General features: G+C 35.1%; 15 protein-coding genes and 1 long non-coding RNA gene across 22 annotated transcripts; 7 read left to right on the forward strand and 9 right to left on the reverse strand.

Annotated features, from left to right (window-relative positions):
• Window positions 1-13,732: 13,732 nt before the first annotated feature.
• Window positions 13,733-15,738, forward strand: LOC149921311 (uncharacterized). The gene has a single exon (XM_090163328.1). It carries the CDS (start codon window positions 13,952-13,954, stop codon window positions 15,704-15,706), a length of 1,755 nt encoding a protein of 584 aa, XP_090019454.1. The 5' UTR covers window positions 13,733-13,951; the 3' UTR covers window positions 15,707-15,738.
• A 6,407-nt stretch (window positions 15,739-22,145) lies between these two features.
• MED31 (mediator complex subunit 31) lies at window positions 22,146-24,310 on the forward strand. 2 transcript variants are annotated; one of them, XM_090162668.1, is made up of 4 exons: window positions 22,146-22,438; window positions 22,523-22,603; window positions 22,695-22,791; window positions 24,019-24,310. In XM_090162668.1, the coding sequence occupies exons 1-4, from the start codon at window positions 22,396-22,398 to the stop codon at window positions 24,251-24,253; spliced, it is 456 nt and encodes a 151-aa protein (XP_090018794.1). In that variant the 5' UTR covers window positions 22,146-22,395; the 3' UTR covers window positions 24,254-24,310. The 2 variants fall into 2 exon arrangements, with proteins under 2 accessions (XP_090018794.1, XP_090018795.1); XM_090162669.1 differs by having other exon boundaries at window positions 22,146-22,340.
• A 1,872-nt stretch (window positions 24,311-26,182) lies between these two features.
• Window positions 26,183-40,009, forward strand: LOC149921313 (uncharacterized). 5 transcript variants are annotated; one of them, XM_090163765.1, is made up of 3 exons: window positions 26,183-26,982; window positions 30,143-30,191; window positions 32,744-40,009. In XM_090163765.1, exon 3 carries the CDS (start codon window positions 32,967-32,969, stop codon window positions 34,935-34,937), a length of 1,971 nt encoding a protein of 656 aa, XP_090019891.1. In that variant the 5' UTR covers window positions 26,183-26,982; window positions 30,143-30,191; window positions 32,744-32,966; the 3' UTR covers window positions 34,938-40,009. The 5 variants fall into 5 exon arrangements, with proteins under 5 accessions (XP_090019891.1, XP_090019895.1, XP_090019892.1 ...); XM_090163769.1 differs by lacking the exon at window positions 26,183-26,982 and adding an exon at window positions 29,092-29,233; XM_090163766.1 differs by lacking the exon at window positions 26,183-26,982 and adding an exon at window positions 29,247-29,482.
• Window positions 40,010-40,055: 46 nt separating this feature from the next.
• Window positions 40,056-40,924, reverse strand: ND-B16.6 (NADH dehydrogenase (ubiquinone) B16.6 subunit). The gene is made up of 4 exons (XM_090163770.1): window positions 40,704-40,924; window positions 40,554-40,632; window positions 40,413-40,484; window positions 40,056-40,356 (listed from the first exon to the last, which is right to left on the reverse strand). The coding sequence occupies exons 1-4, from the start codon at window positions 40,795-40,797 to the stop codon at window positions 40,143-40,145; spliced, it is 459 nt and encodes a 152-aa protein (XP_090019896.1). The 5' UTR covers window positions 40,798-40,924; the 3' UTR covers window positions 40,056-40,142.
• A 22,940-nt stretch (window positions 40,925-63,864) lies between these two features.
• On the reverse strand, window positions 63,865-415,332 carry SK (small conductance calcium-activated potassium channel). Its single transcript, XM_090164054.1, has 10 exons — window positions 414,897-415,332; window positions 219,220-220,350; window positions 208,674-208,966; window positions 128,722-128,817; window positions 76,381-76,811; window positions 74,801-74,936; window positions 74,632-74,742; window positions 71,849-71,976; window positions 68,677-68,746; window positions 63,865-66,275 (listed from the first exon to the last, which is right to left on the reverse strand). The coding sequence occupies exons 2-10, from the start codon at window positions 220,244-220,246 to the stop codon at window positions 65,883-65,885; spliced, it is 2,685 nt and encodes an 894-aa protein (XP_090020180.1). The 5' UTR covers window positions 220,247-220,350; window positions 414,897-415,332; the 3' UTR covers window positions 63,865-65,882.
• LOC149921316 (uncharacterized protein F54H12.2-like) lies at window positions 340,261-341,185 on the forward strand. Its single transcript, XM_090162153.1, has 2 exons — window positions 340,261-340,977; window positions 341,177-341,185. The coding sequence occupies exons 1-2, from the start codon at window positions 340,261-340,263 to the stop codon at window positions 341,183-341,185; spliced, it is 726 nt and encodes a 241-aa protein (XP_090018279.1).
• Window positions 415,333-433,883: 18,551 nt separating the features above from the next.
• LOC149921317 (uncharacterized) lies at window positions 433,884-435,785 on the reverse strand. The gene has a single exon (XM_090162154.1). It carries the CDS (start codon window positions 435,783-435,785, stop codon window positions 433,884-433,886), a length of 1,902 nt encoding a protein of 633 aa, XP_090018280.1.
• A 568-nt stretch (window positions 435,786-436,353) lies between these two features.
• On the reverse strand, window positions 436,354-437,025 carry LOC149921318 (uncharacterized). The gene has a single exon (XM_090162155.1). The coding sequence runs from the start codon at window positions 437,023-437,025 to the stop codon at window positions 436,354-436,356; it is 672 nt and encodes a 223-aa protein (XP_090018281.1).
• Window positions 437,026-451,117: 14,092 nt separating this feature from the next.
• LOC149921319 (uncharacterized) lies at window positions 451,118-452,188 on the forward strand. Its single transcript, XM_090162156.1, has one exon. It carries the CDS (start codon window positions 451,118-451,120, stop codon window positions 452,186-452,188), a length of 1,071 nt encoding a protein of 356 aa, XP_090018282.1.
• An 8,042-nt stretch (window positions 452,189-460,230) lies between these two features.
• Window positions 460,231-461,396, forward strand: LOC149921320 (dynactin subunit 3-like). The gene is made up of 6 exons (XM_090163494.1): window positions 460,231-460,379; window positions 460,571-460,655; window positions 460,734-460,904; window positions 460,960-461,018; window positions 461,082-461,141; window positions 461,200-461,396. The coding sequence occupies exons 1-6, from the start codon at window positions 460,284-460,286 to the stop codon at window positions 461,287-461,289; spliced, it is 561 nt and encodes a 186-aa protein (XP_090019620.1). The 5' UTR covers window positions 460,231-460,283; the 3' UTR covers window positions 461,290-461,396.
• A 703-nt stretch (window positions 461,397-462,099) lies between these two features.
• LOC149921321 (uncharacterized) lies at window positions 462,100-463,185 on the reverse strand. Its single transcript, XM_090162157.1, has one exon. It carries the CDS (start codon window positions 463,183-463,185, stop codon window positions 462,100-462,102), a length of 1,086 nt encoding a protein of 361 aa, XP_090018283.1.
• Window positions 463,186-475,256: 12,071 nt separating this feature from the next.
• Window positions 475,257-477,239, reverse strand: LOC149921322 (uncharacterized). Its single transcript, XM_090162158.1, has 2 exons — window positions 477,014-477,239; window positions 475,257-476,932 (listed from the first exon to the last, which is right to left on the reverse strand). The coding sequence occupies exons 1-2, from the start codon at window positions 477,237-477,239 to the stop codon at window positions 475,257-475,259; spliced, it is 1,902 nt and encodes a 633-aa protein (XP_090018284.1).
• Window positions 477,240-483,781: 6,542 nt separating this feature from the next.
• LOC149921323 (uncharacterized) lies at window positions 483,782-485,879 on the reverse strand. Its single transcript, XM_090163613.1, has 2 exons — window positions 485,403-485,879; window positions 483,782-485,330 (listed from the first exon to the last, which is right to left on the reverse strand). The coding sequence occupies exons 1-2, from the start codon at window positions 485,676-485,678 to the stop codon at window positions 484,431-484,433; spliced, it is 1,176 nt and encodes a 391-aa protein (XP_090019739.1). The 5' UTR covers window positions 485,679-485,879; the 3' UTR covers window positions 483,782-484,430.
• Window positions 485,880-493,783: 7,904 nt separating this feature from the next.
• Window positions 493,784-495,190, reverse strand: LOC149921324 (uncharacterized). The gene is made up of 3 exons (XR_016477318.1): window positions 494,727-495,190; window positions 494,542-494,647; window positions 493,784-494,431 (listed from the first exon to the last, which is right to left on the reverse strand). It is a non-coding gene; the product is annotated as an uncharacterized LOC149921324 (long non-coding RNA).
• Window positions 495,191-495,397: 207 nt separating this feature from the next.
• On the forward strand, window positions 495,398-497,762 carry Noc3 (Nucleolar complex protein 3). Its single transcript, XM_090164300.1, has one exon. The coding sequence runs from the start codon at window positions 495,532-495,534 to the stop codon at window positions 497,707-497,709; it is 2,178 nt and encodes a 725-aa protein (XP_090020426.1). The 5' UTR covers window positions 495,398-495,531; the 3' UTR covers window positions 497,710-497,762.
• Sf3a1 (splicing factor 3a subunit 1) lies at window positions 497,724-502,089 on the reverse strand. 2 transcript variants are annotated; one of them, XM_090164299.1, is made up of 16 exons: window positions 501,910-502,089; window positions 501,395-501,433; window positions 501,198-501,326; window positions 500,979-501,135; window positions 500,751-500,910; window positions 500,381-500,683; window positions 499,632-499,866; window positions 499,473-499,571; window positions 499,324-499,404; window positions 499,159-499,250; window positions 498,953-499,095; window positions 498,522-498,892; window positions 498,259-498,446; window positions 498,091-498,192; window positions 497,961-498,032; window positions 497,724-497,892 (listed from the first exon to the last, which is right to left on the reverse strand). In XM_090164299.1, exons 1-16 carry the CDS (start codon window positions 502,025-502,027, stop codon window positions 497,791-497,793), a joined length of 2,391 nt encoding a protein of 796 aa, XP_090020425.1. In that variant the 5' UTR covers window positions 502,028-502,089; the 3' UTR covers window positions 497,724-497,790. The 2 variants fall into 2 exon arrangements, with proteins under 2 accessions (XP_090020425.1, XP_090020424.1); XM_090164298.1 differs by having other exon boundaries at window positions 498,516-498,892.
• Window positions 502,090-576,716: the final 74,627 nt, after the last annotated feature.

Raw genomic sequence — 576,716 nt, forward strand, 5'->3', positions numbered from 1 at the left:
TAAAAGTTTATAATAAAAGATCTTCGTGGGGAAGTATGTAACTACAGCTTTTTGGTACAATTTTTTTACGGCTACACGCGGAGCTACACAATTGAACAGACTTTACAGAGTCCAAAAAATAGTGCGTCCATAAATGTGCGTTTTCGCGTGCGCGATAAACAGTTTAATTATATCAAGAATATATTTTTTTAATTAGGGAGAATCATGGTCGGGGGAAGGAAACAACGTCACAAGTGTGTGCTTCAATAACGTCGAATGATGTCAGTTTTAGGGTCCCAATGGGATACCGGGATGGTTTAATTTAGTGTTGTTAATTTTCCTGGAAAAAAATGCGGAAAAATTTCCGCAAAACGGAAAAATAAAAAATCGAAACAAAGGGGTTTTTAATGTTTTTAACTTTTTATCGATATAAAATGTAAAATAAAAGTAAACATACTACAAAACATTAATAGTCATACATTGTTAATCAGTTTAAACTGGTCTAGAGGTTTAGTTTTACTTGTAGATTCGAAGAAATTAGGCGAAAATGTCGTTTGATTTAATTTGGCCAACAATATATTAGACTAATCATGGAATTAAAACTTTTTTTTATACGGAAAATATTCCGGAAAAATAAGGACTCGGTCATTTTCCGCGGAAAATTTTCCGACTTTCAACAATAGTTTAATTTTTTAAGGGGAAAGAGCTTGTTCTTCAATGATGATTGAGATTGAGAGCGATGCTAAACAGAGGCTCAATAAAGTATAAATAAATAAATCCTTAGTATAATAATTATAAATCTCCTAATTCGGATAACACTACAAAGGACTCATAAGGAGACTACCCGAGGTGTAACACACCGATTTTGTTCAAACTCGGGGGTTAAGTAGGCCTTAATGAATCATGAAAATTCCCAAAAGGAAAAGTTTCAACGGGCATTAGTTTTGCCATGGCAACCGAAAATGTTTTTGACAACCCTAAATGGAAAATTCCTTAGCGAAAATAACATGGGATTTTGAAAATTTCTATAAATTTCCAAAAAAATAAAAAAAATAAAAAAAATTTAAAACGCTAAAAACTAGAAAAAATTGATCAATTCGTCAATTTTTTCTAGTTTTTGCATTTTATAAATTTTCAAAATCTCATTGAGTCGTTTCAAGCTGGCGGGCCTTCTTGTGCGAGTGCAGCGAGAACAGATCTAAGTTGGCCGTGGTTCAGTATTGTGATTAGAATAAAATTAAAAAATGTTAACAAATAATGACAATATAGAGATTGGATTATCGGCTTCAAAATCCGATCTAGGTCACAATAACAACAACAAAAAAAAAGTCATAAATTATCGGAAAATGTCTGCGAGGTATTAGGGAAAGAATAGCATTGAATTTACCTTCCTTCTTCATCCCCTTTTCGAGTCGAATGACGAAAAATCTGTCCGAGGGCTGGAATGGGAATCAAGAATTCATTAGAATTTAAGGAATTCCCAACGGTGGCTCGACGAAAGCCTCGCGAAACGGTTTCGGAATTTCTATGGCAAAGGCTTATCTAGGCCTTCGGTGATTCCATCAAATAGCGTCGCTTCTACAATCTACATTAACGTTTCCAAGAGAAGATTTAGGCGAGTGAGAAGATCTCGAAAATTGCCCGACTCTACCACCGTTTATTTTAATTGCGTCAAGGCTTAGAGGCAATCGCGAAGTCGTGTACCGTGACGCGTTCTAAGCCGAGGCCTAACATTTCCCGAGATACGAAATTTTTTTAAAAAGCGCGATTTGAATTAAAGAATTACGGAAACTCTACAACTTGGGTAGAAGAAAAAATATATAAATGAATTCTGTGTGAAAATAAAGTTTTCGTATTACGCGGGAATAAAAAAGATGTCGTAAAACTTTTCGCGTCTTGAACAAAAAAACTAAATAAGTTAGGCCTACCTTTGTAATAAAAGACAAAATAGGCCTTTGTCTTACCCCCTTCGCAAAAATTCCATTTATTTTGGGTATTTTTGAAAACGTTGAAAAGGAATTTACCGAAACGAATGGCGAAATTTCATAAGTTACCAAGCGCAATTTATAGACCCTTTGCATCTTTTTTTTTGCCGACAGTAGAGTCACGCGTCGGTGAAAAATAGAACAAGTTCAAATTAAAACACCTTCATAATGAAAGGTAACGCTTACAGCTTACTTCGGCCAATTTTTTTAAATGGATCGCAAAATTTACCATTATTAACGGTAGACTTCTCACACACCTGATGATGCTACCGAACGGTAGCGAAACTAGAAGTGACTAGCATTTTAATAAAGTGTTATTTAATTTTTACTATGCAAAAGTGGTTTTTATTTTCGTTCTGTATCAAAAATGTATTTTTGCTGGTTTTTATTGAAATCAACTTAACCTGACAGTCATCCTTCCAATAAAAATAAATAAATAAACTGCTATCTTGTACTTACAAGGAGACAACCCGAAGTGTAACCTATCGATTTTGTTCAAACTCGGGGGATTGGTAGACCTTCATGTAACTTGAAAAATCCTAAAGGGAATTTATTCAATGGGCAACCGTTTTGCCATGGCAACGAAAAATGTTATTGACAACAAAAAAATTAAATTTTCCCATTGAAAATAACATGGGATTCTGACCGATTCCTAGCCCCCCCCCCCCCCCTTTGGGAAATTTTAAATAATTTTAAAATTTCGAAAATGCCAAAACAAATAGATAAAAATTGACAAAAAAACATCAAAACTGATCAACTTTTGATCAATTTGAGGTCAAAATCCCATTTTATTTTCAATGGGAAAATTTAATATTTTGTGTTGTCAAATACATTTTTCGTTGCCATGGCAAAACGGTTGCCCATTGAATAAATTACCTTTAAGATTTTTCATGATACATGAAGGTCTACCAATCCCCCGAGTTTTAACAAAATTGGTGGGTTACACTTCGGGATGTCTCCTTGTTAGTAACTGAAGAACAGGGATATTTTTTTCTATTATCGATTTATAATGACATTATAATGAAAAAAGTTAAAATAAATATCGAAACCTCATTGTATAATCGAAAAAGATAATTATTTACGTTCTGAAAAACTAGATGGCCCAGTTCAATAGAACATATACCTCCTCCATAAAATAATAATTACGTAAATACTTTAAAACGACCTAAATTGAATTTAGTATGTTTTGGTTATAAAAGGGGTAGATGGCAGCGCAGTCGCCTGACGTAACCGCTCCATCTGTTATCGCGTGCGTTTCGGATTTTGCAAAGGCCTACTGGGTTCAATCTCGAACAAGCGGGCGTCTTTTCTATTTACTAGACCGAGGCTTATATTCGGCATTCTTTCCGGCAATAGACGAATATTAAAATATATTTCGACATTTGCCGAACAAAAGGCGTGCCCCAGGGATTGCGTCCTGCTGCGTTATGGCCCAGGAAATCCAGTTTCCGATCCGACGGGGGGCCCTTACAAGGCTACGCCCAGAATGTATCTATTTATACTTGCCTACAGCGTTGCCAATTCCTGAAACTCAAATTATCGTACCAGAACCAAAATATTCTCAAATTCCGAAGTTAATTATCGTACGCCTGAAAACTGGCGGTAAATTTGAATTGTGTGTGAAATACTGACGTTAAACTTGTGAAATCAAAACTTTTTAATAACATTTAAAGTTTAAAAGATTTAAATCTTATGTTTAAAAGTCGCAGTTTTTCAGCACATCTAAAACTATCGTACATTATCGTACGCGCAAGCTGAATTATCGAAAAATGCGTACTATATAGTACGTCATTGAAAATATCTTACGTCCCAAAAATTCTCTCGAAATTATCGACGTGTACGATAATTATCGTACGTCTGGCAACGCTGCTTGCCTAGCCTGCAATCTCCTTCGCGCTCGAAGAGTAAACTCCTTCCCCCTAAAGTCAATCAAATCAGCCCTTTATCTCATTGGTTCCTAAAATTGATGTCTTCCGACTTGATTGAAGCGCATGCCGGTGACGTTTTTCCTTCTGCCCTCTCGTGCCAGATCGAAATTCGACCATGATGCTCACGGATCGAGCGTCACGGATTGTCTCAACACGGTCATTCTCCCGATAGTAAAAACAAGAATGTATTTATTTATACTCAGGGAGAATGAATATGTCGAGACTATCGACGGACACGTTGAGGCCCTAACCCCGGTCATGCTAAGGGGGGGGGGAGAAGGAAATAGGAGGCGGTCCTATTTTTTGCGTCCTCGCAGCAGCGTTAATCGCGTCGAAAAACGTAATTTTTAAGAACCAATGAGATTGCAGTATTATTTGATTTTATTAAAGCGGAGGAGCATACCGGGGGCCCAAACGGGTGGAATTGGAGAAACGCTAAAAATAATATCGACATATTCATTCTCCCTGAGTATAAATAAATACATTCTTGGTAAAAATAAATTATTATCGCTTATATTGTAATATAAAAATATCGATGTTTCTTTTACGTAACAACGCATTATTTAAAACTCGGTTCGAATACATCGATTAAGCTTTTACTGAACCTAATTTGTAACAAGACTTGGTCAGCCATTGCCCATTGAATTTTTATTACAAATCTATGGTCTTTTCCACATTTTATTAATAAAAAAATAGTTTAATACATGATCAACATTTACAGCGGACGATGTTACTGTCTGTGGTTTACCTGGATAAAATCTCCCATGGGAAGCCTGCGGTTTTATAGCTTAGGTGATGCCTTGGTTATTAAATTTTAGCGACTGAACTATTTGTGTATATGCTTGTGATACACGTAAGATGTCGCTCCGACCTGAACCTAATAAGGGGTTTCCAAATCTTAGGCTCAATTTTTTCGTTTCGGGACCAGAACAACAATTTTTATTAAATTCATTTATATTAATGAAATAAGTGTTCTCATCTTTTATTTATATTTATTTATTTTATTTTATATTTTCCGAATTATGATAATTAAACTTTAAGTTCTTCTAAGCTAAAAAAATCCCATTTTTTTTAAACCGCAACAGTTTCAAACGCCATGTTTGTTTGTGGGCCCTGACTCTTAGAAAGTTGAAAACTTGCTGTTTCCAAGGCAACGGGATCCAGATACAAGAGAACCCAGTGACCAGAATTGTCGAACTAAAATGCCATAAATGAACTGAAGAAATTTCCCTCGCGTTAGCCTTTATAATAACGCATGCAACGGTCTGGCTAGCTGCAGGCGTTCACCTTCTTTGCCTTAGAGCCAACAAACTTTGCACAATTTTTCATAATGTTTTTCTTTTAAATATAAAATCCCGTGAAAGTGGTAACCATAGAGATCTTGGAAATCTTCAAATGGCACGCGAACGATTTTTTGGATTCCACTCTATCAGTGATTCATATTAAAATAAAATTTGGTAAATTAATTTTCCACCACTGTTGGAGATTCTGGCTAGTTTTTATAATTTTAAATTCGTTGAGATTCAAAGGTCTGTTTGGTCCAAGTTTCGGGTCTTTATTTTATTCTCAAAGACCTTTCACGTCTTTATTTTATTCTCAAAGACCTTTCGCGTCTTTGGTTTATTCTCAAAGAGCTTTCGCGTTTTATTTTATTCTCAAAGACCTTTCACGTCTTTATTTTACTCTCAAAAACCTTTCGCGTCGTTATTCTCAAAGACCTTTCACGTGTTTCTTTTATTCTCAAAGACCTTTCGCGTCTTTGGTTTATTCTCAAAGACCTTTCGCGTCTTTATTTTATTATCAAAGACCTTTCGCGTCTTTGGTTTATTCTCAAAGACTTTCGCGTTTTTATTTTATTCTCAAAGACCTTTCACGTCTTTATTTTACTCTCAAAAACCTTCCGCGTCGTTATTCTCAAAGACCTTTCGCGTGTTTCTTTTATTCTCAAAGACCTTTCATGTGTTTATTTTATTATCAAAGACCTTTCGCGTCTTTGGTTTATTCTCAAAGACCTTTCAGGTGGACCTTAGGGTTCCGGGGTGGTAAATACCGGGTGGAAAATAATGTGGCAAATAGTGGTAAATACCGGCCTGGCCAAAAATTTATTTAGTGGAAAAAAGTGGCCAGTATATTTTTTACTTTTATTAAGATTTCAACATTTTGCATTTTGGGCTATAAAATACAAATATCTATACATAGTTGCCAGAATTTGGGCTGGTCCAAAAGGGTATTATTGATAACTAATAATTAGATTTTCAACTTATTATCTTTTCAAAACGCATATTTTCTTTATTAGCCACTATTTTCCAGTATTTTCCACTGGCCTGGACAAAAATCCAAAAAGGTGGCTTTTTAGGTACACCGATCTTTTAAAGCTGAGCCAATGACTAATTGCCAATAAATAATATCATCGACATACCATGGAGGAAAAACAGGAGAAGTTTAAATTTGTTACGCTATTTAGCACAGTATGACAGCCAGGTGACACTAGCATCGCCTTTCAAAAAAAAAAACTCCGTATAGTTCTCCATGGAAAAATTCCGAGGAGAGATATATTAGGGCTTTCTAACTTGTTGGGCATTTTTGATAAAATTCTTTGGTTTTTTTGAAAAATATATAAATTGCTGGATCCGCGTTGGATCCAGCTGGATTGATGTCGGTCTAGCAAAAATCGAGCTGGATTGCAATCCCTACTTGAACGTAAGTTCACATAAATTACGCGTGCTCCGTACACGTTTAATTGTACGGGCGCGATCTCTACCGCCATGGACCCAGAATCTGAGGAAACTCACTAGCTGAAAACTATTCGTGAGTTCTGAACCGTTAAGAGAACGGCCTAGGACTGAGCTGTAACGTCACGCAAAAGTTATGGATAGTTCAGAACTTTTGTACGAATAGTTGTGATTCGTACGATTTGACGTACGCAGCCCGATGTGCAGATGAATTTTAGGGATTTCAACCTTGATTCCGACCAGTACTTGCTCTTGAGCAGGTACCATTTAGAACGGTTCCGAACGGTTCAACAAGAGGTTCTTGTCTGCGAATAGTTTGCATTTGGGTAGTTCTAGAATTTTTTTTGCCGAATAGTGCGCATGGGAACTGGTTGAACGGTTCAGAACTCACGAATAGTTTTCAGCTAGTGTTCAGCCTTTATAAAGCACGTGTTAATACTGGAAATAGGAAAATCACGGACAATTTTAGTTCAATTTGGACAAACTTGTTGTCACTGAAGTCTATTACCGGCGTATAGTGTCGTAGAGAAGTTGAAGCGTTCACGTTCAATTTTGACAAAATAGCGCCGTTGTTGTTGGTTAAATGATGAGGACTTCTAAGTTTTAAACCTTTTATTTTTTAAATTAGTTCTTTAAAAGTTCAAGTAATGGTAATTAACAATTGTGTCAAGTAAAAATAATCAGTAAGACGCGTATGGTTGAGGTTTTTCAATCAAATTCACTGGAATCCATTTCATTTCTAGACTCTAAAAAATAATGAACTAAGCCTAACCTAACTTTCTCACAAGTACCAAAGATAATATAACTACGTACCCTAGATTCGAAATCAAGCTCCTTGCACGTAACGCAGGCTCTTACTGAGTTCCCGGCGGAAGTCGGGAAAAACTGCCTCTGGAGCTGGCAGGGCTACCGACATCTAGTTAAAACGTAAAGTTTTAGGGAAAATTGCGCCGTGGGTTTTTGACTCTCGGTTTTCAAGATACCAGATATTTTGGCGTTATATTGTTTTAAAACAATAATGGATCATGCCTGTAGGTCTAAAAATGTTTCTAAACGAAGGAAAACTAAAGGCGCGTAATATAATCTTGGGTTATCTATTGAAATTCCTTATTTCTCACCCTGCTTTGGAGCCCGATTTTTCCGACTTCCGGCGCGAACTCAGTAAAAGCCTCACGAGAAAACGCGCTATCTAAAAACGCCGTGATTTCGAATCTAGGGTACGTAGTTATATTATCTTTGCACGTACTATCGCCTAAGCCCCGACTAAGCCTCTCGTAGTGATAGTTGAACATAATTCTTGAAGCGCTTCAAAGAGCGTGGCGTACCTCAGTTGGCCTTCCGATTTAAGCCACGCCTACCGTGTCCAAATATCGGGAACAGTCACTGTGAGTCCCCTCAGATTCTTGGTCCATGCTACAGCGAAATAAAACCTCCGAGCTACAGGTATAATTGAAGAGTCGACCTTTTCGGCCATCTAGCGGCCATGGCCCTCTTCAAAGGGCCTGACCACCTCCAAGAGCGCGTCCCGACGAATTCGTGCCTTATCTGACAAAATTCCTGACATTTCGCTACCAAGGTAAAATATACCTGTACGCAATTTTCGGCGCTACCGCGATGTAATAAAAATGCCGCAACTATTGTCCAATTTCTTTGTGTGGCGACGCAACCAGGTTTTGGGGATAACGCGTTCCGTTACAGGCCTAGAAAGTCGAGTGCCTTTTTTAAGACCTTCTTCAAAGTTTTAAAATAGACGGCTGGGGACGTTCAGAGCACGACTCCGCTGTCTACAGTCGCGCTGAGATAAGACTCGCTGGCTCAAAGCAATAACGCGCTAATAAGTGTCATAGTCTTTTTACGGTGTCCAATTTTGAAACGAGATAAAGTTTTTTTTGGAAATAACGTCATTTCCGTTACATTTCTTGCACTAACGATTTCAGATACATCAAATTTTGTGTGCCCACGATTGATGAAATGATGTTCCGAGCTTTAGGGCTTGACATATCCTTTCAATTAAATTTCTTGTCCCAAAGGTTTCAGATATCTAAAATGCCCAATTTTGTGTGCACACGATGGATGAAATTGTGTTGCAACCGTTAGGGTTAAATATTTATTATTGTCCAGAGTGGTATTGCCACCGAATTTTTAGATAGTTGGAACTTTTGCCAATCGAATAACTTTTAGCGCCACAATGTAGTTATTAACATCACCAACATCACCAACTACCGACATCTGCCCCTCCGACATTAGCCACATAAACATCAGCAATACCAACATCACCACACCCACATTAACAACAGCCACACCAACATCAGCCACACCAACATCAGCAATACCAACAACACCACACCCACATTAACAACAGCCACACCAACATCAGCCACACCAACATCAGCAATACCAACACCACCAATACCACCATCACCCATACCAACACCAACAACTACCGACATCAGCCACATTGACATCAACCACACCAACATCAGCAATACCAACATCACCCACACCCACATCAACATCAACATCAACAACACCAATACCAACATCATTCACACCCACACCAACATCAAAAACACCAATATCAACCACCCACAACAACATCAAAAACACCAATATTAACAACACCAACCTCCCCCACACATACATCTCCGACAACGAAATCACCAACACCGACTACTACCACCGCCTATGAGTAAAAAAATGGAACACGCAACATATTTCCACAAACGCGTTATTTAGACTTGGCACGTTCCTGCTTTAAAAACTTGGAAATGAGGTATCTAGATCGAAGGCGAAAGCGATTACTTGTACATTTCTTGTTATATCAATCAGTCTCGCGCGCTACGCCGCGGCGCTACGTGACTGGATTAATTTTGCGAATGATGAACTACGCCTAGAAATGAGTCAAGTATTTGGAGACCTCTTGCGGTATTTCAAAGAATCAATTAACCGCAATCGAATCAAAAAGTAGGCTTAATATCGCCTATAACTTGCGGCTTCTGTGGCCCCACTCTTGTTTGCTTTCCGAGAGGATTGAATATTCGAGCAAATAGACGTTCTTAGACAGAATGATTGATCAAGGCCCGATTCATATTCATCTCTTTAGAAAGATATTTCCATTTCCATTTGGCGTCTAAATCGGACGTGGACGAATTACACGCAAAAGTCTAAATCAGTCCAGGCGGGGAATTTCGTAGAAAATATAGAAAAGGAATAGCAACTAGGTAGAATTTCAGTACGCCCTTTTTGGTCTACTAGCTTCCGGTAATATTATATCTTAAGCCAGTAATCTTGCTTATTCTGCCGTATCGCGTATGATAACACGACTAAGATCACTCTGACGGCTTTGGCCCCGCCTACGAGAGAAAAAATCCCCTCTGCGCGCGCTCCCCTCTCAAGTTGTTGTTTGTTCAGTTAACATAGTGACGTCAAAAAAAAACAGTCAGCCACATCGAGATATAAATATAAATAAATTAATTACTGATATGGCTAAAATAAAGTGAATCAAATGAATTTCTGAAATAGGGCATGAAAAATGCCAAATTATCATTCGTTTTATCCGCTTCTCGAGATACTAACCTCAAAATTTGACCCGAATTTTTCAAACTTTTCTGCAGCCCTTTATCATTATAAAATGTTCGAAACACAGTTAAAAGATGAAGTTTAAGAGTTTTTAAACTGAGGTAACGACATATTAAATTGAAGACTCGTACGTTCTCAATGACACGAACCCTTTCTCGCTTTCTTTAAAATTTTCGCTCAGCCAGATTTAATAAGAAGTCGATAAATTATCGTACTAAGCGTTTTTCTCGGAGCGTAGAGGTAGAATCTGAGCTTTAAACCACGATTCCACAGCTTCGAAGCCAGGGCTAAGACGAAAGCGAGTCAAGGGGAAGGGATTTAAGGGCGGTTAGGCTTAAGCCGTCTTCGGAATCCTCCTCTCATCACGCTCTCCAAGGAGTTTCGCTTTTCGCGTTCGCCATCGCGGAAATAAGTCGTAAAAGTTTAGCCCTGGACATAGAGCACCTATGTCTTTGGCCCCGCTTGTCTCGCCACCTGTAGGACCTTTAAATATCGATTATCTGACAGACGAGTGAGGTGCAGACTCTTACCCCCCCCCCCCATTAACCGATCCTTACCTCACCTGAGGGCCAAAATATAGTAAGTAAATTTGCGCGGAATTCGTTATGACATACGTCTATATTCTTATTCTATAAGTTTGTCACTCTGGCGAATATTTTACTGAAAGCTGGTAACGGAGTGACGTCATCACAAGAAGAAAATCTCCCCCTAGCGAGGCGCTGTCAAAAGCTACGTGTGACGCGTTAGCGAGCGGATGCAAAACGGCGACGAAGCCCGTAATGTAGTCTGTCTCGCGAATAGCTCTCATTAAAACTTTTGCATGTGAAGAATATGAAGTGTCACACTTATGCAGTGGCGTAGTAAGGGGGGCACAGAGGGCACATGCCCCCCCGAAACGTATGGTCGTACGTACAAATATTTTTATTTTTTAACGTTTTTTCCAATTGCGTGCTCCCCCCTCCCGAAACCAAATCCTGGCTACGCCACTGCACTTATGTAACAATATTATACACTTATAGTTATGGTAAGCATCGACTCTTCGATAAGGAATTAGGAAATTTCCTTATTTTAAACTGACCGATTTCAAAATTACGTTTTTGCGCGTGACAGTACCTTTACGTTTTGAGGTATAGCAGGCATATTTACCGACTTTTTTACCCTATCATGGCGGCGTATTTTCACGCGAAAAATTATTTTTAAGATCCACCAATAGGTGTTCCCATAAAATAAAAAATAAAAAAAATATAAGTAAAAAATGATTTCTACGCGTCACGATCTTGAGCTTTTTCATAATTATTGGCACGCGTGTTTCGCACGTGGACTTTAAATTCCAAATATTTGTCGATTCAAGCGCGTGCTCTTGATTTTCAATTACTATAGCCAGGGACGTAGAAGAAACATTTACAGGTGACCTCCCGTATTTTACAGAAACACCTATTGTTATATCAATTTTCTCCCGGTGCGTACGTACCAGAGCCAAAAAATTATCGATTTATAATTATCGCACGCCTAAAAATTGGCGGTAAATTTTAATTTTGTGGGAATATAGACTTTAAATTTGAGATGTGCAAATTTTTAATAACGTTCAAATGAGTTCGGGCAGGAATCCATACTTCTACTTGGAATGCTTATCCTGCCGTATCGCGTATGTAAAGATCACTCTGACGGCTTTGGCCCCGCCTACGAGAGGTAAAATCCCCTCTGCGCGCGCTCCCCTCTCACGTTGTTGTTTGATCAGTTAACATAGTGACGTCAAAACAACCGTCAGCCACATCGAGACGAAAATCTGCCGCAATAAGCATTCCAAGTAGAGGTATGGATTCCAGGTTCGGGCGATTGAAAACAAAAATATAACGTTTAAAAGTTTTAATCAGTTTTCAGCCAATCGAAAAACTATCGTACCTTATCGCAAACTAGAGCAGAATTATCGAAAAATAGGTACCAAAATTAGTTCGAAATTATCAAAGTGTACGATAATTATTGTACGTCTGGCAGCGCTGGTCGGACTGATTTGATTGTGTTTAGGGGGAAGGAGTTTACTGTTCAAGCATGTCGAGTTAAAAATTATGTCAATCGGATTTCGATTAATTTTTATCCATGAATAAAATAAGCTCGGCTATATTTAAATAATATTTATTTAAATAACCAATAGTTGAATAAAAATTGTAAAATGTTTAAATAATCGAAAGTGAATAAGCCTATTATTTAAATAAAACAAACAATTATTTAAATAAATGCCACTTTTATTCAAATAAATGCTTGGTTGCGTAAAAAACCTAATTGAATAAGTTAAAATGATATTCTTTTTACCAACGTTTTTTAAATAAATCGGACAATTTGTGGATAATGAATAAACAATTCCGAACACTAATCGTATTTCAATCGCGTCGGAAAACGTCAGTTTTTTGGGACCAATGAGATATTTTTTTTGGGACCAATGAGATATTTAAATTAATGCATTTTTGGTTCTTTTAAAAGGAGAATATTCAACATCGAAAAATCGTCTAAACTAACGCCAGCTAGCCCTAATTTCTGTTTAAACGGGAAGATACAATGTGAAATTACGTCATCCATTTTCAATATGGAACTTTATACTTTATAGAGGAGTCACTAAATTGAGGTCAGAATAAGGATATTAAACACAGTGTCTTAATTTGTTGGAGCAAATGTAGAACATATTAAACAGTTTTGAGTTTAGTTTTAAGGAAGGTAAGCAAATACCTGCCTCCAAATTCAGTCAGCGTTATATATTACTGAGAAACAGAATAGGCGCTTCAATAAAACATCTTCAAGGAAATTGCCAAGAAGTAATATTTCCGAGAGCCAGGACCTGCAAGTCTCTGTTTATAAAGTGCTTGTTGGAATAATGGTAACATTTTTTACCTGTAAATAGAACGTCGAGTTTTTATTAAGCGTTAATAATTCAAAATTTTTATCTCATCATCTCGACCTTAAAAATTTTGATCTCATCACCTCGACCTTAAAAATTTGTATATCATCATCTCGACCTTAAAAATTTTGATATCATCATCTCGACCTTAAAAATTTTGATCTCATCATCTCGACCTTAAAAATTTTGATCTCATCACCTCGACCTTAAAAATTTTGATCTCATCATCTCGACCTTAAAAATTTTGAACTCATCATCTCGACCTTCAAAATTTTTATTGCTATACTTTGAAATACACCGGGAGTGTCCAAATTGCTATAACGACCTTCGAAATTTGGCTCTCCATCTTCCAAATGATGATTGCTAATTTGAAACACCCTCGATTTAAGCAAATGGAAATTAATAAACGCCCGAAGCGAGTTTTAAAAGCTGTTCTCTTCTGTTGATTTTCTCTAGAGTCGTTGAAACGCTCAGGCGTCAGCTCAGAAATGAAGGGCCGTCGGAAAGACCGAGTTTCAGACTACCTCACATAGCGCATTCTGGCATTGAGGTAGCGGCCTACTCCCCGAAATATTCAGCCTTCTCTCTCTGGAAAATCTTCAGTCGCGAATATGACGCGAGAGGAGATAGCTCGTGGCGCTGAAGTCCGCGTGCCTACGACCATCAGGTGGACAATTTGTCAGTTTAGCCCGATTTACTTTTGGTTAAGCGTCAGTTGGCCGCGTTGGGTTTTAAACAAAACTACACAATAACCCGGCGACTTAATTTAAAAATTTAAAATTCAAATTGTGGAATATTTAAAACAATGGCGCGTAATTGTGATTTTGTCCGCTTCATCATTTCCGCGAGATAATTAAGATGGCTTTAATTATCCACGGTTTACTGACGAGCTTAGCAGCCGGAACGGGGCTGGTGTTCAACGGTTATATATTGGTGGTTCTACTGTGGCACCGTAGGATTCAAACGGCCAATAATTTGTTGCTACTTCACCTGGCTTTCGTGGACACTGTGTTCTGTTTCGTGGTCATCGCTGGCAATGCCAGTTGGGGTATGTTTTCGGCTGATACTAGTAGTAATAGTAGTAATAATAGTAATAATACCGCGACGGAATCGACGCGAACGTTCATGGAAGATTCGACTAATCCAACAACCGAAAGAACTTACGTCTTGCCGAGAGGTACTTGCGAAATACAAGGATACGCGTGGACCGCGATTCCGGTAATTGTAATGTGGACGGTGTGCGGGTTAAGTTGCGACCGATACGCGGCCATATCAACGCCACTGCACTATTCCAGGATAATTAATATTAGAAAGGCCAGCATTTTCCTGGCCGTTGTATGGATACTCGGTTTCGCTTTAGCCATACCTCCGTTATTTGACGTATGTTCCTACGGCTACTACACCGCCAGTCTCTCTTGTATCGCTAACTGTACGAGGGCGTCCAATCTTGACGTTGGATACGCGTTCGTTTACGTGAGTTTGGCGGTCGGACTACCTTTAGTCGTCGTGTTAATTTGTAACCTGCACATCTTAACAATCGCGCGCTACCACCGTCACCGTATCGTCTCCGCCATTTACCAAGTGACGCTGAGTGCGCAGGCTACAGTCACCCATCAACGCAACCCCTTCTATCTCAGCAAATTTAAAGGCAAGAACGCCATATTAACCATATTCCAGTTGGTAGGGTCGTTGCTTACGTTAGCGGCGCCGTATTTCGGCATCGTGGTGTGGGAAGCCAGTACCGGTTCGAGCGCCGATCCATTATACATATCCATTACCTCGTTACTGTTCACGTGGACGCCGCCGGTAAACGCGTACGTTTACGGCGTTAAGAGCAGAGTTTTGCGTCAAACGTTCAAAACCTTACTGCAGCGTCATCTGAACAAGCGGGAAGCGATACGCGTGGTTGAGAGTCGCGCGTCCTTGAACCCCACTGCCAGCAAGAGAACGCTGTGTCGACGTGGTTCGGCGCCCGCCGGCTATTTCGGCTGGGAGAACGCCATCAACACCTTCAGCAGGAGTTCCGCTTTCACGGGGTCGCTGAAGCATAGCAGGGACGTCTCCTACGCCCGTACCAGGGCCTTTCATCGTCGACCCTCGTTCATGGGAGACGTGGGCTCTCCAACGGGCGTTTTCGAAGAATTGGTGATAGCCGGCACATCCAATAACGAGGATTTAACCGAATGCGAATCGCCCAAAAGCGGGCTTTGGATGGATTCCCCCTCCAAAAAGAAGTTGGCCCTTCCGGAAATCGTTATAACGGCCCCGTGCTTGGAGGCGCTGAACGAACTGCTGGTGCGTAAAATAGGCATCACTCAGTGTCGCAGCGAGCCCAGCTCTCCCGATATAAATCACTGCAAGTCGGGCCTTGGCCGACGCGAAAATCTCTCAGGAAGTCCCGTTTTGCCGCGCAGTTCTCCGCGCTTGAGTCGCGACGGAGCACCAGCCAACAACTGTCGGATACTGCAGAGGAGGAAAACAATTTACAGCATACTTCCGGTTCGGAATCAGCTTCCGGATATTAAAGAAGTCACCGACGACGTGGAAACCAGCCCCGACCCTTCCGCCAACGTCAAGTGTCTTTCCGCCGTCACATCCCCAAATGTACCGTGAAGAAAATCATGTTTTAATTGTGTAAATAAACAATAAAGTATTTATTTCGTGTAAAAGTACAATAATATTTACTTAACCTGATTCTATATTTAATGATATTTAGTTAACCGAAATACGTTTCATCATAAATATATTATATGTATCATAAGTAAAGGAGTAGCCCTAAGTATGACACTTCCTATTCGGTGCTTACTCATATGTAAGGCTTGTGTTCGTTGCCATGGTAAGGCGGCCATGACATTAAGACGACCATGATGGTCACGTGGTTATTATAGCCAGGTTCACACTTACCCTCGAAATCGCTTCGTGTTGGTTCGAGAAGCAACTCGTTCAAGTCGGTTCGCTTAGAATCGCTTTCAAAACGACAAGGCAGGGAAGTAAAATTTTCGTAATTTCAAAAATAATGGGAAATAAATTATAAATAATGTCAAATATATTACTGTATGTATAGTAAACATGATTAACTAATTTTTTGGGATACATTTTAGTATTTTCAAAATTCTGGTCATCATTTCAAATGGCGTTAAGCCTTGGCTATAAGCGAACCGGGGTGAAGCGATTTCGCACGTGTGAACCAAGAAATATCGTCGGCGGTCAAAACTGGCATTCAAACCGACATAAACTGGGTTTTAGGCTCTAGTGTGACCGCGGCTTATGTAAACTGAAACACTAACATAACATTTTGTGAACACATCGACACTTGCCCAGCTCCAACTTCGACTTGTAATCAAGCTGAGTAGTATATTATCATCCTTGGTAGATTTCACCGAGGGCATATTTTAGGCACTAGGGGGCTTATTACTTATTGCTATTTCGTTACGAGTCTAGGTGGCGTAACAGCGCTAACTTCTCCGACCTCGCGCCTACGATCTAGCGTCTGCTACAGACATAAATAATGCCGGGAGTAGTGGAGTACTCCTGTAATCCCAAGCGTCTGGGAGGCAGAGTTTGTGGATGTCCGTTTGAGGACGACCACCGATCCCCAATACTTCCGCCACGGGTGTCCCCACCCCTGTCCCCACGTATCCCCCCGTTGGCGTGGCCGTTACACATATCTCACCCTCATTAATCAGATGGACTAAATGATGTCCCACACGTTACAATCGCATTAAATAAAATGATAAATATAAGCAATCGATGCAAAAATGATATTAAAATGCAAGTATCATTATTTATAAAGTAAAATTTACGAATAACGATGAGGAAAATCTAATAGCTTTAGCCGCTACCTATCTAGGTTTCAATGGCGAACCAAAGGGGCAAAGCGCAGTGTGAGAAATAAGGCACTATCACAGGCGAATCGCCAGTTTAAAAATTAGCTGGGCCAGTTTAAAATTTAAAAGCTTGGGGTGTTAGTGGCCCTGGTGACAACTTAATTAATTCAAAGTTTTTTCCTTTCAAGATTTTAGTTCATTAAAAAAAATAATATATTAATCCCTAAAATGGTTTGGTCTTTGCTTCTATGCTGTGTGCTTGGGCTTGTGTCAATTGTGTGTATGGGTGGGTGGCTGGGTGTCGACTAAGCCTATGTCTTAGCACATATTGTCAAGAATAGATAATTTGACCATAAATTATAAAAATGGTAAGTGGCCAGTGGCCAGTTTTTAAATGAACTACCTAGGCTCTACTCGACACAGGTCTAGTTTTAGAAAATTCCTTATTTCTCAATCTTTCGTAGCGATAATTTTTGGAAAAATGGTTTAAAAATAAGTACATATCCCTACAGAGTGTAATATTTATAATTCACATCGTCAGGCAGAGAACCACAAGCGGTACATTTTGAGCCGTGATCAGGGCTATCCCTAAGGGGGGGAAAGGGCAGTTTTTAAATCTTAGATTAGACGGGAAATTAGCTCTCCCTGAAAAGTGCTTTGAGCCGTTGCCTATGTTATTATAAAGGTCCGTGCAAGCTTCCAATTTGACGACTTGTTGTTGCTTCTAATTCACGAGAGGTGGTTCTCTGATCTGAACGGAATAAGAAATTTTCTTTTTTAACTTATTGAACTTAGTCGTTTGATTAATCAATTTAATGAATTAATTAATGAATGAATAAATTATTTAATTAATTATTGTTTCCTCACCCCTCTCTTTCTTAAATTCCGTGAATTGAACTTCGTAATATAAATTTTAAAAAAATCGTAAATTGCATTCCAAGTTTGTAATAACGCAACAGTTTAAAACCACCTTTCGTTGCCTAAGTAACGTGGTTTAGATACGAGAGATCCCCCTAGTAGCCGGCGAGCTAAAATTCCAGAAATAAAATTAAGAAATTTAACGTGCAATGACCTTAATAATAACGTAGGCGAAGCTTTGTGCCTACGAAGGTAAATTATCTATTTTTACATCATAGATTTTCGTTAAGATTTATATTACATGCTTACGGGGAATATTGTATTTGGGGTTCGCCTGTTTCACAGGGTAACAGAATTAAAGATACATAATTGCTATTCGGGGCAAACAAACCGGCTTGTTAATTAATTCCGTTCTGCGTTCAGTAAGACTCAACCAGGGTTATTCAACTTTGTGGAGGTTGCATTATGTATCTATACCCCCAGCTTCGGTGTAGGAGGGGGAATTTATGTTGATTTTTACCATTGCCCTCTATTGCGGATAAATAGAGGCTGGTAAATAAGTAAACAAAAAAGGAGTAGATTAATTATGAAAATAACTTAATAAAATGTATTTATTTTTATAACTTATAAAATAAATATTTTCAGGAAATATTTATTTAAAACTATTTCTATCTTTACTGAATGTAGTTCACCTGGATGGCGCGGCCGTGCAATGACGATAAATGGTGGAAATTTGGTGAAAGCAAGTCTGACTTACGTCCGTTATGTGTATGCTTCCGTAATCTAACCTCCTAAAGTTGAAAAACCCTGGTAAGAACCGACGTAGAAAAAAAACTTCCCGTAAAGAGAGTTTTGTTGCTCAACATGATGTAGAATCTTTTTGGCCATTACTAATTTTGTGAAATATTGTATATTTATGTGTGCAAGGCTTAACTAAAATTCTCACGTTTACAAGAAATAATTTAGATAAAATCTTGTAAATTTTCTTAATTATTTTTTGTTTTCTTGTAATTTCTTTGTAATTTTATAAAACAATAGAATTACTAATCAGTTTATTGTGATTAAAGACTTAAATTAATATTCTAGCCACTCCTCGCTATATCGTTGAGCTAGGTGACATCATAACCGGAAATGACCAAAACTGTTCAGTGGGGAAACCGAACAAAAGAACTATTCAATGGTGATTTCGTTGAGTTGTTACTGTTTCGACGGCCTTAGAAAACTGATTGTTTGGGCTAAGCAGCATTGCCGAGATTTTCTAGACAGACGATCAAGCAGGCTCTACGTATAGCAAACGAGAACACGTTGGCATCGTAGCGCCACCTAGACTCGTTTCGGTAACCAATGAACAACTTTTCTGATTTTACTTATCTCTTTGGGAGACGCCATGGTAACCATTTATGGTATACCAGCTAATAGAAAAAGTTTTACAACTAATATGAGTGAATTCAGGGTTTAATGCCTCAATTTTGGAAATTTCGAATCAGGCCTATTTAACGTCCACGGAATCGTTGGAAAAATTCAGGTCCAATGTCAGGTAGCCCCTCCCCACAAAATTCAAAGAATTCTGTAGCGCTTTAAATTGGTTAAAACTAGCGAAGCAAACGCAATTCCATTGACCAATGGAAACATTAGTTCTCAAGATTGATTACAGATGTCGCTTTAATATCGCGTTTCTGTTTTTCTTTGGTCTTTAAAGCTGCCAAGAAGCTAATTATTAGAGCGTGTTCGATATTAGCATTCTAGAGCAAATAAAGCCTTCGGGCGTCGAAATTCTGATTTCTAGGCAGCGATCAGCGGGCAGAAATTGCCAAACAACGCTCAAAGGCACCGATCAAGTTAGCGTAATGGCCATCACATCATAAAGCATTAACATATATACATTTACATAACTGATGATTACAGGCCGCAACAGCCATCGCCATAAGCCTTAAATTAGTTCAAAATACACGTTCCTTTACAGAATGAGTTTGTCAACTAAAAAAAGGCCGCTCCATCTTATATAATTCAACCCTTTCTCGCAAAGTGTGCCAAAGCTATTTATAAAACAAAGAAGCTCGTAGTTACTTAGTGTTGGGTCTATAATCGCGTAAACGATCTTCGAAAAAACACACACATACACACAGAGTGGCCATTTTTCAACTTTTCTTATTTTATAGTGCCTCGGTTGCTCAATGGAGGTCGCTGTCGGCTGAGAATCCAACCAAAAATTTATTAGTGTTGACAGGGATTTTCAACTTTAGAAGGCTAGAAGTAAGGTTTCGGATGGCGCCAATAAGTCAGACTTATTTCCCCAAATTTTACACTTTTATTGTTATTGCGCGAGAGCGCCGTCTAGGTAACTAATTTATTACCTTTTTATTTTTTGTTAATTTCTGTCAGTAAAGATAGACAATTTAAAATAAATGTTTACTAAATAATAACAAAATTATAAAAGTATTTACATTTTATTAAATTAGGTTGTTTTCTATTTATTTACGAGAAAAAAGTGTGACTTATTGTGTCGATGCATGTTTGTATTACAGGTCGTAGGCTCGTAGCCCTGGTTTTGATAAGAACTAGCCATCGTAGCGTTGAGGCCGGCTGGAATGAAGTTAGCCCTGTCCGGTTTTAATTTTAATTTTCACAATATATACTTCAATAAAACATCTTCAAGGAAATCCCCAAAAAGTAATATTTCCAAGAGCCAGGAGCTGCAAGTTACTGTTTATTTGGTGCTGGTTGAAATAATATAAACTTTTCACCTATAAACAGAACGTCATGTTTTTGCTAAGCCTTAATAATACCCAAGGCACCTAGTCATCTAGCGACTTTTAAAGTCTTTATCCCAGGTGGCCGGGCTAAATTGTGTAGGACGGTACTAACAAGTCCATCATGCGCGCGAACCAACAGCTAAATACATTCATTATTACGGTTATATTCTGTCCCATTACGGTTGAAATATTCCCATTTCCGCTCAAATATGATTTATCCCATCCGTTACCATTGATTTCGATTACTTTCAAACAGTAACTATTCCCATTTACTTTTTGGTTAAATTTTGCCTTAATGCCAAGTGTTTTCATCATTTCGTATCGTTTCTCAGTTAATAAAATGTCGGCATTTTTCCAGCGCTGAGGCTAAACATATCTTTAGCTACATCATTTGGAAGGAAGCGAATCATTAGACTAGCCCCAAAGGATTTTTTTAAACTTCCCATATAGGATAATGATGAAATATCCCCAATCCATTCCCAGACGAACAAGCATAATGAAAAATGTAAATCCCGGCCAGGTGAAAACTAACAATAGACACCACAAGTAAACTTCTACTTCTGGAAGGGAACATTCAGTTTAAAAAAGGCCAAATCCATAATGTACAAGTTCCATTTATAAAAGGGAAAAAACAACAGCAATCATTTCCATTCCAAAGGGGATCTAAAAAGAAACTTTTGCCGCTAGTGGCGTGACGGGTTCTCTAAGCAGACGGCACGTTATTTTGTTTCAAAAATATGCGTCGTCAAGATTACCAATGCAAATACTACTTGTTGTCAAGACTACCAATGGAATAACTACTTGTTGTCAAGACTAAAAATGTAATAAATACTCGTTTTCAAGACTACCAATGGAATAATCAGTCGTCTTCTGCTTGAGTACTGCAGACTAGTGGCCACAGTTTATTCTTACATTCCCATTCCATTCGACTCTTCATATTCAATCCGCGGTTACCATGATAAATACAACGAATACCAAATGTTAGATAAAATGAGCCAATGGTTTTAATGCCCTAGCTCGACAACAATATCATTTGTAACATAATCATGAGTTTGTTTCCCACGTTTACGGTTTATCCGTCTACTTGACCACTCAAAAAGAAAATAAAATAGGTTAAACGATAAACACGAGTGACTAAAGGTAGCCACAGTTCCCAAGTTTCATTGGACGAAAATCCTCTCACAACATCAAGAAAATTTGAGGCAGACGGAGCCTTGTTATTTCATTGGTGGTTTTGACCATTGACGATGTCATGTTTTAAAAAGAAAAGCACGTCCCGTCTGCTTAGAGGACCTCTAGCTCGGTCTCGCCACTAGCGGGGAAACTTTTCGCTTACACCCTTTGAACTAGCTAGGAATATGAAAACACGGTTAGCTTGAATCCTCCTAGAAACTAGATTTCAGTTAGAAAAAATTCTTTAAAATAATTTAAATACCGTTTTCATAGCAGTGTCTCTACTCCAAAGTGCCATCTATAACAAATAGATTGTATGACTATTAGTTTAAATTTAATTTAGTGTACGTTATTTTTAAAATCTTCTAATTATTGGTCATATTTAAAAATAAATATTAAAAGAAAATTAATTTAAATTAATAATATATTGTGATCAGAGAACTCACAAATAGATCATAGATGTCGCCAGGCTTTCCGTGAATTGTTGGTTAAGCTCCAGAAGGATTGGTCAGTGTCGGTCGAAAAATTTTAAGACATGTCCAATTAATAAACAATTCGAATTCACTGTCAAAGACCATAGATTATAGATATATTTTTTTAATTTTTTTTCACCGAAATTGAATATGATTGGCAAAGGTACAATTAAAGTTCTTTAATTATTTTTTACTATTATCATTAGTAATCAAAAGATATGTCTATGAGCGTCAAAGGCTTAGGTGGAATCATGGATCTGGGTGGGTGAGATGGGTTAAATGTCTACCTTATATAACTATTCCATTATGATTATTTAACAATATCCCTATTTTCTAACCTGACAGAAACTGACGACCAACAAAAGTTACGTTTTCAAATTGAGCTCGAGTTTGTGCAGTGTCTTGGAAATCCAAATTATCTCAATTGTGAGCTTCATTCGTACAACGTGTATACCATTCTTAATATTGTTGCTAAGTTTGCTAACTATAACGTTAAACTTTGGTTTCATTTCAACAGTTTTGGCTCAAAGAGGATACTTGAAAGATAAAACATTTATCAACTATCTAAAATATTTGCAATATTGGAAAAAGCCCGAATATGCTAAATATTTAAAGTATGACACGCATTCCATTATAATATGACATTATACTTTGTTAATATCATAATCCACAGTAAATTTATATGGTTGTAGCTTTATTAGTGGTAGAATCAAACAGCCTAGCTAACTACAGCGCCATTGTTTTAGTATCACAATTAGATTATTAGCTACTCTCAATATAGTTTTTCCTTTTTCTGGCGTAACTAGCCTTATTAACTGTAAACGATATAACATTTCAAATTGTATATTAAAGAGCACACTTTATTATGATATGTTGAGAATAAAAAAAGCGCATATAATTCAAAATAATTAACTCTGTAGATTTAAATCTGCTCTTTAAATTAGTTTTAAACAAATATATATTTTATAGTTTCAGAGACTAATTGAATTCCCTGAAATATTTAATGCAGAAACTTGAAATGAACTTATAATCTAATTGTGACATTTTACCTGGTGGGCAGTTGATTGATTCAACTCTTGGCTAAGAGAAAAACTGTGTATATTTACAGAAGCCAATATATTAATCAAATTTACATTAGTTGTAGAGATGTACAAGTACTCGTGCCCTTTGCTAAGTCCTAGAAATTAATTTAACTGGACTGAGTTTTGGTATGAGGGTTTCCTTGTTGGAGTTCAAAGAATCATTCTTAAAGTTTGCAAAATTAAATTAAGGTTGAAATAAGTTTAACAAATATTAAAAATTATTGAGTACTAGAAATTTGTTAAAAGAATTTAGTCTGATTTTCTTTATTTAAAAGCTTAAGCATAAATTTAGGACTTAAAACCATTCTTCAGGACTCGAAGGCTTGAGCAAATATAATTTTTCAATACTCAAAGACTCAAATGTGCCCAATATTTGACGACACGAGATTCAAATGTGCCCAATATTTGACAACTTGACTCAAATGTGCCCCATATTTGACAACTCGAGATTCAAATGTGCCCAATATTTGACAACTCCAGATTCAAATGTGCCCAATATTTGACGACTCGAGACTCAAATGTGGCCAATATTTGACGACTTGAGATTCAAATGTGGCCAATATTTGACGACTCGAGACTCAAATATGCCCAATATTTGACGACTCTGGATTCAAATGTGGCCAATATTTGACGACTCGAGAGTCAAATGTGCCCAATATTTGACGACTTGAGACTTAACTAAAACCAAAAAAAAGTACTCACACAACTAATTAACAGATTTTTTAAAGAGCCATTAATTAATTTACCATATCTATCTAGGTATCCAATGTGCTTGCACTTTCTCGAATTACTTCAGTATGAACATTTTAGAAGAGAAATTACAAGCGCTCAATGTGCTAAGTTTATAGATGACCAGCAGTTGCTTCATTGGCAGCATTATACGCGTAAAAGGATTAGATTGTTGCAACCTCATACAGAAGGTACTCAACAAAACACTCAGTCTCAACAATCGCAACCCCAGACCCAACAACCCTCACAAACAGTAAACAAATAATGTATATTTTAAATGTAAATTTCTTAAAATATTTGTATTAAAACAAATTTAGATTTACCTTATCTGTATATTGAAAATTGTTTAAAATTCTTCATGTAATTTAGGTCAAAATTAGTTTCATCGTTGTTGTAGACTTGTAATAATTAAGAATGTGGGGACCACAAACTCTGTTTTCATCCCTGACCCCAAAAAAATTAAAAAACTTGCCAATAGGTCTTAGAGCAAACGAAGACGTGAATCTCAGACCCAGTAGATCTTAAGAGTAAAAATCTAAATAAAATAGCCAGAAATTCTAACAGTAGACCAGTTTTACACTTTTTGGAACTCATCACTACCGTGCGGGAAATCTGGCTCGCGACTATTACTACAATGAAAAGAGAAACTAAGCCTCAACATAAAAAATTTTAAAATGTGAAGGAAAGCCGAATAGGGGGATAGGCTTTCCAAATTAGTGAAAACATTTTTGCCTTTCAAATGAAAATTGTAAATTGGGACGCTACAATTTCAATGTTTAATTTTTCAGTAACAATTATTCAAAAAGGTACAATTTTCTTTTATTTTGAATGTGCGTATAGTAAACCCCCAACTAAAATATCACCTATAGAGTGCTAGCAGTTGATGCGTTTTTAAAAGTCAGTGACGTCACAGCTGTAGCTTCCGTAATGGTTGCCATGAAAACTCGCGTTTTTTCTCAATATACGTTTAACATTGTTTAACATAGTGTTTAATCCATGATAGATCCATCGTTTTCAGAATTTTACCATTTATAGGTTGCTTTTGTTCCTTATTCCACTGCAGTTTTTAGATTCTATCAGGAGCTTATAATATATCTCTTACTGGATAAGTAATCCAGACCATAAAAATTAAACATGATCCTTCACCGTGCTCGGTGCATTTTTCAATGAGTGCTTTTCTCAAATTTCTCACCAAACCGCCGAAGCAATCATGTGCCGCTTCACCGCTCAAAATTTACCGCCTGACCAAAAGACTAACGATGTCAAATGTTTAAATCACCTTCCACATTTTTCCTATGAGATAATTTTATAAAATCACTTCCAAGAATGAATTTCCCTCGCAATATGTTTTTCTTCCGACTCATAATTTGAACATAGCATAAGCAGTATAGTAAGATGAATACTTCTCATAAAGAGGAATGATATATGCTTCTGATATAGTACTGAATGGACTTGACATACTGATAATTTTGCCAAAGTTTTATGATTGCTAGTGGTCAGGTTATTGAAAAATTGCGGTTAACAAAGCATAGGCTAAGGCCGTGTCAATGTCACTAGATGGCATTCTATATGGCTCAGAAACAGTACTGAGCTACGCTACTGTCCTGGTAGCATTCATTTAACTGTTCTCTTCTCTCTTTTTCTCTGTACGATTTTCTTAAAGGTTCTTCAAAAGAGATTGCCTTATATTTAGGTTAAAAAACTAAAATCATTTTTTTAATTATTTCACCATTTCTTCTAAAATAGTGCCCCCTGGTTTCAGTCACCTAAACTACATATTCTTCAGAAAATTCGTTAGCTAAAAATTAGGGGTTATGACTTAACGAATTTCATGGAAACAAATTTGGCCGACTTTCACTAAATCATTACTATAATCGAATCAAGATTTCAAAATAATCACAGTACTCCGCGGGGCTAAAGCGAGCTATAGGTAGATACTCCGTCTCGGAATTCGTATAATATGTTTCAGAATGTTAGAAGTATTTGAATACAATGTCTTTCCGTATCATATTTTTATTTAACGATATAATAAAAAGAGGTAATTATCGTAGTGCAAAAATAAGGAAGCGAAATATTCAGTCTAGCGATTAGTGAATTTTTAACACAGAATGGGTAAATGTCGAAGGTGGACTGACTAGAGGGCAGCAGTCGGTGTGACCTAAATACATAGTTTACAGTGTCTGCTACTAGACGTCGCATAGTATTTAATAAACAACACGTTTTGAGAGTGTACGGAAACTAAAGGGGGACTTCAAGGACGAATCCGCCCCGAAGTCCGACAAAATTCAAAAATAATTTTTCGTTCATTTTTTTTTCTCGCCAAGTCAAATTTATAAGTATAGATTTTTCCGCGGTTTAGTTTCTACTCGAATAATGAAAGTAGCCTTATTCGAAAATCATCGCGTCGACGAGGTACAGACTAAAGATTCCGGCAGAGACGGCGAAGCAGTAGGCCTACTCCGGGGAATTAGGCACAATGTCTGATTTTTTGCGCGTCTGGAAAACGCTTTTTTCGCTCGGTGTAAACGGATGCGACGGCAGCTTCGAGACCGAGGTTCAGCCCGATTCGACGCAACAACGAGAACTAGAAGTGGCGGGTTCCAATGTTGTCTAGAGCAGGAACGTCGTTACGTTTCGAAAACAACGGATGTTATTTTTTCTTCATCACTCACTGACCGCCGACTTAAATTGTAAGATGCTACGCGCCTTTTCCATCGAGGAGACTTAAAATGCGGGACTCGGCAATTACTTTTTTCGTCTCCAACGTAAAATGTACGCCAGCAAAATAGGCCTAGGCCTAACGTTCGAAAGAGACCTAATCGGTTGAGTGTGGAGTGTAGCGGAGCGCCCATAGAAATCATTCGTTACAAACAAGCCTTCAAGCACCGCGAATGTGACTTTTTTGTTAATTTTTTCGTTAATTACCCAAGTTCCTAAAGATTTACGTTACAGGCTGTATAATGTGCCAAGTCCACCACTGCGAATCATCTGAAAGTGAGTGGCATTTGTATTTTTGGTACTTTTTATTTCTTTTTTTTTAGAGTAGATCTACGCGATGTAGTTGACACCCATGTTCTTTTTTGGAAGTAAAATCTATCCGCGAACTTAGAACTCATCTTTTTATATATTTTCCGTGATGGCATTAGGTAAAATTTTTTCACAATTGTCAGTGATGATGTAAAAACAATATTCCTTAAGTTTCAATATATAACTATCAATTAAGACCAAAACTATTTGGGCATTCGGCTTACTCTACACACCAGGCGACCTTGAAGCGTGTGATTATAAATGCCTGCGGTCAAATAAACATTTCTAATCGTGCCACGAGAAAATTATTACGGAGATGTATTGAGAGTTCTAAATTTCGTTCGATTCGGTCTTTCTCCAAAAGAGTTAAATTCGTACGTTTTAACAAATTAATATAATTTTATTTCCCCCCTGTCTGTGTAATAGATAAACAACGGTATCATCTCGCGTCCCGTATGAATTGAAAATTTTAATTTCCTTAGGCCTACTATCGAGAGTAAATAATCCTGTCTGCCTTTTGGCTTATTAATGTTTTCGTTTGATAATTTTCTTTTTGAAACATCCCTCGTATCTCTCTCAATCCGTTACAATTATGTTCTTGTCTGTAAGTTCCCTCCAGCGATCTTTCTAATTTCTGCCCCTTCTGTCTGCGCTCTTTTGGCCCCTTCGAACGTCGCTTCCCCTCGAGTCGTTTCCCGCCGCCCTGTACCCGGTTCTCTGCCTCCCAATCCGCCCTGTCTGGGCTTTTGACCTGCGACGGTTCGCTCTAAAAAAATCGTTGGCGAAAATACCCAGACGCAGCCATGCCTACTCTTCTCTAAAAAATTCTTTTACAGAAGTATCGCGCGCTTCCAGTTAGGTCTACAATCGTAGGCCTAACGTTTGTTTCCCCCATTTTCCATTTACTACTTTTTGAAGCCCTAAAAATGTTCGGCTCACTACCCCTAATGCTTTTTCTTCCTCCCGACCTCGCTCATCTACTCTTCCGAAGCATCTTTACAGCCCCCTGTTCCTCCATTCGCCAAAACATACGTCTGATTGTGGTCAGAAAATGTCCAATTTCTCAGATTCTACGTTTTCCGCACAGCGCGGCCGTTAAAACTGTATTACATCGAGGCCCCTAAACATTTTTCACGGTGTTTGTGTTAGTAATTTCGCATCCTTACAGTGTTGCCACTATTACAGACCAAAAAAACGAATTCCCTAGTATCTCCTTAATATTTAATTTTTTCATCAATTAAGGATTTAATTATTTCTGAATACAATTAACGATTTATTCGTATTCTAACTTTTCTCATATAAATCTGAATACTTAAATACTTTGTTTCATAGAAAGTGTTGGAAACATTGTTATGATTCATTAATAAATATTATGTGATTACGTACCCTAGATTTATTCTACCAATTTATAGGATATTTCACAAAGTTCATATATTTCTCAACACTAATTATTTTATCGAAAAATGTTTTTCAATGAAGTAAAATATGTCAATATGGAAAGTGTTCCATCACAATGGCAACACTTTGTTATAATAATTTACAGAAAATCTAAAGATTTTAATTTCCTTAAATATTCTGTAGTTTTTACGTTAATAAAATGTTTCCCATATTTATATTAATATGCAAAATAATATATATATAGAAAATATTTCCGAATTATTTTTTCTTACAAATATAAGAAATAAAATTTCCCATAATGTTCCTAAGGAATAAAATTTCCCATAATGTTCCTAAGGAATAAAATTTCCCATAATGTTCCTAAGGAATAAAATTTCCCATAATGTTCCTAAGGAATAAAATTTCCCATAATGTTCCTAAGGAATAAAATTTCCCATAATGTTCCTAAGGAATAAAATTTCCCATAATGTTCCTAAGGAATAAAATTTCCCATAATGTTCCTAAGGAATAAAATTTCCCATAATGTTCCTAAGGAATAAAATTTCCCATAATGTTCCTAAGGAATAAAATTTCCCTCCAGAAATAAAAAAACGCGATTTTCCCCACGCGTTGGCAACACTGTGACCATCTATCTTTAAAACGCGTCTTTATTAGCTCGATTTCTCAAACGAAAACCACGTTATGATGTAACAAACGGCCGCCATGCGTTTTAGAGAGCTACGGGCCTCTCCTCGTCGAGCGGCGAGGGTATATGCCCCGCGCGAATCGCAGACTAGGTTCGCCCTAGACCGTTTCGTCCTTCTACTTCCGGCATTTACATGTAAGCTCCATGCCAGACGAGTCTTATTGATTTTTAGTTTGTATTCGCGGTGGGCTGTGTTGTCTGCGCTTGCTGGCGCGGGTTAGAACTATCCGAGTTTATATACGTTATATGCCAGATTCGAGCGTGGCTGTAGACTGTTGCTGTCTGCTGTACCAGAACTGGAAGTTCCTAACCATCATCCTTTAGAAGACGCGAAAATGTGTACGGTCTTTTTCACCATGAGATGGTGGGCCGCCTTGAAAGCCGGTGAATGAAAATTTATTTTTTTAAACCATTTAAATCGAGAGTTACTCGAACTTTTTTTCTTTCATTTTCTACTCAATCTCACCACCCCCCTACAATTTAATGTACCTCTTGTTTTTTTACGTTTTTTTTCTTTTTATTTGACGAAATTCCCGCCTTCCTCGTAGGCTTGTACCTTGACTTTTTTTGGCCTAGTTGGACGTTACTTTTATCGATTTTTATATACGCGTTTATTTAAAGTTTGTGCCTGTCTGTCTTGACTCTTAACACAATTTAGTCAATTTGTTTTATTTTTATTTCTGACGTTTAAAATCTCACGCTCTTGAAGCAGTTGTTTTGTTTCGAACGCGTTGCGCGAATCATCCAAACGGTAATGATGTGACGGATGGAATCGAAGCCTCCGTTGCCCCGAAAACGCGGAAAAACAAACGACTTTTTCTTTACGCGTACCTTAAATGGGTCTAGGACAATTTGCCGCCCCGTTACTATGAATTATGAAATGTAGCCATTACTTCTAATAGGGTTTATTCTTTGTCGGTCTTCGAACCGTTACCATATAAATCGTTCTTTTCCACTTAAGTAAATGTGTGTATTTGAGGTTTTTTTAAAAAGTTTCGTTTACGTATTTTCTAAAAAATAATTTTTTCAATTTCTTTTTTTTAGGTCCACTTGAGAGCGTGGTTTCGCAGCTACAAAACATAAACAACGAGAGGTAATTATCGTAATGATTATTTTATACCCAAGCTGCGCTGAGTTATAAAGAAATTTCCTAATATTGGTGGACAAAGCAGACGCTATTTTAACAGGGTTGTTAGTTTTTACGTTCCAATTTATTTAACTTCGAAAATGTATGGCAACCCTGTTTTCAAATGATTACAGGGTTCGTACACGACCATGAAGAAAGAAAGCATCTCCATGACACGACGTGGAAAACCTGGAACAGTCGGGAAATTTGTAAATGTTTCCGAAAGGTCGGAATTTGAAAATTATTCCAAAAAGTCGAGGAATTTTAAAATGGTCCAAAAAAGTAGGGGAATTTTAAAATGGTCCAAAAAAGTAGGGGAATTTTAAAATGACCCCACAAAAAATCTGGCAAATACATTTTTAAGAGATGTATTAAAAAACATAATACATATTTTTCAAGATTTCACCTCAAACCATTTATTTATGCTACAAAAATGGTCAGGAAAAATTTGGCAATTTGTTCAGGGAATTTAATTTCGGAAATGAGTTGTCATAATACAATGTGCCATAACCTAATTAGAACGAAAAGTACATGGCAACCCTGAACCCCGTTAAAATAGCGTTTGCAAGGAAGATTCCCAAGGTTCTTACAAGCGGCCCTTGGTGTTTCGTTCACCATTGTGCGCTTACCAGGTTGCAAAACCGCCGATTGAGGGAAATAGTTTTTGAATTGATAAATAGATGAAATTATGTGAAATTTCGAATTTCTTTTGTAGACATTTTTGACTTGAGTTTAGTTTGTATTAATAAATTATTTATTTTAAATTTTTCCATACTTTAATAGATGTTCTGAGAAAAATATTTAGTACCTTATAATAACCTTTACCCGTACACGATTTTAAATTAGTTGGGGCATAGACACATATTCTCCAGGACAGTCCTGTACTTTTTCGCGTACTAAAACCAGCGCCGGCACCAGCTGTAGTTGGGTCGAACCAATAGACCCATAAAAAAAGAGCGCCGCAGACGAGGCTTAAGTGAGACCTCTGGACGGAACATCCTGTTTGTGACGTTTTGAACCACGTGACCGCCATTGAAATATACAGGCGGAAGTAAGGAAACGGATGTTCCGTCCAAATGCTGAGTTTCCAGGTAAAAATGTTAATTTTCGGCCCCCCCCCTCAACTTTCATCATGGGTCTATTATAGCTAGATGGCATGGTCCCCTACCTACCTAACTCCCCCCCCCCCCTGGTGACGGGACTGACTAAAATTGTCGTTTTCTCAACTTGGGGTTGGCGAAGGGAATGAACCGGAAGTACCATTTCGGTATTCGTCGGTCGTAAAAGTCTGTGACGTTAGCTGTACCCAAAGTGACGTAAATCTGCGGTTTAAATTTTTTTGTAAAGGTGGCGCTAGTAGTCGAGACTTACGTTGAGCAGATAGATTTTGGAGAACAAGTTCTATATTGGTGGCGCCATCTATACAGGACATTTTCGCATTTGTGAACGCGCCAAATTAAAAATACGACGGAAGCGAAGAAGTTATGACGTAAGATAAGACTCTTCACAAGATAGGGGGTAAAAATTTGGTTCCCCCTGACTTTTTGGCATTAACCTATTAGTCTATAATATTGTTCCATATATATGATACGAAAAATATTTACTCAGAGATTTCCAAGACAAGCTACAGTGAATTTGTCACTTAGCAACTCTAGCTAGGCTATTTTCACTTATGCGTTAGCTAGTTCACAGAGTGTTGTCATATCTATGGACCTATATTATATTACCTGAGTTTGAAAAATCTGTAAAGAGAATAGGAACATTTTCGAAAAATCGTCTATTAACACACTTTTTTAACGTAGCTGTCGTTAAACCTGGTAGTAGAATGCAAAATTCATTGATCTATCATAATCTATAACTTTGTACACCCTTTAAGAAAATATAGGTAACCACATTTTTTTTTCCTGCCAAATCTATTGCCTGAAAGTATTTTATTGAAAAGATACATTAGAAAATGTTATTAACAAAGTTGCCATGTTTTAAAACTTTTGTAAAGAATTTGTAGGCTTATGGTTTTACTAGATTAATTACTCTGTCAGCCCATGGAATAGGTGGATTGCAGGACTGCAGTCCATAATACCCTGGCTGTCCCATAGAAGAATGATCTACATACTTCTATAGAAATCAACGTTTCTGAAAGTTAAAAACTTTTTTCTACAAGGGTTAGCTGCTTTTGAGTTAAGGTTCATTTCTGTAAAAGCATATAGAAATGCTTGAGAGCAAAAGTCTTTTTTTCCACGATAGAATTTTGCATTGTCTCTTGTAAAATTCATTTGAAGGAATCCCATTATCTCAGTCGACCCATGTAATTTGGTAATCGCAAAGTAGGATGCAATTACCTAGCTCATCCTAGAACCAATGGTAGTTCCCTTTTTATTCCCATTTATCCTGTTCCATGGTTTATCACAAAATGGGCCACTTTGATTGCAAACACTGCCAGAAGCAATATGTGACGGCAGTGCGCCTAGACCACCATTTAATATTGCTATAACATTAATATTACAATATTTATATTACAGGTTTTTAAAATTTTCCAAACTGCCAGTCAGTCGAGATCAGCTGTGATATTACGTTGTTGAACAATCAAAAGAAAATAATAATCAAGAATGCAGAGTATAATGTAAATATTTGTAAAATGGACATGTAAAGGTTTTTGACAAAAGGCACCCTGTAACAATTACACAAACACACTCTTGGAAGAAACGTTGAATACTTTTGTACAGTTAAGGATCAGAATCAAAAATGCAGAACGGAACGTATCCCTGGGTGGCCTCTTCTTCCCTGGGTCAGAAGAGTTGGCCGCCTGGCTATCAGGCCAGCCTAACAGATCTCTTTTTGAAGAAGAACCCATTGCACTTTGGTACGGGAATCTCCCAGTTGGCTGCAGCCTCCAGCTACATTGAAAAGATGTCGACCATCAGTGATCACATGCAGAAATGTCCCCATCCAGATGCTAAAGATAAACCGTACCCTTGCGAAATTTGCCAGCAGTACTTCAACCTCTGCAATAGTCTTCGTACTCCTGATGGGTCAGCGCCCGGAAACCCAGGATGTGGTTTACCAAACAGGCCATCAAGTACGCCTGTGACATCAGCCAACGCTCTCTCCATGATACCAGATAGGAAACCGCCTCAGCTTATCTCTGTACCATCAGGGCCTCCCCAGGATAATCGGTCTCAAGGTGGAATGGGGCCACCTCACTCCATGCAGGGACAGCCCCATCTTGGAATTAGCAACGGAGGAAACGGCAGCAATGGTGGTGGTGGCGGCGGTGGCTCTCACAGACCCAGACAACCTCCGACAAAACAGTTTATATGTCCTGTGTGTCACAAATATTTTACTCAAAAAGGAAATCTCAAGACTCATATGATGATACACACAGGTGAGAAACCGTATGCGTGCCAAGTTTGTGGGAAGAGTTTCACTCAGAAGGGCAATGTTGACACCCATATGAAAATCCACACTGGCGAGAAGGAGTTTGCTTGTGAAAGCTGCGGCAAAAGGTTTACCCAAAAGGGCAACCTGAAGACGCACATTCGTAGCGTCCATACCAAGGAAAAACCATTCGCTTGTGGAGTCTGTGGCAAGTCCTTCTCTCAGAAGGGAAACATGCAGACTCATATGAGGACGCACAACAAGGATGATAGATTCCCTTGTACACTTTGTGGAAAAACCTTCTCTCAAAAGGGCAATCTTAAGACACACATGCAGCGACACACGGGCCAGCTTCCAGCCAGGAGATCCTATAACTCTCGAGGTTCATCTATTAGAGGAGGAGTTCGTAGAAATTCTTCCATACACGGACTAGTGCCTGGTGTAGGACAACCCATGTCGGCCTTTTCCGTTCAGTCAGTGAATAATCTAGCGTCACAACAGCAGCAACAACAGCCACCACCTCCGCAGCAACAACAAAACCAACAGCAACAACCACCATCTCCGCTAAATTCCCCCAACAACAAACATGGCCCAAATGGTTCTCTAGGGTCCATGCCCAGTCCTAGATCAGCCGTCTCTACCCCTCTACCCGATCAAGGGCATCATTGTAAGCCATCACCCGGCTCGCAGCTGCCTCACATACCAAGTCCATCATCGTCTCTCGCACTCACGCCCGGGCATCTCTCTGCACGAATGCAGCAGAATGGTTCACCGGGTGGCTCTTCATCTCACCATATCTCCAGCCCGCCACCGATAGAAGAAATGGGTCATCCTTTACATCGAAAATCTCCTTTAATCTCCCACCATGGTTTGCCATTGGATGCTTTGAATCAGTCTCACATGCATCACAACGGACTGAATCATAATACTCACCACTCTCGTATTACCAGTCCACCGCCGGTCACATCAACCTCCGTTCATCCACCTAGTTCGGAATCCGAATCAAGGCCGTTTTATTCAGCACCACCGACGCCAATAGCTACGCCCCTGTCTCCAACACCCAGGTGGCTTCCAACGGATCACCACAGTCGGCATTATCCTGGTTTTCAGTCTCCGACGGGTTTAGGATCTTACAATACCCTGGCCCAACATAACACGCCCTTATCGCGTCTCTCGTTGCTGGCTTCTTCAGCCAATCCACACCACCCTCTCGCGGGTCACCATGAAATGGAGAAACCTCTCCCAGCTCACAGTCATGGTCACCACATGCAGCAACTACAGGATACTCATTTCCACCATTCAGGTGGCAATCCCGATTTCTCACAACTTCTCGACTGAATTGAACAGAAATCTATACTCTTCAATATATTAATAAATTTGTAACAAAACAGTATATGGTTCAACTGTAAAATTGGAAAGGCGTATAGCTGACCACAGTATTTGGTTTTTAAGTTTTAGTTTCAATTTGTAAAGTTTTATTACCGCGGTACTGAGCTAGATTAGGTTTGAATGCAGCCAACGCGCATTCCAAGTGAGAAATTCATTTGACTCTGATACAGTTTATAAACTCTGGTGCATCCTGGATCAAGTATTGAATATGCCTCAAACGGTGGTGAGCGCTATGGTTCTTTAATCCAGGTGAACAACAAATGGCCAATCAACTACCATTTAAACAATAGCTATACCATAATTTTGAGGGCTGAAACGAGTCTTACCATACCCCCCTTTCACACAGAAATATTGTACATGTATAATATAACCGATAATTCCACATAAATATTTTAAGCAGAGCTTGGACAAAGATGGGATACGGTTTTTGTTTATCTTTAATCTCACGTGGCCTTGCAAATATTACGAGACACGGTGTCTTATCTCTTAGTTTAGGAGACTAAAGCCTAGCCAGGTGTCGGAGAATGGAGTTTTGGACTAAAGCAATAGTAGTATCTTAAATTTTTGCGACTTTTTTTAAGCGTTAGATTTTTAAGGTATTGGAGGTCACATACTCCTGAAGGCCTACTAAATGCCATCGGTGCATTATATCCACCCAATCCCATCTCTGTTCCTAGCTCTGCTACGACTGTAATCAATTCACCAAGGTATTGCCTCTGATGGTTTCGAAAAATGTTACGAGGAAATAACGTCACTAATTAATGCATGGTGCTCTTTAAAACTAGTTACATAAAATAATCAAGGTGAATAACCGTAAATTCATAAACTATAATTTGGGACTAAACAGTTTACTTTTTGGGATTTTTTCATCTTGGTAAAACAATTTTACCAACAACAGTGTTTTTAGGTGTTTTGTTAGTTTTTGTATTACTTTTTGCATCTTTTACAAATAACCATTTATTCCGTAGTTTTTAACACTCATGAGGTTATACAAATATAATATTATAGAATTTCTTGTGGTGCTTTGAAGAAATCTTCTTTCTGCACACGACAAAAAAGCCGTTGCTACAAGTGTTACTCAAATAAGAATTAAGATTATATTTAGCATGATTAGCCAATAACTTTTATTATCAATTCAATAATCCTTGTTAAAAATAACCCGGTGTTGTCACAATGTCTCGTGCAATTGTAATTCAGCTCAAAAAGTAACTAAGAAATGGAACGGAATTTTACAACTGCCAGAGTACGCATTATGGGAAATCATTTAGCGCAGATTTTATTATTCTACAAGTGTCTTTGATATTTTTAGTTTTAAATCATAAGTTTTCTCTCTAAATTTTTGCCATCTTGGTTGAAAAAGAATCTTCAATACTGAGCCGTCCGCCAGACATGTTTTAATTTATCATATATAAAAAAATACTAATCCCCCTCCCCATTTTAACACAGGACCCCGATTCTTCTATAATCGTTTAAAATTAACGAAAGAAAAATATTGTTTAGCAAATTTAAATTATATTTGGTGAAGGAAAATTGTTTTCGTTAAGGTGAATGATCAGAGTAGAATCGCGGTCTTGGTTTAAATTTCTGTTATCTTAAACAAGGAATGAATCAAAAAAACACTGTCGTCCTAGGCTTTTGAAAAAAATCTAGGCCTTAAAAAATGTAGTCTATAGTTAGTGTTATCTTAAATAGGCTCAATAACTATTCGTTCCTGTTAATGTCTGGTGAACCTATTGAAAATATTAATGCATGGATGAGTTCAAAATCAAAAAAACGGGCATTGATTATTTGTTAACATTACTGTTGTGCCCTTTCATAGTATATATATATATATATATGTATAAAAAACATGAGCTTAGAGGTTATGTCCAAAATGATACGAAGGAAACAAAAAATATTGGTTTTAATTTTTTTAATTTTTAATTTTCTAAAAAAAGTTATTACGTTTAAAAGAATCAAATTGTTGTAAAATATAAATTTTAACGATGCCCTTTTTAAATTTAATGAAAATTTTAGTTTGGTTGTTTTTCGTACGGTTGACATAAACCTATAATTACTACTATTATACCTTATTGCCATTTCTAAAATATCAAAGCTTAGCGACTCAAAAGTTTTGAATTATTGAAACTTTCCTTGTTAAAGGCTAAATGAAGGCGTAATCTGTGATAGAAAATTATAAATGTAGGTCTCTCTTTTTTTGTAACTTTTTTTCTTAATTTTTTCGAGAAATCTATTTCCAGTATCTTTTTATCGCATTTAAAAGCATCCTAATCATCTTATAAATTTTCAGTCTGACGGACAACTGATATTGTTATTTCAAAATTGCTGGATTTGATTAGCTTTCAAAGCATTTATTTATTGGCAGCCATTTGTCGGTTTAAAAACCGTCTTCTTTTTTTTGTTGGATACGTTTTAAAAGGATAGTTTTAATACCTATTTTGTAGTTGCCATTCCTTTTACAAAAAACTTTTACACGTTCTCGTATTACTATGCTCATTTGCAACCTTAGAAAGGGAAAAAATTATAGTAGGGAAAATCTCTTTAAATAATGTGCAATTTGTTTTATTTACTCGAATTGAGATAACATGATAAATAAACTTCAACGAGTTAAATTCAAAATTCTCCAAATAAGTATTGATATGATTGTGTTCTAAATTGTAACAGAATTTTCTTTTTCCAAGGTTTGCAACGGAGTATTTTTAAGTTTTATTCATGACATAATCCGCATATTATATGAAATTTTTAACGAAAAAGGCTCATATCTTAGTGAAAATTGTAAGATTTGAAACCCAATCGGAAGAAGAGGCACGAAAGATATTTTCGATAGACTGTTCAGCCAATAGCAATACCCTTAAAATTTTGTTTGTGTGTTTGATACTAAAATGTGAGCGTGTGGAGTTAATTGCGTATTAAAAGATATTGTATGAAAAATTAAGACAAGTCTACTGATCAATGTTATTGTATAGTGATTATACATTTTTACTTTGAACGATACGATAAAAAAATGTTTGTTGTGGTAATTAGAATAATTTTAGTCTTAGATTTTTTTAGTTTTGTGAAAAATATATAAAATTGTTTTTAGAATATAAAAACACAAAAACCAAAGCTAAAAGATTTGACTTCGGATATGTAATCATATGTTGGTAAAAGTCAAAAAAGTATGGTTTCGGCCATTTATAAAATAACGTTAGGGATACTGTAATAAATTTTTGATACAGAGTGAAAAAGTTAGCTTTTTTTAAGAATATGTATTTGGAAGGCTTGGTTCATACTGTACTAAGCAATTTTTTATGAAAGAAGTAATTGGTGGATTTTAGAAATGTTGCCATATTAATTGAAACTTACTTTTGGCTTTAAAAATTCAATTTATAAAACGTTTGAAGATTTTCCAGTAGTTCGTTGTAGTTATTTCAAACTTGCTAGAGTTTGTGTTTTACTCTAGCAAGGTATTAAAAAAAAGTGTTGTTTCCAAGAGTGTTTCGTAAAAGATGTACAACGTATTGTGATACAATTTGAGTTTTATATTTTTTCACAAAATGCTCAAAAATAAATGTATCTTCAGAGTCTAGAGCTACGTAACAATTTTTATGATTTTTTTGTGTGGCTACTGTTAGTGACATTTACAGTAGACTGTTGAAATACTCTTGGATTTAATCACTTTGTTGTTAAAAACGAATGTTCCTGAGATATGCCGTTCCCATTATGGAGAAAAGCGTAGAGAGTGGTTAAAACCCAAATTCCCTTTTAAAAACTAAAAAAATCGAGAATTGTTGGAGGTATAATATTGTCTCAACTTTTAAATTGTACGTTTTTCTTTTAAAGAATATTACTATAATATTGCATTAGTTTTTGGTTCTACCACAAAAACATTTTGGCAGTTAAAGCATTTATTTTTGTTGAAAGATTAAAATTTAAGATTTGTACTAAGGCTGGAAAATTGCAAAAAAGGCCGGTTCCATCATTATGCCCTGTCAAAGGCGTACATAATTTAAAGGAAAGTTTTATTATTTTTAAGTTTGTATTTTTGCTCTCGTACTTTTTATATTTTTGTGATGCGTCTTTAGCATTAATTTGGTGTCGCGTTAGTAATTCAACTTTGTATTATCATTGTTTTTATTATTAAAAAATAGCCCGAGTGATATTGTAAATGTGGGCTACATCAGATTTCTTCACTAGAAAATTGTGATATTTGTTTGTCCGCGCTTGTTCCTTTAAAAGGAACCATTTTTTTCTCCGTAGTTTTTTAATAATGTTAAATTTTTTAATCTTGTTTTTAAAATATTCTTTCCCGGCATGATGCCGATATTGGATTGCGATACGGTGCTGTACAGTTTTTGAAAGCTTTTGGCAACATGGTTAAACCATGTAAAAATGTTTCTCTCTAAATTTTAATGAAAAAGAATAAATATTACGCGTTAACAGATTGTAAATGCAAAGATACGTGGTCTACGCAGGAGATAAAACTATAACTGAGTTTTGAATGTTCGAGGATATTTATATTTGTAAATATAAAATAACCTCTTGGCAAAAATATTTTGAGACAATGTTAAAGCTTCCTTTTTTAAGATTTTAACAAATTATGTATTATAGTTCTTTTATCAATATTCGCTTGTGACTTAAAAAGCATTATTTCCCCCCCCCCATTACAATTTAATTGACATTATTGGTTTTACGCAAGGGGTTTAAGTCACGCAGATTTTTCTTAAGGGAAAATAAAAGAAGAGCTTTTGTTTTACTAATGGGGACTTCAATTTACCATAAGAATGGGCTTGTTTATTTCCCCTCCCCCCATGAATGAAATTGTGCCAGATTTTAAATAAATCAAAGTTATTAAAAGTTCCTGTACGATCGAATCTTGTTTGTAATAAAAGTGTTGGTGCGGTTAAAAATAAATCCTCCCTCTATTATAAAGGTATTGATCTCGGATAACGTTGGATCTTCCTGCCATTTATTATCAAAGGAAAATATTGAGAGTTTGTTAGATTCCTTTTGTTTTATTAAAAATTTGTTTTTAAATTGGACTTGTCATCTAGACAGCTTTGTTACGTTCTATGCTCAGAATAAAGCTTTGCTGAAATTTCCTGAATTTTTATTGTACTATATTTACAAATGACATAATTTTTTTAAGCGTGCACACTAATTAGCTCAATTTTTCTAGTTATGACGAAACGCATACATCCACGAGTACCACATGTTGTATTTTGTTGTATGGGCGTAATATTCCAGCATGCAAGGCTTAACGTGCAAATCTTCTGGAATTGTTTTATATAGTGGTTCGCCATCGACTGTTTTCCCTATAACCCAACCAGGAACATTCTTCATCAATTCTCGCTCAGACTCTCGATTCCTACGGAGTTCTTTCAAGTACCTAAGTATATAACATTCTTAGTTGTAATATTAACAGAATTATTTAAAAAATCTCACATTCTATCTCTCTCCGCATACAAGAGAGGCTCCAGAGCATTATTCACATCAAATTCTTCAACTCTAAGCTTTCTATAATGAAATGTATGCAAAACCTTATAGACACTACGCAAAATTCATAATTAACCACAAGTGAGTTACCGGCGGTGCAAAATATGAGATTTACACAAAAAATATCCAGCTGTTGTAAACGCAACCCAGCCTCCAAAAAGCATAGGTCCTAAAGGGAAATTTATATTTTGTAAGTTATAAATTATTATTAATAGTAGACAAAGGCTTATTTTCCCATACCGTTAAAATAGGATTTTATCGGTATCCTTTTAAAAGGAATACTTGAATAACCACCGGGAGGTGGCATATCCTGACGGAAGCCAGAACTAGCCATGATTTATTTAAATTAAACTATTTAAGTAGTTGGAATTCTGTTAAAGTTTCATGCTAATCAATTCTTGCAATGACCTTCAGCCCTCAGTCGAGGTTGTTTCAACAGAGGGCGCTGTTAGCCTAAGCCGTTGGCGTTTTCGTCTAATGAGGTAGAATAAAAAGAGATGCAAACAAATCTGGGATTAGCGGGACACGTTTTATTTGAGTACTTAAGCCAATCGTGTTGGCGCCATCTGTTTCTATAAGCAGACACTTTTGCAAAATATATTAAGGTTTAGTTTTCCAATAGAACAATAGATGGCGCTAACACGATTTGATTAAGTTCATTTCCTAGGGTACGTAGTCTAGATTATCTTTGGCCTAACTCACCAACTCAACAAATACTGTCCCGCGAAACGGTAGGTCCTGGAAGGCGGATTTGGATCTCTATTTATTCTACCTCAGAGTTTTCGTCTGCCTTACCCATAGAAATAGAAATTAGACTAGAAGCACTGCCCTTTCCGCCAATCCCAAGGGAAACAGGCAAGCTAGAAGGCTGACATTAGGGTGGAATCGCGATGTACGCGCCATCTGACAAACGCATTAAACATTGTCGCCATGGCTACGACACGACTTTCGAAGAGGGGAAAAAAGGCGATCTACTGCGTATCACGTCGTGCGCAGCGGTGATCTTTTCCTGTTTAAATTTTTGCGTCTAAAAGCATATCCGCAAACAAAAATGGTTAAAAACTGAGCTTTTTCACATTGCAAAGAAAGATCTGGGAAAGAAATAAAATTATCATTTCATACGTATGTAATATTATAGTAAATATTTTATAATAATCTCGGAATATGAGATTTTTTAACACTAAGATTTCCTCTGAGAAATGCTGAATTACTAGGAAAATGGGTTTTAGCGGTAAATTGCGAAAATTGGACTCCATCTTCAATAGAGTAGTGTCAGTGCTACATCACGCAACGTCACCCATGCTTTTTCCTATAGAGAAAAAAACGCGCCTAAAATGGCGGCCATGGCCAAAGCTACGAGGTGATACTACTCTATTACTATTATTACTTCATATGGCTTTGTGTGTAGTAAACCTTTTCTGCCGGATGAAATTTACTTTCAAAATGGAAGGCACCATTTGAAAGCAAATGCTGTACCTACACAAGTAAAAATTACCCTATACATTCTGAAATAAAAAACTAACTGAAATATGAATAATTCTTTATTAAAACAAGAATTTCAAAGAGCTCCCAAAAATCTCTATTCCAGAACAAAGCATATTTACATCTTCTAGAGTATTCCAATTTATTGATTTTAGTAATTGTTATTTAGTTTGCATATTTATCAGAGGTTACTTTAGAAAACTTACGGTAAAAGTGAACTACCGGAAACCACTCAATTTGACTTGACTAATACTGATGATAGTTTAAAAGACACTGAAACCAAGATTTTGGAATCTCATGTAGGCATATTTTAAACCACACTGAAATAATTAAATTTTAGTTAAACTGTCATGATTTGTGGTATTTCAGACTTACAATGATTGCGCAACGTTAACGTGTGACTTTAAAGGCCTAGGATTTCTTCTGCCTGTTTTCCTTTAAGTTTACTTCTAGCCGCGCAAATATCCTGGTGGTAGGCCAACCGCGGAACACATTGGCCTACCACCAGGCAGAAGAAATCCTAGGCCTTTAAGGGTGACACGGTAGATATAGTAGATTTTTGAGATTTTTATGATTTTCCTAAAGCTGTTTAAATAACTTAATATAATGTAAGATAAATAAAAAAAGTTTTTAATACGTTGCCTACGATCTGTTTTATGTTATTTACTTATTTAGTTTAAATTGTTTCTATGAGATAGCGCGACTATCGCGATTCCACTCTGATGGCAGCCTTCTAGCTGGTACGTCCCCGCCCAATCCAATCGTGCTTCTAGTCTAATTTCTATTTCTATGGCCTTACCACGGCCAACTTTGACCTTGGAGAAGAGAAGGGGTTCCTGGAGGGGAAAATATAATACCAAGAGCATAGGCGATAGGTACCCGAGCGCAAGACAAGGGGAAAGCAGGGGCGGTAATTTTTGGTCGGACCCTAGGACTTTAGTAGCATCTAGCGGTGGATAAATTTATTAAAAAATTCGAATTAGTCGTCTGCACATTTGGAAGACGTTTTTAGATCACACAAGGCTTAGGAATGCCCAACGGTCTTTTATGCGTTAGTTCAAATATTAAAACTTTTACAATTAATTCATTATTATGGAAAAGTACTGTTGTTATATAGATTGTAGAAGTGATTCAAGATTTCACAAGAATATAACTTTTTATCCAGTACCTAAACGCTGAAAGAGAAATGCTAAGTTAGAGCTCACCCAAAAATGGATTTTTAATATTAACCGAAACTCCATTACTGCATCAACTTTAAAAAAACATCATGTTTGCAATTTGCCCAACCCAAGAAAACCCATGTATGAGCGACCAGTTTTTTTTTTAATTTGAAGTAAACAAAAATGGAAATTCAGGTGTAATTATGCTCTTGATAAACAACCGACTTTAAAATTATTTCATCTTCCATTTTAAGTTTATAACGTTATCAAAAACTGTATAAAACATTCCGATCAACATCCTAAAAAGCTTGCTAGTCGCGATCTATGTTGTCGGTCAAGGTCAAATAGGAAAAAAAAATAATAATATAGTTCCAAATTCCCCTCAATGGTGGCAGCATTTAACGAGAGTCCAATCAAAAAAAAACGTCCGAGCTATGGTTTTCATATTTTCCCTTCCAGGGTCCGAGCTATGGTTTTCATATTTTCCCCTCCAGGGTCCGAGCTATGGTTTTCATATTTTCCCCTCCAGGGTCCGAGCTATGGTTTTCATATTTTCCCCTCCAGGGTCCGAGCTATGGTTTTCATATTTTCCCCTCCAGGGTCCGAGCTATGGTTTTCATATTTTCCCCTCCAGGGTCCGAGCTATGGTTTTCATATTTTCCCCTCCAGGGTCCGAGCTATGGTTTTCATATTTTCCCCTCCAGGGTCCGAGCTATGGTTTTCATATTTTCCCCTCCAGGGTCCGAGCTATGGTTTTCATATTTTCCCCTCCAGGGTCCGAGCTATGGTTTTCATATTTTCTCCTCCAGGGTCCGAGCTATGGTTTTCATATTTTCTCCTCCAGGGACACCTTCTCTCCGCCAAACTTTGACACTCACGCAATAGCGGCCAGCCCATTATCTCTCGGATCTGCGCGCCCCTAGCGGAAAATTATTTTGATTAGTTTATGCATTGAAGCCAATATAAAAACGAGCGTGGCGCTGAACGCCGAGAGTTTATAGCATGGTTTATAGCAGGAAAATCCTTGTTCGTGGAATTTCGGCGAATGGGCTGGCCGCTATTGCGCGAGTGTCAAAGTTGGCCGTGGCCTTACCAGTTTGAAAAATAAGGCCAATGGCCAGTTTATAAATTAGCTGGACCAGTTTATAAATTAGCAGGACCAGTTTATAAATTAGCTGGACCAGTTTAAAAATTAAATGCTTGGGGTGTTAGTGGCACTGGTGACCACTTAATTAATTCAAAGTGTTTTCCCTTCAATATTTTAGTTCATTAAAAAAATAATATATTAATCCCTAAAATTGTTTGGTTTTTGCTCCTATGCTGTGTACTTTGCCTCGTGTCAATTAGCCTTTTCAGTTACATAGAGCCACGTAGTGGTAAATGCGAGAAGCTCATGAACTGCTGGATTTTCGTAAACTGAAAAGGCTAATTGTGTGAATGGGTGGGTGACTCTGGGTATCGTGAGTCTGTCTACTCTACACTCTACACACAGTATAGAAGAAGCGAATTTAGCAGTTAGCAAAAAGAAATATAAACAGTCTCTCTCAGTAGGCTTGTTCGGGTCGGGTCTATAGGGAAACGGCAGATTGCTGCTTTTTGACTGTATTAGCGTCTATGGGAAGATAACATGGAGTGCCAACTCCCTATGGGTCGTGCAGGCCGAATCGGCCTCGGGAGCCGAGGTGCCGACTCAGTCGAGGTTCGAGGCTTCGGGCGCCTGCTGCATTGTAATTTGCGAACCTCCAAAATTTTGAGATAGCCATAATAAATAACCTACTAAGCCTATGCCCTAGCACATATTGTCAAGAATAGATAGTTTGACCATAAATTATGAAAGCCTTATTTTGAAGGAAAAATAGTAAGTGGCTAGTGGCCAGTTTTTAATTAAACTACCTAAGCTCTACTGGCCACAGGTCCAGTTTAAAAAAAATCCTTATTTCTCAGCCTGTGCCTTACTCCTTAGGCCCAGGGAGGATAAGGGAGTCCAAGCAGGGAAACCGAGACTCCAGGGGCTGACAATAAGGGTAAAATCAAGGAGGACCCAATACGGAACAAGTACGATTTAAGCGCTAGCTATCCTCCCTGCTCTCAGCCTACTCTCTGCAATCAGCCATTTCAAATCTTTATTTGTGTAGATGTAACTAAAACCCAATTACGAACATTAGGGGCCGGCTATTTCCTACAAAACATGTTCTATGAACATTTTACATACGAGCAATCGTTGTGTCGTATTCGCGGTTTTAACGTTGTACCCGAAACGCGTCTTACAATTTTGCGCCTTCGTTGACTTAAAACGCGTCCGCCGCTCTTCATGTAACCGCGTTAAAAATTTACCACCCAGCTAACTCTTGTTATTTCTGCAATAAATCGCTTGAAAATGAAACTATTGTGAAGGTTGTGTGAGAGAAAATTATGGGAAAGTCGGAATAATGGGTCACTTCAATTTAAGTTCATATTGACTGCCGTAAGGATTAAATCGACAAGACCAGTATCAATGCTTTGAAAAGAAAACACGACACCGATGAGACTATTCGACGTGTAGAACGCGAGCGAATCAAACGTATAATAAATTATATTTAATACTTTAAATTAGTATATACATTGTGTATTATTTTATTAAAAGATTGACAAAAACGCGACACCCAGACTCCAGTGAGATCGCGTTTTAAGTCAACGAAGGCGCAAAATTGTAAGACGCGTTTCGGGTACAACGTTAAAACCGCGAATACGCCACAAGGGTTGCTCGTATGTAAAATGTTCATAGAACCGTTTTTTTGAAGGAAATATCCAGGCCCCAATGCTCGTAGATCAGATAGCAAAGTCTAAGCCTAAGCAGTGGCGTAGCCAGAAATTCGTCAAGGGGGGGGGGTCGAAGTACGTGAATGTTAAGAGGGGTCGAGAACGGGGTGGAAATTTAGTACAGTCAAACCCATCCTTGTCTACGCCTGTGATCCTAAGCCTTCCTAACTAGCCCTAAATACAGTAAATTATTTTTTTTAATAATAAAGATAAGTTACAACATACAAAAGATAATCTATCATCTCGTAAAATAACAAAGAAATGCTGTATTTACCTTCCGAAAAATATGAATCCGAAAACCACATTCTGGATAGTTGCAGCCCTCTCTTGCTTTGTACTTACAGCTAAAACCGTTAAAAAAAAGTGGAAAAGACCACTAATGAATCAACAACACCTGTAAATGGTTATTTGCATCAGTGCCTACGTTATTCACAAAATAGAACTGATCACTAGATGAAATAAGCTTCGTGCGCGCGGCGTAGATGGTGTTACCAGAGTGTAAAGATTATGAGAGGCGTCTCTCTTTCAAAAAAGCGTACTAACTTTTTTTTCCCAATAATGTCCACTACTACCGTAAGAGCGATGGCGCCACCAGTGGCGCCGTTCTCACAGCGCGTGCGTTTCGATGTTAGGTTTAAAAGAGACGCAAAAACTTTCCAGATTTTTAATGCTAGTTTTACAAGGTTTTTAAATAATTTAGTATGTCTGGGGTATATTGTTCCGTTTTAAAATTGTAAAATATCGAAAACAAGAAATCCTTGTTTATATTTTTTTAAGTTTCCAAAGGAAAAAGACTGGTAAATTCGCATTTTCATTAGATAGGCTTATTGGCATATTAACTTAATATAAATTTTAGTTCTATTTTGTGGCTGAAAAATGTAAATAATGATGGGCTTACAAATAAATCTACGGAATATTTACACGTTAACCATAGAATTTGCGCGAATCATTTCATTGATGCCAGTTTCATGAATATTAGAACTAAAAATAGGCTCACACCATCCGCTGTGCCAACAATTTTCAGTTTTAAAGACTCTACACCATTGGAAATTTCAGAAAATGGTAATTTCAATTCAAGCCTTGCTACTCCTCTGGGAAGATCTAAAGGATAATTTTGGTTTTAAGTTTTTATTAACGGACAGGATTAGCCAAGCTTTTGTAGATAATTTTCTTGGATCTATAAGACAGAAAGGAGGCAACCGTGATCATCCGAATCCACAACAATTTCGAGCTGCATACCGGGCTACCTCTGTGAATAATCTCTTGAAACCACCGGATTCTAATTGCATTGATGATTTTAAACATTGACACTTTTAAAACTGCAGCTCCAGAACCGGATAAAGATTTCTCCAATTTTGAAAATCTTGTAGTCTCGCAAAGCCATGGGCAATGTTCCGATGAAAACTTAGAATTTTGTAATTCTATTGTAAGTCCAAACCTGCTAAAACAAAATGTTCTTAGTTAAATTTCAGGATATCTAATTCACCGCTGCTACTCAAACCTTCAATGCTCTTCTTGCATAAGTCAACTCAAAAAAGACAATCCAATTGTTGACCCAACAAATCTGCTCTTTTACTTTAAAGCTTTCAAAACAGCAAAGAATTCTTCTTTCGGCAGCCTCATCGTACCAACTGATAGTTTCTTCAAATTTGTAATGGAGACAAATGAAGTATTTGACACCAGTTTTAAGCTTTTATCGCACATGACAAATATTAAAGGACGTTTGGAGAGATTCATCATTCAAAGAATTGACAAGAAATATTTTAAAGCTAATGAAGATTCTCCATGTGCAACTGCATACCAAAACATGATATCTTTTTTCATAGAATTCTGCATACATAGTTCCCTTAAAAAACAAGATATCAACCATGAATACATGAAAACCCAGAAAAGATAGATAGGAAACTGTTAAAAATACAACATTAATCTCATTTTACCAACTTCAATGTTTCCTCGTATTATTTTAATTTATACCGCTCTGTTCTCGTTAAGCCTCGGCCATTTCATAAAATTTCCAATGAATTTCCTTGGTTAATCCATGGACTAATTCATTAGTCCATGGTTAATCAAACAAATTAATTCTTTTAGTATCAAAATATTATAAATAGTCCGCTTTCTTGTACTTACGTTTCTTTATTTTTCATGGAATTGAATTTTATTAATTTTAAATTAAAATTAGCATAATTATCTTTAACAGTCATGACTGATGAAAAATACTTTCCGGATGTTTACAAAATTAAAAAAAAATTCCAGTAGCGACATCGTGTGTCGGATAGTAGCGTAACCTCTCCTATGGGCGCGCGCTCTCAAAATCTTGTACGAAATTTTAACGTTACGGAAATAGGAAGAGACGCCTCTCATAATCTTTACACTCTCTGGTGTTACTGTCGTCATGCTGTCGTTTAGCCTAGAATCTAATCGGTGGGCTGCCAGCCATTCGATTAATCGTTCTAGTTTGTTATCCGATTTCTATGGCCTTTGCTATCTGATTCTGTCACTCTTGTAAACTAATGTTTTGCAATTATATGTTACCTGCTAGCTCATATCCAAAAGTTAAATTTTTCTTCACTGTTTGTTTGGGAATTTTACATTGCTCGCATAGGCCTAACTATTTATAATACTTACATTGTTAGTTTATAGTAGGTTTTCAGTTTGCTTCTGTTAAAATCAGATGTTTAGAGAAACTGTCTTTGCTAAAGGATTATATAAGGTATTAACCAAATATATTCTTGCTGGCTCTACATTTTGCGTTTAAAAAATACACAATGTATATACTAATTTAAAGTATTCAATATAATTTATTATACGTTTGATTCGCTCGCGTTCTATATGTCGAACCGTCTCATCGGTGTCGTGTTTTCTTTTCAAAGCATTGATACTGGTCTTGTGGATTTAATCCTTACGGCAGTCAATATGAACTTAAATTAAAGTGACACATAATTCTAATCCGACCACGCGACAAAATTTCAAAAATTGTTCTAGTTTGTTATCCGATTTCTATGGTATCAACAATCAAATAATTTTCTCTGCGTCACGAGTTTAAGCTTTTTAGTACTTTATTGGTACACGCGTTTCGCACGCCTGTGGACTACCGATTCAGTGTTTGTTTTTTCGGGGAGAAAAAGTTAATTTTAGACGAAAACTGATCAGTTTACGACCAAAAATTATAAAAGCCGCGGTGGGGAAAAGGGGAAAATGAGCCGAAAAGATGACTTTCTTCAAAAACTATTCGCGACCGAAAAGAGTATTTTAATTATTTACTTTTGGTATCATTAGGTGGTTTTTGTTCGCCTGTTCTGGGTTTTTTGAGCAGGTTAAAAAGTGTAGCCCTATGACGTCACTTTACTCCAATTCTATCTTGACGAAAAAATGAGTTGGAGTAAGAAGGGAGTAGTTAAAGGTTAAAGGTTATTTATTTGTTTAGTTTTTAAGATGGCGACCGGTGGTGAGGTCATCAATATATGACTCATTTTTCTTATTTATCTAATAATAATAATAATCAGCTAGGCTAATACCCAAGGCACCACCTTAGGCCTAAGTCATCAAGCGACTTTTAAAGTCATTAACTAGCATTTAACAATTAGATTTTCGTTATTAAAAGCTTGCCACATGTAACTCGGATAGGCGAAAAAACCACCTATTATTTATAAAGTCAAATTTACCTATAACGATGAAGAAAAACTAATAGCGTCTGCTTTAGCCGCCACCTATCTAGGTTTCAATGGCGAGAGTAGACTTCGAGCTTAGGAAATAAAGCGCTATCTGTCTTAATATTTGTCAACTAAAAATGTGAATAAATAGTACTTTTGAATTTCGGTTAAATTTTCACAGATAATTTTGAACGAACAGACAGCTTTAATTTAAATCTCGGTCGCTAGACGGCATCCGAATGTTTTTTGATGACTTGACGTCAAACGCGTCTGTGTTAACATTTATAGCCGCCATCTTTAAAAACAGCGCTGACTAAAATAACACCGTTCAGTAACTTTCTACGTCACTATGACGATGAGTGGTCATCAAGCAAACATCAAGTAAAAACCGATTTTTCCCAGATTCGCGTTACTGAACGTACCCCTAGATTAGAAATCACTACCCTGCACGTAGTCAACCGCGCTTATCCAGTTCCTGTCGGAAAAATTAGCTGCCAGGTTACCATGGTAACGAACTATAGATAGCGCCCTACAGCCGGTAATGAAGGCAAATTTTTCGGAGTTCACGTGCTGGAAGTTGTTATATTATGAGTTCGAAATTAACGAATCGATGAACAAGTTAAAAATGTTTAATGGTTATCTCAAATATACTATCACTGCCGTTCCGAAACTAAAACTAAACTATTGTTACCCGCACATTGCTTCTAGAAAGATCTAGCTTGATTTGTAGACCTGGCGCCACCTATAGTTATCATACAAAACTATATACAAAATATCTTTTTCTTTACAAGTCGAGTTTTCTTTCAAGACGCGACCTGAACGGGACGTGCGGAGATCTGGGTTATTGTTCGTTAATTGCGTTCTGGTTGAAATGGCAGGCTGACCTATCTAAATTCACATTTGATGGTTGTTGAAATCTTTCTCGGTGGCGAAACGTGGTTTGCGGGGAATTTGACCTTTGGACTTCATCGTGACTGTCTGATCTGGATACTGTTTGTTTAGGTATTGTGGATCTACTGCAGTCTCAACTGCACTGAATCCGTTTTTTAACGGTGTAGCGCGATAAATGAGTAGACCAAGGTACGGATCTTCAGATTTCTTGAGTCGAGCTTTCACTATCTTGACTGCGGTTTCCACAAATCTTATTGCTTCCGGAGTTAAAGACACTGCACGTCAGAAAGCCTTATTACTCCATTGTGTTGGCGAACCTGTTCAAGACCTTTTTTATGCTTTACCTAACCATGAGTCAACGTCCGATTACAATGACGCTAAGGCTCTATTAACCGATTACTTTGCACCTAAACATATAATGTAGATTATGAAAGTTTCGAGAAGCGAAACAACGACCAGATGAATCAATCCACGATTATCAATCCACGAGTATCAATCCACGAGTATCAATCCACGAGTATCATGTTCGCTCGCATTCACTCGCCGCCTTTTGCGATTTTTATGACTTGGACTTGGAATTGAAACGTCACATTGTGCAAACCTGCACATCCAAAAGTCTACGTCCATTACGAAAATGGTGGATCTAAATTTGATACAATTTAATTTGATCAAACCTATTTGGATAAATCTTGGATCCAATTCTTAGTTAAAAGATTTTTTGGATCCAAATTTGATACAATTTTATTTGATCAAATTAATTTGGAACCAACTTGGATCCAATTCTTACTTAAGATTTATTTGGATCTAAAATTGATACAATTTTATTTGATAAAATTAATTTGGAACCTACTTGGATCCAATTCTTACTTAAGATTTTTTTGGATCTAAAATTTATACAATTTTATTTGATCAAATTAATTTGGATTTAAATTTGGATCCGATGCAATTGGATCAAAACAATTTAGATCAAACTTGGATCCAATTCTTAGTTTCAAGATTTTTGGATCCAAATTTGATACAATTTTATTTGATCAAATTAATTTGGATCCCATGCTATTGGATCAAACCAATTTTGATCAAACTTGGATCCAAATTTGGATCCAATGCTATTGGATCAAACCAATTTTGATCAAACTTGGATCCAGTTCTTACTTAAAAGATTTTTTTGGATCCAAATTTGATAAAGATTATTTGAAATAGTTGATCCTTATTTTATCCTTACAGGCTATAGCTTGATACAAATTGGATCCAATGTCCAAAATTGGATCAAGTAATTTTCGTAAGGGGTCGCAAAGCGCTGCAGGATCCTCACCTTGATCTCACCAATCTCTTGCAGAAGGGACGACTGATGGAAGAAGCTCTGTATGTTTGAATTAAACCAGCTAATCGACCGTTGCAAACTTTCCACTCTCCCACCGATAATCGAAGTACCAGAAATACCACCTGTGGACTGTGTGGAAGTTGTTACCCACACCCGCAAAAGCGACCATGCCCAGCGAATGAAAAAATCTGCCATAAGTGTGGCAAGGCAAATCATTTCAGCAAGGTCTGTCGATCAGTTTCCATACAAAAACCACCTGCAAAAACGTAAACCAGCAATCACGACAGTAAATCTCGTGTCAATGCTCTCCAATCTCGGAAATCTGAGGAACCAAAGGAAGATGACACATCAGAGTTTATTTTCATCGTGATAAACCATAATGGATCGAAACAATTCCTACCAAGTTCGGATTCTCTACCTAATCCTACTATTCAGATAGGAATCACTCCCGTCACGCTGATTTTGGATACAGGAGCTAGTGTTAATCTTTTAAATCAACTAACATATCACTCCCTGACACCGAAACCAAAACTAGAACCTACCACGTTGGATATATTTCCGTATGGGTCTACCATGCCGTTATCTCTACTAGGAAAATTAACGTCAACCATATCAAGTTCTACCGACAGAACCATCGCCACATTTTTCGTTGTTCAATCGTCTCACACCGTATCGCCATCTATAATTGGGTACAAAACGCTGCGAGAGTTGAATGTTCTCTCTAGCAATGATTATCTGCATCCTACCATCAACCTTCTTGTCGGTCAAGATATTATCACGTGAAATCCAACGTTATTTCCAGGCATTGGTAAAATAATGAACATTAGAATTGCACTCGCCATCGACGGTTCGGTTAAACCAGTAAACCAAACTTAACCCCAGAATTCCGTTTCACCTACGGGAAGCTCTTGAAGAAGAATTGGAACAAATATTGCGTGATGATATTATCGAACCGGTTTCTGGTCCGACACCCTGGGTATCTCCAATCGTTATCGTCCTAAAGAAGCCAAATGAACTTGTTGATGGTAATAGTCATATTGATCTAGTCACGGAACGTAAGAGGAAAATACGAGTATGTGTCGATATGGGTGTCATGCCAACCATAGATGACGTTGTACACAAACTCAATGGTGCAACCGTCTTCACCAAACTAGACCTTAACAAGGGATATCATCAGCTTGAGCTAGATGAATCTTCACGACCTATAACGACGTTCAGCACTCACAAGGGTTTATTTCGGTATAAGAGACTCAGCCTTAGCGTGAGTTCTGCCGCCGAGATCTTCCACCATACCATTCGATGCTTAATCCAAGACATCGAGCAGGTTGTCAATGTGACCGATGACTTGCTTGTGTTTGGCAAGGATGACGATGAGCACGACAAAGCTTTAGAGAAAGTCTTACGAAATCTAGATAAATGCCAATTCAAGCAAACCGAGCTCAAATTTTATGGTCATGTGTTTAGCCGCTCAGGGGTAAAAGTCAATCCGTCTTAAATCGACGCTTTAAATCAAATTAGCACACCTACGACACCTGATGAAGTCAGAAGCTTAATTGGTTTAGCGACCTACTGTGGGCGGTTAATTCGTAATTTTTCTGATGTCCTTGAACCTTTGCGAACTTTGACCAAGAAGAGCACTCAATGGACCTGGGGAACAGTGCAAGACTAAACAGTTATATCTTTAAAAATTCTCCTGTCTAAAGAGACTGTATTATCGTACTTTGATCCAAGGAAATCTGCTGTTATGTCCTACGGGCTTATGATCAATCTTGGCCCAAGTTGATGCTAAAGGGAATCACTTTATTATATCTTTTGGAAGCAAAGCTCTAACAGATGTTGAAACAAGGTACTCACAAACCGAGCGAGAAGCTCTAGCCGTAGTATGGGCTTGTGAGCATTACCATTTGTATCTTTATGGTGCTGCATTCAAAGTAGTCACTGACCGTCTGCCTCTTTTAACTCTACTTTGGAAAGCCACAGGCCAAAACCAAATTAAATCCGCAGATTACTTATCACGACATCCACCACCTACAATGTCTCACAAATGCCTTTCACCAGGGACCGAAAGTCACGTACAAATGATTCTCTGCAATGCAATACCGAAAGCTATTACTAACGAACATGTTGTCGATGCGTCAACCGAACACAAAACAACAGCGCACGCAATTACCTGCCTAATCAAGAATCAATGGGCAATTGACACTTCTACTCCAGATGTTGACTGGGAAATAATAAAAGCATTTTACCGTGTCAAACACGAATTAACTGTGGTTGATAACGTTATTCTAAAAAACCATCGACTTTATGTCCCACCTTCGTTACAAAATCGAGTAATATTGATTGCCCATGAGGGACATTTGGACTTAGTTAAAACTAAACAGCTTTTACGAACCAAGGTATGGTTCCCGAAAATGGAACAGATGGTAGAACAAGAAGTGCGTTCCTGCATACCCTGTTTAGCAGTTACCCCGCAATTTGTCAAAGAACCACTAAACATGACACCATTACCCGAAGAGACATGGACTCATCTGGCTGCGGATCATCTTGGACCTTTCAAGCCCGGCAATTATCTTCTCATTATAATGGACGAACGTTCCAGATATCCCGTTGCTGAAGTTGTATCTTCCACCGCACTTGACGTGAATATCAAAGCGTTCAATTGCATATTTGCTATATTCGGCCTACCAACTGTTCTCAAAACGGACAACGACCCACCATTTAATTCCCATGGATTCGCAGAATACCTCTCGCACCTAGGAATTAGACATCGAAAGATTACTCCAATTTGGCCACAAGCAAATGGCAATGCAGAAAGGTTCATGGCCTCTCTTAATAAATGTCTTCGTATTTCCGAAATTACACGAAACAACTGGAAACAACAACTCCAGACATTCCTAAGCGACTACCGCTTATCTCCGCACCGCACGACCGGTGTCCCACCATCACAAATTATGTTCAGTAGATCACTTCGCAGTAAACTCCCCTAACTAGTTACTGTGAACGACCCCACTCCGACATTCACCGGTGAAGGGAAAGACAATAAAACTATGAAAACTTACCATGACCGTAACCATAATGTTAAACATCGTGATCTTAGCATCGGAGATAAAGTTCAACGTGATCATAAACCGTCTCCGTACTTCCGTCCTGAACCATTTAGCATCACAGCTATCAAAGGACCTATGATTACGGCTGAGCCAAATGGACAAAGAATAACTCGTAACGTAGACTTTTACAAATCCGTGTCGTCTCCGACCACACCAAAGTCACATTTCGTTCCAGACACTCCTAAAGATTCTTTGGCTGAAGAACTAAATGAAGTGCCGGATCATCAGCAATATGTAACTTCAACACCTGTTCAAGCTACCAAAATCAGGAGATTAATTGAAGAAATGTAATTTCCTTTTGTTGTAAAGAAAAAGTGAATGTAGAGTTCTGTACATTTTTTTATCTATTGAATATTGTATTATTATCGGCCCTATTATAAAGTCTGTAGCAGACGATGGTTCGAAACCAAAAGTAAAACCTAGAACCGCGTGACAACCTCTACCAATATACTCATGTAACCGATTGTTCCTAATAAACATATTGTTTTAGTCTATTAATTCAGATCTAATTAATCAACCTACAAACATTAGAGGTTCTTAAGTTCGATAATTTATGGGAATCGCGAGTAAATGCCACTTCTTTTCCAAGTAGAAAAGATCGAGAGCTACATTTTAACCTGGTCGACTTGGAAATGTTGAAGTAATCAGCAGTTCGTGCTTGTTTGTGGATTCCTTTCGAACGGTTTCTTCAATTCCCCCCCCCCCCCGATATACCTGGCCACCAAACGGACGATTTGACGCATTCTCTGCATTTAGTGATTCCGAGATGCCTTTCGTGGATTCTACGGAGGATGTCGTGTCGTAGGTTGTTGAATATAATGAGTCTACGTCCCATCATTAACAGTTCGTTTCAAAATTGATATTTCGTGTCGATGTCGATAATATTCCACGCATTCTAGAGGTACATACGATTTTACGGGCCATTCACTTGTGGCATATTGTAGAATGAGGGTTAAGGATTAATTTCCAAGTTGTGACTGCAATATTTTGGCCATCATAACGTCGGTTACTGGCATTATCAGGAGACATGACTAGTTGAGGCGGCTCTACAACCCAGTCAGAACTGGTTTTTTCTTCAGCGGTAGTTCCCACAATCCTCGCTAGAGAGCGTCACTAAAATATTTCATCTCGGGTCCGTCTCCGAGACGGGAGATACCACGGTTTGGGGGGTAAAAGTTTGAGAAGGGAAAGACACGTTTTGCGTTAACAGCGCGCGTTGGGAAAAGTGCCCGGCTGTGAACTCCTAGTCATGTCTCCTGGCATTATCGATATGACGAGTTGAACATGCGCTGAGAGGTCGTCTTGAAGTTCGTTCGCTTCAATGACATCTAACGGTTTCCTTGACAAAGCGCCAGCAACGGTTTGTGGTCCGTTTCCAATGTAATTAATGTGTAGACCAAGAATATAATCTCTGACCTTATCGCATGCCCATGTAAGAGCTAACGCCACTTTCTCAATTTGCGCGTAACGGCGCTCGGCCTCGGTCAGTGTTTTAGACGCGTATGCAATTATTTTTGTCCTTCCATCTGTCTGTTTTTGACTAATCTTAATCCGATGCCAAAATTTCACGATGTCAAATGTGGTTTGTTGAGAACTACCCCAAATCCAACTGTACTTCTTACTAAGAAGAATATTCGTTGGTTGTAAAACTTCAGACATGTTAGGAATAAATTTCGCCTAAAAGATGGTCATTCCCAAAAAGGTTCTTAGGTCAGATACGTTCGTTGGTTCCTTCATTTCTTGTAACGCTGTGATCTTCTCGGCGTCGGGTTTCACACCTTCCGAACTGATAATATGGCCAAGAAAATGTGTAGATGAAACTCCGCAATGGCACTTCTGAACATTCTCTGCCAGTCTTTGAAGAACACGTCTTGAACGTTGGTCCTGTTCTTTCATTGTTGATCCCCAAACTAAAATATCATCTTGGTGGTTGATAACACCTAGGAGCAACCAACACAGCTCCCCACACAAGGAGAACGCAGCCCGTCAAAAGTCGTGCATTTTCTTCTGTACAATTTTCATTGGTTAGACGCTTTGGCACCTTCTGCCGTCGGAAGGGGAAAATTTGGAAATTGTTTCCCCCCCCGCCCGTAAAACGCTCAGCGTAAAGGCTCGTCCAATGAAATTTGTACACAACACTGCGTTAGCGTGTTTAGAGGCAAGGGGCGTTCTCCTTGAGTTTGTTTCTCCTAGATAACACCTTCCAAATGTGAGATCGAATGCGCCTTTAATGGTCCGATGCTGAGGTGATACCAAATGGTAAATGGTTAGAGACATATCATCCCCAGGGAGTGATGAAAGTTGTCAATGGTATTGATTCTTTGGCCAATGGAATTTGGCAATATCCATGGTTACAGTCGAGCTTGGACGAGAATTTACCGCCTGCTAGTGTGATCAGCAGCTGCAATTTGAAATAGTTCGCGTATGACATATTTGTCCAACTCGATCTAATCGACGCAGATTCTTATGCCTCCTGAAGGTTTCGCCACTACCACCATCGGCGCACACCATTCCGCGGCTTCTTCAATCTTCGATATGACGCCTTGTTCTTCCATACCATCTATTTTCTTTTTAACTTTATCCATTAAAAGAATGGCTATAGTTCTTGGTGACCCTAATGCGTAAGCTGGGTTGAGCTTCGGTTTTGAACTTAATCTGGTATTTTTCCTTCACTTTTCCCAAGTCGTTGAAGAGGAAAGGGAACTCTTTCTTGGCATCCACACTTGTCTCTACAGTTACTGAGTTAATCTTGAGTACGAGTCCGAATTCTTCGAATAAATCCCAAGTAAGTAAAGGATCTTCTTAATCAGAAATAACCTAGGCTTTTCTCTTTACTTCAGTATCGCCACGTTTCGCTAATCTTTATGTCACAAATCTGTCAATCGGAAAGCTCGCTGATTTCGAATCTACGGCATGGATTTCTATACTATTATCTATGGTGGCAGCTAACGAAAGAAGATTTCGCCATTTGTATCGGTTGTAACATCGACAAATAAATATTATTATTTTTAGGTGGGTTGTGAAAAAATTTCACACACGATCGTTCTCCCCCCCCCCGGGCGGTACACCACAGTACTGAGGACAGCTATCCCGTACCTTTCCCCGTACTGAAACCGTCGCGTCCAAAACGTAATACTCCACTTGGAGGTGGGCAAGGAGATGAACCGGAATATCCAGCTCATATTTTTTCCTGTATTTGGTACTTTCAAGGGGAGAGTTTCGTTTGCCCGACCACAAAATACACGTTACGCCGACTGTCCATTTGGCCGAATGCACTTTTGTCCAACTGAACATTAAAATGCGTACGCGTTCGCAGCCCAGACAGACAGACCCACAGACAGACACGGTGATTGTAAAAAAAGTTATAAGAACGTTTTTTCTTAAATAAACTTATCAAAATATAAACAAACGATTTAAAAATTATTTAAAAATGCAAATATCATTATTAATAAAGTCAAATTTACGAATAGCGATGAGGAAAAACTAATAGCGTTTGCTTTAGCCACTACCTATCTAGCTTTCAAGGGGGCGTAGTGATAGTTTTCGGTCGCGAATAACGTCGAAAAAGTTCAAACAAAAAATAAAATAAAAAGGTTTAAACCACAAGTAGCGTAGATACCGTACGCGTATGCCGTTAATATATATTTCGTAAAAAGTTACGAAATTAGATATTTTTTCCCACTTTATTCGTCTTTTGTCTTATTCCATAGTCCAAGGTTAGTTTTAACTTGTCTCAAGTCTACGTCCTTATCAGTGAAACCATCAGACTATCAAGGCCTTATAGTCTGATGGTGAAACCCAATAACGTTTCGATTATTAGTGGTGTGTGTACCACTCAGTGATGTCCGTTGGAGTATCTAGTGCAGGACGCTCTATTAGGATGTGTCGATTGTCTTCCACATCGTGGTTGCAAAGTTTACATGCCGGGGATGGGTTCAGGAGATCAGCTGGTCGTTGTCCGGTTGAGAGGGCACAGGATCGGACATAGTAAACCACTTCCCCACGAGCCATCGTAAAAAGATTTGGGTACCGGTTTAGTTTTCACTTTGTATGTGGCTAGACCAAGTTTCTTGGCTATTTCATTTAACCACTGTCACTCAGCAGCCTCGCGTACCTCTGTTGTTACAATTGCGACCCATTGTTGTTCAGTCTTCGACTTTCCTCTTTGGGTCTTCAGCCCATAATTCTGTCTAGTTGTTATATCCTCTTCAGAAACTTAGTTCTTATCCCGGGTTCTGAAGAATATATTTGAAAGCATGTTGGTTGGCATTAACTGAAGACGTCCCAAGTATTTCAGTTTACTCGCCTCCTCTAGTTCTTTCATCAAGCTCCAACCCAATTCCCCTTTAATAACGGCATTCGCTGAGAAGGGACCCGCGGATAGGGCGCACCTTCCCGCTTCCCTTTGGGCATGCTCCAAGGCCGTTGGGGTCGTATTTGACAGGGCTCAAATGTCATTTGGATACGTCAGTGCCAAGACAGTGACTGACTTGTTATACGAGCTATCTTTGAGACTTATTTTCTCTTATATTCGTAGGTGTAGTTTTCGCCTTTTGTAGTGAAGAGGACACCAAGGTGACTGTCTCAATTTGGGTATCATGGAGAATGAAATTCACGTAGCTAATCTGTTGACCAAATATCAAACCTTTCGATTTTGTATTTTCAAAGTGTAATCCTCGGCTTTCGGCAATGGACAAGGAAATATTCAAAAGACCCTAAAGAACTGTAGGGTCGTGAGCCCGAAGAAGCACATTATCTGCGAAAAGTAGACAAGATACGCGAACACAAAATTATCCGTTCGCAAAGGCTTCTAGACGTGTCGCTATGGTATTGATGTAAATAGAGAAGAGTACAGGAGGGCAGGGGCATCCTTGATGGAGTAAATGGACAAGGCTTAGGTTAGACCGTTTTAATTTGAAATACCACGGTACTTCGGCACATATGTCTTCGAGGCGAAGAAGAAACTAACCTTGATTGAGGCCAATCAAGTTCAAGTCTTCATTCCTTGCGTGCTATAAATGCTGGTAGCTCCATTATACAGTTGTTAAATTCCCTTTCACGTCGTGGCCAACACCTAGAGCCTTCCAGGTATCCCGTAGTTGAGGTTGCCGAACACTATCGTACGCCTTTTGTATGTCCAGGAATCCGCGGTACCAAGGGCATTCTTTCAATTGGTATAAATCAAAAAGCTGGGTTAGGATGATTAAATTATCCTACGACCATGTCGGAAGCAAAACTGAGCTTCATTCGGGAGGTCGTTGAGTTCCACGTTTGTAGAAATAGTTTATTTTCAAAGAATAGCGTAAATTTTGTACATAATGGACGTTACAGCTATAGCTCTGTAGGATTCCAACTCTTCTTCCGTTTTGCCCTTCCCCTAATTTTGTGTATCAGACTAACCCGACAAGACTCTCTGATATCGTTGTAGATGTATAGACTAACCCGACATTCGTTTCAGCTAGCCGGAAGGTTACCAGACTCTCTGATATCGTTCTAGATGTAGACTAACCTGACATTCGTTTCAGCTAGCCGGAAGGTTACCAGACTCTCTGATATCGTTCTAGATGTAGACTAACCCAACATTCGTTTCAGCTAGCCAGAAGGTTACCAGACTCTCTGATATCGTTGTAGATGTATAGACTAACCCGACATTCGTTTCAGCTAGCTGGAAGGTTACCAGACTCTCTGATATCGTTCTAGATGTAGACTAACCCGACATTCGTTTCAGCTAGCCGGAAGGTTACCAGACTCTCTGATATCGTTGTAGATGTATAGACAAACCCGACATTCGTTTCAGCTAGCCGGAAGGTTACCAGACTCTCTGATATCGTTCTAGATGTAGACTAACCCAACATTCGTTTCAGCTAGCCGGAAGGTTACCAGACTCTTTGATATCGTTGTAGATGTATAGACTAACCCGACATTCGTTTCAGCTAGCCGGAAGGTTACCAGACTCTCTGATATCGTTCTAGATGTAGACTAACCCGACATTCGTTGAAGCTAGCCGGAAGGTTACCAGACTCTCTGATATCGTTGTAGATGTATAGACTAACCCGACATTCGTTTCAGCTAGCTGGAAGGTTTCCAGACTCTCTGATATCGTTCTAGATGTAGATTAACCCGACATTCGTTTCAGCTAGCCGGAAGGTTACCAGACTCTCTGATATCGTTGTAGATGTATAGACTAACCCGACATTCGTTTCAGCTAGCCGGAAGGTTACCAGACTCTCTGATATCGTTCTAGATGTAGACTAACCCGACATTCGTTTCAGCTAGCTGGAAGGTTACCAGACTCTCTGATATCGTTGTAGATGTATAGACTAACCCGACATTCGTTTCAGCTAGCCGGAAGGTTACCAGACTCTCTGATATCGTTCTAGATGTAGACTAACCCGACATTCGTTTCAGCTAGCCGGAAGGTTACCAGACTCTCTGATATCGTTCTAGATGTAGACTAACCCGACATTCGTTTCAGATAGCCGGAAGGTTACCAGACTCTCTGATATCGTTCTAGATGTAGACTAACCCGACATTCGTTTCAGCTAGCTGGAAGGTTACCAGACTCTCTGATATCGTTGTAGATGTATAGACTAACCCGACATTCGTTTCAGCTAGCCGGAAGGTTACCAGACTCTCTGATATCGTTCTAGATGTAGACTAACCCGACATTCGTTTCAGCTAGCCGAAAGGTTACCAGACTCTCTGATATCGTTGTACATGTGGAATAGACAGTTCAGGGCCAGCGGGCTAAAAGATAAGATGCATTCCGCTTGTAAGCCATCTGTACAGACTGCTTTCTCTCGTTTGAGCAACTTTATAGCAGTTTTAAATTCTTTAAAGAGGAAGGGGGTCACTGAGTCTCTCCGGCGGGATGTTTGTCCGCTCGTTAGCCTGTGGAGTCGTTTCTACAGTGTCACTTTCCGCGCCACTCCGTAGTTCGGACTTTAAGTCAGAGATGTATTCCTTAATACGAGCGGTCGTATCCTTTTTTTCATAGAGGAGGATACCAGTTTTTGGCCGAAAGCCTTTTGCCTTTGTAGTGGCATATTTCTAGAATTTATTTGCCGTGGACTTCCCAGCCTTAATAATGTCATTCTCGAGGCGCTTGTTCACTGCCTTGATAGCAGCCGCAACATTGGCACAAAACACCATTTGAGAGTCTTAATAGGGGACTTTCTTGAGAAATTGGTCTCACCACCCTATTCATAACTTCAACAAAATCATTGTAAGTAGGTGTGGTTGTTAGTCCAAAGGAACAATCTTCCCTTGTAGTTTGATAATCCTTCAGTGCTTCTTCGTCATCAAAGTTCCAAAACTCATTTATTGTATCACAGCTGGTGTTAGAAGTGGTGGTAGGTTGAACGGTTGGGTTGAATTGTATTTTAACCGAGAGTAGGTAACGGTCACTCCCTAGGCTCGAGCTCCCCGATTTCCACGTGTAAGACCTTATTGGCAATTTCGTCACTAAAGAGGATGTAGTCTATGGTTGACTTGCAGTTTCGATTATTCGATGTAGTTTGGCCGACACAAATGGACATCATGTTACCAAGGGACCTTCGTAGCTGTCAAACTCAGCGAGATTGCCATTCATGCATCCATCAAGACAAATGTTCCTGAATCCGTTAGAACATGGACACTGTATCTCTAACCGGATGGGAAAAGCTGTAGCTTCCACCATACAAAAGCAGCTGCCGCCCCCCCCGTCTCTCTGTAAGGGGGCGGAGGTTCAAGAATTTTGAAAGTTTCGGGCCGTCAAGGCCATATAATTCGTCACGTGGTCGACAATACGTTCCGTTTGAAATGGGGGTTTACGACTATTTACATTATTTACATACATGCAAAAGATAGCGCTAGTAGCAGAGTATAAATTGTTGAATCTTTTACTTGTCTATGTTTTTAAGAAAGCTTACCTTTAATATTTTATGTTACAAGAGAATGAAGTGATATAATAGACGCTTCAATAAAACATCTCCAAGGAAATCGCCAAGAAGTCATATATCAGAGAACCAGGACCTGCAAATTACTGTTTATACAGCGTTTGTTGAAATAAGGGAATCTTTTACCTGTACCGTATGCAACAGGTGTTTAGTTTTAAGTAGGTAGCTTGTTTTTGACGTATTAAGGCTTGGCACAAACTCGACGTTCTGTTTACAGGTGAAAAGGTTACATTATTTACCCAAGCACTATAGTGAGTTGCAGGCTCAGAAAGACAAAATATATAGTACAATTGGCGCAAGGATGCCTCAGACCGTTTCCGGTCATTCCACCGCGCGAAATTTGAATTTGGCCATTTTACGGTCAAATTCGAATTTTGCTCTTTTTGTCGTCTTTTAGCGCCATCAAGAGACCGAAATTGGAATCTTTATTTTTTAATTTCATAAGGCATTCCTATAATTCTTAAATTTAAAATAGTATGTATAATTATTTATTTTTGTAAATTTATTTTTACGTCTTACCAGTTAAATCGGCAGTTTCTTTTAAAATAGTTACCACGCTTTCTGGGGGGTAACGTTGTCTTAATGAGCTATAGACGTTTAAAATTATATTTTTCTCTTTACTTGTTAACAATAAACCTTTATCATGCTTTTTATAGTAACCTCTTGGACTATTTAAAATATTTGGAGCTTCAATTATCGAACCTTCTTTAGCTGCATTCAGTAATTAAACTCATGACAACATGAAATTAAAAAATAGATTCCAATTTCGGTTCCTAGATGGCGTGAAAAAACGATGAAACTCACGAAATTTGAAATTGACCGTAAAGTGGTCAAATTTAAATTACGCGCGGTCGACTGGCCGGAAATGGTCTGAGGTATCCTTGCGCCGACTGTACTATATATTTTGTCTTTCTTAGCCTGCAACTTACTATATATAAACAGTAACTTGCGGGTCCTGGCTCTCGGAAATATTACTTATTGGCGATTTCCTTGAAGATGTTTTATTTAAACACCCATTAAACTACTGGTAATAGGAAAATAGTGACAATCATAATTATATTGAAAGATTAAATTTTATTCATCTTTTAAAAATGTATACGATATTTTACAAGTTTTTCTTTGTTCAGTGGAAGTATACATTTTATATTATTATTAATTTACATGAAATCAACAATCTGGCAATATTGTAACAGCAAATGTCCATGTAAACTCTTAAGCCTAAAGCTTTTATATTCCACCATTTCTTGTCCATTTAACTCACCATCCGAAAATACCAAAGTTTATAAAGTAAAATAATCCATCCGACCAAAGTTAAAGCGAGAAATTTTTAAGAGTAATGGATTTGAATTATGGTGATATATATATCGTAAAAGCAAATTTCGCAAACAATATAGAGCCCTAAACATGATTATCGCGTGAGTTTCAAATGGCTACGCGAAATTTTAAATCATTATTCAATATCAGGCACGTCGACTAAATTTGATACTGGTGCATTCTTTACATTAATACGTTATATAACTTTCCCTTTATATATAGCTGTATCCCTTGGGTTGGTATTAACCGTAAATCCTGTTAACTATTTTATTAATTCTACATCTTCGCAGCTCTCCTACGAAAATAGTCAATTTCATATAGCCTAAAATCTCGAATATTGTTAATTCGAACCTACCAATATGTTTATAGAATATTATGTATATGACTAGGTTAATTTGATAAAGGGATTTGTTCGTTGTATATTATTTAAGGTCATAGTTGAAAATTAAAATTAAATATTCAATTATATTATAGGATATAAGCTAGTGATGTAAAAAAGCTTTTAATTTTATTTTAAAGGGACTGAAAACCAATAAAATTACATTGAGTATAAAACAGCTCAGCTCAGTTTACGCGCGATATCCTTTCGTAATAGAGGGGCTCGTTAAATAGAGCTGTCGTTAAAACGAGTGCCATCTGACGTCGGTTATTAAAAACATTTTTTTGTAATTTTCCATTGGATACCGTTAATTAAATTTCACTACGGATATTGCAGTAATTTAAGTCATCTAATGGAATTTACGAAATTGAATGTAAAATTCGGCCTTTATACAGTATAATCGTAATATTTCAGAATTCGGTTTTAAAAATTCAATTTTTAACAGATGTTAGATGGCGCTTTTAAGCAGGTTTCGCCCGTTTTAGTATAGTTTACAGTCCCTTTAAAAATGTTGGGAGTTTTCGTGTATATTAAACGCCCGTAAAATCGGCCAAAAGCGTGCAGAAATCTATCCTAATTTATTATAATTAAATTAAAGTGACTTGGAAACTTTAAATTTGAAATATCACAGATTTTTTTATATCTATTCCTTCAAAACTTTAATTTCCTTTATTTTTTGTTTGACTAAAGATGTCTCCAGTTTCTCTATTTCTAAGTTAAAATGCATTTAGGTCACTTCTGTGTATTTTGTTGAAATTAGTCACTAATATTAACGCTCATAACTAACCAAAATGGTGACTGATAAATTATATCTACGTGAAACCGTCGACTACACTACCGTCTTTCAAAAGTGTATTGTTTCCCCCACGTTTTTAGTTTTAGTCCTCGTTAATTTCTTCTTAAACTTTCTCAAACCATCTGTGACGTCGTCTGATGTGCGCAATTCATGGACGGCTAGATTAAATTTGGTAAATGTTTTAGGGTTAGCCTCCTCTCGCTAGAATCCAGTTTTTCCTTTTCAAATACATAGGCTCGGAAGATTTAGTTCAAAATTAATTCAATTAAAATTTGTATTGTAGCGAAACACTACAAAAAAAGTTAGTTAATGGGCCGGTTGAGGGCGCCAAAAACGTTTTTGGAAGATGTAATGTTCACGCAAACTTGTACAAATTTGACCCGACTGGGTGGTTGTTTCGAAAGCGTATCGTGAAACGCGTCCCTAGACGATTTAGGCACAGTTTTTCTTTTGAAAGTCCGTTATTTTTTTTACTAAACACACTCAAATGGAAGTTCACAAATTAAGGATAGAAGTTTCAAGGTTAGTTTTATGGAATCACCGGAAATCCGGGGTATTTAATTTAGTTGAGGAATTGGAGTGGCTAATTCTCGGTCGACTCGGCTCGCGGCACGAGCGGAGGTATGAGTCCCACGCGGCTATGGCCGTGATGCAGTTGACTGGCCGAGGCCCAACTGGGCCGCGAAGCGTCGTCGGGATGCAGGAACGCGTGCCTCTGCTCGGCCGTGCTGAGAGCGTGGCTGGCGGCGTCGGCTTGAGACTCGGCGCCGCCGGGGCTCGTGACGGTTTGGCCCGGGGTGGCTGGCGTGGTCGGCTGCGTCGCCATCTGGCAGATGCAGCGCGTGATGGCTTCCGGGAGGGCTTCCAACTGCTCCTGGATCGCTCCCAGCCGTTCCTCCAACGAGGACACTCGCTCGTCCAGGATCTCTTGTCTCTGATTAATGTCCGAGACGATCTCGTACACGCTGTTTTGAGTCTGTTTTCGTCAATTCAAAATTATTAACGTATATTAATTATATTTTACCAAGAATGTATTTATTTATACTCAGGGAGAATGAATATGTCGAGATTATTTTTAGCGTTTCTCCAATTTCACCCGTTGGGGCCCCCGGTATGCTCCTCCGCTTTAATAAAATCAAATAATACTGCAATGTCATTGGTTCTTAAAAATTACGTTTTTCGACGCGATTAACGCTGCTGCGAGCAGTGATGGGCGCGCTCGTATCTTTGGATACTTTTAGGATACGAGATGATACTTTATCCGAAAAATAAAAATTAAAATATACGATTTTGATATGATCTTCTACATTGCAAAATGATCGCGATAGAATTTTGAAGAAATAAATTCGGGAGCGAACTATATTTGAAAAGATTCTTCTCTTACCTAGCCTAGCGAAAAAAAGAGCGGAATAGAGCTAGTGCTTCCATTTTTTATATTAGAAATTACACGATAGATTTTTTCTGGTTTCTCTTCAATTTTGTTTGTATTTGAGAGGAAATATTTTAGCGCCATCTAGATATGCCGATATACACTATTTGAGCGGCGAACGTATCTCACGTGATACCGAAATATAGCCAAACCCGAAACAATGTTAAGTGATAGAAGGGAGAGGAGCGGTCAAAGGTCGCGCCGTTTTTCTGGCTGTTTTTTAACGGGGGGGGGGGATAATTCCCTCTATCCCTAGGCAGACAGAGGAGGGAAAGCAAAGACTGATTCTAGCGATAAAAAGCTGCGCCGCGTAGACTGAAAGGCGATTTCAAAACTAAAACCAAAACTTCCAAAAGTTATTTTTCCCACCGTCCCAACTCCCACGCAGTTAGAGTGTCACGTGTGTTGCAAACTGGCAGCGTGGGCTGTGGCGATGCAATAGCTTTATTTATTTTCCATAATTTAGTTTTTGAAAATACGAAAATTAAGATCGATTCTAATCCATAAAATCAAAATCAAATATTGGAAGGTTTACTACTGAATTAATAATCAAAAGATAAAAATTGAAATATTCATTTTAATACTTCGAACTTTTGATATGAAAAAATTTGATTCTACTTTCTCGTGAAACGTACTTGAAATATTTTTAAATATACTTTTCAAAATAATGAAAACTAAAGAAGTATTTGAAATGATACTTATCTAAATCTTTAAAGATTTCTTCTGAAATTTTTCAGGCAAGGGCAAAAAAGAATTGAAAATAATTGAAACTCTCATATCTTAAAGAAATTTGAAAGATCGTGAAAAAATCAAAGGGCCAAAACTGAATAAAATGAAAGATTGTGAATGATTTTGTCGCCATCTATGCTCAAAAATATCAAAAATAAAATGATATTTACAGAAATTTCAGAGGGAAAAAATTGAAAGTATAGTATAGCTGCTGCCATCTATGTAAAAAGATACGAAAAAGATAGATAGAAATTTTTTTGTGCATCACTGGCTGCGAGGACGCAAAAAATAAGACCGCCTCTTATTCCCCCCTCCCCCTTAGCGTGACGGGGTTAGGGGCTCAACGTGTCCGTCGATAGTCTCGACATATTCATTCTCCCTGAGTTAAATAAATACATTCTTGATTTTACCTAATTTTTCCGTAATACATGAATTTATTTCAAGCTGAGAATTGCCCAGTAATATTCTTTTTTTTTGGAAATTTTGTGTATTGAAAATTTCCCCGACTCTCTTCAATGAGGAAGATTTATTGCCAAATTATGCTGAAGATGGCGCTAGGGTGCTTTCCCGCTTTTATTTTATAACGCATGCTCCGTGACACGCACCATCGAGCGTGCGTCGCTAAAATTTTCATTCGAGAAATACTAGTTGAAATGGCAATTGCTAGCGGCATCTATCTGTCTTCGTTGTCACTAACACTACAATACTGACTACCCGATCTTCAATTGTGCACGTGACAAATCTATCTTCATTTGAAAATGAATTTAAATAGCACGGGCTACGACTTGATCTTATTGTCTGTCTGCACAATGCTCTTCAATTCGATCTTCATTGGCACCGCACTACAATTTTAATAGCAGAAGCTACGATTTAATTTCTACCTACTGAGTTTATCTTCATTGGCACGGCAATGGAACTTCAATAGCATGAGCTAGGACTTATTGTCTGCTGAGTGCTCTACAATACTACCTTCATTGACAAGGCACTAGTACTATCTTGAGTCTTGCGCTATTTTAATTTACAAGGCACTAGAACTCTTATCTTCATTGGCACTGCACTAGGGACTATATCATCATTGACACCATAGAAGAGCAATATGTCGAATAACACGAAAAAGGACAGACCTATCTTCAACTGAGTGCCCAAAGACTATATCTTCATTGGCACGGCACTAGGACAACCATATTTCATTGAAGATAGTAAAATGAAGGTAAATTACCTTGGCCATATCGGTGACTGTATTAGCGTTATCTAATAGCTTCCTTTGATCCATTTTAACTTTTCTTAAACTGTGAATTGTTCACGAAATACACAAATATTAGAAATATCTCTTAACTACTCGTATGCTTATGTCAAGAGGTCATTTACGAAACTGTGAACGTGTAAGAAAAACTCTCGTCAGATAGAGCTTAGCGAAAATATAGAGACGGTGTCGCCATCTATCTGGTCAATATAAAATAACGAATGATAATTTTCTGGAGTAGTTTCTTTAAAACGCCATTTGTCGAGACATTGAAAAACCGCTCAAGAGTTCACGAGACGTCAAGTTTTTAGCCCAGCACATCATAAATGGCGCCGAATTATATTCTAATAATTCATAAACTTCGTTTTGGCTGACACCATTGACAAAGGTAGAGCGACCCTTGGATATATGCAAAATGGCTCCCAGGGTTAAAGAGCTTTTCGTTTCGCTTCGTCGCGCTGTCGAATATGGAGCCCTCTAACTACTAAGGCTGGAGGTTAAACTTAAAAGCGTAACTTTAGAATTAAATTAATACTAAACTAAGACTGAGGTTAAACTTAAAAGCGTAACTTTAGAAATAAATTAATACTAAACTAAGACTGAGGTTAAACTTAAAACACTAAATAATTGAATTAATACTACACTAAAATAAATAATTGAATTAATACTACACTAAAATAAATAATTGAATTAATACTACACTAAAATAAATAATTGAATTAATACTACACCAAAATAAATAATTGAATGAATACTACACTGAAATAAATAATTGAATTAATACTACACTGAAATAAATAATTGAATTACTACTGAACTAAAATAAATAATTGAATGAATACTACACTAAAATAAATAATTGAATGAATACTACACTAAAATAAATAATTGAATTAATACTACACTAAAATAAATAATTGAATGAATACTACACTAAAATAAATAATTGAATGAATACTACACTAAAATAAATAATTGAATTAATACTACACTGAAATAAATAATTGAATTAATACTAACCTAAAATAAATAATTGAATTAATACTAGAGTAAAATAAATAATTGAATTAATACTAGACTAAAATAAATAATTGAATTAATACTAGACTAAAATAAATAACCGAATGAATACTACACTAAAATAAATAACTGAATGAATACTACACTAAAATAAATAATTGAATTAATACTACACTAAAATAAATAATTGAATGAATACTACACTAAAATAAATAATTGAATTAATACTATACTGAAATAAATAATTGAATTACTACTAAACTAAAATAAATAATTGAATTAATACTACACTAAAATAAATAATTGAATTAATACTACACTAAAATAAATAATTGAATTAATACTACACTGAAATAAATAATTGAATTAATACTACACTAAAATAAATAATTGAATTAATACTACACTAAAATAAATAATTGAATTAATACTACACTAAAATAAATAATTTAATTAATACTAAACTTAAATAAATAATTTAATTAATACTAAACTTAAATAAATAATTAAGTTTACAACTGTTTAAATTAAAAATGCAATTAATATTCAAATAGCGATATTAAAAATTCAATTAATATTCAAATATCGATATTAAAAATTCAATTAATATTAAAATATCGATATTAAAAATTCAATTAATATTCAAATATCGATATTAAAAATTCAATTAATATTCAAATATCGATATTAAAAATTCAATTAATATTAAAATATCGATATTAAAAATTCAATTAATATTCAAATATCGATATTAAAAATTCAATTTATATTCAAATATCGATATTAAAAATTCAAATATTGATATTAAAAATTGAATTAATATTCAAATATTGATATTAAAAATTGGATTAATATTCAAATATTGATATTAAAAATTCAATTAGAATTAAATATTGATATAAAATTTCCAATTCATATTAAACTTAATCTTAAAAATTCAATTAATATTTAACTTAATATTAAAAATCCAATTAATATACTTATTATAAAAATCCAATAATTATTACGCTTAATATAAAAATCCAATTAATATTAAATTTAATATAAAAATCCAATTAATATTTAGCTTAATATAAAAAATCCAATTAATATTAAACTTAATATTAAAAATTCAATTAATATTAAACTTAATATTAAAAATTCAATTAATATTAAAATATCGATATTAAAAATTCAATTAATATTCAAATAGCGATATTAAAAATTCAATTAATATTCAAATATCGATATTAAAAATTGAATTAATATTCAAATATTGATATTAAAAATTGAATTAATATTCAAATATTGATATTAAAAATTGAATTAATATTCAAATATTCATATTAAAAATTCAATTAGAATTAAATATTGATATAAAATTTCCAATTAATATTAAACTTAATCTTAAAAATTCAATTAGAATTAAATATTGATATAAAATTTCCAATTAATATTAAACTTAATCTTAAAAATTCAATTAATAAACTTATTATAAAAAATCCAATTAATATTAAGCTTAATATAAAAAATCCAATTAATATTAAACTTAATATAAAAAATCCAATTAATATTAAACTTAATATAAAAAATCCAATTAATATTTAGCTCAATATAAAAAATCCAATTAATATTAAACTTAATATTAAAAATTCAATGAATATTAAACTTAATATTAAAAATTCAATTAATATTAAACTATTAGAATTAAGAATTAACAACTGTTAAAATAAAAATGCCATGAATATTAAACTATTAAAATTAAGAATTAAATTTAATTAATATTAAAGTATTAAAATTAATAATTAAATTCAATTAATCTTAAACAATTAAAATTAAGAATTAAATTCCATTAATATTAAACAATTAAAATTAAACAATTAAAATTAAGAATTAAATTCAATTATTAATATAATATTATTTCTATGCTTTTTTTGCCAAACGTCCGATATTCGGAAGGTAGATGGAGACTTAGGCGCTTGATTAACTTGTTATAATGGTTCATTTTATAAAATGACGGAGCATAGTTTGCTTTATTTTTCGTTTGCGTAAAAACCAGTCAAAGAATGATAGATCCACCCTATTTAATATCGCTACGGACAAGACTCGCACGTTCTCGATAGCGTAAATGAGCTCTCGCTGTACCAACCTATAAATGGCGAGCAGGAACTTCCTTTGATGCGTCCGAACTTTCGACTGATTGACCCTCTTGACCAATTTGGTGTTTTTATATATTAACCACGTTTCTCGCAGCACATTGGCCGCGGCGTTCTTCAACTACAAAGAAACAACATTCGATTATTTCGTGGTTTTTCCCGCTCGATGCCGTTTTGGCAAGTTTAGTCATCTATTGGAGAGATTAAGCAAGCACCATGAAACGCCTACGGAAAATACGCGAAAGCGGATAAATTCGACTACACGAAATGTTTTATTATGTTGGTTAAGGCGATTTAAATCTAACAATAATATCATAAGTAACATAACACTTATAAGTATGACAATTCCTATTCTTTTGATACTAATAATCTGAGCGAAGATTTTTTTTAATTATAATTATTATTATAATAATTATAATTATAATTATTTATTATAATTAACCTGGAAAATTGTAAAAAGTGTTTTATAACATGTTATTTTATAGGAAATAAACGAAGATTGAATTGAATAATCATCTAGTTGTACGTTATCGTCCTTGTAGTATATTTATTCTTGGGAATATTTAGACCTTAAATTTGAAATAAGTCTAAAAATCAGTTCGGTGATAATGTTTGTTAAGCGTCATACTTATTATTATTATGTGACTTGTGATATTATGGACTTTATTATGTGGTTTACTAAATAATATAAATATTCGCTTTGTTTCTGCTGGTATTAGTTTTTAAACTAAGATCAAAAATGCGTTTTCGGTGGTAATTATCGCCACGGCCATCGCAAGAGAGCCGTTACTACATATTTTTTTGAAGATAAACCCCGGAGTAGTATACCTCATTTGTTACAACGCGGGCCCCGAGTCTTCACTGGCCCCGAGGATTCACGGGCCCTGAGGATTCACGGGCCCTGAGGCTTCACGGGGGCCCCGGGAATTTGTACCGGCTTCCCCCTTCTCTTGTCGGGCCTGATTCTCGCCATCAACGTCACCTGGTAGTCATTCTGAGAACCAAATCAAATAAAACTACTAGCTAGTTCTTAGTAGCTGAAGTATAATATTTCGTCTATGTATTCGAGGTTTATACGGTCTTTTAACTAATTATAATTAACCTTTTCAATTTACATAGAGCCACGTAGCGGCCAATATAAGAAATTCATTAACTCGCTGTTCTATGTAAACCTAAAAGAATTGCAGAATTATTCTAAATTCGAATTAAACGCCATTAAAATATCGATAAAACCGTCCACACGTTCTCCGTATACGTTCCATTTTCGTGCGCTTAAGCTCCCCCTGTCTCTGGTGTCCTTGATTATGTATTGGCGGGTTTTTTACGACGTCGGAAGTCTGGAGGCAAAATATTCGCCTCATTAAGTCTTAGAATGAATTAGAGAAGTTTTTGCCTTCGGAGAAAAAAATATATTACCCGGAATCACTAAATCTTAATGAAGCGTTGAAGATTTGTTTTCTCTAAGCCTTTTAATTGAACGATAACTTAGTTTCGGTGGGAAATACCGTATATGTGGTTTTACGTTAGGCCTATCATTGTATTAGTTTTTTTATGGAAACATTTTTCGCGACGTCTTGTTTAGTCTGCCATCGGGAAAAGTTAACTTTACTTTAAAGGACATAGCAAGGATCCGGACGATTGGATCTGATAAAGTTAGGGTTTAGGGTTTTCCCTCACTATGATACTCAGATTTTAAATTTTCATCCGAAAGTTAAGATTTTGAATTTTCTGTCATCAGAAAGATGATAATTTACTAATTTGCCTATTCTCAAATGACAACGTTTACTGACTTATAAAGTAAATTATTTTGGATCAGAAATTTCTACTGGTTTTCTCAGTGGAGAAAGTTAGTAATTCGGGTTTTCTCAGTGGAGATAGTCAGTAATTCAGGTTTTCTCAAAACCGAAAGTTACTAATTCAAGTTTTCTCAGAGGTGAAAGTTACTAATTCAAATTTTCTCAGAGGTGAAAGTTACTAATTCAGGTTTTCTCAGAGGTGAAAGTTACTAATTCAAGTTTTCTCAGAGGTGAAAGTTACTAATTCAAATTTTCTCAGAGGTGAAAGTTACTAATTCAGGTTTTCTCAGAGGTGAAAGTTACTAATTCAGGTTTTCTCAGAGGTGAAAGTTACTAATTCAAGTTTTCTCAGAGGTGAAAGTTACTAATTCAGGTTTTCTCAGAGGTGAAAGTTACTAATTCAAGTTTTCTCAGAGGTGAAAGTTACTAATTCAGGTTTTCTCAGAGGTGAAAGTTACTAATTTAGGTTTTATCAGAGGCGAAAGTGAACTAATTCAGGTTTTCTCAAAACCGAAAGTAACTAATTCAGGTTTTCTCAAAACCGAAAGTTATTAATTCAGGTTTTCTCAAAACCGAAAGTAACTAATTCAGGTTTTCTCAAAACCGAAAGTTACTAATTCGGGTTTTCTCAGATGATAAAGTTACTAATTCAGGTTTTCTCGGATGATAAATTTACTAATTCGGGTTTTCTCAGATGATAAAGTTACTAATTCAGGTTTTCTCAGATGATAAAGTTCCTAATTCGGGTTTTCTCAGATGATAAAATTACTAATTCAGGTTTTCTCAGATGATAGTGTTTTCTGACTTGTAAGTGACGTGTTTTGGGATACGAAATTGGTAAAATGAGGTTGTCGCCTATGTAAAGGTTAAGAATCGATATTCGGGTTGTCGCTAAATTGAGTAATTCTAGTGTCATCCGATAAGAACCTCACGATTTCGCGTCCTGGGCGACATGAATAGCGGGTCTTGGTTAGACTGACCTTTTTAGTTAACTGAGTGTCCATCATGAAATTGTGCACGTGCTTCTCTGCTCGGGTGAGCTCCAGTTTTCGGGCAATAACCGCCACCACCAGCGCCGTACAGCCGGCTCCCTGTCGGACACGCGAAAGATTGAGTGCTTGGCTGCGGACAATAGCTTCGAGCGCTTACCATTAACCCCGTGCTGACCGCGATGCCCCTGCCGCAGTAGGTGTTGGGCACGATGTCCCCGTAGCCGACGGAAAGGAACGTGATGGCCGTCAGCCACATGGTATTCAAGAGATTGGCGTGGTCTTCGTCGTGGTATCTAGAAAGGATCGTTATTACTGACCGCTAAATACGTGGAATAGGATGACCAGTTGATATCCGAGGTGCACCGGTATATAAATTCGGATCCAATGACAATTGTAAGCGCGATTGATCGGTTGTTTTACTAATCGTTCCAAAGTTTAATCGATTCTAAAATAACTTAACTTTTCAATCAATTGGTTCTAAAATAACCCGATTTTTCGATCAATCAATTCTAAAATAACCTAATTTTTCGATCAATCGGTTCTAAAATAACCCGATTTTTCGATCAATCAATTCTAAAATAACCCAATTTTTCGATCAATCAATTCTAAAATAACCCAATTTTTCGATCAATCAGTTCTAAAATAACCCAATTTTTCGATCAATCAATTCTAAAATAACCCAATTTTTCGATCAATCAATTCTAAAATAACCCAATTTTTCGATCAATCAGTTCTAAAATAACCCAATTTTTCGATCAATCAATTCTAAAATAACCCAATTTTTCGATCAATCAATTCTAAAATAACCCAATTTTTCGATCAATCGGTTCTAAAATAACTTAACTTTTCAATCAATCGATTCTAAAATACCTTAACTTTTCGATCAATCGGTTTTAAAATAACTTAACTTTTCGTTCAATTGGTTCTAAAATAACCTAATTTTTCGATCAATCGATTCTAAAATAACTTAATTTTTCGCTCAATCGATTCTAAAATAACTTAATTTTTCGCTCAATCGATTCTAAAATAACTTAATTTTTCACTCAATCGATTCTAAAATAACTTAATTTTTCGATCAATCGATTCTAAAATAACCTAATTTTTCGAACAATCGGTTCTAAAATAACTTAACTTTTCGATCAATCGAAAATCGTTTAAAACGAAACCTTTTTTGATTAATCGAGCCACAAATAAATGGTAACCTTTTCCGGTTAATCGTGAATCGTTTAAAACGTAACATTTTTTGATTAATCGAGCCACAAATAAAGGGTAACATTTCCCGATTAATCGAGCCACAAATAAAGGGTAACCTTTTCCGGTTAATCGTGATACGTTTAAAACGTAACATTTTTTGATTAATCGAGCCACAAATAAAGGGTAACATTTCCCGATTAATCGAGCCACAAATAAAGGGTAACCTTTTCCGGTTAATCGAGAATCGTTTAAAACGAAACATTTTCCGATTAATCAAGAATCGTTTAAAACGAAACTTTTTCCGATTAATCGAGAATCCGTTTTAACGAAACATTTCCAGATTAATCGAGAGTTAGATAACAGGCACATTTTAGATAAATCCATCTTAAAACGCGTTAGAAATTTTGCAATTAATCTATCCCCAAAAATAAGTCGTAAATCGATCTTCAAATGGAGATGAAAGTGTTCGATTAATGAGTAGCGTACGTCAAATGAGATATCGAATCTCGATTAATCGGGGGTAGAAGGTGGGGAGAGCGTTACCTTTCGCACAGCCTGAGCGTCCAGCTGGCGATGATCCACAAGGAGACCATGAAGACTAGGAGGACCGTTCCGGGACAAATGGTCATGAGGGTCTTGAGGACGAAGCGGGTGTTGAAGTTGATGCGGTTGAGGGCGCCGATGCTTCTGGAAGAGGCATCCGTGAACAGCTTGCTGTGCAGCAACATGACGCGGCAGATCAGGTAGAGGCGCAGGAACATGGGCAGCGAGAGCGTCACGTCGATCGGCACCTTCTTAGACTCGTACTGGTTCCTGTGGTTCGACTGGTTGGACAGTTTGGTCGTCCACGTGAACGAGAAGTTGCCCGGGATGGGGTGCGTGGCGCAGATGGCCAGCTCCAGCATGATCACCCCGATGCGCTGCCACGTCATCGCGATGCGCCAGTCGTCCGCGCAGTTGTCGATCATAAATAACTGGACAAACAAAAGTACGTCTTTAATTCATATTCTCTGCGGATGATTATATGTGTACTAAAAATATTTCGTTTATGGCTTATGCATTTTATGGTAATATTTATAGGTTTTTCCATTTATGCTTTATACGTTGATTAAAGGTATTACGTTTATGGCTTATGCATTTTATGGTTTAATATTTATAGGTTGTTCCAATGATGTCTTATGTTTATTTATGTGTAATATGTAGATTAATAATATTACGTTTATGGCTTATACACTTCATGATTTACCATTGATAATTAGTTTAATTTATACGTTATATATAGTTTATAAATATTATGCTTATGCTTTGAGCATTTTATGCTTTAACATTTATAAGTAGTTTAATTTATATGTTACGTGTAGATTATAAATATTAGCTTATGGTTTATATATTTTATGTTTTAACATTTATAAGTACTTTAATTTATAAGTTACATAAGGATTATAAATATTAGCATTAGCTTAAGGTTTATATATTTTATGCTTTACGATTTAAGTTTATTTCATTTATGCATGCTAATATTTATGAATATTACTCTTATGGTGTATACATTTTATCCTTTATAACATTTTACAATTTATTTAATTTATGCGTATTATTATAAATATTACGATTATGACCTGTACATTTTAGGTTTTAACATTTAAAATTTTCTTAATTTATGGGTTATGTGTAGATTATAATGGTTTTTCACCCTTAATTTTTTTATAAAAATTTAATTATATCGGGGTTTAAAATCACATCGTTTCCGATGTTTATATCGCCAAATAAATTAGGTTCTTACACTCCCTTTAAGCTTTCAAAACTTCTAAACATGTTAAAACTAATTTAATTAAATTTACTTACTTTGGGGTGGAGATATAAAATAATTAAAATAAGTTATTTTAAATAAGTTTAGGATATTTTTAACATACTATGGAAAAATAATTAATCGGTACACTAAAGTCTGTACAGCGTGAAGTTAAAGGGGAACGGTCAAGCTTTAACCAGTTAGATAGCCCTATAGCCCATTAAAAACTAAAATTTATGGCGAAAACCGCATCAAAAAATATTGAGTGTTTAATTTTTAATAAAATAAAGAAATTTCGGGAAATCGAAAAGCACGCGTCCGCCGCGACACCTGGTGAGAAGTCGGCGAGACAGAAAAACAACATAAAAGCGCGCGCTGCTGAAGACGCGAAAAAATTGCTTTGCACGCGCGGCACGTTCCAGTTATAAGAGACTTAAGCCTAAATTGCGCGATTTTAAAAGTTAGGATAGTTCGCAAATCCCTCGTACGGGGTTAGGGGCGCTGGCGGCAGCCCCTAAGATGGCGGCGAAAATTCAAACCCAAACACCTAGCGTTATTTTTCGTTTCAACTTTTTGGGCCAAAAGCAATTTTTTCAAGACAAAAAAAGGTACGTGTTAGTATATTGAACGTCTTGTTAATCTTTTGATACGGAAATAAGGCCATATCTGGAAAAGCTTGGCCGTTCCCCTTTAAGGAAAAATTATTTTCTAGCTTGAAACACTATCGCCATCTAGCGGGTTTATACCGTACTAAATATTCATATAACATTAAAATAAGGCGGGGAAAAAATATTTTTTTTTTAGATAAACATCTCAACGTTCCAGACTATTGGCGCCTCTGAGAATCTGCCACAATCTCGTCCTGTACTACAAGTGACACAGAAAAAAAGTATATTTGTGTTTACCCTGGAAAACCGTTGGCAGATGCTATATAGAAACCGAAAACCCTTCTCCGCTATGAGGAAGTGAGGGTGAGGGCGGGAAACATCCACTTTCCACTTGAAACCCATTTTCGGGACGCCCCCGACCCGGTCTTTGTGTATTTTAGATTATTTTTCAGTCGAGGCGTTCTCTCAAATTGATTCACTTAGGCTTCGCGAGATTTCGTCTCGAAATACTTTCGCTTTGGTTTACTTTCGTTCAACTTTCAATCGTAGCCTAACAGACATTTTTCGTCACGGGTTGAGATGAGGCGTTGTCAATATCGCCATCTATCGGGAAATTTTGGAACATCGCAAAAAGAACTTTGGTGTGGAAATGTTTCGTTGATACATTTACTTTCAATTTATATATATTATTGTCATAAATACTTAATGAGAATGATTCTTTTGATAGCATTTGCGGGTGGCATAGCCTAATTTCCCTCTGGCCCGAGAGGGGCCAGTAAAAACGTCACTTGCGCTTTAAACGTGAGTGGGATTTCTAGATATTTCAGATCGTTTAAATGATTACTAATTTGGATTTTAAAAATATTTAAATTTAAATATTTATAACATATTTAAATGTTCATATTTAATGGGAATATAACATCTAGTATTTCTGTCAATTGCTTAAATGTTAGGAGTAACTTTTATGTAAATATAGAAAATTATAGGAATAATTTAAAAAAAGATAAAACATGCTTTTAAAGGAACTTTGGTTGAATAGAAATATAGAATTTGTGGATAATTATAGGAATAAGTTTAATAAAGAAAAAACATGATTTTAAAGGAACTTTGGTTCAATATGAATATTACATTTAATATGAAAACATCACAGACCTCGTGACTAGATAAATGTATTAGAGTAATAGCCAATGAAATTAGTGTTTTAATTTCCGGCTGTTTTTGAGCGCCTTCTATCGAACTTAAAAACTATATTGAAATCAAAGCGCAAAGTACGAAAAATAGGATAATATAGGAAATGATGGTTATAGGATGACAATGGGGTAGCGGTGTGCAGGGCCGGATTAACCAATAGGCCGAATAGGCCTGGGCCTAGGGCACCAAGCCTACAAGGGGCACCAAGAGGGTTCGAAAAAGTACAAAACTTTAATCATTTGCAAATCACGGCAGTCTAATAAAGCTATGATATTCTGACGTAAAAGCGACATAAAAACAAGTTCGATTCCAGCTTGTGGCACTGGGTGAAAACTCGGAACAACTCCTTCCGCGTTGAGTTTGCAAGTTCCCTCCCCGTTGGTTTAAAGGGCCCCACCGGCGTTTGAAATTCGTCAGTTTCCCGCGCGAATCGCGGACATAGATCGATTTACAATTTTTAAGGGGCAGAGACATCTTTAAAGGGGTAATATTCATCCGAGGTAACGTGGTGATGGCGTTATTTGTTAGTAGATGGCGCTCTGATAGCAACATAATTTTGATTTTCAACGATTGGTTGAAAGTTTTCAGTTTTTAGTGGAGAACGGTTTTTTTTTAGATTTAAAATACAAAATTATCTTCCCTGATTGGATAGTTTAAAATTGTATTATAGTGCCATCTATGGCGGAGAGTGTTAACTACTATTAAAATTAATTGTTAATTTAAATTACAAAAATTATCTATTTTTAATAAGAATTTAAAGTACTATAATTTAGTAATTAATAAATACCTTTTTAAAAACAGTTTATTTTTCATAAAATGTATAGTGTCGCCATCTACCTCAAACATTATTAAATAGAAAGGTACCTCGGGTGGATTTCGCCCCTTTTTGCATATTTCCCTGTAGGCAATATGTGAATGCGTCTATAGGGCAAGCTACGTCACGTCGTCTGCTACCTGATTTTCTGGGTGAATTTTTCAAACACCGGTGGGGCCCTTTAAGTGGTTTTCTCCCGAGCTCTTCGGTTTCCCCTTCCATAAAAACTTGTTGAGGTTAACGGTAATAGTGAGTGTAGGGAGCTGTTGGCTCGCGTCGCATGCAGGGCTTGCCACCACCCTCCTACGCATCGTAACCCGACCACCTTGAACCAATGGCTATAAAAGTCGCTTGATGACTTAGGCCTAAGATGGTGCCTTAGATATTAGCCTAGCTGATTATTATTATTATTAAGCTGAATTTATAAAAATAATTATTACTTTATTGCTCTTCAGGATCCTACAGTAAGTTCCTCCCCCTAAAGTCAATCAAACCAGCCCGGTTTCTCATTGGTTCCTTAAAATTGACGTCGTCCGACCACTCATGGAGGGGTGTAAATTAATGTCCGCGGATCGGACATAATACAGAATTTCAAATTTACTAAGAGACAGCCTACAGCGCTCCTAGTGGCAAAAACATAAAGTTCGTTGATACACAATAATTACGTACCTAAATTTTAAAATTATTTTCCTGAAACTTTTTAAAAAATATTAATATTAATATTTCTACCGTAAAAGATGCTGCAAGCTACGAGCAACAAATCCAACACCCCACACAAGGAGAACGCAACCCGTCAAAAGTCGTGGATTTTCTTGTGTACGTTTTTCATTGGCTAGACGCTTTAGCGCCTGCTGAAGACAGAAGGGAAAAATTCGGAAATTGTCTCCCCCCCCCGTGAAACGTTCAGCGTAAAGGCTCGTCCAATGAAATTTGTACTTAACTCTGCGTTAGCGTTTTTAAAGGCTAGCTGCGTTCTCCTTGTGTTTGTTGCTCCTAGCTGCAAGCGGCCCAAATTAAAAAACGCTTTATATTTTAATAAGGAAAAAGCTCTGGTATTTTTGTTTGCATAGTGGTTTGCAATTAGCCTTTCACATCTGTTAGTGCTTTATATATTAATAAGGAAGTTCTGGCCATTTACGGCCGCGCTAATCTCCGTAGATAAAGGCGCCAATTTTGCGGTTTGCCCGAAGCGTTCGACTTTCAATTTTCCGTTCAGTCGGCGATAGATGGCGCCCCGTCCGTTAGATACATAGACTAGGCCCACAACCGCCTAGTCTATCGATTGAAACCTTCCGATGCATTAAACGGTTTCCAAGAACGTTTTACTCTTCGCCTCTTCTCGTTCAAGTGTGAAGCTATTTAGTTGATGCCTCAAGTTATTGTTGTTGTCGGTGGTGTAAAAATGCAACAGGTAATTTAGCGTTTTTTCTCGTGTTAGCGATACAGATTGCACCCTCTAGGAGCGACAAACACCAGGAGAACGCAGCTAGCCTTCAAAAACGCTAACTAAGTGTTGTGTACAAATTTCATTGGACGAGCCTTTAGGCTGAAGGTTTTACGGGCGGGGGGGGGGGGGCAATTTCCTAATTTCCCCTTCCGTCTAACCAATGAAAAAAAAGATTAATTACCTAAACTCGAAAAATAAAATTTAAGTCGATTTTTGTGTTCCGCATTAACTCTTGTTTATAGTCTCCCCAAGTATCAACAAATAAATACTTTTACAGAAAACATCGCTTAAAATAGCGTTAGAAGTAACTAAAATTTGCGCCATCTAGGAGCAACAAACACAAGGAGAATGCAGCTAGCCTTTAAACACGCTATCGAAGGGTTGTGTACGAATTTCATTGGACGAGCGTCACGATCCTTTACGCTGAACATTTTACGGGCGGGGGGGGGGGAAAGACAATTTCCGAATTTTCCCTTCCCGACGGCAGCAGGCGCTAAAGCGTCTAGCCAATGAAAAACGTACGCAAGAAAATCCACGATTTTTGACGGGTTGCGTTCTCCTTGAGTGCATGGGGTGCTGTGTTTGTTGCTCCTAGGCGCCATCTAGTTTAAATTAAAGCATTACAATCTAAATTCTTAAGGCCTTCTTTCTAAATGTTTGTTACCCTGTACGCATTTTTTAAATCGGTCTATTCATTGTCCACTGGATTAAGAGAAGGCCTAGAAATGGGCAGGTGTTGAATTTTTGAAACTGGCCAAATCAAAGTTTTAGTTTTATGCCTCTGTTGGTCCATTTTGACGTCATCAAGTCAGGCTGACAGCGAAATATCGGCTGCTATTGCTTAAGGGCATTGGCTTATGCGATAATATTTAAAATTCCCGCCTTGATCATCTCCACATAAAGGTTGGAAATCGCGCCATCTACTGAGTGTTTCGCGAGCGTGTAAAAAATGTTTGCCGACCCCTGTAGAAAAACGATTTCTAGGCCTTCTCTTAACCCAGGGGGCAATGGTCTATTATACGCTGTGGTGTCATAACTTTGGCCCGCACAAAATGGCGACCATAGCTAAAGCTCAAGGTTCGTGAACGAAAAGCACTATATGGCTAAATCTACGGAGCTATCCTTTTCTATAGATATTTTAATTTTTATATTTATATTACATCATTTTAAAATCGAAATATTAGCTAACCTATATCTATTATTTAAAGTTGTATATTTTGGCCATTTTCACAAATAAAAATATTAATTATTTAAAATTACATTAAAATAAAGATTTTCTTAAGCCTTGGCTAAAACTTTCAAAAGGTTTTTCTCGCGAAAATGTCCAAAATATACAACTTTAAATAATAGATATAGTTTAGCTAATATTTCGATTTTAAAATAATATAAAATAAATAAATACTTTCAAATTAGTTTTATTCTTCAAACGATGTCCTACGAAGCTGCAATGCAGCCACTACCGGCCGAAGCCTACGTTATTTAATCACCATGGCCTACGTTATAGACAAGGCCTGAGCAGTAGATTCGACTTACACACGCACCTAGCGGGACTTTGCGGCGAATTCGAAGGACCGGTAAATAATTTTTTTTCGAGTATGCACTGGCTTTGATTAATTACGTAGGTAGTGCCCCTAAAAACCGGTGGGCTGGAAAGTTAGCTTGAGGATCCTGAGAAACTTTAATAACGGTGGTGGCCAGCTTGTTTCTCTGTTTTTCTTGACCGTTGGCGTGCTTCTGTTTTGTTGGCGTGTTGCTCGCTGACCAATGTGAGAGAAGTGGGAGCCGTTTTATTCGAGAAGCGTCCGGCGTGACCGCGGCTCGCCGCTCTTGACCTTGGACTACGCTTCTCGTGATACGCGCCGCAATTCGGTATTCTATCGCGGCAAGGCTTAGCTGGCTTCACTCTCTAGGACATAACTTTGCAGCTTTTAACCTACTGTTAAGCGTTAAACTTAGTGCCTGGTTGATAACTGATCAAATACGATTTACCGTTATGGTTCTTCCCATTCGGAATGTCATATCTTCGTTGGGATTCCAGTTATGAGATAACTGCGGTACCGCGACGATTATAAAAGTTAGACTGTAAACGAAACTAAGATTGTTTGTAGAACTCATTGGTTTGGCATTTAATCAATATCTTATAGATAATTAATCTATATCTTATAGATAATTAATCTATATCTTATAGATAATTTATCAATATCTTAGAGATAATTAATAAATATCTTAGAGATAATTTATCAATATCTTATAGATAATTAATCTATATCTTATAGATAATTAATCTATATCTTATAGATAATTAATCTATATCTTATAGATAATTAATCTATATCTTATAGATAATTAATCTATATCTTATATATAATTAATCTATATCTTATAGATAATTAATCTATATCTTATAGATAATTAATCTATATCTTATAGATAATTAATCTATATCTTATAGATAATTAATCTATATCTTAGAGATAATTAATCTATATCTTATAGATAATTAATCAATATCTTAGAGATAATTAATCAATATCTTAGAGATAATTAATCAATATCTTAGAGATAATTAATCAATATCTTAGAGATAATTTATCTATATCTTATAGATAATTAATCTATATCTTATAGATAATTAATTTATATCTTATAGATAATTTATCAATATCTTAGAGATAATTTATCAATATCTTAGAGATAATTAATCTATATCTTATAGATAATTTATCAATATCTTAGAGATAATTAATCAATATCTTAGATATAATTAATCAATATCTTAGAGATAATTAATCAATATCTTAGAGATAATTAATCAATATCTTAGAGATAATTTATCTATATCTTATAGATAATTAATCTATATCTTATAGATAATTTATCAATATCTTAGAGATAATTAATCTATATCTTACAGATAATTTATCAATATCTTAGAGATAATTTATCAATATCTTAGAGATAATTAATCAATATCTTAGAGATATCTATATCTTATAGATAATTTATCAATATCTTAGAGATAATTAATCAATATCTTAGAGATAATTAATCAATATCTTAGAGATAATTTATCAATATCTTATAGATAATTAATCTATATCTTATATATAATTAATCTATATCTTATAGATAATTAATCTATATCTTATAGATAATTAATCTATATCTTATAGATAATTAATCAATATCTTATAGATAATTAATCAATATCTTAGAGGTAATAAATCAATATCTTAGATATAATTAATCAATATCTTAGAGGTAATAAATCAATATCTTAGAGATAATTTATCAATATCTTAGAGATAATTAATCAATATCTTAGAGATAATTAATCAATATCTTAGAGATAATTAATCAATATCTTAGAGATAATTAATCAATATCTTAGAGATAATTAATCAATATCTTAGAGATAATTAATCAATATCTTAGAGATAATTAATCAATATCTTAGAGATAATTAATCAATATCTTAGAGATAATTTATCTATATCTTAGAGATAATTAATCTATATCTTATAGATAATTTATCAATATCTTAGAGATAATTAATCAATATCTTAGATATAATTAATCAATATCTTAGAGATAATTAATCAATATCTTAGAGATAATTAATCAATATCTTAGAGATAATTAATCAATATCTTAGAGATAATTTATCTATATCTTATAGATAATTAATCTATATCTTATAGATAATTTATCAATATCTCAGAGATAATTAATCTATATCTTATAGATAATTTATCAATATCTTAGAGATAATTAATCAATATCTTAGAGATATCTATATCTTATAGATAATTAATCTATATCTTATAGATAATTTATCAATATCTTAGAGATAATTTATCAATATCTTATAGATAATTAATCTATATCTTATATATAATTAATCTATATCTTATAGATAATTAATCTATATCTTATAGATAATTAATCTATATCTTATAGATAATTAATCAATATCTTATAGATAATTAATCAATATCTTAGAGGTAATAAATCAATATCTTAGATATAATTAATCAATATCTTAGAGGTAATAAATCAATATCTTAGAGGTAATAAATCAATATCTTAGAGATAATTTATCAATATCTTAGAGATAATTTATCAATATCTTAGAGATAATTTATCAATATCTTAGAGATAATTAATCAATATCTTAGAGATAATTAATCAATATCCTAGAGATAATTAATCAATATCTTAGAGATAATTAATCAATATCTTAGAGATAATTAATCAATATCTTAGAGATAATTAATCAATATCTTAGAGATAATTAATCAATATCTTAGAGATAATTAATCAATATCTTAGAGATAATTAATCAATATCTTAGAGATAATTAATCAATATCTTAGAGATAATTAATCAATATCTTAGAGATAATTAATCAATATCTTAGAGATAATTAATCAATATCTTAGAGATAATTAATCAATATCTTAGAGATAATTAATCAATATCTTAGAGATAATTAATCAATATCTTAGAGATAATTAATCAATATCTTAGAGATAATTAATCAATATCTTAGAGATAATTAATCTATATCTTAGAGGTAATAAATCAATATCTTAGAGGTAATAAATCAATATCTTAGAGGTAATAAATCAATATCTTAGAGGTAATAAATCAATATCTTAGAGATAATTAATCAATATCTTAGAGGTAATAAATCAGAAACCATAATTTTAAAATTCGGTCGATAGATGGCGCTGATGTTAGATATACGCGTGTTTTAATATTTGTGAAGCCGACGTAATACTTTAAGTTAGGTCGAGTTAACTTGGCAGTGCTGTCAAAACAATCTAAGGTTGCATTTAAAACAACTACGGAGCTTCGCTTAACCTCTTTATTTAATCCTGGTATATTTTAGCACTAGCGTGTCGTATCGAAATGGGGGCGTGGTTCGCTTTGTTTTGCTTCTAAAGTAGTTCTTTTATTTGGAAGTCAAACATCATATATTTTAAACTTTGGACATTTGGTCCCGCCCCCTGGGGTTCACGACGACACGAATATATTAGTTTTTAAATTCTTTTATTTTTATGAGCTTTCCAATAGTATTTTTTGACTTTTTCATTTTAGAATATTTTATGACCAATTAAGAACAATAAATTTTTATGACTAAATAAAAACATGCGACAAATAATATTTTTTGTTATTCTTTAGTTATTATATTTAAATTATATTTTAGAAAAAAATTCAGTATTCACATTTTTGGTACAATAAATGAAAGGTTAGGGGAAAAATCATGCAAAATATTTCATAGGTATTTTTAAAACATCTTCGAAAAATTTATTTGCGTGATTTTTTCGAACCATTTTCAAATTCCATGACTTTTCCCTGAAATTTTGGAACCATTTTCAAATTATCTGACTTTTTGCTGAAATTTTGGAACCATTTTCAAATTCCATGACTTTTTGCTGATATTTTAGAACCATTTTCAAATTCCCAGAATTTTCACTGAAGTTTTGTAACCATTTTCAAATTCCCTGACTTTTTTCCTGATATTTTGGAACCATTTTCAAATTCCCTGACTTTTTCCTGAAATTTTCGAACCATTTTCAAATTCCTTGTTTTTTCCCTGACCTTTTGGAACCATTCTCCAATTCCCTGTCTTTTTCCTGATATTTTGGAACCATTTTCAAATTCCCTGACTTTTTTCCTGATATTTTGGAACCATTTTCAAATTCCCTGACTTTTTCCTGAAATTTTAGAACCATTTTCAAATTCCCTGTTTTTTCATTGACTTTTTGGAACCATTCTCCAATTCCCTGTCTTTTTCCTGATATTTTGGAACCATTTTCAAATTCCCCGACTTTTCTGGGTTTTTCAGGTCGTGCACTAGGCCTGATATTGTTTTTCCCCGGCCCAAATCTGACGCCTAATTTCCCCAAAAAACCGAGAGTACGTTGACCTCTCCATAAAAGATGGCGTCATTTAGTTTTTGTAAGCGACCCTACCCATTAAACAATACGTATAAAGAACTGCAAAGATTCTAAATCGATTCGCGAAAGTCCGTGACAAGTGCTGTGGCAAGCCGTTCCTTAATTTTGACCACTATGTCCCCGAAAGAGCATACTTCTGATCTTTTGTCCGTGGACACAAAGGAGACGTCAACTGCCGCCTCCCGAAATTAGATTCCCAGACGACGTTGTCCCCGGAAGAAGGTGAAAATGTCGGATTGAAGGTAAACGCGATTCCATTGATTTTCCCGACTTCCCGATCGGGGTGAACGTCACCCGGTTTTTGTTCGCAATTTATATGGTTTTCGCTGTCATCTTTTAGTTTTCTTTCAATTTTCTATTGTAAAAGGCAAGTTCGTTGGTTAAAACACTGATTATACTTTCTCCACATGTTTATTAAAGTAATCTTAAAAGGAGAGAATGAACTAAATCTTGTTTTTAACGTAAATATAGCGTAGGGTTCGTACCAAATTTCCGGAATTAAATTCCCTGACATTTCCGGGTTTTCCCTGACGAAATTGCCAAATTTTCCCTGACAATTTCTGTAGAATAAATGAATGGTTTGAGGTAAATCTTGAAAAATATTTGTTATGTATTTTTAACACATCTTTCAAAAATTTATTTCCCTGATTTGTTTGGGGTCAATTTAAAGTTCCCTTACTTTTTAGATCATTGTCAAATTCCCTGACTTTTCCCTGACCCTTTTGAATAATTTTCAAATTCCCGGACTTTTTCCTGACCTTTTGGAATAATTTTCAAATTCCCTGACTTTTCCCTGACCCTTTTGAATCATTTTCAAATTCCCGGACTTTTTCCTGACCTTTTGGAATAATTTTCAAATTCCCTGACTTTTCCCTGACCCTTTTGAATCATTTTCAAATTCCCGGACTTTTTCCTGACCTTTTGGAATAATTTTCAAATTCCCTGACTTTTCCCTGACCCTTTTGAATCATTTTCAAATTCCCGGACTTTTTCCTGACCTTTTGGAATCATTTTTTCCAACTATTGCATAACCCTTGGAAACACCCTGTATAAATTAAAGAAAACTAAATTATAGAAATTAAATAAATTTGTTTAAAAAAATCAAAGAATCCATGCAATAATCGTAGCCGTTGGCAGAGTGAGCTGGAGTGGCCCTTGACGTTCGATTTGAATAAATAAAAAAATAGCCGCCTATCGATTGAAACTTTGAATTTGGGGTCAAGTGCGCTCGATCAATAGGCGCTCTTGAAGCTGTTAAGACCAATCTCATTAAAGGACGGACTTCTCCGATCGCGGACGAAGCATTCCCTAGAGGGACTTGGTACCACGTCTAGACTAGCACGGGTTTATATTGCACCAAATTCTAGTTAATTTTTCGTTACAACGTGGTTGGGTAGGGTTTTGGCATTTTTGAAAAAAATTAGGTAATACTCAAAGTTGGTCTAATTGTTAGCGAAAATAGTAATTAACCACTTTGGAAATGGTAAAACCTTCTTAGTAGTTGTATCTTTTAAGTTTTTCTTTGATGTATTAGTAATTAAATTAAGTTCTTATTAATTTTTTTAAATAAAATTGCAGACTGGTATTAATTTTTTCACCTTCTTTGGCGAAACCTTCAAGCATATCTAACTTAATATATTAGTCTAGACCATACGTGTTACCATATTATTGAGTTTAAATAACCAATTATAACATAATATTAATTTTTCATTGATAAACTTAAAAATAATAGTAACTTTTGATTCATGATCAGCAAAGTAATGTTTTTTATTTTATTCCGGCGTCATGGCAACCGGCCTAAAGCACGCGCCTCATAAATAATCTAAATAGTTTGGTTTTTCGTACAAAATTTCCGAAATTAAATTCCCTGACATTTCCAGGTTTCCCTGGCCAAATTAACAAATTTTCCCTGACCATTTTTGTAGAATGGTTTGCGGTAAAAATCTTGAAAAATATTTTTTTTTTTAAATTTATTTGACTGATTTTTTTGGGGTCATTTTAAAATTCCCTTACTTTTTGGGACCATTTTCAAATTTCTGACTTTTCCGTGATATTTTGGAATCATTTTCAAATTCCCCGACTTTTCCCCGACCTTTTGGAAACCTTTTCAAATTCCCTGACTTTTCCAGGTTTTCCAGATCGTGTACGAACCCTGTATTAATTAGAGGCTTGATCAACCTTTAAAACACAAACGAAGTATAGCAACAGTTTCCGGACTTTACCGTGTTTATACAACTGTAGTCGTGAGTCCCTCTAAACATCAAGTAGTTCATTTTTCAACTTCCTAGCTGATTTAGAGTTTTTTGGCTGAATTTTTTATATTTCTGAGCAACCCCTACTTGGTCGTCGGGTATCTTAATTCCAAGCAAAGTTTTTTTGGGCTTAGTGCTATGAACTTCCGCGGAGATGCGTAATGCGCCTAAGGATTTTATGCCCACTTTTTAAGGCCTTTATCAAGCGTAATAGCCTTAGAAAACCTTAGAGTGCCGAGTTGGCCATTTTTTTCGGACGTAGTTCGATCCAGGCGCAGGTGACACTTTCAGAAAATGGTTTTGATTGATACGTTTGAGTAGCCGGGCCTTCGCGTCAACGTCTACTTTGATGGAGATATTGCGAATATAGTTTTCATCAAATGATTAATATCAATCTATCATTTTTGTCTAGGTGTTTGTCGAAATATATTTTTCTACTGTATAAGAAATTATATCACTACTACAATTTTTTTATTTCTAACAAAGATTTGTTACTTCTGCTTCGGAGTTGATGTTTTTGATCACAATTTGATGTTCATGATCAGAATTTGATGTTCCCGATCAAAATATATGGTTATGACCACAATTTTATATTTTTGATCACAATTTAAAATTTATGATAACAATTTAAAATTTATGATAACAATTTAAAATTTATGATAACAATTTAAAATTTATGATAACAATTTAAAATTTATGATAACAATTTAAAATTTATGATAACAATTTAAAATTTATGATAACAATTTAAAATTTATGATAACAATTTAAAATTTATGATAACAATTTAAAATTTATGATAACAATTTAAAATTTATGATAATTTAAAATTTATGATAACAATTTAAAATTTATGATAACAATTTAAAATTTATGATAACAATTTAAAATTTATGATAACAATTTAAAATTTATGATAACAATTTAAAATTTATGATAACAATTTCAAATTTATGATAACAATTTCAAATTTATGATAACAATTTAAAATTTATGATAACAATTTCAAATTTATGATAACAATTTAAAATTTATGATAAAAATTTAAAATTTATGATAACAATTTAAAATTTATGATCACAATTTAAAATTTATGATCACAATTTAAAATTTATGATAACAATTTAAAATTTATTATCACAATTTAAAATTTATTATTATAATTTAAAATTATTTTATAAAAATTTTATATTTGCGATTTAATATTTTTAATCGCAATTTGATATTTTTGATCGCGGTTTGATATTTTTATCACGATTTGATATTTCTGATCACGATTTGATATTTCTGGTCACGATTTGATATTTCTGGTCACGATTTGATATTTTTTATCACGATTTGATATTTCTGGTCACGATTTGATATTTTTTATCACGATTTGATATTTCTGATCACGATTTGATATTTCTGGTCACGGTTTGATATTTTTATCACGATTTTATATTTTTTATCACGATTTCATATTTCTGGTCACGATTTGATATTTTTTATCACGATTTGATATTTCTAGTCACGATTTGATATTTTTTATAACGATTTGATATTTCTAGTCACGATTTGATATTTTTTATAACGATTTGATATTTCTGGTCACGATTTGACATTTTTTATCAAGATTTGATATTTCTGGTCACGATTTGATATTTTTTATCGCGATTTAATATTTCTGATCACGATTTGATATCTGTGGTCAGACAACCATTATAATTAAAAAAAAGTAATAATTTTTAAATACGGAGTAAATAATTAATGAAACTTAAAAGTTAATTATATATTTTGATGAAGTTTAATTTTTTCTATCGAGTTTCAATTATTCCAACGAACTGCTTTTCATTATCGTTAAAAACTACTCTTCCAAAAAGCAAATTTTTTTGAAACTCGGGTTTCGAAGCTTCATAAATGTGCAAATCAGCCGCGCGTTAATCACTTTGTTCATTATCCCACGAACCTTTTTTTGTCCACGGACATCATAAATTATGGCGTTCATAGTTCTCTAAAGTTCCTTCGCAAAGTAATCTTCGCTATTCCATTCTGCCTTTCTTTATGACGCTTTATGACGTATTTTTTTGGCTCAACCTTTTTCACCGCTTTGACACCTTCTGTCTGGCTCGAACCCGGAAATTCTTTGAGCAGCTAGAACGCGCCACCCTCGGCCGCCTCCCGAAATACCAAAAGATAAAATTCTTCGGACGGTTTCCCAACAAGAAAGCTTTTAAAAATTATACCGATATATATATATTTTTCGATATTTTTAGATGTATAGTCGTTTATCACTTAGCTCGCTTTTTAACTCCCGCCAAGTTTGGAAACTGCGCGAAGCTTCTACAATCAACCCTCGCTGTTGTCGTAAGCCGGGCTGCCATTTTATATGTTATCCTATTGCGTCGCCCTTAAAACAAAACCACGTATCTTTTCGGTGGCCTTTTTGAAATCGCGTGTTAGGTTTTTACATGTGAGTTAATTTTATAGTTAAATAATTTCGTTTCAATATTGAATTTAAAAATATTTTGCTAAAGGGGAATTTTTAGAGATACGTGGTTTTGCGTCATGATGTGAGATAGGAGCTGAAAATAAGCAAGACACGTGCTTTTGCGCGAAATGCGTTGTGAATATCAATGATACGTTTAAATGTTTTATCGATTTAAAAAAATAAATCCAATTGCAATTTACGATTTATGAATACTTTGAAAAGCGCAATCTAACATTTTTGAAGCTATAATTAAATTTTATTGTAGTTTAGTTTACGTGTTAATATGGAAAAGTTTCAAGTTATAATAATAGATAATGAAATTTTGCGCGTAATTGTATTAGTGTAAACAAAATTATGCCCTTGATGAAATAATAGGATTTGTTCAAGCAAGGTCCAGTTAGAAATTTCCACTCTTATTACCGTATTATGGATCATTAATTTTATGATGACGGATTTTTAAAATTCTACACTGTGCAAAATTTGAATTTCAATAATTTTTAAACATATGGGTAAATCGATAAAAAAATTATAAATAAACTTTTGTACTTATAAAAAAGCATATTTAATTAAGAATTATGGGTTACAATATTTTCTAATTATACATTAAATAGAAACCTAACAGTTCTACGTCACACGACGTCACCCATGCTTTTTCCTATTGAAAAAAATTATATCCAACATGGTGGCCACAGCCGAAGCTACGGAGTGTTAATTCCCTACAGAACTCACACTTCACAGTTAACAGACCTAATTTGTTAGAAGAAGAACTTATTTAGGTTGCTGGAAACGTACGAGTCTCCCTTTGTTTTCATGATAATTGTCCAAATAGATGGTAGATTCTGAATTAATGACAACTATTTTATAACATTTTCCCCATATAGAACGACACCGTTTCAATTTCTTTTGCGATTTTCTGTCTGATCTAGGTAAATGGGGAGTATAGTACCGTCTTAGTATCCTAAATATGCTCTCGGTTGCAATATTTGATAGTTTTTAAGTAAAACTTCACTTATTATAAAATTTTCCTTTAAAAAAATAGAATTACATAAAACATTAATGCCAACACTTTTATTAAGGTAAAACATTCATGACAACCCTGGATTAAGGTAAAAACATTAATTCCAACCCTGAATTAAGGTAAAAACATTAATGCCAACCCTGAATTAAGGTAAAAACATTAATGCCAACCCTTTTATTAAGGTAAAAACATTAATGCCAACCCTTTTATTAAGGTAAAAATATTAATGCCAACCCTTTTATTAAGGTAAAACATTCATGACATCCCTGGATTAAGGTAAAAACATTAATGCCAACCCTGGATTAAGGTAAAAACATTAATGCCAACCCTGAATTAAGGTAAAAACATTAATGCCAACCCTTTTATTAAGGTAAAAACATTAATGCCAACCCTTTTATTAAGGTAAAAACATTAATGCCAACCCTTTTATTAAGGTAAAACATTCATGACAACCCTGGATTAAGGTAAAAACATTAATGCCAACCCTTTTATTAAGGTAAAAACATTAATGCCAACCCTTTTATTAAGGTAAAACATTCATGACAACCCTGAATTAATGTAAATTTCATGTTTACTTAATTTGACTTTAATATATGAAAAATGTAGCGTTGCGCAAAAATAGAACATAGACTAATTATTGTAATTCCGTTGATTAAACCGCGAGAGCTGCCGATAGATGTCAGTAGGAACTAGGCTTAAGGGTACCGAGCACTCAATAACCATCATTTTATCCAAACACTTCATATCTTTCAAACACCACTCTAAATGAATTTTGAGATCTTCCACAAAATTGAAAAATCCGCCTTGAAAAATGATGAACGGGCAAAACCGGCAGATATAAACTGTAAAAGTATGTTTTATTTATTTACGTTTCACTCGAGCCACCGAAAGGGCCGAGGCTTAGAGCGAGAACGGTCCGCGCTTAAGAAAGTTAATTTATCACCGAACTAGGGAGATTAATAGACGCACGTTATAGGAAGTAACACTTGAAATGTATATGGGCGGCCATCCGTAGGGAGCGCCATCTGATATCGGGATCAGAGAACTCCCACTGTTTCTGACATCTATCTAAGAAGCGAACTACTTTAATGCGCTTGGCTTTTCGAAAGGCTCGAATTACGCGTATTCATTGACCCAGCAGTATTAACGGGAGGTGACCAGCCGACGCTGTTGTCTATGCTCGTTTCATTGACCCAGCAGTATTAACGGGAGGTGACCAGCCGACGCTGTTGTCTATGCTCGTTTCATTGACCCAGCAGTATTAACGGGAGGTGACCAGCCGACGTTGTTGTCTATGCTCGTTTCATTAGCTGTTAATGTTTCTGATCGTATTGTATTTATCGTTATTGCGCTCGCCCAGTTGGTAATTCCATAGTCCATAATTCTCTTACGTCATAATTCAGGGTTTATCTGATTTATTTTGTAAGCCATAATTTTACGTCATAGTTTAGGGTTTATATGGCTTATTTTATAAGCCATAATATTCTTAGTCAGAGTTTAGGCTTGGATAAATAATAGTAGTTCCTACCTGGATATATCACTCTAGCGTTCCACGTGCATTTCCTAAGTGTTTGTTACGGGTTCTGCGTTGTAGAAGGCTACGTGTTACGGGAGTTTCGGAAATTCTCCGTTAACTTCGCTGAAGCGGCGCTGCTGTCGTAAAAGTCAATTGCTTTTCAGGTTTTTTCCAAGTGATATATCCAGGTAGGAACTACTATTTTTAATCCAAGGTTTAGGGTTGATTTAGCTTATTTTGTAAGCCATAATATTCTTACGTCATAATTTAGGGTCGATCTGACTTATTTTGTAAGCCATATTCTTATGTCAAAGATTAGGGTTTGTGGCTTATTTTGTAAGCCATAATATTCTTACGTCATAATTTAGGGTTGATCTGACTTATTTTGTAAGCCATATTCTTACGTCATAATTTAGGGTTGATCTTACTTATTTTGTAAGCCATATTCTTACGTCATAATTTAGGGTTGATCTGACTTATTTTGTAAGCCATATTCTTATGTCAGAGATTAGGGTTTGTGGCGTCTTTTGTAAGCCATAATATTCTTACGTCATAATTTAGGGTTGATCTGACTTATTTTGTAAGCCATATTCTTATGTCAGAGATTAGGGTTTGTGGCGTCTTTTGTAAGCCATAATATTCTTACGTCATAATTTAGGGTTGATCTGACTTATTTTGTAAGCCATATTCTTATGTCAAAGATTAGGGTTTGTGGCTTATTTTGTAAGCCATAATATTCTTACGTCATAATTTAGGGTTGATCTGACTTATTTTGTAAGCCATATTCTTATGTCAGAGATTAGGGTTTGTGGCGTCTTTTGTAAGCCATAATATTCTTACGTCATAATTTAGGGTTGATCTGACTTATTTTGTAAGCCATATTCTTATGTCAAAGATTAGGGTTTGTGGCTTATTTTGTAAGCCATAATATTCTTACGTCATAATTTAGGGTTGATCTGACTTATTTTGTAAGCCATATTCTTATGTCAGAGATTAAGGTTTGTGGCGTCTTTTGTAAGCCATAATATTCTTACGTCATAATTTAGGGTTGATCTGACTTATTTTGTAAGCCATATTCTTATGTCAGAGATTAGGGTTTGTGGCTTATTTTGTAAGCCATAATATTCTTACGCCATAATTTAGCGAGGGTTGATCTAGCTTATTTTGTAAGCCATAATATTCTTACGCCATAATTTAGCGAGGGTTGATCTAGCTTATTTTGTAAGCCATAATATTCTTACGTCAGAGTTTAGGGTTGATCTGACTTATTTTGTAAGCCATAATATTCTTACGTCATAATTTAGGAAATATCTGGCTTATTTCGCAACTCATACTTTTCGTAAGCCATAAATTAGGATTAATATTCGCCAATTTTGCAACATAATTTTCGATAAATAATCGTTGTTAACCCCGATCGTATTACTGAAGTTGTATATTTCACCATGTGTTCCTTTAACCAAATCGAAAAATCATTAATTAACACACGTTTCGAATTATTTATAACGTAACTAGCGCCAATAAGTCTATAGGTTCTGTTAAACCTGGTGGCAGCAATGTGAAATTCGTTGATCCCCCATAAATATGGAAGTTCAAAACCGTTACGTTTAAAATTAATGGATAAAAACAGTTTATTAGGCGAAAATGTGCCAATTTCGAAGAGGTTTTTTTACAATTATCTACAAATTAGGCATTAAAATTATTGATAATTAATAAAATAATTAATTTAAAAAAATATTTTTTCCCAAATTTGGTGAGATTGTAAAATTTTATTTTATTTCATTTTCACTATCCCATGGCATTTAACCATTTTCAAAAGTCCTCCTTTGATGGTGAAATGGATCAAAATGCTATCTGATCGATGAACTTAAGACAAACCCCTATTTTGAAAATGTTTTTTTCGCAGATAAATCGCTTTAGTTCCGAGGCGGGAATACGAAAGAGACGACTTAGTTGCTTGGGCAGGAAAAAATGATTTCAGCAAAGTTATTCTATATCTCCCGCGGGAGGAATAGAAACTACCGTACACGTTTTGACCTAGCTGCCGCCCTCCCCCTCCCCACGCCGCGCCTAGAACAGTATACTACTATATTTAAAAGCGGGGGGGAGTGAAATGTCGGCCAACCCGGTAGAATTTGAATTTACACGAAGACCAATCACCGGTCTTCGGCGCAGTGTCTTGTTTTCGCTTTGAAATTGTCTGCATTTCAACGTCAACGAAAATCTTTCTTTACAATATAATTGCTATACCTTAAATAAGGTTTACAAAAATTATAGGTTATAATATATCGCAAATTATGGTTTACATAAATTATGGGTTATACTATAATTGTAATATCCCAAATTATGACTTACGGTTTAGCTATAATCGTAGTATTTCAATTTAGGACTTACCTAAATTATGGTCTATACTATAATCTTAGTATCCCATATTTTGACTTACAGAAATTATGGGTTATAATACAAAATTATGGGTTATAATACAATCGTAGTATACCAAATTATGACATACATAAATTATGTGTTACAATATTTGCTAATTTTAATCCTAAATCAATTTCCAAGAAAATTTTGGGTTACCATGTTTGAGATGTTTAAACCTAAATTATGATCTACGCAAATTATGAGTAACCATAGTTTCCAAATTAAACCCTAAATTATAACCTACGCAAATTATGAGTAACCATAGTTTCCGAATTTAAACCTAAATTATGACCTACCCAAATTATGAGTATCCATAGTTTCCGAATTTAAACCTAAATTATGACCTACCCAAATTATGAGTAATCATAGTTTCCGAATTTAAACCTAAATTATGAACTACCCAAATTATGAGTAACCATAGTTTCCGAACTTAAACCTAAATTATGACCTACCCAAATTATGAGTAATCATAGTGTCCGAATTTAAACCTAAATTACGACCTACCCAAATTATGAGTAACCATAGTTTCCGAATTTAAACCTAAATTATGACCTACCCAAATTATGAGTATCCATAGTTTCCGAATTTAAACCTAAATTATGACCTACCCAAATTATGAGTAATCATAGTTTCCGAATTTAAACCTAAATTATGAACTACCCAAATTATGAGTAACCATAGTTTCCGAACTTAAACCTAAATTATGACCTACCCAAATTATGAGTAATCATAGTGTCCGAATTTAAACCTAAATTACGACCTACCCAAATTATGAGTAACCATAGTTTCCGAATTTAAACCTAAATTATGACTTACGTCGAATATGAAAAAGCAAAGGTGCGCAAGACCGGAGACTTGGAAGGGTGGGTCGACATTTTCGCCCCCCTTTTCTAGTATTGGAGTCTTCGTGCTTTATTCCGAGAGGTATCTTGGGAGGTTCGTTTCGAGCGCGTAGGAACGAGAAGTGGTATCGATTATTGCGCAAGTTCGTTAAAAATAGTTTGCCCCCGACAACAACAAACTCCGCGGGACATAATTTGTTCGCAGCTCCGCAGAACTCGAGGGACGGATATTGAACTGGCAGGCTATTGATAAATCATTGGTAGGCTTGTTACGCTACCTAGTGGTGGGAGTCTCAAACTGAGTGTGAAATAATTCGGATCCGTTAATCATCCCTAAATATTAATCAAACTTAAGATTTATTATCGAAAGCGTCACTATTTATGAGCTATGAAAATTATTTGTTGTAATATGCGATATATATTTTAAATTATGACTTACGGAAATTATTGGTTAAAAAAATTGTTATCCATGTATACTAAATTGCGATTTTATGAAAATTACTAAATCAATTTTAGTAATAAAGCTTAATAATAATAATCATTTAGGCTAATACCCTAGGGTTCACCTATGGTAGATTTGAACTAAATTTAAAAAAATAACTGTACAATTTAATATAATTTTTATAATATTATAAATTATACGATTTATTTTTATAATATTATAAATTAGTCGATTTACTTTTTATAATATTATAAATTAGTCGATTTACTTTTTACAATATTTTAAATTAGTCGATTTTTATGATAATTTTCGAATACAGAAACTCTATTATAACATTTCTCAAAGGGTATATGACAGAATGGAACATTTGTGCCACCGTGTTAGAAGACGATTTTTCGATTCAAACTTCACCCCCTTTAAAGTAATTGATTTTTCCCAATTTATTTTTAAAAATAAATCATTGCTCGGGGTAGCAGACTATTTTTCTGTGTAGAATATACCCTCTTTGAACTAAATGACTTTTTTTTGGGCCCAAAAGTCACTTGCAAACGAAGATACTTGACCTTTGCTCTGAAGTGCTCTCTTTCTCGGACTTTTTTTTATCGTTCCCACTTTTCGTCTTTTCGCCAAAGCCGTTTTCGGAGATAAATAGGCATCGTTAATTTCTCAGACTGGGAGCAGAAGGCCATAGTTGTCTGCTGCCGTGAAACCCGTTCATCTGTTTCTGGCAGCAAACGTGAAAGGCTTTAAACGAGTTAGCTTCGACGCCGATCACCTTTAGTTCGAAAACTATTGCTTACAAATAACAAAAGAAGTTTTGACAACGGATAATTTATAAACTTTAAAGTTCGTATGGCGTTAAAATAGCCTTAAGGACGGGGCTCGAGCTAAATTTAAAGCGAGGAACGTATCAAAGCAATTGAGAACAAATAAACGTTGTGGGCGGAGCCTATTGGACCCATATGTCGTAGTCGGTGATACGATATCCCAGGTGCACGGGTATATCAAATCCGGACACTATTTATTTAAAGGGGAACGGCCAAGCTTTTCCAAATATGGCCTTATTTCCGTATCAAAAGATTAACAAGACGTTCAATATACTAACACGTACCTTTCCCGAAATTTCTTTATTTTATTAGAAATTAACCACTCAATATTTTTTGATGCGATTTTCGCCTTAAATTTTAGTTTTTAATGGGCTATAGGGCTATCTAACTGGTTAAAGCTTGACAGTTCTCCTTTAATATAATTTTAGAATTTTTTTCATATTGAATTTTAGTAAATTTACAATTCAAAATTATAGCAATAACATAATTTAAATAAATTATTTTATAATTTTTTAAATAATTAATTTTAATAAATTTACAGTTCAAAATTATAGCAGTAACATAAATCCAATAAATGATTTTATAATTTTCAATAATCAATTTGAAGAAAAAAACAATTAAAATTATAGCAGTAACATAAATCCAATAAATTATTTTATAATTTTCAATAATCAATTTGAAGAAAAAACAATTAAAATTATAGCAGTAACATAAATCCAATAAATAATTTTATAATTTTTTAAAAAACAATTTGAAAAAAATTTACAATTAAAATTATAGCAGTAACATAAATCAAATAAATGATTTTATAATTTTCAATAATCAATTTGAAGAAAAAAAACAATTAAAATTATAGCAGTAACATAAATCCAATAAATTATTTTATAATTTTCAATAATCAATTTGAAGAAAAAAAAACAATTAAAATTATAGCAGTAACATAAATCCAATAAATTATTTTATAATTTTTTAAAAAACAATTTGAAAAAATTTACAATTAAAATTATAGCAGTAACATAAATCAAATAAATGATTTTATAATTTTCAATAATCAATTTGAAGAAAAAAAACAATTAAAATTATAGCAGTAACATAAATCCAATAAATTATTTTATAATTTTCAATAATCAATTTGAAGAAAAATAAAACAATTAAAATTATAGCAGTAACATAAATCCAATAAATTATTTTATAATTTTTTAAAAAACAATTTGAAAAAATTTACAATTAAAATTATAGCAGTAACATAAATCAAATAAATAATTTTATAATTTTTTTAATAATCAATTTGAATAAGTTTACAATTAAAATTACAGCAGTAACATAACACAAATAAATTATTATTATATATTATATTACCAATATTTATTTTTTAAATTAAACGTTTTAGCTTTTGCAATTATTTAATTTAAATATATAATAATAATAATAATAATAATAATAATAAAAAAATGTAAATAAAAAGTTACAATAAAAAAAAATAATAATAATAATAATAATGTTTATTATTTCAACAACATATTTAAGATATGTATTCAATATTTAAAATTTAAAAAACACTTTTCTAATTGCATTTCAATCAATAGAGGGAGCCACGAAATGTAGGCTAAGCCTGAAAAATTATGTACACCCAATGCTACGTTTGTTTGTACTCAGTTATCTCGGTTTGTTCAGGGCCGCCTTATCCATAAGGCAGACTAGGCAAAGTGCCTAGGGCCTACGAAACTTTTAGGAGATATTAGGGCCTACGATTCCATATAATAGGGCCTACGAAGGTCCGAAAAGTCGCTAAATGAGATTTTTTTTTGCCGAAGGCCTACGGAAAGGTTAAAACGGCCCTGGATTTGTTCTTGATAAAAGATGTGTTTAAAGGGGCTATACACATATCATACAACTTTTTAATTATCTTATCTACCAGATAATACATTTCTATCTCCTAACTCGGCTTATTTACTTTTCAGGCAAAGGCTTAGTGGAAAACGTTGTAATATCTCAGAAGCTATTTCTAAGATGAAATTTTTTTTTAAAGAAATCTTGAAATCAAATTGATAATCCCGAAAACTCAAAATCAGCCAGAAAAACAGGAAATAAAATCGAAAACCTAATTTAAAATTTGAAAATTAGTTTAATTATTTAATATCCCGTACATAAATTTGAAATTGAGCCATCAAATGACATCGAGACCTGGACTTTAAGCGAAAGTAGTCTACTGCCACAATTAGGTGAACTGGAATATATTGTAGCATTCTTTAAAGATTAAATAGGGTGAAGAAGTAGCCAGGGTAGCCGTTAATAAGCTTCCGCTATTTTACACGGTACTCGACAACGACAAGGCTTAGGTAATTAGCGAAGAATAGGCTAAGTTTTAAACCCTTCTGAATTGTTTATGCTCGCCGTCGGTGTCGCTGCGGATGCTTAGGGCTAGGGTGACCCCCCCCCCTCCATCGGCGTCTTAATTAAGGAGTAATTAGGCTTAACTGTCTGTCCCCTGTTTGCGCCTCGTCGCGTTTTTATCGCGTCTGGTACGTCACGCAATGGTTCATCAAACTGCGGCGGGTAATTGGAACGTTCCATCAACTACCAGGAAAAAACAGGTCAAGGCAAGACGATGCGGAAAACAAGGTATCATCAATTCAATGTATTCGGAAAATTCGTCGCAGTTTAGTTCGTTTTATGAGAATGAAATAGATGCTCGGACCAAAATTGATCTTGGGGTAAAATGACGTATGGCTACTGCTAAAGGAACGCGTAAAACGTTGTAATATTACCTTTAGAACCAGCCATTGAAAACAATTTTAATGCTAGTTTATTCTAGGAGGATGGAAATTATGGAGTAGACTGGGTAGGCAGGCTTGGCAACGTTAAACCATTGAACTTAATACAATATAGACATCTAGCGGAAATAAGTCGCAAGATGACTTGGCCCTTGAATTTGTACAAAAATGTCTAAAGATAATTAAATAATTTGAAAATAAATAATTAAATAATTTGAAAATAAATAATTAAATAATTTGAAAATAAATAATTAAATAATTTGAAAATAAATAATTAAATAATTTGAAAATAAATAATTAAATAATTTGAAAATAAATAATTAAATAATTTGAAAATAAATAATTAAATAATTTGAAAATAAATAATTAAATAATTTGAAAATAAATAACTAAATAATTTGAAAATAAATAATTAAATAATTTGAAAATAAATAATTAAATAATTTGAAAATAAATAATTAAATAATTTGAAAATAAATAATTAAATAATTTGAAAATAAATAATTAAATAATTTGAAAAATTTGAAAATAGTTTGAACTTAAGACAATATTTTCGTCTGCTATAGTTGTTGCTGCACGTGTTTTTATAGTTTTTACAATGAAACAAGAATCTATTTAATTTTCCAAGAACACAACTATACTGTTTTTTACAAAAGTAAAAAAAGAGACAAATAAGGGTAAATATATATTGTAATTAGATATTACCAAAAGTGACATAATAACCAAAAGTGTGTCAATCGGGCCTTTTCTTAATGAATGCTACGAGCGAAATACAAAATGGGAGGGGAGAAGGGAAAGTATGCCTTGGGGAGGGAAGGAAGTTAAAACGATAAATAACGCCTCCTAGTGACGAACGGAAGAACTAAGTAGCACTGGTCAAAGTTAGTGTATTTTTTGATTTTTCGTCGTTCTGTGGAGACGCTATCGCCATCCATCTGCGATATAATACCATAGCCTAAAAAAGATCCAGAATGGCGACCATAATCCATAAATAGTCTTTTATGTGGTCGATCTCGAGTCGAGCATTCATTAAACCTTTAGCATACGAAAGTACAGGGATTGTCATTTGTCACACTTTTGGTAATTATGTCACTTTTGATATTACAATATTTTGCTACTAAAACCAAAAATCAGCTTCCTTTACTTATCAGTTTCCATTACTAAACCAAAGAGAAACCCGTTACTACTTCTTATTTCGACGAAATTATACGTACACGTATATATATTAATCTAGTAACACTGCCTGCCGTAAGATGGCGCTACAGGCTTAAGTTAAAGTTTTAGCTCGAGCTACGTTACCGTTTTGCCATTGATGAAGTATCGTCCAATGGTCCAATCACTAATTTATTCTTCGTGTATCCTGGATTATATTAAAAGCTTTACGAGCGAATGGTTGAACCTTCATAACTCAACGCGGAACCCTCATGGCGTTGTTTCGTGAACTATCTCTCCAACGATTTGGAAATTGTAACTGCGATCCTACGATGGCAGAAATCGGTTAAAAACTAGCTATTTGGGGTATTATAGCTATCGCTTTAGCAGCTTAAAGGTTATCAACAGCGTTAATTAATAAAACGATTACACCGTCAGTAATTAGCGTAGATTCGGCTCTAAATACTTATTGAGCCGGAAAATTGAGTAACTGATATCCGGTTCTGTTGAAAATTAAAGGGGAACGGCCAAGCTTTTCCAAATATGGCCTTATTTCCGTATCAAAAGATTAACAAGACGTTCAATATACTAACACGTACCTTTTTTGTCTTGAAAAATAGCTTTTGGCCCAAAAAAGTTGAAACGAAAAATAACGCCAGGTGTTTGGGTTTGAATTTTCGCCGCCATCTTAGGGGCTGCCGCCAGCGCGCAGCGCCCCTAACCCCGTATGAGCGATTTGCGAACTATCCTAACTTTTAAAATCGCGCAATTTAGGCTTAGGTGTCTTATAACTGGAACGCGCCGCGCGTGCAAAACATATTTTTCGCGTCTTCAGCAGCGCGCGCTTTTACGTTGTTTTTCTGTCTCACCGACTTCTCACCAGGTGTCACGGCGGACGCGCGCTTTTCGATTTCCCGAAATTTTTTTATTTTATTAAAAATTAACCACTCAATATTTTTTGATGTGGTTTTCACCATAAATTTTAGTTTTTAATGGGCTATAGGGCTATCTAACTGGTTAAAGCTTGACCGTTTTCCTTTAATGAAATTATATTTTAGCTTTCGAAGCTCATTTAATATGAAATTAGGCTAAAATTGGGTACCACTGGAATATTTATCTTACAAAATTAGGTTAAATTGGTTTCTGGAATTCAGCTTAAATTAAGTTATATACAGATACATATCGGGTGAAAAATGTCAAATTAAAATTCAATTAAATACTACAAGGATGTATCTCTTTTAAAATTAAGCTACATTTAGTACTGGTGAAATATAACTTCGTTTGGTCGAGCAATCCTCCGATTGGTTTTGGTAAAATTGAAATTGAAAACTAATCTAAATAACTATAATCCGGAAATATCTTACATATTATAGCTAAATAATTTGGACCACTTGCAAAATGTAATAACGAATCTCTTGGGGGTCCAAAATTATTGTTCTACGGACACGTTTGACCTCTCAAATCGAACCCCGGTAAAGAAATGAAATACCGTAAGGAACTTCCACCGAACTACGGAATACCCTTAATTACTTTCTTAATTAATTTTCTTCTACAAGATGAGATGAGCTGGAAGAATTTTGGCGAGAACAATCCTAATTAGTGCCAGGCGTAAATCACGATTTGATTGTGAATTCGTCTCGCGTTTTATTTGTCACCTCGACGACTTATCGCGGCAGGTGCCATTTATTTAGAAGCGCGCTCTTCCAACCTTGACCCGTCTCTCTAATTTTGGAAGCTCATTCTTCCTTTATTCTTATCGCGGAGTATATACATAGGGTTCCTTGGAATGTCTTCAAACGGAGGGAGATATTTCGCGCGCTGAATATGAGAATGGCTCGCTAGTTGATGGCCGTAAAATAGAAGCTTGGTTGCAGGGCTCTATTCTTACGGGGTTCGCAAAAACTCCGAGATGGACGAGCCTTCAGACAAGAACTTGGCCATTAAAACTAGGGGCTTCTTTTTATAAGAAAGCGTTTATATTTATAGAAATACGGAGCTGTATATATATAAATATAAGCTCTACGCTTATAAATCAACTTGATCGTGATCAAGTACGCTCCGAATTAAGTCGTAATTGCGTCGAAAGTTTGAATCTAAATTAAGGAACGGCCGGGATAATCTTATACACAGGGTGTTCTTTGAAGAACTTCGCGTAGAGCTCGGCGTTTGGATAAAAAAAAAACCACTTATTTTATTTTTATCCATAACCTACAATTATCCGAAAATATAAATTATTTTTTGCATGTTAAATCGTTGTTTATCCATGGATAATATCCGAGGGGTCGGACATTTACCAAAATCCCGTACACTTTGTCTAAAATCGCCAAATCTTTTAACTCTCTCTATGGTAAATTAACATTGAAATCCCAAAATCACTTCAAAAATATTAATAAAATCGCCAAAATCTCTACTTAATCCCGAAATCCCGTACAAAATAATGGCAAGTGTCCGACCCATCGATAATATCCATAAATAAACAGTTAACTAAAATATTTACGATTAATAAAAATTTTGTCGGTTAATTTATCTGTTACACAGAGCTCTAACTTCGCGTAAGTTACCGGTAATAACATAACCTATTTATTTTACATCGAACAGAGCTAAAAAAGACGAATTGCAGTAAAATGTATAAATATTCTTACCGGGAAAACAATGGGGAAAAAAAGTATAATATTTTTTTACTTTTACCAAAACAGTTCTCGAATTGAGTTGCTTAAAACAAGTTGTGATTTATATATGTCCAAACCATAAATTAAAAGTTCCCCGAATTTGCGCTTTAACCAGTAAAAAAAAAGGTACTTACATTGTTACAAAAATAACTGCACTAGAATAAAATAAACCCGTTGGAAAATCCTAAAAGCGTGTAGAATTAATATTGAAATTTTTGTACAATCGAAAAGAATGACATGCGAATTATTATTTTTTTTGGGCATTTCAACCTAATTGGTTATAACTTTTTATAACCAATTAGGTTGAAATACCCAAAAAAATGAGTCCAATATCAGTCAAAACTTTATTTCTATTATAGCACCTCTTTTGTCCAACTGAGTTTGGCAAATACATTAGAACATAAGTTTGAAATAACATTTAACATATAGTGTGTCAGTTCCTTATCTTTCGCGTGTGAAATGTTTACTGAGAGCCATTTCTAAAATGACCACACATTTTTGCAGGACTTCAGACTAACTCATTAAGCCTAATACACTCTCGTCGTCATAGTGAGCGCGTGTATGGACCAGTGCTGAGAAGAACGACCGGCGTGCGATAATTTGTTTTTTAAGTCACGTGGTTTTCTCGTCAGACAATTCTACATCACGCAACACATAGCTACAAATAATTATTTCGGCTATATGACACTCTTCCGGGACATAATAGGCGTTTCTATAAAATAAGGGAGGTCATGTGACAATGTTTGGCTACGTCACTAAGCCGTAACTCTTGAAGGTAGAGAGCACGCGCTGCAGTCGCGAGACCCTTCGGAATCTGAAACCCGCGTGAAAACGTCACGTGCAAGTAAAGCACGTAAATAACTTGCCCTCGTGACGCGCATTAAAACATTTTATATTTTTAATTTTTATTGTGTTATTTTATAGAAACACCTATTATAGACTTATACCCCAAGTGTAGAATATTGTTACAATAGTGTGACAATTCCTATTCTTCACATGCAAATGTTTTACTGAGAGCTATTCACAAGACAGACTGCATTACGGGCTTTGTCACTGTTTTGCGTCCACTTGCTAACGCGTCACACGTAGTCTTTGACAGCGCCTCGCTAGGGGGAGATTTTCTTCTTATGATGACGTCTCGCCGTTACTAGCTTTCAGTAAAATATTCACCAAAGTGCAAACTTATGGAACATTATTATAGACTTATACTTTTACCAATAACTTCGCTCCTGTCAACAGGTCTCAAAACACCCTGTACTTTGCGACAAAGCGTATGCAAAGCATTACGGGCAATCGCAGTTTAATCGCCCTTACGTCGGTTGTTTATCTCAGTCATTTATTTCCTTTTGTTCCTGGCACAGTGTCTATTTATAGCGACGCAGAAATTCTCAGCTTGTCTCGCGACTGGCACGCTCGAAACTCTCCTAAAAGTCGTTCTATACGCTAATAATACTCTTCTCTCGTTGTTTCCGCGAAACAAACTTGTCTATTACGTGTACGGGGATTACAGTGGTCCTAGACCGCTAATAAATAGGCCCACTGGCCCCATTTGGTTCCTGATTTACTGTTTCTTGCCTCTATTACTCGGGTTATTTCGTTGTTTCGCTTTATGTTTCCTGGAATGCACTGCTTTGGATCCGCGTCGAAAGCCGCTGTCCCAAACTCGGGCAACAAACTAAATTATTTCAACGCGTTGTTGTTTTGAAATTTAGTTATAATATTTCAAAATCTGCTTTACAGATTGTGATGAAACTCGTCACGAATAGACTAGGTTCTAGATAGAATCTTTTTATAAAAATCCATATCCGTTAGTACGGTAGTTCGGCCGCTAGGGGTTGTAGAAATTAAATTTATCTCGGACTTAAATTTTCACCATTTCATTCATATCGAAATATTTCCAAATCTGCTTTACACATTGTGATGAAATTCGTCATGGGTCAACTAGGGTTTAGATAAAAGCAATTGGGAAACTCCATATCAGCTAGTACCATAGTTTGGGCTCTGGGGGTCATCGAATTTCAATTTGTCGACTAAAAATATTTAAAACAAAATCGCTTTTCAGATTGTGATGAAACTCGTCATTGATATGAAAATATTTCAGAATCTGCTTTACAGATTCTAATGAAACTCTTCGTGGATAAACTAGGGTCTAGATAGAAGCATTGTGGAAAACGCCACATCATTTAGTACGGTCGTTTGGCCGCTAGGGGTTGGCGAGTTTCAATTAGTCCACTTCAAATTTCGTTCTTTCATTTATATAGAAATATTCCAAAATCTGATTTACAGATTGTGATAAAACTCGTCATGAATCAAGATAGAAAAATTTCATATTAATTAGCAATAGTTTGATCGCAACGCCCTTTCATTTATATCGAAATATTTAAAAATCTGCTTTACAGATTGTGATGAAACTCTTCAGGGGTCAACTACATTCTATATACAAACTATATAGAAAAAGCTATATCATTTAGTACGGTTAGGCCGATAGTGGTTTTCGAGTTCCAATTCGTCGATTTTCGCAATTATTCAAATATTCCAAAAACCACCTTTCAGACGGAATGTTTGGAGAAAAACACTAATAATTAGCACGGAACTTTGGACTCTAGAAGGTACTTTGTGATCAACGCGCTGCAACTTCTAAATATTCGTTTCATTAGATTATCCCTGACTTTTTATATACATATATATTTTACTTTTATCAGTAGTTAATAAATTTAAATGAACTTGTATTTCAGTAAAAAGGTTATTGCAATGTTGATAAAATTAGCCAAACTTTCAAGAAATAAATGATAATCATAGAATTTGTCATAGAGTAAAATTACCTTCAACAAGTGTCAATATAAAATTGAATTCCCTGACTTTTCCCTGAATTTTTACAAATTCTTAAAATTCCCTGAATTTTTACAAATTCTTAAAATTCCCTGACTTATTTTTAAATTCCCTGATTTTTCCCTGACGTGTGGCAACCCTGTTACATTCCGGGCTCATTTTATTAATTCATAAATTAAAATCCGCGTTTAACTATGAAGAAATTAAGTTTTAGACCAAAGCTTTGTGAAATTGCACGGCAATTAGTGCTGTAGTTTATTCACTAGGGGTCGCTTTACCTATTGCGAAGAAATCAATAATTTAAATTATTTTTAGGTTCATTTCATTTTTAAAATTTTAAGTTAATCAAAGTTTCATTCATTTTAATTTAAGTTAGCAAAATATTAATTCAATTGCATAAAAGTGTACACAGCCCGAATGGAAATTAAACCTTTTATTATTTAATACTCGGCGCTAATTAAATTTTAGCATTCCCTGTTCGGTCACTTGAAAGATTGGAAGAAAGCAAAGTCAATATTTTGCCATAAACTGGCCGTCCGAATTACCTCCACTAAAACTTCCAAGTTAAGGAAGCCAGTATATTTATAATTGAAATATAATCTGGCCCACTTTGAAATTTTGAAGTCTGCCTTAAACGTAATTTCAGTTTCATAGAGTCTCGCTAAGCCTTTGAACTTTCATTCCGTTTTAAATTAATGGATGGAATTCTAAACTATTCGAATAAGCTTACGTTTGTAGCATAATCAAGAATTCTGAGACAAATATTTTTAATTCTTTCGTTAGCGAGAAAATTTATCGTTCCGTTTATAACGAGTACGTAGTTTCAGCCGGCAGTAGCGACACACGACGTTGAAAAATCAAACCAATTTTTATCCATTTATTTATTGAATTGGTCAGTCACAACAACCTGGATTTCTACTATAATCTAATGATTAAATCTAGAGTATATTTATTTAAACTTAAAAGAGGACTCTGTTGTGACGAACTACGGGCACCATGGTCTAGTTTTAGTTATAGGAAAATAAAGAAAAAATGGTAAATTGTAGGAAAATAAAGGAAAAATGGTTAAATTATAGGAAAATAAAGGAAAGCATTGAAGTAAAGGAAGAATGGAGGGGTATATTTAATTTACTTCATATTGAAAGAGGTAGTTTTGAAGTCAAAAAGTATTCTAAAATATTACAATATTCATTTAAATCAAAACTGCATAGTCAGGTTTAAATAATAAAACTATCCCGTTAAAAACGAAATAATAAAAATGAAACTTGTCGAAAATGGAAGCCTATACTTAAGAGGGATTATAGGATTCTGTTTATAAAAATGAAAACCACTAGTGCGCAGTTGGCCGTGATGCGTTTCGCGGCTTGATTCAATTTTAAGCCTTTTTTGGTATTTTTTATTCCTGTTACTTCGGATCATTTACTTTCGTTTAGAGCGGCGTTAAATATATTTCTTCCATCTCCGATTCCCCTGCCCGCATTTAGGGCTGTCTTGAGAACCGTTCACGACAAAGGGATCTTCAATTTTAACAAGCGATGCAAACGGAGGCTCAAAGAAGACCAAAAAACCGCCAAAGTATTGATTTTCTTTGTCTTTCCCCTCCAGAGCGATAAACAAGCTGGCCGAGCACAAAACGGCTCAAGATCTACTCCTTTTCAAAATTTGGGGGTGGAGCTTATTTCAAGGATCGATCTATTCGCCATCTGTCGGACCATATTGCTAATATCAAGAACTAATTTATGTATACATAAATTAGTTCTTGCTAATATACAATATTTACAAACATTATATACTTAGGGAGAATGACAATATTTATAAACATTATCAAGATTGTATTTATATATACTTAGGGAGAATGACTTGGTTCAGTGGCGTAAGTAGAGGGGGAAGGCGGGATTATTAAAAGTTTATACAGTAATCCATACCTCTACTTGGAATGCTTATCCTGGCTTATCGCGAATGGTAAGATCACTCTGACGGCTTTGGACCCGCCTACGAGATATAAAATCCCCTCTGCACGTGCTCCCCTCTCACGTTGTTGTTTGTTCAGTTAACATAGTGACGTCACAAAAACCGTCAGCCACGTCGAGACGAAAATCTGCCGCGATAAGCATTCCGAGTAGAGGTATGGATTCCTGGTTTATAATATAAAAGCTTCCTATATGCTAGAATCGCACATAGGCTGCGCGTTAACAGCGATTTCTCCCAAGACGTCGTAGTCGCCATCTGACGGCGAAAAATCGAAATATGATCTTGCCTGTGAAATACGGTTTCGTTTCAACGACGGGATCGAAGCTCGTTAAGCCTAAATTCCAAAACAAGCGTCGTTAGGGCTAGTTCCGCTCAACGTGCTAACTTCGCGCGCTTCTGTCCATCTCGTATCCATGGAAGTTGAAGAAGCTAAAAATATTGAGCAAAAAATCTCCGGAGGGAGTCACGTATACCGGTTCTGATTATTGATGGCGGATTCAAACTTATAGGGAGCTGGTATACTATTAACTTATGATATTGTAATAACGCTGTCTCTTAATTGATGTCTTCATTTCAGTTTATAAAACAAACTATTAATTAGTAAAAATAATAATAGCACAATACTGTGTTAAAGCAACTGTCGGCTCTATCATTGCCACCTGTATTATGAAAAGGCCCCTGTTATTAGAGATGGCCATGAATCTATCCGAATCTTCGAAAAAAATGACTTTCGTGGAGAGCGTGGAGCCATCTATTAATGGGAACGGAAGCTAAAATTCAAAATAGCGAAACAATAACGTCGACAGAGAACCATTATAGAGTATTATATTTAGGTCACTTTTACTCTACTTAGTGAACTTTTACCTAAATTATATATTATAAAATATATTGTAAACAATTACTATAATTGAAGTTATTGACCAATTTACAAACGAGCCAATCAACGCGAACCATACTTTTATGTCCCGCCTTTTGAGTCAAAATGTAGCTTCAGCATCTTGTTTTGATTTCGACGCTAGCGACATCTGTTGAAAAAAGAGCTACTTCACCAAGAGCCGACACTTGCTTTAAATAAAGGAAACTTTCAAACAAATCGTACCGTAATTCCATACGAATTCGATTCGATCTGTGAATGTAACTAAACGTACAGACTTAACTTTTAAGCCATTCTTTCAAAATATCTAGAGCAAATCTACGTTTGTGTTGCGTCCCAGCTTCACTACGGAGTCACCAATGTATAAGTTTCTCCGAATCTCGTAAACAGAGTGCGGGCTAAACGTTTTATATTTAAAAAAATCCAAAAGGTCGGTTCTTTGTTCGTTTTATAACTCGGTAACTTGATAATGGACAAACCTTGCCAAGTCTGCGAAAGCGGAAAATAAAACTTCCAGGAAAAGAAGTTTTGCTTAAAAAATAAAAATATATTTTTTTCTTCAACTTACGTGAATTTTAAAACTTTACTCGTGGGGCAAGCTATAGTTGGTAAAGCTCCAAGTTTATATAAATATCAAATCTACCGTGTTTACTCTAAAGAAAGTAAAAATATCTTCAACTTTGTTGAAAATGTTTTTACTACATCTGGATATCCAATATTTTTACTGTATTACATTCCTCTAACATTATAAACGAGAACTACCAGTAGACTGCGAATACGATTTTGTGTTTGGTGTTTTGTAATTAATCGCTAGATTTCTCCAAAAAGACTCCAATTTTAGAAATCAATCAATTTATGTCTACATTTCTTTACTGTGTAGTTTTTGGTGTAATGCTGTAATTTATATTTTTAAAAAGTAACAACACATTTATGTGTAGTAATAGGGGTTTCTAAAATATATTCTTTTTTACAAAATAGATTGTTTGGTATAAAATATACTTTTGAAATAAAGTCTAAGATCAAAGTGTAGTATTTTTCGCATCAGCTGTTAAACACCTCACCACGCTCACCGTTAAACACGAATCTAATAGGCACTTCAATAAATGCCGCTCTATTTTTCTTTCCTCTGTAACGCGCATGGACACGACTCACTGAATAAAATAGTCACGTGTTTTTGTTATTTTTATTTAAGCTAAAGTTGGCGCGAATTTTTGCTATCAGGTGGAGCGGGCGAAATTGAACGAGCCCTTCTGTATTGAAATATTAAGCAGCGCGCGCTTTAAAATATAACTCTTTTACAAGTATGTCCTGGCTCTCAGTATAACTACTTCTAGGCGACTCGCTGAACAGGTTTTATTTAAGCGTCTAAACTTTAGTAAGTTTACGTGGCTTAAAAACGTTAAAAACATCTTAAGCGTAATAATTTTTTTATATATTGGAAGAAATGTTCAAATGTTGTATCTCCGAATTATTTCGGGTGTAGGAGAACCAGTGTAACACTAGTGCCCCAACGTTCAAAAATATAGATACTATCTCGCCACTGGTTCGATGTCGTTTTACATTATAGCCGAAAGTGTAGCACTAGTGTATTGGTTTTTATCGTTAACCGCTCCCTGACTATATCCCTGTTGGAACATTTACAGACAGACGTTTTAGGTTAAAAATAGCCCACATTGCTATTAAAATATTAAAGCTACAACCACCGCAACATCACCCACGAATCCAATTTCAACGCCGATAAGAGCCTTTAAATGTTAGACTAAAAAAAGGGATTTCCAAATTTAAAATTCATTGTTTTCTCCGAACCCGGTTGGGCCCGACAACACATACAAATAAATCTGATGTATTTACTTTAGACTATAGTATTGGGCGAACACAGTTTTTTGCTCCGAACGAATTGGAAATCGAAAGGTACATTAATAGGGTATTGATTAATCCGTCGTTTGAATTATGTATTAGTTTTATAAGGTCAAATACGGTTTGTCTAGTGCGTTGCCGAAAATTTAGAGTATCAAGCTTGTTTTCCACTAGCGCGCGTCATAATGTTATTTTCTTTACGCGCGTAAAAACGTTTGAACGTTTCAAAGCTGAGAAACGCGTCGTTGCGCGCGCTAGTGGAAAACAAGCTTCACGCGCTAGAAATGAACGTTGTTCGTTACTATTGTCAAAGGCTAGAGGACCCTCCTACTCTCAGGGTTTTAATCTCAGGAAACATTTATTTCTGGTACCCGCATCAAAAATGGAAATGTTAGGGCGTATGTTTATGAATTTGGGGAAGTTTCCTTATTATCTTAGTGGATTCAGAATTTAATTTAAACCTATACGTCTGTAATATCATATTTTCATCAAGATTTGTAACAGAACGTGAAATTTCTGTTATTGTTTAATTTTTTAGTAAGTGGTTGATTCAGATTTCAATCATAATCAGATTAGAGACAAATAATTTCCTGGTTTAGTAAGTTTTTGACAATTTCGATCTTATTAAAATTCTACACAAATCATTTCTGGGAATTAGTAAATTTTTGTGTCAATTTCGATTTTATTCAGTTTCGAGACTGTTCGAATTTGAACACCTCGTCGTCGACTCTTTTCAATTTCGAGACTGTTCGAATTTGAACACCTCGTCGTCGACTCTTTTCAGTTTCGAGACTGTTCGAATTTGAACACCTCGTCGTCGACTCTTTTCAGTTTCGAGAAAAATCCATTATTAACTAAAACCTTACGAATGTTTGAAAAAATTCGATCCTACGAAAATTCGATACTGTTCAGCATCCCTATTTAAATAATCAAAGGCATTCTAAAATCTTCAGATTCGAGAAAAATAATTTTCCAGCTTAGTAAATTTATGATCAAATTCGGGATTCAGATTCGAGAAAAATAATTTTCCAGCTTAGTAAATTTTTGATCGAATACGGGATTCAGATTCGAAGGAAAACATTTTCGAGTTCAGTAAATTTATGATCAAATTCGGGATTCAGATTCCAGATAAATCATTTTCGAGCTTAGGAAATTTATGACCGGATTCAGATTCGAAGGAAATCATTTTCGAGCTCAGTAAATTTATGATCAAATTGAGAATTCCGATTAGAGACTATTCTGGAACAAAAATTAAATTGATTTAAAAATTGCAAGCAACGTTTGACTCTTTACAAGGGTAAATTAATAATATTTTCATCTTAAAAATTTATTTGCTTGGTTTTGGGGGCTATTTTCAAAATCCCTGACGTTTCCCTCACTTTTTTGGGGCCCTTTTCAAAATCTCGAACTTTTTCAGACTTTTGTGGGGCCATTTTCAAAATCTCGAACTTTTCAGGACTTTTGTGGGGCCCTTTTCAAAATCCCTGACGTTTCCCTGACTTTTTTGGGACATTTTCAAAATCCCGGACTTTTTGAGACCGTTTTCAATATCCCGGACTTTTCCCTGAATTTATGGGACCATTTTCAAAATCCTTGACTTTTCCCTGACTTTATGGGACCATTTTCAAAATCCCTGACGTTTCCCTGACTTTTTTTTGGGCCATTTTCAAAATCCCGGACTTTTTGAGACGATTTTCAATATCCCGGACTTTTCTCTGAAATGATTAGGCTATTTTCAAAATCCCTGACTTTCCCTAACTTTATAGGGACATTTTCAAAATCCCTGACGTTTCTCTGACTTTTTTGGGGCTATTTTCAAAATCTCTACCTTTTCCCTGACTTTATGGGGCCATTTTCAAAATACCTGACTTTTTAAGACCATTTTCAATATCCTGTGACACTTTTTAAATGAGATGGTTAATTAAGGTACTTGGTTCGTTATGTCTAGGGGATTATTTAGTAATTAAGATTAAAAGTGTCAACATTTGAATTAATAATATTTAATAAAGTAATCACAGCGGATTAAAATCGATCAAATAAGTTTATTTTAAGAACAGGGTTTATGTCGCACAAAAACATTATATAATAAAACAAGGGGTTTGATTTGGCTCTCTGGTTACCCAACGTAATAAAGTTTTTATACTTAAGCTTCCTGAAGATCTTGATACTGTCCAGGGTTCAAAGAAGATTTGAAGAAGTCTTGCCTCGCGCGACGACTTGGCCGAATAATGTTGTGCACAGGGTGACACTGCGTACTGCGCGGAACATAATTTTAGTTCGCGGTAAAAACAAGGTTCTTGACCGGTTCAAAGAGGAGGGTCGTCGGAACCCGCGGTTTACTTTGTCGTCGCAGGTTTCAGCTTCATCGCTGGAACGGGTGTTCTCATCAGGATACGGAGTCTCTACTCGAATAATCCCTCTCCCACGTGTGTCCGGCTTTTTAATCCTTCTGGACAATGGTCGAGAGGAACTGTCTACGGGGTTTTAAAATGTGCTTCCATGGAGGGAAATTACTTCGCGCACTGCGGTAGCTATCAGCACGAGTTGGGCAATTCCAGAGAGCCGAAAACGGATATTGGGTAAAACCAGAGGGGTAGAGCCATGTCACCAAATTGAAAAGGGGACGTTCATAAATTTAAAAGGTAGCCATATTTTAGGGGAGATGCCAAATATTAATTAACGTTACAATCCCTGACTTTTCCCCGAATTTTTTGGGGCTATTTTCAACTTTTCCCTGACTTTATGGGGCCATTTTCAAAATACCTGACTTTTCCCTGACTTTATGGGGCCATTTTCAAAATACCTGACTTTTCCCGGACTTTATGGGGCCATTTTCAAAATACCTGACTTTTCCCGGACTTTATGGGGCCATTTTCAAAATACCTGACTTTTCCCGGACTTTATGGGGCCATTTTCAAAATACCTGACTTTTCCCTGACTTTATGGGGCCATTTTCAAAATACCTGACTTTTCCCTGACTTTATGGGGCCATTTTCAAAATACCTGACTTTTCCCTGACTTTATGGGGCCATTTTCAAAATACCTGACTTTTCCCTGACTTTATGGGGCCATTTTCAAAATACCTGACTTTTCCCTGACTTTATGGGGCCATTTTCAAAATACCTGACTTTTCCCTGACTTTATGGGGCCATTTTCAAAATACCTGACTTTTCCCTGACTTTATGGGGCCATTTTCAAAATACCTGACTTTTCCCTGACTTTATGGGGCCATTTTCAAAATACCTGACTTTTCCCTGACTTTATGGGGTCATTTTGGAAATCTATGACTTTTCCCTGACATTTTAGGGCCCTTATCAAAATTCCTGATTTTTCAAGGTTTTCCAGGTCGTGTATAAGTTCGATATTGTATAAGACGACAGTCAGCAAAGGTGGCACCGTTCTAGCCTGCCTGCAGACGGAGAATTAAGATGATAGATGACTTCTCTCCGGAACTCGCAATTTTCCGAAATGAAGCGCGGTAAGTAACCGAAGCCATTCTAATTAGACTGGGCGGTCGCCAATGCGTCTGCATTCTCTTGCAAAACCATCTTACAAGGTTAGTGCTAATAAGCTCTTTCCCTTCATTTCGCCATACAGACGGCGAAAGCCTAGCCAAGGGTTATTTTAGGCCTAAGAATATCTTCTAAACGGATAAGACTTTACCTATCCAGAACCGATTTAAGAAACTCGGAACATGTAGTCCACCAATCACAAACTCTGTTCAAGAATAGACCCATAACAAAAGAGGGGCCGCAGACGAGGCTTAAGCGATACCTCTGGACGGAACATCCTGTTTGTGACGTTTTGAACCACGTGACCGCCATTGAAATATACAGGCGGAAGTAAGGAAACGGATGTTCCGTCCAAATGCTGAGTTTCCAGGTAAAAAATATTAATTTTCGGGCCCCCAACTTTCATCATGGGTCTATAGAAAGGTTAAGCCAGAGCCAGAAACGTGTAGTGTAAACGTACCATTGTGTGTACAGCCTGCACCTAATACAAGCTCCTCCGTTCACGTTTGCTGGTGCTGACTTAATCTAATGTAATTATTTGTACCATAAGTGTATAATATTTTACATAAGTGTGACACTTCCTATACTTCACACGCGAAAGTTTTACTAAGGCAAGCTCATATTTCAATTTTTCACCATCAGATGGCGACTTCGACGTCTTGGGAGACATCGCTGTTAATGCCCAGCCTATGTACGATTATAACATATAGGGAGCTATTATATTATAAACTAAGAATCCATACGGGAGATTTTCGTCTCGATGTGGCTGACGGTTTTTCTGACGTCACTATGTTAACTAAACAAACAACAACGCGAAAGGGGAGCGCGCGCAGAGGGGATTTTTTATCTCGTAGGCGGGGTCAAATCCGTCAGAGTGATCTTACCATACGCGATACGGCAGGATAAGCATTCCAAGTAGAGGTATGGATTCCTGTCGAGAGCTATTCACAAGACTGCATTACGGGCTTCGTCGCCGTTTTTCGTCCGCTCGCTAACGCGTCACAAGTAGCCTTTGACAGCGCCTCGCTAGGGGGAGATTTTCTTCTGGTGATGACGTCACTCCGTTACTAGCTCTCAGTAAAATATTCCCCAACGTGACAAACTTGGGGTAGGTACATTTTTCCGAATTTCAATCGTCTGAACGGTGGAACAAATGTTCGAATTTCATTCGTCCGAACCGCCGAAATAAAAAATGTTTCAATTGTTCAAATTGGACAACTTGTTTGTTTCATTCGTCCGAATCGGTAGCATCACTTGTCCGAATTCTGTCGCTAAATTAGTATTTCTTATTGCTGTTTTAGGATAGGTTAGGTTAGGTTCACTTTAATGTTACTATTTTCTTATATTAACAATATTAAAAAAACCAACCAATTCCAATTGTTCGAAAAAACGGACAAACGATTATTCGAACAAATGAAATTCGCCAGTAAAGTTAACATAAATTGAACGACTAAATCACCAACAAAAGTTGGGATAAATTTCTCGGGCAAATGGAATACGTTTTCGGACATACGATCCTGTTTTCCGGCATTCGGACAAATGATCATTCGGACATTTGTACCAGCGATCGGACGAATGAAATTCGAACAAATGTACCCAAATCACAAACTTATTGAACAATATTATAGACTTATGATTGTACTTAGAGATAATGTTGAGGCAATCCGGGAATGTGGACTGGCGGGTATCATGGGCGAAAATTACCCCCGACCGAAGTTGAAATTGATAGCTGTCCACTCGTTCGAAATTATTTCTGTAATTATTTTTCGTAGACCGATAAAAATATTATCCTAAATCACCACTACTCCTTTATACCCCCCCCCCCCCCCCCACTACACATCGAAAATAAATATTTTATATTTTATTTTGTATATTTCGGATAACTGATTGTGCTCCCCAAAATGCCCTGATCTAAAAGGGTGCGTATTCATTCATTCCTTCATTCACTGGATCACTTCCATTGGGTATTTTATTTTAATTTTGTTAGAAATTTGTAGTTTTATAGTAAACGGTTTTCTGGTCTTGTCAAGGTGTTCATTATCAAGATGGATTCTTCAAGGACCAATAATAAATACGAATTAATTAAACCTTTGTTCCATAAAGTTTTAATTTCAGGAAAAAACTAAAACCAAATTGAGCAGCATGTAAAAATCTGTTTTCCAATAGGCGATAGCATAAATTGCAAGTTATACTGGGTAAAATTCGAGGTAAAATTTCTTTCGGGAGCGCCATCAAACGGTAGAAGCCTTTAAAAATAGGGACGTGATAATAAAATTGCTTTCAAGTTTATCGTTGAACAACGACTTCCAGCTTCATTAAATAAATCTTTAAAAGTTTTAAATTTTAAAGAAAGGCATACTTACAATTTTGTGGTAAGTTATGTTTTTAAATATTTATACTTTTTGAATAGAAAAAAGATGAATTTATGAAACTTAATTTAACGACGACTCGGACATTAGTATTATTATTGTTATAGTGATGTTAAGTCTCTGGCTATAATTGTAAAAAAATAAACCAAGTTTTTAACCTAGGCTTAGTGACGCAGCCCCTATGTTTTGACCACGGCCAACCGCGATCGCTGAAGCGCGTTATAGAAGTTGGCAGTGCTATGACGAATTTCCGGGTACATTTTAATAAGTTAGCTAAGACCAAAACCATTTATGATATCGCCTATTACCAAGTAGACCTTGGACCAAGTTACTAAAGTCGGTGCCAAATTATTCATCTCTATATTTAACCAATAACTGGTAAATAAATGTAAATCAACTTTAAAGTATAAAATTCAATCCGATTAGGTATAACTTAATAGTTCTTTTTATAAACTAACGTGGCCTTATTGTTGAAATGTTGCTCTTACGTCACAGTCTCTTACTTTCACAAGCCTACGAGCGCGCGCTACAGTCGCGAGGAATATAGGTTTTTTTTCGCGCGTGAAAATCGCTCGTGCGCAAAATATACTAATAAAGCTGTGTCTTGTGACGTAAGAGCAACATTTTAACAAGTTGGGCAAGACCACTTTTTATTTTATAAAATCAACTATTGAAATTAGCTGAACATTTTGACTGCAATTCAATTAGATGGCGCTAACAACTTTTACATTTTAATCCCCCCCCCTTTAAAAATCCCAGTTTGTAGCAGAGTAGAGACATTTACAGGAGATACCTTTTGAGTCCCTTTAGTGAAAAATTCATCTTTTTTCGTTTCTTCGACGATGCTAAAAAATGGCAGTGACATTTCGATCTAGCACTTTGCGACAAAAATTAATATGGGAAATGACATTTTTGTGTAAACGAAGTTGAAATTTGTCAATTAGATTCCGACTTTAATTAACGTTATATCCTGAAAATGTCAGTAGTCTACCTTTTATATTTTGGAGGGGAAAAAGCAAATTGGGATCCCCTAATTGTTAGTTACAAAGTTTACGCGTTCAGTTTCACCTTTTAAGTCTATTGGCGCTTCGATGCCAAAATTATTTAAAACGCGATAAATGGATTTTGTCGCCTTCAGCGCTGGCTCGGCTGATCGAGACTCGCATCTCATTAGGGAGATTAAGCATCCAACCAATTTACTCCACTTTATATAGGCTGGGCTAGTAGTAGCTTGATAACTCGTCGGGACGCCTAAGAATGGTTTGTCCAAACGCCGCGAGCTCAAACCGTCTATTTGATGAAATCCTAAACCACCAGACAACATTGCTACTAACAGTTAGGACCTTTGAATAATTTTAAGTTTAACGATTTAGCTTTCGTCTTAACGGTAAGTTAAGTGAAGCCTCGGGCTTGCCAATTTGCGAAAGGGAAGCTATCTAACTCGAAGACAAAATCTCCCTCAGGACTTATGAGCGTTGAATTTTGACAATAGCTTGGTCGATGACAACTAGTTTTGAATATCGAAAATATGTCAACCTGTACAAATTGGTCTTTTGACAGCGCCCTCATACGGTGATTACCAGAACTAACTTCAATACTAGCTACGAAGCTAGACCAAATAACGTAGTGTCATAAATGGTTTTTTTAAAAGTATGGTTCGCGTTGATTGGCTTGTTTGTAAATTGGTCAATAACTTCAATTATAGTAATTGTTTACAATATATTTTATAATATATAATTTAGGTAAAAGTTCACTAAGCAGAGTAAAAGTGGCCTAAATATAATACTCTATAATGGTTCTCTGGCGACGTTATTGTTTCGCTATTTTGAATTTTAGCTTCCGTTTCCATTAATAGATGGCTCCACGCTCTCCACGAAAGTCATTTTTTTCGAAGATTCGGATAGATTCATGGCCATCTCTAATAACAGGGGCCTTTTCATAATACAGGTGGCAATGATAGAGCCGACAGTTGCTTTAAAACTCGCTCGATGACTTGGGTCTCAGGAGATGCCTTGGGTATTAGCCTAGCTGATTATTATTTAAACAAACACCCATTTTCTCGCGCAATGATAAAGTCGAAAAAAGCCTAATCTTCAAACAAATAAAACTCAGTTTTAATTCAGTACTTTTGTCGAAATATAGATGGCGTTCGACGGCTATTGAGCCAATAGGTCCGTCAGAGTCGTGACATGGAATCGTGCAGCGGTTGCGAGTTTTACAGGCGATCGTAGATATTATCCGGTATCTTTTAATTTAAGGATTTATAAATAAAATTAACCGGAAATGGATATTTGAGATGTGCAATGTTGGAAATGCCAGGAATCCGATGGTGGTTTTGCAATTCCTCTAAAATGTTCTCGCTGGCTAAATTCCTGTCTAAAGATAGAATGTACTGTTCTTAGCTAGCAGCGCCGTCTCAGTCTGCCTACTACAGACGTCCCCCATCTAAGGACATCGCACTTCTTCTATGGGATTTGGCTTTCGACAGATTTTTTTCAAAATGAAACATGTTGCTAAGCTTGATCAAAGGAGCAAAATTGTCTCTAGCCATTTTTCCCTAGCTCTTATAGTTTGTCCAGTATCAGCGGTCAAAAGTGGACAAAACATAGTATGGTCTATTTGTTAAAAGGAGTCACGGCCCATCGATTAGCGCTCTACGCTCGCGCGTCGCTAGTCCGGGCTCACTATGAATAGAGTTTTCTTGCCAAGATTTTTACACCTTTACTTCATTATTTCTTTTCTCGCAAATAATTATTCGATGAATTTTCGCACGTGGAATATTTAATATTCAATATTTTATGAGCAATAATAAAATAAAAGAAATACTAAAGAAATCAGAATATATATGATTTACCGTTTCGTTGAATCCCACATTCAACACTCGCTCATAGGTAAGAAACAGTCACTCAACAACAGATCAAACACTTATTTATCGATACAGCACATAGTCGGTTAAAGTCACGGTCAAACGACAGTTAAGACTCAATACTTAACTATTTATCTACTGAGTTAGTTCATCGTTATCAGTTGTTTTGTAATTTAAATATTTCGGTAGACCTATACCAAGGCTTAGGAATTGTTTTTAATCTACAAGAAATTTTGCACTACTCTACTTAGTTTTTACAATTACTCTCAATAATATTATTATAAAATAATAATTATTACTATTTCTAGGGGAATGGACTTTCCAAAATCCATCTTCTTTGCCAGTGAAAGAATGGTCAGACTGTACATCAAACTGGCCAAACATAAATAAAGACAAAATTAAAAGCTATTTGCTAGTTTCAATAGCGAGTGATAATCAACCAGCTGATGCTAGAAAAATTATTGAAGCAGGCAACTATTTTGGAAGTGTTTGGGTTGGTACAATTTTAACGGCAAGACTTAATGACATTTTAGTGGCCTATCGCGGGGAAGTGGCTCGTTCCCAGACCCTCTCAGAAACAGACCATCAAGCGTGGTTTGTAAGTACAAATGATGGAGACATAGTTTATGGCCTAGCAAAAGTTTGTAGTCATGTTGGGGCTCTTTTATTCAAAATTGAATTTTGGATAAGTGAGGAAGCTAAGGGACCAGCTGGTACAAGTCTGACTAATAAATGGAATAACACGACGAAAAGAAAAATTGCGCCAGAAAGGTTTATGGAAATTCCATTTCTTAAAGATGCAAATTATATAAAAGAAGAACTCCCACCAGCGAAGAAACCAGTGAAAGTCATGAAAGCCTGTGCTCAAAATTTAAAAACTATATTAGCACCATTAGTTTTTTCACCAGGGACTATTATGAGTGACACTCCAAAGGCCAAAATTTTACCACGATTTCCTCCACGAGCTGCAAGAACTAGAGCGTTAAGCGAAAATTCAACTATTCTCAATATATCAAATCAGGACGCACAACTTGGAAACCATGATTTCAGTTATTGCGATAAGCCATTAAATTCTACGTCTCTTACGTGCCTACCTTGCAAGGATTTCTTCAAAACATTTGTTGAAATTGGTGTTAATTTACACCAACGATAACTTAACTAACTTTTATTGAATCCAAAATAGAGATACTCTAAATCATAACTAACCAAAACAAAAGCAGACGAATGTTTTTAGTTTGTTTAGCCACTCCTAGATACCGCCACCGTCACTCGCAATGTACTAAGTCGCAATGGCAACGCTCATTGAAAATCCGTCGTAAGTCCCGTATTGTCGATAAAAAATGGGTCTTTTGTCAATTGAACAAAAGGTTTTCCGCAGTTTTCGACGTTGCCTTACCAGTTACGCAAAAGACCCGTTTCGTTTTATTTCTCATTGGGTACGAATATATTTAGAAAAATTCCATTTCTTCTAAAACTTTTTCAATTCCATAAAATAAATTAAACATATTTGGCCAATCACGCTCGTGCTCTAAGCCTCAAACACAGTGCTTTTCAACCTGTGTACCTGCGGAAAATAAAGCTTGAAAACCCCTGTTCTAACAAGGAGACATCCCGAAGTGTAACCCACCGATTTTGTTCAAACTCGGGGGATTGGTAGACCTTCATGTATCAAGAAAAATCCTAAAGGGAATTTATTCAATGGGCAACCGTTTTGCCATGGCAACGAAAAATGTTTTTGACAACAACAAATGGAAATTTTCCCATTGAAAATAACATGGGATTCTGACCGATTCCTAGGGCGCCCCCCCCCCCCCTGTGAAAAATTTGAACAATTTCAAACTTTCGAAAATGCCAAAAAATTAAATAAAAATTGACAGTAAAAACATCAAAATTGATCAACTTTTGATCAATTTGAGGTCAAAATCCCATGTTATTTTCAATGGGAAAATTTAATATTTTGTATTGTCAAAAACATTTTTCGTTGCCATGGCAAAACGGTTGCCCATTGAATAAATTCCCTTTAGAACGTCTACCAATCCCCCGAGTTTGAACAAAATCGGTGGGTTACACTTCGGGATGTCTCCTTGTAAGAGTAATTAAGTTCCTTCCCCCGTAACGTCAATCAAACCAGCCCGACGCGATTGAAGCGCGCCCTGGTGACATGTTTCCTTCCCCCCTCTCGAGCAGGGGGCTAATTTCAGCCACTCGTCAAGTATTATTGTCCGCACTATACTGAATAGAGAGTTTCAACAACCGTATTGCACTTCGCTAAACGTAAAACAAATTAAACCATTTTTGCTGATCGAAATTTTAACGCATATGTCGCGTCGGGAAGAGAGGTATACGTTCGCGTTTACGCCTAGAAATGGGTTTGCTGAAACTCTGTAATACCTTCGTCACGCTACACTATAGGCTTCGAGCATTGAAAATACAACGCCATCTGTCTTAATACCCGTCAACTAAATGTGTAAGAAAGGAGCGGACGACTTTTGGATTGAAATGTTTTTGGATAATTACAGAAATAATTTCGAACGAGTGGGCAGCTGTCAATTTAAAACTCAGTCGGAAGTCGGCCATTTTTGACAACAAACTCGGTCGGAAGTCGGCCATTTTTGACAACAAACTCGGTCGGAAGTCGGCCATTTTTGACAACAAACTCCTTCGGAAGTCGGCCATTTTTGACAACAAACTCGGTCGGAAGTCGGCCATTTTTGACAACAAACTCGGTCGGAAGTCCGCCATTTTTGACAACAAACTCGGTCGGAAGTCGGCCATTTTTGACAACAAACTCGGTCGGTGGTCGGCCATTTTTGACAACAAACTCGGTCGGAAGTCGGCCATTTTTGACAACAAAATTTAAACCGCGCACTGTTTTACCTAGGAGCAACAAACACAGCACCCCACATAAGTAGAACGCAACCCGTCAAAGATCGTGCATTTTCTTGCGTACAGTTTTCATTGGTTAGACGCTTTAGCGCCTGCTGCCGTCGGAAGGGGAAAATTCGGAAATTGTCTTCCCCCTTTCCGTAAAACGTGCAGCGTAAAGGCTCGTCCAATGAAATTTATACACAACACTGCGTTAGCGTGTTTAAAGGCTAGCTGCGTTCTCCTTGTGTTTGTTGCTCCTAGCTTTCACGAACTCTGTTTGTAAATGGCCGAATTAATTTGTGAGCGCATTCGAAGTGTTATAATCCGTGGTAGAGGAGAGAGCCCTCATTTCTCTAAAACTATCTTGGCAATCACTCAACGACGAAAACGGTCTTCGTTCCCAGAATTCTTGGCATTCTTAATTTAGCCGTCACGTTCGCAGGAGGGTTTCACGCGAATGCAGTGCTACCCGACGACCACATTTTTACATACGCTCAAAGGCGGATGAGCAGCGTTACCGGGCGGTTTCATTTAATTGAGTCAAAAGCGCTGGTTGACGACGTCGGTCAGACTGCTACGCGCGAAGATTATAACGCTAAGGATACTCTCGTGTTTCATTCATAAATATGTTAAGCTTCCTTTGATGCTCATTTAATTTTAACAATCCACACCTCCTCCCATCCAACAGGAGAGAAGCAAGCCATATTTTGCCTAGTAGACTCGAAAAGTTCAAGACCTTTACCTAAATGTGGCTCAGGGAGCGCTACAAGATAAACTTCAATATGCCTATGTTAAGATTTTAAGGGGACCTCAAAATATCTAAAGTACCATCAAATTATAAAAAAAAAAACTTTTAAAGTTGCCTCAAAATATTCGAAATGTGTTCTGAAAATATTTCTAAAAATTGCCTCAAAATACCCTAAAGGGCCTGTAATTATAAAAAAAATTCTAAAAATATCCGAAATAGGATCTGAAAATACTTCTAAAAGTTGCCTCAAAATATCCAAAATGACCTAGTTATAAAAAATGCTTCAAAATATCCGAAATAGGATCTGAAAACCCTTCTAAATGTTGCCTCAAAATATCCAAAATGACCTAGTTATAAAACATTATTAAAAATATCCGAAATAGGATCTGAAAATTCTTCTAAATGTTGCCTCAAAATATCCAAAATGACCTAGTTATAAAAAATGCTTCAAAATATCCGAAATAGGATCTGAAAATCCTTCTAAATGTTGCCTCAAAGTATCCAAAATGGCTTCTAATTATAAAAAATACCTCAAAATATCCGAATTAGGATCTGAAAATCCTCCTAAAAGTTGCCTCAAAATATCAAAATTATCTCAGAATACTAAAAGGTCATAATCATAATCAGCTGGGGTAATACCCAAGGCACCACCTTAGGCCCAAGTCATCTAGCGACTTTAAACCAGTGCGATGGTTCCTCAAATATCAAAAAATGACTCGTAACATCCAAACACCAAATTATTTAAGAAGGCTTCAAAATATCTAAAAAATCGATCTTAAATTATTAAAAAGGATCCTTAGTTTGTCCGAAACGGCACTTGAAATACAAATCAATACTGTTTTGAATAAAATTGAAATATTTTTTAATAGAAAATGCCCTTGTAATTGACGTCGGTTTCTTAAATAGTGTAGGCCTCTGTGCGGAAAAACTCCATCGCTGCTGTCAACTGGGGATTCTTTAATATCTTTCCGACCGTTACTTGACGGAAATCTGCTTAAATTTTTATCCGATTTTTTTTTAAATAATCCATAATATAACTGTACAAATATCGATTATTCAAGTCGTTAAGTAAATATTACAATTACAGTATTGATATATTTTGAAATATAAATTATGAATCGATCGAATTCGGGTCCAAATATCCTTGAACAAATATATCCCTCGGTTAAAATAGGGCATTTTCACAGAAATGTTTGTTTAATGTTTAATTAAATAATTATATTAATAATAATTATTATTATTAAAATATATTAACAATAAAATAGTAATTATTATTACTACATATATTAACAATAAAATAGTAATTATTATTAATATATATTAACAATAAAATAGTAATTATTATTACTACATATATTAACAATAAATAATTATTATTAATATATATATTAACAATAAATAATAATTATTATTAATACAAATAAAATATTAACAATAATTATTATTAATACAAATCAAATACTAACAATAATTATTATTAAATTAAATCAAATATTAACAATAATTATTATTAAATTAAATCAAATATTAACAATAATTATTATTAAATTAAATCAAATATTAACAATAATTATTATTAAATTAAATCAAATATTAACAATAATTATTATTAAATTAAATCAAATATTAACAATAATTATTATTAAATTAAATCAAATATTAACAATAATTATTATTAAATTAAATCAAATATTAACAATATTTATTTAAAAAAATACAAAAATGTATTTAGCTAGCAAGAAAGTTCATCTACAATATAAAGGCTAATGTTTTTGCCTCAAATTTTTAGGTACCTGAATTATATCATGTTTTAATATCATAAACTATAAATTATTATAAACTTAAAAAGTAATGTATAAATATTGAAATAAGATATTTATGCACCTTAATTTTAATTACTGGATTTTAACGTGGGAATTTGAAAAATAAAAATCCCTTTACTTTAGTTTTAATATAATTTAGGCATGGGCAAAATATTGTCTACAGTAAATTATTCTCTACAGGAAATTATTCAATCGAATAATAAATCGAATATTCGATTCCTCGTCGAATTTTCTATCACAGTCAAGTAAATACTTAACTGAAACCAAATTATTTGGTATTTTATAATTAACTAACTCTGTTTTTGCATTCAAATTTAAATATACAGGATTGGTATTCGTCGATTTAAATATTCGATTTGGTATTAATCGTTTTAAATATTCGATTTGGTATTAATCGTTTTAAATATTCAATTTTACTATTCGTCGTTTTAAATATTCAATTTTACTATTGGTCGTTCTGATATTCGATTTTGTTATTCGTCATTTTAAATATTCAATTTTAGTATTCGTCGTTCTGATATTCGTTTTTGTTATTCGTCGTTTTAAATATATAAGGTTGGTATTCGAAATTTTAAATATACAGGGTTGGTATTCATCATTTGAAATATTCGATTTTAGTATTCGTCGTTTTAAATATTCGATTTTAGTATTCGTCGTTTTAAATATTCGATTTTAGTATTCGTCGTTTTAAATATTCAATTTTAGTATTCGTCGTTTTAAATTTTCAATTTTAGTATTCGTCGTTTTTAATATTCGATTTTAATATTCGACATGACTAGAGAACAAATATTTGATATTCGATTCGATCGCCATAAAATGGTAGTTGCACACCTCTATATACTTTGCAAATTGCATACCCATTTATTATAAATTCTGATTAATATTTCCTTGGACTTCCCAAGAAATATCAAAGCATAAATTTCGTGTCCAAACCTAAAAAGGCGAAAATGAAAAATAAACGGTCCTTACCTGTACTTCTAAGGCATGATAAGCCACAATTAATCCAAGCAGCATTAAGGTAGAGACTGTAATTAACGTCTTGACTGCGTTCGAATATACAGAAGCCTGCCAAATATAAAAAAGAGAAACTGTTAAGAATGTACACATTTCACGCTTGTACGGGCCTTTTAATAACTTAAAGGCGTGCTACAATGTTAGCCAGTAAGTACGCTCTTCTTCATTAGCGAAGGTTAAACAAATAACCATTAGCCCAAATTAGCCAATTCCCCCACGAGGTTTATAAATAATTCAACATTGTTGCCTAAGGTGACTTTCAGGGTCATCTCTGACCAATGGAATTTAAATGATTTACCGCTCGTTAAGTTGGCTAGAGCACGATTTTGTAAAAACTAATTGTAATGCAGATGTTAAATTAATTGAACAATTAAGTAGCCTTTATGATCTATAACTCAATAAGTTTTTTAAATTTGCTCGCTTTAGGTAAAAGTTACGCGTAATTAACTATTAGAGGGAATATTAATTACAATTTCTGCCACCAGGTTCAACAGAAGCTTGCGCTAACTGGAACTAGACCACTTACATTCAACGGGACTCGTACCGGTTGAATGTTGGTGGCGCCATCATTTGTTAATGCAAACTTTTAAGGTATCTTTTAAAAACCATTATTCATAATAATTCATAAAATATTTAATAGTTTACTTAATATAAATTTAATAAGGACCTTCTAAGCTCCTATTAGTAATAATTCGTAAAATATTTAATATTTTAACAAAATATTAATTTACTAACACCTTCAAAGTTTTAAAAAACCGACAACTGTTGTCCCTTTTGACGTAAGTACACGTGATCCAGGGTAAAAAGCAAGTTGCAACGAGTGTTAGCAATTTCTATTTATTATTATTCTTCTAAGAATTCTTTGAAATCTAGTAAGAGCTGCAAGAACGTTGACACCATTTCGTATTAATTACCGATTTGGTAGCAAGAATTCTGATCAACAGGACGCGAATTCTGAAAATCCAGGTGATGCTTCCAGTCATAACCTCGAACCACCTGGTCACATACTCACACCATAATTCCGGAAGCTATTATGGCTCTATAAATTCTACTTTGTGTCGTAGTTTCCTAAGCATTAGTTCGGGTATTAGCCGGCAGGGGGCAGAGGGCCAATAACCGTCTAAAAGTTGTAAGTGACCCCCAAATCAATGTTCCAATATCTTTTCTAACGGCCACTCGGAGAGCTCAATATTACCGGCTTGGATGGTTCCCCATCTCCTGTAATGTGTTTTCCCGGTATTACTGCCATTGAGAGGACAATTTCTTTCCAATATTTTCTTTTATAAGCCTTTCTAGACATTCGAGATCGAAAAAATATCGCAATTGGTTGGGTGTTTCTATACGAGCGGATCGAAGCCGCTAAGAACCAGTAAACGCGGCATATGGGTAGCATTCTAACACAACTGATCTGATATCTGATCCCGTTTCAGATACTCGATCACTCGGCGAATGGCTCCCAGGTAAAATGTTTTACGAACAGACTTAGTTGTGTAATGGTTTCTAGCATTAATGTTTTGCTTTTTAGCATTAATGTATTGCTTTCTAGCATCAATGTATTGATTTCTAGCATTAATGTTTTGCTTTCTACCATTAATGTATTTCTTTCTAGCACTAATTTTTTGCTTTCTGGCATTAATGTATTGCTTTCTAGCATTATTTTTGCTTTCTAGCATTATTTTTGCTTTCTAGCATTATTTTTGCTTTCTAGCATTAATGTATTGCTTTCTGTCATTAATATATTGCTTTCTAGCATTATTTTTGCTTTCTAGCATTAATGTATTGCTTTCTGGCATTAATGTATTGCTTTCTAGCATTATTTTTGCTTTCTAGCATTATTTTTGCTTTCTAGCATTAATGTATTGCTTTCTACCATTAATGTATTTCTTTCTAGCACTAATGTTTTGCTTTCTGGCATTAATGTATTGCTTTCTAGCATTATTTTTGCTTTCTAGCATTATTTTTGCTTTCTAGCATTATTTTTGCTTTCTAGCATTATTTTTGCTTTCTAGCATTATTTTTGCTTTCTAGCATTAATGTATTGCTTTCTGTCATTAATATATTGCTTTCTAGCATTATTTTTGCTTTCTAGCATTATTTTTGCTTTCTAGCATTAATGTATTGCTTTCTGGCATTAATGTATTGCTTTCTAGCATTATTTTTGCTTTCTAGCATTATTTTTGCTTTCTACCATTAATGTATTTCTTTCTAGCACTAATGTTTTGCTTTCTAGCATTAATGTATTGCTTTCTGGCATTAATGTATTGCTTTCTAGCATTATTTTTGCTTTCTAGCATTATTTTTGCTTTCTAGCATTAATGTATTTCTTTCTAGCACTAATGTTTTGCTTTCTAGCATTAAGGTATTGCTTTCTGGCATTAATGTATTGCTTTCTGGCATTAATATAGTGCTTTCTAGCATTAATGTATTGCTTTCTAGCATTACTGTATTGATTTCTAGCATTAATGTATGTATTTCTACCATTAATGTATGTATTTCTACCATTAATATATTGATTTTTAGCATTAATGTATTGATTTCTAGCATTAATGTATTGATTTCTACCATCAATATATTAATTTTTAGCATTAATGTATTGTTTTCTAGCATTAATGTATTACTTTCTAGCATTAATGTATTGCTTTCTAGCATTAATGTATAGCTTTCTGGCATTAATATATTGCTTTCTAGCACTAATGTTTGGCTTTCTAGCATTAATATATTGCTTTCTAGCATTAATATAGTGCTTTCTAGCATTAATGTATTGCTTTCTAGCATTACTGTATTGATTTCTAGCATTAATGTATGTATTTCTACCATTAATGTATGTATTTCTACCATTAATATATTGATTTTTAGCATTAATGTATTGATTTCTAGCATTAATGTATTGATTTCTACCATCAATATATTAATTTTTAGCATTAATGTATGGATTTATAGCATTAATGTATTGTTTTCTAGCATTAATGTATTACTTTCTAGCATTAATGTATTGCTTTCTAGCATTAATGTATAGCTTTCTGGCATTAATATATTGCTTTCTAGCACTAATGTTTGGCTTTCTAGCATTAATATATTGCTTTCTAGCATTAATATAGTGCTTTCTAGCATTAATGTATTGCTTTCTAGCATTACTGTATTGATTTCTAGCATTAATGTATTAATTTTTAACATTAATGTATGGATTTATAGCATTAATGTATTGTTTTCTAGCATTAATGTATTGCTTTCTAGCATTAATGTATGGATTTCTACCATCAATATATTAATTTTTAGCATTAATGTATGGATTTATAGCATTAATGTATTGTTTTCTAGCATTAATGTATTGTTTTATAGCATTAATGTATTGCTTTCTAGCATTAATATATTGATTTCTAGGATTAATATATTGCTTTCCTTGGATTTCGCACTATTAATTCTTAGAAAAATAATTGTACAGTACGAAATCTGTTCATTATTATTAACAAAGGTGTGCAATATTAATATTTTCACTTATTTTTGTTCAATCGAAAAGAGGAGTATTAAAATTTTGCGAAATGAATTTAGGAAGATTCAAAATGTTTTCGACAAAATAATTTGGGCCAGTCGCACGCTACCATCATTACAACAAAGAAACCCAACGCCTGTATGACCCAGTGTTCAAGTGCTCAGTTAGATAGTGCAGTGAGATATTCATGGTAGAATTGTATACATTGGTGGTTTGACTAGTTTTGCAAACTTTCTACGTACACAATGAAATTAGCGATTAAACACGTATAACATCAAGACTCGATCGGCTTAATTTGCATAATAGAAATCGTTTCTATTATAATAATATAATAAATATATTAATGACCAAATCGCCATAGAACGTCAACCGATGCGTGATAAAGGCCAATTTCATTGTCATCCTAGGAACTGACTTAGATCTCCAGTTAAGCCTACCTTTTAAAATTAACTTTTAAATATGTGCTTAAAACATAAGGAAGTTTTTGTTTTAAGGTCTTTTAAAAGGAAATTGCTAGTGTTGTAAGTCGGAAACGTTTAAGGCAAATGACCGAGACCTTTTTACCGGGAAATTTTCCGTATTTTTCGAGAAAAAAATAAAAAAAGTTTTCATTCCATGATTAGTCTATTATTGTTTGCAAATTTAAATAAAGCGGCATTTTCGCCTCATTTCTTCAAATCTTTAAGTAAAACTAAACATCTAGACTAACTTTAAACTGATTAACAATGTAACACTATTAATGTTTTGTAGTATGTTTACTGATATTAGACATTTTATATCGATAAAAAGTTAAAAACATTAAAACCCCTTAAAAAGTAATTTATGTTTAATTTTTTTATTTTCCGATTTCCGGAATATTTTCCGGAAATTAATTTAAATTATTTTTTTAAAAACTGTTTTCTAGAAAGTTGAAATTTTTATGGTATACGTTATGGCTGACCTTACGCCGTTGGATTTCTTTTTTTGGCGCTACATTAAGGTTAAGGTCTACGCCACTCCCGTTGAAACGCAAGAAGAACTCAATTCAATTTATTATTCAATTCAATTCAATTTATTAAATTAGGCAACCAGAGTTTTACAAAACATAGAAAGTAAAAGTACAACGAATTATAAGTGACTGCCGGGAAATCACCCCAGAAATGATTCAACATGCTTGTTCGCGCTCAAACTTGTATCGCAGCTGATGGTGGAATATTTGAACCATTCTTATCATTTTCGCCGCATTTTGTTAAATAAATTGATTTTTCTGATTCTTTTTGGAAATTATTTATTGTACGTATTTATTTATATTAATAACAATATCTTCTTTAATTATCGTCTCTTCCCAACCTTTAACTTAAACAATTATCGGACTTTTTCTAACAAACGTAAATTTAATTTATGACACTTTGCGAAGACATTTTTAACTAGCCCAACTTGTCACTTTTTCAAGTCGTGCTTTTCGAACCAACGTCATTTTTTTGTTTTCGATGACGCTCTACAAGTTTCCCATTGACAGAATAATTCCAGCACCTAGCGGTAAAAAAATTGAGTTTTTGAAAAACGCGAAAATAATTTCCGAAATCGATGAAATTTGGTATAACGTACCATAAAAATTTCAACTTTCTAAAAAACATAGTTTTTAAAAACAATAACGTTTTCAAGCAAAAAAAAACACCCTGTAGAGCTAAGAAGGGCAAGATGATCGTCTTACGCATTGCGAGTAGGCCGGTATTATAAGCCCTTATGAATTTTGGTTCCCCGTATTTATAGCCTTATGAAATACACTTTTTAGATCGAAGCCATTTATCAACGATTTCGTCTCCATGGCAACTCGTCGATACAAAGAACGTTCCAACCGATTGAAAGTGCATTAATTCTGCCCGTTCAATCCCCTCCCCCCCTCACGCTGTCCACCCCCCTTTTACATTTTGTTACGTAATGATTAAAATCGTGATCATGTTGGAAGAGGTACCTGTACTTCATACAAATCGAAATTTATACCGCACTTCAGTTTAAGTCTAAAATAATGTACTGTTGCACAGAAATACACGCCTGATACTCACTTACACAGTAGAATTTAGTGAGTTTAGTGACTAAAAATTTTAAAAAAGTGACCGAAAAGTGACTGAAAATCTACCAAAAATGAAAAACAAAATACTGTTTTATTGAGTTTTTTGACTAGTTACACAACCAAAATAGTAACTATTACTATAACGCCTTACAAGTGTTTATACTGGCGGGCTTTTCCAAAATAAAAAAATAAATGAAAAGCGAACGGAGTTTGATTTGGTTTTATTATTTGTATAAAAAGGGATGTAAGACAGTTTTCTAACGTTCAATGCTAAGGAAATCTAAAAATTTGAAAAAAGGGATAAATAGTAACTAATTTTGGGAAAAGTGACTTTTAATGACAGATTTAAAAAAAGTGATTTTAAGTGAGAAAAATGATTCACTATCAGGCCTGGAAATAGAAGATTAAGTTTGCTTTTAATTCAAACCTGTATTTCAATTTTCTACTATCCTCAAGGGCGTACCTAAGGGGTTCAACCTCAGCACCCCCGAAATGGACCAAAGCTAGATAGAATTACTAGCTGGTTAGGTTACAAGTGTTTAAAATAGTAATTTTTGACAAAATAATCTGCTGGTTATACTTTTGAAAACGTTTCAATTTCCAGTAAAACTTTTTCTTGAAATGTAAAATGTTGGCTACAATTACTAGCTGATTAGGCTACCATGTTTTAAAATAGTAATCGTATTCGATAATTATTATTTTGCCAAAGTAAAATCTATTATTTACTTTTGAAAGCGTTTTAATTTTCAGTAAGCCTTTCCCTTCTAAAACAAACAATAATTTATAATAGTCATTTTGGCGTCAATTTCAATAATTCATCATTAAAGAGTTTTCATTTTCAGTAAGCCTTTGCCTGAAACGTAAACAAGCCTGGGAATTACAAACATTGCCAAATTTGTTGGTGGCCACACAAATCAAATATTAGCCAGGTTAACTACACTAAAGCTACATTTGTAGTAGTGTAGTTTGTAAGGAAAAAAGTTTCGACAGGGTGGTGTAAACGTTACTGTAAAAAAAACTCTAGTAAGTTCTGAAGTTAGTTACTTTCGAAGGCGATAAATAAAACGCCTTTACCCTGTATTCAACTTAAATTTATTTATTAAATTATTCAATATAATATTTGTCAGGAAATTTGGAGTGCTTATCCTGCCGTATCGCGAATGGTAAGATCACTCTGACGGCTTTGGCCCCGCCTACGAGATATAAAATCCCCTCTGCGCTTGCTTCCCTCTCACCTTGTTGTTTGTTAAGTTAACATAGGGACGTCAAAAAAACCGTCAGCCACATCGAGACGAAAATCTGCCGCGATAAGCATTCCAAGTAGAAGTATGTATTTCTGTATTTGGTTACATTTATGATGTTAACCAAGTCTTAAAAGTCCCTTTTACGCATTATTTACCGCCATCTTGTTCCGAAACATTCGATTACCCGACACTCTGCGACCTAGGAGCAACAAACACAACACCCCACACAAGGAGAACGCAACCCGTCAAAAGTCGTGCATTTTCTTGCGTACGTTTTTCATTGGCTAGACGCTTTAGCGTCTGCTACCGTCGGAAGGGGAAAATTTGGAAATTGTCTTCCGCCCCGCCCGTCGCCCGTAAAACGTTCATCGTAAAGGCTCGTGACGCTCGTCCAATGAAATTCGTACACAACCCTTCGTTAGCGTGTTTAAATGCTAGCTGCGTTCTCCTTGTGTTTGTTGCTCCTATAGCTGCGACCAACTACAATTAAACGTTCAGTGTCACACTTTTAATATTACGTTACTTACGCTCATAAAAATAGTTCAACAAGAAACATTTTACGTTTTGAATGTAAAAATGGCACCATATGCCGAAAGATTCGTGTTTCATAATTGCCTCTAGAGAGAAATATCGCTAACCAAGAATACCTTTCAAAAAATCCTGAAGCCTTTAAAAAGATTAGCCTCGAGAAAAAGCAGTTTCTTGGATAAATTCAAAGTAAAAAGTTTAACCCAGACACTTAACCCCTCTAAAAATGCAGAAACGTTTTCGTCGGCTTTTTATATTTTGTGGATTAACGTTGGGTTCGGGGAAATTAACAAGTGCGTCAGGTTGTAAAACTACGTTTCACATCGGACGTTGATCGAATAAAAAATAACCCGCTAGGCTAATACCTAGAGATACGAATCGGTAATTTACCCTAGTAATTTACGCGGTAAATTACCCTGGTAACAGTAATTTACAATTTTCTCAGGTAAATTACGAAAATGGTTACTACCCTGGTAATTACTAGGGTAATTTACTGTGGTAAATTACCATGGTAATTTACCATCGTATTCGTGTTTCACTGTTTCTCAATTTTCTTTGATCTTTCGGGCTAAAATGTACCTAAAATACGTCGCGCAAGATTACAACACTCAAAACCTAACGTTATTCGCGTTTTAGTGTATTTTTGCATCGTTTAATAATGTAATTTCACTCCAGCAAACACTAGGTCATAGGCGTAACGCACTAACTCGAAGAGCTAGGCACCGCTGCGCCACCTAGATTCGTTTTGGTTGCGAATTTCCAAGAAGTCGAAGGCCGTGTTAGAATAGTTTGAAACGTTTAATAAGAAGAATACTTATGTCCAGCCCTGTTTAAGAAAAATCACATTCATGATTCATCTGTCGTCTGCTAAAATGTTAGTTTTATTATCACTTGGTTATTCCACGGCCAACTTTGATCTCTCGCGCTACAGCGGCCATCTCATTCGTTGACGTTTCTGGGTTAACCTATGAGCAAAAGATGTGTATGACGTGAACGCCACTAGCGGATTATTATTTTTAGAATAGTTTTTACATTGAAGTCAATATAAAAACCGAGCGTGGCGCTGAACTCCTACACATTAAAGTACATTTTATAGGGGGAAAATCCTTGCTCGCGGAATTTAGACGAATGTGTGGGCCGCTGTAGCGCGAACACCGCGTGATCAAAGTTGGCCGTGGTTATTCTGAGCATCTGCGTTGGTTTAGCGTTACTTCGAAGTAGTCTAGCGAAAGAATATAGTATTCTTTCTATAATTTCATATCATTTAAATAAGTAAATAAAGTTTTATTTGGTAAAATGGGTAAAAAAAAGAAAGTAGACCTAGTTATTCAGAAATATTTTGAGCAACAAACGGTTTCTTCTTTGTATTCCTTGTTTTAATTGTAAAAAAAAACCTTTTTAAGAAAAAAAATAAAATTACGGTAATTTACCGCAACACGGTAAATTACGCGGTAAATAACCGCGTAATTTACTGATTTCTTAAATTACCGTAATTTAAGAACTCTACTAATACCCAAGGCGCCACCAAGTCATCTAGTCAGGTGGACGGGTTACAAAGCGTAGGATGGTGGTGGCAAGCCCTTCATGCCACGCTAGACAACAGCTCCCTACACTTACTATTACCGTTAAACTCCAACAAGTCTTCATCATAAACGAAACATTACAGCTACTGAAGACAAGTTACTATACTTTATCTGTTTGAGTATTATAAATTTCATTGGGCCTTGACCTTAAACATAAATTAGCGCCAAGCTAGGTTTCGGGGATTATGTGTGAGCTTCGTAAGCAGGTCGATAATTCTTTTAGGTTTCCCTTTAAGACACGCCCAATTGTTTTGATTTAAAAACAGAGCTAGATTTATCAATTAAGTTTTATGAAAACTACAGAGTTTTTAAATTTGCTGGGACCTTGAAATAAATTAGTTTGAAATACATCAAATGATCCAGTTGAGACCTTGAAGAAATAAAGACTACAGGAGAAGCAAACGGCTCAGGAGTTAGGTTTCATCAGTGGATGTAAAGCGGATGTATCCCCGCCCTCCAAGTTGGGGTTATTTTCGCATAGCGCCATCTGTATTAAGAAGAGAGAACTACGAATCTTTTTGTTATTCTTTCCCGAAAACAGATGGCGCCAATGAAACCGGGAACTGTTGCTACGATATGTCGCTACTGGATTAATCTATTTCATCATTTAATAGACAGATTAAGCCACCCCGTCGAAAACGCGAACGGGGAACTTGTAGCCGTATATATATTCTACACAATTAAAGCTACGTTTTAACTCCTACAAGTTTCCCCTACACGTTTTCGACGGGGTGGCTTAATCTGCCTATTATTAAAGTCGGAAGAAGTCCGTTTTGGGGAACACATTGTGAGATCCCAGGAGGATTTGATCCAGGGCTCGGACATTCAAAGAAATCCCGTACTCTTTCTAAGAAATCCGAAATACAGCCTGGATTTCTTCAAATTCCGGAGATTTAATCCCAGACGTCAAAATCCCGTACACATTTTTGGTGAATGTCCGACCCCTCGGATTTGATTTCCACTTAAAAATAATAATAATAATCAGCTAGGCTAATACCCAAGGCACCACCATAGGCCTAAGTCATCAAGCGACTTTTAAAGTCATTAATTCCGGTGGCCGTGTTACAATGCGTAGGAGGGTGGTGACAAGCACTGCAAGCCACGCTGAAAGTCGTCTAAACATTGTCATTATCTCGATGTAGAATTAAATACAACTTTTAAGCGGCGAACTCCGTAAATAGGCTTCATAAAATCTCGTGATTATGATTGGCCAAATCTGCTACCACGAGGTATGAAAGAGGAGGAGTTTCTTTAAACAACTTCATCCGACTACATGCCAGATAAATGCGTAAGTTTCGCGGCGGATAAACTACAATAAAGCCTGGTTTTCACTTGGCGGAAAATCACCGACTGAAAGTTTGACGTCGGCGATATGCTTTTCGACGTTTCGCTCACTGTCGGCGTTTTAGCATTTTCACTTGGCGTTTTTTTTTGGGCGGAAATAAAGCGATTTCTTTCAGGCAGCGAGTTCGTCGGTTTTCGTCTGATAGTGGAGATTTAAGCCTAGGCCTAAAAATGGATGATTTATCTGATCATAATAGTGAACTATTGATTAAAGCTCATGTAAGCATTTTAAATTTAATGTTATTTTACATGAACTATCGTGTTCAAAGAAATATGAGTTATGAAAGATCGGTTTGTGTGAAAGAAACATACTGGAAAAGAAGGCAACAAGGGTATAAAAAAAACACGTTCCAAAATTCACAGAAAAGCACGTGGCCGAGTTCCGGATGCAAGAAGCAGGAAATTAACCATCCCCCTTACGTCACAGTCACCTTTCGAAAATAGTTTTTGATTGGTTGAAAAAGAGCGAAATCGCCCAACTGAGCCAAAAACCGAAAACCGACGGAATTTCCGCCCGGCGTCGACGGAAATTTTCGCCCATTTTCCGTCGACGCCGGGCTTTTTCGCCCAAAAACCATTTTCGAAAGGTGACTGTGACGTTAGGGGGATGGTTAATTTCCCGCTTCTTGCATCCGGAACTCGGCCACGTGCTTTTCTGTGAATTTTGGAACGTGTTTTTTTTTGATACCCTTGTTGCCTTCTTTTCCAGTATGTTTCTTTCACACAAACCGACCTTTCATAACTCATATTTCTTTGAACACGATAGATCATGTAAAATAACATTAAATTTAAAATGCTTACATGAGCTTTAATCAATAGTTCACTATTATGATCAGATAAATCATCCATTTTTAGGCCTAGGCTTAAATCTCCACTATCAGACGAAAACCGACGAACTCGCTGCCTGAAAGAAATCGCTTTATTTCCGCCCTAAAAACACGCCAAGTGAAAATGCTAAAACGCCGACAGTGAGCGAAACGTCGAAAACCATATCGCCGACGTCAAACTTTCTGTCGGTGATTTTCCGCCAAGTGAAAACCAGGCTTTAAGCTCGGCCCAGTTTCCGTCCAAAGAAGCCGATTTTTTGTTCGGAGCTATCTCGAAGCGGAAAACTTTCGTTGGGGTTTGGAAATGAGAATGCAAGACAAGCTAGCGACTTTCCCCTAAGCCTCGGTCACCCCAAACTGCAGCCGAAAAGTATACCCTGATAAAGTCTTAATGCTATTTTTTGCCTGCAGATAATTTTTATTTTCCCCGTGTGATCGGATCTCCGTTTTTGCGACTTAGTAACCTTCCAGCCTTTCTCGATGTGATCAACTTTCAGCGGGCAGTATACGATTTTCCGTGTTGATAGCGAAAGCGTTTTACGTAACTTTGTGATTCGGCCTTGCCCTACATTTCGTTCTTTGTTACCGTATTTTGTTTTTAAAGCGTTTATGTTTTTATGGGAATTTTGACCTGACCCACGTTTTGGTCTTTTTTATTGTTGTAACTATTACAATGGACATTTTTCCCAAAGTAGTTTATTTTCTTACACGTTGGATTAAAGCGAAAATATTTTAGATGTAGAAATTTTGAAAAAGAAGATGTCGCTACTGCCCTATCGTCGTACGTTCATTTTCTTCTCGCATGGACAACGCCGTAAGCGTGGGGCTCTACGCTATAGTGAGTTGCAGGCTAAGAAAGACAAAATATATAGTACAATCGGCGCAAGGATGCCTCAGATCGTTTCCGGTCATTCCACCCCGCGAAATTTGAATTTGGACATTTTACGGTCAAATTCGAATTTTGCTCTTTTTGTCGTCTTTTAGCGCCATCTAGAGACCAAAATTGGAATCTTTATTTTTTAATTTCATAATTGTGGTGGCGAGCAAATTTAAAAGATAAGGCATTCCTATCATTCTTAAATTTAAAATAGTATGTATAATTATTTAATTTTGTAAATTTATTTCTACGTCTTACCAGTTAAATCGGCAGTTTCTTTTAAAATAGTTACCACGCTTTCTGGGGGGTAACGTTGTCTTAATGAGCTATAGACGTTTTAAATTATATTTTTATCTTTACCTGTTAACAATAAACCTTTATCATGCTTTTTATAGTAACCTCTTGGGCTATTTAAAATATTTGGAGCTTCAATTGTCGAACCTTCTTTAGCTGCATTCAGTAATGAAACTCATGACAACATGAAATTAAAAAATAGATTCCTATTTCGGTTCCTAGATGGCGCGAAAAAACGATGAAACTCGCGAAATTTGAAATTGACCGTAAAGTGGTCAAATTTAAATTACGCGCGGTCGACTGGCTGGAAATGGTCTGAGGTATCCTTGCGCCGACTGTACTATATATTTTGTCTTTCTTAGCCTGCTACTGACTATAGACCTTTACTTACGGGGACCTTATGATAGGCTTATGGTGCAACTAAAACCAGTCCTATGACAAATTGTTCTTTGTATATTAGGGCGGGGCAGACACGCAACTAAGCCTTTGCCGGAATCCATAAAACAAAACATAAAAGAAAGGGTAACAAAACACTGTTATGTGGGTGTCATCAGTCGGGGGCACTTTGGGCCATCAGCTATTGTTATCATTTTGTGAACGTTGACGGACAAATAAAAGCAGATTTAGGATCATCTTAGATCTATCTGTCAACCATTTCACAGTCGTAACGAGTCGAGATTAAGTCAAAAAGCAAAACCCTTCTTGACCTTTCAACTTCCGTCTAACATTAAGTCGTCTTTTTACGGCGACCACCGGAAGCGAATGTTTCCTTTTCCGGTTTGTCTGGATCACCAATAAATGGCCTTTAAATTACATTATCTATATAATAAACTGTCGCAGTGGCGCAAGTGAAACAGCGTCACTGTGGCGTATCCACTCTTTTTCCTATAAATAAAAAATGGCGGCCACGGCCAAAGCTCTCGTTGCTATGGAGATATATGTATAAAAATTAATTTGTATTCAAAACCGCAACCTTGTTGTACATCAGATAGTTAAAGGGAATATAACCTCAGGTATTTGGTGTGGAACACCAACGCTTGCAGCTCTGGCCGCTCTTGCCTTCGGCTTTAAAAATGTTTGGCGCCACTGTACAGGGACATTTGAAAAATTGAAGGGGTCTTCCGTAAAGATTGCTTTGCAGGTTATATTCCCTTTAAAAATTAGTTTGTATTCAAAACCGCGACCTTGTTGTACATCAGGTGGTTAAAAATTAATTTGTATTCAAAACCGCGACCTTGTTGTACATCAGGTTGGTAAAAATTAATTGTTATTCAAAAACGCAACCTTGTTGTACATCAGGTTGTAAAAAATTAATTTGTTTTCAAAACCGCAACCTTGTTGTACATCAGGTTGGTAAAAATTAATTAGTATTCAAAACCGCAACCTTGTTGTACATCAGGTTGGTAAAAATTAATTTGTATTCAAATACGCAACCTTGTTGTACATCAGGTTGGTAAAAATTAATTTGTATTCAAAAACGCAACCTTGCTGTACATCAGGTTGGTAAAAATTAATTTGTATTCAAAAACGCAACCTTGTTGTACATCAGGTTGTCAAACATTAATTTGTATTCAAAATCGCAACCTTGTTGTACATCAGGTTGTCAAACATTAATTTGTATTCAAAGCCGCAACCTTGTTGTACTGTTGTACATCAGGTTGGTAAAAATTATTGTAGGAATATAAATTTAACTTCCGGTGTAGTTTACTTCAGGAATTCAAGATGGCCGATTCGTTTAAATATTCACTATGAAAATAAATATTTAAAATTAATAGAAATTGGGTAACAATAGTTGATTTTATAAAATAAAAAGTGGTCTTGCCAACTTGTTAAACTGTTGCTCTTACTTCACAAGACCCAGCTTATTAGTGTATTCTTCGCACGAGCGATTTGCACGCGCTCTAGAAAAAGCTATATTCCTCGCGACTGTAGCGCGCGCTCGTAGGCTTGTCAAAGTAAGAGACTGTGACGTAAGAGCAACATTTCAACAAGAAGGCCACGTTACTTTATAAAAAGAACTATTAAAGCGAGGATGATTTTTATAGAGGATGATCTCAATTATTTATATTATCAAATGAAGGCGGTTGAAAGAAATTAAAGGTTTAACGTATTGTTTATAAAGGCATTGAATTACATGGAGTTTTTCCTTACAAGACCGTGTCCTTAGCAGTTTTTTGTCAAACTCAACTAGCCCATTTTTAAAATCAAGATTATATTTAAATAGATTGTATCAATTACATCAAGCAATTCTATTTTATTTTTTTTTGTTTTTAAATAAATTCCATCAAAAGAATCAAACCGAATATCTAGAATTATCTGGTTTTCGCTTTAAGCCGAAGTTATATTTGTACTCCCAAATATTTTTAGAATTCTATAAAAACAAATATTTCGCGTTACTTGATTTTGAATTTGGAAAAATGCGCTATTTCAATTAAAGCTCCCGAAAATCAAAACCGTGGTATTTACAAAAAGCTATCTAGAGTTGTAAGTCGAAATAATGTTCCGCGGAAAATGACCGAAGCATTTTTTTCCGGAAAATTTTCCGTATTTTTCCGAAAAAAATAAAAATGTTTTCATTCCATGATGAGTCTAATATATTGTTGCAAATTTAAATAATTCGGCATTTTCGCCTCATTTTTTCGAATCTAAAATTAAAACTAAACCTCTAGACTAGTTTAAACTAATTAACAATGTAACACTATTAATATTTTGTAGTATGTTTACTGTTATTAGACATTTTATATCGATAAAAATTTAAAGACATTAAAAACCCTTAAAAAGTAATCTATGTTTAAATTTTATAGTTTTCCGATTTGCGGAAATTAATAACTCTAAAGCTATCCATACAGTTATACCTCTCTTTCGTTCTAAAGCCCCATGTAACGTGAACTACGTGGTTTTTGTTTAAAGACGATGAATTGAGAAAAATAAATAAGATTTTTCGTTGATATTCGCGGCCATAATGTTTTATGTCCTTTCTTTTCAAATTGCCATTTCGTCTTTCAGCGAAAATATTGCAGAGTTGCCGTTGCTTTTTCTTCAAAATTAAATTATATCTGGAGCCGTATTTCCGATAGCCGGGTTATATATTTTACACACGAAACTTATTTCTAAACACAAGGGTTCCCAGCGATCCTGTAATCCCAATGAAATCCTATAATTCCATTTCGAAAACTATTTTCCACTAAATGTTCCTGTCACGATCACTGCCGTAAATTCGCTCTAAATCTTTTGAAATATTTTAATGTTAGTAAAGACACGAACCAAAATTTTTGCAAAATACGATAGGTCAACACAAGTCGCAAACCGAATTGGTCCGGGTGTATGGATAAAATATTTCGACAACCTAGATATTAGCCAAGCTGATTAAAAAAAAAACACCATCACTTTGTTGAATAAGTTATTTACAGGCTTAGTTACAAATATTAAAACCTCAACATTTTCGTACATATTTTTTTAATTACACAAAACTAAATGATAATATTAATAATAAATATCTTTATGAAAAAACTAATCAGCTAGACACCCAAGGCACCACTCAAGTCAGCTAGCGACTATAATTGCGTTTAATTCAGGTGGGCGGCTTACGATGCGTAGGAGGGTTGTGGCTAGCCATTCATTCCACGCGAGCCAACAGCTCCCTACACTTTCAATTACCGTTAACCTCTACAAGGTTTTAGGTAGGTACAAGGTGGTTAGAATTTGGTGTCATACGGGGTACATTCGGAAGTATTTTTGGGGTGAAATCGCCATAGGGGTTTTTGGGCTGTACCCAACTGAGTAAAATAACGAAATATTAAAAAATAATTATTCGGTTTCAAAACCGAACAAAATTCAAAAATATCGCCAAAAACTGTACAATACTTTAAAAATAATCCCTAAAAACACAAATATTGCTTAGCAATCAAAACACCAATCACAACTGCCAAATATTCCAAAAAGCACTCAAAAGTTAATAAAATCGTACAAAAACCCAAAAATAAAAACTTTTATTACCACCTTAAATTACAAAAATTAAAGCTTTTAAAAAAATTGAAAACAAAAAAGATTAAAATCGTATTTTGAATCAATATTCAACTAAATTCTAGTTATCCTATACACTATTTATTTATTAATTAAATATTTGTACTATACTGGTTAAAAGTAAGCCGATAAAGTTCTGGCATTCAAAACTCGTACCATTCGATATAAAAATATTATGAACTGGTAATTTTAATAAATGTCTAGATAATTTTGTTAAAATACACGAAAAGTAAAAAGAGGGCAAAAAGGGAAACTCTAACAAATTTAAAGTAACGATAAAACTTACGAAATACTCGAACCAATAGGTCTACCAGGATAAAATAAACGAAACTCGGACCAAATAGATCTTCGAATCAAGAACAAATAGCCCATAAGTGGTTTTTATTACTTTTAACTAGGTAATTTTGTGTTATTTATCCTATAGTTATTATCAGACTACTCATGGTGAATTAAATATGGCTGCGTTTTAGAGTATTGGGTATTAGCCTAGTTGCTTATTATTATTATTATTATTATTATTAATAAAACATATCATTTACCAGAATTTGCTAATAGACGTTGAAAGAAAATATAAAATTTAAATCAATTTAAAAATCTACCTTTAAAATATTGTTTAGTTCGTTTGATCGCCACTAGATGGCCGCGGTGAAACGTAGCTTTATGAAAAAATATACCCGGTAACAAGTCCCTCTTGGGAGTAGTTTGTCAACTTCACCACAGTATATAATTGAAGCCCCGCCCCTTTTATTGCCATCTGGTGTAATAAGTATAGTATACATAGTAATAAACGAACCGTTCGGCCTTAGATAACGTTTGCTAAACATTAAAGAGACGTATGGTAGGTCGCTTCACACGGGACACCGGAGTACGACGTGTGGAACACTTTTACAGGCGCCAGTAGGCCAAAAATAGATCATCAGCTGAATTATTAATGCCATAATCAATCTACGGGACGTGACCGGAATCCGGAGTGACACGCCGTAGAGGAGACAAAAATTACGGTTATTAGGGGCAGATTTTATCGGTTATGACAACGCGGACCGTCATATGATTGCTTTCGACAATGTAATTACGGACTTACATTGAACGATTTGCCTTTTGCGGGCTCTTTCGCGCTCTAATTAAACAACAAAAGTTTGGACCATAATTTCAAAGAAAAACTATTTCATAACTTTACGGCGAAATTACGACATTAAGTAGTGAAACGTTATTTTGTTAAATTCAATATTAGCTTAAAAAAAGGTTGTGGAGAATCAATAAGTTATTAAAAACTAGAATCGAGTGTTTTTACATTAGAAAAATTTTTTTTCCGCGGAAAATTTCCCGCTCGGAAAATTTTCCGGAAAATTACCGAGGCCTTTTTTCCGGAAAATTTTTCGTATTTTTCCGAAAAATATTAAAAACGTTTTCTTTCCATGATTTGTCTAATATATTGTTTGCAAATTTAAATAAAGCGGCATTTTCACCTCAATTTTTCTAATCTAAAAGTAAAACTAAACCTACAGACTAGTTTAAACTGGTTGAAATGTAACACTATTAATGTTTTGTAGTATGTTTACTGATATTAGTCATTTTAAATCGATAAAAAGTTTAAAACATTAAAAACCCTTGAAAAGTAATTTATGGTTAAATTTTTTATTTTTCCGATTTGCGGAAAATTTTCCGCAATTCGGAAAATTTTCCGGAAATTTTTCCGCATTTTATTTTTCCGGAAAATTAACAACCCTACATTAGACTGACTCAATACTTGATTTTTCTAATTATTTTTAATCTTCTTTTCGTGTATTTAAATTATAGTAGTCAAAAAAATTTCCCGGAAATTTTCCGGATTTTTCTAAAAAAAGTAAAAAAAAAAGGTTTTCATTCCATGATTAACCGTATTTTTCCGGGGAAGAAAAGAAAAATATTGTTCCCAAATTTAAATTTCGCGGCATTTTATTCTTATTTTGTCTAGACTAGTCTAGAATAAAAACTCTTAAAAAGTAATACGTTTCATTTTTATTTTTTCGCATTTAATTTTTCCGGAAAATTGACAACTCTAATTTTAATTTTTAGTTTACTTAGTTCGTAATTGCAATTTAAAATAGGTTATTATAGATTTCCCTGATTTTTGCGGTTCTAAGTGCTCTCGGATAGCGCATCCAGAACAGCTTTCTTCTACAGGGTTGCTATAGTTTCTTTAGATTCAAATTTCCTGAATTTTCCAGGTTTTCCCTGACCATTTCTAGACATATTTCTCGACTATAAAATAATAATAATCAGCTAGGCTAATACCCAATGCACCACCTTAAGCCTAAGTCATCGAGTGACTTTTAACCTATACTTTAAAAGTTTTATTTTTGCAACCAAAATTAACTTCTCTAAATTTTACCTGACATTTTTTACTATTTCTTGAAATTCCCTGACTTTTCCCTTCATTTTAGACCCATTTTAAAATTTCCCAGATTTTCCAGGTGCTATGGCAACCCTGTTTTATGGTGCCATAATTACTGCCATGTTAGGTAGGGCTGGATGAGCTCGATCCAAAATGCGTATTAATTATAACATCATTCTGTAATATTTTGCCGAAGTTATTTTTTTTTGTTTTTGAAAGTGTTTTTTAAATAATAATCATAATCAGCTAGGCACCTCCTTAGGCCTAAAGCCACGTTCACACGTACCTTCCGAAACATTTAGCCTCGTTTCGATCTCGCCGCGGTTCTTAGCGTTTGGAAATCTGTTGGTTCACACGTTTGATTTCCAGTGAGTTTTGAAGAAAATTGGCCACGCGTAGTATAGAGATAAAACAAGTTGGCAAGCCAAAATATACCTCTCCTCGGAAGAGTTTTTAATTTTCAGTGAAGCGTAACTGTATCCGTGGTTCTGCGGTAGAACGCTCACCTGTCGTGCAAGAGGGCTCGGGTTCGAATCCCGGCCTAATAAAAAGTTATACTTCACCCAATGACAAAAAGAGGGCGCTTTTGGAAAAACCTTTTCCCTGATTCTAAGAAACTGGGTACGCAGTGATTACCCTTTGCCCCGAAAATGCGAACGCAGGCCTGACAGACAGACCCACAGACAGACAGACAGACCCACCCACAGACAGACAGGCAGACAGACACGGTGGTTGTATAACCCCTCCTAGGGTACAAAGTCCCCTCGGAGAAGTAATAAGAAGTTCGTCTGCTCACGCATTTGAGTGACGTTTTAAAACACTCTAATTAAAAATGAATGCACCCGGAAGAAATTTGTTGTATTTATTAAACATATAGACAAAAAGTTGCCAGACATTTTCTTCTAAAAAAGGCATAATAATTTTATTAGGCGCAAAAAATTCATGATTGACAAACGTTGCGGGAACACTCGCCACGTTGCAGAGGGTATGTGTGAACGCGGCTTTAGTCGTCCAGCGACTTTTAAAGCCATTAATTCAGGTGATAAAATTAGCGAATAAGTAGATTAGTCCATTATGAAAAGGGATAATAAAGCTAAACCCTAAACAAATTTGAAGAAATTAAAAAACTTACTAATAGCTCGTACCGATAGGTCTTCGAGCAAACAAAAAACGCGAAACTCGGACCAAATAGATCTTCGAGTGAAAAATTAAATTAAATTAAATTAAATACCCAGAAATTCCAACGGTAGACCGTTTTCGTCCTATTTGGGACTCGTCAGTACCGTGCGGGATATCTGGTATGCTAATCTCCACCACTCTCCCCCTATTCGGCTTTCCGTTGCTATGCAACTCGTTTTGAAATTTTAATATTTAGGCTTAGTTTCTCTATTCGGTGTTATAGTCGCGAGCCAGATTTCCCGCACGGTACTGACGGGTCCCAAATAGGACGAAACCGGTCTACCGTTGGAATTTCTGTTTTTTTTATTTAATTTAATTGAGTTTTTCATTCGAAGATCTATTTGGTCCAAGTTTCGCGTCTTTTTGTTTGCTCGAAGACCTATCGGTACGAGCTATTAGTAAGTTTTTAAATTTCTTCAAATTTGTTTAGGGTTTAGCTTTATTATCCCTTTTCATAATGGACTAATCTACTTATTCGCTAATTTTATCATCCTTTACAATGCAGTCCATTAATTCAGGTGGCCGGGTTACAATACGTAGGAGGGTGGTGGCAAGCCCTGCATGCCACGCGAGCCAACAGCTCCCTACACTCACTATTACCGTTAACCTCGACAAGTTTTTATTGAAGAGGAAACCGAAAAAGTCGGGAGAAAACCCCTCGAACCAGTGGGGAGAGAACTTGCAAACTCAACGCGGAAGGAATTGTTCCGAGGTTTCACCCAGTGCCACAAGCTAGGATCGAACCCGGCTCCTCTTGCGCTAACCACTGCGCCACCCCACCTCGTAGGCCTTTGCCTGAAATGTAAATGAGTGGGCTGAAGAGATATCTTGAACGTCGTTACCTGGGAATTACACAGAACCAAATTTCTTAGCGGCGTACATTGGAAATAGATAATTTAAAATTCGAAAATAAGGTTTATTAAAAATAAATATGAAATATTGTGGATTTAATCAAAATTGTTTGAAGTTAACCTGATTATAAATCCAAATGATCTTAAAGGTATCATAAATATTTAATTTTCGTTCCATGGTTTAAAATATAATTAATTTAAAATATTAAAAGATCTGCTACTACATGGATTTGCAATACTTGTTTATTTAATACTCGGGAGCTTTCAGACCGCGGTCCTTCTTCAGCCAAACAGTTTTTACAATTAGCACATTCTCAATTGTTTAATTTGTTTCTTGATACAGAACGAAACCTCTAGATAAAACCACGAAAAACCCAATGCGAACGTCCCTAGAAACTTAGTTCAAGTTACGTTTCCAGTTAGCCTGAAAACTAACGATACGCAACCAAATACAGACTTTACTCTTAACAGCGGCGTGAAACTATACTATCGCGTAAAGCTGTCGTCTCTAATTCCCCTTTAGCCTTATAGTTCTTGGAAATCTCCCGGGAGAGGCAAAGACGTAATAGCACGAGACAAAATGATCGAATGGGTTCTGCCAGCCGCTCTCGCCCATTATCAAACAAACAGAGGCGCGTCTAGTTTCGCTGAGGCTTAGCGCAAAGTAGCTTTTGGATCATTATTCCAGCCCAGTCGGCTCTTTTTAGATTTTGTCGAGAATAATTGAATCGAAGCCTTTTTTAGACCTATTTTCTCCGCGAGGATGACTAATTCCTCTTGGGAAGACTCCCGTCATTTCACTTAATCTCGCGATGGCATTATCGGTTATAAATTGCTTTCGGTGTCGTCAACTAGCCGTGGTTTATTTAACGCGGTTTTCAAGTTATTTTTTGGCTATGAATTAATGGGTCAGTAAAAATAATTAAAACAGCAGTTAAATTGAGAAAAAAAAATAAATAAGCAATAGTTATTTATCTTTAAAAATAAATTAAGTAGGCAGTTTTTAAAAAACCGCGATCAAGACAATTTAACTTATCAGGGGCAATATTTTTTTACATAATTTTTAATTTTTTGTAAAATTTGACGACAGTAATTGGAAAACATCTAAATGTTCTTGTTTACATATTTACGGAGTAATTGCTATAAGAGTGGTTGAAATGTTTTCATTTGAGTCGAAACAAATTTTAATCGGTAGAAAACGTAAGCGAGGACGACCAAAACAATTAAAAAAGACTTAAGTCGTTTAAAAAATTAAAAATTAAATTATTAAAAAACTGGCGAATTCATTTGTTTAATTACTGTGAGCGCAACTGCCAATTTCATTTATTTTCAGGCAGAAAACCTACTGCCTATTTTCATTTATTTTCAGGCAGAAAACCTATTTTCATTTATGTATATTAATTATAAATAATAATCAGCTAGGCTAATACCCAAGGCACCACCTTAGGCCTAAGTCAACAAGCGACTTTTAAAGCCATAAATTCAGGTGACCGGGTTACAATGCGTATGTACTGCCAATTTAATTTTTTTTACCGCCTGATTATATATTAGCGGTTTTTTTTAACAGAGTGATTAGTTCAAACGATTTTCTGCAAATTCTTGTAACCTGTTTAAAGGCATTAAAAGTCGCTAGATGAATTGCGCCTAGGGGTGCCCAGGGTATACTAGCCTAGTTGATTATTAATATTATTATCCATTCAAGTCAATACAAGATGTCTTTAGTCTTTTAATCAAAGACATTTTCTACAAAAATTATAACCTAACAGTGAAAAACATTTTTTTCCTCCAAACTTAGTAAAATGTTTGGATGGTTTAAGAGACCATTGCTTGTAATATCAGCCACTTCATGATATTATCTATATATCTTCCCAACCTTCTCTATTAATTCAATTGATATAATTTTGTGTGGTGTGGAAACACTTTCTAGTACGATGGGTATAAAACTGTGTTCAGCCCCACAAATTTTTAAATTAATATTTAATTTTTGATTAAAACTTTCGACATATATATTAGTTTTGTAATGCTTTAAAAATGAATTCTCATTTTATAAAAACAAATCTTTGAAATAGTTCATATAGATGAATTATCTGCTTAAATAATTTCCCGTTACATGGAGTATAAACTAAATTAAAAATCATCCGCTAATAATTAACTAGCACTAGTCAGCCCTACTTTCTGTTAAACCCGCAGGCATAGCTCTGAAATTCGATTATCTATCAAAAATATGGAAGAGTTTTAAGTTTTCTAGAAGCACTATAATAAAGTTCAATTTTTCAAAGTTGTTGGTCTCTAAAAGTTATCCCACTTCAGACCAAATGTATAAGATAGATTCTGCGTTATATTCTTTATATTTCTAGATATGACCTAGTTATTCTCAAAGTAACAGCTTATTTGCGAAGACTACCCGCGCTTTATAAAGGAAAAAATAAATAAATTGCCGGATACGTCTATGAATTATTTACCAACAAGGGATCGTATAGTTTTCCTATTCATATTTATGAGGCATTCTAAGGCCCACGTCTTCTGCAAAGACGCCTTGGCCCCCAAAACAAAATCAATTTAGTAAATATCGTAGTTCTCATAATGCCAGCGTGGCTTTCCCGAACATTGATTACGGTTTTATCAGAGATATTAAGTCACTACATTGAAAAGCGTAGAATGGCTACATTGCAGTCCATGAATTATTTAAGATGATTATTTCGTCGTACAACTTTCATTTTGACCCAATTAAAGTTGTTCTAATAGAAAATTCGTATTATTGTTCGCTTGTTATTGTTGGTGTGTGTTGGTGATACTTCGCTGATGAGACGCCATCTTGGAAAATGGCTGATATAGTTTTATCTTTTAAGTGATAACCAAAGTTTCGACGGGTTTCAGATTTGCCATGGCAACCAAAAATGTTTTTGATTACTTAAAACCTACTTTTCCTTATGGAAATTAACATGGAGAAATCATTAATTTTTTGGGTCCCCCCTTTGAAAAAAAGTTTAAATATTAAAAAATAAATTATATTAAAAATATTGTACACGCATTTACCCAAAAGCCGTGTTCACACTAGACACTTTGGAACTGTTTTTAAACGGTTTCGAAAGCTAAAATTGAACATTTTCAGTGCCAACTGTATTAATAGCCATACGATAAATACATTCGACAGCAAAATTTTACAATTTGTACTTTCGAAACCATTTTAAAGTCCAAAAGTGTCTAGTGTGAACGCGGCTAAAATGAGCCTGAATTAAGGGGCTGTTCACAAATTACGTAACGCAGAAAAACCACTTTTTGGACGCCCCCCTCCCCCTCGTAACAAAAAGTAACAAATGGAAAGACCCCTCTTCTCAAATTACGTAACAAATATCGACCCCCCCTTATATAATTTTAGTACGTAATATGCTGGCAATAAAGTACAATAAGATCAGGTACTACATTTTATTTGTAATTTACATTTGAAATTACAACTGTATTTTTATTACCCACGGGTTTTATTGTGGTGTCTTATGGGGGAACGCTTTTCCGTAAGCAGATATGAGGGACATAAATTGTCCATTTTTAACAATGTAAAATCAATCTAAACTGAGGAAAAAATTAAAAACTTTAAAATTTACGTGGTAGATCCGGACTAATCGTTCTCGCACCTTTGTCCATCCCTCTAGCGGGGGGAAATAGGCGAAACTGTAGATCAAGGTCATATGAAATTCTTTTAAACGTGAGTAAGCCAATGAAAATGCTTATGTTTTTAATAATTGCGACTGTTTCTGAAAGTTATGAAAATTTTAGTCTACGATGTTAAAAATAAGATGTGTTACGTAACATTTTAGTCGACCCTCCCTCCCCCCACGTAACAATTCGTAACGCTTGAACCAACACCCCCTCTCCCCCTACCGCGTTACGTAATTTGTGAACAGCCCCTAACCCAAAGCACAATTGCTTTAATAAAATTTAATAAGCCCGTCGAAATTTCTCTTTTTGGAAAATTTCAAGTTACATAAAGGACTCCCCCGAATTTAAACCAAGGTTAAAGGTTTTACAACCCGAAATCCTTAAAGGGGAACGGTCAAGCTTTAACCGGTTAGATAGCCCTATATCCCATTAAAAACTAAAATTTATGGCGTAAACCGCATCAAAAAATATTGAGTTGTTAATTTTTAATAAAATAAATAAATTTTGGGAAATCGAAAAGCGCGCGTCCGCCGCGATACCTGGTGAGAAGTCGGTGAGACAAAAAAACAACGTAAAAGCGCGCGCTGCTGAAGACGCGAAAAATATGTTTTGCACGCGCGGCGCGTTCCAGTTCTAAAATACTTAAGCCTAAATTGAGCGATTTTAAAAATTAGGATAGTTCGCAAATCGCTCATACGTGGTTAGGGCGCTGGCGACAGCCCCTAAGATGGCGGCGAAAATTCAAACCCAAACACCTGGCGTTATTTTTCGTTTCAACTTTTTGGGCCAAAAGCTATTTTTTCCAGACAAAAAAAGGTACGTGTTAGTATATTGAACGTCTTGTTAATCTTTTGACACGGAAATAAGGCCGTATTTGGAAAGCTTGGCCGTTCCCCTTTAAAACAATCGTGTTGGAAATAACGTTTGGAAAGTCTCGCTAATTTCAGGTCATATTGTAGAATTAATGCAATTTTTAGCTAGTTTTAAAAGTAACTAAAGAATTAATTAGTTAATTTTAAAACTAGCTTTACTTTTATAAAACCAAGTCCTTTAAATATATACACGCGTGAAACTTTAAAATGAAATTGAAACATTCTTTCTGTAAGATTTTTCCTTACAAGACAGGTGTTCTTAAAAAAAGAAACTTTGTCAAGTTTCCGCTTAGAGGCAAAACCATCAAGTGGCCAGGGTGTTATTTGTCCACCGAAGACAGGGCTATGGCGTCTTGGGACATTCTCTCTGTCCCCCGGACCATGTACGTCGTTATTCCGCCCGACTAAATCTTTATAAAGACAAAAGGATTGTTCGTTTTTTCCCTCGTAGATGGCGACGCTAGAGTGCACGACGCGCTTTTGGGAGAGACATTTCTTCGGTTCGTCGCTAGTTGTGCCTAGTCACCGTGTGTCTTGTTTACGGAGAACATCTCTCCCGCTGAGTGCTTTTTCATGAAAACCCGAAATTATCCGACACGGATGCGAAATAAGCTGCCCTAGTTCGTTATTTCCAGAATTACCGTTTTAAAGCAACTGTCGGCTCTATCATTGCCACCTATATTATGAAAAGGCCCCTGTTATTAGAGATGGCCATGAATCTATCCGAATCTTCGGAAAAAATGACTTTCGTGGAGAGCGTGGAGCCATCTATTAATGGGAACGGAAGCTAAAATTCTAAATAGCGAAACAATAACGTCGCCAGAGAGCCATTATAGAGTATTATATTTAGACCATTTTACTCTACTTAGTGAACTTTTACCTAAATTATATATCCCATATTAAATATATTGTAAACAATTACTAGAATTGAAGTTATTGACAAATTTACAAACGGGCCAATCAACGTGAAGCATACTTTTATGTCCCGCCTTTTGGGTCAAAATGTAGCTTCAGCATCTTGTTTTGATTTCGACGCTAGCGACATCTGTTGAAAAAAGAGCTACTTCACCTCGAGCCGACACTTGCTTTAAATGATTTGTAGGAAATAATAGGCTTTTGCAATCATTCATTTACGCCAGGGTGAAGATTGATTTCTATTTTTAGTTCTGCTCAAAACGGACAAATCTCCCGCTTCCATTTCTTGCGCGTAATAATTAATTTTAAAGCCGATAGATGGTGGTGCGGTCATTGAAACTCGCTCATTACTTCGACAATACATTTTGAATTATTAACTTAACAAATACGACACGGACGGACTTGGCGCTGCGTGTCAGTCCCAGAGGTAACGATATTAGCTCGATTACATATCAGATATATCTTAAATATTTCTCAAATAATTCGAATATTTCTCAAATAATTCGAATATTTCTCAAATAATTCGAATATTTCTCAAATAATTCGAATATTTCTCAAATAATTCGAATATTTCTCAAATAATTCGAATATTTCTCAAATAATTCGAATATTTCTCAAATAATTCGAATATTTCTCAAATAATTCGAATATTTCTCAAATAATTCGAATATTTCTCAAATAATTCGAATATTTCTCAAATAATTCGAATATTTCTCAAATAATTCGAATATTTCTCAAATAATTCGAATATTTCTCAAATAATTCGAATATTTCTCAAATAATTCGAATATTTCTCAAATAATTCGAATATTTCTCAAATAATTCGAATATTTCTCAAATAATTCGAATATTTCTCAAATAATTCGAATATTTCTCAAATAATTCGAATATTTCTCAAATAATTCGAATATTTCTCAAATAATTCGAATATTTCTCAAATAATTCGAATATTTCTCAAATAATTCGAATATTTCTCAAATAATTCGAATATTTCTCAAATAATTCGAATATTTCTCAAATAATTCGAATATTTCTCAAATAATTCGAATATTTCTCAAATAATTCGAATATTTCTCAAATAATTCGAATATTTCTCAAATAATTCGAATATTTCTCAAATAATTCGAATATTTCTCAAATAATTCGAATATTTCTCAAATAATTCGAATATTTCTCAAATAATTCGAATATTTCTCAAATAATTCGAATATTTCTCAAATAATTCGAATATTTCTCAAATAATTCGAATATTTCTCAAATAATTCGAATATTTCTCAAATAATTCGAATATTTCTCAAATAATTCGAATATTTCTCAAATAATTCGAATATTTCTCAAATAATTCGAATATTTCTCAAATAATTCGAATATTTCTCAAATAATTCGAATATTTCTCAAATAATTCGAATATTTCTCAAATAATTCGAATATTTCTCAAATAATTCGAATATTTCTCAAATAATTCGAATATTTCTCAAATAATTCGAATATTTCTCAAATAATTCGAATATTTCTCAAATAATTCGAATATTTCTCAAATAATTCGAATATTTCTCAAATAATTTGAATATTTCTCAAATAATTTGAATATTTCTCAAATAATTCGAATATTTCTCAAAAAATTCGAATATTTCTCAAATAATTCGAATATTTCTCAAATAATTCGAATATTTCTCAAATAATTCGGATATTTCTCAAATAATTTGAATATTTCTCAAATAATTCGGATATTTCTCAAATAATTTGAATATTTCTCAAATAATTTGAATATTTCTCAAATAATTCGGATATTTCTCAAATAATTCGAATATTTCTCAAATAATTCGAATATTTCTCAAATAATTCGAATATTTCTCAAATAATTCGAATATTTCTCAAATAATTCGAATATTTCTCAAATAATTCGAATATTTCTCAAATAATTCGGATATTTCTCAAATAATTCGAATATTTCTCAAATAATTCGAATATTTCTCAAATAATTCGAATATTTCTCAAATAATTCGGATATTTCTCAAATAATTCGAATATTTCTCAAATAATTCGGATATTTCTCAAATAATTCGAATATTTCTCAAATAATTCGAATATTTCTCAAATAATTCGAATATTTCTCAAATAATTCGAATATTTCTCAAATAATTTGAATATTTCTCAAATAATTTGAATATTTCTCAAATAATTCGGATATTTCTCAAATAATTCGAATATTTCTCAAATAATTTGAATATTTCTCAAATAATTCGAATATTTCTCAAATAATTCGAATAATTCTCAAATAATTCGAATAATTCTCAAATAATTCGAATATTTCTCAAATAATTCGAATATTTCTCAAATAATTCGAATATTTCTCAAATAATTCGAATATTTCTCAAATAATTCGAATATTTCTCAAATAATTCGAATATTTCTCAAATAATTCGAATATTTCTCAAATAATTCGAATATTTCTCAAATAATTCGAATATTTCTCAAATAATTCGAATATTTCTCAAATAATTCGAATATTTCTCAAATAATTCGAATATTTCTCAAATAATTCGAATATTTCTCAAATAATTCGGATATTTCTCAAATAATTCGAATATTTCTCAAATAATTTGAATATTTCTCAAATAATTTGAATATTTCTCAAATAATTTGAATATTTCTCAAATAATTCGAATATTTCTCATATAATTCGAATATTTCTCAAATAATTCGAATATTTCTCAAATAATTCGGATATTTCTCAAATAATTCGAATATTTCTCAAATAATTCGAATATTTCTCAAATAATTCGAATATTTCTCATATAATTCGGATATTTCTCAAATAATTCGAATATTTCTCAAATAATTCGAATATTTCTCAAATAATTCGAATATTTCTCAAATAATTCGAATATTTCTCAAATAATTTGAATATTTCTCAAATAATTTGAATATTTCTCAAATAATTTGAATATTTCTCAAATAATTTGAATATTTCTCAAATAATTCGAATATTTCTCAAATAATTCGAATATTTCTCAAATAATTCGAATATTTCTCAAATAATTCGAATATTTCTCAAATAATTCGAATATTTCTCAAATAATTCGAATATTTCTCAAATAATTCGAATATTTCTCAAATAATTCGGATATTTCTCAAATAATTCGAATATTTCTCAAATAATTCGAATATTTCTCAAATAATTCGAATATTTCTCATATAATTCGAATATTTCTCAAATAATTCGAATATTTCTCAAATAATTCGGATATTTCTCAAATAATTCGAATATTTCTCAAATAATTCGAATATTTCTCAAATAATTCGAATATTTCTCATATAATTCGGATATTTCTCAAATAATTCGAATATTTCTCAAATAATTCGAATATTTCTCAAATAATTCGAATATTTCTCAAATAATTCGAATATTTCTCAAATAATTCGAATATTTCTCAAATAATTCGAATATTTCTCATATAATTCGGATATTTCTCAAATAATTCGAATATTTCTCAAATAATTTGAATATTTCTCAAATAATTCGAATATATAAAAAAATATTTCTCAAACATTTCTGATAATTCTCGGAACATTTATTAATTCTTAATTCTTGAGATTTATAGTTTTTTTGTAAATTTTCTGATATTTCTCTTATTTAATATATTTTTGTGGATTTCTAAATTTACAGAAATATTTGTTTTAATTTATCGTTAATTGTTCAGCAGATTTCGTAAGGAGCTGGACCTTATAATTATTATAAACACAATGTTTCTGACGATAATATCATCATCAATCTAAACTGAAAATTATCTTCATTGTACTCGAACGCGAAGTTGCCCAAAATTTATTTATAAACTTGAATTATGGTTTTGAAATTGACCCAATATTTCTCCCACTTCGCAAATGTTTACAAACAAGGCCTACTAAAATCTCCCGCATTAATACGAGCTAAAACTAAATTATTTAAAAATAATGCCTCAGTTAGTACAAAGTATATCAATTTACGATAATAGCAGTGAGCCAGAATAATATTTTCATTTAGTTTTATTCAATCCAAAAGACGTGTACGAAAATTATTCGATTTAAATATTGGCGCTAAGCCTCGGTCATAAATAAAGGTCTTAAGCGCCACAACTTAATTGTCCAAAAATAGCGTTTTAAAGCTCAACACGTTTTCTCTATCACAAGCAATTTTTCGCGAAAACGCTGACTACATTTTTAAAGATAAATTTCAATTCAGGGCATGTTTTCCCTGACCTGTTGTAGAAGCTTAAATGAGCCCTTTATTAGACCTTAATGGCAATAATAAGCTAATAAGTTTCCATTCGAAATATTCCGTTAATGCCACGCCCAACAAAATTCACAATAAAATATTCTAATACCCGAAATGTACGACAAGATTATTGCGGAGGTTTTTCGCGTCCCCGTCGACCAGCACGTGCTTTGTTCGCCAAATTACAAAGGAAACGCTAAGCCTCGTCTTCAAATTGCGGGTACTTTCCGCGAAAGTCGTATTAGTACGGGCTGGCAAAGGCTTAGGACAATTTCGCGTTTCGTCGGCGTACGCGCGCGGGCAGCCGGGCATTCAAAAACGTCGTCTTCGGGCGCAAAGGCCCGTTCAGGCCTTTAAATCATCGCGACACCTTTCCATATTTTGGCCAGCTACGTTGGCCCGCTTAATAAATATTGTGAAACGGGCCCTAACACGGGCTCTACAAAACACGTACTATACCTAAACCTTTTCTCACCCGTCGCTCGGAAGGGAGTTGCCAGCGCAAACTGAAATTAAACTAGCCCAAAAACCCGCCTACCGTTAAATATATATAGCCCAATTTCTAGCCCATTTTATAGCCAAACTTTACACGAATTGAAGTGGAAAATAAGGGCGAATTTTGGTCAAATAAATACTCAATTCGCGACTGAAACGAGTCTAGGTGGCGTAACGGCGCTAGCTTCTCCGTTTCTGCGCCTATGATCTATCGTCTGCTACAGACATATTAAAAAGTCATAAGAACGTTGTTTCTTAAATAAACTTATCAAAATATAAGCAAATGATCCAAAAAAAATTAAAATGCGAGAATCATTATTTAGAAAGTCAAATTTACGAATAACGAAGAGGAAATACTAATAGATCGATTTACAATTTGTAACGGGCAAAGACGACTTTGAAGGGGAAAAATTCATCCGAGGTAACGTGGTGATGGCGTTATTTGTTAGTAGATGGCGCTCTGATAGCAACATGACGTCATAATTTTGATTTTCCACGATTGGTTGAAAGTCTACAATTTTTAGTGGAGAACGGTTTTGTCGAGATTTAAAATACCAAATTCTCTTCCCTGATTGGATAGTTTAAAATTGTATTGTAGTGCCATCTATGGCGGAGTGTTAACTACTGTTAAAATTAATTGTTAATTTAAATTACAAAAATTATATATTTTTAATAAGAATTTAAAGTACTATAATTTAGTAATTAATTAATAACTTTTTTTAAAAAAAATTCATAAACTTTATAGTGTCGCCATCTACCTCAAACATTATTAAATAGGAAGGTACCTCGGGTAAATTTCGCCCCTTTTTGCATATTTCCCTGTACGCAATATGAGAATGCGTCTATAGCGTCTGCTTTAGCCGCTACCTATCTAGACTTCAATAGCGAACCAAAGGGGGCGTAGCGGTAGTTTGCGGTCGCGAATATAAACAATAGCAAAACCAAAACAAGTATATATTTTGTTTTTAGCAGAATTGCGGTCTAATATTAGGGTAGTCAAGCGTAATCTTTACCCCCTGGATTTCATTCAACTTTCCCTCTGTTTTACACATTTTACGATATAATTAAATAATTCCCGAGACCACTATTTGGATCATTTGGTGGAAATCTAGGAGCAACAAACACAGCACCCCACACAAAGTCCTGAATTTTCTAGCGTACAATTTCCATTGGTTAGACGCTTAGCGCCTGCTGCCGTCGGAAGGGGAAAATTCGGAAATTGTCTTCCCCCCCCCCCCGTAAAACGTTCAGCGTAAAGGCTCGTGACGCTCGTCCAATGAAATTCGTACACAACCCTTCGTTAGCGTGTTTAAAGGCTAGCTGCGTTCTCCTTGTGTTTGTTGCTCTTAGGTAAAACGTTCAGCGTAAAGGCTCGTCCAATGAAATTTGTACGCAACACTTCGTTAGCGTGTTTAAAGGCTAGCTGAGTTCTCCTTGTGTTTGTTGCTCCTAGGTGGAAACCACAAAAACAAGCCCAAAAATCGCCCCCCCCCCCCCCCCCCGGCCAAACCCTTTCCCCCCGCAAAGCGCTGTGAAAAGGAGCCCAATCGGGCGAGAAACTCTCGCAGCTGGCAACTCGACCCGAAACAGAGCTTGACAATGTGTCGGGCGAAGAAGCGCGCATTTGGGTATAATTATCTTTCACGTCGCATCTCTGGCACTTTGCCGGGCTAACTTGATGCGTTTCCCTCGTTTGATCATTTATTTTTAGTATTCCCCGAGCCTCGTTGTTTTTGATATTTCGCGGAGGTCCCCGTTTCCAAATTACACTTGTCGCGCTCGTCCTACTACAAAGATTGTTTATTTAAAACTACGAAAGTTTATATTACAAACTTTTTTTCAAAATTGAGAGGCTTAAGTGCTAAATTTGCCTTTTAATTTACTCGTACAGAAGCGTAAGTAATCTAATATTAATAAATATGACACTGATTGATTTATGCTAATGATACTCTCTAACGGGGCGATTGCGTAATAGGATGAAATTCATAACTCCATAAGTAACATAATAATTATAAGTATGACACTTCCAATAGGTGATTCTAAAAAAGATCGGTGGTCACATGATTTGGTTACTTTCTATAGTATGGTATAGGATTTTTTCTGCCAGTTTTCCCTTAAAGGTTTCTTCAACGTGTTCTGCGGTTGGCCTACCACCTGGATATTTGCGTGGCGGGAAGAAAACTTTAATTTATCTGGTATTGTTAATTCAAAGAATTTTATCAAATCAAAGAGATTGTCTGTCCTTAGCCGCGTTATTATTTCTATGGTCTTTGCCGAAACAGACTATCATTAAAACACGATTTCACAATCCTAACGATGTATTAAATACATTTTAAATATTAAATTTAAATATGAACAAATTTTCAATCATCTTACACATTATACCGAAGAGGAATTTGAATCGAATATGAATTTATCGAGTTACCTAGTTTTGGAAATAAGGTAGCGAAACGCGTTAATTAAAATAAATTTTAAACCAACCGAATTATTCGAGTTACAGATTTTGGAAATAAGGTGTTATTTGGAGTTAGATGGCGCCTGTATCAATTGGTACGAAATTCAAATATCACCAAAGTGTGTACGCGGTTGTGGGGTCTCAAGAATTGACCAGAAATCTCACTTCAAATTAAGATTTCTTAATGCAACCGTAAAAGTAGTTCAGAAATGATTAACACTAACTAAAAATATAATTTACAAGCAAATCGGTCTTAATTTAAAAATATGTAGATTTAAAGTCGAAAATAGCCAAAAATCACTAAAATGGGCAAATGACCAACTTGTGGGCCCCCTTGGGCCAAAGTGATTATTGGGCTATTCTAGACCTAATTGTTGAAGAGTTATGTAAGATTCGGCGGCGGCGGCAACGGCGGCTGCGGCGGCTACACAGTACGTGATCTTAGTACACACAAATCCCTTAGGATTGGGTGTAAAAATTGAGTTAAAGGAATAGGAAGTGTCACTCTGCTGTTCTGTTACTTACGATAGAAGATAGATGTTAAGCTAAAAGTACTTCGAGTTGTTTACGCCATGAGCATATTATTTTAATTCATTACTTATAAAATTATAATCAGCTAGGCAACTTATGAGCAACGTGGTAGTTTTTAATCCGGTGTTTTTGGCTAAGACGGTTTCAACTACTTACTGAAGATCTGCACAATAATTAGGAATCTAGTAGCTATTTATCTTTTTATGTTGCGTTAAATTATGAAAAGTTAAATTTTGTTTTAAATAAAGTTGCGATAAATCAGAAAATAAATTAAAATTTCCCGCAACTAATTATTGTCGTTTTCTCGAAATATAAATAGGAAACTTTCTTATGATGGATACTAGATGGGACTACAGAATTAGCAAAATAGAGTATTCGTTTGAAAAAGTACTTTTAAACTCACCGTACACCCACTACAAGGAAATTTTTTAACCTCCTTAAAAAGGAAAACCCCCGTATTGATTTAAATCACAAATGTTTAATCCATTTAATTAACAATCTAATTAAATACCGTATTCGGTTGTTTCGAGATTAACGGTTTAATTAACGACCTAATATAAATGTAATCTATATTTCCAACGAAGTTTTATCTATTCTAATGACTTGTCGTTCAGCTAATGAGCTGAGTGTGAAATAGTCTGCCCTCCGATAAGCCATTGTTATTAACCTCTAAACGTGATCAGCCAAGGCCACTAAGCCTTTGTCCTCTGACACTGAATACGCTTCTGTTCCGGAAATTTTAACTTCCAATCTATTCAAACGAATATTTCAATCCTATTATTTTCAAGAAACCGGAACTCCTGATTTTTTTCTGTATTTTAAGTTTCAACTTTCATCTGGAAAGTTTTAAAAATTAAGTAGAATTTCGGATCCTATCTTTTCGTAGAACATTTATTTTCCCCGCTTCAGATTCTGTCAACTGCAGCGCGGACTGAAAAGATTGCCCTCTTTCTCTCGGAGAAGCACGTATCGGCAGATGTAAGGAAATTTTAGTCTGATATCAATTCCAGTTACGCAGATTTCTTAGTTTTACACTTTAATAAGAGATTATGATAAAATTGTTCGTTGTATTTCGACACCTATTTTAAAAATGTCAAGTATTTTTTTCTCGAAAAGGTTCGAAATATCCTATACAAAGATCTTATCAAAAATGTTAATAATAATAATATTAGGATAATAGCAATAATTTATATCTATTAGGATAATAGCAATATTTTATATATATTAGGATAATAGCAATATTTTACATCTATTAGGATAATAGCAATATTTTACATCTATTAGGATAATAGCAATATTTTACATCTATTTGGATAATAGCAATATTTTATATCTATTAGGACAATAGCCATATTTTATATCTATTAGGATAATAGCAATATTTTACATCTATTAGGATAATAGCAATATTTTACATCTATTAGGATAATAGCAATATTTTACATCTATTAGGATAATAGCAATATTTTACATCTATTAGGATAATAGCAATATTTTACATCTATTAGGATAATAGCAATATTTTATATCTATTAGGACAATAGCCATATTTTATATCTATTAGGATAATAGCAATATTTTATATCTATTAGGATAATAGCAATATTTTACATCTATTAGGATAATAGCAATATTTTACATCTATTAGGATAATAGCAATATTTTACATCTATTAGGATAATAGCAATATTTTACATCTATTAGGATAATAGCAATATTTTATATCTATTAGGACAATAGCCATATTTTATATCTATTAGGATAATAGCCATATTTTATATCTATTAGGATAATAGCAATATTTTACATCTATTAGGATAATAGCCATATTTTATATCTATTAGGATAATAGCAATATTTTATATCGATTAGGATAATAGCAATATTTTACATCTATTAGGATAATAGCAATATTTTATATCTATTAGGATAATAAATTATTTAATTTGTATATATATTGACCTAAACATTATAGCTTTCAATTTTAAAAAATTAGTAAAAACACGAATTTTGGTGTGAGTAAAATTTTAATTAAAATAAGAATAATAACGTAATTGTCGATTGTTAACGCCATCATCAAGCCTTAACTATTGTCGTACGGGATTTTGAATCTGAAACTTATTTGGGAAATCGGAAACGGATTTCCACATTTTAAAGTTTTCAATTTTGTTATGTTAATTTCCGATGGTTTTCGCCGATTTTTATACTTTTAATTGGATTTTCACGCACATTTCTGGATTTGCGTAGTTGATTACAAGATTTTTTAAATGTTTCGTTTACGTAACGTATAGAGGATTTTGTCCAAGTTTCGTCAAATTTCATTATCCCTAAGTATAAAATATAAACCCCAGTAGGGCCAGTAACCTTTAAATCAACCGGATATTATCAAATCAACAATACATTTCGAGAGGAGATACAAACAATTTAGATAGAGGAAGCTACTTAGGTGTTTATAATTTATAAGTTTATAGTTACTGTTGCCTTAATTTTATATACAAATCCACTCAAAGCCCCATTCATATTTTTTTTATATTTAAAAACGAGTCCGGGTACAATCTTCGTAAAAAAAAATATTTTATCCCTTGAAAAACCACGCTTAAATATTCGTCTTAACTCAATTTTCTACAGTGGTGTTAACCTTTATAATTCGATGGATTTTAGCCAAGTAAAAAACTTTATTGCATTTAAAAAAATTAGTAAAAATGATGTTAAAAACTTTATATAAAATTCATATGTACGCGCTTATTAATAATTGTGGTGGTTGCAAATAACCTTTCTATCAAATTTATTGTTTAAGATATAAGACAGGATTAACTTCTAATGGCATTAGCTAAAAGTCAAATGCTGACTTAGCCCGCACAATCTCTGTACTTTAAGGTCATGTGATTCTAAATAACTAAATTATTATTATTATTAATATTATTATTGTATAATAATATTAATCTTTTCAATTAAATAAAAATAAGTTAACAATTTAATAAATTTAGTTTACAAGTGTTAATTAACATATTTTGTAGTAGTATTAATATTTTATTAATACTACAAGCATGAGTAACGTAATATTATTTATAGTTATTATGTTACTTATGCTACAAGTAATTTCTTCGCTCGTTAAGCTGAGAAGAAATCCTTAAGTCAACGTTTTATGAACAATCAATTCCCAGGTTGACCAAAATGTCCTCAACATAAATTAATTTTAATATTATTATGTGGTGCATTCTTTGAAGTAATTAGTTATTGTAAACATCATGGTACTTAAGAGTTTTACATATTTATAGCTTTAATAACAGTGTGGTTGTCTCAGGGCAAAGCCTAGTAAGCGCCTTTTTTAAAAATTTCGAGTTGGCAGAAAATTGGAGTCATAAAAATGTCTAACCCCAAAGAAATTCCTGGATCAAATAAATACCACTGACCATCAGAAATAATGTTAATAATATTAAATTATATCTAATTTAAAAATTGCAATTTACTAGGGTTACTAAAAGATACGTGGCTTAAACCCAAACCCCTTCTGTCCACGGGCTTCCAACCACCCCAAGAACGTCAACTGACAACAATTTCAAGAGTCGAACTTTTCCATTGTGAGCTATTTGAATCGTTTGCGGCTTAAAGAAAACTTCGAAACATTTTTCATACTTGGCGCGAAATATTTTGACAATGGTAAGCCTTGGCCAAAGACTATATACATACGCTTCGCTTATATATAGTCTTTGGCCTTGGCTTAGATCAACGAAGTGGAAACTATATGGTTCGTTGCCACCAAATTCAAGAATAGCCCAGAATAAGTCCTGACCATTTGGATATACAGGGTGCTTTAATTCGGAATTTTACAAATTAAATTTTAAATATTAAATAGTAAGGCATAGTCTAAAATTACAGAAAATATATTTTTTTTTCAATTAATAATTTAATTTCTATCTTAACTTTTAACATAATTTAAAAGTAAACTTTAGAGACAAAAAATATTTTTTAAAAATTCGTTAACTTTGAAAATATAATTCCCGCCTTCACTTTGAATATAATTTGAAAAAATTAAACTATAGAGATAATTTTTTTCAAAAAAATTGGTAAGATTTTCTAATTTAGTTCACCTTCACTTTTATTATAATTTCATAAATCAATAAACGAACAGTGATTATACATATATTTTGCCAAAAATTGGTTAATTTTGTAAACTTTATTTACAAAAAGTGATGATAAAGATATATTACCAAAAGTGATTATAATATATATATTACTAAAAGTGATTACAATATATATATAACGAAAAGTGATGATAAATATATATTACCAAAAGTGATGATAAATATATACTACCAAAAAGATGATAAATATATGATTGTATACCATTGGACCGAAATCCCATTCGTCCGAATGTACCATTCAACCGAATTCCAATCGACCGAAAACCGCGTTTTGCGCGGTTTTCATTCAATATACCGTTAGTGATACATATTTAGATATCGTAGGTTACGTGACGATAGTATATCTAATTTGGACTAAACTATGTCTTAAATATTTATTATTTCGTACCGACGTGTATTTTGAGACCTTTATCCCTTGAAATTTGATATTTTCCGGGTTTAATTTTCGAAAATAACCTTGATAAGACCCGACGGGAAATAGTTGCCTACCATATCTAACCTAACCCAACCCAAACTAACCTAACCTAACCTAACCCAACCCAACCTAACCTAACCTAACCTAACCCAACCTGAACTAACCTAACCTAACCTAACCCAACCTGAACTAACCTACCCGAAGTGAAAACGAACCAGATTTAAATTTCCCATTCAACTGAATCCCGCCATGTTGGGCTATAAACGAAAATACTTTTCGGTTCAATGGGATTCGGTCAAACGGGATTCGGTCCAATAGTATACAACCTAACTATATATATCCAAAAGTGATGATAAATGTATGTTATTAATAGTGATGATAAATATATATATTACCAAATCTAATAATAAATATATATTACCAAAAGTGATGATGAATATATTACCAAAAGTGATGATAAATATATATTACCAAAAGAATTTATAAATATATATTAACAACCTTGATGATAAATATATATCAACAGCCGTGATAATAAATATATATTACCAAAAGTGATGATAAATATATATTACCAAAAGAGATGATAAATATATATTTCCAACAATGATAATAAATATATTTTCCGAAAATGAAATTTGAAAACTTAATTTACTTTTAAAGTGACTCATTTACTCTAATATCTTTTAATACAATTAAAAGCAAAATTAATGAAATATTACATGTTATTATTTTGAGGGAAAATGTTCCGATCCGGGCAATAGCGAGCCCCTGTAGTTTTGGAATCTGTTTAGAGTATTGTCAGGGTGGACATTAAAATGTCCCTTGAACGGTGCCGCTAGCCTTGGGACGAGCGATCTTTGTAGTAAAATCCTCCAATAGATCTATCCATTGAAGGAAAATAATAAAATTCAGGGTTGGCAAGAGATCTCCAGTTGACGTCATTTCGCGGTTCGGATCAATATTTTGCCCTCGTAGAACACCGATATCGCTACGCTCGGAAAAAAGGCCATTTTAAGTTTTCAAAACTTTCCACGGTGATAGGAAAATAAAATTTACAAGTAACGACAAAAGTAAATGAACCAAAACAATAGAAATAGATGTGAAAAAGCAGAATAGTTTTTAAATAGTTAGTATTGATATCTTGAGATAAAAAATAATCGTATTTAATATCTTGAGATTTCCAACAATCGTATCGATATCTAAATCCACAAAATATTCTAAATAAATTTGTGACATTCCACAAAATATTCTATATAAATTTGTGACATTCCACAAAATATTCTATATAAATTTGTGACATTCCACAAAATATTCTATAGAAATTGGTGACAGTCCACAAAATATTCTGTAGAAATTGGTGACATTCCACAAAATATTATATAGAAGTTGGTGACATTCCACAAAATATTATATAGAAGTTGGTGACATTCCACAAAATATTATATAGAAGTTGGTGACATTCCACAAAATATTCTATAGAAGTTGGTGACATTCCACAAAATATTCTATAGACATTTGTGATATTCCAGTAATTCCACAAAATATTCTATAGAAATTTGTGATATTCCAGTAATTCCACAAAATATTCTATAGAAATTTGTGATATTCCAGTAATTCCACAAAATATTCTATAGAAATTTGTGATATTCCAGTAATTCCACAAAATATTCTATAGAAATTAATGACATTTCACAAAATATTCTATAGAAATTAATGACATTTCACAAAATATTCTATAGAAATTAATGACATTTCACAAAATATTCTATAGAAATTAATGACATTTCACAAAATATTCTATAGAAATTAATGACATTTCACAAAATAATCTATAGAAATTAATGACATTTCACAAAATATTCTATAGAAATTAATGACACTTCACAAAATATTCTATAGAAATTAATGACATTTCACAAAATAATCTATAGAAATTAATGACATTTCACAAAATATTCTATAGAAATTAATGACATTTCACAAAATATTCTATAGAAATTAATGACATTTCACAAAATAATCTATAGAAATTAATGACATTTCACAAAATATTCTATAGAAATTAATGACACTTCACAAAATATTCTATAGAAATTAATGACATTTCACAAAATATTCTATAGAAATTAATGACATTTCACAAAATATTCTATAGAAATTAATGACATTTCACAAAATATTCTATAGAAATTAATGACATTTCACAAAATAATCTATAGAAATTAATGACATTTCACAAAATATTCTATAGAAATTAATGACATTTCACAAAATAATCTATAGAAATTAATGACATTTCACAGTAATTCGGCCAACAAACTGACACACTTATCCAACATAATTATATACTTATGATTGAATTTATTTTAAGAGATGCAAGAAATGTTGGTAAATTGACGTTTCTTTGAAACTAATTTAATTTAATGTTGCGCCAAAACTCTTAGCAGATTTTTCCTTAAAAAGCTATACTGATTTTCGATTAAAGCTTTGAACGCTAATAGGTGGCGTTCGTCTCCATAAATTTCGAACCCAGCTTTTCTCCGCGTCTTTAACAAATTCTCGGATCGGCGGGGATCCGATTCGACGACCTTAAGATGGCCCGGGAATATTCGAAAAGTTTAGCTCGGAAGGTCAACCGTCTCTTAGCGGTCTTGAGGGACCCAAGGTGGCTTTTAAATTGATTATAGGGGATCGGGTCGGCTTTTAAGTCCAAACGTAACGCCCTCTCAACTCAGTCCCGCTGATCGATTTACTGAACTTTCTTTCGCCAGAATAGAAACTTCGAAAGGGCCGAACTTTCTGGAATATTGGTAGAAAGTTTGACTAGTATTCTGGACATGGACATGGGTCGCCTTTCGATTCTCTACACGTTTCAATGTACGCGCTTAATTGCGAGGTTAAGCAAAGAGCTCTTGAACGCCGAGTCTCTTATACTTTTCGCGTTTAAACTTCGGAAACGAATATTTTCAAAACAAAAGTGACATGATTACCAAAAGTGTGGCAATCTCTGTACTTTCGTATGCTAAAGGTTTAATGAATGCTCGACTCGAGATCGACCACATAAAAGACTATTTATTGTCGACTTCCTGGATCTTTTTTTAGTCTATGGTATTATATCGTAGGTCGATAATAATAATAATAATCAGCTTGGCTAATACCCTTGGCACCACCTTAGGCCCAAGTCATCTAGCGACTTATAATGCCTTTAAACAGGTGGCCGGGTTGCAATGCGTAGGAGGGTGCATGCCACGCGAGCAAACAACTCCCTGCACTAACTCCACAGAACGACGAAAAATCAAAAAATACACTAACTTTGACCAGTGCTACTTAGTACCTCCGTTCCTCACTACGAGGCGTTATTTGTTGGTTTTAACTTCCGTCCCTCCGCAAGGCATACTTTCCCTTCTCCCCTCCCAACTTGTATTTCGCTCGTAACATTCATTAAGAAATAGGTCCAATTGACAATTTTTTTTTAATTATGTCACTTCTGTTCAAACTTAGAGACGACCTCATATTTCTGTCCAGGTTATTTGAAACATCGTATTATACCATAAGTAATATAATAAACGTAAGTATGACTAATAATGTATTTATTTATAGTTAAGGAGAATGACTATGTGGAGATGATCAGTGGACATCAAGGTGACGTATTTAATAGTTTTTAAAATTTCCTGACGTTTCTCTGACGATTTAACTAATTTTTTTAATTTTCTGACTTTTCTCTGACGTTTTCACTATTTTGTTTTTTAATTTCCCGACTTTTCCCTGATGTTTTCACTATTTTTTTTATTTCTTGACTTTTCTCAGACATTTTTACTATTTTTTAAAATTTCCTGACTTTTCTCTGACGTTTTTACAAATTTTTAAAATTTCCTGACATTTTTCTGACGTTATTACTAATTTTTAAAATTTCCTGACTTTTCTCTGACGTTTTTACAAATTTTTAAAATTTCCTGACTTTTCTCTGACGTTTTGACAAATTTTTAAAATTTCCTGACATTTTTCTGACGTTATTATTAGTTATTAAAATTTCCTGGTTTTTACTTGGCGTATTTACTATTTTTTAAAATTCCCTGACTTTTCCCAGACGTTTTCAATATTTATTTTTAAAAATTGTCGGACTTTTCGTTGGAGTTTTAATTTTTTTTCAAAATTCCTCGACGTTTCTCTGATGTTTGTACTAGTTTTTAGAATAAAACTTCCGAAATACGTAATCATTCCACGATACACTATCACTAACGAAAATAGTTAAGTGTCATACTTATGGGTATTATGTTACTTATGATAATACTTAAACTTAATATTACAATTTTCTAGCTCAACAAATGAGAGAGAGAGAGTTATTACGCGTAAATAGCGGTTTAAAGTGAAATGCCTTGTATAAGGCGAAATCTGTACTAGTTGACGAGGAGAGACGCTTGAAGTAAAGCAGGGTACACGAAAACCAATTTTTGTGTCTAGACAACGTTCACTGAGACAAGTTTCAGTATTGTTCAAACACGTTTTCCTTGTAGTCGTGTACCCTACATTAGCAAAATGACAAATATGTGTTACAATTCTTTGTGTTAGCCGACAAACTGAATAAAAGCTTTTTTTCGCTATGTTCTAGTTTTTTTTGTTTAATCTCAAAATAATTACAGTTATTAAGATCATAATAATTACAATTAATTTAAATTGGACGAAAACCGCTTTTGGAGTGATAATTTTAAACTGGACGAAAACCCTTTTGGAGTGATAATTCTAAATTGGACGAAAACCCCTTTTGGCGTGATAATTCTAAATTGGACGAAAACCCCTTTTGGAGTAATAATTCTAAATTGGACGAAAACCCCTTTTGGAGTGATAATTTTAAATTGGACGAAAACCCCTTTTGGAGTGATAATTCTAAATTGGACGAAAACCCCTTTTGGAGTGATAATTTTAAATTGGACGAAAACCCCTTTTGGAGTGATAATTTTAAATTGGACGAAAACCGCTTTTGAAGTGATAATTTTAAATGGGACGAAAACCCCTTTTGGAGTGATAATTTTAAATTGGACGAAACCCCTTTTGGAGGGATAATTCTAAATTGGACGAAAACCCCTTTTGGAGTGATAATTCTAAATTGGTCGAAAACCCCGTTTGGAGTGATAATTCTAAATTGGTCGAAAACCCCGTTTGGAGTGATAATTTTAAATTGGACGAAAACCCCGTTTGGAGTGATAATTCTAAATTGGTCGAAAACCCCGTTTGGAGTGATAATTCTAAATTGGTCGAAAACCCCGTTTGGAGTGATAATTTTAAATTGGACGAAAACCCCTTTTGGAGTGATAATTCTAAATTGGTCGAAAACCCCGTTTCGAGTGATAATTCTAAATTGGTCGAAAACCCCGTTTGGAGTGATAATTTTAAATTGGACGAAAACCCCGTTTGGAGTGATAATTTTAACTTGGACGAAAACCCCGTTTGGAGTGATAATTTTAACTTGGACGAAAACCCCTTTTGGAGTGATAATTCTAAATTGGTCGAAAACCCCTTTTGGAGTGATAATACTTCTCTTTCAATAGACATTGAAATCTAGTTCTATCCGAAATAGACGGCATTCTATTTGTCGGCCATTTTTTTAAATCTTTATTTTCATTCTGTTGGTAGAGTAATAGTGACCGACTGAGATTGCATCAAAGGGTCTTCTTTTGGGCTCCATGTTGATGGAAACCTAGTTGCACCAGCTACGTGCCTCGCATCCCAATATGACGCCGCACACCGACCCGAGCACCCCCTGTCCGCCGCTGCTCGAAATGAAACATCACTTCTGCCTTCCGATTATCAAATACAGTTTGCTTACCACGTTTCGCGACACAATGCATTTTTCAAATTGAGCTTCTTTAGAATGGATTCAAAGATCAATAAATGATTATTAATTATATAAATATTATGAATTATACATTATATTATATAAATATTATGAATTGTATATTATATTATATAAATATTATGAATTGTATATTATATTATATAAATATTATGAATTAATATTATATTATATTATATTATATAAATATTATGAATTAATATTATATTATATTATATTATATAAATATTATGAATTATATATTATATTATTTCATATTATATTATATTATATAAATATTATGAATTATATACTATATTATTTCATATATTATATTATATTATATTATATAAATATTATGAATTATATATTATATTATTTCATATTATATTATATTATATAAATATTATGAATTATATACTATATTATTTCATATATTATATTATATTATATTATATAAATAATATGAATTAAATATTGTATAATATTATGAATTATATATTATATGATATTATGAATTATATATTATATTAATATTATGAATTATATATGATATATATATTATATATATATATATATATTATATTATATTATATTATATTATATTAATTATATATTATATTATATTATATTATATTAATTATATATTATATTATATTATATTATATTATATTATATTAATTATATATTATATTATATTATATTATATTATGGAACAATGTTTACCAAAGAGACATTCTTACGGGTACAATATTTATAAAAGAAACATATTTACGGGTATAATATTTGTTTCGACGCAATATTTACGGGTCCAATATTGGTTTGGATGCAATATTTACCAAAGAGAAGAACTCTTGACCAAATAGACCTACTCCGAAATTATTTCGAACATGACTGTATGCAATTGGCTATCCGCGAGTGCATACTTTGGGCCGTTAGTTTCATTTTACGACGGAATTGACCAAGAAACTTAGACGTCCCTTTTTATATTTTGGGCACGCGCCTGTTTCATATTCTTAAAAGATTCAACGAGAGAAAAAAACACGCGGAATTGGACAAAAAATCAATGCTGGCGAGGTTACGCCTTACCGGAGATAGATATAAGCGAATATTTCTCGTTATTGCCGCCCTCCCTGGTACTATCATGTTAGCGGGCTCCTTAAAATACCCGTTACACAATGTGGTTGCTGCCATTTTTTGATCCTCTTACTCTTTTCACAGTGCCGTGTACAGGGTTGTTCCTTTTCATTTAGTCATTGCTTAGGGCCTTGATTCCAGTTATAGTTTCGAAGCATGAAACTTACAGAATTTCTTATAAATATTATACAGTATAATAATAATATAATACACATAAAAATTTGGGACATTTTCAAAAACAATTTTTAGAAATTCTACAGAATAAAATATATAATTTCTATATAAATTTTGGATATTTTACCAAAACACGTGTAGAAATCTATAGAATAAAATATATCACATCTATAGAAATGTTTGAAATTTTTTAAGGAAAATGTATAAAAATACTATAGAATAAAATTTATCATTTCTATAGAAATTTTGGACATTTTGACCAAACATGCATAGAAATTCTACAGAATAAAATATATAATTTCTATATAAATTTTCAACATTTGGCAAAACATGTATAGAAATTCTATAGAATAAAATCTATCATTGCTATAGAAATATGTTAAAGTTTACTTTAGCTTTCTCTAAAAATTCTGTATAATAAAATATAGAATTTCTATAGGAATTTTGGTTTTTAAAAAAAATGTTTTTTGGAAATTCTACAGTATAATATATGATAGAATCTCTATTACACGAAAAATTAAAGAAATTATACAGAGTAATATACATATAATGAAATATATATTTGTGACATTTAACCAAAATTCTATAAGGATTTTATTTTACAGAATAATATATATTTCTATATTTTTCTGTCATTTTTTCTATGGCCCTAGAAAGTTTTATAGAATACTATAATACTTTAGTATTATATAGACTCCTATAAGCTCCAAGGAAAGTATTTAGACAATTTTAGTAAGGCGGACCAGGGGAGCGTTTACAATACTTGAAGATTTTAATGATCCTTCAGTTCTCTCCCCACTGGTTAAATGGGGTTAAAAAGTTACACCAAAAAATATAAAATATTTTTGTATTTTTTCAATTAAAGACCGTGATTTTAGTCTAGACTTTGCTATCTTTCACCGTGAGTTTAGTATCGTCGTTGGTTCGGTCTAACTTCAAATTTTATATATCCTACCGATTAATTTAGCAACGAAAACATTAGTCTGACCTTCGTAAGTTCGATTTTGTTCCGTATTTATCATAGATATGGGACATCGTGGTAAATCTTGGAAAAACTAGAAATTGTTTTAGATAGAAATTTTAACAACTGAAATATTAAAATTCTATTGAACGAAGAATCAAAATTATCACTGGTTGAAGGAAAAATTGGACATTAAAGATAGGAGTGTTTTGGCACCCCCTACGTGGTAGCCCGCTTGGCACCCGGTTCAATATTCACCCCCCTTAACCCGGGTCGGTACGCCTTTGCCTCTATGTGGGATGGCGGAGTGGTTAGCACTTTTTCCTCGCAGCAAGAGGAGCCGGGTTCGATCCCTGCTTGTGGCACTACGTGAGTTCTTCGGTTTCCCCTTCCTTGTTGAGGTTAACGGTAATAGTTAGTTTAGGGAGCTGTTGGCTCGCGTGGCATGAAGGGCTTGCCACCACCCTCCTACGCATTGTAACCCGGCCACCTGAATTAATGGTTTCAAAAGTCGCTTGATGACTTAGGCCTAAGGTGGTGCCTTGGGTATTAGCCTAGCTGATTGTTATTATTATAAAGTAGGCCATGATTGAGAATCGTGACGTCTAAATTTTTGATTATCGCGGCATTTTTATTGATTAGTCGCTTTGACAGATGGCTTCACTGCGACTGAATTTGTTGAGCAACCGTTGAGAATCGTTACGTCAATAGACGCATTCACATATTGCCTACAGGAAAATATTCAAAAAGGGGCGAAATCCACCCGTGGTACCTTCCTATTTAATAATGTTTGAGGTAGATGGTGACACTATAAAGTTTATGAAAAATAAACTTTTTCATAAAGTTATTAATTAATTACTAAATTATAGTACTTCTTATTATTAAATTATATAAATTTTGTAATTTCAATTAAAAATTAATTTTAACAGTAGTTAACACTCTCCGTCATAGATGGCACTATAATACGATATTAAACTATCCAATCAGGGAAGATAATTTGGTATTTTAAATCTCGACAAAATGTTCTCCACTAAAAATTGTAAACTTTCAACCAATCGTTGAAAATCAAAGTTATGACGTCATGCTGCTATCAGAGCGCCATCTACTAACAAATAACGCCATCACCACGTTACCTCGGATGAATTTTACCCCTTTAAAGTCGTCTTTGCCCCTTATAAATTGTAAATCGATCTATACCGGAATACTTTCAACGCTAATTCCGTTGACTAGTTACTGAACGTATCCATTACATCGTTTTATTAGATATTTAAAAAGCAGTTTTGATTTGCGCAAAATAGAACACCCTTTAGGAAAAATCGTGATACAAATGCGCTATTTCGAAGAATTGAGTCAAAATAGGCGAAAAGCGAGTACTTTCGGAGAATGGGAGATGAAAAGAAAGGATTTCGGAGTCAGAGAGCCCCATTGTAATCGGCATCGGACGATTCCTGGACGGGTCAGCTTTGGCTCTGACAACTGATATTTCGCCCTACTTTAGAAACTTAGCATTCTTATTGCGGTTCCATGTTCGACGTGACATTTTGGACTGAATAACATCGTCTGTAACTTTTGCCCAACCCCCCCCCCCCCCCCCCTCCGTGTCTAAGGGCTCACCAAGGCCCAACCTTTAACCTATGGAAACGTAGATGGTTTCCCGTCATGACGTAAGAACGACTTTTTAGACCTACTTTATTTTTATCGAGTCACCTAGAACAAATTTCGTCGCTTCATATTTTCTATCGATTCGGGATTATTTCAGTACATCATTTACCATTTATGAGTTATCTAGTGTTATGGATTATGATATTTTTTGGTGTACTATGTGATACTTTTGCTGAGGAGTTTGTTTCGAAGACGTTCTAACGAAATATTATACATCGAGACTGTTCAAGTTATAAGTTCAAAAATTCGGTATTACACTCATTAATTTTCTTACAGGGTTCGTGCAAAATTTTCCCTGGCCATTTTGTAGAATAAATGAATGGTTTGAGGTAAAAATCTTGAAAAATATTTTTTGGGGCTATTTTCAAATTCCTTGACTTTTCCCTGACCTTTTGGACACCTTTTAAAATTCCCTGACCTTTTGGAAACTTTTTAAAATTCCCTGACCTTTTGGGATCCTTTTAAAATTCCCTGACCTTCTGGAAACCTTTTAAAATTCCCTGACTTTTCCCTGACCTTTTGGAAACATTTTTGAATTCCCTGACTTTTCCAGGTTTTCCAGGTCGTGTAAGAAACCCTGTCTCATTCAAATTATATTTTATGAAAATTATATTTTGGGAAATTGAATTTTCAAGCCCTGTTTCTGAATACTGGTGAAAATGTAGATCTTAAAGGGAACATGAAGTTGAATAAAACCTAATTTGTCATTTCTTCCACCAGACTTAAGAAACCTTAGAGGTTAACTGGCGCTAGTTACGTTAAAAACCAGTGGTAGCACTTGTTAGGGGACACAAGATGTCCCTCCCTATTTCAGGGTCCATCTTGATTTTAGGTCTAAAGCGCCATCTCTTGAACTGAATAAAATACATTTTATAATTATTTTAATTATTATAATTATATTTTTTTATAAATACGTTATATTTAATAACATTTGCATGTCACTTATAATTTACAACTTAATAATTCAATTTATGTTTAAGAATTATTTCGTAGTTTTTTAGATATAATGTAATTTTACTCATAATTAATTAATATTATAAAAAGTTTAAAATAAATTATCGTGAGAGTATTTTCCAAAAGTATATTTAGAAGTAGCTATAAATTTTGTATTTTTTAAAATTGGCATTATTAAAACTTTGGATTCCGCTCACTAGATGACGCTATCTGACACTTACTAAAACGAAATAAAAAATGGTAATGACTACTGTGCCCATTGAGTTGGGAATAAATAGAGGTACAACTAAATCTGGCTGGCGCGGGACCAATTTCGTTCCATAAGGAGACTCTATCAACTTTATCGTTCTACCGTGGCGGCATCTGTCTCTAGTGGTGGCAACTATATTGCAATTGAATGTTTTCGCGAATCTGATGCGAAATTGAAATGTATGATTTCTCGTTACAAACAAACCTTTGAAGTTGTTTAAAAATAATTTTATTCTGTCAACACGATCCGTTTTAACTCAAGTTACGGTGAGTTAGCTAATAATTATTTATTTTTAGCCATATAACTTTACAAAATATATAGTTAGCTAATAATTATTTATTTTTAGCCATATAACTTTACAAAATATATATGGCGCTACCACCTAATTATAAAGATGAATTTCGTACAGTCTTATCAGAACAGATCCCACGTAACCATAGCAACCAAAATCGTAATTGTAATTCTAGCAGTATTATTCCCAATTCAATGACTGTGCCTGTTCGAAGTTCTTCCTCGCCTAAATTGGTCCTAGGTGGACGATTTTTGTTAATAGAATATACTGTCTTTAAGGCGCTCTAAGCTTCTTAAAAGAATTATACGAGTAGTTAACGAATAAGTAAATCCCCAATATAGCCAGCTTTTAGTCTTGAACGTCGCGAACTCTCTATCTGCGATGAAATAACGCGGAAAACGGCGTATTTTCTTTCATTTGTGGGTGGATTGCGAATCCCTGGCGTATATATTTCTTCCGCTAAGCCTTGGTAGCAACAGCGGCGCGGCTTAAACTAAACGGCCCTAGCATTTGAGCCCGCGCGTATCGATTCAGGGCTTTGCCTCGCTTCAATAACGAAAGACAATTCTGCCCCGAGCTCTGACCCGTTTGGTGTCGCCGTCTTTATCAGGTTTTTATTCAAAGTTAGATTTGTCCTTTGATCCGGCAACTATCTACGCGGACTGTACCCCTCTTTAGGGCTCGCGGCAAACTGGCAGGTTGAAACGACCTCAATCGTAGATAGGGGAAGTTCGACTAACTTCCGATAAGGTCGGTGAAGTAACTCTTAGGGTCGTAGCTGTTAATGAGAAGGCCGGTACCTTTTCATTGGGGCTTTCTTAATAAATCGACAACGGGGCCAGTTCGAACGTTAAAGATTCAAAGGATTTCGAAGTTTGGGCTGCATCCTTAGAAGCGGTCCGTGAACCTCATTTATTACTTTTAGACAAGAGTTCTGCTATTCTAATCAATGTCTTACTGGATACTACACCCATTTTACTACATTTTTAAAGAGAACTGGTGTTTTAGTAACTTCTTTACTAGATAAACTTGTAATTTTAGTAACCATTTGACTAGATTCATTTCACTACATTTTTTACAACATAAACTATCATTTCACTACATTTTCGACTAATGTTATTTTTGTACTTTTTAAGATAGATAAAACTTGTATTTCAGTACTTTTTAAGATAGATAAAACTTGTATTTCAGTACTTTTTAAGATAGATAAAACTTGTATTTCAGTACTTTTTAAGATAGATAAAACTTGTATTTCAGTACTTTTTAAGATAGATAAAACTTGTATTTCAGTACTTTTTAAGATAGATAAAACTTGTATTTCAGTACTTTTTAAGATAGATAAAACTTGTATTTCAGTACTTTTTAAGATAGATAAAACTTGTATTTCAGTACTTTTTAAGATAGATAAAACTTGTATTTCAGTACTTTTTAAGATAGATAAAACTTGTATTTCAGTACTTTTTAAGATAGATAAAACTTGTATTTCAGTACTTTTTAAGATAGATAAAACTTGTATTTCAGTACTTTTTAAGATAGATAAAACTTGTATTTCAGTACTTTTTAAGATAGATAAAACTTGTATTTCAGTACTTTTTAAGATAGATAAAACTTGTATTTCAGTACTTTTTAAGATAGATAAAACTTGTATTTCAGTACTTTTTAAGATAGATAAAACTTGTATTTCAGTACTTTTTAAGATAGATAAAACTTGTATTTCAGTACTTTTTAAGATAGATAAAACTTGTATTTCAGTACTTTTTAAGATAGATAAAACTTGTATTTCAGTACTTTTTAAGATAGATAAAACTTGTATTTCAGTACTTTTTAAGATAGATAAAACTTGTATTTCAGTACTTTTTAAGATAGATAAAACTTGTATTTCAGTACTTTTTAAGATAGATAAAACTTGTATTTCAGTACTTTTTAAGATAGATAAAACTTGTATTTCAGTACTTTTTAAGATAGATAAAACTTGTATTTCAGTACTTTTTAAGATAGATAAAACTTGTATTTCAGTACTTTTTAAGATAGATAAAACTTGTATTTCAGTACTTTTTAAGATAGATAAAACTTGTATTTCAGTACTTTTTAAGATAGATAAAACTTGTATTTCAGTACTTTTTAAGATAGATAAAACTTGTATTTCAGTACTTTTTAAGATAGATAAAACTTGTATTTCAGTACTTTTTAAGATAGATAAAACTTGTATTTCAGTACTTTTTAAGATAGATAAAACTTGTATTTCAGTACTTTTTAAGATAGATAAAACTTGTATTTCAGTACTTTTTAAGATAGATAAAACTTGTATTTCAGTACTTTTTAAGATAGATAAAACTTGTATTTCAGTACTTTTTAAGATAGATAAAACTTGTATTTCAGTACTTTTTAAGATAGATAAAACTTGTATTTCAGTACTTTTTAAGATAGATAAAAAATCATAAAACTTTTATTTTTGTAACCTTTTTGGCTATATAAAACTAGAATTTTAATAAATATCTGACTAAATAAATTTAATATTTCAAAATACCGGACTAAATAAATTAAATATTTCAAAATACCGGACTAAATAAAGGAAATATTTCAAAATACCGGACTAAATAAAGGAAATATTTAAAAATACCGGACTAAATAAAAGAAATATTTTAAAATACCTTACTAAATAAAAGAAATAAATTTTAAAATGTCTTTATAGAAAAAAACCGAGTTTAGTAAATATCTGATTAGATAATTTTAATATTTTAAAATATATGACTAGATAAATGACTAGAGTAAAGTTTTAGTTGAAAAGAATAGCGTAGAGCATGATAGGTCCTGTTATTTCAAAGATTTGAAATTAAAACATTTTCGTAATTGAAAGACCTTTACTCCTTGCTTAATTTTTTTATTTCATTATTTAACTAAAGTAAATCAAATCATTAGTTCCAAATATCTGGCTCAGTAAAACCAATATTTCAAAAAATCTGACTAGTTAAAATCATTATTTCGAAATATCTGACTAGGTTTAAAATTATTATTTCGAAATATATGACTAGGTTTAAAAGCAATATTTAGAAATATCTGACTAGGTAAAAACCAACATTTCGAAATATCTGACCAGGTAAAAACTAATATTTCCAAATATCTGAATAGGTAAAAACCAACATTTCGAAATATCTGACCAGGTAAAAACTAATATTTCCAAATATCTGAATAGGTAAAAACCAACATTTCGAAATATCTGACCAGGTAAAAACTAATATTTCCAAATATCTGAATAGGTAAAAACCAACATTTCGAAATATCTGACCAGGTAAAAACTAATATTTCCAAATATCTGAATAGGTAAAAACCAACATTTCGAAATATCTGACCAGGTAAAAACTAATATTTCCAAATATCTGAATAGGTAAAAACCAATATTTCGAAATATCTGACCAGGTAAAAACTAATATTTCCAAATATCTGAATAGGTAAAAACCAACATTTCGAAATATCTGACCAGGTAAAAACTAATATTTCCAAATATCTGAATAGGTAAAAACCAACATTTCGAAATATCTGACCAGGTAAAAACTAATATTTCCAAATATCTGAATAGGTAAAAACCAACATTTCGAAATATCTGACCAGGTAAAAACTAATATTTCCAAATATCTGAATAGGTAAAAACCAACATTTCGAAATATCTGACCAGGTAAAAACTAATATTTCCAAATATCTGAATAGGTAAAAACCAACATTTCGAAATATCTGACCAGGTAAAAACTAATATTTCCAAATATCTGAATAGGTAAAAACCAACATTTCGAAATATCTGACCAGGTAAAAACTAATATTTCCAAATATCTGAATAGGTAAAAACCAACATTTCGAAATATCTGACCAGGTAAAAACTAATATTTCCAAATATCTGAATAGGTAAAAACCAACATTTCGAAATATCTGACTAGGTAAAAACTAATATTTCGAAATATCTGACTAGGTAAAAACCAATCAAAATATCTGATTAGGTAAAATCAATTTTCCAAAATATCTGATTTAAGTATAAACCAATATTTAAAAAGATCTGACTCAGTAAAACCAATATTTAAAAAGATCTGACTCAGTAAAACCAATATTTCAAAAGATCTGACTCAGTAAAACCAATATTTCCAAAGATCTGACTCAGTAAAACCAATATTTCCAAAGATCTGACTCAGTAAAACCAATATTTCCAAAGATCTGACTCAGTAAAACCAATATTTCAAAAGATCTGACTCAGTAAAACCAATATTTCCAAAGATCTGACTCAGTAAAACCAATATTTCAAAATATCTGACCCAGTAAAACCAATATTTTAAAAGATCTGACTCAGTAAAATCAATATTTCAAAAGATCTGACTCAGTAAAACCAATATTTCAAAAGATCTGACTCAGTAAAACCAATATTTCCAAAGATCTGACTCAGTAAAACCAATATTTCAAAAGATTTGACTCAGTAAAACCAATATTTCAAAAGATCTGACTCAGTAAAACCAATATTTCCAAAGATCTGACTCAGTAAAACCAATATTTCAAAGGATCTGACTCAGTAAAACCAATATTTCAAAAGATCTGACTCAGTAAAACCAATATTTCCAAAGATCTGACTCAGTAAAACCAATATTTCAAAAGATCTGACTCAGTAAAACCAATATTTCAAAAGATCTGACTCAGTAAAACCAATATTTCCAAAGATCTGACTCAGTAAAACCAATATTTCAAAAGATCTGACTCAGTAAAACCAATATTTCAAAAGATCTGACTCAGTAAAAGCAATATTTCCAAAGATCTGACTCAGTAAAACCAATATTTCAAAAGATCTGACTCAGTAAAACCAATATTTCAAAAGATCTGACTCAGTAAAAGCAATATTTCCAAAGATCTGACTCAGTAAAACCAATATTTCAAAAGATCTGACTCAGTAAAACCAATATTTCAAAAGATCTGACTCAGTAAAAAAAATATTTCCAAAGATCTGACTCAGTAAAACCAATATTTCAAAATATCTGACCCAGTAAAACCAATATTTTAAAAGATCTGAGTAAATAAATACAGTATTTCAAAATATAAAAATATTTCAAAGAATTTGAAATGTTTGAAATCCACTTTTTCTGTTAAAATGATTTAAGCCATTCGTTACAGAAACAACTTGCGTGGTTTCTAAATTATTTAAAATTAAAAGAATTTGCTTAGTTTTAGGTGCTCGGCTGAAACCATTCTAAACGAAATTGTTGGAATATTTTTCATTGCGAAATATTTAGCGCAGTTTTATTTCTTTGTTGTTGGTAAAAAGTGAATGGTTCGAGAGAGGAACGGTCAGATTAAAAGTTTGAAACTAGGCATCGCGTGGAATGTTTTTCGTCGCTTCGATTAAATGGAGGAATTGCGCGTTGTAAGTAAATGTTTTCCCCAAAAAACGTCTTTGTTTGGACCAAGAAAAATTCCCTCTCAGTTGTCGCTTCTTTTGTCAAGTACTTTGTTAAGTATTTGGTTGAATCTTGTTTCTTTCAAAGCGGAATGTTTTGTCAGGAAGAGGCCGTTTGTTGGAAAGACCCATTTAGGCATTGTCCGGAAAATGCGGTAAATATAAAGCGAATTATTATTAATTTGAATTTTCCCGTCCAGCGCGTTAATGTTGTTCATTTTAAATAACGCGACGAGCTGACCTAAAAGTCACAAGTTTCTGCCTGTTAAATCTGTATCCGTTTAGTAGACGAAAGAAACAAATTTACTTGTCGCTTTTGTTTGTAGGATGAATGATTTGAAAAGGGAAATTTAAAATACACGTTGAACAAGGTTGCCACAATAGAGTGTCGTCGTCTGAAACCCTGCGACGTCACCATTGTAATCTGCCTATTGATAAAAAACGGTAATTGTCATGGCGGCCACTATTAACACTACAGCTGTGACGTTACAAGTTTTCAAAATCGTATTAGACGACAACACTCTATAGTTCCAGATTCAATTTCCCTGGCCATATTGTGAGATTTTCGTTAACCATTTTTAAAGATTTTCGATAACCCTTTTTAGAGATTTTCCCTAATAAATAAATAATTATAATAAATAAATAAATAAATAAACAAACAAACAAACAGACAAACAATAAATAAATAATTATAATAAATAATTACGATAAATAAATAAACAATAAATAAATAAATAATTATAATAAAAATACATAAAATAAATAAATAAATAAACAATAAATAAATAATTATAATTATAATAAATCAATACATAATTATAATAAATAAATACATAATTATAATAAATAAATACATAATTATAAAAAACAAATAAGTAAATAAATATATAATTATAAAAACAAATAAGTAAATAAATATATAATTATAAAAAACAAATAATTAAATACATAATTATAAAAAACAAATAAGTAAGTAAATACATAATTATAAAATACAAATAAGTAAATAAATACATAATTATAAAAAACAAATAAGTAAATAATTACCTAATCTCTAATAAATCCAAGAGCCCAATAGAAACTGAGCTTACTAGTTTGACCACGAGATGGCGGCGCGGGTGTAAACTGACGGCGTGATTTGGAAGTTATTGCACTAGCCTTATTTACGGAATTTGTTCCAAATGAGGAGGTGTGTTACGTTAATATAGTCGACGTATTTCTCGCCAACTCTCGTGAGTGAAATGAACGCTTGGATTGCTGTATACCCGGTTACACCTTTGGCATTTTGGGTCGCTTTAACGGCAGCCGTCACGGCAGAGGTGGGTCCTGGGACCTCCCTCCGATGAAGGTAACAAGTGCCTACATTAACGGCGTGTGGGCATTCCCGAAATATCGTCCATTTCGTAACTGTGTTTCCCCTCGTTTGACAAATAGCACTCTAAGCGAAAATTCACATTTTGTCGCCAGAGACATTTCTTCGAGTTACTAGCGAGACGTTTTACCGCGCCAAGAACGTATTTAATATATTAGAATATGCGAGTTTTGGTTAATTATGGTCTACTTAATTCTAATTACTACCATATGTATCAAAATAACAATTAGTTGACACTTCCTATTGTGCCTCCTACTTTACTTTATAGAACCATAAATAAAATAACACGGTTAAGGATGTCACAAGTAACAAAGAATTCATAAGTATGACACTTTCTAATGTGCTCTCTATTTTAATTTATAGTAGCATAAGTAACAAAGCATTCATAAGTATGACTCTTTCTAATGTGCCCTCTATTTTAATTTATAGTAGCATAAGTAACAAGGCATTCATAAGTATGACTCTTTCTAATGTGCTCTCTATTTTAATTTATAGTAGCATAAGTAACAAAGCATTCATAAGTATGACTCTTTCTAATGTGCTCTCTATTTTAATTTATAGTAGCATAAGTAACAAGGCATTCATAAGTATGACTCTTTCTAATGTGCTTTCTATTTTAATTTATAGTAGCATAAGTAACAAAGCATTCATAAGTATGACTCTTTCTAATGTGCTCTCTATTTTAATTTATAGTAGCATAAGTAACAAAGCATTCATAAGTATGACACTTTCTAATGTGCTTTCTATTTTAATTTATAGTAGCATAAGTAACAAGGCATTCATAAGTATGACTCTTTCTAATGTGCTCTCTATTTTAATTTATAGTAGCATAAGTAACAAGGCATTCATAAGTATGACTCTTTCTAATGTGCTTTCTATTTTAATTTATAGTAGCATAAGTAACAAAGCATTCATAAGTATGACACTTTCTAATGTGCTTTCCATTTTAATTTATAGTAGCATAAGTAACATAGCAAATGATAGCAATCATAAGTATGACACTTTATAATGTGCTTTCTATTTTAATTCTACGTTAAAAAGAACCATGGCCACCCTCTTAAAATAATATGTAATCAAAAAAGCATTTCAAGCTTCGTTTTTTCATCAAAAATATTTGGGGGAAACCCTGTGAATGTTTAGTAACTTTTTCTGACACCAGATGGGGTAAGGACTCCTTCAGTCTTGAGTTGAATTGAGTGACTAAAGCTCCAAAAATAATATCCAACCAGAAACTATTAAGAGCATGCACGTTATCTTTAAATTAATTTATATTTCGGCCGGAAACTAAAGCAAATTACGTGCTTAGAATTGTTGAAACTGAAGTAAATACTATAAAACCTAATCTACAAGACGCTATAAATACCGCGAACCACGGCTAAAGTGTGACTTAAAACGTCAATTTTAAATAATTTTTATTAAATAATTAAAGGTCTAAATTGGAAATGTGCTCTGAACAGATTTTAAATTATTATCAAATCACCCAATAAAATAAAACCATCCAATTTATCTTACGCTATCTAATATATAAAGATGAGTGTTTATATATATGTTTGTCCGCTATAGGAATCTTCCGTTTTCAACTTAGGTCGACCACATTCGGTATACTATCTCATGGTACCCTGACTGTGGTTTTCGACGGTTACGGTCGGCAAAACAACTTTAATTAATTAAATTGATTTAATAATTAGGTATTAGGCATACACACGAAAAAATCTTAAATTGAGATGCGTTCTATTTTCGTTTTCAATGTGTCGGAGTTTCGTCACTAGTTCTTTTTCATTGGTTATACAAATAGGCATAGATCCAGGGAAATACCGGGTAGCCCAGCTAGTTCTAAATAAAAATGGTTTAAAAATTGCCGAAATGTACGTTCTGAGTTGACTTGGGGTGGCGGAGTGGTTAGCACTTTCACCTCGCAACAAGAGGAGCCGGATTCGATCCCAGCTTGTGGCACTTGGTGAAAACCCTCCTACGCATTGTAACCCGGCCACCCGAATAAATGGCTTTAAAAGTCGCTCGATGACTTAGGCCTAAGGTGGTGCCTTGGGTATTTTTTTTTTATTTTTTTTTATTCAAAGAAGAAAGGGCTGAATTGAGTCTGAGAAGACCGCGAGCCCGGCGAAGACACCATCTGATTAATCAGGGCGAGAGATTTGTAACGGCCACGCCAACGGGGGGATACGTCGGGACAGGGGTGGGGACACCCGTGGCGGAAGTATTCCAACCACCCATTGGGGGATTGGTGGTCGTCCTCACACGGCCATCCACAAACTCTGCCTCCCGGACGCCTGGGATTACAGGAGTGAGCCACTACTCCCGGCTTGCCTTGGGTATTAATTAGCCAAGCTGATTATTATTATTTAAATATTCATTAAAAAATAAATAAACGGTGAATGAGAAAATTATCTGAATAAATTCTACGATAGATATCATAGTTTTACCGTCGAAAAAAATTATTATTCTATCAAAAACCAAACGCCAAATAAATCGATAAAAAATTTACTAAATTATTGCTGATATAGTTTCAAAATTATCGATTTTTTTACCACTTGTAAAATGTATTGAATATTTTAATTTAATTTAACAAAGTCATGTTTTGGAGGATTGTAAAAGACTTTTTCCATATTGTTTTTGCAACCGACTACTAGATGGAGTTATAGGCGTTTTCGCTGACTGGACTGAAAAAAATAGCGGTTAACGCGACGATTTTAATTTTTTCTCCTCTCAACGTCAATCAGACGGATTCGAAAGCTAAGCGATTTCGAGAACCGAATTTGCCATTAAGCAGCCAAAAAAGACTTGTGATAAAACGGCTTTAAATAGCCTATAAAGCAGTTTCTATTTGACTATTAATGACTTTTGGATCAACTGGAAACGCGTATTATATCGAGCGTGCGCGTGAAACTCCCATTCCATTAACGTTAGGCCCGAAATAGGCTTAGCGCTGTTGAATAGGCCAAGGCCTTCTTGAAATCCTTGAAATAAATTCTATTTCACTTGGTTCGCCAAATGCCCTTTTCAAATGCGCAATTTTATTACAATAATTATGTAATTTCTTTTTTTCGTTGAAAGTTTGAGAATTTTATTAGCCGGCGAAGATTTCGGGATATGATAATCGGTTTCGCCAATGACTATATGAATTATTAAGGGGCTATGGACTAAGCGAGCTGCTACTTAGTCTTTGGAATTGCGAGGTATCACTGCCCGAAAAATCGCCGTATAGAATCTGTTGAAAAGATCAGTCAAGGGTTTTTGGAAATAGAAAAGTTTTCAGCAGTAAAACTAAGGTTTTTATTTGCAAAATAATGATAATTTATTGAATAAAATGGACTTTTCAACACTCACTTCATTTTTGAAGGTAGCTATTTTTGAATAGTGTTCGGAACTGTCTATTCATTATCCACAAATTTTCCGATTTATTTAAAAAAACATTGGTAAAAAGAATATCATTTTAACTTATTTAATTATGTTTTTTTACGCAACCAAGCATTTATTTGGATAAAAGTGGCATTTATTTAAATAATTGTTTGTTTTATTTAAATAATAGGTTTATTAACTTTCAATTATTTAAACATTTTACAATTTTTATTCAACTATTGGTTATTTAAATAAATATTATTTAAATATAGCCGAGCTTATTTTATTCATGGATAAAAATTAATCGACTGCCGAGCACTATTTTTGAATTTGACTCCTAAACACGTTTTCTGACTCTAAAAAAGCTGTAATTTTCAAGTTTGGCAAAAAATTAAAAAATCCGATTTATACGATAATTATCCAATTTTTCAAAAATAACAAATCGTCGCCTTTTTAACCGCATTTGTGTACGAAATTGTCCGTTGTGCGCCGGCAAATTTATGTGGAGTAAAACGATACTTTCGTTTCTCACTATAAATAAAAATGACACTTTGAACTCTGGTCCCTCACCCTGAAAGGAGACTTTTTCAATTTGATAAAATTCAATAGAGCGTTCTATAAAATCAGTGAGGTGTGCTTTCCCCCTTTTGAGTTCGGAGGAGGTGAAGGTTTGGCCGGTTTTTCGGGTGTGATAAAAATATTTATCTGGCAAACCCGTAAGAAATTGAGAGCAGTCGATTTTTAGGAGTAGCGTATAGTTGCTAGCCTAGGCTTCACTCATTTCCGGCTTTCCGCGCCGTTTTTCTTATTTTCAATGATTTTTGTAATAAATGTATGATGGTAAATAAGCAAAATACTAGTCCCAAATCCACGGGTTTAAAAAGAGACTTAGATCATGAAAATATTCTTAACCCCAAACATATACTTCAGCACCTAGGGTCCCACCTACAACTCCTAAAAGGTACGTCTCTAAAATATTCATATAAAGACAGGACATAAGCCGAATTCTCTTAAACCAAAGAATAACAATGGTTGTTAGTCCTGCTGAACTAGCTCTATAGTCTGTATGAAAAGTTTGGCCGGTTTTGGGCCAATTTTATAGAACGCTCTATTTGGATAGTTATAAATATAAATACTGCTTACAATATGTAAGTATTGCTTTGAAATTTGACTCGTACAGCAAAATCCAGCGCAACCTTATTTAATTTTAAATTTTTTATTTTGTTTTTTGTCAGGATTTTTTTCGTCGGATAATTATCATGATATTTATCAATGATAATTTTGCCATCTGCATAACAAACCGAAATTGTTCAGAGTCATACTTCTGAAATTATGTTACTTACGGTTGTAGTATAGTAACAGCGATACTACAAATTTATCCGAATGTTTCCAAGCTTTCTGAACTATTGAAATTTAAATTTAGGGTAATATATCATATTTGTAAAGTTGTCGCTATGTTTGAGGAACAATATACCAAAGACGCTTTAAGGCTCAAGTTTGAAATAAACGCACATTTTTGTAATGTTCCCTAAGATGTACGAGAATATCTATAAATTATACATTTCCTAGCAATTTTTAAAATTACACATACTCATCTTCCAAACTGTCAGAATGATGAATGGATATTTGAATTATGGAAAAATTTAGCATTTTCCATCAAACCTTCCTTCTAAGATAATCAAAATCCGTGGCGAAATATTCGCAACTGTCTCTTTTCGGGGGAGCAACGTCCCGACTCGATTCCCTCCGGGATGAGCCCGACGGGACAGGCGACGACTTTCGACTCGGGACCAGAGAGACAACGTAGTCCGCGGTCTATTAGGGTTCCCGGATGTTTACACGACGGTTTAGTGCTCGGCAGTCGATTAATTTTTATCCACGATTAAAATAAGCTCGTCTATATTTAAATAATATTTATTTAAATAACCAATAGTTGAATAAAAATTGTAAAATGTTTCAATAATCGAAAGTGAATAAGCCTATTATTTAAATAAAACAAACAATTATTTAAATAAATGCTTGGTTGCGTAAAAAACATAATTAAATAAGCTAAAATGATATTCTTTTTACCAACGTTTTTTAAATAAATCGAAAATTTCTGGATAATGAATAAACAATTCAGAGCACTACGACGGTTGTTGCACAATGGCTTTGTCATCGATCAATGGAAACAATAAACCAATAATTCATTTATTTAGATCAAGAATGACTAACAATGAGACGACCCGAGGTGTAAAACACTGATTTTGTTCAAACTCGGGGGTTTGGTAGACCATCATGTTACTTGAAAGTCTCCATATGCAACCGTTTTGCCATGACAACCAAAAATGTTTTCCCACTGAATATAACATGGGAATCTGACCAATTTTAAGGGTACCCCCTGTCAAAATTTTAATCAATTTCGAACTTTTTCATTATTGTTTTATTTATATTTTCTATTTTTAGTATTTTCAAAAATTTAATTTCGCACGTAAGCGGTAGAAAACGCTTTGAATCAGTTTAGAAATGATTTAGCCTGGTTCACACAATTGATTCCAAGGCAAAGCGTGCACGCGGCTTTAGAGCAGTGGTTTTCAACATACGTACCGGAGAGCCCTGGGGTTCCACGAGATGGCCATCCCACGGGTTCGACGGAAACATTTAACAAAAAATATCTAAAGGTAAATAAACCCAATAACAAATTTATAATCTAGCCTGTGATGTTTTGCTCCATTAATTGATAATTCTGCAGTTTTGTTTATATTATTATTATTATAAATAATTTATTTCATTATAAATAAACTACTATTTTAAATAATTATTTATTTATTTATTTTTATTATTATAAATAATAACTTATTGACTTTTATTATTATAAATAATAATTTATTTATTTTTATTATTATAAATAATAATTTATTTATTTTTATTTTTATAAATAATAACTTATTTACTTTTATTATTATAAATAATTATTTATTTTTATGAGTAAATTAATATTATAAATAATTTAAAAAAATCATATATTTGAAATCTGAGGCGTTTTGATTTTCAAAAATTGTTTTTAAAATTGTTAAGCCAAGTTAATGAAAAAACGAAACTAGTAACACACAGGCTTAGTTAGCTTAAATTGAAAATTTAAAAATATACGCAAATTTTATTTTATTTTATGATTTTAACTATATAGAGCTGCTAAATATTTTATCTAAACTTTAAGGCTAAAATTGTCTTTCTCCCGAAGAATGGATATAAAAATTCTTGAATGAACTAACATAGGAAATGGGTCATCGATAAGAATATATCGAAAGTCGCTAGATGGCAGCCAGGCTTTATCTCGCTAACCTCCAGACTGTCCCGGCGAGTGGTCTGCCTTTAAGTGGAGGTCTTATTTATGAGTCTCGATAGTGACCTTTTCCGATAAAAACTGCCACGAAAATCGTTTGCCCTTTGCATCTTATTTTTTATTATTAGTATATAAATATATTTCTGACATTGGAGGCAATAAGAAAGTGTTCTATTATGGCGTTATGAGAAATGTGAAAATTCGATACGGTAGGACTGACCGACGTGTTTAACCTTACGGTATTATTGAACGAAACTAAAGTATTAATATAAGTTTATAATATACTAGCTCCCTATAAGTTAGAATCGCACAATACCCTTTCAAATGGGAATTAATAAAATATTCTTCTAAAAATGTTGACACATTAGATGGTTCGTTTAAATTTCCCCCAAATCAAGGATTTCGCCGTGTCAAATTTCAAAACAAGCGTCGTTAGGGCTAGCTCCGCTCCACGTGCTAACTTCGCACGCTTCTGTCCATCTCGTATCCATGGAAGTTGAAGAAGCTAAAAATATTGAGCAAAAAAATGGCCGGTTCCGATTTTTTTTTATGTTAAATCTATGGCGGATTCGAACTTATAGGGAGCTGGTATACTATTAACTTATGGTATTAATAAATACAAAATTAACGCTCAAGTAGAAATATATATATTCTTATACTATATATATATATATATCTCTTATATTAAATTAATATTTTTTTTACTTTTTTCGACTAAATATAATATCATTAATATTAATATTAATTAATTTATATTGTTTTAGTAGTTGAGGCAATGTTGTAACTAACATAATCAGGATTTGTTCAATATTTCCTTAATTAAATTCCCTGACATTTCCAGGTTTTCCCTGACCAAATTGTCAAATTTTCCCTGACCATTTTTGTTGAATAAACGAATTGTTTGAGGTAAAATCTAGAAAATATTTATTACGTATTTCTAATACATCTTCAAAAATTTATTTGCCTGATTTTCTTGGAGGTCATTTTAAAAATCCCTTACTTTTTTTGGAAACAATTTTAAATTCCCTGACTTTTCCCTGACCTTTAGGAATCATTTTCAAATTTCCTGACCTTTTGGAAACATTTTTAAATGCCCTGACTTTTCCCTGACCTTTTGGAATCATTTTCAAATTTCTTGACTCTTCCCTGACCTTTTGGAAACATTTTAAAATCCCCTTATTTTTGGACCATTTTCAAATGCTTTGACCTTTTGGAATCATTTTCAAATTCCCTGGATTTCCCTGACCTTTTGGAAACATTTTCAAATTCCCTGACTTTTCCCTGACCTTTTGGAAACATTTTCAAATTCCCTGACTTTTCCCTGACCTTTTGGAATCATTTTCAAATTTCCTTACTTTTCCCTGACATTTTGGAAACATTTTCAAATTCCCTGACTTTTCCAAGTTGTGTCGAACCCTGATAATATATTACACAGAGTAATTTGAAGAAAAGAGATGACACATGGATATATTTTAAAAATCTTTAATGCGGGCAAAAGTTATGGGGGAATTTAAAAGATTAGAATTCTGTGGTTATATGTATAAAAAAAGTCTGACTCAACACCAAACCTACTTTTCGTCACGGTTTCAGGTTTTAGAATTCTGTTAGATTGAAAAAGGCTCTCGAGCCGAAAGCTTTCACTTTTAACCGGGTAATCTTTCCTCGCCTTAAAGACGACTTTTTAAATATATCCGTGTGTAATCTCTTTTCTTAAAATTACTCTGTATACGTTTTTACCATAAGCTCTTAATTAATAATTTAATAATTTTATTCCATCGATCACAGATTTTTTGTACAATTTTACAGGAAGGCCAAGTCGTTTCTACGACTTTTAGCCTGGTTTTACATTAATCTTTGCGTTGATTTAAGACAATTAAATATAGTTAATATAGGTAGAGAATGTACATCATGGAAATGTTAAAACTCTTGATTACAGCAGATTACATTAATATTGCCTTTTTGCCAGATTTTTAAATTGATTGATTGTTATATTTAAAGGAAGATTAAATTTGTTAATTAATTTGGGTACATTTATAAAACAAGACTTCAATTTCTGTTCCGTAAGCGCGTAGGGTATTTCTAAAATACAAATATTCCTAGTAGAGTATATAGAGATGCGACTAGTGTTAAAGGGATTATATGTATAATAATTTAGACATTTATATGCCAAAATTAAACAGAAATAATTATATATCTGATAGATATTTAGAATATTATTTTTTCAAAGAGTGGCTTAACATAATATCCGAATACTAAGCGCATTTATTAAGTCAATTTTGTAGTAGGGCTATTTTGATACTAAGTTTAACATAATATGTTGGCTCACGTGAAAAAGCGCTTCCCTAAACTACATATAAACAAGTTCTAAAACCAAGATAAATTAAAAGCATTTGGGTCAAGATCCAATAGAATATTTCCCCCAGTTTGAAAGCAACGTGACATTAGGCGGACAAAGAAAGTAGTTGTTGGGAATATTTTGAGCGGTTGCCAGAGAATATCTGTCTCAGTCAACTTTTTAAATAACTGAACGTCTCTAGATTTCGCGATTTAAAATTCCGCTCTCTACGGCCTGCTTTTCTCTAACGGAGCTACAAAAACTCCCGAAATATTCGCGATTCTAAGTATTATGTAGCGTTCTAATTATGATGGTACTGGTACGAGCTACCGTTCAAAATAGCATCTCACTCGTTAGATCATCAGCTTCAATTAGACAAGACGAGCAAGCACTAATGATCAATTGCTTCACATTTCATTTCTACGCATAAACGCATTAGTCTCTAGGGAAATATAGGAAACCAATTAAATTCATTAATTTGATAGTTTAGTTTATTAAAACGAAACTTTATTTAGGATTTTTGGGACCAGTTTATTAAATCGAAACTTTATTTAGGGTCTTTGGGACTAGTTTATTAATACGAAACTTTATTTAGGGCCTTTGGGACTAGTTTATTAATACGAAACTTTATGGGGGACTGTTTATTAATTGGATTTTTTTTTAAAGAGTTTATTAATTCGAAATTTTTTGAAAAGAGTTTATTAATTCGAAATTTTTTGAAAAGAGTTTATTAATTCGAAATTTTTTGAAAAGAGTTTAATAATTCGAAATTTTTTGAAAAGAGTTTATTAATTCGAAATTTTTTGAAAAGAGTTTATTAATTCGAAATTTTTTTAAAAGAGTTTATTAATTCAAATTCTTTGAAACAAGTTTAGTAATTCGAATCTCATGGGAATCAGAATAACGAATAAAAAAGTAATATATGATTAAATTTTTTATTTTTCCAATTTGCCGAAATTTTTACGCATTTCATTTTCCGGAAAATTAACAACTCTATTTTATATTGAGCCAGTTTATTAATTAAAATTTAATTAGTTGCAGTTTTTTTAATAAAAATATAACTTGGGACTAGTTTATTAATTCTTTTAATTCGGACCATTTTTTTAATAAAAGTTTCATAATTCTATACGTGCTTTGAGACCAATTTATAAATTAACAATTTTCCTTGGAACCAATTAAATAGTCCCTAGAATATGGAAATTGTTGTTATTTTAAGGTGGTATGAAATTTTCTTCATAAAAAATCTATCAATTTGAAAGCTGATTTAATTAAAAAAATGAAATTTAATTAAAACCAAAAATATCCAAATCAAATCCGTGCATAAGCCCGACGTACCTGAGATTGGTTGAATACAGTACGTTTCGAGATAAATGAGTTTAATAAAACTAAAAATAAAAACTCGGTTTCACTTCCATAACAAAGAGGTTTTGGCTCCGTTCCCCCGGGGGAAGATAATAAAAAAATTTCGCTCTTGGGATGTCACTTCTTTCTTTAAATTTTCCCGGAAAGTTAATTTAAATACGAAAATTGAGAAATCTTAGAGAATGGAAAAGTCGTCCGCTAATTTCCTTTTGGGTGAAAAGGCTAGAATTTGTGTTATTTCAACATATACGTGGGTATTTAAAATTTACTTTCAACGTTTAATATTGGAAATCCTTATTATATATTTCTTATGTTCACAGGAATGTGTTTCTTATTTTAAAGGCCAATTACATTAATCTTCGGTTTACTCTCTATTTCACTGGAAGTAGGCTTACTGCATGGCACACGTGTATTGCAGTAAGCCTACATCCAGTGAAAGACAGAGTAAACCGAAGATTTATGTAGTCGGCCTTTAAGAGGAAATCTTCAATAAAAATATTTTTATATAAATTCCAGATGATCTGAAATACTAAGCCTTTTTTAAAAACGATTTCATTTGATAAGAGCAGAGGAAAATTTACTAAGAAATTATGTGAGTAAAACAGTGGTGTCGCTAGGATTTTAAATTTGGGGGGATAATTTTGACATGATTTTTATAACGGGGGTCGTAATCTATCGAGTTTAAGTTACAATAATGTAAAAAAGGGAAATAAAAGTCTAAGGGATATTTTAATAATAATAATACCCAAGGCACCACCCTCGGCGCAAGTCATCTAGCTATTTATGTTGTCTTGGATTCAGGTTGCCGGGTTACAATGCGTAGGAGGGTGGTGGCATAGATGGGAAAACCCCTTTAACTTGCCAACTCAACTCGGAAGGAGTACTACCGAGTTTTCAGCCAGTGCCACGAGCTTTATTTCGAGTAGACCAGAAAAATTATTTAGAAATTTATAGATTAATTTAGTGTTAGTAATAAGTGTTCGATATCACTATCATTACCACTTTTTGGAGGTCAGGTATTTCTTAAATCTCAGTTAACTTTTGCAAATAACTTTTATATTCAACTTATATTGAAATCACAGATCATAGTTCAGTTTTGAATTCTGCTTCTATACTATTGGTTATAATCGAAATAAGTTGGAATCCATACCAATGGCTTCAAAAGTCGCTTGATGACGTAGGCCTAAGGTGGTGCCTTGGGTATTAGCCTAGCTGATTATTATTATTTATTTCTTCTACTCGGAATGCTTATCACGGCAGATTTGCGTCTCCATGTGGCTGACGGTTTTTTTGACGTCACTTTGTTAACTTAACAAACAACAACGCGAGAGGGGAGTTTTTATCTCGTAGGCGGGGCCAAAGCCGTCAGAGTTATCTTACCATACGCGATACGCCAGGATAAGCATTCCAAGTAGAGGTATGGATAGTTTATAGAAATGGCTATTGGAAAAGCATTTTGAGGGACTAATTTTGGGGGTTATAAACCCTTAAAAATGTTAGCAATCAAACATCCTTTATTTAAAACATATTTTACTACATTAGCTAAAATCGTTTACGAGGTCCAATTTTAATTATTTTCCATAGAGCTGACATTTTGATTCTGGTTATAAACTACATGCCAAGCAAAATGCTTAACAACTTGATGCAGCCCAAAAATGAAATGTTCTACGTTACGTCAAGAACTAATTTATGTATAAGAACGAACAAGGAGCCATATTTTCTAGGCGTCAAGTACTAGTTGTATTTATTTTATGGGCGGAGTTTCGTATTTGGACTTTCGACATCGCCATCTACTGAGGAATTATGGCCGCCTTCCACACAGGCATTCTTTACTGAGCACGCGCTTCTGGCAATCAGAAGATCGTGAGTTCGCGCCCGGCTCCGGACGTAACGGTTTTTACTATAGAGTTTTTAAAATTAAATTTTACAAAACTGAAATTTAACTCTTCTAAATAATTCATAATTATAATTCTCTAAAATATATTATGTTTAACAATGTTAAATTTGTTTTATAAAATTTGAATTAATAAAACTCTACACTAAAAACTGTTCGGTCGGGAGCCGGGCGCGAACCCACGATATTCTGATTTCCATAGGGAAGTGAAAATGACACCGAGTTTTTATTATAATCCCGGAACTGTTTGGAATTTCACTAATAAGAATTAACTCAACATTACATATATCACCTTTTATGAAAAGAAACGATAAAGCCGAAGTTAACGGAATAAAGGATCTACGGATGTAACGGATCCCTCCATGTTAAATCTTGTTTAATAGTTTCACAGTGGCTCGGCAGATGGCGGTCTGTACTTAAAATTAAAAAAAGGGTGGATCTACAACGTACATGAGTGCAGCAGGCTTCAAAGCTACAGTAGATCGTTCTTATACATAAATTAGTTCTTGGTTACGTAGATGAGTCAATTCATATTTCTAATTCGTGAACAGCGTGCGCTCATTTTAAAACATCTAAACGAGGGAGCAAATATTATGGAAAGTGCTCTATTTGAAAGGCATGGCGCATATAAAAGTAAATGGTGCCTAAAATGATGTACGACTTGGAAAAGTTCGCTCGAAAGTGAATACAGGCAAAGAGCTGTAAACTCCCATCTTGCTTTTGGAACGCAAACACACGGCGGAAAGAAAACCAATAACGATACATCATTTCGTTAGATGGCGCCTGCGTCACGAAAATGCGGCTTAATTTAAATGATAAACTTCCGATGCATTTCCATAGATTATTATTTTTGCTTCGAGCGCCGCTAGCTTTAACCAAATGAGCGAATTACTTGGATGCGAAAAAAGGTTTTCTCCAAAGATATGGGGCTGAAGCGTGGACCAAGAAGCGCTTTCAGGGACTGGAGACTTCATCTTATATAAGGCTCGTTTTGCACCCAGCAACAGAAGGGTTTCATAGCACGTTAGCCAGGTTTGGTAGCTTTAGTATAATACTCCTACCGTTCTTCCTATCACGAAATCCGTTTAAACCAAGAGTTCCCAAATTTTCAATGTCGGGATCGTCTTGTTTATAGTAGAACATATAGGACTTATTTGGACTATTTTTTCAAAATTATAGGATTCTATAGGACTATATATGCAGTTTTATTTACTCACTTTATTCATTTAAAAACAAAATCTATATTTAGTTAAATAAATCTTTGATTTTCACTTAAAAAAAAATTAAACAATTTAAACATTTTATCACAAAAATATACTAGTAGCTAACCATGTTAACAATAACAAAAGTAAAGACTAGAATGACTTTGAATAGGAATTTATCCTTCAGCTAAATCTGATAATTTCACTGACATTAAGAGTGGCGGGATTTCAAATGAGCAAAATATCAAAATTATAGGATTTTATAGGACTTTTTGGGGATTTTTCTAAAAATATAGGATGTTATAGGACATTTTTGAAAATATAGGATTTTATAGGAATTATAGGACCTCTGGGGGCCCTGTTTCCAGATGAACATTTCGGAGATCGAGAGGGCCATTTATAAGATTTCGCTGGGCTACAAAATATTACTTAAAATACCTAAAAAGGGAAAATTCGGAAACTGTTGCCCCCCCCCCCCGCTCGTAAAACGTTCAGCGTAAAGGCTCGTCCAATGAAACAATGAAATTTGTACGCAACACTGCGTTAGCGTGTTTAAAGGCTAGCCGCGTTCTCCTCGTGTTTGTTGCCCCTACGCAGCAGTAACGGTCCGATTTTAAATAACGGCCACTCTGTAGAAAACCCGCTTAGGGCGAGTCCCTTCAAAGACTTATTGGTCCCCGGTAGAAAAAATCTTTCAGAGGAAATATTTCTTGGCCTGAGGCAATACATTCGCTACTCCTAATTTCATCCCGAAGACGTAAATTCTTATTTGCATAAAAATAAAATATTACGGAATTTCCAGATTATCTAATTGGCAAATGCGGGATGATTTTAATTTGTATGCTAGCAGGTATCTTAGCTAAAAATAATTTTTGGCTTCATTAATTACTGTGATTTTGTTTCGTGTTTTCCCGTTTTATTTCTAGTTCTCATAGGTTTTGGTTTAAAGAAAAATGGCCAAATGTCGTTGCATTGTAAAAATCTCGCCATGATCAGATCACAATTCTGGCAAGAATACAGATATTTCCTTTCTATTTAACGATTTTTCAATATGGAAAAAGAATTAATTGTATCCCTGTTCTCATAAGATTTGAAGGAATGCTATTCCATTAATTACCTTTTTTGAAATAACCTTCACATTGATTAGGATATATTGAAATAACCTTCACATTGATTAGGATATATTGAAATAACCTTCACATTTATTAGGATATATTGAAATAACCATCACATTGATTAGGATATATCGAAATAACCTTCACATTGATTAAGATTATTTGAAATAACCTTCACATTGATTAAGATTATTTGAAATAACCTTCACATTGATTAGGATTATTTGAAATAACCTTCACATTGATTAGGATATATTGAAATAACCTTCACATTGATTAGGATATATTGAAATAACCTTCACATTGATTAGGATATATCGAAATAACCTTCACATTGATTAAGATTATTTGAAATAACCTTCACATTGATTAAGATTATTTGAAATAACCTTCACATTGATTAGGATTATTTGAAATAACCTTCATTGATTAGGATATATTGAAATAACCTTCACATTGATTAGGATATATTGAAATAACCTTCACATTGATTAGGATATATCGAAATAACCTTCACATTGATTAAGATTATTTGAAATAACCTTCACATTGATTAAAATTATTTGAAATAACCTTCACATTGATTAGGATTATTTGAAATAACCTTCACATTGATTAGAATTATTTGAAATAACCTTCACATTGATTAGAATTATTTGAAATAACCTTCACATTGATTAGAATTATTTGAAATAACCTTCACATTGATTAGTTTTATTTGAAATAACCTTCACATTGATTGGAGTTATTTGAAATAACCTTCACATTGATTAGTTTTATTTGAGATAACCTTTACAAGTTTACATTGATTAGGATTATTTGAAATTACTTTCACTTGGATTAGGATTATTTAAAAAAAAACTTCACATTGATTAGGATTATTTGAAACAAATTACAAGAATTAGGATTATTTGAAACAAATTACAAGAATTAGGATTATTTGAAGTAACCTTCGCATAGATTTGGATTATTTGAAATAATCTTTACATGGATTAGAATTATTTGAAATATATTCGTCATTAATTAGGATTAGTTTAAATATATTCGTTATTATTTAGGATTAGTTTAAATATATTCGTCATTAATTAGGATTATTTGAAATATATTCGACATTAATTAGGATTAGTTGAAATATATTCGACATTAATTAGGATTATTTGAAACCAACTTTATTTGAATTATATCTATGAAATTTGATTTTAAGATATTTGAAAGACATTTCACATTAATTGGGATTATTTTAAAAAACATTTCACATTTATTAGGATTATTTGAAATAACCTTCACATTGATTAGAATTATTTGAAATAACCTTCACATTGATTAGAATTATTTGAAATAACCTTCACATTGATTAGAATTATTTGAAATAACCTTCACATTGATTAGTTTTATTTGAAATAACCTTCACATTGATTGGAGTTATTTGAAATAACCTTCACATTGATTAGTTTTATTTGAAATAACCTTCACATTGATTGGAGTTATTTGAGATAACCTTTACAAGTTTACATTGATTAGGATTATTTGAAATTACTTTCACTTGGATTAGGATTATTTAAAAAAAAACTTCACATTGATTAGGATTATTTGAAACAAATTACAAGAATTAGGATTATTTGAAACAAATTACAAGAATTAGGATTATTTGAAGTAACCTTCGCATAGATTTGGATTATTTGAAATAATCTTTACATGGATTAGAATTATTTGAAATATATTCGTCATTAATTAGGATTAGTTTAAATATATTCGTTATTATTTAGGATTAGTTTAAATATATTCGTCATTAATTAGGATTATTTGAAATATATTCGACATTAATTAGGATTAGTTGAAATATATTCGACATTAATTAGGATTATTTGAAACCAACTATTTGAATTATATCTATGAAATTTGATTTTAAGATATTTGAAAGACATTTCACATTAATTGGGATTATTTTAAAAAACATTTCACATTTATTATGATTATTTGAAAAACATTTCACATTTATTATGATTATTTTAAAAAACATTTCACGTTTATTATGATTATTTTAAAAACATTTCAGGTTCATTAGGCTTAATTCTATGAAATTTCACATTAATTAAGATGATTTGAAAGGCAGTTCGAAGATTTGCAGTCGTGGAAATCGCAAAAGCGTAATACCGTGATTTATTTCCAAATTAAAGCTGTTTTAACATGAAATAAGTTGTTGATTTATCGCCTGCTTAACAAACGAAAAATCAGCATATAATGGCTCTATGCAAACCGAAAAGGATCTGTTCTTTGAAATAAATTTCATGTTAATTATTTTACATTACTTAAGATTATTATTAAACGTTAATAAGGATTATCATAAGTAACTGAATATAATAAGTATGACAAGTAGCGTAAGTTATGGTCGAACTTATTTTAAGAGCTATTGCGTTGTTGGTCTTTTTTACCCGTTTTTACATCTTCGGCCGTGTTCATTAATAATAAGCTAGGCTAATACCATATAGACCCAAGTCATCCAGCGACTTTTAACGCCTTTAATTCAGGTGGCCGGGTTAAATGGCTTAGGAGGGTGGTGGCCAGCCCTTCATGCCTCACGAACCAACAGCTCCCTACATTCACTATTACCGTTAACCTCAACAAGTATTTATGGAAGGGGAAACCGAAGATATCGGGGGAAACCCCTCTAACCAGTGAAATTTCGCGTAAGCAGCAACAAATTACGCGCTATCTTGACGTTTTATCATTGGGGCTCAATCTCTCGCATCAGGCCTGATATAAATTAAAAATTATATTTGTAAATAAACCGCGTTAGATTCGGGCATATCGAATAACGGGCTAAAATGCGCTCTTATTGGCAGCGAAATTCCAACCCATTAAAGTCTTATCAAGCGGGTCAATAATATATTCAAAACTTTCGGGGAACCTTTTAGGGTTTCTCAGATAGGGTTGCGTTTCAGAGGCCTCTGTTTTCGCAGAATGGATCAATTAAAACTCGCCGTTCGTAATTAAGCCAATCTTCATAAAACTAAGCTCGAAGCTTTAATGGGAATTGCGTTTTATCAATACCCGAACGAGATAAAAAAAATTGGCAAAGGCTTAGAGGGCGTAAAAAGCCGGTGAAATCTGCGTAGCAAAACTTAAGCCTCGGCTCTGTGAACCTCGCTTCGTGGCCTTGTTTGTTTTAGCCTTTGCCTCTTTGTCATCGCGGAATGATTTGATGGCTCCCCAGAATACGGCACTTTCAATACGCATCAGATATGGTCAAAGGCTTAACGGAACGAGAAAATGGCCACGTGATTTTTGTCAGTCAGTCGTAACGACACTTGTTGGTCGAACTATTGCATTCGACCGTATATCTTTTTACGCGTTTCGATCAACAACACATTGCGCTAACGAGAACGTCATAGCTTATTTTTGAGGTTCAGTGGAATCTAAAATAACTCTCGAATTTTACGCGATAATTTGGAATAAAATTTCGTCTATTTGGAGTTACTTAAAGGGATTAAAACTTAATCTACATTCACGGATGGCTTTATCTCAAACTCCTGAGCTGTAAACACTGCAGTTTTTTACTCTTTTTATTGGAAGAATTAATGCAAGGTTGGCTAAATGTAATTTCTACGATTCGATTCAACAATTCATCATCTTGCCAAAATACGTATAATTTTTTACTTTTCCACGAGGGTTATAATTTCTTAAGTCTTTGCCGAAATTTAAAAAAAGCTGGTAAAAGTTTACTTAGCTAAGTTACCTGGAACTTAAACATAATAGTTATATTTTTATGTTATTATATTATAATTATATTATATACTCCCAATTTATACTATTTATATTTTTATGTTATTATATTATGATTATATTATTTTCTCCAAATTTATACTATTTATATTTCAATTTATTATATTTAAATATGCTATTTATTTCTACTTATGTTGAGACCAATTTTCCGCCGGCACGAGAGGGGGAAGGAGAGGGGGAAAGAAAAACGTCACCGTCGTGCGCTTCAATCGCGTCTGAGGACGTCAGTTGCAGGGAACCAATGAGATGCCAGGATGATTTGATTGACTTTAAAGGAAGGTGGAAAGGTGGACTAGGAAAAACGTTAAAAATCGACTCAAACTATCTTGATATAAACAAATAAATTCTTGATATAAACCAACAAATTATCGATATAAACAAATAAATTCTTGATCCAAAGAAATAAATTCTCGATATAAACCAATAAGTATCGATAAAAAAACTATAAATTATCGGTATAAACAAATAAATTATTGATATAAAAAATAAATTATCGATATAAACCAATGATTATCGATAAAAAACCAATAAATTATCGGTATAAACCAATAAATTATTGATATAAACCAATAAATTCTCGATATAAACCAATAATTATCGATATAAACAAATAAATTATCGATATAAACAAATAAATTATCGGTATAAACAAATACATTATTGATATTAACCAGTAAATTATCGATATAAACAAATAAATTATCGATATAAACAAATAAATTATCGATATAAACAATTAAATTATCGATATAAACAAATAAATTATCGATATAAACAAATAATATAAATTATCGATATAAACAAATAAATTCTTGACATAAAAAATAATTTCTGGATATTACTTAATAAATAATTCAAAATGTGTAGTAGACATTGTATTGCCCATTCAAAAGGAGAGTGTCTGCTGTGAAACTATATTATGCCCGGTCCAGCTTGTTCCATTCATAGGCCTTGGCTCTGTACTTTTGTAGTCTCTGTTTAATATCTCGTAGAAGTGAGTCGCTCGTTTAGATCCTATTGCAGCGGCAGAGCTAACGGAAACGACTCTAGTAATTCGCTCTGTACTCGCTTTTCGGGGCCCGAAATTGCTTCCTCGTGATTTATTGAGCGGCAGCGTGGGGAGGCCCAGGGCCCGGGGCCTCGGACGTCCGCGCTTTTATTTCTCGCGTCCACAGCTCCGCGTAATATAAAAGACCCTTTTTTTTTCTTTCGACCCATTTTTTGTTGTATTTGGATAGTAGCGAAATATTCAGTTTTATTTCCCTCCCGCTAGGGGTGCCACTGTCGCTGCCAAAATATTCCCTTTCGGGTTAAATATGCCTTGTTCGCACGCTCTTTGTATAAATGGCATAGAATAAAGTAAGCAGTTTTCTTTCGGTGGGTTCAAAAATACTGTTTGATAGTAGGAGTTCTACTAAATATTTACTAGTAGGAGTTCTACTAAATATTTACTAGTAGGAGTTCTACTAAATATTTACTAGTAGGAGTTCTACTAAATATTTATTAGTAGGAGTTCTACTAAATATTTACTAGTAGGAGTTCTACTAAATATTTACTAGTAGGAGTTCTACTAAATATTTACTAGTAGGAGTTCTACTAAATATTTACTAGTAGGAGTTCTACTAAATATTTACTAGTAGGAGTTCTACTAAATATTTACTAGTAGGAGTTCTACTAAATATTTACTAGTAGGAGTTCTACTAAATATTTACTAGTAGGAGTTCTACTAAATATTTACTAGTAGGAGTTCTACTAAATATTTACTAGTAGGAGTTCTACTAAATATTTACTAGTAGGAGTTCTACTAAATATTTACTAGTAGGAGTTCTACTAAACATTTACTAGTAGGAGTTCTACTAAATATTTACTAGTAGGAGTTCTACTAAATATTTACTAGTAGGAGTTCTACTAAATATTTACTAGTAGGAGTTCTACTAAATATTTACTAGTAGGAGTTCTACTAAATATTTACTAGTAGGAGTTCTACTAAATATTTACTAGTAGGAGTTCTACTAAATATTTACTAGTAGGAGTTCTACTAAATATTTACTAGTATCGCGATTTCCATAGTTAAGGCTTCAATTTTGCAATGCGTAATTTAAATAATAATTTTACGACTAAGTTAAAAATATATGTTTGAATACTTCAGTAGGAATTTACGTTTTAGTAGAAATTCGACTATATTATATTGATTATTTTTACTTTTTTTAATACTATCTACTAAAGCATTAGCAATAAAATATAGAAATGACTGCATCAGTAGATTTTCTACTATTTGATATATTTAAATATCGTCGGCTGAGAGCAAAATCCACGTAACAATGTACACAAATCTTAAGAAATTACGTGGATTTTGCTCTCAGCCGACGATATATTATCCATAGTAGAAATATTTTTCTGCTAGTGCGTTTATGATACTAATACTAATATCATACTATCTAACGAAACGATAGAAATAAAGATAAATGACTATTTCAGTAGAATTTCTACTATCCAACGAGACGTTAGAAATAGAGATTATTACTACTTCAGTAGAATTTCTACTATCCAACGAAACGTGAGAAATATAGATAAATGACTACTTCAGTAGAATTTCTACTATCCAACGAAACGTGAGAAATATAGATAAATGACTACTTCAGTAGAATTTCTACTATCCAACGAAACGTGAGAAATATAAATAAATGACTACTTCAGTAGAATTTCTACTATCCAACGAAACGTGAGAAATATAGATAAATGACTACTTCAGTAGAATTTCTACTATCCAACGAAACGTTAGAAATATAGATAAATGACTACTTCAGTAGAATTTCTACTATCCAACGAAACGTTAGAAATATAGATAAATGACTACTTTAGTAGAATTTCTACTATCCAACGAAAGGTTAGAAATAAATTAAAAATAACTAACTACTTCAGTAGAATTTCTACTATCCAACGAAACGTTAGAAATAAATTGAAAATAAATAACTACTTCAGTAGAATATCTACTATCCAACATCGATCAAATCCAACACTACCAAATTTATAGTAGGTATTTTTTAAGATCATTTCCATTTTAGGAGTCTCATTTTTATTGTTTGCTGGGATATAGTTACTTTTATTTATGTCCAGCATTTCCTATTTCTTAGAATCCTATACGTCTTACCAAAACGACTTCGGATAAAAATAATTCCTTTCTTATGCGGGCAATATTGAAGTCTGTCCATGAGAAAAAAATACGTTGCCCCTGGAATGGATGACTTTTCCCTGAACACTGGTGTAACGCGTGCGGAATACTTCTACAGGCGGCGGTAGGCCAAAAATAGACCTACAGATTTACGTGGTGGAAATATAACTGTGCCGAGGCTTAGATAATTTTTCTTTCAGGCCCTTATCGTTTTGGATATGACGTCCATTCTACGTCACTCCATCAATAAATATAAATATTTATTTCGATTAACTTATAATAATACTATATTTTTTCGAATGTATTACAATAGAATATCACGAAAGACTTGTAAATACATTGCAGAGTCCGAATATAGATAATTGTTTTCAGAATATTCTTAAATATCCTAATTTAGCCAAGGCAGAAGCAGGCCTTCCAAAGTTTCATCTTTTACTAATTTTCTGTTTTAACAATTCGAATTAATTTTAGCGTTTATATGATTGGTATTTGATATGACGACAGTATATAGCTAAGGTACACTACATGATGTTAGTATTTTTAAAAATATAGGAAAATTATCAAACCAATTAGGTATCAGTATTTCAATTTAAAACGTGTAAATGAGTCAGGTTTGCCATAAATTTAAAATATGTCCAAATCTTCTGACGCAAAAGGGGGAACGTACTCTAGCAGACTGTAGGAAACTTGAATACATTTCCCCAAACCAGCTCCTACAGTCAGTACCACGTGAAGTAGAATGGCGGAAAACATAGTCTATGGAACATAATATAAAAATTTCACGACTGACATTTCGTGTAAAAATTATTTATTAAAATGAATATTTAAAAAATAGAATACATTCATTTTAATAAATAACTTTACCATGCAGTTAAATTTTGATATTATAATAACATTTAATGACTCTTGAGTATTCTTAAAATGGCGCTACGCAACATTAGAAGAATTTCCGCGTCTATTTAATAACGGCGATAGTCGGAGTAGAATTACTCCTCAGTCATTACATCAAATGTATATTACGTATTATATTTAATTTAATAAAAATATTTGAATCATGGTGAAATTTTTAAATTTAAATTATGATAGTCTATAGAATTGTCTTACAAGGTGTTTATTGCCGATTTGGTTCAAAGTCGGGCGTAATGTAGACCTGTAGGAGAAATGAAATTTCCCAAAAGGAGACGTTGCACTTCCCATTCGATTTGCCGTGGCAACCGAAAATGTTTTTAACCACTTAAATCAAAAAATCTCCATTTAAAAAAGCATGGGATTTTCTCGGTTTCACCTACGAAAATTTAAAAAAAATTGAGAATCACAAAATGGGTAATTTGGACCACATTTAGGTAAATTTCATCAAGTTTGGGTAAATTGGAACAATTTTGGGGTAAAATTGTAACAATTTTTGGGTAAAATAAGGAAAAAATCTTATTTTTGTTTTAAGTGGTCAAACACATTTTCGGTTAGTGTTCGGAATTGTTTATTCATTATCCACAAATTTTCCGATTTATTTAAAAAACATTGGTAAAACGAATATCATTTTAACTTATTTAATTATGTTTTTACGCAACCAAGCATTTATTTGAATAAAAGTGGGATTTATTTAAATAATTGTTTGCTTTATTTAAATAATAGGCTTATTCACTTTCGACTATTTGAACCTTTTTAAATTTTTATTCAACTATTGGTTATTTAAATAAATATTATTTAAATATAGCCGAGCTTATTTTATTCATGGATAAAAATTAATCGACTGCCGAGCAAATCGAATGGGTAGTGCAACGTCTCCTTTTGGTAAATTTCATATCTCATATAGGTCTACATGACGGCCGACTTTGACTAAAATTGGCAATAATTATCTCGGATACTCTCCTTGCGAGTAGGAAGAGTGGGTGTCTTACCTTGTCGTAGACGTAGGCGGCCGAGAGTTCATTTTCAATGACCATCATGATAATTCCGAACATAGCCATGACGAGAGCGTAGTCGCTAATGCGCTTGCGTTTCTCGAAGAGTGCTTTTCGTCGGCCCAGGCGGTAGCCGACGTTGGGCTTGTGGAAGCCGGAAGCTCCGGGTCCTCCGCTGAAGGACTTGCCCCTCTTTTCGTCGCTGGTGCCCCTGGACAGGCCCCCTCCGCCGCCCCCTTCGGTGTGGACGCCCACCAGCGCCACTTCGCTGTCCAGGTTGTTCGGGTGACCTGCGACACCAAGAAATGCACCCTCAGTTAATATGATCAACGTAATTAAAATATTATTCCTTTGCCAAATTGTTAATTTCCCGGAAAAATAAAATGCGGAAAAATTTCCAGAAATTTTCCGGAAACTTTTCCGAATTGCGGAACCTTTTCCGCAAATCGGAAAAATAAAAAATTGAAACAAATTACTTTTTAAGGGTTTTTAATGTTTTTTTTTTTACTTTTTATCGATATAAAATGTCTAATATCAGTAAACATACTACAAAACATGAATAGTGTTACATTGTTAATCAGTTTAAAGCTAGTCTAGAGGTTTAGTATTACTTTTAGATTCGAAAAAATCAGGCGAAAATGCCGCTTTATTTAAATTTGCAAACAATATATTAGACTAATCATGGAATTAAAACTTTTTTTTTATTTTTTTGGAAAAATACGGAAATTTTCCAAGAAAAAAGGCCTCGGTCATTTTCCAGGGAAAATTTCCCGACTTACAACACTACTTTCATAGCAATGGCACTGAACCAAAGCCAGAGTCGGCTGGTTTAAACCAGTTGCTTTTAAACCCAGTGGTTTTTAAATAAAACCTTGGGAGTTTTTTTTTTAGTTTTAAGTCGGAAAATGACCGAGGCCTTTTTGCCGGAAATGTTTCCGTATTTTTCCGAAAAAAAAAGTTTTATTCCAATATTAGCCTATATAATAATATTGTTCGCAAATTTAAATTTCGAGGCATGTTTTTGATTCAATCTAAAAGTAAAACTAAACCTCTAGACTACTCTAGAATAAAAACTCTTAAAAAGTAAAATATGTTTCATTTTTTATTTTTCCGATTCGCGGGAAATTTACCGGAAATGTTTCCGCATTTAATTTATCCGGAAAAATAACAGCTCTACTTTTTTTTAATAAAAACCGTAATAATTTTCAAAATGTTATTTTAAATATTTGTATTTTTTACTCAAATTAATTTGGTTGTTAATGGTTAAACAACTTGTTAAAATTAATTAAAATTTAAATTTGAGATTTAACTAGATTTAAACCAAAAGAAAAAAAAAGTTTTTTATAATAAAAAAAAGTTTTTCTTTTAATAAAATAAAGTTTTTTATTTAATAAAAAAAAGGTTTTTTTCAACTAAGACGACAAATACACCAATTAAGCCTACAAATAATTGAAAAATAAGACAAAAAGAATTTCTGAATTTACAAGATAAAACATTAGAAATTTTAAAAAAATGAAATTTTAATCCAATGCTTATTTCGGATTTTATAGAAAACAGTGAGGTGATTTTGATGTAAAAGTATTCGATTACGTTTTATGATAGATTAGCAAAAATACGCGGCTGAAGATGACGAAATTTGGATTAATTTGGTACGAACGAACTTCCGGTAGCTTTTGATTGGCTGAGGACGACGATGAACTTGGCGCCATCTCTTATCCGATTTTTCGCGTCGTTAGGCTCATCCGAAACCAGTAAATAATTTAATAATTATTTAATTATAATAATAATAACTGAAACCAGATTTGCCATACTTAAGCTAAATTTTCGTATATAGTTGACGAAAGTATGACATTATAAAATGTACTTAGTAGATTAAATATAATCGCGATTAAAATTATACTTAATTACGGTGACATAATTAAATCGAAGCCTCCCACCTGTTTCTAAGATCCTAATAGGGGAAATTCAACGATAGTGCGCGTGGCGATGCGCGGTAAAAACCTGAAAAGCGCACTCCTCCAGGCGATTCTGATTCCCTATGGTTTTAGCTGTTGTTTGAATTCTGGGTTATTCCGGCGTACGCTTTATGTATTATAAGGTGTATGGGTTATTCCGGCGTACGCTTTATGTATTCTAAGGTGTATGGGTTATTCCGGCGTACGCTTTATGTATTATAAGGTGTATGGGTTATTAATTTGTACTCTTTCATTAAAATACGATAACAGTCTCAGTTTTAGTAATACGCGCTACTACTTGTTTTTAACGTAACTAGCGCAACTTCAGCCTAGATGATGTGAAACCAGGTGGCAGAAATATGGAACTTTATCCGACATTTAAATTTAACCTCGTACGAGTCCTGTCATTTTACTGTCAGCTCGTTTTATGGGTCACGATTGTTTCCTTTTTTGTGCGATTACAAATGCTCCACGTAGATTAATCGCGCTCGTAACGGTACACTTTTTTACATTTTGATGAAATGAGCTTAAAGAGGTTGAAGATGTGTATTTTTAAAAGGGAACATAAATTTTTTTAATTCGTTTTAAAAAAATTTATTTTTTAACAGGCATACTCTAAAGATTTTAAATTGCACTTTAAAATATTTCAACTTCAAAAGTTCGTCCAAAAAATATCGAAATTACGTTTTAAACAAATCAAAACTACACCCTTTAAAATTAAAAATTACGCTTAAAATTTTGTAACTACACTATACAAATTTCAAAGCTACAACTTTAAATTTCCAAATTACGCCCTAAAATTTCCAAATTACACCCTTAAAATTTCCAAACTAAACGAGTACTTAAAATTTCAAAACTAAAAGAGTACTTAAAATTTCAAAACTAAACGAGTACTTAAAATTTCAAAGCTACACCCTACAATCTGCAAAGTTGCACCCTTAAAATTTCATAACTACACTACAAAATTTAAAGCTACACCATTAAAATTTCAAAACTATGCTATAAATAATCCAAGCTAGACCCTTAAAATTTCAAATCTACACCCAACAAATTTCAAAGCTACAACTTTAAAATTTCCAAATTACGTCCTAAAATTTCCAAATTACACCCTTAAGATTTCCAAACTACATCCTTAAAATTTAAAAACTACACCCTTAAAAATTCCAAACTACACCCTTAAAATTTCCAAATTACACCCTTAAAATTTCCAAATTACACCCTTACATTTTCAAAACTAAACGACTACTTAAAATTTCAAAGCTACACCCTACAAACTGCAAAGTTGCACCCTTAAAATTTCATAACTACACTCTACAAAATTTAAAGCTACACCCTTAAAATTTCAAAACTATGCTATAAATATTCCAAGCTAGACCCTTAAAATTTCATAACTACACCCAACAAATTTCGAAGCTACAGCTTAAAAACATTAAAAAAAAAATAAGTGCAAAAAGCGATTTAGCAAATTGATACACCATATTGTAGTAGTTTTCCGTCTCAACGCCATAGTAAATGCATTGTATTTTTAGATGTACCGCTCCTAATTCGTGTATGCGCTCCGTTATGATCCCATTGTAAATTCCCACCCTCGCGCTGTCCGGCGCGTGACGAGCGTAAACATGGCGTGGGCGTTGACCACGCCCCTTTGAAACTATTCTCGCCGAGGCTTAGGTGGGGAGCCTATTTACCAGTTGATTACTAGGTTATTTTCGACAAACATCCATTAAAAACATAATTTATTTCCATTGTGTCGCATTCAGTGCGAAATTGTTATTAGGAAGGCCCCGTGTTAACGTGGTCAATTGCGATCTTTATTGATTCAGTTACTTATTTACCGTAACTCCTAGCACGGAGCTGATGGCAATGGTTTAACATAAAGGATAGTCGTTGTGTCCGTTTTCTGGGTCATCAACAGAATGGAGCTAGTGATTCTCGTAGTTTTCAAAACCTGCTCTAGTTGGAATAGATTTCAAAAAGTGCCCTAGTACTGGTAGTTTTTGAAGTGTTTAATTGGTAATGAGTTCCAGAATGTGCCCTGGTATTAGAAATTACAAAATGAGCCCCAATCTTAGTAAATTTCAGAATAGGCTACAGTGATAATAGATTTTAGAACAAATCTAGTAGATTTCAAATAGATAAAGTGCCCTGGTATTAGAAATGCGAGAATGTGTTCTAGTGGGTATAGATTTTAGAATATGCTCTGGTGGGTATAGATTTTAGAATGTGCTCTAGTGGGCGTAGATTTCAGAATATGCCTTGGAACTAATAATTTTAAAAGTTTTCCATTGGTAATTCATTCCAGAATGTGCCCTGGTGTTAGAAATGCCAGAATGTGCTCTAGTGGGCGTAGATTTTAGGATGTGCTCTAGTGGGCATAGATTTCAGAATATGCCCTGGAACTAAAAATTTTAGAAGGTTTGCATTGGTAATTCATTCCAGAATGTGCCCTGGTGTTATAAATGCCAGAATGTGCTCTAGTGGGCGTAGATTTTAGGATGTGCTCTAGTGGGCATAGATTTCAGAATGTGCCCTGGAACTATTGATTTTTAAATGGTTTCCATTATTAATTCATTCCAGAATGTGCTCTAGTTGGAACAGATTTTAGAATGTGTTCTGAAACTAATAATTTTACAAGGTTTCCATTGGTAATAATTTCCAGTATTTGTTCTAGTATTAGAAATTCCAAAATGTGCAGTTGTGGGAATAGATTTTAGATTGTGCCCTGAAACTAATAATTTTGAAGTGTTCCATTGTTAATAAATTCCAGAATGTGTTCCAATGGTAATAAATTTCAGAATGTGTTCCAATGGTAATAAATTCCAGAATGTGTTCCAATGGTAATAAATTCCAGAATGTGTTCCAATGGTAATAAATTCCAGAATGTGTTCCAATGGTAATAAATTCCAGAATGTGTTCCAATGGTAATAAATCCCAGTATTTGTCCAAATACCAGAATGTGTTCCAATGGTAATAAATCCCAGTATTTGTCCAAATACCAGAATGTGCTCTAATGTGAATAGATTTTAGAACGTGGCCTGCTACTAGTAGTTTTCAAAAGGTGTTCTAATGGTAATACATTCCAGAACCAACCCTGGTTTTAGTAAATTCTGCAACGCGCACTGGTTTTAGTAAATACCAGAATGTGCTCTAGTGGTAATAGATTCCAGAACGTGCCCTGGTGCTAGTAGTTTACAAAAAGGGTTCTAATTGAAATAAGTTATATAACGTGCCCTGGTTTCAGTAAAGGCCCGAATGGGCTCTAATGAGAATGGATTCCCGAACGCGCAATGGTACTAGTAGTTTTCAAAAACTGCTCTAGTGATAGTAAATTTCCAAAACGCGCCTTAGTTATCCTAGTTTTTGAACCATGCTCTAGTCTTGAGTAGATTCATGACGAGTGATACTCGTAAAATTCTAAAAGGGCTCTAGTCACAGTAGTTTTTGAATGGTGGGATAATAGCTGGATAGCTTCAAAATGTCCCCAAAGATGCCCAATAATCTTTTTAAAAAAAATTTAAAACAATTCTAGTACATTTCAAAATGTGCTCTAGAGATCGTACTGTAGTTTTGAAACTTGCTTTTAAAGGTTTGCTATTATATTTTTAAACGTGCCCTAGAGTCCTGCTAATGTATTTTAAAAGAAAATGTGCTCTAGAGATAGTACACATTCAAATTCGCATTTTAGTTCATTGAATATTTTCAAAAACTAACGTGCGCTAGAGCTAATATATTTGAACAGAAAGTGCGCGCCAGAGCTATTATATTTCAAAAGACCGCGTGCTCTAGAGTTAGTATATTTTCAAACTCGCCCTAGAGTTCAATTAACATATTTCAAAAACTAACACTCGCTAAAGCTCATATATTCCAAAACGAAATGTGCTCTAGAGCTAATATGTTAGTTTTCAAAACCTATCTCCTATTTTATTTCAAAACGTGGCCTAGCCTATTTCGGCAACGTACTATAAAAACCTATTGATGTATTTCAAAATGTGTCCTAAAGTTTTCGTGGTACATTACAAAAACACGTGATCGAGTTAGGTTAGCTTTAGAGACGTTGCCTATTCATCTACGTTTTAGTACGGCCAGTAAAAATCCCCCGTAAACACACCATCAATCGGCAACATTTAAAATCGTGGCCATAAACTAGGAGCGTAATATTAGTGGAAAACAAACCGCGTTATAACGTTGTAAAAGCGTAATAATAAAACGCTTACCATTGGCGATGGAAGTCCTGCCGAAAAGCTGCATGTCGTAATAGTCGGCGCCGGGAGTAGTATCGTCCGAAACCCGGTCGACGCAAAAATGATCCGCTGGCGTCGTCGCTTTTAATACCTCAGCCTCCGTAAACGACGCCGACCGTTCTCGCTTATTACCGAAACTTTTTAGCGCAGGCAGCGCGAGACGTAGAGGCCGCATAGCCTCCTGCACATCTCCGCGAGGGCTTCCCGAGGGAACCAAGGCCTCGCGCCCGACTCAACTCTCGACGCGAAAACGACGATCCGTTCCATCAATCAACATTCTTCAATACAAAAGGCGAGCGCCTCCTTTTATTAAAAATCGTACTATTTTACGGGCTTCGTTTATCGCGGATATCGACGCGGAAGAATACTATAAAAAAAAGAAGGCCTAATAAATTGCCGCGGCTGCCTTTCTCGGAGAACGCGCCACTCTCGATTTCGCGTCCGCCGACGAAATCTCTCTGCGCGGTTCTCCTCCGGCATCGAGGCCTTCCAACCCGAATCAACTCTTTTCTTTGCCATTTCCTTCCCCTTCCTCCACCCCTCCCCATTTTACCCCCCCCCCCATCTCGTTTTATTTTATTTTGTCCCAACGTAATATATCGCGCTAGGAGTGGACGCGTTATTGGAAATAAATTATGCTTGGTGAAGTCGGGATGAATTGTCTTTGGTTTTTAACATTTTGGTGTAGTCCCGCAAAACACTATTTGGATGGCTGGTTGGCATTTACGAGAAAAACAAGTTAGGTTAAGTCGAATTGACATTTTGCGCTTAATTGGTTTGAGATTGAAAATGGGTACGATCTTCGCGACATCTAGTACGTAAAGACGCCAAATCTGGAATGGCGCCTCCTATATATGTCGCTGATTATTATTATTATTATTATAATGTTATATTATTTAAGTAATTCTACAACGTGCCATTTTGTAAATTCAGTTTAAGTTTCTTATTTACCAGGCTCTACGTGGAATGTTTTGTGTCCCTAAAAGTAAACAAGTAACTAATGAGAAACTAACATAGATGGCGCTGTTAATTTTTTAACGAAAATTTAGAACGTTTAGAGAAGTAAATTTAAAAAAATTAAATACAAATACTTAGCTACTAATGTTTTTATTTTAACTTTTATAATAGTAAATTAACACTAATTTACTAACATCACAAGTTCAACCTAATATATGTACTACAACACGTCATCCGACAAAGAGAACCGTATCAAACTATAACTTTCAAACTCAAAAGTGAATTTTGTTTAGTTCGAGAATTCGTATTTTTACTTTTCTTGGGGTCATTTCATTACTTTTTTCGGAATTAACAATTAACTGATTGTAATTACTCTTAATTCGTATTCAAAGCGGGACAGCCAGTCATGACACATCAAATTATTACTTTAGTTCACTATTGCCAATTGAAAGTAAAAATCGTAAATGTTCATTCGGTTTTTACCCATTATCGAGCGAAATTTCAAATAATCGAACCTTCCTAATGCATTTTGTTCGTAGGTGATTTAAGTATAGAAGTTTAATGGTAACTTTCTACGGGATTTTTTTTGGGAAATGTGTTCTTAATGCGGTTTTGTTATTTGATTCGTGTCACGGGTATTTGTCACTTTCATTTCTATTTTGGGCCTTTCCGCCCACGGCTATTAGACTGTTACTTTTTATGATTGCAATGAATGTAGAAGTAAAAATTATCCTATGCAGTTCCCATTAGCCAAAATTCAAATATTCGATGTAGCCCTATGCAATTTAGTCTCGATTTGGGTGCTTTCATTATTACCTTTTTAAATTTATTTTCGTGTACCCGAATTTCGTGTTTAATGTAAATTTGTAGCATTTAAATCAGATAGTTCTGTTCGCACTACCCCAACCACCTTATTACCATCAAGCGAATACTTTCGGATCTTTTGAAGATTGAAAGTATAAAATGTAATGGAATATAAGATTATACTTTCCAGCACGGCTAGCATGATCTCCAAATTAAGCTCCTCCCTCAAACGAAAATACTTCTTTTATTTTCAATTTATAATGCCATCTAGTACCGGTCTGTGAAAACCACTTTTATATTTTGATAATTAGTCACGGAAAAAGTTAACTTGATTCCGAATTTTGTTCGCCAAAGTTTAATTAAAAAACTAAATTTTTAAAATTAAATTTAAATTAACCTTCAAAAAATTTTAAAAGGGGAATTGGATTTTTTCCGGCATATGTCGGTGCTCCACCAAGCAACAACGTACTTCTGCTTATAATGAAAAGGGCTGACTCATAATTTATCGTAAATCTTAATCCGTTCTTGCTTAACCTATTTGTAATTTGCTAAATCAGGGGTGTCCAAATGGCTAACTATTCGCCTTTAAAATATGCCAGACTTTTGTAATAAATAAATAAATTAATTTCTTAATAAAGATATCAAATTATTATAAAAAAAAATAACTAATATAAACAAGGCGATCGTAACCTTCAAAATGGCGTTATTTTAAATTAGAAATTAAGGTCAATAGCCAATTGCTGTATTTAAAGTTTTAAACAAATGCAAAAACCAAACTTTTAAATTTATGTAAAATTGGGACTCAAAATAAAATAAATAAATAACGCGATTACGCGTTGTATATTTTGGTTGTCAAATTTCGTATTCGTATTAAGACAGCCGTCTATGAACCATATGCCTATTACTTTCGATTCCCTATTTAGAAATCAAAATCAAAAATATAAAATTTTCGGAATTGTGGTCCCGTTTTCGTTAATTTCGAAATGAATAAGCCTAGTTCGAATTCTGAAAACTTTAATAACGAATATCGTGTTCTTTTACGGGCTAAATTTGCGTTCTTAATGACATTTGATATTCGTAGCACGTAGGAATCGTTCCAAAGAATTTCTCTCGGAAGCAGGGAGACCAGTCTTAGCGTGTTTTTGGATCGTTTACTGGACAAGAAGAGCGTCGAATGCCTGTACGAATTGGATAGGTCTCACCGCGAAGTTACTGACCTTTGCACCTCAAAATCATTTTGAACGCGGGCTTTTAAAGTTTAAATCCCTCAGTGCCATCTGGAATACATTTTCGATATTTCGAAGAAAGTTATTATTGAAAATTTCTCATTATTTTCTACTTTTTAAAAGGTTTAGAATTATACGCCTCAATGGGCAGGTTAAGCCACATCGTCTAAAACGTGTAGGGACCACTTGTAGTACAATCTACACTCAGCAACAAGTTCCCTCTACACGTTTTCAGGAAGGTGGCTTAACAGGGTTGGCATTTTTTTGATTTTTATAAAAAAAATCAAATAAAACATTTTTTTTTATTTAAATCAGATTTTTATTGATTTTTTTATTTTTATGATTTTAATTAAATTTTCAAAGTTTTATATAATTTAGTACCATATTTTTACCTAAAACAAATATGTTTTAATTTTTAAAGACTTAGTTATGTAGAATGAATTTATTAAATTTGAGCTAATAATCATATAGAAGTTTTTATTTTTTAAAACGTATTTTGGTACTTTTACAAAACAAATTCGGCGGAATCTCCACCTACAGGTAGAATCCAATGCAACATTAGGGGGAAAGTACAAGAAAGATTATATTTAAACCTAAATTATAGCAATTGGCGAGGTTTTTTATTTTAAAAAAATACAATATAAAAATTGATTTAAATCAATAATTTTTTTGAAAAAAAAATCATTGATTTAAATCGCGATTTTAATCGTGATTTAAATCAAGTTGATTTAAATCAGCCAACCCTGTGGCTTAACCTGCCTAAAAGGTCTCCTCCAAAATAAAAAATGTAGCGATAAAATCTTAGTTTAATTGAAGGTTGATAGGATTAAAAATAATTTTATAAGAATAAAATATAACCTATCGAATAGGAGTGGCTAAATTCTGTACACCGATTACAGCGAGTACAGCTTTTGGGTATTCCGTAATCGATGACGTTATCTCTTTAGTACAGTCAAAGCTACGGGCTTGTACACCGATTACGGATAGCGAGACGCCCCCTCAAAATTTAAAATTCTTGGATTAAAATCCTAATTTAATTGAACGTTGATGGAATTAAAAACAGTTTTATAAGATCAAAATAAAAATTAGAATAGTTTTAAAGATTTTTTACCGTCGAATAGCAACGTTAAAATTATCTTAACGAGTTTGTTATAACTTTATACGTAGGACTTTAAGTAAAATCTTTAAAAAAACGTAGGAAAGATAGGATAAATGAAACAATTTCTGGAAATGAATGAGCCTATAATGAGTAGCTTGGTAATAGTTCGTTTAGATGACGTCACTGTTTTCTATAATTTGTCGTAAGACTCAGTGACTGTTTTGGTGGCGAGAAGCAAAACGGCGGACGGCGTGGACTGACCTTTCATGGATGACGGAATGGAGAGAGTCGACTGTGGCTTTCGCAGTTGCTTAAACTGAAACAGGGCCCCATTGACCCGCATGGAGTCCGCGGCGATCTCCGCGATCTCGTTCTCTCGTTCCACTTTGTGCAACTGCCTCAGCGATGTTGTCAGCGGATGGTCCGCCTGCAGCGAACGGTACCCTCCGAAAGAGTGCCCGCCGTGGTGGGCGTGGAAGCCGAGCGCCGCCCCCGACGAGCTCCGCTGCGGCGCGCCGCCTCCCCGCGATGGAGGAGCGCCGGACGCCGCGAAATGTGGCGGCGGCGGCGGCGGGAGGACTGCCGGGCTGCTGGCTTCCGAGGGCACCAAAGGCTGGGCCTCTCCGGCGTTGACGCAGTTGAGGCAGGTGTTCGACAGGCGGACGCTCTCTCTAGAGACGGTGCGGGTCAAGAACGTGTGCTCGAGACGCGAACTGAGGCCGAGCCTGGCGTGCGAAGGCCAGAGGTGCGAGCGGCCGCCTTTCCCGGCCGAGACTGCGGAGGTGAGCGCGCCGCGTTCTGTGGCGCCGACTCCGCCGAAACTGGCCGTGCCGCCGAGGTGTCCCAGTGGCGGGTAGCGGCAGTTGTACGGCGGCCCCGCTACGGTCGCTACGGTCGGCAGAGGCGCGCGGGAAACGGTGACGCGATCGCGCGCGGCGGTGGCGCCACCTCGCGCCGCTCCCGGAAACTGTCCGCCGCACGAGTCGGGCCGGATCTCGGGGCAGGAGCGCGCGTCGCTCGGCTGCTCCAGCGGACGGAACTCCACCAAGGGCAAAGGGCGCTCGGGCTCGCTGTGCATGCGGCCGAGCAGCAGCGGGGCTTGCTTCATGTTGTAGAAGCTGCGCCCGCCGCCGCCGCCCACGTCGTTGTCGCCTTCCGCTTCGCTGATGCTCAGGCTGGGCGGCAGCGCCCCCAAGTGGCTCGTCGGCATGTCGGACGGGTTAGTGGCGACGTACGAGTTGTCCAGTCGGGGCTCGTCCGCGGCCGGGGTTACCATCACCACGGACATCCTGGCATGAGGGCTCCGAGGCCAGCCGATCTCGCTTCCGGGTTACTAAGCTACCGACTTCCTCCGAGGACCTCGTTACCATCTAGTTGTTGGACATATGGCACCTGCAAATACAAAATACACCGATTTTAGATTTAATGACAATGTAAATTAACTCCTTGAATCTAGACAATTTATTTTGACTCAATAAGTTGTATGTTAGTTTCCATAAGCCTTATCATCAACCATTTACCCTCAACGTTATCGTCTCTTTATTATCTTAGTTATCAAAGCGCTTTTAGCATCCTCTTAGTTACCAAAGTGCTTTTAGCATTATCTTGATTACCAAAGCGCTTTTAGCATCCTATTAGTTACCAAAGCGATTTTAGCATTATCTTGGTTACCAAAGCGCTTTTAGCATCCCCTTAGTTACCAAAGTGCTTCGAGAATCATCTTAGTTACCAAAGCGCTTTTAGCATTATCTTGATTACCAAAGCGCTTCTAGCATTCCCTTAGTTACCAAAGCGCTTTTAGCATTATATTGATTACCAAAGCGCTTTTAGCATTATCTTGATTACCAAAGCGCTTCTAGCATTCCCTTAGTTACCAAAGCGCTTTTAGCATTATATTGATTACCAAAGCGCTTTTAACATCCTCTTAGTTACCAAAGCGCTTTTAGCATGTTCTTGATTACCAAAGCGCTTTTAGCATCCTCTTAGTTAAAAAAGCAATTTTAGCATTATCATGGTTACCAAAGCGCTTTTAGCATCCCCTTAGTTACCAAAGCGCTTTGAGAATCATCTTAGTTACCAAAGCGCTTTTAGCATCCTCTTAGTTACCAAAGCGCTTTTAGTATTATCTTAGTTACCAAATCGCTTTTAGCATCCCCTTAGTTACCAAAGTGCTTTGAGAATCATCTTAGTTACCAAAGCGCTTTTAGCATCATCTTAGTTACCAAAGCGCTTTTAGCATTATCTTGATTACCAAAGCGCTTCTAGCATTCCCTTAGTTACCAAAGCGCTTTTAGCATTATATTGATTACCAAAGTGCTTTTAACATCCTCTTAGTTACCAAAGCGCTTTTAGCATGTTCTTGATTACCAAAGCGCTTTTAGCATCCTCTTAGTTACCAACGCAATTTTAGCATTATCATGGTTACCAAAGCGCTTTTAGCATCCCCTTAGTTACCAAAGCGCTTTGAGAATCATCTTAGTTACCAAAGCGCTTTTAGCATCCTCTTAGTTACCAAAGCGCTTTTAGTATTATCTTAGTTACCAAATCGCTTTTAGCATCCCCTTAGTTACCAAAGCGCTTTGAGAATCATCTTAATTACCAAAGCGCTTTTAGCATCCTCTTAGTTACCAAAGCGCTTTTAACATTATCGTAGTTACCAAATCGCTTCTAGCATCCTCTTAGTTACCAAAGCGTTTTTAGCATTATCTTGATTACCATAGCGCTTTAATATACTCTTAGTTACCAAAACGCTTTTAGCATTATCTTAATTACCAAAGAGCTTTTAGCATTATCTTAGTTACCAAAGCGCTTTTAGCATCCCCTTAGTTACCAAAGCGCTTTGAGAATCATCTTAGTTAACAAAGCGCTTTTAGCATTATCTTGATTACCAAAGCGCTTTAATACCCTCTTAGTTACCAAAGCGCTTCTAGCATCCTCTTGGTTACCGTAGCGCTTTTAGCATCCCCTTGGTTACCAAAGAGCTTTAAGAATCCCTCTTAATTAACACTTTCCCAATTAATTACCCAATTATTGACATTAATGGTCGTTCGATGGTGCTGATTATTATTATTACCCTAAAATAAAACCGTCACCGATTGAACCTCGTGTTGCAATTGCCTTATTTACACAACGTCCGCGGTACTCAGAGGTTTCGCAAAAGCAATATTCTCGCAAACTACGGCTCGGTTCTAATGAAAACGAGAATTTCAAAGTTCTTAATTTGTTATTGCAATTGATCAATTTAAACAAAATCCTGAACATAAGCAAATCGTTATTTTTATTACTATAGTGAAACTCAAACATTTTGGGGGTCTTCAAAGAAAACACAAATAAATGTGGGTTATTAAGAAAAACGTGAGTCATGTGGGTTTCGAGTTAGTTTCGGTAATAAACGATATTCCTTTTCCGTTAGGCTTAAGAAATGTACCGATTAAATCTTACGCCCTAGACGTTTCGCCGCGCAAAGTTGAATTTTATAAATAGAGCCGTGAAGACGAACCGCTGCGCTGTTGCCTCTCAGCCAGCTTTTTGTTATAAACAAATCCCTTTGTGTCTCTCCCAGATGTTTCCCAATTCGTTCCACAGATGGAGTCCTCTTCGGCATTCTTCATTATCTTGGCGCCAACCTCCGCGTTACGAAATTTCCAGATGGAACTCTTCTTAATAACGCCGATATGGAAACTCGCCCGATAATCCAGCAAACGAAAGTTAACTTTTTCTTCAGTGACGCCCTCTGTTAGGTCGTAGAAAAATCAAAGCTCGTTTCACTCGTAACGCCCTAGATGTCGCTGCGTGCTTTGCCTCGCTGAGTTTTCCAATCGAAGGCTCTTCTAAGCGAAACCGCTTGATGAAAGCAGCTATCTAGAGTACGTCAAGTTGAAAATATTTGCGATTTAGCACGATTCTTTGGCTTTTTTGCCCACTTGACCATTTTTATGGTTTCGGGGAAGTTTAAAACAACGTTAAATATTCAAAATGGCGGTTTCATTAAAACTAGGAAAATAAATAAGTGGAATAACTATTGAAAATTCTTCATTCTCATTTTTGCAAATTGCATCGCCCACAAAGCACGGGCGTAAAAACGTTAGATAACTAAAATATTAGGCATAACGTAGTTCGCTTATTATATTGCGCACGTGTTCACTAAAAATTGAAAGTGGGTGGAAATCTTTACAATAGCGGACACAGTGGCGCTACAATCGGCGATGCTCTAAAAGATACAAGCGCGCTATCTAGATTCGGGTCCAGTAGTTTATTGGTCTAAGTTTAAAAGTATAATACAAAATGTGGCTCATTAATGGTTTTTCCTAATTAATTTATTTAAAAAAAGTTATTGCAACGTTAAAAAAATTAGCAAAAACTTCCAAGGATCTAAATAATAATTATAGAATTTGTCATAGATCTAAAGTTAAATTACCTTCAAAAACTGTCAAAATAAAATTTAATTCCCGAATTTTTACAAATGCTTAATATTAACCGACTTTTTACAAATGCTTAATATTCCCCGACTTTTTACAAATGCTTAATATTCCCCGATTTTTTACAAATGCTTTATATTCCCCGACTTTTTACAAATGCTTAAAATTCCCCGACTTTTTACAAATGCTTAAAATCCCCCGACTTTTTACAAATGCTTAATATTCCCCGACTTTTTACAAATGCTTAATATTAACCGACTTTTTACAAATGCTTAATATTCCCCGACTTTTTACAAGTACTTAAAATTCCCCGACTTTTTACAAATACTTAATATTCCCCGACTTTTTACAAGTACTTAAAATTCCCCGACTTTTTACAAATACTTAATATTCCCCGACTTTTTACAAATACTTAAAATTCCCCGACTTTTTACAAATGCTTAAAATTTCCCGACTTTTTACAAATGCTTAAAATTCCCCGACTTTTTACAAATGCTTAAAATTTCCCGACTTTTTACAAATGCTTAAAATCCCCCGACTTTTTACAAATGCTTAATATTAACCGACTTTTTACAACTGCTTAAAATTCTCTGACTTTTTAAAAATGCTTAAAATTCCCCGACATTTTGCAAATGCTTAAAATTCCCCGACTTTTTACAAATGCTTAAAATTCCCCGACTTTTTACAAATGCTTAAAATTTCCCGACTTTTTACAAATGCTTAAAATTTCCCGACTTTTTACAAATGCTTAAAATTCCCCGACTTTTCCCTCACGTGTGGCAACCCTGATAAATATCGAATCATATTTCATTATTCTTTCTACCATCTGGTGGTGCCTATTAACGTTTACGTCATCACTTAGCCAATCAGGAGACAGGTGTTTATCGTTGTCTCGATTCACAAAACGTTTCCGGGGGTTTACGCAAGTAAATGAAGAAAATTACTCGTAATTTTAAGAAAAATACCTGTACCACTACGAAATCAGTTGATAATCATAAATAAAGGTAACTGGCTACTAAAATTCTTACCTATTTTTATTCAGTCCTAAAGTTGCGTGTTAATATTTTAGTAAATAAATTTCGCGCTAAACCTTTCCTAGTTTTGGATCGTCGGCGCGTGACCAACAACGTCATAATAACGCGGTCCATCGAATCCCCACTTAACGCAGTGTGACATTCACAGTGACGTCGCTAGGGTGTTTTAGGCGGCGCTTGAGCCACCTGAAAAATTTCGGAAGCGCCACCTAAAAATTCCGAAAAGCGCCTCCTAAAATTCCGAATTTTTCCAATTCACTTGGCGAAAAGTTTCTTCAAACTTAAAAATGGGCATCAAAATTTCATTTTTCCAAGTCGGTCTCAATGTTTCAACTTTACAAAACTTTTTGGGAGCCCCCCCTCCCCCATATCACTCAATGAGACGCCCCTGACCAGTGCTTATGGCTAAAGCGCCACCAGTTTTTAAATCCTGGTGACGCCACTGGACATTCATGCTAGAAATAAATAAATTCGTGGTATAATAAAAATATTTGACGCACCCTGGAATATATATGTTAGTTCTCTGAGTGCATAAATGAGTTCTTTCTCGCGGTCTAAATTACAAAAATATTCATATTGCCAGGTTTGGATTATTCGTTATTCAGGATAGTGTTGTATTAATTCTTTATATTTGTTTTTGTGAGCGAAAAAGTTGGAACCATCGGAACTTTCTCAAGTGTTTCCCTAAAAGCAATCCACTTCGTTTTAGGAGTTTTCCCCTGTTTTTGGCTTTGCTTCTATGCATCAATGACTTAGAGCCACAATATGATAAGTCAAATATTGGCCTTTTTGCGGAGGTGTGTACATTCAATATTAATTCGTAGGAAAAAAAGTGCATTGTCAATCGCACCATTTTATTTTCTGTCTTAATTTCCAAATTGAGTTAATCAATTAATTAATACTGTGAATATTGAAATTTAGATGGAATTTTGATTATTTTTGTGTCATTTGTTAGTTTTGGTTTTAAATTCACGAATTGAATCGAAGCAATTTACTCAACTATTACCCATACTAAATTAATTAATTAATAATCTTAAAATAGAAAATAATATGGAATCTTTAATTATTTTTAACCATTTGTTAATTATGAGTTTAATATAACAACAGTAGTAAATGAACAAATTGAATCGGAGTAATTTACCCAAAAGTATTAACGAGATCATTTTTTTTAAATTTTCCGGGTATAATAATAAATATGTTCCGAATTTAAAAAAAAATGTTTTTCGCCAGTTTAGGTGCTATACGAAAATTTATTATGCATAATTTATGGTACCTTAAATAAATTGGGTAAGAAATATATATGCCACAAAAGTGGACTAAGAAATGGAATATCTCAAAAACTTGGGTTCCAAATTATTTTATAAATAAGATATCCAACTAAATTATTTTATAAATAAGATGCCCAACTAAATGATTTTATAAATAAGATACCCAACTAAATGATTTTATAAATAAGATATCCAACTAAATTATTTTATAAATAAGATATCCAACTAAATTATTTTATAAATAAGATATCCCACTAAATTATTTTATAAATAAGATATCCAACTAAATTTAAAAAAAAAGATATCCAACTAAATTTAAAAAAAGATATCCAACTAAATTTAAAAAAAAAGATGTCCAACTAAATTTTTGAAAAAAAAATATCCTACCAAATTGACCCAAAAAATAAATATCCCACAAAATAGGGAAAAAAATGATATATTACACAAAATTGGGCAAAAAAATAAATATCCCACCAAATAGGGGGAAAACTAAATATTCCACAAAAATGGTCCAAAAATAAATATCCCATAAAATTGGTCCAAAAATAAATATCCCATAAAATAGGGAAAAAAATTAAATATCCCACAAAAAGGGTCCAAAAAATAAATATCCCATAAAATAGGGGAACAAATTAAATACTCCACAATAAAAAAATTGGCCAAAAAAATAATATCCCACAAAAGTGGTCTAAAAAATAAGTATCCCATAAAATAGGGAAACTAATTAAATATCCCACAAAATTTGGTAAAAAAAATATATACCACAACATTAACTATCAAAATTCTTTAAAATTTTAATATCAAGACAACGTATTTTATGTTTAAAGAATTATATTCCGATCAAAATAAAAATGCGACTACCTGAACATTCAATCAATTGGTTTAGAAAACCCGCGTTTTTGGAGATAGAACGTTTTGGCTTTTCCTAGTACTCCTCACTTTCATCACGCTAAATATTAATATAAGAGACATAAAACCCCCGGATGGTTTTTCGGCCGAACTCGCGAGCTGAAGGTATAAACTCGATCTTCGTGCCGAGATCCCATCAAGACGAACGACGCAGAAAACAGATCGCTTTCTCGACTCACGTTGTAAGTTCGGAAATTTCACTTCTGAAAATTGGATACGAATATCTAACCTTTAATAATAATAGATTTGAATATCGCGTTTTCTGGCATAAGATAGAGAAACCCTTGTCGCGTCGCTACACGGTTTTGCTGGGTTACGTGGACCAGTAGCTTAGCCAGGATTTTGTTTCGGGGGGGGGGGGGGGCACGCCATTGGAAAAAAAGTAAAAAAAATATTTGTACGTACGACCATACGTTTCGGGGGGGCATTGGCCCCCTGTGCCCCCTCCCCTGGCTACGCCACTGACATGGACCATTTCATAGCAGCGAAAACACTCCAAGATAGCCATATTTTCGGTATTCGAGTTCCCACGGGGTACTTGGAGTTTCTTGAAATCTCGATTTTCTATCAAAGTTTTCTAAACTACTCTAAAATAGGCATTGGGTCTCTAAAGTACCCTATTTTCAATAAATTTAGGCTTTAACTATTTTTTAACTTCTTTTTAAAGAGAGTTTACAAAAATTGGCAAGGAATATTCTGGGGAAAAAAGGTTTTTAAAAGCAGCCAGACCCGCTTAATTCATTCGGTATTTTTCAGATTTCTTTGGCAGCCCTGTCATTATGAAATTCAGAGATTCCTAGATGGTGTCGTCATCTACAATTGTAAAACCGAATCTTCGGTGAAAAAGTACACAATGGGAGTTTAATATTAATTTAATTAATTTAATTTTTTTAATAAGTTTGTAATTTTAATTTATTATTAATTTAATTAATTTAATTTTTATTTTTTTAATAAGTTTGTAATTTTAATTTATTATTAATTTAATTAATTTAATTTTTTTTAATAAGTTTGTAATTTTAATTTATTATTAATTTAATTAATTTAATTTTTATTTTTTTAATAAGTTTGTAATTTTAATTTATTATTAATTTAATTAATTTAATTTTTTTTAATAAGTTTGTAATTTTAATTTATTATTAATTTAATTAATTTAATTTTTTTTAATAAGTTTGTAATTTTAATTTATTATTAATTTAATTAATTTAATTTTTATTTTTTTAATAAGTTTGTTATTTTAATTTATTATTAATTTAGTTTGTAATTTTAATTTAGTTTGTAATTTTAATTTAGTTTGTAATTTTAATTTAGTTTGTAATTTTAATTTAGTTTGTAATTTTAATTTATTATTAATTTAGTTTGCAATTTTTATTTATTATTAATTTAATTTGTAATTTTAATTTATTATTAATTTAGTTAGTAATTTTAATTTATTATTAATTTAGTTTGTTATTTTCATTTCATATTATTTTTATTTTTAATTTCATCTGAATAATAATTTAATGTTTGATTTCATCTGAATATTAATTTTATTCTTAATTTCATCTGAATATGAATTTTATACTTAATTTCATCTTAATATGAATTTTATTCTTAATTTCATCTGAATATGAATTTTATACTTAATTTCATCTTAATATTAAATTGATTCTTAATTTCAACTTAATATTAAATTGATTCTGAATTTCAACTTAATATTAAATTGATTCTTAATTTCAACTTAATATTAAATTGATTCTTAATTTCAACTTAATATTAAATTGATTCTTAATTTCAACTTAATATTAAATTGATTCTTAATTTCAACTTAATATTAATTCTTAATATTAATATTAAATTAATTCTTAAGATTAATATTAAATTAATTCTTAATATTAATATTAAATTAATTCTTAATATTAATATTAATATTAAATTAATTCTTAATATTAATATTAATATTAAATTAATTCTTAATATTAATATTAATATTAAATTAATTCTTAATATTAATATTAATATTAAATTAATTATTAATATGAATATTAAATTTATTCTTAATATTAATATTCAATTAATTCTTAATATTAATATTAATATTAAATTAACTCGTAATATTAATATTAAATTAATTCTTAATATTAATATTAAATTAATTCTTAATATTAATATTAAATTAATTCTTAATATTAATATTATTATTAAATTAATTCTTAATATCAATATTAATATTAAATTAATTCTTAATATTAATATTAATATTAAATTAATTCTTAATATTAATATTAAATTAATTCTTAATATTAATATTAAATTAATTCTTAATATTAATATTAAATTAATTCTTAATATTAATATTAAATTAATTCTTAATATTAATATTATTATTAAATTAATTCTTAATATCAATATTAATATTAAATTAATTCTTAATATTAATATTAATATTAAATTAATTCTTAATATTAATATTAAATTAATTCTTAATATTAATATTAATATTAAATTAATTCTTAATATTAATATTAATATTAAATTAATTATTAATATTAATATTAATATTAAATTAATTCTTAATATTAATATTAAATTAATTCTTAATATTAATATTAAATTAATTCTTAATATTAATATTAAATTAATTATTAATATTAATATTAAATTAATTCTTGATATTAATATTAAATTAATTCTTAATATTAATATTAAATTAATTCTTAATATTAATATTAAATTAATTCTTAATATTAATATTAAATTAATTATTAATATTAAATTAATTATTAATATTAAATTAATTATTAATATTAAATTAATTCTTAATATTAAATTAATTCTTAATATTAATATTAATATTAATATTAAATTAATTCTTAATATTAATATTAAATTAATTCTTAATATTAATATTAAATTAATTCTTAATATTAATATTAAATTTATTCTTAATATTAATATTCAATTAATTCTTAATATTAATATTCAATTAATTCTTAATATTAATATTAAATTAATTCTTAATATTAATATTAATATTAATATTAAATTAATTCTTAATATTAATATTAAATTAATTCTTAATATTAATATTAAATTTATTCTTAATATTAATATTCAATTAATTCTTAATATTAATATTCAATTAATTCTTAATATTAATATTAAATTAATTCTTAATATTAATATTAAATTAATTCTTAAAATAATATTAAATTAATTCTTAATATTAATATTAAATTAATTCTTAATATTAATATTAAATTAATTCTTAATATTAATATTAAATTAATTCTTAATATTAATATTAATATTAAATTAATTCTTAATATTAATATTAATATTAAATTAATTCTTAATATTAATATTAATATTAAATTAATTCTTAATATTAATATTAATATTAAATTAATTCTTAATATTAATATTAAATTAATTCTTAATATTAATATTAATATTAAATTAATTCTTAATATTAATATTAAATTAATTCTTAATATTAATATTAAATTAATTCTTAATATTAATATTAAATTAATTCTTAATATTAATATTAAATTAATTCTTAATATTAATATTAAATTAATTCTTAATATTAATATTAATATAATTCGTAATATTAATATTAAATTAATTATTAATATTAATATTAAATTAATTCTTAATATTAATATTAAATTAATTCTTAATATTAATATTAAATTAATTCTTAATATTAATATTAAATTAATTCTTAATATTAATATTAAATTAATTCTTAATATTAATATTAAATTAATTATTAATATTAATATTAAATTAATTATTAATATTAAATTAATTATTAATATTAAATTAATTATTAATATTAAATTAATTATTAATATTAAATTAATTATTAATATTAAATTAATTATTAATATTAAATTAATTATTAATATTAAATTAATTATTAATATTAAATTAATTATTAATATTAAATTAATTATTAATATTAAATTAATTATTAATATTAAATTAATTATTAATATTAAATTAATTATTAATATTAAATTAATTATTAATATTAAATTAATTATTAATATTAAATTAATTATTAATATTAAATTAATTATTAATATTAAATTAATTATTAATATTAAATTAATTATTAATATTTAATTCTTAATATTAATATTAAATTAATTCTTAATATTAATATTAAATTAATTCTTAATATTAATATTAATTTAATTCTTAATATTAATATTAAATTAATTATTAATATTAATATTAAATTAATTCTTAATATTAATATTAAATGAATTCTTAATATTAACATTAAATTAATTCTTAACATTAAATTAATTCTTAATATTAAATTAATTCTTAATATTAATATTAAATTAATTCTTAAGATTAATATTTTTTCTTAATTTCAACTTAATATTAATTTTATTCTTAATTTCAACTTAATATTAATTTTATTCTTAATTTCAACTTAATACTAGTTTTTTTAATATAAATTCAGCTCTTAATTCCAATTTAATATTGATTTCATCGTAAAATTTACTTTTAACCTCCAGCCCATATTCCTAGAACAGACAGCGACGAAGCGAGAAGCCCTTTAAGTATATTCTCCCTTTACACTCTGAGAGCCAGTTTGCACTTTGCGGTATATACATTTGGCAACGGTGTCAACTAAAACGACATTTATGAAATTCGTCCCGTTGTCAAAATATCATTCTGTCGAATCATAGATGACGCCAAAAACGGGGAAACGTTAATTTCGTCTGGTCCAACTTGTCTGTTAACCTTTGAGAATCGGGCTGATCGGAACAGAGCAAAAATAATTCAGACAGAGTGACGCTGTTCGAATTTGTTCTACTCGAAAAAAAAACTCACGGGCTGATCCCGGGGCGGCGAACTTTCACGCTGAAATCCGACTTCTATGCATCAGTTACTAAAATAAACGCGAAATTCGCTAAGGCGTCACTGAATTTCCCCCCTTACCGACCAAAGGGGAGGAGTTGGACCTTATAAATCTCTCTAAGCCTTGGCGCCTTAGGTAGGCTCCACCGAGGCTTAGGGAATTTGGACAAGGCCCGCTTACAATATTAAAACGGAAGAAATGTTAATTTAATTTATTCGTAGCTACGGCCAAAATTGCTTAAATACCACCTAAATGTGAATGCGTTCAGTTTTAATTATGTTCCGGCTCAAATCTTAACTTATTTCCGGTTTTGGCTAATTTAGTTTTATGGAATATTTTATTGGCGGTAAATTTAGTTCCCTAACGTGTTTTATTAGTTTCTTTCGTGATTAGGGTTAGTTTATATTTTTTTATTAATATAGCTTTATTATTATCCTCTCAAAAGTGTGAATACAAAGTTTATCTGTCCAAAGTTGATATAAAATCATATAATAACTGATTTCAAGAAGTTATTGAAGCAACTGAGAACAAACAAATAGGTGTCCCCACGTTTCCACGACGCATTATTTTTCGAATTTTATTAGTCGCCATCTGGTTGTAAATAATACTATATTTACAAATTGTCAAAATAATTATATTGTAAATTAATTTTCTTTAATTTTTTTAATAATAATAACTTTTAATATGCTTAAAATTAGAAATCAAAACATAAATATAATTCAAGTTATTTTTTTAAATATAAATCAACAATAATAATAATGATTTAATATAAATATAAATGTAATCAACATTTAAAATTTAAAAATAATTTTGAAGTTGCATTTCAATTAACAGAGGACGCCACGAAATGATTAGTAGGCGAGGCCTGAAAGTAGTAGACAAACGCTACGTTTATTGATGTATGAGTGTCAAAATGTCTAAAAATTCACGTCAGTCACGGCTTACTATGGCTACGATTCAACTATTAGGTCTCGCAATAAGAAAATAATAAACTTACAAGTAGTTATAAACTTATGGTTGTAATGGTTAATCTCATTCAATCTATTTTAATCTAGCTTTACTCTCAGCTTCTCAGATTTTAATTCATTTTGATGGGTCTTATAAATTGAACGCTTAGGCTCCAAATTCCATAATGACTTCTTAGACGAAACCAATGTTTACAACAATCATTTTAAAATTCTGATTCAATTCATGTTTATTTTTACTTTTAAAAATCGTTTTAATGTCCTCGTAAGCCTTTGCTGAAGTATGAACAAGCGTACATTTTGGGCTACACAACTGTACAGAAATTAATATTAGATTAGTAAGACTTCAGTTTTAACCACTCTGACACGAGCTCCTTTGGTGTTGAAATGGTCAACTAGGACCTCTAATTAGGCTTGACAAAATCAATGCATTGGTTATCGGTAAAATGTTATTAAACTAATGTGTCGCCTTCTATTTTTTCAAATCACTTCAGAGAAAAAAAACGCGAAATGAAACTTCATAACTTTCAGAAAACACCTTCCCAAAAAGTGATTGAAACGCTAAAAAGTGGCGCTGCTAGCCTACATCGCACCTGGGCGCGGCTTTATTGATTAGTACAATTTTTCTCCGCTTCGTAATCCGTACCTGCCATCAACGCGATTGAAAATAAAGAAATACTTCTCATAGTTCTCTATCTCGAAGGTAGATGGCGACAGCGCATCAACAGAGAAACTTTTAAAACAGTTTTTTCGCGTCCGATAGGTATTCCCCAGCTAATTTTAGTTTGAATTTATCGTATATTTTTTCACGTCGTTGTTTTCCTACGAGCCGAATTCAATCGATAAACGAACTATAAATAGAAGAAAAATTGATTTGCGTTTTTGGGGAAGAATCTTTTCTTATAGATTCTGCTACTTGGCAGTCCCGAAGGGGAATTCCCCTCGCTCGAACGGTTAGGCTTAGCGTCCCTTCAGATTCCCTTCGATGATTTTCATTTTTCGTGATTTTTTTTTGTGGCGAACTTAAAATTTCCATTACAATAATTTTGAAGCTATGCAAAGGAGGTTTGCTGTGTTTGAACTTTTAACAAAATTGTGTTGCTTGGTTTATGGACAAGCAATAGTTACCATAATTATTAAGCGTCTAATTTAGGCTAATCTAATGAGAAAATCTGATTTACCATGATTATTATGGGTCTGTTTTGACTTAGGCCTAAGGTGGTGCCTTGGGTATTAGCTTAGCTGATTATTATTATTATTTTTATTATTATTGACAATCTGAGTTATCATGAGAATTTTTCGTCTAATTTAGGCTAATTATGAGAAAATCTGAGTTATCATGAGAATTTGGCGTCTAATTTAGGTTAATATAATGAGAAAATCTGATTTACCATGATTATTTGGCGTCTAAATTAGGTAAATCTATGAGACAACCTGAGTTATCATGATTATTATGCGTCTAATTTAGGTTAATTTAATGAGACAATCTGAGTTATCATGACTATTTTGCGTCTAATTTAGACTAATCTAATGAGAAAATCTGAGTTACCATGATTATTATGCGTCTAATTTATGTTAATTTAATGAGACAATCTGAGTTATCATGACAATTTGGCGTTTAATTTAGGCTAATCTAATGAGAAAATCTGAGTTACCATGATTATTATGCGTTTAATTTAGGTTAATTTAATGAGACAATCTGAGTTATCATGACAATTTGGCGTTTAAATTAGGCTAATCTAATGAGAAAATCTGAGTTATCATGATTATTTGGCGTCTAATTTTAGGTGAATCTAATGATATGATATATACTAGGATGGAATTCAGTTTCCTAAACTATAAAAAAGTTCAGAGAAATGAACAAAAATAAATACATTCTAACAGGAACTCAGTTATTTCAGGTTATTTTGAATGCACGCGTTTCTATCATGAATCATCGAACTGCATTCGATAGCCTTACTTCAATCATAGACAGTAGTCTACTGTCTATGCTTCAATGGTGGGCATGCTACGCCGCTGTAGAATTGTTTCAATCTACAACGTTTTGAAACTTGGACAATTTTATAGCCAAGGCTTAGCGCTAAATTAATTTCGAAAATAGTTAAAATATTAACAGCAAATCCTTTCAATCATGATTATTAACTGATTTTGTAGTAGTGCGGATATTTTTCTAAGTATTACAAGTGATTTTTTCAGCGGTTGAAATTCGGGAAACATAAGGCCTGTAAATTTACGTCAATAAGTTTTACTTATTAAAGATTTGACTGTATTTCTTTGTTTATATTATAATATTGAACCAATTTAATGTAAATCTTAGTTTTGTTCTATTTTTCACCTGGAAAAACCATGGAGATATTAGTGGGGAAAACCTGGAAATATCAGAGAATTCGGTTGTCGACAGAAAAGTCAGGGAAATATCAGGAAAATTCCCATTTATTTTGTAAAAATCGGGGAAATCGGGGAAAGGTATGAGGGTTCAGAAAGTTTATTCTAATCAGGAACGTCATTTCAGGATTTTACAGGAGGGGGCAGAATTATAGAGCTCCGGAAAACCAGTTTTTTAAAAGGACAAGAACCCGTCAAATTTCATATTTTTGGGATTTTTAATCGAAATAGTTATTGCATATTTGCTATTGATTTTCAGGATAATAGCGAGAACAAAATATTTCCCAAGATTTTAAGATCATAGAAATCCCTACCCAAATGACGTCCCTGATTCTAATGAATACAAATTTACATCAATAACTTTTTCTTATTAAAGATTTGACTTTATTTCATAATTTATATTATAGTATTGAACCAATTTAACTAGTGTTGTTAATTTTCCGGAAAAATAAAATCGGAAATATAAAAAATTGAAACAAATTACTTTTTAAGGGTTTTTAATTTTTTCAACTTTTGATCGATATAAAATGTCTAATATCGGTAAACATACTCTAAAACATTAATAGTGTTACATTGTTAATCAGTTTAAACTAGTCTAGAGGTTTAATTTTACTTTAAGATTCGAAAAATTGAGGCGAAAATCCCGCTTTATTTAAATTTACAAACAATATTAGACTAATCATGGAATGAAAAGCTTTTTTTTACATTTTTGCGGAAAACGGAAATTTTTCCGACTTACAACATTAATTTTGACTTAATTGACAATGTAAATCTTAGTTTTACACCTGTAAAAACCAGGGAAATATCATGGAAATGGGTTGCTAATAACTGTATGAACCCTGGTTGAGTCATTAAACGTCCTATAACTATCGCTTCCATTGAATTGGGAATAATACTGCTAGAATTAAACTTACGATTTCGGTTGCCATAGTTACGCGGGACCTGTTCTGATAAGACTGTACGAAATTCATCTTCATAATTAGGCGGTAGCGCCATCTATATTTTGTAAAGTTATATGGCTAAAAATAAATAATTATTAGCTAACTCACCGTAGCTTGAGTTAAAAAGGATCGTGTTGACAGAATAAAATTATTTTTAAACAACTTCAAAGGTTTGTTTGTTACGATAAATCATACATTTCAATTTCGCTCAAAAATTCAATTGCAATATAGTTGCCACCACTAGAGACAGATGCCGCCACGGTAGAATGATAAAGTTGATTAAGTCTCCTTATTGAACGAAATTGGTCCCGCGCCAGCCAGATTTAGTTGTACCTCTATTTATTCCCAACTCAATGATCGCTTCGATCGGGGTGATTTAGATTTTTTGCGTTGTGTTATGTTCTTATGAAGGTTTAAGATTTTTGTAGAAAATATTCCATAGTTTTACCAGAAAAAAATGAATTGCACCGTGTTTGGAGAAACGGACTTAAACTACGTCGAATACAAGAAAATGGACAGTTTCTTAACAGAAAATAAATTTAAGAAACTCCAATGAGTTGTCACACTGAAGAGCTTTGATAATATTTCACGATCTTCACGAAACCGGTCTAGTTCCGCGTCAAATGACGTATTTAGATGGTTTAACAAGATTGTAGACCATTGGACCGAAATCCCATTCGTCCGAAAACCGCGTTTGGCGCGGTTTTCATTAAATATACCGTTAGTGATACATTTTTATATATCGTAGGGTACGTGACGATAGTATATCTAATTTGGACAAAACTATGTCTTAAATATTTATTATTTCGTACCGATTTGTATTTTTAGACCTTTTTCCCTTGAAATTCGATATTTTCCGGGTTTAATTTTTGAAAATAACCTTGATAAGACCCGACGTGAAATAGTTGCCTACCATATCTAACCTAACCCAACCCAATCTAACCTAACCTAACCTAACCTAACCTAACCTAACCCAACCCAACCTAACCCAACGTGAAAATGAACCAGATTTAAATTTCCCGTTCAACCGAATCCCGCTTTGTTGGGCTATAAACGAAAATACGTTTCGGTTCAATGGGATTCGATCGAACGGGATTCGGTCCAATAGTATACTACCGTTTAACAAGATGTCACGGACACAATGCCCCCGACGCATTGAATATATTTTAAATAAGAACAAATTTGGAATAATCTTAAACATTAACTTAATAAACCCAATAGGAATTGTACCGAAAATGAATTTTTTGAGTTACCTGATTTTGGATATTAGGTAGTGAACTAACTAACTAAAAATACAATTTTCAACCAAGTCGGTCCTTATTTAAAACAAGTATGTAGATTAGGGCTGTGCGAGTAGTGGTTTTAGGCAATCGAGTCGGTTATCGAGTATCAATTTTTTTTCATCGAGTATTCGAGTCGAGTAATATTGAAGTCGAGTCGAGTAATCGAGTACTTGATTTAGTTGAAACTTTCTCTTATTCGAGTCGAGTAACTGAAAAAACCCTCGAGCAATATTTTTGACGAGTCGGGTTATCGAGTACTTGATTAGGAGCTGGTTTTATTCAAGAAATTATGAAATTATATTTAAAAGGAGTATAGAGTAAGTTTCAATGCTGAAAAATATTCCTTTAATTTAAATGAACCACAGTTTCCATAACTTAGTAGGTTTCCGTTTATTGCCCCCCAAAAAGTGGTAAAAACCCCTCTTTGAACTTTAAAGCAACGAGGATAGAAAAACAAATACTCGACGAGTTTAGAGAGCAGCTTATTCGAGTAATCGGGTACCCGAATATACAATTTTTTGGTACTCGGTAATAGTCGGGTATTCTCCAATTACTAATTCGAGGTTGAGTTCCAGTAGATTTAAAGTCAAAAATCGGCTAAAATCACTAAAATGGGCAAATGACCAGCTTGTGGGCCACATAGTCCCCAAATGAATTTTGGGCTATCGAGAATCTGATATTTTCTGTCGATTGACATCATTGATCCTTCTAGACCTAATTGTTGAAGAGTTATGTAAGATTCGACGGCGGTAATAATTTTTACCCGCTACTAGCGAGCGTTAAAATAGAGCTTACTCTAGAAGCGGAAGCGGATTTTAAGTAATTTTTACCCGCTACTAGCGAGGGTGAAAAGCTTCCTTTAGAAGTGCAAGCGGATCTTAAGTAGTTTTTACCCGCTTCTAGCGTTACCGTCTTTTCTTTGGACTTTAAATCTTAAATTAAGCTAATAAAATACGGTTTATAATTGAAATTGAGTAGTCCTACGGTTTTAAAAAAGCTTGGAAAATAAGATATCATTTTGAGCTTCGTAAACTACTATTTTCTTGAGAAACCCAGGAAAAAGTTTGCAAGTTTCAGCCCAAATGATAATATCTCATTTCCACGACCCTTTTTGAAGCTGTAGGCCTACTTAATTCAATTTATTAACTATATTAAATTACTTTAAGTTCATTTTTAAAGTTCCATGAGAAATTCCTCTCCACTTGAAGCTCCTAAAACCCGCCACTAGAGGTCTCAATCTTAGGTTAGATCATCAATTAGCCATTTCAGTGTACCTAGAGCCACGTAGCGGTGTACGTGAAAAGTTTATAAATATTAAATTGCTAAAATGTATGAGCTTCTCGCGTTGCCCGCTACGTCGCTCTATGTACACTGAAATGGCTAATTGAGTAAAAACATTATAAGGTTAAGGCGGAAGTAAGTGGTTTGGTGTTTCTGGGAAAATATAATAGATGGCGCTGAAACACGTCTCTTGCTGGTGTTGCCAGAAAAATATTTTTATTTCAATTTCACGTGATTTAGTTAAACTAATTGAACTGTTAAAGTTGAAAGCAGCGTGAGCGCATTTAAAAAACGTACTGAAATATTAGCTCGCGGAATAAATATAAATATTCAATCATTGACTAGTTAAGGTTTCTAACAAAATTATGGGAATGTCGTTAGAACGTCTTATTTTTAATGTTATTTCTGAATTCCCCCTTAACTTATACACACATATTAGATTTTGTCAACGCTTCATGTTGTGGAATGCTTTGAATTATTAGATTTTTCAATCGATGGCAATCTTGGCGTACCAGTAATAATTGAGAGTTTAAGCCATCCATTTGGAAAACGTGTAGCGAAACTTGGAAGGGTGTAGACGTACAAACTAACACTCCTACAAGTTCCACCGTTCACGTTTTCGAAAGGTGGCTTAACCAGTCTATTAGTTAAGAAATTTACAGGGTTGTTCAAAATGGATTTTGAGTTAGAAAAAGTATTTGGCATTTTGAGTTTCTAGGAAACTATTATGCATTTTACATTATGCATTTCGAGTTTCTAGGAATATTTTTGGCATTATACATTTTGTTTAATATACATGTATAACAAATATTTTCAAAACGTTTTTCCAAAATGTTTTTTCTCTGGTACCATCATCGCAGCTCTTGTAGAAAAAGTTCGTCTGCTATTTACTCCCAAGTAATCATAGATGGCAACACTCAGTTACTCACTTACTCAAAAGCAGACGAACATTCGTACAGTGCCACTGCTTTATTTCTACTCAATTATTATGAATTACTAATTAATAATAATAATTAATTATTACAAACTAAATGTGGTAAGTAATTATTAATGAGTTACCACAGCTAGTGGTATAAGTAAACAGAGTGCATTTGTAAAAACATTTGGCATTTTGAAAAACCATTTTCAAAATGTATTTTGTATTTTTTTTTCAGCTGCCAAAACCATTTTACATTTTGCATTAAGAAAAACAAGGGTGGCAGAAATATTACAGTTTACATTCCCTTTAAAGGGATTATGTACAGTCCCGATCAAAAGTTTCTGGCCGTTTTCTTTTGGCAGCCATTTTTTTATATATGTAGAGAACCTACGGGGGGCTTCATTGAAAGTATACCTTAACTAAAATAATACGAAGTGAAAATAAAGCGATAGCACCACTTGGGCGTGATCACACTCAGTAACCAAATCTTGTTCCATTTTGAAAATCGGATTCGAACTTTTAAAGTTATTGGAGAAATAGTGACGACGAAAAACGTGAAAATGAGCTCTAATTTAATTTTGTGAAAAACAAATAATTGTAATCAGGGTTCATTTTCATGTTTAATAGAAACTAGGGGTGATTAAAAATTTGTAGAGGTTAACGGTAATAGTGAGTGTAGGGAGCTTCTAACGATTATCTGAATAAGGCAAACTGATTACTAAATCTCATATCCGATATATTTCCGATATACACTAAAGTAGTATACTCGCAGTTATCGCGGATTAAAGATACAATTTAAAAAGCAGATCAACCCGTGAAAATCATTTAGGCTTGTTAGAAAAGTATTGCCATTAGAGTAACAAAATATGTTATCCGCTAAAGGTATCGGATTAGAAATAATCCAGTTAATCTTGGAAAGCAACAGATCAGCGTTAGAAGCCCTAGTAACCCGGCCACCTGCTTAAAGGGGAACGGCCAAGCTTTTCCAAGTATGGCCTTATTTCCGTATCAAAAGATTAACAAGACGTTCAATAGACGCGTAAAGAAAACCGCTTATCATTTAAAATATTTTTAACGAACTTCCGAGGGAATTGTGGGTAGGAAAGGAGAACCGGATTGGCTATTACGGGAGTCTGCGCAGAACCTATATTATCCTACTTGTACACTTTTACAAGTAGCGGCGGTTCAGTGTTCCACATCTTAAACTAATTTATTTTATATTTGTAATTTATTTAATTATTAAGTTTTAATGATTTAAACGGTTTTGGAATAAGAAAACCGTAGTTCCTGAAGATGAACTTTACAACTAGAAAAAAAAGGTATGAAAATATTCAAATCTAACTTGAATCTTTCAATGTAGGTCTGCTTTGAAAGTGATTTTAAATTAAGATTTAAGTTTACCAAAAGGAAAGCTTCTACAACCTTCAACGCAACACTTTGAACCACCATGTACACTCATGTAACAAAATTAATTTAAACTAATTATATTTAATAATAGTAAAACGATAAGAGGTCTTTTATGTATATCGTAAACAAAAAATGACAACATAAGCAGCCGACGTTCATAGGCCAATCAAAAAGGGTTGATAGTTGTAAAACTCAGCCGTAAGATGTCGCTACCATCACAAATATCACGTGACTAGGCTGGATAACCCCTATTTTCTTCCCCCTTTTTCAAAATACCTTCCACGTAAAAATTAAAGAAAAACTGGCAACCAATTTCTTTACTCGTCTATATACTAACACGTACCTTTTTTGTCTTGAAAAAATAGCTTTTGGCCCAAAAAGTTGAAACGAAAAATAACGCCAGGTGTTTGGGTTTGAATTTTCGCCGCCATCTTAGGGGCTGCCGCCAGCGCCCCTAACCCCGTATGAGCGATTTGCGAACTATCCTAAATTTACAATTGCGCAATAGACGCATTCACATATTGCCTACAGGGAAATATGCAAAAAGGGGCGAAATCCACCCGAGGTACCTTCCTATTTAATAATGTTTGAGGTAGATGGCGACACAATAAAATTTATGAAAAATATTTTTTTTTAAAAAGTTATTAATTAATAACTAAATTATAGTACTTTAAATTCTTATTAAAAATATATAATTTTGTTATATTAACAATAAATTTTAACAGTAGTTAACACTATAAATCAATATTAAACTATCCAATCAGGGAAAAGAATTTAGTATTTCAAATTTCGACAAATCCGTTCTCTACTAAAAACTTAAAACTTTCAACCAATCGTTGAAAATCAAAATTATGACGTCATGTTGCTATCAGAGCGCCATCTACTAACAAATAAGGCCATCACCACGTTACCTCGGATTAATTGTACCCCTTTAAAGTCGTCTTTGCCCGTTAAAAATTGTAAATCGGTCTATTTAGGCTTAAGTCTCTTATAACTGGAACGCGCCGCGCGTGCGAAACAAATTTTTCGCGTCTTCAGCAGCGCGCGCTTTTACGTTGTTTTTCCGTCTCACCGACTTCTCACCAGGTGTAGCGGCGGACGCGCGCTTTTCGATTTCCCGAAATTTCTTTATTTTATTAAAAATTAACCACTCAATATTTATTGATGCGGTTTTCGCCATAAATTTTAGTTTTTAGTGGGCTATAGGGTTATCTAACTGGTTAAAGCTTGACCGTTCCCCTGTAAAGACATTAAAAATCACTAGATGACTTGGGCCTGAAGATGGTGCCAAGGGTATTTGCCTAGCTGATTATTATTGTCGTTAGTTACGTTAAAGACAAACCGTAGCGCGTCTTAGCTGACGATTTTCTAATTTAGTTCATATTCCTTTTAAGAAGTATTATCCAAAAACTTCTTCTATAGTAGTTACATATTCAACTAAATCTTACTTTATAAATTAGATTCAATTTGAATATTTGAATATTTTTAAACATAGTTTATAATTTGAGCAACTTAAATTAATCGTTCCATTACTAATAGACCAATTAAGTGACGTAATTATTAGGCGCGAGCTAATTGCCAAAGCACCCTAACGGAAATAATTAAGATTCATTCATTATGACTGGATGTGTTTCTTTTTCATTATTTACGCCAGGATTACAACTACACTACGCGCTACTATTAGGCGGGCCTAAAGGCGACTGGTACTCCAAAACGAATGTAGGTGGCGCTCCGTGTAGAAGTCCTTTCCCGAACGCGTTTAGTAAGCCTCGCTGCGCTTCGTGGGGCAATATCCTCGTCGAGTTGGCCGGAAATTGTTGGGGACGCTGTGATTTCTCGTGGCTTCAGTTATTTCCTTGCCCATACCACGGCCGACTTTGATTACGTTGAAGCCCGGCAACGCGTAAACAAAGTGGGCCGTGGCTATACCTTTTGGCCCGTACGTCTTTTTCTTTTGGACTATAACCCAAAGACTCCGTGGGTGCTATTGCTTTTGGGTAGTCGATGTAGTCGTGGTACTGTTTTTGGTGCTTAAAATAGTTTGGCCAGTTTAATTTCAACAGTGAAGTTATGAATGTTTTTCGCATAACTGTGTCAGATATTCTTTGGTATTTATTTTCGGATAACAGTGTCAGATATTCTTTGGTATTTATTTTCGGATAACAGTGTCAGATATTCTTTGGTATTTATTTTCGGATAACAGTGTCAGATATTCTTTGGTATTTATTTTCGGATAACAGTGTCAGATATTCTTTGGTATTTATTTTCGGATAACAGTGTCAGATATTCTTTGGTATTTATTTTCGGATAACAGTGTCAGATATTCTTTGGTATTTATTTTCGGATAACAGTGTCAGATATTCTTTGGTATTTATTTTCGGATAACAGTGTCAGATATTCTTTGGTATTTATTTTCGGATAACAGTGTCAGATATTCTTTGGTATTTATTTTCGGATAACAGTGTCAGATATTCTTTGGTATTTATTTTCGGATAACAGTGTCAGATATTCTTTGGTATTTATTTTCGGATAACAGTGTCAGATATTCTTTGGTATTTATTTTCGGATAACAGTGTCAGATATTCTTTGGTATTTATTTTCGGATAACAGTGTCAGATATTCTTTGGTATTTATTTTCGGATAACAGTGTCAGATATTCTTTGGTATTTATTTTCGGATAACAGTGTCAGATATTCTTTGGTATTTATTTTCGGATAACAGTGTCAGATATTCTTTGGTATTTATTTTCGGATAACAGTGTCAGATATTCTTTGGTATTTATTTTCGGATAACAGTGTCAGATATTCTTTGGTATTTATTTTCGGATAACAGTGTCAGATATTCTTTGGTATTTATTTTCGGATAACAGTGTCAGATATTCTTTGGTATTTATTTTCGGATAACAGTGTCAGATATTCTTTGGTATTTATTTTCGGATAACAGTGTCAGATATTCTTTGGTATTTATTTTCGGATAACAGTGTCAGATATTCTTTGGTATTTATTTTCGGATAACAGTGTCAGATATTCTTTGGTATTTATTTTCGGATAACAGTGTCAGATATTCTTTGGTATTTATTTTCGGATAACAGTGTCAGATATTCTTTGGTATTTATTTTCGGATAACAGTGTCAGATATTCTTTGGTATTTATTTTCGGATAACAGTGTCAGATATTCTTTGGTATTTATTTTCGGATAACAGTGTCAGATATTCTTTGGTATTTATTTTCGGATAACAGTGTCAGATATTCTTTGGTATTTATTTTCGGATAACAGTGTCAGATATTCTTTGGTATTTATTTTCGGATAACAGTGTCAGATATTCTTTGGTATTTATTTTCGGATAACAGTGTCAGATATTCTTTGGTATTTATTTTCGGATAACAGTGTCAGATATTCTTTGGTATTTATTTTCGGATAACAGTGTCAGATATTCTTTGGTATTTATTTTCGGATAACAGTGTCAGATATTCTTTGGTATTTATTTTCGGATAACAGTGTCAGATATTCTTTGGTATTTATTTTCGGATAACAGTGTCAGATATTCTTTGGTATTTATTTTCGGATAACAGTGTCAGATATTCTTTGGTATTTATTTTCGGATAACAGTGTCAGATATTCTTTGGTATTTATTTTCGGATAACAGTGTCAGATATTCTTTGGTATTTATTTTCGGATAACAGTGTCAGATATTCTTTGGTATTTATTTTCGGATAACAGTGTCAGATATTCTTTGGTATTTATTTTCGGATAACAGTGTCAGATATTCTTTGGTATTTATTTTCGGATAACAGTGTCAGATATTCTTTGGTATTTATTTTCGGATAACAGTGTCAGATATTCTTTGGTATTTATTTTCGGATAACAGTGTCAGATATTCTTTGGTATTTATTTTCGGATAACAGTGTCAGATATTCTTTGGTATTTATTTTCGGATAACAGTGTCAGATATTCTTTGGTATTTATTTTCGGATAACAGTGTCAGATATTCTTTGGTATTTATTTTCGGATAACAGTGTCAGATATTCTTTGGTATTTATTTTCGGATAACAGTGTCAGATATTCTTTGGTATTTATTTTCGGATAACAGTGTCAGATATTCTTTGGTATTTATTTTCGGACAGAGCTATTTCTAGAGTGACCATATATTTTGTATGCGCTCTTGGCATCGTCATCATAGTGAGCTTATCATTTAGCGTGTGATGTACATTCTATACATAGCTTTCGTTAATTATATCGAGTGACTGACACACTTATGGAAAATAATTATAGACACATGATGACATTATGTCTTTCAACTTAGGAAAAATGACTGAGCTCAGTGAAATTTAAATTGTGCCTAATCCACCTCACGTTCTAAAAGTAAGTGGTTTCTTATCGCCTGTTCTCGGACTAAAAGTGTACTCTTTTTACCCCCAAACGTTTTATTCGCCTGTTCCGGGGATGATAATTACTCCAGCCCATCAACTATTCGCTTGTTCCGGAGTATTAGGGCTACTCTTTTTACTCCTTCTGAAAAGGGGGTGTAAAGGAGTAAATCGGATTTGGTCGTTTGCTAGCCAGAAAAAGACAGAGGCAGCCATTTTGGACGAACGTTTTTACTCCGACTCAAACTATTCGCCACCACAGAATGGGAGTAAAATGACGTCATAGCCTTACTCTTCTAACCCTACTCCGAAATCCCGGAACCAGCGAAAATAAACCATCTGAAAAAAATCATATCAGCCCGGTTTCTCATTGGTTCCCTTAAGCTCACGTCAAGCGCTCTCCTGTGACGTTTTACCCCCCCCCCCCCTCAACATAGTCTTTGAGCATAAATAAATACCTTTTTGGTAAAAACTATGAGCAAAAGTTCAACTCGTAAAAATTCATACCAGAAAAATAACAGTTTTCGATTTATTTATGTAATTTTTTAGGAACGATGGACTTAAAATCGTCGCTACGACTTGTTTTTTAACGTAACTAGCGCCAATCGCCTTTCGTTTCCATTAAACCTGGTGGCAGAAATAGTAAATTGATCAACCATAAAAAGGACAATTCATCTGGTAATAGCTAAATATTACCGAACTAATTTTAAGAATTAAATGCATTTTTTCAGGGTCATGAAACTCCATGATACGTGTGAAGAAATAATCGTAAAAAAGTTCCAAATTACACCGCAAATGAACTTGGTGCTGCGTGTAAAGCTTGGTTTTTACGCGAATTTCAACAAATAGATTTAAAAAAACACTTTTATTACTCCCGCTAGTGGCAATAAAGTTGAAGGCTTTCGAATATAAAAATAACACGAACTTAAAAATAATGATTTATTATCGCAACGGAACGTAAAATTTTGTCGCAGTTGGGATAAAATGTTTCTCAAAAGGAAAACGTTACGTTTCTGAAGCTAATAATTTTGGAATTTTTGGTTTTACGCGAATTTTTAGTGTCAATTTGTCAGTCATCAAACCAATGGGCCATGAGAGGTCTATTTTTAAATACCAGAAGTCTTACTAAACGACGCCACTAGTCTGAAAAATATAATTATTCAATAATTTACTTTTTTGGCTGATATTTTAATCCACGGTTTATAGGTTTTACATTTAAAATTTATCAAGTTAGTGAATTAGTTTTTTTGCAATATTTGACGGTATATTTATTCACTTCCTGCCAAGACTTGTTAATTGGCGCCATAAAATAAAAGCATTAAATTTTTTCTTATTGTTGGTTTCTTTTAAGCTATTTTCGGCGTTGCCAGACGTACGATAAATATCGTACAGGTAGGATAAATAAAAAATATCGTACAAGTACGATAAATATCAAACACCCACGATAAATATCAAACACCCACGATAAATATCAAACACCCACGATAAATATCAAACACCCACGATAAATATCAAACACCCACGATAAATATCAAACACCCACGATAAATATCAAACACCCACGATAAATATCAAACACCCACGATAAATATCAAACACCCACGATAAATATCAAACACCCACGATAAATATCAAACACCCACGATAAATATCAAACACCCACGATAAATATCAAACACCCACGATAAATATCAAACACCCACGATAAATATCGTACAGGGACGATAATTAAAAGATATCGTACAAATACGATAAATAATAATAATAATCAGCTAGGATTATACCCAAGGTACCACCTTAGGCCCAAGTCATCAAGTTACTTTTAAAGTCATTAATTCAGGTGGCCGGGTTACAACGCATAGGAGGGTGGTGGCAAGCCCTTCATGCCACGCGAGCCAACAGCTCCCTATTACCGTGAACCTCGACAAGTTTTTACGGAAGGGGAAACCGAAGATCTCGGGGTAAAACTCCTTAATCCAGTGGGGAGAGAACTTGTAAACTCAACGCGGAAGGAGTGGTTCCGAGTTTTCACCCAGTGTCCACAAGCTGGGATCGAACCCAGTTCATCTCCGCCACCCCATTGGTAGAGGTACGATAAATATCGTACAGGTCGATTACGATAATTTCTTCTAAGAATGTAAGTACGCTATTGGTTGTGTACGAAATTTTTCGTATTTAATGAGAAACTGGTAAAAATTGTAATAATTAATATTAGTTATTTGTAAATGTTGCACGTAGAGACATTGACTATGTTGAGTCTCAATGGCCTACGTTTTTCGACAGCACTGCAGCGCACGTTGGTGACCTTTTTCCTACTCCCTCTCGTACCGGGGTCAAATTTGAGAAGCAAAAGTTCAACTCTGAAAAATTCGTCTCAAGTAAAAAAAGAGAAAAAATTAAATTATTCGAGGTATTTAGGTAATTTCATAGGGAGTATGGACTAAATCTAAAAATCGTCTGCTAATACTAGCTACGAGTTGTTTTAAAACGTATCTAGCGCCAATCACACTTGGATTAATTTAAACCTGGTTGCAAAAATGGGAAATTCGTTGTATAAATCAACACATTTTTGTTCAGTGGCGTAGACAAGGGGGGATTTCCGGGTCCAGACCCCGCTTGGGCCTACCTTTGACTGTACTAAATTTCAACCCCCTTCTCGACCCCCCTCTTAACATTCACGTACTTCAACCCCCCCCCTTGACGAATTTCTAGCTACGCCACTGTTCTTGTTCAAAAATCTTTCAATTGAAACTTTATGAAACAAGTAGGTGTATCAAAACGGGGGGATACTTGGGGACAGGGGCGGGACACCCGTGGCGGAAGTATGACAACCACCTATTGAGGCAATGGTGGTCGTCCTCACACGGCCATCCACATTCTCTGCCTACGCCAGTAACCCCGGCAAATTGCACTTCAACAAGTTAATTTTATTTTATTTTCAGAATCTAGCAATATGACAGCGTGAAACCGATTATCTACGCTAGGGCCATCTTGTTTCTTCCTGAATAGTGTTCTTTTAGTTCCCGGCAGCTTTGTTACTAGCTTGTGAAATTCGGGCCTTGGCGAAAACTGTTCTTTCGATTTGACTTTACAACGGCGACGTCTACTTGATATCCAAAGCTGTCGTTTTTCGGAATATTTGTCGCAGCTTCGAAGAACATTTCGCCAACTAAGCCTTGGCGCATTTTATTCAACTGTTGTACGCTAGACTTCGGTTGAAACTGTAAACAAAACGACGGCTGACGGTTAGGCTTAGAGGAGTCAGTTAACATCGGCAGCTTCCCAACCGTTGTTTTTACCACTTTAGCGAGTAACTTTCCGTCAAGGTTTTTGATTTTTACCGCTCTTAGGATAGTTTTATTTTCTTTAACCCTAAAGAATCTCTTACGACAATTTGTGGCCGAGTGTTAGATTCGCGAAAGGTTTTATTTCTTGGCTGTAGAAACAGCAACTTCAATAGGAATGTGCAGTTTAAAAAAAAAAACCTAGACGTTGCGTAAGTTTTAAGACAACTAAGTGTCAATTTTGTCGAAGTTTGCTTAGGAAACTATCGTTTCGGCGTTAAACGATCGTTTTGTAACTTCTGTTTTCAATTTTCACGGTTCACTTAAGCCCTTTTCTGACGATAGCCGCGTTCACACTTTGCCTTGAGATGGATTCAAATCGATTCAAAACGTTTCGAAGGAGTTGTGAGAACGAGGCTAAATCTTTTACAACCAATTCAAACCGTTTTGACGATCTAGTTCAGTTTACTCTTGGCAGCCGGTTATATTTCAGTTTCAAATGAGAGGTTCAAACGCCGGTGGTGCCATCTCTAAGCGGCGAAGACGAGGGGTAGACACTTAAGTAACCAGGTGTACAAATCATAGGTAATCACGGGAATTCACTTAAAATAATCAATGGAAATCAAAATATTTACGAGTGACTACCCCAGGGTGACCAGGGAAAGGCTTGTAAAATTTTATAGGAAAAATAGGAATTTTAGAGGCGAATTATAGTAAAATATAGGAATATAAATAACCGAATTATGGGAAAATATAGGAAACTAAATAGGAAAATATAGGAATAAAAATAACCGAATTATAGGAAAATATAGGAATAAAAATAACCGAATTATAGGGAAATATAGGAAACTACATAGGAAAATATAGGAATAGAAATAACCGAATTATAGGAAAATATAGGAAACTTCATAGGAAAATATAGGAATAGAAATAACCGAATTATAGGAAAATATAGGAAAATATAGGAATAGAAATAACCGAATTATAGGAAAATATAGGAAACTAAATAGGAAAATATAGGAATAGAAATAACCGAATTATAGGAAAATATATGAAACTAAATAGGAAAATATAGGAAACTAAATAGGAAAATAAAGGAAACTAAATAGGAAAATATAGGAAACTAAATAGGAAAATATAGGAATAGAAATAACCGAATTATAGGAAAATATAGGAAACTAAATAGGAAAATATAGGAATACAAATAACCGAATTATAGGAAAATATAGGAATAGAAATAACCGAATTATAGGAAAATATAGGAAACTAAATAGGAAAATGTAGGAATAGAAATAACCGAATTATAGGAAAATATAGGAATCTAAATAGGAAAATATAGGAATAGAAATAACCGAATTATAGGAAAATATAGAAAACTAAATAGGAAATATAGGAATTTATAGGAAGGCATTGAAAATACAGGAATTTATAGGATGGCATTGAAAATATAGGAAAATATAGGAAGTCTGGTCACCCTGTACCCCCTCGGGCGGAGACAATGATATCCTTATTTTGCGTTAGTTGTCACCAACACCTGGAGATGGCGCCAAGGGCGTTTGAGCCCTCTTTTAAACTTAAGATAAAAGGTTGAAAACAAGCCGTTTCATAAGCCGTTGCCTACGTTATAATAGAGTTTCAGCAACCCATTTTTAGGCGTAAACGCGAACGTCTACGCCAGATCCGAGAAATTTATCTGACGTCTGGAACACAGGAATTCGACATTTGAAAAAGCAGACGACGAGTGAAACTTACAACAAAGACCATTTTTAACTAGATAGGTCGTGGAGGAAACAAAATGTTGTAAATTTTTTCTAAATAAAGTTTTATTGGGTACATATGACATCGTGGCCTTCCCACCTTTTTGTCAAAGTTAGAAAAATGTTGTTGGTGCATGTAGCAACGTGGCCTTATCAGTATTATATTTGAAATCTAGATGGCACCGTATTTAACTTCTCTAGACGCAAAAAATTTGAAACAATTTTGGCTGAACGAAATTTTGACCCACACGTCGGGAAGAGACGTAGACGTACGCGTTTACGCCTAGAAATGGGTTGCTTAAACTCTCTAATAAAGGCCCGTGCACGCAACCCAACAAGGGCGACGACTTGTTTTGTTGTTTCTGATCTAAGCCCAATAATTAGTTTTTAACAAAATTAGGCTTACCATTTTGCAATGCGACAAAATAGCCCTTTATATTAAAAACATTTAAATGAATGAAATATAAATCCTCACCTTTCAATTTCTTAAATTCTGGAAATTAATTTTATTTAGAAACGCTAAAAAAGTTAATTACATCCCAAATTTGTCATAACGCAACAGTTTTCACTTTGCAAACGCCATATTTGATTGTGGATTTTGACTTTTGAAATTTGAAACGTTACCGTTGCCTAGGCAACTAGGTGCAGAACGAGGGAGCCTATTGACAAGTATAAGCAAGTTCCAATAATATCGGACACATGCGCAGTTAAACGAAAAAGTAGACGAGGATGGTACTCTGACGTCATACCTCAGCGGGACCTTGGTGACCTAGGACGTTAGTTTAGTTATTTTTAAAGCCAATAGATGGCGGTGCGGTTATTGAAACTCGATTATTGTCGAACAAAAATGCCTGAAATGAATTGAAGAAATTTTCCGTGCAGGGTTGCCACAAAATATCCAGATTCAAATTCCCTGATTATTCCCGGTTTTTCCCTGACTTTTAAGGCCAAAATTTTTATTTTACATTTTAATTTTATCAGAAGTTAATAAATTTAAATGGGCTTATATTTCAGTAAAAAGGTTATTGCAATGTTGAAAAAATTGGTCAAACTTTCAAAGAAATTTGTCATAGATCTAGAGAAAAATCGAACATTTTTAAATTCCCTGACTTTTCCCTGATTTCCCTGTTTTTTCTGACGTGTGGCAACCCTGCTTTATAATAACACGGCCAACTTGGACACTGGCGCAATAGCGGCCAACCCATTCGTTGAGGTTTCTATGTTAACTTACGAACAAAAATATATCTCGGCTCTGAGCGCCCCCAGCGGAAAATTATTTTTAGAATAGTTTTTGCATTGAAGCCAATATAAAAACGAGCGTGGCGCTGGACGCCGATAGTTTATAGCAAGGTTTATAGCGGGAAAATCCTTGTTCATACTAAACGCTATTGCGCGAGTGTCAAAGTTGGCCGTGATAATAACGTAGGCAACGATTTAACTAAATAGGAGAGTGAAGTTCATTAAATATCGCCTTCTACGTTAAAAATGGCATGGCAACTCTGTTTTAAAATAACATCTAGCCAAAGACAAACGATTGGACCGAAAACTCACGATTTTTTAATGAAAATTAACACGTTAATTTTTCTATCGCGAGCTTGAGTAGAAAGTCCGTTCGTTGAGAGATCATTGTTTGAAACGCCGGTAAGCCCACGGCTGACACCTAACGCCAACTAATGTTCAGTTATCGAAGCTCCGCGGAAATGAATTAATGTTAAATCCTGTTGAAGAAAAAGAGCAATGAAGATACTTTTTATCAACGAAATCTTATCTTTCCGTTATCTCCTTTAGAGATAAGATTTCGACCGTATATAAAACCACCTGTCGTTTGACTAAGGTGTGTCATATAGCTTCTGCAGTTCTTGCAGTAATATTCGTTAATTGTATATAGTTTGTAAATATTCTTTTAACGCCATTATTAATAAATTACTAGTTCGTTATTTATAACGTCGTTCAGTTTGTTTACTCTTAAACCCTCAAGCGGCTATGCCCTGCGTGCATGTTGTAAACTTCCACAAATCCCGACTAATAGTTCTTTTTATAAAATAACCTTGTTGAAATGTTGCATGTTGCCTCCCCGCTTCAGCTGTGGATCTGTTTTCTCTCCCACTAAAGAGTTTATGAACTCATTCTTAGGCATTGGCTGAACTATTCCAGGGCAACAATTCAACAAGTTGGGCAAGCGTAAAGACCTTTTATAAAATCAACTATTTCGAAGTGTTTTGGGCAGAGCCTCATTTAAATACCCTTATAAATTAAATTGGCAACCCAAAAGAGCCGTTTTCAGTAGTAATGAATCAATGACCTAATTAACCAGTTTTCAGCAAGGCCATTTCATTTAAATTGGGCAAAAAAGGCATAGTTTTTTCAACATTTGACCTTTCACGCTGTTTCAACTAGGTTCTCTCAGCAGCTCTTTACCAGCGATAGTTTTCTCCAGGGAGGAGAATGCGCTCAATCAATATGCGTCCGATACATTAGCTCCTAATTACGGCAATAGAGGCGAATCCTATTTCCAATTTAGTTTAAATGCACTTCCCTAGATGGCGCCTCCATTAATAAAATAAAAAGTGGTCTTGCCAGGGGCACGTCAAAATTCTAAGAATTCTTCCCTTGATAGTAAGAATTCTCACTTCTCAAAATTTTGACGGAGAAGAGTGAGAATGCCTCGTTACTTTATAAAAAGAACTATTTAGAAAACGTGTTTCACGAATTCGTTTCTAAACAGATGAGTCATTACCACAGAGACGAACCTCCGAATTAAGAAACTCGCTCTTTTGGCTAAGATCAAAGAGTAGTATCTTGTATATAGCGGACATACCTAATTATTAAATTAATTCAATCAATGAAAGTTGTTTTGCCGACCATAGCCGTCGAAAACCACAGTCAGGGTACCATGAGATAGTATACCAAATGTGGTCGACTTAAGTTGAAAACTGTAGAGTGTAGATTTCTATAGTCTCCCCCCCCCCCCGCCCGTAAAACGTTCAGCGTAAAGGCTCGTGACGCTCGTCCAATGAAATTCGTACACAACCTTTCGTTAGCGTGTTTAAAGGCTAGCTGCGTTCTCCTTGTGTTTGTTGCTCCTAGATGCAAGCGTCTATAGCGGATTTACCTAATTATTAGAGGTCGGCGTTCGATTAACTTTTATCCATGGATAAAATAACTTCGGCGATATTTAAATAATATTTATTTAAATAACCAATATTTGAATAATAATTGTAAAATGTTGAAATAATCGAAAGTGGATAAGCCTATTATTTAAACAAAACGAACAATTATTTATATAAATACCATTTTAATTCAAATAAATGCTTGGTTGCGTAAAAAACATAATTAAATAAGTTAAAATGATATTCTTTTCACCAACTTATGTTAAATAAATCGGAAATTTTGTGGATAATGAATAAACAATTCCAAGCACTACTAATTATTAAATTAATTAAATTAAATTAATGGAAGTTGTTTTACCGACTGTAGCCGTCGAAAACCACAGTCAGGGTATCATAAGATATTATACCAATTATGGTCGAACTAAGTTGAAAACTGTAGATCGCTATAGCGGACAAACATATATATATATATATAATAATAATAATAATATATTATATATATATATACTCATCTTTATATATTAGATTAGAGAGGTGGTCGAAAAACAGATCAAATTTAATACGGTCAAAGAATATGTAACATAGGACTATAATAAAAGGTGGGTACAAATGTCAACCCACTCTACGAAATTTGAATTAATAAGGAGACGAATTTCCTGTCTTGCGTAGTTTCGTGTTTGCTGTTTAAAATAGTCCGCGTTTCAGACGACGTTTAACGAAATAGCAGTTTCTTATTGGTCTTACATATCAATTCAAATTTTGCAGGGTGGGTCGGCATTTTAATGAGATTTGGTTTCACGCGGAACATACAAGAAGTGAACCGTAAATGGGAAATGGTGATATTGCTGGTGCTATTGAGAAGGTTACCATGGAAACGAATTCTCGTGATCACCAAGCATGAGGCTATGGATCGTCGAAGCCAGAAACGCCCAAGGAATTTTACGCGTTTTCACAATCCTCTTCATCCCATCGAAAATGTTGATGACGCGTTTATCGCAATATCGATATTGTCGACGCTACAAGGACCCGGATGCAAGGTGGTTTCAATCTATAATTTCAAACTCTTTCATAGAATTTAATGGAATTTCATCAAAGGCTGCAAAGCGAATAATAGATTGCACTCGTGACAGCTAGCCACTCCAAAACTAATATCCTTCAAGCCGTCTTAAGAGAAAATGTTTCCATTTTGGGTGCGCGTAGAATGCTGTGAAGTTAAACCCAATAGAGCGTTCTATAAAATCGGTGTGGTGTGCTTTCCCCCTTTTGAGTTCGGAGGAGGTGAAGGTTTGGCCGGTTTTTCGGGTGTGATAAAAATATTTATCTGGCAAACCCGTAAGAAATTGAGAGCAGTCGAATTTTAGGAGTAGCGTAGTTGCTAGCCTAGGCTTCACTCATTTCCGGGTTTCCGCGCCGTTTTTCTTATTTTCAATGATTTTTGTAATAAATGTAGGATGGTAAATAAGCAAAATACTAGTCCCAAATCCACGGGTTTGAAAAGAAATTTAGATCATGAAAATATTCTTAACCCCAAACATATACTTCAGCACCTAGGGTCCCACCTACAACTCCTAAGAGGTACGTCTCTAAAAGATTTATATAAAGACAGGACATAAGCCGAATTCTCTTAAACCAAAGAATAACCAAAGTTGTTAGTCCTGCTGAACTAGCTCTATAGTCTGTATGAAAAGTTTAGGCGGTTTTGGGCCGATTTTATAGAACGCTCTATTATCGTTGCTCCGTTTTCGGGCCAGTTACTTACGATAAATCTTTCCTGAATGTAATCAATCATTGGCCTATGGTTGTTGTCAATTCGTTAAGGTACTTTTGCAAGTACTTCAAAGGGAGCATAAAATTTAATTTCACATTACTGTCACCAGGTTTAATAAACGCTTGGAGTTGTCGCTAGTTACTTATAATACAAGTTGCGTAGCGTGGTAACACCACTTTTCGATGAGCAATACACTAATTTAACCATAGCGACTTTCAATGCCATTAATTCCGATGACCGGGTTCCAATGCAAGCCCTTCATGCCACGCGAGCCAACAGCTCCTATACACTCACTATTACCGTTAACCTCAACAAGTTTTTATGGAAGGGGATACCGAAGAGCTCTGGGGGAAAACCCCTTATACCAGTGGGTGAGATAACTTGCAAACTTAACGCGTAAGGAGTGGTTCCGACTTTCCACCCAGTGCCACAAGCTGGAATCGAAGTCGACTCCTCTTGCTGCGCGTGCTAACCACTCCGCTACCCCATCTAGTGGGGAAGGGGTCAAGCTTCCGTTAAGACTCATTGGTGGCGCTACAGTCTAGACCGTAATAGAAAATTCCAAATTTCCATCCTGCTTCGAGGTATACAAAAATAAATTTCTAATAGCGGTTTCCATTTGATTGCGCGAGATTCACTCCGAATCTGTCTCTGACGTCATAGATCTCGCCCCGATCGACATAGAGTAAAATCGCAAATGTAATATTCCATGAACATATTTCCGCGCTTTGTAGTTTTGCGTCTGCTATTAATTTAAAATTTTCGCGTTTTGGTCTGCCATTTTGCGAAAAAATCTAAAAGGAATACGCAAAAATTTGCTCCGATCTCGATCTGTAGAAATCAGCAGATCAGTTTTGGGCAACCTCGGAACACCCTTGATTAAAAGTCGCTTGATGACTTAGGCCTAAGGTGGTGCCTTGGGTATTAGCCTAGCTGATTATTATTATTATTATTTTTAGATCCAAGCACGCAAATGGAACATAAAACGTTGATCAGAGCGATCTAGAGTGCTCGAGAGCAGTCAAATGGAAAATGCTAGACGATAAATGCTCTTAGCAGGATTTTCTACTGTGTTCTAGTAGTCCAATGGTTGTACCGAGAGTTTATAATACCAAAACACAAAGGCATATATCATTTATAGGCCCAAAATTGTTCAATTGCTTGCCACCTGAAATCAAAAACGAACGTAATATTTTTCGATTTAAAAATAAAGTTATATCTTGGATAACAGCTAATGATATGATTATAAAAAATTACTTGATGTAGATATTTGTTTGTATTTTCTTTTTTGTTCTTAATTCGAACAATTTGTGCGTGAAGTCGTGAATTGTGTATAAAAAGAATTGTTGATCCCTACCTACAAGCTTTTGCTTATGTGGGGTTCTACTTTATTTATTTATAAATTGGTATGAAATTGTATTAGAATTATTAGTAAATAAATATAAAAACAAACAAAAACAAAAAAAAAATGGTTGTGACATTGGGACGGTAACCCAAAAGTTGTAAGTTCCGATTCCTGCCAGAGGTGATATGATTTTTCACAGAAAACTCTGGTATGGAAGTGTTTCCGTGATTAAAAAGAAACTTCTATAATCTAGGAGGATTCAAGTGCACCTGGAGGAGAATTCGGGGGGCCACGGGAGAGGCTGTCAAAGCCTCAAACTACATAAAACTACAACGGAGCCATCTAGTGGGGAAAATGTGAACTATGACCACGCGTTGGTTTAGGAACTGGATAAAAAATTAAATTTTTATGGCACCTAGAATCGCTACGACAGTTGTCAAAGCAACAATATTTCCTCATAATTAATTTAAAACTTAACATTCATTGCAACTTTCTTTGAAATTATATAGTTTTCGAGCAAATTTCTTCGACGTGGCCTAAGCTAAAAACCGTTAAAGTTCTAAATACTGTCTAGCAGACGAATGTTTTGGTAACTCCTAGGTTACTTTGAAGCTTTGTAGGTGGCGCTAAAAACGTTATGTCCAACTATTTGACACACCAGGCGACAGCTGTAGCAGAGCCGCGAGGCATTGGTCGGGGGAATACAAATTTCTTCTCCAGGTACACTTGAATCCTCCTAGCTATAATTGTATTAATTACTGCGCAATAAAACAAATATATATATATATATATATATAATGATCTAGACTGTCGCACCACCAATGAGCATTGAAGGAAGCTTGACCCCTTCCCTGTTAGGGTTAAATTCTCTTTAGAGCGTGGAAAAATCTGTTGGTCAACAAAGATTCCTCCAGTGAATATACCTTAATTTAGTTGTTTTCGCGTCCCCAAATGGCAGCCAATTTGTTTGTAAAGCGCGACTCCGTAGAAGGCGCCACATTCGTTCCGCCCTCAACCATTATTTTAAGAAGGCTCCCAATCAACCGTACATAGTTCGCTTAGAATGCCAGATAGTTATCCTTCTTCATCAACTTCAAATTTAGCCCAATACCCAGGCGAGTCACACCCGGCATCTCGCACTAACGTATTTTCCCTAATCGAGTATATAAGCCGGGGAAGCCGAGGCTTCGCAATTTAGCGAAAGAGGCGGACTCCGTTAAGACTAGGTCGACGTTTCCTCGGGGATGGTTTAATTGGAGCTGTGTTTTCCTTCGATTCGACTGGGCTTTCGAGGAAAGAGAGCTCTTATTTGCGTCATTGGTGAGTAAGATGAATGGTATTTACTTCGCGTAATGCCAAGGCTTATTTCCAGGAGTGCTACGCCTGCATTAGCGACTTTGCAATTTAGATTAAAATAAATGCCCCGGGTACGCGAATAATGCACGCCCATTGTGCCCAAATTTCAGGTAAATATCAACGCCTATTGAGGTAGGTTGCAATTAGACCTAATTTGAATTTTCCGAACTTCTTAGTTCCAAAATTAAGTATCTCAAAAAAACTAAATTTTAGTAACAAATTATCTAATTTTAAAAAATTAATTATAAAATTGATTTTAAAACTTTTGTTAAATTTGAAAAAGTCACGTTAGTTGGTTTTGAAACTAAATCTATGCGAAATATAATTTTAATTATAGTTGTAAAATATGCCGACGTTATATTCAAGGCCGTCAAGAGCTGGCCCGGGCCCCGGTAAAACGATAATTCCGGGTTCCAAGAGAGGCTCTATTACATGAGATTAGTTGTAACGGCTTACCCCCCCCCCCCCCCGATTATATTTGGATGCTATTAATGCGATGGGCATTAATCATGAGACAAATACTTTTGATCATACACACAAAAGGTTTAAAGTGGTTATATTGCGTCTCATTAAAGGGAATGTGAACTTTCATATTTAGGATGGATCAACGAATTTCACATTTCTGAAACCAGATTTAACACAAGCTAGGGATTATTGGCGCTAGTTGCGTTACAAAAATGTCGTAGCGCGTTTTAGCAGACGATGTTTCGATTTAGCTCAGACTTCCTTTAATCAGTTTATTTATACGATGATATTGTGTTGTAAGTCGGACCAAGGCCTTTTTTCCGGAAACTTTTACGTATTTTTCCGAAAAAAATTAAAAAGATTTCATTCCATGATTAGTCAAATTCAAATCCATTTTTTTTTCAAATTCAAATTTATTTATTAAGACGATGTAGTCTAATACATTGTTTGCAAATTTAAATAAAGCGGCATTTTCGCCTCATTTTTTCGAATCTAAAAGTAAAACTAAACCTCTAGACTAGTTTAAACTGATTAACAATGTAACACGATTAATGTTTTGTACTATGTTTACTGATAATAGACATTTTACATCGATAAAAGGTTAAAAACATTAAAAACCCTTAAAAAGTAATTTATGTTTCAATATTTTGGAAATTTTTCTGCATTTTATTTTTCCGGAAAATTAACAACACTATGATGATATATGCTAATACCAAAATCAAATAGGTATTTATAATGCCTTTAATTCAGATGGTCATGTTACAATGCGTAGGAAGGTGGTAGCAACCCCTTCATGGCACGCGAGACAACAGCTCCCTACACTTAACTATTACCGTTAACCTCAACTAGCCTATATGTAAAACAAAAGAACTTGAAGGAAGAAAACTTGCAAAACTCAACGCTGAAGGAGCTTCGTACGTTCTCCGTTCCTTAGATGCATTCTTGTTATTTCTGTACCTTTTTGACCAACTGAACGTCGTAAAAACCTCGCTTCCGTATCTATACCGTTGCTAGAGTACATTTTAGGGGCCTATTAAATCATAGCCATACTACCTGCGCCAAACAAAAGTAAAGCAAGTCGAGATACGTCATTTTGTAAATAATCTCAATAATTAAATACTGGAGTGTTATTGCACTAAACTGACTTAGTTATTAATTTTTTGTTATTTGTTTTAAATATTTCCGTTATTTGCAAATTATTATTTCTATTATTATCAAAAAAATGGTTTTTCCTCAAAATGAAACTTTTTCACTTGTTTGATTTTTGCTCGCAGGTAGGCGGAGGTTTTATTTTGAAATAATAACGTGGGTGCTCTCCTCGAGATGGCGCCTCGATTCAGGGTTGCGTTTTGATTACGCGCCTTCCTTTTCAGTTTCGTTTTGGGTCTCTGATTCTAACTCCACTTCTCCGAGGGGGATTGTTTTGAGATGCCAAAAGAAAGCCAACGTTGAGCCCGGGTTCAATCGCGCGCTTAGAGCGATAACCCTTTAAGTCCCAAAACTACGTTTTCACCAATTTCGATTATAAATAAAACAAATTACACATTTCAGTTTAAGTGAAATTGAACTTGACTATATTTACTTTCCAGATACTCCACAAATGTACTGTGGCGCTGTGTGTCACTTTCAAGTAAAGATACGCGATAAATATTAACTATTTTATTTATATTTCAGCAAATGCTTACGGAAATTTGAAATGATATCAAAATTAAAAAACGATTATTTTGGATATTAAAAACACTCTTTTGGTCTTTGAATATAGTTATTAATTAAGCCATATTTGGCATCAATCTTAATTTAATTATTGAATCTCCTAAAAAAGTACAAGCGATTATAGAATAATGGCAGTGCTACGTCACACGACGTCACCCATGCTTTTTCCTACTCATAAAAAATTCGCTCCCACAATGGCGGCCATGACCGAAGCTACAGAGTGCTACTACTCTATTATCATCCCTCTACCGGTTACAATTAGCGTAAATAAATCTGCGCATATGCTACTTAAGGCGTTACACGTAGCGATCTATGTCTATTTTCCCCGATAGAGGGATGCTAAAAATAATTTTTGTGCTTGCTAAGAAAATCCAATGGCACGGTACATTTTTTTTGCAAAAAAAGGTTCTGAAATACAGTCTAGATATAAATTTATAATTATGTTTTACTTGGTCGAAATACATACTGTAGTGTGGAGTGACGTAGAATTGACGTCATTCGAAAATTTCGCTAATTTCTACCAAAAATGTGTTCATTGTAGAAATGCAACCCAGGAAAAGACAGCTAACCGGCACACTTATGTACCCTTATAAAGTTATGGTTTTACTTTCATGCAGACTAACCTCATGCCCCTTTAAATAAGTGTTACATCAACGTGAAAGTAGACGGTGTTAAATGATCATTTATTTGTTATACCATTGAATAAAATAATGTAACTTATGTGAAAATCTTTTAAAAAAAGGCCAATTTGGACTTAGGACGTTTTCGTTGTACGACGTTGTTTTCTTGTTTACGCGTGACGCCAGGGAGGGTATGGAATCCTAAATGGATTTCTCAATGAGAGCGGGGCCTGCTGGGGATGCGTCGCCATGGTAACAGCTCCCTCGCTAGGTAGCGCCTAAAACCGGCTCTAAATCCCCGCTTCTACGGCGGATTTTAAGAAATGAGAGTCGTTCCTTTTTTGGCTACCAGTGGGTTGCGCATTTTCTAATAGACAAGTTCATCTCCTGCGCTATCGGCTTCCTGTTAACGGGCTTTGGCTTTGATAGATCGCGGGGGTGGCAAAGCGGGATGGCTGGTGAGCACGGTTTTCGACTCGAGGTTGCAAAGCGCGTTGCATTTTCGATCACACGTTTCATTGGAATTGGCTGAGATTTCGATCGTTAACCGGGTAAAAAAAATCATTCGAAGTTCTTAAAAAACTACATGTAATACCCCAAGTCTATAATATTGTTCTATAAGTTTGTCACTTTGTGGAATCTAATAAGTGGGGTGGCGGAGTTTTTAGCATTTTCGCCTCGCAGCAAGAGGAGCCGGGTTCGATACCTGCTTGTGGCACTGGGTAAAAACTCGGAACAACTTCTTCCGCGTTGAGTTTGCAAGTTCCCTAACCCTTGGTTTAAGCGGTTTTCCCTCGAGCTCTTCGGTTTCCCCTTAGAAATAGTGAGTGTAGGGAGTTGTTGGCTCGCGTGGCGTGAAGGGCTTACCACCACCCTCCTACGCATTTTAACCCGTCCACCCATTTAAGACCTTAAAAGTCGCTTCTTAGGCCAAATGTGGTGCCAAGGGTATTAGCCTAGCTGATATTTTACTAAGGAGGAGCCAACATTCCTACTTTATTCTCAATTTAAACATTCATACTTCTATTTATAGCTTTAAATATTAATACCGATATTTATTAAAATATATTTCGTTTAACGCTGATTGCGTACTTTTCTCAAGCGAAGAAGATTAAGTCAATCAAAAATTTAAATCATATTTATGACATATATTCAAGATTAAAACTTTAAATGGATCAGTATTATATGAATTAACAATTAAAACTAAATGTTAAATTTCATTTTAGTCCTCTCAAGTCACATAATGTCAAATACGTTATCTTTATTCTAATGTCAAATAAATTGTATTTATTCTAAATTAGAATAAAGACAATTTATTTGACATTAGAATAAAGACAATTTATTTGACATTAGAATAAATACAATTTATTTGACATTAGAATAAATACAATTTATTTGACATTAGAATGTCAAATAAATTGTCTTTAGTCTAATGTCAAATAAATTGTCTTTATTCTAATGTCAAATAAATTGACTTTATTATAATGTCAAATAAATTGTCATCTTTCTATTTTCAAATAAATTGCCTATACTCTAGAATTTTCGGTTTAAGAAATTTATTTACTTATAATTAAATATAAGAATAATCATATCAATGGTTAATAAGCTGGCTCTTGACCCAGTGACCTTTAATTTCTGATTAATTTTACAACCTTTAACTTCCATGGCGAAATTAAAAAAAAACTTTGATATCAACATAAGTAATATAATAACAATAAGTAGGTCAATTAGGAAAAGTTATGACCAAACTGATTTTCAGAGCTATTGCGCAATTTATGTTTAGGTCTCAGCGCAGAGCCCCCTGGTGTCTAAATATGGCGAAATATACTACTGCCAAGGACGCTATAACGCTACTCACAAGGAAACATCCCGAAGTGTAACCCACCGATTTTGTTCAAACTTGGGGGGGATTGGTAGACCTTCATGTATCATGAAAAATCCTAAAGGGAATTTATTCAATGGGCAACCGTTTTGCCATGGCAACGAAAAATGTTTTTGACAACAACAAATTTAAATTTTCCCATTAAAAATAACATGGGATTCTGCACGATTCCTAGGTCCCCCCCCCCTGTGAAAAATTTTAACAAATTTAAAAATTTCGAAAATGACAAAAATAGAAAAAATAGATATAAATTGACAAAAAAAAACATCAAAACTGATCAACTTTCGATCCCATGTTATTTTCAATGGGAAACTTTAATATTTGTTGTTGTCAAAAACATTTTTCGTTGCCATGGCAAAACGGTTGCCCATTGAATAAATTCCCTTTAGGATTTTTCATGATACATGAAGGTCTACCAATCCCCCGAGTTTGAACAAAATCGGTGGGTTACACTTCGGGATGTCTCCTTGTCAGTTCGAGTGCAAGTGCAAGTCGGAGCTTGTCGAAAAAAGGTTCGGCCAGGAAATTACCATACTTATTGTTCTTATGTTACTTACAGAATTAGATTAGAGGAAGTTATCATAGATCCATAGAGCCCACTGTGGGCGCATTTGACTTACCAGAGAGAGAGAGAGAGAGAGAGAGAGAGGGAAGACTAGTTGGGATGACAATTTTGGCCCCCTTATCACGGGAGTAAGACCGAGATCGGTACCTATCGAAACACGAGAAAATGGCAGCCGATATAATCGCTGAAACGTCTTTGCGATCTATTATGGATATTAACAGCTCAGAAAGTGAGACAGATGAATCTAGGAATATGAATTTCCAACCTCCTAGGATGCATCAATTCAATATAGTTATTATTTTTAAAAAAAACGAAAAATAAGTCTGTAGCATGTAATTTCGATAAAAAATTGGCAAATAGCAACCACAAAACGGCAAATAATACTAAACCTTCGCCAAGTTTTAAATCGGTTTCTTAAGCCGGAAATTCCAGAGAAAAACGATTCCAAAGCTAACAAATTTACCAATGTTGACATCAAAACGAAGAGTTAATCCACCCTTACGGAATCAGTGGTATTTGGGACATTACTTTGTGATATTTCAAAGATGATCAATTTTAATTATCTTGTAGAATTAAATTATGAAATTAAGAAGCAAGTAAATTTGTATTTAAAGATAAATAAAAAATGTATAGAACATTGAAGCATATGTTTTAAATAACACAGTTCTTGACTGAACAAATAAACTTACATCTTGTTTTAAATATAATAGTAACTTAGGTAAATAGGTGCCATCCCAGTCCCACGCTTCCATCTTGGAATTAATCCAAGCTTCCATGTCTAACCACTCTTAATATCTAAGCCTTGTAAAACGTCCGATATAGTAGACGATATTTTTCTGTCGTTAGCTCACGTTAGATGACGGCATCGTTACCCAGCGTTCCTCGAGAATCTTTTCTCCTTTTGAGGGGGTGGAATTTTCAACGAGATATAACTTACCCCCCACGCTTTAGTAAGGAATTTGCGTTTCCAGAATTTCAGGCTCTGTAGTAACTTCTCCTAATCTAATTTTGTTACTTATGATATCCAGCTAATAAAAATAAAGAAAGGAGTTTTATTTTGTGAAGGTTTTAAAATAGCACCAACGTGGCTATAAATTTTCTTTATATTAAAGTTTAACTTTTAAATTTTTTCAATGGAAATTCAATATCAAATTTTAAAGTTTGCTCAAAGGAAACCCGATTTAGAAAGGTGGAAGTAATAAAAATTTCAATATCGTAAACGTTTTTGGATAGCGAGCATTTTTTACGTATGTACTTCAGATTAGAGTAGTTTTTACTTTTAGCAAATTAAGTCTTTGAGCACTTCTGGTTTGAATATACCCCATCTCAGGTCGTTGCTTGGGTTTGGACGTCAAAAGTAGCATCACCAATTTAATATTTCCTAGAAAAATAGTTTTCTTTTATAGGCCCCATGTGTATAGTTTAAAATTGGGTAACGCCAGCGCCATGCAGCGGTGTTAAAATGTACCTACCCATTGAACCGAATCACACTTGACCGAAAACACGTTCCATCGATTTTTTTAATTTATTTATGAACTCATTTTTCCAATAGAAGAAAGCATAAAATCGGCTATGCTTGTCCAACTTGTTAAAATGGGATGACGAAATAGTTAAGTTAAAGGCTGTGGATGATTTCATAGGCTCTTTGGTGGGATGGCTAATGAGAGCGTAGTCGAAAGTGGCCTCTCCCATTAAAACGATAAGACCACGTTAATTAATAATATCGGTTATTTTGGACGATTTTTATTAAGATTTTATTTGAAAACCACAGATTTTAGCTGCATTCCGTCGAATGGGACCCGTCTTTTCATGTTTGTCGGTCGAATGAGACTTTTTGCATGATTTTCGGTCGAATGACACCCTCTTTTTCGGGTTTTTCGATCGAATGAATTTTTTCATGTTTTAAGGTGAAATAGGACTCTTTTAATGTTTTCGGTCGAATGGAACCCTTTTTTTCGGGTTTTTCGGTCACATGGGACTTTTTCCATGTTTGTCGACCGAATAGGACTCTAATTCAGTCAGTCAAATAGTACTCCATTTTTCATGTTATTCGGTCGAATGGGTTTGTTTTAATTGCATTCGGTCCACAGGGACTCTTTTCATTTTATTACGTCAAATGGGATTCGGTCCAACGAACTTGAAACCTTTTTTCGTAATGTAACCACGCTAAAATCTTAGCTTAAAATCAAGGGTTACATGTTTACAGAGTCAAACAGACGAATTACGAGCGTTAAGTTCGTTTATACGAATGTAGAGGGCGAAATATTTTTCATGATTAAATCTATTTAATGTTCTAGTACATAAACAATGTTTACCTTCCGCTACATATAACTCATCTCTAAAATCGAATACATTCAGACACTACGTTTCGAAATGCTAAATAGACCGAAAACGAGAACCCAAGGAATTTCTCCAGGATGATGGCTTGGTTAATTAGTGTAAATTAAACTGGCTAATTAGCATCATATTGTCTTTAAAATTTTATTTATGAAATAATGTTTACAATTTTGTTCGATATTTAAAAATATTTGATTTATAAAATAAATCGTTAGGTTTGTCTGCGTTCGGTTGAATGGGACTATATTTTTACTTAATAAGGTCAAATGGGATTATATTTTGACACAATATGGTCGAATGCGACTGTATTGTTACTTAATATATTAGAATGATACTATATTTTACTTCAATCGGTCGAATGAGACTATACTTTACTTCATTCGGTCGAATGGGACTATACTTTTTACTTCAATAGGTCGGATGGGACTATACTTTTTACTTCAATAGGTCGAATGGAACTATTCTTTTTACTTCATTCGGCCGAATTTGAATATACTTTACTACATTCGGTCGAATGGAACTATACTTTTTACTTCATTCGGACGAATGGGTTTCTATTTTTAATTCATTCGGTCGAATGAGTTTCTATTTTTACTACATTCGGTCGAATGGAACTATACTTTTTACTTCATTCGGACGAATGGAACTATACTTTTTACTTCAATAGGTCGAATGGAACTATACTTTTTACTTCAATAGGTCGAATGGAACTATACTTTTTACTTCAATAGGTCGAATGGAACTATACTTTTTACTTCAATAGGTCGAATGGAACTATACTTTTTACTTCAATAGGTCGAATGGAACTATACTTTTTACTTCAATAGGTCGAATGGAACTATACTTTTTACTTCAATAGGTCGAATGGAACTATACTTTTTACTTCAATAGGTCGAATGGAACTATACTTTTTACTTCAATAGGTCGAATGGAACTATACTTTTTACTTCAATAGGTCGAATGGAACTATACTTTTTACTTCAATAGGTCGAATGGAACTATACTTTTTACTTCAATAGGTCGAATGGAACTATACTTTTTACTTCAATAGGTCGAATGGAACTATACTTTTTACTACAATAGGTCGAATGGAACTATACTTTTTACTTCAATAGGTCGAATGGAACTATACTTTTTACTTCAATAGGTCGAATGGAACTATACTTTTTACTTCAATAGGTCGAATGGAACTATACTTTTTACTTCAATAGGTCGAATGGAACTATACTTTTTACTTCAATAGGTCGAATGGAACTATACTTTTTACTTCAATAGGTCGAATGGAACTATACTTTTTACTTCAATAGGTCGAATGGAACTATACTTTTTACTTCAATAGGTCGAATGGAACTATACTTTTTACTTCATTCGGACGAATGGAACTATACTTTTTACTTCATTCGGACGAATGGAACTATACTTTTTACTTCAATAGGTCGAATGGAACTATACTTTTTACTTCAATAGGTCGAATGGAACTATACTTTTTACTTCAATAGGTCGAATGGAACTATACTTTTTACTTCAATAGGTCGAATGGAACTATACTTTTTACTTCAATAGGTCGAATGGAACTATACTTTTTACTTCATTCGGACGAATGGAACTATACTTTTTACTTCATTCGGACGAATGGAACTATACTTTTTACTTCAATAGGTCGAATGGAACTATACTTTTTACTTCAATAGGTCGAATGGAACTATACTTTTTACTTCAATAGGTCGAATGGAACTATACTTTTTACTTCAATAGGTCGAATGGAACTATACTTTTTACTTCAATAGGTCGAATGGAACTATACTTTTTACTTCAATAGGTCGAATGGAACTATACTTTTTACTTCAATAGGTCGAATGGAACTATACTTTTTACTTCAATAGGTCGAATGGAACTATACTTTTTACTTCAATAGGTCGAATGGAACTATACTTTTTACTTCAATAGGTCGAATGGAACTATACTTTTTACTTCAATAGGTCGAATGGAACTATACTTTTTACTTCAATAGGTCGAATGGAACTATACTTTTTACTTCAATAGGTCGAATGGAACTATACTTTTTACTTCAATAGGTCGAATGGAACTATACTTTTTACTTCAATAGGTCGAATGGAACTATACTTTTTACTTCAATAGGTCGAATGGAACTATACTTTTTACTTCAATAGGTCGAATGGAACTATACTTTTTACTTCATTCGGACGAATGGAACTATACTTTTTACTTCATTCGGACGAATGGAACTATACTTTTTACTTCAATAGGTCGAATGGAACTATACTTTTTACTTCAATAGGTCGAATGGAACTATACTTTTTACTTCAATAGGTCGAATGGAACTATACTTTTTACTTCAATAGGTCGAATGGAACTATACTTTTTACTTCAATAGGTCGAATGGAACTATACTTTTTACTTCATTCGGACGAATGGAACTATACTTTTTACTTCATTCGGACGAATGGAACTATACTTTTTACTTCAATAGGTCGAATGGAACTATACTTTTTACTTCAATAGGTCGAATGGAACTATACTTTTTACTTCAATAGGTCGAATGGAACTATACTTTTTACTTCAATAGGTCGAATGGAACTATACTTTTTACTTCAATAGGTCGAATGGAACTATACTTTTTACTTCAATAGGTCGAATGGAACTATACTTTTTACTTCAATAGGTCGAATGGAACTATACTTTTTACTTCAATAGGTCGAATGGAACTATACTTTTTACTTCAATAGGTCGAATGGAACTATACTTTTTACTTCAATAGGTCGAATGGAACTATACTTTTTACTTCAATAGGTCGAATGGAACTATACTTTTTACTTCAATAGGTCGAATGGAACTATACTTTTTACTTCAATAGGTCGAATGGAACTATACTTTTTACTTCATTCGGACGAATGGAACTATACTTTTTACTTCAATAGGTCGAACGGAACTATACTTTTTACTTCAATAGGTCGAATGGAACTATACTGTTACTTCAATAGGTCGAATGGAACTTTACTTTTTACTTCATTCGGACGAATGGGTTTCTATTTTTACTTCATTCGGACGAACGGGACTATATTTTACTTCTTTGGTCGAATGTTATTCAGTCAAACGGAGGTATCGTTTTTTCTGATAATGCCACCAGGCAAATTATGAGCCACTAATTAGTGTTTAGGAATTTTTCTGATAATTCAACCAGGCAAATTATGAGCCACTAGTTCGTTTTTATGAATGTAGAGGGCGCCGTATTTCCACTCTCGAGGCTATCAAAGTTTCTAGTACATAAACTATCCGCTTCGCGTGACTGATTTCAACCCGCTGTAATATCGAATGGTGATCGAATACAGGTGGCGCCACTAAAAGGCTTCTAAGGGCGCCCGATTTTCTAAATTAATGTAAAGCGTAAACTCACTTCGCAAAGAAAAGTGTGAACCTCAATATCTCCACCGTGTAGCCGACTCGTAAATCTTGGTTGATTTAAAGCAGATATTCCTCGGCTTCGCTGGCAGTACGCATAATTGAATGGGATTCGCTATTTTCAGTAGGGAAATTTCTGAATATTCAATCGGGATGCGGTGAGTCTATTACGATGTACCCAATTTCCCCAAAGCCACCGTTCGCTTCCAGTTTACGCGCTTGGCGTATTCAAGTAATTAATTAATTAGTTACGATTGCTCGTAATAAATTATATTTATATTGGAGCAATTTATATAATCATTATTTAATAATTAGAAAGAATGAAGGATGCTTTACCCCCGTAAGTAAAATAATGACCGTAAGTATGAATTTTTATGATTATTGTCTGACCACTAGAGAAACAGAAACCAATCAAGACTGCTACATTTCTGGATTATGGCAGGGCCGTTTTAACCTTTCCGTAGGCCTTAGGCCAAAATCTCTCATTTACCGACTTTTCGGACCTTCGTAGGCCCTATTAAATGGAATCGTAGGCCCTAATGTCTCCTAAACTTTTCGTAGGCCCTAGGCACTTTGCCTATTCTGCCTTATGGGTAAGGCGGCCCTGTATTATGGGGGTGTTAATGCTATTTTTAAGTTACTTAAGATACGAAAAAATGTGTATTAAGACCATAGGATTATATTTGTTAAATTATACGATTATATTTGTCAATTTATATCTGTCACTTTATAGGATTCTATTTGTCAATTTATAAAATTATATTTGTCAATTTTTAGGATTATATTTGTCAATTTTTAGGATTATATTTGTCAATTTATATCTGTCACTTTATAGGATTCTATTTGTCAATTTATAAAATTATATTTGTCAATTTTAAGGATTTTATTTGTCAATTTTTAGGATTATATTTGTCAATTTATATCATTATATTTGTCAATTTATATCATTATATTTGTCACTTTATAGGATTATATTTGCCAATTTATAAGACTATATTTGTCAATTTATATCATTATATTTGTCACTTTATAGAATTACATTTGTCACTTTATAGAATTGTATTTGTCAATTTATAAAATTATATTTGTCAATTTATAGGATTATATTTGCCAATTTATAAGATTATATTTGTCACTTTATAGAATTACATTTGTCACTTTATAGGATTATATTTGTCAATTTATTGGATTATATTTGTCACTTTATATCATTATATTTGTCACTTTACAGGATTATATTTGTCAATTTATAGGATTATATTTGTCAATTTATAAAATTATATTTGTCAATTTATAGGATTATATTTGCCAATTTATAAGATTATATTTGTCACTTTATAGAATTACATTTGTCAATTTATATCATTATATTTGTCACTTTACAGGATTATATTTGTCAATTTATAGGATTATATTTGTCAATTTATATCATTATATTTGTTACTTTATAGGATTATATTTGTCAATTTATAGTATTATATTTGTCAATTTATAAAATGGTATTTGTCAATTTATAGGATTATATTTGCCATTTTATATGATTATATTTCTCAATTTATAGGATTATATTTGCCAATTTAGAAGATTATATTTGCCAATTTATAGGATTATATTTGCCAATTTAGAAGATTAAATTTGCCAATTTAGGAGATTATATTTATCAATTTATAGGATTATATTTGCCAATTTAGAAGATTATATTTGGCAATTTATAGGATTATATTTGTCAATTTATAGGATTATATTTGTCAATTTATATCATTATATTTGTCACTTTATAGGATTATATTTGCCAATTTATAAGACTATATTTGTCAATTTATATCATTATATTTGTCACTTTATATAATTATATTTGTCAATTTATTGGATTATATTTGTCAATTTTTAGGATTATATTTGTCAATTTATAGGACTATATTTTTCAATTTAAAGGATTATATTTGTCAATTTATAGGATTATATTTGTCAATTTATAGGATTATATTTGTCAATTTATAGGATTATATTTGTCAATTTATAGGATAATATTTGTCAATTTATAGGATTATATTTGCCAATTTATAAGATTATATTTGTCACTTTATAGAATTACATTTGTCAATTTATATCCTTATATTTGTCACTTTACAGGATTATATTTGTCAATTTATAGGATTATATTTGTCAATTTATAAAATTATATTTGTCAATTTATAGGATTATATTTGCCAATTTATAAGATTATATTTGTCACTTTATAGGATTATATTTGTCAATTTTTAGGATTATATTTGTCAATTTATATCATTATATTTGTCAATTTATATCATTATATTTGTCACTTTATAGGATTATATTTGTCAATTTATAGGATTATATTTGTCAATTTATATCATTATATTTGTCACTTTATAGGATTATATTTGCCAATTTATAAGACTATATTTGTCAATTTATATCATTATATTTGTCACTTTATAGAATTACATTTGTCACTTTATAGAATTGTATTTGTCAATTTATAAAATTATATTTGTCAATTTATAGGATTATATTTGCCAATTTATAAGATTATATTTGTCACTTTATAGAATTACATTTGTCACTTTATAGGATTATATTTGTCAATTTATTGGATTATATTTGTCAATTTATATCATTATATTTGTCAATTTATAGGATTATATTTGCCAATTTATAAGATTATATTTGTCACTTTATAGAATTACATTTGTCAATTTATATCATTATATTTGTCACTTTACAGGATTATATTTGTCAATTTATAGGATTATATTTGTCAATTTATAGGACTATATTTGTCAATTTATAGGATTATATTTGTCAATTTATAGGATTATATTTGTCAATTTATAGGATTATATTTGTCAATTTATAGGATTATATTTGTCAATTTATAGGATTATATTTGTCAATTTATAGGATTATATTTGTCAATTTATAGGATTATATTTGCCAATTTATAAGATTATATTTGTCACTTTATAGAATTACATTTGTCAATTTATATCCTTATATTTGTCACTTTACAGGATTATATTTGTCAATTTATAGGATTATATTTGTCAATTTATAAAATTATATTTGTCAATTTATAGGATTATATTTGCCAATTTATAAGATTATATTTGTCACTTTATAGGATTATATTTGTCAATTTATAGGATTATATTTGTCAATTTATATCATTATATTTGTTACTTTATAGGATTATATTTGCCAATTTATAGGATTATATTTGCCAATTTATAAGACTATTTGTCAATTTATATCATTATATTTTTCACTTTATAGAATTTCATTTGTCACTTTATAGAATTATATTTGTCAATTTAAAGGATTATATTTGCCAATTTATAAGATTATATTTGTCACTTTATAGAATTACATTTGTCAATTTATATCATTATATTTGTCACTTTACAGGATTATATATTTGTCAATTTATAGGATTATATTTGTCAATTTATAAAATTATATTTGTCAATTTATAGGATTATATTTGCCAATTTATAAGATTATATTTGTCACTTTATAGGATTATATTTGTCAATTTATAGGATTATATTTGTCAATTTATATCATTATATTTGTCAATTTATATCATTATATTTGTCACTTTATAGGATTATATTTGTCAATTTTTAGGATTATATTTGTCAATTTATATCATTATATTTGTCAATTTATATCATTATATTTGTCACTTTATAGGATTATATTTGTCAATTTATAGGATTATATTTGTCAATTTATATCATTATATTTGTCACTTTATAGGATTATATTTGCCAATTTATATCATTATATTTGTCAATTTATATCATTATATTTGTCACTTTATAGGATTATATTTGTCAATTTATAGGATTATATTTGTCAATTTATATCATTATATTTGTCACTTTATAGGATTATATTTGTCAATTTATAGGATTATATTTGTCAATTTATATCATTATATTTGTTACTTTATAGGATTATATTTGCCAATTTATAGGATTATATTTGCCAATTTATAAGACTATTTGTCAATTTATATCATTATATTTTTCACTTTATAGAATTTCATTTGTCACTTTATAGAATTATATTTGTCAATTTAAAGGATTATATTTGCCAATTTATAAGATTATATTTGTCACTTTATAGAATTACATTTGTCAATTTATATCATTATATTTGTCACTTTATAGGATTATATTTGTCAATTTATAGGATTATATTTGTCAATTTATATCATTATATTTGTCACTTTATAGGATTATATTTGTCAATTTATAGGATTATATTTGTCAATTTATATCATTATATTTGTTACTTTATAGGATTATATTTGCCAATTTATAGGATTATATTTGCCAATTTATAAGACTATTTGTCAATTTATATCATTATATTTTTCACTTTATAGAATTTCATTTGTCACTTTATAGAATTATATTTGTCAATTTAAAGGATTATATTTGCCAATTTATAAGATTATATTTGTCACTTTATAGAATTACATTTGTCAATTTATATCATTATATTTGTCACTTTACAGGATTATATTTGTCAATTTATAGGATTATATTTGTCAATTTATAAAATTATATTTGTCAATTTATAGGATTATATTTGCCAATTTATAAGATTATATTTGTCACTTTATAGGATTATATTTGTCAATTTATAGGATTATATTTGTCAATTTATATCATTATATTTGTCAATTTATATCATTATATTTGTCACTTTATAGGATTATATTTGTCAATTTTTAGGATTATATTTGTCAATTTATATCATTATATTTGTCAATTTATATCATTATATTTGTCACTTTATAGGATTATATTTGTCAATTTATAGGATTATATTTGTCAATTTATATCATTATATTTGTCACTTTATAGGATTATATTTGCCAATTTATAAGACTATATTTGTCAATTTATATCATTATATTTGTCACTTTATAGAATTACATTTGTCACTTTATAGGATTATATTTGTCAATTTATTGGATTATATTTGTCAATTTATATCATTATATTTGTCAATTTATAGGATTATATTTGCCAATTTATAAGATTATATTTGTCACTTTATAGAATTACATTTGTCAATTTATATCATTATATTTGTCACTTTACAGGATTATATTTGTCAATTTATAGGATTATATTTGTCAATTTATATCATTATATTTGTTACTTTATAGGATTATATTTGTCAATTTATAGGATTATATTTGTCAATTTATAAAATGGTATTTGTCAATTTATAGGATTATATTTGCCATTTTATATGATTATATTTCTCAATTTATAGGATTATATTTGCCAATTTAGAAGATTATATTTGCCAATTTATAGGATTATATTTGCCAATTTAGAAGATTAAATTTGCCAATTTAGGAGATTATATTTGTCAATTTATAGGATTATATTTGTCAATTTATAGGATTATATTTGTCAATTTATAGGACTATATTTGTCACTTTATAGGATTATATTTGCCAATTTATAAGACTATATTTGTCAATTTATATCATTATATTTGTCACTTTATAGAATTATATTTGTCAATTTATTGGATTATATTTGTCAATTTTTAGGATTATATTTGTCAATTTATAGGACTATATTTGTCAATTTATAGGATTATATTTGTCAATTTATAGGATTATATTTGTCAATTTATAGGATTATATTTGTCAATTTATAGGATTATATTTGACTATTTATAAGATTATATTTGTCACTTTATAGAATTACATTTGTCAATTTATATCATTATATTTGCCACTTTACAGGATTATATTTGTCAATTTATAGGATTATATTTGTCAATTTATAGGATTATATTTGTCAATTTATATCATTATATTTGTCACTTTACAGGATTATATTTGTCACTTTATAGGATTATATTTGTCAATTTATAGGATTATATTTGTCAATTTATATCATTATATTTGTTACTTTATAGGATTATATTTGCCAATTTATAGGATTATATTTGCCAATTTATAAGACTATATTTGTCAATTTATATCATTATATTTTTCACTTTATAGAATTTCATTTGTCACTTTATAGAATTATATTTGTCAATTTATAGGATTATATTTGCCAATTTATAAGATTATATTTGTCACTTTATAGAATTACATTTGTCAATTTATATCATTATATTTGTCACTTTACAGGATTATATTTGTCAATTTATAGGCTTATATTTGTCAATTTATAAAATTATATTTGTCAATTTATAGGATTATATTTGCCAATTTATAAGATTATATTTGTCACTTTATAGGATTATATTTGTCAATTTATAGGATTATATTTGTCAATTTATATCATTATATTTGTTACTTTATAGGATTATATTTGCCAATTTATAGGATTATATTTGCCAATTTATAGGATTATATTTGCCAATTTATAGGATTATATTTGTCAATTTATAAAATGGTATTTGTCAATTTATAGGATTATATTTGCCATTTTATATGATTATATATCTCAAGTTATAGGATTATATTTGCCAATTTAGAAGATTATATTTGTCACTTTATAGAATTACATTTGTCAATTTATATCATTATATTTGTCACTTTACAGGATTATATTTGTCAATTTATAGGATTATATTTGTCAATTTATAAAATTATATTTGTCAATTTAAAGGATTATATTTGCCAATTTATAAGATTATATTTGTCACTTTATAGAATTACATTTGTCAATTTATATCATTATATTTGTCACTTTACAGGATTATATTTGTCAATTTATAGGATTATATTTGTCAATTTATAAAATTATATTTGTCAATTTATAGGATTATATTTGCCAATTTATAAGATTATATTTGTCACTTTATAGGATTATATTTGTCAATTTATAGGATTATATTTGTCAATTTATATCATTATATTTGTCAATTTATATCATTATATTTGTCACTTTATAGGATTATATTTGTCAATTTTTAGGATTATATTTGTCAATTTATATCATTATATTTGTCAATTTATATCATTATATTTGTCACTTTATAGGATTATATTTGTCAATTTATAGGATTATATTAATCAATTTATATCATTATATTTGTCACTTTATAGGATTATATTTGCCAATTTATATCATTATATTTGTCAATTTATATCATTATATTTGTCACTTTATAGGATTATATTTGTCAATTTATAGGATTATATTTGTCAATTTATATCATTATATTTGTCACTTTATAGGATTATATTTGTCAATTTATAGGATTATATTTGTCAATTTATATCTTTATATTTGTTACTTTATAGGATTATATTTGCCAATTTATAGGATTATATTTGCCAATTTATAAGACTATTTGTCAATTTATATCATTATATTTTTCACTTTATAGAATTTCATTTGTCACTTTACAGGATTATATTTGTCAATTTATAGGATTATATTTGTCAATTTATAAAATTATATTTGTCAATTTATAGGATTATATTTGCCAATTTATAAGATTATATTTGTCACTTTATAGGATTATATTTGTCAATTTATAGGATTATATTTGTCAATTTATATCATTATATTTGTCAATTTATATCATTATATTTGTCACTTTATAGGATTATATTTGTCAATTTTTAGGATTATATTTGTCAATTTATATCATTATATTTGTCAATTTATATCATTATATTTGTCACTTTATAGGATTATATTTGTCAATTTATAGGATTATATTTGTCAATTTATATCATTATATTTGTCACTTTATAGGATTATATTTGCCAATTTATAAGACTATATTTGTCAATTTATATCATTATATTTGTCACTTTATAGAATTACATTTGTCACTTTATAGGATTATATTTGTCAATTTATTGGATTATATTTGTCAATTTATATCATTATATTTGTCAATTTATAGGATTATATTTGCCAATTTATAAGATTATATATGTCACTTTATAGAATTACATTTGTCAATTTATATCATTATATTTGTCACTTTACAGGATTATATTTGTCAATTTATAGGATTATATTTGTCAATTTATATCATTATATTTGTTACTTTATAGGATTATATTTGTCAATTTATAGGATTATATTTGTCAATTTATAAAATGGTATTTGTCAATTTATAGGATTATATTTGCCATTTTATATGATTATATTTCTCAATTTATAGGATTATATTTGCCAATTTAGAAGATTATATTTGCCAATTTATAGGATTATATTTGCCAATTTAGAAGATTAAATTTGCCAATTTAGGAGATTATATTTGTCAATTTATAGGATTATATTTGTCAATTTATAGGATTATATTTGTCAATTTATATCATTATATTTGTCACTTTATAGGATTATATTTGCCAATTTATAAGACTATATTTGTCAATTTATATCATTATATTTGTCACTTTATAGAATTATATTTGTCAATTTATTGGATTATATTTGTCAATTTTTAGGATTATATTTGTCAATTTATAGGACTATATTTGTCAATTTATAGGATTATATTTGTCAATTTATAGGATTATATTTGTCAATTTATAGGATTATATTTGTCAATTTATAGGATTATATTTGCCTATTTATAAGATTATATTTGTCACTTTATAGAATTACATTTGTCAATTTATATCATTATATTTGCCACTTTACAGGATTATATTTGTCAATTTATAGGATTATATTTGTCAATTTATAGGATTATATTTGTCAATTTATATCATTATATTTGTCACTTTACAGGATTATATTTGTCACTTTATAGGATTATATTTGTCAATTTATAGGATTATATTTGTCAATTTATATCATTATATTTGTTACTTTATAGGATTATATTTGCCAATTTATAGGATTATATTTGCCAATTTATAAGACTATATTTGTCAATTTATATCATTATATTTTTCACTTTATAGAATTTCATTTGTCACTTTATAGAATTATATTTGTCAATTTATAGGATTATATTTGCCAATTTATAAGATTATATTTGTCACTTTATAGAATTACATTTGTCAATTTATATCATTATATTTGTCACTTTACAGGATTATATTTGTCAATTTATAGGCTTATATTTGTCAATTTATAAAATTATATTTGTCAATTTATAGGATTATATTTGCCAATTTATAAGATTATATTTGTCACTTTATAGGATTATATTTGTCAATTTATAGGATTATATTTGTCAATTTATATCATTATATTTGTTACTTTATAGGATTATATTTGCCAATTTATAGGATTATATTTGCCAATTTATAGGATTATATTTGCCAATTTATAGGATTATATTTGTCAATTTATAAAATGGTATTTGTCAATTTATAGGATTATATTTGCCATTTTATATGATTATATATCTCAAGTTATAGGATTATATTTGCCAATTTAGAAGATTATATTTGTCACTTTATAGAATTACATTTGTCAATTTATATCATTATATTTGTCACTTTACAGGATTATATTTGTCAATTTATAGGATTATATTTGTCAATTTATAAAATTATATTTGTCAATTTAAAGGATTATATTTGCCAATTTATAAGATTATATTTGTCACTTTATAGAATTACATTTGTCAATTTATATCATTATATTTGTCACTTTACAGGATTATATTTGTCAATTTATAGGATTATATTTGTCAATTTATAAAATTATATTTGTCAATTTATAGGATTATATTTGCCAATTTATAAGATTATATTTGTCACTTTATAGGATTATATTTGTCAATTTATAGGATTATATTTGTCAATTTATATCATTATATTTGTCAATTTATATCATTATATTTGTCACTTTATAGGATTATATTTGTCAATTTTTAGGATTATATTTGTCAATTTATATCATTATATTTGTCAATTTATATCATTATATTTGTCACTTTATAGGATTATATTTGTCAATTTATAGGATTATATTTGTCAATTTATATCATTATATTTGTCACTTTATAGGATTATATTTGCCAATTTATATCATTATATTTGTCAATTTATATCATTATATTTGTCACTTTATAGGATTATATTTGTCAATTTATAGGATTATATTTGTCAATTTATATCATTATATTTGTCACTTTATAGGATTATATTTGTCAATTTATAGGATTATATTTGTCAATTTATATCTTTATATTTGTTACTTTATAGGATTATATTTGCCAATTTATAGGATTATATTTGCCAATTTATAAGACTATTTGTCAATTTATATCATTATATTTTTCACTTTATAGAATTTCATTTGTCACTTTATAGAATTATATTTGTCAATTTAAAGGATTATATTTGCCAATTTATAAGATTATATTTGTCACTTTATAGAATTACATTTGTCAATTTATATCATTATATTTGTCACTTTATAGGATTATATTTGTCAATTTATAGGATTATATTTGTCAATTTATATCATTATATTTGTCACTTTATAGGATTATATTTGTCAATTTATAGGATTATATTTGTCAATTTATATCATTATATTTGTTACTTTATAGGATTATATTTGCCAATTTATAGGATTATATTTGCCAATTTATAAGACTATTTGTCAATTTATATCATTATATTTTTCACTTTATAGAATTTCATTTGTCACTTTATAGAATTATATTTGTCAATTTAAAGGATTATATTTGCCAATTTATAAGATTATATTTGTCACTTTATAGAATTACATTTGTCAATTTATATCATTATATTTGTCACTTTACAGGATTATATTTGTCAATTTATAGGATTATATTTGTCAATTTATAAAATTATATTTGTCAATTTATAGGATTATATTTGCCAATTTATAAGATTATATTTGTCACTTTATAGGATTATATTTGTCAATTTATAGGATTATATTTGTCAATTTATATCATTATATTTGTCAATTTATATCATTATATTTGTCACTTTATAGGATTATATTTGTCAATTTTTAGGATTATATTTGTCAATTTATATCATTATATTTGTCAATTTATATCATTATATTTGTCACTTTATAGGATTATATTTGTCAATTTATAGGATTATATTTGTCAATTTATATCATTATATTTGTCACTTTATAGGATTATATTTGCCAATTTATAAGACTATATTTGTCAATTTATATCATTATATTTGTCACTTTATAGAATTACATTTGTCACTTTATAGAATTGTATTTGTCAATTTATAAAATTATATTTGTCAATTTATAGGATTATATTTGCCAATTTATAAGATTATATTTGTCACTTTATAGAATTACATTTGTCACTTTATAGGATTATATTTGTCAATTTATTGGATTATATTTGTCAATTTATATCATTATATTTGTCAATTTATAGGATTATATTTGCCAATTTATAAGATTATATTTGTCACTTTATAGAATTACATTTGTCAATTTATATCATTATATTTGTCACTTTACAGGATTATATTTGTCAATTTATAGGATTATATTTGTCAATTTATATCATTATATTTGTTACTTTATAGGATTATATTTGTCAATTTATAGGATTATATTTGTCAATTTATAAAATGGTATTTGTCAATTTATAGGATTATATTTGCCATTTTATATGATTATATTTCTCAATTTATAGGATTATATTTGCCAATTTAGAAGATTATATTTGCCAATTTATAGGATTATATTTGCCAATTTAGAAGATTAAATTTGCCAATTTAGGAGATTATATTTGTCAATTTATAGGATTATATTTGTCAATTTATAGGATTATATTTGTCAATTTATATCATTATATTTGTCACTTTATAGGATTATATTTGCCAATTTATAAGACTATATTTGTCAATTTATATCATTATATTTGTCACTTTATAGAATTATATTTGTCAATTTATTGGATTATATTTGTCAATTTTTAGGATTATATTTGTCAATTTATAGGACTATATTTGTCAATTTATAGGATTATATTTGTCAATTTATAGGATTATATTTGTCAATTTATAGGATTATATTTGTCAATTTATAGGATTATATTTGCCTATTTATAAGATTATATTTGTCACTTTATAGAATTACATTTGTCAATTTATATCATTATATTTGCCACTTTACAGGATTATATTTGTCAATTTATAGGATTATATTTGTCAATTTATAGGATTATATTTGTCAATTTATATCATTATATTTGTCACTTTACAGGATTATATTTGTCACTTTATAGGATTATATTTGTCAATTTATAGGATTATATTTGTCAATTTATATCATTATATTTGTTACTTTATAGGATTATATTTGCCAATTTATAGGATTATATTTGCCAATTTATAAGACTATATTTGTCAATTTATATCATTATATTTTTCACTTTATAGAATTTCATTTGTCACTTTATAGAATTATATTTGTCAATTTAAAGGATTATATTTGCCAATTTATAAGATTATATTTGTCACTTTATAGAATTACATTTGTCAATTTATATCATTATATTTGTCACTTTATAGGATTATATTTGTCAATTTATAGGATTATATTTGTCAATTTATATCATTATATTTGTCACTTTATAGGATTATATTTGTCAATTTATAGGATTATATTTGTCAATTTATATCATTATATTTGTTACTTTATAGGATTATATTTGCCAATTTATAGGATTATATTTGCCAATTTATAAGACTATTTGTCAATTTATATCATTATATTTTTCACTTTATAGAATTTCATTTGTCACTTTATAGAATTATATTTGTCAATTTAAAGGATTATATTTGCCAATTTATAAGATTATATTTGTCACTTTATAGAATTACATTTGTCAATTTATATCATTATATTTGTCACTTTACAGGATTATATTTGTCAATTTATAGGATTATATTTGTCAATTTATAAAATTATATTTGTCAATTTATAGGATTATATTTGCCAATTTATAAGATTATATTTGTCACTTTATAGGATTATATTTGTCAATTTATAGGATTATATTTGTCAATTTATATCATTATATTTGTCAATTTATATCATTATATTTGTCACTTTATAGGATTATATTTGTCAATTTTTAGGATTATATTTGTCAATTTATATCATTATATTTGTCAATTTATATCATTATATTTGTCACTTTATAGGATTATATTTGTCAATTTATAGGATTATATTTGTCAATTTATATCATTATATTTGTCACTTTATAGGATTATATTTGCCAATTTATAAGACTATATTTGTCAATTTATATCATTATATTTGTCACTTTATAGAATTACATTTGTCACTTTATAGAATTGTATTTGTCAATTTATAAAATTATATTTGTCAATTTATAGGATTATATTTGCCAATTTATAAGATTATATTTGTCACTTTATAGAATTACATTTGTCACTTTATAGGATTATATTTGTCAATTTATTGGATTATATTTGTCAATTTATATCATTATATTTGTCAATTTATAGGATTATATTTGCCAATTTATAAGATTATATTTGTCACTTTATAGAATTACATTTGTCAATTTATATCATTATATTTGTCACTTTACAGGATTATATTTGTCAATTTATAGGATTATATTTGTCAATTTATATCATTATATTTGTTACTTTATAGGATTATATTTGTCAATTTATAGGATTATATTTGTCAATTTATAAAATGGTATTTGTCAATTTATAGGATTATATTTGCCATTTTATATGATTATATTTCTCAATTTATAGGATTATATTTGCCAATTTAGAAGATTATATTTGCCAATTTATAGGATTATATTTGCCAATTTAGAAGATTAAATTTGCCAATTTAGGAGATTATATTTGTCAATTTATAGGATTATATTTGTCAATTTATAGGATTATATTTGTCAATTTATATCATTATATTTGTCACTTTATAGGATTATATTTGCCAATTTATAAGACTATATTTGTCAATTTATATCATTATATTTGTCACTTTATAGAATTATATTTGTCAATTTATTGGATTATATTTGTCAATTTTTAGGATTATATTTGTCAATTTATAGGACTATATTTGTCAATTTATAGGATTATATTTGTCAATTTATAGGATTATATTTGTCAATTTATAGGATTATATTTGTCAATTTATAGGATTATATTTGCCTATTTATAAGATTATATTTGTCACTTTATAGAATTACATTTGTCAATTTATATCATTATATTTGCCACTTTACAGGATTATATTTGTCAATTTATAGGATTATATTTGTCAATTTATAGGATTATATTTGTCAATTTATATCATTATATTTGTCACTTTACAGGATTATATTTGTCACTTTATAGGATTATATTTGTCAATTTATAGGATTATATTTGTCAATTTATATCATTATATTTGTTACTTTATAGGATTATATTTGCCAATTTATAGGATTATATTTGCCAATTTATAAGACTATATTTGTCAATTTATATCATTATATTTTTCACTTTATAGAATTTCATTTGTCACTTTATAGAATTATATTTGTCAATTTATAGGATTATATTTGCCAATTTATAAGATTATATTTGTCACTTTATAGAATTACATTTGTCAATTTATATCATTATATTTGTCACTTTACAGGATTATATTTGTCAATTTATAGGCTTATATTTGTCAATTTATAAAATTATATTTGTCAATTTATAGGATTATATTTGCCAATTTATAAGATTATATTTGTCACTTTATAGGATTATATTTGTCAATTTATAGGATTATATTTGTCAATTTATATCATTATATTTGTTACTTTATAGGATTATATTTGCCAATTTATAGGATTATATTTGCCAATTTATAGGATTATATTTGCCAATTTATAGGATTATATTTGTCAATTTATAAAATGGTATTTGTCAATTTATAGGATTATATTTGCCATTTTATATGATTATATATCTCAAGTTATAGGATTATATTTGCCAATTTAGAAGATTATATTTGTCACTTTATAGAATTACATTTGTCAATTTATATCATTATATTTGTCACTTTACAGGATTATATTTGTCAATTTATAGGATTATATTTGTCAATTTATAAAATTATATTTGTCAATTTATAGGATTATATTTGCCAATTTATAAGATTATATTTGTCACTTTATAGGATTATATTTGTCAATTTATAGGATTATATTTGTCAATTTATATCATTATATTTGTTACTTTATAGGATTATATTTGCCAATTTATAGGATTATATTTGCCAATTTATAGGATTATATTTGCCAATTTATAGGATTATATTTGCCAATTTATAGGATTATATTTGTCAATTTATAAAATGGTATTTGTCAATTTATAGGATTATATTTGCCATTTTATATGATTATATTTCTCAATTTATAGGATTATATTTGCCAATTTAGAAGATTATATTTGCCAATTTAGAAGATTATATTTGCCAATTTATAGGATTATATTTGTCAATTTATAGGATTATATTTGTCAATTTATATCATTATATTTGTCACTTTATAGGATTATATTTGCCAATTTATAAGACTATATTTGCCAATTTATAAGACTATATTTGTCAATTTATATCATTATATTTGTAACTTTATAGAATTTCATTTGTCACTTTATAGAATTATATTTGTCAATTTATTGGATTATATTTGTCAATTTATAGGATTATATTTGTCAATTTATAAAATTATATTTGTCAATTTATAGGATTATATTTGCCAATTTAGAAGATTAAATTTGCCAATTTAGGAGATTATATTTGTGAATTTATAGGATTATATTTGCCAATTTAGAAGATTATATTTGCCAATTTATAAGATTATATTTGTCACTTTATAGGATTATATTTGTCAATTTATAGGATTATATTTGTCACTTTACAGGATTATATTTGTCAATTTATAGGATTATATTTGTCAATTTATAAAATTATATTTGTCAATTTATAGGATTATATTTGCCAATTTATAAGATTATATTTGTCACTTTATAGGATTATATTTGCCAATTTATAGGATTATATTTGTCAATTTATATCATTATATTTGTTACTTTATAGGATTATATTTGCCAATTTATAGGATTATATTTGCCAATTTATAGGATTATATTTGCCAATTTATAGGATTATATTTGCCAATTTATATGATTATATTTGTCAATTTATAAAATGGTATTTGTCAATTTATAGGATTATATTTGCCATTTTATATGATTATATTTCTCAATTTATAGGATTATATTTGCCAATTTAGAAGATTATATTTGCCAATTTAGAAGATTATATTTGCCAATTTATAGGATTATATTTGTCAATTTATAGGATTATATTTGTCAATTTATATCATTATATTTGTCACTTTATAGGATTATATTTGCCAATTTATAAGACTATATTTGCCAATTTATAAGACTATATTTGTCAATTTATATCATTATATTTGTCACTTTATAGAATTTCATTTGTCACTTTATAGAATTATATTTGTCAATTTATTGGATTATATTTGTCAATTTATAGGATTATATTTGTCAATTTATAAAATTATATTTGTCAATTTATAGGATTATATTTGTTAATTTATAGGATTATATTTGTCAATTTATAAGATTAGATCTGTCAATTTATAGGATTCTAAGGACACAATAATTGATTACATAGGATAAAAGAGGATTTTAAGGGTCCATTTCAACCATAACGCTTCACAAATTAACATAGTGAACATTTTATTTTTAAGGTAAATTACAAGAGAATGCAGTATGGTCTTAAAATATAGGATTTTATGGGGATTATATGGCCGCTAGGCTACCTTGACAAATATTTTTGGGGGAAATTTTAATAGAATGCTACAGTATTATTTTTATTTTAGATCCTCCAGAATAATAGGCTGTTTATTTTCGATGGAAAATTAAAAGACGAGGTTAACCGGTTAAAAATATCTACTTAATTTTATGGTGCTAATTTAAAAATATTGATTTATAATCGCATTTTACCCGCTTCATAGGACAGTTAATATCTTTGGAAATATTTGCGGCCGAACTTAGGCTCCGCTTTCACCACTGGTTTCAAAATTAGACGCGCAATTGACCTTTTCGAAATCTCGTTAAACGGGAAACCTCGGAAACTGAGTACAGCCTTTGGTAATGCTAATTTTGTAATCAGTGACGTCATCACTTTAGTGCAGTCAAAGCTAGTTTATACAGCGATTACGGGGAGTTATGAAACCCTCGATAGCTTCAACGAGGATTCCATTAAACCGATTAACGCGAGGAAAAACGAGATGACTTGGGCCTAAGGTGTTACCTTGGGTTACGTTTTGTATTAATTAGCCTAGCTGATTAGTGATTATTAACTCATAGCTTCGATGATACGCTGCTATACCGTAGCCCCGCCCTATTTCAGAGTCCACCTTGAATTTAGGTCTAGAGCGCCATCTATTGAACGGAACACGAGACATTTTTCATAAGTATTTTTATTTTAATTATTATAATTAAATTACTTTTAATAAATATGTGATATTTTATAATATTTGCAATAAAATAAATTAAATTTATAATTTAATAATTTAATTTAATTTATATTTATTTATGAATTATTTCGTAGTTTTTTAGGTATAATATAAGTTTACCCATAATTAATTAATTTTATAAAAATAAATGTAATAGTGTAAAGGCTGGTTTTCACAAAGGCAAAAACGCCACGACGGTGAACGTCGACGCGAAAAATTCCCGTTAGGCCATTTGCAAAATCTTTACGTTGACGCTCACCGCTGTGGCGTTTTTGCCCTAGTGAAACCAGCCTTTAGAAACTTCATAAAAAGGATTTTAATTTCAAATCTTATTTCTGATTATTTCGCTGCTTATAACTCGTCATAGCCTATAAATAATAAGATTGGCATTATAAATAAAATATGATAAATTAGATACCTTCCACGCCTGTAACGTAACTTACGTTAGTTTAACGGGGCCGATCGCTAAACTCATTTTGGTGTTCCATGTGGGTAGGTGGACTATTAATTTTGTAATCGTTTGGACTGTTATATGAAAATTAATGTTTAATGTTTAATGTTTAATTTTTATTATTCAATGAGTTATTAAAGTGGAGTGGAGGGCAAAGTCGACTAGCGATTTATAGCCCTCCGGTATACATTTAAATCTATAACATGAATATAAAAAATCAATTTACAAAATAAAAATAAAAAATAAACAAATTACAACAGAAAAAAAAGAAAATTACAACATTTTGATGAATACACCGATAATATATATCAAAAAACAATTATACAGAAAAGAACACTCCGAAAAGTTCCTTTTACTTAAGACAGTGTTATTTAAAAAAAATATTTATAAATTTTTTAAGACATTTGACTTGATTAAACGTTTTACTGCCTGATAAGTTTTGCTTTTTGTTAGGTCAATGTGTATTTGGTTGTAAAGTTTTACTCCAAAGTAAAATACAGAGTTAATTTTTTTAGAGATATTACATTTAGGAGGTCTAATGAAGTCGTCTAGTCTAGTCACGGTTTTATTATGTTTTAACTCAAATAAATAATTTGGACCGTTAGTTATAGTTTTATAGATGAAATTTATACATGAATATTCATAAACTTGGTGAAATGATTTTTTTAGCTATATCGTGCGTTCTCCGTTACCTGAATACGTTCTTACAATATTCCAAAGCAGTACTTCAATCAACGCGAAAGCTAGGTAATTTTTAAACTATAGGAAGGATTTGCTGTAGAGGCTTAAGCCGAATCGTGGGTTCGCAGTTGCATAAATATGTTCCTGCAATTTTACAATGCAGTACTTGAGGCACACGAGAGCCGTGAATTCGGAAACTGTAGAAGGGATTATCCTAGGCAGGGTCGGGAGAAAAATATTCAAAGCTCTTCCATAAAAAGGCCCACAAGCATGATCATTAGGGGCCCGCTTTCACAGGGGGCAGGAACCCTCAGACAGAAGGGTACCCTCTAGGTCTAAGCCTCACCGCGCGTTCTCAGTTACATTAACACGTTCTTCCAATATTACAAAGCAGTACTTCAACCAACACGAGAACTTAGCAATTCTGAAATTGTGGGAGGGATTATCTTAGGCAGTACCGTGAATCCCCGGGGCCCGTCCAAAAAGGGCCCATAAGCGTTATTATTAGGGGCCCATCGTAAGCAATCCTTTCAAAGGGCCCGCAATTACATAATTGCCTCGAGCCCTCACCAACACCTGGCTCTGGAATCCATACCTCTACTTGGAATGCTTATCATGGCGTATCGCGTATGGTAATAAGATCACTCTGACGGTTTTGGCCCCGCCTACGAGAGAAAAATCCCCTCTCACGTTGTTGTTTGTTAATTTAACATAGTGACGTCAAAAAAACCGTCAACCGCATCGAGATGAAAATCTGCCGCGATAAACATTCCTAGTAGAGGTATGAATTCCTGCCTGCTTCTATAGGTCGTTCTGAGCCACCCGAATACGTTCGTGCAATATAACTAGGCAGTACTTCAATCAACGCGAGAGCTGGCGGGCATTTCGAAACTGTGGAAAGGGAGTGATAGTTTTATTTGGAAAAGCCGCTATGCGCGAGACAAATTCTCGACAGACATAAGTCGGATTATAAATAGTCGGTCATCAATTATGGACGGGTGATTCCAAAGCGCTGCCAAGGCTTAAATTTATTTCGGCGCATGGCGGAGCGCTCGGAGTTCTGGCGATCTTCAACCCCTAAATGAGGAATATCTAGAGGCAGCTCCGAATTGAGGCTCGCGTTAAGGGGATAATTTCAAAGGACAACACGTCGGCGAGGAACGCGCCGAGTGACTCCGTCGACAGTTTCCGAGGTGCCGGAGGCACCAGAAACTCACCTCGCGGACGTCATCCGCTCTTACGAAACTACCCTTAGCTTACGCTTTATTCTTCACTTTTGGGCTTCTTTTTGGATACCGAAAGTATTCGTTTCAGCGCGATTGGTTGGCTGGTGTGCGTTTTTTAAAGAGAGTATAACCGAAGCGGGGAAGGTCTGTTTACGGTATTACTCACTAGTGGCGCTTCAATCTAGAACGTAATAGAAATTCCTCCTACCACATGATAATTCTCTAAACCTTATAGGTAGCTTGTTCGTAGCGTCATAGGTATACGTCATAGCTAAGCTCCGCCTTTAAACGGCCGCCATATTATTTTGATACGTCACAGGATCGCGGTTAAATACCACGTGATCATTCACATTCTAGCGGTGCCTTGGGTTTTAATTTAGGCCTTAGCTACTACGTTGAACCTTGTAAGTTAAAGTAAACGTTTTAATTAAATTCGTATAATATTGGTGTTTTCTACAATGACGATCACGTGGGCCAAAATCACGTGATCAAGAATAACGTCTAAAGGAAATGGTGGATCCTTCACTCGTTACCATGGCAACGAAACTAGGACACACCCACAAGCAAGCTACCTATAGCGGGAAGGAAAATTGATAATTTCTACTGCGTTCTAGAATGTGGCGCCACGAGTGAGAATGAAAAGAAGCTTGACCTTCCCTGCTAGTACTATACTCCCTTGTGAAAAAGGAAATTAAACTAAACTAATTTAAATTTCGAAAGGATTTTAATCGGGGGTGACATCTGAAATCCGCTGTCGGTTTTCAATGAATTCAGATTAGTTTCAGGTTCAAACTATTTGTTTCGCATTTTGACCCGTATCAGCTGATCTGATAATATCTAAGGGTTAATCTGATATCTGATCTATAGTAATTATATCGTCGATTCAGATCTGAGAATCGTTTGGAAGTACAAGACAAACTCGTCGTGCTACAGCTGGAGATATGTACATCAATGAATACTACCTTTCATTTAATTCTGGTACTAAATATTGGAAACGTTAGTCAGGTATTGACCCTATGATGTAATTGATGTTGTAAGTCGGAAAATTTTCCGGAAAATGACCGAGGCCTTTTTTCAGGAAAATTTTCCGTATTAAATAAAAAAAATAAAAACTTTTCATTCCATGATTAGTCAAATTTTGTTTGCAAATTTAAATAAAGCTGAATTTTCGACTCATTTTTTCGAATCTAGACTAGTTTAATCTGATTAACAATGTAACAATGTTAATGTTTTGTAGTATGTTTATTAGATATTTCATACCGATAAAGAGTTAAAAACATCAAAAACCCTTAAAAAGTAATTTATGTTTCAATTTTTTATTTTACCGATTTGCGGAAAATTGAAACTAGTTCTTCAGAAAAAACATTCGAAAGCGTAATTGGGCTTGTCCAAACTTGTTTTCGACTTCGCAGTAGCGTCGATTAAGAAGCGAAACGCGTGGGCGGCCGCCGGCTGTTCTTTCTGACTTGAGTTTTGGAGAAACTCACTTCCGATTGGCATATTCGAACGCCACTAGACAGAGGGCAACTTTGCCAAATACCCCGAAGTTAGCAAATATCTGTCTAGCCCGCAGTCGCGCCTTGTAAATTCCACAACCGAAGTTTTACGGCCAGTTTGTTGTCGTAGCTCGCGTTCAGCTTTTCAATTAAACTTTAAAAACAAAAGTTAATTTTTGACATATTTCCCCGCAAAGAAACGGCAAACACCTTCGGAGCTGTTCACAAATTACGACACTCAAAATATTGCCTTTTGGGAATCCACCACGTTCCTCGTAGTGCTCGGATTTCGATTAATTTTGATCCATAAATAAAATTAGCTCGGCGATATTTAAATAATATTTATTTAAATAACCAATAGTTGAATAAAATTTTTTGAAATATTTAAATAATCGAAAGTGAATAAGCATATTATTTAAACAAAACAAACAATTATTTAAATAAATTCCACTTTTATTCAAATAAATTCCACTTTTATTCAATTAAATTCCACTTTTATTCAAATAAATTCCACTTTTATTCAAATAAATTCCACTTTTATTCAATTAAATTCCACTTTTATTCAAATAAATTCCACTTTTATTCAATTAAATTCCACTTTTATTCAAATAAATTCGACTTTTATTCAAATAAATTCCACTTTTATTCAAATAAATGCTTGGTTGCGTAAAAAACATAATTAAATAAGTTAAAATGATATTCTTTTTACCAACGTTTTTTAAATCAATCGGAAAATTTATGGATAATGAATAAACAATTCCGAGCACTAGTCTCTCGAAACCAAGAATAACAATTGTAAAAACTCCACCTCATAAATTACGTCACAAATACTCAAATCTGAAAGAGTAAGTTGCAAATTATTCGTTACCGCCCTAATTTTGTTATTAAAGGAAGCGGTTACGTTTAAAGAACTCAAATATAAAGTTTCGTAATTCATTAGAAATAATAGTGTTGTAAGTCGGAGCATTTTCCGTATTTTTCCGAAAAAAATAAAAAAGTTTTCATGCCATGATTAGTCTAATATATTAGGCTATTGGCAAATTTAAATGAAGCGGCATTTTCGCCTCATTTTTTCGAATCTAAAAGTAAAACTAAACCTCTAGACACTTTTAAACTGATTAACAATGTAACACTATTAATGTTTTATAGTATGTTTACTGATATTAGACATTTCATATCGTTAAAAAGTAAAAAACCCTTAAAAAGTAATTTATGTTTCAATTTTTTATTTTTCGGAAAATTATCAACTCTAATTAAGAAATAATTAGTAGAATGCCAAAACAATTTCAAAATTTAGCGTGGTGATTGACGTCATTGACTACACGTTATTTCTCATTGGCCACTACTGATTCCGTGGCCAAAATGCCGCTTTATTTAAATTTGCAAACAGTATTAGACTAATCATGGAATTAAAACTTTTTTATTTTTTACGGAAAAATACGGAAAATATTCTGGAAAAAAAGGCCTCGGTCAATTTCCGACTTGCAACACTAATTTAAAATAAGGTTAATTTTAATAAAATTCTGTGTTAATAAGTCAATTCATTCCTTAGAAACCCATATAAAAAGCAGAAGATAATCTTTTAATTAAAAAAAATTCTAATTGACGAAATGATATTTTGTTAAAGGCTTAAGTATATCGCGTTCTAAAATGTAATCACTACCAATGAAATCATGATTTGAAGGTGTCCGGTTTTCGCGATTAACATTGAGAAAGTATTGTAGGTTTAGATAAGGAAAACCTATAGTTTTATAAAGATTTTAAATAAGAATGAATAATTATCTAAATAATATTATAATTTAACCCTACTTATGGAATGAAACATTTTCCAGTATTTTTTCTTGTTGAAAAGTTATCGCAATGCATAAAAGCCCAAATTTTAACCATTTTTACCAAATGAAAATAGATTTTCAGTAGAAAATAGTTTTTCTACTTCTTTTTAAATAAAAAATAACTAAAACTTTCGTATTTAATTATAAAACATGTTACCCAAGTCATAAACATACTACCCGTTTTTTTTTAAGCTTGGCTAATACCCTTGGCACCAACTTAGGCCTAAGTCATCAAGCGACTTTTAAAGCTATTAATTAACCGCTGAAGTTTTTGTGTCTGATTTTAAACCCGATAAATATTCTTAAGCGTTAGGTGGAGCTTTACACGTAGTACCCCAGGAATACGGAACAACTGCCGGTTGTCTGCTAGTTATGGCTTCCGTATATTTTTGGCAAACCAAACTCCGCGTAAGGTGTCTATTTCTTTATTATGTCTATGCTCCCACCTTACTGCGTTAAGTCATTTGTACAAATGTTACCGAAAGCTCTCAACATCGTACTTTCTCAACTTGTTGGCCAACCGAGTTGCTCTCAGAGAATGGAAGCCAAATTTTTAACTTGTCAGTTAAGACTCAAATCGGTTGAAAAATTGGGTTGGTCAACTACGTTTTTCAAATATGTTGGGCCGACCACGTTGGTTGAATATGTTTAGCAAATATGTTGGACAAACCACGTGGGTCGAATATGTTTAGCAAATATGTTGGACAAACCTCGTTGGTCAAATACGTTGGTCCAATACGTTGGTAAAATACGTTGGTCAAATACGTTGGTAAAATACGTTGGTCAAATACGTTGGTAAAATACGTTGTCCAAATACTTTGGTCAAATAAGTTGTCCAAATACGTTGGTCAAAACGTTGGTCAAATACGTTGGTAAAAAACGTTGGTCAAATACGTTGTCCAAATACGTTGGTCAAGTACGTTGGTCAATACGTTGGTCAAAACGTTGGTCAAATACGTTGGTCAAATACGTTGGTCAAATACGTTATCCAAATACGTTGGTCAAATACGTTGTCCAAATACATTGGTCAAATACGTTGTCCAAATACGTTGATCAATACGTTGGTCAAAACGTTGGTAAAAAACGTTGGTCAAATACGTTGGTCAAATATGTTGGTCAAATATGTTGAACAACCACGTTGGTCAAATACGTTGGTCAAATATGTTGGTCAAATATGTTGAACAACCACGTTGATCGAATATATTGGCGGGTGTAAAAGGGAACCTTAAATGGGTTCGCGTTTGGCTGTGAACCAGCCATGTTGCATATTTTGTCTGGTCGCAAACCCGTCTGGCAATGTTTCCATTTTATTCTTTCATCGGATTCGATTTAAACGAGAAACTCGCAGTCAGAGAGAGAGAGAGAAATGTCTTTTGATGTTTGCGCTTTGGGGAAATGATTTCTCCACAGCTAAATTGCTTAAATCCCTCCGGTTTTCTCCTCCGAATATTACGTATTAAACCTTTACGACGTGCACTGTGGACAGTCTTTCCATTTTTAATAATTCACAAAGAGAAGCTTTTAAATATTTTACGACAAAACGAGAAATGTGAAAACTTAATTTTCAACTTTGCAGTTTCTAAGAAATTATACCCAGCTTATCGAATATTTACATATAATTTGAATTTGAAATGCTTATATTAAATTCGATAGCGATAACTTATTTTCTCAAGAAAGTCGCAGTCTAACTCTTTGACAGGGTTGCCACCTTTTGATAGTTTAAATAAAAATCAAATCAACCAATTTTTATTTAAATAAGATTGTTAATTTATTGATTTTTTCCAGTCTAATTGATTTATAATTTGCTTCTCTCCAGGGCCGGATTAACCAATAGGCCGAATAGGCCTGGGCCTAGGGCAACAAGCCTACAAGGGGCACCAAGCCTACAAGGGGCACCAAGCCTACAAGGGGCACCAAGAGGGTTCGAAAAAAATAAAAGTACAAAACTTTAATCATTTGCTTTTCACAAAATATTTTCCGGAGTAATTTTAGTAAATGCGTCCACCCCTATGAACCAAAAACGTTTGATTGTCACATGCTCTGACGGACTGCCGTCTAGCCCCTGTTGACAAACTAAATCTGGCAGCAAAATGAATTTTCCTTCCATTTCTCAATTATAAATTGAGGAAGCGCCTAGCTCGCTATTGAAAAGTCTTCATCCGGCCCTGCTTCCCTCGATCATGCAAACTAACAAGACGTACGACGGTCAGAATACACACAATCCTTCTAATGTGTTAAGTTTGTTTGAGCTATTCACTGCAACCTGCAACGCCGGTATCACAACGAATATATATCCACGGTCACACATAATTGTATTTACAATTATTTGTTACATCTAGTCATACTTTGAAAGTATCGAAGATTCCTTCGATCAGTGTCACTCTTATTTTTTTACTTCTGATCACACCTTTTTGTTACTACTAATCAGCCTAGTGCAATTTATTGATTACTTCAATATGCCGACTGCAATTTATTGATTACTTCAATATGCCAAGTGCAATTTATTGATTACTTCAATATGCCAAGTGCAATTTATGGATTACTTCAATATGCCAAGTGCAATTTATTGATTACTTCAATATGCCAAGTGCAATTTATTGATTACTTGAATATGCCGACTGCAATTTATTGATTACTTCCATATGCTTAGCGCAATTTATTGATTACCTCAATATACTTAATACAATTGATTGATTACTTCAATATGCCAAGTGCAATTTATTGATTACTTCAATATGCCGAGTGCAATTTATTGATTACTTCAATATGCCAAGTGCAATTTATTGATTACTTCAATATGCCAAGTGCAATTTATTGATTACTTCAATATGCCAAGTGCAATTTATTGATTACTTCAATATGCTTAGTGCAATTTATTGATTACTTCAATATGCCAAGTACAATTTATTGATTACTTCATTATACTTAGTGCAACTTATTGATTACTTCATTATACTTAGTGCAATTTATTGTCGATTGCTAGCTTATTGAAGGGGATAACGGAACCAAAAAAGCCAATACCGGAAAATCAAGTCTAGAGAGGCGCGCGATTTCTTTCAAAGTCTTCCCTGAAGGCTAAAAACAAAGCGACGGAAGGGATTATCTTTTTCGAGTTTGGCCGGATTGAGCCGTGCTTCTTTTTCTTAGAGGATTCCGTCGGCAGAGGGTGCTGTTCGTTCCATATGGAAAAGGTCAAAACCATTAAATCCGCCAGCTAAGTGCTTTCTAACGCCTCTCGCTTGGCCTGACCTGATCCGCCGCCCATTATAGAGTCTAGCGACTGTTTTATTTACTGTTATGGGCCTCCCCTTTGTTATCTAAGGACTCTTTAAGTCAATTTCTTTTTACGTTTCGACAGTTCCTTACCTCAGTGCCAAAATATATCAATTCCAAAATGCCCGTTTTGGGAAATCTACAAAATTCGCTTAAGCAAGACGTTTCTACGAAAAAAAATTAGCAAAAAGTAGAAATATATTATTTTACTTTTACGTCATAAAATTAGCAAAGTACGCGCAAGTGCTACACATTCCTCTGTTGACTCTAGTACGCGCTCGAAGACTGGTAAAGGTAAGAGACAGTGACGTAAATCGAGTAAGCTTTATTAAAGTTAACTAGACCTATTACTTTATTTCAAATTAGACAATTGGAACTTATTAACATGAATTTAGTTAATGAAATTTATTTGGTTTGAAATCAGTTAAAGGAATATTATTTCGTTGGAAATTTCCTCAAGGTCACGGATATCGTTGGAAATGAACTCAAGGAAACGAATGTCGTTAAAAATGAGCTAAAGGACACGAATTTCGTTGGAAATGAGCTAAAGGAAACGAATTTCGTTGGAAATGAGCTAAAGGAAACGAATTTCGTTAAAAATGAGCTAAAGGAAACGAATTTCGTTGGAAATGAGCTAAAGGAAACGAATTTCGTTGGAAATGAGCTAAAGGACACGAATTTCGTTGGAAATGAGCTAAAGGACACGAATTTCGTTGGAAATTATCTAAAGGAAATGAATTTCGTTAAAAATGAGCTGAAAGAAACGAAATTCGTTGGAAATTTGCTTAAGGAAATGAATTTCGTTAAAAATGAGCAAAAGGGAACGAGTTTCGTTGGAAATAAGCTAAAGGAAATGAATTTCGTTGGAAATGAGCTAAAGGAAACGAATTTCGTTGGAAATGAGCTAAAGGAAATGAATTTCGTTAAAAATGAGCTGAAAGAAACGAAATTCGTTGGAAATTTGCTTAAGGAAATGAATTTCGTTAAAAATGAGCGAAAGGGAACGAGTTTCGTTGGAAATAAGCTAAAGGAAACGAATTTCGTTGGAAATGAGCTAAAGGAAACGAATTTCGTTGGAAATGAGCTAAAGAAAATGAATTTCGTTGGAAATGAGCTAAAGGACACGAATTTCGTTGGAAATGAGCTAAAGGAAATGCATTTCGTTGGAAATGAGCTAAAGGAAACGAATTTCGTTGAAAATTAGCTAAAGGAAACGAATTTCGTTGGAAATGAGCTAAAGAAAATGAATTTCGTTGGAAATGAGCTAAAGGAAACGAATTTCGTTGGAAATGAGCTAAAGGACACGAATTTCGTTGGAAATGAGCTAAAGGAAACTAATTTCGTTGGAAATGAGCTAAAGGAAATGAATTTCGTTAAAAATGAGCTGAAAGAAACGAAATTCGTTGGAAATTTGCTTAAGGAAATGAATTTCGTTAAAAATGAGCAAAAGGGAACGAGTTTCGTTGGAAATAAGCTAAAGGAAACGAATTTCGTTGGAAATGAGCTAAAGGAAACGAATTTCGTTGGAAATGAGCTAAAGGAAATGAATTTCGTTAAAAATAGCTGAAAGAAACGAAATTCGTTGGAAATTTGCTTAAGGAAATGAATTCCGTTAAAAATGAGCAAAAGGGAACGAGTTTCGTTGGAAATGAGCTAAAGGAAACGAGTTTCGTTAGAAATGAGCTAAAGGAAACGAATTTCGTTGGAAATGAGCTGAAGGAAACGAATTTCGTTAGAAATGAGCTAAAGCAAACGAATTTCGTTGGAAATGAGTTGAAGGAAGCGAGTTTCGTTAGAAATGAGCTAAAGGAAATGAATTTCGTTGGAAATGAGCTAAAGGAAACGAATTTCGTTAAAAATGAGCTGAAGAAAACGAATTTCGTTAAAAATGAGCAAAAGGGAACGAGTTTCGTTGGAATGAGCTAAAGGAAATGAATTTCGTTGGAAATGTGCTCAAGGAAACGTATTTCGTTTCAAATTACCTAGACTGAGGTTATCCCGAAATGTACTTGAGCTTTAGCTATCTTGAGAAATTTGAGTTGGAAGCTTCTTAAGCATCTAGAGGGTACATCTTCTCGAGTTTATAAGTTTTTATAATTTTCCTGTTCGCTTAAATTCCCCAAAATATGAACCACTTTGTGGAACTTTGCATTGTAACATATTGAATAGACGCCAAATCAGCGTGAAGTATCTTTATTATCCCGTCTATAATTAAACTGAAAAGCGCTTAGCTCGGAAACTGAAAGACCTCCTTTAATGGCGCCAAATTGTTTCGCGTTTAAGCGCGTTTCGACAGTTTCCGAAGCTTTAAAATGGCCCTTTCAACTAATGGAAAGTTACCATTGATGACGCTTTTCCTATTTTTCGGATAACTTCAAACTCCAATTTTGTGGCCCTAAAGCGATAATGCCCGTTTAATACCGGACTGTCAAACTCAGCTATCTAACAAATTTGTTATCGTTCACAAAAGTGTTAATTTAAAATTAGCCGCTAGGTGTCGTTATGTAATTAGCATTATATGTTTACATACGTGATAAGGTGGTGATGGTATTATTTTCCACTTTTTGTCATTTTTTGGTCGATTAGGCTTTCGTGGCTAATTAACCGGGTGTCAGACGAAACAATTGAAACAATTAGCAATGCCGAAAAGCGAGCAGTCAACAAAGCCCCTCTAGAAAACCTTCTAATCAAAAGTGCTCACTTCTAACGGTTTTTGACGCGGTAGGCCTGGTCTAAATCGAAGAGCTTACTGCCAGTGTTGGCAAGAACCAGCCAGACTGGTTAAAAACAACCCTGGTTTATAAAGGTTTTAACTACCGAAAAAATCTCTGATTAAAACCGCTTTTTTTAGTAAACAAATATTGAGAAATTAATTTGAAATATTGACTATTTATTTCAGATGAAAAATGCAAAATATAATATTCTGTTTTTTTATTCCAAAACGAAACTAAAACTTAACCATCACTTTTAGTCGTCTTCTACGTCGTCTTACGAAGTAATGAAGGCTTGATATAAGCAATTGGGGGATCTTAAAATTCATTTTGCACGTGGTTTCTTATCACTTGTTCCTGGATTTCGGAGTAGGGTAAGAAGAGTAACGCTATGACGTCATTTTACTCCGACTCTGCACTGGGTGATAGTTTGAGTCGGAGTTAAAACATTTTTCCAAATTGGCTGCCTGTGGCCTTTTTAGCAGATAGATTCTGGCTACAGACCACAAAATCCTATTTACTCCGTTACACCCCCTTTCCAGAAGGACTAAAAAGAGTAGCCCTAATACTCCGGAACAGGCGAATAAAACATTTTGGAGTAAAAAGAGTACACTTTTAGTCCGAGAACAGTCGAAAAGAAACCACCTTATGTTGAGACAATAGATGTTCTTTTAAAATAAAACGAATAAAATGTAAATAATGTAATGTTGCTCTTACGTCACAAGACACAGCTTTATAAGTATATTCATCGCACGCGCGCTAGAAAAAGCTATACAGAGTGTTTCAAGAGGTTATGCAAAAATTTTAGGGAGTTGTAGGGGGTGAGTTGAGAAGTATGCCTGTTTTTTCCCCATTTTCCTACGATAAGTTAAAAGAGCGCCAGAGAGCTTCAAAGTTTGGCCTACTAGCCCCTGAAAGTAGGCTACAACAAGCACCAAACCAAGCAGCAAGGAAACGCGAACATTAAGGTTTGGATTCGTGTGATAGGTAAAAAAGGACGTTGTAAACAAATCGAGGTAACTAGCGTAAAAAAGTAAACTTTAACAGTATTTAAAGTCCCTGAAGACCGATTTTTCAATACTAGATGGTGCCACTAAATTGTGCCACTAGATGGTGCCACTAGATTGTGCCACTAGATTGTGCCACTAGATGGTGCCACTAGATTGTGCCACTAGATGGCGTCAACAGTCTGGAACGTAGAATTTTAGGTTATCTAAAAATCTCAAACGTTTTCTGGCTCCTTATTTATGTCAAATGGTTTTTTTATAGTTTATATATTAAATAGCGTTTAAATTATGTTTGATGTTGTTTTTTTTGTAAATACATCATTATGAAATTATTTAATTACTAGAATAAATATAAGAATTTAAATCGAGATGTTTATATCTCTATTAGATATGTGTGAATCGCCTATTAAAATCATTTTATACATAAAACAAATTGGCAAGCCAAAATATACCTCTCCTCGGAAGAGGTTTTAACTTTCAGTGAAGCGTAACTGTATCCGTGGTTCTGCGGTAGAACGCTCAACTGTCGTTCGAATCCCGGCCGTTTAAGTAATTATTCTACACCCAATGACAAAAAGAGGGCGCTTTTGGAAAAACCATTTCCCTGATTCCAAGCAACTCCGAACGCAGTGATTACGCTTTGCCCCGAAAGGACAGACACACACACAGACAGACACACACACACACACAGACAGACACGTTGATTGTAAAACCCCTCCTAGGTTACATAGTAAACTCGGAGAGCTAATAATATAGTTTGTCACTTTTGTAAATAGATTCGAAATATTGATAAAATCTAAAAAGAGATGCTACATTATTTTCCAAAATATAAAAATCTTTTTGATTTACCTTATCTCGTCAAATATTCCTCTTAAAATGTCACTTGCTAAAAGGAGAAATCTAGCGAATTGCAGTATATTGACTTAAAAGAAAATTTTTCCCAAGATCAACAAAAAAAAAGGTTTTTCCATAGAACGGAAATTCGAAATTTTTGAGTTTGGAAAATAGCCCGCGGTTAGTTAATCCCGTTAAAGCCTACCTTCTTCGACAAATATTGAAATTAATTTCGCGGCGGCCATAGCTTTTAATCTTTGTTATTTCTGTTTTAATCTCTGGGTTCTTGAATTTTTTAGTCCTGGCTAATGTAGAACGTAAATTGTCCGTTTCTTAAAGGGGAATTAAATTTCGATTCTACTTCGTCTAAGCTTTCGAGAACAGCCCGAGGTTGTTATGTTCGTTGACGAAATTGCTGCCAGATTAGATTGACGCTAACTTCTGAGCAGAAAGCGAAATTTCGAAAATTATTCTTCTCAACTGAATATTTCATTTCGAACACGTAACAATAGTATTTCTACAAATAAATTAAATAAAAAACAAATCAGCACCGCTGCCGTGCAAAGCACAAAAGTATTAACGACCATGTTTTTGATTTACACATTTTGGTTTTATTTCACCTTATTTTATACGTTAAATTCAATTTTGAACTAATTTTCGAATTAAAATTTTTTGTTCTTAGAGAAATGACTTGTTGCAAAACGCATTATTTTAGGTTTTTGCATTATTTTCCAACCAAAACGCATTAATGTGTTTATTTTCTTTAAAAGTCAAATCAAGACGCATTTTTTTCTCGTTTTAAGACGTAAATAGTCCAACATATACGTGGTAAAAAGCATTTTTTTAATGATATTTCTGAAATATCGTTTGGCCTGTAAATTGTTTAGTTCCAGAATATAATTAGAGTTGAAAAATCCAAGTCTACTATATAAACTTGAAAGAAGTAAGTCGGGGTATCTTAAGGCAAAGAAAGTTTGAATTTCGCGGGTTTTCTCCATATTTTGGTTTTGGTCGTTAATGCTTTTGTGCTTTGCACGGCAGACCGATATCTCAATACATTCTCGGAAACATGTAAAACTAATCTTATTTAGGGATTAATAATATCGGTATCGGCCAATATCGGCTTAAACGAAGCCGATATTAACCGATAACGATATTAGAAAAATACTTTCAGATCATACCTTTTTATAGACAGTCGATTAACAAATACAAAACAACGATATTCGATTTGTGATTGAAAATATGTATCACGTAAAATGAAAAGAAACATATTCTTAAATGCTCTTGCAAACGTTTTTTCATGAAAAATTAGAATAAAATGATATGACGGTGCAATGATTTAATCATATACACTACGGTTATGATAGATAACTTTGTTAATATCGGCCTCGAATAGCCGATATATCAGTGCATCGGTGCATCCCTAATCTTACTATAAACCTTAAAGGGGAACGGTCAAGCTTTAACCGGTTAGAGAGCCCTATAGCCCATTAGAAACTAAAATTTATGACGAAAACCGCATCAAAAAATATTGAGTGGTTCATTTTTAATAAAATAAACAAATTTCGGGTGAGACAAAAAAACCACTTAAAGACCGAGACCAGAGCGAATTTCCACCCCTCTTATCCTGTACTTAATTTTTTGACGAGTGACAACTGATTGACAGCTCTGACAACTTGAATGACCGCCTGGACAATTCCGTGTATTGTAGCTTACCTCTTTTTTTGATGCTCATTGTATATATTCTATTCAAAAACAGTCCGAGCCGTCGGTCAAGCTGTCGACGCTGTCACTCAATTTTGTGGGGGTCTAAATTCGCACACGAGAAAATGGAATCTCTGTTCTCGGCCTTTAAAAGCGCGCGCTGCTGAAGATGCGAAAAATATGTTTTGCACGCGCGTCGTTTTCCAGTTCTAAGAGACCTAAGCCTAAATTGCGCCATTTTAAAAGTTAGGATAGTTCGAATATCGCTCATACGGGGTTAGGGGCGCTTTCGGCAGGCCCTAAGATGGCGACGAAAATTCAAACCCAAACACTTGGCGTTATTTTTCGTTTCAACTTTTTGGGCCAAAAGCTATTTTTTCAAGACATCAAAAGGTTCGTGTTAGTATATTGAACGTCTTGTTAATCTTTTGATACGGAAATAAGGCCATATTTGGAAAAGCTTGGCCGTTGCCCTTCAAATTTAAGCGTAAATTTTCAAAGCGAAACGTGAAAGTAATAATAATTTGATTTAAATCCCTTTGTGAATAATCAATTTGCCATAAAATGAATAATTTATAAACGGCAGTGTATCAAATAAGAACCCAATTTACCCGTTTATACTCAATAGTCAGGTTAAGCTAACGCTCAAAAATGTGTAGGTTAACTTGTAGCAGAGTTAGTTTGAACGGAATTAAGCTACAAGTTTGCCCCTACACGTTTTAGGGCGTTAGCTTAATCTGGTTATTATCTCAACGGGGTTTAAAAGACCGTCTCAGCAAACTCATTAAAATTGTGTTTCCGATTAAATATTATTTATTATCTTGAGACTCCAGACTAGTGTAATAGCTAGGTATTTACGAGTTTATCAAAATACATCCACATTTAACAGTACACTATGAAAAAACTTTTAATGTATAAAAGGTCAAAAAACGTTACATGTTTCGGCTCGAGGCGAGTACGCCGCCGTTATCAAACGTTAAAACAAATCTGAGGTTCCAACTTGGATCCGCAATATTATTTAGTCAACGTCTGACAATGTTGAAACAAATTTTTAGCTTTGCTTCCAATCCCCAACACTGACGTCTTTCGACGCGATTGAGGTGCACGCCAGTGTCGTATTCCCCCCCACCCCCCTTCGTGCCGTGGGAAAATTAGACCATGATACCCTTGGATAGTGTCTAAATAGTAAATATGAATCTGTTCCATTGCGCCGCATCCCATTCGACCGAACCCAATCCCATTCGATCGAAAAATCCGCACTTTGGCGGATTTAGGATTCGGTCTAATGGGAATATGGGATGGTCCCATTCGATCGAAAAACCCGCACTTCTCCGGGTTTAGGATTCGGTTTTATCCGTTTCAGCATCTGTCAGAACGGCATGCAGTGTTACCTAACCTAACCTAACTTAAAGGAGTAGAAATAAAAACTTTTTTTTTGCGGTCGCTCAATTGTTAATATTGCGTCAGTCGATTAGAAAAATACAAAACCCGCATTTGGGCTAATTTCATCAAAAACATTGGTGGAATTCGGTCTAATGGGAATTCGGTCGAATGGGATTCGGCGCACTGGGAAGATACCAGTAATTATCCCTAAGTATAAATATAGAAATTATAAAAAGTTTTAAATTATGTCATTTCACATATTTTCAGTGAAAGGTGTGTCTGTAGCTTAAAATAATTCCCTAAGCCTTTGCCTTTTTCGATTCATTCGTCGTCTGCTATTTCAAACGCCGGAATCTCTAGCTCCCGACGTCAAACACATTATTCAAATCGAGCGCATTTTTACGGGTTGCTGAAACTATTTATCATCTCTTTTAAAAGAACGATATTAAATCGTTTACGTACTAACGCATTGCACGACGAAAATAATATTTAATGACGTCACGTCGTTGAAACGTCAACAGTGCCACCTATTATTTTCGAAAGACACCCTCGCAATCGTCTTCGGAAATCGCCCACGCGCCCGTTCGCCCCACACCTGCGAAAAGCGGAGAAATATAATCCTAAAATAATTATCTCTCTCTCTTTTTACGCCGGCGCCATCCCGGCTCGTCATATATGGCGCGGCGATTATACTCTGATAAAGAACAAGTTTAATAAATTCCGTTTAGGTGGACATCAGTGCTAAGGGTAGAGCCACTCTTGGGTATTGGTAAACTGACTCTCAGGGTATAGAGGGAGAATATATAAAGGGCTTTTACCTTCGCTTCCTCGCTGTATGTTCTATCTAGTGGGGTGGGAAGTTTAATTTATAAGCTGAATTTTAAAATGAATTAATATATGAAGAATTTAATTCATATTAAAAATATGAAGAATTTAATTAATATTAAAAATGTTTGGAATTAAATAATTATTAAAAAAATATTAAGAATATAATTAATATTAAAAATGTTTCGAATTAAATTATTATTAAAAATATTAAGAATTAAATTAATATAAAAATATTAGGAATTAAATTAATTTAAAAATATTAAGAATTAAATTAATATAAAAATATTAAAAATTAAATTAATATAAAAATAGTAAGAATTAAATTAGTATAAAAATATTAAGAATTAAATTAATATAAAAATATTAAGAATTAAATTAATATAAAAATATTAAGAATTAAATAAATATAAAAATATTAAGAATTAAATTAATATAAAAATATTAAGAATTAAATAAATATAAAAATATTAAGAATTAAATTAATATAAAAATATTAAGAATTAAGCACCGATCTCTATTTGGCTTTTGGCATCTTGTTTTAAACGAATTCAAGCGCTGTTGGATTATAAAATAGTAATTGGCATCTGTATGTTGAAAGTGGCAACGTGTCAAGTACAGCCCTCCTGGAGATTATGTTCCGAATACAGTGCCTTAGAAATTCTCTAACCACATTGAAAAACACTGATGCGAGATTAGAAGACCAGTGTCGAAAGTATTCAATTGCGTAAAAACTTGCCAAATTTCTAGATCTTACAAAAAACATCTTCAGAACCAATTCCATTTGAAAAAATAATAGTTCATAATTTAAAATAGTTTTTAGAAAAGTTTCCCGCCGCGGTTTTGTAGTTACGCCATCTACCGGTGCTTGCAGCTTCTCCAAGCCTTTGATAGATGGCGTTCTCCCCCTCTCGCTGCGTACAGTAGTTTGATCGCCGTCCGTTACCCATCTTTGGCACTAGGAGTAGGGGGCGTTCAGGAAAAAATGGGGTTGCAAATATTTTAGGCCCAAACCGAACCGAACCGACCAGGAAAATAAAATAAAATTTGCCTGTCTCGACCCGAAGAAAATGAAATAAAATGTCTAATAGACATCCTTGAATGATTCTCGGGCCAGGGTTATGTGAAAAACGTTTATATAAAATTTCTACAGCTTTTAGTTTCCATTAGGAAAGATCATATCGGTATTATCGACCCGACCCAACGCGACAAGATGTATTTAAAGAAAATTAAAACGAGCCTAGCCTGACCAGTAAAAAGTGAATAATTTTGTGCCCGACCCGTGCCGAAAAAGTCTGGACGGTGTCGAAAAAGCCAAACAAAAGTTATTTTAATTGTTTGTGAATGGTATACATCATTTAAGCCACTTCTATCGCAAAAGCCGCGATTAAAAATATAATATTTCTATACAATTTTAAAGGTTATCTTATTGAGCGACTGCAACGCCCTCTCGCGAAACTTTGACGAAGCGACAACTAGTCACCTAGGATTCCGTCTGTAACTATGGCAATCGTTTGAAGCGAGCGGCTACAGCGCGCTTTAGCAGTAATTCATGTTTGATTCTGACACTTCCACAGAATGCGATGATTTCCGTTTATTTCTCTAGATTCCCAATATTTAATTTGAATAAAATACTTTTAATTTTTCACTATGCAACAGTGGTGGATTTTATTTTGAAGTTAGTGTTAATGCATAAGGTTAGTCCGTTATTATGGAAAACTGGGTAAGCCTTGTACATATAACTAAGTTTTATTTACGTAATAAAAAAGGGTTAATTTTAATTAAAATAATTGAAAAACTTTGGACAACTAACACACTCTATACGGTGTTGGTCCATTTGATAGAAAAATATGTGATCGACAGTCGATCATTATACGTTGCAATTGATCGAAATTCCATTTGATCGAATCCCATTTGTCATTGGTTTCATAAGATCGAACCTTCAAATGATCGAATACTATTTGATCGAATTCAAAAGTATTTATAGTTGGTATGTTTTTATTTTACCGAATGTCAATATGAAGTGCAGAAGGAATAATGATTGAATAATTCATTGCTTAAGTGCAGTAAGGAATAATGATGGAATAATTCATTGCTTTAACTGTATTAAGCCACAAAGATGAAGAGATTTTTACTTTATACACTATATGATGGAATTTGTTATGACATCGACGATAACGGCCCGTTGTTTTTGATATATATAAATAGGGTCAGGTTAGGTTAGGTTAGGTTGATGTACGCCTTTTCGATTTACTCCCAAAAACTAGTAGTTTTACCCTACAGTAGCTTTCGATCAAATTTCGTTCGATCAAATGCAATTCGATGAAATGGAAATTCGATCAAAAGGGACCCGTTCAATCATTTGGGAATCGATCAAATAGACTCAAACCTTCCAATCTGCTCGAGACTTTTTTTTTTAAATAGGAGGGGGCGTGGTCTGAACTGTAGGAGGAGTTTATACAATTCCCGCAAAGCTACGTACTCAATGACGTAAATTAGTTCTTGAATTTCTTTTACGAATGCCGCCATTTGTCTTTATTTGAAGAGGATACCTAAATTAGCGTTCTAATTAATATTTTTGTCCAGTACGATGCCCTTTTGGGACAATGTTTCTAGTCCTTTGATTATCTTTTATCCGAATCTCCGAATTTGAAACAGAAAAACAACGAAATAAAATTAATAATAGAACCATTAATGGGGAGGCTTTTTTAGTAGCTAATAATCCCAATTTGCAATGATTAAAATTACATCCGCTGTAAAGGCTCGAGCGATGCGAGCGAAACTCAACTCATTAACTAATTGGTTTCCTGTTCTAAATTGAGATAAATCTTTGTCGAGATTATATCTCGCTACCTTAGAGCAAGATTCAAGCAAGTCTGAAAGCCCCTATTTGTGTAAAACCAGTTTTAAGTTCGAAATCTAGCATAATAACAATGATAATCTAATAATGAAAATGGATCAAAATAGAGTGAAAATATAGATTGAAAATTTTGTACTGAGGCACCTTAATTTAAAAACACTCAAGGACTCTTATTTTGAATTTTTTTCAATAGTCACGTATCTCGACTAACTTGACTTTGGCTGGGAAAGTGCATCGAGGGTAGGCCTACCAGACGACAATAATTGAGCGAATGTTTGTCGTTAAGGAATGACTTTGAATAATTGAAAATTTTACTAAAGCTGGATAGTAAAAGTTTAAAACGGTCTTAATGGACTATAAATTTTGTTTTAGGCGTAGGCTGGTTCCTTTTTTATATTTTCCGTTATTCTAGTTCGAACAGTACGATTTTAAAACTTTAATATTTGCACTCAGAAAACTTATAACAATATAATAGATCTCTAATAGACGATAGAATAAATTGTTTTGATCTTAGCTAACTTGTTAAAATGTTCCCGGAAATTCTACATAGCACTGCCAAATTCTATAACGCGCTTCCACGATCGGGGTTGGCCGTGGTCAAGACATAGGGACTTCACTAAGCCTAGGTTAAAAACGTGTTCTAGTCTTAAGTCTTTCATTTTTTCCCAATTTTCTAGTCAGAGACTTAAACATCACTATCACAATAATATACTAATGTCCTAGTCGTCGTTGAATTAAGTTTCACAATTAACCTTTTTTCTATTAAAAAAGTATAAATATTTAAAAACATAACTTATACCCCAAAACTTTAAGTACGACTTTCTTTAAAAGTTAAACTTTTAAAGATTTATTTAATGAAGTTGGAGTCACTGTTTAACGATAAACTTAAAAGTAATTTTATAACCACGTGACTATTTTTTTAAAAGTTTCTACCGTTTGATGGCGCTTGAATGTTTCTCGAAAGAATTGGATTTGTTTATAAATTTTTTAATGAAAGCGTAACATAATTTGAAAAATCTTTAGCTAATTAGAAATACAAATCGTTTTCCCAACCAAAATGTCCAACATCGTCGATGAACGTTTTTTTGCTACTAATTTATTTTGAAATTCTGACGGATGAAGCATTTTTCTGGTATTAACATTATAAACCAGGGTATATAATAATAAGAAGAAAAAGTGGTTGGGCGACACTACAAGAATAGAAGTGTGCCAGAATTTTTAGCCCGGTGTACCTAGTAACAGGGGCCATACCACCGGAGGCCTATCATCATAGTGCCCTACGCCAGCGTCCCAAAGCCCGGACAGGTGACAGATCCAGCATGGGTAGTAGTACCCTACTAATGATGGTCGCACCTTTGATGCAAACCACTCAACCCAGCTAAAGGTGCGGCAATGGGTTGACCAATTCTCACTTCGCACACAGTGGTGGGATTAAGAGTGGATGCTATAGCAACAACTCCAGCTGACAACCTACCTACGTAGGTCATACCCTTTGGAGAGAGCTCCTAAAGGGGAACGACGGGAACACAGCAGTCCACATAACCCGGCACAGCTGGCACCGTAGATCCCGGTGTGCTCCAAAAGGCCAGAAAACAGGAGCACCGTGCCCTCATATGGAGGCCCGCCACCCCACAGCAGGCTACCCAATCCGCCGAGGTGGCCAGTTTGCACCGACCATCTCCGTTAGGGTGACCCGAAGCTCAGTTTCCAGCCCAAACCTGACCGAAGTCGGAGGTGTAGGTACACCGGGCTATAATTTCTGACACACTGTCAGGATACAACATTTGAAATAATCGACTCAATTCAAGTACATTTCGTTGACCATCTCCGTAGTATAATTCGACCATCCTGGACCGCTGTTCACAGGTATAACGCGGCATCTTTTTATTTTACTGGAGTACGTTCAGAGAATGATTTTAAAACGAAGCTGTCTCTTTAAATAATAAAATGGAACCACACTTTAAGCGACAGAGTAGTGCAAAATAAAAAACACGTGGGAAATTCAGTTGGCATAAATTAGACGGTTTCGTGGACTTCTTGCAACATTCTTGCCCCAAATAAGACGCGTGAATTCTGGAATTGATCTACTATGTAAATTGTATTTTCTCTAAAAAAAGATTTAAAATGATTTGGCTTAAAAAGCAGTCCCTATTTTTATCTTTACCAACATACGATCATTTCAAATTAGATAGGTTTCTCTTTCTTTTTCATGAGTCGTAAACCTTTTTGGGTAGTACCAACTTGGTTTTTTTCATGACGTATTATTTCAATGAAAAATTGTCCGTTTTTGACCAAACCAATTTCATTAATGGTGTTCGAGTACGCTCTACAACTTGTTGATGGAAAATTTTCGTCTACCACCTATCGTTCAATACTATACTGTCCTATGCAGCTGTACTCTGGTGGCCAAGGGTTACTCTTAAAACGGTGCAGTCAGAACTGCGCACTCTTCAAAGGCTAGCTTGCGTTGGCAAAACAGGAGCTATGAGAACAGCCTCAACTGCTTCTCTAGAAATTCTACTGAATATTCTTCCTCTACATTTGTTTATAGAGGAAGCTGCTACTTTTGGTGCCTATAGGCTAAACCAAAACGGGTGGTGGATGGCCAATAGTTGGTAAAAGAGCCACACTACGCTTTTTAGGGATATTTCCAGTCGGTTACCTGTTCTTTCAATGGGTTCTGACAACATGGCTGCTAAACTTCGTTTTAGTAAGCCTTTCGGCGTGAACTTCCCTAGCCGCACAGAATGGTCAAATGTTACCCTCGGTACCAGAGGGGAAGTTGTCTATTTCACCGATGGGTCTAAAACCCATTTAGGTGCGGGCGCAGGGATGAACTGCCTAACGACCAAATACGGCTTCTACGAGAGCCTTGGGATTTATGCAAGTGTCTTTAAGGCAGAGATTTCTGCTATCTGCTTCTGTGTTGACTTCTGTCTTAAGAAGAACTATCGCGGGAAAGTTATCCAAATTTGTTCGGATAGCCAGGCTGCTTTAAAAGCTCTAAACCAGTCTAGTGTTTCTTCCAGACTGGTTCTTAGCTGCTTGGATCTCCTTTCCAATCTCGGTACGCTTAATAAGGTTCAACTTTATTAGGTCCCAGGACATAAGGGGTATCATGGGAATGAAAAGGCTGACATCTTGGCCAGGGAGGGTGCGACGGCTGGGTTCTGTGGGCCAGAACCTGCTGTCCCTATCCCCCGTGGCTTGATACGCAGCCTGGTCTCCAAGTACATGACTCTGGCTCGAGATGGATGGCCAAAGACAGGCTAAGGAGTTTATTCCTGGCCCCTCTAGGCAAAGGGCGAAAGAACTGCTTTCGCTCTCAAAATCTAGTATAAGGTGGGTTACTGGCCTGCTTACAGGTCACTGCCAGCTCAACAGACATTTAAATCTTATTGGTATCAGCGATGACCCACTATGTAGGGCCTGCAAGGCCGAGGAGGAGAGTGCCTCTCACGTTCTCTGTAGCTGCGATTTTTATGCGGCTCAAAGGCTAGAGCATCTTGGGATGCATCAATTGGAAACTAACGACTTCTTTAATATGCCAGCCAAAAGTATCTTAAGGTTTGTGTCGGAGATAGGACTTTTCTAAGTCATAGGTCAGGGGAGAACAATGGACCTAGGGTCGAAGTGCATGGTTGGGCATTCATGCCTCCCCGCCCCCTCTCAATAATAATTATAATTATCGTTCAAAAAATAAAAATTTCAAAACGGTGAAAAATTTTACGATTTTTCTGAAAATTCCAAAAGAAAAGGGTCCTTTCTTATAAACGCCTGGGCCGATCAAATTAGGACAACCTATATATTAACGATAATCCTATTCAGCATGGACATTATAAGTAAAGTACTTAAGGTATACTAGTCTTGCCACCTTACCTAGTGTTTCAAACTCCATGTAAAATGACCATGTACCATAAAGAAGGTATTAAATATGTTTACACAAAGTATTTAGAAAGAGATTATTTATTGTTATGAAAACGGTAAATTTATAACATGGACACGGTAATGTTTTTACGGGGGGGGGGGGGGTAGTTTAATTTAGCCTCAAAATGAGATGGCGCCAAAAATCCCCCTTGCCCGGGTGAAAAAAATTTCTTGAGCCGGCCCTGGTTATAGCCTATTTTAAAGGGGCCCACAAATCCTACGAAAGAGGCAAACGATATTTGCGAAATCATTTGAGTGGAAACTGTTAAATTCCTTACAATACTACTGAAATTTAACAAAGGGTACATAGAAATATAAGATTTGAGGATGAGTCACCATATTCTGCTAGCTTTAGGAAATAAAAAAAAGTCATCCTTAAAAGGGACCCAAAAACTAAAAACATGGGGCCCTGCATTCTAGGCCTACCAGAGATAAAATATGGTTTTTCAGTTTTAGGTCTCGAAGGGGGGTGAAAGTTAGAATATATATAGGTATTATATAGGTTAAAAACTTCAAAATAATTATACGATTAAATTACCAATTTAAAGAAGTTTTATAGCGTTAAAATATAGGAATATTCAAGTTTTATAGCGTGTATTTAAAAGGAGACATAACAATGTAAGACGTACTAGAAAATGAAATTTCAAATCTTTTCGAATCTGCTGCTTAATCATTTCAATTTTCATTGCTTTACGATAAAATGAAAAATTAAACATATTTCTTGTTGGTGTGTAAAGCTTTTAAAATTTGTTCAGTTGGGTTTTAACCGAATATACAAAAAAAATAGGAAATAAAGGATTTTATAGGACCATTTCCGAATTATAGGATTTCTAGGAGCCCTGCATGGTGTTTGAATAAGTACATATTTCTACGCAGTTCAATTTTTGCATTTTATCTCGTAAGAGCTATATTATATACTTATGGTTTCGCGTAAAGACTACTCTGTCGCTTAACTGCAATTTTAAATAATTAATTAGTTGTAGCGTAATACAAGCTTCAGACGAGATAGCTGCATTAACGTTAAATTATATCTCGTTAGCTGAAGGTAATATTATATATTTTTTATTTTTCATTTAGTAGGCTTACTTACTTGTTAGTTTCGAGTATGTGCAAATAGAGGAATTAGAGGTTAGCCAGCTGCGTTTCAAACAATTTTTATTATTATGGACTTTTCTACCCTTTCGCCAATTTTAACATTACAGCCCATAGGTGGTTTTTACAAATTTAAAATAATTGTATTGGCTTGGCAAAAATGCATTTATTTAAAATCAGGGATAATGACAATATTGAGTCAATTTTAGCATCACTCCCAATCCTCCCTAACGCTCCAAGAGTAAGCTCCTCCCCCTAGAGTCAATCAAATCAGAACGGTATTTCATTGGAACCCTGAAACTGACGTCTTCCTACGCAATTGAAGCCCACGCTGGTGACATTTTCACTCCCCCCTTCTTTGCGGCGGTGCTAAATAAATAGTAATTATCTTTCATTAATAAATAAATAGCAATTATCTTTCAATAATAAATAAATAGCAATTATCTTTCAATAATAAATAAATAGTAATAATCTTTCAATAATAAATAAATAGTAATTATCTTTCAATAATAAATAAATAGTAATTATCTTTCAATAATAAATAAATAGTAATTATCTTTCAATAATAAATAAATAGTAATTATCTTTCAATAATAAATAAATAGTAATTATCTTTCAATAATAAATAAATAGTAATTATCTTTCAATAACAAATAAATAGTAATTATCTTTCAAGAATAAATAAATAGTAATTATCTTTCAAGAATAATTTAAATAGTAATTATCTTTCAAGAATAAATAAATAGTCATTCTCTATCATGAATAAATATATAGTCATTCTCTTTCAAGAATAAATAAATAGTCATTCTCTATCAAGAATAAATATATAGTCATTTTCTTTCAAGAATACATAAATAGTCATTCTCTTTCAAGAATAAATAAATAGTCATTCTCTTTCAAGAATAAATAAATAGTCATTTTCTATCAAGAATAAATATATAGTCATTCTCTTTCAAGAATAAATAAATAGTCATTCTCTATCAAGAATAAATATATAGTCATTCTCTATCAAGAATAAATAAATAGTCATTCTCTATCAAGAATAAATATATAGTCATTCTCAATCAAGAATAACTATATAGTCATTCTCAATCAAGAATAAATATATAGTCATTCTCAATCAAGAATAAATATATAGTCATTCTCTTTCAAGAATAAATAAATAGTCATTCTCTTTCAAGAATACATAAATAGTCATTCTCTATCAAGAATAAATATATAGTCATTCTCTTTCAAGAATACATAAATAGTCATTCTCTTTCAAGAATAAATATATAGTCATTATCTTTCAAGAATAAATAAATAGTCATTCTCTATCAAGAATAAATAAATAGTCATTCTCTATCAAGAATAAATATATAGTCATTCTCAATCAAGAATAATTATATAGTCATTCTCAATCAAGAATAAATATATAGTCATTCTCAATCAAGAACAAATATATAGTCATTCTCTTTCAAGAATAAATAAATAGTCATTCTCTTTCAAGAATAAATATATAGTCATTCTCTTTCAAGAATAAATATATAGTCATTCTCTTTCAAGAATAAATAAATAGTCATTCTCTTTCAAGAATAAATAAATAGTCATTCTCTATCAAGAATAAATAAATAGTCATTCTCTTTCAATAATAAATAAATAGTAATTATCTTTCAATAATAAATAAATAGTAATTATCTTTCAATAATAAATAAATAGTCATTATCTTTCAAGAATAAATAAATAGTAATTATCTTTCAAAAATAAATTAAATAGTAATTATCTTTCAAGAATAAATAAATAATCATTCTCTATCATGAATAAATATATAGTCATTCTCTTTCAAGAATAAATAAATAGTCATTATCTATCAAGAATAAATATATGGTCATTATCTTTCAAGAATAAATAAATAGTCATTCTCTATCATGAATAAATATATAGTCATTCTCTTTCAAGAATAAATAAATAGTCATTCTCTATCAAGAATAAATATATAGTCATTCTCTATCAAGAATAAATAAATAGTCCTTCTCTATCAAGAATAAATATATAGTCATTATCAATCAAGAATAAATATATAGTCATTCTCTTTCAAGAATAAATAAATAGTCATTCTCTTTCAAGAATAAATAAATAGTAATTCTCTATCAAGAATAAATAAATAGTCATTCTCTTTCAATAATAAATAAATAGTAATTATCTTTCAATAATAAATAAATAGTCATTCTCTTTCAAGAATAAATATATAGTCATTCTCTTTCAAGAATAAATAAATAGTCATTCTCTATCAAGAATAAATATATAGTCATTCTCTATCAAGAATAAATAAATAGTCATTCTCTATCAAGAATAAATATATAGTCATTCTCAATCAAGAATAATTATATAGTCATTCTCAATCAAGAATAAATATATAGTCATTCTCAATCAAGAACAAATATATAGTCATTCTCTTTCAAGAATAAATAAATAGTCATTCTCTTTCAAGAATAAATATATAGTCATTCTCTTTCAAGAATAAATATATAGTCATTCTCTTTCAAGAATAAATAAATAGTCATTCTCTATCAAGAATAAATAAATAGTCATTCTCTTTCAATAATAAATAAATAGTAATTATCTTTCAATAATAAATAAATAGTAATTATCTTTCAATAATAAATAAATAGTCATTATCTTTCAAGAATAAATAAATAGTAATTATCTTTCAAAAATAAATTAAATAGTAATTATCTTTCAAGAATAAATAAATAGTCATTCTCTATCAAGAATAAATATATAGTCATTCTCTTTCAAGAATACATAAATAGTCATTCTCTTTCAAGAATAAATATATAGTCATTCTCTTTCAAGAATAAATAAATAGTCATTTTCTATCAAGAATAAATATATAGTCATTCTCTTTCAAGAATAAATAAATAGTCATTCTCTATCAAGAATAAATATATAGTCATTCTCTATCAAGAATAAATAAATAGTCATTCTCTATCAAGAATAAATATATAGTCATTCTCAATCAAGAATAACTATATAGTCATTCTCAATCAAGAATAAATATATAGTCATTCTCAATCAAGAATAAATATATAGTCATTCTCTTTCAAGAATAAATAAATAGTCATTCTCTTTCAAGAATACATAAATAGTCATTCTCTATCAAGAATAAATATATAGTCATTCTCTTTCAAGAATACATAAATAGTCATTCTCTTTCAAGAATAAATATATAGTCATTCTCTTTCAAGAATAAATAAATAGTCATTCTCTATCAAGAATAAATATATAGTCATTCTCTATCAAGAATAAATAAATAGTCATTCTCTATCAAGAATAAATATATAGTCATTCTCAATCAAGAATAATTATATAGTCATTCTCAATCAAGAATAAATATATAGTCATTCTCAATCAAGAACAAATATATAGTCATTCTCTTCCAAGAATAAATAAATAGTCATTCTCTTTCAAGAATAAATATATAGTCATTCTCTTTCAAGAATAAATATATAGTCATTCTCTTTCAAGAATAAATAAATAGTCATTATCTTTCAAGAATAAATAGTCATTCTCTATCAAGAATAAATATATAGTCATTCTCTATCAAGAATAAATAAATAGTCATTCTCTATCAAGAATAAATATATAGTCATTCTCAATCAAGAATAATTATATAGTCATTCTCAATCAAGAATAAATATATAGTCATTCTCAATCAAGAACAAATATATAGTCATTCTCTTTCAAGAATAAATAAATAGTCATTCTCTTTCAAGAATAAATATATATTCATTCTCTTTCAAGAATAAATAAATAGTCATTATCTTTCAAGAATAAATAGTCATTCTCTTTCAAGAATAAATAAATATATTCTTGACCAATTACGAATATTTCGTTGTTGAACCCTGATTAAGGGTTTACAATGAGGTATAATCTGTGTCATGAAAAAGGCTGGAGTTCTAGTCAAAGAAAATCTGAAAGAAAACGAAGTAGAGAAATGGTCTCAAACATTTCATTTTAGATTTAAATTTCCTTTCTACGAGACCGAGCTCACGCGATCTGCCCATTATAAACTCAAAGTTTTAATGAAGGTTTCATAAAAAGATAATAATCATAATCAGCTAGCCTAATACCCAAGGCAATAGATCTTTCTATTATCTAGATATACAAGATGTAGTGGAGATGATCCGATTGGTACCAAAACTAAAAAACCTTAGGTGACGACTTAGTCAAGTCTAATACCTCTATTGAATCAAGAAGGTATTTATAGTTTGTGAGAGGGATTGCGAACCACGCTAAAATTCGTCTCAAGGTATTCATTATCTCGAAGAAAAAATGACCACAGAATATTTGACAATCCTTTAAAGGAAGTATAGGAAATTTATCAGTGAAACATAGGGAAATATAGGAAAATAATTGGGGGGAAAAGGGAAAAAAAAGGAAAAATTAGAAAAAAAATAATTAAACAATAAGAGAAAACTGTTGTCAAAATTGTTGAAAGCGAGTATAACATTGAAAATAAAGTTGATAACCGATAGAAATAGTCGAAAACTATCGGCGAACAGTGTTGGAAATAAGCATCTCTAAAAACTAGGACGTTTAAAAGACTTCTAAGGGTAAAATATCAACTATTTTAATTTCTTCAGACTTTTGAGTTAAAATATAGGGTACCATAGGAAATTTAATGAAATTATTGGAGAAAAAACTTTATATTATTTAAAAGCGATTTTTCTATTAGAATGTTGCAATTTTTAAGGCTGCGACTAGGGATTGCAATCCAGCAGGGTTTTCAATCCAGCTGGATTTTTGCTGGACCGACATCAATCCAGCTGGATCCAACGCGGATCCAGCAATTTATATATTTTTCAAAAAACAAAAGAATTTTATCAAAAATGCCCAACTAGTTAGAAAGCCAAAATATACCTCTTCTCGGAAGTTTTCCATGGAGAACTAACCGGAGTTTTTTTTTGAAAGGCGATGCTAGCGTTACCTGACAGTCGTACTAGACTAATTTTAATTATATCAATTAATTTTAATTTAATCTATAAATAACAAAAATCTTCCTTAATAAATAATATATATAATAAATAATATAGAATAAATAACGTTAATGAGTTGATAAAAACGTAAAGGTTGACGGACTTTTCCCAAAGTTGTTTGTATAAATATCGTTGCAACATAATTTACCGTAACCCTAAGCACTCGACCCGTCACAAAAGTAAAAAAAATAGGAGTTGGAGAGAAGAAGCCCCATACACACAGAGCACACACAACATTCGCCCATGTTTGAACACAAACACACACACAGAGGAAAAACGCTGTTTTTTTAACAGCAAGGTAGTGGCGTTCGTAGATGCCAGTAAAGTGCTGTTTTTATAACAGTGAATCGACATTGTTAAAATAACAGAGGAAATTACAGTTTATTTTTAAACAACCTCGCTGTTTTTGCAACAGCATTTTGGTAGATTTTTAACATCAAATGCAGTATAATAAACGGTTACATATACTGTTCCAATAGTGTTTGCTCTGGTTTGGTTGACTGTCGATTACTGTTTTTTTTAAATAACTCGCTGTTGTTACAATAGCTTTTTGGTACATTTTTAACATCAAATTCAGAATAATAAACGGTTGCATATATTGTTCGAATGGTGTTTGCTACTGTTTGGTTAACTGTCGATTACTGTTTTTTTTTGTAAACACCACGCTGTTTTTGCAACAACATTTGGGTAGATTTTTAACATCAACAACAGTATAATAAACGGTTGCATATATTGTTCGAATGGTGTTTGCTACTGTTTGGTTAACTGTCGATTACTGTTTTTTTTAAATTCATCGCTGTTGTTACAACTGCTTTTTGGTACATTTGTAACATCAAATGCCGTATAATAAACGGTTGAATATACTGTTCCTATGGTGTTTGCTGCTGTATGGTTAACTGTCGGTTACTGTTTTGTTTTCTAAATAGCTTGCTGTTTTTATAACAGCTTTATGCTGTATTTTAACATCCCCTGCAGTTCAATAAACCGTTGCATATACTGTTTCAATGGTGTATACTATTCTAATGGTGTTAGCTGGTGTTTAGTTAACTATCAATTACTGTTTTTTTAAATACCTATAGCTTCATTATTTACAATGCTCACTTTTTATTGGAGCTGTTTGCTGTTTTAAGAACAGTAGATTGTTACTATTGTAACTAATTAGGCAATGTTTATTGCACGTTGTCTGCTGTTTTCAAAACAGTTTATTGCTCAATTAACGATAACCACCGTTCTTAAAACTGTTGAATGCAAATTTGTTACTACTGACCATTACAGTAAGCTGCTTTTAAATAGTTATATTATAAATAAGAAAAAATCTAGCGTTTTTAAAAATTAAAAAATAAAAACAGAACAGCCGTTTTGAAATTTTATTAGATTTTCTTACAAAAATTTAGTCATCTTCTAAATTTCTGGAAATTAGAATAAAGTATATTAGTGATTTTATCAGATAATTATGACATGTTTATGCTTAACACACTTTTCATTGGTTGAGTCGTAGTTCCCTATTATTGTTATTAGAGAAAGACCTTTGGGTTTGTTGGAGGTGGCTTTCATTTAATTTATTTATTTGAAATAAAAGAATATGGTTACGAAGCTAATTATAGCTTGTGTGTAGCCTTACAGGAAACATTCTGTGACCATAGGGTACCAGAAAGATATAAACAAAAGGATATTTACATACAAATAGTGAACCCAAAAGTTGTGACACTAAGACGGAGATAACAATGAGCGCGTGACACAGTCAAGGGCACTTGGGGGCAGTGAGTTCCACCTTTCGACAGCACGAAACGCAAGGTACCAACGGCGGACATTTGTCTTGACACGTGGCTTAAAAATCTAAGCGCGATGGCCCAGTGTCTTTACTCTTGTGGAGAGTAGAGAACTGGAAGAGAGTTGAGGCGGTTAGCGCAGATTCACCAGACCACATGCTCCAGATTTGCACAACGTCGTTAATTGCGTGACGAAGTAGCGGGGCATCAAGGCCAAGGCGCGTATCCCGTTCGTCTGGTGGTAGAGTGGCAAGACCTTTAGTTAATTTGGTGAAGCGATAACGCGCCTTCGTTAGTCGAGTTTGGTCGCCTAGCAGCGGCGGGAGGCATAGTTAATTTGCTCAAGCACCAAGGAGTTGTATAGCGTGCGGATAAGTTTCGGGGAGCGAAAGAAAAACGTTCTACGTGTCAGGCCTTTGATTGAATTAAGTTTTTTGACAACACGTGTTGTGTGGTTACTAAATGTTAAGGAGGGATCTATCCATAATCCCAAATCGCGAATGGGAGCGTCAGGGTTAAGAAGGGGGGAGCCATCTACGCGATAACGTTCGCGGGGGTTGTTGGTGCCCAGATAGTTGACACCACTTTCTTGACGTTAAATGACATTCCGTGATTATCCGCCCATGCTGAAACAGCGGCCAGGTCTTTCTTTAGCTGGGCTCATTCCAAATCAGTCACTACCGCATATTTTAAAATCATAATTTAAATATATTAACAACATGCAATTGTGAGAAGTTTATAACACTTCCCAAAAAATACTGTTTACAATTAAAGCATAACTTTACCTCTGGAGGAATTCCAATGTGCATTTGCACTCTTCCGGGTACTCTATGTTCATCGTGTAATACCAAGTCTATCGAAGCAAAACCTTATTTACGTCCGAAAGTAGGTAACGAGAGCCCATATGAACCACGGCGATCGGTTTTAAACGTCTCTTCCAGTTTCCAAACTAGAATTTCTCATATCTCCGACCTAAGCCGAGAGCCCGACACAGCAGTCTGACAGTGTCCCGTGAACAAAGTTCAATGCTAGACTAGCGCGGTTTTTCCCCGCCTGCACTCGATGTCAACTTCCCGAAAGCTTTATCTCGAAAACGAAACTACAAATAACGCCGTATAGGCCTATGACGCACCCTGTAAAATATTTCCAAGGTTTAAAAGATAGCTATCCAACGGCAAAAGTAAAAAAAATAATTTAAGTTGTCACTTGCATCACTGATGTTCCGGGTGGTACATTTGTACTTTTTTAAAACATTTTAGATTTTGAATACGTATTTAGTACATTTTGTAAATTTATGATCGAAAAGTAAAATTTTTGATACGTATTAAGTACATTTGTAGGAAACTTTGTACAGTTTTTTCATTCAAACCACACCAACACTGTAATACTTGGTTATAAAGCACGAACTCGTCGGTCTCTTGAAGCCTAGTCTAAGCTATCTGTTTAATTAGTACTGATTTTTCTATAATTCCGCGCAGTAAGGTTCGCTGTTAGGTAAATCTGCATCGCCATTTATTCCTATTAACGTTTCGCGCCACCTAGTAGTGATTTTTGGAACCTGCGGAAATCTATAGGGGCACCTAAAAATTTAAATACATAAATATCGTGCGGTTATTTAATAAATCTTGTGCCGAATATTGAAATATCACGCCAAGATTTAATAAATATCGCGCTGACATTTTAAATGCTAGGTGTTTTTATGAGAAATGTTATAGTTACAGTAAATTTTTACTAACCAATAAAGCTCGTGACTTATCTGAAATAGTTTTTAAATCGCGCTCTTTTATTTTATCGTATGTCTATTTTATTGAGGCAACGTTATATTTAGTTTGAAGTAACGTGCTGTTGCTTTGGCTGCAAGGTACTGTTTCGCTTGAAGCTCAATTTGAGGCAAAGTACTGTTTCGCTTGAAGCTCAATTTGAGGCAAAGTACTGTTTCGCTTGAAGCTCAATTTGAGGCAAAGTACTGTTTCGCTTGAAGCTCAATTTGAGGCAAAGTACTGTTTCGTTTGAGGCTCAATTTGAGGCAACGTACTGTCAGGGATCCTGGCAGTTATAGAGATGCGAAACTCCGCCACAAACCTGACAAAAAAATGCAAGCATCAGCGCCGCCCTTCGGCCGGAAGGAAGCGCCCGTTTCAAGCCGAGAGACGCAAAAATTGTAAACAACGGTAACAATCCAAGGATCTCTGCGATTACTCCCCACGTACAGGCGTCGCTGCGATCGGCAAAAATTTGAAAAAAACTGGTTTGCTTAGGGTATAGGGAGTTTCGCCTCTCTATAACTGCCAGGATCTCTGGTACTGTTTTGTTTAAGGCAACGTTTGGTGTATCTTGTAGCAATTTACTGTTCCAAAGGGAGTAGTGTAATGTTTGTTTATATACCATTATATTGTTATTTTCCTAAAAGGTTACTGTTATTATTACAGCAACTATTTTTTCTCTCAAAAAACACTAACACATTGTGAATTTAACTGCAAGTTGCAATAAAGTATCGCAAACCACAAACTATTGTGTTTTGAGAACCCATAACTTTTAAATTAACAATATGAAGAAGTACTTTTGAGTGCTACATACTGTGATTGCATAAAACAGCATAATGTTGTATAAAATACTGTTAATGTTGTATATTTTCCAAAACAGCAGCATGCTTTTATTTAAACCGTAGTATTTACTATTGTTTTGACAGTAAGGGATGAGTGTGCACAGTAAACAAAACATTACAAAAACACGAATTCGAATACGAGGAGTTTAGCCGTTACACCGGTTTTGCCCTGGTGAACCTTTTCCAAAGTTCATGAAACTTCCAACGCGGTAAATACACTTTGCCAATAGTCACACCAAAAAATGGTAAAACCCGTCCTCTGGAACTCGGTTATGGTAAAGTCATATTAGAAATAAGAGTTATAAAATATTATTCTTGAAGTATTTTAAAAGATTAAATCAATCACGTTTGTATAATTTGTAGCGCACGTGGGTTGGGGGTATCTATCTACACCAACTAGTTAAGGAGATTATTGTTCACATCTTGGAAGAATAAGGCAGACAATTACAAAAAAATCAGACTATTGTAAATACTGGCAACTAGCTACATTTTATTAAATATTAAACCACATATATTAATACAAGAGGCCTTTTTTAAAACTTTTCTGGAAGTACAATCTCAAGAAACAAATGGTATCGATGGTCTTGTCTCACGTAGGGCCGTAGCCCACCTATCGAAGCGGCAACGTTCACTTTTGTGCCATTCGCGCAGCGCGAATTGCGATTAACGTGCCATTTATTTAAAAGTTAATTACTTGCGAATCCGCATCGCTGGATCCAGCAGACCGAAAAATGCGCTGGATCCAGCTGGATTGCTGGATGAGGGATCCAGCAATTGCAATCCCTAGCTGCGACTCAGTATAGGATAGAACTATTAATTATGTTACTAATGACGTCATAGCTTTTTCCTATAGATAAAAAATTGTATACCAACATGGCAGCCATGACTAAATCTACGATGTAGTATTAAACTATTGTTCTGTGCAAAACCAAACTTACTATAATAACATATATTGTATCATTTCATAAAATGTCAATTAGCTCAATAAAATATAAACTTCTGTTCGGTTGTACACATCGTAATTTTGTATAGTACATGTACCTATATTCGTTTTCAAATGTTTATATAGCGCACGCGCGCGTGAAAGTGAGTTTTTGGTTGCTGTTAAAAAAGGTGTTATTTTGCGCGTGTAAAAATAAATTAACGGCCAGTTCTGTTTTGAAATAAGAGGAAAAAGGTTTACCGGTTTTTATGTCGGAAAAGTTCGCGTCTTTTATTTCGCTGTTCACGACATTTTTTGGTCCGTCGAGCCGGATACATTCGTCAACTTGATTATGTTCCTCAACTAATCATCGAATCGGCTATCTTTCCGTGAGAGACAGTGAAAATTAGCGTGGATTCTCCGTTGGAAACCGTTTAAACCATCGATCATATCCCGATCGTAAACGAATCAACATAAGTCATCATGGATGTTCTGGTGAGAAGAAGAGCAGCTATCAAGGGACAGATCACCAGGATTGAAAATGCGGTGGGTCAAACAGCAACGAATCTATCTGACGTCGCCTTGAAGCTGTATGTAGACAAGGTGGAAAAACTATCGAAAGACTTGGATGAGGTTTACGATGCCGTAGTTGCAAATATCGATCCCGACGACGACGACTTCGCGGATCACGAAGATGAATACAACCCTCTAGTCGCTCGACTCGAAGATCTGACAATCCTACTCGTCACTGAATCAAATGAAAGAGCAGCAAACATTCCAGTGAGACAAGTCAGAACAGCTAGTGATGTACGTTTACCTAAGCTGGAACTTCCATCATTCAGCGGTGGTTACGTCGATTGGCTTCCATTTCACGATCTCTTCACGGGCACCGTACACAACAACGAATCGCTCACCGGAGCTCAGAAGTTTCAGTATTTGAAGTCATCATTACGAAACGAAGCAGCGCTCCTCGTTCAATCTATTCCGGTAACTGACGCTAACTATCTGGAGGCTTGGGATATCTTAAACAATCGGTTCAACAATACCCGCGAAATCATCGATGCACACGTAAAACGTCTCTTCAGTCAAACTAACGTCATCCAAGAATCTTCATCCACTTTACGAACGCTCATCGATACCACCGCCGAATGCATAAGGGCGCTCAAGGTTCTCAAAGAACCAGTACAACATTGGGACTCCATACTACTTCATCTTGTAAAGGAAAAACTGGATTCAGAATCTCGCCGACAATGGGAACTTTCCCTGAGGGGGACCGAAAGACCAACTTTCGAGGATCTCGTTACATTTCTTGAACAACGGGCCAGAGCCTTAGCAGCAGCTCCGCCTACAACTACTGCAATCAAGTCGAAGCCTCCATTACATCAGAGACCGAGTACAAAGGCTCATCATGGTGCTCTGAGCGAGACGTGTCACTTTTGCAACGAAATACACTCTGTATACAAATGTACCAATTTTCTGAATGCATCTTCGGACGAGCGTTGGAACATGGTCAAGAGGAGTGCCATGTGTTTCAATTGCTTACGAACCGGTCATCAAAGCAATGACTGCAAATCTGGTCATAGTAGGAAATGCAACGCACGACATAACACACTTCTACATCAAGAGAAGGAATTAACGAAGACGAAGGCAACCTCCGGTGTAGTTTCATGCCCATCTCGTGAAATAATTGGATCAACCCAAGTTATCTTGGCAACCGCAATGGTCCAAGTCAAGGGACTTGACGAGCAACTTTATCCAGCCCGAGCGCTTCTGGACTCGGGTTCTCAAGCCAGTTTCATCACGGAACAATTCACGAGGAAACTAAGATTGAAGCGAACACGTTTCAACGTCTCAGTTGACGGAATTGGAGCAACCGGAATGAACACCTCTCAAGGCAGTGTCATGGTGAATATTCAGTCAAATATCATTAACACGTCGGAGGTCATCGTCGAGGCAATCGTCCTGAAAAAGGTCACGGATTATTTACCTAACAGTCCGTTCGATCCTGGAAATTGTCTACACTTGAAAGGCTTAACACTTGCTGATCCAACTTTTCATAGCCCTGGACAAGTGGATATTTTACTAGGTGCTGACGTGTATCTAGAGCTCTTACAAGATGGCATTTGCAAGGGGAAAGAAGGTCTTCCAGGTGCCTTTAATACTCTTTTCGGATGGGCAGTTTCCGGTCCATTGCTGATGGCCGGAAGAAGTTCGAAAATAAAGGTCCTCCATTGTACATTGGAAGCAGATTTGAAACATCTTTGGGAGCTAGAAGACATCCAGCCTCGAAGAATACTATCTCCAACAGAAATTCAATGTGAAAAGAACTTTGAAGAATCACATACACGTGACTCTACAGGAAGATTCACTGTACGATTACCAAAGATAAACGATGCACCAAAACTTGGAGATTCTAAACAAATGGCAATCCGTCGATTCTCTCACTTAGAACGACGTCTACGTGTTAACCCGAATCTCTATGAGGAGTACCGCAAGTTCATGGGGGAATACATTGCCCTTGGACATATGGAACTCATTCCCTCGAATGAAATAAAAATCGAAACCAATCCATCTTACTACGTGCCTCATCATGCGGTATTCAAAGAAGACATAAGTATATGTATTTGTACCCCGCTGCTCCGCCTTAAGCACTACAGCGGCCACCTTAAACAACCAGCCCTGGACAAAAGTGCGCTTTGCGAAACAACGTTCGGCCAGTGAGACAGCCATTTTGACCGCCTCACATATAGCAAACAAACGCCCTCATCACGGCCCAACAAAAGGCGACACCATGGGCTGCCCGAGACCCACCCTCGCACAGCTGAGGACTAGAGTGGCTTCCTCTTCCACTGCAAACTACCCTCCTTAGTAGGTCACAGAATGACGAGTGTGGAACACCCATGAGGTTCCAGTGACCCAGCGCCCCGATCACATGACCTTGAGAGCCGGGTATGGAGCCCCCCACAGGCTCCAGTGACCCCATCACACCACTAGATAGGGACAGTGGGAAAGATAGGGACAGTACCACCACGAGAGTTCGTGTGGTGTTCGACGCCTCTGCCAAATCTACAACTGGAGTTTCCCTAAACGATCATCTGCTAGTGGGGCCAAAACTTCAAGATGATTTGGTTAACCTCCTTATTCGCTTTCGTCAACATTGCATTGTAATGAAAGCAGACCTTGCCAAAATGTTTCGTCAAATTAGAGTCCATCCAGACGACTCCGATCTTCAAAGAATTGTTTGGCGAAACAACTCACACGAACCCTTGCTCGAATACCGTTTGCTAACGGTTACATATGGAACCGCATCAGCGCCATTACTAGCAACTAAAGTCTTGAAGCAACTCGGCCATGACGTGAAAGAGACACTTCCGTTGGCATCTTCGGCTTTACAAAATGACTTCTACATGGACGATCTAATGACAGGAGACGAAACGATTGAGAACGTTTTAAGACTTCAGTCAGAAATCATTCAAGCTACATCTCAAGCAGGATTTGAAATAAGGAAATGGGCGTCGAATGAAGCTGCATTATTGGATACACTACCAGCCAACATGAAGGATTTACAAAAGCCACTATGCATCGAGAACGACGAATCAGTCAAGACTCTCGGCCTATATTGGACTCCTTCGGCTGATAATTTCTCGTTTATGGTTACTTCTCCAGCGTCAAGAAGTTCAATCACTAAACGTACGATTCTTTCGGATACAGCAAGGATATTCGATCCTCTGGGACTGTTGGCACCAGTAACCGTTCGAGCGAAACTGATGTTACAGGAAATGTGGCAGCTAAAATTGAATTGGGATGAGCAACTTCCCCAACCACTTGAAGCTAAATGGAGGTCGTTTCGAACCGATTTACCAGAAATTGAAAACATTACGGTTCAACGGCACATTTCGCAAGCTAATGCTACAGACATTAGCCTGCATGGATTTTGTGACGCAACGGAGAAAGCGTACGCAGCTGCCGTATACCTGAAGACGGTGAATAACAACGGACAAATCAAAATACAACTGATCGCTGCGAAAACAAGAGTCGCTCCGCTCAAACAAATCACACTTCCGAGACTGGAATTATCTGGTGCATTACTTTTGGCTTCTCTGATTCAACTGATCAGGGAGTCATTGAGATTGGATATAGCTGATGTTCATTGCTGGTCGGACTCAACAATCGTCCTAGCTTGGTTGAAAGCTCCACCGCAACGTTGGAAAACGTTCGTAGCCAATCGAGTGTCAGAAATCCACGAGAAACTACCGAGAGCGCAATGGCATCACATTTCAGGAGATAGCAACCCTGCAGATTGCGCTTCTCGAGGAATATCCGCTAGCGAACTGGGAAATCATGGTCTCTGGTGGCATGGACCGCAGTGCCTTATTTTCGCCGCAACAACGCAAGAACTACATGAACTCTCAGAGCCAAATGAATGTTTATCCGAGGAAAGACGAATTATTTCGTTAGTAACACATCATCAAATGGATTTCACGCTCCTTTCCAAATTTTCAGCGCGTAAAAAACTCATTCATATCACCGCCTACATTCTACGTTTTGTCTTCAATTCGCGAAATGCGACAGAATTGAGGATTACTGGACCTTTATCGAAGGAAGAGAACGAAAAGGCGCTATCCCATTGGATTCGGGTCGTCCAAAGCAACAGTTTTAACGAAGAGATAGCTTGCCTTAAACAAAACAAGGAATTACCACGGAAAAGTAAAATCCTTTCGATGCGTCCGTACATCGATCAAGATGGGATTCTTAGAGTTGGTGGCAGACTTTGCCACTCCAACTTACCATACGAACAAAGGCATCCGGCACTGTTACCGAGACAGAGCAAATTAACAGAACTTCTAATACAACACGAGCACGAAAAACATTTTCACGGAGGTGCTCAACTACTAACTTCTGTCTTACAGAAATGTTATTGGATCGTCGGTCTTCGTGATGCCATACGTTTCCATATCAGAAGATGTGTTTCATGTGTACGACAGCAGGCAGTCACTGTAAAGCAACTTATGGGCGATTTACCACCAGCGAGAGTAAATCCTGCTCGGCCATTTTTGAAGTGTGGAGTCGACTACGCAGGACCATTTACCCTTAAACTAATGAAGGGACGAAGTCACTTCAGGTTTAAGGGATACATTGCCGTCTTCGCTTGCTTTACCACAAGATCAATTCATCTTGAACTTGTCAGTGACATGACCACCGAAGCATTTCTGGCAGCATTGAAACGCTTTGTTGCTCGACGAGGAAAATGCGCCGACATTTACAGCGACTGTGGAACCAACTTTACAGGAGCCGATCGAGAGATGAAAACATTCATCAAATTCATAGTCTCTACAAACAACAACAATCAAGTGTTACGATGGCTCGCAGACGAAGGAATTAATTGGCACTTCAACCCGCCTGCAGCGCCACATTTTGGAGGCCTCTGGGAAGCCGGGGTGAAGTCCGTCAAGTATCATCTGAAACGAGTTCTTGGCACCAGGGTTCTAAACTTTGAAGAAATGCAAACGCTTCTTTGCCAAATCGAAGCTTGCTTAAATTCACGTCCGTTAACGGCGTTAAGCTCGGATCCAAACGACTTCAATGCGTTGACACCTGGACATTTCCTAATCGGAGATGCGCTCACCGCAATACCCGAACCAGATCTCACTTCTGAAAACGTCAACCGCCTGTCACGTTGGCAATTGGGCCAACAAGTACTGCAGCACTTTTGGAACCGTTGGCGAAATGAATTCCTCTCTCGCCTTCAACAACGTCCAAAGTGGACTACACCAAAACCGAATCTACGAGTCGGCGACTTGGTCTTGCTCAAAGATGATGATTTACCTCCAACCAAGTGGAGAATGGCAAGAATCACTGAACTTCATCCAGGACAAGACAATCAAGTTCGCGTCGTAACTGTCAGAACCTCTGACAAATCACTGAAAAGACCCGTAGTTAAATTATGCCAGTTACCACTAGACTGATTTTAATTGTATTCAAATTGTTTACTAAGGGTTATTTATGTATGCAAATGTAACTTTTCGGACTTTTACTATCTCATTTGAAATTCGTTATTTCAAGGCGGGCGGAATGTTCGGTTGTACACATCGTAATTTTGTATAGTACATGTACCTATATTCGTTTTCAAATGTTTATATAGCGCACGCGCGCGTGAAAGTGAGTTTTTGGTTGCTGTTAAAAAAGGTGTTATTTTGCGCGTGTAAAAATAAATTAACGGCCAGTTCTGTTTTGAAATAAGAGGAAAAAGGTTTACCGGTTTTTATGTCGGAAAAGTTCGCGTCTTTTATTTCGCTGTTCACGACAACTTCACTAACCATAATTGTGAAAAATATAATCTGGATACCCATAATATAGGCCTTTAAATCATATTGCATAAATAATTATTTAACGAATACAATTAAGTGACAAACGAATAACGCATAGCCATAAAATACGATACTTAATAATAGTATAAACTTTACTAAGTATAACTGAGAAATTATAATCAATTAACTCAATAAAATATAAAATTGACTAACCATAATTGTGACCAAATATAAACTCAACAACCCATAATAAAGGCTTTTCAATTACAACGTATAATGTATTATTTACCGAATACCATTAAGTAAAAAACGAATAACCCATAACCATAAAATACCATACTTAATAACAGTATAAACCTTATTAAAAATACATAATAAAATATAAAACTACAGCCGAATACTTAGGGTTAGTTATGTTACTTATGTCGACGACGCATTTAATGATTAAAAAGGAGAAACTCTGAACCTTTGATTAATCGAATCGCAAACAGGAAACTACAAAATTCTTCATCTGAAATGCGGCTAAAGTGTTGGGCCTAAACGATGTCTTGCGCTTAACCAGCTTTGAGATGACGTATCTCCGACACACTGTTTAATATCAGGGCGTTATCTTTATCCAACAGATGGCGTACGCCTACGGTAAACACTCGTTTAGCTGCGGGGTTTGTTTTTCAAAATTATGGCTACGCTTATAACACTAAGCCTTGGCTCACAAAATTTCCCCACAAAATCAAATGTGTTCAGGATGTTTATTACGCTGTTGCAGGCAGTTATTCCGCGTTTACAGAATAATTTAATAAAAATCAGGATGGTCAGATTTAAATCCATTTAATTTAAATCAAGTAATCTAAAAAAGAACATTGATTTAAATCAGATATTATACCTCCAACTGGTTTTGAAAATGTACAAAAGTAGGTTCACTAGCAATGTCAATTAAAAAAACTAAACTAAATTTAGTTTTAATTAATAATTAAATTTAATTAAGATATTTTCAGGGTCTTCTTATATATATAAGAAGACCCTGAAAATATAGGAACTATGGCCCTCCCTGCTAGGGTAAAACCTAAAAACAAGAGCCATGGAAGAGACCTGTTGATCAACGCGAGATGCAATTCCTAGAATGGTCCTCTTTTCCAGATGAGAAGAAAAATATATATTGACTTAAAAAGTCTCTTAAAGTCAGAAGGGCAAAAAAACTATATTCGTTTTTATACTTTTGGCCGAAAACGTCGCGAAAAAATGAATGGACCCATATTGAATCCCGGCAAACAAGATGACCAAGCGCACTAGATAGGTTTCACACCAGTAACCGGATTTAAAACGATATAAAATGACTTGAAATTATAGTGTGAACGAAAATGGAAATAAAGATGTTAATTGTAAACGCCAGCACTGGAGCTGTTTTAAGAGCTAGATTTTGATTCCAATGCACTTTTCATTTCCAATTTTAAGAGTTTTTTTTCATCACCTAATCTGTAGCCAGAAGAATATTATATAATTTTAGGAGTAAAGTATGTTGTAAGAATTTTGAGCAATTTGTGAATGGGTTTATTCTTGATTACTGTAGAAGGTTTAAATTTAAAATCTCCGGTTTAATGAAGTGAGAAATTTTATTTTAAAATTCGAATAATTTTGGTATAAAACATTTTTTTTCCGGAGGGAGTAGAAACAAATATTTTAAAAGGGAACGGCCAAGCTTTCCAAATACCGCCTTATTTGCGTATCAAAAGATCAACAAGATGTTCAATATACTTACACGTACCTTATTTTGTCTTGAAAAAATAGTTTTTAGCCCAAAACGTTGAAACGCAAAATATTGCCGAGTGTTTGGGTTTGAATTCTTGCCGCCATCTTAAGGTGTATCAGCCAGCGCCAGGACGAAAACAGTGAGCGATTTGCGAACTAGCCTAACTTTTGAAGTCGCGCAATTTAGGCTTTGGTCTCGTATAACTGGAACGCGCCGCGCGTGCAAACTAAAACCTAAAACCTTTCGCGTCTCCAGCAGCGCGCGTTTTTATATATTTTTTTTTCAATTTTAGTCAAGCAGGAAGTGTCTCATGGGTTTCTCACCAGGTGTCGCAGCGGACGCGTGCTTTTCAATTTCCCGAAATTTCTTTATTTTATTAATAATTAACCGCTTAATACTTTTTGATGCGGTTTCGCCATAAATTTTAGTTTTTAACGGGCCATAGGGCTATCTAACTGGTTAAATGAAATGATGAATTTCATGTAGATATTGACAGAATAAAGATTAATTTTTACGACTAGCATATTTCAGAGAAAATTGTACTTTTTCTACAGAACAAGTATTTTCTTTAGGTATCTAATGGTGCACAAACACGTTTTCTCTAGTACAAACAATCTGTGCTAAGTAGTTCACCTTTTGATAATACCAAGAACCAATTTACGTAAGGAAGAACTTCCAAACAAGCTCAGCTTTAATTATCAGGTTGTTCTAACAATTTTTATATTTATGTTTGCGAGACTGAGATGCTCCATCTATCGACCGAAATCGAAAGAATTAATGATGGCAACTTTCACAAATAACAAATTTTAACAATTTCTAACTGCTTTTAAATAGGTTTTTGGAAAATACAGTGACGAGAATGTCAAATCTAACATGAGTTATTATTGAGAATTATTAAAAGAGTTTTATAGTGTACGTAAAAACGTTGTTTACTTTACTTAGTTATTAATAGTTTTGTGAGTGCAAGAACATTATGAGTTATTATCATGCTATAATAATTAACTATTAAAATTACATATATAACAAGTTGGCAAGCCAAAATATACCTCTCCTCGGAAGAATTGTCCCTAGTGCTATTAATTTCTTGAGATAACCCTTAAAGATATATCTCCGTAATTTAGAGTTACTTGTTAAAAATGTTATCCGAGTTCTATCCCACCCGGTATAAAATTTTAATTATAATTAAAATAATTGAGACGAAACGACCAATTTTAATTTATTCAGAATATCATAAGTTAAGTAGTTACAACAGTGAGTTAGACGTACTATAACAATGCACAATTGAATTTAACCCTATTTACGGTACAAGTTTGTCAGTTGAATATAATACAAAGCAAATTTTAATGAAAGATATATCTACAGAGGGTATTATAACGACCGTTCGCTTTTTGGTTTATAATTTTAACGGAATCAGGCTGATTTTAATTAAACGATAGATTATCGAAATTTTGTTAAAAGAATATTCCCTTAGGCCGCGCGATAAATTTACGAGAATTATTTCCCGTCGCCGTTATATCGCAAATTTAGTTGATTCGGGATTGCCAGAACTGTAATGTTGTGGGCGAGTGATTAGAAAATCAAATGGCAACCAGAATTATGCAAAATTATAAATGTTTATTTTTATTCAGAACAGTCTATGGAACGTTCTAGATTTAACTTTCATCAATAACCCAACAATATATATCCCTCCTACGTAATTGTACAGAACTGGTACTCAAGTGTCTAAGACTAGATTTGTCTTAGTTCATCGTGATTGAAAAATAAACCAAAACATACTTACACTTCTAAATTCAAACTACCTTACTATAAACTCTTGTCTTAATTAACAGCTGAGAGCTGTTCGCTACTAATTACTTCCAATCTACTTAATTAGCCTCACAGGTTGAGTTGATAATTTCAAGGGTATAATTAGGTTTTTCCAATTCAAAAAATAAAAACAATCAATTTTATCTTACAGCTGACTTGAGTTAGTTCACAATTACTTTAACACTTTCAGTCTTAAACACGCACTGTTCATACACTTAAGTCCATTCGCTCACGTTCCAAACGCGAAACACAATTTAACTCTTTCCTTGACCGAAGACCGAAAATACTAATTAAAACCGCAAAGTTACCTCATAACTTTTGACCGACACCAGGACCCCGTCCTGTAGTAGTTCGTCTGACAGCCAAGAACTAAGAAAGACTAAATCTTCCATTTTGACGGCAACGGCTTTATATACGTTTATTTGGCGTTTTTTAGACTGGTCAAGATTTGACTAAAGTTCGAAAAATTGAAGAGATTATATTTTTTACCCGGTTTGATTGATAGTTCTCCACACGGTGGCGCTATATTATTACTTTGATATAGTTTTCGCGGGAGTTTTGAATAATTATCATTCAATAAACAATATATACAGTGATTGTATTAATCCGTTTAGTAAAAGAACCCGCTTTATCATAATTGTTCCTTTACTTGAATATTTTCCCTAAGGAAGTCAATGGCTCGGCGGTGAACTATTGGCATTGTAACAATGCGACCCAAGTTCAATTCCTGATCGCGATCAAATTTTACATTAAAATACTAAAATATTTAATTAAATATAAGATTAATATAATCTATAAATATTTAATTAAATATAAGATTAATATAATCTATAAATATTTAATTAAATATAAGATTAATATAATCTATAAATATTTAATTAAATATAAGATTAATATAATTTATAAATATTTAATTAAATATAAGATTAATATAATTTATAAATATTTAATTAAATATAAGATTAATATAATTTATAAATATTTAATTAAATATAAGATTGATTTAATTTATAAATATTTAAAATGATGTAGAATAAATTATAGAACCTAACGTTATAACTTTGTAAAGGACATTCGCCAAAGCTGTTTTTTAGAAAAACACCGTAAATTTACAAGCGTTGGTGGCTGAGTGGTTAGAGTACATCTCTTGCACGAGGCGGACCCGGGTTTTATTCCCGGCCGGCGCCAAAAAATCGCAAAATGATACTAAGACGAATCCCGTGTACAACTGGTGGAAACCCTGCCATTGGACGTTGAGAGGTAGCATTACACTCAGCACTCGGTCCGTCCCTAAGTCATTAAGAAGAAGTTGGAGAGAAAACGCCCATACAAACACCACAGACTCAACATCCACAACAAACTCAACACCCACAACAGTCACAACACGAACTCAACATTCACGACCTACAACATAACAATAACGAAATATCCGGTGAGCGTTGACGAAAAAAAACCAACCAAACCCAACCGCAAATCAATCCGTTAACGCTCACCGTCACACGGTGGTTTTGAGAATCCTTCGAGAAACTGCGTACGCAGTGATTACACTTTGCACCGAAAATGCGAACGCGTTCGCAGGTCTGACAGACAGACCCACAGACAGACACGGTGGTTGTATAACCCCTCCTAGGGGACATAGTCTCCTCGAAGAGGTAAAAATAATATGAATGAAATATAATTAATATGCTACGTATTAATATTACAAAATATAAAGTATATTTAAAAATAATATATTTTAAATGAATATAGTAATAACATGAATTTATTCATATTCAACCATGAATATAGAACAGTAGATTATATACCTGGTACTAGGGATGCAACGGTTCCACTTTTTTGGACTATCTCGGATCCGGATCCGGTTCCGGTTCCTAAATTTTTGCTTTATTGGTTCCGGTTCTTAAAATTTTAATTTATCGGTTCCGGTTTCGGTTCCGGTTCTCAAAATTTAGAACCGATCGGTTCCGGTTCCGGTTCCTAAACGGTTCCTATACGGTTCCAGTGTTTTTAGTATTAATTAAAGTTAAATAAACAAGAAATTCAAAGAGAAATAAAATCCACCACATTTATTTATTTAGAATATAAAATTTGTTTTTGATAAATTATATTTTAAAAATAGTAGCTTTCTCAGTGACGTAGCTATGGGTTCGGGGTTCTCCCGCGAAACTGTTTTTGGGGTCCCTTATAATCATTAAGGCCGAGTCCCGATTATCGCCATCTAGAGTTAGGGCTAACAAGTATCGCCTTCTACAATTAGATTTAATACGTACTTGCATGTTAAATATATAAAACGCTTAAAAATGGTTTTAAGCCCTAAGTTAAATGATTAAGATAAATCACGGAAATCAGCGACTGCTAGTAGAACTTAGCAGTCTGGAGTACAGACTTCCAAGTCCGACCAGAATCAAGATCTAGATGACTTAATGTATAATAATTAAAAAAAATTGCTACTATTCTCTCGAAGGGAACTCATGTAAGCGCGTTATTTGTTTATTCAAATCTTCTATTTGAAAATTCCCACGGTTTCATCGTTTCAAGATGGAGGAGGGGGGGGGGGGAATGATGTAATTTCAAGTTTTGGGGAGACATTGCCTTCCCTTCCCCTCCTCATTTCAGGGGCGTAGGAACGTTTTAGAAGTTGGAGGGGGCAAAGAGAAACGAAATGGTGGTCTAGGAGCTTATCCCCTGATGTAGAGTGAGTAATCGGTCGCGAATGTCATTAAGGCATTAACAGTAACAACCGTTATCATTGTGTATTTTAGTCTTTAGAGTCTTTTATCAATTTAAGATACACAAATCCACAATAATAAAATGATAATAGTTTTGAATTTTTAAAGGAGTGTAGCTTCACCGAATGCATGTGTTACTGTTTGATTGCTATGTAAATTGGCGGGAAAAGAAACAGTTGAGCTTCTATAAGAATTATATGCTTTTAGATTGAGAATTTGAGCTCTTGAAGATTGCAACTGACCAAAAAGTTGAAGGGGCAATAACATTAGTTGCCCCTCCCAGCAAAATTCTATGGTGGGGCATTGCCCCCCTGGTTCCTACGCCCCTGCCTCAGTAGTAGTTTAAATGAGAGAACTGAGACCGAGGGTATCACTTCCCATAGGGTATCATGGGGTTTCACTGATTCTATGCTGTGTGAGAGAACTGGGACCGGGGAGGTATCGTGGGGTATCGTAGGGTATCGCGGTGAGAGAATTAGGACCGGACTGTCAGTGGACCATAGGGTATCAGAGAGAACTGCGACCGAGGGTATCACTTCCTATAGGGTATCGTGGGGTTTCACTACCGAGAAGGTATCGTGGGGTTTCACTACCGAGAAGGTATCGTGGGGTATCGCGTTAGAGAATTAGGACCGGACTGTCAGTGGACCCTAGGGTATCAATTCTTCGTAAGGCAACGTGGAGTGTAAGACCCTTGATTTTTATGGGGTATCGTGGTATAGTTTTTTTTCGCACGGAAAATCGGTGCGGTATCGAATTTTTGACTAGATATATGAACGGGACACCGTGGCTTGCTTAATGACCAGATGACTATAATCTTGTACAAGATAGTAAAATGAAACGTGCAAAGTTCGGAAAATAAGTATAAAAAGAACGTACTCCTCACAAGTAAACCATCAGTTCATTTGGATCCTCCTCAAGTCTAAGAAAAAGCCAGAATTTTTGAGAAATGTAAATATAATTTTCCGCTCATAAAACATTTGAAATTTATTCTAAAAACTAATTTAATAGGAACACCGGCAAAGTTTTCCCCATTTCTTGTACCAAGGGAATTGCGGTCACTCCGGAGTGTCTTATCCAGGTTGGTAGATTAGACGGAAGTTCTGACATGACACTTACGGAAGACGAATTCAAACAACTGCGGAGGGAAAGTCATCAAATATCAATGTTCATGGACAACGATTTGACTCCAACCGCCGTTTGGTCTTTTGACGGGTCGGATACGAAACGAGTCGAACTAAGTATTTTTAAAAACAGAAGGGTAGTTGACGTTAGAGAAATTGTGCAAGGTTCTGGAGCTAACTACGCGAAGCGTTACTTGACGAAAAAAGGATTTACCATTACCAATCGTCCCTGGAAAGCTTTGTTAGATAAATATGATGAAGTGATGGCCTACCACAATGAAGTGAAACGAGTTTATAGCGAAATTGAAAAATTTGTAATCGAAGAACTTACTATTTTAATAAAAAAGAATTGTTATGGTTGCGATGTTGAGCACCCTTCGCAAACGCAGCACGAGTGTTTAATGGTGGATTGGAACTCAAGAGTAGAAATGCACTTGTTTCACGCTATGAACCAATTATGTTATTCCAAAATTACGGCAAAAATTGATACTTTTTTAAAAGAAGATTTACTTGATAATATTATGGCTCATATTGTATGCAACTCTAAAAAAATATTGTATAAGAGTGACGACGAATAAATTAAAACTATAATAGAAATATTTTGTTAAAACTGCTAAGTCTTTTATTTTGTACGTCATTTTTAGTAATGGATCCTACCATGAAACACCCTTTCACGGGACTCGTAGCGGGACCAACACAGTGTGGAAAATCACATTTTATCGCTAATTTAATTAAGCATAATAAATATTGCATTTATCCCCCACCAGAGCGAGTAATATGGTGCTATACTGAATATCAACCACTTTTATTTAATTCAGTATTAGAAAGTAATCCATCATTGGAATTTCACGAAGGATTGTTAGACCCTGGTAGTTTGAATCCTGAAATTAGAAATTTTATCATTCTGGACGATTTATTATGTGAAATAGCAAACAATAAAGAAGTGACAAACTTATTTGTACGAGGATCACATCATCGGAACACATCGGTTCTGATTTTAATGCAAAATTTGTTTTATCATGGGAAAGAGGTGAGAACCCTCAACCTGAATTCTCAATACCTCATAATATTTCGTTCCGCTAGAGACGTCTCCAGTGTACTAAATATAGCTAAACAAATATCCCCGTCCAATACGAAATTCGTCATTGATGCTTTTCGTCAAGCTGTACAGAAGCCTTATGGCTATTTATTTATTGACTTAAAACCAAATACGCCAGATGAATTTCGACTACGAACCGGAGTAATACCAGGAGAAGAAGCTGTCGTTTTTGTCCCCAAAGGAAAATGAACAGAACGACATCGAACAGAGTTTCAAAGAATGTTCATTTTTTTAAATACTTATGTACTTGTAATACCAAACAACGAAAAGCGGCAATAGTGCTAGCGGGTCGTGACGCTATCTTGGCGCTGGTGGAATGTTGTATAAATGTCCTCTGTGGGAATGTAAAATTAACAGATGCTCAAAAGAGACGGTTAAAGAAACATCGCTTCGTTTTACGTCATATTTGTGGAAAAATTCCTTTTTCAAAAAGAAGAGATATATTAGTTCAAAAAGGAGGTTTCCTTCCCTTTTTATTAGCACCGCTACTTTCAATCGTTACTTCAGTAGCCGGAGCGGTGATAAGTCGTGCCGTCAACAAATAAATGGCCCGCAAAATGATATTAGTATCCGAAGACGTCCTTCGAAGACTGAAAAACGGAATTACCGAAGAAAAACAAGTTGAAGTTCCCACTTTGGATAAAGAAATAGATTCCATTCTCAATAACGACCATATGAACCAATCTGAAAAACTCAATTTATATAATCAAACGCTACAACGATATTTAATTAGGAATCGTCAACCAATAGAAAAAACAAACGTAAAAAAGACGTGGTATGAAGAAATAGCTTCTGGAATTCCACCTAGCCTTATCAATGATGCATTTTCGTTGTACACTTGGACTCAGCAAAATAAAAATATATCATGGTCTGAGCTCGGCGAATTGGAAATTGGAGGGCGAGTCGTTTTAGGAACTAACGTTATTGATTTAATTCATGATGCTGTCAGAAAAACAAAAGCTGTTACCGATCCTATAGGCACTAATAACTTTTATGAAACCTTACAAAACAACAATGTTCCAAAAAAATATATCAAAAATCCTACTAGATTAAGGATTCTGAATTCGCTATCGTACCGTTCACCACCACTTAACCCATCACAGTGGGCAACGGTGTAATTGTGATTTATTAATAAAATGTGAAGCGTGTGTTGAGAGTATTTATTTAACATTATTATTCCAAGATGGATGGTTGTGCAGAAACCGTAGCTGTTGATGTCGTCTCAAGATTAACCTTTTCTTTTTCGAAAAATCCAAAACTCTTAACCGCTTTCTTAATAGTATTAATATTTTCCCTAATTGAGCTGTTTGATTTAATTTTATGGGGCTATACGTTACCCAATTTCGTAAATAGTACCTATTATGGATGAATTAAAGAATGTTTATTACAACGTAGCGGACTCAGGTGGGTACGTAGGTGTTCGAGGGTTGTATCTTTCCGCTAGAGAAAAGGATATAAAAGTTACTCTGAAAACCGTGAGGAAGTTTTTACAAGATCAAGACACGTATACTTTACACAAAAAAGCCAAGTGGCGCTATAAAAGAAACAAGACCATAGTGTACGGTATTGATGAACAGTGGCAAGCTGATTTAATTGATTTAAAAAAACTTTCGAAACAAAATAAGGGAAATCGTTATATATTGGCTTGTATTGACATTTTTAGTAAATTTGCCTTTGTTGAGCCAGTGAAAGATAAAAAGGGGAATACCATAGTGAGCGCGTTGGAAAAGATTTTAGCTCAAGGAAGAAAACCGAAACGGATGCAGAGTGATCACGGTAATGAGTTTGTCTGTCAAAACGTTCAATCTGTGTTAAAATCACGAGAAGTAGATTTCTTCGCGACGAACTCGGAAGTTAAAGCGAGCGTCGTCGAGCGGTTTATTCGATCGTTTAAATCAAGAATGTATCGATATTTCACCGGTAAAAATACAATGATATACATTGACGTGCTTCAAGATTTAGTTGCAGCGTATAATAACAGTTACCATCGGTCAATTAAATGTAAACCAATCGAAGTGACCTCTAAAAACTCTAAAATGATTTGGAACAACCTGTACGGAGATGTTGACTTTAGTCCACCAGCGATGTATGATTTCGAAATTGGTGACATTGTAAGAATTAGCAAAAAGAAAGGATTATTTGAAAAAGGCTACCTTGCCAATTTTTCGGAAGAACTGTTTCGGGTGATTAAGAGGATACCGAGACAACCTCCGGTATATAAACTCGAGGCTTTAGATTCAGAACCCATTTTGGGAGTATTTTACAAGGAAGAAGTACAAAAAGTGGGTAAAGATCTCGAGACGTGCGCTTTCCAAATTGAAAAAGTGCTCAGGAGGCGACGCAAATCTGATAATTCAGTCGAGTTACTCGTACGCTGGAAGGGGTACGGACCGCAATTTGACAGTTGGGTTCAAGAAGTAGACTTAGAATGAGTTTTTACATCACTCTACCATCCGATTCTTCGCTGAATTATTTTCCCGATAATACTTTGAGCAAATTCAGAGCTTACCTTCCGGAGAATGTTCAGCTGAATGGGTCTTACGAAGTAGGTTTAGCGGAAATAAGTTATCCTAGAACTTGGAACAATATCAAGGAAGAACAGGTAGTACGAGTTGGTACGGATGATATCATGTTGGAAGATTTTAGGTATATACCTAAAGCAAATTTCTCTTCTATCGAAGATTTACTTGAAATGTTTAAATTTGAGAATGAAAGGGTCGAGTTCAAATACCATAAACATCTGAAACGAGTTGAGGTTCATATAACTAAGGGGTTTTACTGTAAAATACCTCCTAATATAGCGATGATATTGGGGTTTTCTCTTAAGCAAGAAGGCGAATTGAAAATTAGGAAATCTACGCTAGCCCCACATACCGTAGATATGGACGTGGGATTACATTCTTTGTTTGTGTATTCCGATATCGTTGGAAGTACGATCGTGGGGGACAGGAACGTACCTCTTTTAAGAATTATTAGTGTTAAAGGGAAAGATGGTGAAACTATAGACTCGATATTCACTAAACCACACTATTTACCCGTCGCCAGCCCAAACATCCAAATTATCGAAATTAATATAATGGATGACTTAGGGAACCCAGTCCAATTCGAGCGTGGTAAGGTACACGTTACCTTACATTTCAGACCGCGAAGAGATTGGAGTTCCCTATAACATCCGCTGTAGACGTGTTTAACACATCATTTTAGTATAGCTCAACGCGAGACCAACATCATGCGGCGACAACCGTACAACCCCGCCGTTAATGATTACGATAAATATTATTTGAATCAGGCCGGCTATGGAGCCATTCCCGTGTATACTGGTGTAGGTGTTCAGAAAGGTTATGGATTGGGTAACATACTAGCATCCGCATTTAGGAGTGCTATCCCTCTCATTAAGAGTGGAGCAGTGTTTCTGGGTAAAAAAGCCCTTGACACTGGAGCGAAAGTGGTTTCAGATGTGGTTAGTGGAATTCCAATCACAACAGCTCTGAGAAACAGATCAATGAACGCGGGCAAAGAAACTCTGTTATCAGCGAGGGAGCGAGTGAGGGATATGACTGGATTGGGACTTAAAAGGAAACGTGGTGTGGTTCGCAAAGTCACTCGAAAGAAATCTAAGAAGAAGAAAACATCGTTTCCTTCTCACTCTGATTTATTTTCATAAGTGTTATGGCTCTTTTACATCCCCACTCGAGCGGGTGTGTCAATTCTGAATTGGACCTTTTTCAAGTTCCTCTGTCTCAAACTGGTATCGTCAGCGGTGAATGGGTCGAATACAATCCCATTTCGAGCATTACTAACAACTCATCATTAACCTTTTGCATAAGTGGAAATTCCGAAGCGTATGTTGATTTGTCACAAACACTTCTACACGTTCAGGTGGATATCAAAAAAGAAGATGGATCTTACCCTAAAGCCGCTGTTATTGCACCGGATGGTACAGTTACTACACCTGCCGATAATATTGCACCCGTCAATTTATTTTTGCACAGCCTCTTTCCAGAAGTTCATTTATTTTTAAACGAAAAGTCTGTTACGTCCAACGCTAATAATTATCCGTATAAAAGTATGATTCAAACTATGCTAACCTTTGGTGATTCGGCAAAAACGAGCCATCTAACTAGTTCTTTGTTCTATCGCGACACGACCGCTAAATTTGACGATTTAAAAAAAAACCAAGGTTTCTTAAAGAGGGCCTCTTTTGCGCAACAGGGGACGATAGATATGATCGGTGTCGTTCATTTAGATATATGTCAACAACCTCGATATCTATTGAACTTAGTGGATTTGAAATTTGTTTTCGGAAAACCAAACAAAGAATTCTGTTTACAAAGTGATGTAAAATGTCAGTTAGAGATCAAATCTGCATCCCTTTATCTCAGAAAAGTAAATCTAATTCCGGAAATTCCGTTATCGCACGCCAAAGTTTTACAAATGGCAAGAGCTAAATACCCCATTACCCGCACCGAATGTACTTCTTTTTCGATTCCTAGCGGAAATATGGGCGCCGTGCAAGACCATTTGTTTACGGGACAGATACCAAAAAAAGTCGTTATAGGATTAGTCTCCCAGGGTGCTTTTCTAGGTGACATAAAATTGTCACCATATAATTTCCAACATTTTAATTTGAATCACATTGGGTTGTACGTAGACGGTAGTAGTGTACCGCATAAAGCACTTACCCCAAATTTCGCTGAGAATAGTTATATACAGGCGTACGCTAATTTATTTCTTCAAACTGGACAGTGGAATATAGACGAAGGAAATCAGATCAGTCGAGAAGACTACGCGGGAGGAAATTGTCTTTTCGCTTATGATTTGACGGCTGATTTGATAAGCAACGCGTCACATTTCCATTTGGTTAAAAACGGAAATTTAAGACTGGAAATAAAATTCGCTTCTTCATTACCAGAAACTATCGCAGTAATTGTGTACGCGGAATTTCAGAGTTTGATTGAGATTGATAAAAATAGAACCGTTGTTCTCGACTAAATTACATGGATACGCTACAATTGACCGAAATTATGGAGAAAGATAAATTCGCGAAGGACCTATTTCGTGGAGTATTTGCCGCGAACAAATTACCTAAATTCGTGACGACATTCCCATCGCTATATATCGTTAACACGGCTACATCGTCGAGTTCGGGAGAACATTGGGTCATATTGTACTTCTCGAGAAACAAAAATACTGAATTTTTCGACTCCTACGGTAATCCTCCTGATATGTTCCGCTTTCATGACTTCGTCGAAAGAAACAGTAAAACTATTACTTTCAATTCGTTACAACTACAAGCAAATCGCAGTATGACGTGTGGAGGGTTTTGCGTGTATTTCGCTATAAATCGATGTAGAGGTGTAAAAATGTTTCATATTGTGACTAGATTTTCGAAAAATAAAACTGTCAATGACAAAATGATCAAAGAATTTATGTATTCAAAATATTCAATAAACATCCATTAACTTATCAAAATATACTTTATTATCTGTTATTCAAAACATTGTTAGTCAAAGCACTTCATAGATTTTAGAACAATAAACTGAATATTAACGAAACTTGCTTATGAACAATAAAACAAAGATAGTTTAATATTTCTTAAACTGTTATTTATTCTGAAATATGATCAGAACGAGATTGGGATTCACGCGTTTTCGTTTCTGTTTGTATGCTTTTTCAAAAGGTCAATCCAATAATGGCCGTAAGATAAAGTTCTAATACCATCCCCCAAAATATATTTTTTATTGTCGCAAGGGTTTAAAGCCATTTTTGCTTAAGAGAAAACCCCAATATCATCGCTATATTAGGAGGTATTTTACAGTAAAACCCCTTAGTTATATGAACCTCAACTCGTTTCAGATGTTTATGGTATTTGAACTCGACCCTTTCATTCTCAAATTTAAACATTTCAAGTAAATCTTCGATAGAAGAGAAATTTGCTTTAGGTATATACCTAAAATCTTCCAACATGATATCATCCGTACCAACTCGTACTACCTGTTCTTCCTTGATATTGTTCCAAGTTCTAGGATAACTTATTTCCGCTAAACCTACTTCGTAAGACCCATTCAGCTGAACATTCTCCGGAAGGTAAGCTCTGAATTTGCTCAAAGTATTATCGGGAAAATAATTCAGCGAAGAATCGGATGGTAGAGTGATGTAAAAACTCATTCTAAGTCTACTTCTTGAACCCAACTGTCAAATTGCGGTCCGTACCCCTTCCAGCGTACGAGTAACTCGACTGAATTATCAGATTTGCGTCGCCTCCTGAGCACTTTTTCAATTTGGAAAGCGCACGTCTCGAGATCTTTACCCACTTTTTGTACTTCTTCCTTGTAAAATACTCCCAAAATGGGTTCTGAATCTAAAGCCTCGAGTTTATATACCGGAGGTTGTCTCGGTATCCTCTTAATCACCCGAAACAGTTCTTCCGAAAAATTGGCAAGGTAGCCTTTTTCAAATAATCCTTTCTTTTTGCTAATTCTTACAATGTCACCAATTTCGAAATCATACATCGCTGGTGGACTAAAGTCAACATCTCCGTACAGGTTGTTCCAAATCATTTTAGAGTTTTTAGAGGTCACTTCGATTGGTTTACATTTAATTGACCGATGGTAACTGTTATTATACGCTGCAACTAAATCTTGAAGCACGTCAATGTATATCATTGTATTTTTACCGGTGAAATATCGATACATTCTTGATTTAAACGATCGAATAAACCGCTCGACGACGCTCGCTTTAACTTCCGAGTTCGTCGCGAAGAAATCTACTTCTCGTGATTTTAACACAGATTGAACGTTTTGACAGACAAACTCATTACCGTGATCACTCTGCATCCGTTTCGGTTTTCTTCCTTGAGCTAAAATCTTTTCCAACGCGCTCACTATGGTATTCCCCTTTTTATCTTTCACTGGCTCAACAAAGGCAAATTTACTAAAAATGTCAATACAAGCCAATATATAACGATTTCCCTTATTTTGTTTCGAAAGTTTTTTTAAATCAATTAAATCAGCTTGCCACTGTTCATCAATACCGTACACTATGGTCTTGTTTCTTTTATAGCGCCACTTGGCTTTTTTGTGTAAAGTATACGTGTCTTGATCTTGTAAAAACTTCCTCACGGTTTTCAGAGTAACTTTTATATCCTTTTCTCTAGCGGAAAGATACAACCCTCGAACACCTACGTACCCACCTGAGTCCGCTACGTTGTAATAAACATTCTTTAATTCATCCATAATAGGTACTATTTACGAAATTGGGTAACGTATAGCCCCATAAAATTAAATCAAACAGCTCAATTAGGGAAAATATTAATACTATTAAGAAAGCGGTTAAGAGTTTTGGATTTTTCGAAAAAGAAAAGGTTAATCTTGAGACGACATCAACAGCTACGGTTTCTGCACAACCATCCATCTTGGAATAATAATGTTAAATAAATACTCTCAACACACGCTTCACATTTTATTAATAAATCACAATTACACCGTTGCCCACTGTGATGGGTTAAGTGGTGGTGAACGGTACGATAGCGAATTCAGAATCCTTAATCTAGTAGGATTTTTGATATATTTTTTTGGAACATTGTTGTTTTGTAAGGTTTCATAAAAGTTATTAGTGCCTATAGGATCGGTAACAGCTTTTGTTTTTCTGACAGCATCATGAATTAAATCAATAACGTTAGTTCCTAAAACGACTCGCCCTCCAATTTCCAATTCGCCGAGCTCAGACCATGATATATTTTTATTTTGCTGAGTCCAAGTGTACAACGAAAATGCATCATTGATAAGGCTAGGTGGAATTCCAGAAGCTATTTCTTCATACCACGTCTTTTTTACGTTTGTTTTTTCTATTGGTTGACGATTCCTAATTAAATATCGTTGTAGCGTTTGATTATATAAATTGAGTTTTTCAGATTGGTTCATATGGTCGTTATTGAGAATGGAATCTATTTCTTTATCCAAAGTGGGAACTTCAACTTGTTTTTCTTCGGTAATTCCGTTTTTCAGTCTTCGAAGGACGTCTTCGGATACTAATATCATTTTGCGGGCCATTTATTTGTTGACGGCACGACTTATCACCGCTCCGGCTACTGAAGTAACGATTGAAAGTAGCGGTGCTAATAAAAAGGGAAGGAAACCTCCTTTTTGAACTAATATATCTCTTCTTTTTGAAAAAGGAATTTTTCCACAAATATGACGTAAAACGAAGCGATGTTTCTTTAACCGTCTCTTTTGAGCATCTGTTAATTTTACATTCCCACAGAGGACATTTATACAACATTCCACCAGCGCCAAGATAGCGTCACGACCCGCTAGCACTATTGCCGCTTTTCGTTGTTTGGTATTACAAGTACATAAGTATTTAAAAAAATGAACATTCTTTGAAACTCTGTTCGATGTCGTTCTGTTCATTTTCCTTTGGGGACAAAAACGACAGCTTCTTCTCCTGGTATTACTCCGGTTCGTAGTCGAAATTCATCTGGCGTATTTGGTTTTAAGTCAATAAATAAATAGCCATAAGGCTTCTGTACAGCTTGACGAAAAGCATCAATGACGAATTTCGTATTGGACGGGGATATTTGTTTAGCTATATTTAGTACACTGGAGACGTCTCTAGCGGAACGAAATATTATGAGGTATTGAGAATTCAGGTTGAGGGTTCTCACCTCTTTCCCATGATAAAACAAATTTTGCATTAAAATCAGAACCGATGTGTTCCGATGATGTGATCCTCGTACAAATAAGTTTGTCACTTCTTTATTGTTTGCTATTTCACATAATAAATCGTCCAGAATGATAAAATTTCTAATTTCAGGATTCAAACTACCAGGGTCTAACAATCCTTCGTGAAATTCCAATGATGGATTACTTTCTAATACTGAATTAAATAAAAGTGGTTGATATTCAGTATAGCACCATATTACTCGCTCTGGTGGGGGATAAATGCAATATTTATTATGCTTAATTAAATTAGCGATAAAATGTGATTTTCCACACTGTGTTGGTCCCGCTACGAGTCCCGTGAAAGGGTGTTTCATGGTAGGATCCATTACTAAAAATGACGTACAAAATAAAAGACTTAGCAGTTTTAACAAAATATTTCTATTATAGTTTTAATTTATTCGTCGTCACTCTTATACAATATTTTTTTAGAGTTGCATACAATATGAGCCATAATATTATCAAGTAAATCTTCTTTTAAAAAAGTATCAATTTTTGCCGTAATTTTGGAATAACATAATTGGTTCATAGCGTGAAACAAGTGCATTTCTACTCTTGAGTTCCAATCCACCATTAAACACTCGTGCTGCGTTTGCGAAGGGTGCTCAACATCGCAACCATAACAATTCTTTTTTATTAAAATAGTAAGTTCTTCGATTACAAATTTTTCAATTTCGCTATAAACTCGTTTCACTTCATTGTGGTAGGCCATCACTTCATCATATTTATCTAACAAAGCTTTCCAGGGACGATTGGTAATGGTAAATCCTTTTTTCGTCAAGTAACGCTTCGCGTAGTTAGCTCCAGAACCTTGCACAATTTCTCTAACGTCAACTACCCTTCTGTTTTTAAAAATACTTAGTTCGACTCGTTTCGTATCCGACCCGTCAAAAGACCAAACGGCGGTTGGAGTCAAATCGTTGTCCATGAACATTGATATTTGATGACTTTCCCTCCGCAGTTGTTTGAATTCGTCTTCCGTAAGTGTCATGTCAGAACTTCCGTCTAATCTACCAACCTGGATAAGACACTCCGGAGTGACCGCAATTCCCTTGGTACAAGAAATGGGGAAAACTTTGCCGGTGTTCCTATTAAATTAGTTTTTAGAATAAATTTCAAATGTTTTATGAGCGGAAAATTATATTTACATTTCTCAAAAATTCTGGCTTTTTCTTAGACTTGAGGAGGATCCAAATGAACTGATGGTTTACTTGTGAGGAGTACGTTCTTTTTATACTTATTTTCCGAACTTTGCACGTTTCATTTTACTATCTTGTACAAGATTATAGTCATCTGGTCATTAAGCAAGCCACGGTGTCCCGTTCATATATCTAGTCAAAAATTCGATACCGCACCGATTTTCCGTGCGAAAAAAAACTATACCACGATACCCCATAAAAATCAAGGGTCTTACACTCCACGTTGCCTTACGAAGAATTGATACCCTAGGGTCCACTGACAGTCCGGTCCTAATTCTCTAACGCGATACCCCACGATACCTTCTCGGTAGTGAAACCCCACGATACCTTCTCGGTAGTGAAACCCCACGATACCCTATAGGAAGTGATACCCTCGGTCGCAGTTCTCTCTGATACCCTATGGTCCACTGACAGTCCGGTCCTAATTCTCTCACCGCGATACCCTACGATACCCCACGATACCTCCCCGGTCCCAGTTCTCTCACACAGCATAGAATCAGTGAAACCCCATGATACCCTATGGGAAGTGATACCCTCGGTCTCAGTTCTCTCATTTAAACTACTACTTGCCTCATTTCATTGAAAAATATTAAGACGGGATTTCTATGACTCGTTTTGATTTCAGTTGAGTATATCGTTTTAAATGGAGTCCATATTATTTCATTCAATAAGCATTGTCAATTGTGAAATGTAAGCAAATGAATAAATTGAAATTTTAAATTTTCTAGACAAAAACTACCCAGGCCAGTGATTATATTATGCAAAACGACTTAGCCTTACCTTAAAACCTTTAAATTCAGAAACACAACTAAGTTATTAATTTACAAGGTTTAACGATCTGCTATAAAACACGAGTCTCGATACTTTTCAAACTTCAGTATGTTACTTTCGTTATGTACGTTGTTTGGATATTTATGCGACGGTTATTGTGCTTGTATTTATAAAGTTTTGGGCGCGCCTGTTGAAACATAAAGAAATATTTGAAGCAAGTAAAACATTAACTTGAGCTGACTAGAGAAAAAACTATCGAGGCCTCACGCGGTTGATCTGTACACAGTCCCATAGACAATTTGGGGGCTCCTGGATGAAAGACCCCCCCCCCCCCACATTGCGGAGTGTGTCGGGGCGTAAATTACGCCACTGGCTTTTCTGCTGTTTCTCCTCTAAGTCGGTTGCGAAGGGGTCAAAAATTATGCTTGCCCATTGCCCCACTAAATAATTGCTCGGAAGCAGTACACGACAAATATTTTTTGTGGCCTTTGCTACATTTGTGAAATTGTGTCCAGTTTTCCGACTGCAGAAAATAAAACTAAAACTATCGCGGATTTCCAGATTATGCCAGTTTTTAAAGCAAACATTTGGAGGACGAGCCCATTTTCAATTGGGAATACGTAAGGGTGTGTCAGTTGACAGTTACGTAGAAACCCACAAAGAGTTATCTGAGATAGGATAAAGATGAGTTTATATGAAAAACTAATAGTAAATTAGGAAATTACTAAATTTCAACATGCGCTAAATGTTGGTAAATAAAGTTATAGAACCGATTAAAAACCGTTTAAAACAATGAAAAATTCGGTTCCGGTTCCGATTTCGGTTATCAATTTTTTACAAATATCGGTTCCGATTCCGGATACGGTTATCAAATTTTTATATTATCGGTTCCGGTTTCGGTTCCGGTTCCTAGAATTTACTCGGTTCTTCTCGGTTCCGGTTCCGGTTATCCGTTGCATCCCTACCTGGTACCGTCATTATTGATTTATTATTTTATCTTAGAATAAAATTAGCGAATAAGTAGATTAGTCCATTATGAAAAGGGATAATAAAGCTAAACCCTAAACAAATTTGAAGAAATTAAAAAACTTACAAATAGCGCGTACCGATAAGTCTTCGAGCCAACAAAAAGACGCAAAACTCGGACAAAATAGATCTTCGAGTGAAAAATTAAATTAAATCTACTTATTCGCTAATTTTATCATCCTTTACAATGCAGTCCATAGGTGGTTCCTTTTACCTTAATTTATTTTAGATAAACTAAAACTAAATTCACGCTGTTATCAAACGGACTCAAAATAGTTATGGACGATTGTATCAGGTGACGGCACTGTGGGCGGTGTTTAAAAGCTCAGCCTTTTTTAACATGATGGCGCCAGTATCATAGGAGATCTATATTAATGGTTGAATATGAAATAATTCATGATAATAATTACGAAAAATGTTTCGTATTCCTTTCAAGAGATGGCACTGCAGAGATATCTAATCAGAAAGTAAGTAAACTTTTTAAAAAGCTTTACGTTACGTAATTCTTTATACAAAAGTCGTTTTAAGCCATCACTAAATGTTTTATTAATTACTAGTAAGCCTACGTAATATTGTTTTAAAATCTGTTTGATTATCTGATTTCTTTAACTTATAAAGCAGATCAGGTATAAAATTCAGATAAGGCGTACAGAGTTTATCGGATCAATTGCTGTTATCTACATAAAACCAGAGTATGGGGAATTGAATAAATACATATATTCACAGATAGCAGTAATATAGTAGCTTCGCAATCCTCTTTATGGGGCCAGGGTAAATAGCGCGTTTCCGAATAAAATTCCGCGCCAAATATTTTATTTATCTTTCTACCTGTTCCGATATCAAAGCTGGCAGCCCCGTTCTTAGATGGATGGTGTCAGCGCGGAAATAAACTCGGATTTCTTTTTCAGTTTCACAAACTTCCGCGCGTGATATGGTTCAATATTATATTGTTATTGTTTTCTTGTTGAATTTCTCATACTTTACGCCAAAATGCATTTATTCTAAATAAATATAAAGTAGATTTTGTACACATTTCCAACGTCTTCTCTCGCTGGGATTTGTGAAATCTGTCCAGTACTGTTTTTTCCATTAGGTATTTTGAATTTTCCGCTACCAAAATCACTTAGCCCGGCTTAGAGAAACGAATAACGCTTTGTAAGCTAAAGAAATAGCTTTTGCAAGGAAGCTATTCACGAATAGACTTAGAATGTCTAAGTGGCCCTGATGATTTTCATAGAGAATTTACAGATGAAATTTCCCTCGTGACGTGCAAAGCTAGACCATTGAATTGGGAATAATACTGCTAGAATTAAAATTACGATTTCGGTTGCCATGGTTACGCGGGACCTGTTCTGATAAGACTGTACGAAATTCATCTTTATAATTAGGCGGTAGCACCATCTATATTTTGTAAAGGTATATGGCTAAAAATAAATAATTATTAGCTAACTCACCGTAACTTGAATTAAAAAGGATCGTGTTGACAAAATAAAATTATTTTTAAACAACTTCAAATGTTTGTTTGTTACGAGTAATCATACATTTAAATTTCGCATCAGATTCGCGAAAAAAATTCAATTGCAATATAGTTGCCACCACTAGAGACAGATGCCGCCACGGTAGAACGATAAAGTTGATGAAGTCTCCTTATTGAACGAAATTGGTCCCGCGCCAGCCAAATTTAGTTGTACCTCTATTTATTCCCAACTCAATGAGCTAGACTCGGCTCCCAGTCGACATTAAGCCTTGTGTCGAATAAAAGTTCACTTATCTCCTCAGCCCCGGCTCTAACTGGCTAGACGACTTGAACCTAAGCTGGTGGCTTGGGTATTAGCTTAGCTAATAGTTATTATTATAAAATATAAATAATTTCCTGCTAATATAGTAATAAGCTTCCCAGTCATTTGCCTAAGATCAAAGTGTAGTATTTTTCGCATTAACAAAATAGATGACATCGTAAAAATAATGTTTCTGAAATTTTATTATTTTTTATTATTCTTTATCAATTGAAAAAGATCAAAGTGTAGTGAAATTTCTAAGTTCTACGCGTTATCGTTAGGCGTTTTACCGTGCAGGGCTTAATATCTTTAATCAACGCACCTGGTTAACCTGTACTTCTATTTCAACAAATTGAACAGTATGAAAATAAAACTAGATTTATCCACAACAGTTGAAATAACAATTGAAATATCTTTCTAGGCTGTATCGTTTAGGGCGTACTTTAGTAAGCAAATAAATAAAACGTTTAGTGGCTGTCGCAAATTACTTAACCGGCTCGCCCCGCCCCCTAAATTACGTCATAAATACTCAAATATCATCAATTAAAATAGAACCATAAACCCTAAAATTATTGAATGTCTTTAAAAAGTCAAATTATTTATTAATTTACCTCTAGAAAGCTAATCATACTATTACAATTGTAAAAACAAGTACTTTCGACTTCAATTTAAAGTAATCGATAATTTTATTTCCAGTATAAAACTATACAATACTTTAGTCCATAATTAAAAGGGATAATAATCATAATATAGATAAATTCTAAACAAATTTTAAGAAATTAAAAAACTTACTACTAACTCGTACCAATAGGTCTTCGAGCAAACAAAAAGACGCGAAACTCGGATCAAATAGATCTTCGAGTAATACACTACATAAAAACTAAATAAAATAGCCAGAAATTCCAACGGTAGACCGGTTTCGTTCTATTTGGAACTCATCAGTACCGTGCGGGAAATCTGGCTGGCGACTGTTATATCTAAAAGATAATCTAAGCCTAAACATTAAAAATTTCAAAAGGGAACGGAAAGCCGAAAAGGGGGGGGGGAGTGTGGTGGAGAATAGTATATACGATAAGTTAAGTTAGAAGAAACCACCTATGGACTGTGCGAAGGATGATAAAATACGCGAAAAAGTAGATTAGTCCTAAGGTGGTACCTTGGGTATTAGCCAAGCTGATTAATTAATTATTGTAATTATTATATTATGATTTCCACCAAATAGATAAATGTCTAGTATTTTTGGCATCAACTGTTCAAAATATCATGCCCAATAAAAAAATCCTATAGTTAGTATAATCGAGATCAAAGGCAATTTATTGAATAGCTACGTACCAGTAGGGGTTCGTAGACCGGTTTTAGGTGGAACCCTTAACACGTTCAGCCTACAGACTTTTATTTCATCCGCCACCGCCAGCAGTGGCGGCGCTAGGGGGTAGGCCAGGTAGGCCACTGCCTACCTTAAAATTTTGAGGGGCCCCAAAATCACCCTATAAGGGGCCCCAAATTGATCTAGAAAGGGTCTCAAAATTGTCCCAAGAGATAAAATTATTTATAAATAACAATGACACAAATGTCGATAATGTATTTAGAAATTTTTGAGGTATCTCCTAGTAAATAAAACCAGTTCTGTTATATTTGGACTCGTTTTACTGTTGTTAGAACTTTTTTGTTCGTCATGTACATCACTACTTTATTTTATTGAAGTATTTCGTTGAGAAAAGGGGGGTCCCGGGTCGGGGGCCCATTTATTTGGTTTGCCTACCGTCGCGAAAATTCCTGGCGCCGCCACTGACCGCCAGGGGAAAGGTTTTTGTTTTGACTGGTTCGGAAGACGCGCGAATGCCCAAGGGGCTGAATGTTATTGTTAAAAAGAGTAAAAACATTGAGTAATATTGTTGAAACGCATTCGGCAGCCCCAGGAGGCCGGCTCCACCCCTAAACTAATAAAGCCTACCCTGCCCCTCCCCTCCGCCTATGCCCCCCAGTTCGCGCTTCGAAACAATTCCAGCAAAATTACTCTAGCCATATCACACTACGTCTTTGTTTGCGGCCATTAAATCTATTATGTTAATATCCAACGAAGGCGGTGGTCCTTGAATCTTTAAACAATGCACTAAATTCCTTAATTTAAATTATATTTTACATAGTTCGTTCCAATTTCTTAATTAATTTTAATTATAATCCGTAGATGACATAAATTATCCTAAACATAAATTTTGCTCTACACAGTCCATTTCGTGAAATTATGCGATCAAACCAATTGTTTGAATAATTAAACTTTAACTTAATTTAAACTTTTATTTAAATTATATTTTTTGAACAATCGCTTGTATCATAAATGTATTAATTTCAACCATGGCCTCAGTCGCTAGGATGGGAGGGGCTTAGTTATCATGACGTTGGTCACGCGCCGCCACTCAAGGGAATCGTTTCAAAACTTGACTACTATAGCTTCAGTGCCAAGGCTTAGCACGAAATTTAATTTCTAAAATTTTAATATATATCTTTTTGATTGAACGAAAATAGGTAAGAATATTATTAATAAATTCCTTTATTTATGATTATTTAATAATTTGGTTAAAGTACAGGTATTTTCTAAGAATCACCAGTCATTTTCTTCGCCGGTTAAATCGTGCAATCCCGGAAACGTTTTGTGGATCGAGTCAACGACCAACACCTGCCTCCTGATTGGCTGAAGTGATGACGTAAAGCGCAGAAAGGCACCACCCATCTGAGCCCCAGATGGTAGAAAGGGTCATGATATCGTTCGATATTCATGGTTGAAATGAATACATTCATGCTTGTATGAATTGTAAATACGTGTAATGCCTGTAGTGGTTGTTAATTAACGCGATTAAATTAAAATTTCAGTATAGGGAAGATTTGGTTTGGTCGTAATGGTATTAACCCCAAAATTGATCGCTGCCAAAATTGGCTACTTAAACGTTGCTCTGATTGCTCATTGCCTCGTTTTAATCCTTTATCTATATGTATTTAATTATGTTATTATATTATTCAGCGTTGGTAAAATTGTATTATCTAAGTACAAAAAAATTTTGGTACATTTAAAGATTTGGTAAGTCATCTTAAATTTTGGTGGTTTTCCGAAAAATTTGGAGAGATTTCCAATAATTTACAAAATTTTGCTTTTGAGTCTTACACGCTCAATGTAGACCCCGATTTGTTGGCGGCGGCACGAACGGCGTGCGCCATTTTAGTCGGCGGCGGCGGCGGCGTGAGCCGGCGTTTCTTTATATTTTATTTTTATACTAGAAAGTAGAAATCATCCTACCTGTGCAGTGCTTCCACTTGGACAACCTCATTTCTCCCTCTGTCGGTTCTAATAAATCCCTTTTTATCCCTTTCACAATTTTTGTAACCAAAACAATAATATTTATAATTTTTATGCCTTATATAAAGAAAAAAAATTCTTAAAAATATTTTAAAATCTATGACACACTTCCGTATCCCAGTTAATTTCATTCTTGGACTCCCTATAAAGGTAGAGACGAGGTATTTGAAATACTAGACCAAAATATTTCTAGCGAAAATTATTAAAATTCCCAAAATCCTTAATTTTCGAAAATCCCTCAATTTTCCCTTTTCCCCTCTCTTCCAAAATGCGCTGGCGAGGCAGCGACTACGCGCATGGCGCTATATAGCGTCCAGGCTGCGACGGGAGCGCACGAAACACACAGACGGGTTAGAGAAAGGACAAGATTTTCGTTGAAAACCGCAAAAAACCGCGTATTTCGGCGGCGTCGGGGTCTAGCTCAATGTTACCAAGGATCCTATATGTTAGAAGGATAGGTAGCCCTCCGGCCAGCCCGTGTTTTCAAAACTCCGGCAGCGCCGTCGATATTAACAGAGCCTCTAAACGTGGGATGTCTTGTTTCTATTCCCTCAAGGACAAATTTTGGCGGTGCTTCCTCCATGTTTTGTCCTTGACGGAATCAAAAGACGGATTCTCTATCGCGCATGACCCACCGACGGCGCTGCCATTTTTCGTCCCTCGCCTCATATCCTTCTAACATGTAGGATCCTTGATGTTACCAAAAATGCTTGTTCCCTATTTCAATTTAAAATTGAAACAATTCTGCGCCATCTATTGAAACATATTGGTATTAAAAATATACAGAAATAGGTGGCGCCCTGTTTTTGATAGTATAAGTAGAAAAGGTACGATTCTACCAGAGGCGGCACTGGATATTATGAAAATAGTTCAATCTCAATCTTCTAAAATAATATTTGATACTGCAGGGTTGGCTGATTTAAATCAACTTGATTTTAATCACGATTTAAATCAATTTTTATATAGTATTTATGCCTCCCCGCTTCAGCTGTGGATCCGTTTTCTCTCCCACTAAAGAGTTTATGAACTCATTCTTATTCATTGGCTGAACTATTCCAGGGCAACATTTCAACAAACTGGGCAAGCGAAAAGACATATAACTATTGCTATAATTTATGTTTAAATATAATCTTTCTTGTACTTCCACCCCAAAGTTGCATTGGATTCTACCTGTGGGTGGAGATTCCGCCGAATTTGTTTTGTAAAAGTACCTAAATTGGTTTTAAAAAATAAAAACTTCTATATGATTATTAGCTTAAATTTAATAAATTCATTATACATATTAGTCTTTAAAAATAAAAACTTCTATATGATTATTAGCTTAAATTTAATAAATTCATTATACATATTAGTCTTTAAAAATAAAAACTTCGATATGATTATTAGCTTAAATTTAATAAATTAATTATACATATTAGTCTTTAAAAATAAAAACTTCGATATGATTATTAGCTTAAATTTAATAAATTAATTATACATATTAGTCTTTAAAAATTGAAACATTTGTTTTAGGTAAAATTATGATACTAAATTAAATAAAACTTTGAAATTTTAATTAAAATCAAATCAATAAAAATCCGATTTAAAGAAAAATCGATTTATTTGATTTTTTTTAAATCAAAAAATTGCCAAACCCTAATTGATAGAAGATAGGTGTGAAGTCAACACCTGGATTAGGGGTGCCCAAAATTCCAATGACATTTTTCGTAATTTAGAAGGTCGACATTACCATTTACTCGAGATAGTCCATTTGGACACCCCTCAAGAGGTTACGGCCTATTTTGCCGGCAGTTTCGTTAAGTAATGAGAAACCTAATTCAATTAACCTTAATTCAGTCATGATGAGTGCAGTCAAATCTAAATTAGACTTAGTCATAACAAACACACATTTTGACACTGGCAACTGGTATTAGTACAAATTAAACAGTCCATTTTCCACAATTGACCAAAAAAAGTGGAAGCTAGTCGTGTTTGGGGTGTGGTAAGCCATCGTCTAGGCCTAAGAGATGCACACGGATGAAACGCGGATATCAGCCCCTATAAAGGGATGTGCTGTGGTTTCCATCGCATTTAAATGCGCATTACTGCATTAAGGGAATTAAATTCTGTATGATCTCTCGCAAACATAGGAAAGGCTTTCGTCCAATGCCAACTACGCGCGTTCTCGGAGGCTTCTGGAAGGCGGGTTAAGGGCGATGGAGTTGACAGCGTACATTACAACGCGGTTGGTATGTTTATCTTCGCAGATGCTGGCGAAATAATAGATAAAGGCCCCCTGGGAAATTATCGGCGTCCGCACAGAGAGGGACGAGAGCTTTTATATTTTATAATCCCGGTTCGAAAGGTTTCCTTCAGTTCTAGATATTGTTGAAATTTCTGCCAGTATTCTAATTTTTGCGTAATGCCGAAACACTGTGTTTTTGTTAGTAAGTTAAATATTTGCTATATATTCCATCAAGAATTTATTAACAGGGTTGCCAAAGTGTTTTCATATTCAAATTACCTGACTTTTCCGAGTATTCCCAGGTCATTTCCGAAGATATTCCTTGACTTATTTTACGGAAAATTTTGGGCAATATTTCATCTACATTTTTGTATACGTTTCCTATTTTCAATCAAAATTATATTATCTGACTTTTCCCTGACCTTTATGCTAGTTTTTAAAATTCCCTGACTTTGAGACCCACTTTTAAATTCCCCGACTTTGAGACCCACTTTTAAATTCCCCGACTTTGAGACCCACTTTTAAATTCCCCGACTTTGAGACCCACTTTTAAATTCCCCGACTTTAAGGCCCATTTTAAAATTCCCTGACTCAAAGACCCATTTTAAGTTTCCCGGACTTTAAGACCCATTTTAAAATTCCCCGACTTTAAGACCCATTTTAAAATTCCCCGACTTAAAGACCCATTTTAAGTTTCCCCGACTTTAAGACCCATTTTAAAATTCCCCGACTTTAAGACCCATTTTAAAATTCCCCGACTTTAAGACCCATTTTAAAATTCCCCAACTTTAAGACCCATTTTAAAATTCCCCGACTTTAAGACCCATTTTAAAATTCCCCGACTTTAAGACCCATTTTAAAATTCCCCGACTTTAAGGACGATTTTAAAATTCCCTGAATTTAAGGACCATTTTAAAATTCCCGGACTTTAGGACCCATTTTAAAATTCCCGGACTTTAAGGACCATTTTAAATTCCCTGACTTAAAGGACCATTTTAAAATTCCCGGACTTTAAGGACCATTTTAAATTCCCTGACTTAAAGGACCATTTTAAAATTCCCGGACTTTAAGACCCATTTTAAAATTCCTTTTAAAATTCCCCGACTTTAAGACCCATTTTAAAATTCCCGGACTTAAAGACCCATTTTAAGTTTCCCTGACTTTAAGACCCCATTTTAAAATTCACCGATTTGAGAATTGCTATAATAAATAACTTTTACTAACCAGGAATTCAAGTTACAGCACCAGTTTTCAAACATCGAAATTAGTTCCGAAGAACGCTACACGATGGCGTAACGATAAGTAAAATTGCCAGGGGCCCATTGAGCCCTGAGATTCCTTCTTTCTTCTCAACAGCGAGTAGTTTTCATTCCCACGTTTGGAAAAGCACCGAAGCTTTTGCTATTATTAAATTCTTTCGCGATAAATCATGCACACGGGGTTCCATTCTAGGCTGTATTCTTGATCGTATGCATAACGCCCAGGTATCTAGGTTGCGTTGTTACAAAGCGAGGGAATGGGTGGGGTTTGTGCGTTGTGTTGAGGGATTTGAGACCTACGAAGCGGTGTTGGCCAATTTCGAAAACTTCCCGCTCAGCTCACAACGTTGGAATAATTCAAATGTACATTTATCAAAGTGCTCAGGTATCCTCTAGCTCAGTAAATGGCTATCCTCGTTAATAATAGTTAACACTCATCCTCTCCTTCGCTCACTTTCTCATTAATAATAGTTAACGCTCATCCTCTCCTTCGCTCACTTTCTCATTAATAATAGTTAACGCTCATCCTCTCCTTCGCTCACTTTCTCATTAATAATAGTTAACGCTCATCCTCTCCTTCGCTCACTTTCTCATTAATAATAGTTAACGCTCATCCTCTCCTTCGCTCACTTTCTCATTAATAATAGTTAACGCTCATCCTCTCCTTCGCTCACTTTCTCATTAATAATAGTTAACGCTCATCCTCTCCTTCGCTCACTTTCTCATTAATAATAGTTAACGCTCATCCTCTCCTTCGCTCACTTTCTCATTAATAATAGTTAACGCTCATCCTCTCCTTCGCTCACTTTCTCATTAATAATAGTTAACGCTCATCCTCTCCTTCGCTCACTTTCTCATTAATAATAGTTAACGCTCATCCTCTCCTTCGCTCGTTTTCTCATTAATAATATCTAACACTCATCCTCTCATTCGCTCATCATCATTAATAATAGTTAACGCTCATAAATACCGAAAAACTAACAGAATTACCATAACAATTGTCAAAATCAATAAATACTATAACCAGGGTTGCCACAGTTTTTCCTCATTCAAATTCCCCGACTTTTCCAGGTTTTCCATGACTATCTCCGGAGATTTTCCACGACTTATTTTGTGGCTAAATTTGGTATTTGTTTACCATACATTTTAGTAAAGGTTTCCTATTTGCAACTGAAATTAAATTCCCTGGCATTTCCTTGATTTTAGACTAATTTTTAAAATTCCCCGACTTTTCCCTGATTTTTAGACTCTTATTGAAATTCCCCGACCTCTCCCTGCTTTTTAGACTCATATTGAATTTCCCTGACTTTTCTCTGATTTTTAGACTCTTATTGAAATTCCCCGACTTTTCCCTGATTTTTAGACTCTTATTGAAATTCCCCGACTTTTCCAGGAATTCCAGGTTTTCCAGGTACCGTGGCAATCCAGTATAACTATCAAATCAGATAATTTTATTCTAAGATAAATAACAAATAAGCATATTAAGTCGTTTCTTCTTCAGCTCAATAATTTTCTTAGAGCTACTCTCGTAAGATAGATTCCGATTAACGTAAGTTGCTCACCATTCCTGATCCCATTGGTCAAACTGAATATTTCTCGATCATCTTCCTCAATCGCGCTCGAAAATGAGGAGAGCCCGCCCAAAACGGCTCTCGTGATAACACGTCATGAGGTTGGGAACAACTAATTTTCTAGCTTGTTAAAGCTTTCCACGTTTTTGTGCAAAACTCTTAATGGATATCCGGACCTATTAGGACTGCAATGTCTTCATTTTTACCGTAATAGCTTCTGAAGGGTAACCATATAATCTACACGAATTGAGACCAAAACTCGATTGACGTTTTTATCGATGCATATGGTCGAGTATGAGTGAATTACATTTTCGATTAACTTATAATGTTAATAGCAGGAGCTAGTCTACGTAACAGAACACGTAAGAAGCGAGTTTTGGTCAACGAACGGCTCTGATCTCGATAAGCAACGATTACGAAGATGGCGCCCAGTGGCGTAGCCGGGATTTTGTTTCGGGGGGGGGGCACGCCATTGTAAAAAAAGTAAAAAAATTAAAAATATTTGTACGTACGACCATACGTTTCGGGGGGGGGCATGTGCCCCCTGTGCCCCCCTGGCTACACCACTGATGGCGCCGCACAACACGTTTTAAACTAAGTATTCTAAGTTCCCATACTACGTTGCTAGATGCATAAATGACGTGTAAGTTTACTTTCAAACAGATGGTCAAAAAAGTCAACAACGTATAAATATTAGTAAGCTTAATTGAGAAAGCATAAAATGAACCACCCATAAGTATTAATTAACAATCGTTTACCATTTTAAATACAGTTAATATGTTACGAACTAGGCCTTGTCGGAATGCAGCGTAATCAATTGCCGTTAAAATATGCCAGAAATTTCGTACGTTAGAATCCCAAGTTACGTCTACTATTCGCGCCGTTTCTAATTGTCGAGCGAAAACCGCCGCCCGAAGTTCCCGAATTAAAGACCAGAATAAACCATTTCTCTTAGTCGTGGCTTTCCTTGCGTAGAACAAATTTCCATTGTTCTTTAATGACAAAGGCTTAAAGAAGAATTTCGCTCGTTTGGGTATTTTCCAGGATTGCTAAATTTCCTCTGGGCTCTGTCTTTTTCTGGTGGCCAAGTATTTCTCTCCCTAGAAATAACGCCAGCCACGTATCATTTTATTTACGTCTACCAGCCTTTACCAGCTACAAAATCGGTCTCCGACTAAAGCGAGTATTGGCTTGGAAGTCAGAGTCTTTTTTGGTTCTATATTTTTTGCTTCGGCTAAAGATCTTTAGCGAAGACTAGTCGGAGCTATGCTTTTACCTCTTGCAGCCGAAAAAAGCAAACTGACCACGAACAACTATTCACAGATGTACTCGAGGCTTCGGACACTTACCAATTTTGAGTACAAGATTTTGAATCTCAAAATTATTTCAGAAATCTGAAACTGATTTTGAGATTTCAAAGTTATTTCAGAAATCTGAACCTGATTTTGAGATTTCAAACTTATTTCAGAAATCTGAACCTGATTTTGAGATTTCAAAGTTATTTCAGAAATCTGAAACTGATTTTGAGATTTCAAAGTTATTTCAGAAATGTGAAACTGATTTTGAGATTTCAAAGTTATTTCAGAAATGTGAAACTGATTTTGAGATTTCAAAGTTATTTCAGAAATGTGAAACTGATTTTGAGATTTCAAAGTTATTTCAGAAATCTGAACCTGATTTTGAGATTTCAAAGTTATTTCAGAAATGTGAAACTGATTTTGAGATTTCAAAGTTATTTCAGAAATGTGAAACTGATTTTGAGATTTCAAAGTTATTTCAGAAATGTGAAACTGATTTTGAGATTTCAAAGTTATTTCAGAAATGTGAAACTGATTTTGAGATTTCAAAGTTATTTCAGAAATGTGAAACTGATTTTGAGATTTCAAAGTTATTTCAGAAATCTGAACCTGATTTTGAGATTTCAAAGTTATTTCTGAAATGTGAAACTGATTTTGAGATTTCAAAGTTATTTCAGAAATGTGAAACTGATTTTGAGATTTCAAAGTTATTTCAGAAATGTGAAACTGATTTTGAGATTTCAAAGTTATTTCAGAAATGTGAAACTGATTTTGAGATTTCAAAGTTATTTCAGAAATGTGAAACTGATTTTGAGATTTCAAAGTTATTTCAGAAATCTGAAACTGATGGCAATCGATCGATAAAAAGTAAAATATACAAGATGTTATGACGTTAATTAGTAAATTAATCTCTTGACTAGTTAATCAAGCCTTAAGAATTACATCCATACATTTGGAATGCTTAAGGTTTCATTCACACTGCCTTGTCAAAGTTGAGTTTTGAGGGTGGGACTCTATAATCACGGATTTTAGGAAACTGAAAGGTACGTCTGAGTCACGTGCCGGAAGGGGAGGACCTACCGGAAATTCATCCCGAATTTTTAAAAAAATTCTATGTACCTTTAACTACATTTATTTTCAAATTTATTGGCTGGTATGAAACCGCCGCAGCCGAAAAACGGAAGACGTTCAATCGGACAATAAACATAAGATATAATGAATTTAAGAAACTCTGATTGATTCTCTAACTAAAGTTCCTGAATAATTTACTGTGTTCTTCACAAAACAGGTCAAGTTACGTGTAAAATGCTTTATTTAGTCAATTTCTATGGGGAATAATAATAATAATAATAATCAGCTAGGCTACTAAAATATTCCTTCGACATTCCAAATGTAAACATAATTTTCGGCTGATTTGGACTAAATTTGGAGTTCAAGCTGAAATTAGTAATATACTTTACTCGTACTTTTATTTTGTAAAACACGCTCTCTTCGCAGTTCACAGAGGTCACTACGAAATTTTATAAATACTTCCACTCGGTAGCAGACGACATACCGAGCTCAAGAGTTGATCTAAATCATCCTTGCAAAAACAGTTTTCCTTCCCCCTCTTACCGTAACGAACATTTTTTGGAAAGGTCTATTGTTCGGTATATAAATTGTTTTTCACAGCAACGTTTCCCCATACTTAAAGCCGTTCCATTTATTTATAGACTGCCCAGCTTGTTTTGTCTGTTGGAAGGAAACGTGTAAGCCATAACAACAACTAGGACGTGAGTTCTGTCAAGGTACATATCCAATTTAGAACTCTTTTTGCGTGTTCCTGGGCATTTTAATTCAGCTACGTGTTATGGGAATTTATTGACGTATAGTTCCCTTTTAAAGCGGGAAATCATAGAAGTTTCCAATCGCTAAATTCACTTTGAAATACTAGACAACTTTTGATTTTAACCCACAATCCTAAGGGATTCGTGTGTACTGGGCCGACGTACAGTGTAGCCGATGCCGCCGCCGCCGTCGTATTCCACATAGTGACATAACTCTCCAAGAATTAGGTCTAGAAAGGTCGGTGATATGTCAATCGAAAGCATATGGCATGCCCTCGGTAGCCCGTTATACATTTTTGGAATCGGATAAAAAGAAGTTAACCATATTCCCATTTTAGTGGTTTTTGGCAATTTTGCCTTAAGCGTTACAATTAAGAGCGACTTGATTGAATATAATAATTTTACTTAGTACTGATCATTTCTGAACTACGTTTTGCATTAAGCAATTTTGATTTTAAGTGAGATATCTGGCCAATTCGCAGGACCCCACAACCCGCGTACGCACTATTGTCATATTTAAATTCCGCGATAATTGATACAGGCGTCATCTAGCTCATTTTCGTTTCGCTACCTTATTTCCAAAACCAGGTAACTCAAAAAATTCGTTTCGATATAATTCCTCTTGAGTCTATTAAGTTACTGTACAAGATGATTGAAAATTTGTTAAAATTACTATTTAATATTTAAAATATAGTTATAATATTGGGGGCCACATTATTGTACACTTTATGACGTTGTAAGGATAAAGCCTCCATTGGCTGATGGATAATATAAATTTAGAATTTTTTGATAGGATTTTATTTACTAATGATTATAAATTCTGATGCCAATCTTAGAGCAATAATTAGGTTTAAAATGATTGGCTGAAACTAGGAGCAACAAACACAAGAAGAACGCAGCTAGCCTTTAAACACGCTAACGCAGTGTTGTGTACAAATTTCATTGGACGAGCCTTTACGCTGAACGTTTTACGGAAAGGGGGGAAGACAATTTCGGAATTTTTTTAGTTGCTTCTGGGTTGAAATTACTTATTTGTTTTGAAATTATAAAATACATAAATTAACAGTTAAATCAGTATATTTTTAAGCCTGTATACCACCAAGACTAAATTTAAATATTTATTCTTTTGAAGACGATCCGATGAGGGGAGGAGCTTACTGTAGGATCATGAAGTGGATTGGACGGTAAAAACGTATCTTCGCAAACGACGAAATATTAAAGAGGAACGGCCAAGCTTTTCCAAATACCGCCTTATTTGCGTATCAAAAGATCAACAAGACGTTCAATATACTTACAAGTACTTTATTTTGTCTTGAAAATATAGTTTTTGGCCTAAAAAGTTGAAACGCAAAATAACGTCAAGTATTTGGGTTTGAATTTTCGCCGCCATCTTAAGGTGTATCGCCAGCGCCAGCAGCACCTTACTTTTACAGCAAGAGTCAAGCAGGTCTGAAAACCCCTATTTGAGAAAAATCAGTTTTAAGTTCGAAATCTAGCATAATAACAATGAAAATCTAATAATGAAAATTGATAAAAATAGAGTGAAAATATATATTGGAAATTTTGTACTGGGTCATCTTAATTTAAAAACACTCAAGGATTCCTATTTTTAATTTCTTTCAATAGTCACGTATCTCGACTTACTTGCCGCGCGTGCAAAACAAATTTTTCGTGTCTTCAGCAGTGCGCGCTTTTACGTTGTTTTTCTGTCTCACCGGTTTCTCACCAGGTGTCGCGGCGGACGCGCGCTTTTCAATTTCCCGAAATTTCTTTATTTAATTAAAAATTAACCACTCAATATTCTTTTATGCGGTTTTCGCCATAAATTTTAGTTTTTAACGGGCTATAGGGCTATCTAACTAGTTAAAACTTGACCGTTCCCCTTTAACATTTGATAATCAATAGTTCTCTTACGGTGCTCTGCCTTCGCTTTTCATCATACGGGACTTAATTATTTATTGTTCATTTTTTGAAGGTTTTCATTTTAAAAAGAAAAATTGTGGAACGATCCGGATGGATGACGTCACTGTCTCTATATTTCGTTATTAACCACGGTTGATTACTTCTAAACGATTTGGACCTAGAGTCGAATAACGGAATAACCCCGCCTTTTTTAACGCTATCAGGTAACCCCCGTCGAAGCGACACGTAAAATATAGGTTCCTAAGTCCCGTAAATGGGCTCTTTGTTTCGGTCTATCGGAGATTGAAATTCTTTCTTGGTTCGAGGCTGAATTGAAATAACTGTCATCCGTTTCTGAGTCGCTTTCGGATTTTCCGAACCTTGAAACGGCTCGGTCGTTTATTTCGAGAAGAAATATCAAACGCGACCGCTGTTTTTAATATCGAAATTCAAGTCGTTAAAAACATCGAGTTTAATGGATGTATCGAAGTCTTCCCCGCTTTGCCGCTTTTTAAGGGCGGCGCCGCGTTGTAGATGGCGCAGAAATTATACTCTGATAAAGGAACGAATTTAATTTTGGTTGACATCAGTGCCAAAAGTCAAGTAGTCCTTGGATATCGGCAAAACAGACACCCAGTGTATAGAGGGAGAGTATTATAGAGGGCTTTAAGCTTGGTTTCGTCGCTGTCTGTTCTAGGAATATTGAGAACTCTATCTGGTGAGGCTGGAGGTTATATTTAAAAGCGTAATTTTAGAATTAAATTAATTATCAAATTAAAATCTAATAATTACATAGAATTAAATTAATTATCAAATTAAAATCTAATAATTAAATAGAATTAAATTAATTATCAAATTAAAATCTAATAATTAAATAGAATTAAATTAATTATCAAATTAAAATCTAATAATTAAATAGAATTAAATTAATTATCAAATTAAAATCTAATAATTAAATAGAATTAAACTAATTATCAAATTAAAATCTAATAATTAAATAGAATTAAACTAATTATCAAATTAAAATCTAATAATTAAATAGAATTAAACTAATTATCAAATTAAAATCTAATAATTAAATAGAATTAAACTAATTATCAAATTAAAATCTAATAATTAAATAGAATTAAATTAATTATCAAATTAAAATCTAATAATTAAATAGAATTAAACTAATTATCAAATTAAAATCTAATAATTAAATAGAATTAAATTAATTATCAAATTAAAATCTAATAATTAAATAGAATTAAATTAATTATCAAATTAAAATCGAATAATTAAATAGAATTAAATTAATTATCAAATTAAAATCTAATAATTAAATAGAATTAAATTAAAATCAATAATGAAATAAATTATCAAATTAAAATCAATAAAATAAATAAATAAATAAATAAATTATCAAATTAATATCAATTAAATAAATAAATTATCAAATTAAAATCAAATAATTAAATATATTATCAAATTAAAATTAATAATTATATTAACATTAGACTAAAATTAATAATTTTATTAACATTAGAATAAAATTAATAATTATATTAACATATTAGACTAAAATTAATAATTATATTAACATTAGATTAAAATTAACAATTATATTAAAATTAGTGTTTATATTAACATTAGACTAAAATTAATAATTATATTCACATTAGACTAAAATTAATAATTATATTAACATTAGAATAAAATTAATAATATATTAACATTAGACTAAAATTAATAATTATATTAACATTAGATTAAAATTAACAATTATATTAAAATTAGTATTTATATTAACATTAGACTAAAATTAATAATTATATTCACATTAGACTAAAATTAATAATTATATTCACATTAGAATAAAATTAATAATATATTAACATTAGATTAAAATTAATAATTATATTAATATTAGACTAAAATTAATAATTACATTAACATTTAACTAAAATTAATAATTATATTAACATTAGACTAAAATTAATAAATACATTAACATTAAACTAAAATTAATAATAAGAATATGAAAATGTTTTTACTGTGCTTTTCTCGGCTAATGTTGTTTCACGAATGTAGATGGCGACATAAGCGACGAACTATAGCTTTTCCTTTGGCCACTTGTTTTTTGTGTTTGGTCGTTGTTTTTTCGGGAATTGTATTGGTTAATGGTCTGGAATGGTGAAATTTTCCCCTTCTTTCGTAACTCCATTTTAATTTCTTGATTGAGGACTTTTTCGTCACTTTTTCCGTGTCATGAAATCTTCATTAGCTTGGATAATTCCACGCGCGCGACGCAACTGAAGAATTTTATTTCCCCGCGCTTTGTTGTTTTTCGTCTGCTAGTAATTGTAATTTTCGCGTCTTCGTCTGCCTTTTCGCCAAAAAATCTTAAAGGAACATGCAAAAATTTGCTCCGATCTCGGAGCACCCGAGATCGGGAAATGGAACACGCGAATCTTGATCGGAGCAGATCCAAGCACGCGAATGGAACATAAAATGTTGATCAGAGCGATCTAGAGCGCCCGAGAGCAGTCAAATGGAAAACTCTTTGAGTGAGACGAGTTCCTCAGTCTAGTGCGTCAAGGTCTAATTTTCGTTAAGCCTTGGTCGTTCTATACCACTCTTATTGGTTGAACATTTCTAGGAATTTTGAAGTGTAGTTTTCCAAACGAGTTTCTCCTTATGAATGGGTAGAAAGAAAACCAAACAAGTCAAAGAAAAGAGTTTTACAAAATAAAAACGTTGACTTGTTTGGTTTTCTACGCCATCTTTCTATGAGCAAAGCTTAGCAACAAATATTTAAATCGAATAGAAATTTGTGTTTATTTGTATTTGAGGCAACCAAATATCTATATTATAGTTGGGCTCCGCTTATTTTGAGATACATTGAGTGGTAGAGTGGTGTAGTCCTAAAATAAAAAGAACCGGGGCGCTACCTGGGTACAGCCAACTTCGATTACGCGCGAAATCGAAGTTGGCTGTACCAGCCGCTATAAATGTACGTCCAACTTCGATTTTTAGCGTGATCGAAGCTGGCCGTAACTAGGTAACGATTTGAAATTGTTATGGTATTTTTCCAAAATTTATTATAAATTCACACACCCTTTATTCCAGAAAAATGATACACGAAATAGAAGCAAGGCGCGCCCTGGCAAGTTGAAAAAAGAGGCAGGGCCCGCCCTGGAAAAATGGAAAAACCAAGGCGGGGCGGGGCCCTGCCTTTGAAAAAAGCACCGGGGCGACGCCCTACCCCGCCCTGGCCCGACTACACCACTGGGTAGATTATAATTTTAAAGAACGCCAACTTCATCAATAAGAAAATCGGGAATAGAGAGAAGCACAAATTTCGTCGCTCAAAAAAGAGCGGAAAGAGAGAAGCACCAATTTCGTCGCTCAAAAAAGAGCGGAAGGAGAGAAGCACCAATTTCGTCGCTCAAAAAAGAGCGGAAAGAGAGAAGCACCAATTTCGTCGCTCAAAAAAGAGCGGAAAGAGAGAAGCACCAATTTCGTCGCTCAAAAAAGAGCGGAAAGAGAGAAGCACCAATTTCGTCGCTCAAAAAAGAGCGGAAGGAGAGAAGCACCAATTTCGTCGCTCAAAAAAGAGCGGAAAGAGAGAAGCACCAATTTCGTCGCTCAAAAAAGAGCGGAAGGAGAGAAGCACCAATTTCGTCGCTCAAAAAAGAGCGGAAAGAGAGAAGCACCAATTTCGTCGCTCAAAAAAGAGCAGAAAGAGAGAAGCACCAATTTCGTCGCTCAAAAAAGAGCGGAAAGAGAGAAGCACCAATTTCGTCGCTCAAAAAGAGCGGAAAGAGAGAAGCACCAATTTCGTCGCTCAAAAAAGAGCAGAAAGAGAGAAGCACCAATTTCGTCGCTCAAAAAAGAGCGGAAAGAGAGAAGCACCAATTTCGTCGCTCAAAAAAGAGCAGAAAGAGAGAAGCACCAATTTCGTCGCTCAAAAAAGAGCGGAAAGAGAGAAGCACCAATTTCGTCGCTCAAAAAAGAGCAGAAAGAGAGAAGCACCAATTTCGTCGCTCAAAAAAGAGCGGAAAGAGAGAAGCACCAATTTCGTCGCTCAAAAAGAGCGGAAAGAGAGAAGCACCAATTTCGTCGCTCAAAAAAGAGCAGAAAGAGAGAAGCACCAATTTCGTCGCTCAAAAAAGAGCGGAAAGAGAGAAGCACCAATTTCGTCGCTCAAAAAAGAGCGGAAAGAGAGAAGCACCAATTTCGTCGCTCAGAAAAGAGCGGAAAGAGAGAAGCACCAATTTCGTCGCTCGAAAAAGGAACGGATAAGAGAGGAACACCAATTTAGCCGCCCAAAAAGAGCGAAATTAGAGCAGCGCCGTTTTAATGGCTCAAAAAAAGTGCCAAGAGAGGGGAGCGTTAATTTTTGCTACTAAGAGGGTTAGCGGATATCGAGCTAGCAATCGCGAGTTGAGCGGCAGTTTTACAAAATATGCCCACCACTGAGGATAATGACCCGTCAAGTTGGCCGTTTTCCTAACGCTACTTCCGTTTCGTCCAAACAAACTAGTTATCCGATTCCGGCAACAGTGTTACTTTTTGTGTATCCGATCGGATATCAGATAATCGTATTTCGTAACCTATCTGCCGATCTGGAAACCTTATCGGCCATTCAATTAGTTTCAAACTGCTTTTACAATAGCGCCGACATTCCGCACATATCACGATTTAAAGGCTGTTGGCAAATAGGTAAAACATTTTGTTGCACCCAATACAGTTGTTTTTAAATAACTGACAAGGAGACTACCCGAGGTGGTTATCACCGATTTTGTTACAACTCAGGGGTTAGGTAGACCTTTTGGATTGTAAACCTAGTGCTTGACAAGGGGTCACGTACCCGAAAGCTCGCAATTTTAACGTTTATAACATTAAAATAATGAAGTATCAGTTGTGTTATTTTAATTTTATTATCAGACCTTATGGTAGTATGAAAATTGCCAAAGGGAAAAGTTGCATTGGGCTTTAGTTTTCCCATGGCAACCGAAAATGTTTTTGATCTCTCAAAACAAAAAATCTCTATTTAAAAAAGCATGGGATTAAATTTTCAAAACTTACCGAAAAAGATGAATTTGACATATTTTGGATAAAATTGATCAAGGATTTTGGGTAAAATTTATCAATTTTGGTTCATTTTTAACAAAATTTGGGTACTTTTTTAAACGGAGAGGTCAAAAACATTTTCGGTTGCCATAACCACCTCGGTTAGTCTCCTTGTGATGTACAAAGGTTTGTTTTAAAATTTTAACCGACATATGAGTTTGGTTTCACCCTAGTAGTATGATTAAACTTGACTACTGGGCAACAAAACATAACAGTAACTGTCACAGCCATTCCTTTTCCTATTAAATAGCGGCTATAGCCAAAGGTATGAATGCTAAAAATAAAGGTTGCTAGAATACAGGTACCATCAGGGCCGGTGCCAGACTAATTTGCGATTAGAGTTAATCACACCCCCTTACTCACACGCAATAATAAACCTTTGTTTTTAAGTACCTAACATGCGATTTCAAAAAACGATACATCTTGCAAATACTGCATTTTTGTTGCAAATATAATTATCTTTTTTATTATTTATTTTTGCATCTAGATATGATTAGATTAAATGGTCATGTCACACATGAAAGCAGTTTCAATGCCTGGTTATTCAAACTAAGTCCCATTAGCCTATGATAAGAACTAGTTATTGTATTTATTTAAGGGTGATTTATTGACTACAGTCCTATTTTAATTTTAGCATCTGCTGGTATTGTCCAACCATTTTTCCCCTTTTGAAAATATAGGATTTTATAGGAATTATAGGATATTTTTGAAAATATAGGATTTTATAGGAATTATAGGACATTTTTGAAAATATAGGATTTTATAGGAATTATAGGACATTTTTGAAAATATAGGATTTTATAGGAATTATAGGACATTTTTGAAAATATAGGATTTTATAGGAATTATAGGACATTTTTGAAAATATAGGATTTTATAGGAATTATAGGACATTTTTGAAAATATAGGATTTTATAGGAATTATAGGACATTTTTGAAAATATAGGATTTTATAGGATTTTATAGGAATTATAACACATTTTTGAAAATATAGGATTTTATAGGAATTATAGGATATTTTTGAAAATATAGGATTTTATAGGAATTATAGGACATTTTTGAAAATTTAGGATTTTATAGGAATTATAGGAATATATATAAATACATTCTTGAGATCTCCCAAGCAATTTTCATTTTATCCTGTAGCGTAAACAACTAGTTCTAATGTAAAACATTATCTCGAATATCGATATTTTTCTTTTCGATTCAATGAAAATGAACGCCAATACGTCTTTATTAATGTCAGTCGAAATATTCGGCACTAGCAGAGATATATTTTTGTGAGATTTCAAGTAATTTTCTTACCGCGTTAACGAAAAATGCAACGCGTTTTACGAGCCGGGTTCGAAAAGTAATTTGAATTTGAAAGGAACGTCTAGGGAAATATTAAGAGGGTTATGAATCCCAAATTCTTCGAAAAGCAAATAAAAAGCAAGACCTAGAAATTGAAAAAGAAAAAATAGTACAATGTAAAAATGGTGGCCGGAAATTCAAATGATGCTAGGAAACTAGAAAAATGATATTATCTATTCAAAGCGCCTTAGTTTCTCGAAGAAATGCGTTGGATAGGCTCCTTTATTTTATTCAACTTCTTAAGCTTTAGAAAGGTTATTGGGATTAAGCGAAGAACATAGACGTTTCCAACGGTAACCTAAACGCTTCGATAGCAGTGCCAAGTTAGCTTAACGGAACGCCTGAAATTCGTCGTGGAAGCCGTAGGCGTTCCCGTTCAGGTCGGCGGTCGCTTAACCTCGCCCAGAATTTATATCAAAGTAGCAATCGTTTTTTATTGTTATTTATTTCTCTATAGCCCTACATAAGCGTTGCTATGGTAATATCGCTTTAATGTTGTTTGAAGGTAAAGTCTACCTATTTCAACCACTGCAGAACCTTTTCTTGAATATATTTAGAAAAAATATCCACATGGCCAAGAACGGATATAGCAATTGAGAGATTAAGAACGACAACTAAACGTGTGAAGCACACGCGTATAGACTGTGCCGAACTTATCAGTATTTTCTTTTTTGATGGATATTTCAAACCACTTTAATTTGGTATGTTTATCTGATGACGTTATTATTACTAACTTTGATCTGGACGGTATGCTACGTTTTAATAAATTCTATTTTATGTTGATTAGGTCTCCAACTATATAACGTGGGAGCCCTCTAGACGCTCAAGAGACGCTCTAACTTTGACAATGGTCTCAGCCAAACCGAATTTTATCAAATTCGCTAGAGCAACTAAAATTTAGTTTTCGACACAATATTATTCGATACCAGGGTGTCACGATTCGAAAAGTTGGATGAATAATTTATTTACTTCAACTTCGTGAGAACACAGACCACCTACCCCCAAGAAGGTCTTGCATCAACCTCGAAAAAAATATTTCTGAAAAGTGACGCCACCTTTTATACTGCAAACTGAAAATAGCGCGTGAAAAAAAATTACTTAACGAAATTAAAATAAAAAAGTCGTGCGCGAGCCAGGTTTTACAATACATTTATTTATTGTCGCGCTTGCTTGTCTTTGTACCTCCAAAACTTCCTCTACTTGCCGTTAGATGGCGCGCTCTTAAAGAAGCCACGTCACATTCGAAATAAAAAAAAATATTACCAGCGATACATGTCCCTCTTGGGGTAGGTGGTCTGTGTTGAGAATGACCGAGTTGAGATTTATTTTAGCGCTGCTCAAAATCCACCTCGCGCTCGAAGAGTAAGCTATTTCCCCCCAAAAAAAATCAAATCAGCCAGGTATCTGATTGGTTCCCTAACACTGACTTCATGGAAACGCTAAATTGGACCATGATTCCCGCAAAATCTCTCTCAATAAAGTCATTCTCTCCAAGCAGAAAAAATAAATAAATTCTTGGTTAGATGGATTTTTTTAATGCTTTTATTGACTAAAATGTCCTCCCTTTCTGCAATATACAAATAAGAGAATATTTCGAAATTTGATCCTAAGTGTTAGCTTGGAATATAACCAAAAATAAAGTAATTTTATATACAACTAATATTTTTTATGCTTTTTAACAACAACTGCCGCTATAGTTAGAATTATAAGACTGAATTTTACATTAAATGTGAATAATAATTTTGGTAAACGGTCTAAATCAGTGAGATTCGCAGTTCAATTTTTAAAAGCAATTGATTTCAGAAATATGTTGTGATATTTTTAGAAACTATACCGTTAAATGGTTTGCAAGAAAATAACATTTTCACGAATTATTCAAGCGCTTCAATTGCGTTTAACCAGTGTTACCTAAATGTCACATTTTTAGAATAAAGTCCATGTCAGTGGCATAAAGTGGCAAATATGGCCAAAAGTGGCAAATATGGCAAAAAGTGACAAATAGTGACTAATAATCAAAAAAAGCATTTAAATGATGTAAATAATATCTTTCAGAGATGTAGCATCACTTACATGTGAGATAATGTTTCAGTTTTTCACAAAAGAACCATTAAAAACACCTTAAAGATATATAGCAGACGAATTCAAACTCAGGAAAAATCGTTGAAAAATAGCAAAAAGAAATTACTAGATTGGGCTATAATTGAGTATCTAGCCCAAAACCTGACAACTAATACAGTATATTTGTCTAAAATAGCACAAATATATTTTTCCTTTCGTATGTTTTTTTATTTTTATTAAAATTTATTATTTCCCACTTTTTGGCATATTCGCCAGTAAAAGTATTATTCGCCATGTCGGTATTTACCACTTTTTGCCACATTATTTGACACCTGACATTTACCTTGATATAGACAACCAATGAGAACCCGAGACGATTTGATTGACTGTTAAGGGGAGGAGCGTAGTCATTGTCCCTAAAAATTAATAACAAAATATTTGGTACTCTCATCTTGACGAAGTTTAAAACCCGTTTTAATTATTCGTAGAGAAATGTCTGCGAAACTGAATTATTAAAATTTCGTAGTACTTTTTGAAGCCAATTGTACGGCGGCACTCGGGTTTTCTTTAAGCCTGGGCCTTAAGGGCTTAGGCATTAAGATTCTCCGTTCGTGGAAGGCGATGCATTCCCAGGACACTACTTCCATATTCATTTCGGGATCCGAAGAGCAGGATTCACTTAATAAGACAGCGACGACTAAGGCGTATTAAATTACCGCATTTTTTTCCTTTGCGGGCTTCTAAAGGACATATCATAAAAATTTATGAGGTTGACGTTAATTTAGTTGGGCTGTATCTTATATAGCCTATAGCTCTCTCACTGTCTTCGGTTTATTTGCTACCCGGATGTATAGCCAATTCTTTTAGATTAATTCCGTTTAGGTAAATTTTGCGTTAATTAGCATTTTCAATTTACCTTTTGACCTAGTAGACTACTAGGATTCCAATTAGCCTTTTCAATTTACATAGAGCCACGCATTGGCTAACTCTTTAATCTAATAAAATGCTGAATTTTTGTCTGTTAAAGGGAATATAACCTGAACTTTTGTCTGTTAAAGGGTATATAACCTGAATTTTGGGCTGTTAAAGGGAATATAACCTGAATTTTGGGCTGTTAAAGGGAATATAACCTGACTTTTTGGCTGTTAAAGGGAATATAACCTGAAGTTTGGTCTGTTAAAGGGAATATAACCTGAATTCTTGTCTGTTAAAGGGAATATAACCTGAATTTTGGGCTGTTAAAGGGAATATAACCCGAATTTTGGTCTGTTAAAGGGAATATAACCTGAATTTTGGGCTGTTAAAGGGAATATAACCTGAATTTTGGTCTGTTAAAGGGAATATAACCTGAATTCTTGTCTGTTAAAGGGAATATAACCTGAATTATTGTCTGTTAAAGGGAATATAACCTGAATTCTTGTCTGTTAAAGGGAATATAATCAGAATTTTTGTCTGTTAAAGGGAATATAACCTGAATTTTTGTCTGTTAGAGGGAATATAACCTGAATTTTGGGCTGTTAAAGGGAATTTAACCTGAATTTTGGGCTGTTAAAGGGAATATAACCTGAATGTTTGTCTGTTAAAGGGAATATAACCTGAATGTTTGTCTGTTAAAGGGAATATAACCTGAATTTTGGTCTGTTAAAGGGAATATAATCAGAATTTTGGTTTGTTAGAGGGAATAAAACCTGAATTTTGGGCTGTTAAAGGGAATATAACCTAAATTTTGGGCTGTTGAAGGGAATATAACCTGAATGTTTGTCTGTTAAAGGGAATATAACCTGAATGTTTGTCTGTTAAAGGGAATATAACCTGAATGTTTGTCTGTTAAAGGGAATATAACCTGAATTTTGGTCTGTTAAAGGGAATATAACCTGAATTTTGGTCTGTTAAAGGGAATATAACCTGAATGTTTGTCTGTTAAAGGGAATATAACCTGAATTTTGGTCTGTTAAAGGGAATATAACCTGAATTTTGGGCTGTTAAAGGGAATATAACCTGAATTCTTGTCTGTTAAAGGGAATATAACCTGAATTCTTGTCTGTTAAAGGGAATATAACCTGAATTTTGGGCTGTTAAAGGGAAAATAACCTGAAATTTTTGTCTGTTAAAGGGAATATAACCTGAATTATTGTCTGTTAAAGGGAATATAACCTGAATTTTGGGCTGTTAAAGGGAAAATAACCTGAAATTTTTGTCTGTTAAAGGGAATATAACCTGCAAAGCAATCTTTATGGAAGACCCCTTCATTTTTAAAATTACCCTGTACAGTGGCGCCAGACATTTCTAAAGCCAAAGGCCAGAGCGGCCAGAGCGCAAACGTTGGTGTTCCACACCAAATACCTGAGGTTATATTCCCTTTAAGCAGGCTGCTTTGTGTATTATAATAACAAATCGTACGCTTAGAAGACGAATATCCAGTAGTTTATCAACTCCTCGCTACGTGGCTATACGTAAAGTTAAAAAGGCTACTTACGCATAAAATAGTTTATTTTTCTAAAAGGGCTTATTTACAGTTAGCTAATGCTAAAGATGCCTGATTAATTAGTCAAAGCTGAAAATTAATTACTATTAGTCGTCATCAACCGAGTTTTCGGCAGTGCTAATAAAATCCGCTAGATGGTGTTGTAGAGAAGTTTAAATCCAATTTATTCAAACAAAATACGGCAACCCATCGCGTAACAGCGCCACCAACAGTCTTAAAATAATTAGCCAACTTAAATCTCCCTGTATATGTATAAGGCCATACATCAAACATAAGGGTTATTTTTTGCTCGTTTTGAAACGTCTTGAAATATGAAGCGAGCGAGGCTAATGCTCGGGGATTCGACGTCAAAATAATTTGATAAAGTGTCTGCGGATCTTCTAAAAATAAGACGCCGAGGGGGGGAAATCGCTGGAAAAACAACAGTTCCTTGCTCTGGAAAAGAAACGACCGTCCTGGATATATATTTACCGAGAAGTAACGGGGGAAAATCCATTTTTACTCTGCTAGCAAAAACTATGAAATGAAAAGATATAGTCTGACCGATCTTGGCAGGTCCGACGAACGGCTGGTTTCCGGTTTTAGCGCTAATATTTCCGTTCGGTGATCGTTTTAGTTCGATTTTGTTAGGAGATGTAGCTGGAAATCTGCTAAAGGAGGGAAAATTAAAACACCCAATGCCATTGAATATTTTTCCAAACGATTGTTTCTATGAAAAAAATTAATTGTAACTATTTAAATATTTTCAGGAGAGAACAAAATCAAATGGCACAATGCATATTATTGGACTTCATTTAATGCCAATTGGCATATATAGGTACTTGATAGCGTGACGTCACGCCATACCTTTGGCTATGGGCTCCATGCTGGTATGCTTTTCTTTCCAAATGGAAAAAGCATGGGTGACGTATTATCTACATCATGATGCCAAGTCACTATTCTACTAGTAAGAGTTATTTTGCAATAGTTAACGTAAATCCAGGGTTGGAAAAAAAACGGCTTTTTTTAAATTAAAAAATACAGTATGGATGCAACCGGTGGTTTAAAGTGGTTAAAATATTAATAAAATAATGCTCAATTTGCTTATATATATATATATAAAGCCCTCACTACTTCGAAAATGCTCAAATTTACCGATTTTAAAATTGCGTTTTGGCGCGTGACAGTACCTTTACATCATGAGGTATAGCAAGCTTATTTACCTGCTTTTATACCCTAACATGGCGGCGAATTTTCACGTGCAAAATAAATTTTAAGATCCCCAATTGCTTATATCTAGCTCTCATTACTTACTACAAAAAGTGAAGGTTAAATTTTAGTTTTTTTAATTAAAAGGTGGTTTTAGCCATGGATTTTTTCGGTTAAAACCGGGTGGATTAATCCAGTCAGGCTGGTTATTAGCCAACGATTCGTAAATCGTTGAATTGTTTCAATATTATGAACGACTCGTTAAGCTTAATTCGAAAACTGAGTTGATCACTTAAATTGTAGGAAGAAAAATTAAAATTTGCCTTTAAGACAAATATAAGGTTTTATAAATAGCCGATTCTAACTTCGAACATTTGAAAGATTTTGATATTAAATTTCAAAAGTGTATTGTTGCTTGAGCGGCTTTTTTTGTGGAAGCAAAAGCCTTTAAGAAGCGCGATTTTTTAGTGGTGGGGACTTAGAAATGTAGCGAGCAAAAAAAACAGATATGTATTTTAATTAACTCTAGCAGCGTGGTCGGATGGTTCGGCAAACAGTATGGACATACGAACGTTATTAAAACGAGACTTGCCACGAACATCTGTTCTTGGAGCAATGTCTAAATATAACTCAAGATGGACTTCTAATAGATTCATCCGTTAATTAACTTTTCACTTTTCCATTGGAAATATTGAACTTTCGTATAAATTTTTTTAATCTTCTTCTGCTTTTCGCAATCTACGGGCAGAGTACATATAGATGGCGTACCGAAGCACCTGGCTGAACCAAGTTCTTCCTATAATTGTCGTCTTCACTGATCAGACAAGTATCAAAATAGTCTAAAGTTCTGTCTAAGTAGAAATACTTAAACCGTCATTGAATTAGTAAATGTCAATGGCAGCCATTAAATTTAGCTCTTAATAAAGTATTAATTATATTACATTAAACGCTTTTACAGTACCTAATGAAGTTTACACTACCATTCAAAGCGAATAAGTTTCATCAGTAATCAATACCTCTACTTGGAATGCTTATCCCGCGTTATGGCGTATGGTAAGATCTCTCTGACGGCTTTGGCCCCGCCTACGAGATAAAAAAAATCCCCTCTGCGCGCACTCCCCTCTCACGTTGTTGTTTATTAAGTTAACATAGTGACGTCACAAAAACCGTCAGCCACATCGAGACGAAAATCTGCCGCCATAAGCATTCCAAGTAGTAGTATGGATTCCTGGTTTTATCGATACACGAACTCTGTTCAATCATGTCCCAAAGACCATAGAAATACACCAACGTGTCATATATAGTAGCAAATACCAACTGCGAAATAATTAGCCTTTTCAGTTTGTTTAGAGCCACGTAGTGGTCAACGCTAGAAGCTCATAAAACTGATAAAATTTGGTATGCTAAGCAGAGCGTTTGTGTAATGACTAGAGGTCAGCGGAACAAATAAATTAACCGCAAAAATTTCAATTAATCTTTGAAATTAGTATTATTTGTTTTATACGAATAAATTATACGATTAAACAACGATTTAACATGCAAAATTAATCATTTTTTTCGAATATTTCTGAATAATTCTCGGTTATGGATAAATATAAACAATCGTATAATTTCTTATTCAAACGCCGACCTCACTAATGACTATGCTGAGATATCACGGGTCTAGTTTTACCCGGGCACAAGAGAGGGGGAAAGAAATGGGGGAAGGGAAAACGTTACCGGCGTGCGCTTCAGACGTCACTTTTAGGGAACCAATGAGATCCCGGGCTGATTTGATTGACCAGGGGAGAGGAGCTAAGTGGGGGGCGGAGTGGTTAGCGCTTTCACCTCGCAGCAAGAGGAGCCGGGTTCGATCCCAATTTGGGCCACTGGGTGAAAACTCGGAACAACTCCATCCGCGTTGAGTTTGCAAGTTCTCTCCCCACTGGTTTAAGGGGTTTTCCCCCGAGCTCTTCGGTTTCCCCTTCCATAAAAACTTGTCTAGGTTAACGGTAATAGTTAGTGTAGGGAGCTGATGGCTCGATCTCGTGGTATGCAGGGCTTGCCACCACCCTCCTACGCATTGTAACCCGGCCACCTGAATTAATGGCTTTAAAAGTCGCTGGATGACTTGGGCCTAAGGTGGTGTCTTGCTGATTATTATTATTATTTATCGTCTTTGTACGATATTTTTTAATTATCGTACCTGTACGATATTGTTTGATATTTATCGTTCAGTAACACAAATCTGTAAAAAAACGGTTTTTACTTGATGAGCGCTTGTTGTCATAGTGACGTAGAAAGTTACTGAACGGTGTTATTTCTAGTCAGCGCTGTTTTTAAAGATGGCGGCGAAAAATATTAATGATCTAAAGCAAAGCACAGTAAACCAACGCTTAACATGTTTTTACTGATAAGTTCAATTAAATCATAACACACTTTTTAAAAATAAGCACACCAATTAAAATTTTGTCATTATAATTTATTGATACTATATCGTTTCGTAAAGCAAAGCAGTAGAATTGTTGATTAAAACTACAGTTGCATAATTTTAACTCCTCCGCCAGCTAAACTGTAAACACCGACGCGTTTGACGTCAAGACATCAAAAACACCTCTCCGAGATGGTTTTCTTGATAAGCATCGGAAACGCGAAAAATCATACAGTAATGAAATGGTGGCATCGATTACTCATCGATGTTTTTGATGAGCATTACTTAGAGGTCGGCGGAATGAATAAATTAACCGGCAAAATTTCGATTAATCATGAAAAGTTGATTAATTGTTTTTATGAACATTTTATACGAATAAACAACGATTTAACATGCAAAAATAATCGTTTTTTTCGTATATTTTTTGGATAATTTGCGGTTATGAATAAAACTAAATAATTGGATAATTTCTTATTCAAACGCCGACCTCTAGCGTTACTGAACGTAACCATTGTCATTATCCCGAAGTTGAAATAAATATATTCTTGGTTATAATAACAAATAAAAAAAAAACAATTTATGAGCTTGTGGCTTTTGAAAAGGCTAATAGGTGACAAGACCAAACAAGTCTTAAGAAAATATTGCTCTAATGAAGTGGTTTAGAAAATAGTTGCGTGTTCTGCCGCTAGATGGGTGAACGTGTCGTTCATTTCAGCAGCAATAGAAACCTTCCGTGGAAATCGGTTGTAAGAGTGAAAAGTAGGGTTTCATATTTACGACGGATTCCTCCAACAGAAGCTAGGGTTTTCCTTTCGGGTCATCATTTTCATGTTTCCGTTTTATAGCCCACCTTTTAATGTCTTTTCTAAAAGGGTTTACTCGTACTCAGAAATATACTTTGCTCTATTTTCGGCCGTGGAACTCTTCCAACCCCGGTGCTAAAATCTCATATCTCCTATATGTTCGTTTTCGGGTAATTCCCGTTTGGTAAGGGCGCTGATAACTAGTAATAGATTCGGAAACCTCTCTATATGCTAATATTACTCTTCGGCTCCTGATAATTTTGCTTTATACGTTTATGAATAAAAATAGTGAAAGGCGAAATTTATTAACTTCCTCAAATAATTTGAAGTAAATATAGATCCCTACGCGATGTAATTTTAGTATTTTGCGATGTACCAACTTTATTTTTATAGCCTTGATGGATTCTTTTATCTTAAAGGGGAACGGCCAAGCTTTTCCAAATATGGCCTTATTTCCGTATCAAAAGATTAACAAGACGTTCAATATACTAACACGTACCTTTTTTGTCTTGAAAAAATAGCTTTTGGCCCAAAATGTTGAAACGAAAAATAACGCCAGGTGTTTGGGTTTGAATTTTCGCCGCCATCTTAGGGGCTGCCGCCAGCGCCACTAACCCCGTATGAGCGATTTGCGAACTATCCTAACTTTTAAAATCGCGCAATTTAGGCTTAGGACTCTTATAACTGGAACGCGCCGCTCGTGAAAAACAAATTTTTCGCGTCTTCAGCAGCGCGCGCTTTTACGTTGTTTTTCTGTCTCACCGACTTCTCACCAGGTGTCGCGGCGGACGCGCGCTTTTCGATTTCCCGAAATTTCTTTATTTTATTAAAAATTAACCACTCAATATTTTTTGATGCGGTTTTCGCCATAAATTTTAGTTTTTAATGGGCTATAGGGCTATCTAACTGGTTAAAGCTTGACCGTTCCCCTTTAAAAGGTAAAATATATACTTCTGGTAATAATAGAGGCTAAACCCGATGTTATGAAAGTGAACGTCTAAGCTTTGCCGAATTTACGCCAAGGTAACTTGGCAGTGTTGCCACTGCTGTAAATGCATTTTGAACTAAAGCCGCCTTCACACATACCCTCTGCAACGTTGCGAGTGCTCCCGCAACGTTTGTATCCCGTCGTATGAACAGTGACCGTTGCGCGTCCCAGCGTTTCAGATCGCTTCGTCGACCATTTTGATTCGTGACGTCATCGACTCGGTTTTTGCGAACTATGACACTTTTTTTTTACAAAAATCGTCAATCGTGATTTTTTTTGCACCTAATAAAATTTTTACGCCTTTTTTAGAAGAAAATGTCTCGAAACGTTTTGTCTATTTGTTTTAAAAATCCAACAAATTTCTTCTGAGTGCATTCATTTTTAATTAGAGTGTTTTGAAACGTCCCTCAAATGCGTGAGCGGACGAACTTCTAATTATATGGCTATACTACGCGTGACCAATTTTCTTCAAAACTCACTGGATATCAAACGTGTGAACCAACAGATTTCCAAACGCTAAGAACCGCAGCGAGATCGAAACGAGGCAAAATGTTTCCGAGGGTAGGTGTGAGCGTGGTTTAATAAAGTAAACTAGAATTTGGTTGAATATGCTATAAAACTATGAATATTTCTCGCATCCGTTGCTAAAACATACTACACTTTAATCTTAGCCAAACAACAAGGAAACTTATGATTGAATTTGAAAACAAAAACCAATGTTTTATAAAAAGCCACCTATTTCGTTGATGAGAAAAATACTACACTTTGATCTTAGCTAAAAGCTCCTTATTAAAATTTTTATTTAGCAGTTCTAAATCCAAATATTTTAGTGGTGCTTATTTACAAATAAAGGTTTTACGTTTTTTTAAAAGTAAGCTACACGAAAAACTATATATAGCAAAGAAACCTATTTCAATGGATTTCAGAGGGACATTACATCTTCATAGAACGTCAATCATACTTTTTCCTACAGATAAAAAATTACATACCACCAAAATGATTATCTCGAAAATATACTTAAGTTTTACATTAAAAAATTAATACTACAAACTCAGCTATCTCAACCTTGAAAATGGGGATTTTGACCCTCAAAATAGGGATCTTTAAATTTTCGGAATTAGTGAACCGGACCCTAATGCTAAAAATTTCAAGATTTGTTGTGGAAATCTAAAATTAGTTATCTCGACAGTGCAGAAATATTTTAAGTCTAATAAATGTATTCAAAAAATTGAATAATTATAAATTTTATCAAAGTGGCCATATGGTTACGGCATTTCGAGATAAGTTAATTATTAAATTCCATTAGAAGCGGCGACGATTTTAACTATTAATTTTGTTTATATTAAGTCCGCTAAAAATGCCTGTCTTGAAATATTCATAAGGAACGTATTAGAATGAAATTGCCACGGCTCAAAATTTACTTCCTTCGCTTGGGGATGTAAAATCTTAAAGGAGCTTACGGTTAGAGTGGGTTTGGGAACAGCGCTAAAAACCGTCTCAAAACTATCCTTCCACCTAAGTAGAAATAAATAAATACATTCTCAGTTATAGAAATTTAAATAGTTAACACTATTTTACTCCTTAAGGTCTAGTGTAATCTACAAATTAACATTAATTTTGGTATGATTCTTCGATAATTTTATAATATTTCACATAAGTGTATCAGTTCCTAATCTTCCGCGTGTTAAATTTTCACTGAGGAATAACATTGCAATGACCACCAGGGTGGTTCAAAATGAATTTTGAAAATGCAAAATGCATTTTGAGTTAGAAAAAGTATTTTTCATTTTTCATTTTGAGTTTCTAGGAAATTATTTTGCATTTTACATTTAGCATTTCAAAATGCTTTTTCAAAATGTTTTTACTCTGGTAGCATCATCGCAGCTCTTGTAGAGAAAGTTCGTCTGCTATTTACTCCCAAGTAATCATAGATGGCGCTACCCAGCTACTCACTTACTAAGAAGCAGACGAACATTCGTACAGTGCCACCGCTTTATTTCCAACACTGGCTGCGAGAATAGTTTTGAAATCTCTACGTTATTAATATTAATTATTATCTTTTGGGGTGTGACGTCTTTTCTACACCACTCCGCACATAGCAATCATACATTATTACCATTAACTGACACACTAATGGAACGTAATTTCAGACTTCTACTAATAGTTATATTTACCAAAAAACCGTATAATAAAGCAAAATCTATCTTTGTTGAATCAGGTGATAGAATTTATTTTATGTAATACATAACACGATATTAACTATTAACAATCGTTAACTAATAACAGATATGAGCTAAATTGCCCCGCAACACTACTCGAATAAGTTGTTTCATTCAAAATCAATATATCGAAGATTTTTAGGCTTAAAGGCTAAGGGTAAAAGTTCCGCACACAGCGGGCATAAATTGCTCCCCTGTAAAGTAAGGTTTCCTTCAAAACTGTCTTAAGGTAGTTACACCTCTTTCTTTTTCTTTTTAAACGCCGAATCTACTGTACTCCGTGTATGAGCTACCTTTTTATGACTCGCCAATTTTAACTTCCCCTTTCGAACTTAAGTTTTCTAAAACTATTGCATTTGTCCCTGTTGTATTCTTAGTAGTTTCCGAGGATACCGATTTTGAGGTTGCACAGAATATTTTAAAACCCTTTCAAGGAATTATAGGAAATTTATCAGTGAAATATATCAAAATATGGGAAGAAAATTGGGGGGAAAAAGGAAAAAATAGAAAAAAATTAATTATACTATAAGAGAAAACTGTTGTCAAAATTGTTGAAAGCGAGTATAACATTGAAAATAAAGTTGATAACCGATAGAAATAGTCGAACACTATCGGCGAACAGTGTTGGAAATAAGCATCTTTAAAAACTAGGACTTTTTAAACACTTCTAATAATAAAATATCAATTATTTTAATTTCTTCAGGCTTTTCAGTTAAAATAAAGGGTATTATAGAAAATTTAATGTAATTATATGAGATACTAATATAGTGCACCCAAATTTTTATTAAACTGTGGTTAGTCGGGGAAAATGGGAAATTTAGGAACTGTGGTCACCCTGCGATAATGATAACGCGACAGAAATTAATAATTAATAATTTATGTCTATTTTAATTAGTTTTTAATGTAGTTTTTGACTCGAAGAGCTATTTGATCCGAGATTCGCGTCTTTTTGGTTGCACGAAGACCTATTGGTACGAGTTATTTGTAAGTTTTTTAATTTCTTCATATTTGTTTAGGGTTTAGCTATTTTATCCATTTTAATTCTGAACTAATCTACTTATTCGCGTATTTTATCATCCAGAAATGAATAATAATATTCTTAAAAATTAAATAAATTTTAGTATTGCAAGGCTTACCAGTACCGTTAATGGGCTATTTGTTTTGATTGTGCTATGTTATAGCATTTTTTTTTACAAGGAATCTATTGCCGTTCAATACGATGTCAGTAGGTGGCGTTTATACAGGGTGTTTCAAAAGGGTATGCAAAAATTTTAAGGAGTTGTAGTGAGTGAGTTGAGAAGTATGCCTGTTTTTCCCCATTTTCCTACGATGAGTTAAAAGAGCGCCAGAGAGCTTCAAAGTGTGACCTACTAGCCCCTGGAAGCAGCCTGCAACCAGCGCAAAACCAAGCAGCAGGGACTTTAAATACTCTTTAAGTTTACTTTTTTACGCTGGTTACAAAGTCCTCTTTTACCTATCTTCCGAGGAGAGGTATATTTTGGCTTGCCAACTTGTTTTATGTATAAAATGATTTTAATAAGCGATTCACACATATCTAATAGAGATATAAACATCTCGATTTAAATTCTTTTATTTATTCTAGTAATTAAATAAATTCATAATGATGTATTTACAAAAAAACAACATCAAACATAATTTAAATTCTATTTAATATATAAACTATAAAAACACCATTTGACATAAATAAGGAGCAAAAAACTTTTGAGATTTTGAGATAACCTAAAATTCTACCTATCAGACTGCTGGCACCATCTAGTTAGGCTTGGGGCATTGAAAAATTGGTCTTCAGGCACTTTAAATACTGTTTAAGTTTACTTTTTCTTAGGCTGGTTACCTCGATTTGTTTACAATATCTTTTTTTACATATCACACGAACCCAAACCTTAATGTTCGCGTTTCCCTGCTGCTTGGTTTTGCGCTTGTTGCAGCCATAGACTAGCCTACTTCCTACTCAAGGTTCCTACAAGCGCTCGAACGCACTTCCTACTTACAAAGAACGGGGCTGGGGGCAATTTTTAAATAACTATAGCTCCTTAATTATAAATTTCCGGAAAAAAACTTGCCCCGTGATCAGAACCCCTTGTCGGTTTTTTGGGATAACGCCCCCCCCCCCCCCCCGACAGGAGGAGCTACGGTACAATGTTGCCAAAATTACTTAAAAAATTATATAATTCCGAACGTTTTGGAGAGAGCCCGGACCCCCCCCCCTTGAGTGCGACACTGGTTTCAAGCGATAGTCCTATCCCCCCTAAACTAACACTCGATAGTAGTTTGTGAAATTTCATTAGGTACGTGGCCAACTTGTATCGTGGAGGTTTTTTCCCCCGCCCGCCCCCGTAACCAATGGCAACGGAAGAGAGTCCCTAGTTTGGCTATCAACCCTTCTTCAGTTTCTGATATGATACATAAACGTCCCCTCCTCTTGCGCGGGAACAGTCCATCGTGTTCCGCACTGAAGTGACGCGAGCCTCGGCCCCGGCTTTAATACGCTTAATGCGTTTATGATCCGTTACGAGAACCGCTTGTATCGGAGGCCAAGGGTTATTTATTATTATTACTGCCCCCACTCCGCCTTCCGCGCTATCATAATGAGGTTATTTTTACGACCTCCCCCCTCCGCTGGGAAGAATTCGGAATGCCTTATCGTTGTTGAGATATCGCGTTTACATGTTTGCCGTTTTACTGTCCTAGGGGCATGATATGATTGCCGATTCTGTTCCGTTGTGGCGACCATAAGTGTAGTCCAGAAGCCCATCCCACTGCTTAGGTTGCGAATCATACGCTGCGGGTTGAACCTTCTGCAAATATCCGTCGTAGCAGTCGACAATTTGTACCTCGACTATTCTGAAGATGGCGCTACACGACACTAGGGTTTTAGAGAGATGGTTCGATCACTTAGTAATTCTACTATAGAAGAGTTTGGCTAAAGAAAAAGTGGCTAATAGATGGTGCGCCCGACACTGTGTAGCCCCTTCAAATACTTATGGGCTTTCTATCGGAGTACTGAGATTCACCCTAATTTATAGGTGATAGCGGGAAATTTAAATTTTACAAACTAAATTGGATCGGTATAATTTTTATTTTTTCGTTTTTACACGTACGAATTTTAAAGAAATTTATTTTTTAAATATTTAAAATTAATCAACGAACATTTAGTTTTAGTTTCTCAAATATTTATTTGAATTGAAATACAAAAATTGTACTAGAATTGATTAAGGAATATCACTTACAGTAGCTTTGTCTTTTGACTCTTAATTATTTCAGGTTAGCTTAGTTTGTTTGCAATTTTCAAAAATTAAATTGGTAATAACAAAGTGATAGTTAATTAATTTAAGGATCATAATGAACTGAGTCTGATCGACACGAAAACTTTGTGGTGTTCCCTTTTCTTAGGTGAATGAATGAATTAATATTTATTAGCCCTAGTAATGTACAAATCCCTTTTAAAACAGGGAGGAATCCACTTCTGGATCAGCGAGTAGTTTAAAACAAAAAACGATGTACATTTTGAAATCGGAAATAAAGTTGCACTAACAACAAAAGTTTCCACTATTTAGAAAGCATTTCATAATTACTATAAAATAAAAATAATTATATAATTATTATAATAATTATATAATACTAATAAAAATAATAATCCGAGGGGTGGGACATATACCAAAATCCCGTACACTTTGTCTAAAATCGCAAAATCGTTTAACTCCGTCTATGGTAAATTAACATTGAAATCCCAAAATCACTTCAAAAAGTAATTATAAAATCGCCAAAATCTCTACGAAATCCCGAAATCCCGTACAAAATAATGGCAAGTGTCCGACCCCTCGTAATAATCAGCTAGGCTAATACCCAAGGCACCACCTTAGGCCTAAGTCATCAAGCGACCTTTGAAGCCATTAATTCAGGTGGTCGGGTTACAATGCGTAGGAGCCCTTCATGCCACGCGAGCCTACAACTCCCTACACTCACTATTACCGATAACCTCCACAAGTTTTTATGGAAGGGGAAACCGAAGAACTCGGGGGTTCAAAACCCCTTGAACCAGTTAGGAGAAAACTTGCAAACTCAACGCCGAAGGAGTTGTACCGAGTTTCATAATAATTATAAAAGTAATAGGTACTCCAGTGTCATGAGGTAAAGCCCACAAAATATCTGGAGGGGCTACGTCAGTAGCGCCATCCGTGTGAGAAAAATATTTCGCCAAATAAAAAAATCCAAGTGATCGAACCAATCTCTTCAATCCTGGCAACACTAGGACGCTTTCCACTTCCATTTAATAACGGCGCACGACCCACGCTCGATGTGACGTGTTAATTGTAAGTAGCGCCATCTTCAGCTTACTCTGAGGGTAAATTTTCCTGGAGCTCAGACCACTTACATTCACAAAGCTCGTAATGTTATTATAAACTGCAATAGATAAACTCTCCTCGTAGAATCGCGGATGTTTTTATAAGTCGAGTGACGCGTCATCTGTTGCAAGTTTCTATAAGCTTTGAAGGTGCTTTGTAAATTAATATTTACTTAAAATATTAAATATTTTAGGAATTATTAGGAATAAGTGCTTTACATACTTTTATTAAATTAATATTTAGATGAAATATTAAATAGTTATTTTTTTAAGGTACCTTTAAGTTTACAGTATCAGACAAATGATGGCGCCACCAACATTTATCTACTCTCGAAAAGTTACGAAGTTTGGCGTGAGTCCCGTTGGATGTAAATGGTCTATGTATAGATTTTTTCGCCTAAACAACATATAGTAGACGACAGGTCCTACAATCCGCATAGCTATTCTAACTAATAGTTCGGAAATTAATCTAGGGATGGCAGCCACGCTCTCAGTTTGGACACCAAATGCAAGCTAAAGAGCAATTAAAAATAGTTGTATGGACTGCATTGCAAAGGATGATAAAAATTAGCGAATAACTAGATTAGTCCATTATGAAAAGGGATAAAATACTAAAGCCTAAACAAATTTTAATACATTTAAAAACTTACAAATAGCTCGTACGAGGGGTCGGACATTTGCCTGTTTTGTGTACGGGATTTCGGATTTTCTAAAAATCCAGGATTTTTTATTGTGGATTTGTCATACAAAGTCTATGGGAGCAAAATTCTTGGATTTTGGATTTGTGGATTTTTTCCCAAAATTTGTACGGGATTTGGCCAAATGTCCGACCCCTCGAGCTCGTACCAATAGGTCTTCGAGTGAAAAACTAAATTTAAGAAAATAAAATTAGCCAGAAATTCCGATGGTAGACTAGTTTATTTAATTTAATTTAGATTTTCACTCGAAGATCTATTTGGTCCGAGTTTCACGTCATTTTGTTTGCTCGCAGACCTATCGGTACGAGTCTATGAGCTATTTGTAAGTTTTTAAATTGGTTTAGGGTTTAGCTTTTTTATCCCTTTTCATAATGAACTAATCTACTTATTCGCTTATTTTATCAATTTTTAATTGCTTTACGAAAAAATGACCAATGAAATATTTTTCTTGTTGATGTGTAAATCTTTTAAGATTTGATCAGTTGGGTTTTACCCAAATATCCCAAAAATATAGGAAATATAGGATATAAAATGGAATGATAGGAATTTAAGGGACCATTTCAAAATTTTAGGAGCTTTAATCAGACGTAAATGAGATGAAATTACCGCTATTGAAATATACAGATTAACCCCTAGCCTTATAACATCGATTTACATTTTAAAGCCATGCCAAAGTTTAAGTTTTAGCGTTTATTCCGCCCTTAGAGACAACGGAATGAAAATATCAATTATTCCGAAGTGCACTTTCTCGGGATTAGTTTTCAATCAGGATGACGCCTCTCAACTTCATCAATTTCGCTCCATTTATTTTTGATTTCTTTAACGTCATTATTTTGTTGATTTCCTTATTTCATTAATTTTACGGTACAATAATTTATATTAAAAATAAAGGTAACTAACATTAATTTCTATTATAAATAATATAACTAACATTAATTTCTATTAAAAATAATATAACTAACAATATTTTCTATTAAAAATAACGGTAACAAACAATAATTTTTATTAAAAATAGTATAACTGACAATAATTTCTATTAAAAATAACGGTGACTAACCATAATTTCTATTAAAAATAACGGTAACTAACAATAATTTTTATTAAAAATAACGGTAACTAACAATAATTTATATTAAAAATAACGTAATTAACAATAATTCACTATTATTTTTTGTCGCTTGTATAAGTTGTTCAGATTATGCGTTATTCCATTGTACCTTTTATGTTTTATGGAGTATGAGGTGTATGGTCTGTGAAGTGGTATTTCCGTGATATTTTCTCAATATTCGCTCGTACGAAGTGTACCAAAGTGAGCTGCCAATAGTATTTAGTGTGATTTGTATTTAAAAAATTTAATAACTTACATCTCACAAATTAACTAGCCTTTTTAGTTTACGTAGAACCTCCTAGCGGCCAACGTGATAATTTCAAATCGGCTACGTTGTTCGATTTGGGCAAGGTTTGTGGAAATATTTTCTCTATAATTGTGATTTCGGTATGTTTTTTATTCGAATTTCAGGTGATCGAACACTGTGTCCAATAATCGAATCAACTAATTTTCGAAATTAATTTGATCAAATAATCAAAAATACATTTAGGGGAAACTACTAAACAGGTCTGCTATTTTAAGTTAGGTGAAGTAGAACTAATGATTTTTAGTAAGTGATTAGACAGTACTACGTGTAAATACACATATTTCCAAATTATAATACAATTCTAATATCACGAGAAAAAAATCATAGAAAAAGTCTAATAATTAAAATCCCTATTTCAACCTATAACCTAACAAGAACTTCAAGAAGATCTACTTTTAGTATAGTCAAAACAACTATTCCATTTAGCAAAATCTTCATCCGTTTAGCTACACTTATTTCCTTCTACAACAGTACTTTAACAAGGTCTATTCGATCAACTGAAAATTCTAACAAATGCAACTAAAGCATTCGATCATTCGATTAAAACTGCTTTTTCGCTCAAACGTACCTAAGCCACGTGGCTCTAAGCAGTTGAAAAAATTGTTTACATTTTGTAACTTCTAAACTTTTCATTTCTGAAATGTGATTCGCGTGTAGCTGTAAGTGGGTGTTTCAGTCGTAATAAAAAAGAACCAAATAAAAAAACTCAAAAAGAAAAAGGAATATTTATCTTTTTATAAGTTTTAAAACTTGGGTGGTCAGTGATTTGCTCCAATTCTAGTGCAATAGATTCTACCTCAAAATGTCACTCCAGTAAATGAGAAGTTTTATAGATACTATACAATGATTTATTGCTGAAACTTATTTACAGAATATTGTGGAAAATATTTACGAGTTTAGTGGCTTATGATTTTGACTGGTTTGTCCGTCGGATGTGATAATATAATATTTACCATTACAAACACTAGAGTTATTGTTAAATACAAATATTCAACTGGTATCCATATAAATCTGTTATACCTTCATATCCATCCATAATATTGAACTAAAAACTTAATTCCTAGCAATGTCAAAGGAATATAATTTCACATTTCTGCCACTAGGTTTAACAGAAGCTTGTTCTAACTGCTCTAGTTACGTTGTATTGTTAGCAGACGCTTCTAGATTTAGAATATACTTCCTTTAACCCTAAATACCAGTGCTTTAAAAGTCGCTCGATGACTTAGGCCTGAGGTGGTGCCTTGGGTATTAGCCTGGCTAATTAAAAATTAAAAATAAATAAAATATCTTCTTTTAATTATCGATACTTCTCACTGTTTCCACCCACCACCGGAAGATGGCGTAACGATACTTTGCGTTTGTTTCATTCCAATGTCACTTTGAAATAAGACTTTGACCTCCCGTAGAAACATCTGTATTTTATTGACACCTAGAGAAAGACGCTCAACATCCGAAAATGGTCTCGAACGTCTACAGCTGAGCCTTATTTCCGATATATCGATCGATTCTCTATAATTTGCCCATTTTGTTTGCTATTGGTAAGCCTCGGCCGGACGCGAAATGTTCGTGCCACGCTCTCATTGCGGAAAACCTCGCTTCGTTTGCGCCAAAAGTAAGAATAAGTACTTTTTACATTAAGCGCGATAGCTTAAAACGAGAAACTGAGATGAAACATTGATATGTTGTTAGTTTTTATGTTCTTAAAGTTTTTTCTAGGTTACTGTTTATTTATTAGACCTTTCTTGGTAGTTATTTAGCCTTAAAGGTTTTCTTCTGCCTGTTTTCCTTTAAGTTTACTTCCCGCCGCGCAAATATCCTGGTGGTAGGCCTTGAAAATGGTGATCCCGACCTTGAAAATATTTCTAACGAAATCATTCTAAAATCCTATGATCAAAAACAATTACTATAAACAAGGTGATATCGACCTTGAAAACATCCTAAATTCTTGTGATCAAAAATAACTACTATAAACAAGGTGATATCGACCTTGAAAATGGGAATCCAGACCTTGAAAACATCCAAAATTTTTGTGATAAAAAATAACTACTATAAACCAGGTGATATCGACCTTGAAAATGGGAATCCAGACCTTGAAAACATCCTACATTCTTGTGATCAAAAATAACTACTATAAACAAGGTGATATCTACCTAGAAAATGGGAATCCAGACCTTGAAAACATCCTAAATTCTTGTGATCAAAAATAACTACTATAAACAAGGTGCTATCGACCTGGAAAATGGGAACCTTGAAAACATCCTAAATTCTTGTGATCAAAAATAACTACTATAAACAAGGTGATATCGACCTGGAAAATGGGAATCCGGACCTTGAAAACGTTGATCTCGACCTACAATAATCTAGAAAATATACTAGAAGCTTATCATAAATAAGGCGATGTCAACCATGAAAATGGTGATCTCAACATTCAAAATTGGAAACTTGGGCACTATGTTGTAGAGCAGAAGCCCGTAGAAACATTTCCAAAATCACCACCTACAATTGCTGTTTCCATAAAATAAAACAATACAAAATTAAAAGTATAAAATGTTTCTCTACGCGTCACGAGTTTAAGCTTTTTCGTAATTTATTGGCACGAGCGTTTCGCACGTGGCCTTCTCTGTCTTCTAGGAATATAATACCGCGTACCTGGAACAAAAATTTGTATTCCCCCGAGAGCTATACAATTTCGGACATACGAGCGTAGCGCCATAGTAAAAATATTCGGAATGTTTTGTCTCTATAAATTTTGCCTACTTTTCATTCTATTCACAAGGATTTTTTTACAAGTTGAAACACGAATATTCTTCCTGGATTCTACGAAACTAATTTCGGATACGGTTATTTAATTTGAAGACCAAATAAATAAATCTTTAACACAATTTTAAAACCGGCACGCATTTATAACCAAGTCCCAACGAACACGCGGACGAAATTTTGACTATGGTGTCCGCTAGGTGTCTCTAGTATCTTATGTCTGAATTCCCCACTTTGCTAGGCCTATGACTCCCATATTTCCCCTCCAGTATTTCCATCCTCCTAGCTATCTTCAATAAATATATCTATAGTCAGTTGCAGGCTAAGAAAGACAAAATATATAGTACATTCGGCGCAAGGATACCTCAGACCAGTTCCGGCCAGTCGACCGCGCGTAATTTAAATTTGACCACTTTACGGTCAATTTCAAATTTCGCGAGTTTCATAAATTTTTCGCGCCATCTAGGAACCGAAATTGGAATCTATTTTTTAATTTCATGTTGTCATGAGTTTAATTACTGAATGCAGCTAAAGAAAATTCGATAATTGAAGCTCCAAATATTTTAAATAGCCCAAGAGGTTACTATAAAAAGCATGATAAAAGTTTATTGTTAACAAGTAAAGAGAAAAATATAATTTTAAACGTCTATAGCTCATTAAGACAACGTTACCCCTAAGAAAGCGTGGTAACTATTTTAAAAGAAACTGCCGATTTAACTGGTAAGACGTAGAAATAAATTTACAAAATTAAATAATTATACATACTATTTTAAATTTAAGAATGATAGGAATGCCTTATCTTTTAAATTTGCTCGCCACCACAATTATGAAATTAAAAATAAAGATTCCAATTTCGGTCTCTAGATGGCGCCAAAAGACGACAAAAAGAGCAAAATTCGAATTTGACCGTAAAATGGCCAAATTCAAATTTCGCGCCGTGGAATGACCGGAAACGGTCTGAGGCATCCTTGCGCCGATTGTACTATATATTTTGTCTTTCTTAGCCTGCAACTCACTATAGTGCCGTAGAAAACACATTTACACGTGACGTCCCGTATTTTATAGAAACGCCTATCAACGCTCTCCTAGCGGGAAATGGCGGCGCGCGTGTTTTGAACGAAGTCTATAGTTGAAAACTTCTAAAGAGAGGTTTTGGGAACACCTGGATAAACTGGATGTAACAGAATCGCAGCGTTCTCTTTAATGGATGGATAAAGGCAGCTGATACGGCCCCAAAACGAATATTCGCTCTGAAACAAAGGGGGCTTTTGATAAGGATAACGCGAACCTTCGCGGATCTCCGGGGCTCAAACCTCCACTTCGAATAAAGCTCTGGAGAGTCGATATCAGCGCCACCGAACGGTAAAGCTTTGAAAACAAGTGTGAAACCAATATTTACGCGTTTGCGAACATGACTTATCGATTTTCACGCATTGGCCTGACATGTTCGTCTCCTCCTCTATTTCAACCTTGCCTATTCACGGGCGCCAACATTTTAACCCGAATTGCTTACTTAAACACGGCTGAGATGACCGACCCACTTCCAGAACTTGTTGGACCACATTAACATCTTTTTCTAAAACAAAGGCTGGACTCGTACTCAGTTGCGGGTTAAGAAAGGCAAAATATCTAGTACATTTGGCGGAAAGTTACTCGCACGAATTTCCGGTAAATCGGCGGCGGGTATTTAGAATTTCGCCTATTTTCGGTTTATGCCTACGGGTTCCTACACGGGTTACATTAATCCATTTTAGAAATGTCAATTGCGTAAATTTCAGAGTGATAATTATTTAATTAACATTGATATAATTTAAAAACAGTTGCAATACTTTATTTTTTATATTACAAGTGAGGTAAACCTAAAAATAAACGTTTGGTGAGCCCAGGGTAAGTATAGAACGGGTAATGCCTACCCTGTTGGGAATTTCAAATTTCGCCTATTTTCAGCAGAGATGGGCGCTCTCATCTCACAACGGAGCGAATGATGGAGTGAAATGGGTATTTTGAGAGGAGCCACTCACCGTTTTTCACTGTCGTGAAAGGACCGCGAGATGAGTGGTATACAATAAACCGCAGTACGCCTGCGCGTTTTTCTATTTCGGGAATCGTGGAATCTTTTATTTCAGTAATCAGGGGGCTGTTATTGTAACCGTACTTTAAGTTTAAGCCGAAACGTAATGCTGGGCGTGCACGTTGTCGCGCCAAAGCCAATTCAGCCAACATTCCGCTAAATATAAGTAATGAGAAGAATTAAATTTGAATGAGACATATATCTTAAAATTACAATGAGTGAGAGTTTAATTACCAAGCTTTAAAATTTACAGTGAGCTTAATTATTATATTTTGAAAGTGAGTTGAGTGAGCGAGATAAAATTTTATATTATTATGAAAGTGAGCTGATTGAGTGTGAGATAAAATTTACTCTGCTATCCATGAGTGAGTGTGAGTGGTTTTTAAAGGGGTGTGCCCATATCTAATTTTCAGTTGAATTACTAAAGGTTCCTACGCGGGTTATATTAATCCATTTTGGCATTTTAGATGTCTATTATGTAAATTTCAAAGTTATCATTAAATATTTAATTTAGATTATTATTTTAAAGCTGTATTATAGCGTATTTTTGGTATTATGCTCCCATACAATCATCAAATCACACGTTTATGTACGTCAACAGCGTAATATCGGCATTACCCGTTCTATACTTACCCTGGGCTCACCAAACGTTTATTTTTAGGTTTACCTCACTTGTAATATAAAAAATAAAGTATTGCAACTGTTTTTAAATCATATCAATGTTAATTAATTAATTATCACTCTGAAATTTACGCAATTGAGATTTCTAAAATGGATTAATGTAACCCGTGTAGGAACCCTTAGGCATAAACCGAATATAGGCGAAATTCTAAATTCCCGCCGCCGATTTACCGGAAATTCGTGCTAGTATCTTTCCGCCAAATGTACTAGATATTTTGCCTTTCTTTACCTGCAACTGATTATAAAATATTCAAATATCATTACTCAAAATAAATGGGTAATATCATGAGTAACACAAAAATTAAAAGTATACCACTTCATATTGTTTTAACGGTTAATTTTATTGACATTGACACTCTCAGTCAGTTCCGACGTGGACTTGCAAACCAAATTGAGTTGTATATTATCATCCTTCGTAGTACCATAAGCCTATCATAAGGTCCCCATAAGCAAACGTCTACCATAGGGGCCAATATAACGGCGTTGTCTTGGAGATAATAAAATGAACGTACGACGATAGGGCAGTAGCGACATCTTCGTTTTCAAAATTTCTTCATCTAAAATATTCTCTTACTTGGTAGAGCAGCCACGCTCGGGTTGATAAATGCCATAAAACGCGTCTAAATCTCACATTTGAAATGAAAATACCTTCAGAAACACGTTCTCTTATTTTATTTTAAGTTTGAAAGTGATAAAATTGCGAATAAGCCTTGGCTACGGTGCTAAGGGCTCGCGGCGGAGATGTCTCCCGCGTGGTTCTAAGTTTAAAAACGTTCGCGCACGCCTTCTGCGCATTCATCATGCAATGCGTGAAATTCATTTGGGGAAATGCCCAGTTGATAAAATTACAGTTAGAACACGAGGGGGATTGGAAGCCACGCTACAAATCGTCCAACAATGTAGTTATTCTTCCTAAATATAAATAAATATATTCTTGGTTTCGGATTGATGATAAATATTCTACTTACTGGAGAAAGAAAAACCAAGGGGCCCATAAATATTTTAACCACATTCTCTTTAGTTAAATATTATCACAGCTAGGAGCAACAAACACGGCACAAAGAGAACGCAACCCGTCAAAAGTCGCGGATTTTCTCGCGTACATTTTTCATTGGTTAGACGCTTTAGTGCCTGCTGCCGTCGGAAGGGGGAAATTTGGAAATTGTCTTCCCCCCCCCCGCCCGTAAAATGTTCAGCGTAAAGGCTCGTCCAATGAAATAGATCACAGTATCTATTTAAATAAATGTAGTGTAATATAAAGTTTCAATTTTCACGATTGGTTCCGCTCTAACATTCTCACTTATTTGCTGCGTAATTAAAACAAAATTAAACTAAGCCTTGGCTTTTAAAAAAAGGTTAACTACTTCGTTAAGTGAAAATGAATTATTTATATTCTTAGCAAACTTTTGTACGGAAAAAAATATAGCTATGAGCTTTCGGTATAAATAGTAACTGAATTATTTTGTATAGAAAAGAGATAAAAATTAATATTTAAGTTCTGGATCTTATTTACGCCACGTAGAACGAGCCATCTAGGAGCAACCAAGGACAGTAGATACAGGGACGAGAAAGTGTATGGGCGGCCTCTGTTGGAATATATCAGCTAAAACGACCTAAACGCCAGGAGAGTTAGTTGTAAACAAAAAAAATGGCGGTCACCTAATTTTAGCGGTTCTTGACGAGGCTTAAGTGTTCAAAACAAATGGGCATTTTTTTATTTACGCTCTTAGTTTTATTTTGAATTTAACATCAAAATGGTAAAATCTAACTACAATAATACTGTCCATGGTGAACCACGTCTTAACAATGGCCGCGGTTTGTTTACATCTAACTCCCCGTGAATATGAAGATGTTTAAAATCGAATTTTTTTTCCTGCTTTCTCGTCCCTGTATCTACTGTCCTTGGAGCAACAAACACAAGGAGGACGCAGCTAGCCTTTAAACATGCTAACGCCGGGTTGTGTACGAATTTCATTGGACGAGCGTCACGAGCCTTTACGCTGAACGTTTTACGGGCGGGGGGAAGACAATTTCCGAATTTTCCCCTTCCGACGGCAGCAGGCGCTAAAGCGTCTAACCAATGAAAACTGTACACAAGAAAATCCATGACTTTTGACGGCTTGCGTTCTCCTTGTGTGGTGTGTGGTGTGTGGTGTTTGTTGCTCCAAGGTGCAATGATCTTCGCTAGAGAGTAGTTTAACCAGTAGTAACATACTATAAGTATAACCATAAGTGGATCATTCTCTCTAAGTAAACAAATTCCGGGTCTCGGTCGGGTATCTTAGTCTGGGTTTCGTGACGTCAGAACTTGTATAGAGAGCAAACTCCAGAGATAAAAATTTTGAAAATATTTCGGCGGAGGCGCCACCGAGTGGTCAAGACGGCAACTAAAGGGGCGTTAATTGAACAAAACTCTACCCTTGGCTCTGAAACTGACCTTGAACAAATATGGTATAGGTTTTTTGGGGGGAAAAATTCGAGGAGCCAAACCCCAAAATTTCTCTCTCGGCCCTCGGGACACGTTTCGGACGTGAAACGTACCATAAGAGATGTAATAAACGTTAGATTCGGCAGTATCAATTCAGAGTGAAGTTGAGTTGATACACAGTATAGGGCGGTTGTAAAGGGCTGCCAGACCGACCCGGACAAAGACTCTAGTCATAGGTAGAGAGAATGATCCACTTATGGTATAACGGCACCACTGACAAACAAGTATTACATTGGTCTCTATGGCTATTCCGTTTTCTATTGGTCAGCTAAGAACCTCCAATTTTGAAAAAGAGCCAATCTGGCAGCACTTACATACAATTTGATCTACGATTCTGTCAACCCCTCTGACATACTTACGTTAAATTATATTACTTATAATAACAATTAGAAACAATATTCACACGCGTCAACTTAAAAACCACAATGTATTAATGATACTCAGCTAGACTCCTACCCAAGACACCAGCTTACACCCAATTCATCTAGCGACTTTTCAGGTGCAGTGGCGTAGCCAGAGATTCGACAAGGGGGGGTCGAAGTATGTGATGTTAAGAGGGAGGTCGAGAAGGGGGTGGAAATTTAGTACAGTCAAAGGTAGACCCAAGGGGGGTTTGGACACGGAACCCCCACCCCTGTCTACGCGACTGGTGGCTGGGTTAATGAAATCATCCCTCAGTCATACTATTTTACTCGCAACTATGTTACTTATGCTATACCATAGCTAGGGTATGTGTCGGTTTCAACATCCGCAAAAGAAATGTAACTTGGATGAATCAAAACCTCTAACGAAGCGAAGAAAGGTTTCGATCGACCAAGACCTGCAAGATCAATTTCCAGCATATGGCAAAAATGAGAGCCCATCCTTTCCGTGGTAACCTTCCCCCCCCCCCCCCCCCCCCCCCCCAGTGCCCAAGGCCTAAGGGCGGCCGTAAACCATCAATATAAATTACGCCTTCGGTAATCCCCGATGTATCTGTATTAAGCGTGTCTTTTTTTTGCCCTTAAGACCTTTTTCTCTGTTTGGATAGTGGTTAGGGTGTCTTATAGCCCGGGCCAATATCATGTTTAAAACCCCCAATTCATTTTTACTGTCTTTACCACCAAGATACCATTGTAGTTGATTGTAGGTTTTCAATCTGTCACGTCAGAAGTAAATGAACCAGCGTTGCCAGCCGTACGATGATTATCGTACACGTCGATAATTTCAAGACAATTTTTAAGACGTACGATATTTTCGATGGCGTACTGATTAGTATGCATTTCTGATAATTCAACTCACGAGTACGATAATGTACGATAAGTTTTTTAATTGGCTGAAATCCAGTTAAAATAGCGACTTTTAAACTTAAGTTTTTTAAGTGTTATTAAAAAAATTCATTTCATAAGTTTAACGTCACTATTTCACACACCATTTAAATCTACCGCCAGTTTTCAGGCATATGATAGTTTTTTCGGAGATCGATAATGTTTTGGCTCTGGTACGATCATTTGAGTTTCACGAACTGGCAACGCTGAAATGAACCTTTTTCTCTGTTTGTATAGTGGTTAGGGTGTATTATACCTTGGGCCAATATCATCTTTAAAAGCCCCAATTCGTTTTTACTGTCTTTACTGACACTTTTTTTTTCTACCCAAATACCATTGTAGTTGAGCTTACTTGGAGCGTGAGGGAGGATTGGGAGTGATGCTAAAATCGACTCAATATTTTCATTATCCCTGATTTTAAATAAATGCATTTTTGCCAAGCCAATATAATTGTTGTAAATTAATAAAATCCACCTATGGGCTGTAATGTTAAAATTGGCGAAAGGGTAGAAAAGTCCATAATAATAAAAATTGTTTGAAACGCAGCTGGCTAACCTCTAATTCGTCTATTTGCACATGCTCGAAACTAAGTAAGCCTACTAAATGAAAAATAAAAAATATATAATATTACCTTCAGCTAATGAGATATAATTTAACGTTAATGCAGCTATCTCGTCCGTAGCTTGTATTACGCTACAACTAATTAACTATTTAAAATTGCAGTTAAGCGACAGAGTAGTCTCTACACGAAACCATAAGTATATAATATAGCTCTTACGAGATAAAATGCAAAAATTAAACTGCGTAGAAATATGTACTTATTCGAACACCAGGGCTCTTACCAATCCTATATTTTCATATAATTCTAAAATGGTCCTATAAAATCCTTTATTTTTAGGAGGGATTGGGGGCAATTTCACCTGGACACCTGTACAAAGGCATTAAAAGTCGCTCGATGACTTAGGCCTAGGGTGGTGCCTTGGGTATTAGCCTCAGGTTTGGCAAGAACCAGCCAGACTAGTTTAATCCACCCTGGTTAAAACCACTTCATTTTTATTAAAAAAATATTGAGTAACGAATTAGAAATATTGAAAAAAACTAAAACTTAACCTTCACGTTTTGTCGTAAGTAATGAGAGCTAGATATAAGCAATAGTTGACTTTATAAAATAAAAAGTGGTCTTGCCCAGCTTGTTAAAATGTTGCTCTTACGTCACAAGACACAGCTTTATTAGTATATTTTGTGCACGACCGATTTGCACGCGTGATAGAAAAAGCTATATTCCTCGCGACTGTAGCGCGCGCTAGTAGGCTTGTGAAAGTAAGAGCCACATTTAAACAAGAAGGCCACGTTACTTTATAAAAAGAACTATTAGGGTATCTTAAAATTCATTTTGCGCGTGAAAATACGCCGCCATGTTAGGGTATAAAAGCGGGTAAATAAGCTTGCTATGCCTCATGATTTAAAGGTACTGTCACGCGCAAAAAAAGTCATTTTGAAATCGGGCATTTTGATCATTTTTGAAGTAATGAGGGCTAGATTTAAGCAATTTGAGCATTTTTTTATTAATGGTTTTAAACCACCGGTTACATCCGGTTTTAAACATACTGGATTACCCTGATTAGCCTAGCTGCTTATTATTATTAAAAATAAATAGATCATCGGCTAAATACAGACATCAATGAAAGACTAAAAATGTGACCAAACTGACTCATTCTTTTGTTTGAAGATCTCTCTGTGTTCCAACTTTGAAAGGCGCCGGGGACCGCTCAGGTCTGTTTAAGTGAAGGTTTACTTTGCCCTGAGGTCCATTAGTGGCAGTCTATTTAAGGGTTTATTGTACCTTAACTTCATTATTGGCTCGTGGGTTCCAAGGTGATTTTCGACCGGTCAATTTCATTTTATTGGAGCAATAGTGGACTACAACGCTTCAAATCGTTCTTTTTATATTTATGAACATTTACTTAAATGTCACCTTGAATATGGCTCGCTGCGTTTATGGCTTATATCATTTTTACATATTTATTGTTTTATTCTGGATTTACTTTAATTATGGCTTGTTACGTTTATGCCTTGTGACACTTTTACAAATTGCTTGTTTATTTCTTTATTGTTATATTACGCTAAAAGGTAGAAAAGTCTATAATAAAAAGGGGACAAAAAAGCTAAACCCTCACAAATTTAAAGTAATGATAAAACTTACGAAATACTCGAACCAATAGGTCTACGAGGATAAAATTAAAACCCGAAACTTCGAACAAATAGATCTTAAAGTCAAAAACAAATTAAAATAGGGCGAAACTTATCAACCACTTGGAAAATCTGGCTATTTTAATTCAATTTTTATTTGTTTTTTTACGCGAAGATCTATTTGGTCCTAGTTTCGCGTTTCAGTGGAAGAAAATCTAACTCTACCGAGGCGCTGTTAAAGCCTAGACGCTATAGCGAGCCGACAGGAAACTACGACGAAGCCCGCTATAGAGTCTGTGTTGTGAAAAGCCCTCAATAAATGTTTTGTAAATGAAGAAAAGTGATGTCATACTTAATTATATACTTATGTCAATAACTTTTCTTAACAGTGTTCTTTTATGAATATGTCTTGTTAAAGTTAAAAATTTGATTTAGCGCGAAATATTTTAAACAATCTCGGGCATGACCTATAAAGGCTATTATGTCGAACATACTGATTTTTTAAAATTGAAACTTGCCAAAGTCCTTTTGTTAAAATTGGTTTGGTTCGTAGCGCATACGTTAATTTAGTTTAGTCTTAACTCGATTACCTTAGAAATTCTATCCGAAATAATTGAGTAATATTTTCCCGTGTGCGTTTAAACTACTGAAGAATGTAATTAAATGGATTAAACGTACTTAAAGGTATGAATAAATTGTTAATGGAATTGAGAACGAAAATATAGATAAGGAGTAGGAAGTGCAAAGTTCAATGAGACGTAAAAGCTACATCTATATTTGACAGCAGCTACTATTTTGACGTAAGAATTAATGGCGTAGCACTTCTGAAAGTTAATAAACCTCATGATATATTACAGCAGGAATCCATACCTCTACTTGGAATGCTTATCTTGCCGTATCGCGTATGGTAAGATCACTCTGACGGCTTTGGCCCCGCCTACGAGATAAAAAAATCACTTTTGCGCACGCTCCCCTCTCACATATTACATCTTTAAGGAAAATAATTCAAGCGGCGATTTTTGTGCGGTGCTGAAAATCATACAAATAAAATCCAGGATTTTGTTAAAAATCCAAAATTCCGTAGCCCAAAATTTATCTCGTGGGACAGTTTCAAATTCTCGCCTCTACAGGGTGTTTCAAAAGGTTGTGCAAATATTTGAAGGAGTTGTAGGGGGTGAGTTGAGAAGTATGCCTGTTTTTTCTCCATTTTCCCACGATGCTTGGTTTTGCGCTTGTAGTAGCCTACTTCCAGGGGCTAGTAGGCCACACTTTGAAGCTCTCTGGCGCTCTTTTAACTCATCGTAGGAAAATGGGGAAAAACAGGCATACTTCTCAACTCACCCCCTACCTCTCCTTAAAATTTTGAACAACTTTTTGAAACACCCTGTAAATTTCTTTAGCACACTTTTTTTCAGATTTAAGATTTTAACTCCGATGAAGCCCCAGTAATTTAAAGTAGGCTAATTGAGTAGCAAAGTCTTATCATAGATCCTTAGAATTTTCAAGTGTACACATGTTTATATGTATATATTTATATAGTTTTCTCATCTATTTACTTAATACCCATTGGTTAAGAGGAAGTTATACCCGAATCTCTACCAAATGCTTCCCACAATCTGAAACGTAATAATATTAAATTTTCTAAAAACCGAGAAAAATATTAACTTTTTCGTGTCGCCACCTACTATAAATACGAAATGTTTGTTTCCCTTGAAAGCAATTTGCGAATCGTTCTTTGCAGAGTGCAACTTAGCAAATTCTCGCCCCGTCGAGTTTCGCCTTTTCAAAACTCGAGTTATCGCTTTTGTAAAATCGCGACGCCTGGCGGCGATCCCGGCTTCGGAACCACTACGTTCAACGCGTCGTCTGCTACGCGGGGCGAAAATTGACGACGTGGCAGCTGGCCTGTCATTATCAGGCCTTTTAACGAAAATGAAAATGGTGCCATTGTTCCATTTCCTGTCGGCTCTGTCAGGTGATTCTTTCCACCCCTTAGCGAGCGCCTTTTCGATTGCACCTTCTCTTAAAAGGCGAATCTACACACTCTTATCCGTTCGTCTAAGCCTCGGTTCGTAGACCTAACGGCCTCAATCAGTATTAAGTCGTCTGGTCTACCTGGGAGATGTTTAGCTTGCGTTTTAAGGCTAGTTCCCACTTGGCGAATTTTCGAGACGAATAAAATTTTCGCGCAATGAAAAAAGACGCGTTTTTTCGGTCGCTGGGGAAGCGGCTCTCACTTTAGCGCGAAAATTTAAAAACGCTGAAAACAACTCGTGCGGGTTTTTAGTAATGTTTTAGGCCTAACATAAAACATCAGTTCAAACTGAACCAAATGGATAATGTTGATAATTTCAATAAATAAACGATTCTATTCGTGAGATAATTACCTTTACTTCAGTATCTTGGTCAAGTTGGCTGAGCCGCTTTTCTAAAGACCTAGGCTTAATAAGTGACGGACGGGAGCGGAGGAGATCGAGGGAACGCGTTTTCTGATTGACTGAAGCTTTTTGACGCCAAGGTGTGGACGTCAAAAAATAGAACATTCGCTAGATACCGCGGAGACGCGACTTTAGCGAAGAATTTGAAAAAAATCGCAAATTTTATTCGCGAGCGTCAATTTTCAGCGCGAAAATTGGTTTTTTCGCTAAGTGGGAACTAGGCTTTATCCGGCTGAAGAGAGTGCCGTTTGAAGTTGCTCTTTCTTGAACCAAATACCGGTTATTTTACTCGGAAAGCGCTTGTATAAAATAAATTACGATACAATAAATAAAGATGTTCACGTTAAATCTCGTTGGATCGAGATCTTGAATAGCCACGAAGAACCTTTGTAAGTTTTTATGAAAAGGGAAACTCGAAGAACTCGGAGAAAAACCCCTTACAAAGTGATAAAGCTAACCACTCTCCCATGCTGTTGACATGCCGAACCTATTTTAGACCACAGACCACCTACCCCCCAAAAGGACTTGTGTCGCAACTTTTCGTTTGATCGATGTAAAAAGAGTAAGGATAAAAAAAGTATTTAAATTGAGTTAAACTTAGGTCTAATATTTTGGTAAATATTATTTTTTATGAACCTTGATAAGAAATTAGCCTTTTGTCCTGCTGTGACTGAAGTTTAGCTTGTTAATGAAAATCCAGAATCTAGTAGACCAGTTCGAGATATGTTGATTCAATTGACTAAGCTTTTAAATGTAAATAAAGTCGTTTTATTTTAACCATTTTGCTCTTATAATTCACTGACGCTACTATTCCGAAGAATTTTGCGACAACTTGCATCAAAATCGGGAAAAAAGGTGTCTCAAAAACGTGATGCGGTTTTTCTTACAGTAAACTGCAAATAGCGCGTGAAAATCCTTTATTTTACGAAATAAAAGTTAAAAAGTCGTGCACGAGCCAACTTCTACAATACATTTTTTAAGGTCACGAATGCTCATTTTTGTACCTTCAAAACTGCCTCTACTTGCCGTGAGATGGCGCGCTCTTCAAAAAGCCGCATCATATTCGAGACATTAAAAAAATTAAATTACTACCAGAGATACATGTCCCTCTTGGAATAGGTGGTCTATGTTCAGACTATAAAGTTGAATATTTAACGTAAATCTCACGTCATTGTATCGTGCTTTTACAAATTTACGGGCGCGTGCTCTGGCTTGTGAGGTAAGAGACTTAAAGTGACATTTTATGATTCTACTTTTTATTAAGTTTATTTTTGAGAACCATCTATTACTTCTCGTGTAAAGGGAAATATAAACATTTGAAAAAGTCGTCCCGATTTTCAGTACCTCGTGGTAGCAGATACGACAAATCGAATTTAGACATTTCTTAAGTCCTAGTTTCGAAATTCAAATGATTCTGTGAAGCCTCTAGCTTTTGTAAATGATAATCTGAAGTTTGAACTGGTATCTTTGCTACGAATATTTTATGCGTAAGGCCACTTACTGGGAACCCTACACGTAGACTTTGCAATTTCCGAGTTTTAAAAACTGGCAGCGATATACATTTTGGGGTAGGTACATTTGTTCGAATTTCAATCGTCCGAACGGTGGAACAAATGTTGGAATTTCATTCGTCCGAACCGCCGAAATAACAAATGTTTCAATTGTTCGAATTGGATAACTTGTTTGTTTCATTCGTCCTTATCGGTAGCATCACTTGTTCGAATTCTGTCGCTAAATTAGTATTTCTTATTGCTGTTTTTTTTAGTCCGGATTTTTTTTAGTGCAAGAATTAAAAGATTTTCCTTTGCCGATATAGTAAGTGGGAATTGCGTTGAATGTTGTGGATATTTTAGGTTAGGTTAGATTAGGTTAGGTTCACCTTAATGTTACTATTTTCTTATATTAACAATATTAAAAAAAAAACAACCAATTCCTAATGTTCGAAAAAACGGACAAACGATTATTCGAACAAATGAAATTCGTCAGTAAAGTTAACATAAATTGAACGACTAAATCACCAACAAAAGTTGTGATAAATTTTTCGGGCAAATGAAATCGTTTTCGGACATTCGGACAAATGATCATTCGGACATTTGTACCACCGTTCGGACGAATGAAATTCGAACAAATGTACCCAAATCTACATTTTGGGTCATGAGGATGAAAATGGTAGCTCTGCATATGGAGAAAAAATGTGGAGTCGTATTGTAAAACCATGTCAATGCGTCTTCGTGATGCCAGCGGGATTATGGGTTATGACAATAAAAATAACCTGTGATGACGTTAAAGAGAGACCAACGTCATTTTATCCACGTCACAAGGGAGGAAATTGGTGTACTATCCCATTTTGAAAACCCCATTTCAGCCGCGGGTATTATGGCTACAAATGTTTTAAAAGGACAATGAAAAGCTGGCCGCTCAACTAAGATAATTTCGCGTCATATAACCAAAAAACTGGCAGAACTGCACTGTTGTTTTATATTTCTTATTATATAATAAAGTCATGCTCTGTTTCAAAAGAAGGGTCAAACGCTCATGGCGCCATCACTACGCAATTTAGACAACTAAGGCCAAATAAAAATGTAGTTGCCTCCACCTCGTAGAGATGGCGCTGACGGCGTTTGAGGCCCTCTTTTGAAGTCGGGGCTCGGGAGCCACTTATGTAACTGAACTCTTCACCCGAAGGCATTATTTATGGTCGTCCAGTTTTGAGTATTATTAATTAATTGTATAAATATTAATAGTTTTCCATATTAGTCAATAGATGGCGTACCACCTGAAGGCATTATTTCTCCAAACTAATTGCAAAGAAAATCTGGTAGCCCAATTTTTAATATTTTTAATTAATTGTATAAATATTTATAGTGTTTCATATTAGCCAATAGATGGCGTAGATGTTAACCTCGATATACAAGTGGAAATGAATGAGAGCTGGACAAAAAACCCGTTCTACTTAATAATAGCGGTACTACATAACTTCTCTTTAATTAGTTTTGTCCTCGGGGCAAGTTGCGAAATTTGGCTCGTTCTTTGAAAATTGATTGAAATAGCGAGAATAGCCGAGGAGCATTTTAAATATTCTTCGATCTGGCAAAAATCGCTTACGGCCACTTAAAGACATCAGCCCAAGCGGTGCTACTACGCTTTTGGAAAATTGATGGCGAAGCAGTTATAGAAGGACCTCATTGAAACTTCTCTTCCGGAGAGAAGAATTATAGTAGGACACCAATTTTATTCCGATTTATAAGGATACAATTCGATTGGAAAAATAGCAAAACACTCATTTTTGAAGTGTATTTATCAATATTGATTATCTTATTATTGCGTATTAACAGCTTTGAATATTCGATTATCTGTTTATTTATGGATATTATTCACGACTATTATACGATTTATTATGCAACAAATAAATTTTTATTCGGATAATTTTCGGATATGAATATAAAAGAAACGAAATAAAAATTTCCGAGCCCTAAATATTTGTAACTAATTTATTTTATTAATGACACGCATCGGGGGCGCCATATCAAAATTTTAACTGGGTGCCACAACCCCTCGGTACGCCACTGTGGCTCAGTGTTTAATAAGAGCGCAGAACGGAAAGCATGGCTAAGTATATGATAAGACCGCATTACGGGATGGGATAGTGTATAATAAGAGCGCAGTATGGAAAAGTGGAAGTATATAATAAGAAAACAGTATGGGATGGTGAAGTGTATAATAAGACCACAGTATGGGATGGGACAATATTAAATAAGACCACAGTATGGGATGGAACAGTGTATAATAAGAGCACAGTATGGAAAAGTGGAAGTATATAATAAGAAAACAGTATGGGATGGGACAATATGAAATAAGAGCGCAATACAGTGGCGTAACTAATAGTCCGCAGGGCCCACGGCGCGGGGGGGGGGGCGAGCTTCAGGGGGCCCCACTCACTAAAAAAAATGAAAGGGGGGGCATAGAGATTTTGGCGGGGAGGCCTTTGAGTTCTCAGCTACGCCACTGGTGCAACACCACAGTATGGGATGGGAAAGTACGAAATAAGACCACAGTATGATATAGTGAAGTATATAAAAAGCCCGCAGTATGGGCCAGTATAAAACGCAGCGAAAAACAACAGTAAAACCCCGCTATCAATAGAACCTGTAATTAATTTTCAATGTCAGCTCAATTCAATGAAACAAACTGAAACCAGTCGTGAAATGTATTATTTGGGTTTGAGTCTATTTGATCGATTCCCAAATGATCGAACGGGTCCCATTTGATCGAATTTCCATTTGATCGAATTACATTTGATCGAATGGCATTTGATCGAACGAAATTTGATCGAAAGCTATTGTAGGGTAAAACTACTAGTTTTTGGGAGTAAATCGAAAAGGCAACATCTAGTTAGAATGAGATACAGTAGACTCTATGAATAATAATTATTTCTTTAAACTGTACTAGAGAAAAATAATATACAGAAAAAAACCTGAGCGCAGTGACGTTGAAAACAAAATATTCTCTCGGACATAATTAATAGAAAGACCTATTAAAAAAACGAACTCTGTACCTAATTTTTAGCAATAGAAGGGCCGTGAACTTGGTCAGACCCCTCGTATACAATGGTGCATACGCGCCTACGGCGCGCGTACATTAACCTAACCTAACCTGACCCTATTTATATATATCAAAAACAACGGGCCGTTATCGTCGATGTCATAAAAATTCCATCATATAGTGTATAAAGTAAAAATCTCTTCATCCTTGTGGCTTAAAGCAATGAATTATTCCATCATTATTCCTTCTGCACTTAAGCAATGAATTATTCCATCATTATTCCTTTTGCACTTCATATTGACATTCGGTAAAATAAAAACATACCAACTGGTACTATAAATACTTTTGAATTCGATCAAATAGTATTCGATCATTTGAAGGTTCGATCTTATGTAACAAATGACAAATGGGATTCGATCAAATGGAATTTCGATCAATTGCAACGTATAATGATCGATTGTCGATCACATATTTTTCGATCAAATGGACCAACACCATTATTTGTACTAATTACAACTTTGGAGGCAATGTTTTCAAACTGTCGAGAATCGAGCGTATGTTTTCAGAATTTTAACACGACCCCAAATTGTTTGTAAACGCGTGAGTCAAAGAACGTTCGCGCTCCTAATTTCGGTGCAGCGTGGCTCCGTCATCAGCGCCTGCTTCCTCTCCGTCTTTAGACGTTCACAATGTCCCGTCGCTCTAGCAGCCACTATGTTCCTGCCAAAACAAACAACGCCTCCCAAAAATAAAACCGTGAACGAGCGAGAGTAGCGTTTTTCGAGCTACATTCACGGAAGAAGACGCGCTGCGAAAAAATGTCTCGAAAAGACAACCTTTCCGTTGTGCCGCGGGTGACCATATTTATTAGAGGCTTTTAGAAGTGACACGCCAGCAAACCGAATGTTAAACGGGTTAATTGTCTGACAAATTTCCCGTGACCGAGGCTTATTTTCGACCTCTTTGTTTGGCTTTCTGGGTTTAACGCAAAATTTCTAATGGCAAGAATTCATCTTCGCAACAAAGAAAGTACGTAGCTAACTTTGGTCTTCCTCGCAAATTAGTCCAACGTTTATTTCAGGGTTGCCACAGTTTTTTCATTATCAATTTTCCCCGATATTTCCATATTTTCTTGGAATTATTTTAAGCCAAAATATGGCATTTTTTACTTATATTTTAGCAAACCTCATTTATTGGCAACCCAAATTAAATTTTCTAACTTTTCCCTGACGATTTTACTAGTTTTTAAAATTTCCTAACTTTTACCTGACGATTTAACTAGTTTTTAAAATTTCCTAACTTTTCCCTGACGATTTAACTAGTTTTTAAAGTTTCAGGACTTTTCCCTGACGATTTTACTAGTTTTTAAAATTTCCTAACTTTTGCCTGACGATTTAACTAGTTTTTAAAATTTCCTAACTTTTCCCTGACGATTTAACTAGTTTTTAAAGTTTCAGGACTTTTCCCTGACGATTTAACTAGTTTTTAAAATTTCCTAACTTTTCCCTGACGATTTAACTAGTTTTTAAAATTTCCTAACTTTTCCCTGACGATTTAACTAGTTTTTAAAGTTTCAGGACTTTTCCCTGACGATTTAACTAGTTTTTAAAATTTCCTAACTTTTCCCTGACGATTTAACTAGTTTTTAAAGTTTCATGACTTTTCCCTGACGATTTTACTAGTTTTTAAAGTTTCAGGACTTTTCCCTGACGATTTAACTAGTTTTTAAAATTTCCTAACTTTTCCCTGACGATTTTACTAGTTTTTAAAATTTCCTAACCATTTTACTAGTTTTTAAAGTTTCCTAACTTTTCCCTGACGATTTTACTAGTTTTTGAAATTTCCTAACCATTTTATTAGTTTTTAAAGTTTCCTAACTTTTCCCTGACGATTTTACTAGTTTTTAAAATTTCCTAACCATTTTACTAGTTTTTAAAGTTTCCTAACCCTGACGATTTTACTAGTTTTTAAAGTTTCCTAACCCTGACGATTTTACTAGTTTTTAAAATTTCCTAACCATTTTACTAGTTTTTAAAGTTTCCTAACTTTTCCCTGACGATTTTACTAGTTTTTAAAATTTCCTAACCATTTTAGTAGTTTTTAAAGTTTCCTAACTTTTCCCTGACGATTTTACTAGTTTTTAAAATTTCCTGATTTTTTCCAAACATTCCCAAAGCTGTTCCCTGCAATATTTTAAACGAAATTTTTGCAATTTTTTACTAACAGTTAAGTATTTTCTATTTGTTACAAAAATTAAATTTCCAGACTTTCCTTGAAATCTTAACTCGTTCTTAAAATTCCCTGATTTACACGAGCGACATCTTAACCCAACTTGTTAGCCAACACAGTTTTAAAACCAAGTTCGTACATCACATTGTATTAATCGTTTAAAATGTTAACATACGAAGAATGTTATTTGGCAATCTTAGAAAATATATCGATTGACATCTGTAAATATTAATATGTCTAAATCAATTTTGGCACTAAGCCTTTGTCGTAAAACGTTTCCTTACAAAATGAATATTTTATTTGTTTAGCAGGGTGACCACAGAATATTTCAAAATCCTTTAAAGGAATTATAGGAAATGTATCAGTGAAATATAGGAAAATATAGGACGAAAGTTGGGAGAGAAACAGGAAAAAAAGATGAAAATTAATTATAGAATTAGAGAAAACGATTTTCAAAATTGTTTAAAGAGGTATAACCTTCCAAATAAAGTTGATAACTGATAGAAATAGTCGAAAGCTATCGCCTAACAGTGTTGGAAATAAGCATCTTTAAAACTAGGACGTTTTAAAGACTTCTAACGGTAAAATATAATTAATTTTAATTTCTTCAGACTTTTGAGTTAAAATATAGGATATTATAGGAAATTTAATGAAATTATAGGAGAAAAAAGGAAGGACGTTAAATTATAGGAAAATATAGGAAATATGGTTTAGTTTACTACAACGTTGTTTTTTTCAAATTTATAACATTATCATTATTATCAAACGCTTATAGTATTTTTTATAAAATCCGAAGTTTATGTAAATAATTCTGTATTGTGTTTTTAAAAACCTTAAATTTTGTGTAGAAAAGGACCCGCAAAATACTTGGTTCTTGAACAATAATTTCTTCGTCGTTTTCTAAGATCAAAGTGTAGTTTTTTTAGAAATTCAATAGTAAGCTCTCTCATTAAATATATTTAAAATTATTAACAAACTTCTTCGTCGTTTTCTAAGACCAAAGTGTATCTTTTGCGATCCGTTGTTAAACCTATATCACCAGATCGAAATTTAAAATTCGATCGATTTATACGACGCATACTGGAACTAAACTAAACCCGGTAAATTAACTTCATCATGAACACTAGTGCGCTGCAGATGGAACACTTCTACAGGGGCCAGTAGGCAAACTGGTCTAAAAAGAATTTAAAGTAATTTATTTAAATAAAACTTTCACTTTTGAAAAGTTTTCGTTAAATTGCGATGTCCGTATTTCATCAAATAATTACCCTCCGAAAAAAGAAGGCAACTAAGCCTTGGTGTAATACGTATGACCTAATACGAAGGGGTAGATTTTCGAATACGCTCTATTTAGCAGGAATGCAATTTATCGTTGTAAACTGAAAAGCATTCTAAGCACCTCCCGATGGCCAGGTTGTATTAGGCTAGCGTTCAAATTTATCGCTTGAAACCGTACCCATGATTTTAATTCGTTTTTTTTACTTTTGGCAACGTGTAGAAAATTAAGCATTGGACGTAATATTTTAGGCGTAGTTGAGCGTACTACGGAGATACAGCCTAATGCGGGCGGCAAAATTATGTCAGGGAGGGACTCGTTTTCCACCTACCGCTCAGATTGTGTCCAAATAGAATATTAAATAGCCTAAAGTGCTTCATTCTGGCGTTAAAATTTTAGTTAATACGCGATTTTTATACCTGGGTTTTCAAGTTAATGGACTGTATACACTTTAAACTTGGGACATTTTCAAATATCTACTAGTTACTCTTCCAAAATACGCCACAAACGGAGCTCGGCGCTGGGTGTAACGAAACATACTTTACATTTCAGCCAAGGCTTAAGGAATTAAACTTTTTCAATTGAGTGAAAATAACTCGAAAAAAATGATGGATGATTAAATATGAACGTAAACCTGACTTTTTTATAATTAGTCGTTTTGGATGTAAATCAGTATTTTCAGTTTACACAGAGCCACGTAGCGGCCAACGTGAGAAGTTCCTAAACTTATTTTCGTCTGCTAAGCAGAAGCTTTATTATAACTTATAACAAAAGATAGTTTACGAGTTTCTCAGAATAGCCGTTTCTGAAAAGGCTAATAATTTATCTTTGCTGTTTTCAGAAGTAATAGAAGCTTGGAAATCTATAATTTTTTTAATTTCATTTTCATTTCCATTTTGACGCAGTTTTGGTCATAATCAAATTCCCTGACTTTGTCCGTTTATCTCAGATCATCTCCAGATATTTCACCTAACTTGCTTTAGCCAAAATTTGGCAATTTTCAACAATCTTTATGGTAAACAAATTAAATTTGCAACCGAAAAAATTTCCTGACTTATTTATTTGTTTTTAAAATCCCCTGATTTTTCCCTGACTTTGACACCCATTTTCTAATTTTCAAATCCCCTGATTTTTCCCAGACTTTGTCACCCATTTTCAAAGTCCCAGATTTTTCCCAGACATTGACTCTCATTTTCAAATTCCCTGATTTTTCAAAGACTTTGACACCCATTTTCTAATTCCCTGATTTTTCCCAGACTTTTACACCCATTTTCCATGTTTTCCAGGTACTATGGCAGTCTTGTTGTTAATGTAAATTTATATACAACGGAAAGTAATTTCTTTGAGATTGAAAAACAGATAAGGTAACAAAAACTAAATTGAACAAAGGTTTAGCGTTCAGTGATATCTCAAAAACGTACCATTTAAGCGTAAAATGAACTCTGCATCCTTTGCACACACAAAAAAAAATAATAAAAATTCTCCGTCCGCTAGGCGCTAGACGGCGCTAGTGAGTGGATCGGACGCGTTTTCTTTTCCGGGTTCTTTTCAGGGCTCCATGATACGTATATTTCCTAGCGACACGAAACACTCCAAAATCCTAGTTAGGCCTCGGTCTTGCCATGAGCGGCAGCCTCCTTAAAGGCGTCTTCCCCCTTTTCGCCCCTGCAACGCGTCTTCTCTCCTTAGCGTAACAAAATAGCCTTCGTTTTTTTGTTGAGTTATACGGATACCCTTATCTCGAGTAGGGTCACTGTTCTTTTTTCGTGAACTCTTTGTACGTGTCCTGATCGTTTAGCAAAATGGGCTCCTTCCTTTTGACTGTCTTATTATCGAGATACATTTTCGAAAAATACAAGATGCATTTGTCAACATATAAATTATACTTGGAATTTTAATGGCGGGTATTGAGATGGACGCATTATGTAAAGAGTTTAAGGATGTTGATTTTGTAGAAATATCACTGTATATCTAAAGCTTTCTAGAAAAAACTTACACTATCAATATTTTAAAAAATTATCCCAAATCTTTGAAATATTATTTATAAATCATTTTCCAACCTGTTATATTTTTATCCTCATTCTAAAAAATAAATCTTGCAAATCCATGTTTCAAATTTATTTTAAAATCTTAAATTTTATTTTTTATCTTAAATCTTACAATTTTCATTTCAAATCTTTCAATTTTCATTTCAAATTTTTTCAATTATTAATTTCAATGATTAAAATTATTTTACTTTTCAATGATTAAAATTATTTTACTTTTCAATGATTAAAATTATTTTACTTTTCAATGATTAAAATTATTTTACTTTTCAATGATTAAAATTATTTTACTTTTCAATGATTAAAATTATTTTACTTTTCAATGATTAAAATTATTTTACTTTTCAATGATTAAAATTATTTTACTTTTCAATGATTAAAATTATTTTACTTTTCAATGATTAAAATTATTTTACTTTTCAATGATTAAAATTATTTTACTTTTCAATGATTAAAATTATTTTACTTTTCAATGATTAAAATTATTTTACTTTTCAATGATTAAAATTATTTTACTTTTCAATGATTAAAATTATTTTACTTTTCAATGATTAAAATTATTTTACTTTTCAATGATTAAAATTATTTTACTTTTCAATGATTAAAATTATTTTACTTTTCAATGATTAAAATTATTTTACTTTTCAATGATTAAAATTATTTTACTTTTCAATGATTAAAATTATTTTACTTTTCAATGATTAAAATTATTTTACTTTTCAATGATTATTATTTTACTTTTCCATCTTTAAAATTATTTTATTTTTCCATCTTTCAAATTATTTTACTTTTCAATGATTATTATTTTACTTTTCCATCTTTAAAATTATTTTATTTTTCCATCTTTCAAATTATTTTATTTTTCCATCTTTCAAATTATTTTACTTTTCATCTCTCAAATTATTTTACTTTTTCATCTTTCAAATTATTTTACTTTTTTCACTTTTAAAATATTTTACTTTCTTCTCTTTCCAGTTTTATTTCAAACCTTTGTTTTTTTACCCCTTCAAACTTTATTCCAAAACTTTGAAATCAGGAAAATCTCTTTCCAATCTCCCTCAAATCTGTTGCAAATACTTAAAATTTATTTCAAATTCTAAAATATACAAAATCTGTAACGATTGAAGTTTCGTTCGCGATATTCTCAATGCTACGCGAAAAGCACTAAAATTTCATTTATTTCACACTTTTTAAATTATCGAACCGATATTTTAGTTCCCACATACGCCGCAAACTATTTTGGCACTGTGTACAACTGCCGGGTAAAAACCAACACTACCGCCCGCTTTTTAACAGAACAGTCAAGGCTTATTAAAAATTGAAATACTTTCAAAACTAAAAATATGGCTTACTTTGGCAAAGTAATTATAATAAATTATTGATATCGGATCTGACAATTTGAAAATATTTAGATCAAAAATGTGTTTCAGCGTAACCCTAATCGTTATTTGACCAAACAAATATATAAAATACTTGTTCATCTTCAGTAATAGCTGAATTATACCCACTTGATTTTCAGATTCAAATTAACTGACTTTTCCCTGATCATTTTCGGAGATTTTTCTGTGATTGTTTCAAGATTAAAATTAGACCATTTTAACTTTATAATTTACCGGTCAGACGTTCATGAATTTAGTTATTTAAAAATTTTAAAACGGTGCAATTTAAACATTTAAAAATCAACATAATGATTAAGGAACTAAGTAATAATTATAGAACTATAGTTAAATTATCTTAATAAAGGTTCCCAAGATAAATTTTAATTTCCTTGACTTTTCACCAATTCTTAATATTCCCTTACGTTTTAGGCTTACTATCAAATTCTCCCATTTTTATTTGATTTCCCTGGTTTTCCCTGATTAGTGGTCACCCTGTAAATTACTTTAAACTTGCATCGTTGCAACCAGGGACGTTATAATATTTTTAGTTTTGGGGGTAAATAAAAATCGACAAATATTTTGAAATTTTACTTCATGTTGACCAAAAATCGAAAGTTGAACTTGAATTCGTTCTTACTTTGCAGTTAAAAGTTTTAAACGACAAATTTATCTTTTTTCATAATGGTTGTAAAACAAATTCACAATGTCTCAGAGGAGGGGGGGGGGCAAACACAGGGGTTGATCCTTAGTAGAAAATTTAGGTTACAACTGGCTAAATCTAGCTTCGTAAAACACCAAGAAGCGTAACAATAATTTCCAAAAAAGACTACCGTCGAAACGTAAATCAAAGACCGCAATAAAAACAACATCCCTACCTGTTGATAAAAAACTCGATCCACTTGTGGAGTACGCAAAAAAACAGGCAGGACCTGGTCCCCGGAGCCTTTCTGTCACATAAGATGCGAGCCTAATCCATTGCCAGCCCAGAAACCGTCAGCGTGCGTAACGAATTATGGCGGGTATAAAAAACGCGTCAACGGTTGCCGCAGTCAAATCGCGCCTTTTTATTTAGCGAACGATACTCAAATCTACATACGACGCGAAAATGTCAACAAAAGTACGTCATCATTGGCACGGTATGGGACGTCACTTCAAACAACCAACGACGCTGTTTCGTGAATTTGTGATAATAAATGCGTTTACAAATAGTGGCCACGATTTCTGAGGACGATAACGTTGATGAAAACACTTCTTCCTAGACGCTCGGTCGCTTTGTCTAGCTCTAAACGCCGAAGAGGAGTTATCGCCCGCTTGCCACGGCCGCTAACTTAACTCTGAGATCTCTCAGACGCTCGCGTGTTTTGTAACAGCCGCTCTCGCGTTTCCGAGCCACGTGCGGCGCTAGGTTTAGTCCATTTTCCTTCCAAGGTAGGAACGGAAGTGACGGAGCGCTATCTTGTCCAAGGCCCGCTACGCCTTGGAGCGAAAACAAAGTAACTTATATTAAAGAGGCGTTTTAGAAGGTTTTTGTGTTCGAAAATCGATTTTTCCCGGGAATCTTTATTAATAAATTAGCTTTTAGTGTTTCGTATGGTAAACCTCTATTTCAATTTTTTTTTTGGAAATTTTAAGCCACGCCCAATCCGTTAAGTCGTTTTTCGAAATCGGGAACGGGAAAACAATCCACTTTTGTTCCAACTATTTTTGGAGCCTTGTTTGCATATACCATGGGCCAAATAATGATAAATCATTATTTGGCCCATGCATAGACTACAAAATGTTCTCTTTCCACACTTCCGATTAGGCAATTTCTCCGTAACAGGCTATCATTAATCGAAATCATTCCGTGTCATACTTTAGACTATTATGGTACTTCTTGTTGTATTTGTTGCCTTGATACTCGATATACATTTACTCTAGTCACCAACGTTGAATGGTCTAATTTGACTGCAACATAATAGCTTGCAAGCGTGCATTATGTATTACATCTTCTTAAAGGGAGTATTAACTTCCATATTTATGGTCGATCAACGAATTTCACATTTCTGCCACCAGGTTTAATGAAAGCTTTGTATGATTGGCGCTAGTTACGTTTAAAGCAAGCCGTATCGCCTTTAAGCAGATGATTTTTCGATTTAGTTCATACTGCCTTTAAAAGAAATTAATGATTAACTTTTATTTTTAGAGGGGTAAGTAACGCTACCCTAACTTCAGTTACCCTGTAAATGGTTGATGACGCGTAATTCAACACGCGTTCCAAGTGACGCAAATTATGCTACCTCCATTTCGAACAAGATTTGAAAATATAAAATATAGAAGAGGAATAGTAACTCGATCGATTTCTCTCTTGGGGTATTGAGTTCTGGTAATGTTTTGACTCAAGTCTTGCCTAATGAAATATATATTAGGCTGAGTTGCTCATAATCTCCTTCATGCTCAAAGAGTAAGCTTTGAACAAAATCAAATTATCCCGGTATCCCTAAAATTGACGTCTCCACGCCCGTAACGTTCCTCCGTACGTGCTAAGGGGAAATTAGGATATAGTCCCATTCGACCGAATATAGGCAATATATGCGGTTTCTTTATTACAAAAATATATACATTTTCATACAAATTAAAAGATCATTTTTTACTTTTTACAATAATTTCCCTTGTACTAGATGCATATAAACCTAACCTAACCTAACCTATTTAACTCAACCTAACCTATCCTAACCTACCATAATCTAACCTATTTCGCTTAACCTCACCTCATCTCACCTAAACTAACCTAACCTAATCTATTTAGCCTAAGCTCATCTTATCTCACCTAACCTAAAATATCCTAATCAAATCTATTCTAACCTTCTATAGTCTAACCTATAATTAGCCTAACCTACTATAATCTAACCTATTTAGCCTAACCAACTATAATTTAACCTATTTAGCCTAACCTAACCTAACCTATCCTAACCTACCTTAATCTAACCTATTTAGCAAAACCTCACCTCACCTAACCTAACCTTAGCTATTTAACCTAATCTCACTTCACCTCACCTCACCTAACCTAACCTAGCCAACCTAACTTAACAAAATACTAAATCATTTAACTAAATTTACTTAAAATTCGCAATTCTTTTAAAGCCTACCATTGGCCTATATTTTGAAATAGTTTCCAGAAATATTCGGTCGACTGGTATTCGGTCAAAAATTAGACCACGATTTCCGCAAATCCTCTCAACATAGTCTTATTTCCGTAGTATAAACAAATACATTCTTCGTCAAAGCTAAAGTTGCTATTCCTATTCTATATTTTCTACGTATTCCTTATTGAAAATACCTTTATTACATACGCGAAGGCTCGCACTAAAAATGAGCATTTTCGATATACGTTTTTTTACCAGTAAAGTATCACTTTTTGCGCTTCTACCTGATGGTAAGCCTTTGCACTTAACACCTATCTAAGTTCGTAACCAAGTATAGGTGTTCGACGAGGTAGAAAACGTTTTATTTTTGGTCGATTTGAACATGAAAAATAGCTGAGCGTATATAATTGGTCTACCCATTGTAGTAGTTCTCGATTCGGGTGTCGTTTTGGGCTCGTTGCCAAATTTCTGGAAGAACCCTGATTCCGACAAATTATGTAAGGAAGGAGCTCTACTTGTTAAACGTTTCGAAGGCACGTCAAACAATGGAACAACTTCTCATTGTTTTACGCTCAAATTTTTTGAGCTGAGCTTTGTAGTAAAATTACTCCGATACTTGTCGTCCGTAGCCTTGGCAACTGAGGTACCAAAGCCGAAACTGCCTCTTAGCATTTAGCCTTAAATTTGTAACATCGGTATTATCAGAAGTATATAAGAAGATAAATTGAAGAAAGTAAACTGCGTAGTGACGTTTTTCACTAACAAGGAGACGACCCAAGGTGATTTTCACCGATTTTGTTTAAATTCGGGGGATAAGTAGACCTTTATGTAACTTGAAATTTCCAAAACGAAATGTTTCGACGGGCTTTAGTTTTGCCATGGCAACCCAAAATGTTTTTGATAACTTAAAACCTACTTTTCCCTATGGAAATTAACATGGATAAATCATTGATTTTTGGGTCCCCCCTTTTCCAAAAATAAATAAATTATCTTAAACAAATTCAGGTTAATTTGGGTAAATACGGGTTAATTTGGGAGAAAATAAGCAAATTGGGTAAATTCAAGAAAAGTTTATCAAAATTTTGCCAATTTAATGGTATTTAACAGTTGTCCATCCATAAACAAAATTTTGTCAATTTACTTGTAATTACCAAATTTACACATTTTACTAATATTTACCGAAATGTACATGCATTTACCCATTTTTACCCATTTTATAATAAATAAATAAATAAAAATAAATTAGAATATAATAAATAAATAAATAAAAATAAATTAGAATATAATAAATAAATAAAAATAAATTATAATATAATATAATATAATATAATATAATATAATATAATATAATATAATATAATATAATATAATATAATATAATATAATATAATATAATATAATATAATATAATATAATATAATATAATATAATATAATATAATATAATATAATATAATATAATATAATATAATATAATATAATATAATATAATATAATATAATATAATATAATATAATATAATATAATATAATATAATATAATATAATATAATATAATATAATATAATAAAATATAATATAATATAATATAATATAATATAATATAATATAATAAATAAATAAATAAAACTAAATTAACATTTCAAATAAATATAAAAAATAAGATTTTAATCAAATAAATATAAAAGAATCAGATTTTAATCAAATAAATATAAAAGAATAAGATTTTAATCAAATAAATATAAAAGAATCAGATTTTAATCAAATAAATATAAAAGAATAAGATTTTAATCAAATAAATATAAAATAATCAGATTTTAATCAAATAAATATAAAAGAATCAGATTTTAATCAAATAAATATAAAAGAATAAGATTTTAATCAAATAAATATAAAATAATCAGATTTTAATCAAATAAATATAAAAGAATAAGATTTTAATCAAATAAATATAAAAGAATCAGATTTTAATCAAATAAATATAAAAGAATAAGATTTTAATCAAATAAATATAAAAGAATCAGATTTTAATCAAATAAATATAAAAGAATCAGATTTTAATCAAATAAATATAAAAGAATCAGATTTTAATCAAATAAATATAAAAGAATCAGATTTTAATCAAATAAATATAAAATAATCAGATTTTAATCAAATAAATATAAAATAATCAGATTTTAATCAAATAAATATAAAATAATCAGATTTTAATCAAATAAATATAAAATAATCAGATTTTAATCAAATAAATATAAAAGAATCAGATTTTAATCAAATAAATATAAAATAATCAGATTTTAATCAAATAAATATAAAAGAATCAGATTTTAATCAAATAAATATAAAAGAATCAGATTTTAATCAAATAAAATGTAGCATTTTGTTTTTTTTTATTAATTTAAATCGTCGATAGATCATTTGGTATTTTTAAAACTTTCCCCGTCTCAAACTTCCAAAGCAATGTAACGTACCTATAATTTACTAATTTCTAACTCATTATCGCGATACAAGGTATCTCGTTGGTTAATTCGTCTTCTTTGAAGCTATCGCCCAGTCGTCGATTTCCCTAGCACTGCCTGTTAGTGCCACCCAGCTGGTGGCGCTATCTAGCGGCCAACGTGATCACTACAGATATTACACCAAAGTGCTTGTCTCGCTTTTGGGCATTTATCTCTTCAAAGGAGTATAAAGCTCCATATTTATCAAAAGCTACGAGCAAGGATGCGTTTATTTCTATTTCGGAACAGTGACCAGGTTCGGAGGATCCGCCGCTATCACAGAGTCCAGGCGTCCACCTGAGCAGGAAACACGTCACCAGCGTCTTTCTACGGACCAATGAGATACCGAGCTGATTTGATGTACATTTTTTATATAAATAAAAATATATACATTGTTAGTTTTAATAAATACACTTGTTAGTTTTAATATATAAATATATTCTTGATATTAATATATTATTCGTATAAATAAATATATTCTTGATATTAATATATTATTCGTATAAATAAATATATTCTTGATATTAATATATTATTGGTATAAATAAATATATTCTTGATATTAATATATTATTGGTATAAATAAATATATTCTTGATATTAATATATTATTGGTATAAATAAATATATTCTTAATATTAATATATTATTGGTATAGATAAATATATTCTTGATATTAATATATTATTGGTATAAATAAATATATTTTTGCCATGACTAAATATATTATTGGCATAAATAAATAAACTCTTGCCATGACTAAATATATTATTGGCATAAATAAATATATTATTGATATTAATATATTATTAGTACAAATAAATATATTCTTGCCATGACTAAATATATTATTGGCATAAATAAATAAACTCTTGCCATGACTAAATATATTATTGGCATAAATAAATAAACTCTTGCCATGACTAAATATATTATTGGCATAAATAAATATATTATTGATATTAATAAATTATTGGTATAAATAGATATATTCTTGATATTAATATATTATTGGTATAAATAAATATATTATTGGCATAAATAAATAAACTCTTGCCATGACTAAATATATTATTGGCATAAATAAATAAACTCTTGCCATGACTAAATATATTATTGGTATAAATAAATATATTATTGATATTAATATATTATTGGTATAAATAAATATATTATTGATATTGATATATTATTGGTATAAATAAATATATTCTTGCCATGACTAAATATATTATTGGCATAAATAAATAAACTCTTGCCATTACTAAATATATTATTGGCATAAATAAATATATTATTGATATTAATAAATTATTGGTATAAATAGATATATTCTTGATATTAATATATTATTGGTATAAATAAATATATTATTGGCATAAATAAATAAACTCTTGCCATGACTAAATATATTATTGGCATAAATAAATAAACTCTTGCCATGACTAAATATATTATTGATATAAATAAATATATTATTGATATTAATATATTATTGGTATAAATAGATATATTCTTGATATTAATATATTATTGGTATAAATAAATATATTCTTGCCAGAAATAAATAAATTCTTGACCTAAATAAATACATTCTTGCCAGAAATAAATAAATTCTTGACATAAATAAATACATTCTTGCCATAAAAATATAATATTGCCATAAATAAATAAATTATTACCATAAATAAAGAAATTCTGGCCATAAATAAATAAATTCTGGCCATAAATAAATAAATTCTTGACCCAAATAAATATATTCTTACCATGACTAAATATATTATTGGTATAAATAAATATATTATTGATATTAATATATTATTGGTATAAATAAATATATTCTTGCAATGACTAAATATATTATTGGTATAAATAAATATATTCTTGCCATGACTAAATATATTATTGGCATAAATAAATAAACTCTTGCCATGACTAAATATAATATTGGCATAAATAAATAAACTCTTGCCACGACTAAATATATTATTGGCATAAATAAATATATTATTGATATTAATATATTATTGATATTAATATATTATTGGTATAAATAGATATATTCTTGATATTAATATATTATTGGTATAAATAAATATATTATTGGCATAAATAAATAAACTCTTGCCATGACTAAATATATTATTGGCATAAATAAATAAACTCTTGCCATGACTAAATATATTATTGGCATAAATAAATAAACTCTTGCCATGACTAAATATATTATTGGCATAAATAAATAAACTCTTGCCATGACTAAATATATTATTGGCATAAATAAATATATTATTGATATTAATATATTATTGGTATAAATAGATATATTCTTGATATTAATATATTATTGGTATAAATAAATATATTCTTGCCAGAAATAAATAAATTCTTGACCTAAATAAATACATTCTTGCCAGAAATAAATAAATTCTTGACATAAATAAATGCATTCTTGCCATAAAAATATAATATTGCCATAAATAAATAAATTATTACCATAAATAAAGAAATTCTGGCCATAAATAAATAAATTCTGGCCATAAATAAATAAATTCTTGACCCAAATAAATACATTCTTCCCAGAAATAAATAAATTCTTGCCAGAAATAAATAAATTCTTGCCATAAATAAATAAATTCTTGCCATAAATAAATAAATTCTTGCCATAAATAAATAAATTCTTGCCATAAATAAATAAATTCTTGCCATAAATAAATAAATTCTTGCTATAAATAAAATCTTGCCTTAAAAATATATTCTTGCCATAAATAAATTATTGCCTTAAATAAATTCTTGCCATAAATAAATTCGTGCCCTAAAAATATATTCTTGCTATAAATAAATAAATACATTCTTGCTATAAATATATAAATACATTCTTGCCATAAATAAATAAATAGATTCTTGCCATAAATAAATAAATGCATTCTTGCCATAAATAAATAAATACATTCTTGCCATAAATAAATAAATGCATTCTTGCCATAAATAAATAAATTCCTATTTATACCTAGCATGTGTTAGTAAACATTTTTCCTATTTAGAATATAGTCCCTTTACGATATGTCCTCAAATATTTTCATATGAGTTCTTGATTACTATTTTACATGTAATGTAGCTATTTCAATGTTAATATGTCTCCTTGGAAATGGAATGATGACCATAAATAGGAATAAAAGTGTCCTTAAGTCGCGTGACTTTATTCGTGAATAATAAATGACATAAATATTTTTGCGTTTTTCTTCGCCAACCTTTGCAACTAAATTACTAATGTATGTATTTTGTCCCAACAAAATGCGCATTTAAATCAAGTGAAGTGGATAAAAGGTCAATAGTGATCGCGCTGCGGGTGACCTCTACAGTTATTTTTCATAACTTCCTGCAGGTGACGTCTGTTCGCTTTCAGAGATATGTCTATGGTTATTAATCCACGGCGATCCTAGTAGTTGGCAGTGTAAGGGAAAGAAGGGGAAAGGTACAGTCGGCGCTGGTTATTGGTTTAGGGTGTATTTCCGAAAAATGACAGTGTCATCGACCTCTGAAGGTAACGATCGACGAAGGGTGGAGATAATTTCAGATTGAAACGGCACGCGTTCTGTACTGTCCAAAGCCAACGGTCTGTCCTCCGAACTAGAATCTGGGACTTACTGTTCCCAGATTTTAGTTCGGCGCATCATACATGGCGCCAGATTTATGCTCTGATAAAGGAACAATTTTTTGAATTTCGTTTTTGTTGATGCCATCGTCAAAAAACCGTTGGTACCTAAATGCAACTTTTAAGTCCATGCCAATGGCAAAAAGTGGTAAATAATAAACTAGGACGTCTCAAAACCCGACAAAGACTTGAGCGGAGCGTGGGCGCTGCGATAATCGTGAATTACGGAGTTGTCGATGAGTTGTATAACTTTAGTAATGTCGTATTTATGTTAATTGAACATTAATACCAAAAGAAAACTAAACGAATTTTATTAAGCTACAAACAGTTTATTAGTACAAATAGTCCACTCTTTATTTTTCGCTTAAATTATATCCTGAACGGCAGTGCCTTGTCCCCCCCCCCCCTCTCTCACGGCGAACGTCTCCCTCTCTTCCGGACATTACCGCGAATTTCCCTCTCTCTTCTCCGTCTCGTTCAGAGTCCCTTTCTCTTCTCCCCCAAGTGCGACACACACACATACCCACACACATACACACACACACACACACACACACACACAGCCAACTTTCCCATTGAAGTCACAACAGTGAGAGCTCCACTCACTCGCTTCGCTCGTTCGCTCCGCTCAATTATTGCTTTAAAATGATGAAAATATCTTAAACCTAGGAGCAACGAACACAGCACCCCACACAAGGACAACGCAACCCGCTAGACGCTTTAGTGCCTGCTGCCGTCGAAGGGGAAAATTCGAAAATTGACTTCCCCCTTTCCGTAAAACGTTCAGCGTAAAGGTTCTTCCAATGAAATTTGTACACAACACTGCGTTAGCGTGTTTAAAGGCTAGCTCGAGGGGTCGGGCACTTGCCATTATTTTGTACGGGATTTCGGGATTTCGTAGAGATTTTGGCGATTTTATCATTACTTTTTGAAGTGATTTTGGGATTTCAATTCACTTCATTTAACGGGAAGTGAAAGAACGTTTTAGCAGACGACCCAAATTGTTTTAGAAAATCTGTTATTTCATTAAATAAAAAAAGGCAAAAAAATAAATACATCTACATTAGGCTATAATTTATTTTCTAGTCCAAAATCTGGCAACTCGACCGTTTTATTTGAGATAAAAATAAACAACTTTTGCGGATTTAATCCGTATATGGTTTGGGATCTGATTTTTTTATTTATAAAAAATATAATTATTATTTATAATAATAATATTTATAATTATTTATAAACAAAATTGGAGAATAATCAATTTATTTGGGTTTTCCTACTTTTTTTAATTTTTTTAAAGGTTTCCGCGGAACCACCGGTTCAATTTGAAAAATATTGATTCGAATATAATACATTTTTTAACGATATCTTCTAAAGATTTCAGTTCATATTTAAGAATATATTGAACCTATATTCGAAATTCACATCAGAGTAATCACTTTACCCGCCTTTGATAGTGCTAACGGGTAACAGTGGTTTTGAGTATTGCATGTATTGCGACCGTCACTCGTGCAGAATAATAAAATCTTATCGTTCTAATGCCATTCAACTGCGTATTTTTGGTTATTTCCGTAGGAGGATCATCGAACCTAGAAGAGCTATAAAAACACCACCGAAACCAAGTAAATCGACTTACGGACTTTTGTTTTTAGGTGTTTTTCAGAAGAACGTTTCAACCTTCATTTATACCAAAAATAGAACTACTTGCGCAAGTTGCGCCACTTCAATAGGCGCTTAAATTAATCATCTCCGAGAGCCAGAATCTACAAGTTACTGTTTATATAGTGGTTGTTGGAATAATGAAAACAGCACATCGTGTTTTTTGCTAAGCCTTAATATGTCATAAAAGGCTACCTAGTTAAAAAGAAACACTTGTTGCATACCGTATAGGTGAAAAGTTTCCATTTTTGCATCAAGCACTATATAAACAGTAACTTAGTGTTCCCAGTATTCACGCGTGCTTTTTAAAGCCTAAACAGCGAGTCCCTTTACATTCTTGGTCCATGATCGCAGACAACTCGCCTTTAAGTCCCCGGAAGGTGCTGCCACCTAGAATCGCTTTTAGAAGCATTTTTGTAAAACCTTTTTTACTTTTTTCGATAGAGCCGCCACTTGCCTTAAAATATATTTCCTTTAACTTCATAGAAAATAAATATATTCAGTAAATATTTATATAAAATTATGCCTATCTTTACTCAAATGTAATTATAAAAATTAACATTTAGGTTACCTAGATGGCGTTAACGTGCAATATCGATGAAAAGGGGCGGATTTGAGTAAAGCAAGTGTGGCTTATGAGTGCCATTCCAAAGCTCCGTTAATGTGACCTCCTTAAGTTGAATAACCCTGCTTAAATCTGGGGAGGGGGGTGAGTCCCAAAACATTTTTAGGTAGAGTTTGTAATGATAAGCAAAAAAAAACGTTTTATGAAGGTCATGCTCAGCCCCCTTGGGTGCGCCACTGCTAGATAGCACCAAAGTATAAAATTACTAATTACCTGTGCATTTTCTCTTGGGAACACAGGAGTAATTGTGTTCTTGAAAAATCACTAAGCATGTGCGAATATTTATTTTGGGTTTTCGGGTCGAGTATCGGGTATTAAAAATTTTGCTTTTCGAGTATCGAGTCGAGTATCTAAACTTTACCGGGTTTTCGAGTATTTAGGCTTAGATTAAAAAATGGGTTTCGAGTACTCGAGTAACCTCGGGTACTTGAGTAACTTCGAGTACTCGAATAATTATGCTTAGCTAAAAATTATGGTTCGAGTATTCAGTTCTAAATTTTATTAGGAAAAAACAAAGTTAACTTTCAAAACTGGTGAATTAACACTGAGTCATATTTAAAGCTTTTAAATATACTACACTACTGAGCCTAACTTTCCAAACTAAAATTAAACCACCTACAAAAGGTTCGTGACTAGTGATTAACAAGCTACCAAAAAGTAATCAGAGGTGAGGGAACTTTAAGTTATGGTTAGGCTTTTAATTTCAGTTTCATTTTGTACCTTTACTTGCTTTTAAAACAATATCCAATCAGGAAGAACCTAAGAATTTATTCTGACTCTTCGACCAATTAGAGGGTTTAAGGCCAAGCCAAAAAGATGTTTTTTTTTGGGAAAAAATCCATAAAACGTAACGGGTTTTTTTTTTCGAATATCCCGCCGAAAACTCGCGGGTAGGGCCTTTGCAAAAATTGGCCTATCGGGTACCCGAAAATCTAAGCCTATGCTTTGAGTTTAGACCCGAAACTTTTTCGGGTTTTTTTAATAACGATTTTCGGGTATCGAGTCGAGTACCCGACTCGATACTCGATCGAGTACTCGATTAAAATCGGGTACTCGCACATGCTTAAAAATCACCTTTAAATTAATTTATTTTACCATTTTAAAATTTTAAATAAAATGTTTATTTTTTAATAAATCCTAGGGCCTATGCGAAATCCCATCACGTGTTTTTCTTTCTCGGTCAAGGTCAAGGGTTAGGGGAACGAAAAAAATATTTATAGTTCAAAATTCCGCTAAAAGGTGGCAGCACTAAACTGACGTTCCACCAATACCAAACCAATCCGTCCCGGGCTAGGGTACCGAATCGTTTCCCCTACAGATAAGTTCTATTCTCCAAGGGTCACTAGCGGTAAAAATTTCGCGACCCTTTGGGTTTTTGCGTTCACATGTAGAATGTTACACGAATAATATTTAATATTGCAACTTCAGCTTTTTCTGTTGTTGCAGTTTTTAACTAGAAATCTCTCCAGCCCGGGGCCCATTGGAGATTCGGGCCCAGGTCGACCAGCCGCTTAATCCGCCCCCGTTTATTAGACTAGAAGGAGGAAAAGGGCCAGAAAGCCGGATACACTTATCGTCCCGTGAAGAATGGGTATCGTGACCAAGAACGATTTTTCCAAACTCTCCGAAATTTCGGGTGGTGTGCAGCGTTATCAAATTATATAGTCGGAAGGAGGAAAAATATTCCTTGTTTGAAGGACTGTGCTGAGAGTAGAAGCTCATTCTGTCGATTTCTGAATCGGCAGGCCTATTTTTATCGCGTCAGAAGGATTGGTGGGTGTTGGTCCATTTGATCGAAAAATATGCGATCGACAGTCGATCATTATACGTTGCAATTGATCGAAATTCCATTTGATCGAATCCCATTTGTCATTTGTTTCATAAGATCGAACCTTCAAATGATCGAATACTATTTGATCGAATTCAAAAGTATTTATAGTACCAGTATGTTTTTATTTTACCGAATGTCAATATGAAGTGCAGAAGGAATAATGATGGAATAATTCATTGCATTAACTGTATTAAGCCACAAAGATGAAGAGATTTTTACTTTATACACTATATGATGGAATTTTTTATGACATCGACGATAACGGCCCGTTGTTTTTGATATATATAAATAGGGTCAGGTTAGGTTAGGTTAGGTTAGGTTGATGTACGCGCGCCGTAGGCGCGTATGCACCGTTGCCTTTTGGATTTACTCCCAAAAACTAGTAGTTTTACCCTACAGTAGCTTTCGATCAAATGTCATTCGATCAAATGAAATTCGATCAAATGGAAATTTGATCAAATGGGACCCGTTCGATCATTTGGGAATCGATCAAATAGAATCAAACCGATTGGTGAATAGGACTTGCATTTGGGTTGGGTTTAGCAGATTGCTCTATTCCTAGTAAAATATAGTTGCAACTACGCGCCTGATTTCGACGTCATTTATTTTACAACGATAGTCCCAGATTTTCAACTTTCTAGTTTAGTAGAACCAACAGTTTATAATATATATAAAATGAAACGTGTACCTTTGCAGGCTCGAAGAGCTAAAATCAGAAGTAAATGAACCGCAGTTATCGAAATAGCGCTCAGAATCGGAGGGGGTTTTCCTTATGAAAATGATGAGAAAATCGAGTCATATAAAAGCTAAATTCCATCCCCGTCTTTTGACGCGAAAAATTGCGCTTGGGAATTGTGGGTTAGCTATTTCTATGTATAAAAAATTGTTTCATAAAAACCAAAACGTTTTATTTTTGGCCTAGGAGCGCGCAAAATTTCAAATTTGAGGTCAAAATGTAATTTCATCAGGAAAACGCCTTCAACATGGGGAGTATAGTAGTCTGATAAATTCGGTTCATTTACTTTTGATACGGCGAAATGGAATAATGCCTTTCAAATGACGTCAGAAAATATTAGTCTAGGCCTATAGACTAACAAGGAGACGACCCGAGGTGATAATCACCGATTTTGTTCAAACTCGGGTATAGTGAACACCTTCATGTTATTTTCAATGGAAATAATTCCAAATCATGTTGTCAAAAATGTTTTCGGTTGCCATGGCAAAACGAAAGCCCGTCGCAACTTTTCCCTGGCAAGTTTTTCAAGTTATATGGAGGTGTACCTTATACCCGACTTTGAACAAAATCGGTAATTATCACCTCGGGTCGTCTCCTTTTTGTAAGTGCGTTAGGGCGTCATGTGTTCATGCAAGAACTTTATTTTAAAAGCTGAGCAAGAAGGTAAGAATTCTTAGCAATTTTGAAAGATTTCTTACCAAATTAACGCGCCGCAAGTAGTTATAACAAGTCTGTATGATGAAATGCAGCTGCAGTTGTTCAATTTAAAAAAAAAAATTCAAACTCATTTCGAATACCGTCGTCTAGCGGTTAAAATCGATGCTAATGAGACTACGTGTAAGACTTTTCGAAGGTTGAACAACGTAATTATGAAATAAATTCGCCGCTAAATCATTGTTTTATGATTTCTATTTAGTTACGCCATCTAGTGTGTTTGTCAGGAAGTTCTATTCCATTATCGTGATTTCCAATACATTTGATTTGTATCTTTGTAAAAGGCAACTTCTACTTTCGAGATTTGTATTGGTCTACGGTCGAATTGTTATGAAATGAAGCAAACCAATTCAATCCGAAATGCATCATTCATTTTATGGACATTCTAATCTAGGTTGAAAGAGCTTCGTTGTCGTTAAAAGAGAGACGCAATCTTCCTGATGGATGGAATTGGCTGTTTACTACCATTTTATCGCCGTAAATTTAGTTCGTTTATACTTTGAGGGATCTTTTTGTTATTGGCTGCAATCCATGCTTCAATCCCGCAACTAGATAATCAATCATAACTATTGATTTTGTCTCTGAAATTTATATCTTGGCCTAATGTGATTTCGTAGGCGTTCGTTTGATATTGATTTCCCTTCGGATAATGCCATCTATAATTAAAGTTCGCGATATTTTCAATATATCATACATTTCATATAATTTTAAAATTATTTATGTACTTGGTTTTTTTTATTATTTAACTCAAAAATTCTACCATTTATTTCAACAATTTTAATAGACTACGCAGATAGATTTAACTGAAGATGGCGCCAGGGTACGTAGGTAACTGGGCAATAGGCAGCCTTGGAAATAAGGTTTTTTTAAACTGGTCCTTATGACCAGTGACCCCCTAGCATATGAATTATTAAACTGGTCTTATATAAAATGTTCTAATGTCATTTATAAGCTTAACAAAACCTATACTACATGTTTAGAAGTTAGATTATGTTGGTAACATCTAGGAGCAACAAACACTTGCTCCTAGGTAACATTAACTTTACACGTATTCAAAATAGTTAACTTTATTTTACGAGTACCACAAGAATAGTACAATATAGTACTATCTCACTTTCTCTAGGCACCGTTGCCGCGTAGCCAGGTAGCCTACCGTACTCGGCGGAAAGCGAGACTAGAGGATTGAGGCATAATGCATTGAGGCCAGACAGCTCTCATTTCTCTATTTCTTCTTGGCGGTTTCTTGGAAGGATGATTTATTGAAGCGTCTATTAAACATCTTCAAGGAAATTGACCAGAAGAAATATTTTCGAGAGCCAGCACCTACATCCTACAAGTCTCTGTTTATATAGTGCTTGTTGAAATCTCGGAGCAACAAACACAAGGAGAACGCAGCTAGCCTTTAGACACGCTAACGAAGGGTTGTGTACGAATTTCATTGGACGAGCGTCACGAGCCTTTACGGTGAACGTTTTACGGGCGGGGGGGGAAGACAATTTCGGAATTTTCCCCTTCCGACGGCAGCAGGCGCTAAAGCGTCTAGCCAATGAAAAATGTACGCAAGAAAATCCACGACTTTTGACGGGTTGCGTTCTCCTTGTGTGGGGTGTTGTGTTTGTTGCTCCTAGGTTGAAATAATAGAAACATTTCCTACGTTCCAGAGCCTATTACTCTCAACCCGGACAACTTTAACACAGGCATTGAAGTAGTTCTATGCCATGCTGTGGTTTCCACCGTGCCTCCTAGCCCCGTCCAGGTGAGTACCGGACCTACGTAGCCGCATATAACTCTCCTATACTCGAACATGGCCTTGCTCGCTAATAAACATAGGTCAACGGGCTCGGGCTCACATTGTGGAATGGATATTGTAACTAGTGAGCCCAAGCTTGAGCCCTTGTTAAAATATAAATTACTTCGAGCTCGAGCTTGAACCCATTTCATGATTCCGGTTCCATGTAGAACCGAACCCGAACCGAAGGAGAACCAAACCGGACCGAACCGAAAGAACCGAATACTTTTCGATTACTATTACTTTTGAAAAAGCCGCGAAAAAGCATAAATAAACCACTGCCAATTGTCTCAATTGGAAGGAAAAACTGTGGTATTTCGAAATCATTTAATTTCGTTTTGTCCAAACTATTGGTTTTTATTTCGTCGCGTGTTCTATGTTACTGCGTGAGCTAGTTTTACTTTTAGTTTTCGACATTCTGCTCGGCCACGGTCTGAAAATGAGTTCCTATAATTTCGGTTCTCGGTTCGGTTTGGTTCCTACTATTTTTCGGTTCGGTTCGGTACCGGTTACAATTTGTCTTGATCGGTTCGGTTCCGGTTCCAATTTGTCTTGATCGGTTCGGTTCCGGTTCCACTTAGTCGGTTCTCGGTTTGGTTCCGGTTCCTTCAAGAACCGGAACCGAACCGAACCGCGGCAACCCTAACTCTTAGTCGGGTCTCATAATTTCTCCACACTGTACTCTTCGACTCATGTAGTATCTCACACAAATGGGATCAGCTTAAGGCAGCTCTGTCGCCGCAGTCTCCCGTAACCTACCGCCGCTAACAACCTCAATACGTTTCGACCTGCCGTGGATAACTTCCAAGGTCAAACGACTCATCCAAAAAAAAACAACTCTACCCAACTGCGATACACTCTGCTGAATTTCCTAGCCAACGCGCCGTCGTTTAATCCGCACAACGTAACAACAACTTTGAGGACAGTAGACGCTCATTCTACAGCGCTATAAGCATTCCAAAATTCCCGATCTCTGCAAGGACTGAGTAGGACTCACAGGTTTTCCGGTCTCCGGCCAAAAAAGCCAAGCTCCTGACAGGAGCCTTTAAGGACCAGAAGCGCGTCAACGTGACGCCGGTCCCCGAAGGGAGGTCCACTTGATGACTCTGATGAATATCATTGACTGAGCATGTGAGGCTCATGATGGTATTACCCCTGCCCAGCTTGAATTCAGGTCTGGTTACAACATTCATCTCGTGCGTTAGTTAGTGGCTTGAGAGTACTCCTTAGGTCGACGTCATAATCCTAGATTTCCGCCGGAAGGCGTCCGATTCTGTTCCCCACCATTTTCTCCTCGCTAAACTGCGTAGTTATGGAGTCCGAGGAGCCATGCTCTCTAGGATTACTTCGTACCTCGACAATCGAAAAATTCTGAGTGATCCTGCATGGTGCTGAAGCTGTCTAATAGCCGGTCACTTCTGGTGTTCTTCAGGGATCCGATTTTGGCCCCCAACTCTTCATAATATACGTTGACAACGTTGGCTCTGGTGTTGTTTCAGGCTATCTATTTATGCCGATGATGTCGCTTTGTTTCGACCACGTTTCGGCCTGGAGTAATCACTGGAAGCTGCAGCTAAACTCATCGCCCGGGAGTCAAACCAGATGATTTCGGTAACAAGATCTCAGGTGCATGTACCGAAGTTAAAATACCTTGACGTTGTTCTCACACCAGCATTTTCCTGGGATGTTCCGATCTCCAAAATCATTTCCTAAGCATATAGAGCTCTCGGACTTCTCCTTCTGACTCTTCACGGCGGTTCCTTCTCGACAAAAACGTCTGCATTTGAAACCTACGTTCTGTCGATCTTGGAGTATTGCTCGACAGATTGGTCCCCGCACACAGAAGCGGAGAAGCACAAGCTGGAATTGGTACAAAGGAAAGCTGTTGACTTTTCCACATCACTTGGCTTTTCGTGAAAGGTTAGCATCACTCAAGCACTTAGAAACATCAATTGTCCATTTGTCCAACCTCTCTGGAGCGTTGTCGTGCCAAGCGCCATGTGACCATCAACTCCGCAATTCTCAAGGCGAATAAATCTCTTTCACCACTCTCTACAAGCACTATATAAACAGAGACTTGCAGGTCCTGGCTCTCGGAAATTTGACTACCTGTCAATTGATGTTTTATTGAAGCGCATATTCAATCAACCCCTCATTATTCCTAAAATTGTTAATTATTATTTGTTATATAATTGATTTTGTTGTTGTAATATTTAATTATTTTTCTTTAACTATTTTATCTTTAAACATTCTTGTTCCCCCATTTTTCGGATCACATACAAGTCCCCTGGGATTTCGTGGTCTTTGTATATACATATATATATAAGCCAATCAAGGTCCCAGCCCCCCCCCCCCCCTCGAGGAGCATCGGTCAGCAGTTGATGACCAGCTCTCCTCACTTCAAGACAATGTCGATGGGCAAGGCAAGGAGCTCTTGGATATAAATGTTTTGGTTCAGAAAAACCACGCAGTCGTAATTAAATCACTCTCCGATATTGATTCTGGCTGTACCCGGCTGGCTGCAACTTCCTCCTCATTCCACAATCGTATCGCCTCAGAGGTAAAGGCCCTCGAAATAACTATAACTGAATTGAAACCGTCTATCACCACCTCCCCATTGCCTAACCTAGACGAACTAATCCGTAGCACTGTCTCATCTACGGACATAGACGTGGACAAGCGAATCGATCCCAAAATTCACGATTCTCTCTCCGATGATCGAGGAACTCAAAGCCGGCTGTTCAATGCCATTCCGTACAACTTCCCGGAGACTGGCGATGTTGCTGCTGCAGACATGGCTGTCCGTCAGTTAATCGTAACTGTTAGCCTTCCACAGGAAACTATTCCCTAAATCAAAATCACTTGGCTTGGCTCTCGTTTGCCCCACGCTTGTGCTCCTCTCGCATTCGTCCCGTCAAGCTAGAGTTCCCTACACTTGAACTAAAGCACGAATTCTTAGGGGGCGTCAAGAAATTATGAGCTGGTGACACTGTTGCATTTATCAAGGACTCAGATTTAAGATGGTAAGAATACAAGTTTATTACAACTTAGTCGATGTGGTTACAAGTTTGAAAGAGACAGCACAACTATATTAAAGTGAAGTGAGAGTGCCCTATATACGTTAAATTATCGGCATAAAAAATTAACTACCAAACATAGTTCTTTAAATTAAGTGTGACGTAAAAAGGTTCTTTGTTGATTTAAAGCGTAAACATTCTCCCCAGCAATGACGTAGTCATTATTGGTTGACCTCCAGATTATACAGCATTTGAATGGCTCTTCTTAGAATGGTGCCGTCTGAAAGGCGAAGGGTGCATGACCGGACTAGACCATCTCTTCCGGGATGGGCTTCAAGGATACGGGCAAGGCGCCATGATTGTCGTGGAAGGTGTTGATCCCCGATCAATACGACGTCGTTCTCTTTGAATTCTACTGTGCCTTTAACTGGCCGACTGGTATGGGCTGAGCGTAACTCCATGAGGTAATTGGTCCACCATCTGCTCCAGAATTGGTTTAAGAGTGACTGTCGGTATTTCAGCTTCTTCGTCAGCTGATCTCGGGTGACCTTCAAGGGATCGTCCCTGAAATCTCGGTCCTGCAACGAAATGAGACGCCGTCCGACTAGAAAATGCGCTGGCGTAAGAGCTTCGGGCTCTCCAGCTTCGGTGAAGTTGTGGGTTAACGGGCGCGAATTAAGTACGGCTTCGATCTCAGTCATGGTGGTAGTCAGCTCTTCATAAGTTAAGGAGGTTCTCCCGAGAGTTCGTTTAAGGCAGGTTTTGACAGATCGGAAAATTCGCTCCCAGAAGCCTCCCCACCATGCTGCACGCTCGATGATATACATCCACTTGATGCCTCGGTCTCCGACGTACTTCTGGACCTTTGGGTCGCCGTCAGCTCGAAAAAGTTGTTTGATGTCCTTTTCTGATCGTTTAAAGGCCTTTGCATTGTCCGAGTAGACGGTGCGGCAAAGTCCTCGCCGTGACAGGAAACGTCGAAAGGATAATAGGAACTTCTCGGCGCTCAAATCTGTGACAATTTCCAGGTGTACAGCTCTAGTAACTCCACAGGTAAATAATGAGATATAGACTTTTGGCTGGCTGGTCTCTCGGATATACAGTGGCCCGGCAAAGTCAACTCCCGTAATGCTGAAAGGATCTGCCTCCTGGACTCGATTGGCCGGAAGGGGCGCCATTATTTGTGTCCCCGGCTGAACTTGGAAGCGCTTGCAGGTGCGACATCGAGACAAGAGCTTTTTCACCAGCTGCCGTCCACGGAGAATCCAAAATTCGTCTCGGATTTGAGTTATGGTACTATTCAGTCCACCATGCATGACTTTCCAATGACATTCCATGACCAAGAGTTCAGATAGACGACTCGTTGCCGGTAATATATATGGGTGCTTGTTTTCGTACTTTATTTTGGAAAATTGTAAGCGTCCTAAGATGTGAATGAGCTCGTTGTCGAGGAAGGGATTGAATGCCGCTAGATTAGACGATTCTGGTAGCCGACTTCTTTCGATTAGAGTTCTTCGGTCGTTCGGAAAGGCCTCCTTTTGTGCCCACTTTATCCAAAGCAGCTTCGCTCGATGTATTTCGTCTGCTTGTAGCTGATTTTCGGTTTGTCTGATTTTTGGCTTCTGAGCATTGTTGGTAAAACGCAGAACCCATGCTGTGACACGAAATACATGGCCAGCGGATTGATACTTCTCGATATTGATAAGAGTTATTTTGGTCTCTATTACACAACTGAGTTGAATGACTTTGCATTTCTCTTCTAAAGCTTCCACAGGAATTTCGGACGTAGGGAACTTGTTCTCCTTCCAGGCTTCGTCTTTCATAGACAACCAGGGTGGACCTTGCCACCAGAGCTCACTCTTGATTAGCTCTGGTACGGTACAGCCTCTTGATGGTAGATCCGCTGGGTTTTCTTGAGTCGGGCAGTAGGACCATCGTAGCGGCTCAGTCAGGCTTTGGATTTCTGCGATCCGATTTCCGACGAAAGGTTTCCATTGTTTTTCCGCTCCTCGAATCCAGTGAAGTACAATCTCTGAGTCAGACCAGCAACGATAGCTCTTGATTTCGCCTTCCAATGCGTCTAGGACAAACTTCAGGAGTCTCGAACCGATCGCAGCTGCCATTAGCTCCAGTCTAGGCATCGTCAGTTTCTTTAGCGGTGCCACCCTTGTTTTGGAGGAAATCAGCGATACTCGAATCTCCATAGGCTCTTGAGCTGGCGTCGCAGAACATGTGGATTTCTTGCTGGATAGGCTTCCCTTCGGACTTGTCGTAATAGAACCTTGGTATGGAGATCTTCTGGACCATGGCCAATTCTTGACACCACTGGTCCCATTCATCTTGAAGATCTGGTGGTAAGTTTTCGTCCCAGTCCACCCCAAGGAGCCATAGTTTCTGGAAGAGACACTTGACGTTGATAAGAAACGGAGAGAGAAACCCAATCGGATCAAAGACTCTGGCTGCAGCTTGAAGTACTCAAGAATTCAAGCAGTGTCGAAACGTCGAAGGTGAAAGTGTCTGTGGCCGGTTTCCAGGTTATATCTAAGACCTTCAGCACTGGTGGAACGTTGACTTTCGTCTCGCTGGTTTCCTCTGACGCCCAAACTGCTGATAGTTCTTTGGAATTAGTGACCCATTTTCGCAGATTCATTCCAGCCGTTCCCATGATATGTCTCACTCCTTGCAATATCTTTATAGCTCCTCCAATTGTTTCTGCGCCAGTAAGTAGACCGTCACGTAGAGATTTTTGTTCAAGGTGGCGCATAGATTCGGATGGATGTCTTCATACTTCTTGAAGTGATATCTCAAGGTGGCGGCCAAAAGGAACGGGCTTGCGGTGACGCCGAATAATACTTGAGCCATACGGAGATGGACGAATTCAGGCGATTCTGTCGAAGATGGTAACCCTTTAATCCACAGGAAGCGAACATAGTTTCTGTCTTCGGGTTTCAATGAGATTTGCAGGAAAGCCTGTTCTACATCTGCCATTAAGGCTATTCTGTGTCTTCGGAATTGTATCAATATGACCAGAAGGTCCGGATTGAGGTTCGGCCCTGACGACAGGCATGCAATTAGTGATGGTACTCCTTTTGCGTGTGAAGAGGCGTCGTGAACAATACGGGTCTTCGTTGTCTGCTTGTCTTCTCTGACGAAGTGAGGGATGTAATAAGCTTCTCCAAACTTCTGAGTGATTTCGGACGTCGGTACTCGTTCCACTATTCCTTGCTCTAAGAAGCCTTCAATGATACTCTTATATTCTTTATACAGGAATGGATCAGTCTGAATCAAACTATTCATCCTTCTGGTAGCGTTTGTTAGATTGTCGATCACTCTTCCAGGGTAGTTGGACTTCGTAACGGCCATCTTTGAACTGTATACTGGCTTCTGTGATGTCTTCGATTGGTGGATTGAGACACACTTTATATTGGAACTAATAACTTTTATTAAGAGAAATTTACATAAGGATCGTTTGTTGTCTAGCTCCGCGATGATGCCCTCTTCGCTTTCTTTCTCTCGCGATAGATGGCGATAGCGCGTCACTACAATCCTCCCCGTTTGTTTTGGAGTGATCCGGTATTAATAATATTAAACACAAAAATACTGTTTCGGTAAAACAAATTAGTTACAAACATTTTAAATTCTAAAATCATGGCAGCTGTCGATAGCTTTTCGAAACTTTGCCAATAAAACGCGTCACATTTCGTCTATTAAATACCGCGGAGGTCTTCTATTCTGGCGTAAATTATATCTGTGTTCCGGACGAGCTGGGTTGTTGCGCCGTTGTTCAAGTGGCGCTGCGACTGGTGGGTTTCCGCGGTTTCTCTGGATGTTGGGGCGCGGAATGTCGTCCTCCACATCGGTTGGGGTGTTTCGTGGGACCTTTCCGTCGAAATGCTTGAAAAAGCTTTGGTTTCTTGTGACAGTGCGGTTTGAGTTTTCAGCGGTAATCAGAGAACCTTTGGTTTTTTTTATTGTAAGTATGTCGGTGGCGAATGTAGATGTTAGTTTGCCTTGTTTCTTGGTTTTAACAAGCACTCTGTCGCCCACCGAAAAGGAACGAAGGTTCTGTCGGAGACGTTTATCGAGTTTGTCGGCTTTGCGTAATTGCTCGTTGTTCGACTGCACGTCTTCTGTCGTGTGTAGATGGGGTAGCTTACAGTTGACTGCACGGCCGAACATAATCGTTGCTGGGGCAAGGTGAGTCGACGAGTGAGGAGTCGAACGATAGTTTAAGAGGAACAGGTGGATGACATCGCGCCAATCGACCCTATCAATTGCTGAGGTTTGCAGCGATTTTTTTAAAGTTCGGTTCAGTCTTTCCACCAAGCCTTTGGCTTGAGGCCAGAGTGGGGTGATACGCCGGTGGTGAAAACCCAATTCAATGGCAAAATCGGAAAAGTCGAACCCGTTGAATGGTGGTCCATTGTCGCTGCGGATTGTAGACGGGATCCCAAAAGTGCAAAATAACCGTTTAAGAACGGGTATTAGTTTGTCGGCAGCCGTCGAACGGACTATCTCTACGATAGGAAACCGAGAATGGTCGTCGACAAGTACAAGAAGATAATCGCCATTTGGCAGAGGACCGGCAAAATCCACTGACACAGACTGCCAAGGTGATTGCGGTAATGGTGAAGGAGAGAGAGGAGTGTTCTCACGACACGTTCCCGTGCTTTGACAAGCTAGACAGTTGTGGACTTTCTCGTCGACCATCTTGTCCATACCGGGAAACCAAACTTTACCACGTAAGAGCTGTTTCGTTTTGGTTGTTCCTTGGTGGCCCTCGTGTGCGAGATCAACAGCCAAGTGGCGAAGAGAGTTCGGTAAAACAATGCGAGATCCGCGAACTAGAATGTTCTGAACAACCGAAAGTTCGTCCTTGATTTTCTCGAAAGATTTCAATTCGGTGATTGATATGTCGCGGTTGTTCGATGGGTCTGGTAGGTGCCATTTCTTAAACTGGAGGAGACGCATTGCTTGTTGAATGGTATGGTCATCAGCCACTGCGTTGGCGACTTGGGTCAAGGTCATGGCCTTAGGAATCGTGCGCGTTAGAATGGAAAAAGCGTAGGCATCTGCACGTCGCGATTCGGAGTATGGCGCAGTATGCGTCTCAGGTGCGCGAGACAAAAAAATCTGCGGGATTGGTAGCACCTTTCTAATAACGGGTGAAGTAGTCGAATCTTTGTAGTCGAAGACGCCATCTCTCGATACGTGCTGGAGAGTGGGGTTGGTCGTGTTGAACACAATTTCCAAAGGTTTGTGGTCCGTAACGATTGTGAACTGTTTTCCGAAAAGGTATAGTTCGAACTTTTCACACGCCCACACGACCCCTAAAGCTTCTTTCTCAATTTGGCTAAACTTTCCTTCGGAAGCCGTCAGAGCGCGACTAGCGAAGGCTATGACTAACCGCTCGCCTAATTGGCCAACTTGGGTTAGAATAGCTCCCAAGCCGATAGGACTGGCGTCGGTGTAGAGCTCAGATCTCAGGTTAGGGTTGAAGAAAGCCAAATGTCTTTCTGCCGTGAGTTCCGCTTTGATTAGGTCAAAAGCGTCTTGTTGAGGTGGTCCCCATTCAAAATGGGCGTGTATTTTGGTTAGCCGGCGTAAAGGCTCAGAGATTGTAGAGAAGTTAGGAAGGAACCGTGAACAGAAGGTGACCATGCCCAGGAAACTTCGTAACTCTTTGGCAGATTTTGGTGGTGTTGCGTTCTGAAGAGCAGACAACCTGTCTGGGTCTATTTTTAAACCATGTTCACTGACGATCATTCCAAAAAATTTAAGTTCAGGTTTATTGAGCGCACATTTGTCGGCGTGTAAAGTGAGACCATTAACGGAGAGAGCCTGTAAGACTTTGTCCAGAGTTGCGTCATGGGTTTCTTGATCGGTACCGCCGATTATGATATCGTCGGTTAGGTTGAGAGTCTTCGGTATTCCGCTGATAACTTCGCGGATAGCGTTTTGGAATACCTCGGCAGCAGACGAGATTCCGAAATTCAGGCGTTTATATTGGTAGACTCCGCTGTGCGACGAGAAAGCGGTGAGGTACCGGGAAGTCGGTTCAAGTTCCAATTGGTGATAGCCCGAACGTAGATCGAGTTTAGAAAAAGTCTTGCAGCCACTCAAGGTAACGACTACGTCGTCAAGAGTAGGACTCTGGTGACGGGTTCTGATTATAGCGGCGTTGGTGGCACGCCTATCGACGCAAATACGTATGCTTTTGGGGTCTTTTGGTTTGGGTACCAAAACAAGAGGAGATCTTTGATTTTGCCTCAGCAAAAGTTTGAGGGTCGGTAGGTACATTAAGCTGTTGAAATATTTCGTCAACCTCAGGTCCAGCGTAGTGTAAAAGTAGCGCTTTCTGTCGGGCGTCCGCAGTGATATTCATAGCGGTGAGGAGATTGTCGAACCGGCGGAGCCAAATTTTCCATCGCGACGCCGTTTCCGCCGATGCTCCGTGTACGGTAAAAGGTTCGAAGTGCGGTAGGCCGGTCGCCATCGTTCACGAATCACGAAGCCTTGCCCACGACGAAAATGTATTCTCGGTGATATCTCGGTGATTCAAAACGATAAACGATGATGAGAGATAAGAAAAAAGAGAGTTTTACTCCGTCGCCAATGTGATGTCTTCGATTGGTGGATTGAGACACACTTTATATTGGAACTAATAACTTTTATTAAGAGAGATTTACATAAGGATCGTTTGTTGTCTAGCTCCGCGATGATGCCCTCTTCGCTTTCTTTCTCTCGCGATAGATGGCGATAGCGCGTCACTACAGCTTCGTGCTTGTCGACGACTTCTTGATCTGATATTGCCAGCACCCTTGCTTCTTGTACGCCCAGTGATTCGAGCTCCCAAAATTTTAGTAGACAGGAGGCTATATTCCGGTCTTCAGTAATCGTCAGCATGACTGTTGAGGATCGTACTGCTAGATTGGCTGATACCGGAACAGGACCAACCATCCAAAAAGACTCTCAAGGGCTACTAAGGGACCTCCCAAGCGGCCGGTGTTACCAGGAACTATGGAATAGTAATGATCTACGCCAATCAGGAGTCCAAGCTCCGATGGTGCTGCTACGCCTTCGACTGATGTTCGATCTGTTAAAGCTATTCCTTTCTCTTCTGACGACGTATTTGATCTCCTGGTATGCTGACACGCACTCCACAAATGGTAGGGACTTCAAGGACTTCAAGCTCAACACATTTTTCATAGTCGATGGTGCTTCGTAGCGTGACTCTGACTCGTTTTTGCTCTCGGAGGACTCCTTCTTTGGTTCCAAATGGATTCACCAAGACAGTTTCTTTGGCAACGACTGGTAAGTTGAGGGCTCGTGATATATCTTATCGTATAAAAGACTGTTGAGCTGCGTTGTCAAAGAGACATCTTGCTAGGACTTGGGTAACTTGACTTTCGACGTACAGTAGTACTGTCTGTAGTAGAACCTGTTCGTACGGTACAGGACTCGGTGGAAGGAGTGTGACCATGCTGGCTATGGCTTTCGGCGTCGTCGGCTCGAAGGTTTTTTCCGATTCAGCGCAATTTTCTGGCGGTTTACCCCGGCAGATCGACGTATGGTGCTTTCGGTTGCAGATTTTGCATCTCAAGGAGGATCTGCATCGACGCGCTTGATGACCACTCTTGAGACAAATAAAGCACAGTTCTCGCTCTTTGATGACTTCAAGATTTTCTTCCAACGTTAGTTTTTTACAATTCTCGACGAGATGTCCGACTTCCTTACAATATGGACATGTGCTGGAGACCGCTGTGCTCAGAACAGCTGTAGTTTGTGGTTTTCTAGGACACCTGAACCCATTGTTAAAGCTATGAGTTTTACTTCGAAATGACTGACCCTCGGATTGTTTTTCGTCATCGAATTTGCATAATACGGTTCGCTCTCGACTCTCAACCTCTTTTCTTAAATGCTCAAGTAGACCGATGACATTCCAGTTGTCTTCGTCCACCAACTTTTTGCTCTACTCCAAATATATGTCCAACGGTAGCATCTTCATCAGGATCGAGTAGAGCATGGTGTAATATGTATCCAATGGTATTCCCAATGAATCCAGGCTTTTGATTTGCGTATCGCAGTTGTCATACAGCTCTCTGAGACTAGCGACGTCTGAAGACTTCTTGACTTGAACCAGGTTGAGAAGTTTCTGCATATTGCTACGGTTTTCTTTCCAACCCGGTTTCTCAGGATCTCGATGCCCATCTCATAATTTTCGTTACTGAGAGTTAGCCGTCCAATTGCGCTGGCTGCTGCTCCTTGCATGTACGACCGTAAGTAGTTGAACTTGTCGATATTTGCTAGCTTCAATATTTTCGTGGATAGTCGTCTTAAATTGACCCCAGAAACTCTGCCACTGTGTAGGTTCTCCTGAGAACGTCTGGATCGTCAGCCGTGATAGCTTCACTTCGATTCTGCTCTCGTTTCTGTCCGACCTCTCGTCGTCGTCTTTGGTTGACGTCGTTGAATTAGGTCTGGTATTGAGAAACGCTAATGCTTTGACTCTGACTTTTATAATGTCTTCAGCGTAAGTCTCCACAGCATCAGTCTCTTTCTCAATTTCGTCGCTCTCATCCTCCTAATCTGGTTCTGGCAACAACTGCATTATGCGTTCGTTGAAATCTGCCAGACTCTTTGCTTTGTGCTCCAATTCGGCCAGCTACTGCTCTACTTCTTGGACGTCAGGCTCGTTACTTGAAATAAGTTCGTAAAGCTGTTGAATTATCTTGGTTGTTCTGGTTCGGACGGCTCCTCGTGCTTTCCTTAATTTCTCCATTTCTCGATAGTTTGTCTTACTATTACTCGTACCACACTCGAATTCGCAGTTTAATAAACGCAATTAATTTCAACTCATTTTATTCCCGGGTTTCGGCACCAAGAAATGTTGCATTTATCAAGGACTCAGATTTAAGATGGTAAGAATACAAGTTTATTACAACTTAGTCGATGTGGTTACAAGTTTGAAAGAGACAGCACAACTATATTAAAGTGAAGTGAGAGTGCCTTATATACGTTAAATAGTTGATTTTATAAAATGTCTTTACGCTTGCCCAACTTGTTGAAATGTTGCCCTGGAATAGTTCAGCCAATGCCTAAGAATGAGTTCATAAGCTCTTTAGTGTGAGAGAAAACGGATCCACAGCTGAAGCGGGGAGGCAACATTTCAACAAGATGGTCAAGGTTATTTTATGAAAATAACTATTATCGGCATAAAAAAATGAACTACCAAACATAGTTCTTTAAATTAAGTGTGACATAAAAAGGTTCTTTGTTGATTTAAAGTGTTGGTTGCACGAAAAATCGATAGTAATAAAAACGAATGAATGCGGGCTTGTTTTGAAGCCCAGGACGTTCTCTTTCCAAAAATTTCATTGTCGAAACAAATTTCCAAGCCTAAGTGTATTAACTTTGAGTCCGAAACTGACCTTTTTCGCTCCCCAAAATCCTGAAATTTTCGGCGAATTTCTCTCCTCCGTAGCACGAGCAATTTGGGGCAAATCAAAGCTGTAGTTTTATTCCTAAAATAGAAGGAACTGAAGTGGAGGGATTCGGTTTACTTGTAGAAGTTTTCAAACCAGAGGTTTTTAATCATAATATTAGGCAATTATCGAAATAAAAAATATTATTTTTACGCGCGCGCTTCGGTTTCATATCGTTTTTCTACTACGTAGGCTTGTGTATGCCTATTTCAATTACTACTGCGTAGGACTTTTTCCTGGGTGTTAAATCAACCTGCTTTTAATCCCAGATGTAAAGAAATGTATTACAGACAATTAGCCAATGATACGTTTCGCGTTTTCTGACGTCATGGGTGCCGAGAAGTCTGGAAATTCGCCGAAAAACTCGATTTCCACCATTTCGAATTCTTTTTATAATAATTCAAAGACCACTTAACCGATTTTGATGAAATTTTCTGTACTTGCTATAAAATGTTTGCTCTTTCTAATGAACCATTAATTAGCCATAGCTAAAATTTCGTGCAACCAACACTTTAAAGCGTAAACAGACACCACGGTCAAATACTCCTGTTCCTTCGATCGCTTCCCAGTAGAACGGTTAGCCCACCGCCTTGCACTTTCTGAACTCAAAAAACGCGTGGAGTAGGGCGAAAAGAATCTTTGCATTCGCAACACACAAGTGGTCTCACGCACTGCCCTAGCTAGTCAAACTCAATCTGGCGCTTCCGCCGCTACCGATTCCAACGCCTCAAAAAACTGATTTGAACCCAGGCCTTCTCGCCTGGCTACACCCAAGGTTCTCAAAAATGCTTAAGCGCACAATAAGGTTGGCTTACGCGGGCTGCTCTCTCTCTCTGAAATTTGGGGGAAGACGTTTTGGATGGAGGAAAGCGCTCGTGTGACCTCACAAGTTGTCGGTAAAAATGAACAAGATGCCGCCTTCACAACTCGAGAGTGAGAGAAGCGACCCACGCAAGCCCGTGACTGGGATGCCATATTGGGCTGGAAAGCAGCCAATTGGGCTTCTTTTCGAAAATATTATCTGTAAATAAATAAATAAATAAATAAATAAATAAGCATTTTTAAGGACCTTGGGTTGGCTATTGGCGGGAAATTGGGCTTTTTAGTTTTTGTTTTACTGAGGATACCGCCAAGAGCCAAAAACCCATTACTTAAAATTAATTTATTTTAATTTTAAAATTTTCGCGGTAAATTTTTGGCTTGTTTTTAGGAATGAAATGCTCAGTACTGGGTTGCAATAATTAACATCATGCAACTAGAGATCGCAAGGTTTCTTACCATAATTTCCCAAAAGACTTGCAATTAAGGAACATTTGGTTAGAAAAATGTAGTAACGCAGGAAATTATTACAGCATATGTTAAAATGAGAACCTTAATTAGAATGAAATTTTTAATTGCTATAAAAAAGAGGACTATGCAAAACGCAAAGAGGACAAAAAACTTAAAAAACTAACAACCTGATTTAGTTATATACTCTTAAACGCGCTTTCCCGCCATTACCTTACAGTCTACGGGGAGGGTGATGAAAAAACCGGTTTTGGGGGGATGAAATTTCTGCGGTAGAGGGCTGGCTCGTTGGTTGTCTGTACGATAATCAGTGCTTCCACTTTGAGGGATTTTATCCCATTTTAGGGATTTTCCGACCTAAAAGGGATTTTATTTTGGAAAAGAGGGAAAAAGGGAAAATTGAGGGATTTTTCGAAAATTAAGGATTTTGGGAATTTTCCTAATTTTCGCTAGAAATATTTTGGTCTAGTACTTCGAATACCGCGCTTCTACCTTTATTGGAATCCAAGATTTAAATTAACTGGAATTCGGAAGTGTGTCATAGATTTTAAAATATTTTTAAGAAACGTTTTTCTTTACATAAGGCCTAAAAATTATAAATCTTATTGTTTTAGTTAAAGAAATTGTGAAAGGGATAAAAAGGGATTTATTAGAACCAACAGAGGGAGAAATGAGATTGTCCAAGTGGAAGCACTGACGATAATGGCGGCGCCCAGTAAACGTTTCTAAAAAGAGTGTATAGGAACTGTTCTCATTTTTAAGTAAATTTCATTTGATTTTAGATCTATATTGGAATATAAATCGTAAACTGACTTAAGCAATATGAACTGATCTCAATAAAAATTTGTTTCAACTAAAATGTCTAATGTAATTTTCTACATTTGAATTTAAATTAAATGGTGTCCAATATAACTATTTAGTATTTCCGGATAAAACTATAGATATATTTATGAAGAAACTCTTAAGCATTTTTAACAACCTTTGATAAAACAAAGGTTCTTAAAAATGCGGGATAAAACGTAAAAAAAAAACATATACCGAGACTCCGAGAGCTAGAGAGTGTTCAATCATGAAAGACACACAGAAAGAGCCGTTATATATGTCTGCTAAAAATAATACGTCTACCGGCATCTCGACATCTTGTGACGTCAAACTAACCAGCGTTTCCCCTTTCAGTTGAAATAAGACGAGCGACCGACGCGATACAGAGCGTGAGCCCTCCTTGGGCTACACCGAGGTAAACACTACTGTAAATAATACGTCTACCGGCATCTCGACATCTTGTGACGTCAAACTAACCAGCGTTTCCCCTTTCAGTTGAAATAAGACGAGCGACCGACGCGATACAGAGCGTGAGCCCTCCTTGGGCTACACCGAGGTAAACACTACTGTAAATAATACGTCTACCGGCATCTCGACATCTTGTGACGTCAAACTAACCAGCGTTTCCCCTTTCAGTTGAAATAAGACGAGCGACCGACGCGATACAGAGAGTGAGCCCTCCTTGGGCTACACCGAGGTAAACACTACTGTAAATAATACGTCTACCGGCATCTCGACATCTTGTGACGTCAAACTAACCAGCGTTTCCCCTTTCAGTTGAAATAAGACGAGCGACCGACGCGATACAGAGCGTGAGCCCTCCTTGGGCTACACCGAGGTAAACACTACTGTAAATAATACGTCTACCGGCATCTCGACATCTTGTGACGTCAAACTAACCAGCGTTTCCCCTTTCAGTTGAAATAAGACGAGCGACCGACGCGATACAGAGAGTGAGCCCTCCTTGGGCTACACCGAGGTAAACACTACTGTAAATAATACGTCTACCGGCATCTCGACATCTTGTGACGTCAAACTAACCAGCGTTTCCCCTTTCAGTTGAAATAAGACGAGCGACCGACGCGATACAGAGCGTGAGCCCTCCTTGGGCTACACCGAGGTAAACACTACTGTAAATAATACGTCTACCGGCATCTCGACATCTTGTGACGTCAAACTAACCAGCGTTTCCCCTTTCAGTTGAAATAAGACGAGCGACCGACGCGATACAGAGCGTGAGCCCTCCTTGGGCTACACCGAGGTAAACACTACTGTAAATAATACGTCTACCGGCATCTCGACATCTTGTGACGTCAAACTAACCAGCGTTTCCCCTTTCAGTTGAAATAAGACGAGCGACCGACGCGATACAGAGCGTGAGCCCTCCTTGGGCTACACCGAGGTAAACACTACTGTAAATAATACGTCTACCGGCATCTCGACATCTTGTGACGTCAAACTAACCAGCGTTTCCCCTTTCAGTTGAAATAAGACGAGCGACCGACGCGATACAGAGCGTGAGCCCTCCTTGGGCTACACCGAGGTAAACACTACTGTAAATAATACGTCTACCGGCATCTCGACATCTTGTGACGTCAAACTAACCAGCGTTTCCCCTTTCAGTTGAAATAAGACGAGCGACCGACGCGATACAGAGCGTGAGCCCTCCTTGGGCTACACCGAGGTAAACACTACTGTAAATAATACGTCTACCGGCATCTCGACATCTTGTGACGTCAAACTAACCAGCGTTTCCCCTTTCAGTTGAAATAAGACGAGCGACCGACGCGATACAGAGAGTGAGCCCTCCTTGGGCTACACCGAGGTAAACACTACTGTAAATAATACGTCTACCGGCATCTCGACATCTTGTGACGTCAAACTAACCAGCGTTTCCCCTTTCAGTTGAAATAAGACGAGCGACCGACGCGATACAGAGCGTGAGCCCTCCTTGGGCTACACCGAGGTAAACACTACTGTAAATAATACGTCTACCGGCATCTCGACATCTTGTGACGTCAAACTAACCAGCGTTTCCCCTTTCAGTTGAAATAAGACGAGCGACCGACGCGATACAGAGAGTGAGCCCTCCTTGGGCTACACCGAGGTAAACACTACTGTAAATAATACGTCTACCGGCATCTCGACATCTTGTGACGTCAAACTAACCAGCGTTTCCCCTTTCAGTTGAAATAAGACGAGCGACCGACGCGATACAGAGCGTGAGCCCTCCTTGGGCTACACCGAGGTAAACACTACTGTAAATAATACGTCTACCGGCATCTCGACATCTTGTGACGTCAAACTAACCAGCGTTTCCCCTTTCAGTTGAAATAAGACGAGCGACCGACGCGATACAGAGCGTGAGCCCTCCTTGGGCTACACCGAGGTAAACACTACTGTAAATAATACGTCTACCGGCATCTCGACATCTTGTGACGTCAAACTAACCAGCGTTTCCCCTTTCAGTTGAAATAAGACGAGCGACCGACGCGATACAGAGCGTGAGCCCTCCTTGGGCTACACCGAGGTAAACACTACTGTAAATAATACGTCTACCGGCATCTCGACATCTTGTGACGTCAAACTAACCAGCGTTTCCCCTTTCAGTTGAAATAAGACGAGCGACCGACGCGATACAGAGCGTGAGCCCTCCTTGGGCTACACCGAGGTAAACACTACTGTAAATAATACGTCTACCGGCATCTCGACATCTTGTGACGTCAAACTAACCAGCGTTTCCCCTTTCAGTTGAAATAAGACGAGCGACCGACGCGATACAGAGAGTGAGCCCTCCTTGGGCTACACCGAGGTAAACACTACTGTAAATAATACGTCTACCGGCATCTCGACATCTTGTGACGTCAAACTAACCAGCGTTTCCCCTTTCAGTTGAAATAAGACGAGCGACCGACGCGATACAGAGCGTGAGCCCTCCTTGGGCTACACCGAGGTAAACACTACTGTAAATAATACGTCTACCGGCATCTCGACATCTTGTGACGTCAAACTAACCAGCGTTTCCCCTTTCAGTTGAAATAAGACGAGCGACCGACGCGATACAGAGAGTGAGCCCTCCTTGGGCTACACCGAGGTAAACACTACTGTAAATAATACGTCTACCGGCATCTCGACATCTTGTGACGTCAAACTAACCAGCGTTTCCCCTTTCAGTTGAAATAAGACGAGCGACCGACGCGATACAGAGAGTGAGCCCTCCTTGGGCTACACCGAGGTAAACACTACTGTAAATAATACGTCTACCGGCATCTCGACATCTTGTGACGTCAAACTAACCAGCGTTTCCCCTTTCAGTTGAAATAAGACGAGCGACCGACGCGATACAGAGAGTGAGCCCTCCTTGGGCTACACCGAGGTAAACACTACTGTAAATAATACGTCTACCGGCATCTCGACATCTTGTGACGTCAAACTAACCAGCGTTTCCCCTTTCAGTTGAAATAAGACGAGCGACCGACGCGATACAGAGCGTGAGCCCTCCTTGGGCTACACCGAGGTAAACACTACTGTAAATAATACGTCTACCGGCATCTCGACATCTTGTGACGTCAAACTAACCAGCGTTTCCCCTTTCAGTTGAAATAAGACGAGCGACCAACGCGATACAGAGCGTGAGCCCTCCTTGGGCTACACCGAGGTAAACACTACTGTAAATAATACGTCTACCGGCATCTCGACATCTTGTGACGTCAAACTAACCAGCGTTTCCCCTTTCAGTTGAAATAAGACGAGCGACCGACGCGATACAGAGCGTGAGCCCTCCTTGGGCTACACCGAGGTAAACACTACTGTAAATAATACGTCTACCGGCATCTCGACATCTTGTGACGTCAAACTAACCAGCGTTTCCCCTTTCAGTTGAAATAAGACGAGCGACCGACGCGATACAGAGCGTGAGCCCTCCTTGGGCTACACCGAGGTAAACACTACTGTAAATAATACGTCTACCGGCATCTCGACATCTTGTGACGTCAAACTAACCAGCGTTTCCCCTTTCGGTTGAAATAAGACGAGCGACCGACGCGATACAGAGCGTGAGCCCTCCTTGGGCTACACCGAGGTAAACACTACTGTAAATAATACGTCTACCGGCATCTCGACATCTTGTGACGTCAAACTAACCAGCGTTTCCCCTTTCAGTTGAAATAAGACGAGCGACCGACGCGATACAGAGAGTGAGCCCTCCTTGGGCTACACCGAGGTAAACACTACTGTAAATAATACGTCTACCGGCATCTCGACATCTTGTGACGTCAAACTAACCAGCGTTTCCCCTTTCAGTTGAAATAAGACGAGCGACCGACGCGATACAGAGCGTGAGCCCTCCTTGGGCTACACCGAGGTAAACACTACTGTAAATAATACGTCTACCGGCATCTCGACATCTTGTGACGTCAAACTAACCAGCGTTTCCCCTTTCAGTTGAAATAAGACGAGCGACCGACGCGATACAGAGCGTGAGCCCTCCTTGGGCTACACCGAGGTAAACACTACTGTAAATAATACGTCTACCGGCATCTCGACATCTTGTGACGTCAAACTAACCAGCGTTTCCCCTTTCAGTTGAAATAAGACGAGCGACCGACGCGATACAGAGCGTGAGCCCTCCTTGGGCTACACCGAGGTAAACACTACTGTAAATAATACGTCTACCGGCATCTCGACATCTTGTGACGTCAAACTAACCAGCGTTTCCCCTTTCAGTTGAAATAAGACGAGCGACCGACGCGATACAGAGCGTAAGCCCTCCTTGGGCTACACCGAGGTAAACACTACTGTAAATAATGTAAACGGCCCGTTCTCTGCCCTCAATCCTCAAGCAATAACATTTGTTTCTCGGCAATACGTTCCAACCGTAGGCCGCCCGACCGCTCGTCTTAACACAAGACCACTTATCTCAAGCTCCTTGAACCCACCGGCTCCTCCTTTCATAACCCCTGTAAACTCCGCACCCCTACGCAACCTCAAAGTGTTATTCACGAACGCCTGCACACTTACAACGTACAAAATGGCTGAACTCTCTTCGCTCATTTGCTCTACCAAGGCGGACATTGTGGCGGTGACCGACAAGCTTGACAGAAGTCCAAGGTCCTTGATAGTGAGCTTCGACTCCCTCAATTCAACGTCTTCCGCTGCGACCGAATAAAAACAGTGGTGTGGCTCTACTACTCCCGACTGTCCTTCAAGCTAACTACTTAACTATTCTGCCTTACAGTGACTTCAAGCATTTCTCTAACTATTGTGGCTTGGATGTCCTCACAGTGCGCTGCACACTGTCATCCCTGGATATTGTCGTTTGTCTCTTGTACCGTTCTCCCTCCTACCAGAACCACGATGAGCTACTACAAGTGATAACCGCCCTAGTCCAATACTGCACAACCACACGAGCTGAACCCTTACTACTGGGGGACTTCAACTATCCGCACATCTCATGGACCCTCGGCCAAACGGTCCCGCCGGCGGATCAAGCTACCAAATCCTTTCTTGAAGCTGTCTCCGGCCATCACCTCATCCAGTACGTTTTGGAGGTAACTCGTCTGGGCTACCTCTTCTAGAGACCTAGTACGCTCGACCTAGTCTTTACCCTTGATAACCACCTGGTCTATGATGTAGAGCAGTATCCACCCCTTGCCAAGAGTGACCATAACGTACTGTCTTTCACTATTGCCTGCCCAAATCATGAACTGCTCCAGCTCCGAACTCGCCAGAGAAAAGACTTTTTCCGCGGTGACTACTAAAACTTCGAACAGTACCTGTTGCAAATCGACTAGTCGAAAGAAATCAGCGCCCAGAACGTGGAAGCCTGTTGGCTTAACTTTCGCACCGTCATAAATCGGGGCATGGACCTATACGTTCCTCTTCGAAAGTTGCGTCCACCTCACCCTGCTCTCTTCTCTTCTCGATTCAAAAAATCGCGCCTTCATAAAACCAAAGCCTGGAAACAATACGTCCGCGCCAAAACCCGTCACGACTCCGATTCCCAAGTTGAGGAAGCCTACTCGTCCATTAAAAAGGCTCGCAATGCCTCCATCAATGCTTCCCGAAACTTCAAATGTAAGTTTGAGAACAATCTCACGGACAAGATCTCAACAAACCCAAAAGCATTCTACAGTCACATCAACGATCTACGGAAAGTCAAATTCACGTTGACTGATATGAAGTGTCCAGACGGGTCCTTAACCTCGTTGCCACCCGATATGGCCGCCGTCTTGAATAACCATTTCGTCACTGTTTCAACCAGCGCAACACCCCCAGCTTCATCCCCTCCCCTCATCTCTCCGGGAAGCTCCTGTCCGTCACTATTAGAATTTACATCCACCCCCAGTCTGGTCCTTAAGCAGTTGCTCGCTCTTAACCAATTCCAAGCTCCTGTTCCGGATGCGCTTCACCTGTTCATGCTCAAACGTTTGGCGGCATCCCTCGCTTTCCCTCTTTCCACGATCATAACCAAATGCTTCGATTCTGGTATAATACCGCAGGATTGGAAAATAGCCTTCATCACTCCTATTCTCAAGGGAGGAGTCCGCAATTATCCCAATATCTTCAGGCCAATTGCCAAAACGTGCCATGACGCCTGCATTAGGGAGAAATTAGCTGACGAACCATTGCGAAAACCTCTTGACGACTCGAATTTCTTACACCCATCCCAGCACGGGTTTAGGGCCACACACTCCTGCACATCCAACCTTCTACAAGCAACCAACGATTGGACGGGCTGGCTCGACGATGGGAAGCCTGTCGACGTGATCTATCTGGACTTTAGCAAGGCCTTCGACACCATCCCGCATTTTGGTCTCATTGGGACCTTACGTGAAGCCGGTATCGGAGGCATGGCGCTGCAATGGCTCACTAACTTCATCTCAGATAGGCGTCACTCTGTCGTCCTTCAAGGTCCGGTCTCCCCCCACTAACGCCCCCTAACGGCGTCGCACAAGGCAGCGTACTGGGACCTATCCTTTTCTCCATCTTCATAAACTCCTTACCACGCGTTGTGGACCACTCACGAATCTATCTCTTTGCCGATGACTCTAAACTCGCGCATCCGGTAGCATCTGATTTAGAAAGATCCCAGCTAAAGTAAGACCGGACAGCCGTTTCAACATTGGTGGATAATCATGGAATGTCATTTAACGTCCAGAAAAGTGGTGTCAACCATCTGGGCCCCAACTGAAGTATAACGAGGCAGTTCAATTATAAAAGCATATTTCTTTATTACATAGTTATGAAGGAGATAGTCAATTCTCATATTTAACAAGGCTATATATATCACTTAAACCGGAAGCCGGAAACGGAAGTCAAATAGTAACTCTCCGAGCGCCATCTATCGATAAATATTACACTAAGTAGTTTAAGCTTTTTAAGGCGCGATACTCAAATACCTTTCTAGGGTAGGTGGGTGATGTCTCACTGATGTTGTAGAGGTATCTCGACGGCCTGTTTGTGCGTATCGATTCTGACCAATTTCTTCCCAGTCAGTCCTCGGCCTCACAGGTGCTTGAGAAGAGTCTTGAATTAGTGGTTGTGTTGTTGTAATAATAACGTTACCTCCTTGGTAGCCTGTCTCGTCATTCACTGGTTTTTCCGTGACTGGCTGTATGTTCTTTGAGTTCTGAGGACATTCCGTTAAGCTCTTGCCATTTGACTGCTTGGGGTTTGAGTCATACTCATGTTGGCGACGTGGGCGCAAATGCATACGGGTCCGACGGATCATTTTTGCATCTGATGTAAGTAAGATGTACGAGTGTGGTTCCGCTGCTTTGGAGTGTATGGTAGCCGGTAGCCAATATCGGTGTCCCGCCTGATAATAAACTTGGTATCCTGGCTGAAACTCGAATGGAATAGGATTCCGCAGTGCTTTTTGAGTCTGAATCATAGTGCCTTGTCTCTGGTGCAGTACCTCACGAATCTTTCGAATTGGATAATCTGGCTTCAGGGTAGTCTTGGCAACGGTATTTGGAGTTCGGAACTGGCGGCCCATGAGCATCTGTGCGGGGGTAGGCAAACGACCAATAGGTGTAGAACGGTATTCCATTAATACGTAATGTAGATCTCGGTCATCTTGTTTGGCTTTGATCAATAGGTTTTTTATTGTCTGTATAGACCTCTCAGTCATACCATTAGATTTAGGGTAGTATGGACTGCTGGTAAGATGTTGCACTCCCCATTCCTTTAAAAATGCTTTAAATTTATACGAACCAAAGGGCGGCCCGTTGTCCGATATTAGTCGTTGAGTAGTAGTATCTCGCAAAATGTGGCCTTAAAAATTATATGACGGCCTCAGCTGTTGTTGTGCGCAGCTCCTTCACCTCTATAAATTTAGAAAAATAGTCAACGAGTAAGATTAATTTTGCACCTTCGACTTGAAAGAGGTCCGTCCCAACGGTTTCCCACGGAAGCTCAGGCACTGGGTAAGGTTGAATCGGAATGGCTGGATTAGCAGGGTCTCTTTTCCGACATATAGGGCAGGCACGAACAAAGTCGGTGATGTCTGTAGTTATCTGTGGCCAGTATACACGCAACTTTGCCTTAGCTAAACAGGCTGTGACACCTTGATGAACTGCGTGGAGTTGTCTCATAACTTCTTTCCGCATGATAGTTGGTATGACTAAACGGTTGCCCCGGTAGATCAGTCCATCAGCCTCGTGCAGCTCTTCTTTAATTGGCCAATAAGCAGAAACGTCCATAGGCACCTTTTTCTGCGAAAAAGGCCAGCCATGCTGAATATAAGTAGACAACATTTGGTGTGTCGAATCTTCTTAGTCGAATTCTGTAGAGTTTTACGTTTCTGTTCTGAAAGAACAGTTAAAGCATGTATGGCCACATGGGGCGCTTCCATTTCCTTGGTATCCATGATCATGTGTGCGAGGGGCGCACGAGAGAGCGTATCTGCTATTGGAAGTTTGCTTCCTGGAACATATGAGAGTGTGAAATTATAACGCATTAAACGTAAAACCATCCGCTGTAGGCGTGGCGACAACATATGCATAGGCTTATGGGCAATAGAAGTAAGCAGTTAATTATGATCAGTTTCTATATTTACGTGTCTTCCAACTATGTAATAGTGAAACTTTTCACATGCGAATAAAACTCCCAGAAGCTCTTTCTCTATTTGCGCATAATTTTTCTGGGTCGGGGTTAGAGTGGTCGATGCATATTCTATTGGCCTCTGGTCTTGTAAAAGTGCCGCACCAATGCCGTTCGAGCATGCATCAACAGTAATCTTGCACGGACAATTTGGGTCGAATATTGTGAGAATCGGAGTGCGTGCTATTAAATCTTTCAGAGAGTCGTACACGATTTGCATATTGGAGTCCCAGATGAACAGAGCGTCTTTCCGTAGGAGAGCTCGAAGTGGTAATGCCTGTTCGGAGTAAGAGGGTAAAAATCTAGTAATAAAGTTCACCATACTGAGAAAACGTTGAAGGGCCTTCTTGTCTCCAGGTGGTGGGAGGTCAACGATCGCTTTCACTCTATCAGGGTCGACCTCGATCCTTTCAGGGGTGATTATATGACCCAGGTACTTAATTCGCTGCACAGCCAACTGTATTTTCTAGGAGCTGAAGGTCAAGCCATTCGTACGAGCTGTTTGTTATGTTCGCCCCGGTGGAAAAAGGTGATGCATAACCTGCTGAAATACTCCTGTAGCTGTACATATCCCATATGGGAGGCGGAGGAATCTAAATGTACCAAAGGGAGTAGCAAAAGTGCAAAGGTAAGAACTTTCCTCCGTTAATTGTACTTGCCAAAATGCACTTTTGGCATCGAGGACTGTAAAAATTTTGTTTCCATGCAAGTCAGAGAATATTTGTTGGCCAGTCGGACTTGGAAAATGTTGACGCTTTATTGCTGGGTTTAGTTTCCTTGGCTTTAAGCAGATTCGAAGGCCCTAATTCGGCTTCCTTTCCACGACCATAGGGTGAACCCATGCAGTTGGTCGTCTTACAGGTGTAATAATACAATCATGCAGCATACTTTGTAACTCTTCCAGAACTGGTTGTTGAAGGGCATGTGGAAGTCGATGCGCAACCGAAATAGAAGGAACTGCGTTATTTTTTAATTTAATATTGAACTTTGCCGGGAGCTTTCCAATCGTGTCAAATACGTCTCGAAAGTCATGTATTATTGTTTCTGGGTCTTGTGTTGGTAGGACCCCACTAGCAGATGAAGCATGAATTGAAAGTAGTTTGTTCGGCGTCGTTCGAGTGATAAGAGCCAGGGCTTCAGAAGCATAAGACCCGAGTATCGGAGTAGTCTGAGGAGGAGTAAAATAAAAGGTTAGTGTTTGAGTACTATTAGCTGAAGTACATGGTCGGTCACGCCAAGAACATGGACACAATGACCAGTGTAGGCCACTATGCGGCGACTAGGTGGTTGTAGAGTAGGTTTCACTTGAAACCGACCATAGATATGCTTGGGCAATATATTAACCTGTGATCCTGTATCAAGCTTAAACCGGACAGGAATAGTGTTGATATGTATAAATTCAGACCATTCATCTTCATAAGTACTGGAGGAGGGAAGCAGGGTAGCTTCGCACACAGCCACAATAGTGTGTAAAGAAAAATCCGTCCTCTTGTGGAAAGCCTGAAGGATGAAAAAATTATGAGTTTTGGCCAAATGAGGTCTCATGTTGATCGTAGTCAGGATTTTCTTGATATTGTAGTGAGTTGGTAGCATATGACGAATTTGCAGAAGTTTCAAAAGGTAGCCCACGACCATGGATGGAAGTGTCATAGCAGTCGTTGTTGGACGGTTCCTGTGAGCTGTGAGAAAAATCTTCACTATAAATAGCAGCCAGAGAGTGAGCTCCAGTGGCTTGGCATAATGCTGCCCAGTGGCCTTTGCGAGAACAAGCGTGACAAATCGATTCCGAGGCTGGACAATGGCCCTGTCGGATGTGCTGCAATCCACAATTTAGGCAACGTATTTGAGGACCTCGGGAAATTGGCGCACGATGATACCTTCGAGGAGCAGACAGCGACCTAGCCTGTCTGGAACCAGTAGAGCTAGGCAGAACATACGGACGACTATATGTGGAAGGAGCCAAGGTAGGCCGTGGACGAGATGGAAAAGGTAAGCGATGTAGTCCATGTGGTTGGAAATGACGAGGTCCGTGATATAACGCATCCACACCAACAGCAGTACTCGGTGTGGGACCACGCAACAATTGAGCATGACTTGTAGAGGTCTCATCAGCTTGACAAAGAGCTATGGCCTGTTGAAGAGTTAAATTTTGTTTAGAAAATAGTATTTTCCGCAAAAATCTTGAAATTGTCTTTGTAATCTCTCCAGGCAGCAGCAGGATTGGAACCAGTCGGATCGAAGTGGTCAGGGCCTCGAAATGAAGAAGAGGAAAGTGACGACATGACGAGTAAAGGTGTCCAGAATGCAAGCAGTTTGCAGATGAGAGGGGAACTTCTGACACCATGAAGTATAACGAGGCAGTTCAATTATAAAAGCATATTTCTTTATTACATAGTTATGAAGGAGAGAGTCAATTCTCATATTTAACAAGGCTATATATATCACTTAAACCGGAAGCCGGAAACGGAAGTCAAATAGTAACTCTCCGAGCGCCATCTATCGATTAATATTACACTAAGTAGTTTAAGCTTTTTAAGGCGCGATACTCAAATATTACACCAACAACCCCCGCGAGTGTTATCACATTGATGGCTCCCCCCCCCCTTCCTAAGCCTGATGCTCCCATTCGCGATTTGGGAATATGGATAGATCCCTCCTTAAGTTTTAGTAACCACATAACACGCGTTGTCAAAAAACTTAATTCCAACACGGGCCTGACACGTAGAACGTTTTTCTTTCGCTCCCCAAAACCTATCCACACGCTATATAACTCCTTAGTGCTTCCGCACATTAACTTTGCCTCCGAGGTCTGGAGCCCACCGCTGCTAGGCGACCAAACCCGATTAACAAAGGCGCATAATCGCTTCACCAAATTAACCAAAGGACTTGCCACTCTACCGCCAGACGAACGGGATAAGCGCCTTGGCCTTGATGCCCCGCTACTTCACCACGCAATTAATGACATTGTGCATATCTGGAGCATGTGGTTTGGTGAATCTGCGCTAAGACACGGGGACATCGCACTAAGATTTTCAAACCACGTGTCAAGACTAATGTACGCAGTTGGCACCTTGCGTTTCGTGCTGTCGAAAAGTGGAACTCACTACCCCCAACTGCCCTGACTATGTAACGCGCTCTAGCTTCCGAAAGCACGTACGTGACTACCTCCGCCGCCAACCTGAACTTTATTCTTAACTTGTGTTAGTTTAACCGTCTTGTATTTTAGCTCCATCTCTCAATTTCTCCTTTCTTTACCTATTATTTAATATTTTATTTTATTTTTTGGTTTTTATTTTCAATGTTATCTCCATTTTAGTGTCGCTACTTTCGTGTTCACTCTTTGTATGTGTATCTTGTTATGTCATTATAGTACCCTTTGGTCACTGAATGTTTCCTGTGAGGCTACACACAAGCTATAACTAGCATCGTAGCCATATTCTTTTCTTTCAAATAAAAAAATTTTGAATTGGGCATAAAGGCTTGCACTGGACAGGCGCGGGATAAATCAAAATTAGGATCTACGATACCTGGCGGAGAAAAAGAGCAAACCTTCCCAATCCCCCTCACCCCTACGGTCCTACAACCTATAACAAGGTTACTAGATTTTGCACCTATACTACCTCTCGCCATCTACGAAACATGCATTGGGGGATTGGTGCATAAGTTTCAGTTTCGAAAGTCATTAGCCTAACGTGAAAATACCATTCGTTTCAAACCAAGAAGGATAGGTCCTATATACTCCTTGTTCAAACTTAGGGGGGTGGGGGGGGGGGGGCAATGATAGTCCATATGTAACATAATTACTCATAAGTATGCCACTAGCTCTATTTCTTCACTAACGGTTGTCGGTTTGTTTCACAGATATTGTGTCATCCGTACCTTACGTAATATTTGACGACATGTTTCATGTAATATTGACGTCATCGAATCTCAAATGCCGATAATGCCGTCGCCCAAAAGTAAATAGGGGGAGAAAGTCTGGCACTTGGGTCCAACCGCACGACGTCTTATTTGAGGGGTAAATGTTTTGGGCTTCGGAAATGACTTCCCCTTCGCCTCTTTACAGGGACACAAAGGTATCGATTCTACTCCGCCACGATGAAAATAGTTCTCTATAAAATACGTGAATATTAAACTTTCGGTTTCGATAATTTGGTTAATTTAGTTCCTAAATAAAGTAGATATATGATAGAAACTAAAATGCGACATTTCAAAAATAATAACACGACTTTTGAAAAGAAATAAACCGTAACTAGAATAACGCTCACTTCAATCGTGGAGAGCGTGGCGCCATCTAAGAGCAGAGATCGGGACTAATAGGTTAATCTACGATGTTAAGGCCTAACAATTTGCAAGTTTAACTGAAATAATAGCTATAGCTACGAGCTTTTTTTGTTTATTTTACAATTGATATAGTAATTATTAATTTAAATCAACCGTTATCGAAGGAAATAATGGTTAGCATTTGACAGAGATACTATTTGAAATCGCGAGGCGGTGACATGGTTGCCAGGGAATAAAATTCAAAATTTTCATCTTGAGCGCGGACCGGTATACCAGAAATGCACTACTTCGCGCGTAATGTGCTATCGTTATTGGTTAGAAATATCACGTGATCACTAGCTCTTTAAAAAGGGTGTCAAGCATGGTGGAAGGTAAAATCTTAAGGCAGTGATAGACTTTCTCCCCTTATTTACTTTTGCGTCGCCTAATTAGCTCTGATAAACCGACGGCCATTATTTTAGTAAACAAATCGATTTGAACAACCAAGGCTTAGGAGCTAAAATATACTACAATATAGTGTCAAGTTCTGTTAATGTAATTAATTTGCAAATTAATGAAGTTATCGGAGACTCACATTCTAAAATAAATTTGCATTGTCAAATAAAAGAAGCAGGTTTATTGGAAAAAATAGTTGAAATTCAGGTTGAGCTTTTCTGGCGCAAGGTTGGAGTCTTTTGCAGATTCTTTTGAGCGGCTGAGCCTAAGCCAGGGCTTCCACATTTGATGTCTAAAATTTCCCTCTGGCAATAATTTCATTTAACAAAAAATCCCATTTATCCCATTTTTGGATTGGAAATACCCATTTTTATCCTTCGCTATATTTAGGAGCTTTTAGTACTAATTTATATAAATATTCAGTTTAATTCTGAAAATAATTCCAAATATAAATTTTTATCTTGTACAAAATTACTTACATTTGAATAATTTTACAAAAATATATCCTCAAAAGTCGCAAATGGATATGTAGATCACGACTTTCATTATTATTTAACGTATTGGAAATATTTTTTACACCTGTGACTCATAACATATCCATGGACTAAATATACATTTAGAGTACGACTACAACAGGCTTTGTTATCAGAAAAACTAAAAAATTCCTTTCTTCCCTCATTTCTCCCCCGCGAAATGCCGTTTTCCCGCACTTTTCCCGTATTCCCTCTTAAATTGCATTATTCCCTTTTAGCATTTTGGAAGGTTGAAAAATTCCGGAAAAGGGAAAAAATCCCCGCATGTGGAAGCACTGCCCTAAGCCTAACTCTTCTAGGCTTTTAATAACGCTGGTGGAATATCGGAATATCCCACTTCGGCGACTTGTTCCATTTTCGGAAAGTGATCACTTATTGGTAACTTTCCCCAACCTTTAATTTTTCTAAATTACTCGTTATTTAACTTCATCCGCACAAACCGAGCGAGTTTATAAATTTCAATAAATAAAAAGGTTAAAATCTAACGTAGTCCACCTTTTTACTGGTTCGTGGTGAAACAAACCTTTAGTGAAGATTTTTGAATGGTATAAAGGTACAGTGGCATACTTATGTGTAGTTATGTTACATATGATAGTCTTATCAAAAACTGAACCACGGCCGTGACTGAACTGAACTGGAACTGGTAAACTGCCTTATTGCAGAAAATAACATGGCGCATTCTCTGTCGTCTGTTGAAAGTCGTTTAGAAGAACTGGAAAATAGTGTTCATGGAAATAATTTTGATACTTTAGACAACAAACAAGTGGTATGTTTAAAATAAATAGTAATGTAATTATGAAAAATAATCGTGATATTAATTATTTTAATATGTTTGGGATGTCATTTGATAAGCCTTGGCTTATGTCAAATATACCAATTTTTATTCCCTCTTGTGTTTCATAGAAACATCACTTTGTGTTATTAATAAACTTAAATTTCTACTGGCATGAAATATAGTGTGTTGACAGTTTGGTAAACATTCACAATAAAATTCAGACTGACATAGCAAGTCGTGAAAGAATATGCAATATGTTAAAGAAAAGTATGTTGATTACACTTTAAACGCATCTGTTTCAATAACATACATCGCTTTTTAATATTCATTGCTTTTCAACTCTAGTCGATGAAATCAAACTGCTTTTGGATTCGGAAAATGCCGAAGAGTTGTTGCTTTCAGAGGGAGCGAAGTTAGAGATAATATTAGCCGAGGAAAATAACATACGGGAAACACTTGCTAGTTTACAGAAAGTAGAAGATCTGAAACATGTTCTCGATAGTGAACATATTAAAGGTAGGCTCAGTATTCATATTTTTAAGTTGATTTTAACAGAACTAAATGTTTCTAGCTACACCTAATCTTTCATCAAAGCTTGTAGCATTGAGTGAAATTCAGCTTCAGCAGAAGGTAAAAATTAACTTTTGAGTTGTGTTACCAAAAATTTGTAATTGATTTATCTTTTTTTTTAAGAACCAAACAGTTGAAATTAATGAGAAAACTAAAAACCTTATAGCTAGCTACAATTCTGTGGTAATTATTTGATTTTAAAAATACTAAAAACATCCCTTTAAAATAAGTTATTTTTCAGATCAACACTTTAACCAAGCAATTTGTTTTGTGGGATGAAACAGTCACGAAGCTAGAAATCGCAGCACAACCCAAAAAAGTATTGGAGTAATATATTTATTCTCAAATTTGTATTATTTTTTTTTATATTATTCATGACAAAATATATTAAAACTACAAAATTTAATAATTGAAAATAAAGTTTTCATTAATTGTTAATTATCTGAAGTTCCACTAAAAAGGTATGCAAATTGGGTGTACTCTGATACATGGTTCACTGCTATGTAGCTATAGTTGAAATCTTTGGATAGGGATTGGTGTACATAGCAACAAGACCTTCACACCAGGTGCACAGGCAGAAAAAAAAATAGAAAACACAAAAAAATAAAAAAAAACGCGCTAAAAGAGAAACACATCAGATATATACAAAACGAGCAATAATTAGCGGGGAAAGCTTACGAAGAAGTTGACAAGCGTCCGAAATCACATCTTGCCAACCCGCGTGTACAGCGGTAAGAACGCCTACCACGGTGGCTGGGAGACCCCGCGCTCGGAGCGAAAGTTGAAGATTCCGCCGCGGTTCCGCGAAGGAGGCACAAACGAACAGGACATGCGCGTCGTCTTCCTACACTGCACACCTAGGGCAGGAGTCGGATTGCCGAAGTCCGAAACGATGAAGAGTCGCCTTGGTGGGAAGTCTGCCACTACCAAGCCGCGCGAGAAGGGTGTCCTCAAGCAGGGAAAGTCGAAAGGCCAGAACATTGCGAGAGTGAGGGTCCGGCTTCGCTGCTAGGTGGGGCCACTGGTCTGAGAGAGGCCGCCAGGTGCGAGTCCACGAAGTGGTGATCGCCCGCCCACAGACACTCTTTAGCTCCAAGAGTATCAAGGGAAGGAGGAAGTGCACCCGCGGAGGGCGTTGAAGCTAGGTGACCCCGGCAAGTTTGTCCGCCGTTTCGTTGCCTGGCACTCCTACGTGAGGTGGGCACCATAGGAAAGTGACAGGGTTGGAAAAACTGTCACATTGGTCATGGATGATGGTGACCACCGGATCAGTAGAGCGCGTCAGAAGTTGGGTGAGGGCACTCTGGGAGTCGGAACAGACGACCAACGTACCTCGCACCCTTGCCACCGTGTAGGAGAGAGCCATTTGGATAGCGAGGAGCTTGACCCGGTTGATAGGATGCCCGGAGTCCACGAAGGACCTCGCGCCGACGACGAGGGCGGGAATGGCGAAAGCCACACCAGAAACACCCGAGTCTGGCGAGAGCGAGCGGTCCGTATAGATGACCGTAGCTTCTTTGGCGAAAGGTTCGAGGATCGCAAAAAAGAGTTGGCGAAGTGCGTCAGATGCTAGGTCTCCCTTGGTAGAAGAAAGCCAACAGGGAATGATCGTGGCCACTGGTGGTTCCCACACCGGTGTTCGCAAACGAGGGAGATGGTCCCTGGAGTAGTGAAAAAGCCATGTGAGATTGTACTCCTGGGCCAGGCGCCTCGCTCGAAGGGAAAGTCGGCCCGGTGGGAAATGGTCCTTGATGATCTCCAGTGACCGCAAGAAGGCTGGGTAGACGGTAAAGAGATGCAAGAGGTCTCTCCGGAAACGGAACGGAGAAATGGCTGCTTCGGATTCCATTAGCCGGATGGGAGTGGATGGTGGAACGCCTAGGATGACCCGGAGAGCGGCATTTTGAACCTTGTCTAGTTTGCCGAGCGTGCTAGCTGTGGCCGAAGCGTAGAGAGAACTGGAGTAATCCAGCCGAGAGCGAAGGAGGTGCGTGTAGAGAAGGCGAAGGACCTTCCTTCCCGCCCCCCAACGAGTCGCGGAGACGGCTCTCAGAAGGTTAAGCAGCTTCATCGAAGAAGCGACGAGGACCTCTACGTGTGGAGAACAGGACAGCTTGTCGTCGATCAGCGCTCCGAGATACCGATAGAACGAGACTCGAGTAAGGGCAGCGTGCCTAAGCGTGAGGTGGAAACCGGCCTGGACCTGCTTCAATTTGGTTATGACCATGTACTGACATTTCAGTGGTTGGAAATTAGCCCCCAGGTGATCCCATAACTCGAGATGTTATCGAGAGCAAGCTGCATGGCAGGGAAGAGGAGGTTTGGACCGCTAATCCACGGCCCGATGTCGTCCACATGGGCCCCTTGTCGTCCACATGGGCCCCTTGGTCAATAAGCCTAGGGCACAGCTCGGGAATGCCGTCGAGCATGACGAGGGTAACCGAGTACGGCTTCGAGAGTTTGCCATTGACCCAGACTTGGAAGGAACGGCCGTCCAAAAAGCTTTCCCTCGAACCTTGGCGTTGGAGCTTGTAGAGTTGCGCCCGATGGTGAACACTCCCAAAAGCATCTTTTAAGTCGAGGAAAACAGCCACCGTGGTGGTTAACCGCCAGGGCTTCTTGAGCAGCGGTGACCAACCGGAGGTTGTTATCGGTCGCTCTGCGCCCTTTACGGAAACCAGATTGCTCCGGTGGGAACACATGATTGTCCTCCAAAAACCAAGTAAGTCGGCCTAGAACAAGCCGCTCGTAGATCTTGCCCAGGTTCGGAAGGAGGGAGTTGTCCCCGTAGGAATTGGGGTCTCTGGTTGGCTTGTTCGACTTGAGAATGGGATGAAGAATCGCATGTTTCCACCGCAAAGGCATGAAGCCTTCGGCCCAGAGACGGTTGTAGAGCTGCACGAAACGTTGGGGTTGTGTTTTTAAGGAGTAGGTTCGAGATGTTATCCGCGCCCGGGGCCGTGTTGTGAAGCCCGGAGATGATGCCGTAGAGTTCCGGCTCCGAGAAGGGCCCGTTGTACCTGGCCGGCGGACGTGCTAGAAAAGGCTCCGGGACGTACGCTTGGTCCGGTGAGAGGTCCGGGGGAGGATGAATAATTCGCCGCAGCTTTGGATGCTAGGCACTCCGCAACGTCCCATTGGCAGCGTGAGAAGCTTCGGTGCGAGAGCTCCCGTCTTGAACTATCGGACCTGGGACCAGACTTGTGTCAGTGGCATATGAGCATGGAGCCGATCGCAAAAGGCCTGCCAGCTGTTCCGCTTCGTCTCCCTGACCAATTTCTTGAAGGGCGCCCTTTCCCGCTTATCAGCAGAGAGGCGCCGGGCTGCAGTGACGACTGTAGCCTTCGCTGAGCAGCGGGTATCCCACCAAGGCGGCTAGCGGGGCGTATACGCCCTGTGGCCACTAGTGAGAGGGACCGACGCCTTCGACGAGTCGAGAAGAAGGGATTCCGCAGAGGAGACTGTAAGGTGTTCTTCACAATGCGAAATTTCTTCCAGTCAGCCTCCACATATCGCCAGTGGGGAGTACTCTCATCCTTGTGGGAATCGTGAAACGCCTACCCAATGAGGATTGGAAGGTGATCGCTTGTGCCTCGCTGTAGGACACGCCATGGGAGACTTGCGGCCAGGTCGACGCTAGCGAAGGCGAGGTCAAGCGTACTCTCCTGCCCGTGGGTTGGGTGACGGGTTGCTCCCCCCGTAGAGGAGATTGTGTGCGTTGAAGTCTCCAAAGATGAGGAACGGCGGGGTAAGTCCGGTAAGGAGTCGATCGAAGAATTCTTTGGGGGCTGCGCCCCGACGGTCGTAGATGTTGAAAAGCAGAAGATGGATCTTCACCACCAGCGTCTCGACCATAGATATAGGAAACGTATATAAAGGTCTAGATAAAATATTTCCAAGGGAGTGAATACGGAGGTGACAGCTAGCAGAAACGCGTAATTTCTGCAGGCTATCCTTATAAAGCGCTATCTATCGGTAAGAAAGCTCGTGCTATCGTCGCGAGAGCCATTGTCTCCTGCTTAAAAATTATACTAAAAGTCACCAACCAACAGATGGTGTCTAAAGACTACGGCCTGCGGAAAGGTCAAGCACTTAGTACTAAAATGCGACGGTAAAGTTCGTTTACGCAAATCGCTCACAGCGCGGCGAGCAAAAATTTCAAAAATCAAACATTAAACTATTACTCGGCTATGGGTTTATTATTTACTTTTTTTATTAATAAAATGAAGGGTACTCTAAACGTCGGGAGTTAATGATATCTCCGATTGAATAAAATTCAAAGGTTCTTCCGAATTTATCCAACGATAAACTAGACTGCAAATATTCCGTTTAGTGTTAAAAGAGCTTTATTAAATATTAAAAGCCACAAATTATAACAATAGGCGCTAGTATACATTCTTTTGGTCTTGACAAACTTGGCAGGTGAAATGGGCAACGCGGTACGCGTTTCTTCATTTTTAGGGGATTGTGGCTCGCGCTACTTTAAAGGAAAATATTAGCGCGCTCTCAACTTAAATTAATGATCGGTACCATAAAAACAAGTGGACATTTACTAACCCCTAATCCAACTCATTTGTAAATCTCCAGAATTTAATAGACAGTTTTAGCAACTACCTACAGGGGCGGTGCCAGAAGATTCTTAGGTGTAGGCTAATAATGTTTATCATTTGTGGGCCCCTGTTCCTCAATATTGGACTTAAAATTAAATTTTGCAAATTCAGGTAATTTATTTATTATTTGATATTAGTGCGGTTTTTAAAATTTTACAGTATTAACTATCATCACATATTTTATTTGAATTTAAAAATCGACTTGATGTGGCCCCATCAGATCGATTTGTGGGCCCCTATTTGAACACAAAAGTAGGCTATAGCTCGGGTTGCCTACCCCTAACGCCGCTCCTGACTACCTACACCGGGATTTTATTCACAGTGAACGACGACAAAGTTCGTTTACGGTAAATCGCGAAGAGCAAACATTTCAAAAATTAAACTTCACATTTGACGGTATGAACAAGTTAATAATAAGATTATTTTTAATGTATATATAAAATATAATACAATATCTTTGCATATAACCATCTTCGATTGGGTCCATTGTTTATGACATCGACAAAAATAACCATATCATCAAATGATCAAGCTAATTGCGAAGATTCACGGTTTTTAAATAATAATTTTTTTCAGAAAAAAAGGGAGGGGTTGGAATTAATATAATGGCCAGCCTGTGCCAATATTAAAACTGTTTTAGTTCCAAATTGAGGTAACTCGATTTACGCGAATTTTCTTTTTTGCCGTTTTTCAAACTTCCTTTACACTAAAAATATAAATATTACAAATAGCGGCCAATGTATAGTTACAAAGTTATCGATTATTTTCCATTTTTAAAAAGCATTACGTTATAATTTTTTTTCCAATTTAAATAATATTTTTTAGATACCTGGTTTTGAAACTAATAGCGTTCTTTTCGTTTTTATTTCACACCGAATTTTAGTAATAATAAAAATGTTTGAATAATTCTAATGTCTAGTTTGTGCGGGTAACAAAAATCAACAGTGAAGAAGCTGTCAAAGATCACCGTCAAGCTCAGCATGTGGGGAGTGGGGACCCGCTGGCTGCCGGGGAGTATGAACAAGGAGGAAGGGGGGTGGCATTACCAAGGTAACCTATTTAAAGTTACTATAGACAGTAGGCTATAATCACTATGCTGTAAACATCTGTGTCGCGCGAAAGCGATCCAAATGTAACGACTGACGATTACGATAAAAATTACATCATTCTTCCGAACTTCAAAAGGGCGTTATTTTATTTCTGGGGGGGGGGGATTTCTATTTGAACTTGTAATAACTTACACACAAATATTTTCTTTACATTTTTCTGTTTTTATTGCTTACGATGTTACACTTTATATACAATATTGGAAGTATTTCAATAATTATTTAAATCTTCGCTCTTGCTTGATACCTACAAAGATTCTCAAAATAAATTGTGTGGATCGTGTCATTTTCGCCTAATTTGGTATGCACATGTTTCTTAACAATGAAACGAAACCAAAATTAGTTACAGACATACGCCAAACGAGGAGGCAATGAACACCGCTAATGCCCCACAATGGAACATTTTGAAAAAAAAAGGAAAGTGTTCATCTTGTAAAATACGGAAGCGAACTTAAAGCCTGAAACTGAATAAAAAAACTCAAGCCACAGTCGAAGTACTATAACTCCAAAACTATGGACTCGAAAAAATTAAATTATGAACAGCTAAAGCAAAAACACGAAAAAATTAAACTAAGGAAGGACCGAAATACGAATCGAAAGACGCAGACTTGAGAAAAGTCGACAAGAAACTGTAACGAAATGAGAAAGGAACCTACTATTTATACTATTATTGTAGAAAGGATTACGAAGCGAGGTTTAAGTATAGGAAACTTCGAAATTGCCCTAGCATTGGCTAAGACCCAAGGGAGGGGCGACTCATTGGCGTCAGTTCGGAATTCTGGCGTTGACCCCCCGTCATATGACGTTAAGAAGTACACGCTATTGTTGAAATTGAAAACTGCGAGAATGAAGAAAATGGGTTCGATGCTAAATAGAAAAAACCCTCCATCGACTGTCCCCCTATTTTAATATTTTTGTCAGGTGCTGTAACGAGTAAGTGGTGCCCTTGCTGTCTGGAATGGGCAGTGTTGAAAAAAAAAAGCCCAAAGTGGGAAAAAAGGTTTGCAGAGCCAAATAGGATTTTATGAATCGGGCCAAGCCGCCAATTCAATGCTTTTGAATTAACTAATATTATTCTAATGTCTGAATATGTCGGCTATAGATTCCAAGGTTCAATAATATCTAATCGGCCCGATTAGTCGCAACTTAGTAAATAGTAACACAGAATAAATAAATATTGTAAATAAATGTAGTAAAAATAGCTAATAATACCATTAGTTAATAATATTGTTACATAAGTATGACACGTCTTATTCTTTATATGCAAAACGTTTACTGATAACTAGCCACAAGAGACACTCTATATAGAGGGCTTCTCGTGTATGACGTGCCCTTTATCAGCATCTCGCTAGGGGCGATTTTTTACCGTGATGACGTCACTCTGTAAATAGCTTTTAGTGAATTATTTCCATTAAATTATGGATTTATGATATTACGCAGTATTTTTATTTTTATTGATTAACGTTTTCATGTTAGTCTATCCGTAGTCCAGAAAAATATACTTTGGAGCTAACGTTCCGTAGACGCGGCCCGAATATACATGGTTTTCTCCGTTTTCCTATATACTTATTTCGGTTTCAGAAGGGCTAGTTTTGATCTAGTCTATCTATGAAGCTATACGACTCATTTTTAGGGGGAGTTCAGTTTAGTGAAAAGTATATTTATATATGTATATTATAAGTCAAGCCTAAATTAGCGAGTGAATGCCTATTTCGGGGAAATATTTGGTTAGTCATGTCCCGCTGAGACGTTTCCTATGAGTGGTCAACCTTTGCCTTTTCGTTAAGATGCCGAAAGAGACGCCTTCGTGTCTGGACTCCACCTGCGGGTCCCAAAATTGAAACGATTGGGATAGTTTGGAAAGGGGTTGAGGTTCCACCCCCCCCCCCCCCCCCCCCTCTTTTCAAGCTTCAAGTTGAAAGCCGATCGCTAAAACGTAAATACAGCAACTTAGTTTTACATATAGTTATTATTATTGTTACTAATTATTGATAATTTTTGTTTTTTTATTTCTTAGGACGATTTACAGAAAAATATTTTGATATTTTCTGTAACGAACAAGAACTCGCCCAAAGGCCAGACGAGCTGATGAATGCCAAGTTAAAGAACGGGGCAATGGAATTTGAACTCCAGTTGTATAAGGAGCAGTTGGACAATGCCAACAAAGCCCCCTAAGTGGCTGTAGCTGGTTGTTCTTGCGTAAAGGTCTCAAAAATTCAAAAACCAGAAGAAGCTAAAACCAAAACGGTCCTTTTCAGGACCACCTTCGTTTGGTCTAAAGACCATTAGACTGTGTGATTCTAAAATGCTGAACTATTGAAACTAAAATATATTCGCTGTTTTAATTGTTCCGTATTTTACAAGATGAACACTTTCTAATGACATACGAAGTTCCACGGTGGATCCTTTTTTTTTCAAAATGTTCCATTGTGGGGCATTAGCGGTGTTCATTGCCTCCTCGTTTGGCGTATGTCTGTAACTAATTTTGGTTTCGTTTCATTGTTAAGAAACATGTGCAAACCAAATTAGGCGAAAATGACACGATCCACACAATTTTTTTTGAGAATCTTTGTAGGTATCAAGCAAGAGCGAAGATTTAAATAAATATTGAAATACTTCCAATATTGTATATTAAGTGTAACATCGTAAGCAATAAAAACAGAAAAATGTAAAGAAAATATTTGTGTGTAAGTTATTACAAGTTCAAATAGAAATCCCCCCCCCCAGAAATAAAATAACGCCCTTTTGAAGTTCGGAAGAATGATGTAATTTTTATCGTAATCGTCAGTCGTTACATTTGGATCGCTTTCGCGCGACACAGATGTTTACAGCATAGTGATTATAGCCTACTGTCTATAGTAACTTTAAATAGGTTACCTTGGTAATGCCACCCCCCTTCCTCCTTGTTCATACTCCCCGGCAGCCAGCGGGTCCCCACTCCCCACATGCTGAGCTTGACGGTGATCTTTGACAGCTTCTTCACTGTTGATTTTTGTTACCCGCACAAACTAGACATTAGAATTATTCAAACATTTTTATTATTACTAAAATTCGGTGTGAAATAAAAACGAAAAGAACGCTATTAGTTTCAAAACCAGGTATCTAAAAAATATTATTTAAATTTAAAAAAAAATTATAACGTAATGCTTTTTAAAAATGGAAAATAATCGATAACAATGGACAAAATCGAAGATGGTTATATGCAAAGATATTGTATTATATTTTACATATACATTAAAAATAATCTTATTATTAACTTGTTCATACCGTCAAATGTGAAGTTTATTTTTGAAATGTTTGCTCTTCGCGATTTACCGTAAACGAACTCTGTCGTCGTTCACTGTGAATAAAATCCCGGTGTAGGTAGTCAGGAGCGGCGTTAGGGGTAGGCAACCCGAGCTATAGCCTACTTTTGTGTTCAAATAGGGGCCCACAAATCGATCTGACGGGGCCACATCAAGTCGATTTTTAAATTCAAATAAAATATGTGATGATAGTTAATACTGTAAAATTTTAAAAACCGCACTAATATCAAATAATAAATAAATTACCTGAATTTGCAAAATTGAATTATAAGTCCAATATTGAGGAACAGGGGGCCCACAAATGATAAACATTATTAGCCTACACCTAAGAATCTTCTGGCACCGCCCCTGTAGGTAGTTGCTAAAACTGTCTATTAAATTCTGGAGATTTACAAATGAGTTGGATTAGGGGTTAGTAAATGTCCACTTGTTTTTATGGTACCGATCATTAATTTAAGTTGAGAGCGCGCTAATATTTTCCTTTAAAGTAGCGCGAGCCACAATCCCCTAAAAATGAAGAAACGCGTACCGCGTAGCCCATTTCACCTGCCAAGTTTGTCAAGACCAAAAGAATGTATACCAGCGCCTATTGTTATAATTTGTGGCTTTTAATATTTAATAAAGCTCTTTTAACACTAAACGGAATATTTGCAGTCTAGTTTATCGTTGGATAAATTCGGAAGAACCTTTGAATTTTATTCAATCGGAGATATCATTAACTCCCGACGTTTAGAGTACCCTTCATTTTATTAATAAAAAAAGTAAATAATAAACCCATAGCCGAGTAATAGTTTAATGTTTGATTTTTGAAATTTTTGCTCGCCGCGCTGTGAGCGATTTGCGTAAACGAACTTTACCGTCGCTCACCGTGATCAAAATCCACGCGTAGCTAGCGCTCAAATCTGAGCGAACTATTCATTCTCTCGGTAATTTTCCCTCAACGCTGCGTCAGCGCTTTCTACTGAGGGTACTAACGCGTCGCTTAAAAGTGAGGGGGCTATTCCGACGATCGGGAGATCTCGCTCAGCGCGCGGTGAGCGCTTAAAAGTGAGGGAACTAACCCGTCGAGGGGGGAATCTCCCTCAGCGCGCCGTCAGCCATCAACGCCGGAGCGAACTATTCGGCGCTCGCCCAGAGGCTGCTCAATTTAGCCCTCTCGCTGAACAAGAGCAGCTGGAATTCGAATTTGAAGCGCTCGCTCATTACTGCAGGATTTTCAAAAACGAGTGCTCACTATTTTTGCCCACCTCTGAATCAAGCCTAGAAGACTTAGGCCTAGGCTCAAAAGAATCTGCAGACTCCAACCTGAATTTCAACTACTTTTTCCAATAAACCTGCTTCTTTTATTTGACAATGCAAATTTATTTTAGAACGGCATTTCAGATTCGATGACGTCAAATATTACATCAAATATGACGTCAAATATTACGTAGGATACGGATGACGCAATATCTGTGAAACAAACCGTTAGTGAAGAAATATAGCTAGTGGCAAACTTATCAGTAATTATGTTACATATGGTAATACTTTAAATCTCCAATCAGTTAATGAGCAAAATGGGTCCAAATCTTTGTTTTTTTTTCCTAATTCCTTCACCAAGAATTTTTGTGTTTAAGACATCGAAGAAGCGGTTAAATAATGTAATAAATTTAACTGTCTCAAAAGCTTTGTCTCCAAGCAACAGTTCTACTCATAATTTGGGTGTCAAATTTGACTCTCATTGCGTAAAAAGGTCCCAAAGATATGTGGTTGTCGGTCAATTTAGGGCAAATTCTCAGATCTGACAGGCCATCCCTGTTTTCAAATGTTCCCAAAGAATCTCTTTTCCATTTTTTCTAAGCAACCGAGGTTTATTATATCCACTATTGGAAAAACAATTACGAACAGTTTTTATCCGAAAAAAAAAATACTGGTCTTGGGTCACCCATGGGTGCGTAAATATTATCACATTATAGTGAACCCCGTTCTCAGATTTGGTGCTTAATTTTTTTACTTTTTGATTGATTGAAGATTTATCGCATATTACCACTAAAACTTAAAAATGATTGTTTTCAAGTATTTCTATGGCTTCTTCAATTATTAAATATAATTCTTCGCCAGTCATGTAATGACATGGGAAATAGCCCAGCATGTGTTTAAAGATTGTAGTTAACCCACGAACCATTACTGTCATAACATGTGTCGCTAGCGGAGGATCTAAGGTGTCTTTAGCAAGTTTTTGGTTTTCAGCTTCTTTGAGTTTATCACCAGCTTCATTTAAGTGACAGAAACCTACAAGTTCAACCAGTATTTTTCTTGTACACCAAATTTTTAATTTTCATTTGATCAACTATCACTGAAAAGTACTTCTGATGTTCCTCTAAATTTTTCAAATTGATCTCCGCTCTCATTTCTTTAATTACCAAGTTTTTGGTTTTCAGCTTCTTTGAGTTTATCACCAGCTTCGTTTAAGCAAAAGTAAATAAGGGGAGAAAGTCTATCACTGCCTTAAGATTTTAGCTTCCACCATGCTTGACACCCTTTTTAAAGAGCTAGTGATCACGTGATATTTCTAACCAATAAGGATAGCACATTACGCGCGAAGTAGTACATTTGTGGTATTCCGGTCCGCGCTCAAGATGAAAATTTTGAATTTTATAGGGAATTAACATTGGAGGGGAAAAATAGTTTTGGTGACGTAGGGTTTTTTTGTTGCGACTGTGGTGCCATCTAGTTTGTTATAATTTAGGAATTTATTTAAAAAACACGCGCGTACGCCATATTGGGTTGAAAAAAATGTAGCCATGGGTAGACCTAAAAAAGATAAGGAAGAAGTTCCTTCAGATTATTTAGATCAAATTCCTACACACGCTAAAAAGAGGTATTTTGAAAAGATAAAACTTATCAACAACGTAGACCCATATAAAATGGACCCAAGTGAGTTGGCACAAGTTCACGGGGATGGCGAACATAAAGGTGTAGGATATGGGTTTGAGTATTTGCCTCCCATGGAGTACGGACACCTCTACCATTATTTAATTAATGGCATATCGCCATATACGGATGAGCAACTTAACAACAGGAAAAGCCTTGGCGCCTTTAATCAGTTTCTCAATGGGTTCGTACGTGATGTCCGAGTAAAGCAGATAGGAAAAAACTACATTGTCAAATGCTCTGTAAGCTTTTTGAAATATTTTATCCAAAAAGTATTTATTGTGTTATTGTCATAGGTTTTGCACTCGCAATCTTTAAGGGACGAGCCTTTATACAGCTGGGTTATAACTGACGAACAAGGCCACATTTTGGGTGCCCACTGCACCCGTGTTGCTGGGTTGGACGAGTGCTGCACTCATGTAGCTGCCCTATTATTTTTCATAGAATATGCAGTAAGATATCGCGAAACTAAGAGCTGCACTGGAGAAAAAAAGAAATGGGGTGTTCCTTCTACAAAAGGAGTAGAAGTTTATCCATTGTATAAAGCAGATTTTAAAACTCCACAAAAGAAAAAGGTACATCTAGAAAGCGTTGTAAACTCTGAAGTCATAGCTCATACAAAACCCATCAGCGACATAAGAAAACAAAAAGATGTCCCTGAAATATCTAGTGAAGAATTTAATGCGTGGTGTCAAGAATTTCATGAAGCTGATAATAAATTGGCAATTTTTAGCGTGCTTGGAAAATATCAAAAGGATTTTATACCTAAGTGCCTTGGCCCAAAATACCCACCACTCTTAACTTCCCTCTTTGATGAAGGAACTCAAGCTTTATTATTTCCTAATTTACTTAATTTTTGTGAGAATGTGGAAATAGGTTTCAATGACCAGCAAGCTTTGGCTCTTGAAAAAGATACAAGGCTTCAGAGCAATTCAAATCTTTGGAACCGTTTCCGAGCTGGAAGAATAACGGCTTCAAATGCCAAAAGATGCTGTAGTTCTGATCCTGCGATGCCATCCATTTCGTTAATAAACACAATTTGTTATCCGAACTCATTCAATTTCAAGACTGAGGCAACCAACTGGGGGTGTGAAAAAGAAGCTGTAGCTCGAAAGGCTTACTGTGTTATTCAATCGCAGCAACACTCTAATTTTTCAGTCGCCAGTTCAGGGTTATGCCTTAATAACGAGTATCCTTTCATTGGTGCATCCCCTGACGGCATAATATCCTGTTCTTGTTGTGGTAAAGGTACCCTCGAACTGAAATGCCCTTTCTCAATGAGAAATGATTCTGTTTATTCCAAAAACAAAAATTCTTGCTTAAAAGAAACCAACTCTGGATTTTTCTTGAGTCATTTGCACCCTTATTATTATCAAGTCCAATTTCAAATATTTATCACCAAATCTGCATATTCAGATTTTGGTGTTTGGACTACGAAAGACCTCCACATTGAAAGAATTCAGCCAGATGAAAAGTTCTTCCGTGAAGCTTTGGAAAAAGCAAGCAAGTTTTTCTACCGAGCTATTGTACCTGAACTTGTAGCCAAGTTTTTTACTTCTGATAAAATTGAACAACCAGCTTGCGAAGCTCAAATTAATAAGGGTGTTAGTGATACAGTAACAGCTTATGATATTTCGATAATTGATACAGCGAAAGAAGTTCTTAGTGATAAAGCCAATTTAAATGTTCCTAGTACCAAAACTAAAAAAGGCATTCCTGGTAATAAAACAAAGAAAGGCATTCCTGGTAATAAAACAAAGAAAGGCATTCCTGCTAAAAACAAAAAAAGGATCCCTATTTCTGGAAATTGTGATATTTTAGAGCTGTCATCAACACTCCAAAAGGAAATTCCTAGTCCAAAAAAAAGTGATATTTTAGAGCTTCCATCAACACCCCAAAAGGGGATTCCTTGTCCAAAAAAATTTGATATTTTGGAACTCCCATCGACATCCAAAGATGTATTTTTAAGCAATAATCCACTTTCCTTCGTTTCCATAAATAACATCCAGAAGAAAAAGGAAGAAGTGAAGTACTGTTATTGTGGAGGCAGTGATGAAGGTGATATGATTGGCTGTGATTTTGAAAATTGCCAATTGCGGTGGTTCCACTTGGATTGTCTAAAAATTGACATGAATGATGTGCCTAAAGGAAAATGGTTTTGTCCGGTTTGTGCCAAGTTAAATCTTACAAATAAAAGGAAAAAAAGGAATGTAAAAAAACCAACTAGATTTCTATAACACTAATTGTTTATTATTTTTATTAAATTTATTTAAAAAAACACCTATTTGCTTTATTTTTAGAATTTTTTTTGAAAAACCTTTGAGTAAACTTATTTAATTGTACTTAAGTTTTCTAATTAAAATTTTACTCAAATGGTACTACTGACTTGCAAAGATTTGTTAAAGCGCATGCAACTAATGCAATTTTATCTATGGTCGCTACCTGCTCCCCATCTACAGTGTGTAACATTTCGATTGGAAGTTTAGAGAATAAAATAGCGTATTTCTGTCTCACGGTACCTATCACCCTTTCCACGTGAATACGTACATTTGATATTTTTCTTGTTTCCTCTACTTTACAGGGGTCTAACTGCTTTTTTCCTCTATCCCGAAATGCCGGAAGTTTAACAGTAGCATAATACAATCCAACGGAATCCTCTATTTTAAAACCACGGTCTGCTAAAATTACATCTCCGGGCAAGAGCTTATCCAAGAAACCACAGTCCTCTGTCAAACGCTTATCACTAACCCTTCCAACCCAAGCTTTGGACAGGAAACTAATTGTTCCCTGTGGTGTTATTCCAATGAGGAACTTAGCTGTATTTTGATGCTTGTAGCTGGACCATGTTTCAGCTTTTGTTAAAATATTTGACGGTTTCTCTGTAAAAACTTCGAAGCAGTCAATAATAACTGCAACCTTTTGACCAAACTTATCTCTAAAGCACATTGGCATGGTTCTTTGAAGCTCTTCTCTGTCTGGCCAGTAGATAAATTTTGACATACGCTTGTATAAAACATTCAGACATGCGTAAAATAATCTGGATACTGTCATTTCAGAAATATTGAATCTATAGGCTAAGTTCCTATTGCTTGAAGCAATTCTAAGTTTCAGCAATGTCAAGATTAATTGCTGAAACGGGGTCAATTTGGAATTTTGGCACAAGTAACTTTCAACTCCATTGTACAATGTTAACAGAACTGGGTAAGTTTCCAATCCAGTAAAAAACTTAGTACGACAATTGTCATTAACAAATGTGGATTGAACACAGTTTCTGATATCTAGTTCGCATTGAAGTTTTTCTATTTTGCAATTTAATAATATGGCATCGTCTTGAAACTTTCTAATTTGATTTTCAGCCTCTTTAAGTTTACATTTTAAAGCCTCAATTTCATTTAATGATTCTCCACATTTAATTTCACATGCTTCCAATTCAAACATCTCAATAACTCTGAAGCTAGTTTGAGTTTCTTTTATAGCCACTTCAATAATTTCTGTTTGAGTTTCAGCATCAGCTTTTGGAACACTATCTATTTGCGCACTAAAGTCACAGACCTTTGTTTGGATTAATGCCTGAATTCCGATATTCTTCCTTTTAGTAGATGTTTGTAATGCTACTTCAGTCATTTGAACGATGGAAGTTTGTGTTCCAATAGTTGACTGTGTATTGCAAGTGGATTTCCCTAATACAGATTTTGGCTTGTCATGGAGTTTTACTTCTTGCAACAATTGTTCACCCACACTATCATTAACTGTGCTATTCATTATTAAAGATATTTCATCTACTCGAACTGATTCTTCAAAAGAAGTTCCAACAGCACTATCTTCAAGACAGCTACTATTCATATTTGAAACTTCAGGTTGGACATCTTCACGCTTGTATTTTTTAGCGCTTTGCTGGTTGTCGTTGTGGGCACGCCTACGCTTTCTTTCATATCGTTGTAACTTAGAGATTTCATCTTTTTCATTTGGATCTAAATCTCCATTTAAATACCTCGTAGGGATCCAGTCTGGGTTTGTAGTATCGTACAATGAAGATGGTGCTAAATAATATTAAAATTAAAAAAAGTTAGTGTACAACTCATCAGTCAACATGTTAATCATATCTATGAGTTAGTGCTTACCTCCAGAGAAAAAGTGTTTTGAACATATCCTCACCCATTCACCACAGTCCACAGGATCAAGGCTTAAACATTTAAGCCATTTATGGTTTCTTTCCTTGGAAAGGGCCTCGGTTTTTTCGCCTTGATGTTTAATAACGCGAGGAATCCTGAAAAATCTTACATTTTTTCCCTTATCTTTCGACATAAATACACTTTTACATCCCTTAATGCTACAACTTTTAACCATTTTCAGAAGTTCTCAATGAATTAAACGCAGCACTACCACCCCAAGGGGGGCGCATTCAATATACGGGTTTTGAACGATTTTCCGAAACGGCTTGGAGAGAGAGAGACAGTGACGTCATACGTGGGCGACTCACATTTTTCGGGTAGCTTCTTTTTGCAAAAAGATGTCCGTCAGAAGCCCAAAATTCGAGTAGCGGGTATAATTCTAGGTTACTCGAGAAAAATAAATCTATTAAACGACTGGTATAGTTGCCTTTTACCGTGCTTTAAAAATCTTTTTAAGATTTGTGTACAATGTTACGTGGTTTTGGTTTAAGGCAACCTTATATTCATTTATTATTTTAATTTAAACAAACCATGATTATACATCAATTAACTATTTCTTAATTTGAAAAGCTTGGAAATTTAGATTAAAATCTCATAGGAAATACTCAAGCTTAGTTGCTAAATAGTATTTGTAATAAGCTTATCACATAATTAGAAAACTAATTCTAATATTTTATTTTATTTTGGCATTTAGTATTATGACATTTTAATTGGCACAGACTCAGATTCGCACAATACCAAAGTCATTTCATCAATTAAAACACTTAATTTTAATTAATTTTTACAGTATGTGAAAATAAAAATGACTCGCTGAGAAAGCTTTTAAAAACTAACATATTTCAATATCACAGTCATTTTATCAATTAAATCCAATATAACTTTTAGATTCATTTTTACAGTACGTGAAAATAAAATGTTTTTCGCGAAGAAAGCTATTGAGTGGTAACATTTCATTTCAATACCACAGTCATTTTATCAATTAAAACAAGTTTACTTTTAACATTTTTTACAGTACATGACAATAAAATGACTTGCTGAGAAAGCTTTTAAAAACAAACATATTTCAATATCACAGTCATTTTATCGATTAAATAATATTGCACTTTAATATATAATGCACTTTTCAATTATTTATGTCCGATCTAAAAATAATGAGAGCTTTAGAGGTTCATATCATTTCATTACCAACCAATAAGAAAATAAATTTAATTCTAGTTCATAATGTTATTACGTATTATGTTGTTAATTTGAGCATTTTTTTAGCTCTGGTTCTATTTTTTTCTTGCTCCTCCTGTTGATGTTGTTGATTTAAGTAATTCATTCGTACGATTGTTCTAATTTTAACATATGAATGGACGATGTCAGATGGATATTTACATGGAACATTGCGGATAATTTTTTCAACAACACTTTTCACTATTCCTTGTTCATTGGAGAGTCGGTTATTCGCCATTTCGATAGCATGAGCCTCGATGAAAATAGACTCATACTCTTTTACTTCATTTAAAAATGTTGTTGAAGGTTTCACGAGATTTTTCAAAGTTAATTGAGAGACCCACGATGGTACATTATAGTTATGCTCATTCGCAATTATACTGCTACATTTTAGATCTAAATCCGGATATTTGTCCAAATACTTTCTTGCTGCCCATCCTGCTAAATATTCGATTCCTCCTTCTTCAAATTCTGAAAATATCTTTGATGTTTGAGGTGAAATGGGTTTTGAAATTTTCTTTGGCGGAGATGCGTATGGATTTTTGGCTTCTGAACTATTTCCAATTGGTTCAATAACATTTTTCTCCCACTCAGAATTGATATCGTTTAAATCGTTTTCTTCAAATGCATTCTTAAAAATGTCTGCGGTGAAATATTCATCTGGTGCTTGGGAAATGGTATTTGAATTTGTTTGGACCACGCCAGGGTTTTTTCCCAAAATTATCATCCTAACCCTGTACAAAGCATTTAAGGGTGTAGGATGATCATCCAGACCTCCACGTGATCTCAACTGTGAAAAAAAATTTTCCAAACAGTCTTGGTTAAGTCGATGGGTTAATAAATATTTTATGTTATATTTGTTTCGTAAAGAATAATACAAGCTTTGCAATGATTGTATTGAAATTATTAAGCCTTTCTGAAACATTTGAAGACAATGCTGGGATTTTCCCACACACCTCATCGAAGTAACCATTTTCAACATTTTATCTAAGGCATTTGATTGTTTTTGGGCATAAATTCCAAAACCACATTTCAAATCTTTCTTATCAAATTTCTTATAACTATTAAAGATGTCGAACCAACTATCAACAATTTTAATAAATTTGGCAAGTTCTAAATAATGAGGGAGTTTTTTCTCTATACCTAATCTACTAATTGCTGTGGCTGTTGTCTGAGACAGTAGCTCCGCTGCAGTCCGAACATTTTGCCTCTCAGTTTTTACACATTCTACGTGCTGTTTGGTTAATTTTGGGCAAGATTGTAATTCATTAAAATCCAATTTCAGTAGAGCCTTTACTGGTTCTATACCAATTGTTGTGCCATTTGTCAATTTAAATCCGGTATCAATTAACCAATTCCGGATCAATTTGAGAAGGTGTGGTGCATCGGCAAAAAAATAAATTAATTCTTCAGGCTCAGCTGGGTTAAAAAACCAGGTCTTATGAACTGATATCCCAAGGGAATTCCATAAACTCATATTGCCTCCACCCATGTCGTTCACACAAGCTACAACTTTAAATCCGGCTTTGTGAAGCTCTGATACAATTTTAATTAATATTTCTTTCGTCATTTTTTGGTCGAATCCCAAGTATATGGGTTGCTTCCACGGTGAAAAGAGGCTTCGAGCCATAACCACTTGCAGTTGATTAAATCTTCCTAATATTTGATCGTGTTTAGTGTCGTATTCTAAAATGCTACGCACTTTCACTTCATCAAAGGTCAAAACTAAAAGTTTTTCTACCTCTGGCAAGCTTTTCGCCCTTCCTGACATTAGATTAATTATGTCACTGAGAATTCCGTGAGTTAGGTCTAATTTTGCTGCGTATCTTTTTAGTGTGGCTAAATGTGGTAAGGGAATTCCTCTTTTCTCTCTCATGTAAATGTAAGCTCTTTTGCTGAGATAACGGAGACTAAAAGCATTAGCTAAATCCTCATTTGACCACTGAACCTTCTTCTTTCCTGTTAACATCTTGATTTGGCTTTGCGAAAAAACATTTTGCAAAGTCGACTGCCTTTCATTGTACAGTTTTTGATATTTAAATTTTTCTTGCCCAAGTCTTTTAACATTTTTTTGTAACTTAGTGCTGGAAACTTTCTCTATGGCTATGTTTGTTGTCAAAATCTTATTTTTCTTCTTAGATTTTAAAAACTTTTTCTTTAAATTACTGTAGGAATTGGCGTATTTCTTGCAGCGATTGGTCATTTTCTCATGGGATTCTTTGTACTTCATTGCTATTTGTTTCCATATTTCAGCTTGCCCATTATTTTCCAATATTACATTGCTTGGTTTAGGACAATATTTTGAGTTTTGTTTATAAGAAAATCTAGTGTCTGAGATTGAATCGTTGGTGGTCAAGTTCTGAGTAGGTGAAAAACTATTATCTGAGATTGAATCGTTGGTGGTCAAGTTCTGAGTAGGTGAAAAACTATTATCTGAGATTGAATCGTTGGTGGTCAAGTTCTGAGTAGGTGAAAAACTATTATCTGAGATTGAATCGCTGGTGGTCAAGTTCTGAGTAGGTGAAAAACTATTATCTGAGATTGAATCGTTGGTGGTCAAGTTCTGAGTAGGTGAAAAACTATTATCTGAGATTGAATCGTTGGTGGTCAAGTTCTGAGTAGGTGAAAAACTAGTATCGCTGACATTTGATGCAAAACTTGAATTGGCACTTGAGTTGTTTGGAATTGATAGACTAGGGTCCGATGTATTTTCCAGATTTGATCCACTAAAATCAGTACTAGAATTGTTTGTATTTCGAAAATCTTTGGTATTGAATTTGCTAGCTTTTGTCATACTCCAAGTAGCCAGAGTTTCTTTATACTTAAAAACTTTAGGAATGTCATAAACAATAGTGCGTTTGAAAACAAGAGAATTTTCATTATTGTTTAACAGTATAGGAACTTTCGTAGTAAATACTTGAACTTCTTTAGTAGCACGTGGTGTAAGAACTTCTTTAGTAGCACGTGGTGTAAGAACTTCTTTCGGAGAACCCAGTTCAGGAACTTCTTTCGGAGAACCCAGTTCAGGAACTTCTTCCGGTGTAAACATTTGAGGAACTTCTTTCGGAGAACCCAGTTCAGGAACTTCTTCCGGTGTAAACATTTGAGGAACTTCTTTCGGAGAACCCAGTTCAGGAACTTCTTCCGGTGTAAACATTTGAGGAACTTCTTCCGGTGTAAACATTTGAGGAACTTCTTCCGGTGTAAACATTTGAGGAACTTCTTCCGGTGTAAACATTTGAGGAACTTCTTCCGGTGTAAACATTTGAGGAACTTCTTCCGGTGTAAACATTTGAGGAACTTCTTCCGGTGTAAACATTTGAGGAACTTCTTCCGGTGTAAACATTTGAGGAACTTCTTCCGGAGTAAACATTTGAGGAACTTCTTTTGTAGTATGCGTTGTGAGAACTTCTTTTAGAATACAAGTTTCAAGAATTTTTTTTGGAGTATGCGTTTCATGAACTTTTGTACTATTTAAAATATTTATATTCTGGCTTTTTTCGTCTGGATTTATGAAATGCAGTTGAAGGCTCTTTCCTCTTTGCGTAGTGCCTTTAGGTGGATTACAAAAGGATTGATTTGGTTTTATTGCCAGTAAAGTTAAGCGCGAGTTTTTATTTTTCAAATTTGATTCTTGTATATTTTTTATGGGTAAATTTTGACTTGGTATTGAATTTTTCTTCAAGATATTCCGGGTTTTCACGTTCAGCAACTGTGATTTGAGCTTGTTTTCAAAATCGTCCTCGTTGAAATGCATTGAGCAAATTCTAGCATTTTTTACATTTTTAATGTTGCGAGAACATTTCAAGAGCCAAAGATTTTGTATGTTTTCATCTTTGGGGAAGCAATGATATGAAACACCATTGTTTTTAGTTTTGCCAATACCATTTGTACACCCATTCACTGAACAGTACATTCCAGGCATGATGACTTGCTATCACAGTAACCTTTAAAGTAATAAAAAATATATAATACTATGTATTGAACTTGATTTTGTAAAATATTACTATGAAGCTATGATAACTTAACAAAAAAAAAACATTTTTCTTCTCACTAATAAGACGCCTCAATAAATACTATATCAATCACTGATAATCAGTTATTGCGGTTTTGAAACTTTATATTTAGGCCTTCGCCACACACAGGGCGCAAAAGACTCTTTTTAACAGCTCTAGATATTTATTGAAGCGCCTATTGCATAAACATTTTATTATTAATAAGAAATACCATTTAAATTATAATACGAAAGAATATTAATGATACGTAATGTACTTACGACGATATTAAAAATCCCCTTTCTTTCATCGATGACAAGGCGGAATTTTTATGGCTCTTCTTCTCGCCATGATTCTGACTTCCCTATGAAACCGGCTGCCCCAAGGTTACTAGAGAAAACGCGACTCCTGTTGCGCCCACGTATGACGTCAAAATCGAGGCACAAAGTGTCTCTACCCCCCGACCTGGAAAACTGGCTTTCGGGCGATTTTTTGAAGCGGGAATGCTCCAACCTAATGGTGTATTTTTCTCTAGTAACCTTGCCACCCAACAGGGCGGCTAAATGGGTTCGGAAGTTTAAAAAAAAATATAGTTAAACATTTTCTCCAGAGATGGCACCTTAGTCGATTTTTTTTTTGATAGTGACGTAGTTCTTAGAGATAATGTTAATTCCCTATTCCCTGGCAACCATGTCACCGCCTCGCGATTTCAAATAGTCTCTCTGTCAAATGCAGACCATTATTTCCTTCGATAACGTTTGATTTAAATTAATAATTACTATATCAATTGTAAAATAAACAAAAAAGCTCGTAGCTATAGCTATTATTTCAGTTAAACTTGCAAATTGTTAGGCCTTAACATCGTAGATTTAGCAATTAGTCCCGATCTCTGCTCTTAGATGGCGCCACGCTCTAGTTACGGTTTATTTAATTTGGTTTTTATTTTTGAAATGTCGCATTTTAGTTTCTATCATATATCTACATTATTTAAGAACTAAATGAAGCAAATTATCGCAACCAAAACTTTAATATTCACGTATTTTATAGAGAACTATTTTTCATCGTGGCGGAGTACAACCGATACCTTTGTGTCCCTGTAAAGAGGCGAGGGGGAAGTCATTTCCGAAGCCCAAATTTTTACCCATCAAATAAGACGTCGTGCGGTTGGACCAAAGTGCCAGCCTTTATCCCCCTATTTACTTTTGATAATAGGCTGGGGCGGCACTTACAAAACCGTCATACAACCCTTAGAGATAATGCAGAGGAAAATTATAAGAATCTGTTTAGGAAAAAATAAATGTAACTTACACCGAGTTGACTTATATAGTGATTTTTCCATTTTTTCTATTCGTCAATTGTATTGTAAATGTATTTTACTCCAAACATACAAAATTAGAGATTCTATAACCTCTTGTAATCCATATAGCACATACTATGTTACTGGTAATAATTTGTTGATAGATAGGATTCAAATTCAAAAAAGTTTTTATTTTTCGTAATTGCGACTTATAGGACTTTATGGGATGGTAAAATCTATTGGACAAAAGCATGTTAATTACTTAGGACCTAAACTGTACAATATTCTAGATAACGATATTAAAAACTGTACTAATACTAATATTTTTAAGAGAAAAATTACTAAATGGTTAATATCTTATGGTTATGATAAATTGTATGATTTCTTAGGCTTTGATGTGATAGTGTAACTACTAATTTTGTACACATTTTTCTTATTTTGTCTCGAAGTCAACATGTAATATTTTTTCCGTGTCCTTCCGCGCACAAGTGTTTTTTCGCTTATTTGGAATGGGAAGATTTAAAAAAAAATTATTATTATTTATATTTTGTAACAACAAAGACATCAATAAATTATAAATTATTATTATTATAATTATTATCCTGAAAAAGCGGAGGCATAAGGGTATAAAGTTGTTGGAGCAGGCAGGATGAAAACCTCTTAACGCGTCATATGCAGATGGTGATTTGCTATGACGATACATGCACCATTGTATTATGGCTTGATTCCACTTCCGGGGTCTTTAAATCTTAGACAAAATAAGGTTCATTTGCTGTTTTAACATGATAAGTTTTCTCTACTTATAAAAGGGGGTTATCTTCGATTATTTCATCTTTTGTAGACTTGTAGTAGTGAGATTTTACTTAACTTTCTTCAACTGGTTTTCAATTTTAAGATTCAAACCCTTGATTTTTCTTTTCAACTTTCTGATTTCTTTAGTGTTTTCCTTCAAAAGTTGATTTTTTTGTTCGTTAGTCATGTTACGTATTGGAAATTTCTGTCTCAAGCTTGGAGCTAACTTCCGTCTTTTTAGTCTTCTAGTTAATATTCTTCTTAATTGGCTACAATTATAACACCGATTTTTTTGTCTATGGACAAGATACAAAATGTGACATTCAAATGAATGCAGAGAATTGGTGATGCAATTTGTAGACCCATTCTTGACATTTGAAACTTCAATTAATTCATTCTCCGTAATACCCCAACAAACTGAACATGAATCAAGAAAGACCAAAAATGAAATTAACCTTTCTAAATTGTTAATTATCTTTAAGTATTTTCCAGAATTCCAAAGATTATGAGCTTCATTAATCAAATGGCTAAGCGCTTCTACTTTTACCTCAAACTCATAATTTATTTCTATGGAGATGGTGCCAATATCTCCCGAACTTGAGGTTTGTTTAAAAACCAAGCTACGAGATTCATAATTCTTAATAACGCACCACATCAACTGCATGTCAGGATTTCTAACTTGATATTCACAAAACTTCAACATCATATCATCCAAGATTTCTAATTTTTCCTGAATGTATGTAATATTTTTGTGGTTTAGGTTATAAATATAAAAAGGATTGTTATTTTTCTGTGGTTCATTTTGTTTAGAAAATTTAATTTGTAATTCATTAACCATGACTGAATTTTCAATTCCTGGATTATCCGTTACGACCTCCAAAGCGATTTGATCCTCTTGGCCACTCGTGTTCCTAATTTCATCACAATTTTTTGCAGCGCTAGAGCTTCCGTCTTCTGTTTCAATGACCTATGAATAATAACACCGAAAATTCAATGTTTATTATTTCGCATATCTTTCATAATAACAAAGTTTGCCTACATTTAATCTTGTGTGATACGGAATCGGATCTGGGTTTTTATCCGTGGGTCCTATACCGCCAACAAAATGCTCATTACAAACATAATGATGCTGTTTCACTTGATCCACGTGAGTTAAATTCACTCTACCAATAGCTCTAAGCCATTTTTTACATTTTTCTAATTTGGTCTTTTTCTTAGGAAATGGGTAAAAATTTGCACCTTTCACAACACTATTATCCAAACCTCTAGAGTCATTTCGACAGCCACGATAACAACAGTTCTTAGTCGCCACCATTTTTATTGCACTTAAGTTAGAAACATGGAGATAGAAAAGAAATAGAGGCACTATTGTATCTAGCAAAGATGACCGCGACTGCCGACCCCCTTATCGCCAATGTAGGAAGCCATGAGATGGGCAGATTACATGGCGCCGTCGACGTGCGGTGAAATGAAATACATTATGCCTTTTGGAAAATCAACTGTCATTTGATGTAAACAATAGGTTTATTTTGCCCAAAGATAATATAACTACGTACCCTAGATTCGAAATCAAGCCTTTTCCCGTAAACGCAGGCTCTTACTGAGTTCCCGGCGGAAGTCGGAAAAATTGGCCTCCATAGAGCTGGCAGGGCTACCGACATCTAGTTAAAACGTAAAGTTTTAGTGAAAATTGCGCCGTGGTTTTTGACTTACGATTTCCAAAATACCAGATATTTTTGCGTTATATTGTTTTAAAACAATAATGGATCATGCCTGTAGCTCTAAAAATGTTTATAAACGAAAGAAAACTAAAGGTGAGTAATATAATCTTAGGTTATCTCTTGAAATTGCTTATTTCCCACCCTGCTATGGAGCCCGATTTTTCCGAACTTCCGGCGCGAACTCAGTAAAAGCCTCATAAAAAAACGGGCTATGGAGAAACGCCGAGATTTCGAATCTAGGGTACGTAGTTATATTATCTTTGTTTTCAAAGGTTCAAAGGTTTTTATTCGCTCGTACCGTTCAAAGTACACCCTTTTGTAACAGGGCGGCTCCAATGGGAGCTCAGCATTAATTATACAATAATACAGTAGTAATCCAAATAAAAGGGAATGGTAATGGAAAAAATAACCAGGAAAAAGTAATATACAACGGTATGCAATAAATTTTAGGGGGAAGTACTATGTAGACCGGGAAACAGAGAAGTTAGGGGAGTCAAATAAGTTAATTTTTCTTCTTCTGCCAAGTCTCTAACACCTTTTGGATCACCTCAAAGTCCCAAACATCCCCTGCAAGACCAAGAATATTTTCCAAGGGGCACCCAAAATGCTCTGCTCGCCAGCTGTTACACGCTTGGTCAGTTTCCGTTTCTGGGCATTCTAGGAGAACATGGTAAACATCCTCATTCACTTGGCCACATAGCTTACAAAGCGGGGATAAGACTTCGGAACCCAATAATTCCACTTGACGTTCCCTTGTTAGTAGGGCACCCGTTCGGGCTTGAAAGAGTAAACCGCTGCCCCACGACCCAGTATAACATGCCTCTTTCATCGGTTTTTCTTTAGCTTTGTAATAGCCGAGGCTTGTTTTCTGACGTACTTGCGACTTCCATGATATCAGTGCGGCTTCCTGTACCTCTTTCTCCACACATGTTACCCATTCCTTATAAGAGGTAGCCTTGTATCTCTTTGAGCTCAGACATAATTGCCGGTCCACTCTTTCTATTGCTCGAGACCAGTCCGTTTTAGAGCCATTGTCTCGAATGTATGTGTATACTTTCTTAGCTATCCTTCTAGCATCCATAAATTTGAGGCGTCCCAGAAATTTCAATTTGCTGCGAGCTTCTCTGTTTGCCATTGTACTCCATCCCATCTCACCATCTATAGCGGCATTAGCCGCAAATGGGCCTGCATTTAGAGCCGTTCTGCCTACCGCTCTCTGGCATCTCTCCAGCCTCTCGCTAGTCATGCATGAATAACAAATGACCTCGTTTGCATACGTCATTGTTGGTACGGCTACACTCTTCCAAAGTGTACGGCTGACCGAGTATTTGTTGTAGGACTGCTCGGCTAGGTTACGAACTACCCACCGCATCGCGTTTCCCTTTCCAGCCACTATCTTTTCCATGGTACTCAAAAAAAGGACCAGTACTATCAATGGTAATGCCCAGGTATTTGTACTTGTTCACCTTCTCCATTGGCTTCCCGTCGAGAAGGTACGACCACTCATCAACAGGCTGTGTAGAAAAGGACATTGTATTTGACTTATCCATGCTGAATAGTAAGTTCTTACACTTGGCAAAGGCCGAACAAATGTCAAGTAGCTTCTGTAGGTCGTCAGGGTGATTTGCGAAGAGTACAATGTCGTCCGCATAAAAAAGGCAAGACACACAGAGGTCCTTATTTTTTGAAGGATACCCAGGAAGTATAGCTCCATACCCAGAAACTTATAGTGACTGGGCTAGGTCATCAAGGTATACTGTGAACAGGGTGGGATATAACGGGCAGCCTTGGCGTAAACCAACCCTACTCGATAATTCAGTCGTCGCAATCCCTTCCAGATAGTACCACGGCCAACTTCGATCACGCGTACCGCGCTTTAGCGGCCCCGTCAATCGCCTCGCATCTAATGTTAATTTGCGTGTATGAATAATCCCGATAGGGGCGCTACATACGACCTAAATACTACTATCACCAAAGGCGGGGAATACAAGCGAAATCGCGGAAAAATGTTTTTTCTTTGGTTTTCCACTTTCTTAATTAGAAAAAACAAGGTATAGTAAGTTAAACTACCTTTTTGCAATATATTTATGTATAATTCATAATTTAAAAAAAATATTACCTTATAAATATTAAATGAAGAAAAAGAGACGCGTTTTTTACGCGAAGACGCCATATTATAATAGATAGTTTTGAAGGCTTTAGAGGTGTTTAGAGCGTTTTGACGCGTAAATAATGTATCTCTTAAAATTTATAAATCTTTAATAATAACAAATCTTTATTAATAGTATATATATAGCAAATTCATAAGTTTATAACCGTTCTTAGGTAGTATTTTCTGTAAATCTAATTAGTTTTAAGAGTAAGAATCTTAAAACTAATATAATTGAAGATAAAAGATGCTTAGGTACATCTTTGGAACTAAATAGGTAAAAGATAGAGATGATTTTCAGCCTGCATTTCAAGGAGGATGATTTCTGTTCAGGTTTGTACCTTTATTATGGAAAAAAATTTCAGTCAGATAAAATTACAAACAATATTATTCTAGGTTTAAAAAGATGGAAGCTTAAAACTTGTTGAAACCTAAAATTATAATTTATTGCTCTTATAATATATTTTAACTTAATATTATTTAATAAAAAATGTTAAAATAATATATTTACCCTGAAGTTACATTGAATTTTCTTTTCACTATTGGTTTTATATATTTACATGTGTTTCAAGTATTAAACAATAATACTATGTTGCTGGCAGCTGGTGTGTTTGTTGCTCCTAGCTGGCAGCATCTAGAGGATGTTTTTGGTTTCTGTTTAACTCTTTTATAATTTATAAACACCGTTAAAAAATTAGAATCATGAAAAACATATTATACTATTAGTTAAATATTAACCTACATTCGGTCAAAGATAATTTAAACTCGTACCCTAGATTTGAAATCACTCTCTCGCGCGTTGCCGATAGCGTTTACCCACTTCCCGCCGGAACTCAGAAAAAATTCGCTCCATGGTTTGCGCCTTACCGTAACCACGGCCAACTTCGATCACGCGATGCCGCGCTAGCAGCGCGTGATCGAAGTTGGCCGTGCCGCAACCGATGGAGCCAGATTCTTCTGAGGTCACGTGCCGGAACAGGGTAAACGCTTCGTAACAAAACCGTCAATGGGAAAGCTCTCAGTATTCGAATCTAGGGTACGAGTTTAAATTATCTTTGATTCGGTTTAACTCAATGTTTTTTAAATTTATTTAAAAATAATTATTTTTGTGGATTTTTCCTATCTGACTAACGTTAAATTTTGGTCGTAGCGAAAGCCTGGTGAGAAAATATATACACGGTAAATTCAGGTGATTGACGGGGCCGCTAAGGCGCGGTACGCGTGATCGAAGTTGGCCATGGCCGTACAGAGGTACACCCTTTTGAAACAGGGCGGCTCCTAGAATGAGCGCAGCACAGTATACAAAAAATAAAAATTGAGAGAACAAAAATACAAAAATACAATATGATTACAGGAATGCAAAAATAAAAGAGAACAAGAGATCGGGGTCTCAGAAAAAATTCAAATATGAGATAAGAGATTTTAACTTGAGTTAGTTTCCAAATTGGCTATACGCCAGAGGGCTAATTTTCTATTCCACGTAAAGAGGATATGTTTGATCATGCCAGATTCCCAGCGGCTGCCATCAACCAGGCCCAGCAGCACTGCGATGGGCTCACCCCAATGTTCCCCTCTCCAGTCATTAAAGGGACTTTCAAGAAAGACCTAGTCGATTTGAAATGCGTCATTCGGTCGTAACTTTGGCTTCACAACGAACGGCGACCGAATGACGTATTTTAAATTGACTAGACGGTCTCTTGAAAGTCCCTTTAATTGCAATGTCATCATGGGCTAGTGTCGGGCATTCTAGTAGAACGTGTTCTAATGTTTCATTAGGCCAGCCACACAGCTTACATTGCGGCGAATAGTCAAAGATTGCCGACTGTCGCTCCCCAGTCATGATAGATCCCGTCCGGGCTTGGAATAATAGGCCAGCTCCTACAGTACCATCATAGCACCATTCTTTAGCTGGGCATTTCTTTTCTTGGTATGTAATTATTTATTTATTTATTGTCACATGTTGTGCCTACAAAGCCGTAATAGGCTTATATGCAAGCTTCCAATCTCGCACATCGGTAGCCCAAGTCAGTTTTTCAGATTCATTTATCTCTCGCGAAACAGTGCTTTCCCAGGCCTTGTAAGTGGTAGCTGCGCCCCTTTGTGTACCGACACTGTACTTTCTGTCAAGCTGAGTGACTCTATCTGTCCATGACGTATTGAATCCATGGGCTCGGATAAAGAGGAATAACCTTTTGGCGATCCTATCTGGGTGTAGGAATTTCAGACGGCCCAAGTATTTAATTTTACTCCTAGCCTCTCGCGTACTCATTCGGGACCAACCCATTTCCCCTTGAACAGCAACATCTGCAGCAAATGGGCCAGAAATTAAGACGAATTTTCCCATATCCCTTTGGCTTTGCTCCAGCACTGTGAGGGTGGAAGTTGAGTAGCAGAGAAATTCATTAGCATAAGTCAGTGCAGGGACTGCCACTGATTTCCATAAGGTTCTGCCAACCGAATATTGATTATAAGAGTGTTTCGCAAGATTCTGGACTCCCCATCTCAATTTATTGCATTTGGCTTTGACTGATGTCTCCATCCCATCAAGGAAGTTACCCTTAGAATTTATCTTGACTCCTAAATAAGTATACTCCAATACGGCTTCCACCGATTCATTCTGTAACGTATATGGTGTTGAAACCTGACGTCCAAAGGACATGGACTGAGATTTTTCCATGCTGAAGGATAAACCCATTCGCCTAGCGAAATTGGAGCAGATGTCCAATTGTTTCTGCATATTCTCCCTTGAGTTGGAGAACAAGATTATATCATCGGCGTACAAGAGACATTCTAGTCTGAAGGTTTCTGAGAGGGGAATTGTATTGCCACTTAGTATAGCCCCAGTACCAGAGTTTTCCAGTTCAACTGCCAGGTTATTAATATATGCCACAAATAGCAATGGAGAGAGAGGGCAGCCCTGTCTTAACCCTAGCCTGCTAGACACTGCTTCTGTTTTGACATCTCCCAAAGAATAGGTATATGCACATTCTTCGTAGAGGGCGGTGACTTCTTCAAGTAGTGGAAATGGTATTCCTAAGTCAACCAAACGTGTCCAAAGTTTCTGTCGATCTACGCTGTCATAAGCCTTCTTAATATCGAGAAAAACAATTTCTAAGGGCCGGCGTTCTCGTTTTGAAAGCTCAATCAACTGAGTTATCACGAGGAGGTGGTCAACAATGCGTCTATCTCTCCGGAAACCACCCTGTGATTCACTTATCAGGTAGTTACCCTCCAGGAAGTCACTGATGCGTCCCTTGAGGAGCATTGCGTATACTTTATACACGATAGAAGTAATTGCTATAGGGCGATACGAATTCAGATCCAATTCATCTTTGCCCGTACCCTTAAATACCAGAGTGACTCTCGCGATATGCCATTCCTCCGGCACAGCTTTTTCCGACTGAATCTGATTTAGTATGGTACAGAGAGTTGCCCTAGCTGATGGGCCTAAATATTTTAGACATTCAGCATATAAACCATCCGGACCAGCCACCTTTCCACAGTGCAACCGTCGTAATACGGCATCCAATTCTGACTGACTGAAAGGGTCGCAGATTCCCTGTCGTGGGAGGTGATTAGTAGTATCTTAAGAGTCGAACGAGGTGAGTGTAGAGGGTAGTTCATCCAAAGTCTTCGTACCCTCCAGAAGTTCAGTTTCTAAGCTTTGAACATATTCCACAATCCGAACCGCTATTTCTTTCGGACTCCTTATCAAGTCCCCACTCCGTGACCGGATAGTTTTAGTCGTACTTATCAAATCTTTAGAACCCTTTCTCAACTTTTTAATGTACCGCCAGAACTTTCGTCCTTTAGCCTTGCTCGCTTGCTCTATATCCTTTTCCATTTTGGAGTTTACCAGTCTAATTTTTGTTTGTATTAACTGCTTAGCTTGCGATTTAGCTTTCTGGACTGTGAGCCATAGTTATCTTGTGATCTCCGTGGCTGCTCCCGCTGAGAGTGCCTTTCTATGGGCTTGGGTAGCAAGCTTCCTTTTCTTTATGGCGTTGAGGACTTCAGAATCCCACCAGCTCTTTGGACTGTGACCATTAATTCTCTTGCCAGAAACTCTCCTTTTCTTCAAGGTCGCCTTCATTGAAAGTTCTATGGCTTCAACAAAACTCTCATAACTATTGAGACCCATCTGTGCTCGAGCTTCCATTTCATTCTTGAAACGACCCAAAGCTATCTCATCCTGGAAATCCCAGAAAAGACGGGGATCTCTCTCTTGTGTAGCTTTAGGAGTACTACTTGAATTACAAACAAGACAATCCACTATAATGGCATTATGGTCACTGTCTAAATTTAGGACACCACTTTCATCTATCATCATAGATTGGACATGCTCAAGAAAGGAGTCACCACAGAGAAAGTAGTTTATTGTAAACTGCAGTCCGCGAGCTTGCCAGGTGTAAATACCTTTGCAAACAGGTAATAAGTTACCAATGTGAAGGAAATTGTCAGCGACGAAGTTTTTAAGCAAAAGGCCATTGCTATTTTCTTCCGTAGCAAGTTCAGATATGTGGCCGTTGAAATCTCCCAGGATACAGATATGGTGCATAGAAATCTCATAGGTAACTAGAATGCTGCCGCCTACGGCCGAGCTTGACGCCAGTTCGCCTTGAACCTTCAGCCAATGAGAGGCCATAGATGGTTCCGCCAAGGAGGATAATAATCCTCCTTGGATCCGCTACTATAGCGGGAGATAGGTGACGTCATTCTCTCTGGTGACATTAAATTCTTGGCAGAACCATTCTTTGAGCTCTGATTGGCTGAGATCTGGCTATCGTCTGCCACGGCGTTTGGCCCATTTGCCAGTTACACGGCAGCATTCTAGTTACCTATGAGATTTCTATGATATGGTTGCCCTTGAGGGTAGCCTCTGCACAGTCCAATGACAGGCACTGATAGAGCTTTTTATTCCAAGTTTCTGACTGCCTATTGTTACCTGTGGCACAGTATACTATACAGAATCTAATATTAGGGAACCTGGCCAGACCAAACCCCACGTGTTCTTTACAGATTTTTCTATCTATTATCAGAGAGGGTAAAGTCGCTTCGCTACTGAGAGGCGTCTCTCGTTCAAAAATCCGTATTTATTTTTTTCGTCGAAAATGCCCATAGGATCCGAACGTTTGATGGCGCTGCAAGCGTATCCGGAAGTCCTAGCGCGCGATTCAATATTCAGTTTAGTACGACGCAAAAATTGATTCGTTTTTAATTTACATTTTAAGTAGTTTTTAAATGTTTTAAATATGCCTGGACCATTGTGTTCCGCCGTAAATTGTTCTAATACGAAAAATAAGAATTCTCGATTATCATTTTTCAAGTTTCCAAGGGAAAAAGAACGGTGAATACGCGTTTTTTACATAGGTTTATTTTTACTTTAACTTTCTTATTGAAATTTCAGTTCCCTATCATAGTTGGATAATGTAAAAAACGAGAAACTGACAAATAAAACAACGGAATACCTACACTTTAACCATAGGTTTTGCTCTAATCATTTCACTGACGAGTTTTATGAATATTAAAACTAAAAATAGTCTAATACCATCAGCTGTGCCAACAATATTTTATTAACACTACTCATTTTCCAGTACAGTTAGTGAAGTATAAAGAAAAACATCTAAGGGTTCTTAATGTGGTTTAAAAAATTTACTGACAATTAATATACTAAAATGTATAGCATATCCATACGCGACATATGAACATGGGTTGGAAGAAAGCGCGTTGGTCACAAACACAACACAACCAATTTCAGAGGAAAACACATTGAATGTTCTAGATGAACATAATTACACTTTGTCCAACAGTATTTCATGCGAAAATTCAGAAAATGGTAATTGAAATTTGAAACTGTCTATCTCAATAATAAATAATTTTAATAAATTACATTACTTTAGTTGTTAATCACAATGGTAAAAGAACTTTAGATTTAAACACGCAATTGTCATCATCTTCTAAACACATTCGAACAGAGCATATGCAATTCAATTGAGAGTCCAAATCTACTTAAACAAAATGTCCTTAGCTATATATCAGGATATTTAATCCATCGCTGTTTTTCCAACCACCAATGCTCCTCTTGCCTCAGCCAACTCAAAAAGAACAATCCAATTATTGATCCTACAAATGTGCTCTTCTTCTTCAAGTTTTTCAAAACAACAAAGAACTCTTCTTTTGGTAGCCTTATAGTACCTACTGACAATTTTTTAAAGTTTATTACAGAAACAAATGAGGTATTTGATACTATAGTTTTAAACTACTATCTCACATGCCAATGTCAAAGAGCGTATGGAAAAATTTATTACACGTCGAATTGACAAGACTTGGTTTCAAGCATCAATAGATTCAACATGTCCGACTGTATTTCAAAACATGATAAGTTTCTTCGTTGAGTTTTGCATGCACAGTGCCCTGAAATCTCGATCATGATTACAAAAAGACAGAAAAGACTGGACAGGAAATTGATGAAGATACAGCACTAAACTCATACCTCATATTCGTCTTTTTTTAACTACTTCGAAGCTTTATCTTATATATTTATTTCTTATTTATTTTCATTAAGTTATTTGATCTTATTTCATTTCCAATATATTAATTTCTATTGTTATTGTTGTTAGGCCTTGGCTATTTATGTTTCCCATTATTTTAGGCTGTTAAAAAGAATTGACACTTCAATATTCAAATATAATATTTAAAAATATTTAGTTGTACTTAATTGCGTCATAAATTCACATGAAACAACCATTTCACATTTTATTTAAATTTTTTAGTATCAGAATTCAGAAATAAGAAAATAATCGGTTCCATATTGCGGATGTAACAAAAATCTTCTAAAAAATTTTAACTAACGACACCCTGTAGCACCCTGGTAGTGGGATCCTGAACTTCATTTGTAATTTCTTCTATTCGCGCGTGCGTCAAAAACTGGTAACGAAATTTTAACATTGCGGGAATAGGAAGAGACGCCTCTCAGTAGCGAAGCGACTTTACCCTCTCTGCTATTATGGTATTACCATTTGACACCAAGACCCCTATACAAAGAAAGGATAGATGGCGTTGCAAATTCTGCCCATCTCCACTTTCAAACATGTGTGGGGGAGGTGGGGGGTGAATTTTCCCAGTCAAAAACAGGGGTGCCTTAACGCGGTAATCTTCCCTCTATTTCTTTTCTATCTCTATGATTAAAGCTACACGTGGTGCAGAGGCCCGTTCCCTTAGATTTTATTGTAAAAACATTATCATTAAAGACTTTAAGTTGATTTAATATTTATTACATATCTAAAAGCCAGTCAGTAATGTCTCGACCAAAGAAAAGTGGGAAAAAACTAAGACCTACACTCAAAGTGAAAGTGCACAATAAGAATATTAATAAGCAAGTGAAAAGAGGTAAAATAAAACCCAAAAATAATCGTTCCTATCAACAACGAAAGAAGCTAAAGCGTGGTTTTGAGCAAGAAAACGTTGTTGATAGCAAAAATAATGACTCCCCAGATGAGAACGAATCTGAATTGGATGTTACTGACATGCTAGAAAGTGACACAAATCATTTGCCCAAATCTGAAGATTCAAATTCAGATGATAATGAAGAGTGTTACGAGAAGAGGCCACGAAATAACTTGGTCTCTGATGATAATATTCGTCATTTGTTACCCTTAAAAGATCAGCAAGGTCTGATACAACAATCTATTATCATTGAGAAGAAACCCGAACTTACGAATGTAACTAACATAAATACAAGTGAAGCTGAAGAATGGACTAATAATAATGATGAATCCCAAGAAGATCATATTGATGATGAACCCAAATGTTTTGTAGACCTCTATGTAAACAGAAAAGCCATGTTATTGCAAATACGAGAAAGAATTGGTTATTTAAGCTCAGCGATTACAGAGAATCCGGAAGAAAATGTGAAGAAATTTAAAGACCTGTTGCAGTTTTTAGAAGAAAAAGATCCTGGTCTTTCTATCAGTGCCAGAAAAATGGCAGCTTTATCGTTAGTTGAAGTTTTTAAAGATGTGCTTCCGAGTTACCAAATAAGACCATTAGGCGAATACGAAACAAACCATAAGTTGAAGAAAGAGACCCGGAACCTTCAAGAATATGAACAAACCCTGCTGCGAAACTATAAAAAGTTCTTGCAGAGTGTGGAGAAATGGTTAGAGAACATAAAGAAAAGTAAGGAGAAACGAACGCATTCGACAAATCCATTAGACGAAAGCATGAAGAAAGTTAGGAGAAATGCTGCGCTTCTTGCTTTGAAATGTTTCTCAGAAATTCTTCTTACACATCCAAGATTTAACATGGCAAATAACATCATTAAAATAATATGCGAACATAGTTTTCACAAAATTCCCGAAGTCAGTGCTCTTTGTTGCGAAACAATTAACCGATTACTGAAAAATGACAGAATTGGAGATGTTTCTTTTGAAGCTGTGAAACACATTAGACGTATAGTTAAAATGAGAAACTATAATTTTCCACCTATCATACTGCGAACATTCTTATACCTTAACGTGAAGGAAGCGATAATGGACAACAGTAAAAAGGATATAAAGAAGATTCGGGAAAAGCTCAGCAAGATGTCACGCAAAGAAAGGCAACATAATAAGAGAATGCAGCAGCTGGATAAAGAACTCTTGGAAGCTCGAGCAGAAGAGAGTAAACAAAAGAAGAGTCGATACCAAACTGACATACTGGAACACGTATTCTTGATATATTTCCACATCTTAAAGAATAGTGAAGATATGACCCTATTGAAACCGGTGCTTGAAGGTCTATCAAAATTCGCCCATTTAATCAATGTGGATTTCTTTGATGACCTAGTCAATGTACTTTACAAGTTAATCAATTCTGGGAAATTGGGTGACTGTGAAGTTCTGCATTGTTTGAAAACTGTCTTTACAATTTTGAGTGGTCAAGGAGATGTGCTTAACATTGACCCTCAGGGATTTTACACGTTCCTCTATCGAAGTTTGGGCAACATCAATGCGTGTACCACGGAAGAAGATTCCATGCTTTTGTTAGACTGCCTCAATGCTATGATAATTCAACGTAAAAAGAAGTTAACTCTTCAAAGAACATTGGCTTTCGTTAAAAGAATGACTACAGTCTCATTACAAGTTCAACCAAATTTGTCTATCGCACTTTTGTCTCTCGTTCGACATCTGATTATACATACTCCGCAAACTGACATCCTACTGGATCCAGAAAATTCTGGTAGTGGAATTTATATGGCAGACCTCGATGACCCTGAACACTGCAACGCAAATGCAACATGTTTATGGGAATTACAATTAATGTATAATCATGCCAACCCTGCAATTCGGAAATATGCGCAACACATCCTATTAGGATGTCCCCATCAAGGCACTGGTCAAATACCACCATTTTTAGCTTTAAAATCAGCTAAAGAATTATTTGTAGAATTTGAATTCTCTAAAAATTTACTAAAACGTAAAGCAAAATCTGAATAATTTGAAAATTTTAGTTTCGAATAAAAATTTATTTGGAGAAATTTAATGCCTTGTTACAACAACTGGTAGACACAAAAAAAATCATCGTTTTCGTCCACCACGTTCTTTCAATTGTAATACCACTGTACTATTAGGCATGATGTTATAAAAGGCCAAACTGTTTGAATCTTTGACGAAGAAACCCTATAAATAGAAAACTTTGAATTAACATCCTACTTTCAACCACCAAATTTTACATCTTGTTAACGTACTTCATACTGCAATTTCTGTTTGCCTGGCGGCATACCAATCTCTTCGTGAATTTTGGCTTTCAAAACCGAAAACTGAAAAATTAAAGATAAATTAACTGAAATTTCATTAAGTATATTCATATATTTTTACAGCATCTGTAAGAGGTAGAGTCATAATCAACATCTGTCCATTCAACTTCCAATCAGCCTTCTCGGAAAGTTTTGGTACTTGAACTCTGAATGAAACTGGGCTCTGAAACAACACAAAAAATATCAGTTAAAACTTTTAAGCAATTCGAAGAATAAATAATGAAATAACCTTATTTTTCTTCAAGAAGTCATCCTCTGGAATTAAATTATCTTCGGTCTTCATTTTCTTATTCATGGGTTCATCATCACCCATAGACATAGTCATACCTCCCATGCCATCTGGCATCATGTGTGGTCCACCCATTGGCATGGGTTGACCGAATGGTTGTGGCATGGGTCCCATTGGTCTTTGCATTGCTGAAGAGTGTTATATATATACGTAAAAATGGTCCAGTAAATATAACGAAGAAACGCTGGAATATTTACCCATACCCATAAGGGATGGGTGTTGTATTGGTCCACCCATGGGTCCCATCATGGGCATTCCAGGATGGCCTTGCATCATGGCTTGTTGCTGGTGCATCATTCCAGCCATGTGGCTTCCAGGAGGGGGAACTGGCATTGGAGCTTGTACTGGTGGTCGTTGAACAACGGGGGCTGGGTTTGGTGTCATAATTGAAGAGGACGATGATGAGGTAAGCTGGTTCATAGATGGCGGTGGTTTTGGACCAGCAGATATGGTGGTTATTACTATAGTCTGAGGTGATGATGATATAGTTGCGGAATTCGAAATAGGTGCTGAAATAATGGTGGCTCCAGAATTGGGTTTAGTTGGACCAATTCTTTCTTTCTCTTCATCAGGCCTAAAATGAAAGCAGCGTTATATTTTGCGTTGAACACATAAAAAAATATATAAATCTTACAGCAATCCTTTAATTTTATGAATCTGTTGAATTTGTTCTTCAATGGTAATGTTAGCCCTTGCAGCTCGTGTTGCTGCTTCCATGCTGGCAGTGTGTCCGTCCCAAGTAACTTTCTCTGGTTGCTTCTTTTCCTCTTCCCCAATCTGTTTCGAAATAAAGTTAGTATTAGAATTTTTTTTAAAGTTAATAGAAGTAGGTTAACACACCTTTTTACCAATTGCAGCTTCTTCATCACCAAAACCAAAAATATCCGTACGTCGTTCAGCAAACTGTTTCAGACTGCTTTCAATAGATGAACCTATAGTAGAAACATTAAATATTAGTGTGCAATATATTTAAAGCAATAGTTAAGTATGTGAAATAAAACATACCAGCAGCATATACTTCCTCCTGTTGGAGCTTCTCTTGCATTGATCGATCACGCTGTTCAACCCATCTTGGGTCCAAAAGACCTTAAAATTACGTATGAAATAATGAACACTTTGCATATTTTTATTAGTAAATATTCTTGAATATTTACCTATACGCATATGTTCTTGCATTTTATCGGCTGGAACTTTTTCACCAGTGATTGGCGAAATGAGAAACTGGTCAGAGCTTGAACCCTGGTTCTTTGAAACTAAGAATAAACGTAAATTGGTAAAGTGTTAATGAATTGGTGATAAATTAATTATGTTACCTTTAGGATTGTAATCTCTGCGAATAACGACTTGGTCTGGTTGAGGAGGTAATGGAGGTGGTAGTGGTGGCACTTCCTTGGGTGGAAGAGGGGGCGGGGGACTGACACTTTTTGGAACTCTTTCTTTATGATGATGGTGATGGTTTGTTTCTTCCATAGCATGCTTTTCAAACCGTTTACTAGGTAGTTCCGAATCACTGTCATCGTCAGATTCAACTTCCATTTCGACTTCCTCCTAATAAATGATAGAAATGATCTTTATAACTTCAAAATTTTCACTATGTGTGTATATTCTATGAATATGTATAACTAACATGACCATTTTTATTTTCACTCAAAACGACACATTGTTAAAGAAAATAGCCAAACACGACTCAAAACAAATCGCAAATCACGTCAGACGGCACGCGAGTGAAGAGACAATGAAGTAGATGGTGATGGGACGTACGAGATTACGTTGCCCACCCTTTTCTGCCACCCACGCGCCCCGTCAAGCAAGTGCCATAGATTACATCACTTAAACGTGTGATAGTTCGATGCTATCAGACTCTTAACCGTAAATGGGACAAAGCTTTCCCCGTTGACACAGGGACGGAGTACCGAAAAAACGGACAGTCCCGTTCAAAACAGGACGTATAGTCACGTTATGTATAACACATGATGGAAAAATTTGATTAAACTACTGAAACATACTAAAAGTCTTATTATTTACAATATTAAGGTTTCCTACATAAGAGTCAAAAACCTACCCCATCTTCTTCTATTCTTTGCTGCTGAAGAACTCTGGTTCCAACTTCTTCTGGGGTTGTGGGCGGAGGAAATAAGCCATGTTCGTGGGGTTGGTAGTCAACTGTTTCTACCACCACAAAGTCATGCCAATCTATTTGAGCATACTGAACTCTTTCCCTCTCAGCTTCCTCTTCTTCACGACGTTTTTGAGCTTCTTGATGTTTGGTCCACTCAACACGATAATAAACTTCTACCAGCACGGTTTTCGGTGATTCAGACTCTTTCTTAAGCTTATTTAGCAGATCTTTCGGAGGTATCAATATCTGACATTACAAAAAATAAATTTAAATAACTGACTGCTAACAAAAAAATTATTTGTAGTTCACTGACTTTTGTGTATTGTTCCAGTAGCTTCGTGAAGTAATTAAACAAACTATGTTGTGGTCGTAAGAAATCAAACTGATAATTTCTTTGTTCTCTGTTCATAAGATTTGTCAGAAACTGGCGACCATTACGAGCCACAAACTGGGCTGTTAGCTTTACAATATCTCTGAAAAATTTTGAAGAGTATGAAATACAAGCTTGAATTATGTTTATAAGTATACTAAAGCCATTTACAGATCGTAAGCCGATATTGAAGGTGGGTCACATAAAAATTCGAATTCAGGAGGGGGATCTTTAGGAATCACTGGTAGTTCAACTAATTTTGATATATCACTGCGTATACCAGACTGAGAACCTTTTCCAGGAGGACCACTTGGTGTAGTTTCAAGAGCTAATAAAATAAATTAGAGGTTAAAAAAGTCATCACTTGGAAAATAATTAAAATTAACATACTGGCTTTCCCTTCTTTGAATTCTTTAACCTTGTGTTGATAATAAGCATGATATGGATCTCCGGAGTTCAAGAAGTTAAACTTAGGATTGTTAATTTCATTTTGACGAATTCTAGCTTCGAATTCAGGTCCTAAAATGGAAGGAAATTATAAACGGTTCAATTTTTTCATAATTTTAACATTTAAAATCAAAACTTACCATTTCTAGCGACAAAACTAGCAGTTTTATCAACAATATCTGTTTAAATAGGACTAAATTAAGGAGAGTTTCAACTGTTTTAATGATTACTGTTTGGTTTGGAATTATGTTCAATGATTAAGTTGGGTAATTTTAAGTAAAAAAAACTTTAAGTATCACCTGCCAACGGAAGTCCGGCGGCTATTTCTAATTACGTGAGTGTTAGGTTAGGTTAAGTTTAAGGCCCATTTAGTAGTGCCCATTTAATTTTGTAGAAATTATATATTAATTTCCGGAAAAAAAAGAAAATTGCATCGCGTTTAGCACTTAATTTTACATACTTAGCCCAACAATTATGAAAAAAAATCAATGGGAGCTACTGTTAACTTTTATCAATAATAGGTCTATTACATTATTATAAATACTAGTAGAGTAAAACATATATTAATCAAAACATAAGAAAACCATTATACCATATTATAAACTTACGAACGTTTTATTACGCCTTGGCTAATTTGGTTTGAATGAAAGGATACTTCTAAGTTCAGGTGGGGGATAAATAATCCCAATAGTTGGTTTTGATGGAGTTGAATCTTCGGTTTCATTTACCTCATTATTAGATTGAGGAGGTTCGACTTCCACAATAGGAGCCATAATTTAGATCATTAACTAATCGTTTCTTGTTATTGTTAAGGGTGAAGTACTGAAGTTCCCATGGAAGCTCCCGACTGTGCAATGTGCAGACGATGGTCGAACATTTTTTTTTGTGAGAAACCTTATGGTGTCGACAAAACGCCTTAGACACCAAAACATAATAAGCATATTTATTATCGATATTAACACTTTACGAGCAAAGATAATATAGAACTGTTAGAATAGAATAGAATAATCGACGCCTACCTTTGCTATAAACAAATTTATCTGCTTCTTTATGTCGTTATCTATTATATAGTTTTTTTTATTGTTGTTCACCTTTGTATATAGATACATTTTGTTTTATTATTGCTGTTAGTATTCATTAAACATTTATTCCATTGCCATGGTCTCCTGTTTTCCTAGTTTAGGGTGATTTCTAACAGGTTATGGGCCTAGTGTATGATTCCACTGGTTTGAGTTGGTAAACTAGGATAGCATAGTAAAGGGTTACGTCTTCAAGACTCCACTTCAGTACTTTGTTAATCATGGCTTCAAGCATAGATTCGAAGACCCTGATAACCAAGCTTAACAGTAACAACTATCAGCTCTGGAAGTTCAAACTTAAAATGGTCCTGGCTCGAGACAACCTTTGGGAGGTAGTAAATACGGTAAAGCCTTTGGAAAATGTACCAGCAGATTGGGAAAGGTGTGATCAACAGGCTCAAGCAGCAATTGCTCTCTCAACCAATGATGATCAGCTGATCCATGTAGTTCAGAAAACAACGACAAGGGAAATGTGGCTTGCCTTACATAAATTGCATGAACAGTCGAATATGTCGAGTAAGCTCTACCTCCTTAGACGACTCCACAAGATGCGGCTCCATGAGGGACAGACTATGCAACATCATATTACATCCATGCTCGAGATCGTTGAGCACCTACGAGGCATTGGAGAAACTGTTAAGGAAAGCTATATTGCCTGTATGCTCCTCTGCAGCCTTCCGGACTCCTACGACACTCTGTTTACGGCACTCAAGGTTCGTCCTGAAGCCGATCTTACCCTCGAGTTCGTACAAGCAAGGTTGAACGACGAATTCAAGCGGAGGCAAGAGAATTCGAGCTATTCCGAAGGCGAGTCTGCACTTATTGCGTCAACCGGGAAAAACAAGCCTGAGTCACAAGGCTGTCTTAATTGTGGCAAACCTGGTCATGTACAACGAGATTGCTGGTCACTGAAGGGCAAGCCAGGTCAGCGTCAGTCCAGTCGAGAAAAACAGAAGAAAGGAAGCTGCTGGTGAATCCGGCTGGATCATCCGTCGTTTCACGGTAGTAAAGGCTCGACCCCTCGATGGTCAGCGCCCTCGTGGGTCCTTCACAGCGGAGTTAACCTCGGTTCCTTCTGTGCGCCCTAAGACCAATTTCTCCCGGTCTTCGCGAGCATCGCCACATCATCCCACCGTTGTACCACCGCGTTTCCAGCGTAACTCTTCTAGATCGTCCTTTAATTGTGATAACCTTACTGTGCAACCCTATTTACAGCATAACAATACTAGCTCGTCGTTTAACTATGATACCTTTACCACGCCTCACTCTGCCTCGTATCCTTCGGCTCTGTCTTGTCCCCCGCCTAACTTCTTCCCTGGTCAGCCCCATCTTTATGGCCCGTCACAGGATGCTCGTATGCGTGATCCTGATTCTCGCTACCTAATCTCTTCCCCTAATAACAATCGGATTGGGCAATACTCTCCCGGTACTTGCCCTCGGCCATTTCGATAGCCGTCTGAACTCTCTTTCGGCCCCTTTTCGCCCCTCATTTAACACGTACTTGGGCTGCCAACCATCCCTTTTGTCCCATGCGCCTCAGCTGTGCTCTGATCTTCCACTTCACACGGGGCAGTCACTCACAGCTGTGACTCCCGCCATTCTCACCAATGCTAAAGGACTTACATCGGTTTATAAACACACTGAACTTGCTCTACTCCTTCGAAAGCATAGGGTTGCTTTCGCGGCCATTACCGAAACTCACTGGTCCTCTGACCACACAGATGCTGAACATACTATTACAGGGTATTCTCTTTTCCGACAAGACCGTGGCTTAACTACCTATGGCGGTGTTGCTCTTTATATTGAAAGTTCTCTTACTGCACGTACTCTTACTTTTGGTGATATTGCCCTTGAGAATTTTACTCCCAACGTAGAAGGACTTGATATCTTAATTGTTTCCGTTACGCACCATGCCCCTCCCCCGAAGGTTACTATAATTGCTGTTTTATATCGATCTAATAACTTTAAATATGTTAACCATGGTTTGCTGTGTATTTTTCTAAAGACTATGAATTATTATTGTGGGCGACGTCGCCTGTTCCTTTTAATTGTCGAAGACTTTAATTACCCCCATATTGACTGGTCATCTCTCCTTCCTGCTCCTAGCGCTTGTCGGTTTACTAAAGCCTTCCTTGAATGTATACTTCATTTATCTTTACCCCAAATTATTGAGGTCCCCACATGGAATGGTGGTCCATTCTGTCGGGACAATGATCTCGACTTGGTGTTTACTTCGGATTCTTCGCTAGCCTTTGACTCGGAGGTGCTTCCGGCCCTCAGCCGTAGTGATCACGGTGTTGTATTATTTCAGTCTCTCTTGTGTGGGTCACGTCCCACTTTCATCCCTAGACCAAATTTCTTCAAAGGGGACTATGAGTCCTTCAGTGCCTTTTTATCCTCTATCGATTGGTCACTGGTTCTATGTTCCGCCAGCATCTCCGAGTCCTGGGATGCGTTTTTCGCCGTACTTAACACAGGTATCACCTCCTTTGTCCCATTGCGTAGGCCCCCTTTTGCTCCAAGGCCTGACCTTCGTTTGTCCCGGAGTCGAAAATTTAAGGCTGCTGCCTTGTCCCGTTTTCTTCGGGGCAAAAAACGTACTGTCTCCCCACTTGTTCTGGACGCTTTGCATGCCCAGTACCGAGCGACTCGTAATGGTTTTACCAACCATGTTCGTAATGCCCGTTGGAGATATGAGGCTGACCTAACTGCTCAGATCCGTGGCAACCCTAAATCGTTTTGGGGTCACATTAACAGGTTCCGTTTGGCCCGTGCGCCTATTTCTGAGCTTATTAAACCTGATGGTTCTCTTACTGGCACCTTATCTGAGGCGGCAACTGTTTTAAATGACTTCTTGGGTCCCCTGCTCTTTAACATTTTAATTAATTATCTGCCTGCTGTTGTGTGTGTTGCCTTAGTTTTACTATTCGCTGATGACACAAAACTGTCTCACCAAATGAAACTACACTCCGACAATTTGGCACTCCAGGCTGACTTCGACACGGTAGTTGCGTGGGCTAACTCTCATGGCTTATCATTCAACACAGCGAAGTGTTCGGTGCTACATCTCGGTCGTAAAAACCCAAACTATGTTTACAATATCATGGGCTCCGCTATTTCATCGACTTTTTCAGAACGTGACCTCGGTATCACATTGGTCTTAAATTTTACCCACAAAATTACTAAGCGCATATGCTCCATTGCTGGTCTTATTCGCCGCAACTTAAATTTTCGATCCCCACCCCTTATTAAACAATTGTATAACTCCCTGGCTTTACCACTTATCGATTACTGTTTCCCAATTTGGACTCCACACCTGGTTACTGATATCTCTTCTTTGCAGAAACCTCAAAATAAATTTTCAAAGTTAGTCATTTGTTTGGAAAAAAAACCCTGCCCCTTCCAGGTTGAAAACCCTAGGATTTCAACCCATCTCCACTAGGCACAAATTCAATAATTTGTGCCTACTCCATAAGTTTTTCTATAACGGTCTCGATCTACATTTCTCTGACTTTTTCACCCTCAATTCTAAATCCACTACTCGAGGTCATACCCTAAAGCTGTCCAAACCTAGGGCCAGTGTAGCAACCTGGCAAAACCATTTTTCCCACAGCGTCATTAATGGCTGGAATAGCCTGCCGGATGCTATGGTCACGCAAAAATCTTACCCTGTTTTTAAAAATTTGTTACGGACCTACCTAGCTGAGAAAACCTAGTGTCCCCCTATCTGTATTAGTGTATTTTGTAGTGTTTTTATTTTTTCTTTGTATTCTAGTAATTTTTGTATCTCTCTTTTGTAGTGTAATTATATTATTGTTGGTTTTGTTTCTACTCCCTGTATTCCGATGCTTGGGCATAAGGCCCTGAGGCTTTCCAAGTACTTGATTAATTAAATAAATAAGCTCCATCCGACGATGGCAAACATAAATCGAAAAACGTCAAAGAGTCGAAAAACTCGGAGTACGTCTTTAGCGTGTCAAATAAGAGTTCCTTAGCTATTTGGTATGCTGATTCTGGGGCAACGAGCCACATGAGCAGCGACAAATCATTCTTCCTGGATCTAAAGCCTAAAGAGCAGAAGATATATTTGACCGACGAATCTGAAGTCCTTTCTGAGGGAGTGGGAAGTAGTGTTCTACAATGCGCTGGCTCAGATGGGAATGCTCGTAACATCACGGTTGGAGAAATCCTCTACGTACCGTCTCTCGCCGGGAGTCTGCTATCTGTACCAGCACTCACAAGGTTCTGTTCGATGACAATACTTGCACTATTTATGATGGAGAAAGAGTTGCCGGAGTCGCAGTATCAGACGGTGTACTATACCCAGCAAACACAAGTGGTCCCTGGGACGTCCTACGAATGTCTCAAAGTGCATTATACGTCCAAGTCCAAACGGATATCCAGACAATGTCGTTGGGACGTGACAAAAATAATATATTTTAGAATTAATATCTAAAGTACATCCAAAATATCGCTTACCATATTTTGGATCTATAATGGGCATCCTGGATGTACATTTTTAGATCTAAAATATCGCTAAACATTTGGGACATCTCCCGGATGTCCATTATAAATCAAAGATATTCCTAAACATTTCGGACATATCCTGGATGTACATTCTTAGATCTAAAATATCGATTAATTTGATGGATGTTCGGAGAACATCCACTAGATGTCCAGAATGCCGGATTTCATGGAGCTGTGAATGACGTCTATGTCCAAGAGCTGTACATTTGTAAATGTCAGGACTGACATTTACAAATTATTAATTAACACTTTAAATTAATGTGCGCCACAACTTTAATTTTGGTTTAGATTACTTTTTAAATTATTTAAGCCCGATTACTGGTGGCGCTTACGTCGATCGTCTTCCGGAAAATTAAGAAGAAAACGATCACATTTGGTCTGCCTAATTCTTTTTATTACTAGCAGTTAACACCGCGCGCGCGTGCTAGAAGGAGCTCAGATGTATGAGGTATGGTTCGACGTATATATTTTCTTTTCGCGGCAATTTCTTTTATTTGAATGCATGTAGTGTTTAAAAGGATAAATTCTACCGTAGAACGTATACTTCACGTCCTGTGAATGTCTCAAATTCACCATTATATGTCCAAGCCCAAATGAATATCCTTAAAATGTCGTTGGGATGTGACAAAAATAATACATTTAAAGTTATATTCATATTACATACAAAATATCGCTAACAAATTAGGACATCTCCTGGATGTCCATTTTAGATCTAAATATCGGTGAATTTGATGGACGTTAGGACAACATCCTTTTATGTCCAAAATGCCGGATTACATCGAAATGTGAATGACGTATGTAGGATGTCCAGGAGATGTAAGTTTTGAAATGTCAGGATTTACATTTGCACGCGTATGCAAATTAATAATTAATTCTAAATTAATGTGCAACGCCAATTTAATTTTTGGTTTAGATGACTTTTAAAATAAATATTTATTAAAAATATTATGTTACAATAATTCAAGCAGCTGGGACAGATTATTGCTACTAGCCCTTACGTCTTCTACCGAAAATTAAAGAAGAAAATGATCCCCTTTGTACAGCCCTCTTGTAATAGTAACAAAGTCGATACGTTGTCTGCTAGAAGGAGTCAAGGGGTTAAGTGACATCGTGCCTCGTGGTTCTACATCATTTCTTTTTGCGGGAATTTCTATTATTTGAAAGCCTATTGTTAATAATTAAACATTTATTAAGTGTGGATCTAAGGTAGAAGGTGTTCTTCACGACATATTACGTAAATCCAAATAATGTAATTTAAATTAATTATTATTTTGCTACTTCCAACCACATTGTAGATTTCGCGCTGTTATTCCATTTTATTCCCTATCGGCGGAAATTAGGCTTAATCATGGGCCGATGGAGAAACGGGGAAAAAACGCATCTGTTGTCTGCTATAACTCAGGAAAGTCGAGAAACTGGTTTGTTGTTGCGTATTTTTAAGTCATTGTGCTATTTTTCAGAGAAAAATATTTGTCAAATGCTTGAGATATATTTAAAAAGATAATTGAAACCTATAAAAAAAACTTTGAAACCATATCTAACTGCTCAATAGATATTTTGAAGTAATTATCAGGCACGTAGGAACGTTTTGGATTAAGGGGGGTACAAAATTGAATGTTGAATTAGACACCCCATTCATCGACAGGTTTTTAGCACCCCTTTCAAAACAATTTGGCGCCCCTTCACAATTTCAAGGGGGGGTAGAAAAATGTCGATTATTTAATGGCTTTTTTCTTACTTTGAAGGTTTAAATTACCTTTTTAAATACCTCAAGAACTTGACAGTTATATTTTTCTCATGAAATATCATCATAACTTGAAAATCCGCGCAAACGAGTCTCCCGAAGTTCCACAGACGACAGATGCGTTTTTTCCGCGGGTTGGCTATCCCTGTCTTAAAATAATGCGATTATATAGGAAGATCAACACAAAAACCCTTATAATAACAATTTAATACTTTAAATATTATTTTTATCTACACATTTAATATTGCTTCAATATTTGCCTTAAAGGGGTTTTAAATTCTAGAATTTAGTGTTATAATTTTTGTATTAAACAATTATATTCTATAACAGATATGCCCAGAGGCTTCTTTAGCTATTAGGCGAAGAACGAGCGCGCCTATATATGTGCACCTCGTTATGAGGGGCGCTTCAGATTTCAATATATCCCATGAATTGTTAGTTAGAGACGAGGGGCTGATCAATACATGTAATTAGAGGTGAGTCGAGCATCCGGTTAAACTGGATTAGGCTGGTTGGGGACAAATGTTTTCGGGCCGGAAATGGGCGGGTTTTTAAAGTTGCATATTGGGTGGGCTTGGGTTTGGACCGGTTTTAACTATGTCGGGCTTGGGCATTTGTCTGTAAAAACCCATTACCCAATAGGGCATGACACTGTGACGTTGCAACACGTCACCTATGTTTTTTCCTACATATTTAGGTATACAGTTTTCATCCATTTGATATCCATTGGACGTCCTTTTCCAGGTCCAGTGGACGTCTCAGGCATATCCATTGGACGTCCTTAAGTACTTATTTAGGTACAGTTTTCATCCATTTGATATCCATTGGACGTCCTTTTCCAGGTCCAGTGGACGTCTCAGGCATATCCATTGGACGTCCTTAAGTACTTATTTAGGTACAGTTTTCATCCATTTGATATCCATTGGGCGTCCTTTTCCAGGTCCAGTGGACGTCTCAGGCATAGCCATTGGACGTCCTTAAGTACATATTTGGGTACAGTTTTCATCCATTTGATATCCATTGGACGTCCTTTTCGAGGTCCAGTGGACGTCTCAGGCATATCCATTGGACGTCCTTAAGTACATATTTGGGTACAGTTTTCATCCATTTGATATCCATTGGACGTCCTTTTCCAGGTCCAGTGGACGTCTCAGGCATATCCATTGGACGTCCTTAAGTACATATTTAGGTACAGTTTTCATCCATTTGATATCCATTGGGCGTCCTTTTCCAGGTCCAGTGGACGTCTCAGGCATATCCATTGGACGTCCTTAAGTACATATTTGGGTACAGTTTTCATCCATTTGATATCCATTGGACGTCCTTTTCCAGGTCCAGTGGACATCTCAGGCATATCCATTGGACGTCCTTAAGCATACCTTAATATGTACAGATTTCATCCATTTGGTATCCACTGGACGTCTTTTACCAGGGTAGGTGGACGTCTCACGGACGTAGAAACCTGGGACATTTGGATGGTTTTAGTACATCCCTTGGGCGTAATCTGCAGGTTTTTGGATATAATACGGATATCCAAAATGTCCAAACTGGATATCTAGTGGATATCCGTGGGACTAACTTGGGTTTGCTGGGTATCGACTGAAATTCCAGAATAGTGCCAACGCTGTCATAAGTCTGTCTCGCAAAAATTGTCTTCACTTATGGCATCGCAGACTCGGACATCGAGATCCGGCTGTAATCAAAGCATTAGAGACGAGTGATCTGGCCGATGGAGTGCAACTTCACGGATGTCCTACCACTGTAATCTGCGAATTAATGCGGATGTCCATTCTGCAAATGCCTTATCAGAGTTCGAGTCTAGGAGAAAGAGTTCTATCATTAATGTATTCATTTCAACCATGAATATCGAACTGCAATAGGCAGTCTGGCCTCAGTCGCTAGGATGGGAGGGGCTTAGTTATTATTCCGTTGGTCACACGCTGCCACTCAAAAATTGTATTTAAGGGAATTGTTTCAAAACTTGACTATAGCCGTTGCCTACGTTATAATATCCAACTATATCATTACCCTTTCTACCATCTGGGGCTCAGATGGGTGGTGCCTTTCTGCGCTTTACGTAATCACTTCAGCCAATCAATAGGCAGGCGTTTGCCGTTGACTCGATCCACAAAACGTTTCAGGAATTGCACGATTTAACCGGCGAAGAAAATGACTGATGATTCTTGGAAAATACCTATACTTTAACCAAATTATTTAATAATCATAAATAAAGGAATTTATTAATAATATTCTTACCTATTTTCATTCAATTAAAAAGATGTGTATTAAAATTTTAGAAATTAAATTTGGTGCTAGGCCTTGGCACTGAAGCTATAGCGTGGTGCTAGGCCTTGGCACTGAAGCTATAGCGTTGCCTACGTTAAAATAATTAAATATTATAACGTAGGCAACGGCTATAGTCAAGTTTTGAAACAATTCCCTTAAATACAATTTTTGAGTGGCAGCGCGTGACCAACATCATAATAACTAAGCCCCTAGCGACTGAGGCCAGACTGCCTATTGCAGTTCGATATTCATGGTTGAAATGAATACATTAATGATAGAACTCCTTCTCCTAGACTCGAATTCTGATAAGGCATCTGCAGAATGGACATTCATTCATTCTTGAGATTGCTTGAATACTTTCAAGGCACGTACGGCAAGCCATATGCCCACACGGAACCACCATTGTTATTGGTACATTTGAATAACATATGCGGCATATATGTTTCTATAAGAATAATATTTTTCTAGATTTTTATTTCTTAAGAAATTTTTCATTTTCGGGAATAACGGGTTCGCCAATAAATGGCGCACTTAGAACTGCTGGCGCGTAACATTGGTTCAGGATCAGGAATAACTGGTTCGTTGTTATTTTACTATAAATCTCTAGTTAGTAAAATTACAAAATAATGTAATATTTAGAATTAATATTACCTGTTGATGAGCTCCTAAGAGTTATAATCTCAACCCATTTGGCGCTCTCACTAGGCAAAATCATGCCGGGGTTTGTGCAGCGGCCGGTGGAGTAATGTTTTGGTCGTTACCATGGCCCGCAACCAGGAGCGCACCTTCTAATTAAATATTCAAATAATTAACACGTTTCGTTTCGATTAAAGCGCTTTAGGACTAAATATTACCGTTTGCAGAGGCCGGTGGTGCCATGTCTTGACCGAGGTCTTGACCGTTTCCATCGGCGGGTGGCGTGTGGTCAGCATATTTGTAAGCTATCGGTATAGTGACGTACTTTGTTAACAAACCAATGAGAAAATAGGAAAATTCAAACGCCGATGGGGGGCCTTTAATACAATTTTTTATTCAATATAGAATAATAGCACTCCGTAGCTTTCGCCAATGCCACCATTTTGGTCACAATATTTTTTTCTATAGGAAAGAGCATGGGTGACGTACTAGGACGTCACAATGCCATTACTCTATAGGATCGGATGTTTTAAAGACTTAGCGTTTTCAATGATTAAAGATTACGTAATGGGATAAGCTACCTTTCCAACGAGGGGTATTCACGTACACCGAATTAAAAAATTAGACGATATTTCAAAAATATTATTTGTAATACAAGTATTACGCTAAACTTCAAATTATATACTGGTATTACAAAATAATACAAAATATTATACGGTATTACCAAGAATTGATCTATTTATATAAAGAGATAATTTTTATATTCCGTCGATTTTTTCCTTCGCTCCCGTTGCAGCTCTAGGATAAGAACCTGGCCCCTCCTCTTAATATTCAATCAACTCCAGGCGGCGTATTATTGGCTCTCCCTAAATATTACGTCCTCTTGACGCGATTGACGTAATATACGTATATCCGCTTCGAGAGGCGTTAAATAAGAATGCATCCTTTTCCATTTCCTGCCCCCTTTAGTTGATTCCCCCGGTTCATGATGCGTCGCGACTGACGGAATATACACATTCTCTCTATATATAAATAGATAAATTCTTGGTATTACAAAGTATTAAAAGGTATTACACGGTATAACAAGGTATTAAAAGGTATTACACGGTATGACAAGGTATTAAAAGGTATTACACGGTATTAAAAGGTATTACACGGTATAACAAGGTATTAAAAGGTATAACAAGGTATTAAAAGGTATTACACTATATTACATGGTATAACTTAGGAGCCCCCAACACGAGGAGAACGCAACCCGTCAAAAGTCGTGCATTTTCTTGCGTACATTTTTCATTGGTTAGAGGCTTTAGCGCCTGCTGCTGTCTCAATGGTTCGTCGCGCTACTTCTCTCCTCCAAGGTTGAGAGCTGCAGTTAACGGTAATAGGCTTCAAGTTTAGGAAATATAGCGCCATCTGCCTTAATATCCGCCAACCAAATATGTGAAGAAATCGCAGCCGACTTTTGAATTTTTATGATTTTCGGTTGTACCATAGACAGTAGATATCCTTAGGATATCTACTGTCTATGGTTGTACAGAGATAATTTTGAACGAGCAGACAACTTTCTTATATTCAATTTAAAACTCGGTCGGTAGACGGCGTTACTTATGACCAAAATTTAAACTACGGACGAAACCTTTAGTGAGTGTGGCATCAGCCAGGATTTAACTTAAAGGGAAAGCTTATATTTAAAACCACATAATTTAGTACGTTATTGAGTGGCCCAGGCCGATCTAGATACGCCCCTGGGCAACTTAATTGAGCTACAGAAACAGAGAAACTTCACTTTTACCGTGGGTCCCTTCGTTTCAAACTTTTTGATTGTTCGTAAAAACTCCTATAGATGGCGATACTGTTTCAAGGTTTATCGAATGCTCTTGAAATCTAAAGTAAATTTTTTTTCTCTTCGTGTGGACATAGATAAATAATATTTCTCTATGGTGTGGAGAAAAATTTCCCAAAATGTTTCTGACGTAAAGTAAAATTGCTTGTAATTTTTAGTGAACACAAACTATAAATAATAATTAGTTAATGATTTGGTTCACGTTGACGAAAAACTTTAAGCGCGAAATTTTAAATTTTTCCTTTCGAGTGGAATTTGCGGCTATTGCTAATGCGATTTCAAAAACATAAAAAATAAATTTATATGAAAGCGGTTATTTAACCTGCATCATAAGTAAAATTTTCACAATAAGTATGGCACTTCCTATTGTTTTAACGCTCTTTATCTGACAGATTTGTTCCGACACTGACACTCTCACCCAAATCTAACTTGGACTCTCAACTGTACGAAGTAGTATCCTATCGTCCTTGGTAGTAGTGTATTTCGCCTTGGGCACATTTAGACACTAGGGGGCTCTGTGCTGTAAACTAAACCATGATTGCGCAATCAATCTGAAAATCAGTTCGGTGATAATCTTTACTAATCGTCATTTTTAAAAATTTTAATTATATTATATTACTTATGCCTTTGTTAAATTTATGCTTTTGTAATAATTAAGATTGAAAATGTAATTAAGATTGAAAATGTATTCATGATTTAATCATTTTTAATCTCTATACATATTAGATTTTAGTAAGTTTTAATCATGATTTAATGATACGATGGTGTCCTAATATTCTGCCCCTCGATCGGACTTCTCAGGGTAAAAATTTTACCCTTGTGAACTAGAACGACGAATTTCTTAAAACAAATAAATTCCCATTGATCGAATGGAAACATTTAGTTCTCGCGATTGACGTAAGATGACGCCACCTTTTCCATTTACACAATTTATCTGAGTTTTACCATGGCATGGAAATAGAGTAAGGAGTCATGTTAGAAAAACGTTTTATTGTGTCAACGGAATTCAGATGACAAAAACGGGGGTCGCACTTAATACGGCGTGTTGACGTCAAAAAAAGAGTGCCCCAGAAGGCGAATCTGTGGCTTTGACGACACTACTAAATGTTTAAAACCAAGTCCATTTAAAATCTTATGCTAATATAAACATAATTAGCATATTTCTGTTTACAAAGAGCCACGTAGCGGCCAACACAGAAGCTCGTAAACTGCGGGACTTTCCTCTAAGCAGACGCTTTGTAGCAAACCGTCTGCTTAGCGGATAACTAGTGATAATTAAGACACTCTTGGTAGATTGTAAATGTATTCACCAGATGAGATGTGACGTCACTCCGGTGACATTATCAGTGTCATCATAAGCAACATAACAAACATAAGTATGGCACAGAACGAATTCGGTTAATGATAGTCTGTCGTGGAGTGGTTGCGAAATAGGAAGTTTCCGATCAGGAAACTCGTCCCTTCCTACTCTTTCCGTTGGTAAAATACGAGCGTACACGCGTTTAGGTTTGATATACGGAAAAATACTAACTTTTAAAATGAAGCCAGTGTTTACAATAGTTATTTTTATCTTTTGAAAGCATTTCAATTTTCAATAGGCCTTGGCTAGTCCGTCGAAAAGGCTGGCGGCGGACCATCGGCGATTTTTTGGACATCCTTTAAATACTAGTAACAGTTCGCGGAGAGTTGTCAGTCCGTCGGTACGTAACAGACTATCATTAAAAAAATTGCATTGGGTGAATGGGAAGTGCCATACTTATTTTTATTATGTTACTTATGGTGTCTTGTTTATGGGAAAATAATATGAATGACTTTGCATGAAATTTAACTGGGGAAAAAAAGTGCAGATACGCGTTTGAAGTTCGGGGACAGGGCTGCCAGTCCAATGTGAAGTTCGTTATTTATAATTTTTTCCCGCTAGGAGGAACGAGACATTTTAAGTTCGAGTTGAAAGCTATCGGTGTTTTAACAGGATATATCCATGTCCATACACTCTTGAGACAAAAGCGTCGAAATCTGGCGCAGTTCCGTGATAGGCAGGGAGGGAAACTCGGGGATTCCCAGAGTAAAGTCTAAACTATACGAGCGCCATCTATATACGCGAACTGACATTCGGGAAAACGAAGAACGAACAGTTTGAAAGTGCGGGGGGGGTCTTTCTTATCAAGATGGGAACGGGTGGGGAGGGGGAAACGGAGGTGGCATCGACAAGGGGGAACGAAAATGGGGGCACTGCATATAAATAACTTCATTACGAACAGAAGCCGGGGATGAGCCTAGTATCTTTCACTAGTCTAGAGGGCAGGGACACCCCGCTCCGTACACACGAGAGGTGGGCCTACTAGGAAAGAAAATATTCTTTTTTCTCGGCGCTATTTCTCTGCCGATTTCTTTGACTCTCTCCGCTAGGTGGGCGAAGCTTCGGCCGGCCGCCGTCAGGCGACGTGACAAGCGCCGGGAGGAGGAGGGCCTCCAGATCTGATCCTGTTTGGAGTCATTTATACTTTTGGCGGACCTGAAATATCGTTCTACTCGCCTCCCCGATCTAAAAAGGCAACTTAAAAAAGTTTATACGATCGAGGAATACGAAATAGGCCTTGTCGTTTATTAAAGGCGAGGGGTTTCGCCGTCCTCGTGCTTAGTCGCCAAAATTTATCCTTTTTTCCCCCCTAGAATTTCGTGTCTTCTCACCAAACGGTTTTTGTTAGTTTTGGTTTAAATTCCCTTTTCATTGGAAATATCCGACAAACTAAAAACCTTTAAATTTTTATACATTCCGGACTGTGGGTTTATTGTTGTTATTTTTTTGGGGGGAATCGACATGGACAAATAAAGATGTAGAAAAACGGGAATTGTAAAGGCGAAAAGTTGAGTCTAAAACGCGTTAAAATGTAAAAATCACAAGGTAGTGAAATCTTGAAAAGGTTCAGGAGATGGAGAAAAAATCGCTAAGGCCACGTTGAAAACACTCAAAAATAACACGAAGAAATACTTTGAGAAAACTCGGAATAACACGAAGAAATACGTTGGGAAAACGCGGAATAACACGAAGAAATACGTTTAGAAAACGCGGAATAACAAAAAATACGTTGGGAAAACGCAGAATAACAGAAGAAATACGTTGGGAAAATGCGGAATAGCCCGAAGAAATACGTTGGGAAAACGCGGAATAACCCAAAGAAATACGTTGGGAAAACGCGGAATAACAAAAAATACGTTTAGAAAACGCAGAATAACAAGAAGAAATACGTTGGGAAAACGCGGAATAACGAAAAATACGTTTAGAAAACGCGGAATAACACGAAGAAATACGTTGGGAAAACGCGGAATAACAAAAAATACGTTGGGAAAACGCAGAATAACAAGAAGAAATACGTTGGGAAAATGCGGAATAGCCCGAAGAAATACGTTGGGAAAACGCGGAATAACCCAAAGAAATACGTTGGGAAAACGCGGAATAACGAAAAATACGTTTAGAAAACGCGGAATAACACGAAGAAATACGTTTAGAAAACGCGGAATAACAAAAAATACGTTGGGAAAACGCAGAATAACAAGAAGAAATACGTTGGGAAAATGCGGAATAGCCCGAAGAAATACGTTGGGAAAACGCGGAATAACCCAAAGAAATACGTTGGGAAAACGCGGAATAACAAAAAATACGTTTAGAAAACGCAGAATAACAAGAAGAAATACGTTGGGAAAACGCGGAATAACGAAAAATACGTTTAGAAAACGCGGAATAACACGAAGAAATACGTTGGGAAAACGCGGAATAACACGAAGAAATACGTTGGGAAAACGCGGAATAACCCGAAGAAATACGTTGGAAAATCGCCAACACGTTGGGAAATAACACGAAGAAACAGTGTACTAGACGCAAAAAAATCCATTTAATTTACAAGGCCTAAAAACTCTTTTAGAAATATTCCACGGGCTACAGTTGAAAGCACACCGGCGAGCTCAGTATCAGGTTCAATTCCTACCATAAAACGCGTCGATAGCTAAGTACCCAAAAGCAACAATCTCTAAACGGCGAAATAAGCCACGAAAATTAATTCAAAATCATGTCTAGTCCGTCGTTAAGAAATTAATGGTTTGGGCAATGGTTAATTAAGTCGGGGAAAACCGCTAAATACATAAAAGGGCAAGTTTAATATTTCAATAAAAGATTAATATGGGTTGTAGCGCGCGGTTGACCAGCTTTTAAAACCTGTTATTTTACCTTCGCAAATAACTATAATTATTCAAGAGAGCGAGTAATATTTATCACCACCGTCAAGATCGGAAAAGCAGACGAAGGTATACGAATGCCCTGCCATCTACCGGGGAACCCCTCGAGCTATTTTTGGAAGAAGGGCGGCCGCGGAGAAAGGCGCTCGCTATTTCTCTCGCCAGTCAAGAACTACATACAACGTTGATCTAGCTAGGGTCAGAGATCGAAATCATTACTTATTGACGTTCATCGGTGTCGTGGGAAACAGCGCCCGAAAAAACACGGGAGCTATGTTCTAAATAGATGAATCATGTACTGATGGACGGTAGATACTAAACGTCCCACTCTCCTAACTTTCATATTGCCTTATTGGCGTGGAGTGAGGAGTTTATGCTCAACCCTTTAGAATTCCGTCAATTATCTAATGTACCGAAAGCAGAAGTAAATGAACTGAAGTTATCAGACTGCTATACTCCCCATGTTGGAGGCGTTTTCCTTATGAAGTTACATTTTTACCTCGAATTTGAAATTTTGTGCGCTCCTACGCCGAAAAAAATAAACGTTTTTGTTTTTATGAAACTATTTTTTATACATATAATTAGCTATACCCACAATTCCCAAGCGCAATTTATCGCGTCAAAAGCCGGGGTTGGAAATTAGCTTTATTTTGACTCGATTTTCTCATCATTTTCATAAGGAAAACGCCCTCCGATTCGATAACTTCGGTTCATTTACTTCTGACGAAAGCTTAATACATTTTCCCGTTTCTTCGCATTTGATTTGTTACGTCAATACGGGGAGATTTCTGTTTATGACATTCGTCTTCTTAAATTCAAGAGAGTTTAAAATAGTTTTAAAATTAGGGGTGGTAATTTTGGTGGGAATATTTTATTTCGTTGAAAACTAGATTCGTGTATTAACAGGACGTTTTATGGTACGCAATTTACGCGTATTTGAGGGCTACGATGGATGTAATATAAGCTAGAAAACGTGAATATTTGCATTAAATTATAATTTTGGACTCTTTTGTGTTTCCTCCATGGTAACACAGAGCAATTACGACACCCTGATTTAGGTATTTTTCTCTAATTTGAAATTAGCAAAAGCTAGATCATAGGCGCTACCTCGGAAGATTCTAGCGCCGCTGTGCCACCTAGACTCATTTTTGTCGATAATATTGCGATAGGAGTTTCCCCAAGTTTACACAGCCAGTTATTTATCACGTCTCCAAATTTTGCATAAAGCTTGTTTTCCACTAGCGCGCGTCATAATGTTATTTTCTTTACGCGCGTAAAAAACGTTTGATCGTTTCAAAGCTGAGAAACGCGTCGTTGCGCGCGCCAGTGGAAAACAAGCATTAGGCGGTAGGAATAGAGGCTTCTACAGACTTTTCATCCTAAAAACAAAAAATAACGTTCCTATTGGCCAAAACATAAATTTGGTCAATGACCTCACACTTTGGATATTTTTAATTTTATAATAGGCTTCGTGCTTAGTTTAGATTTTGGTAAAAGCTCAGTGTGAAAGCTGTCTGCTCATTCACAATTTTCTCTGTACGACGGCGGAAAGTTTCATAGTCAAATAAATTCCAATCTCATCTTCTTCGGACATTTAGTTGAAAGGTATTGAAGCAGATGGCGCTAGTTTTTCTAAACTCCAAAGCCTTCAACATATTTCCCAAGCGCTATGAGATATATTGTAGAATTAGAATTCTATTTGGAAAGGCGTATTGCAATTTCTCTGTACAAATCATCTTTTACCCAGGGGAAAGACTTTCAAATATATGAACATCTTCTCTTCTTATATATTTCCGAATTGAGTTTGCCTATTTCACTTCTACTTAATCGAGATTAATTCACATGGATGACGAACTAGGTGGTGCTCTTAAGCACATGTAAAGAATACATTAAAATTATAATTAAAACCAGGCGCTGTTAACGACGGGTCGGACACTTGCCATTATTTTGTACGGGATTTCGGGATTTCGTAGAGATTTTGGCGATTTTATCATTACTTTTTGAAGTGATTTTGGGATTTCAATGATAATTTACCGTAGAGATAGTTAAAAGATTTTACGATTTTAGACAGAGTGTACGGGATTTTGGTAAATGTCCGACCCCTCGGCTGTTAAGCACTTGTAAATAACGTATTAAAATTATAATTATAATCATGCAGGCTCTACTATCAAAACTTCCCCCGAATGATGAAAATCGTTTTAGGAGTCTAGGTCTCTGGTAATAAAACGTTTCGATTTCTAGGTTCCCGATGAGTCGATGACCCAGTAGTGGTACTGGACATCGACCGAATCGGACGCAGCTAGACAAGACAGTAAGTACGATTGTAGTGTCAGCTAGGCGCGGCGGGGAGGAAGGCAATTTTGATGCGGGTGCTGAAAACCGCCTTGTTTACCGAGTTTAGGGGTCTAATCAAATGCTACTTCCGCATGCGTAAGGGGTCGACCTCCCGTGACCTTTCAATTTGTAGCGACAAGGACCCCCAGCCGGTAAGGGGTTATAACAGATCAGGAAGGAGGAGGCTCTGGGCTCCCACCAATTCAGGCCGCAAAGCGCGCGCGAGGAGAGAACAGACATCAACTTCCCCCGACATCCTCAAAATCCCATGATCGAGGGCCTGAGAGGAGCCCCCGCCGAGAGAAGGGGTCCGTGCGGATTTCGGAGGATGAGCCGATTCACCCATCTGCTATCCTACAGCTCCGTCCCAGCCAACATTGGCAGCGGGATTCAAAGGATGAGCCTCTTTGCAGGTGCTGCCAGCCGGCAATTGTTGAAAAGTCTTGGCACCTAAATAAAAACTATTTGTTGTGAAAATAATCAAGAATTACGTAGCCACACTGTTCTTTATAGTCTGGTTTCATGATGATACCATTCAGAGAATTATCATGGATAACATAAACTATTTGAGAATATAAACTGTAAAAAACGCGCTGGAAATAGCACAATACTTTTCGTTATCTTTCAGTTATGTCAAGGAAAACTACGAAATTGTCAATATGAACTGAGGCTTAATTTTCAATTTAAAAGGAGTTGCCAATAAAAACCAATGATTAAATTGGACTTTAAAAATGCTTTATAGAGTAAAACCTTATTATTACTTTCCTAAAATAATGATAACAACATTATTAGCATATTATCAAGAATAATTTTATTGTTTTAACAAATTAAATCCCAAAGGACGGTGTTTAGCTCGGATTTTATTATCAGAATCACTTTTCACTTGTAAAACTACAATCAGCCTGTTAAACCCACTGCCAAAAGTAGCGGAATTCCAGGGTATTCGTCGATCTCCCATATCCCGATATTTTTTCTGGTGCGGGTGGGGAGCCACACACACCACTGACTGAACGCGCGTGACTCAAAAAGGTTTCTCTTTCCGCGTGCATGAGCCGGCTGCAGTCGGGACGCGATACGTTGCTGCAGGAGGAAGACGCGTTTTCTATGCTGAAAAGTTCTCTTCTCCAAGCGACCGTAAAACGATGCTGGAGAGAGATTAGCCCGCCGCCGCGGCCCAAAAAAAAGCTAATAGCAGCGAAAGAATTATGCCGTCCAAAACATTAACGCTTCTTTTATTTATACATTTTTTTGCGTTGTCCTTATAAATAATAGGCCTACCCTCCTCTCTAGCTACCTCATTTGGCAATAACTAGATGGCGCCTCTGTGATTCCCCCCCCCCCTTCTATCGAGTGGAGGAGGGTAGACGTCAAATATTTTTACTTTTCCCCCTGAAACCTAGTGTTTAAAATATAATTTAAATGACGCGCTTTTGTTAATATTTCTGAGTTTAAACGAAAGCAGCCGCTAAGATTTTGACTTCTAGACGTGCCCATGGGGAGGTCAGAGTGGACGAAATTAAGCATCATCCGCTTAGAGAACCGCAAGCACTGTGGTACCACTAACGATGAAATCTCAGCTTACATTATCAATGGGTGTTTTAAAGTTTTTATGTAACTAGCGCCATTTATCCCAAGCTTCTGGTAAACCTGGTGGCTGAAATGTGAAATTAGGTGATTCACCATAGATATGGAACTATACTACTTTTCATCGTGAAAAGAGGTATACTACAATTTTCCAAGATGATCACTGTCGGTTACTAAGAATTTCATTAGTACGTTAATTTATTCAGAATTCTCAGATGAGTGACTTTATCAGCCAATCAAGTTCAAGATTGAACAACAATTTTTTCGTTCTAATTAGAGTTCTGATGATCTAGACGCAGCTCTAATGTTTAAGACCTGTAAGAAAAGAACGCAAAAATTTCATTTCCAGCAACGTTCAATTTTGAATACTACGATAGCCTAACTTTGAGCGTCTATTAAAATATTAAAATTTAGCTTTCTAAAAGACCCGAAATAAAACTTTATATTTTGCATAGAGCCACGTAGCGACCATCGTCAGAAGCTCATACACTGCTGGATTTTCGTCTGCTAAGTAGATGCTTAGATATTTATTATCTGGTTAGCAGACGAAAATACAACAGTTCCCACGTTGGCCGCTACGTGGCTCTATTTAATCTGAAAAGGTACAACGATTTTTAGATAGTAATTTCCATAAATATTTTCGTAGTAAAGCGCAATTTCTACTGCTAAGACAATGACTTCCAGTATTTTTACGAGTGGACGACGCCAAGTATCTGGTCCCGTGCGAACAGAGCCGCGTTCTTCGTCATTATCCTCCCAACGCCCTGCACCACGCCTGGACAGCGCAGAAAAAAGTGTCCCGTGGAAATGAAAAAGAGGGGGAATGTGGCTGCTTGTGGCACCTGCTCCCTGGAGTCAGCCGAGCCCTCCGCCACCAGGGGGAGACACTTTTACCTCGCTCCACAGACCTCGCTCTCTCCACGAGAGCATGCATAGAGAGAGTGAGAGAGGGGGGGGGGGCTGGTAGAAAAGGATCATCTCGATGTGCACGCGCTTCGCTTCGTCCGAGAAGCGTGCTAAAACCGCCTCACAACCTAAACATTTTTTCGTCCTTTGCTTCTGCTATTTTGGGTCCCCTTTTTAGTCTACGGACCTGCGCAAGGCCGACACATACTTGAAAAGCAACATAAAAAATACGAAGCCTCATCACCTAACTTTGAAATAACATCTTACAAAATCAGTTAAGAACGAATAGTTTTGAAATGATTCGAATACATAATTTACTGGGAAACAGTAAATTAGGCCTTTGAATATTTTCTTAACTGCGAATAGTCCCACACTTTTTGTCTTCAAACTATTTGCAACGGAAACGAGTCTAGGTGGCGTAACGGCGCTAGCTTCTCCGACGTAGCGCCTATGATCTAGCGTCTGCTACAGACAAATTAAAAAGTCATAAGAACGTTTTTTCTTCAATACACTTATCAAAATATAAGCAAACGATGCAAAAATTATTTTAAAATGCAAATATCATTATTTATAAAGTCAAATTTACGAATAACGATGAGGAAAAACTAATAACGTCTACTTTAGTTTAGCCGCTACCTATATAGGTTTTAATGGCAAACCAAAGAGGGCGTAGCGATAGTTTTAGGTCACGAATACTTTAAAAATTAATCATATTTAAAACTTAATATATAAATAATATAAGGGATTTACCGCAATGTAAATCGAGCAACCCAAAATAGATAGCGCTGCGGTAGCGAAAAACGCAAACCACAGGGGTATACAGGCCTCGGTTGGCAGTTAAAATAATACCGCGGAGTTTTAGGGTGCCCGTCGGGCTCATAGCTCCTTTTACAACCCGGAATATGATCATAGCACTGGGAAAACCCTAGCGCCGCCTGACGACCGCTAACGCTACCACGCTACGAGGTGCCAAGGCCCAAACGAGCCGCTTTTATGGGTCAATATAGTACCCAAGATCATTTTCGGACCAGAAAGTCGAGAAACAATGGGAAAGCCTGGCTGCTAGGGTTATAGACTAGCTAGGCCTCGTACAATCCCAAGCGTACTTCGAAAATACCTATCTAACATTAACCAAGCTTAAATGACGCGAAAACTTTACGGTATTCTAGCGTGAATCTGTAGTGTTAGGTTAAGCCTTGGTTCAACTGTTGATGACCCCAAAGCAGACGCTCCCAAAAGGGTCATTTTCATTCCCTTTTCTTTTACAACTTTTCGGCTTTTTGCGTCTACTATGGGATGAGCTCCCTCTAGAATCGGTTTTAACTGCCATCTGGTTTTTGTTCCACCAACTATAGGTCGGATTTTCCCCACTAAATATATTTCTAATGGTTTTATTATATGGATATTTTAATGGTTAATGTGTAGGGAATTTGCTTATGTGATTTACGATTTAGATAAGAATTGTAGGTGGAGAATAGACCAAAACGAGAGGCTCAGTTAAGAGCTACCCAGGAGCAATATTATATAAAAATTATTTATTGTTAAAACTAAAATACCTCATTTTGATTGGATATTTTAGAATCTGTTAATTACAATGTTGCGTATAGTATAGAATATTAACAACAAATTATTTTACTGCATATTTTAGCGATGGGCGAGGCGTAGCTAAACCATTTAAAAATTCACCGCACCCCCGTTCTTTATATCAAGTCGGACATTTCAGAGGAATTTTAGTCCTAGAAATAAAGAGATCCACCCAGTACTCCCCGCAAAAAAATATACCCAACCACTGGTCCAAGGCTTAACGAAAATATCAATTTCAGAACAGTACCAGATATGCCAGCCAATAAAATGCTTTCAGGGGAGGGTGATAATTTTACAAAACGCGTTAACATTTTTACTTAGTATAAATTCCCAGCCTGTACGAGCTGATTATTAAAAGATAAAAATTAAGAATTCAAAAGTAGTATCCTTTTCTATTTACACCGTCCTGGAAACCCGTCGAAGCCGACGGAAACGCAGATTGTACCTAAACCTCGGCCTAAACGGGCACTGCAGACGACGCGAAGGTAGTACCCCGCCAGGGCTTTACGTAAGCGACGCAAAAACGTACTAGTGATTAATAGTTCCCATAAAAATATTTTTCCACACAAACCTGGCGTGTTTTTTATTCTTTTAAGATTTTTCGCGTCCCGCTCGTAGCACCGCGCGGCGGCGAGATAGAACTTTTAAAACATTTTGCGTCATTCGAGTCACGTACTTGGACGATGTCGTATCAAAGCAACCAATGAGAAAAAAGAATGAAAATGGCTAATAGACGGCGCTAAAAAAGTTACGTATAAATCTATTCCGAACGCACCTCGAGGGCAAATGCATAGACGTAAAGGCTTAACGGGAAAATAACTTAAATCGTAAATGACTTATTTTTTAAAACTTACGTGCGGAGGAAATCGGATCTATGACGTGGAAAACTAAACTTTTAGTGTTTGTCATGTTTTATAAATTGGGCTTGACATAATATCAAAATATGAAAACCATGGCACCATCTGAGAAAAAAGTTTAGTGTCTGACACGAGAATGATCTAAGAAAGTTGGTCCTTAAATTTAGTTTATGTCCATATAAAAATTAACAGTAAATTCAAATGTTTTCAGTTTAGAATATTTTGAGATAACCACTATTAGCTCCAAGGTAGCGAAACGATCGACCCGCCCCTACCGGCATAGAGCAAAACTAACTCTCCCACGATATTTTTACTCGAACATTTTGTGAAACCATCTACAAAAAAATGGGAGTATATATTCTTGACCCTGTAGGAGTTACCTATATGCCATTTAAAGTATAACTCCTGCGAAGCCTAAGCCTTAGTAAAAAAATCGTCCCCCTGGAACACGAAGGCCCCCTATCGGTCCCCGCCTCAACTAACACTCGTTTCTGTTTTGGTTTAAGTTGGGCTAATTCATCATTTCTAGTTTCTTTGTCTTAGCTCAGAGAGCGATGTTAAAAAAAATCAGGGTGGGGGGGAACCGGGGGATGACAAAGCGTTAGGGGAGGCACGGTGTTTCTTCTAATTCCAGCCCCTTTTCTTAGTAGGTACCCGCATGCGCAGTACAAGGCGGGGGAAATGCGAAAGTAGGAGGAGTTAAGATTTTTTGCGTCCTTTCGCTGTTTTTCGCGTTTTTTTCTGTTCTTAGTGTTTTAGAAACTGACTTTTTGTTGGATTTTTTCTCGCTTTATTTTACTTCGTACTGTTTTTCTCGGCTCAGTTACGATATATATTTCGAGACTTTCTCATTAAAACTTGTTTATAAGGCCTGATTTAATCGAATTATTATACGCTTTGGTAAATAATAAATGAGACGAACGAAATTTTTTATTGCGAAAACATTGTATAGACTTTTAAAGAAAGTAAACTTTCTGATATTAACGTTGTTGTTTTTAAGAACTTTTAACAATTTAAATGTTTAAAATTCGTAATTAAAGAAAATCAAAATTTCTTTTTTTAATGGGTTTTTAGTTGACCAAGTCCTATGCAAGCTTTTAGCAATATGGGATATATCCTTTGAGATTTTGCATAATTTCCAGAGTTTTCAACTATTTAAAATTTCACTAAGCGAATATAAAATATTACGAAATTTAAATTTATTTAATTAATTGTTAATTATTAGATTAATTTGGAAAATTCAAATTTAAAAATATTGTAGTGAAATTTTGAAATATTTTAAATAATTTCTAAATTTCGCACGATAATTTAAAATCATTTTTAAATTTTGCCAAGATATTTTTAAATATTTCTAAATTTCATCACGAGATTTTTAAAAAAATTCTAAATTTCTCCACGAGATTTTGAAATATTTCTAAAATTCTAAACGATATTTTTAAATATTTCTAAATTTCATCACGAGATTTTTAAATAATTTCTAAATTTCGCCACGAGATTTTGAAATATTTCTGAAATTCCCCAGGATATTTTTAAATATTTATAAATTTCAATACGACAATTTAAAATAATTTCAAAATTTCGCCGCGATATTTTAAATATTTTGAAATTAATTTGCAGCCGTGCAATAACTTTAAAATTTAATCACATAACAATTACAAAAGTACACCAAAATATATTAAATTTACAAGCTTTAACAGTTCTAAAATTAATTCGCGTTCGTTTTATTATCACAAAACATAGATGGCGATAGTTTGTGCGAAAGAATGTCACGAAAAAATTAAACAGCCGAGATTTCGCTACAAAGTATGCGATAATTTAGAATTTAGCATCACTTTCTTGAATTTCTTCACATATTCGTCGGTACCCGAGTGGATTCTTGTAGCTATCTAAAAACAAAATAACATACTAACCAACATGACCCTAGGGCAAGTGAAAGTTTTAGGTAAAATTCCTGACCTAATAATTTTAAATTCTTGAGTAAAAAATTTCATAACGCACCTCGTTTTGAGGGTAGGGCACCTAGATCGCAGTGAAAGTGCTTTTTTTAATACAAATGTAGGTGAATAAATAGGCCTTGGTACCGAAATCTTTTCTCGAAGGGGTGGAGCTCGCTTAAAAATAACTTTGTGAAAAATGGCTAGTTTATTACAGCGACCAAACTCCGGTGGGAAGAAATTTCGAAGGAGGAACCATTTTCTACTCTATCGACAAGTCTTGACCCGCGGCTACGAAATTCCGATTGCGAATTCTTGCGGTCTCGGGGAGGAGGGACTTTGGCCAACGGCTAAAACCTCTCCATCAAAAATGTACGCGGTTCGAAATTCTTCTGTATCACCCCGAAAAAAGATTCAAACCACCTTATATATATTTTTATACACTGTATCTAGCCAATTCTTTCGAAATATTTACTAACAAGACGGCATTTTAACTTATTTGATGGCGAAAAAGGTGAAAATATAAGAAAAAATAACGTTTTTAACGTAGTCATGTCTATACGGTACCGACATGTTTCGCGAGTTCAGCAGAATATAATTTTTCAAAGAATACAATCATCTATACTCAATATCTTTTGACAGATTCTAGTTGTGATTTCTATAAACTGCACTGGAAAGAGCTCTACGGTTGCCACTATATTCTATAACTCTAGTAGGAATTTTAGATTACTGTGGGTACAACTCTTAAGACTTCTAGTTGTATGGGTAACAAAATTGGCGTTGGAAAACCGTGGGTCTAGCTATGAGCAAAATTTCATACAAATCGATTAACTTTTACTAATTGATTTACTAACATTTATCCATTTGAATCGGTTAAAAATAATTTTGTGATCCAAATTATTTAAACTTTAATTTTTAATTAGTGATAAATTAATCTAACTTATTTTGACATACAGAAAAACCAGTATAGCAAATATTTTATTTCATCCATTTTTCACAGTGCCGTCAAAAAATATCGAAAAAGCGCCACCCGGTAGTTACTTTGAGAAGTTCACTTCCGCGAATGTACATAGTAATTTACGGTTTGAGGCTCAAGGCTTAGGGAAATTTTAAACGCTTGGAAAATGAGAGCTATTGCATATATTGATTAAATAATGATGAATTATCGAATAGAATCATCAAATTTACTAAAACACTTAAGGGTAAATATGTTTCGAATTTTTAATCTACATTTTCCAAGTATTAGAAGATTGGCTGAATTTAAATCGGTCTGACCAATAGGAATAAGGAATTACAATCCGTCTACTAATTTGTCAGTGGCGATGAAGTGAAACGAAATCAAATTAAATTCGCGATCGAAAAAGCCCCCTTTGTTTCGCCCTTGAAACCTAAATAGGTAGCGGATAAAGCAGGTACTATTAGTTTTCAAATTAGTTTAAATTGGATTTTATAACTAATGATAGTTGCGTTTGAATATAATTTTGTCTTCATCGCTTATATTTTGATAGGTTTATTTAAGAAAACACGATCCTATGACTTTTTAATTTGTCTGTAGCAGACGCTAGATCATAGGCGCTACATCGGAGTAGCCAGCGCCGTTACGCCACCTAGACTCGTTTCGGTAGCGAATAAAATGAAATGAAATAAGATGAAATGGAATAAAGAAACATATCAAATGAAAAAATATAACAAGAAATAATATGAAAAGAAATGTGATAAAAAGAAATAATATGAAATTAAATGGGATAAAATTAAATGAAATAACAAATAAAATGAATTAAATGGGATAAAATGAAATGAAATAACAAATAAAATGAATTAAAAAAGTAAGGTGAAATGAAATAAAAATAAATAAGATGAAATGAAATGGGATAAAATGAAGTAAAATAAAAAATAAAATGAAATGAAATGAAATAAAAATAAAATGAAATAAAAATAAAATGAAATAAAAAAAGGTGAAATGAAATAAAAATAAATAAAATGAATTAAAAAAGTAAGGTGAAATGAAATAAAAATAAATAAGATGAAATGAAATGGGATAAAATGAAGTAAAATAAAAAATAAAATGAAATGAAATGAAATAAAAATAAAATGAAATAAAAAAAGGTGAAATGAAATAAAAATAAATAAAATGAATTAAAAAAGTAAGGTGAAATGAAATAAAAATAAATAAGATGAAATGAAATGGGATAAAATGAAGTAAAATAAAAAATAAAATGAAATGAAATGAAATAAAAATAAAATGAAATAAAAAAAGGTGAAATGAAATAAAAATAAATAAGATGAAATGAAATAAAGAGACATATCAAATGAAATGTGATAAAAAGAAATAATATCAAATGAAATGTGATAAAAAGAAATAATATCAAATGACAAATGTGATAAAAGAAATAAAATGGAATGAAATAAACAGAAAAGAAATAAAATGGAATGCAATAAACAGAAGAGAAAAGAAATGAAATAAAAATATGGTAAAATGAAATGGAATAAACAGAAACGAAGTGAAATTAAATAAAAAAATAAGGTGAAGTGAAATAAAAAGAGAAAATGAAAAATAAAAGAAATAAGATGAAATTAATTAAAATAAATGAAATTAAAAGAAAAAGATGAGAATAAATGAAATGAAAAGAAAAGAGAAAGATGAGAATAAATAAAATGGTAAAGAAATTAAATAAAAATAAAAATAAATGAAACGAAATAAAAAGAAAAATTAATGAAACGAAATAAAAGGAAAAATAAATGAAACGAAATAAATAAAATAAAAATAAATGAAACGAAATAAATAAAATAAAAATAAATGAAACGAAATAAAAATAAATGAAACGAAATAAAAATAAATGAAACGAAATAAAAATAAATGAAACGAAATAAAAATAAATGAAACGAAATAAAAATAAATGAAACGAAATAAAAATAAATGAAACGAAATAAAAATAAATGAAACGAAATAAAAATAAATGGAATGAATGAAATAAAAGATAATTCTTTTAGGTTTAAATAACATCTTCGCAAATTTTCTAAAAGGCCATATACAAATGCCTAATTATAAAGTCATGTTTAAACACAATTCATCAAATATGGTAATGAAAACTTAAACGTTTTCAAAAGGAAAAAATTACGTTGCCTTTCCCAATTTAATTGAGAATCAAAGAATTGAAAATTAAATATTATCACGAGTATATAATGTACATCAACTCTCAAAATGTACCACGTATATAGCTAGATATCATAAGTAACATGATAACCTTATGTGTGACACGATGGTAAATGTTTTTCTACAGTCTTTTACTTTCCTAGCAGTTATGCCAAAATATATTGAAATAGCGCCACCAGGTAGTGACTTCTTGAACTCTATTTACGGGAGTGGCGTATTCTCCTCCGTTCGCTTAAGGCCAAGGATTAGAGACAAACGTTTTCTGTTGTTTGTCAACATAAAGATGATATTTATTTCGCCCCACAGAACGACGAATCACTGAACTTTCGGTCGTACAAAGGTTTTTACGCGCTTTAAAAAAATTACGTTACGACGCTCGCGTAATGGCGCGTAACTTAACTTTGGGACGTACAAACGTTTGACGCACATCAATAAAAATTTATTATGACGCGCGCTAGTGGAATCCAAGCATTAGGCCTAACATAATTTTACGCGCCGACCCAAAAAATATCTGTTAGGCCTAACACAAGTTTTTCGCGTTGACGCTCTCACCTAGGAGCAACAAACAAAGCACTCCACACAAAGAGAACGCAACCCGTCAAAAGTCGTGCATTTTCTTGCGTACATTTTTCATTGGTTAGACGCTTTAGCGCCTGCTGGCGTCGGAAGGGGAAAATTCGGAAATTGTCTTCCCCCTTTCAGCGAAAAGGTTCGTCCAATGAAATTTGTACACAACACTGCGTTAGCGTGTTTAAAGGCTAGCTGCGTTCTCCTTGCGTTTGTTGCTCCTAGATGGCAGAGCCCTCACAGAAATAAAATTGTGGATTATTAGCATTCAGGTATTTTTTTTATTTCGCTGCCTTTAATTTGTTACGAATTCAGTTATTTTGAGATTGAAGACGCAAGTAACATTAAGATGAAAAAAGCCTAAAATTTATTTCGATAGATTCGTCCAAACAGAAAATCGCCGCGTCGCGACGCGTCGTGTACACTGTTTTGCACAAATATCTTAAGTAACGCGAGGGGCCTAAAATACCTTCGTAATGCATGTGGCCAAGAAACGCTGAATGATCTAGCCATGTATACACATGAATTTTTTTCCGATCGCCGTCGCTACATAATCGATTACATTAAAACAAAAATAAAATGAATTGAATTCCTAGATCCTATTAATCACTTTAATACATGTTGGCGCACAACAGAAACTAACTAATTTCAGCAACGACTTTAGTCGGTATGATGGTATTACATATTTTCGTTGTGATTTGTCCTTTCGGAAAGGTTTGTTAGATAGCGTAAGGCTCAACCTCATTTATTTTGGATATAGCCAAGGTAGCCTACGTGAAGAGATTATATTTAGAAATATAGCAAAATTATATATGATATATTAACAAATATTAATGTTATATATTTATTCCAGTGTATACAAGTGTTAGTTTAAAAATATATCCGGTAAATGAGTAAGGTTTAGCACTTATATCTACATATCGATCTAAGCGACTAGGTTTGCAGGCTTGCCAGATACGCGAGGAAATATATCCTTCTTTTATAACTTTTTATATAATTTTTAAATTATCGTTGCATTGAATCTATTACGCATTTCCTCTCTAGCAGATGGACTAGAAATTTGACAGTGGTTTAATAGTCAATTATTTTCAATCTTGGCCAGGAGGGGGCGTTGATTAGACACAGAGTAGTTACAGAGGGGGGTGGATGAAGTACGTTTTATTTAGCAATACACGGCGGCAATGACGGAGGGTGTCGGGGTGAAAGGTGACGCGGGTGGGTCGGGTCACGCCCTTTAAGGTCCCGCCAGTGTCGCCATCTCCCTGCGTCTATTTGAAATACAATTTGAATTTCTCTCCCTGCGCAAATGAACAGGGGGTCGTGATGAGGTCGAAATGCCCTCTTCAGAAAAGGGTTCCTCTTCTCCGTTGACGCTTCATTGCCCCCCCCCCACCCTAATTATATTAGCGGAGATGTTGGAAGCCCCATCTCGCGTTTAGAGTCTAAATATAGTAACTACAAAAAGTCAAGTTTTGAGATTCGCGAGTAAATATTTTATCGTATTTATAGCGAATAGAACTTCGTAAGGTAACTGAGAACGTTCGAAGTTAAATATTTTTACCTTCGAAGTAACATAAATAACATAGTAATAATAAGTATTACAGTTCCAATGGTTATAATGCTAATGTTCTTACTTAAACATTGTTTGGACAAGGACACTCTTGGACTTGCGACCGAATCGTCCTTTTTAGTAGTATATTTCACATTGGGTATATTTAAACACCATGGGGCTCTGTGCTCAACTAAACCTTGATTAAGCAAGAACTATATCATTATCGCTATAGACGAAGCCTAAACTAACACGTAGACTACCCGAGGTGGTTATCTCCGATTTTGTTGAAACTCAGGGGTTAGGTAGACCTCATGATAGTATGAAAATTGCCAAATGGAAAAGTTGCAATGGGCTTTAGTTTTCCCATGGCAACCAAAAATGTTTTTGATCTCTCAAAACAAAACAAAATCTCCATTTAAAAAAGCATGGGATTTTCTCGGTTTCACAGGGTACTTATTACTTACTTACTTAAAAAATTTGAAATAATTAAATTTTCAAAACTTGTTCCAAAAGATGAATTTGACCTATTTTGGGTAAAATTGATCAAGGATTTTGGGTAAAATTGATCAATTGTGGTTAAATTTTAACAAAATTTGGGTAACAGAGAAAATCCCATGCTTTTTTAAATGGAGAGGTCAAAAACATTTTCGGTTGCCATAGGAAAACTAAAGCCCATCGCAACTTTTCCCTTTGGGAATTTTCATACTATCATAAGGTCTACCTAACCCCGAGTTCCAACAAAATTGGTGATATCCACCTCGGGTAGTCTCCTTGTAAGTGTCATACTCCTTTCTCCCATAACCATTACCTCCATCTTCAATAAAGGTCCCATGACTTAGATAGGTGATGACACCATGGGTCAACCGATTTTGTTTAATAGGTCTTTCTATAAAAGTAAAATTGGTTTTCTTGTTATGATGTTGCTGATGCGTCACGCGTGACTTATCGATGACGTTTCACTACGAAATGACCTGGACATAAGGCATAAACTGAACTGAACTTCTACGTATTTCGTGACCAATGAACTACATAAAAACAAGTTCAACAAGCGTAGCTTACTTTATGGAAAGTCCTATTTTATCAATTATACCATAAGCCTATCATAAGGTCCCCATAAGCAAAGGCTAAATTTTTGACGATCACATACTCGTTATTAAGAGTTGGGTATTCAAAATCTGCGCTTTAGTCCCATTCGACCGAAATCCCATTCGACCGAAGGCGGTTTTTGAGGTGTCCCATTCGACCGAAGGCGGTTTTTGATTTGTCCCATTCGACCGAATTCCGCCGAAACGTGCGGTTTTTATGTGTCCCATTCGACCGAACGCTTTTATGTGTCCCATTCGACCGAATGCTTTTATGTGTCCCATTCGACCGAACGCTGCTATATAAATTGGCTTTTGCTATGTTTTCAATTTAGTTACTGAAGTCGTTTGCAATGGAGCGGATAGCTAATAAAGGAGGGTATTATATTTTTATCTTCACCTAGTCAAGAAAAGTAACTGAACCAAAACTGAAATAGTAAACTTAACCAACTCTAACCTAACCTAACCTAACCTAACCTAACCTAACCTAAACATGGATCTTCGATAGTACATACCTTATAAATAAAATACCAAATCATTGGGCTACATTTTAAAATTCTTTCGGTCGAATGGGATTTGGTCGAATGGGATTTGGTCGAATGGGATTTCGGTCGAATGGGAATAAACGAAAATCTGCACCTCCTAGTGGCTACGTCCTCAACTATGCATTTCCCCAAATGAATTTCGCGCATTGCATGATGAATGCGCAGAATCCGTGCGCGAAAGTTTTTAAACTTAGAACCAGGCGGGATAAATCTCCGCCGCGAGCCCTTAGCACCGTAGCCAAGGCTTATTCGAAATTTTATCGCTTTAAAACTTAAAATTATCACTTATCTTTGCAAAAGATTCATCAGAACCTAAAACTGGCTATTAGAAATAAGAGAACTTGTTTCTGAAGGTATTTATTTTTCAAATTTGAGATTTAGACGCGTTTTGTGTGGCATTTATCAACCCGAGCGTGGCTGCTCTACTAACAATGTAAAGGCCTTTTCACACGAGTCAACTTTTTGATACAACTAGATGAGTCAACTTGAGTTTAGTCAACTAGTTGGTTCGTGTGAATAAAAGTTCGATGAGTTGATCCACCAAAAAAGTACGCGAGAAAAAAATGGATCAATGATCCATTTTTGCTGACTCAGCATTTTTATTTGAAAAGTTGGCTCGTGTGAAAAGGTCTTAAGTAAGAGAATATTTTAGATGTAGAAATTTTTAAAAAGAAGATGTCGCTACTGCCCTATGCCCCTATCGCCGTACGTTCATTTTCTTCTATCCAGGACAATGCGGTAAATATGGGGCTCTATGCTAGACCTTTACTTATGCGGACCTTATGATAGGCTTATGTTTAATGTGCCAAAAATCGTTTCAATGTAGACATTACACTTCGCGATAGCATGTCGAAATAATTAATTTTAGAGTCGATACTTATAAATTTTCGCGAATTATAATGAAATGAAAGGTAGGTCATGGAAATTAAAAATATAGAAAATAGTCACAAAAGTTCAATAATTTCTCACGTTAGGTTCTGAGTTACTTTTTGAATTAATTAATATAATACAATATTATATAACAGTAAAATATAATAAGTATTATTATTATTAATAATGCTAAGGATATAATTATGACAGTTGGTTGAAATGTTAAGAGATTAGGTCACGGAGTAAAGAGATTTTAAAGAGATTTAATAATAATAATAATAATAATAATCAGCTAGGCTAATACCCAAGGCACCACCTTACACCTAAGTCATCAAGCGATTTTTAAAGCCTTTAATTCAGGTGGCCGGGTTACAACGCGTAGGAGGGTGGTGGCTAGCCCTTCATGCCACGCCAACAGCTTCCTACACTAACTATTACCGTTAACCTCGACAAGTTTTTATGGAAGGGGAAACCGAAGAGCTCGGGGGAAAAACCCCCAAACCAGTGGGGAGAGAACTTGCAAACTCAACGTGGAAGAAGTTGTTCCGAGTTTTCACCCAGTGCCACAAGCTGGGATCGAACCCGGCTCCTCTTGCCGATTTGAAGCAACAGATGATTTATGATGAGGACCAAATTATATATAACCGATGCAGCAGCAATTTCAGTAAACAATAATTGAGTTAAAATACGTTAAAAAATAGAAACGTTCATAATTAAAAGGGAACCAAAAAGCCACAAATTTAAAGTAATGATAAAACTTAGTTCATTGGTGGTTTTTATTAACTCAGTTAACGCTAGAGTAAAATTGCAAATCAAATAATTTAAGAAATAGCCCTCGAGTATACGAATAATTTGCGCCATCAATGTACCGTATAAATTATCCAAAACGTAATATCATAAGTAACTTAAGAATATTGTATTAAAATTTGCCAATATCCCCAAACTGATTTTCAGAATTATTGCCCAATTAAGGTTTAGTCCAGCGCAGCGCCCCCTTGCGTCTAAGTATGATAATTGCGAAATATACTACTACCAAGGACGATAATCCAAGTAGGATTTGGGCGAGAGATTCAGGGTCTAAAAAAGGTTCTTTAAGAAAATTAGTATGAAAACAATAGCAATTGTCATACTTATTGTTACCATAAGTGTTTAATATTGTAACATAAGTGTGACACTTCATATTCTTCACATGCAAATGTTTTACTGACGTTGTGAGAGCTATTCACGAAACCACCTGCATTTTCGGGCTTCGTCGCCATTTTGCGTCCGCTTGCTAACGCGTCACACGTAGCCTTTGACTAAGGGGGTCTGAATCAAGAAGATATTTGAAGAAAGTTCTGTACGAGTTAAAATTGATGACGTGACCCAGATGAGCCTCAATACGATCTAATCTGGGTGACGTCACGATTTAACATAGCAACGCAAGAGACGTAATATTTGATAAAAAACCACGCGATCGAGGCAACCTTATAGTTCCCTTTTTTACGAACCTTGGCCTTTGACAGCGTCTCGCTAGGGGGAGATTTTCTTCTTGCGATGACGTCCCTCCGTTACTATCTCTCGGTAAAAAACTCCCCAAAGTGACAAACTTATGGAAAATATTATAAACTTATGATGTAAGGTGGTGTGGCGGAGTGGTTAGCACTTTCGCCTCGCAGAAAGAGTAGCCGGGTTCGATCCCAGCTTGTGGCAGTGGGTGAAAACTCGGTTTAAGGGGTTTTTCCCCGAGCTCTTCGGTTTCCCCTTCCATAGAAACTTGTCGAGGTTAACGGTAATAGTTAGTGTAGGGAGCTGTTGGGTCGCGTGGCATGCAGGGCTTGCCACCACCCGCCTGCTCATTGTAACCCGGCCACCTGAATTAATGACTTCAAACGTCGCTTGATGACTTAGTTGGTGCCTTGCTGATTATTATTATTACTTATGTTACCACTAAAAATGTATTATAATCTGCCGGCGTCGATTCAAAAGTTTGAAAGCGAGTGCGATCAAAAATCCACTATCTAAACTTAGGACATTGCGTTTCCGCGTGTCTTCTCCACACAGCTGGGTGGCGCTCCGAGCGCTGATGAAGGTGAAATTGCGCCATTTCCCATCCACTTAAGGAGGTAATGAGGTGTCGCTGCAGGAACAGCGTCTCCCTCCGTCGAGGACCCACAATCACTTCAATGTCCTTTTTAATTAACGGGAAACTTTTTCTTCCAGTCAGATTGACTCTCATCGCCGAGTTAAAGGGTTGGCCGGGACTATTTAAAATCGCCGTTTTCCTTGATTGTCTCTTTAAATGCTAATCCACGACGAACGTCCCCCTATTTTCCATATGCCCAATTTAACTTCTTACTTTAAATTAAGAAAGTTTTAAAACTTTTTCAATTCATCTGTAATGAAAATTATTTAGGGCGCTGAAGATTTTTAGTTCGTTCTGGATCCAAGACTGTATTCACGGGCATCCGCCGGGGGGCGCGGCCAACGGGGAAAATGCCCCCTTTGATGATCTATGAATGCGGATACGAAGTTCCCCCCTTCGACTACATATCAAAATTGCACTTCTTTGATAAGTGCCTCCATCTATTTAAATCTATATTCACAAGGAGACGACCCGAGGTGATAATCACCGATTTTCTTTAAACTCGGGTTTAAATGTTTTTAAAATTATTATTATTTTTATTTTTTTTTCCCATTTGTACTAAATTTGCTAATTTTTTACTAATTATCAAATTGACCAAATTGCATTTAAACTTGATGAAATTTTTAAAAAATATTCATTTTTTAAAAAGTTGCACCTTAAAATCCTTCAGATTCCCATGTTCTTTTCAATCGAAAAAATTCAAAATCATGTTGTCAAAACCGTTTTCGGTTGCAACTTTTCCCTTGCAGGTTTTTTAAGTTACATGGAGGCAGAGCCGTACCTAGACCAAATGGCGCCCTGGGCAAAACATCAAAATGGCGCCCTCATAACCTTAGGTCGAAATATTTTACGAAAAACTAATACTCAGAGAAAAATATTTATTTTAAAATAACATTTATTTTTACATGCTCATACATATATTTCATTATTTTCGAGTTTTAGTGAAATATTTTCAATTTATTTTTAAATTTTTTTTTAATTTTTCAATATCTAATTTAAATAAAAATCTTCAATTTTGCACCCCTAGAATTTTTGCACCCTGGGCCGCTGCCCCGCTCGCCCTACCCAAGGGACGGTGCTGCATGGAGGTGTACACTGTACATTATACCCGAGTTAGAACAAAGTCGGTGATTGCAGGTTCAGAAAGGCAAAATATCTAGTACATTTGGCGGAAAGATACTGGCATGAATTTCCGGTAAATCGGCGGCGGGAATTTCGAATTTGGCCTAATTCTCCTAAGCAATCATGTACGTCAACGTGGTGGTCTCGGCATTACCCGTTCTATACTTACCCTGGACTCACCAAATGGAATTGTTAAGGTATGCGTCACAAAAATAAATTATTACAACGGTTTTTAAATCATATCTATGTTAATTAATTAATTATAATTTTGAAATAGAACGTAATAGACGGAATTTTCCAAAATCATATAACGCGGGTATACTTAGAAATTCAACCGTTTATGTTTTGGTTAAATTTAGACAATTTAGATAAATTTGATATTAGCTTTTATCAATAGAATAAAATCTTCTGGGAAATCGCCAAGAAATAATATTTCCGAGAGTCAGTCCTTGTTGAAACAACGTTACCTTTTTGCTAAGCCTTAATGTGTCAAAAAAAAGCTACTTGATAATATCTGTTCCTTAAAATAACTCAAAAGTGAATAACTAATTAAAGTGATTAAACTTTACTTTCAAACCGAACAAAATAAGTGGAAATGGTTGACTCTCTACTGGGACCAAAAACGTATTTACCTTTACATAATTTAAAAATTTTCTTATTGGGACCAAAGATAATATAGATTCGAAATCAATAGAGTTTACCCACTTCCTGCCAGAACGGTTTGCTCCGTAGTTACCATGGTAACCACCTTTAGATAGATTCTCCATCCGCAATAAAAGACCGCCTTCAGTGGTTTTTGAAAATGATTAAATAATATTTCGATATAAACATAACTAATATAACAGTTTTAAGTTACTAATATCATTGACACCACCTTAGACCCAAGTCATCTAGCGACTTTTAAAGCCTTTAAACAGGTGGCCGGGTTACAATGCGTAGGAGGGTGGTGGCGAGCCAACAGCTCTCTAAACTCAATATTACCGTTAACCTCGCTTCATTGTTGTACTACCTCGATTCTCCACCCATAATAAAGGAGCACACTCAGTTGTTTTTGTAAATTTAAATTAAATTAGATTTCAATACAATCATAAGTAACATAATAGGCATATGTTATTAACGACGACCGATAAATAATTGTCAAATCGAAGTCTTATCCCAGGGTTAACCATTTTACGAATCCAATTTTTCGAAATAGCGGAGAAAGAAATGGGTGGATTTGAAAATTCCATTTGAAATCGGTAGAGTGAGATTCCTCGCCAAAAAGAAACAAATGTCCAGCGGATAAATGGCACGGAAACATGCAGACACTCGAGACGGAGAATGGACTGCTAAAACGAATCAAGCGGGGCAATATTAGCGAAAATATGACGACGGGGGTTCTGATTACATTTTCTCTTTCCCGGGATTCGATTTGGAAAGGGCATCTCTCCTGGCCCACCAACAAATCCCTTTTATTACAAAGATATACATACAGAACGCTGTAAGCACCCATTTTTAACCCGCGCTTCTGTTTTACCTAGGACGGAGGCTCTGGAATTGCGCCAAAGTGTTGCTTTTTAGAATCTTGAAAAACCCAGATGCCTTTTTCAATTTTGAAAAAAACCCGGCAGATTTGAGCCTTTTTCCGATTTTGAAAAAAAAAAAAAAAAACCCGGCAGATTTGAGATTTCTTCCACTTTTAGAAAAAAAACCGGCAGATTTGAGCCTTTTCCCACTTTTAGAAAAACACCGGATTTGAGCCTTTTCCCACTTTTAGAAAACACCGGATTTGAGTCTTTTCCCACTATTAGAAAACACCGGATTTGAGCCTTTTTTCACTTTTAGAAAACACCGGATTTGAGCATTTTCTCACTTTTAGAAAAACACCGGATTTGAGCCTTTTTCAACTTTCAGAAAAAAACACCGGATTTGAGCTTTTCCCCACTTTTAGAAAAACACGGATTTGAGCCTTTTTCCACTTTTAGAAAACACCGGATTTGAGTCTTTTTCAACTTTTAGAAAAACACCGAATTTGAGCCTTTTTCGATTTTAATTATTAATAGACCGTTTACGATTTGAAAATATGAGGAGATTGCTTTTTCTGAATTTGGATAAAACTTGAGATTTGTGTCTTTTCCGACTTTGTAAAAACTTGATATTTGTCTTTTCCGTTTTTGAAAGAGCACGACATTTGTACCTTTCCCGTTTTTGAAAGAGCACGACATTTGTACCTTTACCGTTTTCGAAAGAACACATTTGTACCTTTCCCGTTTTCGAAAGAACACATTTGTACCTTTACCGTTTTAGAAAGTACACGACATTTGTACCTATACCGTTTTTGAAAGAACACGACATTTGTACCATTCCTGATTTTGAAAGAACACGACATTGTACCATTCCAGATTTTGAAAGAACACGACATTTGTACCATTCCCGATTTTGAAAGAATACGACATTTGTACCTTTCCCTTTTTCGAAAGAACACGACATTTGTACCTTTCCCTTTTTCGAAAGAACACGACATTTGTACCATTCCCGTTTTCGAAAGAACACATTTGTACCTTTACCGTTTTAGAACGTACACGACATTTGTACCTATACCGTTTTGGAAAGAACACGACATTTGTACCATTCCTGATTTTGAAAGAACACGACATTGTACCATTCCAGATTTTGAAAGAACACGACATTTGTACCTATACCGTTTTTGAAAGAACACGACATTTGTACCTTTCCCTTTTTCGAAAGAACACGACATTTGTACCATTCCCGTTTTCGAAAGAACACGACATTTGTACCATTCCCGATTTTGAAAGAACACGACATTTGTACCTTTACCGTTTTCGAAAGAACACATTTGTACCTTTCCCGTTTTCGAAAGAACACATTTGTACCTTTACCGTTTTAGAAAGTACACGACATTTGTACCTATACCGTTTTTGAAAGAACACGACATTTGTACCATTCCAGATTTTGAAAGAACACGACATTTGTACCTTTCCCTTTTTCGAAAGAACACGACATTTGTACCTTTCCCGTTTTCGAAAGAACACATTTGTACCTTTCCCGTTTTTGAAAGAACACGACATTTGTACCTCTCCCGTTTTCGAAAGAACACATTTGTACCTTTCCCGTTTTTGAAAGAACACGACATTTGTACCTTTCCCGTTTTCGAAAGAACAGGACATTTGTCCCTTTCCCGTTTTCGAAAGAACACGACATTTGTACCTTTCCCGTTTTCGAAAGAGCACGACATTTGTACCTTTCCCGTTTTTGAATGAACACGACATTTGTCCCTTTCCCGATTTTGAAAGAACACGACATTTGTACCATTCCCGATTTTGAAAGAATACGACATTTGTACCTTTCCCTTTTTCGAAAGAACACGACATTTGTACCATTCCCGTTTTCGAAAGAACACGACATTTGTACCATTCCTGATTTTGAAAGAACACGACATTGTACCATTCCAGATTTTGAAAGAACACGACATTTGTACCATTCCCGATTTTGAAAGAATACGACATTTGTACCTTTCCCTTTTTCGAAAGAACACGACATTTGTACCTTTCCCTTTTTCGAAAGAACACGACATTTGTACCATTCCCGTTTTCGAAAGAACACATTTGTACCTTTACCGTTTTAGAACGTACACGACATTTGTACCTATACCGTTTTGGAAAGAACACGACATTTGTACCATTCCTGATTTTGAAAGAGCACGACATTGTACCATTCCAGATTTTGAAAGAACACGACATTTGTACCTATACCGTTTTTGAAAGAACACGACATTTGTACCTTTCCCTTTTTCGAAAGAACACGACATTTGTACCATTCCCGTTTTCGAAAGAACACGACATTTGTACCATTCCCGATTTTGAAAGAACACGACATTTGTACCTTTACCGTTTTCGAAAGAACACATTTGTACCTTTCCCGTTTTCGAAAGAACACATTTGTACCTTTACCGTTTTAGAAAGTACACGACATTTGTACCTATACCGTTTTTGAAAGAACACGACATTTGTACCATTCCAGATTTTGAAAGAACACGACATTTGTACCTTTCCCTTTTTCGAAAGAACACGACATTTGTACCTTTCCCGTTTTCGAAAGAACACATTTGTACCTTTCCCGTTTTTGAAAGAACACGACATTTGTACCTTTCCCGTTTTCGAAAGAACACATTTGTACCTTTCCCGTTTTTGAAAGAACACGACATTTGTACCTTTCCCGTTTTCGAAAGAACAGGACATTTGTCCCTTTCCCGTTTTCGAAAGAACACGACATTTGTACCTTTCCCGTTTTCGAAAGAGCACGACATTTGTACCTTTCCCGTTTTTGAATGAACACGACATTTGTCCCTTTCCCGATTTTGAAAGAACACGACATTTGTACCATTCCCGATTTTGAAAGAATACGACATTTGTACCTTTCCCTTTTTCGAAAGAACACGACATTTGTACCATTCCCGTTTTCGAAAGAACACGACATTTGTACCATTCCCGATTTTGAAAGAACACGACATTTGTACCTTTCCCGTTTGTGAAAGAACACGACATTTGTACCATTCCCGATTTTGAAAGAACACGACATTTGTACCTTTACCGTTTTCGAAAGAACACATTTGTACCTTTCCCGTTTTTGAAAGAACACGACATTTGTACCTTTCCCGTTTTCGAAAGAACACATTTGTACCTTTCCCGTTTTTGAAAGAACACGACATTTGTACCTTTCCCGTTTTCGAAAGAACAGGACATTTGTCCCTTTCCCGTTTTCGAAAGAACACGACATTTGTACCTTTCCCGTTTTCGAAAGAGCACGACATTTGTACCTTTCCCGTTTTTGAATGAACACGACATTTGTCCCTTTCCCGATTTTGAAAGAACACGACATTTGTACCATTCCCGATTTTGAAAGAATACGACATTTGTACCTTTCCCTTTTTCGAAAGAACACGACATTTGTACCATTCCCGTTTTCGAAAGAACACGACATTTGTACCATTCCCGATTTTGAAAGAACACGACATTTGTACCTTTCCCGTTTGTGAAAGAACACGACATTTGTACCATTCCCGATTTTGAAAGAACACGACATTTGTACCTTTACCGTTTTCGAAAGAACACATTTGTACCTTTCCCGTTTTCGAAAGAACACATTTGTACCTTTACCGTTTTAGAAAGTACACGACATTTGTACCTATACCGTTTTTGAAAGAACACGACATTTGTACCATTCCAGATTTTGAAAGAACACGACATTTGTACCTTTCCCTTTTTCGAAAGAACACGACATTTGTACCTTTCCCGTTTTCGAAAGAACACATTTGTACCTTTCCCGTTTTTGAAAGAACACGACATTTGTACCTTTCCCGTTTTCGAAAGAACAGGACATTTGTCCCTTTCCCGTTTTCGAAAGAACACGACATTTGTACCTTTCCCGTTTTCGAAAGAGCACGACATTTGTACCTTTCCCGTTTTTGAATGAACACGACATTTGTCCCTTTCCCGATTTTGAAAGAACACGACATTTGTACCATTCCCGATTTTGAAAGAACACGACATTTGTACCTTTCCCGTTTTCGAAAGAACAGGACATTTGTACCTTTCCCGCTTTTGAAAAAACACGACATTTGTACCTTTCCCGCTTTTGAAAGAACACGACATTTGTACCTTTCCCGCTTTTGAAAGAACACGACATTTGTACCTTTCCCGTTTGTGAAAGAACACGACATTTGTACCATTCCCGATTTTGAAAGAACACGACATTTGTCCCTTTCCCGTTATCGAAAGAACAGGACATTTGTACCTTTCCCGCTTTTGAAAGAACACGACATTTGTACCTTTCCCGCTTTTGAAAGAACACGACATTTGTTCCTTTTCCCGCTTTTGAAAGAACACGCCATTTGTACCTTTCCCGCTTTTGAAAGAACACGACATTTGTACCTTTCCCGTTAGTGAAAGAACACGACATTTGTACCTTTCCCGTTTTCGAAAGAACAAGACATTTGTCCCTTTCCCGTTTTCGAAAGAACACGACATTTGTACCTTTCCCGTTTGTGAAAGAACACGACATTTGTACCATTCCCGATTTTGAAAGAATACGACATTTGTACCTTTCCCTTTTTCGAAAGAACACGACATTTGTACCATTCCCGTTTTCGAAAGAACACGACATTTGTACCATTCCCGATTTTGAAAGAACACGACATTTGTACCTTTCCCGTTTGTGAAAGAACACGACATTTGTACCATTCCCGATTTTGAAAGAACACGACATTTGTACCTTTCCCGTTTTCGAAAGAACAGGACATTTGTCCCTTTCCCGTTTTCGAAAGAACAGGACATTTGTCCCTTTCCCGTTTTCGAAAGAGCACGACATTTGTACCTTTCCCGTTTTCGAAAGAGCACGACATTTGTACCATTCCCGATTTTGAAAGAACACGACATTTGTACCTTTCCCGTTTGTGAAAGAACACGACATTTGTACCATTCCCGTTTTTGAAAGAACACGACATTTGTACCTTTCCCGATTTTCGTCCAAACTCGACATTCGTACCTTACCCGATTTTCGCCCAAACTTGACATTTGTATATTTTCCGATTTTTGAAAAACTGTATTTTTGGATCTTTTCCGATTTTGGAAAAACTGTACATTTGTGTTTTTTCCGATTTTGGAAAAACTGTACATTTGTGTTTTTTCCGATTTTGGAAAAACTGTACATTTGTGTTTTTTCCGATTTTGGAAAAACTGTACATTTGTGTTTTTTCCGATTTTGGAAAAACACTATAGTGCTTTTTACATTTTTAGAAAAACATGAGATTAGGGCTTTTTCCAAATATGAGATTTGTACCTTTTCCTACCTAGTCAAGATTCAGCTAGTACTAAATGCAATTTATACTTGGTTTAAGTCTATTTTCGATTTTTAGTTGCCGAAGACACGGCCAACTTTGATATCGCGTTATAGTGGCCAACCCATTCGCCGAAATTCCGTGAACAAGGATTTTTCCGCTATAACAAGCGTGGCGCTGAACTCATACACTTTTTTTAGTTCCATGCAAAAAGTATTCTAAAAATAATATTCCGCTAGGGCGCTCAAATCATATAGATATCTTTTACACGTAGGTAACTTAGAAAATTCAACGAATGGGTTGGAAGCTATAGCGCGAGATAAAAATTGGCCGTACTGCCCAAGAGAAGTAACTATTCAAAGCGGCTTACGCGACTTGTTCGGGCGGGAACCCGGTAAAAAATCTCTAAGCAGACGACGGAAATAGAACGCAGTTTTAATGCGCTACGCGAAATCCTCCGAAATGGGAATTTAAATCGCGACTACTTAAGCTTAAATCCGAAAAAAGGGACGCATTTCCTTTATTTCCTCCGCTTGAAATCTTCTCGCAACGAAACGCGATACAATCGTATAAGGCCGAGGCTTAAAGGGCCGCCCTATTGTACCGACGATATTACAACGCTATCGAGAATAAATTTCTCATAAAATTGAGTTTCTCAGAAGTCTATTACCTCAGAACAAATAATCCTGGCTCAGAATATAAAACACTATATAGAGGGAAAAAACGTCTTATCCGTTGCTATCAAATCGAGAAAGGACGCAAAAAAAATTCGAAAATCCTCAACGTTTTTAATAGAATATCCCAGACTAGTAGCGTTTCTTAAACAACTGCTTTTCTTCTAAGTTTATCGTGCATGGTTGCCAGATACCGTCCCATATTTTTACCCAAATTGTTTAAAAATCGCGCAATATTAAATAATACGAATTATAAGTAAATAGTAAAATTTACTTATAAGAAATTAGGAACATACGGGTTTTCGAATTTGACACCTACTCTCTTTAGCGTTCAGTTTAACTGCGTCCACTTCATAAGGTCGTCAGACATTTTAGCGGTTGCGTAGCCACGGGAGGCGGGCACAGTCCGCCCCAAACCACAATCCTGTTACGGCACTGTTTTAATATATCAGCATGCCATTAAATGGTATTGTTGGGAACAATTCGTGAAATTCTGTATTAATTGAAAAAAAAACCCGCCCAAATTGAACGTAAGCCGTCAAACCGGCAACCCTGTTCGCGTCGATTCGGAAATACGATTTCTGATAAGCCTCGGCCTGGGAAGAGGAGGGGATGCTTCCGAGTATTCGGAGGGTTACCGGTAAAATTTTAAACATCAAATTACAAACTCAGTTCCTGTCTTAAGCCTTGTAATAGCCATATAAACAGACAAGGCTTAGGATTTTGCGTCCGGGAGGGGAAACCGGCGTTGCAACAAAATCCTCCTTTTCAAGTAGAGAGCGGTATAAAGGCTCTTCGGATAGGATTTATCAAAACCCCGATTTGAGCCCTACTGCATACGCTACTTACGTCAACTCGCGTTTATATATATATAAAATCTATCGCGTATTAAAAATAGAAGGTTTAAAATCCCGAGGGGCATTTTTCCATCTTCGACGGATGAGATTTATAAAACTAATTTTGAAGGGAATTCGATCTGTCCAGCAATCAATTTTATACCTTGGATAAAATAGACGATGAAAAAAAAGGGATTCTCGAGGTATACAATTTTTTTAAAACTTCTTAAAGGGTCACAGCGTCGTTTAAAATGTTTGGTGAAAATTGAGTAATTCGTGATAGCAAATAAAATAGTAGGAGAAAGTCTGGGACTAAATATTTGAGAGACCAACTTTTTTTTTCATATTTCGTTTTCATCCCCCCTCCCATTCCTATTGACAGGGGTTAAATAGAAACGTGTACTCCGCCGCAGTAAAAAGTAGCCCCCTTCTTTATGAGGATTTAATAAGGTATAACTAAATTTGCAAGTGTTTACAAAATTACAGTCTATAATTGTTTACGCAATTATTTAAAAAAATCATATTTTAATTAAAATTAATGAAATTTAAAACTTGCTTATTTAACAATATCAAATAGACCTCAAATTCTAACCCATTAGCCTCTTGATAGTGCCAACTGATCAGTTTATTCAGGTGGTAGTTTTCAGGTATCTGAAGTTATTCAGTTATTGGGATAAGGTTTTTTTATTTTTTTTTTAGCTAGGTTAATACGCAAGGCACCACCTTAGGCCTAAGTCATCAAGTGACTTTTGAAGCCCTAAATTCAGGTGGCCGGGTTACAATGCGCAGGCGGGTGGTGGCAAGCCCTTCATGCTCCCTACAGTTACTATTACCGTTAACCCCAACAAGTTTTTATGGAAGGGGAAACCTAAGAGCTCGAGGGAAAACCACATTAACCAGTGGGGAGAGAACTTGCAAACTCAACGCGGAAGGTTAATCTTTCATATTCATCTCACCCAGAAATCTAATTCAAATTTTAAATTGTATCTGATTCGTTCGATCAAATAGCTGATCTGAACTCTAATTAACTTAACTCTATTAACTATATACAGGGTGGAAGCCTCAGCCTTGGTCCAGCCTCGATACTTCTCCTAGTACACCAGAGTGCTGCGGGTGGAACACTTCTACAGGCGCTGCCTTGGCTATTTAATCCGTTATTTAATTATCCAGCTAGGATTTCTACAAATTCTAGCGTTATCCAACTGCCATATTTTCAGCGAGTTACATTTTTCAAGAATCTTTTTACACGTTGATGTATGTATGGAACGTTCCACTCTGAAAATATGGCCGGGATTTCCCGCTAAAAACGCCGCAAATTTGCGAGACTTGTGCGGGTATATTCCCATTCGATCGAAATCCCATTTGACCGAATTCAATATGTTTCCGAAATATAGCCCAAAAGGCGGATTCGGTTCATTGGGACCTTTTGTTTTGTTTTTTACTTTTGCCCCGAGATATAGCAGGAAACGCAAAAAACGTTATACCTAAACAAAATTGCTACAGGTGTACTAACGGTAAGGTTAGGTTAGGTTAGGTTAGGTTAGTCTCTCACTTCCCTAGGGTGGTGCGCTTTTATAAATATATTTATGCTTTGAACTTTTTATTTATATCAAGAATACAATAATTAGAACAATTTCATTTTTCATGGCTCCAATAAGACTATCAACACTTATTTATATAAGAAGTAAACCTATTTAAAAAACGTCTCATAAAAACGAAATTTGATGTACTATAAAAAATAATATAAACGTGCAAAATTGGGCTGTAAACCGCACAATTGGGGTATTTTCGATCGATTGGGACTCAATGTTAAATCGTTTTCGAACGAATGGGATTTCGGTCGAATGGGACCAAAGCCTTGTACGGCGTACATATCGACTAAAACTATTAATAAATTTTCTAGTTTTGAGCAAGTAAACCAACTAAGACGCAAAGGCTGCTCCACAAAAAAATACTCGAAATTTTGAAGCAATTTAACACTGAAACATACGCGGGCTTCAATAAGGTCGCTCTAGTGCAGTCCTGGGGTTGAACCAGGGCCGCGCACTTTTTTATTTAATTTTAATCCTTTAAGCCGAATTAAAAGGGAGCGCCGCTCGGAGTTCAGTTTCAGCTGTAGCTCACAGGGGGCGCTGCAGTGCGGTGCAAGGGCGGAGATGCTTCCGATGAAGGGGATCAAGTTCCTCGGGGATCAGCAAGAATTACGTCCTAAGCCTCGGCCGCTCTCCAGGGACCCGCGAGAAGAACACCAAGAAAAGACTGCAAAAAACTTTGGAATAATTTAACTCGGAGCTCCTGTTTCTCAGGTTCCTTGCCCGAATTCTAGCCTCTATCGGAGTTCTTTCCGCTAGTTTAATCAACTCAAATCACTCTCAACGCAAACTTTAAAACCAGAATAATAAAATCAAACTAGTTTTAGTTTGCCGTTATAAATAAACGTTCTCCTTAAAATCAAAATTTTTTTACAAAGGAAATCATTTTTCCTAAATAATATTTATTTATTATTTTGATTAGTCTTATAAAATTACTTTCCTTAGCATAAAAATTATTTTTCTTAGAATTATTTTCCTTGGATTTATAAAAAAGATAATTTTACGTAGAATTATAAAAAAAAAGATAATTTTCCTTAAAATTATAAAATAAAGATTATTTTCCTTAGAATTATAAAATAAATATTATTTTTTCTAACCATTAAAAAGGTTTCCCTAGCATTATATAATAAAAATTGTTTTCCTTAGCGTAAGGCTTGCCACCACCCTCTTACGCATTGTAACCCGGCCACCTGTTTAAAGGCATAATAAGTCGCTAGATGACTTGGGCCTAAGGTGGTGCCTTGGGTGATTAGCCTAGCTGATTAATATTATTGTTATTAGTATTATTATTTTAAAACAATCGTAGCGGTTAAAAAAAACTGTTAAAGAAATAGCGTATCACGAAGATAAGTAGGGTCTTAGGAGTGTGAACTGGATTTATGGGATATTTTAGAGAAAAAGTGTGAATTAAAAATTTTCACTGGGTTATGCTTTATTATTAATTTCAATTCTTGTTAATTTTTATGTTTTCGGTCGGTTTTTTCTTTTTAACTATTTTTTATTAATTTGTTTTAAGGATTATGAAGTGTGTAATGTTACGAAATAATATTTAATGCTTATGAAATCTAATGTTTACGAAATGATATCGAATGATAATTTTTTTAAGTGATATTTAACGTTGTAAAGAGAGACTTGGCCCTCGGACACCTATTTAAAAACTAAACAGAATAAATGTTCTTTGATTTGATTTGATTTTAATAAAATTTATTTTAATTAGCATTATATAATAAAAATTATTTTCCTTAACATTATTTAATCAAAATGATTTTACTCAGCATTGTATAATAAAAATGATTTTACTCAGCATTGTATAATAAAAATGATTTTACTCAGCATTGTATAATAAAAATTATTTTTCCTTAGCATTATATAATAAAAATTATTTTCCTTAACATTATTTAATAAAAATGATTTTACTCAGCATTATTTACTAAAAATTGTTCTCCTTAACATTATATAATCAAAATCATTGTACTCAGCATCAATTGTAAAATAAAAATTATTTTCCTTAGCATTATATACTAAAAATTGTTTTCCTTAACATTATTTACTAAAAATTGTTTTCCTTAACATTATTTACTAAAAATTGTTCTCCTTAACATTATTTACTAAAAATGGTTTTCCTTAACATTATTTACTAAAAATTGTTCTCCTTAACATTATTTACTTAAAATTATTTTCCTTAGCATTATATAATAAAAATTATTTTCCTTAGCATTATATAATCAAAATGATTGTACTCAGCATCAATTGTAAAATAAAAATTATTTTCCTTAGCATTATATACTAAAAATTGTTATCCTTAACATTATTTACTAAAAATTGTTTTCCTTAACATTATTTACTAAAAAATGTTTTCCTTAACCTTATTTACTAAAAATTGTTTTCCTTAACATTATTTACTAAAAATTGTTGTCCTTAACATTATATAATCAAAATCATTGTACTCAGCATCAATTGTAAAATAAAAATTATTTTCCTTAGCATTATATACTTAAAATTGTTTTCCTTAACATTATTTACTAAAAATTGTTTTCCTTAACATTATTTACTAAAAATTATTTTCCTTAGCATTATATAATCAAAATGATTGTACTCAGCATCAATTGTAAAATAAAAATTATTTTCCTTAGCATTATATACTAAAAATTGTTATCCTTAACATTATTTACTAAAAATTGTTTTCCTTAACATTATTTACTAAAAAATGTTTTCCTTAACCTTATTTACTAAAAATTGTTTTCCTTAACATTATTTACTAAAAATTGTTGTCCTTAACATTATATAATCAAAATCATTGTACTCAGCATCAATTGTAAAATAAAAATTATTTTCCTTAGCATTATATACTTAAAATTGTTTTCCTTAACATTATTTACTAAAAATTGTTTTCCTTAACATTATTTACTAAAAATTGTTCTCCTTAACATTATTTACTAAAAATGGTTTTCCTTAACATTATTTACTAAAAATTGTTCTCCTTAACATTATTTACTTAAAATTATTTTCCTTAGCATTATATAATAAAAATTATTTTCCTTAGCATTATATAATCAAAATGATTGTACTCAGCATCAATTGTAAAATAAAAATTATTTTCCTTAGCATTATATACTAAAAATTGTTATCCTTAACATTATTTACTAAAAATTGTTTTCCTTAACATTATGTACTAAAAATTGTTTTCCTTAACATTATTTACTAAAAATTGTTCTCCTTAACATTATTTACTTAAAATTATTTTCCTTAGCATTATATAATAAAAATTATTTTCCTCAGCATTATATAATAAAAATTATTTTCCTTAGCATTATATAATCAAAATGATTGTACTCAGCATCAATTGTAAAATAAAAATTATTTTCCTTAGCATTATATACTAAAAATTGTTATCCTTAACATTATTTACTAAAAATTGTACTCAGCATCAATTGTAAAATAAAAATTATTTTCCTTGGCATTATATACTAAAAATTGTTTTCCTTAACATTATTTACTAAAAATGGTTTTCCTTAACATTATTTACTAAAAATTGTTCTCCTTAACATTATTTACTTAAAATTATTTCGCTTAGCATTATATAATAAAAATTATTTTCCTTAGCATTATATACTAAAAATTGTTTTCCTTAGCATCATATAATAAAAATTGTTTTCCTTAGCATCATATAATAAAAATTATTTTCATCAGCAATGTATAAAAAAAAATAATATTCTACAATAATAAAATAGTTTCTATTAGCGGTAAAACTAGAACTTCCTATATATAAAATTTCAATACTGGTTAAAATTTAATAAACGTCAACAATATTTTATTTTTATTATAAAAGCCGTCTACATAAAAAGTAAATTTGTTACGCAAGAATATTTATTCATGGCATTGCAACCAGCACTGCATTCAAAATAGTCCGTTCAATTTAAAATACGTTAGTTTCGAGTACATATACCATGATTGTTCGTGATTGACAAAATATAGCTTCCACATCTTCCCCCATCGTGAAAATAAAACCATAACCTAATTCGGGGCACCCTGACCGCCAAATAAGCCCGGAGCGACACCCCGCGACCAATGCATCGCAGTTACGCCAATAAAAAATGAAATCAAAATTTTTTAAGAAAAAAATATGATAGAGTAGTAACGCCTAAAAAAATCAGCCCATTTTTGAAGCGTCACGGGTCCGGCCGAAATATAAGCGTGCAAAATTGTATCGGAAATTTCTACACGGGAGCGCCGGTTCCCGGTTTTACTACGTCCCCTATAACACTAAGGGGGAAGTTACATAGTGATAGACTGATTGTTTTCGCAATGAAAAAACCTATTTACAAGAGGCAAAAGTTTAAAATTTGCTGTATCAAAATCAGATCATATATTATCTTCAGATAACAGATTTCTGGTTTACAGTTCTGTAAATTAAGATATTGAAATAAAAATAACCAGTTTTATTTAACCGAAATTCTTAATTCATCAAAAATTAAACGTTGTAAGAAGTAACGCGATGTAATGTTTCAATACAAAAGTAGCTCTAGCTACGTAATCAGCTCAGATCAAACGCAAATTACATCGCAAAAATAACTGTTCTAATAATTTTTGAATTTCGGGAGGTCCGATCACTGAGAAATTGACGGGAGAGATAGATTTAAAAACAAGACAAAGTAGACAGGAGCCGGGGGCAATACCACACAAATATTTTACTGTCAATACTCCTTCCAACGAAATGAAAAATTTATCATAGACGATAAAAATTAACATTTGATTTTTTGATCTGAGCTAAGTTTTCTGTTTTAAATAAATATTGGTTTTGTATCAAATTATACTGGAAATTTAATGAGTTTTATTCTATTTTTCTGTTAGTTATCACATTAGGTGTATTTAAAAAATTGAAAAGGCAAACAATAATGCACGTGTGTATATAAAAATTATGTTTGGCATACCTTTCAAGAGATGTCGCTCTTGACCTAAAATAAGACGGAGCCTGAAATGGGGGAGGATCGCCGGTCCTACGTTTTGTCTCTCGTAAATTAATTCGTGCTCTTGACAATGTTTGATGTCGCCCAACTTGTTAATTCAACGCTCTCCACGATTTTCGAGTTCAAAAATGCAATTGCCAAAATGGCCTAAAGGTAAAATTTTCATCCCGACTTCCAGGTTGAGCGTAGGGCTGTAGGAAACGGCGAAATAATGTAACACGGGGAACCGAAAATTCGAGACTGCGTGGGGGGGGGGGGGGGGTCGAAAGCCCCTTCGAAAATCGAACAATACTTCCCGGCATGGCCCCGCGCGCTGCTGTCAAATACAATTTTCTCAACTTATAATGAGAAATCAGCGTGAAATTGACTATCAGTCCCGAGGGATGGTTTGCAACGCCTCCCCGCGGCCCTCCGTCGAACTAGCGCTCGCAGCCAAAAACCCCTTCGCTTCGAATAAACTTTAAAACGAGTTCAGAAAGGCGTACTACTTTTTTTCCCCGCTCTGAAAAACGACGGTTAGTATCGCGTGGAAAATAAACTCTTTAGACGGAAGTTGCGGAGTAATACAGAGCCATCTATCGGGATTTTGCTTAAGTCTCAATTGTGAAATATAGAAATTTATATTATTCATTTATATTTGTATGAAATCAATCGTGAAAAATTGCCAAAACGATCTTGTCGGTAAAGGCGGGTACACGAAGACGAAATAATACAACCGAAATTTGTTTTATGCTATTTTGCGACAAAAAGAAAATATAAAACGAAATACACTTCAGTTATAGTTGCGTCCAGATATTTATATCGTCGTTGCGAGCCCTGCTATACCACAATAATCTCTAAAACCGTTTCACAGTCATAAATATTATGTAAATCAGTAAATCTTAAGATATTTAATATTTAAATAATTTAATTTTTTTATAAATGTTTACTTATAGTTTTAAATTATGCCATTAAATTAACCAACTTATTAATGAGTTTCAAAATATTTGAAATTACTGAAGTCGTAAGATTTGAACCAGCCGTGATAATACGGATGGTCGTCTGAGCTCAGTTGTGGGTAAAGCGGGGTAAAGTGTAGATTTTGTCCATACTCAAACCGAACTAAAAATGTACTTCGTATGTTCCACGTTACAAAGATAAAATTTGTTTAACACTAAGAACGTATTAAGGGTATTGAGAATGTACGGGTCAACCCGTAGTTATACCAACCTAAAAATTACAAATGCGAATTGAAACAGTATAGCGTACCTGTCCAAGAATTGTTTGAAAATGATTTTTCTTGGCACAATTATTGAGAATTTACCAACTATTTTACTAATTTATGTTAAATTAAAAAAACTAAATCATTAAACTCGGCCTTTAAATTAAAGTTGCGCGAACTAAATTAAGAGTTAAATTAAACTTTATCTCAAAAGATAAATTCGTTATAGAATTTTTAAAATTGAGCATTTCATTTCAGAAATAATCTTAGATAGTAAATCACCTTTACTAGCCTAAATAGTACACTACCACGTTCTCAGCATCCTAAAAAGGTTCTTGGTGTTAACCAAATCTTTTATCTGTAACTTAAAACCTACGAAGCAAATTTTTATATCCGCTTGAGTATGGAACCATATACGCTTCACACAGTAAGGATCTTAAGTAGTAGATCATGTTAGCTAGCCTGGTTAGTAGACTACCACGCTCTCAGTAACCTAGGCACGATCATCGTGTTAAGCGAACCTTATCTTTAAAAGGTGGAACCTACGAAGTAAATTTTTTGCTCCACAGGTAGTAGATCATATTAGCCGGCCCGTATGCTAAACTACCAGGTTCTCAGTAATCTAAATAGGTTCTCGGTTAATAGTCTTATAATCTGCAATAAGCAAAGTTAGAAGTTCAGCGCGCTCACAATAGGGATATGAATATATTTTTTTCGCCAAATCTGCATTTCGTAGAGAACGAAAAAAAGAAAAGATAATATATAGAAAAAGCGAAAAAGAATTTTTCCCTTTTACGGACTTTTTCTTTGAGTCGAGCGACTCGAGTTAGTAAAGAACCAGAAAAGAAGATTCAGGAAGAAGAAAAAAAGTGGATTGGCAAACGGGTGGCAACGTTTCTTGTGGGTGGTTCACGGAAGAACCAAAAAACCAAATCCCCCGAAACAAGATAGCTCATGTCGGAATCACCTCGTTTTACATCTCAAGTATTTTTTAGTCGGACTAATGTTGTTTGGAACGTAACTATTGCTTTTGGGACGCTAAAATTACGTTTATTTTATCAATTGTTCCCAACGAGATAGAGTGCAATCATTTTGTTGATTTTTACTAGTGTTGTTAATTTTCCGGAAAAATAAAACGGGGAAAATTTTCCGTAAATCGGAAAAATAATTAATTTAAACATAAATTCCTTTTTAAGGGTTTTTAATTTTTATCGATATAAAATGTCTAATATCAGTAAACATACTACGAAACATTAATAGTGTTACATTGTTAATCAGTTTAAAGTTTGTCTAGAGGTTTAGTTTTACTTTTAGATTCGAAAAAATGAGGCGAAAATGCCGCTTTATTTCAATTTACAAACAATATATTAGACTAATCATGGAATGAAAACTTTTTTTTATTTTTTTCGGAAAAATACGGAAAATATTCCGGAAAAAAGGCCTTGGTCATTTTCCGCGGAAAATTTTCCGACTTACAACACGAATTTTTACCATGTCACGGAACTCACGATTGGTATATTTCAGACTGCACTAATTAATTTTTTCCCCGATCTTTGCAAGTGAGCAGTATTTAATAATATTAATCATAATAATCAGCTAAGCTAATAAAAAAATATAAAATAAAAAAATGAGTATGAACTTTCATATTTATGTTATATTCACGAATTTCACATATCTGTCACCAGGTGTAAAAAATTCAGCCGTGTTTTAGTAGTTCCTACTCCCTTTATTGCTAGATTATATCGTTAATTAAAAAAAAAATATTTGAATGAAAAACTAAAAAATTTTCGAAAAGAAATGAAATTTCGAATAATCTGGTTCCAGTAGACCCGTTCATTTCCCAGCTAATAAACGCAAACAAACGCCTCCCAAAAAATGTTCCGGCGCAATCATTTCGTTATAAAATCGGTTAATCTTTCATTAAACTGCAAGAATGATTTTCTAAAAGACCTGAAATTGACGGTACTTGATCAACCCCGACGGCGGCTGGAGGGCGCTTAATTCGTATTGTTCCCAGCACGTTGACGCGTTCTAAGCCTATTATGATCGGAGCGCCACCCCGGGGCGCCATCTAGAGGCCCACGGGGAGGTCCATTCTGTCGTTTGGGCTATTGTGCAGCCTTTCTCCTTCTCGACGCGACGCGTTTTTCATTGTGAAACCGTCGCAGGCTGCCTGCGTGGGTGCCGCTTAAAAACTTGCCCGTTCGCTTTTGTTCACGTTCACCCGCGTCTTGGCTAACCGTTAGCTGATACCGTTGTTAAAAACGGAAATTTAGTAAAGTTTACTTGGTTTTGATTAGCATTGAATGCATAGGTAACCTGTAATTGCTGGCTTAAAGCTAAAACGTGTTAAGTCTAGGAACGACGTTTGGGCAATTTTTCAAATCGAAGATTATTTGGAAATCGTTAAAGGCTTAGGATTTCTTCTGACAGTTTTCCTTAAAGTTTTCTTCCCGCCGCGCAAATACCCTGGTGTTAGGCCAGCCGCAGAACACGTTGGCCTACCACCAGGATATTTGCGCGGCGGGAAGAAAACTTTAAGGAAAACTGCCAGAAGAAATCCTAGGCCTTTAAATACTGAGGAAAGTAGAATCAATATATATTGGAAAGAATTAAAATACAGCGAGATGTCGCCAAGATTTCAAATGCAAATATTCAAAAATCCGAGCCAATATGAATACCAGATTTTCATAGTTTAGAAATCAGAATTTGGAAAATTAGGAGATTTCCATTTCAGAATTTGGAAAATTAGGAGATTTCTATTTCAGAGTTTTCAAAATTAGAAATTTCCAATTTAAAAGATTTCAAATCAGAATTTAATTTTTTTTGAAAACTCTCGTAGAAAATTGCGTTGTTGAGATTCAGAACCTTTAATTTTAATACGCAAAAAATGCACAGAAACTAATCTAGAAATTTCAAAGAATAAAAGAAATTTCAACCTGAAAAAACAAGAATTTAATTTCGTCGAGTTTCGTACCTGAAAATGAATAAAACAAAGGTCATTGCTATCTAACGGATATAAAAAAATCTACTTCTAGAAAACACATCCGACGATTGCATTGTAAAAGTTTATTTCCTCCAAAAACATAAAAAGTCGAAATGCGGACTTAACCCGTTATCGCTTTAAGGCTGGGTTCAGGACGATTTATCCACGCCCCAGAAATAACAGGGCCCTCGCTGGTGCCGGCACATGGCTATGACACATTTCCAGTTGGTTCCGACCCTCAGCGCCGCTAGGAGGCGGCCGAGTTGCTCATTTGCATACAGAAGCCCGCCAGAAGTCCAACTCTAGGCGCATCATCCACTCCACGCTTAAAACACCTGAGTCGTTTCCCGCCCCCCAACCTCTACCCCCTCGTGCTAACTTCACCAAGTTCACGCGGAGATATTTTCTACTAAATTTTATCCCGTTTACCGAAGCTAATTTGGTAATCGTTCTTGGTTTCAAGCACTGCTTTTGTGTGTTCTGTTTTGACGTGAAAACTAACGCTAGATTTTTTTCAAAAATATATAAACAATTTCTTTGCTGTATGGATTTTGGTATAATATAATAATAATATATTATATATATATATATATATATATATATATATAATATATTATTATATTATAATAATAATAAAAATGTGAATAAATCATTGATCCCTACAATATTTTCTACTGTATACAAATATGTGACATTTGTTTTCGAAATTTAATAAGAAGCATGCTCGGATTTTGATTAATTTTGATCCATGAATAAAATAAGTTCGGCGATATTTAAATAATATTTATTTAAATAACCAATAGTTGAATAAAAATTGTAAATGTTTAAATAATCGAAAGTGAATAAGCCTATTATTTAAATAAAACAAACAATTATTTAAATAAATACCACTTTTATTCAAATAAATGCTTGGTTGCGTAAAAAACATAATTGAATACGTTAAAATTATATTCTTTTTACCAACGTTTTTTAAATAAATCGGAAATTGTTTGGATAATGAATAAACAATAGGCGCTTAAATAAAACATCTTCCCAGAAATGGCCAAGAAGTAATATTTCCGACAGCCAGGACTCATAAGTTATTATTTATATAGTGCTTGGTGAATAGAAAGCTGGAAACTTTCTCGAACGTAACATCAGTTTTTTGCTAAGCCTTAACATGCCAAAAAAGTTACCTGGTTAAAAGGAAACACTTGTTGCATACCGTACTGCAAAAGTAATATGTTTAGTTCTAAAGGAATGAGTTTTCATCTTTTTCCAAAAGATAATTTTATACGAAATGAATTAACTCTGCCTCCACGAGAAGCTTTAAAATTGCCTGGTATTATAAAAATATTGCATATAATTTTAATTATTTATACCATAAGAGGATGATAATAATAATAATATTATCTTCTTATACTTAGTTTTAAAAACATTATATATGTTACCTTAAAATATATTATCGAAAATAAACATTAGTATGTTCCTTATTCACGTGAGCCGACGCGTTTCTTATCTGACGCAAAATTCTCATGAGGGCAAAAACGCGTCTCCGATTGGCTTAAATATGACTTTGTGGCTAGCCATTCTAACCGTTTAACCGACCGACCGGAAATAGCTCCTTCCCAGAAGAATTTGGAGAGGGGAGTAGAAACCGAGTATCTTTTATTGAAGCGTTCATTCCGAGCACTACTTTTACGTCGTTAGGCCAATATCAAAGTGTAGAATCTTTTCGCATTTATAAACTCTACTTCGTAAAAACATTTAAATATTTTTAATATAGTAATAAGATTCTTCGCGGTTTGGTTAAGATCAAAGTGTAGTACCTATTCACATTTACAATATAAATAACATATGTTTTGATAAATTCGATAATAAGCTTCTTCACGGTTTGGCTAAGATAAAAGTGTAGTATCTAATCGCTTCAACGCATTAGATGACTGTAAAAAAACTAAAAAAATATATTTTTAATATAGTAATAAGATTCTTCGTGGTTTGATAAAAGGGTAGTAATTATTCACATCTAGAACAGATTATATTTTATTTTATTAAATTTAATAATAAGCTTATAAATAATTAGGCTAAAATAAAAGTGTAGTAGCTTTTCCCTTTAAGTAAATATATGACTTAGTACACAGTAAAATTTTAAACACATCTTACCATATCCAAAATTAAAAACCAAAAAATTAATGTGCATTCTGATAAATGAACATTTTACACTAAGTGTCGAGAAAATAAAGTTATCTTCAATATTTTAAAGAAACCTTTTCTCATACTGTGATTTCAATTTAGTACATTTGGCGGAAAGATTTTAGCATTAATTTTCTGTATATCGGCGGCGGGAATTTCGAATTTGGCCTGTTTACGGTTGAATTTCTAAGTATACCCGCGCGCGTTATACAATTTTGGAAAATAAAGTCTATTGCGTTATATTTCAAAGTGATTTTTAATTAATTAACAGATAAGATTTACAAACAGTTGAAATAATTTATTTTTAGTACTACCTAAAAAATGCGTCTGGAGAGTCCAGGGTAAGTATAGAACGGGTAATGCCGAGATTACCACGTTGACATAAACGTGCGATTTTATGTTTGTTTAGGAGCGTAGTACTCAAAATACGCTATAATACAGCTTACCAATAATAATCAACATTAAATATGTATTGAGCACTTTGAAATTTACGCAATTGACATTTCTGAAATGGATTAATTTAACACACGTCGGAACCCTTAGGCACAAACCGTAAATAGGCGAAATTCGAAATTCCCGCCGCCTATTTACCGGAAATTCGTGCTAGTATCTTTCCGCCAAATGTACTAGATATTTTACCTATCTTAACATGCAACTGAGTTTATTTACTTATTCTCATCATCCACCACCAATTTTTAAATAAATAAAAAAACTGGTCAAAGAAATTGAAAATGGAGATATATTTGACCATTGATCAGTGATCAGTTATAATTGACCAGTGACCAGTGACCAATTAGAAGTGACCTGACGGCAGAGCGCTTTAAATGGTCACAAACAGAAAAACGCAAACCTTAAATCACTCCTATTACAAAGAATACCACAATTTTTAAAGCGCACACTTAATCCGTCAAAATCGGGGATTGATATGTGGAAGCGTGAACCGCAGGGACCCCGAACAGCGCCAACTGGTGGGAAAGGCCATAAACGTACGCCACCGATATCAAATTCCAAAGTAGGCCTATAGAATACGTAATAAAACGAAAGCGTACGTCAGTTCACGAAACCCAAATCGGAACCAGGGCTGAACAGGAGGAGGGGCGGATCGGGAATGGTAATTCAAGCCATTTCGGCGGCCATCCGCGGAGGAAGACGCGAAAAAACGACTGAAAAACAATAGGGTTCTGGATGGGCCAAGGCCTAGCTACGTGATACGGACGCGGCGCGGACGGCGGTCGCAGGAAGCACGCAACCGGAAGTTTGTCCCCCGGCGTCCGCTTGAGACACGTGACCGTTGGAAACACGTCCCCCTTCCCCCACAGGCGCGCGCCCAAAAACAAGAACCCGGCCAAATAAGGCCCTCTCGAGCGACTAAATTATATCGGCTTTTCGCGTTTGTTGATGGGTTATTCCAACCCACCCCCTCCCCGACGAAGCTTTTGCATCTTGCTAACTCTTACTTTTTTACTCAGTCCGTTGTCGTTCAGTATTCGTCAGAGATATGCGTTTTATCATAAGTAGATTCTTCAGAGTATTATTGAAAGGACAAACTGGTATAAATACTTTTCCTAGATTCAATTAATATTAGAGGTAATTTTAGTGACAAGTCGTAACATAAGTTCATAATTAAGGGTTACATATAAGTGTGTAGCACGTTATGATTTGTTTTGGAGTGGCGTATTTTTTTCGCTACGGACGTTTATCTTTATTGCTATGGCCTCAAGTATACGTCACACCAAAAACAGCTATAAGCAATTATTTACACTCACCAATATACTAATGGAACGTATTTTTAGTGGCCTCTATCCGTTCTCGGCTACGTAGACGCATTCTTGATTCCTCGCTCAGTTGCCTCTATCCATTCTCGGCTACGTAGACGCGTTCTTGATTCCTCGCTCAGTGGCCTCTATCCGTTCTCGGCTACGTAGACGCGTTCTTGATACCTCGCTCAGTGGCCTCTATCCGTTCTCGGCTACGTAGACGCGTTCTTGATACCTCGCTCAGTGGCCTCTATCCATTCTCGGCTACGTAGACGCGTTCTTGATTCCTCGCTCAGTGGCCTCTATCCGTTCTCGGCTACGTAGACGCGTTCTTGATTCCTCGATCAGTTGCCTCTATCCGTTCTCGGCTACGTAGACGCGTTCTTGATACCTCACTCAGTGGCCTCTATATCCGTTCTCGGCTACGTAGACGCGTTCTTGATTCCTCGCTCAGTGGCCTCTATCAGTTCTCGGCTACGTAGACGCGTTCTTGATTCCTCGCTCAGTGGCCTCTATCCGTTCTCGGCTACGTATACGCGTTCTTGATTCCTCACTCAGTGGCCTCTATCCGTTCTCGGCTACGTAGACGCGTTCTTGATTCCTCGCTCAGTGGCCTCTATCCGTTCTCGGCTACGTAGATGCGTTCTTGATTCCTCGCTCAGTGGCCTCTATCCGTTCTCGGCTACGTAGACGCGTTCTTGATACCTCGCTCAGTGGCCTCTATCCGTTCTCGGCTACGTAGACGCGTTCTTGATTCCTCGCTCAGTGGCCTCTATCCGTTCTCGGCTACGTAGACGCGTTCTTGATACCTCGCTCAGTGGCCTCTATCCGTTCTCGGTTACGTAGACGCGTTCTTGATTCCTCGCTCAGTTGCCTCTATCCATTCTCGGCTACGTAGACGCGTTCTTGCTACCTCGCTCAGTGGCCTCTATCCGTTCTCGGCTACGTAAACGCGTTCTTGATTCCTCGCTCAGTGGCCTCTATCCGTTCTCGGCTATGTAGACGCGTTCTTGATACCTCGCTCAGTGGCCTCTATCCGTTCTCGGCTACGTAGACGCGTTCTTGATTCCTCGCTAGCCAGGCCCGGAGTAGCATTTAGTCTTGCCCAAACATGTTGTCGTCCCAGAATCCCATCTCATCTCAGCGACACCCAGTTTGAATCCCCCTTTCAGCCTTTTCCATCTTCTCGTGCGCACTCTTCTTGGATGTGCCCCATCGGATCCCGGCACTCTCCAACCCCCTTTCTGGGATGGTGCTCCTGAGTCCCCTCAGAGCCAATATCCGGGTCTATTTCCGCTCGCTGATCGTCTAGCCGCGGCTAAAATTTCCTTTTCACGAAAGTCGCGTACCCGTATATACCCTCCACTAACATTCCCCTTCCCAACTTGGCCCTAAAGACGGCTGTAGACTCGCGTTACGCGCCAATACTCCGTCTAATGACCACCGACCTTGTAGAGTACCATTGGAAACGGTATACGTGGCTATACGACTCAATTACAATCGAGCGAAACTTTCCTGGAAAAGTACTAATCTAAATCTGAAGCGATTAGTGCGAAAATGAAGAAGAGCTATTTCGACTTTGTTTCAGATACAATTGAAAAATTCGCATTTGCAAAACGACCAAAAAAAATGATGTTAATTGTGGAAATTTGCGATAAATTTTCAAAATGTTATAAAAGTTTCTACCCAATTTTAATAAAATAAACGATTTCTTTAGAATTTCTATAATTTTTTCCGCTTCCGCTTTAACATTAAGACCTTTGGTTTAGGCTTTTCACTAATCCATACCTCTACTTGGATTGCTTATCCTGCCCGCGTATGGTAAGATCACTCTGACGGCTTTGGCCCCGCCTACGAGAGAGAAAATACCCTCTGCGCGCGCCACCCTCTCACGTTGTTGTTTGTTCAGTTAAACTAGTGACGTCAAAAAAACCGTCAGTCACATCGAGACGAAAATATGCCGCGATAAGCATTCCAAGTAGAGGTATGGATTCCTGAGCTTTTAAATAAGAATGGTTTACTGTTCGAACCACTTTGTAAAATATCCTAGGACATGTTAATTAATTCATGCCCTTGTTAAAAAAGGCAATTTTCCAAACTACCTAATAATAATATAGTAAGTACAGTGTGAAATATAACCATCGTGAGCTCTACTGCATCTAAAACTTACAAATTGGCCCAGAATCCCGTAACCCTGAGAACCCTAGTAACAAAAATGCTTCGACTATGGTAGTCAATCGAATATAACCTATAGGCTTTCCTGAATCATCTATTCCACGCAACCACTGATGAAAAAACGAAGTTAGGGGAACAAAATAAAAACCTGGGCTTTTGGGGAAGCGAGTTGGGGGACACCGGAGATGAACGCATCCGTAGTGACGCGGGGAACGCGACGGAGGAAAAATATATCAAGTGACTGTATAGAGGACATGGAGGATGACGAAAGTGCGAGTATAGGTTGGGAGTTCACTTTTGGGAGCGAAATCTTGTTAAGATAGCGGGTTAAAGGGCAGGCATCGGGCTTTAAGATCAGCTCTAAGTATATTACGCAGAAGGTATATACGAAGGCCGTATCAACACGTGCTTTTGCGGTGGGAGCCCTTTGAGGCCACGTGTTGAGCGCCCTCTTTAACCACAGACGATGAGCGGTTCGCGTGGTCACTCTATGGTTTATCGAAAACGCAAAGCGGAAACTCAAAAGGCATAAACAGAATCCTTATCGATTGGTACGCAACAGCTTGTTGAAAACGTAATACGCTACAATGATTTTGGGTAACGCGGGACTCAATTATTAATATTGTACTTGACCTACGAAAGACTATACGCATAGGCGTTGCCAGGTTTTTAAAACCCTGTCGGGCAATTTTTTTTTGTAGCTCTCAAAAATAACAAAATAACATGATAATTATTTATTTTAAAGGGGTCATGTTATATTTTCAATTTACTGAAAATTATTATTTGAAAATTTTGGTTATGCAATTTTGAATCTAAACTTGATTTGAGAAATCTTAAACTGGTTTTGAGATTTTAAATTTTGATTATGGTTTTGATTTCCGGTTGTTTATGCCGATTTTGGGATTTAAACCAAGATTTCGGGATTTAAACCAAGATTTCGGGATTTAAACCAAGATTTCGGGATTTAAACCAAGATTTCGGGATTAAACCAAGATTTCGGGATTTAAACCAAGATTTCGGGATTTAAACCAAGATTTCGGGATTAAACCAAGATTTCGGGATTTAAACCAAGATTTCGGGATTTAAACCAAGATTTCGGGATTTTTTTTTATTCTGTAGAATGTCCAATCCCAATTGGTTCCATGAAAAACCTAAATTCAAAAGTCCTGTTGGTAAAGGTTTAATCGTTTTTGGACTATATTGAAATTTCGTCCCTAAGTAACATAATACATCTAAGTATGACACTTGTAACCTTGCTCGTGCATTTTATCTTACTACATCATTTCTTCACCAAAGATAAATTAGTAAAACGATTAGCTACTCTATAACCCGGAAGTTTAACCGTCTTTGTGATGGTGCTAGCGGATTTTTATAAAAAGCGTTTTCAAAAAAATTCCTATTATCATACTTAAGAGGTATTATGTTACTTATGGTGATAGCAATTTCCCCATTTTAGGAACTTTGGCAACCAATCAGCGCAGTAAAAACTTGTCAAACCATGGATTAATAAACTAGCCTCAACCTTTAGATTGAGTTATCTTTTGTCTTGCCGTCGCCATGGTAACGCTGGACCTATAACGGAAGCGGATTTCCCGCAACCATGATGTTTTTTGGGTACAGAAAACGTTTCTTTTCCGCTAGGTGGCGTTCGAAATGCAAATCTAAAATTTTTTCGCGTTACGATACATTATTATCGAAGTTAGTTATTTAAACCAAAACTTTTCAAATAAAACCACTTGAAATTGTTAAACCTAGCTTAGACGATGTTTCAAATTACTCAAAAAGGTGTTTATTCCATTAAAAATTATTAATATAAACTATTCTGCTTTTAGGAGCAAATAACCAAATCTTATGTGCAAGATTAATCACCTCAGAATTTATGAATTCTTCCAAAATACTTAAGCTAAATTAACCAAACTATATAAATCAGTGGCGTAGCGTGTATTTCTTCCACCCGGGGCAAACCCTAAATCCCCCTCCCTATTTTCGCAACTAAGCAAAAAATTGGCGAAATTTCGTTTAAAAATTAAAATTTTATTCTGCGTGTTCTTTGCAAAATTTGTTTTCACTTTTCCGATCCACGATCTCGGCCGTTCGCGTTCGTTTCAATTTTCCAGGCCGCTGGCCGCCCCCTACGTCTAAGCTACCCGGGGCCATGACCCCTTTGCCCATCCCACGCTACGCCACTGTATACAATAACATTATTTAAGGCAAATAAATCAAAATATATTTCTTATTTATGTTAAAAAATTATTACAAATTTGTTACCCGCTATAATTGATTAGAGACGTCTTAAAATTATTAATTATGAAAAAAATAAAAATATAGAACAAAAAACCGGAATTGTAGGATAGTTCCAAACCCCATCTATTGGCAAAACTGTACCAAACATTCGTAGTATTTCGTCTTAACTAGGACACAAAATTCTATCGACACTTTAGTGTAGGTTTTTAGCGGGTTAAGTTCCTACCCGCGAGTTACCCTTCATTTCCAATACCAATAAAAGAGATAAACTAAAAACCCAACGCAAGCTGTTGTTTCCGGGATTCATTTATCCGCGCCGTGTTTAACACGAGTAGAAAGGGTCAATGGATCGGGCACAACCACTCGAAACAGAGTCAGAGACACTCAATCGCGGGTCCCCCTTTATCGCCTCTCTCTCTCCTGCAGTCAGATATATAACACAACAACCACCCATATCTCTTTTGTTTGAGCATTGGGTCAATATTGGCCAAGGCTTAACACTCGCTACGCTTCATTATGGCAGACGAACGCGCCCAACTAGCGCAGTGTATAAATCCAGAGGGAAACGAACCACTCACCTATAAACCATCGCGGAAAAACTTGTACAGACTCGTTCATACTTGATCATCCGTTGCCCCAAAGTGTAGTGGAACTAACGAATACGTATTCGAAACATGATTACAATTAGGGGACTTTTGAAACACCGAATTCAAAATCAAAAATAAAATTAAATAGTTGATTTATTTGCATTTAGACTTATATGCCTACTTTAAATATACACAATTAAATTGTTATGGATCCACCTTTCGTGAAAAACTCAATGAAGCTAATATCAGTTGTACGAATTCAGTCAGTTTTTAAATAGTGATACACCCAAATAAAACACTTTCTACTGACAATTACAAGTGAAGACTTCGAAAAAATAAACGTAAATGTCAAATCAATTAATATTGCTTTGAAGTAAAGGCGGACTCGCGATACAGTACTAAAGGTTTTACAGATTATACTAAACCAAATGATAATAATTTAAAAACGGTGCATTTTGCTCACCAAACGGCGTAGTTTGTAAAAAGTATAATGTTATCATAACGTAGAATAAATAAAAATGTATTTCAGTGTTTTGACTAGTTTACAATTTAACCTAGATGATTTTACTTTGAAATAACCATGACTCAGGAACACCATTGTGTTAAATACAGCTATAATAATGCTGTGTACTATAAAAGCTAAATCTGTAACGCCATTTATATAATGTCATAAAGTAAATATCTGTATAGAAATATACAAGCTACTCTTTATGATTAATTAGGTACAACGTTGTAGTACTGTCCACAACTGTTGTTTATTACGTCGCGATATAAATTACATCAAGTTTACATTCCAAGACCGACTCTTTCACGATCGTAAAAATATATAACGAAATTAAAGATAAATTAATAAACATTCAGTAGCCTACAGTGACATATGGCACCTAACACCAGTATACGAATACACGTCACTACACAATCTACATATACTCTGCAATAGTCTATTCCAATTTCGAAGTTTAAATCGTGTCAATTCTACAGCATTAGCTGCAGTTTATCTAGTCTATTATAACTAGAGCACCTCCGCTGGTGCGAACGGATACCGTTCTTTGGAAACTCATTATAGGGGGTATTGTGTCGGTTGAAAGAGAGAGGGCGCTGTGTGCGCGGGAGGAGCGGCTGGACACGGACTTCCGGGAAAACAGGCAATGGATACAGATCGAAAAGAGGGAAGAAAACTAGCCCAGCGAGAGTAACCAAGGTGTGAAGTGGCCCGTGGGGAATGGTACGCGAAGACACGCCGCCTATTCTGGGGTGAGTACGCCATCCCCTCTAGCGGATGAAAAAGGAAACAAAGATACCCCGGCACCGGTCAAAAGGAAACTCGAGCCTTTGTCGATTCCCAATTGACAGCTCCGTTACACACCGACGCCCCGTTATTTTACCAAAAGCGCTGAAATTTAGTAAAATATTGGTTAAGTAGAACACCTGATGGGTTCAAAATAAAGGTTACTTATATTTTTACAACTTTCCATTCAAAGTAGTAGTGTTTTCGACCCATGATTAAAAATTTAACAAAACCGTTAAAATATTTACGTTCAGGAGGGTCAGAGCTATCTCCTGAGAAATAACGTAAAATCTGCTAAATAGCTCGAAAATTAACACCATTGTATGGGAGTACAGAAGTAGTTTCCGTATGAATAAATTCGAAAACAAATTTTGTTTGCACATTAACTCATCATAGTAATATATTTAATATTATTAATAATAATATTATTTTCATCGTGTGGATTTTGGAAAACTGTAACGTTTTTAAAACTACTGTTAAAGGTTATAATAAATAGGAGGTATATTTGTAAAGATTCAAACCCCTCAACTAGCCGGGTTTTAGTTCACATATTTTTAGATAAACATTTTCTTGGGTTACGTTTTGGCCTATTTATTGCTTTTCTATCATTGACTTACCATTTTGCTGATATCGTCAGTCCGGCTTTACGGCAATTGAATCGTAATGTTAACAATTAATGAATCAGCTCGTTACTCTCAACGGGTACTTAATAATAATAAACAGAATCGTTCAAATAAATAAATTAAAGTTAAATTGTTCACATATTATGAAATTTGTGGAAGATTTACATATATCACGCAATGAAATGACTTGTGAAATTTGCGAATTGGATAAAACCGGGTACCCGAAGAAAAAATATTTGTTTGGACAATACTATTGGTATTAAGAGTAAAATGATATGACTTTGGAATATTTTCTTTTTGTTTGAAGTTCTGCCATCATACCTCATTAGGGATACCCCGAACCCTCAACTCATTTAAAAACCGTGGATGTAATTATTTATCTTTTTTTGTTTACATAGAGCCACATAGCGGTCAACACGTGAAGCTTATAAAACGCTGAATTTCCGTTTTCGAAGCAGACTTAGGTGACAAAAATTCGGAATTTGGTCACCACTTGGTTCTATGTTAACTGTAAAGGCCAATTCGTACCTATTGACAAATATTTGGTTAATCCCAAATTTCCAATCCGAAAGTAGTATTGTCTAACCATGTAGAAAAATTTCGTTGTCAAGTACCCGGTTGTACATTGGGGCGGAACTGGGACAGTAGAACAGCCAATATGTTTAAAAGTTTAACCAAAATCATGTAACTACTCTTAAACCAATAAAAGTTAATAAGAAAATGTTTAAAAATTACATCGTAGACGTGGTTAAATATATCATAACATAATTACTATTAGTATGTAAAAATTTATTGACTAATTTTCACAGTGACGACCAGGCCCGAAAAGAGAGGGGTGAAGCCGGTACAAATTACCCGGGCCCATCTCCAGTATAGTAATGGCTCTCTTTGGACCCGGAATTTATAATTTACCCTTACACTTATCTATCAAGGAAGATAATATGATGAAAATATTAGAAATATATGAAAACCCCATCATACTAAATAATGTAACTTATGCTATACGTTAGTTGTTGAGGGGGTTATTTAAAATTGAATACCATGCATGACCCCTTCTTTAAACTCACGAATATTTTTAGTAGTAGAAAGGGGAGGGGTAATTCAAATCAGTACCCCTTCGGCAGCCGGCTGAGCCCATACCGGAGAGGGATGCAGAGGTTGGGAGGGGGTAGGATGACAAGGCAGCGGGTGGGGAATTAACCAGTGGGGGGGGGGAGTAGCAGTGGGCCTTCACTGTGGCCCATTTCGGGGCAAACCTTCTGCCGCTGACAGATACACGCGTAACGTATCACAAGTACATGTATCATTACTGGGGTACTTCAATAACAGATTCCAACTCGGAACATCTCGAGTTCACGGGTCCCTTCGTTCGACGCAAACTGTACCGCCCGTCCCGCCTTTAAGCGCACGAAGAGGTAAGCCTAGGCCGGCTGGTAATGGCCGTATCACGTTACATTCAACGATTTTCATTCGATTATCGGCAAAGGGACTGCGTAATAGGCTACGTTGTGTTTATGTATTTGATGGGATAAATTATAGCTACACGATAATAAAGTTTGCACTGAGTCGAGTCCATCCAATATTATCCGCTTCGCGAGTGCGGCCGTATCTCAATTTAAAGCGACAATATTTACCTCGTTTAATTATTAAGTTTGCGAAAGGGATGCGCGCCGTTTCAGCGTTTGCGTTGCTTCATTGCCAAAAGTGATTAGTCAAAATGTAATCGAAAATACGCGTTAATATTGAAATAAATTAAATTACAGGGGTATTTTTAATGATGGGTGATGTGGGTTAAAGAAATTTCACCGTTTCGTATGCCGTTGATGTCAATTAGTCGAAGAAATTTGGCATTTTCCTACTAATGTATATCTAACATCATCTAAAATTGATGAACGAAATTTAAGTGTTTCTTACTGTCTGGGTCAATGAAATTTAACCGTTTCGTATTGTCAACCTGAACGAAATTTAACCGTTTCGTATTGTCAACCTAAACGAAATTTAACCGTTTCGTATTGTCAATCTAAACGAAATTTAACCGTTTCGTATTGTCAATCTAAACGAAATTTAACCGTTTCGTATTGTCAATCTAAACGAAATTTAACTGTTTCGTATTGTCAATCTAAACGAAATTTAACCGTTTCGTATTGTCAATCTAAACGAAATTTAACCGTTTCGTATTGTCAATCTAAACGAAATTTAACCGTTTCGTATTGTCAATCTAAACGAAATTTAACCGTTTCGTATTGTCAATCTAAACGCAATTTAACCGTTTCATATTGTCAATCTAAACGAAATTTAACCGTTTCGTATTGTCAACCTAAACGAAATTTAACCGTTTCGTATTGTCAATCTAAAGGAAATTTAACCGTTTCGTATTGTCAATCTAAACGAAATTTAACCGTTTCGTATTGTCAATCTAAACGAAATTTAACCGTTTCGTATTGTCAACCTAAACGAAATTTAACCGTTTCGTATTGTCAACCTAAACGAAATTTAACCGTTTCGTATTGTCAATCTAAACGAAATTTAACCATTTCGTATTGTCAATCTAAACGAAATTTAACCGTTTCGTATTGTCAATCTAAACGAAATTTAACCGTTTCGTATTGTCAATCTAAACGAAATTTAACCGTTTCGTATTGTCAATCTAAACGAAATTTAACCGTTTCGTATTGTCAATCTAAACGAAATTTAACCGTTTCGTATTGTCAATCTAAACGAAATTTAACCGTTTCGTATTGTCAACCTGAACGAAATTTAACCGTTTCGTATTGTCAACCTAAACGAAATTTAACCGTTTCGTATTGTCAATCTAAACGAAATTTAACCGTTTCGTATTGTCAACCTAAACGAAATTTAACCGTTTCGTATTGTCAACCTGAACGAAATTTAACCGTTTCGTATTGTCAATCTAAACGAAATTTAACCGTTTCGTATTGTCAACCTAAACGAAATTTAACCGTTTCGTATTGTCAATCTAAACGAAATTTAACCGTTTCGTATTGTCAACCTAAACGAAATTTAACCGTTTCGTATTGTCAATCTAAACGAAATTTAACCGTTTCGTATTATCAACCTAAACGAAATTTAACCATTTCGTATTGTCAATCTAAACGAAATTTAACCGTTTCGTATTGTCAACCTGAACGAAATTTAACCGTTTCGTATTGTCAATCTAAACGAAATTTAACCGTTTCGTATTGTCAACCTAAACGAAATTTAACCGTTTCGTATTGTCAATCTAAACGAAATTTAACCGTTTCGTATTATCAACCTAAACGAAATTTAACCATTTCGTATTGTCAATCTAAACGAAATTTAACCGTTTCGTATTGTCAATCTAAACGAAATTTAACCGTTTCGTATTGTCAACCTGAACGAAATTTAACCGTTTCGTATTGTCAATCTAAACGAAACTTAACCGTTTCGTATTGTCAATCTAAACGAAATTTAACCGTTTCGTATTGTCAATCTAAACGAAATTTAACCGTTTCGTATTGTCAACCTAAACGAAATTTAACCGTTTCGTATTGTCAACCTGAACGAAATTTAACCGTTTTGTATTGTCAATCTAAACGAAATTTAACCGTTTCGTATTGTCAACCTGAACGAAATTTAACCGTTTCGTATTGTCAATCTAAACGAAATTTAACCGTTTCGTATTGTCAACCTAAACTAAATTTAACCGTTTCGTATTGTCAATCTAAACGAAATTTAACCGTTTCGTATTGTCAACCTAAACGAAATTTAACCGTTTCGTATTGTCAACCTGAACGAAATTTAACCGTTTCGTATTGTCAATCTAAACGAAATTTAACCGTTTCGTATTGTCAACCTGAACGAAATTTAACCGTTTCGTATTGTCAACCTAAAGAAATTTAACCGTTTCGTATTGTCAATCTAAACGAAATTTAACCGTTTCGTATTGTCAATCTAAACGAAATTTAACCGTTTCGTATTGTCAATCTAAACGAAATTTAACCGTTTCGTATTGTCAATCTAAACGAAATTTAACCGTTTCGTATTGTCAATCTAAACGAAATTTAACCGTTTCGTATTGTCAACCTAAACGAAATTTAACCATTTACTGTACTCAGTTGCAGGTTAAGAAAGGGAAAATATCTAGTACATTTAATACTAACACGAATTACCGGTAAATCGGCGGAGGGAATTTCGAATTTGGCCTATTTTCTGTTGAATTCCTAAAGATTCCTACGCGTGTTATATTAATCCATTTTAGAAATCTCTATTTCGTAAATTTCAAAGCGATCAGTTAACATTTAATGTAGATTATTATTTTTAAACTTCATTATAGTATATTTTGAGTATTATTCTACTAAACAATCATCAAATCGCACGTTTATATACGTCAACGTGGAAATCTCAGCGTTACCCTCGACTCGCCGATTGGATTTGTTTTGGTAGTACTGAAAATAAATTATTACAAATGTTTAAATCTTATCTAGGTTAATTAATTAATTATCACTTTGAAATATAACGCAATCGACGGTATTTCCCAAAATTATATAACGCGCACGAAATTCCAATTTACCGGTAATTTGTGCTAGGATCTTGGCGCCAAATGTACTAGATATTTTGCCTTTCTTAACCTGAAACTGAATATATTAATAATAATAATCAGCTAGGCTAATACCCAAGGCACCACCCTAGGCCCAAGTCATCGAGCGACTTTTAAAGCCTTTAATTCAGGTGGCGGGGTCCACCTAAACTAAATTTCAGGTTTCGTACTATCGTACTACCATAAGTGTATAATATTATTACATAAGTTTGACACTTCCTATTCTTCACATGCAAAAGTTTTACTGAGAGCTATTCGCGAGACAGACTGCATTACGGGCTTCGTCGCAGTTTTGCGTCCGCTTGCTAACGCGTCAAACGTAGCCTTTGTCAGCGTCTCGCTAGGGGGATAATTTCTTCTTGTGATGACGTCACTCCGTTACTAGTTTTCAGTAAAATATCCTCCAAAGTGACAAGCTTATAGAACAATATTATAGATTTATGGTACTACTTATGTCATTATAATTTGAATCATCGTGAGCACATATTAGTCAACAAACTTCAATGTTTCTTTAACCTCAACAAATATAATAAGTGTATTGTTTATTGAACGATATAATTGGTGAACTAATTTTTTTTATAATAGGAAAGCTTTAACGTTGACAAACTAGTGGGTAAACTACGATACGAATGCCGGCGCCAATAGATATCGATAGAAACTAACGCGAATCTCGTTATAAAGCTTGTATTTGCTTTTCCACGATGATCACGCGTACGAACCAACGGGGGACGTTGGCCACTTGAAATCGTATTAAAGCGTCGCTCGTTGTACGTGGCGCCTCCACGCGGCCGGGAGGGACATTACGAACGTGGGAGACAGACGTGACGCCTAGCGGCACGAAGAGGATCGGAGGGGCTGAACATGGCCGAAATTGAAAGAGGGGTTTTAGAGGGAGCCCATTAAAATTTGGAGGAGATTGATGAATGTAAACACACTCGAAAATGGTCAACGACTCTCCTGGGTTATCCATCTAGCCCATTCATTCAAGATGCAGGCTCTCGCTTTCCCCAACGCTGTTGCGTTCCTTAGCAAAACTTCAGTTTATTCTTGTGTTGCGTTGAAAAGAATTGAAATTTAGCACGCAACATTTACTAGTGTTCATTGTAGAAGAATGTAGTATGTACTCATATTTTACTACACAATTGTACAATATATGTTTGTCTAATTTGACAGCAATATCTTACAATTTATTGTTCAATTTCTGGTAATTGTACAATAATGTATCGCGATTAGTCTAATTTTACGAAATATTACGTTATTGGATTGTTCTAATTTGACAACACAAATTTTATATACGATTGTCAAATTTTACAACAAAATTGTGCAATACGTGTTTATAATTTTACAACCATATTGTGCAATACGTTTTTATAATTTTAAAACCATATTGTGCAATACGTTTTTATAATTTTACAACAAAATTGTGCAATACGTTCTTCTAATTTTAAAACCATATTGTGCAATACGTTTTTATAATTTGACAACAAAATTGTGCAATACGTTCTTCTAATTTTACAACCAAATTGTGCAATACGTTCTTCTAATTTTACAACCAAATTGTGGAATACGTTCTTCTAATTTTACAAACAAATTGTGCAATACGTTCTTCTAATTTTAAAACCATATTGTGCAATACGTTTTTATAATTTGACAACAAAATTGTGCAATACGTTCTTCTAATTTTACAACCAAATTGTGCAATACGTTCTTCTAATTTTACAACCAAATTGTGGAATACGTTCTTCTAATTTTACAAACAAATTGTGCAATACGTTCTTCTAATTTTACAACAAAATTGTGCAATACTTTTTTCTAATTTTCCAACCAAATTGTGCAATATGTTCTTCTAATTTTACAACAAAATTGTGCAATACGTTCTTCTAATTTTACATCAAAATTGTGCAATACGTTTTTATAATTCTACAACCAAATTGTGCAATAAGTTCTTCTAATTTTACAACAAAATTGTGCAATACTTTCTTCTAATTTTACAACCAAATTTTGCAATACGGTCTTCTAATTTTACAACAAAATTGTGCAATACGTTTTTCTAATTTCCCAAAAAAAATGTGCAATACGTTCTTCTAATTTTACAACCAAATTGTGCAATACGTTCTTCTAATTTTAAAACCATATTGTGCAATACGTTTTTATAATTTGACAACAAAATTGTGCAATACGTTCTTCTAATTTTACAACCAAATTGTGCAATACGTTCTTCTAATTTTACAACCAAATTGTGGAATACGTTCTTCTAATTTTACAAACAAATTGTGCAATACGTTCTTCTAATTTTACAACAAAATTGTGCAATACTTTTTTCTAATTTTCCAACCAAATTGTGCAATATGTTCTTCTAATTTTACAACAAAATTGTGCAATACGTTCTTCTAATTTTACATCAAAATTGTGCAATACGTTTTTATAATTCTACAACCAAATTGTGCAATAAGTTCTTCTAATTTTACAACAAAATTGTGCAATACTTTCTTCTAATTTTACAACCAAATTTTGCAATACGGTCTTCTAATTTTACAACAAAATTGTGCAATACGTTTTTCTAATTTCCCAAAAAAAATGTGCAATACGTTCTTCTAATTTTACAACCAAATTGTGCAATACGTTCTTCTAATTTTACAACAAAATTGTGCAATACGTTTTTATAATTATACAACAAAATTGTGCAATACGTTTTTATAATTATACAACAAAATTGTGCAATACGTTCTTCTAATTTTACAACAAAATTGCGCAATACATTCTTCTAATTTTACAACAAAATTGTGCAATACGTTTTTATAATTATACAACAAAATTGCGCAATACGCCTGTCTATTTTCACAGCTTTATTGTATAACTTTTTTGTCTTATTGTAGAATAATATTGTATAAAAATGTTGTAATATAAAAAACAGTAACTGTAAAACTCTTAGAAAGAAGTTGCAGATTAAAAAAATGTTACTACACGAATAATTTTAGTAAGGTTATTTGGAAGAGTAAAATTGAAACGCCGTACGCTCATAGAATAGAAAACCTCAAAAAAGGACACGTAATTAAACATTTTTCAATGAGATGTACACGATTGGGGTAGGTACATTTATTCGAATTTCATTCGTCCGAACCGCCGAAATAACAAATGTTTCAATTGTTCGAATTGGACAACTTGTATGTTTCATAAGTCCGAATTGGTAGCATCACTTGTCCGAATTCTGTCGCTAAATTAGTATTTCTTATTGCTGTTTTTTGTGGGAATTGCGTTGAATGTTGTGGATATTTTCGGTTAGGTTAGGTTAGGTTAAGTTCACGTTAATGTTACTATTTTCTTTTATTAACAATATTTAAAAAAAACCAATTCCTAATGTTCGAAAAAACGGACAAACGATTATTCGAACAAATGAAATTCGCCAGTAAATTTAACATAAATTGAACGACTAAATCACCAACAAAAGTTGTGATAAATTTTTCGGGCAAATGAAATACGTTTTCGGACATACGATCCTGTTTTCCGGCATTCGGACATTTCTACCACCGTTCGGACGAATGAAATTCGAACAAATGTTCCCAAATCACACGATTTGATCGTTATAATACTGATTATCTAAAACAAAATTGGCTGAAAAAATGCAACGTTAACTTTTAATAGAGTATAACAATCCATATTTATGTAAAATCGCCTAATATCACATTTCCGCCACCAGGCGAGATAATTGGCGCTAGTTACACTCACAACAAGTCGTAGCGACTTAGCAGACGCAAACTGCCTTTAACCATAACAATGTAGGCGTTCATTGGTACTTTACAATATTTGCTATAGTACCAATACTCGTAAGTGAAGAACCCTCGAGTATACTTGTGAAATCCCCTTCCAAGCGAGCGAAAATGGTTAGGCAAACTGTCGACAATAAGGACTTAAATCCTACGCTAACCATCTGGTATCGAATAAACATACACGATTTTTGAAAAAGCCGCTATATTATACGTCGCAGGGAGGGTGAGTTCGAGGGTTCCCAAATATGGACTGGAGCCCCCTTCTGACAACAAAGAGCTCCTTCCCGGAGGTCCCCTGAGGGTCACGCTGAGGATTATCTGCCCGCATTCATTCATACAGCGCCATCTATCTGTTATGACCACTTCCACTCTCCCCCCCGCTTGAATATATACATATCTTTACGTTTCGTGTATTGACTTGGATATTTAGTCGAACCTATTGGCTACACCAGCGCTACACTTTAGAGATAGTGTTACAATGAAGTACAACGTATTTTAAAAAGTGTAATTCTAGTGCTACACTAGCTTTACACTGGGGTTTTTATGAACGCAAAAAATTTCGCGGTAAGTGGTAAATAATAGTAAGTATTGATATGATATCAAACGTCAAGATGG

This window comes from Leiobunum rupestre, chromosome 11 (assembly GCF_980474605.1).
Source record: "Leiobunum rupestre chromosome 11, qqLeiRupe1.1.hap1, whole genome shotgun sequence".
Taxonomy (NCBI): Eukaryota; Metazoa; Arthropoda; class Arachnida; order Opiliones; family Sclerosomatidae; genus Leiobunum; species Leiobunum rupestre.

Excerpts from the sequence above, each read along its gene's own strand:
- LOC149921311 (XM_090163328.1), top strand. The coding sequence starts at position 13,952 with ATGGCTTTAATTATCCACGGTTTACTGACGAGCTTAGCAGCCGGAACG.
- MED31 (XM_090162668.1), top strand. The coding sequence starts at position 22,396 with ATGTCTATGAGCGTCAAAGGCTTAGGTGGAATCATGGATCTGG. Across the intron at positions 22,439-22,522 it reads AGGTGGAATCATGGATCTGG|AAACTGACGACCAACAAAAG; the intron begins GTGGGTGAGATG and ends CTAACCTGACAG. Across the intron at positions 22,604-22,694 it reads AAATCCAAATTATCTCAATT|TTTTGGCTCAAAGAGGATAC; the intron begins GTGAGCTTCATT and ends TCATTTCAACAG.
- LOC149921313 (XM_090163765.1), top strand. The coding sequence starts at position 32,967 with ATGCAGAACGGAACGTATCCCTGGGTGGCCTCTTCTTCCCTGGGTCAG.
- ND-B16.6 (XM_090163770.1), bottom strand. The coding sequence starts at position 40,797 with ATGGCTAGTTCTGGCTTCCGTCAGGATATGCCACCTCCCGGTGGTTAT. Across the intron at positions 40,485-40,553 it reads TCTCATATTTTGCACCGCCG|AAAGCTTAGAGTTGAAGAAT; the intron begins GTAACTCACTTG and ends ATTTCATTATAG. Across the intron at positions 40,357-40,412 it reads TATGCGGAGAGAGATAGAAT|GTACTTGAAAGAACTCCGTA; the intron begins GTGAGATTTTTT and ends TTATATACTTAG.
- SK (XM_090164054.1), bottom strand. The coding sequence starts at position 220,246 with ATGTCCGTGGTGATGGTAACCCCGGCCGCGGACGAGCCCCGACTGGAC. Across the intron at positions 74,937-76,380 it reads ACGCTCAGGCTGTGCGAAAG|ATACCACGACGAAGACCACG; the intron begins GTAACGCTCTCC and ends GATCCTTTCTAG. Across the intron at positions 71,977-74,631 it reads ACACTCAGTTAACTAAAAAG|TTGAAGAACGCCGCGGCCAA; the intron begins GTCAGTCTAACC and ends GTTTCTTTGTAG.
- LOC149921316 (XM_090162153.1), top strand. The coding sequence starts at position 340,261 with ATGGCTCTTTTACATCCCCACTCGAGCGGGTGTGTCAATTCTGAATTG.
- LOC149921317 (XM_090162154.1), bottom strand. The coding sequence starts at position 435,785 with ATGGCAGCTGCGATCGGTTCGAGACTCCTGAAGTTTGTCCTAGACGCA.
- LOC149921318 (XM_090162155.1), bottom strand. The coding sequence starts at position 437,025 with ATGGCCGTTACGAAGTCCAACTACCCTGGAAGAGTGATCGACAATCTA.
- LOC149921319 (XM_090162156.1), top strand. The coding sequence starts at position 451,118 with ATGGACCTATACGTTCCTCTTCGAAAGTTGCGTCCACCTCACCCTGCT.
- LOC149921320 (XM_090163494.1), top strand. The coding sequence starts at position 460,284 with ATGGCGCATTCTCTGTCGTCTGTTGAAAGTCGTTTAGAAGAACTGGAA. Across the intron at positions 460,380-460,570 it reads CTTTAGACAACAAACAAGTG|TGTGTTGACAGTTTGGTAAA; the intron begins GTATGTTTAAAA and ends CATGAAATATAG. Across the intron at positions 460,905-460,959 it reads CGATAGTGAACATATTAAAG|CTACACCTAATCTTTCATCA; the intron begins GTAGGCTCAGTA and ends AAATGTTTCTAG.
- LOC149921321 (XM_090162157.1), bottom strand. The coding sequence starts at position 463,185 with ATGGTCATAACCAAATTGAAGCAGGTCCAGGCCGGTTTCCACCTCACG.
- LOC149921322 (XM_090162158.1), bottom strand. The coding sequence starts at position 477,239 with ATGGTTAAAAGTTGTAGCATTAAGGGATGTAAAAGTGTATTTATGTCG. Across the intron at positions 476,933-477,013 it reads AAAACACTTTTTCTCTGGAG|CACCATCTTCATTGTACGAT; the intron begins GTAAGCACTAAC and ends AATATTATTTAG.
- LOC149921323 (XM_090163613.1), bottom strand. The coding sequence starts at position 485,678 with ATGGTGGCGACTAAGAACTGTTGTTATCGTGGCTGTCGAAATGACTCT. Across the intron at positions 485,331-485,402 it reads CGTATCACACAAGATTAAAT|GTCATTGAAACAGAAGACGG; the intron begins GTAGGCAAACTT and ends TATTATTCATAG.
- Noc3 (XM_090164300.1), top strand. The coding sequence starts at position 495,532 with ATGTCTCGACCAAAGAAAAGTGGGAAAAAACTAAGACCTACACTCAAA.
- Sf3a1 (XM_090164298.1), bottom strand. The coding sequence starts at position 502,027 with ATGGCTCCTATTGTGGAAGTCGAACCTCCTCAATCTAATAATGAGGTA. Across the intron at positions 501,434-501,909 it reads TCCCCCACCTGAACTTAGAA|ATATTGTTGATAAAACTGCT; the intron begins GTATCCTTTCAT and ends CTATTTAAACAG. Across the intron at positions 498,033-498,090 it reads CTCTACCTCTTACAGATGCT|TTTTCGGTTTTGAAAGCCAA; the intron begins GTAAAAATATAT and ends TTAATTTTTCAG.